The sequence below is a fragment of the Lynx rufus genome, unplaced genomic scaffold, assembly GCF_022079265.1.
Source record: "Lynx rufus isolate CCGP_SWC_20201006 ecotype Redwood Valley unplaced genomic scaffold, mLynRuf1.p SCAF_24, whole genome shotgun sequence".
NCBI classification, from domain to species: Eukaryota; Metazoa; Chordata; class Mammalia; order Carnivora; family Felidae; genus Lynx; species Lynx rufus.
In genome coordinates this window covers 18,952,618-19,481,331 of record NW_025814839.1, presented here as the reverse complement: position 1 = coordinate 19,481,331, position 528,714 = coordinate 18,952,618, and the positions used below count along the sequence as shown (strand labels likewise).

Sequence of the window (528,714 nt, the reverse complement as noted above, 5' to 3'; positions counted from 1 at the left end):
CTTTCCACTGCACTTTTTCTTTTTCTTTTTTTTTTTTTTAGGAAAAAGTGAGTAAGAGGTTGGGGCATGCAGACAATCTTTATAACAAATCATTGTTCTCAGTTATGGAAAAAAAGTTACCAAATCTAGAAGATACTTAGAGATGATAATAAAGTACAAATTTGAATAGTATGCTCCTGTACATATATATACATATATGTATTAGAGTTACACACAGAAATATGTTAGAAAATGTCCAAGGAGATAAATATTAATTGCCAAACTTGTAAGTAGTCATTTTATGTAATTTCTCCCCAAATGTTATGCATGCTGAAAATATGCATAACAGCTTTAAAATATTTGGATGAGGGGCACCTGGGTGGCTCAGTCAGTTAAGCATACAACTCTTAGTTTTGACTCAGGTCTCAATCTCACAGTTTGTGGGTTCCAGCCCTGCATCGGGCTCACTGCTGTCTGTGTGACCTTGGGATTCTCGGTCCCCCTCCCTCTCGGTTCCCCCACTTGTGCGCTCTCTCTCAAAAATAAATATTTGAAAAAAAAATTGTGGATGAATTTGTGGTTGACCTGCTTTTATCAATCATTAAGAAAATTAGGATGTTGCATAACTCTTGGAGTCTTCCCACAAGTGTATGCTAATTCCATTGTCTGCTTAGCACAATTGCTGCTCATAGTTAGCACTCAAATGTTTGTAAAAGTGTGCTGGATGGAGCGTAACTTTGAACCAGTATATCCTATGCATATTGTTTCAGATTCGTATTAAAACATTCAATTACAGACCACAAGGATAAATTAAGAAAGTAACCAGTTTAGGGGCGCCTGGGTGGCGCAGTCGGTTAAGCGTCCGACTTCAGCCAGGTCACGATCTCGCGGTCCGTGAGTTCGAGCCCCGCGTCAGGCTCTGGGCTGATGGCTCGGAGCCAGGAGCCTGTTTCCGATTCTGTGTCTCCCTCTCTCTCTGCCCCTCCCCCGTTCATGCTCTGTCTCCCTCTGTCCCAAAAATAAATAAACGTTGAAAAAAATAAAAAAAAAAAAAGAAAGTAACCAGTTTAGATGTATTTATTGAGGGAAAGAAACATACTAATTAAAATTAGGTTGCCAATACATGAAAACAAGATATTGTGCTTTATATCTGCTTTAGAGATAAAAGTGGGAGAATGAGGGAATATTGAAGAGAACTAGAAAGCAGCAAAGACATGAACCATTACCCCAAAATGAAAAAGGACATACAGAGAAATTACAAATAAAAAGGATGTTACAAATAAACAACTAGCAGATTGCGTGGCATAGTCTTATTTTAAAACTAAAGATGTTAGATCTTATGCATTTTGCAAATATATTCCGTAATACGGAATATAACTTCTAATTGGATGTAGAAAAAAAAATCCAACTTAAGCCTGATGTCTCTTGTTCTTTGTTCTTTCAGCCCTCAACAAAGGTAACCTTTACACACAAGATGTAGAATTAGTTAAATTCAATTGTACAAGCCTCCTATAATCACCAGTCTCATTTCTTGTATTGTTCTGGAGCAAAGAGCTCATTATAGTAAGAATAATGGTAGATTTTATTGAGGCAAATCGAGATTTCTGACCATGAGCAATGTTTGGAACACTTCTGCAGTAGTTGATAAAGTACAATTCTGGTCAAAGAAATTTGGTCTTTCAAATATTATAATTGAATTTCCCCTCTTTTTTTTTTTTTTTCTTCCTAAACCAGATGTTCTTAACCAAAGGCTTTTTAGCGGGTGCTCAGGGAATTTGTGAACCACTGATAATATATATGTAATTCCATGCCTTTTTTCTGGGGGAGAGGTCTGTAGCCTACATTTGCCTTGCCTACTCTGCATTGGGTCTGTCCCATTTTGCCTCCCCCCCATTTTAGATTTCTCTTGATTGAGACTATGAAAACTAGAAATATTTCCAAGAATGCCTTAATTTTGTCAAACCTTAGGGCATTGGTCATAATATTTTACCACTGTTGTTGACAGGATTGAGCTTTGCAGTAGAAAACCCTTGACCTGAATCCAGGCTCTGCTGCTGGGTCTGTACCTTGAGCATATTATTCAATTGTTTGGAGATACTATAAAAGGAAAATCTACAACATAGGTTTGTTGTGGGGAATAATTTGTTGTGAGTTCCTCCCAACCATCTCCTTTCATCCCTGGAGGTAGCTACTATCATTAATCACTATTGATCCTAATGCATGAATAAAAATGCATGTATGTATACATGCATTCTTATACATTCATATATGCCTATAACCCTTTCACTGCATATTCATATGTCGTTCTAACCTTTTCACCTGCAGTGCATACTGCAGATTTCTGTATCATCACAGACATTTGGCATTGTCAGAATTTTTCATTTTTGCCACTTTATTGGTTTTAGAATGCCATCTCACCTATTCACTTGGCAATTCCCTGCAGGGTGTGGATCTCGCTGTTTACTATCCATGTTCATGGTTTTTTTTTTTGTTTTCCTATTTTTTTTCTTCTTGATTTGTAGAGGATATATATATTTGTGTATGTGTGTATACTCATATACACAGTCATTTTGCATTTGAATTTGTGTTGATTAGGTGCACTTTATATTTTTTCTATCTAGGGTTTGTTGTATCACTTTGTTTACAGCAGGGCTTCTCAACCTCTGCAGTATTGACATTTTGGGTCAGATTATACCTTGCTGTGGAGACTGTTCTGCGCCTTGTAGGATGTTTCGCAGCATCCCTGGCCTCTATCCACTAGATGCTGGTAGCACCTCTCCAGTCATGACAATTAAATATTTCTCCAGACATTGCCCAGTATCTGGGGGAGGGGGCAAAACTGCCCGAGTTGAAAACCACTGGTTTATAGTGACTCTTGTGCAGTTATTTATCTTTAACAAAAGTTTATCTCACTAACATCTTTTTGAGCTTTTATATGCCAGGCCCTACATGTTTGACATGACCTAACCCTAACCCGTTTACTCATCGTAGCACATATATAAAATAGGCACTATTATTACCCCTATTTTAAAAAGTACAAACCTTGTGTATGTCTTCTAATGTGCAGAAAATGTTAACCAACTATACTAGGCTGTAATTTACATACAATAAGATGCATCCATTTTGAATACACAGTTTCAAGAGTTATGTCAAATGCTTTCATAATCCTTAAGGCAATCAAGGTGCAAGACATTTGAGTCTATAAAAGGTTTCCTCTTGTCTTTTTCCTGTCAGTCACCCCACAATTGCAGCCCCAGGCATGCATAGAACTGCTTTCAGTTGCTGTAAATTAGACATTTTTTAGCATATCCTATCATTGAATCACATAGTGTGTAGTTCACTACTTAGCACAGCTGAGTGATACTCCTCTGTATAGATAGATCAGATTTTGTTTATCCATTTACTTGTTGTTGGACTTTAGAGTTCTTCCCAGTGTTTGGCCATTATAAATAAAGTTGCTATGAATATTTGTGCAGAAGTCTTTCTGTAGATATGTTTTCATTTCTCTTGGGAAAGTTTTTCTTGGATCATAAGGGAAGTATATGTTTAATTCTAGCAGAAACTGCCAAATTGATTTGCAAAGTGGTGGTGCTATTTTACATTCCCACAAGCAATGTATGAGTCTGATTCCTCCACATCCCCACCAACACATTTTAGGCATTCTAGTGGATGTGTTGTGGTATCTCATTGTAGTTTCATTTGCATCCCCCTGAAGACTAATGACATTGAGCACTTTTTTGTGTGCTTATTGGTCATTTGTGTAGCTTCTGTGTGAAGCATCTGTTCAGATCTTTTGCCCATTTTTTTTAAGTTTATTTTGAGAGAGAGAGAGAGACAGCACAAGTGGGGGAGGGGCAGAGAGACAGGGAAGAGAGAATCCCAAGCAGGCTCTGTGTGGTCAGCTCAGAGCCCGAAGAGGGGCTTGAACTCATAAAACCGTGAGATCATGACCTAAGCCAAAACCAAGAGTTGGACACTCAACTGACTGAGCCACCCAGGCACCCCTGCCCATTTTTAAATTGGTTTTTCTTTTTATTGTTGAGTCATAATAGTTCTTAACATATTCTAGATAGAAGTACTTTCTCAGATGTAGGTGTTGCAGAGTTTCTCCCAGTCCGTAGCTTGCCTTTTCATTTTCTTGTCGGCATATTTCAAACAGCAGAAGTTTTAAATTTTGAGAAAGTCTAGGTTATCAAGTTTTTTTGTTGTTTTTTCTTTTAAGCATTTTTTAATGTTTATTTGGGGGGGGGAGGGGCAGAGAGAGTGGGGACAGAGGTTCCAAAGCAGACTGGCGCTGACAGCAGAGTCTGACGCAGGGCTTGAACTCACTAACCATGAGATCGTGACCTGAGCCCAAGTCTGGCACTTAACCAACCGAGTCACCCAGGTACCCCAATCAAGTTTTTTATTTTATTATCCGTGCTTTCTGTATCCTGCCGAAGAAATCATTGTTTATCCTACCCCCAAAGTCCCAAAGGCTTTATGTTACTATGTTTTCTTCTAGAAGTTTTAAAGTCTTTTACATTTAGGTCTGTGATACATTTCACGTTTTTCTCATTCAATTTTTTTATTGTGAAATACACATAAAATTTACCATCTTAACCACTTTTAAGGGTACAGTTCAGTAATATTAAATACATTCATAATGTTACACATCCATCCCCTTAGCTCTTTTCATCCTGTAAAACTGAAATTCTATTCCCATTAAATAACTCCATTCTTCCCTCTCCCTAGTCCCTGGCAACCGTCATTCTGCTTTCTGTCTCTATGATTTTGACTACTGTAAATAGCCTATAAATGGAATCATTCAGTATTTGTCCTTTTGTGACTGGGTTATTTCACAGAAAAAAGGTTCGTATTGTAACATGTATCAGAATTTCCTTCCTAAGGCTGAATAACATTCCATGTTTGTATGTATAGACTGTGTTTTGGTTATTCATCCTTCTGTTGATGGGCACTTGAGTCACTTTCACTTTCTGGCTATTGTAGATAATGCTAGTATGAACATGGGTGTACAAGTACCTCTTAGAGACCCTGTTTTCGATTCTGTTGGGTATATACCCAGAAGTGAAATTACTGGATCATATGGTAATTCTGTTTTTAATTTTTTGAGGAATCACCGTCCTGGTTTTCATAGCTGCTGTGCTAGTGTGTGTTTCCAACTCTAGTGTGTTAAGATTCCAGTTTCTTCACATCCTCTCCAACTCTTGTTATTTTCAGGTTTTTAGACAGTAGCCATTATAATGGGTATGAGGTGCTATCTCATTGTAATTTTGGTTTGCATTTCCCTAGTGATCAGTGATGTTGAGCATCTTTCCATGTACGTGTTGGCCATTTGAATCTCTTTTGAGAAATGTCTACTCATGTCCTTTATTTTCAAATTGGGTTTTTTGGTCATTACTGTTAAGTTTTAGGAGTTCCTTATATACTCTGGATATTAATTCCGTATCAGATAGAAGACTTACAAATATTTTCTCCCAATCTGGGCTGCGTTTTTACTTTGTTGATATTGTCTGCACGTGCCCACATTTTTGTAATTTTCATGATGTCCAGTTTATCTTTTTTTTTATTTAATTGCCTGTATCTTTGGTGTCATATCTGAGAAATCATTGCTAAATACAAGGTAATGAGGCTTTTGCCCTGTGTTTTCTTCTAAGAGTTTTTAAGTTTTAACTCTTATATTTAGATATTTGATTCATTTTGAGTTAATTGCTATATGTTAAGTTCTGACTTCATTCTTTTCCATGTGGGCATCCAATTTTCCCAGCAACATCTTTTGTAAAAACTCCTTTTTCCATGGGATGGTCATGTACCCTTGTCAAAAGTCATTTGACCATATATGCAGGGGCTTATTTCTGGGCTCTTTTCTGTTCATCCATCGATCTGTCTTTATGCCAGTAATACACTGTTTTGATTACTGTAGCTTTGTAGTAAGTTTTGGCTATTTGGGATCCCTCTGTATGAATTTTAGGATAGGTTTTTCCTTTTCTGCATTGGCATTTTGATAGAGATTGCACTGGGTGTGTAGGTGACCTTGGGTTGCTTCATTTTATGGGTGGGTACATGATAATTCCATTGTATAGTGCACTATAATTTCTTACCTGGCCTCATTGGGTTGTATCCAGTAGTTTCCCTTTACAAGAGTCCTGCAATAAATTGCCTTTAACATCACACATGTAGAATAGTAACTGTAAGGTATATTCCTGAAAGTGGAATTAAGTCAAGAGTATGTACCTTTGTAATTTTTACAGACTCTGCCAAAAAGTTCTCCATAAAGACTACCAATTGATGCTCCTACCAGGAGTGTATGAGAGTACCCATTTCCTCAAATTATCCCAATGTATTTTTAAACATTTTTTTAAAACTTTTAATTGTAAAATAGAGTACAGATACAAAAATTTTACACAACAGATTAATTACAAATTAATCATAAGGAGAACAACACTTGGTTATGTCTGCCAGACCAAGAAATAGAACTTTGCCAGTCTCTTCATAAGTTCTCCATGTACCTGTTCCAGCTACAACTCCCTTCTCCCTCCTTGACTTTTACAGGAATCACTTCTTTGCCTTTGTTTATAGTTTTGCTCACCTTAGTATGCATCCCTCAAATTCTGTTGTCTAATAATTGCTTCTTTTAATCTGCATGTAATCCTATCCTGTTTTCCCCCCATGCAGTTTGTTCAGGAAATCGTGTTTGATCTGTAGAATTTCCCCCACTCTGGATTTTGCTGCTCTCGGCAAACTGAGAGCTGACCAGGTTCAGCTGCGATATTTTTGGCAAACTTACTTCATAGGTGGTAGTGTGTTCTTCCATTAAAAGAACATGGATATTTTCTCTTTTTGCAGTGATAGTAGGCATTTCCATTATTGCTAAATGCTTAGATCCACTAATTTATCGGGGATTGCAAAATGGTGATTTTTTTTATTCAATCATTTCTTGATGTGTTGGCTGGAATGCTTCTATAAAGAGAAACTGGCCATCTAGTGGTAGGTACAATTTATGTAGGAAAGGCAGGAAAGAAACCTTTGATTTTTGCCCATTTTTTTAACCACTTTTCAAAATGAGAATTTGTTTTCTATCTTCCCCTAAAAGTGATCAATTACTATTTTTTAGTGTAGATTTAAACACATTTGAAGTACTGCTTTCTATACTATTTTTATTGTTGCCCACACTGTCCTATCTTGGGCCAGCTGAGCCTCTTCAAGTCGTCTCTAAGTCCTTTTGAGTGTTCCGGGTAGTCCTTGATAACTTTCTCTGTATCTCGTATGGAAGGATCTGGCATGAAAAGACCAATCTTGTACATTTTCTGCTGCCCCAGACTGGAATCTCCCATTTTACCAAGAAACTTTGGTTTCTTTTGATGGCAAATAGTATTTCCAGAATGTAATCTTTGTGCTTGGGTAAGTCATGGCTAATGGGCTAGTAATTGTTTTTTGGCCTTTTTGATAGGTATAGCTAAAAGACTTTGTACATTTGAAAGCATAGATAACATATAAATGTATGAATCAGAAAAATAGAACATGAATTCTTGTTAGTGCGATTATGTAAATAAGATTTGTGTATCATCTAAATATAACTTTTCATATTTTGTTATGAATAGGTATTATGTATAAGTGATAGAATTTCCAAGCGTACAAACTATAAATTATATAAATATGAAAATAGCTTTTTGAAGATAAAGTACCTTATGATTTGATACTAATTAAAATCCAGGACTATAGAGTTTTTACTTAACCTCTTTTGTATCTTTATCTCCTCAACACTGAAAATCCTGGTTCCCACTGAAGAACTTACTATCTTCTATTTCTCCATTCCCATTCTGCTTACAGTTCTCTTCCACCAAATTCTATTAGCTTTCAGTTTTATTACTTTTATGATTTAAAGGATTCAGAATTTTTGTCACTAAATTATTTGATTTAAGTGTATATTTTAAGGTTTACTGACTTAAAAAGAAACCATAGAATTTAAAAAGCTTTAGCGGGCCTTGGGCATACCTGCCTCAGGTTTTCCCAGTGTAGAAGAGTGGTACCACTGAGAATTACCTGGGAACCTTGGCGAACTAGAATGAAGGTGGGAAGGCCAGTTTTGATGATTTATGTGCATTCATTCATTTTCTGTTTTATTTATTTACTTTTTTATTTTAGAGAGCAAGAACGAACATGCAAGCAGGGGAGAGGGGCAGAGGGGGAGAGAGGGAGAGAATCTGAAGTGGTCTCTACACTCAGCACGGAGCCCAACGTGGAGTTCCATCCCACAGCCCTGGGATCACGACCTGAGCCAAAATCAGGAGTCAGACACTCAACTGACTGAGCCACCCAGGCTCTGTTTTATTCTTTCATTGAGTTAACACTTATTAAGGCCCTCAAGTAGCTGATGGTACTTGTTGACATAGTCAAATATCCATGAAAAAGGATTCAGATGCCTCAATATTCTATTGAAGGAAATATTCGTAACTATTGAAACAGATGCTGAATTTTCCCTATTTCATATTTTATGGCAGAATGTGGTTTAAGACAACTAGTAGTATTATGATATTCAGGCAGTACTTTAGAAAGAGGGGCAAATGATACCTAAAGGTGTAGCTTGAGAAGTTTTATTTTTTTTCCATTTAGAACTATGCTAGGTTGAATAGCCTCCAAAATCTTGTGAATATTTGGTTGAGGCTGGTTCTATAACTAGATCCCAGTGAGGCAACTAACACTACTGTACTCAAAGACCATATAATTTTTGTTCTATGCAAACATCTTTTAAGGACTATTTAATGATCGTGCATATATGTGCATGTGTGCTAGCTTCCCCTCTGGACCATTTCTGTTAATGCCAGTGTGTTATAATGGAAGGGAATATTGGCTTTGGAGCCAAGAAAACTCTGCATCATTTATAGTATCTTAGTCCTATCTGTAATATAGTAATAATACATATTTTGAAATGTTAAATGGAAGATTTTTTTTTTAAGTAAATAGAGTGGACAGTATTCAAAGACTGAATTTCCACTCATTCTCTTGGTCTCCATATCTGAAGAGATGTTCTTAATTACTCCCATTTCCTCTACCTTCTAACTAGGATTTCCTTTAAGTTTTTCACATTATTTTCTTTTCCATTTACATGGATACTATCTAATCTATTTCACCTTAGTCTCTTGATTGAACTGGTTAGTATCTTTTGCTTGGTGTACAAGGGTGTTTGTTTTACATTTAAGAATTCCTCGTATGGGTGCCTGGGTGGCTCAGTCGGTTAAGCATCCGACTTCACCTCAGGTCATGATCTCGTGGTTCATGAGTTTGAACCCCGTGTCAGGCTCTGTGCTGACAGCTCAGAGCCTGGAGCCTGCTTTGGATTCTGTGTCTCTCTCTCTGCTCCTTCCCTGCTCATGCTCTCTCTCAAAAATAGACATTAAAATTTTTTTTTAAAGAATTATTTGTAAAATACTTCTGACATGAAGATAAAAGACTAACACAATGAATATCTATATGCCTACCAGCTACTGAAGCAATCATTGCCAATAAAGTTGAAGCCCTCATGTATACCTGTATGATTGTATCTCCCTCTCTTATTTCTTGCCTTCTACCCAAAGAGTCACCATCCTGAATTATTATAGATTCAAAAATACCACATTTCTCTATCCAGAGATGATAAAGATATTCTAAAAGTTTTAAAGCTTCACATTTTGTATTTGGGTCATTAATCTACCTGGGACTTACTTTTTTTTTAATGTTTACTTATTTATTTTAAGAGCGAGAGAATGAGCGAGCAAGCAGGAGAGGTGTAGAGAGAGGGAAGAACAGAATCCCAAGCAGGATCCGCACAGTCAGCAGAGAGCCCGATGCGGGGCTCAAACCCACAAACCATGAGATCACGACCTGAGCCAAAACCAAGAATCAGACATTTAACTGACTGAGCCCCCCAGGTGGCCCTACCTGGACTTATTTTTTGTGTATGGTGTGAGGTATAAGGATCCAATATTTTCTTTCCCCACGTGGATAACAATCTTACCATAATTTATAGTCTTTCCTCCGATATATATGCTAACTCTGATGTATATCAAACTTTTCCCGAGATCTCTTTACGTGTGACATTTTTGTAAAATGTGTGACTATTCTTGAAAAATCGGCTTTCTCCAGTTTTTGGACTATATTAGGCTAAACTTATTCATTGTGTTGTTCATATTTTCTAACTCGTGTGTGTGTGTGTGTGTGTGTGTGTGTGTGTGTGTGTGAGAGAGAGAGAGAGAGAGATACAACTGCTGACAGAGATGTGTTAAAATTTCCCCAATACAGTGATTGATGTATTTTTTCTTTCCTTGTAGTTCTTTTAATTTTTTCCATATATTTTTGAGCCCATATGATTAGGTGCATAAAAAGTAGAACGTTTACATCTCTTAGGTGAATTGATGTTCTTACGATCTGTGATACCCCTCTAGCAATGCTTTTACCTTTCATCTGATGCTTATATAGCTATGCCAAGTTACTTTGGGTTAGCATTCTTTTGGAATATCTTTCTCTGTGCCTTTTTAAACTTGTTTATTATTACAAAAGCAATTTTGTAATATCCAAGTTGGAAGAGTGGAATGAATTCTCATGTGTGCATCATCTACCGTCAACAATTATCAATTTGGCATTCTTGTTTCATCTACTTTCCCTCCCCAGTTCATTTTGGTGATTTTTTTTTTAATTTTTATTTTTATTTTTTAACGTTTATTTATTTTTGAGACAGAGAGAGACAGAGCATGAATAGGGGAGGGGCAGAGAGAGAGAGAGAGAGATGGAGAATCCGAAACAGGCTCCAGGCTCTGAGCTGTCAGCACAGAGCCCGACGCGGGGCTCGAATTCAAGGACCGCGAGATCATGACCTGAGCTGAAGTCGGACGCTTAACCGACTGAGCCACCCAGGCACCCCACACTTCGATGATATTTTAAAGCAAATCCAAGCTATCATGTACTTTTCCTACAAGTGTTATTGTTTTCCATTTCCTGACTGTTCATCCTTACCTTCTATGTGGCTCTTGTTGACAGATTATAGCCAGATTATTGGGTTAGCCTTTATTTTGTGATTTTTTTTAATACATTCTAATACTCTTTCAAATGGTGGATTTTTCCATTTTACTCTCTGTTTGTATTCCCTGTCATCTTTTGGATTGAAGGAGTTTTCTACCCTTTTTCTTACTCGGTTTTGTTCAGCCAACTTTTTTGGAATTTATATGTTTTTGTCTATTTCAATTTTTATCCTAGCTTTTATGACATGAATGTTTGAAGCGAGGGAGAGAGAGAGGAGAGAGTGAGAGGGAGAGCGAGAGCAGTAAAATTAAGCAGTATTTTTACTCTCCTCATGAATAATACAAGGACCTTAGAATAATTTAACTTTGAACAAGAGTTTGAACAATTATATTGGACTTTATATTGGTCCCATCCTTCTTTTCTCTTACAAATCAAACATTTTTGTACCCATGTCATACAATCAACATTTATTTGGATTTGCTTACATATTTATCAGTATGTCTGCTCGTCATTCCTTTTGCATCCCAGCCCTACTATCTTGGATAATTTAAAATTTTTTTTCTTTAACATTTATTTATTTTTGAGAGACAGACCATGAGTGGGAGAGGGGCAGAGAGACGGAGACACAGAATCTGAAGCAGGCTTCAGGCTCTGAGCTGTCAGCACAGAGCCCGATGCAGGGCTCGAACCCACAGACCGCGAGATCATGGCCTGAGCTGAAGTTGGACGCTTAACCCACTGAGACACCCAGGTGTCCCAATCTTGGATGATTTTACTTTTCCCTGAAAGTCATGTTCTAAAGGATCTCTTGGTGGTAAATTACATATTTTTGGCTTGAAAATGACAGTATTTGAAATGAAAATAGTCTATCTTCATTCTTAATACTTTGATGTAGAATTCTAGGTTGAGATTTCAGGGTTTTGTTGTTGTTTTGGGAGGGAGGTTTGGTTTTCCTTTTTTTGGCTTGTTTCAGATACCAAGGCCCTGTCTCTAGCTCTCATTATTGAGGTAAAAGATGTTTGTCATCTAACTCCTGATCCTTTGTAGGTGGTTCATCTTTCCTCTCTAGTTTTTTTTTTTTTTTTCAATTTTTTGAAATGTTTATTTATTTGAGAGAGAGAGCCCAAGCGGGGAAGGGGCTGAGGGAGAGGAGGACAGAGGATCCGAAGCAGGCTACATGTTGACAGAAACGAGTCTGATGTGGGGCTTGAACTCACAACCGTGAGATCATGACCTGAGCTGAAGTCAGATGCTCAACCAACTGAGCCACCCAGCTGCCCCTTTCCCCTCTAGTTTTTTAAGGAAAGTTTTATTAAAATGTAACTTGCATCCAAAAAGTACAAAAAATCATAAATATATCTCTTGGTGAGTTTTTAATAATTAACAACCACTCACATAAACACAGCTAGATCAAACAGAGCCCCAAAGTCCCTCTTGCAGTCCTTCCCAGGATTTACCATCCAGAGGTAATCACTCTCATCTTTTATCATGATAGATTAGTTTTTCCTTATTTTGAACTTTTACATAGATGGAATAATAAAAGAAGCTTTCTTTTGTGTCTGTCTGGCTTAGCACTGTGTGAGATTCCTCTACCACTGTTCATTCCCATTGCTGTAAAATGTTCCATTATAGGAATATATACCATTTAGCCATTTAACTGTTAATAGTCATTTGAGTTGTTTTCAGTTTTTGACTATTAGAAATAGTGACACTATTCTTTAGTGACATTTGTACTAATTCTATTGTATATATACATAGATGGAGAATTGCTTACTGTAGTAAGAAACTGCCAAATTATTTTCAAAAGTGGTTGTGTCATTTTATGCTCTTAACAGAAATATATGAAAGTTCTGCTTGCTCCGTAAACTCATCAGCATTGGTGTTCTCAATCTTTTTAATCTTAGTTATTGTGGTGGATGGATAATGTTATCTCCCTGTGGCTTTAATTTGAATTTCTCTGATGACTAATGTGCTTGTTGGCCATTCATATATCTTCATTCATGAAGCATCTGTTCAAATTTCTTACCCATTTTTTATTGAGGTACAGCAACATATAACATAGTAATTTGAGGTATACAACATAATAATTTGACATTTGTATAGATTGCAAAATGACCACTATAGTAATTCTAGTTAACATCTGTCACCATATATACAGTAACAACTTTTTTTTCTTGTGATGAGAACTTTTAAGATCTACGGTCTTAGCACCTTTTGAATATGCTATACAGTGCTATTAGCTGTAGTTACCATGCTGTATATCTCCATGACTTATTTATTTTATAACTGGAAGTTTGTACTTTTTTTAAAGTTTATTTTGAGAGAAAGAGCATATGTGAGCAGGGAATGGGTAGAGAGAGAGAGAGAGAGGGAGGGAGAGAGAATCCCAAGCAAGCCCTCACTGTCACCATAGAGCCCAATGTGGGGCTCCAACCCATGAACTAAAATCAAGAGTTGGATGCTTAATCATCTGAGCCACCCAGGTGCCTCTGGAAGTTTGTACTTTTCAATCCCCTTTGCCAGTTTGACTCCCCCTCTTTCCCCTGCCTCTGGCAACCACCAGTCTGTCCTCTGTATCCATGAACTAGGTTTTTTTGTTTGTTATTTTTTTAAGATTCCACATATAAGAGAGATCATATGATGTTTGTTTGTCTTTCTCTTGCTTCCTTCACTTAACATAGTGCCCTCAGGATCCATCCATCCATGTTGTTGCAAATGGCAGGATGTCATTATTTTTATAGCCAAGTAATAGTTCTTTGTGTATATATACACCATATTTTCTTTGTCCATCGATAGACCCTTAGTTTGCTTCCATTGTAACCTTGGCTATTGTAAACAATGCTGGCAGTAAACCTGGGGGTACATATGTGTTTTTGAGTCAGTGTTTTCATTTTCTATGGTAAATGCCCAGAAGTAGAGTTACTGGGTCATGTGATAGTTCTATTTTTAATTTTTTGAGGAACTGCCATATTGTCCTCCATAGGGACTGCACCAGTTTACTTTGCTACTAACTGTACAAGCGTTCCCTTTTCTCCACATCTTTGCCAATACTTGTTATTTCTTGTCTTTTTAATATAATAGCCATTCTAACATGTGAGGAGATACCTCATTATGGTTTTGATTTGCATTTCCCTGGTGATTAGTGATGTTGAGCATGTTTTCATATACTTGTTAGTCATCTCTGTGTCGTCTTTATAAAAAGGTCTATTTGAGCCAACCAGGCGCCCCAAATCCTCTGCCCATTTTTCAATAAAGTTTTTTGGTTTTTTGCATGAGTTCTTTGTTTTTTAGAGGTTAATGGGGATAGATAATTATTTTATTTTATTTTTTTTAACATTTATTTACTTATTTTGAGAGAAAGAGAGAGCTAGAGAATGTGAGCTGGGGAGGGGTAGAGAGAGAGGGAGAGAGAGAATCTCAAGCTGGCTCTGGGTTGTCAGTGCAGAGCCCAATGTGTGGCTAGAATTCACTAACCGGAAGATCATGATCTGAGCTGAAATTCAGAGTCAAATGCTTGACCGACTGAGCTACCCAGGTGCCCCATGAGTTCTTTATTTTGGATATTAACCCTTTGTCAGATATATGATTTACAAATAATTTCTCCTATTTGGTATGTTGCCTTTTTATTTCACTGTTGGTTTCCTTTGCTCTCCAGAAGCTTTTTCGTTTGATTTAGTCTCACTTTTGTTGCCTTTGCTTTTGGTGTCAAACACAAAAAATCATTGCCAAGACCAAAGTCAAGGAGCTTGCCATGTTTTTTTCTAGGAATTTTATGGTTTCAGATGTTGTTTTCAAAGCTTTGATCCATTTTGAGTTAATTTTTTGTGTTTGGTATATATAAGGCAGTGGTCCAGTTTCATTCTTTTGTGCTTTGGCTGTCCAATTTTCCTAGCACCATTTATTGAAGAGACTGTTCTTTCCCCATTGTGTTGTTTTCTGGTTGTTTTTGTACCTCTTCTCTGTTCCTTTCTTTCTCTCTTTCCTTGTGATTTGGTGACTTTGTGTTATGTTTGGATTCCTTTGTGTGTGCACGTGCATGCAGTTATAGGTTTTTGGTTTGTGGTTACCATAAGGTTCATCTATAATACCCTCCTATATAGCAGTCTATTTTTTTTTTAATTTTTTAAATGTTTGTTTGTTTTTGACAGAGAGAGAGAGAGACAGAGCATGAGCATGAGCAGGGGAGGGGCAGAGAGAGAAAGGGAGTCACAGAATCCGAAGCAGGCTCCAGGCTCTGAGCTCTCAGCACAGAGCCCGATGTGGGGCTCGAACTCACGAACCGGGAGATCATGACCTGAGCAGAAGTCAGACACTCAACCGACTGAGCCACCCAGACACCCCAGCAGTCTATTTTTTGATGGTCACTTAAGTTCAAACACATTCTGAAAGTGCTACATTTTAATCTTCCATCTTATGTTTTTGATATCATTTTACATCTTTTTTATTTGTGAATACATTATTATAGTTGTTTTTACTACTGCAGTTTTTAATTTTCATGCTAGCCCTTTAAGTGGCTGGTCCATTACTGTTATTATATCTGTTAGGTAGATCAGTTACAACTCCAGGTCTTGAAGGAGTGGTCCTATATAGAAGGTGTCCCGTGGAGCCCGAAAGGACAATTCCCTTTGGCCACCGGAACCAGGTACTCCAAGAGTGGCCCTTGTGTGGGCTGTGTGCACCGTCCTGCTGGCTGCAGTGCCCAGCAACAACTGCTGCAAGCACACTGCGGCGGTGGGGGGCAGTGGGGGACGGGTGCTCTTGGCACAGCTGGCTGAGGGGCCCAGCCTCAGTTACTGTGGGTATACTGGTGTGCAGGGCTAGCCCCTGGTGTGGCTGACCGCAGGGCCCGCCACAATTATTGCAGGTGTGCTGGTGGGTGAGAGCCACTTGGGGGGTGAAGCAGTCTCAGCCAAGGCTCCCTACTGTGCAGCAGCATGGGAACCACATTGGAGGGGCACCTGCTAGGGTGCATGGGTTGGCTGCACGGGTCCACAGGGGAACACCAGGGCAGGAGAGCAGTTCTAGCCAGGTAAATGGAAAGTGTTAGAAATAGCACCTACCATTGCTAGACCAGCTAGGTAGAAGGTGGGTAATGAAAATCGTTCTCACCAGCACTTTTGTTCCCAGAGAAGGTATCCTACAGATCTCTGTCCCACCTGCACATGCTCTAAACTTACTAGATCATCACGTAGGCTCAGGTGCTTTTCAAACTGCTGCCTCTGTGCTAGGTCTCGGAGCTAGTGAATTTGTGTGGGATACTTTAAGAGCAGAGTCTCTGTTTCCTGTAGCCGTCCAGCTCTCCCACTGTTACGACCCACTGATTTTCAAAGCCAGACAGGGGTGCCTAGTGTGGGGCTTGAACCCTTCACTCTGCAGGGAAGGCTTTTGTACCTGGGGTATCCCTCCCACTTGGGTTGTTGGTTCTGAGCAGACCATGTCTCTGCCCTTCCTACCTCTTTCGATGTGTCATTTACTTTATATGTCTAGCTGTGGGAGAGCTGTTCTGCCAGTCTTTAGGCTGACCTCAGAGAGAGTTGCTCTCTATATAGTTGTAGTCTTGGTGTGTCTGTGGAAGGAGGTGAGCTCAGGAATCTCTTATCCTTCTCTCTTGATCCTCTCCCCACCTTTATTGTTTCTGATAAGAAATTAGCATTTTGAATCATTCATTATTCCCTTATGTATAATGTGTTTTCCTCTGGCTGCTTTCAAGATTTTTCTATTTAATTTTGGTGTTCATCATTTGTGACTAGGCATATTTTTCTTTATATTTATCTTTGTTGGGGGTTTCTAAATTTCTTATAAGTTAATGTCTTTTATGGCACAAAAACAGACACATAGACCAATGGAATAGAATAGAAACCCCAGAACTAGACCCACAAACGTATGGCCAACTCATCTTTGACAAAGCAGGAAAGAACATCCAATGGAAAAAAGACAGTGTCTTTAACAAATGGTGCTGGGAGAACTGGACAGCAACATGCAGAAGGTTGAAACTAGACCACTTTCTCACACCATTTACAAAAATAAACTCAAAATGGATAAAGGACCTAAATGTGAGACAGGAAACCATCAGAACCTTAGAGGAGAAAGCAGGAAAAGACCTCTCTGACCTCAGCCGTAGCAGTCTCTTACTCAACACATCCCCAAAGGCAAGGGAATTAAAAGCAAAAGTGAATTACTGGGACCTTATGAAGATAAAAAGCTTCTGCACAGCAAAGGAAACAACCAACAAAACTAAAAGGCAACCAACGGAATGGGAAAAGATATTTGCAAATGACATATCAGACAAAGGGCTAGTATCCAAAATCTATAAAGAGCTCACCAAACTCCACACCCGAAAAACAAATAACCCAGTGAAGAAATGGGCGGAAAACATGAATAGACACTTCTCTAAAGAAGACATCTGGATGGCCAACAGGCACATGAAAAGATGTTCAACGTCGCTCCTTATCAGGGAAATACAAATCAAAACCACACTCAGATATCACCTCACGCCAGTCAGAGTGGCCAAAATGAACAAATCAGGAGACTATAGATGCTGGAGAGGATGTGGAGAAACGGGAACCCTCTTGCACTGTTGGTGGGAATGCAAATTGGTGCAGCCGCTCTGGAAAACAGTGTGGAGGTTCCTCAGAAAATTAAAAATAGACCTACCCTATGACCCAGCAATAGCACTGCTAGGAATTTATCCAAGGGATACAGGAGTACTGATGCATAGGGGCACTTGTACCCCAATGTTTATAGCAGCACTCTCAACAATAGCCAAATTATGGAAAGAGCCTAAATGTCCATCAACTGATGAATGGATAAAGAAATTGTGGTTTATATACACAATGGAATACTACGTGGCAATGAGAAAAAATGAAATATGGCCTTTTGTAGCAACGTGGATGGAACTGGAGAGTGTGATGCTAAGTGAAATAAGCCATACAGAGAAAGACAGATACCATATGGTTTCACTCTTATATGGATCCTGAGAAACTTAACAGAAACCCATGGGGGAGGGGAAGGAAAAAAAAAAAAAAAAGAGGTTAGAGTGGGAGAGAGCCAAAGCATAAGAGACTGTTAAAAACTGAGAACAACCTGAGGGTTGATGGGGGGTGGGAGGGAGGGGAGGGTGGGTGATGGGTATTGAGGAGGGCACCTTTTGGGATGAGCACTGGGTGTTGTATGGAAACCAATTTGACAATAAATTTCATATATTTAAAAAAAAAAAGTTAATGTCTTTTACCCTGTTGAGTGAGCTTTTGGCCATTATTCATTTAGATTTTTTTTTTTTTAATTTTCTCTCTTCTAAGAGTCCAATTTTACCTTTCCATTTTGTCCTAAGTCCCCAGGCCTCTGTTCATTTTTTAAAATATTTTTTTTTCTCAACCTGAGTGGCTCAGTTAATCATCTGACTTCAGCTCAGGTCATGATTTCACAGCTCGTGAGTTTGAGCCCTGTGTTGGGCTCTGTGCTGACAGTTCAGAGCCTGCTTCAGATTCTGTGTCTCTGGTCTCTCTCTGCCCCCTCCCCTGCTCACACTCTGTCTCTCTCAAAAATAAATAAAGGTTAAAAATTTTTTAAATATATTTTTCTCTATAAATATTGTCTAATTTCTACTGATGTCTCTTCAAGTTCATATATCCTTCTATTATCTTCAAACTGATGTTAACCCATCCAGAAAATTTTTTCTCTATTAGATATTGTCATTTCAATAGTCCTTTTACATAGTTTCCATTTCTCTGCTGAGTGTTTAATTTATTCATTCCTTACAAATATATTCTCCTTGTGTCCTTGAACATAATTGTAATAGCTACTTTAAATTCCTTGTTTATAAATTTCAACATGTGGGGTCCTCTCAGGGTCAGCCTTCACTTGAATGCCTCTGAGTATGGTTTGTACTTTCCTCTTTCTGTGAAGTATGTTTGGATTTTATCCCAGACATTGTGAATGATATGAAGACTTTGGATTCTGTTATATTCCTCCTAAGAGTATTGGGTTTTTTGGGTTTTTTTTGTTCTTTTTTTTTTTTTAATCATTCCATTAGGTTGGCTGAACTGGTACTGGAAACTTCTCTGCAATGGGTAGCAGCTGAAAATTGTGTTTGGTCCTTTAACCATTATTGGCTACTTGGAGTCTGCCCTTCATGTGGGTGCTTTGGTGGTTAGCCAGATATTTGGGCAGTGTTTATGACACAATTTGAGGATATTCCTCTCTTCTTCTCTCCTTTGAAGCATTTTCTTTCTCACCAGCTGCAGTATTTGCCCTGACCTTTTTCCTATTAGACAAGAAAGTCTATAGATTTTTTAAAATCTGAATTTTTGCCTCTTGACATGGCATGGATTGGGGCCTGCCCAAAGTTGAAAGTGGAAGATTCACCCCACTGCTCAATGCTCCACTATGGAATCTTCTTCCTTCCTTCTCTTGATTGCTCTCCAGTGCTTTTAGGTAACTTTTAAAAATATATTTTGTCCAGAGTTTATAATTGTTATCTGTGGAATCATTATTTTCTGTAGGTGTTACTTGGCTATTATTAGAAGCAAAATCTCTGGACTCTTTTTAATGCCTTAGTTTTATTGACATTTGAGGAGAGGAGATTCACATGGGCCTTTTGGGCCCTATTTTAAGACATGAATTCTGTGACAGCCAAAAATATTAGACGTGACTTTACCCTGAGCTTTGACTGTTACATTTGGCAGTAGTAACTGGGCCAGGGACCTTCCATTAACATTAGATCAAGTTATTTCTCTGACCCACAGGTCATGAGTACGCTGCAGCCTTCTAGGGCCAGTCAACAAGTCTTACATTTCATAGTCATGTGGAGTCAAGTAAGGAAAAGTCCATTTCATGTGGTCAGTAAATGTTAAATCATTATGAGAGACTGCTTCAGTCTTATAAATGATTCAAAATACTATATAATTTAGAGCAGTGATGGATTTGGGTGTGCCCAAGGAAAAGAAAATTGCCCACAATATGAGGAAGTTTCAGATACATAACCATCTGTGACTTGATGGAGGGGGGTGTAACATAAAGATGTATGATGCCATTTGTAAAACTAATTTCTCTTTCCATTTAATCTCTTGTTGCCTAAGAAAATGCAGCTAGTAATTAAGATACCATTTTGGTCTTGCTTGTAAGTGCAGTTGCCTTCATTAAATTTCACACTTGTGAAAAGGAGCTATTAAGAGACAGCCTAAGGTAACACTTTTGAATAGCTAACTTTGTTAAAAATACGTTTTCCAAATTTCTTGCAATAAAATGTAATTGCATTTTCTGTTTTCACTGGTGTAGAATCTTCTCACATATTATCTATTAGAGAGAGGACTCGGTGCTGGAGGGAATATTCTGCTAAACTGGAGGAGTACAGTGACTTCTGAGCTCTCCTTTCCCTGCCATTTATAATAAATAAAGTTTCATGGTTTCTCTAATTTTTCTTACAGTTCACTTCTCATAAGGTTAAGTAGTGGCAGGAGAGAGATTCCAGAATACATAGTATTTTAAGTGTCAAATTTTAAAAATTTAAATTTGAAAGTGTCAAATTTTTAAAAAAGTTATTAAACTGGTTAGGAAGCAATCAATAAATAATCCTTGAGCCTGCATTGCAACACTAGAGGATCTGATGGCATACCTATATAGTGAAAAACAAGGGGTGTCTGGGTGGGTCAGTCGGTTGAGCATCCGACTTTGGCTCAGGTCATGATCTCGTGGCTGGTGGGTTCGAGTCCCGCATCAGGCTCCGTGCTGACAGCTCAGAGCCTGGAGCCTGCTTCAAATTCTCTGTCTTCCTCTCTTTCTTCCCCTCCCTCACTTGTGTTCTGTCTCTCTCTCTTTCTCTCTGAAAAATAAACATTTAAAAAATAATAAAAATTAAAGTGAAAAACAAAACAGGGTGGGGGAAAAAGGAAAAAAACATACAATTTTTTACTGCCAATAATAATACAAAAATCATAGCCAATGAAACCATGTTCTACCTTATAAAAACGGATACATAGTAAAATTATTGCTGTTGTGTGCATCAATAGTGAATTTGTTATGACATGTCTTTACTACTTCAAGTGTTATGATTTTTCCATTAGAATTAAGTCTTCATTTCTGTGGCTGGTTGATGGTAAGTCTAGTATTCAAGATGAAAATGTTTTTAAATTAAATATTAGTATAACCCTTAAACACCCTATATCAGCTTAAGACAGATCTTAATTCAAATACTTTTATTAGTATGTCATATAAAAGAAACACGAAGTGCTTTTTTTTCTCTCCACTAATTGAAGTCCATTTCATATTTTTAAAAAGTGACAATATTAACATGCTTATTTCTAAAGCCCTTTCTGCACATAGATGATGTAAGCATTCTTTTCTATTTGTATTAATTTTAATCTCAAAAGACTATCTTTAAAAATGTCTAGTTTTCTTTTAGGTTTTTTTTTGTCATTAGCTGCTTAGCATTATTAATAGAATGTGCAGTTATTGATGATTTTCTGATGTGAATGCTTTTCTATAAAGAATGAGGCCAAAACTCTAAATTTGCTGAACTCAAGGGTAAGATGCTTTTGAATTCAACAATTTTTACCCTAATTCAAAATCAAATTACTCTAAGTTATATACTTCAGAGTGTGTTTTCTTCAAATAAACACATAAAAATCTATAACCTTCTCATATATACAATGACTATTCAGACCAGTGGAAGAGAAATTATTTTCCAAAACAATCAAGTACTTAGGAATGAAGTTAGTGAAATGTTTAAAAGTTATATGAAGATAACTATGACATTCCTGAAATAAACAAATGTAGACTTGAACAAATAGACATTCTGTGTTCTTAAAAAGGATGTTTTAGTATTGCAAAGATGTCAGTTTCTCTCCATATTAAAAATAAGCACTGGGGTGCCTGGGTGGCTCAGTCAGCATCTGACTTCAGCTCAGGTCACGGTCTCACAGTTCATGAGTTTGAGTCCCGCATCAGGCTCTGTGCTGACAGCTCAGAGCCTGGAGCCTGCTTTGTATTCTGTCTCCCTCTCTCTCTGCCTCTCCCCTGGCCCCTCCCTTGTGCGTTCTCTCTCTCTCTCTTTCTCTCTCTCTCTCGCTCTCAAAATAAATATTAAAAGAAATTTTTTAAAATAAGCACATCCTAGTAAAAAATACCAAGTTTTTTTTCAAGGAAACAGATTATATATAAAATTCACATGGAAAAATAAATAAGCAAAAATAGGAAATCCTCGAAAAAGAAAGGTAATGAATGATTGGAGTCTGGGTAGCCCTACCAAATATTGAAGCATGCCATAAAGCATTTACAATTCAAAAAGAGAGATGTGGTAACATTACATATCAATGGGACAGAATAGAAACTCCAAAAATAGACCCATAAACATGGAGATTTGGTATATAGATATTGCCATCTCAAATCATTGGAGAAAAGATCACCGGATAGCAGTTGGGGGGGGGGGGTGGATATTGGATCTAAACCTCACACTGTATACCAAAATAAGTTCAAATAGATCAGAGATTTAATGTAAAAAATGAAACCATACAAGAGCTGGAAGAAAAACATGGATGAATTTCCTTTATAACCTGGTAGTGTCAAAAGCCTTTCTAACTCTGACTCATTCTAACTATCAAAGAAAAGATTGATGATTGTGACTCTATAAAAATCAAAGAGCTGGGGCGCCTGGGTGGCGCAGTCGGTTAAGCGTCCGACTTCAGCCAGGTCACGATCTCGCGGTCCGTGAGTTCGAGCCCCGCGTCAGGCTCTGGGCTGATGGCTCGGAGCCTGGAGCCTGTTTCCGATTCTGTGTCTCCCTCTCTCTCTGCCCCTCCCCCGTTCATGCTCTGTCTCTCTCTGTCCCAAAAATAAATAAAAACGTTGAGGAAAAAAAAAAAAAAAATCAAAGAGCATTTACATACCAAAAATACTAAAAGTCAATAGCAAACTGGGAAATAGTATTTGCAATCTATGTTACAGGGGCTAATCTTATTTATCTACGAGGAGCTCTCAAAAAATGAGTTCAGAAACCCAACAGAAGACTGGGCAGAAACTTGAACATTCAGTTCACAGGGAAGAGAGTCAAATGGCATTTGAACATATTTAAAGATGCTCAAACCCACTCATAATAACTGAAGTTCAAATTAAAACCACAGTCTGTGATACAATAGAAAACTACTCAGCAATAAAAAGGAACAAACTATAGGTACCAGTATTCTACGTGAGAGATGCCCTAACACAAGATCTACATACTATGATTCCATTTATACGACGTCCTGGAAAAGGCAAAACCTTAGGGACAGACATCAGACCCGTGGTTGTCAGAGACCAGGGGTGGGGGGATGGGACACAAGAGAAATGTATGGGGTGATGCAAATATTCTATAGTTTGGTTGTGGTTACACGAACATGTTTATCAAAACCCATCCAACTGTGAGCCAAAAAAGGTGAATGTTCCTGTATGTAAATTATACCTCAAAAAACCCTGAATTTTAAAACAATCAAAACCACACTGTGATATCATTTCTTTCTTACTGGCTTAGCAAAAACCTAAGCATTTTGTAAGACTTTTGGAGATGCTGTGGAGAAACAGGCACTCTCACAAGTAACTGGTAGTGCATAATGGCATGACCCTTTTGTAGGGGGATTTGGAAATTATATATGCATTTATTTTATCCATTGACCTAGAAGTTGTAATAACAGCCTCAGAGTATATGCCATTGAGTATATAATTTATTATGTAACTGGTCCCCTTCTGGTGGACATTAAGATTTTTAACTTTCTTTTTAACTTTATTTCTATTACAAATAATGCTGCAAGGCAAAACCATCTCACACATATGCAGTATATCGGTAGGGAAAATTCTGGGAAATAGAATTGCTAGGTAAAATGAAAGGCGTGTGTTTAATTTTGAAGAGTAGTGTTAGCAAATTGCCACCAGTGTAGATGGTACCGATTTACACTCTTACCACTATCATAGAACTATTTCCCCTCAGCCTTGCCGACAAACTGTTATCAAGTATTTGGATTTTTACCAAAATTACCTTATTTTAGTTTTATCCTTTGGTTAGTTTTCTAGTAAGCTGTTGGTCTCCTATATTACATTAGCCCTTTGCACTGTGAGTTATAAATATTTTTTCCACTTTGTCCACTATGTTTTAAGTTTGCCTTTAGGGATTTTTTTTTTCCTGTAAACAAGTCTTCTATTTTTATGAGGTTAAATATCTTTCCTTTCATAGTTTATGTGTTTTGAGCCTAGTTAAAAGGCCTTTCCCCATCTAAAGTTACTACAGAACTTTGCCATATTTTTTTCTAGCGTCATCAAAGTGCTTTTCCATTTTTTACATTTAACTCTTTGATTTCATACGGTGTCCTGGTATATAGTGTGAGATAGAGATTCAATTCTATTGCTGGTTTTTTAGTTATCCTAACACCGTTTATTGAATAACCTATTTCCCTCCAGTGACTTGTGATACTGCCTCCACCGTGTATTAACTTTCCATGCATTAGATTCCAATTCTGTTCTCTCAGTTTTGTTTCATTTGTTTGCCTATTACATGCCAGAACCACACTTTTTAGGTTGAGGCTTTTACTGTTCGGTAAGGTTAGTGTCCCGTTCCTTCATTCTTTCATTCCATTCTTCTCTTTCCTTCCTTCCTTTCCTCCTCATCAGAGATTTTTTTTAGATATCTCTACCTTTTTTATTTCCAAATGAACTTTTGAGTTGTCCTATCTAGTTGAATGACAAAACCCTCCAAAAATAGTGTTTGGTACTAATCAGAAACTTTTTTTTAAATTATTATTTATTTATTTATTTATTTAATTTACTTCCAAGTTAGTTAGCATCTAGTACAACAATGATTTCAGGAATAGATTCCTTAATGCCCTTACCCATTTAGCCCATCCCCCCTGCCACAACCCCTCCAGTAACCCTGTTTATTGTCTGTATTTAAAAGTCTCTTGGGACACCTGGGTGGCTCAGTTAGTTAAGCATCTGACTTCAGCTCAGGTCATGATCTCATCATGGTCCATGAGTTCGAGCCCTGCATCAGGCTCTGTGCTGACAGTTCAGAGCCTGGAGCCTGCTTCAGATTCTGTGTCTCCCTCTCTCTCTACCCCTCCCCTGCTCACACTCTGTCTCTCTCTCTCTCAAAATAAATGAACATTAAAAAAATTTTTTTTAAGTCTCTATGTTTTGTCCCCCTCTCTGTTTTTATATTTTTGCTTCCTTTCCCTTGTGTTCATCTGTTCTGTGTCTTAACGTCCTCATATGAGTGAAGTCATATGGTATTTGTCCCTCTCTGACTAATTTCACTTAGCGTAATACCCTCTAGTTCTATCCACATAGTTGCAAATGGCAAGATTTCATTCTTTTTGATTGCTGAGTAATACTCCATTGTGTGTATATATACCACATCTTCTTTATCCATTCATCCTTTGATGGACATTTGGGCTCTTTCCATACTTTGGCTACTGTTGATAGTACTTCTATAAAACATGGGGGTGCATGTGCCCCTTCGAAACAGAATACCTGCATCTCTTGGATAAATACCTAGTAGTGCAATTGCTGGGTATAGGGTAGTTCTATTTTTAATTTTTGGAGGAATCTCCATACTGTTTTCCAGAGTGGCTGCACCAGTTTACACTCCCACCAGCAGTGCAAAAGAGATCCTCTCTCTCCATATCCTTGCCAACATCTGTTGTTGCCTGAGTTGTTAATGTTAGCCTTCTGACAGTTTTGAGGTTGTATCATGGTTTTGGTTTGTATTTTCCTGATGATGAGTGATGTTGAGCATTTTTTCATGTGTTGGTTGGCCATCTTGATGTCTTCTTTGGAGAAGTGTCTATTCACGTTTTTTGCCCATTTCTTGTTGAGTTTGAGAAGTTCTTTATAGATTTTTGGATACTAACCCTTTATCTGATACGTCGTTTGCAAATATCTCCTCCCATTCCATTGGTTGCCTTTTAGTTTTGCTGATTGTTTCCTTCACTGTGCAGAAGCTTTTTATTTTGATGAGGTCCCAATAGTTCATTTTTGCTTTTGTTTCCCTTGCCTCTGGGGACATGTTGAGTAAGAGGTTGCTGCAGCCAAGGTCAAGAGGTTTTTGCCTGCTTTCTCCTCGAGGATTTTGATGGCTTCCTGTCTTACATTTAGATCTTTCATCCATTTTGAGTTTATTTTTGTGTATGGTGTAAGAAAGTGGTCCAGGTTCATTTTTCTGCATGCCGCCGTCCAGTTTTCCTAGCACCACTTGCTGAAGAGACTGTCCTTATTCCATTGGATATTCTTTCCTGCTTTGTCAAAGATTAGTTGGCCATACATTTGTGGGTCCATTTCTGGGTTCTCTATTCTGTTCCACTGATCTTAGTATCTGTTTTTATGCCAGTACCATACTGTCTTGATGATTACAGCTTAGTAGTATAGCTTAAAGTCTGGGATTGTGATGCCTCCTGCTTTGGTTTTCTTTTTCAAGATTGCTTTGGCTATTCGGGGCCTTTCTAGTTCCATACAAATTTTAGGATGTTTTTTTTCTAGCTTTGTGAAGAATGCTGGTATTATTTTGATAGGGGTTGCATTGAATATGTAGATTGCTTTGGGTAATATCAACATTTTAACAATATTGTTCTTCTATCCAGGACGTTGGAATCTTTTTTCGTTTTTTTGGTGTCTTCTTCAATTTCTTTCATATGCTTTCTATAGTTTTCAGTGCATAGATTTTTCACCCCTTTGGTTAGATTTATTCCTAGGTATTTTTTGGTTTTTGGTGCAATTGTAAATGGGATCAATTCCTTGATTTCTCTTTCTGTTGCTTCATTGTTGGTGTATAGGAATGCAACCGATTTCTGTGCATTGATTTTATATCCTGCAACTTTAGTGTATCATGTCACCTGCCAAGAGTGAAAGTTTGACCTCCTCCTGGCCAGTTTGGATGCCTTTTATTTCTTTGTGTGGTCTGATTGCTGAGGCTAAGATTTCCAGTACTATGTTGAATAACAGTGGTAAGAGTGGACATCCCTGTCTTGTTCCTGACCTTAGGGGGAAAGCTCTCAGTTTTTCCCCATTGAGGATGATATTAGCATTGGGTCTTTCATATATGGCTTTTATGATCTCGAGGTATGATCCTTCTATCCCTACTTTCTTGAGGGTTTTTATCAAGAAAGGATAATGTATTTTGTCAAATGTTTTCTCTGCATCTATGGAGAGGATCATGTGGTTCTTGTCCTTTCTTTTATTGATGTGATGAATCACATTGATTGTCTTGCAGATATTGAACCAGCCCTGCATCCCAGGTATAAATCCCACTTGATCATGGTGAATAATTTTTTTAATGTATTGTCGGATCTGGTTGGCTAATATCTTGTTGAGGATTTTTGCATCCATGTTCATCAGAGAAATTGGTCTATAGTTCTCCTTTTTAGTGGGGTCTTTGTCTGGTTTTGGAGTCAAGGTAATGCTGGCTTCATAGAATGAGTTTGGAAGTTTTCCTTCCATTTCTATTTTTTGGAACAGCTTCAAGAGAATAGGTGTTAACTCTTCCTTAAATGTTTGGTAGAATTCCCCTGGAAAGCCATCTGGCCCTGGACTCTTGTTTTTTGGCAGATTTTTGATTACTAATTCGATTTCCTTACTGGTTATGAGTCTGTTCAAATTTTCTATTTCTATCTGTTTCAGTTTTGGTAGTTTATATGAGAAACTTATTTTTTAAATTAAAATTGTCTTAAATGTATAAATTAGCAACAAGAGAAGTTACATTTTCTTCCTAAGCAAGCACATAGCATACTTCATGCTTCAAATACTAGAATTTTTGGCTTTACATTTGAATGATTAAAATACTCAAAATAACATTAGATAGTACAATAGCAATAGCTACAATACAGTTACCACTAATGTAATAGCGTCTCACAATGTCTATGAAAGCATCACAATTACATTCACTAAGATGCTTTTAGCAGTGTGTCCCTTTTTGTGTGTAACTATTTACTTCTCGGACTAGTCTCCATATGTCCTAAGAAGCAGTTTCTTGTCATAAATGCTCTTAGGTATTAGCTTGATATTATGATAAAACTTTTCACCTATTCCTATTGTCTCCCTCTATCCCTTATCTTACCACTTGTTTAGATCAAATTGCATCATTAAAACACAAATATTATATGAATATTTTGAAAATCTGTAAGAATCAACTCAAAAAGCAGGAACACCACCAGACAGAAGCAACATTTAAAAAAAAAACTTGCCAGTTATCCTATATACCAGAACTAAGTTTGGAAAATATCATATAAGAAAAGACCCCGTTTACAATAGCAATGGAACTATAATTACCTATGAAAAATAAATTTAACCAGAACACATACAAATATACATTTGAAGAAAATTATAAAATTTTAATAAATGAGAAATGTTTGAATAAATAGAACAAGAAATTGGAAAACAGTATTATAAAACTTGCCTAAAATAATATTTGTATGTAATGCAATTCCAACAAAAATCACAAAAGTATCATTTGGAAATTTAAGAGTTTATTTTACGAACAAAACGACATTTTTAGTTTAATAGGTTTATTTTAAAGTTTATCAAGAAGAGAAGAACCTGGAAAATTTTGAAGAGACATGCAAAAGACTTTCCCTGTAAGATATTAGAATGTACTGTAAAGCTACGGTATGTAAAACAGTGTGGATATTTGGCAGGAGTATTGGATTAAAAAAGGAGGAGGAGAAGGAAAAGGAGGAGAAGGAGAAGCAGCAGCAGCTATAACATACCCGGAGCCTGTGTCAGCTTTTCCCCACCATTTTATCATGAAAATCTTCAAACGTGCAGAAGAGTTGGATTTTTTTTTTTTATATGAAGTTTATTGACAAATTGGTTTCCATACAACACCCAGTGCTCATCCCAAAAGGTGCCCTCCTCAATACCCAGAAGAGTTGGATTTTACAGCAAACACTCACATGCCCGGCACCTAGATTCTACCATTAACCTTTTAGTGTTCTTGCTGTGTCTTATATCTATCCATGTAGTCCTCCTTCAATCTAACCTTCTTTTCATTTCAAAGTAAACCAGGTATCAGTGTTCTTCCCCTTTTTAAATCCTTGAGCATGTGTATTATTAACTGGAATGTTCTTTTCCTAATGGGGCTTTTATGTTTACAATTTTGGAACAGGGTAGACCTTTCTAAGCATATCATAAAATGAAATTTTAAAGGGAAACATCAGGTACATTAGTAAATAAGTGAAAATTAATAAAATACCACCAGATTACCCCAAAGATTGCGATTTTAAACATAGGGAAAACCCAGTTCGGTCAAGAAGTTGAGGAGCCAAGCACCCTTAATGGTTGTTTATAAGAGTATTAATTCAGCTTCTTTGGAATGTAGTTTGCTAATATATGTCCATGTGTAAATTGTGCAAAACCTTTGACCTAGTAATTCCATTTAAATTTGTTTCAAGGAAAAATACATATTAGGTTATTTAATAACATCATTTATAAGAGTGAAAAATTGGGGGCGCCTAGATGGCTTAGTTGGTTAAGCATCCAACTTCAGCTCAGGCCATGCTCTGGTGGTTCACGACTTGAAGCCCCACGTTGGGCTTTGTGCTGATAGCTCAGAACCTGGAGCTTGCTTCAGATTCTGTGTCTCCCTATCTCTCTGTTCTTCCCCAGCTTGTGCTCGCTCGCTCTCTCTCTCTCTCTCTCAAAACTAGAGATTAAAAAAATTTTTAATTAAAAAATGAAAAATTGAAAACTCAAAATAGGGAATTGACAAAGTAAATTATGGCCATTTATACTGTTGGGTCTGTGTATCTATTAATGATGATGAGTCATTGAAAACAAACAAATTGGCACGTGTAAAGCTAGCCATATCAATAATTACATTAAATACGAACGAAGTAAGTATTCCAATCAAAGATGAAGTAGGCCAAACTGCAAGATCCAAAATATATGCTGTATTCAAAAGACCTGAAATTCAAAGACACAAATAGGTTGAATATGCAAGGATAGAGAGATGTGCACCATGTGGGCAGTAACCACAAAAGAGCTGGAGGAACTACATTAACTTCAAGTGACGTAGACTTAAACATACTCCTGGAAACAAAGGAGAGCAATGTTTCATAATGATGGAAGGGCCAAAAATTCAGATTTTAAATATCATTAATGCACCTGAATGACAAAGCACGAAATATATGAAGCAAAAACACAAAATTCAAAGGAAGAAGAGACAAATTCAACAGCTATAGTTGGATATTTCAATAGTCTTAGTAATTAATATAAAACCTAGACAGAAGTCAGTAGGGATAGGGAAAACTTGAGTAGTATCCAAACTTTGTCTAATTGAAACACAGAACTCTTCACCCAGTAGTGGCAGTATATGCTTTCCAGGTGCATATGGAGCATCATTTACAAGCTTAAAGGATTGAAGTTATTCAAATCATGTATTGAAATGCAAGAGAACTAAGTTAGGAATCAACAAGTTATATTCTTCAACCACACGTAATTAAATTAGAAATTAATAGAAATTTGGGAAATCCTTGAATACTTGGATATTAAACAATACACTTAAATCTATGAGTCAAAAAATCACAATGAATGTAAAATACATTGAACCAAATTAAGATGAATACACGTGAACATTTATGAGATGCAGCAGAGGCTGTGCTTAGAAGGTTATAACTTAAAACACATTAGGAAGATCCAAAATTAATAATCTAAATTTCCACCTGCAGCTAGAAGACCAGGAGCACCTGGATGGTTCATTTGGTTGAACGTCCATCTTCGGCTCAGGTCATGGATCTTGTGGTCCGTGAGTTCGAGCCCCACATCAGGCTCTGTGCTGACAGCTCAGAGCATGGAGCCTCCTTCAGATTCTATGTCTCCTTTCTCTCTGCCCCCACACCCCCTCTCAAAACTAAAACATAAAAAAAAAAAAAACAGAAGACCAAGTCAATCTCCTGTAACTAGAAGGAAGGAAATAATAAAATGGATAACAGAAGTTGATAAACATAAAAAGAAAATCAATGAAACCAAAAATTATTTCTCTGAAAATATTTTTAAATATTGCCTTTTGCTTTACTAACCAAGGAAAAAGAAGACACAAATTACCAAAATGAGGACTGAATGAAGGGACATGATTATAAACCCTATAAAGAACTGTAAGAAGATATTATGAACTTCTCAAAATTCATAATGGCCATTGGGCAACTTAGAAGTCAGAAAGTAGACAATTAAAATGAAATAGACAAGTTCTTAGACACAAATGACCAAAACTGAATAAGAAATAGGTATTGTGAATATACATGTATCGTTAAGAAATTGAATTAGTATTTAAATATCATCTAACAAAGAAGAGCCTCAGCTCAGATTGTTTTGCTGATGAATCCTACCACTTAAAAAATCAGTTCTTCACAAACTTGTCCAAAAAAAATAGAAGGGAACACTTCCCAACTTATTCTGTATGGCCATTTTTACTCTGATACTACAGACATCACAGGGAAAGAAAACTACAGACCAGTATCTCAAATATAGATACAAAGATCCTCAACAAAATGCTAGCAAACCAAATCCAGCAACGTATAAAAGTGTTTACACCAATACCAAGTGAGATTTATTGTGGAAATGCAAGGTTGTTTTAATATCCCCAAATCAATTAATGTACTATCCCATATTAATAGAATAAAGGCTAAATAACATCATTTCAGTAGATGCAGGAAAGACATTTGAAAAAGTTCAACAGTCCTTGATAAAAATCACTCAGCATACTAGGAATAGAAGGGAACTTCCTCAACATGGTAAAGGGCATCAAATAAAAACCCACAGCTAGCATTGTACTTAATGTGAGAGACTGATTTCTCCCTAAGACCATGAACAAAGCAAGAACATCTATTCTCCCCACTTCTGTTCAACATTGTGTTAGAACTTCTGGCCAGGACAATTAAGCAATAAAAATAAAAGCCATCCTTCTTAGAAAGGAAGAAGTTAAGATCTCTGCAGATATTGTGATCTTGTACATTAAAAATCCTAAGGAATACACTGAAAAAATAACCAGGTTCAACAAGATGGTGGGATACAAAATCGGTATACAAAAATCAGGTGTATTGCTATTTGCTTTGAATGAACAAACCAAAAATGAAATTAAGAACTTAATTCAGGGGAGACCTGGGTGGCTCAGTCAGTTGAGGGCGCGACTCTTGATTTCAGCTCAGGTCATGATCTCACAGTTGTGGGTTCCAGCTCCAAATCGGGCTCCACACTAACAGATTCATTATTTTCTCTCTCTCTCTCTCTCTCTCTCTCTCTCTCTCTCTCTCTCTCTCTCTTCCCCTCCCCCACTCTTTTCCTCTTCCTCTCTCTCCCTCCCTCTCTCTCTCTCTCTTTCTCTCTCCCCCCCAGAAAATAAACTTTTAAAAATATTTTTAAAAAGGGGCACCTGGATGGCTCAGTCCGTTAAGTGTCTAACTCTTGGTTTCTGCGCAGGTCATGATCTCACAGTTCATGGGTTCAAGTCCCGCATCAGGATCTGCACTGATGGTGTGGAGCCTGTTGGGATTCATTCTCTCTCTCTCTCCCTCCCCCCCCACTTGTGCTATCTCTGTATCTCTCAAAATAAGTAAACTTAAATATTTAAAAAACAAAAAGAACCTAATTCATTACATGTATGGTAGCATCAAAAAGAATAAAATACTTAGGAATAAATTTAGCCCCGCAAAGTGCAAAACTTATCAGCTTGCCGGGTCTACCATAATAAAGCACCACAAACTGGTTGGATTAAACAACAGAAATTTATTTGGTCACAGTTCCCTTGGCTACAAATCCAAAATCAAGGTGTCAGCAAGGGTGGGTTCTTTCTGAGGACTGTGAGGGAGAATGTGTTCTATTTCTCTCTCGTAGCTTCTGGTGGTTTGCTTTCACATTCCTTGGCTTCTGCTGTATCGCCCCGATACTCAGTGTGTTTGTCTCTTTCTGTGTCCAAATTTCCCCCCTTAAAAAAAATATTTATTTTGAGAGAGAGGGAAAGAGAATCCTAAGCAGGCTCCATGCTGACAAACATGAGATAATGACCTGAACCAAAATCAAGAGTTGGATGCTTAACCAAGTGAGTGACCCATGTGCCTCCAAGTCTCCCCTTTTAATAAAGGCACCAGTCGTGATGAATTAGGGCCTACCCTAATGACTTCATCTTAACTCGGATCTATAAAGACCCTATTTCTGAATAAGATGACATTTACAGGTCCCGGGGATTAAGTCTTCAATATCTTTTGAGGGGACACAGTTTAACCCCATAACACTTGTACTCCAAAAGTACAAAACATCAAAGTTAAAGAAGACTTAAATCTGTGGCGAGATTGCAGGAGTGCTGACAACATGGAATCCATCTTCGGCCCTCCATCTTATTTCTGCCTGCGCGATGACCTCCATAGTGGCTACGTGTTCCTGGCCCCATGGAGGTTAATGTATGCCTGACCAGAATGCAAGGAGGCTTCTTCTGATCTTCCCTAAAGTGATACAGAAGACACCACTTTGGGTAACTAGTAGAGGTTCGCTGGTGCACAGAGTAGTTACCTAAATGGTAGTTACCTACCCAGTGGCAACTACCATTTAGGTAATTACTCTGTGCCCCTTACTCCATAAAAGCTGGGGATTAAGGTCCAGACTGGGTGGAGAATGGCTGTGGACGGCCTGGATTGTCCATACACCTGCCTGATCGTCCACCAGGAAGTGACCTTGAATAAAATGTGTAAATGGCATGGAGTGGCTTGCTTCATATCTCAACATTAAAGTGCCTTCTCACTCTGGATGCTACATTGCTGACCCTCCTCTGCCCTCTAATGAAACACAGTCATGGCTATCAGAAGACTTATAAGATTAGTAGTACTCTGTAAATTGATTGACAGATTCAATTCAATTCCTTCTTTACAGAAATTGACAAGCTGATCAAAAGTTCATGTGGAAATTCAAGGGACCCAGAATAGTCAAAGCAATCCTGAAAAAGAACAGTGTTGGTGGATTCACATATCCTGATTTTAAAACTTACTACAAAGCTACAATAATCAAAGCAATGTGTTACTGCCAAAAATATAGGCATATAGACCAATGGAATATAAGTGAGACTTCAGAAATAAACCCACATGTCTCAGGTCAGTTGATTTTTGACAAGGGTATGAAGACAGGATGAGAAAGAATGAATTTGAACCCCCTGTTTATACAAAAGCGAGCTGAAAATGGATTAAAGACCTAAATGTTAGCTAAAACCATAAATCTCTTAGAAGAAAACACAGGCATAAAATCATTATGACTTTGGATTAAGCAATGGTTTGCTTAGCTGTGATATCAAAAATGAACAATAAAAGAAAAATGCATTGAACTTCATCTAAATCGAAACTTCTGTGCTTCAAAAAGCACCATGAAGAGAGTGAAAGATGACCTGTGCACCTGGAGAAACTGTTTGTAAACCATATATTTATTTGATAAGGAGTTTTGCATCTAGAATAAAGCACTCCTACAATTCAGTAATACAAAGCCAATCCAAATTAAAAAATGAGCAAAGGATCTCAACAGACATTTCTCCAAGGTATATACAAATGGGTAAGAAACATATGAAAATATGTTCCAAGTCATGAGCCATCAGAGAAATGCAAATTAAAACCACAGTATGGGGCACCTGGGAGCTTCAGTGAGTTAGAGCCTCACGTTGGGCTCTGTGCTGACAGCTCAGAGCCTGGAGCCTGCTTTGGATTCTGTGTGTGTGTCTCTCTCTCTCTGCCCCTCCCCATCTTGTGCTCTGTCTCTCAAAAATAAATAAACATTAATAAAAAAAAATAAAAACCACAGTGCCTTCACTCCCACTAGAATGGCACTAGTGAAAAATGACAGATAATTGACAGGTGGTGGTGAGGATGGGGAGGAATCAGAAACCGCATCCACTGCCAGTGGGACGTAACATGGTATATCCACTTTCAGAAACAGCCCACATTTCTTTGAAATGTTACCCATAGTGTGGCTGTGTGATCCAGCAGTTTCGCTCCTAGGCGTAATTTCCAAGAGTAAATGAAAACCTACATCCACATGAAAACACTTCATAAATGCTCAAGCCATCATGATTCATAACAGTCAAATAGTGGAAATAACTCCAATGTCTGTCAACCAAAGAGTGGTTAAGTAAAATGTGGTATATCCATACAATGGAATATTACTTAGCAATAAAAAAATGAGATACTCCTATATGGATGTAACACGGATAAGCCTTGAAAAAAATTATGCTAAATGAAAGAATCCAGTCATGAAGACCACATATTGTTACATTTTCATTTATACGAAAGGTCCAGAACAGAAACATAAATCCACAGAAACATAAAATAGATTGGTGGCTTGTGGAAAATGGGGAGTGAATATAGGGGTTTTCTTGGGGGTGATAAAAATATCCTAAAATTGTGGTAATGATTGCACAACTCTGAATATACTGGCAACTATTGAATGTTTATGTGGATGAATCACATGGTATGTGAATTATATCTCAAGGCTGTTATAAAAAAATGTCTCACCATGTTGATAGAAGTAGGGGAAAAAAGGATCATCTTCGATACAGGAAAATCACTTAACAAAATCTAACACTCATGTTTGATTAAAAACTCAACAAGTTACGGGGCGCCTGGGTGGCGCAGTCGGTTAAGCGTCCGACTTCAGCCAGGTCACGATCTCGCGGTCCGGGAGTTCGAGCCCCACGTCGGGCTCTGGGCTGATGGCTCAGAGCCTGGAGCCTGTTTCAGATTCTGTGTCTCCCTCTCTCTCTGCCCCTCCCCAGTTCATGCTCTGTCTCTCTGTCCCAAAAATAAATAAACGTTGAAAAAAAAAATTAAAAAAAAAAAAACTCAAGTTAGGAATGGGAGGGAATTTCTTCAATATTATAAAGGCATCTTTAAAAAAACCAGATAACATCATACTTAATGATGAAAGACGGAATGGAAAAAAGGATGATTTTCACCTCATTGTTGGTCATAATTTCATGTTTCTTCACATGCCTGGTCATTTTTTTGGATGCCAGACATAATGAATTTTACCTTTTTGGGGTGCTGAATATTTTTGTATTGGTGACATATTTTGAGCTTTGTTGTGGGATACAGTGAAAGTAGTTAAAGTACTTGGAAACCATTTGATTCTTTTTTTTTTTTCAATGTTTATTTTTGAGAGAGTGTGAGTGGGCAAGGGACAGAGAGAGAGGGAGACGCAGAATCTGAAGCAGGCTTCACGCTCCGAACTGACGGCACAGAGCCCGACGCAGGGCTCGAACTCACAGACCGTGAGATCATGACCTGAGCCCAAGGTGGACGCTTAACCGACTGAGCCACCCAGGCGCCCCACCTTTTGGGTATTGCTTTAGAGACTTGTCACACATGACCAGAGCAGTGGTCAGCTTCGGGCTAATTACTGCCCGCTCCTGGGCAAGACGCAGGGCTTCCTGAATCATGAGTCTGGCTGGCTGGAGAGAGCAGGCACATTTCTTAATCCTGTGTGGACACAGCTACATCCTAGTGCGCTCCCAGGCCTTGGGCATCTTCTTCACATACTCAAGGTCGGTTGTCCCCAGATCTCCAGAGGTCTCTCAATACAGCTCTCTCCTCTCTGGTGTTCTGGTCTGCAAAGTAGTCACCTTGTTCTTTTTCTGGACCTGTGAGGAGTCCACCAGACTCCACGAGGTTTCCACTACTGGTATCATGTTCTGGAAACTACCAAGGCAGTAAGCTAGGACAGCTGGAGAGCTCTCTTCATTTGTTTCCTGTCTCTCAGGGTCACGGATCTCTGTTGCCTAACGTGTAGCGTCTTGAAAACTATGGTTTCATGTATTTTGCCTGTTCCCTGGTTTCAGGCCGGGGGGGGGGGGGGTAAATGTGGTCACTATTACTCCATGTTAGCCAGGAGCATGTGGCATATTAAACAAAGTTGACACGGCAATTTGCTGGGGAAAAGCTGGTCTTTGCAACATATGGTGGTGGACCAGTTGGCTGTTCAGGTGCAAAAAGGAGGCACAGGGGAAGGGAGAGGACTTAGACCCTTAGCACCATTCACTACAATTAATCCTAAATGAGTCATTCATAGGCCTAAATGTGAAAGCTAAAACTATAAAGCGTCTAGAAGAAAATGACTTTCAGTGAGGCAGTGATTTTTACGTGTGGCCCCAGAATACAATTCATAGAAGGGTAATAAATTGGACTTTATACCTAGCAATTCCTAGGTATATACCAAAAGGATCGAAAGAAGGGGCTCACGCAGATAGCTGTATGCTGGTGTTCACAGCAGCATTATTCACAGTAGCTAAAAGGGGGAAGTAGCCCAAGTGTCTGTCAGCAGGTGAACGGGTCAACAAAATGTGGTCCACACGTGCGATGGAATGTCACTCATCCATAAAAAGGAATGAAATTCTGATGCCTTCTACAACGTAGATGAACGAACACCAGAAACGTTATGCTAAGTGAAAGAGCCAGGCGCAAAAGGACAAATTGTACTTAACACAAAGTACCTAGAAGAGCAAATTCATAGTGACAGAGAGAATAAAGGTTTTTAGGGGTTGGGAGAGTGGGGAAGGAGTTACTGCTTAATGATGTGTTTCTTTCCAAGAGCTACCATAAGAGTCTACCACAAACTTGCACTGGCTTAAAAAACAGACATTTATGGGGCGCCTGGGTGGCTCAGTCAGTTGCGTGTCCGACTGCGGCTCAGGTCGTGATCTCGTAGTTCGTGAGTTCATGAGCCCCGCGTCGGGCTCTGTGCTGACAGCCCGGAGCCTGGAACCTGCTTCGGATTCTGTGTCTCCCTCTGTCTCTGCCCCTCTCCCATTCACACTCTGTCTCTCTCTGTCTCAAGTTAAGTGTTAAGAAAATTTAAAAGAAAACATTTATTGTCTCCATTTTGGAGGCTAGAAGTCCAAGATCAAGGTGTCAGCAAACCCCTGCTCCCTCTAAAACCTGCAGGTGAGTCCTTCCTTGCCTCTCTGGCTTCTGGTAGTTTGCTGGCATTCTTTGGTGTCTCTTGTAGATGCATAACTCCCATCCTTCATCTTCACGTGGCATTTTCTCTGTGTCTTCATGTCATCGTTCCATGTTTTCCAGATTTCCCTTTTAAGGACACCGGTCACATTGGATGAGGCCCACTCTGATGACCTCATCTTATTACCTCTGTATAGACGATATTTCCAAGTAGGGTCACATTCTGGGGTTAGCACCTCAGCATCTCTTTTTGAGGGACATGACCCGTAACAAGTGGATACAGAGCTTCTCTTTAGGATGAAGAAATAATTCTGCAAACGTGTAGTGGTGACAGTTGCACAACATTGTGCATGGTCTTCATGCCTCCGAGTCGTGTACTTAATATGATTAAGATGGTAAATTCTGTGTTATGTATATTTCATCACAATTAAAAATGCTTGGAAGGATGGGGCGCCTGGGTGGTTCAGTCGGTTAAGCCTCCAACTTTGGCTCAGGTCATGATCTCATAGTCCGTGAGGTCCAGCCCCGCGTCGGGCTCTGTGCTGACAGCTCGGAGCTTGGAGCCTTCTTCGGATTCTGTGTCTCCCTCCCTCTCTGCCCCTCCCCCATTCGTGTTCTGTCTCTCTCTCTCAAATAATGAATCAACCTTAAAACAATTTTTAAAAAATGCTTGGAAGGACACTCAGCAAATGTTACATATAGTTTTCTGTAAGTGATAGTGGGATGTGGGTGATTTTCCCTTTCTCTTCGGTAATTGTATGTTATTTTCAAATAAAAATATATTTTTTATATTAATCTTAGGAAGAGCATATATAAAAGTAGATTTCTCTCCATTCAAAGTTCCATCTTTAGTGGAAAATGAAACCTAGTTTCACAACATCCAGTTTGATAAGACAGAAGAAGCTTAGTGAAACTTTTCCCACCCTAAAATGTTTATTCTTGTTTTTCTTCTTTAAGGGGTCTGGATGTTTGTAATTCAGATGTTTGAAGATTGTATCTTCTTCAGAATGAGAATAATTTTCTGTTCAGTGTTAGTAGAGCATGCCAATTCTGTTTTAAAAATGTAACCTAGAAATAAGTGCAAATTTAGATTCTCATTCTTTACCCTTAGGGAGTATTGGAAATGCCAAATGATTTCGTTTAGTTGTGATAAATCCAACCTCTGGAACTGCTACTTTGTGCTTGATTGTGCTAGTGTGCAGCTTTATGGAAAAATACTTATCCGTTCAGTTTTTAGGCATAATTTCAGAATTTGAATTAGTTGACAAAGGCCAGACTTAAAGTAACATGTCGATTTGGTTATAGTTTATCTTTGTACATATGCATTTGTAAACATCGTTTAATTGACAAAAAGGAATAGATCATTATTTTGAAGGACAGTGTTACCTCTTTTTCATGATCAATTGAAGAAAAAAAATTCTCAATTTAAGTAACCTTTCTGCTTTATGGCAACTGTGGGCCAGTGAATCCAGAGTGCTTCTCAAATTAGAAATTTAGAATGGGGGCACCTGGGTGGCTGAGTTGGTTAAGCAACTGACTCTTGGTTTGAGCTCAGGTCATGATGTCACAGTTTGTGGATTTGAGTCCTGCATTGGGCTCTGCATTGAAATTGCGGAGCCTGCTTGGTATTTCTCTCTCCCTCTCTCTTTCCCCCTCCTCAGCTTGCTCTCTCTCTCTTTCAAAAAATAAATAAACATACAAAATTAAAAAAAAAAAATTAGAATGTCTTGATGTTTCCTTAAGTCACGCTGAATTTTCTTTTCGGCAAATTATCCTATGATATGATGTGTTGAAAGAAGAATTCTAAACTCATCTGGAAAATAATAGTAGGGAAATGTTTGTGTGTTAACCATATTCTAATCTAATCTGAGTTAAAAACTTTACTTTCATGATATCATTTTAGGGTTCAGCTTAATTTTCAGAAAATGGAAAGTAGAGTTACTCTTCACTGGCATTTTGCCCTTTAAAAAAACTTAATACAAGATTAGCAAGATATTAGAGCTGCGGTAATTGGATGTCTTTCAGGGTAATAAACCATTAAAGTTTATGAGTCACGTTAACAGAAAGTCCTCTCCACCATTTCCCTTTATCGGTTCGTTCTACAATAATCATAAAATCCTCTGCCTGGAGTTCAGAGCACAGCAAGGGAGAGAGGAAAAAGCCAGAACAGAAACTCCAGAAAGTAATAAGCGGGAAGTGTTTGGTAACCTTTTGATCCTCAAGCTCATGACAAATGTCCAGTGCTTCTTGGCTGGGGTGACACTTCCTCCCAGTGACTTGGTAACTTGTCTGTGGTCTCAAGGATTCAGAGACTCCCAATTACGTTTTCTGGAAGTCTTCCCAAAGCTACCTTGGTCATAAAAAAAAAAAAAAAAAAAAAAAAGGAGAAGGAGGAAGAGGAGGAGGAGGAGGAGAAGGAGGAAGAAGAGGAGGAGGAGGAGAAGGAGAAAAAGAAAAAAAGGTAAGAGCAACGTTGAGGGCTCTGGCCTTTGAGGAGTCACTTGGTCATTCCTAGTTGTTGGGGCTGCTGGTGGAAGCCTCCAGAAGGAGCAGGGTGTGGGCCACAAGCCAAGTCTCTGAGCATGGAGAGTATTGCCCCTTTCTGCCAATGTCAACCCCGAGTTTCTCAGTGAGAAGAGCACCTTGCTGTCCTTGTTGCTCCAAACCATCCCTACTTAGAGGGACTCTTAGGAAGAAGCCTTATGTGAATGATCACAGACCACAATCTAATAAAAGCCTCTCTGTAACTCATTTTCTCCCTTCACCCTCTCCTTTACTTGACTCTCTCTTTTTTAATGTTTATTTATTTTTGAGAGAGACAGAGCGTGAGCAGGGGAGGGGCAGAGAGAAAGGGAGACACAGAATCCGAAGCAGGCTCCAGGCTCCGAGCTGTCAGCCCAGAGCCCGACGCGGGGCTCGAACTCACAGACCGCGAGATCATGACCTGAGCCGAAGTTGGAGGCTCAACTGACTAAGCCACCCAGGTGCCTTGCCATTACTTGACTCTTAACTTTGTGTCAATGGCTTTTATTCTGTACTTTCACCTACAGCGCTCAAAGCCCTTTGGAAGTTGAAGAATATATATGTCTCTCCATGTGTTATTTAACAAGAATATCCAAATTGATACACTTATAAAAACAGGTTTTTCGGGGCGCCTGGGTGGCTCAGTCGGTTGAGCGTCCGACTTCAGCCAGGTCACAATCTCGCGGTCCGTGAGTTCGAGCCCCGCGTCGGGCTCTGGGCTGACAGCTCAGAGCCTGGAGCCTGTTTCCGATTCTGTGTCTCCCTCTCTCTCTGACCCTCCCCCGTTCATGCTCTGTCTCTCTCTGTCCCCAAAAAAATAAATAAACGTTGAAAAAAAAATTAAAAAAAAAAACAGGTTTTTCATGATTCGTGGAAGGCATTATGTAAATCTTACGCATGTGGGTTTTCTTTCAAAAGAATCCTTTGATTACAGAGTTTCAAAAAACAAAAAAAGCCATTGTTTACAACTTATTTTTCCAAAAAGAATATGCTAAATGCCAGATGTTGTTTTGTGGCCAGGAAGATGTATCCAAAACATATCCTTCTATAGCAATATGGCAGCATCCTTCTGTGAATTCTGGAAGTTTGTACAGTCCCAGAGAAGTTCTCTGTGTGTTAGGATCAGGGTAGGAATGGGGTATAGTGGTTTAGGGACTGGGATGATCTCAGAAAGCAATCTGGTATCTACTCGGTTGTGAAATCACTGATATCTTTAGAACCTATACCCATAAAACCACGTTTACTGTTTTCTTTTGTTTAAAGATTACAGTGAAAGGAACCATTTTAAGCCTTCATAGCCAGCCCAAAGGAATTTTTCATTTCTCACTCAGTTGTTTTTGCCCAAAGACTAGGAAAGAAACAACCCCACCCTGTTACCTCTGACGGGAAACTTTAGACCAGAATGTTCTCCTGTATACTCATCTGGTGTGTGTCCACATGCCTGATTAAAAATATAAATTTTGGTTCGTAAGTTCATGTCTATTGACGAAGCTGAATGTATATAGCTGTCTGTAGCCACATGGCAAATAGCCTATATACTATTGCTCGTAAGTCCTGTTTGATAATGTCCATCCCACTCAGCCTTTCAAGATATAATAAAGCTTTATCAGTTATTCAAATCTGGACAGTTACTTGGACAGGCTCCAAATTAAACTGATAACCTTGACACAATGTCAAAACTAGCTGGGTGTTTTTGGAAGTTATTTGTCAATACAACGAAAGTTATTGGATATGGCCTGCATCAAACTTCCTGAGGATTATGTTTTCCAGAAAGTCCGTGATAAATGAAGCAAGGTTTTTATTTTAACCTCTTTGAACGGAAATGTTTCCACTTAGATTAGCAACAATTTTCAATAAAAAAGTTTTACTCTTAAAGAAAGGTAGAGAGAATAACATAATGAAAAGCCACGTGTACCCTCCACCCTAGGAAATAAAACACCGTAAGTAGGATCGAAACTGTTGGCTGGGCGCCTGGGCAGCTCAGGCCGTTGAGTGTCCGACTTCAGCTCAGGTCATGATCTCACAGTTTGTGGGTTCGAGCCCCATGCCAGGCTCACTGCTGTCAGCCTGTCAGCTCAGAGCCTGAACGGGGTCTGTTTGGATTCCATGCGTCCCTCTCTCTCTGCCCCTCCCCTACTTGTGCTCTATCTCTGTCTCTCAAAAATAAATATACATAAAAAAAATTTTTTTAATGTTGGCATATTCCAGATTGTATTTTTACCTCCATACCCTCCCTGTAAATCTGCTCTTACAATTCCCATGCATGACCGTAATAGATTATTTTTACTCATCTCTGTTGATGGGATTTACCCATGCTGTATGTGCTGCTCTGGTTCATTCTTTTCCATTGCTATGCATTTCGTCATTCTCTTCTTGGTGGGTATTTAAGTTGATTTTAACATTTTGTATAATAATATAACAAATGGCCATTCCAGTAGGTCTCTTCTTGGGTACATGTCAGTTTCTATAGAATATGTACTTAGGAGTTAAATTGCTGAGTCATAGGCTATAAACATCTTTCATACTCAATATCAAATTACTTTCCAAAATGTTTACACAGTTCACAGGTCAATAGTATCATAGAATGTCTTTCAATTTGAGTTTGTCTGATGTTCCCTCGTGATTAGATTCAGGTTTGGCAAGAATATCCCAGAAGTAAAGCTGTGATCTTCTCAGTGCATCCCATTGAGGACTTTTGTTATAAAATGGCACATGATTCCAATTTGTCCCATTTCTGATGAAGTTTGTTTTGATCCCTTTATTAAAATGTTGTCTGCCAGGCTTCCCTGTGTAAAGTTACTCTTTTTCTCTTTGTAATTGGTAAATATTTTGTGGCGAGATACTTTGAAACAATGTAAATATCCCATTCTCCATATCCACTTCTCAGCCATCATAGAATAACAGGGTCCAGACTTACCCTGCAGTCTTAAACAGTAACAGAAATCTAACAGAATGTGGGAAACAGTAGTTTTGAGACACTGAGTGCCAGGCAGTGTTGGGTATTGAACTTTCAAATAAAGTGAGCCCCATGATTACCCCAGCTCACTGCCTAGAGAGAGTTTCCAGACCTCAACACAGGGAAGGGGCATTTGTACAAGCTCAGTGGTATCTGTGAGTTGAGGTTGAAGATTTGGGGAAGTCAGTGTGGCTAGAGTTCATAGAGCAGAGTCGCTAAGAGGAGAGGAGAGAGCAAAAACAGAGTTCTGGAGATAGGCAAAAAGCCTGCAGCAAGTTTGTGAGGAAACTACCCAAGGCTGGGAATAGAACCACCATAATGAACAGACAGAACAATCTGTAGAGCTCACAAGGACCGGACTAGAAATAGTTTATGTTCCCAACAGCCAGAGTGGAGAAACTTCATGATACATGGCTTTGGATAGAGCTCTCAGATGATCCCCTCGGTGGTGGAGCTGAATTAGCCTCCGACTATAGGCTGCTCTGCTCCTAACCTAACAAAGATTGAAAGCAAGCCCCCCAAAAGATCAGACTGTTTCCACGTACCTTAATGATGTCTCAGAGCGAAGTGCACAAGTATTTACAGAACAGCCCTTCTCCCCAAACCCCAGCTCCCTACAATGTAAAAATTACACTGTCTAGCATCTAACCAATAATCATCAAGGATGCAAAGTAGAAAAATGTGACCCTTAAGGGGAAAAAAACTCCTTCAAAACTGACAAGAAATGGCACAGATGATAGAATTAAAGAAACAAAGACATCGAAAGAGCAATTCTAAGTATACTTCATGTTCCAGAAGGTTGAGGACAAAATGAGCGTGGTAAAGAGTCACATGGAAAAATCTTTAAAAAACAAATAAGCAAACACAGGAAAACAGACAAAAAAAAACCCCACCCCAAATATTTCTACTGATAGAAACTATCTTATTCCTCATTTACTTTCAATATGTTCAATTTTTTTTGCACTTTTTCTATGGACTCCGTTTCCCATTTAATGGATTGTGATTTGTTACTACCATTATTTATTTTGATATTCAAATTATACTTCATTTGGCCAGTGGACGCCCCAAAAGTTGTCATCTGTGCACTTTTGACATGCGCCACACATTCTGAAAATCAACCATTTTCCAAGGACCTGAAATCATCCATTTTCCAAGGACCTCTGGTTTCTTTTAGCGGAGAACAGTATTTAGAAGCCAAGATCTGAACGTTAGGTGTTTTCATTCTTATGAGGCTGTGGCTGCTGCCAGGCCTTCCGCGTCGGAACCAGGGCATGTATCTATGTCTTTCAATTGATTGATTCTTCAACTGATAGATACATCAGTCAGTAATACAAACCATGAGTTTACATCAATGGCTCCCATTTCAATCCAGCACCATATAGGGTTCATTCTAGTTTTCTGTATTTGGGTCTCCTCCAACAAGTGAGAAACCCAACTCCTCTTATCCTCAATATATTTGTGTATTTGATCAGTCCTGCTGTGTATGACGTGTCCCATGGCCACTATTGCCTCCACTTCAGCTCCCCTCACACACTCGGCCCCCAGTCTCCCGCATGGGGCCATCCGCACCACCTTCCGTGTGGAAATCCTTCTCACCCAGCCTGTTCTCCAACACCCTGCACCACCTTCCCACCCCTCATGATGCCCTCCTCAGCTTGCTCAGACTCTTAGCCTTCCCATGGGGACGCCTACCTTACTCAGAACCACCTCAGGCTTTTGTTCTGAATGTTTGGGGAGGGAAAAGAGGAGAGAGAGCATGCTTAAGATGCCTTTTTGAAGCACAGAAGTTGGTTTCCTTTGTGGTTTATATTTTATTGCGTGTGTCTTGTGAAATCTCTTCTTACTTTGCAGTCCTAAGAATAGCCTATAGTGCTTACAGAAGTTATTTTTCACATTTAAGACTTTAATTCAGCTCGTTATTTTTTTTATGTGTGGTAACAAGTAGGGATCCAGTGTTTTTTCTTTTCTCTTTTTAAGATTTTAAGTAATCTTGGGGCATCTGGGTGGCTCAGTCGGTTGAGTGTCCGACTTTGGCTCAGGTCATGATCTCATGGTTTGTTGAGCTCAAGCCCCGCATCAGGCTCTGTGCTGACAGTGTGGAGACTGCTTGGAATTCTCTCCCTCTCCCTCTCTCTCTGCCCCTCCCCTACTTGCTCTCTCTCTCTCTCTCTCTCTCTCTCTCAAAATAAATAAAATAAAAGATTTTAAGTAATCTCCACACCCAACATGGGGCTCGAATTCACAACCCCGAGATCAAGAGTCACACACTCTACCAACTGAGCCAGCCAGGTGCCCCTATTTTTTCTTTTGAAGTGGGTCCCAGCAATATTTATTGAATGGTTCATGTTTTCCCCACTGCTCTGCAGTTTCACTTCTGTAAGTATCAAGTTTCCATATCTGAGCTTTGTGTTGCATTAGTCTGGTTGTTTCTGTCTTGTTTACCAGGACTTCTCATTCAGACAGGGTCCAGTCAGGAAAGCAAACTGCCCTCAAGTGCTTTTGAGCAGAGGTAGTATGGAGAACTGGGTACTTACAAGCCCAGTGACAGGACCCGGAAGAAGAAATGTGGGAAGCGACCGACCTCCACCTGTCAAGGTTTGCCCCTGACTTTCAGGGTGTCGAGAAGGTGCCGAAACCACAGGACATCTCTAGAAGTGATCAGTTGTCAACAAGACTTAGGCTGGCGATTTGCAAAAATCCCCCCTTGATGATGTTCCAGTCTCACATCTGCTAATGCCCGTCATGCGTGTGCCCCCACATTTCAGAGGGGCGCCTCGCATCGAGAAGCCGACCAGAAATCTGCTGGCAGAGTCCAGGGAAATGTAGCTCCTGCAGATGTCCAGTCCCGTGCGTCAGAGGAGAGCAGAGAAGGGGCATGACAGGATGGGTCTTCTGCAGACATTCTGGCATCGATCTACGTTGCTTGGACCCTGGTGTGGTGAAGCGGCCGTCCTCTCTCCACACTGACACCTTTGTCGGGCCGGCAGGGCCATCGTGTGGGCTTCGTACCTGCCGTGTGAGCTGTAAGGTGGTCGTGTTACATTTTCTGAAAAGCTCAGGATTTTCATTGGACTTCTATCTAATTTTTAGACTGATTTTGGGAGAATTAACCCTTTTTTTTTTTTTTAACGTTTATTCATTTTGAGACAGAGAGAGACAGAGCATGAACAGGGGAGGGGCAGAGAGAGAGGGAGACACAGAATCCGAAACGGGCTCCAGGCTCTGAGCCATCAGCCCAGAGCCCGACGCGGGGCTCGAACTCACGGACCGTGAGATCGTGACCTGAGCCGAAGTCAGACGCCCAACCAACTGAGCCACCCAGGCGCCCCAGGAGAATTAACCCTTTATGATATTCGGGCTTCCTAGTCATGAGAATAATCCATCTTTCTTTCTAAGGTCTTTTTAGTAAAGCTTTAGGACTTTCTGCATGAGGGCCCGCTGTGTCTTTCATTATATTTAGTAATTCAACAACACTCAGTAAAAAATATGTGCTAGGCCCTATTCTAGATACTGGGGATATGATTGTGGACCCAAAATACCTCTTAATGGGCCTTACAGACAATGAACTAATTATGATTTAATACGTGACCATGTAATAGTAAGAACTACGAGGAAAAGTAAACTGGCACAAAGGGGGTTGAACATCATGGCAAAGAAGCTTTTATAAATCATCTGGGAATTTGTAAGTAATGCTGCTGTAAACGTTGGGGTGCCGGATCCCTTTGAATTAGCGTTGTTGTATCCTTTGGGTAAATACTCAAAGTGTGATTGCTGGATCATAGAGTAGTAGTTCCAACTTTTTAAAAAAAATTTATTTATTTATTTTATCTAATAATTTATCTTTTATAATTTACATCCAAGTTGTCAGCATATAGCGCAACAATGATTTCAGGAGTAGATTCCTTAGTGCCCCTCACCCATTTAGCCCATCCCCCCTCCCACAACCCCTTCCATAACCCTCAGTTTTTCTCCATATTTGTGAGTCTCTTCTGTTTTGTCCCCCTCCCTGTTTTTATGTTATTTTTGTTTCCCTTCCCTTACGTTCATCTGTTGTGTCTCTTAAAGTCCTCATATGAGTGAAGCCATATGATATTTGTCTTTCTCTAATTTCGCTTAGCATCATACCCTCCAATTCCACCCACGTAGTTGCAAATGGCAAGATTTCATTCTTTTTGATTGCCGAGTAATACTCCATCGTATATATATACCACAGTCTTCTTTATCCATTCATCCATCGATGGACATTTGGGCTCTTTCCATACTTTGGCTATTGTTGATAGCACTGCTATAAACATTGGGGTGCATGTGTCCCTTCAAAACAGCTTATCTGTATCCCTTGGATAAATACCTAGTAGTGCAATTGCTGGGATGTAGGGAATAATTTTTTTAACGTTTATTTATTTTTGAGAGAGCTAGGGAGGGGCGGAGAGAGAAAGAGAGAATCTCAAGCAGGCTTCACATCATCAGCGCAGAGCCTGATGCAGGGCTCGAACCCACGAACCATGAGATCATGACCTGAGCCTAAACTAAGAGTTGGACGCTTAGCTGATGGAGCCCCTACTTTTAAATTTTTGAGGAGCCTCCACATGGTTTTCCACAGTGGCTGCACCAGCTTGCATTCCCACTGACAGTGCATGAGGGTTCTTTTTTCTCCACATCTGTTGTTTCTTGCAGCATCATTGACAATAGCCAAGATACAGAGGCAGCCCATGTGTCCATTGATTGATGAATGGATAAAGAAGATGTGGTCTCTCTATATAATGCAATAGTGTTTATCTATAAAAAGGAACACTGTATATTAACTAACCGGAAATAAAAACTGAAGAAAAATTGTCAGGGAAGTCCTCTGAGGAGGGGCGTTAGAACAGAAAGCTGCAGGGGGCGGTGAGCCAGCCATGTGGACAATCGAGAAGGAGAACTGGTCAAGATGTCTGGGCAGGAGCGTGCTTACCACGTCCAAGAATCAGCAAGAAGGCCTCTGGCTGGAGCGGAGCGGGCTGCGAGGTGAGCGCTGGGGCCAGATCCCCCAGCAGTTCACAGGCATTCTAGAAGGCTAAAAGGAGCGCTTCGGAGCATACAGATGAGGTGAGCGGACATGCTTTACAGTGGCTGCTGTGGCCACCATGGGCGGAACAGCCCCCCAGGGACGAAGTCTGGCGGGAACAGGAGAGACCAGCGAGGAAACCGCTACGCTAGTCCAGGAGAGCAATGATGCGGGGCGCGGAGCCAGCAGCCTGCAGGGGACTGTTCGCGGTGGGTGAGAGCGAGGAAAAAGTTGAGCATGTCCTCATCGATCTAGTCCTGAACAACTGGACAGAGTTACCATTTTACTGAGATGTAGAAGATTTCAGAGGGAAGAAGACTGGGGAGAAAAATCAGCGTTTTTTTTTTTTTAACTTTATACGTGTTGACTTATAACACACATATAGAAAAGTACACAAATCATAATTGTATAACGTGATGAATTTTTTACCAAATGAACCCATCCAGGTAAACAAGTCTAAGTCTCCCTCCACAGGAGTAAACGATATCCTAACTCTTACACCATAAATTTGTTTTGCTAGTTTTAGAACTTTATGTAAGTGGAAATAAACGATATGTATTTTGTCTGGTTTCCTCAGATCAACGTTTTATTTGAGATACTCATCCATGTTTTACACATGGTCGCCATATGGCATTCCACTGGATGAATACACCACTGTTAATTTGAGCTTCAGTGGATCGTCCAATTGATCAAATATTTCCTTTATAGTTATTACTTTTTACATCCTGTTTAAGAAACATTTGCCTGCCTTCAGATCACGGAGACAGTCTCTTGCGTTCTCTTCGAAATATTTTCCCCAGATTTTCTGCCTTTTAGTTTTACCTTTTACAATTAGATGTGCAACCCACCAAGAATTGATTTGGGGGGGGCACCTGGGTGTCTCAGTTGGTTGAGCTTCAGACTCTCGATTTCAGCTCAGGTCCTGATCCCAGAGTCATGGGATCGAGCCCTGTGTTGGGGTCCACACTGAGTATGGAGCCTGCTGGGGATTCTCTCTCTCTCTACCTCTGCTCCTCACTCCTGCTTGTTCTCTCTCTCTCCCTCTCTCTCTCTCTCTCTCTCTCTCAAAAAAGTTAAAAAAGAAAAAAGTTGATTTTTGTGTGCTGTATGTAGAGGTCACAATTGATTTTTGAAAAATATACCCGATTGACCCAGCTCTATTTATTGAAAAGTCCATTCTTTCTCCATGGTACTACAGTGTTATTTTTGTCATAAGGCAAGTGTGTGGATCTGTTTCTGGGCTTCCTGTTGTGTTTCATTCATCTGTCTGTCCTTGTACCAATCACCTACTGTCTTAATTCTTACTGCTTTTTAATAGAGCTTAATTTCTGGCTGCAGAACCTGCCCAGCTTTGTTGTTTTTCCAGAATGCCTTGGATATTCTCAGCCCCTTTGGGTTGCCATATAAAATTTAGAATCAACCCGTTAATTTCCACCCACTCACCCTCCCCGAGCCCCTCCTGGGGCTTTTTATATAATTTACACACAATAAAATGTATACATTTTAAGGGCACAGCTTGATGAGTTTTGACCACTGTGTACACACTCATGTAATCAACACTGCAGTCAAGATCTAGAGTAGTTCCATTGTCCTCGAAAGCTCTGTCCCACCCCCTTGCAGTCCATCCCTTTTTCCTCCCAGAGACCACCACACTTTTGATCTGTATCACTGGAAGTTGGTTCTGACCCTCCTAGGACTTCGTATAAGTGGAATCAAAATATGAGCTCCTTTGTGCTCAACTGATCTGGCCCCCCATAAGGTTTCTGCTATTCACATGTGGTAGACATCAGTTCAGCCCTTCTTACTGTTAGAGAATGTTCCGCTGCAGGACTGGTCCCAACGCGTTTATCCGTTCAGATGCAGATGGCACTTGGCTCTCTTCCATCTAGGGGCTATGCTGAGAAAGCAACTGTGACCATTCTTGTACAAGTCTCTTTGTGGCCATCTCTTTTCATTCCTCGTGGCAGATACTTAGGCATAGAATCGGGTGTGTGTGTGTGAAGTTGCACGAGACGCTGCTGAACCATTTTCCAAAGCGGTTGCATCATTCCACACTCCCGTGAACAAGGGTGAGAGGTCTGGTTGTCCTGCATACTTGCCGGCATTTGGTGTGACCCATCTTTTTAATTCAGCCACTCTAAAGGTGAGAAGTGCATCTTTATTTCGATTTCAGTTTTCATGCCCAGATGGCTAATGATTCTGAGCACATTTTCATGTGCTTTTTGATCATCTATATATCTTCCTTTGTGAAGCGTCTGTTCAAATCTTTTGCCTTTATTGTTTGATATGTGAATATATATATTTCCCAGATGAAGGTCTTTTCTCAGGCAAAGGTACCACCGTGAAAAATTACCAGGAATATCATGTTCTAGGCTGCACTTGCCTTTTCATAAATGTCAGTGATATCTTTTGAAGAGCAGAAGGCTTTAATTTTGATAGATTGCAATTTATATTTATCTTTAAATTTTTTAAGGCTTGTTTATTTTTGAGAGAGAGAGAGAGGGAGCAAGCAGGGAAGGGGCAGAGAGAAGAGAGGGAGACACAGGATCCGAAGCAGGCTCCAGGCTCCAAGCTGTCAGCCCAGAGCCCGACACGGGACTCAAACTCATGAACCTTGAGATCATGACTTGAGCCCAAGTCGGACATTTAACAGACTGAGCCACCCAGACGCCCCTCTTCACTTTTCCTTTTATGTTCAGTGCTTTTTGTGCTCTCAAGAAATCTTTGCCTGACTCAGGATCAAAGATATTCTCGTATGTATATAGTTTTATGACTTCAGCTTTGTGTCTAGGTTTATGATCCATCTTGAATTAATTTTTGAGTATGGTTTGAGGTAATTGTTGAGGTTTTGTTCTTCTAAATGATGTGTAGTTGTTTTGGTACTATATATTGAAAATACTGTTCTTTCCCCTGTTGAATTACCTTGCCACCCGTTATTGATAATCAGTTGACCATGTATGTCTGTGCTCTTTTCTTTCCATATATTCCCGACCCTGTCCACTTATCTGCTTGTTTGTATGCCAAAACCACATAGTGTTAGTTGCTGTAACTTTAAAGTAAATTTTGAAGTCAACTTCAAGTTTGTTTTGACTATTCTAGATTCTTTGCATTTCCAAATAAGTTTTGGATTTAATTAGTCAGTTTCTGATAAAAAGTCTGCTAAGATTTTTTTTTTTCCTGCCAGTACTTTGTTTGCAATTGTGTTGACTTTATAGATAAGTTTGGGGAGAAGTGATGTCTTAATGATACTAAGTATCCCATCCATGAACATAGTATCACTCTCAATTTATGTCTTAATTTTTCTCAGCAGTGTTTTGTAGTTTTCAATGTAAAAGTCTTCTCTTTCATTAACTTTATCCCTAAGTGTTTTTTTTTCATCAACTTTACTGAGGTATAATTTACATATTATAAATTGTGCCCATTTTAACTCTACAGTTTAATATGTTTTAGTTGATTATGTTTATTGATGTAATGGTAAACAGGACTGGTTTTATTTTCTAATGTTTGATGCTAGTTTATAGAAATAGAAACATCTGGTTGTGATGTCTCTTAAAATTCTTTTATTCTTCAAGAGTACAGAGCCTCTATTTCTTCTTTATGATACTGGCTTGTTTATACATGTGAATAAATTAAAATTATATTAAAAATTCAGATCCTCAGTCACACTGTATTTCAGTTGCTTCATGTGTCTAAGGGCTACTGTGTTAAATAGCACAGATTGTCATTATTGCAGGAAGTTGTATTGAAAAGCACTGTGTGGGGGCACCCGGTGGCTCAGTCAGTTAAGTGTCTGACTTCAGCTCAGGTCATGATCTCGCGGTCCACGAGTTTGAGCCCCGCGTCGGGCTCTGTGCTGACAGCTCAGAGCCTGGAGCCTGCTTAGGATTCTGTCACCGTCTCTCTCTGCCCCTCCCCCACTCACACTCTGTGCCTCTCAAGAATAAATAAACATTAAAGAAAAGAAAAGAAAAGCACTGTGTGGAGTGGTTGGGTGCCCCCCCCCCCCTTTCTGGATTTGCCTCAGTGTTGTCTCATGATGTTGTGTAACTTGGTCTAATAATCTCTGTATTTACAGTGAATTGGAAGTGATATACATACATTTAAAAGCTTAATCAAATGCAGCTTAAACTTTTGTTTTTAAAGTTTATTTTGAGAGGAAGAGAGCAGTGGGGGAGGGGCAGAGAGAGGGAGAGAGAATCCCAAGGAGGCTCTACCCTGTCGGTACAGAGCCCGATGTGGGGCTCAAACTCACAAACCATGACATTGTGACCTGAGCCAAAGTTGGGCACTTAACCAACTGAGCCACCCAGGTGCCCCCAGATTGAGCTTTTATTTGAAGACTACCTCACAAGTGATGCTGTATCCTTTGTACTGAACCACAAAGAACTAAGAATTGGTCAAATATTTTGCTACATGGATACAGTTATTGGTCTTGTACTGGGGGCAAAATCTTGATTCAGGGGGGTGGGTCAGGAGTGAAGAGGAGCATGGAATTGGTGACACCAACAGTGACAGAAAGAGGAGGGGAGAAATGGTGTGTTCGCTGGATGGGAATCTGGGGCTCAGTTGGAGGGATTACAGCATGTTAATGCGCTGGTGGGCACGATGCACCCGCGAGGAAAAATCTGCCAAGGCGAGAAAGGGAGACTTCCTGACACGCTGGCGCTTAGTAGGCGAGTGAGAGCGGGTCTGGCAAGTGGAGGGGTTGGCCAGGGCGAGGGGCCCAGTGGGTCCCCCCACAGTCACGGGGCAGGTGAGCATGAGTCATACAGAAGAAGGCACTCAGGAGGGTCACCTGGGGGGCTCAGTTGGTTGAACATCCGACTTGGGCTCAGGTCATGATCTCGTGGTTCATGAGTTCGAGCCCCACATCAGGCTCCCTGCTGTCAGCGCAGAGCCCAGTTCAGATCCTCTGTACCCCCTCTCTCTCTGCCCCTCCCCTGCTCATGCTCTGTCTCTGTCTCAAAAATAAATAAAACCATTAAAAATAATTTTTTTTATGATGCCACAGGTTCAAACATCCACAGTTATGGTCATTAGAAGAAAAAGAAAAGAGTCCCATTTAAGTCTCCCCAACTGGGAAGTCACAAGACGTGGAACCGTAGTGTAGCCTGGAACGTGGTTCCTTCAGGGACTTTCTTTGCCTCTCAAGGAGTCTTTGCTTCTGTTCTTTTCTCCTTACTCTCCTGCCGGCTTCTGCTCACGTCTAGTTTTTGCACCTCGGTGACTCTGGCTGCACGTGGCCATCCCGGCCCCACTGACCACAGTTGACATCATCAGCTTCTGGCTTTGGCTTCGGCTGCAAAGACCTGATGTAGACCTGGACTGAATTAGTGAGAAAAGGAATCTGATTGCAGGGACTTCTGAGGCTCTGACCTCCTCTGAGATCGCCCTGTTCTAGCCCAGTCAGCTACAGGCAGGAGGATAAAGTCCTCTGTGGTGCTCGGCCTCATCCCCCAGGGCTGGGCCGGGGCAGGGGGGCATGTTTATTCAGTGAGGTATTTGAACTGTGTATGATCCAGGAGAGAACAGTGTCTAATTAAGTGAAGTGCACAAGCTTAATTTTATGGACTTTTCAAATTAAATGTTTATTTATTTACTTTTGAGACAGAGAGAGATATCATGAGGGGGGAGGGGCAAAGAGAGGGAGAGAATCCCAAGCAGGCTCCGCGCTGTCAGCACAGAGCCCGACGTGGGGCTCAAACTCATGAGCCGTGAGATAGTGACCTGAGCCGAAATCAAGAGTCGGATGCCCAACTGACTGAGCCACTCAGGCGCCCCTGTTTTATAGGCTTTTAAACATCTCTTTTAACTTTCTGTTTATTTACTTAAAAAAATTTTTTTTAATGTTTATTTATTTTTGAGAGAGACAGAGACAGAATGCAAGTGGGTTAGGGGCAGAGAGAGAGGGAGGCACAATCCGAATTAGGCTCCAGGCTTTGAGCTGTCCGCACAGAGCCCAACACAGGGCTCGAACTCACGAGCTGTGAGATCATGACCTGAGCCAAAGTCGGACGCTCAACTGACTGAGCCACCCAGGTGCCCCTCTGTTTATTTACTTTTTAATGGCTACGTTCTATTTATCACTACAAACCCTCAGCAAATATTTGTAGAATGATAGAATGATTTGAAATGATAGATAAGAACTGCCTCCCCCCCTTAATCACATATCAATTTTTATTTTCTGCATTTTTGGTTCAAAAAGAAAATGGCTACATATTTAAGAAAGCTCTGTAGCCGAGAGAGAAAAAAATTAGGCTTTTGGCAAAATGTTGCCAGGCAAATCAGAAGTCAAATTCATTTACCTGTTCCAATCAGCCAACTAGACTCCAAGGAGACTTTGGAGTTCTGCTACTGGGATTTTGTAAAGTTATTGTAGAATTTTGGGGGTGCCTGGGCGGCTCAGTCAGACTTCAGCTCAGGTCATGATCTTGAGATGGAGCCCCACGTTGGGCTCTGCCCTGACAGCATGGAGCCTGCTTGGGATCCTCACTCTCTCTGTGCCCCTCCCTGGCTCACGCACTCACTCTCTCTCTCTCTCTCAAAATAAATAAACTTAAAAAAATAAAGTTATTGTAGAATTTTAAAACGTTTTATTTAATATAAATATATTGAGAATATTTATATATTTAAGAATAGTATTCTCTAAAACCCAAATGCACAGTTGCTACAAATTTCATAAATATCTTGAGATTGGATACAAATTCATTTGAGAGGCAAAGGGCTTCCTCAGTGTTAACTTGTCCCTTTAATGTATTCAGATCCAGATGTTTCAACCTCATTTGGTGGGGTGGATTCAGCCTTAGCCTGTCAGTTCCCTGCTGTTTACCATTATTTAGTATCATTAGAGACTGTGAGTGTGTGTGTAAAAAAGGCTTTAAACTGAGAAAGGTATCAAGCTGTGGTCCATGCCCAGAAATTCTGAGGTTAAAAACAACAAAGCGACTAAATAAAGAATTGGAATACCAATACTAAAAAGCAGTTGCAGGAGCGCCTGGGTGGCCCAGTCGGTTAAGCGTCTGACTTTGGCTCAGGTCACTATCTAATGGTTTGTGGGTTCAAGTCCCACATCGGGCTTTGTGCTGACGGCTCAGAGCCTGAAGCCTGCTTCGGATTCTGTGTCTCCCTCTCTCTCTGCCCCTCCCTGCCGCTCGCACTCTGTCTCTGTCTAAAACTGAATAAATGTGAAAAAAAAAATTTTTTTTAAAGCAGTTGCAGTAGTGAAAAACAGTCCTGCACCTGTCTTTTGTATTGTATTAGCTCTCAGTTGAGGTCCTCAAGCGCATAACCAAATCTTCCTTGAGGCCCATTCTGTCCTTCCAGGAAAACATCTAACAAGACATATATTCCGCAATTGGATATGCAGCATTTTTCAACAGTACCAGAGACCACAGACCGTGTCTCCTACGGTAATAGGGACCACACTGCCATGCTCGTAAATCCTTGCATGGCGCCATGGTAATCTTCGTCCCGAGATTTGCCCGGTAGATGATTATACTAAAGCCAATTCCTGCTTCAACAGTAATAGGGTAGAGTTCTTAAGAGATGGTAGAAAGGCTTAGAGTTTCCTTTACATTGACAGGTATTTTATGGTTCTTATAATAGGAGTATAAGAGAGTTGCTTCCTGCCTAATGACAACGTAAACCATAGAGTTCAGCCCATCCAAGTTCTCAGGGTAATCCTGTTCTCCGTAGTCAGATGGTGACTGGTTTTCCATACGTGAGGGTGTGTACAGATGCCTTTGGGTCAGGACTCTGGCCCCTCAGCAATGCCACGAGTGTGTCGGTCAGCAAGACTGATAATGCCCCAATAACTAATCCGTAGATCTACTTTTAAAGACACAGAGATTTAATGGCCAGTATTTTATGTAGGATATTTATGTCTAGATTCATAAATGAAATGGGCCTATTGCTTTTTTTTTTTTTTAGACTGTTGATCTTGGAATTAAGAATACCATCATGAAGGGACGCCTGGGTGGCTCAGTCGGTTATCTGACTCTTCCTCTCAGCTCAGGTTATCATCTCACACTTTGTGAGTTCGAGCCCCACATCGGGCTCTGTGCTGACAGTGCGCAGCCTGCTTGGGATTCTCTTTCTCTCTGCCCCTCTCATGCTCTCTCTCTCTCTCTCAAAATAAGTAAATAAACTTTAAAAAGTTAAGAAAAAAAGAATACCATCATGAAATGATGTGAATATCTTTTATTATTTTTATGTTTTCTGAAGCAATTTGAAAAGAGATTTTTCTGGCCCTGAAAGTTTGCTGGGATACACGTGAAACCATCTGGGCCTGTATGGTTTTGAACTCTCTAATGATACCTGAAGAGTCGGGTAAAAGGCAAGGAGGCACGATGGCCGTTGTAGCTTCATGGGCTTTGGTTTCTTTATTTTTCCCTTCTTGCGCCAGACCTTCTCATGTTTTTCCTAAAAGTCGAGAGAATCTAATTTATTGTTGTGCAGTTGCAAACACTGCACCCGTTCTTGAATTCCTTACGGAAGAGTGCACACGTATGAGTGAGCAGAGCTGTGTGGCACCGTGCCGTGTGGAGTCCCTCATGGTCGCTGCTTTGGAGCGGAATCCACCGCTTCCCTCCCCAGTGAAGGCGCCGTCGTCCTGCAGTCGAAGTCCATCATTCTGCGCCCTGTGTGTGGGCCTAAACCTTACGAGGCGCTACTTTGCATTTTCGCATATATTGGCACAAAATTGTTCGTAGTATTTTATTTATTTCTTTTTAATTTTTTTTAACGTTTATTTATTTTTGAGACAGAGAGAGACAGAGCATGAACGGGGGAGGGTCAGAGAGAGGGAGACACAGAATCTGAAACAGGCTCCAGGCTCCGAGCTGTCAGCACAGAGCCCGACGCGGGGCTCGAACTCACGGACCGCGAGATCATGACCTGAGCCGAAGTCGGACGCCCAACCGACTGAGCCACCCAGGCGCCCCTGTTCGTAGTATTTTAATGTTTATTCTTTTTTTTTTTTTTTTAATTTTTTTTTTCAACGTTTATTTATTTTTGGGACAGAGAGAGACAGAGCATGAACGGGGGAGGGGCAGAGAGAGAGAGGGAGACACAGAACCGGAAACAGGCTCCAGGCTCTGAGCCATCAGCCCAGAGCCCGACGCGGGGCTCGAACTCACGGGCCGCGAGATCGTGACCTGGCTGAAGTCGGACGCTTAACCGACTGCGCCACCCAGGCGCCCCAATGTTTATTCTTTTTTTGTGTGTGTGTGAGAGGGAGAGAGCGGGGTGTGTGGGGGGGTGGTCAGAGAGAAGGGGAGAGAGAGACGGGTGGGGGGAGAGAGAGAGAGAGAATGAGAGAATCCCAAGCAGACTCTATCCACAGTGTCCGTGCAGAGTCTGACTCGGGGCTGGAACCCATGAACCTGAGATCATGACCTGAGCCGAAACTAAGCATCGGACACTTCCCTGACTGAGCCACCCAGGGGCCCCATAGTATTTTAGGTTTTCATCTCTGCAGCACTTTGAGCTACATCCACTTTCTTTTCTTCTTCGGTCTTCACATACACAACCAGTCTTCCTAGCAGTGAGTGTACTTTATCTTTTTGGCAAACTTCACCCTTCTCAATCTTCTATATTGCTTTTTAATTTCTCTCTGTTCTTATCCCCTCTCTTCTGTTCCCTCTGGGTTCATTCTTTTGCTAACCTCTTGGATCGGTCGGCTAGCTCAGTGGTGGGGTTCTTTCCTAACACATGTCTGTACACGTGAGTAGGGTCACACTCACCCCTTCTTACTGGTTGGGGCTCATGCAGGTATATATTTTGAACCCTAGCTGTGAATATGAACCGTTAGGGGCTACGCATTTTTCTTTGAAATGCCACTTCAACTGCATCCCACTAATTTTTATGGGGTTTTAAATTAATTTTATTTTTTTTAACATCTTATTTATTTTTGAGAGTGTGAGCGGGGGGAGGGGCAGAAAGAGGGGGCAGAGGATCCGAGGCAGGCTCTGAGCTGATGGCAGTGAGCCTGATGTGGGGCTTGAACTCATGAACTGGGAGACCACGACTCGAGCTGAAGTCGGATGCTCAACCGACTGAGCCTCTCAGGTGCTCCTAATTTTATTCTTAAGTTATTCTATAATTTACATATTCCTAAAATCATGGAAACAGAAATTAAATTATATATTTTACTTTTACTGGGGGGGAAATGAGATTCTTTGTAGTCTGCTGTGAGAACTTCCAGTCTTGAATAAAACAAGTAAGAAACATTTCTGTCAATAAAAGTAAAGCCCCCGAACACCCAGGGTGGCTTTGGAGGCATCTATCGGCTTAGATGTGTAGTATTTTCTCATTTCTCCCTTCAGTTCTATGGTTCATATGCTCTGTTAGTGCATTTTAAAATACCCAAGTGTTTGGAACCTTCTCGCCTTCGTATTGGTGCTGACTTGGTGCCGTGTTCTCATCACATGGAGGCCGGGATACAGACTCCTCAGTCTTTGCTGAGACTTGCTGCATGGCCTGTCCAGGATCTGTTTCCGCAGTGTCTCCCGTGTGCTCTTGTGAAGAACGTGGATCCCCTGGCAGAGACCAGGTTCTCTGACGTTTCACGAGCCTGTTTGCCGAGTTATTGGAACCTGCCGTAGGCTTGCTGGCTTGTATTCTTGATCCATCGATTATTGAGAGCAGAAGGTGAGATCCCATTATAACAGTGCTGTCCTCCAAACACGTAGTTCTGCCCAGTTTTACTTGATCAAATTTGAAATGATATGATTTGCTGCATACAAATTAGAATTTTGCCTTTCTGCTAAGGTTTTTCAACATTAGAGAATGGATCTTCTTTGTTTTTATTAGTGCCTTTTACTTTCTATTTTGTTGATCTTTTATCGTCAACTGTTGGGCCTTGTGCTTTGGTAGGGTTTTTTTTCCCCCCCAAAGAGGCATATCGGGTTTTTTTTTTTGTTTGTTTTAACATTTATTTATTTTTGAAAGAGCACGAGTGGGGGAGGGGCACAGAGCCTGACATGGGGCTCGAACTCACGAACTGTGAGATCATGACCTGAGCTGAAGTCCGACACTTAACTGACTGAGCCACCCAGGCGTCCAGTGGCGTATCGTTTTTTTAAAGAGCATGTGGCATATTGCCATCATTATTCCCCTTTAAGTTTATTTCGAGAGAGAGAGTGTGCAATGGGGAGAGGTAAAGAGAGAGGGGGAGAGAGAATCCCAAAGAGGCTTCATGCTGTCAGTGCAGAGCCCAATGTGGGGCTCGATCCCATGAACCGTGAGATCATGATATGGTGAGCTGAGATCAAAAGTTGGATGCTTGGGGTGCCTGGGTGCAAGTCGGTTGAGCATCGGCTTCGGCTCAGGTCATGATCTCACAGTTCGTGAGTTTGAGCCTCGCATCGGGCTCTTTGCTGACAGCTCAGAGCCTGGAGCCTGTTTCAGATTCTGTGTCTCCCTCTCTCTCTGCTTCTACCCAGCTCGGGCTCTGTCTCTCTCTCTCAAAAATAAATAAACATTAAAAAAAAAAATTAAAAAAGAAAAAAAAAGTTGGATGCTTAACTGACTGAGCCACCCAGACACCCCCATTCTCCTTTTTAATTGTTAAAATTCAGTTCATTCGATTACATTTATTGCTAGTAGTTTTCTTTCATCTTACTTTACATTTGTCCTGCTTTTAAAAAATGGTTTCTGTTGTTCTCTTTTTTCTATTCCTTTAGATCAAGCAAGTTTTAAAAATATTTTTTTCTGTGCTCCCTCTGGCAGCACGTGTAACAAAAATATTTTTTTCCTCCATTAACTGGTTTGGTACAATCCTCTGTTTCTATTTGTGTGTCTAGCATGTGTTTAACTTACTCTAAAAATAGTCTATGCTTTCTTCTCTTCCAAACAACCTATAGCACTTTAACATCCGTGTGTTACATAGTATTGCCCGATATTTTTTTTGTTGCTATTCGCATAAGATGTTAATGTTTATACAATCACTATTTGTCTTTAATTTATTCACACTCACTTCGCTGCTCACACTTCCTTCCTGCTTCTCAGACGTTTACAGGTAGGACTGTTTTCCTTCTTTCTGGAATACCTCCTTAGTTACAGGGGTCTGGTGGTAGTGAACTCTGTTTGTCAGCACACGTCCACGACTGTGGAATTTTCTGGTCCTCGGACTGGGATCGCAGATCAGAGGCATTCAGTCTTCTAATTCACCACCCACCGGCAGGTCCTGTGCACCCTCTTGGGCTCTCCTCCTGGCAAACGTGAGGCTACAGTGTATTTATAAGGACTCCAAAATGACAGACTGCTCGTTAACGACCCAGGGCCATTCTGTGTCCCGCAAGGAAACCTGGAAAGCGCAGAATGTGTGCAGAAAGTGACTCAGACACAGCACTTAAAACCGTGGGAACTCATGCTTTAATAGACACTGAAATCACAAAGGAAGGCCAAGTGCCTTAACAATCTCAATAAAAATATGAAGTTCTTTTTACATGGTAAATTTCGTAATATAAAAAGTTTAATGCCATCTGGAAACTGTAATTTACAAAAAAAAAAGTCCATCTAGGCCAAGGATGGCTAACACGGCATACAAGGGGGTGGGGGGCGAGTGCCAAGCGGGGAAGGCGTCTGAGGCGGAGAGAGGTGACCGCATGTGTCCTCACATCTTTGAAAGAACCGTGACAAGCAAGGGCCCAGCTCACAAACCACGTGAACAATCCTTTCAGGTGAAACAACAAAATATGTGATGAAAATGACACAGTTTTCACCCTCTGCCTCCTTACTGAAAGCAACCAGAGTACCGTGCCCTATTTCTTCCACACTGAGCAGTAACTAACCAAGTGGCGGTGGGAGGCGGCAGGGGGGTCGGGGGTGGGGGTGGGGTGGGGGGGGAGGGTCGGGCGTGTGCTGGGGACTTGCTGCAATGACCACTTACCGAGATTCACTGGGACGCCAGAGCGGGACAAGGACAGTGTGTCCTGCTGAGACCCAGCGAGGATCAGAGTGGACCACGATGTTTTTCAAACAGGATGAAGTGACAACATTTTCGTTTCACTACGCGCTAAGGCGGATCAAAACGTTAAGTTTCAGTAGCTCATTTTGTCCTGGTGTTTCGACTTGGTTATTAACAAGTTCGCCAACTGGTGAGAATTCAGATGGGATCTACCCCTTGCTTTGTGGTCATGCCAAGGAGGGAGATTTTATTGCTTGTGCTCAGTGTATCTGCATCTGATGGAGGAGGATGGGGGCAGGACATTCCAGTTTCCTGAGCTGAAAACGAAACGTATCCAATGCTTTCTGCACACGGTAAGGAAAAGATGGTTTTGTTCATTTTACCCACAGCCGTTGAATCATTCCAAGCGGGGCAAAGAGCCACGGACTGTGCGGGAGTCCTTTGCTTCTACCCCATGGCTCAGGGTTCCCATGCATGCCAACTTTATCCACGACTCGACACTCACGTTCCCTACACTGTAGAAACAAAACATTCTAATTGTGTTTTCTGTCTCCTGCACCAGGAGTCAGCAAACTTTTTCTTAAAAGGTCAGGCATCCGGTATGGTAGGCTTTGTGGGCCAAGAGGCAAAATCGAGAATATTATGGAGGTACTTCTATAACTATTTAAACATGTGAAATCCATTGCTATCTCATGGCTATAAACAACGAGGCCTCCGACCAGATTCAGCCTGTGGGTCACGGTCTGCGAACCCCTGATCTGTACAAAGAAATCTGTGAATTATACAGTCTCACATAACTTTTAAGTGCATACTTTTTTTTTTTTTTTCCGTGGAGGAGCCTGAAAAATCTCCTGTGACTTGACATCCATTTCACTCATAAAGAAAACACCAAGACAGTAAACATAAGCAGGTGGCGATTCTACAGTGATTTTTAGATTGGTCCTTATTGTTTCATCATGTTAAGCTTTCCTTCATTGAAGCTTATCTCTAGGACAGGAAAAAAAAAAAAAAAAGAAGGTCACGTACACCATTTGGTTTTTCGACACGAAACCTAAAACAATAGTGTGGTTACGACTAACGCCAGGTCAGGGTCCATGAGACCTCCTAGCCGGCTCGATCACCACGGGAAGCGGTCTGGGTGGTAGGGGGCGTGCACTGGAGGTGGACGGGGGTGCGTGTGCTCACACAGGGAGCACACACCCCAGGCCGGTCCTCCGGGGCCGCTCGGCACTTGGGAAAGGGCGGAGATGGCTAAGAAAGGAACAGCCTATCTACATCGGGATTCAGAAATTTACTCTGAGGTGTTGTGTTTGTTGTGGGGACCTGATTTCACTATCTAAATGCACAGTGCTATGAACTTGCTTTCATTGGCTACTCTGGGACTTCTATTACCGTTTGGTTTTTCCCTCCTGACACCAAGAACCTCGTGATTGCTTCTTCGTGAAGTGTCTGTCTTCCAGTGTCGGGGTCAGGGCGCGAACGGGATACCCTTGCTGTCTGTCGGGGTGAAGGCGAAAAAGGCCCTATGACGGGGCTCAGGGGGGAGTAACGCACCGAGGAAATAGTCTCCTTCCCTCTCTTCCGGGTTCACCGAGTGACAGGGCAAGCGGTCAGTGTGTGCTGAGAAAGTGAGATCCTACCTGAGGCTAAAGACTCTACTTGGGGGTCTTAATGTTGGCGCCCCTCCCGCCACGCCTCTCACGTCCACTCCAGGTGTCGCGGGCCCAGCGGCCACCCACCTCAGTGTGACACTCCCCACAGGGAGGGCGGGAGGATTTTAATTTTAGAATTCTGTAAAAGAGGTGTATTCAAATTCTCCAACTAAAGGTGTGATTTTTAGCATTTCATCTCTTTCTTTAGAAGTCAATGCTTACCCCCACCTAGACTGTCTTTTGTCACAGCCTTGCTGACGAGAACCTGGGCGTAAGGTCACGGCTGTAGGAGATGCCTACCCTGTTTGTTCAGGACAACACTTTCAGGAATAGCTATTTCCCTGCTCAGCAACCGTTTGGATGTAAATCCCAGCAAAAGCCAACCCCCCCCCCCCACCCCTGCTTCTCAGGCCGTGGACATTAAAGTGTAATGTGGGGGGGGAGGGGCCGGTTCCCGCTACGCCGAGGGTGCCACTCACAGACATGGGGAGCTGGGGCTGCGGAGCCCGGGAACAGCTCTACATGGGAGAGGTGGCAGAGGCCTGAAGTTGGGAAAAGAGAATAAAATTAAAGCAGCTGCCGAAGGGAATAGGAGCTGGAAGTTCCATTCTGGTTAAATCTGGTTAGCTGTGGTTTTTTTTTTTTTTTTTTTTTTTTTTTTTTTTTTTTGCTTACAAGGAAACTGAATAATTTCAACCTCCCCCCTCCCCCGCAAACTTGATAATTACTTACTGATGACTATTCAAAATTTGACATTTTAAAAAATTTGAGCTTTTTAAAAATAATAGCTATAAATGCAAAGTACTATCGATAATAAAACCAAGTTGTTTATCCATGTACAAAAAAGGTCAATAATGTTTTCAAAGCACAAAGTTGCATTTTAAATCACAATTGCATAGTTCTAAAATGCCTGGAGAAGAGAGTTACATAAAATTTTTTTAGAAAATTCAAGTTTGGTTGACAGTGGGGCCCCAAGGACGTTTGTGGAGTTCAGGACGGAAGTGCTGTTGGACAGTGAGTTTATTGCATTGCTACTGTGATGTTATGCGATCATTCGACCAGAATTGCTACAGTTTAATTACAAATCATTGGCATTTTAAAAACCATTCTGTTTTTGGCTAATATCACACTTTCATGTAGAATTCAACTTAGATTTTATATATCCCTCCCCCAACCAGCACCTGAAAGCCTTTAAAAAAAGCTCTATTTGTATTTGTGTATAAAAGGTACTGCATATATGCCTCTTAGCAAAATATGTGCTCCCTTTCCTCTCCCCACCCAGAACCATCACCGTTTTGTAAAAAAAAATCCTGTTGAAGAGTCACATCAGAGATGAGAAGCAGGGAGTTCAAGGTAAACATTGGGTGAAGCATGTAGAAGATTCCACGAGCCTCCGGTACCGACACCACGGGAAGTTCTGGCTTGTGGTGGCTCTGGCCCAGGGTGGCCGCCGGCTGCGTGGATGGGGGCGCAGGGGGTGTGGCGGCGGCCCACGCCCCGAGGGAGCACCCAACGAGATGTGGCTGGTGGGGCCACCGCGCTCAGAGTGCGGGCGTGGGCCCGTGAGCGTGCGCCTGTCTCCGCGGCTGCTGCAGCCCGAGCCCGCGGCTGTGAGACGCGCTCTAGCATTTGGAGGAGGGGAAGAATCTCCCCGGGGACAGAAACTTGTAGCCGTTGCCAGAGGGAAGTCTGAAAGGGCGGGCGGGAGCCGGTGCGGGCGGGCCGGCGGGCAGGGGCAGCGTGCCCAGTGCCGTGGTCTCCGTGCGCCAGTGGCCGTTGGGGGGCGCTTTTTGTGGCGTTTCTCCAGGCTGCTGCACGGACAGTTCCTTAAGCTCCAGCTTGTCCACTCCCTCCTCCTTCTTGTTGTGCCGAGGAGACAAATTTAGGAGACTGAGGACGTCTCTTTTGGAAGTCATCGTCCCAGGGGGGCCCCGGAATATTTTCATTGGTCCCGTGGAATGCTGGGGTGCGCTCTGCCAGAACATCTTCAGGTTGTGCACGGCCTGCACCTTCTCGTCGATGGCTGCCATCTTCAGTTTGTCTATGTCGGGGGCGTCGGCGGGACTGGAGCGGGCAGAACCGGCCGACGAGTAGGAGAGGGCCGGGGACGGCGCGCTCCCGGCAGGAGACTGATGGCCGGAGCTGGGGGACACGTTCCTCGGCGACTTGGAAATGTGAGCACTGTAAGGAGAGCTGGGGTACTTGAGTTTAAAGAGAGGCTGGTCGGGGAGGGAGGTGTGGGAGTCCGCGCCGGGCGACGGCCGACCCCCGTGCTGGCTCGGGCTGTCTTTGACGGACGCCTCTGAGCTGGTGGGGCTGCTGTACCCTGAGCTCACCTTGGGGAGGGACGAGCTTCTGGCTGGGGGCTTTGGTTTAGCAGCGACCGGTGACGGCTGACCCTTGGGGTGCGAGAGGGGAGGCCTGCTGAACGCGCTGGTCTCTGACGCCCTGAAGACGGCCCCGCCGTTGGGCCCGGGGCCGCCGCCGCCGTCCTCCGGGTGACTGTTCTTGCTGCCCTGGCCGCCGCCCCTCTGCAGCCGCTCCACCGCGATGAGATGACTTTGCGTCTCCTCTAGAATTTTCTGGGCCAACTCTTGTGGATCGAGCTTTGGGTTGCTCTCTTCTTGGGATTTCACGGTGCTGTCGGTTTCTGTGCTCGACTGGTCCGATTCTCCCGTGTCTGAACTTGCTAGTTTGCCAACCTTTTGGAAGGGAGAGTTGGGGCTGGGAATCAGAGTCATTTTAACCGGAGAGTTGGGTGTGCTCACGCTGCCCTTGGAGCTTACCGAAACCTTCACGCCCCCGGCCGTCCCCACTCGTGACTGCTTGTGATCCGGCGAGAAGCGCAGCTTCCGGTTTTCCGGGTAGGCCGCCAACGGCTCGGTGCTGATGATGGAGAAGCCCTCGTATTCTTCTTCATCTTTGCCGCCCGCAGGGCGGGTCTGGGGGGACAGCTGGCCCCGAGGCAGGGTGGACCGCTGCGGGTAGGCGTTCTTGGACCGGTCGTAGTCCTGCCGGCCGCGGGGGCCCCCGCCTTCCGACCCCGCCTCGGGCTTGGAGACGAAGCTCATGGAGGAGGCGATGGAGCTCAGGCTGTACACGGAGATAGCGTCCGAGGCGATGCTGTCCGCACCGGTGGGGGAGAAGGGCGGGTGCTGGTAGCTCAGGGGCAGGGCATTGGAGACGGACTGGGCCGAGGCCAGAGACTCCAGGGAGGACGAGCTGTCGAGGCTGAGGCGCTTGGGCAGCTCGGTAGAATCTGAGACAAGACATAAGTGCCCAGAGGGCAGTTAGAATTCTCTGTGGCTTCGATGTTTTTTTCAAGGTCACAAGCATCCCCTTACGCGCAGGAGCTAGCTGGGGGCTGTGTATGTGCTGCGTGCACACAATCTGAATTTATCCCGGAATCCTGGGGAACGAGGTCCCGCCGGGAAGGGTAAGTGTCGTGGCTCGTGCTCCGAGTGGGGCCTGTGGGCCATCTGTGCTGCCCCCTGTCCTGAACCCACAGCCACTACCTTCTGGATTCCAGCAGCCTCCTCAGGGTCATTTACACTCTCTCTCTGCGTTGCCTTTCCTCCTGCCCCTTCCCCTAGCCCCTTCTCCCCCCCGCCCCCAACCCCCTCCACTCGAACCTCTGCCCTCCCTTGTTCCTGTAAACGTCATCGGCAGCATCCATGCTGCCAAACCCACTGTTCACTGCCCAGGTTCACAGTTGGTTGCTCCCTGCCCTCACTGACCACTCCTTCCCGGGACCTCCTCGTCTTTGCACACTGTGAACCCCAGAGTGATCACAGGACACAGTCCTCTCCCTGCCGGCCTCTCCCTGAACTTCAGACTCCTGTAACCAGCCGCCGGCACAGGTGTCTAACGGCCATTTCAGAACTGAACGTGTCCAAGATGGAACTCAGGCCCGTTCCTCCTGCCACTTCCAAGGTCTCAGCAAAAGGTGGCGTTTGTTCCCCCAAAACAAGGTATTGCCTGCGACCCTGCCTTCCTGTGACGTACACCCTTCAGCAGATCCCGTTGATTCTGCCTTCAGACCAGGGCCACCATCCTTGCCAGCATCCAGGCACCACCCTCTGAGAGTGGCAGGCAGGCAGAGTGCCCCCAGGGGACTGAAAGCTGCTTCCAGCATGAATGACCGGGACCCGCCCCTCCCTAAGTCAGCGGCTGCCACCCCGTCTCGTCCCATCCTCTGTGTGTCATCTTCACTGCGCTAGGCGACACCTTGTCTCTACCACGTGTTGTGATCATGAGTTGGTGTGTTGACCGCCTTTGGACAGTTCCGAACACTTATGCCAAAACTACACGTTCACTTTTCCTTCCCTTCCCAAGATGCAGCCAGGCTGGCACGGGCATCTGCACCCCGGGCGCGCGGGGGGCGGCATGGAGGGGGTGGAGGGGGAGAGGCGCTTACCGAAGAGCGCGAGCAGAGACTGCAGGGCAAAGTGCACGGTTCGCCGGTTGGCTTGTTTCCCAGTTTTCAGGATTACTTCCTCCTGACCCACTTCACAGAGATCGAACCCTAGGGGAGCAAAGAATGTAAACATCTGCTTCCGTAGGGAAGAGTCCACGTCTGGAAAAGGCTGAGAGCCGCGGGGCTCCTTGGATGGTCTCACGGGAAGCCCTGCGGGCCCCTCAGCAAGCGCCCAGCCTGGGGTGGCCCCGGGTGCCGGTGCGGGGCCCCCCCGAGTGCAGAGTGTGCACCTGGAGGCCTGGCTCCCTCCCTCCTGCCCGTCCTGGAGCACCGGCAGCTTTCCCGCCCTCAGCTGTGTTCCCGAGAGCCCCTGGTCCCAATCAGTCGGGCTCATTCCTTCCAAGAACCGTGCACTGAAAAAAGACTTGAAGAGGGACAAAAACCGGCCACTCCATTCGGCCCGGGGTCCAACACTTAAAGCTGGTGCCCGGGAAGGTGGAAGCTTCTTAAGGGCAGGGACGGTGTCTTCACACGTGCTCAGCGTCTGCCACCAAGGGCGTGGAAATGAGCGCACCTGACGATGGAGCGTCTGCTTTCTGGGCCGAGCCACCCCACTGGGACTGCGCTCTGTTTGTTCTGAAGTCCAGGGGGACCGCTCCCTGACACCAACGGCTCTACTGAGACGTGGAGCGGGCACAGCAAAGGGCAGGAGCCGCCCGAGCAGGAGGCGAGCTACCGAGCTGCCACCAGCGCACGGAGACTTATTAGAGACCTCCCAAAGGCACCTGGCGCACTTCTCCCTGGGAGGCACACGGGAAGAAGGAGCCAAACGCAGACGCCGTGGCCAAAGGCTGTGTGCACAGACAGGATGTAGGGCCCGCGGAGCCCTCAGCACCCAACATCCGCGTCCAGCCTCCCGCAGCGGATCACTGAGCGCCGCCTGCAACCGCGGAAGCGCTTGGTGCCGTCGGCCCAGGGGGCAGGCACCTGTGATCCCGGGCCCTTCCCTCCTCTGATGTACAATCTTCCGTAGCCTGCATGCTGTGCATGTCATGGCCGAGTGTTCGCCAAAGCAGAAGGGTGTCTACGTTTTCATTCTTACTCCAGGGTTCTGATACGGGTCTGGCGCTAATTCCTCTGGGAATTCGGTTCACTCGAGGAGCTACCTCGGCCTTCCGGTTGCTCTGAGACATTTTCCCCTCTGGACTCAGAAATAAACAGTCCCTGGAAGCAGCAGGAAGGTCTCCGAGAACTCAGCATTTCAGGGCGAATAACTAATTCATATTAAATGTAAGATTTTGGTTAGAAACCTCTACCTCTAGCAGAACGATGTGACTTGGTTCCTCTGACAGCACTGAAGTAAATAGCCAACAGCCCTGTGATGGGTTGTGATGGCTCCTGCTGGGTGCTGAGGGCTGGAAAGAGGGCACCCAGTGCCTCAGAGCCCTCAAGAGTGAGGGAGTCACTTGTCCAGATGCCCAGCCTGCAGAGACTTTTCCTCCTCCGGTCCCAGTCCAGGCACACTGGGTCGTCCCTTGAATATCAGTGGATTTGGAAAGTGCCAGGAAGTAGGAAATTACCCACAATTCCCAACACCGAGGAGAGCTAACAATCCACTTGGAAATATCCAGTTCACCGGTGAGGAGGGCTGGCTGTCAGACCCACACTGAAGGGAGGAGGTGTGGGCCCTGCATGAGGAAGACAGCTTTTCCTTTATAGAGAAAGGTCTTGGCTCCGTCTTCCCTCACCTGGGTCCTGTGTCACTGCTCCAGGGACACGCCTGTCCTAGAGGTCAAACGAGATTCCTCCTGAGTGTGGACCTGGCTAACTGCTACTGACTATATTTACTTAGATATTAATTTGCTGTTTATACCAAGAAGACTGTGCTTTAAGTCCACAGAAAGAGTACAAATCATAAAGGATGTCAGAGCATTGACTTATAGAGATTCAGAGTCCCTATGGGGCTTTGGGGGTTCCCCCATTAAAAGCAAACAGAGCCAGGGGCGCCTGGGTGGCTCAGTTGGTTAAGCGTCCGACTCCTGATTTTGGCTCAGGTCATGATCTCACCCTTCGTGAGATCGAGCCCTGCGTCAGGCTCTGTGCTGAGAGCATGGAGCCTGCTTGGGATTCTGTCTCTCCCTCTCTCTCTCAAAATAAATAAACATTAAAAAATAATAATTAAAAAACAAAAAAAGCACATGGAGCCAGCCCTAAGTTGAGGCGGGCCGGGAAAGGTCACCTGCAAAATGGGTTATAAATGAGGCCTTATGCTGAATATCCAGGTTTCACAAGCAGAAGAAAACTGCCTAAGGACTGGCTGCTCTGCCATGTCGGACGGCCTGGTCCCCGTGACAGTGACTTGAAGCTGTGTCATCCTCCGGAACCCCCACTCCCTCAGGTTCAGACAAAGGCCTTCCCGTGGCCTCGTGGCCTCATCTGTCCCTGTGCCTCCTGCACCAGCATGGGTGCCTCACACATATGCTCACCGATGGCTCTTCCCTCTGCCTGGGTCTTTCCCCCTGAAGACACCCACCTGCCTCCCTGCCTCCTACCCCTGCAGCCATCGCTAGGACCCTAATGCTTCTGCCTGTGACCTAAGGTGCTCCCCTTAGGCCAAGTGTCTACCATATCTGCCCACGAGGCTGACAACTCTAGGAGCGCACGGTCCTCTGCTCAGTGCTGCACCCCCAGAGCCTAGCACCTTGCCTCACAGGACCCAGGCGTTCGCAGAGAAGCTGGTGGAGGGAATGGCTCCCGGGCAAATCACACAGGCACTTAAGTGGGACAGGAGAGCAGCCTGCAGCCTCTTGTGGTTTTCGTATCCAGAAACACATCTAGTAAAGGAGCAGTGATGTCAAGCTGCCTCAGCCATGTTACAGTGTCACAAAAGGAACAGAAAGCATCTGGGTGCACAAGAATCCTGGTGCGTGCAGTTCTAGGTCCCCAGCACCAAATCTAACAAATCTAACGGAGTTTCAACAGTAGGATAGAGACCGACCCTAAAACCCTTATTTGTGACTTTGTTTTCTTTAGCTTTTAATCATGGCTTGATCCCCAATGGTGCTGAAAGCTAGCGCGTTTATATTAAGATGATGGCTAGAAATGAGAGATGAGACCAAAAGGTGGGTAGGGGAGATGGAACCAGGCTGGAGGGCCATTTAGAAACTGGGCTAAAGTGCTGGAATCTTTGAACCATCTTTACATAACAAAACAGCTAAGAAAACACAAAGACCCCTAAGAATCTACCAGCCTTCCCCAATAGAAACTGGGAGAAACGGGGTTTTAAAAAACAGGAGTGAAGACGTGGGCGAAGGGTGCCCCGTCCTACCTAGAGCCGCCAGGAACTCATGACAGCCCGGGAGCCGCCACAGCTGGACGCTGATGGACACCTGGATGGGGGCCGAGGCGAAGTCCTGCTCCTTCTCGCCCGCCTGCAGCTGAACCAGCACCTGGTGGAGCTGAGGGACAAGAACAGGTGAGCCCCGCGCCTTCCCAGCGCCTCTGTCCCCTCCAGCCCGCCTACGATTTGTCCCCTGTATCACTTCTGCGTCACCTGGTGCTGTCATCCCTAATGACCTCACACGTGCCCAGCACTGGAAGTTCCTTGTATGGCACCTCACGCCTACCGTCTTGGCTCCTCTGGGGAGGCTCAGGGGAGGGGGGGGTCACAGGTCAGGGCAGACGCACCTCTTCCCTCCGCGCACTGGTGCTGGGGTTCGGGGGCTAGAAGAGGGGTGGGTTGCAGGACTGGCCGGCCCCCTCGTTAGTCTTTGTTAGAACCCTCTTGATGATCTCGAGTTACATGGTGAAGGTATGTTCTAGAGCCTTAGCGCTCACAGAAGAACCCACACGGCCCATTCGAGTGCCCGTGGCGACTCGGGTCAGGGTCACTTAAAGTCACTTCCGCCCCTGCTGTTCTGGTGGAGCTTGAGAGGTCAAATCAAGAACACAAGAAGGGTGGAGCAGGAAAGGGGGAGCCAGAGCAGAGGAAGAGGGCAGTCGCGCGAGGTGGTGGCCAGCGGCCGGGGTCAGCCCAGCCCGGGGCGCGCGTGGGCAGGTGCACGGGGCTCCCACAGCACGTGCGCCTGAGCTCACAGCGGGCCCGGGGGACGCGGGGGTGGCGGGTGCAGGGGCTCACCTGACAACAGTTGCTACTTAAAGTAGTTACTCACCATTCCAACCATATTTTTAACAGCCTTCGGCCAGCAGATTATAAGAAAAAGAAAGAAAAAGAGAGAGAAAGAAGAGAGTTTAGACTCAAGCACAGGTTGTTATGCAACACGAGCTGCTTACTGCTTTAGGAAGCGCCACACCAGGCCCGCGGCTCTGACCGGGAGGGGAGAGGAGCGAGAGTCAGCAGGGACACACAGGAAAACAAACAGCCACACCAGGCCAGACGCGGTCAGGGGTAGCCAGGCCCTGCCCTTCCTTGCCAGGAGAGGAGCAGGGCAGGCAGGACTCGGGTGGGAGGCGGGGGGAGGGGGTGCACAGGCCATGTATAGGCCACTCTAGAAACGTCCGTGGTTCCAGAGTGACTCAAGAAATATCCACCGTCTGCTGGCCATGGGGGGCAGCCCCGGACATGGTGCCTGGGGCCCAGCGGGATAGGAGGCAGAAAGTCCCTGTGATGCCACCCAAAGCAAGAAATCAAGCAGCTGGGTTTTGGGACTCGGCCTTGCCCTGCAGATGTAATTCTAGAGTTCTCTTTCTTGTAGAGCACAGGCTTCCAGCCCTCCTGGGTTCAGGACGTTCTAGAAGTGCCTTCCTGATTCTCTCCAAAAAGGAGATGTAACACGCTTACTGCAGAGCGAGCAGGAACTAAAGAAGGGGCCATGTCATTGAGCTACGGTGTTCCAGATCTGGGCTGGAAACAACCCCAGGTAGGTGGGGGGCTCCAGGCACTCAGATTTTCAGAGGTTAATCCTAGACAGAACAGCTTTATTTCTGCACAGAAACATTAACATCTAATATGAAAGCTGATAAATAATATATATTGTTTTTTCAAATTATTACACTACAAGATGACCAGAGACAACTGTCCTGTGTAATTCATGGTCGCTATACCATCTGGAAGCCCTCCCACACACAGCGGTCACCCTGGGGTTCACCATGTCACTTCTTCCCCTTGTTCCAGACCCTCACTGGCAGTAGGAAGGTCAGGAGCTCTGAGGCCAAGTTGGGAAGGGCCTACATGATACTGAGAGTTAGACTCTTCCTGATTGCTGAATTAGATCTACGTTCCCTTCAAAGAAAGCCCATTTTTAAAAACCTGCTAACCAATATCTTGCATTAGAGTTGACTTTGTGTTCACGGCTGTGGCTACTTTGTTTCAGGCAGGGTTCGTACTCTGATCTGGACACCTGTAGTGGACCTGGCAGGCTAGCCCTACACCTGCTGGCTGAGGGAATGTGGGTCTAACACTTGTCAGCAGAAAAAGCTGGCGGTCGGGGATGACAAGGTGCAGGAGGCCACTGAATAGTTCAGGAAATGGCCTGAGACTGCAGGGGACAGGGGCCCCTTAGGCATCCTCTGATGCCTTACTGCTCTTGGAACCCAGTGCCCAGAGAGGACAGCAAAAGCATCTGCCCCCTGTGCGTGCACATGCCTGGGGGGCCGTTTCACCCCCAGCCCTCGCCTTTTCTTTCTAATCCCAAAGGCTGAAAAAAGCAAAAGACAGTGTTACTTGCAGATTCCTATTTAGGGCCAAATCACCCCGTCTTTCCAGCTTGGCACGGCCCTCAGGCCTGGGCTCAGCTGCCCTAGCTAGCTCAACTCACCCGGCTGATGAGCTGCTCGCCAGTCTCCGAGGCAGTGATGAGCTTGCAGAGGGCTTGGAGGGCAGGGTTGGGCAGACCTAAACCAAGAAGAAGGTGCGTGTTACCCAGAAGAGCCTCTGCACTCACCGCCCTCCCCAGGCTAAGAGCCTGAGACGCTCTGCATCGGTGGCATTTTCAAAAGCGTGGGACAGGGGCGCCTGGGTGGCGCAGTCGGTTAAGCGTCCGACTTCAGCCAGGTCACGATCTCGCAGTCCGTGAGTTCGAGCCCCGCGTCAGGCTCTGGGCTGATGGCTCAGAGCCTGGAGCCTGTTTCCGATTCTGTGTCTCCCTCTCTCTCTGCTCCTCCCCCGTTCATGCTCTGTCTCTCTCTGTCCCAAAAATAAATAAACGTTGAAAAAAAATTAAAAAAAAAATTTTAAAAAAAATAAAAAAAAAAAAAAAAAAAAAAAAAAAAAAAAAGCGTGGGACAGCCAGGCATGTGGGTCTATGTCTGACTTGAGAAAGGAGAGAAGGGGCTCAGAGAAAGGCCAGTCCTGCCCCTGCTGCAATCCTCCACGTTCCTGGGATCCCAGCCCTGGCTCAGGCAGCATCACCTCCTCTGAGTGACACACAAAAGTCAGCCCTGAGCCCCTGCAGCCTGCTTGATGCTGGGGTTTGGCCACACAGCTCTATCAGATCCGAAGCTGCCAATGAAATATTAAGGCAGCTACTGTCCGCCCAGCCTTCCTCCGTGTGACTCCAGGAAGAGGCAGAGCCAGGGCAGAGAATGCTTTGCTATTTCAGAGAGGTCTGTGTCTGCGACCCTGCCATGTTTTGGGACACTCGCTCCTTTCCAGCTGTGAGAGCCAGCATCCCTATGAATGCAGGGACCGTGAGGCTCACCCAGCAGGGACTGGATCGTGCTGCTGCAATGCTGGAGCCGGTCGCCCGGGTCCGAGGTCGGGAAGAAGACCGCTGCGGGCAGGCCGCTGGCAGGGGGGTCCAGCCGGAAGCCCACGGCGGTGAGGAGGGCCTGCCAGCCGGGGATGCCACCCACTTTGTTCTCCACGCTCTGCTGGGACGTGTACATGGCGTTGCGCTGCCCGTTCTGGATGCGCTGCAGGGACTTCTCCACCTGCAAGGGCGACGGGGAGTGAAGTGCCACTCCGGGCAGGGGCAGGGGCCAGCCCCGGTTTCTCTCCCGGTGGCTCTGGGGACACACAAAGCCTAAGGCGTGAAGCCAGTACGCGGCTGCCTGCTGCCCCCTGGGCGCCCAGGCCTGGGGATCCTGACACTGCGGCAGCGGCCCGGCTTCTCGCAGGGGAGGGCACGAAGGGAAAGAAGGTTCCGGTCCACGCCAGCGAGGGCCGGGAGACTCGGAAGAATTCTGGCCCCTCCCGAGCCCACTCTTCTGCTCCCGGCTCTCCCCCACAGACACTCAAGTGACTCATCTAAAACCCGCTCTCAGGCCTGCCTCAAACCGTGTAGTGGTGCCCCATCACTAGGACAAACCTTCAGGCCCCCGAACCCTCTTCGCTGGCCCACACACCTCACACACAGCCAGCGGTCCCCATCGCAGGGCTCTGGCTGGCGGCGCCCTTCTTCCCCGTGCCCCTGACTCCCCCTTCGTCCCTCGGCAGTGACCTCTAGAACCTATGCCTCCCCTTCCACCTCAGGTCCCCCTCCCACCTGCCAGGGCCGAAGCCATGCCTGGCACACGCTGGGCTCAGTGTGTCCAGTCACTACTGAGTCCACTCTCCCCGTGAGCACCTCCCACAGCCTCTGGCCTCCCCGCAGGTTTCTCTCCTTAGGGGAAAGCTCCATCCCTCCGGAGATCCCGTGTGCCCCAGGGCACGTGTGCCATCACTGGAGGGGCAGAAGAGCCGTCCAGGATGTCACCTGAGAATTTTCTCACAGTACGACCCTGGGATGCTGGGAACTGACCTCACAGGCAGGACAGGAGTGTTCCTGGGCAGGACAACCAGCTGGCTGGCTGGCACGCCTTGGAGACATGCTGCCCACTGGGGCCCGGGGGGCACCCAGGGTAGTTAGGAGGCAAGGGCTGGTGAACTTGACCCATGGCCCCTGTACTCACCCTGGGAAATGAAGCCAAGAAAGAAGAGACAGCCCTTAAATGTGCCTGAGGGGCCGTAGGGCTGAGTGGGGAGCGGAGAGACCTGGCTCTGGCTCCAAGCCTGGTCTGGGAGAAGAAAGCCAAAGGGGTAGAGAGGGCATTTCGGTTCTCTCAGAAAAGCAGCTTGGGGGCCGCAGCAAGGAAGGAGGGGGCTCGGGGGGGGGGGGGCGGTGACGGGGCCGGAGAAGGTCCTAAGCCGAGCAGCCGAATCACTCTGTGCGGTTTCCAGGCACAGGTCCGAATCAGCCAGGAGAGTCTCCCCAAATTCTCAGAGCAGTGAGCTCAGCTACCCTGGAGCAGGTGGTGTGGGCTGCCTCAAGTCTGGCCCGCGGGCCGCCTGGGGTTTGCAGGTGACCTCCTTCCTACCTGGCCACACACTGATGTCAGGCAGACCCTGAGCTCAGGAAACGTACAGGACCGACCTACCACCAGGATCGCACTGAGCGCCCCCGCCCGGGCCCCGGGCCCATGGGGGCAATAAGCGTGCCCAGCTGAGTGGACGTGCCCACCGGAACCCAGCCCCCAAAGTAAGCTCCCTGCTCAAAGCCCCCAGCCTGCTCCCAGGGCCTGTGTGGATCCCAGGGCCCCACGTCCTCTGTCTCTCGAGCTCGGACAGAGCCACGGCGTGTGCACCTCTGATCTCTGGGGTGGCAGCGGGCAGCTGTTTGCATCGGGTCTGGAAAGAGCGTGGATGTGGCATGGACTGTCCACCCACGCGGACCCCCCGGGCTGGGGCGGGGCCGGGCTTCCCTGTGCAGAGTTCCATGGAGGCTGACGGTTCTAAATTGTTAGAAGCCGCCTTCCAGGTTACCAAGTGGGAGAGCGGAAGGGATGTCGTGTCACTGCTTCTTGGCCCGATGTATAACTTTTAAATGTGTGGACGCTGATGTGGGGCCTCTGTCTATACCCTCGCGCCGGCCCCACAGAGGCTGGGATTGGCCAAATGCAGGGTCAGCGCTGGACTCTTCCTCCAACCAAATTTCAGGGAAGGCCCGTGCCGTTTGACTCTAAAATACCACCTCTCAGCCACTAGGACCCTACTGTGTTCCAGCTACTCACCTGTTCTCTAATCCTCCCAATGACCTTGAAAAATTCAAAGTTTTATCCCCCCTTCCGGATGGGGAAACTGAGGCTCAGTGAGCCAGGCGAGTTGCCCAAGGCCACATGGCCCAGAAGCAGCCGCGACGTGGGCCCCAGGACCTCGGCAAAGACTGCCACAGCCGTGCCCAGGACACGGGTCGTGCCTGCCGCTCAACCAATTGGCTCAACCCGTGGACGTCTGGGGACGGTGCCCCCTCCACCTGCTCATGTCCCCCGGTGCCAGGGAAACGCCACAGCCTCCCCTCCTCTCGAGGGCGTTTGCCCCCGGGAGCCTGGGTGAGGTGCTTACCAGGTGCAGCAGCACTCGCAGGGCGTCCCGTGCGCGCTCCGGGTGCTGGAGGATCTCCGTGAGGGCCTGGCCGATGAGCGACGAGGGGCTGTTGAGCTTAACGTCGCTCCCGATGAGCAGGAACCCTGCGGAGAACCAAGGAGGGCGTCTCTGAGCCCGCCCTCACCTCGGTACCTCACAGCCGCTGGGCCAAGAGGGGCCCGCGCGGCAAAGCAGAAGGACCGACGGCGGGGATGTCTAACTCACCGGGGGACCCTAAGTGCCTTTCTGTCCCCTCCCTTTTAGGAACGGATACTGTTTCGCTGCTCGGGGAGTGGTGGGCACTCGGGGAAGTGCCTCCGTCCTCCTGCTGCACAGGAAGTGAGGGCAGAAGAGGCCGTGGGGGTCCCTGGGCTGATGGGCCGGGCCCCCGGGGCCCCTTCCCTGGCTTGGCCACCATCCCCAGGAACACCGGAGACACCCCTGTGTCTGTCTGGAACATGTCCGGGGACGGGGCCACCAGCCGCGGGGCAAGAGGCACCCTTCTCTAGCCGTAGGAACGAGCAGGCAGCCGGGGCGGGGGGACCCACGCAGTGCCTGGGGGAGGGACGGAGGGGTCTCCTCAAGCCACCAAGCAAGCTGAGGACCAAGCTGCCCCCAGATAATGGAGAAAAGGGGATTTCCAAGGGCACGAAGGAGGCAGGGCTGTTTTTAAGGTGAGCAGGGCAGCACCATTCAGACACCGCTGTCCCCAGCACTGAGCGGTGACTTGTGTGTTGTCCGTCGCTAAAACAAGAGTCAGGGCTCTGGGAGTGACCAAAGGCAAGTCACATCCATAAACACGTTGGGAAGATCGGGGGAGGGATCCCCCAGAGAGGCGCAGGGTCCCGTCAGGAAGAAGCGCCAAGCACGGGGGCCCAAGCCCCTCTGACTGTGGGGAGCACACAAAAGCAGACGTCAGTGCCGCCGGCCGTCATGGGGCTGCCGCCATCGGCCCTGCTTGCCGCATCTCCCGGTGGGGAAGCAGTTGAACAACACAGCCCGGCCCCAGGCCCTCCCCTCGCGGAACAGCCGCTGCCAGGAGGCTTCTCTTCAGCTGCATGAGGAAACGGTAGATTCTGTCCTGTTCTTTCCAAACGCCTTTTAGGAAAATGCTACGGCTGTGCCGCTGCGTGAAGCAAGCAAATGTTTCCATTTCTGAACAACACGGCTCGGTGGCCGGGCACCACCGCTGGCCCTCGCCGCTGCCGGGGTGCGGGCCCCCGGGTCCGCCTCGGGCCTCCCCTCCTTTGCAAGATGGCGCCACCCCTAGCGGCAGACGCAAACCCGACTTATTTGGAGAGGAAGGGTGAGGCGAGAGCCATCTTGTTCCCGGTTTTTAAACGTATACGTGGATTAAAACGAAATATAAATGTTTGAAAGGGGTGTGTTTGGCATTTCTATTTCTCGAGACTAAGACACTGTGTTTACGGGTCGGTCCCATTGCTACGGCACTGATGGGAACTTGGCCTTTGCCCTGGAGCGTCCTGGGAGGTGCAGGGGCCGCCCCTGAGAGACAGCCACAGGCTGACACATCGTGGGGTGCGTCAGCAACATGGCCCTTGCTGGGTGAGGATGGGGGGCGTGGCGGACTCTTCGTGCTGGCAGTCTGTCGGGGAGGGCTTCCCGCACGGGAGGGTCTCCAGGTCAGCCCCTGTCCCACCTGTGACCAGACGTCACAGACGACACTGTCCCCTCACTCCCAGACCTCCGAGCCCATGGCAGGCCCGCCCGGAGCACGTGCTGTCGTAGCACACGTGGCACAGACACTGAACCCGCCCCCCCAGATGGTCCACACACGGACGAGTTCTCACCCTTTTGTGACCAGTGAGGGCGCTGAGCTCCAGGAAGGGTGAGGCTCCGGTCACAGAGCCCAGGCGTGGGGCTAGGTCAAGCCCAGGTCTCCCGATGACCAAACCCAGGGTCCTTCTACCACACGGCTCTTTCCTACAGTCCCTCAAGGGACTTCACGCGAAGGTGTCATAAAATGGGTCGTCCAGCATACGCGTACGTGTCAGGAAAGGTCAACCCTCACGCTCCAATGGCAAACTATTCTGCGGCTCCCTCGTCAAAAAGACCACTTTAACACCGTGGGGGTAAACGACTGACTTGGCAGAAGGCCAGAGTCTCCGCAAACACCGCCCTCTCCCTGCGCCTCCTCGGGGCCCCGCGCTGCCCTCCTCACCCCCAGCCGGGGGCTGGCCGTGAGGACTGAGCCCCGGGGTCCGCCAGCGGCCCGTGCTCCTACCTGCCCAGTTGGATGGGTGCGAGAAGGCCTTGCTGCTCTGCACCGCCTTCATGGCCTCCCCCAGGGCAGCGCTGGCTTTCAGGCCGTTCAGCAGGGATGAGTAGAGGGCATGGAGAAACATCTTGGAAGCGGCCACAGGCACGGGCCACAGGGACACGAGGACACACTGCGCGCCGGCAGCCAGGAAGGCCCGCGTCAGCGCAACGACCCCGTCCGCCGTGACCTTGCTGTGGGACTCCTGAGAGGAGCCGAGGACCACCAGCTTCACGGGAAGCCGCAGGTCCAGGACGTCGGCGGCCGTGAGCAGCAGCTCCTGCAGGGGCGGACAGTCCGAGATGCTGTCCCCGTCGCTGGCGTCGTCCTGCACCCGCAGGGACTCGGGGATCGTGTAGGGGTGGCCGAAGGAGCTCTTGCCGCCAGCCGGGTTGCCGTCAGCGCCGGGGGTGAGGACCAAGGCCGACAGTTTCCAAGAGATGTGGGTGGCGAAGTGGACGCACTCGGCCTGGGTCAGGGCGCTCATGACCCTCTCCTTGGTGGCCACGCTGCCCACCAGGGGCTGGCAGCCCAGCAGCTCTGACACCATGTAGGCTTCCTCCTCGGCCGACGGCATCGGCCCCCACAGCCACCTGTCCATCACCGCCGGCGGGAGCTTCGGGTTACCGACCACGGCCGCCATGGACGTGGAGCTGGAGGACGTGGGCGGGTTCTTCCTCAGGTGAGACTAGGGAGGGAAGACAGACCAGCGGGCCACCCGTCAGACGGTGGCCCGCTGCCCCGGTGGCGGCAGCCGGCTCGGCCACAGGCTTCCAGGCAGTGCAGGGCTGGGCCCAGCTCGGCTGCACCTGTTCCCCCACTGACCTCGTTCGCTCAAACGTTCCACACCTTTTAGACCCGGGTGCTCGTCTCACGGAGAATCACACAGTGATTCTCCATGTGACAAGCTCTTGACAGTTGGGACCGGATGGGAGAAAGGGCCTCTCCCGTTTGTGAAGCCCTGGGGGGCAGGGGCAGGAGGTGAGGGCATGCGGTGCCCGCCTGCCCCACGCGTCTCACTCCCGCAGACCTCCCTGCGGGCCCTGAAATAAGGGGGACACTCATTCCCCAGGAGTCAGGGCTCTGGGAGTGACCAAAGGCAAGTCAGTCTCGGCGGAGCCAGGGCTAACTTAACACACTCTGTACTGGAGAGATCACGGCTGGCCTCTGCTCCCTGTGCTGCAAAATAGAAACATCACTGAATTATAAAATCGCACAGGGGCGTCTGGGTGGCTCGGTCAGTTGGGCGTCTGACTTCGGCTCAGGTCATGATCTCACTGTCTGTGAGTTCGAGCCCCACGTTGGGATCTGTGCTGACAGCTCAGAGCCTGGAGCCTGTTTTGGATTCTGTCTCCCTCTCTCTCTGCCCCTCCCCTGTTCATGCTCTGTCTCTCTCTGTCTCAAAAATAAATAAACATTAAAAAAATTAAAAAAATAAAATAAAATCGCACAAAGTCCAGCGAAGTTCTGGTTGCCCCCCAGAGGTGCCTTTTGATGCTGTGGGGGAAACATCAAGTATCAAGTTATTTCAGAATAACTTGCTGGTGGCTCCACTAGGTGGATACCTCGGACTCGGCAGGAGAAGCGCCTGCCGGGCGTCGGGCAGGAGACGGGCCTCTCCCTCTTCCTGGCTACGGTGGCAAACAGCCAGCTCACTGTTGTCATCAGCACGAAGCTCTCTCAACACGGGCCGCCTCTGCCCCTCAGGGTGCCTCTGGCAGCAGGTGCAGCGAGAGGCCCTCCATGCGGGACAGTGTCCAACGGGGCCAGCTCCCTTCGCATCTGGGGTTCAGAGTCGGCCACGGCCACACAAAATACTCAGAGGAAATAATTTCTTTCACTTCGAACTAATTCTGTTCCATGAGAAGGTTACAATCCAGCCACCGAAAACGGTCAAACAACTAAGGTGTCCCAAGCCCCGCGAGGCAGAAGCTGACCTGGTTTGAACCATGTCAATGACCAAGGTCAATAGGGGCGAAGGCAGATCCCAAGGGGGCTGTCCACACCCAGGGCGTGGGGTTTGGGTTCCTAAACGAGCCACTTTCTCCCACTAGGAGGGGCCCCATCTGAGCCGGCTCTGTGGGGCTCCGAGAGCGCCAGCACTTGAGGCCATTTTCAAGTTTGAACACTGGGCAGGGCAGCTGGGCCGCCAGAGTGCGTGCCTGGCGGGTCGGGGGCCGTGAGGGTCTGCGGGTTTGGAGAAGGGGAAGAGGATCGGGGCTGGCTGGAAGGCTCTCCAATCAGGCGGGCGGGCCGAGGGTGGCTGTGGGGTGAGACCCATGACTCTGTGGATGGCCTACTGTCGCCCTCTTGATTTTTGTGGACATCGCTTCTCACACTGACTCTTGTGCGGAATGAGACCCAAATCCCTGTCTGTCCCCTGAAAGCCACCTCGTTTGTACTCAGTTCTTTCATTGGCCTGTGAGACCCCATTTCTACTTGATGGTAATCTCATGTGTCCGCCAGCCCTGTCTGCGGCCCCTCCGCCGTGGGCAGACTCAGCGCCCGGTCAGCATGAGGTCGGGGGCGCCGGGGGAAACCACGTTCCTCAGATACTCAGCCTGGCCTCGGGCCTGACCCGGTGCCTCCGAGTAGCTCCCAACCTTGATGTCACGGCAAAGACATCTGGAGAGAAATGACACACATCACGGCTTCCTGGGACAGCAAAGGACGGTCAGGGGTCAGGAGGGCTGCCCCCCGACCTCCAGACGGATCTACTCCCAGGGCAACCTACTGGGCTGCAAACAACAACATTAACATTGCGAAGGTATCACACCCTAACCCCCAGGAGCCCAGGCTGGCCAGGAAGACCGTCCTCCGGGCGCCCACCCCACCGCGAGGCACCGCGGCGGGCGCGAGGCTTACCTTGGCCTGTGGGCTGAGGGAGCGGATGGATGGCACGGCGATGAGGGCGAAGCGCTCGTACAGGTACTCGTTGGAGGAGCTTCCCTTCAGGAGGGCGAAGGGGATGAGGTAGAGCTCCCCCTCCAGGACCAAGACCAGCTGCCGGTGCCGGCCCACGGGGCCGCTGGAGTGCATCAGGCCCTGTCAGGAAGCGTGGACACCTGAGCCGGGGCCTGGCAGGTGGGGACCTGCCTGCACCGGGCGTTGCCGAGCCACGTACATGGATGCACCCAGGAAGCACCGGGCAGGCCCAAAGCGTCCATGTGGGGAGCGTGGGTGGTGGCTTGGGGCGCTGCCCACGGGAGCACCACCCCATGGGGGCTTCTGTCGGCCTCACGGGCCCCACCCAAGGGGGAGGTTGGGAGCCAGTCCTGTGTTTTATTTTATTTTTAGAGAGTGTATGCGAGTGGGGGAAGGGCAGAGCGGGGAGAGAGAGAATCTCAAATGGAACGCAGAGCCCGATGCAGGGCTCAATCCCATGACCCTGGGATCATGACCTGAGCCGAAATTAAGAGGCAGACACTCAACTGACTGAGCCACCCAGGCGCCCCAGGGGGCCGGTCTTTTTAAGTCGGCAGGGCAGGGTGAGAGACCAGGTCACCAGTCAAGGAGGGGGGTGTCCCACGAAGACCAGCACTGGCCCCAGTAGGTCTATGGGAGGCAGGGAATTGTTCCAGAAAGAGCCCTGTGAGTCATTTACCACCGAGGGCCAAGCCAGAGGATGCCACGTTGGTCCGGAAACCCTAAGAGCAGTGTAGGCGTGATTCCTCTGTGACACCGTTACCGGGCCCAGGCTGAGTGTGAACAGAGACGAAGCCAAGGCCACTGCCACACAAGGGGATGCCACCCGGAGCCTACCCGGGGAGAAGACTGAGCGAGAGCACGGGGCGTCCGGCTGCCGGCTGGCCCTGGCCCTGGCTCTGGGGACAGTCACAGCCAGACGCCCGTCACCCCCACCCCCGCTGGCCTGTGCTCCGCAGGAGTGAATGTGCGCGCCTAATCCGTCTGACGTGCTGCTGTGGGCGCTCGACCGAGGCTGCAGAAGGCACTCAGCTAACCCAAAGTGACATGTGCCCGGCGGGACATTCAGTCCATACAAACCCCCTGTGGCTCTTTCACTTTTTAAAAATTCTAGATGCATCGAAAGAAAGCAGAGATAAAAACTATTAGGCCAATTTGCTTGCTGTTCACTTTAAGAGCTATTTCCCAAGAAGGGGTAAAGGAATCACTGTACAACCGAGGGAGGAGGAAGTGGGCTGTGTCACACTGTGTGATGAATTTCTGGGTGGGCCCAGGGAGGCAAGGAGGGCCAGGTGCCTGCGGGCTTGGGAGTCCCCTGGGCCTGGTGGGAGTGTCCACCCACTGTGGCCACTCTGAGGGCCCCCCCCCCCGGCCCTGCAGGTGGAGGTGGCCCCGGGAAGCTGCCCTGGATGGCAGTGCCCGACCTTGCTGATGGGTCAGCAGCCTTACCAGAGACAACCACTCACTGCTCAGTGGGGGCCTCCCTGCCTGACACGTGGGCAATGTGGGGGCTTGAGCCACTGCCATGTGCAAAACCGGGCCCACTCTCGGCTGGTCCAGGGTCACCAGGCATTTGGTGGATGAGATACAGGCCCCACCCTCAGAGGCCCTCTTGGGACTCCAGCTGCCAGGGGCCCAAGCCCCCGATAAGTCTGTGCTGGCTGTCACCCCATAGGTCCCGGGCTTCCCCGGGACCCACACCACTCCCGGACAAGCCCTCAGTCACGACAGCACACACACACGGGGATCAGAATGAAAGAGGGGTCCTGGGCCAGTGAGAGCTGTAATGCCGAGGCTGGAGGCCATTCAGAGAGGCGTCACTGGAAGGGTCTTTGTACGGACTCTGTGAACTCTGCCTGCAAGACCTTATCGGGGGCCCCAGCCTAAACGTGGGTGATATCATGTCCCCGAAGGCAGCATGGGTGTCTTCTCTGACAATAAATTCTGATCTCTATGAGGGGCAGTCAGCGTCATGTGGCCCTGCTATTGGGAGTCACTCTCCCTCACCAGGTGGCAGCTTCTCCATCAGCCAGGAAGACTGTGGACCGGGGGGAAGCCAGAGAAGTTAGGAGTCCGGGCCTGCTCGCAAGCTTACAACGGTGTACTCAGAAAATGTACATAAGAATCCCTTACTGAACGAGGTGGTATTAACACAGAAGCCTAAAATGTCAGCCCCAGAGGGTGGCGGTACCCACCCAGGACATGATGACCGCCCTGCCAGGAGGCCGCCCTGGCTTGTGAGGGCTGGGGAGGGCCTGGCCCGGGCAGAAGAGGCCCGTGAGGTCAGCAGAGAACAAGGCTGGGGAGAGACGTGGAAGGCAGGCTGGGGAGGGCCCCGCCCGAGGTCAGACAGGAAAGCACGGCTCATGTCGGCTATAAGCACCTGCCATACGTTCTCTGCTGAGGAGCCTCCGATGAATGTGCAGAGGTAGGCCTGTGTCACAGGGGATGGGGCTGTGCATGCTAATGCAGATGAGGAGACAGCACGGAGAGAATGGGAGAGAAGACTTGCCGGGACTTGGTGAAGAGTGACCTCGGTCGTGAGGAGAGGGAAGTCTCTGGAATTCTAGCCTGGAGATGGGGACAGTTTTCTCTGAGTGGACTGCGTCTGGGTCTGATACAGAGGTCTGGGTTCTCCTGGAAGGGTGCCTCATGGCTGGTACTGAGCTGCACATGCGCACAGTCCTGGGTGGGGGCCCTGAATGGGACCCCTGTCCAGACAGTGTGGAAAGAGGCAGGCGACAGCAGCACCAGCTTGTGGGCAGACGGGCCCCACAGCAGACTGACAGCTCCAGTTAAAAGATACGGGGAACGGACTGAACATGTTGGAAAAGATGCCCTGGAAACTGTCTTCTGAATTTTCTGCCTCCAAGGATACACGTGCACTGCCTTTTTACCAAAAGATTAGCTATAATCCAATGTGAACTTGAAAATGGAAAATAAAGTGATGTCTCTATCCAAATTACATATCATCTATTAGACGGAAAAAGGAAAGACAATTCAAAGAAAGGCTCCTCTGTGCCTCCGAATGTCAGTCTAGAAAGGGTATTTGCTGGCTTCTTAAGAGTCCTGGGCTTGTAAGATAACGGGCTCAGCATCAGCCCCACACCAGCAACTAATACATTCCAACAAATTCCAGCAAAGACTCAGACTTTCTGACTTCTGAAGTGTCTAGAAATGGATCTTTTGAAATAGCATAAGATCAGAAGGCCAGGGGTGCTAAAACCTGTCTACTCCCCCAGTGACCTTGCCCATCCCAGTGTGTGCCAGGCCCAGGATGGAAAAGGGAGAGACCGAGTGCCCCAAAAGGCAGGCCTGGCAATGAGTGGACTCAGGCTAAGCTCAGTCTTTGCACGGGGGGTGGGCTATTCCTTTAGACAGGGCAGGCAGCGGGCACCCTGGAGGTGGGTGTGGGCGGCTGTTAGACTCTCAGCTCCTGGCACCTTGTCAACACCTGCCCTGTGACTGGGTTCCTGCAACCAGGTCTCCTGTGGAGGAAGCTCGCTGCCGAGCTTTCTCAGGGGAAGGCACGGAGGGCCAATGCCAAGGGAAGGCCTAGGTCAGCGGTAGGTGCAGGGACGTGCAGCGGAGCCCAGGACGTGTCTGTCTGGGACCCTGCAGTCTTGGCCTGGCGATAACCTTCCCACAGCCCTTTCCACATGAAAACCAGGTCCCGGGGACCCTGTGCACTCAGCAGGCCCCCTGCCCCGGCAGGCGCCTGGACTCTCACTGCATACCCTTGCCAACTGGAAGCCGACTGTCTGCCCGCCTGCCCCCACGCAGAGAAGGCCTTTGCTTGCCAGCAGCTCAAGACGTGCTCCAGCCTGGCCAAACCAGCGGTTTGCTACCCAGTGGGCTGAACCACACCTTTCCTGGTGTCCACCTTTTCTTGGGTAAACTCCATGATGCCTGTGTCCTGGCTTCTGGCTTAAGAGCTATGTGCTGCACACAGGTCACCAGGGTTCGGAGGATCTGCCTGCACCCTCCATGTACAGGGAGCTTCGTTGTCACTAGAGGACACAGGAAGCCCCTCAGAATGCCACAGCATCACAGGCCAGAGGAAGAAACACCCCTGATCCTGGGTCCGTGAGTTTTTGGGCAGATTCGATTTGGGATAAAATGGACTTTACTGTCTACAAGGATTCCAGAAGCAAGAACTGCTTGGAATCTGGCCACTACAGAGCTGTGTTACAGGCTTGGGATTTTCTTCCTGACTCGTATTTTTGCTCAAGTGAATTGATCAGACCTTTCTAAGGTAGGGAAACCTCTTCCGTGATGTTTCTGGGAGATCCCGGCATCAGGGAAGGCTGCACACGGTCTCAGCAAATATCACAAACCTGTTGGAAGTAACGCTCAGACCATGACTAAAATCTATAGACTGTACACACTGCAATCCAACAAGAAAAGCAGGAGTACGGGTCAACCCCTTCGATTATGTTCTTTGGCCAGACAACAAACCACTGGCTTGCCTGAAGAACCAAATAAAGGGAGGGGTTCGGAATTTAGGTCCTGGGGAAAAGTGACCATCCTCCAGCCAGAGCCGGAAGGGTCTGCCGGCCAGGAGCGTTCAGCTCCAGCTAAATCAGCCAGAGGGGTTGCGTAAGCCGCAGGGGCCTTGGACAAAATTGGCCTTCTCTTTCTCGACAGACCTGGTAACAATGAGCCCTCGTGCCCTCAGGGGCAGGAACCTGCCAGGAGAGGCTGAGACAGCCGCTGTGGAACATCCACTCGAACAGAGCCAGAACCCAGCATTGGCCCAGGTGGGAACAGCACTCACCTCATGGGAGCCTGCTCTCCCCGCCGGTTTTGGTGCCCCAGAAACCGAATGGAGCTAGCTTATTGCCTCCATTTTTCCTTCTCCTAATCAGTTGTAGAAATGTTTGCTGTCCTCGTTTGAATATTACTGCAGATGTCTCACTCAGAAATCCATTAGACAGGCTGGTGGTGGGGCGGCCAGCCCTGAGCATGCCAGTCTCAAGGACCTCATCTTCCACTCCGCAGTCTGGAGTGTAGGTCTGATTGTTTCTAGGGACAAATACTCCCTGGCCATCTCCAAACCCTCAATCTATGTACAAAACAGGCACCCAGGTGGTTGTCTCCTGGGGCATTGCTCTGGGGTAAACTGGTTTATCAGGCTAACTGGATTTTGCAAGAGTCCTCTCCCCCAGAGCAATAATTCAAGGTACAACCCAGGCAGAGCTGAGCTGCACACCACCAACCCCTTGCCCCCACCGCACCTTGCAGGCATTGATGAGAGGTCTCATGCTTCCCAGAGACCCAGTGCTCAGGAAGGCAGTTTCCCAACCTAACAGACCTGAACTGCAAGTTTTAAGCACGTTTCTGGGGATCCTGAAACAGGTAAGCCCACGTCAACAGGCGGGCCAGGAATACTTTTCCCTCTTATCCTGGTCATTCACTCTTTCAGTCTGTCCTACAACCTTGGTTTTACGACTGTAAATATAGGAAACGGGGAATTTCGGTAAATGGAAGTAATGATAAGGATGACAGGGGACTATAACTAGAAGGAGTCCAAACTCCAGTGATCCTGAAAGGGCCCCAAATCTGGACCTGTGGACAATGATTCGAGCAAATCCTGGGCAGTTCCCTGTTCTACGTCTGGCACCTTGATCAAGCAGCCTCTGGCTTTGGGTGAAGCCCCGTGTGCAAACTGAGGGGGTGAATTGGGACCTGAGTGAACAAGGGCTTCCCCTGAGCAGCCCAGGGGGGCCTCTTAAGTCCAGGCCCAGAAGCATGGCTTACTGTCTTTTACTCTAGTTTGAGTAAAAATGAATGCCAGGGACACAAACAGGGTCCAGTCCCTTTCACACTAAGCACTTGCAACTTTTCTTCGGTGACATTTCCTCTCGTGGGTGTCAGACAGGACTTCACTTAATGTCTGATGATGGGTCACGTGCAGATGCGGCCGGGCCCTCCTGGAAGAGAGCCGGACGTGCTCGTCCCTGACAGCAAAGGACGGCGTGGTTCCAGGAAAGAGCCACGGCAGGGTTTCCCTTAAGCCAGATTAAATCAAATACTGGTAGAAGCCTAGGGTAAAATATTATTTTGTTCCACTTTTCATACTGTCTGACCTAGTCCCTTAGCCATAGGACTGGGGCTAAACAAAGGCAGTTGTTCAAATAATTATAAGCCCCATGTGAAGAGGCTAATCGTTTTAGTCTTGAAGTGTCAGTGATTCATAAGCTTGGACCTTCGGCTTTGATTTGTCTTTTCATTGAAAATGTGGAAGAGGGTCTGACCCTGCCTGGGAGCTGAAAGGGCCGGGAGTGGGCGGGTGGTGTCCTATCGCCCTCTAGTGGCCGCCAGAGCAGGCGGGTGTGCTGGCTTTAGGAAGTGAGAGGAAGCTCCAGGCCCCCTCCTCCACCTAGGCGGCCCGCTGAGGAGGCGTTGCTGCAGCCCATCCCACCTGACATTCCCACACGGGATAGCCACCCGCTTCGCACCTCCTCCTCCGTGTCCGGGACGGTGTGTCCCCAACACATGTCAACAAGTACCTGGTGAATGAATGGATGAAACTTCTCAGGCAAGTGTTTTTACTGAAACACCACGGATCCCTCCAGAGAGCCTAGGAAAAGCTCTTGCTCTGACCATTTACTTTAATGGCCTTTGACAGGTTTCACTCTGGCTCCTTTGAGGCCGCCCACACTCCTTCACCGTATTTGAACACCTCGGCCACAAAAGAAAAGAGTTTAACTATCAGGGACTAAGGATACGCTTTTGAACTTAATGCCCCATGTCAAGGTCAGACTGCACCCCGAAGGTGGGCGCGTGGGGCTCTGTCACATGTGTTCGTACAGTGTAGTTCCTGAGCTGCATGCTGGCCAGTGGGTCTGGTGGCGGGGCTTTTCCCTTCCTTGGGTAATGCCACGAAGGCTGATTTCATTCGCTGTTATAACTTGTTGAGGGCCGTAAGTCTTCCCCTCCCCAGTCACCACCTTCCCCTGGCTCAGCGGGGTGGGTGTGGGTCCCCTGCGGGCATGCATGATCCTACCCTGAAGTAAGCTAGAATCCTGGCACCTTGCGGGTTGGCGGGGTCAGGGTCTCACTGGATTCCAAGGTGTGTAAGAGCAGGCCCAGCCCCTTCCTCCTGCTTCCCGACCTCCGGGAAAGCTCTCAAGTGCCGCAAAGTGGCCACAGAAAACCCAAGGGCTGATTTGTGCCTTGGGTCCTCTGCTTTGTATGACAGACTAGTCCCAAACAGCAAGTGCAGCATTCCACAAACATCACTGAGTGTCAACGTGTCCCAGGCCCTGTGCCAGCTGCTGAGGACACAGATGAGGGACCATCCTCGCCTTCAGGGAGTGTGGGGTGGGCAGCAAGAGAGGGAAGGTGAGGCTTGCCAAGAGCTAAGCTCTGAGTCCAGTGAGGTATGGGGTGCCATGAAAGACACGGGGCATACATGGAACCCCAGTGGCGGGTGGGAGGGGGATGAAGCCTGCAGGGTGGTGGGAAAAGAGGGCAAGGAAGGTTTCAAGGAGGAGGGTGCACTTGAGCTGGCCCAGAGAGAGGCGAGGAGCTCGTCAACTCCAGATGACCTGAGCTTCCAAGTATGCACTTGGTCACAGCCAGTCTCCCCCTCTGCCCTCCGCCCCCTGCCCCTCCTCACCGCTCCCACCAGCCACTTCTTGCCCCTCCTCACAGCTCCCACCAGTCCTTTCCTCTCCCTGCCCCTCCTCACCGCTCCCACCAGCCCCTTGCATGTGCAGGGACTAAATAATCTGGGACCCAGGTGCAAAAGGAGAAATGCACTCACTCAGAAGGCCCGAGTGAGTGAAAGAATGGAGGGTCCCAATAGCCTTCAGAGGGGCCGGGGGATCAGTGCACGCGATGCAGAGCTCAGGGCGGCAGGGAGTGGTAGTAAGTCACCAAAACGGTCTTTGTGACGACTGATGGCAGTAAAGAAAACCTGAAAAATCAGCCTAAGGGTACAGGTGTATATTGCTTCCCTGAGATGTGGCACACAAATCACACTCTGATAGCATGCTGTTGGAGGTGCTCTGAGCTGGGGCGCTCTCTGCAGTCCTGGCCCTTCCTTAAAAAGAGGACGCCGAGGGGACAACGGTCCTAAGAAGAACAGGACAGCCCAGCGCATTGCAGGAAAGGAGGAGACAGGACTGGGCCTCTGTGCTGACGGGCCCAGAGGCCTGGGGTGCTGGGAGGGGCAGTGACCGGGTCACAGCAGCCACCTCTCACCAGGGACTCTCTCTGCTTCTGCTGCCCTGCGTGCCCCTCAGATCCCACTAAGCCCAGCCCTGCTCTGACCTGACACACTCTGTGGGGTCGTCCTCATTTTCTAATGAGGACACAGGTACTCGAGGAGGAGAAAGAGCTTGGCCAAGGTCATGCAGCCAGGGGAGGGCAGCGTCAGACAGGAGTCCAGACGGCCGGCCGCCCCTGGCTCCCTGAGCGAGGGAAGTCTGGAGGGCCCAGGCAGGGGGGCACGGCCTCCTGAAAAATACCGGGCGAGTGCCACGTGTCCTTGGCCAAATGCTTCTGCATTTCCTGGGGATGAGGAATCACTGTCAACGCGGGGTTTCCCGAGGAGGCACATCACCTCTGCCAGCGGGCTGAAGTGGGCGAGGGTGCTGCCGAGGGGCCACCCCAACGTCTGCAAGACAAACCTCCCACCTGGCTGCACACAGCGGCCAGGACGTGTGGGCTGGGAAGGCCGGCGGCCTGCTGTCCAAGGGCCCGTCAAGCACGTCCTCCCTGTCTGAGAGCCGGGCACCCACAGATGCAGGCACTCTGGGCTCTCCCTGGGGTCTATTAAGGACTGCCTGTCAGGGACACATTGAAGACCTAGCCCCCTGTGGAATGGTACTGGCCAGGGGGCGGGGGGTTTGGGACATAATTTGGTTTAGATGAGGTCATGCGAACGGAACCTCCATGATGGGGCCGGTGCCCTTACAAGAAGAGGAAGGCACCAGAGCCTCCGTGTGAGGACACAGTGGGAAGAGGGTTGTCTGCACCCGGGAAGAGGGGCTTCACCAAGAAACTGAATATGCTGGCACCCTCACCTGGGTGCCTCACCTGAAGCCTCTGGAGCCATGAGAAATAGATGTGTGCTTTCTAAACCACCCGGTCCACACCGTTTTGTTAAAGCAGCCAGAGAAGACTAACACACAGTCACATACAAACGCATCTGATAGGTTCACCATTCAGATTCAAAAGATCCCCGAGCCCTTTGGGTTCCCCAACCCAGGCGGAGAACCGTGTCCAGATGGAAGGATGATGTGCGAAGACCAGAGCCACAGAAACCCATCAGGGGCCGTTCTCGACCTTTTCAAGAAATCCAAAGTGAGAGGGTGTCTTTGGTGCTGGACTCTGGGGTGGAGTCAGTGGCCCCTGACGGCGGCAGGGGCCGACGGATCTGTTCTCGGCAGGCAGCACGGCCCTGGCAGGAGCTGCTCTGGCAAGACCCTCGGACGACAGGTGGGAGGTGGGGAAGCAGTCCCGCAGGGTGAGACAGAGCCACGGGCACAGCCCTCTTGGATCTGCTCGGGGCCCACGCCGATGGCGCGCTCGCTGCTGACCACGGTGGGCGTGTGCACAGCCCCGCGCCTCCCAGGGCCTCCCGGAGTCTGGTCTGATGAGAGGAGGGAGGAGGGCAGCACTTCACCGTGTACCTGACGCAGCTGAGGCCAGATGTGCCTGGCTGGAAAGGAGCAGAGCTCCGACTTTAGCCTGGCAGCTGGAACCCGGGGCGTCACGCACTAACCAGCAGCCAACCCAGAGAGCGCTTCCAAACACCGACTGAGAAGCTGGACAGAGAAGGTTTGTGTTCTGGAAACCACCCCCTCCCCCCGCCCCGGTTGTCTCAGGAGCCCATGTTGTATCTGAGGGGCACACATGGGCGTTGAGCGGTAAATGATGCGTCCTGACGCCTAGAAGCCTCTTGGCCCCGGGAGGCACTTACCCCTTCCATGGGCGCTATGAGCAGGTCGTACAGAGCGCGGAGCGGGGGCCTGGCGAACGAGCTCTGCCTCCGGGGGAGAGAGGAGGTCCCGTCCTTGATCGGCGACATGGTGTTGCTGGCCAAGCTCGTCATGCTCTGGCAGCTCCTGGGGAGAGAAGGGCCAGGGGATCAGGCAGGGCACACGCGGGGCGGGCGGGGATGCGCCACTTGCTCCGGGTCCCGGAAAGGGCAGGCTGGAGGCTGCACAGCGGGGGCCGGCCGGGCCTCCCTCCCGGCTTCGCCTTCCTCACCTTCCTTTCAGGTGATTTTCACAGAAACCGCAGGGCAAACCAGCTGCACACAACAGCTTACATTTCCATACAGTTTTCCTGCATCCTCAAACGTCCCAAAGTGCTGTTCAAAGGATTTAATTACATCCTTGTGTGGAGCGACCGTGTGCAGGCAAACGAGAACGTGAGGACCATTGGAATCAGCGGCAGCCCCCAGGCTGATGGGGAGGGCGGTGCCAACTAATCTCTGGGCCGGAGCTGCGGACAAGACAAGGGACGTGCTGGCCCCCAACCCAGGGCTCAGGTCAGCCGCCGGGTACCCGCCTGAGCCCCTCGAGGCACAAGGCCCTGCAGAATCCCTGGCCGGGCATTCCCTGCACAGCGGGTCTGCTGAGTGGGTCTGTAGTGTGGCTGCAGGCTTCTGTTTGCTTTTTAGCTTGTGCTCCGGTGTTGCCAGGCAGTTTTATTGGTACAGGTGGCATTCTTGATCCAAGGACCCCGAGTCTCACACTCCCAACACAGGACGAGAACATTCATTTCCTGGGGCACCTGGGTGGCTCAGTTGGTTAAATGTCCGACTCTTGATTTCGGCTCAGGTCATGATCTCATGGTTCTGTGAGCTGTCAGCATGGAGCCTGCATGGGACTCTCTCACCCCCTCTTGCTCTCTGCCCTTCCCCTGCTCTCTCTCTCTCAAAATAAATAAACATTAAAAAAAGAAAGAAAGAAAGAAAAGAAAGTGTTTCCTGAGCACCAGTTATCTGCTAGGCACTGAAGTCGGCCCTGAGGACCTATAGAGGACACACAGCAAAGGTGAGCAGAAGAGACAGCAGGCAGGGAAACACGCCTATTTACAATGGAGGGACCGGGCTGCCCCCCACTCTTCCCTCTGAACCTGCCCCGTCACTCGGCCAGTGTGGCCTCAGCACAGCCTCTGGGGACATTCTCTGCATGACGGCTGGACAGTCAGTAGTCTCTCAACCTTGTTTCAGACACTCTGCTCATCTTTGGAGTTGCCGCTACATCCTCAAGGACCCTTAAGGGGAAAGACCAGGTCTGACACGAGATACACCTCCGAGCTTTGGTAAATACTCTGGGCTGCTGGCGGTGGTGGCAGCTGGGTCGTTTCCTGAGAAAAGACCAAAAGGCAGCTTTCCCTCCTGGGCCTGGCCGGGATCCACAACTATCGAAAGAAGTGATGTGAAAGATCCAATTTGCGTTTTCCAGGTAGAGTTTCTACCCCCTGGCCTTCCCCCCCTGGTCAGTGTTCTTGGCAACGTCCCACTTGACCTAAATTCTAGGGCTGTGCCAAGCCGAGCTGTGAGCGCCCCCGGCACCCCCTACCCCCTGCAAGAGGAGGGAGGGCAGAGGACTCGGAGGCCTGAGAGCCTGCTCACGTCCGCCCCTCTGTCTCGGCTGCTCAGGAAACGTGTCATTACAAGCGACTGGGCGGAGGTGCATCTTTGCCATCAGAGCCAGTGAAGCAGAGATAACCCTGGAGTGACACTCGCAGGCTCTCTTAATTCCACAGGATACACCGCAAAGAGCAGTGCTCCCCCAAAGGAGAGCGCCAAATTGCTGTCCAGAGGAGCCGCTCTGGTGGAACGCAGTCTGTCACGGGCCTGTGTGCACACGCGTGTTATTGGCAGACGGAGATCACGGCCCTGCCGTCGGATCAGCAGGACAGGGCGGCAACAGACCGCTGGGTGCCCTCTGCACTCCCTAGACAGGCGTCCGCCCGGATGGTGGGCCTGTGACCCCACGGGAGGCCTCTGAGTCTGATCAGTCCAGCTGCAGGTGTCCAGGGAGAGTGCTAGGTCCCCGGACGAGGCTGTGGCCACAGGTCATCACATCGACTGACGGGGCATCCCACAAATCCCAAGGCTCTGAACTAACAAGCTTCTTCTGGAGAAAGAGACCCCCATGAGCTGCCCTCTGGGGTAACAGGAGACCAGCACAATCCAAGCTGCATGGGGGAGCCCCAAGCATTCCACTTACTCCCCAAACTTAGAACCACGTGCTGATTCCCCCGCTGCTGGCAGTGTGAGGTGCTGAAATATGGATTCTGGAAGTGGCCAAGGAAGTGCCTGGGAAGGAAGATGTCTGGAGGGAGTTAGGGAGATGGGGAGGTACGAGGGGAACAGACCTGCTAGGTGCGAATCCCAGCCTGGGGCTCTAGGCCTCACTTTCTGCACCTGCACAACCGGGAAATGCTGCCCACAGGCACGGAGTGGCAGGATGGGAGAAAGGGCTGCAAAGCACGCAGCACTGAAAGTCACTGGGAGTCTCAGCTGATGGAACAGCGAGTGAGGCAAAGGCCTGGGCAGGAGGGTGGGACGCGGGCTGGGATTCCAGATCGCAAGCACAGATGGCCGTGGCGTCTTCTTATTGAAACCCACAGAGTGCCAGAGGCATCTAAAGGGGCCAACAACGCTGACCTATTCCACATGTGCTGCTGCCCTCGATGGGACAGGCCTGCGGGGTCCCTGCACTGGGCTGCAAGGAAAGGGGATGGTTCCAGCAGGGGTCTGGGGGCACCAAATCACAAGACGCTGACCAACTGCTGGTCAGGCAGAGCCAAGAGAGGGCTTTCTGGGAGAGGGCCGTTCGATGTGGGCACCATCATCTGGAGTCAGCTGCCTGTGGACAAGGTGGAGAAGGCCATTCCAAGCTGAGGGAACAACGTGGGGGAAGGCACAGATGTCAGGGACAGAGACCGGGGTGCCTGGGGCAGTGAGTGTGGGGGGACAAGCATGCCAGGTGGGCCTGTGGCCCTGAGATTGTGCTGTGGGGAGGCCGTGAACCTCCTTAAGCATCAGGCTTGCCCGAACAGGAAGCTCCTCCACCCAGGCTAATTCCTTCCCTGGGGTGATCCGAGGAGGCCCATCTGCAATCTACATCCTTCCCTCAGAACTTCCCCACTAGTGTCCGGGGCTGGGCTTGGCAGAGCCCCCGCGATCAGCCCGTAAGACAGCCCACCTCGCCCCTGGCCGGCTTCAGTGGACAACCAGTGAGATGTCTCTGGCTGGGGCTGGTAGACACATGGACGATCAAGGTGCCTGTTTACTCTGAGGAGGTTTCCTGGGACACACTCTTGGGTCATCTGTTTCTAGGGAGCGCAGATTCTTCAAGAACCAGGACCTGAGCACCCCAGGTCACACAAACCCGCAGTGGATGCCCCATGTTTGAGCCTCAGCTGAGCCACCCTGCCTGGGCACCTGACTATGTCCTGTTCTCTCCCAGGCCCACCCACACATCATCTATACACATCGAGCCCACCCACACATCATCTATACTTGCTGACTGCTGCCCCTGGATGCCACGGGAGTGCCGTCTCTCAGCCTCTTACCCTGGTCCCTCGCAAGGCCTGCTGGGTCACAGATGAGCCACCTCTGGAGCAACAGCTCCTGGGCACTGACCCCAGCCAGCCCAGCCTGGGCGGGCACACCTGCACCTGAACACATGGCTTCTTACACAGGTCAGGCAGGAAGCCCCAGAGATCAAGCCTCTGACCTGTGCTTCTATTCAGTGGAAGGCACCTATCCCTAGAGATACCATTTTCAAAGTAAAACCAAAAGCCGAGAAAATAGTCTGTGTTTAAAAAAAAAATTGACCAACCTGAAACCACAATTTGAGGTCAAAGTAAATCCCCTCGACCTTCCTTCCCTGAACGAGAGGCATACTGTTGCTCATGCTTGAGCCAGCCACTGCGGGGGGCTCACGTGTCCTCTGCAGGCAGGACCACCGGCTGCTTTCCTGCTCTGGCACCTCCCCTCCCCTCTGCCACACCGGGCTGTGCCTGGACAGCAGCAGCGTGTGCTGGTCCCCGCCGGACAGCTGGCCCGGGGGAGGGAATCGGAAGGCGGCACACCAAGGCCAAAAGCGACTGAGCACCCCGTGGACCCCAGGGCCCTCCTGAGGTGCAGGCCCGGGAGGGTCGCAGGCCAGGACCTTGGGGGCAGTGGTGGTGCCCCTGCCACCCTGTGTAGACTGCAACCAACGAGCCCCCCCTTCATGTGCTGCTTCTGTTTTCACCACAACATGTACAGTGACCTCCCACAGCTATTTACTGGGGTACGTTTGCCCAGACATCTGCATAAAGGCCTATTCAATAATTCAAAACAGCCAAGCAGGCGGCTCCTTAGCCCTGAGCCTGGGAACGCTTACCCACAGCAGCAGACCTCCCGGTGGCCTCTGTCCCCTACTGGCCATGGGACTCTGGCAAGCACGTCACTCTCCTACCTCCCTCTTTTCCTTGCTTGTAAAACGAAGGGGTTGGACTAATGTCCTTGTGGGTCTCTTCTAGTCTTAATAATAAATTAAAAATCAACTCAGTCTAGGAAACTGCTGAGACGATGGTGGCTTTTCTGGCCCCTGTGCTGACCGACAGGGCCCAGAGCCCAGCAGCCCTCTCTGGGCTCACCTGGTATGACACCCGTCCCGGGGAGAGGTTCAGAGTCACGGCCAAATGGCAGCGGGTGCCCAGACTCTGAGCCCCTGATGGCAGTGGGTGGTGGGTGTGAAGGGGCGTGTGGGACGGTACGCCCCTGTCGTCCTCCTTGCAGGCACACCTGTCTCTTCCCTGGTGCGGCCACCATGGTAGAGGAGAGGCCATGGAGTGGGCTGGGGGTCCTCTGGGGTGGGACCTTGGTTACTGAACTGCTTTGCCTTCTGTGGGGCCTTTCAGGCTGGCTGACTTCTCTGTGCCTCAGAAATCTGACTCTAAGACAGAGAAAAATGCTTTCCACTTATCAGAATGGGAGGGCTGACTGAGATGCAGACGATTCCCAGGTGGCAGGAGTGTGAGCCATAGGAGGGGTGCATCCAGGCACCTGCCAGACTGGCCACGTCCACATGCCTCTCTCAGGGTCCTAGGAGGCATGGTTGTTCCTCCTTTACAGATGAGGAACTAAGGCTCCCAGAAGGTAAGAGACCTGTACAAGGACACAGAGCAGGCCAGGGGCCAGGTGGGCCTCCCACCTGGTGGGGGAGGGGTTTTCACACCGAGTGACCTGCCAATCTGCACCTGCCCCTGGACCCCCCACCCCCCCCCACCCCGCCTTCCCCGCTGCTGGGTCTGTGCTGGGCAGCTGACAGTCGGGAGCCTCTCCTGGGGGCTGCTCTGCTTCTCTGGGCTTTTTGGGATCTGCAAGGAGGGGCCAGGCTGCCGGGATTCACGGCGGCACCACCGCGCAGCTCCAGCAGGTGGCACTGGCCCCCTTTCTTCAAGGCCTGTCCGTTTATTGCCAGGGACCCCGTGGGGCTAATTGACAGCCTAACTCTCAGCAGAGAGATTTTCTCACACCACACCGTCTTTATTAGCTCATTCCTCAGATGATTTTTATTAATTTAGTCCTGGAGAAATATTCGTTTTCTCCACCGCATGGCTGTCTGCGTGGTGGTGGGAAAAGGAGAGGGAGCGAGCCCAGATCCAGGGAGCAGGGAGGCCGGCAGGCAAGGCGGAAGCTGCCGGGTCTCTGCACGCACAGGATGCAGAGCTGGAGATGATGTGTGAAGCACTACCGGGGAGGGCAGAGGCATTGGGGTGTAGTTTATGTCTCGGGAATGATGACAAACACCAGGCGGCCTGGGCGGCACTCGCCGCTCATGAATCTCCCTTCAGGGATGAAGAGATCTATTCCCCATGCAGGGCGATTTATAACTGGGATGGGCCTGCAGAAGACCCCGTGAGCTCGGACGCGCTCGGGCTCACACACGCCGACGCAGCCCAGGCTGTGGCCGTGTCTGGGCTGGACGTGTGCCTGCCCGGTGTGAACAAGCCCAGCATGAGGGGAGGCAGTGGGGGGAGGAAGTCCCCATCCAAACCGTGGCGCTGCGTGGGCACCAAGCCAGTCGCCCCTCCCGTCAGGGCTCCATTTGAGGAAGGGAGCTAGGTCACTGTGCACGCGGCTGAGCGGGCTAGGCATCCCCACCGCACCACACACATCGGTTTCTCGCACTTTCATACCCAAACATGGAGAGCAGAACAAGCAGGTGGAAACAAGGGAGCAGGGGCCCGATCTCGCTCGAGAGAGAGACTAAAATGGGTTCCTGCTCAAGCTTGACAACTCCAGGAACGGCCAGAGCCACCGGGCCTGGAGATTCCGTCCCACTGTCCCTGCGGCACGGAGACAGGAACCAGCGACCCAGAGCTGAGTGCAACCAGAAGCCTTCACTGCGCATGAACAGACGGGCTTTGGCTTTCCCCTACGTACACTTGGACCCTGAGGCAGGGAGGCCTTCGAGGGCAGACCCTGGCGGACTGTGAACAGGACTCCCTCTGGGGGGGAGGCAAGAGGCCCCGGCAGAGCACAGGGGAGCCGCTAGGAAAGCTGCCATTTCATGAAAAGGCAGAGGGGCAAACCAGGGCAAACCAGCACTGCTGGGGCTCTGGCCCTCAAGTGCCAGGAAAATCCACTGCTCAGTCTCTCAAGCAGCGCGTGCTTACTGGTCACCCAGGGTGACTGCGGACGGGCATCAGTGAAGGGAGGAAGCGTCAATCCCCTGAAGACCGAGCGAGGCCTGAGATGGCCAGAATGCGTGCGTGTGCATATGTGGCCTTACAGCCTGGCCGCAGGCAGGAGGGCTGAGGCCACCATGGAGCACATTCTCCTTTCCCACCTCCTTCCTGGGCCCCATCCATGTTTCCCACCAGACACTCGGGGCCTTCCCACCTGTCTGTCCGGATGTAGGGCTGTGGAGTAAGCTGAACCAGGAATACTCACCACAGGGCACACCCAGCCCTGGCATCTTCAGGACCAGCAGGAGGGAGAGGAGGGGAGGAGCAGGAAGGGAAGTAACTGATGGGGGGCATCCTCTGGGGTGGGTGCCCCTCCTCAGTGCGGTCAGGCAACAGGAAGCCTGCAGCCTGGGGGGTGGCCTGTGTGCTCTGGGGAGCCCAAGGCCTAGAGCTGTGTTGATCTCAGGCCCCGAACTTCCGTCTGGAGTGCGCCCTCTCCCCCCACATGGCAGACCCTGCATGGAGCGCCAGTTTCCAGGGACCCTCCGTGAGCGGACCTGGCCTCCTGGTCAGGGCTGTGCAGGGAGCAGGGAGGAGGAGGAGGCTGGTCCCCATAGCGGGAAGCCTGCTGCAAGTGCGGCCGCATTTTCTCAGCTGTATTTCCTCCTCGGCTCGGTTAAGGGCTCCTTACCCTCTTGGGATGTCTTCATCGCACATTTTCACTTTCTAACGGCCACTTTGGGCAACTCACTCTCTGTGCTCACAGCCGCAGGGTAAGTCAGGCGGCCTGTCCTGGGCCCCGGGGGAGTCCTGCCTCTGCTCCTCTCAGGCCTTGAGAGCCCCTCCACCTTGGTCAGCGGGGAATTCCTCACAGCTGAGCACTGCTCTTGGGAGAGGCCCCCACCAGACAGTGAGCGGAGCCATGTGGCTCCGTCCTCCCTGCCCTCAGCCCTGCCCAGGATGCTTCAAAATCCCCTCCAGGACTCTGAATGCTGAACTGAGTCTTCTGAGGGATGGGAGCCGGCCCAAGATTTGAATAAGTACCTGGGGTTTAAGGTACTAGTGGAAAAAATTAATTGGCAAATCCATTATATTCAAGTAGCCAGAGATGCCTCAATTCAATTTAAAAAGGACTCTGATACCATTCAGTGACTCCTGCTGAACATCCTCCCATGAAGGGTTGTCTCCTCTGGGAGATGAAGGCTGTCAAATGCATTTTAAGTACTTATTCAATAAGCTGTCGGCACTTTCTGCCTACTCACCTCCTTAATTACCAAGTGGCTGGCTCACCAGGTCTGGCTCCCTCCTCAGGAGAAGAGCCACAAGGCTGGGTGGGCCCAGGCAGGGACCCCGGCTTCCCAGCAATGCTGGCTCCCCTTCAGCTCAAGGACCAGCCTGGGATTCCACGTGGCTTCTCTTCTCTTGCTCTTGGAATGTTGGGTTTGCGGGCAGGTTCACGGCCTAGGTGAATGGCTGTGGCACAAAGCTCTACCAAGAGGGCTTGGGCCCACCCTCCCATGGGAGACACGGCCTCTGCCCACTTGGGGTGCTTTGCTGTGGCCATCTGTCCTTTGCCATAACGTGCATGAGGCTCCATGGCCAAACCTGCAGATGGTCGCCTTGGGAAAACTTTATGCCCAGGCCAGGCTTGCACGGGCTTTACCCGCTGACTACAGACAGCGCTCGGGACAGATGGCCCAAGCCAGGCAGTCAGTGGGGGACAGCTTTATCGTGTACTCTGGGATGGAGAGAAGAAAAGATGATCCTGTGTGTGCTGGCCTGTCCAGCTGATGCGTGTCCCGCAACACAGGAAAACTCTTCTCCAGAGGACCTTGCCCTCATACACAGTTTGTGAGTCAAACCTGTCTGCCTCCCCTGCACCTAACAAGCCTATGAAGTCTCACCTACTAGCTCATAAAGAACCTCCAGGGCCATATTAGTATCATCCAAAGACAGAAAGTACTACCTCCGGAGGTAGTGAGCTCCCTGTCACTGGAGGAGTTCAAGCAAAGGCAGTGATCATGTGGTAGGGGTGTTAGATGGGTGGTGATCTGGGGACATGAGCATTGTCTCTGGAGACTGACAGATGTGGATCCTAATGCTGCCTCTGTTACTTAGTAGCTGCGGGACCTTGGGCAACTAATTTAGCTTCTCTGAGCCTCAGGGCCCTCATCTGTAAAAAGGGGTTGCAATTGTACCCCTCATGGCTGTTGTAGGGATTGACTAAGATAATACATGTAAAGCACTAAGCACAGTGTTGGGAAGTAATCAACAGGCATTCACCACTATCATCATCATCACTATTGTTAGCAGTTAATGTCTGTCTCAATCCTGGCTGGCCGGCCTGCCTGCCTTCCTTCCTTCCTTCCTCCCTCCCTCCCTCCCTCCCTCCCTCCCTTCCTTCTCTCCTTCTTCTACCCATTCTTCCTTCCTCCCTCCCACCCTCCTTCCTCCCTTCCTCCCTCCCTTCCTTCCACAAATAAACAAGTACCTGCACCCACTGAACATAAGGCAGGTGGTGAGGTGCCCCGGGGGATAAAGAGAGAAATCAGATATGATCCAGCCTTGGAGGAGCATGGGGCCTGGGTCGTGACAGGACACAGATATTCATAACTAAAACACAAGGCAAAAGGCGGTGGCTCCTTTCTCGACAGATAGAGTGCCAGGGAATTTCAGAGAAGGAGAAAAGTATTCTAGTTAGGGCAACCCAAGATGGATTTGTGAAAAGGGCTGCTGGAGACAGCACCTCAGGGGAAAGCCTTCCCTGGACATGTCCTGTGCCCAAGTCAAGGTCCTGAGGTGAGAAGGGGCAGGGCCAGGGTCCCTTTAGGTTAGGACAGAGGGTACTGGAGAATGGAGTGGGAGGTGGGAATGATGGCAAGGCCGGGCCATGAGGACTCAAAGACCAAACCCTGCCACTTCAGTCCCCTGGGACCCCAAGAGAGAAGGTGACTATTCAGGACATGAGCTCCAGCCAGAGCAGGACAGCGAAGACCAGCGGCCCGCAGGCTGGGTGGGTGGTGAGGGCAGTAGCATGGGCAATGGGGGCTCAGACGGCGGGAGGGTGGGAGCTCTGCGCTGACAGGGTGGGAGACTTGGGCCACTAACTGCTGAGTGACGGCAACCTTGCAAGCATGCCCCTAGGACTGCATTAAATGGCCATCTCAGGGGGACAGGGAGCCCCCAGGAAGGGTCATGGCAGTGGGAACAGACAGAGGGATGTAGACCATAAATGTTACAGGGTTGACCCGGCAGGTCTTGGCAGTGACTTGCATTTGGGAAGAGAGTTCCCCAGGGGGTGTGCGGGCAGGGGGCTGGCCTAGCGGTTACTGGGAACGTAGGAGGAGCCCCTAGGAAGGCTCAGCCTCAGCACTGCACTGGGCATGGGCTTCAGGCAAAGTTGGAGCAGCACTTCCATATGAAGCACCTGAGGACTCTGCTAACACCAGACCGTGAGTCGCTAAGTCTGGGTCAGGGTCGGGCCGGGGCCGGGCCAACACTGGCTGGGCTGACCTCTCTGCTTTGGCACACGTTCCATATATAACTTTTATTCCCCTTCCTCTACCTTTATTTTCCCTCTCTCGTGCTGTTCTCCTCCATTTATTTCTCTATGATCTGGTGGCATTTGTATATTTTGGTAAAACTGTCTTAAGTAAGTCCTGGAACAAGAAAGTGAATAAACGAGTGACAAAACATTATTTATAAAGTAAATTGTGCCTTATATATTGGTAAGCTTGATGGTTAGGGGCAACCTGCGGGGAATCCTTTTGTATTTTGAATAAACTTGTCACTGCCCGGTAGGCATCACTGTACAGTGACTTCTGGTAGAGCATTCCAGATGTCACAGTGGCATCTCACTTGTATTTGTGCCGCCTGCGGAGAAGCACAGACTGGGGCGTGGGGGGCCCATGTGTTAACCTGGCAGATGCCTCGCGGCAGTGGAACTGGACAGGCAGGGGCCTCGAGGAGGGCTGGCTAGCTGTGCCTACCATTCAGTTGGACGCCAGGACAGGGGCTCCTGCTTGAGGCCCGGTGACGAGACCCACCTCTGCAACAGCTGTTGGCAGGAAGGCCTCTGGGCAGGGGGAGATACAGAGGGGCTGGCCCAGCTCAGAGTTGGGGAGAACGCTCAGCCCCCTTGTTGGTGCCAGCAAGAGAGCAGAATAGAGTCCTGGCCCAGAGTCACGGGGCCACCACCAAAGAGCAGAGGGCAGGGCTGGCGGGACACCAGCCAGAAGCTGCGAGTTTGGAACCTCGAGGCTCAAGGTCAGGGCTGTGGCTATAATAGACACTTCATTGGGTCTGCATCGTTTATTCAGTCTTTCTGGTATTTGGGGGACAGAGAGAGGCTGTAAGGGAAGGAAGCATCAAGCTATCCAGTCAGGTTCTGGGGTGGAGAGTCAGTTCACCACCCCCCACCCCAACCGCCACGCACACACACACAAAATGGGCCTTTGGTGCCATAGGAACCTCAGACCCAGGTGGGGAGAGAAAGAAACTGCTTACTACACAGCAGATCTGTCTTTCTATCACCACACTGATGGCATCCTCCTGACAACTCCCACTGTCATCGCCATTTTCCAGATGGAAAAATAAAAGGCTCAAGGTCACCCACTAATAAAAGTTCCCAAATCCAGGTCTGCCTAGCCCCAGAGCCCTAAGTCCCCTCCCCCACCCCTCACTCTGCTGCACCACAGAAAAATGCCCAGGCGTACGGAACACAGGCATAACCACAACACCGTCTGTACGGGGCCTCCCAGTCTGCTGCAGACCTTTGTGGCATTGCTGCGGCCTGCTTCGGGGAGGTGCCAGAGGCAGGTGTGACATGGATGCTTATAAAGAACTGTAAGCACATGTCCATGCAGACCCATGCATGACACAGATGCAGAGAAACATGGGTTTGCGCACTCTCCGGTGTACTGACTGGGCTGACCTTGCAGAGTCAGCTTTATTCCTCTCCGGTCCCTGTTCTTCCCCAGACCTCTAGGAATCTGGGGCAGAAGTGGTCCCCAGCCTCTTGTCCAGTGCACATCTCATCCCATCTCACCTCCCCCGCAGACCAGGCTTTTGCTCATGAAGTTGAAGGGCAGGGCAGGCTCTGGAGCCCTCCTCCCTCCCCACTGCCAAGGCCTGACTCTCTGGGGTTGAGGGCGGGGGTGGGGGAGGAATCAAGTGCTGTTGATGCCCCTCCAGGTGACTCCCTGTCCCCAACATGGGGCAGTCAGATCTGGGGGGGGGGGGCAGTCCCCCAGTGCTGCTCCAGGCTGCACAGCCCGTGACTCATTGCTGAGGTCCTCTGCCCAACAGGCAGCCCCTCAGTGGCCGAGTCCACATGATATACCTATTGGAAAAGGCCTGTGCCAGAGCCACACTAGATATGGCCGTGCAGACCACACCATGGCCTGCCCACTCTTGCCCGGGCCTTCCTTTAGGTTCACCTCTTCCTGCCCCGACAGTCACAGGGGGCTGGTTTCTATGGGATGGTGACACCTCTCCTCTTCTTTACAGGAACCCAGCCTTTGTGAGGGACTCTCTTGGGGCACTCTGACCAGGCCCAGGACCCTCACTTGCCAATTCCCCTACCCGTCTTCTTTTAGAGGCAGTGGGTGTGTGGCTAGGGTGCTGGCTAGAGGTTGCAGAGACCTGAGGGAGGGCCCTGGCGCCTTGTGGCACCTATCTCTAGAATGAGGACACTTAACACTTCTTTGTCCACTGTTTAGGCTCTAGCCACTCATCTCTGGACAACAGGGAAGCCCCTTGGCACACCGTGTCACACACAGCCATACATGTGGAAAAGTAAAGACATATGGTGCACACTATACCAATGGTAGCAACAGAAAGGAGGACATTCCTCTCTGGGAGACCTGTCCTCATTGGTCCTGGATGGGTGCACCTTCAATGCCAAGGCACTGCCCTTGGACCTTGAATCCATTATGCAGTCGAAAGCTGTCCAATTCTTCCTCCGCTTTCCTGTAGCAATTGTGATCCGGCTGCTCCCAGGTTCGGCCCCACATATGTGTGTGCGTGTATGTGCACACACACATGTGTATACACGCGCATGCACACACACTCCTTATACACACATACCCCCCGCCACACGCACACGGGCACTGGCCTTCCAGTCTTCAGCATAAGTTCCAGAACACTCTGCAGGATAAGGGGCAGCCTCTCTGAGGCCTGCAGCTCCGTCGTGTGGGCCTGCACCAGGGTCAGGGTGCTAAACAAGAGAAGAGTCCTCCTTTTTTCTCATTAGTGGTCCCTGCCCTGCGCTCAAGCAGTGTTTTCTACCAAAGTGCACAGGCAACAAGAAAAACAGTGGGTATGGAGACCTCAAACTCAAAGGCAGAACAAAGAGCCAGTCCTGGGGAGGCAAGAGAGAAGACTCTGATGCCAGGTCTCACGTGACTTGCACCAGCCGTGGCAGCCTCGTTGCCAAACCAGGCCAGCAAACCATCCCGGAACAAAAAGGCCAAAGAGCCCACGAATCACCGAGCCGGAGAGCCCCAGGGAGGGGAGCTGGTGCTGCCCCAGTGCACAAGGCCCCACACACATGGCTGCCTCCACTTCACCTCTGTGGGCTCCTGGGGGGTGGGGCGGGGAGAGTGGGGAAGGGAGCACTCTGCAAGCCCTTAGTCAGGATCAGGCGTCTGCAGAAAAGCCACTTCTTAGCCGTTTCTGTTCAGAGACAAACCAGCTCACCTCCTCAATGACATTGCTGGACACGGAAGGGGCAGAGAGGAAGGCCTGGGACCCCAGGGCAGGGCACACGGCAGCCATCGAGGTGCAAGGAATGTGTGGGGGGTGCGGGCTGGCAGAGCAGCTGGGAGGAGTGACCTGAAATCCAGCTTTGGCACTGCTCCTGCGCAGGTCTCCAGCCCCTGGCCCACGTGTGCCCCTCAGCTGTGAAATGCAAGGCTGGACTGGATGCACGCAAGGGCCTGCGCTGCTCCAGCTGACAAGGACACCTTGGCCTCTGTGGTCCCTCCCTTAGCTCTGCTCCCCTTGGATGAAAGCCAGAGCCTCCTTCCCGGGTGCATCGCGGCAGAGGGGACCTGGCATGGCAAACTGTCCTAGGCCTCATGGGCTTGCTGCGTGGAAGCTGAACAAACACAGGCTGTCTCCTTCATGCAATCTGCCCTCAGAAACCTCTAGAAGGTGAGGATCGGAAGTATCTGTGGATGCTGCTGAGGGAACTAAGCGTAGAGCAGTGGGCAGTGAGGCCCAGGCTCCCCACCCAGCCCGAGGCTGAGATTGCATTGTTTAAATGAACCCACAAATTAATCCATAGTATTGATTGTGCTCATAGGACCCATGTTAGAACAGATCTGAAGGACAAAAACCATTTTTCCAAACGATCAGCTCCATGATCCACAATTCACACCACTTCACACCCAGGGATGATGAACTAGGATCTCAGGTATACCTGGTCTGACCCCTTTCTAACATACGCCTAAAGCCCCGGATAAGGGGCTCCCGACCGCTGGCGGGCCTGTGATCAGGCCGGCCACGGATGCCTGATGGCCTGCCTTTGGCATTCTCTCACGTGAAAGACATGAGGTGCCATCAGAAGAGGAAGGGGAAGAGGAGGTGAGGCCACAGCCCTAGGTGGCCCCCACCTGCTGCACGCAAATCTCATCCCTTCCCAAGTTTATCCCTCCACCTTATCTTAGGAATTTAAGCTTAGCACTGTCCTTCCCACTTTACTCAAAACAGTACAGCCAGCAGGTGTATGGCACCTCCTATGCATTAGGAAGTCTGTCAGTATGTTATTTATACGTTAGCTCCTTTAGTACCCATGTTAAGGGAACCCTTCAAAGTAGAAAGCCTGTCCCCGTTCCGGTGATGAGGAAACGGCCTGACAGTGTTCACACAGCTGGCGAGCGGCAAAAGCAGAACCCGAGCCCTTCACGCCGTGGTCCCCAACCACGATGGCCACACCTGGCAGTCAAGAATCACCTGCTTCCCAGGCGGAGACCCTGGCAGAAGGGGACATGAGCCCAGGCCCGGTCCACTGCCTCCTCCCACCTGGCCATGTCCCTACACGAAACTAAAAGGACGGGGCAATGAACCAGCTTAAAGTTGTGGTCTCCTTCAACCAAGCTGTGAATTCCTACATCCCTGGCCCTTGGCTTCCATCCCATTCAGCAAGCCCCTGGGAAAGTAAACACACATTTGTCACCCCGACAGCACAATAATGGGAGGAAACCAGGGCCTGCAGCAGGAGCGGACAGGGCACACCACAGCCCACAGAGCAGGGCCGCCAGGCAGGGTACAGTCACTTCCCTCCTGCGTTCCAGGCTCGACCTGCTGCCCTTTAAAGTCAAGGCTGTGGCAGGGACCCAAGTGTCTGGGATGTCTTTCTGGAAAAGTTTATCTGACTGTGGCTGGGCAACCAAATGAAAACGGGACAGTCGCCCCTCACCGCCCAACTGCCTGCCCCCGTTTATCTGGATGTAGCTCGGTTATTACCCATGATGAAAAGATGGGGGTGTGCGGGTTGGCAGTTTCAAGCCCTATTTGGTCAAGTACTGGAGAGACTGGGTCTCAGGGTGGATGGGTGGGTTGGGGTCTGGACAAGTTCTCCCCCAGGAAGGCTGGCATCCCTGCTCTCCGTGGCTCCCCTCGATCTCCGGCGTCTGGCCCACAGGTTACTGACAAAAGTGGCCCAGAAGTAGGTGGCTCTGCTCTGTGTGGCTTCTGCCTGCTGTTCAGGCGGCCGGGTGGCTCTCTGCTACGTGAAGAGGGGCCTCCCATCCCACACAAATGCAGATGCTCACATCTAGCCTGTCACTGTTTCCTCGCTCGACCCAGAGGTGCTGCTGTGGCCCCGAGGCCCTGACGAGCGCGGGGCTGTGGAAACTCATTGGAAACTCATGACACGGGCCAGAAGCCCAACCGGCCGGAAGGAGCGTCAGTGTGATCCTGCAACCGGGCTGGAGGACAGAGCCCGCACGCACCTGTTAAAGAGGTTATTGCGGCGAACCATCCGCAGAAAGCCAGTGGGGTCGGTAACCGAGTTGAGCTTGTTGTTCATCTCTTCAAACTGCTGGTCCGTGAGGTCTCCGGCTTCGCTCTCTGTCTCACTGCTGGCACAGGGCCTGCAAGGGAAATGGCGGGGTCAGCCAATCGGAGAAAGACGTGCTCAGCTGTGGAAGTCTGCTCGAGGGCCCGTGCCACTTCCCTGCCCCGCGAAGGCCTGGTACACAGGGCCTCCCTGAGGCGGCATCGCCCAGTGCCCCCTCGGTGTCCCTGTGGCCCTCTTCCCTCCTCCATCTAGGGCTTCTCGAGATGCACTGTGGCTGGTCGTTGCTGGCTGTCGCCCCAACTTGGCTGTGAGCTCTATCGACAGTAGGTGCTGTGCCTGAACCAGTGTCGCGCTCCCGGCATCCAACAGACACCCGAAAGCGCTCAAGAGCCAGAGCAGAGCCCGGGTGGGTGTGGCGGTGTGCAAACTCCCCAACCCACGTTCCGGTCTAGCCCATTCCAGAAATGGTAACTGAGAGCCTCACGTGCGCCAGGCACCATGCCGGGCCTACGGCACACGCGGCCTGAAAAGGCAATTTCCCCGCAAGGAGACGGATACACGTACAAGTGGCTATAATGCCAGGCAGAGCGGGCACTGTTTGAAATGGAGGCTTGAGAAGCGTTGCTGATTGGGGCCCATTTTGCAAGCTCACCATGAGGAGACTACAATTTTCAAATTAATAAATTCATATTTCCCCTATGACAGACTGCAATAGAACATCTACAATGGGTTTTAAATAAACAGAAATACCCAGGAGTGCCTCGATTCATCAGCACGATTAAAATGACAAAAGGCTTATGAACTGTACACACTGAGTACTTGTGGCCCAACGTGACCCAGAAAGTGGGCGAAGGAGCGAGTGCACCTGAGGCAGCGCTGCCCATCTGGGTCCCGTCCCCCTCACACCTCACAGGTGTTGCCACACCTCACAGGGCCTTGAGGCTGATACAGCAGCCCTGCCTGCCCGCCTTAGCATAAGAGTCACACTCAGACTTTGTGCTGCCCAGAGAATGACTCTGTTTGAGGTCTCCTGCTGACTAAGAACCAGGGTGGAAGAGAGGAGGGCGTCAGGGCCCTGGAGGAAGAAGACAGCCGCCAGGCACAAACCTCTCAGTGCTGCAGAAGTGGGGCCTAGAGAGGGATGGGCATCCCGGCACCCAGAGGGAACAGGCTCTGCACATCAACACGTGGGTTTAAGGTGAACTTGACCTGCTTAAAACAGGCTGGTGAACCTGTGACATCAGAATGTCATGACAGGAAGGGCAATGAGCCCCTCACTGGGTCGTTATGGAGCCACACAGTGTGAGAAGCTGCCCGAAGAGCCTGAATGCGCTGTGTGAATGTTAAGCCTGGTGTGATGGGCCAACTTGACTGGGTCCCTCCGGGATGACTCTGGGTGTATCTGTGGGGGTGTTTCTGGATGAGGTTGACATCTGAATCTGAAGACTGAGGAAAGCAAACTGCCCTGGCCACCGTGTGGGAGCCCCGTCCAATCCGCTGAGGGCCTGAACAGAACACAGAGGCTGAGTAAGAGAGAATTCCATCTCTCCCTGACTGTCTTCAAGCTGGACCATTAGTCTTCTCCTGCCTTCAGACCTGGACTCAGACTGGAACTTACTCCATTGGCTCTCCTGAGTCCCTAGCTTGCTGATGGCAGATCTTGGGACTTCTCAGCCTTCCTTACCATGTGAGCCAATTTCTTGAGTGTGTGTGTGTGTGTGTGTGTGTGTGTGTGTGTGTTGCCCTATTCGTTCTATTTCTCTGGAGAACCCACACTAACAGCCGGTAATTAGGCACCAGAGCCCCGATTCAGCCATGTTCCTTACAGAAGGTCGTGCAAAGGCCTGGTCCCTGGGAAAGGTTCCCAAGGACTGAAGCCCTAAAGGTGTCAAAAGTGGAGCAGTCTTCAAAGACAGCACAGAGGTATGCTTTGCGGGCCAGCTACTCGGCTTCACCCCAGAACCATGCCAACAGCTGGTACAGCCATTAGCCCGCTTTCCTTCCGGGTGCACACTATCTGGACAGCACTTCAAAGCCAGCACAGGGCCTGGCATGCAATGAGTATGCAACAAGAAACTGGTGAATGAATGAATGGCGAAAGCCAGAGAGCACTTTTTAATATGCAAAGTATTTTCCATTTTATTGTCTGTGACATGGCTCTTCTTGTCTCCAACTTACTTCTGAGGAGACTGAGTTCAGAGAAGCCAAGGAACTTGGCCAAGGAGCCCCAAGTGGTAGAGCCAGGCTTGAACCCAGGTCTTAGGTGTCGCCTTCCCCACTCATCCTCTCCCCTCTAAGGCTCCAGGCCTGTCACTGCCAGCTGGCGTTTGGCTAGGTGGGGGCAGGGGTGAATATGGGAAGCAAGAGAAAGCAGGAACCATCTGAGCACCTAAACAAATCACCCTGGCTTCCACCCTGCTGGAGAGCAGGGAGTGAGGTTTAATTCCTCTCTCCGCCCACGGGCAGCAGCTGAACAGGCGAGCAGCTGAAGGTTTGAAATGCTCCCTTGGGGGCCGAGGGCCCTTCACAGAGACCCTGGTAAATATCACTCAACAAGCTCCTCTGTCCAGGGACACATTCATCATCTGAATGCGACTGCCTGCTTGGAGCTGAGAAATCTGCTTGTCATTCAGTGCTTTGCAAAAGGGAGAAGAATTGGCCGGAACCAGTATCAGCCTCCATTATCTTGCAGTTCCACTCTTGCTGTCAGCCGCAGACAGAGCCCTCAGAATCTCATGCTTAATGGGGTTGTTTCCTATTTTCTGACCCTTCAGAGTATTAACACCGAAGGGAAAAACAAACAGGCGATGTCACAGACAAAGGAATCTTCCATTTACAAAACAAGCCTCGTCTCTACAGCAGGGATCCCAAGAGTGCCTTCGTGTCACGGTCGCCACCGCCACCCCCCATCTCTCTGAGAGACCTTCTAGAGATGGCACGTCACCTAGTCTGATTCCATTCACTCTGACTCCACAGATTACTGGGCAGAACCCATGTGCAAGGACTGCAGAGGCTAAACAGAGGAGGGTCACACCATACCTGTCTTCAAGGCACTTATAAGCTCCTATGACTAGTGGCTACCGGCTAAGGTGGATTATGAAGGAGCACATGGAGGGTACCAGCCTACGACCAAGACCGGGAGGGCATAAAAGAATCTGCTGCAGCTGAGAGGCATCTTGAAGAATACAACTTTGATAGGTAAAGACTTGGGGGGAGTGCTTCCTGGCACAGAAAGTGGGATGAGCAAAGGTGTGGAGACAAGGTAGTGTGGGGGCTCTTTGGGGCCAAGGAGATAGTCCTGCTGAGCTGGAGCAGAGGGTACGAGTGGGAGAGGAGGAGGAATAAATGGTGGAGGGCTTGGAACTTGGAAGGCAGTTGAGAACTGTCAGCCCAGGCCTCTGAACATGGGGTGATGGGCTCAGGGCTGCTTTTTTGGGAGACAGTCAACAGGCCCAGAGAGGAGAATGTGGGATAGTTGGGTGGCTATTACCAGCACCCACTCAGAAGCAGCCCTGAAGGCCCAGGGTTAAGCTCACTGAAGCCTGATCAGCCCCGGGAACCCACCAGAAGCCCCATTCTTGGGAGCTACTGTGCTAATACATTAAGGTGCCTGGGCTTCAACAAGCCAGGTGAAGCGAGTTTTCCATAGAGCTCTGGGCTCTGAAATCTTGATAGGAGCTCCTTCCTCTGCTCTAAGCCTCTGTTCCCTATAGAAACAGACTGTCTGGGCTGGCTCCCCCGACTTTTGTTTCTCTATATTGTCACCAACATGGTTCTGGCTTGTCCTGTGGTTGGGCCAGCCCCGTTAGTCCAGACATATGAACTAGGGTGGCAAGGTTAAACTGACAGGAGAAATGTTACTAGAAAGAGAACTTATTTGCCTGGGCAACTCACGGAAGAGACAAGTAGCAGTTAAAATATGGCAGATGGGCAACTGGTGGCAAATGGAGAAACTGAAAGTAGAAGTTGGTCTTAGGGGGAAGAGGAGTGGGTTCAGTTTGGACATGCTGAACATGCAGACAAGAAGGGTAGTTGGTGACGCCAAGTATACAGATGTTGACTCAGTTATTTAGACACTTCCTTCCAGAATGCCTGTAGGCTATGGAAATCCAGGTCTGGTGCTCAGGGGAGAGGTCAGGATCAACTCTCTGATGCCTCATTCATTTGTTCACTCAACAAATGTTACTAAGTATTTTTTATAAATATCCTGCTATACTGGGTTCTGGCTCCAGGTAAAACAGAGTAAGCACATTCCACCCCATCCTTCCTGCTGGATACAACTCTAAACCATGGATAGACTGCATGAAACAGCTATCTGAGGAATGTGAAAAGTAAATAATATCAGGCAGATTGGGGAAGACCAGAAACTAAAGTGCCACCAAATCAATAGTGAGCTTCACATTGTTCTGTCTCTGGAATCCCTCAGCCAGGTCTCCATGCAGCCCAAAACACAGAAGTGGGCATCAGTGGGAACAGACAAAGCTCTGGGAGGAGCCCTATATTTCTTACTCAGAGAGAACAGAAAAAAGCCACCCCTTTTTCTTATTCTCTCATCTCTGTTCTCATGTTCTAGGCCACAAACGTTCCTGAGTTAGTAGTGGCAGTGAGAGCAGCAGCGAGGGTGGGAAGGAGTCCAACTCTAAGGGAAAGGAAAACTTTGGGTGTAACCAGAGGAAATGTGGCCCCATAAGGGCAGGGTAACCCCTCTGCTTTTTCTCTTCCTTTCCCCCCCTGACCCTTGGTCCATGATGCGAAAGGCCCTGCAGGAAAGGTGTAGCGAAGGGGTGGGGTGACAGTGTAAATAAAGCTCCAGCTTTTTGATGAGTGGGCCAAAAAGAAGAGCCCTGGGGAATTGAAAACCACTGGTGACAACACAGGGAGGAATTGAGGAAAGGGAACACATATAGTTGTTTATGAATTCCTGGATTCACCCCAAGTTGCACATGTATAGATCTGACCCTAAAGATTATGAGAACCTAAACACAAGATGGGCTGCTGCCCAGTTCCTGAAGAGGCCACTGAACAGTGCACCTGTGGGGCAGACTTGAGGAGCATGGTAAAAACTTTGAAAATGGAATTTACAATGAAAGCTGGTCAGAGCTTATGACCTGAATCCCAACTGCTTACCTAAACAAAAACACCAATATCCTCCATAGGAGTCAAACAAGACCCAGAGTTTAACATAATTCAAAATGTCCAGGATATAATCCCAAATTACTCAGCATCTGGATAACTAGGAAAATCTCAACTTGCAGGGGGAAAAGCAATCACCAGATGCTTTTTGGAATTGTGCTAGGATAACACAAATGTTGGAACTGTTTGCCAAAGACCTTAAAGCAACTATTTAAAAGTGCTACACATAAGGGAAAGACTCTTGCAAAGACGGCAAGAAAGAAGATCTCAACAAAGCACATGAGCTATTAGGAAGGAGCAAATGAAGGGCACCTGGCTGGCTCAGTTGGTAGAACACACGACTCTTGATCTCAGGGCTGTGAGTTCAGGCCCCATGTTGGGCATGGCGCCTACTTAAAAATAATAATTTTTTTTTTTTTAAAAAGAAGGAGCAAATGAAAAATTTGGAACTAAAAACAAATAACTGAAATGAAATCTCACAGTAGGGGCTCAATAGAAGAATGGAGATAAGAGAAGAAAATCGATGGACCTAAAGACAGAAAAGCAACAGAGATGATCCAATCTGATCAACAGAAAAAACAGAGAGTTGTGTTTGTTTTGTTTTGTTTTCTGTAAAATGGACAAACCCAAGGGACCTGTGGTTCTATACCAAAAGACCTAACGTTTATGTATTCAGAGCCCACGAATGAGAGGAGAAAGAGTGTAGAGCAGAAAAACATGGAGGGAATAATGAATGAAAATTTCCCAAATTTGGTGTCAGACATAAATCTACAGATCAAGAAGCTGAGTGAACCTCAAACAGAATAAACTGAGGGAAATGCATGACCAGATGCATCATATTAAATGGCAGACAACTAAAGACAAAGAAAAAAAATCTTGAAAGCAACCAGAGATAAAATATGCATTATGCATAGGGAAAATAATAATTCAAACAACTGAGGATTTCTCATCAGAGACCGTGGATACCAGAAGGAAATGGAAATTTATTTTTTAAATGTTGAAAAAAAAAAAAAAAGAATGACCAACCTAGAATTCCATGTCCAGTGAAAATATCCTTCATAAACGATAGTGAAATAAAAACATTCTCAGATGAAGGAAAACTGGTACCCGGAGGTTACAGACATACTCTCTTGTTCATGTCTATGCAATCTATCCCCTCCCTGAGGGTGGGTAGGACCTATGACTTTCCTCTAACCAACAGAATATGGCACAGTGATAGGTGTCACTTCTGTGATTATGTTATATAAGACTCTAACTTCTACTGCCTCTTGGTTTGTACACGGCTGAGGTAAGCAGCCATGTTGGGGAGGACTACATGGCAAGTAATCCAGCACAGTGTTTGGCCAACAGCCAGGAAGGAGCTGAGACTCTCAGTCCAACAGGCTAAAAATAAATAAATGCTGCCAATAATCAGGTAAGCTTGGAAATGGATTCTTCTCCAGTCAAGCATTTAGACAAAACCTCAACTGTAACTAATACTTTGATTACAGCCTCAAGACAGACTCTGAAACAGAGGACCAAACTAAGCCATGCCAGGGTCCTGACCCATAGAAATGGTGGGATAATACATTTTTATTGTTTAAGCCACTAAATTTTTGGAAATTTGTTATTCAGCAATATATAACTAATACAAAAAGTAAGAGAATTCATTAATAGCTGACCTACACTAAAATAATTGTTAAAGAAACTTATTCAGACAGAAGGGAAATGATACCAGAAGGAAACAAGGAACATCAGGGAAGAAGGGAGAGTAACAAATATTAAATGTCTGAGTAAATATAATAGACTATTCTTCTCCTAACACTGTTCGATGGAATCTTAATGTATGTAGATGTAGTATACAAGATAAATGCAAGATGAGGGTGGAGGGAAAGGTCACTCCATGGTGGTAAGATTTCTACATTTCACTTGAATTAATAAAATATCAATAGTATAGAGCTTGCAGACTGTGAAAAGTATGTATATTATAATCTCTGGAGCAACCATTAAAGAGCTATAAAAAGAGATCTAGCCAAAGATATAAGAGATACATTACAATAGGTTTTTAAAAAAAAGTTCAAGTAACCCAAAAGAAGGAAGAGAAAACAGAGTAATGTAAATTGAAAAACAAAACAAATATTAATATGACATACATAAATCAACAGGTATCAATAATTATATTAAATATAAATGGTCTAAACATGACATCAACAGAATGGAATTAAAAAACATGACCCAATTAAATGCTTCTACAAGAAATTCACTTTGAATAAAATGATATAGGTAAGTTAAAAGTAAAAAGATATAAAAAGATATACCATGCAAGCACTATTCAATACAAAGCTGGGGTGCCTGGGTGGCTCTGTCAGTTAAGCATCCAACTTCAGCTCAGATCATAATCTCACAGTTTGTGGGTTTGAGCTCCAAGTTGGGCTCTGTGCTGACAGCTCAGAGCCTGGAGCCTGCTTCAGATTTGTGTCTCCCTCTCTCTCTGCCCCTCCCCTGCTCACACTCCTTCTCTGTCTCCCAAAAATTACTAAATGTTAAAAAAATTAAAAAACAACAAAGCTGGAATGGTTATGTGTACGAAGATCAAATTAGACTTCAGAGCAAAGAAAACTACCAGGAATAGAGAGGAATATTACACAATGACAAAAGATCCAACTCACCAAGAACATAAAATTATTCTAAGTGTGTATTTACCTATCAACAGTTTCAAAATAAATGATGCAAAAACTGACAGAACTGAAAGAAGTGGCTGAATTGGCAGAGGCTTCCACATACTTTTCTCACTAGCTGACAGAATTGGTAAACAGAAAATCAACAAAATTATAGAAGAATTGAACAACATCACCAACTGACTGAATAAAACTGACATTTAGAGAACACTACACCCAATAACAGCAGAATATAAATTCTTGTCAAATGCATACAGAACATTCCCCAAGATAGGCCATACCCTGGGTGGTAAAACAAACCTTAACAAATTTAAAATAATTGCAAATTTGCAAAACATGTCTTCTGCCCACCATGGAATTAGATTTGAAAGTGAGAAAAGAAAGATAACAGGGAGATCTCCAAACACTTGGAAACTAAGCAACACTTCTAAATAACTGTCAAAGAAGACTTAAGGGAAATTAAAAAATATTTTTAGCTGAAAAAAACTGAAAATACAACATAAAATCTGTGGGCTATATATAAAGCCTTAGAGTTACCTTTATAGCATTAAGTGTTTATATTAGAAAAAAAGATCTGGGGGGCGCCTGGGTGGCGCAGTCGGTTAAGCGTCCGACTTCAGCCAGGTCACGATCTCGCGGTCCGTGAGTTCGAGCCCCGCGTCAGGCTCTGGGCTGATGGCTCGGAGCCTGGAGCCTGTTTCCGATTCTGTGTCTCCCTCTCTCTCTGCCCCTCCCCCATTCATGCTCTGTCTCTCTCTGTCCCAAAAATAAATAAACGTTGAAAAAAAATTTAAAAAAAAAAAAAAAAGAAAAAAAGATCTGGGGGTGCTTGGCTAGCTCAGTTGGTATAGCATGTGACTCTTGATCTCAGGGTCATGAGTTCAAGCCCCACATTGGACATGGAGCCCACTTAAAATTAAAAATAAAAATGTAAAACAAAAAAAGAAAAAAGATCTGATATTAATCATCTAAACTTGAGCTTTCAGAAACTAGGGGGAAAAAAAGCAAAACAAACCAAAACAAGAGGGAAAAAAATAATAGAGCAGAAATCAATGAAACTGAAAAGAGGAAAACAAACCTTAAAAATTTTTTTGTTAATGTTTTATTTATTTTTGAGAAAGAGACAGAAACAGAGTGCGAGTGGGAGAAGAGCAAAGAGAGAGGGAGACAAAGAATCCAACACAGAGCTCAAACTCACAAACTGCAAGATCATGACCTGACCTGAAGTTGGACACTCAACTGACTGAGCCACCCAGGCGCCCCTAAAACAAATCTTTAAAAAAAAAATCAATGAAACAAAAAGTTGGTTCTCTTTAAAAGAAATCAATAAAATTGATAAGCCTCTGTCCAGATAGACCAAGTATATAAGAGGGAATGCAAAAATTATCAATATCAGAGATGAAAGAGGAAACCTAACTAGTGAGCTCAAGGAAATTAAAAGGATAATAAGAGAATACTACAAACAACTCTACACATATGAATTCAACAACTTAGATGAAATGGACTAATTACTCAAAAACCACAAACCACTAAAACTCATCCAAAATAAAACAGATAACCTGAATAGTCCTACAACTACCAAAGAATTATATTCATAGTTGAAAACTATCCAAAATGACATCCAGGTCCAGATGGTTTCAATGGTAAATTCTATCAAACATTTAAAGAAGAAATAATACTAACTCTACACAATCACTTCTGGCAACTAGAGGAAAGAACATTTTCCAGCTCATTTTATGCAGCCTGTATTACCCTGATACCAAAAGTGGACAAAGATAACATGAGGAAAAAAAACTCTACAAACCAATATTCCATAGATCAAGTGAAAACAGACATAAAAACAATCAACAAAGCATCATCAAATAGAATTCAGCAACATATCCAAAGAATTATACACTACAGTCAGAGGGGAGTAGGGCTAATCCTGGAACGTAAGGTTTATTCAATATTTGAAAAATCAGTCAATATAATCCACCATATTAACAGACTAAAGAAAAAGATACATGTTTATGTCAATTGATACAGAAAAGCATATGACAAAATCTGACACCAACTTATGATAAAAATTTGCAAATGAGCAATATAAAAGAACATGTCATCAACCTGATAAAGAGCAACTACAACAAGCCTGCAGCTAATATCACACTTACCTTGGGGACAAGGTAAGTATGTCAGTTCACACCATTCATATTCAGCACAGAGCTGGAAGTCCTTATCAGTGCAAAAAGGCAAGAGAAAGAAACAAAAGTCCTATGGATTGGAAAGGAAGAAAAGAAAGTATCTATTCAAAGAAGACATGATTGTCTATGTAGAAAATGCTAAGGAATATACAAAAAGACTACTAAAGCCATTGAGTTTCATGAAGATATAAAAGCAATGTACAAGGGGTGCCTGGGTGGCTCAGTTGGTTAAGCATCCAACTTTGGCTCAGGTCATGATCTCATAGTTCATGGGTTCGAGCCCCACACCAGGCTCTATGCTGACAGTGCAGAGCCTGCTTGGGATTCTCTGTCTGTCTGTCTGTCTCTCTCTCTCTCTGCCCTTCCCTGGCTTGTGCTCTCTCTCTCTCTCTCTCTCTCTCTCTCTCTCTCTCTCAAGAATAAACAAATAAATGTTAAAAAAAAAAAACAATGCACAAAAAGTCAGTATTTCTACATACTAGCAACAAACAATTCCAAACTGAAATTTTAAAAATGATCTCATTTATAATAGCTCCCAAAATTAAATACGTAGGTATAAATCTAACAAAATATATACAAGAGGGGCACCTGGGTGGCTCAGTCAGTTAAACATTCAACTCTTGGTTTCGGCTCAGGTCATGATCTCATGGTTCATGAGATCGAGCTCCAGATCAGGCTCCGTGCTGTCAGCATGGAGCCCATTTGGGATTCTCTCTCTCCCTCTCCCTATGCCCCTCCCCTGCTTGTGCTCTGTCTCTCTCTCTCTCAAAATAAATAAGTAAACATTAAAAAAATTTAAAAATATATACATAAGATTTGTAGGCTGAAAACTACAAAATGCTGATGAAGGAAATCAAAGATCCAAATAAGCAGAGAGGCATATCATGTTCATGGGTTTTAATTCAATATAATAAAGACAGCAATTTTCCCCAAACTGATCTACAAGTTTAACAAAATTCCAGTCAAAATCTCAAGACATTTTTGTAGCTACAGAGAAGCTGATTCTAAAATTTATATAAAAAGACAAATGAGCTAAAGCAGGTAAAACAATTCTGAAGGAGGGGCACCTGGGTGGCTCAGTTGGTTAAGCGTCTCGATTTTGGCTCAGGTCATGAACTTGTGGTCATGAGATCAAGCGCCCACATTGGGCTCTGTGCTGAGCATGGAGCCTGCTTGAGATTCTCCTTCTCCCTCTCCCTCTCTCCCTACCCCTCCGCTACTTGTGCTCTCTCTTAAAAAAATAATTTTTTCAAGAAGTATAACTTAGCTGGAAGAATGACAGATTTTAAGACTTACTATAAAGTTACAGTCACAAAGAGAGTGTGGTATTAGTAAAAGTATGGACATGTAGATCAATGGAACAGAACAGAGCCCCAAAATAGACATCTGAATACAGCCAATTAACTTTTGACAAAATGCAGAGACAATTTAGTAGAGGAAGCAGAGTCTCCAATAAATGGCTTGGGGACAACTGGTATCCACATACCAAAAAAAAAAAAAAAAAAAGAGAGAGAGAGAGAGCCCTGTAAAATGAACCTCAGACTAAACTTTACACCTTACACAAAAAGTAATTCAAAATGAATCACAAATCTAAATATAAAAATGTAAAACTCTAGAACTTTTAGAAGAAAATATAGGAGAAAACTTTGTGACCTAAGGTTAATGACAGACTTCTTCAACATTTTACAAGAACATGATGCATAAGGAAATAATTGATAGAACTGATGTCATAAAAATTAAACTTATGCTCTGTGAAAGACACTGTCGAGAGAAGATGACAAGCTACAGACCAAAAGAAAATATTTGCAAACCACATATCTGTCAAAGGACATGTATCCCGAATACATAAAGACCTTTCAAACTCAACAAGATGAAAACATACAACTCAATTTTGAAAAGTGGGCAAAAGATTTGAATGATCACTTCACCAAAGAGAATATAAGAATGGCACAATGTAAGAAATAAGCACATGAAGAGGTGTTCGGTATCTTGGCCATAAGAGAAATGCAAATTTAAACCACGACAAGATACTGACAATGCTGACAATATCAGGTGCTGACAAGATGGAGGAACTGGAACGCTCATCTACTGCAAGTGGGGGAAGCAGAAGGGTATAGTCATTCTGGAACGTGCTCTGAAGTTTCTTACACAGTGAACGATATATTTACTATATGACCCAGAGATTCTACTCCTGAGAAAATGAACTTATTTACCCTGCAAACCCTCAGGTAGTAATCAGTGAATGTTTCAAGCAGTTCTAGTCGTAATTGCCCCAAACCAGAACCAACCCAAAGGTTCTTCTATGAGTGTAAGCAAACAAGTATATCCATACAATGGAATACTCAGTAATAAAGAGGAATGAGCTGCTGATACAGTCAACAATACAGAAGACTCAAAAATTTTAGGTTGAGTGAAAGAAGCCTGTGTTGAAAGGTTATGTAAATAGTATGATTCTATTTATAGGACATTCTCCAAAGGAAAAGACCATAGTGACAAAGAACTGATCAGTGGTTGCCGGGGATTAGGGGTAGAGGGAGTTATACAGTAGAGCTATAAAAGATATAGTTATTTGGGGCACCTGGGCGGTTCAGTTGGTTGAGTGTCCGACTTTGGCTCAGGTCATGATCTTGCAGTTCATGGGTTCAAGCCCTACATCAGGCTCTCTTCTGTCTGTACAGAGCACTCTCTCTGCACCTCCCCGCTCGGACTGTCTCTCTCTCTCTCTCTCTCTCTCTCTCTCTCAAAAATAAATAAATATTAAAGAAAAAGATAATAGTTATTTAGGATGATGGAAGTGTTCTGTATCCTGATTGTGGTGGCAGTCACACAAACCTACATATGGATTAAAATTCATGGAACCGTACACCAAAAGAGTAACTTTTACTGTGTGCCAGTTACCCATTTATTGCCTCTGTGCTCCAAATTCATCCCTCATTGCCTGCTCCAAAATAATGGATCATGGCCATTTAAGGGCCAGCTGGCACAGTTTTGAGCTTTGTCAGCAGAGGGCGCTGGAGAGACATAGAGGAGGAAGAGGTTTTGCCTTCCTGGTTGCAGCGTGCTGGTTCAGCAGGCTCCTGAAGCAGGCGCAGCTTCCCTGGGGTCTGGCTCCTTCTGCATGGGCAGCTTCTCCAGTGTGCAGATCATGGGGTGCAAGCAGTTTCTCTGGCATCTGGCTTTTGCCCCACCAGAGGTTTCTCCAGGACCTCGTTCCTGCAGCGGCGGGGGTGGGGGGCTTTCTCCACAGCACCACTTCTGCAAAACACAGCAGCCGGCACCCCCAGGGGTCATCAGCCTCCCGTGGTAACCACTCCTTGGGTGGTTCTGTAGTAGATGAAGGTATCTCCCTTTCCTCAGCACCCTGGAGAGCATATGTTTGCAAATTCTGAGGGTGGATTTCCAGCAAGTTCCACTAGTGTGAGACCACAGCAACTTCTCCAAACAGGTCCACATCTCAGCCCTCAGTGGGGAGTGGGGACCCTCTTCCTTGGGCACTCTGTCTCAGTCCTCAAGGGCAGTGACTGCTCCTTGTATCTGTGATTCCTGTGTTTTTTAGAATACTTTCACTAGCGAATCCCTCTAATCTAATCTCTGTTACAGTTTATAAGGATTTTTAAGTTCATTTATTTAGAGGGAGAGAAAGAGGCAGGCGGAGAGGCAGAGAGAGGGAGAGAGAGAATCCCAAGCAGGCTCTGCACTGTCAGCACAGAGCCTGACACGGGGCTCGATCCCATCAACTGTGAAACTGTGACCTGAGCTGAGATCAAGAATCGGACGCTTAACTGACTGAGCCACCCAGGTGCCCCACACTTAACAATTCTTTATCTTAAATTATCCCTGTTCGAATTAGCGTGGTTCCTTGTTCCTGCTTTGGTCCTGGCTGGTACATACTGTAAGTTAAACTTAAATAAAATAAAATGAATCCTGCTAGCACCAAATCCTGAGAGGGATTTAGAAAGGTAAGATACACTTTGGTGCCACACATTCATCCATCCGGTCATCAGGTCAACCAACCTCAAAAACATTCATTGTGTGACCAGTGTGTGCCCAGCTCTTGGCTGGGATTATTCCAAATGAAAACAAGCCTCTGCCCCTGAAAAGCTCTGAGAAGGTGCTAGATGGGCACACTAATCCCTGCAACACAAAAAAATAGACACGGTGGTGTGTGTATGTAGATGTGTGTGTATGTGTGTACACAGAGAGAGGCTAAATGAACAATCGGCAGGCGATGGGAGAGAGAGGATAAAGGTGAGAGTATGAATAAGTAAACAGCCAGGGGTCGTGTAGAAAGAGTCCCTGGAGCACTTCGACTCATGGCCTGGCTTTGGCCACTCTTCCAAGGGCTGTGTTGTGAAACAGAAGGAACAGTGGAGAAGTGTTGGCTCTGCAGATAAGACCAGTAGTCACGGTTCAGCAAAGGGGAGACCAGAAGGCCTCGGGGGAGAGGATGGGAGCCAGGTGGCAAGGCAGGAGGAGTGGAGGGGGGCACTCCTGACCCAGTCAGCTGTCCAGCACTGGCAAGCTGGGGATGCACCAAACCTCTCTTCTCCCCGTCCTGCTCACATTCCAGTCCTATTGACCCAGCTTAGGACTCTTGGCTGGCCTATCTGTCCTGCCCTCTGGGCCTGATCACCACACTATCTCCTCTTTCCTGCGGCTCTTGAGGCCTAAGGTTTCTGGCTCGGACTTGGCCCTTTCTACTCCTGGACCTCCGAGAGAGGCAGAGGTCTCTGTTCTTGCTCCAGGCCCCTGACCTGGCACTTCCCTACTGGCCGGAGTGCAGGCTGGATCCCGCCCCAGCCCCTGCATGGAGTTGGGTGGATGGCTGAGGTTTAGATCATCTCAGTCACAGAGAACAATGAAGGCGAAAGGTTAAAGTCGGTAGAGGATGACAGCACGGGACCTGGAGCGGGGCTGAGAGGGGACGGTCCAGCAGGTGGGCCGCAGCTTCTCTGTGGTGCCCACCTGCCCTGCCAACATCTGCTCCCGGGACCCCAGGAGAAACCCAGCCCCCGCCTACTCCAGGGAATATAAATCATGCCATCGCCACAGGCAGGCTCCAGAATGCCGTTCACATGCAGCTCTCCCCCAAGAGATGGAAACGGCCCATGAATCAAGCACCACAGAGCTGTGCCAGAGCCCATTCTCTTCTCGGGGACAGGGCTTGGCAAGAGGCTCGGGAGAGGATTTTCATTTGTAAGTATGGCCTCCTGATCTCTCCAAGTACACACTCTCCGTCATCACTCTGACAGTTGTGACTGAAGCTCCACACTTTTATTTATGTCTTGAGACCCCTTGCTAACTCATTCTTTCTTCCTCCCCCCGAAAGCATCTCCTGGCTTCTTTTGCGCTGATAACCAATTCCTTGCCAAAGACCAGCCGCTTGCAACCCTGAAGATAGAAATGGTGCATGAGAGACCGACCCATCTTCGGTTTCTGGTGCACAGGGCAGTGAGGCAGCTCATATGCCAGTAGCCCTGTAGGATCACATCGGGGCAGGAAAATGCCCCTTCTTGCAAAGCAAAGACCTCTGTGTAATTGACAAAACTTGAGGAAGCAAGAGTTACTCGATTTGCCGCCACTGCGTATTATCATGTGGGGCTTCCTGATTGCAAGAGGCCACGTCTGACCGGTGCACCCAGGTTAGAGAACCGCAGGGCTGCACAGCAGAGCATGTCTTAAAGATATGAACAGATGTGCCTATGATAAGTAATGTGGATGCCCACCAGGCTTTACACGGCCACTCTGCCAGTAGCTGAAAAAGACCCATTTATCCCAGAAGCCACTTAGCAAGAATCCCAGAAACTCTGGGACTTCGGGAACTCAAGATTTCTGAGACCTCTGAAATTTTCCCATGCAAGTTATTTGCTAGACACCGTCTGGTTTTTTTTTTTTTTTTTTTTTTAATTTTTTTTTTTTCAACGTTTATTTATTTTTGGGACAGAGAGAGACAGAGCATGAACGGGGGAGGGTCAGAGAGAGAGGGAGACACAGAATCGGAAACAGGCTCCAGGCTCTGAGCCATCAGCCCAGAGCCCGACACGGGGCTCGAACTCACGGACCGCGAGATCGTGACCTGGCTGAAGTCGGACGCTTAACCGACTGCGCCACCCAGGCGCCCCTTTTTTTTTTTTTTTAAATTTTTTTTTTTTTTTTTTTAATAGAGACTAGAAGTGAAGCTTTAAGATAAAAGGAGCCTTGGGCTTACTTTTAGGGAGAACAAGGAAAGGCGAAGCTGGAGAAAAAGCATCCTATTCCATGCATTGTCTGACATAAGAGAAAAATCCAGAAGCAGAGATGTGAGGCTTTAAAGCAGGAAAGCAGGCTATTCCTTCCAGGAGGAGAGAAGGTGGTGGCGTACTAGGCAGCACTGGGGCATCTGCCCTGATCGTAAAGGTTCTATTCTAGAAACTGCCTCCCTGATCCACAGGGTCACGGGCGTGAGTTCCCAGTGCCAAGTTCATACCCGAGGGCCCCCAGTGCTGACTGGGCCAGAGATGGACATCTGTCCTGAGCTAGGCCAATCAGGTTCCTTTCCCCAACATTTGTGCATTGGAGTTCAGGGAGATCTGAGCGTGACTTCCTGTGGCTAGCTCAGTAAGCTGTATGTGAGCCCAGGGGCCATTCTCCCACTCTGGGACTGAGAGCAGGCAGCAAGGAGTGTGTTGTACTTTCAACTGCAAACTGGACATCTGCAGTAGGAAGTGTTCATGAAGCAGATGGCCAAGTGGCGGTGAGAGCCAGCCTGCCCCATGCAGCCCCGGGACTCCCCACTGCTTTCCTCTTCTGTTCCAGGCTTGCCTTGGATTTCATGGGACTCCTCATCCCCATAACTTTATTAAGCCCCCCTCTTTGGTTTAAGCAAACTTCTGAGAGGCCTGCTGTGGGGGGCGGGGGACTGGAAGGTGACCTCAGGGACTATGTGGCCTTCCTGCAGAGCTAGAAGCTGCTCTGGCATCCTTCAACCCTGTGGGGCACGTGGGGAATAGGCCAGCAAGAGTCAATGGGTGGGAAGAATGTGAGCTGCATGCTGGAGGAAGGTGCTAGAATCACCCATGAGGACAAGGACAATGTGAAGGCTTTCTCAGAAAATCCCTCCCTGTGAGTGCACTCGTATCATTTTCCAGACTTTACAACCACAGGGGATGTGGTCCAGCAAGCACACACTGTGAAGTCAAACCCGCTAGATCAAATCCACACTAGGGAGTGGCCCCTCCAGCATTCCATGTTGACACTGCCCTGCGGGTATTAGCATTTCTCATCAGAAAGCCAAAGTCACTGTCATACACTCCTCTCTCTGGAAATGCTTCTCTTGTCTATTACTCTAGAAATTGCTTTTCCCGGTATCATCTCAAGATTGTTAATCCACACTATTATCTAACAGTTACCAGAGAACAAACCTTCTGTTGATCTGAAGACAAATGATTGTTTACCTGCCAGGAATCTATACACACATAATACACACACACACACACACACACACACACACACACACACACACAGAAGCAGTAAGTTCTGCTGTGTGCTATGGTTGTTAAGATTATAATAAAATGTCTCTTCTGGGCATCTGGGTGGCTCAGTCGGTTGAGCATCCGACTCTTGATTTCGGCTCAGGTTATGATCTCAGGGAAGTAGGATCAAGCCCTGTGTTGGGCTCTACGCTGAGCATGGAGCCTGCTTAGGATTCTCTCTCTCCCTCTCTCCCTCTCCCCTTCTCGCATGCTTGCTCTCGCTCTCTCAAAAAATATTAATTAGTTAATTAATTAATATGTAGATAGCGAAATAAATAAAAATTCTTCTTCTGAAGTGCCTTGTTCAGATGATCATTTGAATCAAAAACCAAAAAGCCCTGGTGTCTGGGGTCCAAAACAGATGTGTGATTTTAACTCGAAAGCCCTTTGTAAATACTCTGCTCATCTTATGACCTGGAATTATCTAGTCTGTACTTAAGTGTTGTGAGGAAGAACATGGGATTTTTTCCCCAGCTTTTCTTCTCTTGGTAAACACAGCGATCCAACAAATGAGAAGGTCTTACTTCCGCCTGTTCAATAGCCTGTGTGCAAGAAGCGGAAAGAGTGTAGTCAATTGGAGGGCCCCATTACTTGGGCTCTTGAGTTTTGAAATCTTTGCTGAGAAAGTGTTGGCCATGGGGTCCTCCTCCCCTGATGACATGGAACTCTCTGCCATCAATTTGGCCTTGTCACATCAGTAATGCCCAAGTCGACACATAAGGACACAGTTGTTGCAGTAGAGGTGGCCGCAGCCCTGCAATCTGGGAGACCCAGGTGTGAACTGTGAACACACATGTGTATTGTGTACACGCCCAGATATGTCCAGGAAAGAGAGCCATCCCAGCTGCACAGGGTTGCTCTGAGCACCAGATGATGAGAGCACAGGTGAAGCCCTTTGTGCAGACGGAAGCTGTCATTGTGTCGTTGTGACAAGCACTTAATGGAAATGTTAGCCATACCAATATTTGGCAGCAATGTGCACTTTCCTTGGTGAAAACAGCAAAAGTAGAAGTAAAATATACTCGCGGCAAATATTTAAATTGGTTCAAAAGGTAACCAAGTGAAAACGTAAAAGCTGCTCTGTGCTCCCACCAAGTGGACACCGCTCCCTCTGTGTGTGACTCGAGGGGCCCATAGGACAGCTGTTATGTGTGCGAATGTGCGCATATGGGCGGTGGGTGTGTTGGACACGTGTATAGGGAGCAGAGTTTCAGAACGAGACCTTTCTGAGATGCCCAGACAGCAAATGCCAGCCACTGGAGGACGGGCGCTCGGTCTCAGCTCCACGTACACAGATGCACACAGGAGGTGGCTCTGAGACTGTGCCCCCGGATCTTGGGTCCCCAGCCATATCAGGGGTCAGAGAGGACCCCAAGAAAAAGGAATGAGGAGGCTGGAGAAGAGAGTTCTTTGGAGAGAGCTACCCCCATACAGCGAATCCCTTTGGGGCAAGGAGTGAAGGGCACCTCTCCTACTTTAAGCCTGGAGGGCGTGTTCTCATAGGGGGTACCACTCAGAGAGCTTGGAAATGTGCACCCTGAAGGCAGGAGAGAGACCGACTGTTGCTAAGTGGAGTCTCACTGCTTAGCTGGGAGCAGGGGACCGGCCGGCACTGCTAGAGTTTGTGGGGCTCTGGGATACAAGGGTGTTTTGCACAACCAGATGTGGTCCACGGTGGAGGCGGGGAGCTGGCACGTCTCATCTCAGGCTCCGCCCAACAAGGCCACCTGGAGAGGCCAGACGAGGTGGACCGTAGGATGCCAACGGCTGAGAAGATGTCTCAGGGTCTCTGCAGAAGAAAGACAGAAGGGGCACCTGGGTGGCTCAATTGGTTATGTGTCTGACTCTTAATTTCGGCTCAGGGCATGATCTCATGGTTTGTAGGTTCGAGCCCCACAATGGGCTCTGTGCTGACCGTGCAGAGCCTGCTTGGGATTCTCTGTCTCCCCCTCTCTCTGCCCCTCCCCTGCTCCTGCTCTCTCTCAAAAATAAATAAATAAACTTAAAAAAAAAAAAAAGAAGAAGAAGACAGGACGAGAGGCACATCTCCCCAAGTGCAGCAAGCTGCAGGACACCTCTGAAGAGCCTACAAAGGACCCACATGAAGCAAGATTCCACTTTAACCATCTGCCACCTAACCACACAACGAGGGTCCTGTCTCCTTATCTACCCTCCCTCCACCCCTTGTGATAGCAGTAAGTGAGCAGGCCTGCCCCTCACCCTCAGCAAATCTCCGGCCCAGACCAGGCCAGGTGTGACGCTTTCCTGGGCCATCATGGGACAGACCCTCGCTGCTGTGTCCGACCACATTCAGGTGAGTGGGAGAAAGACTAAAGTGGCCTTGTAATTTATTTGATAAGAAGAATACACTCTGGCTGTCTCCCCTTCCTGGATCCAGGAAGCCACTGCCTTTCGGTGTGGAGGAAGGGAGGCATCCATATCCTCCTCCTGGATGATGTCCTAGAGTCGAGCTTTTGGCCAAAATTGAAGGCAGAACTGCTCTTTTCCTCCCACTCTCCAAAATGGGGTTCTGCACCCAGAACCAGCTTCCTGAGCTCTTGAGCAAGAGGCCACACTTGTCTACATGGGAGATGTTTTCTGCCTGGGAAACCCACAACTGACTGGGCTCCTGGTCTCTGAGAAGGGAAGGCGAGGGAGCCGAAGTGTCAAGAACACATAGTCCCGGGTCCTCCTGGACTGGATGGCCTGCAAGGCACAAGCTGCTCTGGGAGATCCCACAAAGTGTAAGAGTCTGTGGCCTCAGGAGCTCCCAGATGAAAAGCAGAGCTGAAATACGGATGGATGTGACCACACCACAAGCCAGGAGCTGCAAAGGTCCGATGCAGAAGGACACAGGGGCCAGTGGCAGGAGGGGTGACCTTGTATGGCCTCTCAGAGGTGGTGGACTTTAGGACGACTCAAGGAATGAGGGTTGGGGCAGGTGGGAGGGACAGAGTAGGGTATTTTGGGGGAGGAAACAGCTAAAGCAAAAGGACAGAGGTGGCATTAAGATAAAATATTGTCAGACAAATCATCCTAAAGCCAGCAGCCCAATTAGGCATTAGCTGCATGAACACCACAGATGCTGGCCTAGAAGACAGGGTGCAGAAGCATGGTGCTGGAGACCACTGTCATCCTTTCCTGGCCTGCTCCACCCGGACCAGCCTACTCTCCATCTCAAAAACCCACACTGCAGGTGTCATTTCTGGTTTGCTTTGGCCGTGCCCTCAACCTGGACTCCCCCTCTACATCACTCCTGACCCTCCCACGCAAGTGGGAATTATGTCTCTCTCTCAAAACCAGCTCAGATGCCTTCTCCTCTAGAAGTTTCCCCTGGGCACCTCTGTCCAAAAGTGAGCTCCTCATACCTTCAGGGCAACAACTCCTAAGCTCCAAACATAAGCTCCAGACATAGAGCTGGTTACCCCCTCTCTGGATAGACAGGTGTGTTGGCAGGAACCCTTTCTCACATGTCCCTGGTCCTCACAAGGCCTAGCGCAGGGCAAGCTCCGCACAGGCTGGGTAGCTGCATAGGGACTACCGAGGGCCTCTCTGGACGCATCAGAGGGCCTGGAGATGTGTCTCAGCACCAGCCCTGTGCCATTGATACAACTGTGAAATGGTTGGGGCACCTGGTGGCTCAGTTGGTTAAGTGTCCGACTTCCGCTCAGGTTATGATCTTGCGGTTCGCGAGTTTGAGCCCCGTGTCTGGCTCTGTGCTGACAGCTCGGAGCCTGGAGCCTGCTTCAGATTGTGTGTCTCCCTCTCTCTCTGCCCCTCCCCAGCCTGCACTCTGTTTCTCTCTCTCTCAAAAATAAATAAATGTAAAAAAAAAAAAATTAAAAGACAGCAATAACTGCGAAATGGTACCAATGCCAAAAACCCCACCATAAGTTTAGCCTCAGCCCCTCCCAGGGAACCAAATCAGTCACTGGAACAAGGAAACGGGCACCTTTATATAAATAGCGGGTCAGGTAATTGTAAGATGCCTTTCTTCCATTTCCTTCCTGGAATCTTGAACTTTCCTTCTATGAGGCGACCAGAGAAAGGGGCAATTGTTACAGAAGGATTTTTTGAAAACTAGAGTTGGACCTTGGGCAAAACTTCTGGAGTGCTCGATGCCACTGTGCCCTTGGAGGCTGGTCTGTGGCACTTTCTAAAACAGGCCTCGGCTATTCCTTTCCCCACCCCAGTTGGGGACTGTCTAGGGGCTCACAGGGGCCCCGCCTCTCCTCATTGCGGGTGCCTGCGTGTGGGCAGGGGTGAAATGGGGAGGGTGTGCATTTGTCAGGCTGGGGGTGTCTGCAAGTGTGTGGCAGTGAGGACATGAGATGAGCGTGTGTGTCACGTAGATGTCGCGTGAGGGGTGTGTGTGAACAAGTCACAGTGTGAAGTGAGAGCGTCACATGAGCGCTGTGTGTGGGAGAGGTGTGTCTTGTGAGGGCGTGTCACATGCGGGGGAGCGAGGGTGGGTGCAGACAGAGTATCCTATCAGGTGAGAGGCTCTGGGCCCTTCCCCTGGGCATCTGAAATCAGGTACCCCTTCTCATCTGTAGGGCCCCTCAATTCCAGACCCAGAGGGCAATAGCGTTGACTCATGTTATTAATAACAGCTGAAGCAAACAGCTGAGCACCAGGGCCCTGCTAGCCTTAGTCTTTCTAGCAAAGCTGGGAGGTACATCTTACCTCTCTTAAAGGTGTTTTGAGGGAGACTCAGAATTTCAGGCACTTGCCCAAGGCTCTACTGCCAATAAGCAGCAGAACTGGGCTCTGGAGCTAGGGGGGCTCGAGTCCAGGCCTGTGTCTTCCCACACACCAATCCAGCCCCCAAGGGCTCAGAAGCTGCCTGATCCATGGTCACGTTTTCTAAAGGCAATCGGGGACTCTGAGGCCCAAAGTCTACAGGGGTGGTTCCATTAGCTCAGCCCTCCGAGCAGCAGGAGCTCCTATATGCTATGCATGCTTTTAAATTCCACTTGATTCTATGTTCTTATGGAAAACAGGCTATTAGAACAGAAAATGGTCTTCAAAGATCACCATGAGGTCCATTTCCCTTGAACACTAAGACCCAGGAAGGTCGCTGGGAGGAACATTTGCATATGTGACATACACACTACATAGTGTTCAGAGGCATTTATATGGAGAGGGGTTTGAGCAGCACAAAGGTAGAGTGTAGTCTGGGCACACCTTTTACTGGCCGTTAACAAGAGACAGCGTTTAAAGATTTGGGGTCAGTGTTTAAAGATTTTGGTTTCCTACAACGGCATTAATACAGGTTAGGTTAAAAAGCCAAAGGGCTCCTTTAACAAATGAAAAAGAGATGACGGGTTTAGGAAAATGAGAATATTATAGCAAAGCTCCTTTTGTGTCTGCTTGTAATGTGAGTCCTGCAGCTAACCTTCCACGGAAAGCTGTGAGAATGCCCCTCAGAGTTGTTACAAATGCAATCAGCCCTAATACAGCATAATGAAAATGCATATTCCGATGCTATGTGATCTCCTTAATGAGGAAAACTAGAAGGGCTGTGTGGTAGTTTTACCTACAGTCCTCCAAATCTAGGTGAACTGCACAACTTTGAAATTTCTTGTACAAATAATGTCACCAGAGCTACCCAATGGAGTCTGTTCGGTGTGGATAATGAGACCTCTTGGCAGAGCAAGTCAAGGTATGACTAGAGGCTCAAAAAAGGTGTGGGGAGAGGTTATTTTTCACATGAGGTGTAGTCCCTAAAAGCTAGGGTGACTTGGAAAATCCCGGTTCCCTAGATCTCTTGTGAGACCTTTTAATGAAAATGGAAAAACAAGAGGCCAGGGGGAAAGTGACTCCCATGCTTCCAGAAGGAATCACGGTGAGTCTTTGATCTCCCCATCTCTGTGCTGGTTTTGAATAGTCATTTCTGTTATTGTTTAGATTGAACTTTGGGCGGAAACAGCTGTCTGTTCACGAGCAGTGTTTTCCTGAGAAGATCTCCAGGAACCCTAGTTTTCGGAAACAAGTCCAAGTAATACGGGCTTTGCCTTTGTGAATATCGAAGGCTTTTACCTCTGGGGGAGAACCTTTCCCCACACCCCAACCCACTCTCTCAGCAAAGCATATTTCCCTCTCTCTAATTGGATTTTCTAAAAGGATCCGTTTGCTCTTCTCTATTCCAGATGCTCGCGGTACAGCACTGTACAAAAAGCCGCTGGCTGGTGTCGTTCTTGTCTTTTTCTGCCACATTAACCCGGTAGGGGGTTTAACAGCTCGAGATTTTGAAAAGCTGTTGTCAAGTCGTGAAAGCCCCCAAATGCAACTTAAATGGTTATTAGCCGGTGGGAAACGTCCCCTGCATTCTAATACCTCCATTTAAATAACAATAATAGAGCAAATAATAACAATAAGAGTAAACTCCATGCCTTCGCAGCCATGATTATACCCCACTACCCATAGCCTTGCTCGGTCCACAGCTAATTTACTCGGGGCCAGGGGGTGAGGGTGCAGCCTTTGGCTTGGTGTGCAAGCCTGATTTTGCAGCTGGCCAGCAGGGGTCGCCCGAGTCATCCAGCAGCCAAACCGGAGCTTTCCATGACATCCTGGATAATTCCTTTAAACAATCCAAGGCATAGACAAAAGAGCCAAGGGGGTTCCTTGCTCTATTAAAAGCGCTGAAACACATGTATTTGCCAAATGGAAAGGTGCAGAATTAATTGGAAAAGAGATGGAATTTGTATTCCTCAGCTCCCTTGGGGGTTTTATAATTAATAAATATTTGTAAAGCCTTTGATAAGTATGAAGTACCATATATGTGCTAAACAAAACAAGCTTTTGTGAGCATCAGAATATACTTGTAGTACATTCCATATTAGATTAAAGAGATGAAAAGTAAGAATAAGAGAACTGATAATAGTGGCTGGCCCTCTGTCCTGTGCCTGGTATTTTCCTTCTATTATTTTCATCACAATGATCCATCAAGGTAGACGTTATTACTATTCCCAATTCATAGAGCATTTTGTTAAAAGCTCTACAAGATTCAGTCACTTTTGCCCCAGGAAGCCCAGCCAGTCAGTGGAAGAGCTCAGATTTAAACTGGGCTTTCCATCCAACCCTTCCCAACTCCCAAATGGTGTTCTTTCTACACCCCTTTTGTATAGCCAGCATACCGAAATGTATGAATTCCTTATTCCAAGGATTCCCTAAAATAAATCCTACCACAGAAAAGAAAAAAAAAAGATCAGCCATTTTCAAGAATAATTAATTAAGTACAAATTGTGTAAGTAATACCAAAAAAAGAAAAATTGAGTTGGCTATAGGGCTTCTAAAATAATGTCTCAAGTGCTTTTATTTCCTTATGTATATTCAATACTCTATAAAATGTCTACAGATGTGAAAATTATAGTAAATATGTTCTGCAGTCTTAATTGCTAAACGATTACAAAGTAACTAAACAAGAGGTGGCAGGTTGCCCTGTGGCTTTATTCATCTCTTTCCGGAGAGCAGCAAAATCATAAAGTCTTCTCCGACACAACAGGTTTCTATGGTTACGCGAGACGTAAATATATTATATGTCCTGTGCGACGTGAAAGGACCAGCCAGGCGCTGTGTGTGCAGCAGACCCCCAGAGGGAGAGCACTCATGTAGATGGCACTCCACAGCCAGCTAAATATTTGTTTCTAGGTTTACAACAGGGTAGGAGCAGTGCTCGAGAGACTGCCTACATAGCTCGGTGGCTGTATCGGCATGTTGGTCACAAAGAAAGGCAAAGAATGAAATGGCTCCTGCTGTGTCAGCCTTCAGAACCAGGCCTTAGTGAGCCACGTGAGGCAGAGGCTTTATCCATCGTCCCTCTGGATCAGGATGGCCAATCTTCTCCCACTGGGCATCTGCACAGAATCTCCTTGGATCCAAATTATTCTGCCAGTGGTCTGCTTTTTCTTTTCTTTCTTTTTTTTTTAAACCTTAAGGAAGCATAACTCGGTAGTGGCTGCTGAGAAACCAAATAAGGGAAGTAGTTTCCATTCAAGATAGGATAGAGCTGAGAATTACTACCTCTGAATCTAGGATTTACTACATGTATCACGAGAAGCAACAAATTGCAATATCCTGCATCATTAAGGCTCAGAATAGAATATTGGCAAAATCCAAATTCAAAGAGCAAGGGTAATAATAGCTTAGATCACCCCAGAGCTATTTTTATGGCATGAATTGTGAAGCAATGTTAAATGGAGAAATGCTGCTGCCCATTAAACAGAATCCCTAAAACCCTACACTGTGGTCTCTCCCTGCTTAACCCTGAAGGGTTTCACAGATTGCCTGCCCTTGACTGCACATATTCCAGAGGCTCAGGATCCTAGAAAGTAGTAACTAAGGCAGCTACATTTATTTTTTCCTTCTTAATGATTAGAGAGAAGAAAAGGAAGGCAGGTCAAGAACTCCTAGGCAAAAAAAGAAGCATGCTCCTTTGGAAAGACTGTTTTTACCCAAAGAAAAGTGCTCTCTGGTATCATTTGGAGCAAAGAGTAATGCCTGCTGATGGACACTTTTGCTTTTAAGGTTTTCAGAATACATTAAACAATTCTTTTAAATGTAAATGTAATCTAGTGCTTGTTAGCCAAATGAAGGCTTAAATCCCTGGAACATTTACCCAGTCAGTCAAAAGGGATGATTTGGGTCAGGAAAATAGCATAGGGACCGCTTTAGCAGAAGAAATGGCATATATGCATATCTGGCCCTCCTGAAGAGAATGTAAGGAAGCTGCTTTTCTCAGCTGTCTCCCGGGGTCCAGAAATGTGGCGAAGGCAGGAATGATGAGATGGACCAAAGGGAAGGCAGTGGTAATCCCAGGACGGTCCCGCGTGCAGAAGAGCGCTTGCCGAAACAAGGCCTCCTAATGAGTAGTTTGGATTGATTTGAAGACATGGAAATATCAGGCTGAGGCTGTTGCCAAAGGACCCTCCTGGGTGTCAGACCATCTCAGCTGGCTGTTTTCTGCGCCAAACACAACGCAAAACCAACATTTCCGGGCTGAAATACAGGGTTCCAAGTGTGTCATTTGGATTTCATTTTACAATCAGGGTTTGAGCCTGTCTTTGGCCCAGATAAAAAGAAAAGGAGGTGGGGACCAAATCAAAGATGAGATAAGGGTGTTGCAAAGAAACAGAGCAGAGAGAGGATGGTGATGGCTTCCAACTCATGAACCCGCCATCTTGTCCCTTTATGTCATGTGATAATCCTGATAAGCAGCCAACACCCCACTGAGGGTTCCCCTTCAGCACATATCTGCTGCTATCATCAATCCCCAGCTCATGTCACTCTAGACCCTCGGAATGTTCCACCCTCTCATTAGATGTCCCACATCACCCCCACCAATAAACTCTTACTGATACTCACCTCCTGTATGAAGGCAATCTCTCTGACTACTCCCGATTGCCTTTGAACACCCAGATCCTTTCATCTAACGTTAGCATTTGAAGGTTTAATTATGTGAAATATAAGACCGACTTTCTGCTCTAAAATGTTATCATTAGTTTCACAGAAAGGCTGAAAGAGCACCCACAGCAAAGAGAGGGTCCTTGTCTTTGAGGTCACTGTGTTTCTGGAGTGCCATCCTGCAGCAAATCTGGGCTGGGTCCATTCTACTGCTTCTGTGTGTTTGGACAAGTTCAGCAAGTCTGGCAAGTGGGTAAAAGCCATGATAAATCAATATATTTAGTAGACAGTGCTGAATGAAAAGCACAGTGAAAAACAGGTAATTTCTATTCATTCATGCATCAAATATTTGCTAAGCCCTGTCCATGCAGAGACAAGAGAGGGAGTTACACAGACACCATCTCTGCCCTCCTAGAGCTGCCGCTCAAGAGAGAGGGACACAAGGAACTACAAAAAATAGTGCTGGGTGACCGGTGGGCAGAGGGACACTCAAGCTACACTCGGAGCCCTCAAGAGGCTATGGAATGGTTACTGAAAGACATAAAGGACACAGTCACAAAGCAACTCCATATGTGTGGGACAAAGTGGGACAGAATGGAATGGGCTGCAAGTATGGGCGGTCTTTGGAAAAAAAGAAGAGGCATGCTATTTGTGGAGTTAGAGAAGGTAAGCCCCCTGAAGGACACCAAGGATTTAGATGAATGGAAAGAAAAGAAGAAGAATAGACCTTTGCTGAATGTCTGACAGAGATTAAGGGCTGTGCTAGGAACTTCCTGGACATTCTCTAGTGTTAAGGCTCACAACTCTGTGAAGTAGAGATCAGAATGCCCATGTTACAGAGGTGAAAAGTGAGTCTAAAAAATGTTAAACAATTTGCTTAAAATGGCATAGTTAGTAACTGGTGAGGCCAAGATTTGGCAAAGTTTAATGATTTTCCATCTACCATCCACCTCCCCTCCCTCCCTCCCCATTACCATCACTGTCCACACAAGGCTTCTCTATCCAACACCCACCTGGCACCCATCCCGTCATCCCTAGGTCCCACTCATGGTTCTTTCCCCACTGGCAACTATTCTAATGTGTTTACTGCATATAATTTTGTCTGAACTTCTACCCCTAAATCTAGACATAGGCATTTTAATCATGTAAGTGATACTGTATTATATATTTTATCCTCTTATTTTTCCATGATGTTTTTAAGATACACATGTCCATGCTGCAGTTCTACATTTTCCCAAAAACTCTATTATGAGAAAATTAAACATAAAGGAAACTTGAAAGAATTTTATAATAAATACCCAAATACTTATTGCCTAGATTCTAACATTAACATTTTAGTAAAATCACTTTATTGCATATCTATCCAACTATTTTTCTCTTTCCATTCATAAACTCACTTTGTATTTTGGATGCAACTCAAAATAAATTTACAGGCTTCAATTAAAGTTCCCCTAAATACTTCAGAAGGTATGTTACTGGAGTACAATATTTGTTTATAGTTTTTAATTTAAAATTTATATACAGTAAAAAAGTAAAAACAATTACATAAAAAGGACTGCACAAATCTCAACGTACATTCAAAGATTTCTGACAAAAGTATGCACTGTGTCCATAAACCTATCAAGATATAGAGTATTAGTCTCCCCCTAGAAAGTTCCTTCAGCTTTCTTCCTAGTTAATCTCTGCCCTCACCACCCCAGAGGCAAACACTGTTCTGATTTTTTTCCACCATAGATCCATTAAGCATGTTCTATAACTTCCAATAAATGGAATCATATAGTACATATTCTTCTGTAGAAGGCTTTCAGGCAGTAAAGTATTTTTGAGATTCATCCATGCCATTGTCTGTATCCGCAGTTTGTTGCTTTTGATTGTTGAGTATGACTATACTATATGACTCCTGTTGATAGACATCTGAGCTGTTTCTCGTTTGGGGATGTTATGAATAGCGCTGCTAATAACATTCACATAGAATCCTTTTTGTGAACGTAGATTTTCATTTTCCTTGCGTAAATACCTAGGAGTGAAACTGCCAGCACATAGGGTAGATATATGTTTAGTTTCATAAAAGCTGCTGGAACTTTTTCCAGGGTGAATATATATTTATAGCCACTCCAATAATACATGAATGTTCCTGACACCTCACCAATGTTTGTGTTGTCAGTCTTTTAAATCTGATCCATTCTGGTGGGAATGTGGTATTCTCTTGTGGTTTAACCTACATTTCCTTGATGACACGTGATGGTAAATATTTTTTGGATGGGCACATTGCCATTGTCACATAACTTTATGAGTTGTATGTTTGGAACTTTCTCCATTTTTAAATTGGATTGTTTGCCATCTTACTATTGAGTTGTAGGAACTCTTCACATATTCTGGGGTACCAGTCTTTTGTCAGATATATGATTTGTAGCTTGATTATTCATTTTATTCATGATGTCTTTTTAGGGACATTGAGCATTAAACTTTGATGAAACCTAATGTATACTTTTTTCTTTTATACCTATTATTTTTTATGACCCGTCTACCCCTAAATCAAGAATGTACTTTCCTCTGATATTTTCGGCTATTATGTTAAAGTGTATGATCTATCTTGAATTGACTTCTGTGTTTGGTACGAGGTAAGGGTTGAGATTCATTTTTTTTCTCATGGGGATACCCATTTGTTCTAGCATCATTTGTTGAAAAGACTTTTCTTTCCCCCATTGGATTGCTTTGGCATCTTTGTCAAAAATCAAATGACCATTTAAGTGTAGGTCTGTATCTGGGCTCTCTATTCTGCTCTACTGATCTTCTTGTTAATTCTTATGCACCACACTGTCTTGATTACTATAGGTCTATAGTGAATCTTGGAGTCAGGTGGTATAAATCCTTCTACTTTATTTTTTTTCAATATTGCTTTGGGTATTCTAGGTCAAGGGTCAGCAAACTTTTGTCTAGGGCCAGATGACCATATGGTGTGTGTCATAACTACCAACACTGCCATTACAGCATAAAAGTAGCTACAGATGATATGTAAACAAATGAGTGCGGCTGTTCCAATAAAAGTTTATTTACAAAACTGTGGCGGGTCCACAGGCCATAGTTTATGAACCTCTCTGTACTAGGTCCTTTGCATTTCCATGTAAATTTTAGGACGGCTTATCAATTTGGGGATTATGACTGGTATAATGTTGAACCAATAAATGACTTAGGGGGAATTATCATCTTAACAGTATTGAGTCTTCCAATATGTTAATACAGTCAAGTATATTGACTGATTTTTTAATGTTAAACCACCCTTGAATTCCTGGGATAAACCCTACTTGGTCATGCTACATTCAGTTTGCTAATATTTTGCTAAATATTTTTGCACCTGTGTTCATGAGGGATATTCTTCTGTGATTTTTTTTCCTGATATCATTGTCAGATTTTTGTCTCATAGTACAAATGAAAGAGCATTTCCCCTACTTTCTGAAAGGATTTGTATAAAATGGTGGGGTTTTTCTTAACTCTTTGATAGAATTAATCAGTGAAACCATCCAGGCTTTAAGCGAGCTTGTTGCTAAAAGGTTTTTTAATGAGTTAAAATTTCTGTAATAGATATGGGGCTATTCATATTTTGTTTCATCTGGTATTGGTTTTGATGGAATGCGTTTTTCAAGGAATTTTTCCATTTCATTTTAGTTGCCATATTAATTGGTATAAAGTTGTCCACAATATTCTCCTATCCTTTCAGTGTCCATAAGATCTGAAGCAATTATGTTTCTTTCAGCTCTTACATTCATAATTCATGCTCTGTCTCTTCTTAGCCAGTCTCACTAGGGGTTTATCAATTGTTTTCTCTTTTCAAAGAAGCAATTTCTGGCTTGGTGATTTTTTTCTACAATGCTTTTCTGTTTTCTCTTTCACTGATTCTGCTTTTATCCTTATCATTTCCTTCTTTCTAATTCATTTTGGGTTTGCTGTGTTCTCCTAACTTTTCTAGGTGTAAACGTAAGTCATTGATTTTCCATCTTTCCCTATTTGTAATATAAATATTTAAAGCTATAAATGTCCCTCTATGTGGGTTTAGCTACAGGTCACAAATTTTGATATGCTGATTTTTATGACCATTTATTAGAAATATTTTTTAAATTTCCTTTTTGTTTTCCTCTTTGACCTATGGCTTATTTAGAAGTGTGTTTAATTTCCAAATATCTGAAGTCAGAACACATGCTCTATAGTATTTCAATAATTAATTTATTGAGATTGGTTTTATGATCTATCTTGTTAGAGGTACTATAGGGCGCTTGAAAAGAATGTGTATTCTTTGATCTGGGGATGTAGTGGTCCATAAATATAACTAGGTCAAGGTGTTTGATGGTGTTTTTCTATTATCTATGTTTTACTGGTTTTTAGTTTTTTTCTAATTATTTTATCAAATTCTAATTGTTCTCTCAATAAAGAGTAGTGTTTAAATCACCAAATAGAATTGCAGAAATATCTACTGCTCCCTTTAATTCTATCACATTTTGCTTCATGTAATTTGAAACTCTGTCACTAGGCAAAAATACATTTATGGTCTTTATGTATTTTGGGTGAATTAATCCTTTTATCATTAAGAAATGTCCCTCTTGGGGTGCCTGGGTGGCTCAGTCGGTTAAGCATCTGACTTTGGCTCAGGTCATGATCTCGTGGTTCACAGGTTCAAGCCCCATGTTGGGCTCTGTATTGACAGCTCAGACAGAGCCTGGAGCCTGCTTCAGATTCTGTGTCTCTCCCCTCTCTGCCCATCCCCTGCTCATGCTCTGTCTCTGTCTCTCAAAAATGAAAGGAAGGAAGGAAGGAAGGAAGGAAGGAAGGAAGGAAGGAGAAAGAGAAAGAGAGAAAGAGAGAAAGAGAAAGAGAGAGAGAGAGAGAGAGAGAGAGAAAGAAAGAAAGAAAGAAAGAAAGAAAGAAAGAAAGAAAGATCCCTCTTTATCTTTGGTAATACTCTGTCCTGAGATCTATTTTATCTGACTGAAGGCACTCCAGCTTTCTTTACACCTCCTGCTAGTGTGGTGTGTCTTTTACCATGAATTTACTTTCAATCTACTTGTAAATAGCAGATATTTTGGTTCTGCTTTAAAAAATCATTTTAACATCTCTTCTTTAATTAGAGTACTTAATTCCTTAATACTTAATCAAAGTGCTAATATGTTGGATGCAAGTCCTACCATTTTATTACTTTCTGTTTGTTCCCTATGGGCTCTTTACCCCTCTTCCTCCTCTCCTACCTTCTTTTGGATTATCTGAATGTTTTCTAAAATTCTGTTTTAATCTACATTGGCTTTTTAGCTATACATCATTTTGTTTTCTAAAGTGGTGGTTCTAGGGATTACAACATACATCCTTTTTTTTTTTTTTCAACGTTTTTATTTATTTTTGGGACAGAGAGAGACAGAGCATGAACGGGGGAGGGGCAGAGAGAGAGGGAGACACAGAATCGGAAACAGGCTCCAGGCTCCGAGCCATCAGCCCAGAGCCTGACGCGGGGCTCGAACTCAGGGACCGCGAGATCGTGACCTGGCTGAAGTCAGACGCTTAACCGACTGCGCCACCCAGGCGCCCCTTTTTTTTTTTTTTTTTTTTTTTTGTGAACTTCTTTGAGTACTCCTTGTAGCTTAGATCTTATGATATAAATACCCTCAGCTTTTTTTGGTCTTAATCTGAAAATATCTTTATTTTGCCTTCATTTTTGAAACATTCTTTTGCTCTTTATGGAATTTTTTTTTTAAGTTTACTTATTTATTTTTGGAAGAGAGAAGAAACAGCGTGTGCACGTGAGGCAGAGAGAGGGAGGGGGAGAATCCCAAGCAGGCTCCATGCTGTCAGCACAGAGCCTGACTCAGGGCTCCAACTCACCAAATTAGATAGTGACCTGAACCGAAATCAGGAGTTGGATGCTTAACTGACTGAGCCACACAGTCACCCCTGCTCTTTATAGAATTTTTGATTGACAGTTTCTTCCTTCAACATTTTAAAGACATCATTCCAAAGCCTTCCGCCCTCCATTCTTTCTAATTAGAAATTCATGTCACTTGAATCACTGTTCCCTTCTGAGTAATGTTGATTTGCTCTGGCTGCTTTCAGAATTTTCTCTATCTTATTCACAAAAGTTTGGCTTACGATGTACCAAAGCATGGCTTTTTAAAATTTATTTTGCTTGGGGTTCTCTGAGATTCTTGAATTTTTAAATGTATGCCTTTCACCAGATTTGGGAATGTTTTGATCATCTTCAAACATTTTCCCTACTTCATACTCTCATTCTCCTTTTTTTTCTTGAACTCTGATTACATGCATGTGAGATCTTTTGATATTGTCCCACAGATTTATAAGGCTCTTTTCTTTTCTTTCCCTCTAACCTTTTTATCTCTTGTAAAATTAGGTATTTCCCATTGGTCTATCTGCAAGTTTACTCTTTCCTGTGCCAGTCCCATTCTGTTGTTAAGCTCATCCAGTGAATTTTTAATTTTAGATATTATTATTTTTCAGTTTTAAAATTTCCACAGTGTTCTTTTTCAAAGTTTCCAGTTGTCTGTTGAATTGTATTTTATATGTTTCATTACTTTATGTATATTTGAAATATACCTGATAACATATTTTTATGTGTTTTATATATTTATATGTTATTCTGTCTTATATTTTCATTCGTTGTGAGTTATAAATGCTTTGAAATCCCTAATTCCAACAGTTGCATCATCTCAAGGTTGGTTATCAGTTGACTGTCTTTTCTCTTAGAATTGAGTCCCCTTTTCCTGCTTCTTTAAACGTCAACTAATTGTTCAATGTATCCAGGACATTGTGAAAGTTAAGATGTGAATTCTGTTACTTTCCTCTAAAGAGTATTGATCTTGTTGTTGTTGTTGTTAAGTAGGCACTTGACTTGATGGGATTCAGATGGAAAAATCTGTCTCTTGAGTACCAATTCAAATCTCAATTTTGTTCTCTTTAGCCAGAATCTGTCCCAAGCATTTGCAGTTCAGGGGTCAGCCAGACATGTGGGCAGAGTTTCTACGCAGGCTGTAGTGGCCCTGAATACTGTCATCTTACTCTTCAGACCGGAACGGCTGCAGTGTTCTGTCGAAGCTTTAAATGCCACATGTGGTTGCTGAGGGTGGTCTGATCTTAGGCTAAAAGCCATAAAAATGGCAAACACCCTCCGTGCCATTTCTCTCTTCCGTGTTTTGACGTCCCTCCGGAATCTGCTTGCATGTGTTCACTCTCTAGTACCTTCAGGTAGGTGGTTTCGCCTCCCCACCTAAGATTTTAGTTGTCACCTGTGGGAGGACTGTCCTGGAAGGAACTTCTTTTGCCCCGGAAATACCGGAAGTGGAACCATTACGACGCGTCCCCGCACAATGTGCAGTGGTGCACTTCCGCACTTGACCTAGCTGCTCTGCCGGGCACGGAGGCCCAGCTTGACTTCAACTCCCCAGTGACATAAACAACACATTCCGGTGCCTTTCCACCACGCGTGTCTGTGGCAGCAAGGCATCTGAGTGAAGATTCCACCCCAAACAAAAGCAAAGAGCCGGCACGCGAGGAGGCAGAGTAAGTGCTGAAATGAGTCACCACAGCCTTGTCATCAGGGGAGCGGCAGGAGGGCTGCGGTTTAGGAGAGTCCTTGTCCCTGCAGGGGGGTTGTTGTCCTGGACAGCACAGAGACCGGGGCCCACGAATCTGTCTGGTGTCGTTTTTGAGCTCAGCTGTGACGGGGTATGAACCAGGAGAAGCGTGGTGGGCAGGGCCAGGTGTAGATGTAGAACTGACAGGGGCGGACTGCTGTTTCTGTGGAAGAGGGACGGGTGCACTACTGATGGGCGCTTGAAATTTAGTTTGCGAGGCTGCCCCTCAGAAGCGCGAAGATGAGGGAGTGGAAGGAATGTACTAGAGCTCCGTGTCTGTGGTTTGGTATCTTGGGAGGCTGATGGTATCACTGACACCACAGATGGGGGAGAGAGAATGACTTCAGGCTGGGAAGGAGTCTCCAAACAACCTCCCGGGCCTGACTTCAAACCTCTCTGATTCCATGTTTCCGAGTGTGGTTTTATGATCCCGTTATTTATGTTCTCAAGCTTATTTGTGTTACTTCTAGGCCTTCATCTTGATGGTAACAGCCTGAAACCAGGAAGTAAGCTTTTACTTCTTTAATATTCGATGGTATTTTTTTTTTTTTGGTATTTATTTTTTAATGTTTATTTGTTTTTGAGAGAGAGAGAGAGACAGAGCACGAGCGGGGGAGGGGCAGAGACAGAGACACAGATTCCGAAGCAGGCTCCAGGCTCTGAGCTGTCAGCACAGAACCCGCCGTGGGACTCGAACTCACAAGTCGTGAGATCATGACCTGAGCCACCCAGGTGCCCCTATATTCTATGATAATTTTAACAGAGCTCAACACTGGAGTTTTTGTCATCTTTTTAATAACTACTAATAATCAAGACTTGTACCTCTCTGTTGGATCTTTAAATAAATAAAGTATCTCTATCACAGGGATAATAACCATTTCTGCTCTGGCCACCCAATCTAGGAGGCAACACTGCGTGGCAGAAATAGGCATAGATCTGGATTTGAATTCCAGCTCTACCACTTTCAAGTTGTATAACCACTGGCAGTTTACTTCATCTCTCCGTGCCTTAGTTTCCTCAACTGTAAAATGGGTTAATACCATCCAGCTGACAAGGCTGTGCGGCATCAAATGACATTTGTAAAGCACCTGGCACAATGCCTAGAACAGAGAAGGGCTGAGGTTGGTTATAATGAGATATTTTTCTTGGGGTGGGTCGTTAACGACCCCTCACAGTACTGCTTCTTCCAATATTTTATTGCAGGTGAGAAACAAAAGGATTTCTAAAATCAGAACAGAGTCCATTTACAACTCTAAGTGTGTGGTCATGGAGAAGAATCCCCCTCACATCAGACCTGCATCACTGGACAGAAGTATGAACTCAAGGGGGAACAATTGAGCATCTCTGGTCTCATGCTGCCACTGATTAGCCGTAAGACATAATGAAAGGCACTTACTTTCTCTTCACCTCAGTTTTATGAGCTGTAAAATGAAGATAATAATACCTGCTCTTACCTATTTTCTAGATTGTAATAAGGGTAGAACGAGACATGGAATAAATATGTTATGGCTATAAAATATCAGGTAAAATCAATGTTTTATTGTTAAACAGGCCTGATTCCCCTCCCCCAAATAACTTCAAACTTTTAACATCAGCTCCGAGTTGAGAAGTAAGGTTGCAAAATAGGTTTACTGCACGTATTGTCAAATACTATGGCTGCCATCCAGAAGCAAGGAGACAGACGAATCAAGAGTGAGTGGGTGGGACACCTGGGTGACTGAGTCGGTTAAGTGTTTGACTTTGGCTCAGGTCATGATCTCACACTCCGTGAGTTCAAGTCCTGCTTCGGGCTCTGTGCTGATGGCTCAGAGCCCGGAGCCTGCTTCAGATTCTGTGTCTCCCTTTCTTTCTGCACCTCTCCTCACACTCTGTCTCTCTCTCACACTCTGTCTCTCTCTCTCTCTCTCTCTCAAAAATAAATAAGCATTGAAAAAAAAAAAAAGAGTGAATGGCTGAGATTTCTTGTCTGGAAAGGTACCGAGGAAACTGTAACACTGGCAACTCCAAGAAGGAGAATTAGGTGGTAAGAAAAAGAGATGAGAGGGAGGTCGTTCACCATTTTCCCTTTGGAACGCTTGAATTTTGTACCATGTGTGCATACAACTTCTTCAAAACCGAAAATAAAAATGTAAATAATGAGTGAATAGGAGATGAATGTTACGAGAGCTATCAGGCATCAATGCATCATTTTGATACATTATAGTCAGGAATGTGTGGCCTTCCTTATCACATCCAGAAACCAACGGTGCCTCCAGAATTCTGGCCAGGCCACCCCCTTGCATAGAGTCTTGGCAGCAGCCGCTAAACCTCACGAGGCCAGCCAGGCTGAACTCTTACCACGCAAGGGTATTTCCTTTCAGTGATTATGGACACACGTTCTCTTCCCAGAGTGGCACATGCAAGGGTCATTATGCTTCCCACCAAGATGAGATTCTTCCAAAGAAGGAAGTGGAAACCCATGGATGCAGAAGAAAGTACTGGTTATTCTGCCACAGTTCATGATCTACATACTTAGCCCTCGGTTCTTTCTCCACTGACTTGGTGTGTGCTCTGAGGTCACTGAGAACCTTTAACCTAAGTTAGCGGACATTCTTTCCAGACTGCGCTGCCATAATGACATCATTATTCTTCATAAAATGATCGGGCCAACAAGCGTCAGGCATGCTGTGATCATTTTTCATTTAAGAAAACATCCTATAAGGCCATAATAATTTAAGAAAACATGTTTTCTATGGCTAAACTGAGGGCCCATGAGCTTCTTTGACAGCTCTGCGGCTGTAATATTTTAGGACAGCTCACATATTACTCCTCCTCTGCCCTGCAGAAAAAGGAGACCATTTCTTCCTACTGTTTTCTTTTTTATTTTTTACTGACACCATGATGAAAGTATTCAATTTTAATTCTCTTTTTTTAATATGAAATTTATTGTCAAATTGGTTTCCATACAACACCCAGTGCTCATCCCAACAGATGCCCTCTTCAATGCCCATCACCCACCCTCCCCTCCCTCCCATCCCCCATCAACGCTCAGTTTATTCTCAGTTTTTAAGAGTCTCTTATGGTTTGCCTCCTCCCTCTCTAACTTTTTTTTCCCCTTTCCCCTCCCCCCTGGTCTTCTGTTACATTTCTCAGGATCCACATAAGAGTGAAAACATATGGTATCTGTCTTTCTCTGTATGACTTATTTCACTTAGCATTACACTCTCCAGTTCCATCCACGTTGCTACAAAGGGCCATATTTCATTCTTACTCATTGCCAAGTAGTATTCCATTGTGTATATAAACCACAATTTCTTTATCCATTCATCAGTTGATGGACATTTAGGCTCTTTCCATAATCTGGCTATTGTTGAACATGCTAATATAAACTTTAGGGTACAAGTGCCCGTATGCATCAGCACTCCTGTATTCCTAGCAGTGCTATTGCTGGGTCATAGGATAGATCTATTTTTAATTATTTTTTGTGTAAATAGGCTAGAAAGAGACTTTGGTACCATTTCAGATGGTAGGCTGTCTCTGAGTCAGGCCCTGGTTGTGGCTGGTGGTTTGAAAGAGAAGAGGTTTTGAGGGCGCCTGGGTGGCTCAGTCGGTTGAGTGTCTAACTTCGGCTCAGGTCATGATCTCATGGTTCGTGGGTTCGAGCCTTGTGTTGGGCTCACAGAGCCTGCTTTGGGTTCTCTGTCTCCCTCTCTCTCTTTGCCCCTCCCCCTCTTGTGCTCTGTCTCAAAAATAAATAAACATTAAAAAAAGATTGGGAAAAAAAAATAAAGCAAAGGGGTTTTGGTTTGCACTATGCATGGCTAAAACCTTGCTGGTCCCCCTGAATATTTATCCTGGATAGGTAATTTTCCACCAACACAAAGACATTACTTAGGAAAGGTACATATTTTATGCATGACTTACTCTTAGAGCATTTGCTAGACCAACTTAGAATATTATTTCCTGGTTTCCTCTAAAACTAGAAAGTGAACCTTCCCCCATTGGCATGCACAGTATTTCTTGCTTGAAGGCTCAACATGACTTTTAACTGTCCAGCAGGTTTTTAAAATGGTTCTCTTCTTTTCCTTAAAATAATACACAATGTAAAATTTTTAACCCAAGAGCCTCAGACAGAAAGGGCAAAATGATCTTGAGATCTCACTGGACAATTTGGACCACAGGTTTTTCTCAGATGCAAACATCTGGCCCCTGGCTACAGGGAGAGCCACCCTGACCCCCACCCCCCTCCGCCTGCGTCCATGGCCACATAACATCTGGCTCCTTTGCACCTGTAATAACAGGGTATTTGGGTCAACGTTCTTCCGATACTTTATATTTCGACTGTGTTGCCGTCCCCACATCTCCTTAAGTGTGGCAGCTCTCCGTCCCTTGCCTCAGCTCATGCTGTGCCCTCCACCTGGATTTCATGCTGCTTTGTTGGCAAGCAAAAACCTGCTGCATCTCGTTTTCAGCTCAAGCAGCACCTCCTCCAGGAAGCCTCTTCTGACTGAGCTCTCCTTGAGGCACAAGTGGCTTCTCTGACCTCTGTGTGTCTCTCCCAATTTTCTCATAATTATTGACAACTACAGTAATTGGCAATTACATGTAGGCTTATGTGCCCAGCTCTACTGTACTGCTTTTTGGCATTATTGTTTTATAGTTACAAAAACTCCACGAGATTGAATGCTTGCCAAAGGTCATGCAGCTAGTAAGCAGCAGAGTCAGGATTGGGTATGTTTGCGTATTGTTTCTCTATTAGATGGAGAACACTGGGCACCTCGGTGGCTCAGTCGGTTAAGCCGAAACTATTGGTTTCGAAACTGCAATAATCTTACAGTTTTGTGCGTTCGAGCCCCACGTCAGGCTCTGCAGTGGCAGCATGGAGCCTGCTTGGGATTCTCTCTCTCCCTCTCTCTCTGCCCCTCCCCTACTTGCACTCTGTCTCTCTCAAAATAAATAAATAAATAAACAAATTAAAAAAAAGGTGGAGAGCACCTTGCAGCAGGAAATCTATTGATTTCATCCCTGTAATCCCAATATCCAGCAGAGGACCAGGAAGACTGTATGCATTTGACAAATGTTTGCTGAATGGATGTCTCACGAATTAGGTTTCTCACAAATAAAACTGATGGCAATATGTCTTCTAATATGAAATACTAAAAATTCCAGCTTCTAGAAAAGATTTGGAAATTTAGGGAGCAGGTAAACTTGGTGCCCATTGTAAGATGAATGCTGGCCCTTTGTGAAACTTATACTTGTGCTTCTGGATATCTCTATTCATGACACCCACAAACCTGCTGGTCTGTCTCCTCAAGGTCAGGGAATAAGTCTTTTCCTTTGAACTCTCGAGCCCCAGCACAGTGAGTGGCATTATGGGGATAGTCAGCAAATAGCTGCTGGATGAATAAACGGGTAAAAGATTTCAAGCTTTATTTGGACGCAAGGCTAACTTACTTGGAAAGATGCTTCTAAAATTGTCCACGATATCTTTATTCCAAACACTTCCCAGCTGTTCTTGCCCCCAGAGTTGCATCACACTAAGTGACTCTTTATTTACTTCTTCTTTTCTGTCTTTTTCTTATCCAGCTTCAGATGCATCTTGGAACCCATATGCCCAAGCTATGTAGAAGGAGACCAGTCTACTCATACACTGTTGACTTAAATTGAGCTCATCTTAAAGCGTAGTGTTACACAGGAAACAATTCAGAACTTCATTATCTCAGCTCAAATTCCATTTCTATAAATACTGTTTCAAACTCCAGGCAAACTCACATGTCTCAAACATAGGAAAAGCTCTATTATAGTCAAAGATTTTGCACAGGCCTTGGCAAATCTAACAAGAGCTTATCCACAATAAATACTTGCCTCCTGAGAGAGACAAATGGCTTGATGGAAAGAGCTGCAGACTGGAGGCTGGGGGCCTGAGTTCAAGTTCTGACTTTATTCTTTAGCTGTGTGACCCTGGATGTGTCCTTGTCTCGAAAGGAGGCATCCTACCGATCTCAAAGGGCTACTGTAAAGATAAACCAAGGCACTATATATGAAGATGCCTGGCAGACATTCTAGAAAGTACCATGTACACAACAGGTGGTGCTGTTATTGTTAGAGCTGATACCTCACTCCACTCTGAGCTCCCAGATGCTTGCTTCTCTCCTCTCTTCTAGTCCCCTCGGGCAAAGGGCTTAAGCCTCTGAAGTCTCTACTTCTTTAAAATTGCGTCTCTCTTTCAAATAAAGTCAAATATACAACAGATCCAAGTCTGTTTCAAGGTTGAGCTAAAATCACCAAGGCAATTATTTAGGGAGAGTTCAGGGAATTGTATGTAAGATTAAACGATCACTTTAATGTTTGAACAGAAAATGCGTAACTTCTCAAGGACTGTTGAATTATTTCTTTCATGATATGTCTTGATATGGACTATTTTCATTTCAAGAAGTATCTAGGGTAATGAAGGATTTCTTTTTTGAAAATATTCTTCAAGTCAAAGGACTTTTATTTCTCAATGAGAAACCAGTCTCCTTGCTCTCAAATTCACCATAGTAAGATTATTTAAATGATGTGTTTGACTGCACTGGAACAGAATGTTTTTCTACTTTTTCATCTTGTATATTTTTCCACATTTTTCTTCCTTCCATTTTACTGCTGAGGCCAGTGAGACTAGAGAATACCCAGTATTGGAGACTCAATGGAAGTTTTCAGAAGGGAAGGAGAAAAGTCGACCAAAATCTCCACAGGGACAGCAAAAGTCTGCAAAGGCAGTGAATGAGTCATTTTCTGTAGGTCTTTTTCTCATCCTCAAACAAAATCATTTGAAGACGGAATTCTAGAGTCCCAGGAGGCATGCTGGCACTCTTTGTTTATGAGAAGCCCTTTCTAAAGCCCACCCTTGAATTCCAGGTCTGGCATTTAACTAGCTACGAACCCTTGACAATTCATTGAGTTGGCTCCAAGTTTCAGCTACGTAACATGGGGACCACAATCACAGCCTCAGAGGATATTAAAAACATCTATGAGTTTGTACACCTGTGTCTGACATGTGGAAAATGGCCACCTGAGGCCATTTCCCTCTTCTTTGCAACCTGAGAGGTCCTCATAGGGAGGACCATTAACTTGGCATGACAGAGCACCCACCAAGGCATGTTATGCATCTTGGTTTATTAATATTATTTAATAGTGTAAGATGAAATGAAAGCTGTATCCATCTAGTGGAAAATCCTATCTACCACAGGAAAATGACTCGTATTTTACGGACTCCGGATTCTTTTGCCTGTTTGACTCATTTTCGAAGACAAGTTAGACAAATAGCTTTTTTTCCTCCTTGCAACTTTCTTCCAACTATAACTCTATCTCTTTTAAATTTAGCCATTTCCAACATTCAAAAATGCTGTAATCCAAAGCTGTTACCCACTATAAACTATGCTGAGTTTTTATCTCTGGGGCTTAAAACTCAACACTGAACCAAAGTAGGAGGAAGGAGACAAGAGAAATACAACAAAACTTTAGTTTATGCTTGATTGAAAGAAAGTTTGTACAGACAGACAGACACACACACATACGCATACACTCTTCTTATGCTTTTTCATTTTACTGTGGTGTTAGCCCAGTTTGCTCATTCTGTACCCTTCTTTGGAAGTGGTTTTTCTCATACATTGCCAGACCAATTCTAGCATTGATCAGAAATGGTCCTAGCTTTACTTATACAAAGGATACAAAAATGGTGATTCAAAGGGGCACATGCATCCCAATGTTTATAACAGCAGCACTATCAATAATAGCCAAATTACGGAAAGAGCCCAAATGTCCATTGATTGACAAATAGATAAAGAAGATGTAGCATACACACACACACACACACACACACACACACACTGGAATATTACTCGGTGACCAAAAAGAATGAAATCTTGTCATTTCCAACAATGTGAATGGAACTAGAATGTATTATGTTAAGTGAAATAAGTCAGAGAAAGATAAATATCATATGATTTCATACATATGTGGAATTTAAGAAACAAAACAGATGAATATAGGGGAAGGGAAGGAAAAATAAGAGAGAGGGATGCAAACCATAAGAGACTCCTAAATACAGAGAAAAATGGAGGGTTGCTGGAGAGGTGTTGGACAGGGGGATAGGCTAAATGGATGATGGGGCATTAAAGAGGGTACTTGTTCGGATGAGCACTGGGTGCTGTACGTAAGTGATGAATCACTAAATTCTACTCCTGAAATCATTATTACACTGTATCTTAACTAACCTGGATTTAAATAAAATTTAAAAATTAAAAAAAAGAAACCTTCCTAGCTTCAGCTTTCATGTCATTATGAATAAGCCATGTTTATATGGAAAAATGAAAAGGGAGGCCCATTTCATTTAGTCATTCAGTGACTAATTCCCTGAGAGCCAGCTACGTTTCAGGTACTGTACTGACGATAAATTAGACCCAATCCCCACCCTCAATGGATCTCTAGTCCAGAAGGGGTGGGGGGAGACATTAGAAAATGAACCCTACATAATAAATAATACTGTGATGAGCGGCAGCCGAGAAGGAAACAGGGAAACCCAAAAACCCACAGCAGCAGAACTACCCGGCCCTGACAAATAGCTTTTTCTGAAACAACCCCACAGAGACATTCTACGTTCTCAACAGAACACAAGGGATGCATGTGGCACCCAAAGCATCATTAAGGAACAAGCCCAAAAGAAGAGATGGTTTGCAGTGGATACCTACAGGAAAGGAAATCAATGTCAGGTACCACTTGGTTTTTCCATTTCATCTTCACAAGAAAGGCTGTTTGCAACCTTGAGGTGATAATCGATATGTGATGTATACCGTTTCAACCTGGTCGGTTCTAATTAATAAATGTATATGGGGCACCTGGGTGGCTCAGTCGGTTGAGCATCCAACTTCAGCTCACGATCTCAGAGTTCATGAGTTCGAGCCCACATTGGGCTCTGTGCTGACAGCTCAGAACCTGGAGCCTGCCTCAGATTCTGTATCTCCCTCTCTCTCTGACCCTCCCCCGCTCATGTTCTCTCTCTCTCTCTCTCTCTCTCTCTCTCTCTCCAAAATAAATAAACATTAAAAAAATAAAATAAATGTATAATGTTAACTTACAGTAAGATCTGAAAGTTATCCCATGCCTATATCCTTTCATGGACAGGATATGTTAATCCGACTTCTGGTTTTAGAGGGAAGCACCCACTGTTGCTTGGCCCACCTGTGACATTAAGGGTGAGGACACAGAAAACGGACTGCAGCCCATATCAGCAACATGCTCGAGGGGGACCTGCGTGATGAGGCAGGGGAGGGCAATGAGTGTGGGACAGCTCTGAGCCAAGTCCTGAGATGGGAAGGTACTCGAGTCCTTCCTGAAAGCAGGAAGCTTTTGTGAGGGCTGCCAGAAAAATGAAGTGTTCTCTCCTGATGTTTCTAATTAGCAGTGAGATGAGCGGCATGCGCAGGAATAAAGAAAAAGACAAGTTTATGATGATAACTTTGTCTCCATCAGACGGTATGTTTTTGGAAGTGACAGATCCTTAAATCAATTCTGCCTCTCCCTGCTTATTAGCACTGACTCCTCACTGCATTAGCATAACTCTATCAAAAGCCAGGAAAGAACATCTCATTACTTCTGAAGCCTTAACGAGTTTAATGGGTTCCAGTGAATCCAAAGAGTTTCACGTGCTGGCCTACGGTCGAGTTGTGTAATGTGGATGTTAGTTCGAGGTCTGCCTTAACTACCAGATCTGGGGAAGTCCACCTCTTCGAGTGTCTGGGATAATACCCTGCTTTCACGCTACTGTGCAGGGGTGGGAGTGGGAAAGAAAAGGCCAGATGCTAACTCTGAAATACGCGTTAGCACTTGTGTCATGCTTTGCTACACGGATGATGACACACCAAGCATACATTAATGATGCTCTATCGACCACGTGTCAGGAGCGGGTGTCTTCCCACTTTGGAGGTGCCCCCCGCAGTTCGTTCTTGCCCTCTTTCTATTACCCACTCATCCGGTGAACCTTCCTGGAGGCCTCTTAGGTAATAGGCACTGCTAAGAGCTAGCAATGTAGAGATAAGACGTGAGCACATGGCATTCACGGACCCTCCTCGTTGGCAGACTGAGCTGATTTATACAATTGAATTCCAGTTAACCAACAGGGATACATCAGAGTTCTATGCACTGTGTGCCCAGACTTTCCTAAATCCTGGATGGGAGGTAGAAAGAGGGGAGGGGCAGGGTGGGTGAGCTCCACAGCAGCACCCCCTACTTTGTCTCATCTCCTTGGTACCTCCCCGCATTTTGGCTTCTATCCACCTGTGTATGTAATTCCCGCCTTCAGAAAAAGCAACGCCCTGGGAGAAAACCCCAGGGGATCCTAAGCTGGCAGAATCAGAAAGCAAATGTGTAGTCACGGGGACTACATGCACGGTGTGGAGGTGGTTGGGGGAAGAACTGGCCTCTATTCGAACAGAGAGTTCACACCAGGAGATAGAGGGGGATAGGCTGAACAGGACAATGGAGCCGGAGGACCAGCTTTATCTGAAGGTACTCCCTGGCCACCACCATGCTCTGTGGGCTGTGCTGTATGCAGAAGTGCTCGGATGACAGAGGAGCTTTCACAGAAGTGCTCAGATAGCAAAGGGCCAGGAGCACTGAAGGAGGAGAAGGGGACAGAAAGGCCAGGCTGGTCATGGGGGGCATGCATGCTGTAGTAAGAGCCTGGCCCAGAGCAGGAGAGAAGAGAGCAAATGGGCAGGATCAAATGGAGTTTAGTGACTGATTACACAAACAGCAACAGAGGAAAGGGAAACTTCAGAACAAATGATTCAAAGCCCTCAAAACTAAAGAACTTGGGGAGGAAAGATGGAGCCTTTAAAACAAATGGGAGGGGCGCCTGGGTGGCGCGGTCGGTTAAGCGTCCGACTTCAGCCAGGTCACGATCTTGCGGTCCGTGAGTTCGAGCCCCGCGTCGGGCTCTGGGCTGATGGCTCAGAGCCTGGAGCCTGTTTCCGACTCTGTGACTCCCTCTCTCTCTGCCCCTCCCCCGTTCATGCTCTGTCTCTCTCTGTCCCAAAAATAAATAAACGTTGAAAAAAAAAAATTAAAAAAAAAATAAATAAAATAAAACAAATGGGAAAAATTGGGACTGACAGTGACAGACAGGGGAGCTGCCTGAGAAAAGGTATGATTTTGCATGTGCTGAGCTACAGGTGAATTCCAGGGGGAAGGTCAAGCCTAGAAACCACAGGAAACATGGGGCCAGGGATGTAGATGTGTGCCCTTGCGGAAGATTATGTTTCCAAGGGCAAGCCCAAAGGCGAGTGAGAAGAAGATGGAAAACCATCGAAGGAGATGAAGATGTGCTTGCAAAACCTCACCCGCCTGTGTGTGTGCTGTGTTGAGGGGAGAGAGATACAAGCAGAAAAAGGGTCAACAATCTGATGCCAAAGGGACCCAAAGCATGAGGCCTGAACAAGGATCATCCTTTTTTTTTTTAAGTTTATTTATTTATTTTGAGAGAAAGCACAAGTGGGGGAGGGGTAGAGAGGGAAGGAGAGAGAGAACGAGCGGGGGAGGGGCAGAAAGAGAGAGAGAGAATCCGAAGCAGTTTCCGCACCATCAGCACAGGGCCCGATGTGGGACTCGAACTCACAAACCATGAGATCGTGACCAGAGCCGAAGTTGGACGCTCAACTGACCGAGCCATCCAGGCGCCCCAGCAAGGATCATCCTTATCTCTCTCCAGGTCTCTATGGGTCGGGGACAGTGGGAGACCGTGTTACTGTTGAGCTCATATTCACTCTGTGGGAGAGAGATACTTCCTGCCTCACTGATGTCCGGCTTAATACGTGACTTGCTTTAGCCAATGGAACATGAGTGGATGAGAGGTGAGCAGGGCTTTAAAAGTGTCTGTTTTCCTTGGTCCTTTACAATCCTGATTTCTGCTATGAGGAGAGTCTTATCTAGTCACCACTGGTCACAGAAAGATGAGACACAAGGACCTAAGCCCAACAGGCAGCCTAAGGAGAACCAGCCCAGGTGATCTGCAGCCCCAGAGCAAGAAATACATGTTTGTGGTTAGAAGTCTCTAAAATCTTCAAGTGTTCATGACACTACTGGAGGCAAACCTCATTGTGTGGAGCACAATGTGAGCTGTGGGCCTGACACAGTAAAATGCGCTCTTTTAAGGATGGCACCCCTCCAGGGCCTCCTTACCACTGTGCTCAAATCATAAAAGTACAAACAGGATGAAAAACAATGCCTATTTTAGCCAGTTCAAAGACGAAACTTGGTGGCTATACTGGGGTCATTTTCCCAAAGCAAGATAAGTCAAGAGTTATATATTAAATGTCTTAAATATCGATTGTTAGATAAAGCTGCACAGAATCAATCAGAAAGAAAAGGCCAGGGAATTTCACTGGGGCAAAGGGCAGGATACAGAGTCAGGGATATTGAGATTTGATTAGTTCAAAGAATTTTTACAAAATTGGTCATGGCAACAGCCAGCCAACAGTTGAAGTGAAACTGAGAAGGAAGAACTGAATGTCTTGATTGGTCAATAGATTTGCCCCACCCTTTGGGGCCAATGAACAAAGCTTTGGGGCGATGAGACAAGAGACAAAAGAAGAAATGTATGGGGTTGCCTGGGTGGCTTGGTCGGTTGGGCATCCAGCTCTTGATTTTGGCTCAGGTCATGATCTCCCAGTTCATGAGTTCGAGCCCCTTATTGGGCTGAGCACTGACAACACCGAGCCTGCTTGGGATTCTCTTCCTCTCCCCCTCTCTGCCTCTCTCTCCCCCAGAATAACTAAATAAACTTAAAAAAAAAAATGTCTGGGGTAATAGTGTCCCTGCAAGTTCTTCATGGCATCTACCAAATGCCCCCCCACCCCCAACTGTGGCCTGGGTGCAGAAATGTCAGCTCCTGGCCCAGGAAAACCCAGGCCGTTCATGATTCCAGGCCTCGCATGGGCTGAATGACAGGCATGTAACACTTTCCCCTGCATCACTGCTGTCTGCTTTTTGTCTTTAGGCTGATTCTACCATTTGCCAGATCATCCCCGCCACGGATGATGGGAAACTCGGCAATTTCAAGAATTTTGCTTTTTAAAAAAGTTCATCAAAAATGTGAAAGGGGATTCAATTTAGCTATGTCAGAGGTCAGATGAGAAGACCAACTACACTTACCCTTCTTGGTAAGCTGCTGACACACTAAGAAGCTTTACCGAATGAAAGTTTCTTTTTAAAAAAATTTTTTAAAAAATATTCATTTATTTTTGAAAGAGAGGCAGAACATGAGCGGGGGAGGGGCAGAGAGAGAGGGAGACACAGAATCCGAAGCAGGCTCCAGGCTTTGAGCTGTCAGCAAAGAGCCTGACGCGGGGCTTGAAGCCACAGACCGCGAGATCATGACCTGAGCCAAAGTCAGACGTGCACGTAGGTGCCCCTCGAACAAAGTTTCTGAGCTTATTTTGTATTCAGCCTTTTGGGAAGAAGCTAAATTCGGGAAATCAGGGGCCCAAGACCAGAGTCTATAGTGTGTTCCACTCATTTCTGCAGCTGTGTCTCTTCCGTGATGTAATCCCTAACCTGGCATCATCTTTTTTTTTTTTTCCCCCCTCAAACACATATAGTGAGCCTGAGTGAGTCACCTGATGGATAAAGCCTGCCTTCTGGAACCCAGCCATGTCCCAAGAAGACAGGACACAAGAGACCCAGACAGGTAGACCCACCCAACAGAAAAGGAGCCCAACTTCAGATCCTGCAACAAAGAGGTGAGCCTCAGGAGGCAGCAGCTGAGTGACTGTGATGTGGGAGACAATTCCGCAGCACAGGACAGGTGAACCTCCTCTTGCAAATTGCCATTCATCATCAGGAGGCCTTGGGCCTCTGTGCCCTCACCTGGGGAGGCATTCCCTTGCTCACAGTGACTATTCTCCCCTCACTCCTCAGGGCCCAGCTCAGATGTCACCTCTCTGGAGGCCTCTTGAACCACTGCCTTACCTCCAAATAGCCAGAGTGAGGTGAAGCCTTCTTTGTTTAGACCTTTACCATAACATTTTGCACGTGGTGGGTTAATAATTTACACATTTGTTGCATGTTTCACACTGTGAGCTACTGCAAGGCCAAGAATTCCAGCTATTATTCATGCATGTATCTCCAGGCTCAGAACCAGCTCTGGCACAGATTGACTACATGCTCATAAAACATTTTCAAAATGGTACTACCCTAATTTAGAATGAAATTGGAAACTCTTTGTTTTATGAAACAAAATAAATGCCCCCCAATCATTATATCCACTCTAACCTCACCTAATTCTGGAAACAATTTGGGATAAGAAAAAAAATATTTGATTTAAAAAAAATTTTTTTTAATGTTTTATTTATTTTTGAGACAGAGCATGAGCAGGGGAGGGGCAGAGAGAGAGGGAGACACAGAATCGGAAGCAGGCTCCAGGCTCTGAGCTGTCAGCACAGAGCCCGACATGGGGCTCGAACTCATGAACTGTGAGATCATGACCTGAGCCGAAGTCGGATGCTCTACTGACTGAGCCACCCAGGTGCCCCAATATTTGATTTTTAAAAGAAAAACTTACTAGGTTGGATTAACTGGAAGGTCAGCCTTGATTAGCAAAAAGCCAGAGTTAGAAAATATTATAAAAATAATTTTAAACTTTCAAATACCAACTGTAACTTAAAATAAGCCAACAGTATAACATTGGCAGTCTTGGGTACTTGCTTAAAAGAACAGATACAAATAATTTAAATCAGTCTGTCAATTGTCTATTTACATGGATTAAATATGTACTAGTTGCAATCTGGCTTTTGCAATTTGTTTAAGAAACCTGCCCTTTTTTTTTTTTCTTTTTCTTTTCTGGGGGTTGGGAGAATCTCTTTGGGATTGGATTCATCATAATCTTTGATTGATCCATGCATGGCCTGCTTTCATCGACTTACTTAGTAATTTTTAATAACTTAATAAGTGTTCACAAAACCACTATGCAAAACAAAAGCCAGAGAATAACACATATCTTATCTGTTACCTCCCATGGAGCCCATCCCCTGCCTGCCGAGCCCGAGGAAAATTCCATCACAAATCCCATGGTCATGGTCCCCTGCCTGTCCTTTCTATACAAGTTTTATTGCATCTAACTGTATTCCTAAAAGCATGTTTTTATTTTAGTTGTTTTAACTCTATTAAGAGGACAGCAAGCCATAGGTCATATTTGGGGATCTGCCTTTTTTCACCTATTATTCTATTTCTAAGATGTAGCTGCAAGTTTGGGTTGACCGATGCTCATCTCTTTGCTACTTAATATTCCATTTTGGGACTATTATTCATCCACTCTCTCACTGTTGGCATGTGAGTTGCCAGTATTTTGCTGTTGTTTACAGCGCAGTTCTAAAAATTCTTGCTCATGTACAACAGTGTCTCTTGGATGTTATGCCTACGGTGTATACCTGGGTCAAAGGCTGTGTAAATGCTCAGCGCTCAAAGGTAATGCCAAGCTGTGTTCTGATGCAGTTGTTCCTGTTTATTCTCCACCAGCCGCAAATGAGGTATCGCATGGACCCACATCAACACTTGTCAGACCTAACCACTGCCACTTGTTACCAGTCTAGAACTAACTGAAGGCATCAGCATTTACAAACTGGCACAACCTAAATTAATCCATGAAGTCAGAAAATGTAGTGGATTATAAAAGTAACTTGCTGTAAAAAATTTAGAAATATGGAAAAGCACTGAAAGAAACAAAAATAACAGCTATAATTTATCAAGGTTTAATATTCATTACCAGGAAGGAATATTTCCCCTATTATGAGTGCAGTCTATAATCACAATTTATTTAAAATCCCTTGGGAGCACTCCTTCCAGACCCACTAGTCTTCTCGCCGGTCAGCTTAGCGACGCCAAAGTGCCACTGCCCTGTCCCAGGTGCCAGGCAAACAGCAAGACTCTGGCTAAATATCAGAATTAAAAACTGAAGATGTGTTTTGAAATTCATAACATCTCCCTTATGGGAGGTTCATGTTCTGTACAGTGGCTTCAATCTATGCCTCTTTTGATCTGGGAGGAAGGAAGGGACTGGAATTCTTATTAAACACTTAATAAAAGCGGTTCTTTTATTTTAAATCCATTTTCAGAAACTCCTTTGTAGCACTGTACTTCCTTTCAGCAGCAAGATGCCATTAAGGAAAGCAAAAACGGTCTGCAGAATAACAAGGACACCACAGCCAGGCTGTGGGTAATTGAATGAAGGTGTTCCCCAAGGCACGGAGACTCAATTTCTAGGGGCACAGTGTATTTTACATCCACTAGAAAGAGAGAATCAGTAAATCAGCCCAGCAGGGACAGAGAATCTGCTCACAGCACATCTTCTGGTGACCGGAACTCAAATTTATGGACATCTCACTATGGGCCAGGCAGTGTGTTAGCAGCGCGTGTTCAGAGAGGACACAGCACCTGCTTTCCATGGTAGCACCATCTTCCCGGGGAAGACACACGAGTCAGGTGATTAGGAAGCAAGGAAGAACGAAGTAAGTGCTATTATTAGGCACCATTGAGGGGGAGCAAAAACCAGATTTGGACCTGGGGCTCTGGGTTGTCCTGACGGAAACGGTGTGATTGAACAGGGCTCTAATGGGTGATCAGAATTATCTACAGGAAAGGTAAGGCAATTCTGGCAGCAGGGAGAAGGACTCAATTCATTCACAGAGTCAGCTGGTTGCTCACTTCATAAGCATATACAATGTCACAGGACTGCCCCAGGCCCTGGGTATGCAGAGGTGAATGAAATCAACATGGAAACTTCTAAAGTTACCACTGAAGCAGGAGTTGGAAGGCTGAGAGGGAACCAGCCATGCCAACAGCAGTAGGAAGAAATTTACAGAGAAGGAAGGGCATGAGCATAACCTTAAGGTAGGAAAGCCCTTGGAAGAGCTTGAAAGGGGAGGGGCATAAAGGGGGGCACACAGGGACATGTCAAGCTGAAGGAGTAGAGATGCCATTCAAAGGGCAGAGGCCAGGTCACCTTGGCTTGCAGGCCGCCAACAAGGAATGTGAAGTCTAAAAACCCTCAGAACCTTTGAAGGGGATTAATTGTGTTTGGGGTACTTTGTGATGGGGAGGATAAGGAAGCACAGTCCCAAATCCATCTAAGAAGGGTCACTCTGGGTGAAGGGGACTGGGAGGCAGAGAGAGGGGACAGCAGCGGTGGTTCAGGATAGAGACAATGGGGAGCTGCACTATACTTATCATGGTGGGGACAGAGTAGACAGATTCACATGTATCTTTCACGCCTTTGCTTCCATACTATTTTTCCACAGTGGCCGCAGCATTTTACATTCCTACCAACAGAACACAAGAGTTCTGATGTCTTCACATCTTTTGCCAACACTTGTTATTTTCTGATTTTTTGATAGTGGCCATCTTAACGAGTGTGAGGGGACATCTCATCGTGATTTTTTTTTTTTTCATTTTGAAAAAGAGAGAATCTTCTTATGTAGGCTCCACGCTCAGCACAGAGCCCAATTGCAGGGCTGAATCTCACAACCCTGGGATCATGACCTGAGCTGAAATCAAGAGTTGGATGCTCAACCCACTAAGCCACCCAGGCGCCCCTCTCCTTGTGGTTTTGATTTGCATTTTCCTGATGATTAGTGATGTTGAGCATCTTCTCCTGTGCTTGTTGGCCATCTGTTAATCTTCTCTGGAGAATGTCTATGCAAGTCCTTTGCCCATTTTTGAGTCAGATTGTTTGTTTTTGTCGTTAGGTTGTAAGAGTTCTTTATATACTCTAAATATTAACCTCTTATCAGACATGGTTTGAAAATATTTTCTCCCATTCCACAGGTTGCCTTTGCACTCTGTCGATTGCTTCCTTTGTTGTGCAGAAGTCTAAATTTCATGTCACTCCACTTGTGTAATTTTGCTTTTGTTACCTGTACTTCGGGTGTCATAGCCAGGCAACTGTTGCCCAGTCCAATGCCACGAAGCTTTTCCTAGGAGTTTTACGCTGTCATGTCTTATGTTTTAGGTTTTTAACTCATTTTGAGTTAACTTTCATATATGGTGTACGACAAGGGTCCGACTTCATTCTTTGGCATGTGGCTATCTAGTCTTCCCAGCACCATTTGTCAAAGAGACTATCCTTCTCCCTAATGTGTAGCGTTGGCACTCTTGTCAAAGATCACTTGACCTGTATGTCAGGGTTTCATTCTGGGCTATGTTATTCCATTAGCCTGTGTGTCTTTGTCTTTATGCCAGTACCTCACCGTTTTGATTACTGCAACTTTGTGATGTTCTGAAATCAGGAAGTTTGTGGCCTTTGGCTTTGTTTTGCTTCTTCAACATCGCTTCGGCTTTTTTTGGTCCTTTGAGATTCCAAATGAATTTAGGGTTTTTTTTTCTATTTTTGCAAAAAAATGCCATCAGAATTTTGATAGGGATTACAATGAATCTGTAGATTGCTTTGGGTAGTATGGACATTTTAACAACATCAGTTCTTCCAACCCATGAATATGGCATGTCTTTCCATTCATTTGTGTCTTCTTTAATTTCTTTCAGCAATATTTTGCAGTTTTCAGTACATAAGTCTTTCACCTCTTGAGTTAAATTTATTCCTAAGTATTTCATTCCTTTTGATGCTATCATACATGGGATTGTTTTCTTAATTTCCTTCTAAAATTATTCATTGTTAGTATATAGAATGCAACTGATTTTTGAGTGTTGATTTTGTATCTTACAACTCTGCTGAATATGTTTATTAGTTCTTTTTCTTATAAGTTTATTTATTTTTGAGAGAGAGAGAGAGAGAGAGAGAGAGCGAGAACGCGCACATTTGCAAGCAGGGGAGGAGCAGAGAGAAGCAGGCTCCATGCTGTCAGTGCAGAGCCCGATGTGGAGCTCGATCCCATGCACAGTGAGATCATGACCTGAGCTGAAATCAAAATCTGGATGCTCAACTGAGTGACCCACCCTGGCACCCCTGTTTATTTGTTCTAATGGGGTTTTTTTGGTATAATCTTTAGGGTTTTCTACATATAATATCATGTCATCTTTGACCAGGCATCATTTTACTTCTTCCTTTGCAATTTGGAGGACTTTATTTCTTTTTCTTGCCTAATTACTGTGGTTTGGACTTCCAGTACTATGTTGAATAGAACTGGCAAGAGAGGGCACTCTCACCTTGTTCCTGATCTTACAGGGAAAGCTTTTAGTTTTTACCACTGAGTATGATACTAGCTGCAAGCTTTTCATACATGGACTCTATTATGTTGAGGTAATTTCCTTCTTTTTCTAGTTTGTTGAGTGTTCCCTCCCCCCCCCCATTATGGAAAGATGTTAAATTGTGTCAAATGTCTTTTCTGCAACTATTGAGATGGTCATGTGGTTTTTTTCTTAATTCTGTTGATGTGGTATGTATTACAATGACTGAGTTAGGAGAGAAATGGAGAAACTCAAGAGTTGGGATTTGGATATTTTACATGAGAGATACCCAGAAGATACCCATGCAGGGATGTTTAGTGAGCAGCTGTGCTTACAGATTCAGTGGTTAAAGATGCCGGAGTTAGAGTGAAGGGGGAGAAGGCACAGGGTACATTCAGAGGACAGAGGAAAAGGTATTGTGGCTGGAACATGGTGTTCACCAAGAGACAAGATGGAAAATAAACCCAGAATGCCTTCCTAGAGCTAGATCATGGTGCCAGGCTTCAAAACTTGGATTTTATTCTCTGTAAACCTATTACAGAAAGGTTTCCTTTTTCCCCCTCTTTGAGTGATAGAATTGCTTATTCGTGGCTATTTATTCCTAATATAAAAAGTAATATATGCCCATTGTGACAAAACTGAAAATAAGGAAAAGTATAAAGAATAAAATACTAAGCATCTATAATTCTACCATCCACCTATAATTACCACTAACACTATAGTCTGTTTCCCTCCAAGGATTTTTTTCTTACTTTTCATACCCATAATTTACATATATTACAAAATTTAAGTTATATTATATATAATAAATCTATATCCTATTTTTTCATACAATATTTTGTCACAAACATTTGGCTATGTCATTAAAAATTCTCTGTGAACATAATTTAATTACAGTGTAATATTATATTAATGTATGTAAAATAATTTGACCGTCAATTATTGTGGACATTCAGGTTTTTAAATTTTTCTATAATATATAGACCTATTATAAATAGTCCTATGTACACTTCTTTACTCCATTTCCAAAGTGAGAATTATGGGGTCACAGCATTAACATTTTAAAGATTTTTGATACTACTGGCAAATTATTTTTAGAAAGGCTAGAACAGGGGCACCTGGGTGGCGCAGTCGGTTAAGCGTCCGACTTCAGCCAGGTCACGATCTCGCGGTCCGTGAGTTCGAGCCCCGTGTCAGGCTCTGGGCTGATGGCTCAGAGCCTGGAGCCTGTTTCTGATTCTGTGTCCCTCTCTCTCTACCCCTCCCCCGTTCATGCTCTGTCTCTCTCTGTCCCAAAAATAAATAAACGTTGAAAAAAAAATTAAAAAAAAAAAAAAAAAGGCTAGAACACTTTATATCCCTACTATATAGACTGCTCATTCACTGCATCTTTATTACTATTAAGCATTACTACTTTAAAAATATTTAACAATTCAATAGATGAAAAATAATTTGTCATTGAAATTTTCATACTGTTTTCATGAAACTGTGAGGCAGAAACCAGAGTCTCACAAAACTCCATTCTAGTAAACTCAAATCATGCTACTGAACTGTTCAATTTTGAGTTTGAGCTCACAAAATATGAACACATTTCTAGTAAGACTAGTCCAAAGCAGCAGAAAAGACCTTACTTCTGGCAGTCTAAACTGGGTATCAAAGCTACCAAGGACAGCCCAACAAAGTCATGCTAAGCATCAAGCCACCTGACCTAGAGATCCCCAAAGACTCATCCTGACTTGTCTGTATACAGCAGAGGAAAAGATTAACATGGGGAATATAAGCCAGTTATGGTCCCTCCACTCTCCCATTGATGAAGAATTGAACTATAACCCAAAAGCCATTTTTTTCAATTCAAAAGTCACCTGGAAGCAAAATTACTCAACCTCTAGTATCATATAAAAGAACAGCTTGGACACAAGTGTTTGGAGTTAAACATGGTACCCAATGGGAAGTGGGAGTAGGCATTGGGAAGAGTCCAAGGGTAGTCCCCTTCCTCCTTATGATGAATATTAATCTAGACTGGGATCAAGTAAAATCTATATTTTCACACAGGCTCAGCCCCATCATGGTTGGTTTGGACTGAGCTGACCCAGGTGTGGCCACGATGGTGCCACATGGTACAAAGCAGGTATTCCAATAGTTGTGGAAGGGGGTGGGAGGTGGCAGGAGGATAAGAGAGCATAAAGACTGCAGGTCTACTATGGGAACAGACTTCCAATGGAACTTCAAGTCCCTTAGCCACGATTCTCTTTTTGACAGTGAAAGAAATGGGCGCTGCCGAAATCTGCTCTCCTTTCTCTCCCTCATTTTGTGTTTCCACCACTGGCCAACCATCCTCTTTAATACTCGCTTGGGACATGCAATACCTTAGGTCAGGTTACGGTGGAATCAGACTGGCTGATGTGCCTTTCTGTCTGCTGAAGCAACTTTGCACAGCCCTAGACTAACCTATTTTATGGTCATGTATCATTAAATTTCAGAGAACAGCCTTACTTCCAAGTTCTTGGGATTACCACACTGTCAAGCCCCTGTAATCACCACACTACTACCCAGGGTTAAGGAAGGGGATGCCCCAGGATGCACCACAGCCTTAGAAGAAATAAGACAACACTGTGTGCATGTGGCTGAAGCCTGTTCATACTTTATGCACACAGAAGCTGGAGATGACATTCTTACATGCTTCGGCTATTTTCTCAAAATATGATATTAATTTTGATAATTAAAAACAGAACAAGCAGTGGCCTGGGAGTCTGGGTGAGATCTCTGTTGTTGCGATCCTGGCTTTGACACTAACTTGGCTGTCAGCAGTCTTATTCCATGCCGGCTTCTGTTAAATAAAGGAGTTCAGCTAGAAGACCCTCCAGCACCTTCCACACTTGACATGACATTATCCAAGTGCATCTAAGAACTCGTCTCCAACTTCATAAATATCTCAAAGGTCAATCCAGCTGCTGGCATTGACCAACACACACTCGGGAGTCTGGGATAAGCGTCTCTAAAGAATTATGGGGATATCTTAGGATTTCCATGATTTTGCAACTGAAATCACTCAAGAGACAAGCAGATGTCCTGGGGACCTGACACCAGCTAACACAGCAGATTCTCTGACATATGGACCTTCTCGACACTTGTTAAGCACAGGATAGACTGGGACGCCAGGAAATTCTGCTACCACCCAGTTCTATGGTACCCCCTTCTTTTGATTTTCCCCAGAAGCAGGGTGCTTGTAGAAGTGATTTTCCATATGTAAAATAGTCAATCATGATAAAATGTTTCCATAAGCATACAGCTTTTATAATCTCTGCAAAAAGCACTTCCCTTCTCTGTTCTCCATACTAGGAGTTCAACTTCCTTCACCTCATCCCCACAGCACACAGATCTGTGCACAGATCCTGTCACTAGTGTCAAATTACTTTCCCAGACAGGCGTTCAGCTACAACAAACAAACTCATTATTAATCGGTTTATAACCCCCAAATCATCTCAGTTTTAATTAGCTGGGATGTTAAATTCGAAGTCCTGTGTATGTTTAAACATTCTACAATCCCTCCTTAGAAAATGGGCATCTCCGATGAGGCCTTTCCCTGTCTGAAAGGAAATTACCAGAAAGAATAAAGACAGCCCACAAAGGGGTTTGCACTCCAGAGACACATATTTGTTTCTCCTGCAGCAACTGTGAATAGACTAAGCACAAAAGTGCAAATTCCAAAAGATTTCTTCCATTTAGCTGGAACAGGCTGTTTACAAAAGAAAGAAAGAAAAAAACCAACGACGCTAGGATTGTATCTGAAGAAGGGGCTAGGGACGCTGTACCACTTGCCTTGAGTAGTAAGACTCCACCCCCAGGGCCTCCCGCACACTGGCGATGTGCTGCTCCAGGGCCGAGCTCGTGGCTGTTGGAAGGGCCGCACTACTGGCAGTCTGGAAGTCGCCGGAGTTTTCCGCTGTGTTATCACCCAGGTAGTGTTCGTGAAACTTCAGAATTCCTGAAACAAGACAGGCACAGCCAACATTATGCAAGATTGGGGTCTCAGGAGGGAGAGGTGGAGGGTGGGGCACAGCCTTCTCTGGCAAGTATGCCATCCAAAGCAATCAAGAAAGAAATCCTTCACAAAGAAATGTGAAGAAATCCTGAAATCCGAGGTCACGAGAGGGCTTTCCCAAATTTGGTCAGTACCCCTTTCTACAGTTTCCGCCATCAAATTTGGTGCTTGAAACCAGGGAATTCAACATAAGGTTTCTGCTTTTGTAGATATACTCAGAAGTCCATGGAATGGTGACTTCATATGTATTTTGAAATAGCGGCTTCTCAGAAGCACCAAATAGAGAAGGTTTTCTTTCTCGAATAGTGCACGAACATGCCAAGGTATATTCTCCCCAGAAGCTGAAATCCTGAACACAAATACAACTAGCCAAGTGGAAACTGTGTTACTCAAAGACCTTTCATTTCACAAAAGCAAGGCAAAATAAATGTGTAGTACAAAGGCCAGATAAAAAATGTTTTCAGCCATTTTTAAATAAGACTAACTGGTCAACCATCATTAATGGATTAAAGGAGCAAAAAATTATGGCTGCATGAAACTGAAGCAATCCATAGTGGTTTTCTGGCAATAAACACAGGACATATTCTCAAATGGTAATGAGGTGTGTCAGCCCCGGAAAATGCTGGTCCTCTCTGATTGGATTAGAGCCCCAGTGAAAGCTTCAGAGTCTCATTAAGAGCAAAGAGGAAGGGAAAGAGAAACAATAGAAGCCTCATTATACATGGCTCATTATTACAGAGATTTGGATATACCACCTGTCAAATCATGTCCCCAAAACATAACAATGACAGAGAGAAAGAGCTTGATGCCTCCATCACCAGCCGTGTCTTCCGAGGTATCGGTGTCCCTCTGGGGGGGCTGGGATACACAGGGATCCATTCCATTGTAGCTGACACTCACCAAGTCACCATGAACATCACAACTAAAACCTTCAGCATAGAAAGGTCAGAATGTTCTTTATGGAAAGCCCATAAAAAACCATGGGATTAAGGGGAAAAGATTATAAAAAATAAGGCTGAGGCACAGAATGTATGGGCAGGAGTGCTCAGAAGCCAAGAGGCATCTGAGAGTTGTCATTTAGCCATCGTATCTGTTTTTTTTTTTTTTTTTTTAATCAAAGGGATAGAAACACAATCAAGAAAATCTTGTCAATTCTCTCTGGCAGTTGAACTTTTTGAAACTGGCTTACAGATAGTCAAGAAGCCCATTCTTCAAGGTTCCCAATTATAAGATCCACTTCCCCAGTCAATAAACTCTAATTGGATCTGGTGTCTCCAACGTGGTAAAGCCATCAGCATTTTATTATGCAAAAAATATGGCCCTAACAGCTAATTAGTGGTTCTGTATTTAGTGAAACTGTTTCAGCCTGAACATTTAATGCCGATTTAATCAAAGGGGGTTTTTACTTCTAAAATAGATTTACAACAGAACTGGTTAAAATGGGTTCTGCTAAACTCAGAAATTCCAAGCATAAGACTTCATTTATATACTGTGACAAGAGTTGCCATTCTCATTTTAGTCTGTTTACCATGACAAAGGGTCACAATTATTAAATCATATCTAGAAAGAACTCGTTAGGACTTACAGTCAGCGCTTTATTAGCTAATGAACAACAGCTGCCTAAAAATAGGGCTGCTGGTGAAATTACTCCTCCTGCTCTTCGTGTTCCTTGATAAATGCTTCCACATTCACCAGCGAGGAGCAGCGATTTCTTGGGGGAATGGGAAAGCTGGGCTGTCTTATTAATTGACCACCCCGCCATGGAATATCCACCGTGGCTGAGGTTTTGCTGAAAGCTGACGTCAGCTCCTTAGTCTGATCTATGGTAATGCACCTCTTCCACCTCTATTCCTTAGACTTTCGCAGTCTAGCGTCTTAATTGCCGGTTCCCACAGAAAGAGATCTTACCTGCCCCAGGAGCAAGCAGCCAGCTATACAGGTAGCCAGCGGCCAGGGAATAGTAAAGCACTAGTGCCCTCTGGCCATTAACCATCTCTAAGATCTGATCAATGGTGACTGGGGAGTACGGGTCGGAGTCCTGCTGTCCTGTCTGTCGTTCTACCAGAAGATCGGCAAATGCCCTCGTCCGTCCTCTTTCTGCCACAGCCAGGGCTTCATCATGATGGCCTAGGACACAAAAGTCATAAGGTGAGGAATCCCTGGGGAGTGTGTTTGTCCACCGAGGGCCATCGGCCACAGAGGCCCTGGGCAGAAACCTCACTGTCTCTGCATCCCTATGTGGGGCCCAGTCTCAGTTTCAAACCCAACCCTCTGCCTCAGATGCTAAGTACAGTGCCTACTCTTCTAAAACCCCAGTTTCAGGGGCACCTGGGTGGCTCAGTCTGTTGAGCGTCTGACTTCGGCTCAGGTCATGATCTCCTGGTTCATGAGTTCAAGCCCTGCATCGAGCTCTCTACTGACACCCCAAGCCCATTTCATATCCCCTGTCCCCCTCTTTCTCTGCCTCTCCCCTGCTTATGCATGCTCTCTCTCTCTCAAAAATAAATAAACATTAAGAAGAAAAAAATAAAACCCCACAGTTTCAGATTCCACACCACCCTAAGCCACTTTCCCCCCATCCGCAGCCACACCCCAAGAGAGTCAACTTTGTTCATAGGATGGTCCTCAGCCCCGCTCGTTCTCCAACCCACAGCCTGAGCTGCTCCCTGGCCTCCTGGCATCTGACCCCCTTCACTTTAGCTATTTGGACCTAATGCTTTGCACTCGGTTACCCCTCTCACTTTGCTGCTCAACTTCGATTCTGATTTGGCCTTGGCAGACAAACCCTCCAAGATGTGCAAAGTCCTGACCATCTTTCTGTCTCCCTTAGCTGTGGCCCCTCTATGCATCGCATTGTCCAGCCCCACTTGCACACCGACCCCCCACTCCCAAGTTATACCTCTCTGCCTTTACACAAGCCAGGCCCTCTGCTCAGTGTGTCCTTTCCCCGTTCATTGACCTGGTCTCAAAAGGAGGGTCCTAACAGTCACCCTGCCTATTTCGAAGGGCTACTGTAAAGATTAACTGCGGTGCTGTGTGTGAGGATGCCTGGATAGCTTATTCAAAGTACCACATAGAGAAAGGTGATATTATTATGGTGAGAGCTGATCCTTCATTCCATTCCAGGCTCCCACACACTCACTTCTTCTCTGCTTTTGTTGTCCCCAGGGGGAAAGGGTTTAAACCTCTGAAGCCTTTAGTTCTTTGAAACTGCTTCTATCTTTCAGAGCTTCTTCTTAGTCTTTCAGTCCAATTTCTGAGCTCGCTTTCCCTAAGACACTAGTCTGTTATCTACTTTAGAAGTTAATGCACAAACATGAGGGCACAAAAAAAATAGAAAGCAACATGCTTTCAAGCAAGGACTGTTTAGAGTGTTTAGAAGGAAAATAAGGCAGAAGCTTTGCTTGCATCATAAACAGAGATATAGAAGATTTGCCGGAATGAGGGTCCAAAGCGAGAGCAGGCAGAGGCAGGAGACCAGATGCTGCCACTCCCAGACACGTCAAGGATGCCTAGCTTCCTGCAGTTCCAGCATCAGTAGAAAGGGGGGATTTATATGTGTGTATGCAAATGTGTTCTTTTACCCTATTAAGTTATTAACTGGAACAGCAGGGATGATTTCTGTGCACATTGGAAAATCGGCCCCAAAGTGTTAGGCAGACTTAACACTGTGATTATAATAGATAATAAATTGTAATCCCAGGCAATGAGCACATTTAATAGATACGTTTTTCAAGGGGAAGTTCTGAGCATTCACAGACATGCAGCAGAGGCCAGGTTACTGATGAGGCCTCGACATCCAACCTCCAAGACCTTGTCAGTTCTGCCGAATACCTCCTCCACCCGAGTTCTGGGATTGGGGAAGCGGTCTGCAGAGCCGGACAGGCCTGAGAAGAGGCAGAGGGCAGGGGAGCGGGAAGAGGTGACTGTTCAGGCGCCGGTGAGGGAGATACATGCTGCCCCAGTGCGATGCAGTGCCCAGGCCCGGGAGAATTACCCCTGACCACGCCCCAGCCCGGAGGGCAGACCGAGACGGTAAAGACATTCACTTGACAGCAAAGTAAAAGCTGTGTGGCAGAGGAGACAGGGAAGAGGCCAGGCATCTCCTCAGGTACTCCCCCCAGGTATTAACGGTGAGAGGGAACCTGAGGGGGTAACGCCTGGCTCAAGCATCTCTATCCCCAGGACACTTTCTCTAGCTCCTGGGTCTGTCCGCCAAAACGCTTTGTTCTCACAGCACCCGAGTTTCTTTCACCCTCGCTCTAGTCACACCATACGGACTCACTGACTTCTGCCTTTCAACGGGCTAACTGCTTCTTCAGGTCAGGAACCAGGCCCCCAGGGCTGGCACACAGCCCACACATAGTAGGCGCCCAACAGATATTTGTTGAATGAAACGAACAAAGGTTCAATGACTGGGTTGCAGTTGTGGCTTCACTGTCTGTCGTAACAACAGATCGTATTTGGTCGCAGCCATCGCCGAACGACTCAGACACACAGGTGCACATGCACGAAGCGGGAACCCCAGCCGCTCTCACCAAGGCTGACGAGCACCCGCTGCAAGGCCTGGTAGGAGGAAGTCTGCAGGTCAAAGAGGGACAGTTTGTAGTCCGTGCTCAGCTGCGCCTCATGTCGGATTGTTTCAAACAAGGCCGATGCCCTGTAGAGCTGCAAGCAGGACACAGAGAACGTTATTCACTCCCTGGAAACCACCGTCCAGCTGTCCACTGACCAGAGACAACTTCTGCACACGACTTGGTGCACAACGTAAAAATGATTTTTTAGAAGGTTTCAAAGGATGAATCTTTATTTCCAGTTAGGTCCTCGTGAACCTGAAAAGGCATCAATCAGATCACACCACATAAATTACAGTTTATGTGCTCAATTAGAATAGGGGATCTAAAAAACAAAGGTTATGGACTTACAGTGTGAAAGTTGTGGGGGAGGAAAAAACCCAGCTATGAATCTAGTCAAGTGCTGATTTGGATTAAAACAAACAAAAGGCCTCTCCCCTTGTCATCAAGTGGCCGTAATTTACCACCAAGGCCTCAGGGAGCCCAAGGACTGGAATGAGAACAAGTGGGGAGCAGGCAGGCTGGAAATGGCCGAGGCTGGGGGAAATGAGCTAAGGCAGCCACGCTTTCAGGAGGAGGGCAGCTTTTTGCTGGCAGTTCAGCCGAATCAAACACCACCCTCCACAACAGTGACCAGGGTCAGGTCTTCCCTGGCTTCCTCCGGAGCCACACCCGATCACAGGGACACCCGCAGGACCAGATGCTTGACGCTCCTAAAAAGACACCATCCTGCTGGGACGCCTGGGTGGTTCAGTCGGTTAAGCAGCTGGCTCTTGATTTCCACTCAGGTCACAATCTCATGGTTCATGAAATCAAGCCCCACATCAGGCTCTGTACTGTCGGCATGGAGCCTGCCTGGGATTCTGTGTCTCCCTCTTTCTCTCTGTCCCTCTGCATGCACGTGCTCGTTCACTCTCTCTCTCTCAATAAATAAAAAACTTAAAAAAAAAAAAAGACACTGTCCTGCTGCTTTAAGTGGTTTCTCCACCAATGAGACTATAAGACTTTTCTCTCTTTTTAATGTTTATTTCTTTTAGAGAGAGAGAGAGAGAGAGAGAGAGAGAGCAAGCAGGGGAGGAGCAGAGAGAGAGGGAGACACAGAATCCGAAGCAGGCTCCAGGCTCTGAGATGTCAGCACAGAGCCTGATGCAGGACTGGAACTCATTAACTGCGAGATCATGACCTGAGCCAAAGTCGGACACTCAACTGACTGAGCCACCCAGGTGCCCCAAGACTTTTCTCTAATATTTATATGCTGGAAACAGCATAGAATTTTAAGTTCATGCAAATTTAAAAAATGGAAAGAATTTGGCTCAGGTCATGATCTCGCGGCTAGAGTTCGAGCCCTACGTCAGGCTCTGTGCTTGGAGCTCAGAGCCTTGAGTCTGCTTTGGATTCTGTGTCTCCCCCACTCTCTTTGCCTCTCCCCCACTCGTGGTTCCCCCCCTTCTAAAAAATAAACATTAAAAAAAATTTTTTAATGGAAAGAATTCCAAGACTAAGAGACTTAGACTTAGTATCCCCAACTCTACCACTAATTAATTATGTGACTTTGGGCAAGATCTGGAGCCTCAGATTCTTTTCTATAAACGGGATGGTCGTCATTTTACCTCACAGGGTTATGTGAAGAATAAATTCAGTGAGTGACTGTACTTGAAAAATTGAAAATCGTTATAGCAGTATAAGTTTTAATTTTTAAAACAAGGAAATAATTAATTCTTTAAACTGCCTTTAATAGTTTAAAAAGTAAAGGGGTGCCTGGGTGGCTCAGTCGGTTGAGCGTCCGACTTCAGCTCAGGTCACGATCTCATGGTCTGTGAGTTCAAGCCCCACATCGGGCTCTGTGCTGATAGCTCGGAGCCTGGAGCCTGCTTCGGATTCTGTGTCTCCCTCTCTCTCTGCCCCTCCCCCGCTCATGCTCTGTCTCTCTCTGTCATAAATAAATAAACATAAAAAAATTAAAAAAATAGTTTAAAAAGTAAAGTAAAATACCATAACATTCTAGGATGCCAAGGCACAAATTCCTGAATTACTTCTGTCATAAAATGCATGTAATTTCATATTACGGTTTAATGAGGAACAGTAGCACATAATACAGGAATTCCAAAGAAATCATTGAGAAATCTATCATACAAGTGAGTAAGAATCTTCACTGTGGTTCAACACTTCTGGGCCGGAGATCCTATACATTGACCCAAGGGTAGAGGTTATAGCACCTTCCAGCAAATGTCATCACTACCAGGACAGTAATCCCAAGGTCTTCCGTGCTTCTGGAAACAAAATCCACCTGGGACAGGAGTTCCTCCGCTCACCTGGTGTTGGGCTTCCTCCAGATTCCCACTAGCCCAAAGGGACAGACCAAGACCGTGGCGAATTTTGGCTTCATCTTCTCTTCGGCCCAGTTGCTCAGCTAACCTTAAACCTGAAATCAGAGAAATTTTAAGGACACATAAAAGACAATTCCACCCTGCCCAGGAGTCCTGGCAGGGCATTCTGCCTCAGGTGGATACAAAGAATGCTAACAACACAGCTAAATAAATTGCAGGACAAAAGTACAATCAGCCAAGGCAGAGTAAGCATTCTCTTCAGATTCTGTGTTGGTAGCGACCTTTCCAGGACACTCCAAGATGCCCCGGCAAGAGCTGAGGTGATGAGTCTCAGCAGGAAACAGGTTTGCAGGGCAGACAGAAACAGTGAAATGAATGAACCTAACCTGGCCCCCTCCCAGATGTGAAATCCCCAGCTTTGCAAATGAAAACTCCTGGCCTATAAATTTATCTAACTTAATTCTTTGGCAGGCAAAGGCTTTTTCCTGACAGTTCCACAGTCAAGTGCAGAAGCCAAGCTAATACTTCTTCATATCTCACGTACATAGCATCCAGTCAGTGTTTATGGGAGACACATCTGATGTTCTCCCCAAAGCAGAATGCTCACACAGTCTGACCCTGCCTTCTGTTACTGATGCCGCTGATGCATTTCATGTCCAATCTGTTTTTCCTTTAAGGCTGAGACTTTGATGTGCCCCAGCAGGGTTGTAGAACAAGTGCTATTATGAGTTGAAAGCCTTAAATGAGACTGTCCTCATTCTAATGGCCTTCAGAGGGACACCTGCAGTTTGGGTCACTTACCTACAGCAAGCTTCTGGCTTCCAGGACACCAGCCACCTCCAGGGCTTTGTGGGAGCCAAATCTGAGGGCAACCATTTATTGTACTGGCCACTAAGTGGTTCTCAGGATGGCTTTGTCCTCATGATTTGGCCCTCTGTACGCAGGAGTTCCCTTGTGCAGAAGACACCATGAAGGCTCCCACACTACAGCTATACACACAAAGGAAGGACTTCCTTTTTTGAATCTAATTTAGAGTGCATGGGAGCCTGCCTCTGAGCATGCTGGGCCCATGCAATTTCTGACTTTTGAAAAGGAACGGAGTCAGTTGAGATGATAACAGAAGTGATATTCAGGTTCCCACTCATAAAATGTATGCATTTCAAAATGCACATAACTCAGAAAACTTAGAAGCACCACATTACGTTTAAATCATGTCACTGGGTAACAAAAATAATACTTGGAAATTATTCACATTTTAAAATACTTCCTAGAATAGGAACACAGATGGAAGAAGATGGTTCTTGGTGACAACCAGGGGAACACTGGTTGTTTTAATCTTCAACATGCTGACCATATTCATTCTTCAATATGACTATCCCTGCTAGATCTGGGTCTATGAGTCAGAAGTAAAATTCATTGAGGTAGCTAGCCTCCCTAGAAAGTTCTCTGTGAGCAAGGACTTTTTTCCCCACTGGATCTCCTCATGTCGGACACACTCCAGCCCAAAGTCAGGTTCAACAATGAAGAACTAAAAGCTACTACTAGGCAGACATAGTACCTGTCCTGCCTGTTCCTATCTGCCTCTGCCTCTTAGGAATCTAACCCACCCGTCCAGCATCCCTGAAGTCTGGTTTGCTAGGAACTAGCTGCATGGAACTCTGCACAGGTCACCGAATCGCTCTAGGCTTCTTTCTTCATTTGCAAAAAGAGAGAAAGCTGGACAAGACCAGTGGCTTTAACTGGGGATGTCTATACAAATCACCTGGAGCACTTATACAGAAATCTCAGAGCAGACCCCACCTGGGAGGTTCTGGTGCACTGGGCAAGGTGACGCTGACTCACAGCCCTCTCCGAAAGCCAGAGAGGGAAACAGTGCCAAGGTGGTCTCTGACTGAACCGTTCCCCCAGTGCAAGATGCTGCAGACGTGACTCAGAGCTCTCAGAAAGGGCCTCCCAGGTGTCCGCACCTGTAACAGCTCATGAGAAGAGGCATCTAACTTGGCTCAGGGGACACACCAGGCTCTCTGGTGGAGCACATCCACGGAACAGACACCAGGGAGATGCCACAATAAGAATTTAGATCTCTGCAAGACTTAAAATTACAAGAAACAATAAAAATGAAATTGAGAGTTTTCCATAAATACAGAATTATGTTACAAGGTCTTGGGCAAAAGCAGCTGCTTTATGGAAACAATATTTCAGGAAGTACAAAAGAACACAGCTGAGAGGTTGTCATATGCTGGGTCTGAATTTAATAGTTTTCCCAAATTCAACTGCAAATCGCCCCCAGTCTGTTGGAATTTTACCACAGTCAAGTTTCGGGAAACCAAAAGCCAACTCTCATATTTAATGCATTGAGGCAGAGCTGCCATTGAGTGGGAGCCAGAGAAGGTCTGGGAAGTGGCTCCCAGCCTCTCGGTAACCTCTCAGCCTGCAGGCCAGAGCAATCCCTGGTCTGCGCAGAGGATGACAGCAAACCGTCAGCTCCTGGCCCATTCTCCACTTTGCTTCCTGCTTCCCTCGCTCCTGGCTTCCCAGCTGGGGCTCAGGAGTAAGGGGGAATATTTGACTACTCCAGCCTCCCCAAGGAGGCTTGGGAGGTTAGAAACAACTCCGCACAGGGTCTTGTGTAGTTCCTGGGCTTAGAAACCTTGGGCTGGGCCCCATTACACCCCAGACTGACCGTATGGTCAGGACCAAGCCACTGGACTCTCTGAGCCTCAGGCCTTTTGTCTGTGAATGCAAATAAAGACACACCTCCCAAGGTTACTGTGAGAATTAAATCCGATTAAAGAGACTATATATGCGAAGAGCCCTAGAAACTATAAAGGAGAGTTTTTACTTCAAGTCGGCAACTATTTCCTTCAACTAGTGAGCCAAGAACATCGTATCTGCCATTTTTCCCGCCCAGGATGGAAAGATGTTATGTGCCCGTGTGAGGGGAAGTGCTTTCCCGAGTAGTAGCTGCGTGGAACCTGACAGCAGCAGAGGCGGGGGTGGGGGTTGGGAGTGGTGGAGGGGGAAGGGAAGGAGGAGGAAGAGAAGGCCGTGGCAGGGGCAATCACTTTCTGTCACTTGTGCCAGGCACAAGGCTGCCACAGCACCAGCTCAAGCACTGTGGACAATATACACTGGGAAGGAAGCCTGGCCAACTGCTGGAGTGACCCTCAGACTGGATTAGATCTCAGCTGCCACATCAAAATTGACTTCTATACAGTTTTGTTACAGTATTTTCTAGAAGGACAACAGGGCTTGCAACAGATGGGTCTTTTCCTAGGATTCAGGCCCTTAAATTTCACATGACTAAATCTTACACGATTCCTCTTGTATGGGAAAGTGTTGTTTGCTCTCAAGGGCAAGGGCTCTGAAGAGCAGAGAGGGCATCAGCTCCTTGGGCAGCTGGCTACCAGTGTTACACAACCCAGGTAACATGTTCTGGGCAACGGAATGCCTTTGTGCTGTTAAGGAACACCGGGGGGGGGGGCACCGTGGTTTGGGGTTGAACTAATGATATGCCCTCTGAGCTCCTCACTCCAAGCAGAGGCAGTCACTCAAACTGTGTACCCTTCCTTCCGAGTAGACTCTGAACTCGATCTCAGAGTACACCGAGAGGCCACCGCAGACCTTTTCACTCACCTTCCTGTAAGTACATTACTGCCTGGGAATAGTTCTGCAAGGCATGATGGGTCCTTCCAAGGCTGCTATATGACACCGTCTTGGCCACCAGGTCGTTCATCTGTGCCGCGATGCTCAAGTGCTGTTCTTGATAGACCACAGCCCTCTCGAAGGTGCCCAGGGATTCGTATGTCAGGCCCAGGTTCCCGTAGGCTCGCCCCTGGCACGTGGGGTTATTGGTTTCCTCTGCTATCTGCAGGTCAAGCTGGTGGTACTGCAGGGCTGTATCATACTCCCCCATCTGCTGGTAAACGCCACCGAGGCCACAGGCCGCGTCACTTTCCAGCGCTCGATCTTTCATCTCTCTAGCAATGTTCAGTTGGCGTTCCAGGCAGGAAATGGCTTGTTCGTAATTCCCTAATTGGCTGTGCAGACTTCCTAGCTCTCCATAGGCCTGGGCTTTATTAAAGGCCTCCCCGAGCTCATGGGCGACCACGAGCCTCTTTTCAAAGCACACGAGGGCCTGCTGCAAGCTCCCCATTGCCCTGTGGGGATGTAGACAGAAAAGCAATGATATTATTTTGTGCAGGTGCAGACATGCTAAAGCCCCTGAGAAAATGAAAAGCATTTGTCACTGTCACTTACTATAGAAGCTCTTAACTCCTCTTCTAGCTAGAATCTATCATGTGCCCTTAGAGTGAGATACAGGGGAATTTCATAATCTGGAAAGCAATTCAAAAGTCATCTCTTAGTGACCTTCCCAAGAGCTTGAGATTCAATGGGATATACACCCCAGAGGAAACATAAAATATATTAATAGGCACAATGATAGCAAGTGAACTGTTTGGTTCTTTGGGCCTCCCAATTTCCACTACCGCTTAGACTATGTTTTTGAAATCACTTTACAATGGCTATAAATCTTTCACCCTGAGCTCCTCAGAGCACTCTGTGGGTGATGATTTAGTTTGACCCTTGCCCTTCCTCCACTCCAGGAGCCCTAATCCCCTGCTGATCTGGAAGGGGCGTAAATTCTGCAGACACAAGACACCTTCTTGGGTTCCCCACATTCAGAAGGAAAGCATCACCTTGGCCAACAGTGTGTCTTTTTTGTGCTGCTAAGAGATGACATGATAAGGCTGGGAAGAGCATGGATGTTGGCGGCAGACCAAGCCAGTTGTGTGGGGCACATGAATTCCTTTCCCCGAGCCTCCGTTTCTGGATGATAGTAAATCCCACATCCCAAAGCAGATCATAGTAAGTGTAGAGTAATACAGGACTGCCATAAATATTAAGCAAGATATCACTGCAAGGTGCCTGGCATGATGATGATAGCATATGTTTACTCACTCCTGCCATCCTCAGATGACTTTCCCTAAAAGCAATAAAGTGGGAGTCCTAGTAATTGGTGGGGATAGATGTTATGTTAATAAACACAAATTCGTATAATGTGAGAGGCCTTCGGTAAACGTCAGTTGAATGGATGCATTCACCTTTCCTGTTCCCATTATCCCTTTTATCCTGCTCACTATGAATGCAGTCAAAAAAGCACTGCATTTTGGGTCAGACACCCCTGGGTTCGACTCTGGGTTGTCCTTTCTAAGCTGTGCAATCTTGGACGTTGACCCAACCTCTCTGGGCCTTAGTTTCTTCCTCCATAAGGGTAATAACATCCCTGCTACATTCACAAAATTATCGGAGGAGCCAAATAAGACACGTATGAAAATGCTTTGTAGTTAACAAGCTGTCATGCAGACTTAAGTTGCCATTACTGCCACAGATGCTCTTTGTGCGTGTCATCGACCACATTCGTCCCCTGTCATTTTTACCTGTGTCCATTTCCTAGCCCCCGGTAAGCCTTGGCTTGGTCTTGCATGCGATTAAGACTCTGGGCAACGGACAGATACTGCTCGTAGTACTTGATAGCTTCCTCATAGTCACCCAGGGCCTCGTAGCAATCTCCCAGGTTGCCGTAGGCCCGGCCCCTGTCGAGCACAGACTCATTTCCACTTAGCTGCTGCAGCATGGCCAGCTGCTGCTCGAAGTAGCCGATGGCTTCTTCCATCACATTCATGTTCATCTTTGTGATGCCCATGTTGCCATAGACCTGGGCTTCCAGACTGGGGTCCTTCAGCTTCTGCCCTAGATCCAGCTGCTCTTCGTAACACTTGAACGCCATTGTGTATTTCCCCAGGGCCATGTAGACAGCAGCCAGGTGCCCGTGAGCTCTGCACTCCCCCGGCAAATCGCTCAGCTCCTGATAGACCTCTAGTTCCTGCGTGTGATAACCCAAGGCCTTGTCGTATTTCTGGATCATGCGGTACGCCGTGCCCAGTGCTGCATACGCACTGGCTTCCAGTCTTCTGTCCTTTACATGGTGAGCTAAGCCCAGCTGCTGCTCATAGAATTTTATTGCACCGTTTATATCTTTTTTACAGATGAATATATCACCCAGGTTCCCTAGGGCTCGAAATTTAGCCTGGGAATTATTCAGGGACTGGGCGAGGGACAGTAGGTACTTTTGACACTCTTCAGCTTTGCTGAAGTTCAGCAGAGCCTTGAAGGCTAGGCCCAAGTTGCAGTAAGCTTTTGCCTGGCTCAATTTGTCGTGAAGGTCTTTGGCCAGCGCCAGATCCTGCTCATAGTACTTTACCGCCTCCTGGTAATTTCCAAGGCAGTAATGGGCATAGCCGAGATTGTGGCAGACCTTCCCTTCTCCTTCCATGTCTTGAAGGTCAGGAGTGAGACGCAGGTACTGTTCATAATAGGGGGCGGCCTGGACATACTCCCCCCGAGAGCAGTGGAAGTTGCCCAGGTTGCTGAGGGCCCGGGCCTCGCTCTGGATGTCACGAAGCTCCCGAGCAATGTTCAGGTGGTTCTGATAATGTTGCAGGGCCCGGTCATGGGCACCCAGGGCCTGGTAAGCCACAGCCAGGTTCCCGTGTGTGGATGCCTGGGAGGCACGGTCATTCACTTCCATGGAGATCTGCAGCTCCTGCCGGTGGTACTTGACAGCCTGGTCGTACATGCCCAGAGCACTGTAGGCATTACCCATGTTCCCATAGGCACGGCCCTGGGCAGCGTAGTCACTCAGCTCCTGGGCGATGCACAGGTGGGTCTTGTGGAGTTTCAGTGCAGTATCATAATCGCCTTTCATCTGGTGTATGATTCCTGAGAAAGAGAATAAAGGAATAGAAAGAGGTTAGAATAACTGATGAGCAATTTGGGGAAAAAAATGTCATTCGCAACTCAATTTATACTCAAATACAATCCAGATGAATTAGAGAATTTAAAGTAACAGAAGGTAGCATTAAATATTTATCAGCTCTCCAGAGGGGAGATAGCTTTCTAAGCTTTGAAGCAACAGGAAAACAAAACCAAAAACAAAAAAAACAAACAAAAAGGACAAATTTGATTACAAAATTAGGAAGTTTTGTACTGAAATAAATATCCAAAATTTAAAGGCAAACACAATGCTGGAATATATGTGAAACGTACATGACAAAACCCAATAGCTATTGTGTATAAAGATTTCACTTGATTAAAAAAAAAAAATCATGGGGCGCCTGGGTGGCGCAGTCGGTTAAGCGTCCGACTTCAGCCAGGTCACGATCTTGCGGTCTGTGAGTTCGAGCCCCGCATCAGGCTCTGGGCTGATGGCTCTGAGCCTGGAGCCTGTTTCCGATTCTGTGTCTCCCTCTCTCTCTGCCCCTCCCCCGTTCATGCTCTGTCTCTCTCTGTCCCAAAAAAAAATAAATAAATGTTGAAAAAAAAATTAAAAAAAAAAAATCAAAACCCCAATTTACTGAAACAGGCAAAGAACAGTAAGTGTGAGCAGACAACTCACATCCAAGAAATACAAAGAGTAACCACAGGGGAAAATGCTAATTTCTTTTAATAATCAAAGAAATGCAAAATAAAGCCATCCTGCAATAATACCATTTTCCTTCAACTTAATTAGCAAACAAAAAACTTAGGAACCACCCTATACTGAGGAAGTTGCCCCGAAATTGGTAAACACATCACTGGCTGGACATCAAGGAGAAGAGACCGTACAGGAGCGCGATGAAAAGAGCCACAAACATGGTCCTGCTCAGACCCCGCAATCCTACTCCGGGGAATATATTCACAGGAAATCACTTGACAAATGCAAAAGCTATTCACATAACAATCTTCACTACAGCATTTATAGATTAGTGGGAAATCAGAAACATCTGAAACAGCCAACACTGGGGGGCTGTGGAAGTACATTTTGGTATATCAACTCGACAGAGGATTATGCAGTCATTAAAAGATAATTATGAAGTCTATGTAGAAAAATGGGGGGAAAAGGTTCTTCCGCTAATAAGTGGAAAAAGCAGAAAACAATGCCGCACGCTCCCTGTGACAACATCTAGGAAAATAAATGTGCGCACATGGACAGGACCTTGAGGGGATTATGCAAAAATGGAAACTGTCGCCTTGTGAGGTGATGGCATTTGAATGATTTTTTTGTTCCAAAATTTCTTGTAATTCTGTCTATAGCTTTTACAGTCGATAATAACAGCACTTTAAACCACCCTCATAAACTATGCTATAGCTGCTAAGCTATTGTTTCTACAAGCAGTTCAAAATGGGATAGATCATCAATATAAAAAATATAAAGTAGTTCCAAAGGAGGGATATCATCAAAGTAACTTGGCAGGCACCTTTAAGCAGAGCCTGGTTCATCCCAGTGGGGCCTGGGGTGAGGTGGGGCGGGACGGGGGGGACACTGGAAAAGATGGAGAGAATCTAGTACACAAACAGGTTTCTCCTTGCCCTTGGCTTTGAACACACTCTTCCACGACTTAGTGTGTGACTTTTTCAGTGACGACCTAAACCTGCAGAAGTACAAAAACACAAAAACACCAAGCTGGGTTCTTGTTAAACGTCTGAACTGAAAATAGACACGCCGAGAAAGAAAGCTGTCAAAATGCAGCCCCCACAATTTGCTTATCTCTGTGACACATTTCATTCACTCGCTCATGCGCTGGGCCGGGATTTACCGCGTGCTAAGCCTTGTGGTAGGCAGAGGGGGCAGACAGTGAAACCAGACACAAGGCTGCCCTCAGAGAGCACACAGGGTGTATAAGGGGGACAGTCAGGAAACAAATAATGTCAGCACACATCAGAAACGCTGAGGCGAGGTGGGGAGAGAGGAGCGCATGAGGGCTGCCCTTCTGGCCAACGTCCTCTCCTGCCTGGGGTAGAGGTCTGCCCCTCCATAGGGGCAGCCAGCTCTTTGATGTTAACTAGACTCAGGATACTGGATAAATCATTTAGCCTCTCTGAGCTTTTCATAGTTCATCTATAAAGTGAGGAAAATAATAATCTCGATGCCAATCTTAGAGGCCAGTGGTAAGGATCAGATGAAATAATGTATGTGCAAGGGCACTATAAACTGCAGACTGAAATTCAAATATTAGTAACTGAAATTAGGCTGAAAATAGGCTTCCTGGAAAGGAAATCCTCAAGGTGGTAGAGATTAAACAAACTATGGTTAATTAGTCTGTGCATTTTCTTATGAGTGTAAAATATTTCCCAATTTAAAAATAACCCAATCTATCCCCCAAACCAAGAGCACATTGTATATAATGTATGTTAGCTAACTTGACAATAAATTTTATTAGGAAAAAAAAAACTCGGTAAATCATGGTCTTCTATATAATGGAATAACATAGTGCCATTAAAGATGGTGAAGGGGGGGTGGTGCCTGGGTGGCTTATCAGTTAAGTGTCCGACTTCAGCTCAGGTCATGATCTTGAAGTTTGTGGGTTCGAGCCCTGCCTTGGGCTCCATACTGACAGCTCACAGCCTGGACCCTGCGTTGGATTCTGTGTTTCCCTCTCTCTCTGCCCCTCCCCCATTCGTTCTCTCTCTCTCTCTCTCTCTCTCTCTCTATCTCTCTCTCTCTCTCTCAAAAATAAACATTAAAACAATTTTTTTAATGGTGAAGTAGGAAAAAACCCTTTTGAGTTTGCCTTAGAACAAATGAAACTTAATTAAAAAAAAAATGGTGGGGCACCTGGGTGGCTCTCCTTGTCTGTCTGACTCTTGATTTTGGCTCAGGTCATGATCCCAGGGTTGTGGGATCAAGCCCCATGGTGGGCTCTTCCCTGAGCGTGGAGCCTGCTTAAGATTCTCATTCTCTCTGTCTCTGCCCCTCTCCCCCATTCACTCTCTCTAAAATAAAATTTAAAAGAAAATAGTGAAGTAGAAGATTATATAACAACATGGAAAAATTACAATGTTAATGGAATATATGGCCACAAAAAGTACATTTTAATAAAAACATTAATGTGTACATGCATGCTTACATTTGTATGTACACATACAGCACAGAATTTATTTAAATGTTAACAGTAATAATCTGGGTGGTGAAATTGCAGGTATTTTTTCATTTTGCTTATCTGTATTTTAAGTGTTTTTTTTTTTCCTATGATGAATGCATAACACTTGGCTTAAAAATCACTGAAAGTATTTTTAAAGCTCTGATCCATCGAGCAAAGTAATACTCCTGGGGATTGGGTCAGGTCATTCCCTGCGTTGGAGATGTCACCGGTATCCTTGCTGGAAGGATCAGGTTTTTCAGAACCTGTCTCAAGGTTAGAAACTCTAAGCTAACCAAGAGGCAATACCTTAGCATCACCTAGAACCCCATTAGTGGTGAAAAATTCTTAGTGACAAGCATTTCAGTTCTAAAGACCTGAATTTGGCCTGTATCCCTAAACTGCCTTTACATAAAAAGAAAATTTTTTTAGATTTCAAATTGCTGGGAATTCTTCAAGGATATGAATCATTTGCTCCCTCTGTCCTCAGCTTCTGCGTTTCTGAAATGAGAGTGAAAATACCTGCCCAGACAAGAGTCCGTGGGTGGGAACAGAGTCAGAGCTGGGGAGGGCAGCAGGGGTGCCCACATTTCCCTCTGAGCACATGCTCCCACAGCAAAGCCTTTGCATTGATCCCTCCCCTCCCCCACAGCTTTTAGATTTCTCTGCAATGGTTTTTAAAGCCAATATGATCATTAGTTGGTTTCCAAGATGATGTTAAGATGTTAAGCCATGTGAGCCCTTCAGAGAAGGCAATGGAGGCAGTGGAGGAAGCCTGAGTGTTTTGCATGCTCCCTGCCACCAAGGACACAGGTCTCCCTTGCTAGTCCCCCCATACACCATCCTCCAGGAAATTGGCTAAGTGTCTGGAAGGCACATGACCATGGAAAAGGCACAGAACTTGAAGTCAGCAGTTGTGTTTTAAAGCACAATGGGAATGGCTCCCATCTTATTTGGCTGGGTACCTTTGAAATAGTCAACTGATGTCTCTGAACCGACCTTCCTTCCTCCCTCCCTCCCTCCCTCCCTCCCTTCCTTCCTTTCCCTTTCTTTCCTAACTAAAAACTTTTTGAGGGGCGCCTGAGTGGCGCAGTCGGTTAAGCGTCCGACTTCAGCCAGGTCACGATCTCGCGGTCCGTGAGTTCGAGCCCTGCGTCGGGCTCTGGGCTGATGGCTCAGAGCCTGGAGCCTGTTTCCGATTCTGTGTCTCCCTCTCTCTCTGCCCCTCCCCCGTTCATGCTCTGTCTCTCTCTGTCCCAAAAGTAAACAAACGTTGAAAAAAAAAAAATTAAAAAAAAAAAAAACTTTTTGGTATTTTTGTTTTCTTATTTAGGTCAGGTTACACCATCTCAGAGAAATGGTATGAGAATCATAAGAGTGTGTATCAATAAGCTTTGTGACCTGCAGCGTGCTGTCTGAACGCAGTACCAGCGGTATTTAGACAGAGACAGAAAGGAAAGGAATTCTCTGTTTCCTCGCATGGCCTCAAGAGTCTGGCCTAGTTAATAGGGAGCAGTTGGGATGATAATGGCTATCCAGGGTTCAATGAGTTGTGAAAGAAACTGCCTGCTGGTGATGGCAAAATGATCTGACCCCCAGCCAGCTCGCCTGCGCACTCCCCTTCCTCCTCCCCTTCTTCCTCGTCTGCCACTTCCGAGGCTCTATAGAGAATCATCGGAAGATTCTCAAAAACAGACTTCTGGACATGGGTGAGGGTAAGAGGCGATGGGCCTGGCTGAAATGGGAACTTTATCATCCTGCCCTGTGTCTCTACTGTCGCAGCCTCTGCCAGCCTGGAGAATTCTGAACAGAACATTACACACTCTTGGCAGCCGTTCTCTTTGTTGAGGCAACATAAAAGCAGCCCTGAGAACTGCCAGCAGAGTGACTGCACATGCTGAGGAGATAATCTGCAGATCCTCCTTCCCTTTCGAGACCACAGCTTGATTTTCCAGGGCCGTCACTCAGATGAAGACTTACAGAGAGCCTGTCAGCAGGGGTGTGCTAGGTGACAACGTGCTGCAGGGGAGGGGGATTAAATGAAGATTAGTGGGGCAGAAGATCCTCACAAAGCCGAGTTCCTACAAGGGCGCGTGGAGAAAGGACACATGCGTATGGATTTATACATCACCACGGTAGGCCTCTGCCTTGGCATCAGGAATGGTCACTGCCTGGGATTAAGAATACCTACTTCAAAAGCTGTTGGGAGGGCCCAGGAGACGATGCTTAAGACAAGCCAGCACAAGGGCCTGGGACATAGTAAATGCTCAATACAGTCTGCTTTGTATGATTAGCCATGACCAGCTAAGACCAAGGGGTATGGGATGAGCTAAGCAGAATTTCTACTGCAGTTAGAACATTTAGCGTTTCAACAGTGACTTCCATCTGGCTGCCTTTTCTCTTGTGAATTCTCTGGAAGCAGGGCTTCAGCCTGCCTCCACAAACAATGGAGGTGCTCTTCTCACTTACTGAAAATATGATTGCTCTACTTATGAATAGTATGTGATCCAAGTGGGGCTTTAAGAGCTCATCTGTTCTCTCCCACTGCTTTCTAGCGGGGTGGGATCTGTCGCAGCCTAGCTAAAGCCCCAGCTATTCTCAAGGGAAATGGTGAGCTGGGGGAGCCGGAAGAGGCTCTCCCTCAGGCTGACGTTATGAGTGACGTGACCCAGGCCCAGTGAGAGGAAGTGAGGCCATGGCAGAGTGGAAGGAGGGACTCTAGGTGCACGGGCCCTCAGCTGTACCAGCCCATCTGCTTCCAAACAGGAGGCATAAAGGAACTGTTATCAGTCTCCTGGGGGAGGGGGGGTACATGGGACAGCAGCTGTGCTAAGAAGTTCTCTGTTAGAAATACATCTAGAAGTATTCACAGATGAAACGACATAGTGGCTGTGGTATGCTTTAAAAACACTCCAGGAGGGGAGAGAAGTGAGCACGTGTGGGTGGGTGGGTGTGGGTGCATTTATGAAAACAGATGAAAGCAGATTAGCAAAATGGTGATAACTGGGTTATGGGTACGTGGGGGTTCATTATACCATCCCCTCTACCGTGTGTGGGAGTGTGTGTGGGGGTGTGACAAGTTCCATAGCAGAAAGATAAACCAAGTAATCAAGACGTTCAGAGAGATCTGTGCTGGCACATCCTTCTGTAGTTCCTTTTGGGTCAGGAAACTTCCCCATAGCTAAGTCCTGATGTGGATATTCAAGTTCATTTTTTCTGTCTTTGGGACCTCGCGAGAGAAAGAAATCAGCTGGTCACCAGCGTGTATGGGTAAACCAGCCTCCATATCCCTTCCCTGGGCTGTGAGGACTGAGAAAACACAGTGCCGTGTCCTGCCGCTGTGATTTATTTATGCTCACAATATTGAGTTTTACCTTGAATTTCAAAAGATCGGCACCCATTATTCCAGCTCATTTGGCTCCCTGAATCCTCTCCCTCTCAAGCCTCCACACAGAGTTTTCCCACAGTGTACCTAAAATGTCCCCAGGCTTGGAGTGGGGAGGAGGGGACAGAGCTGCCTAGTAAACAGATGGCTGGAACCGAAGGCACGAGAGCAAAGTGCTCTGTGTTGGAAATGCAACCAACTGGATGTTTTATCTCATTTCCGGGTTACTATTTATGAGCCTGGAGACCAGCCCATTATTTTTGCCATTGGAGGACAGCAAAGGTACAGAAATCTTTACATGCACTTAATTTCAAAATTAACTTCTCATGTGATTTTAGCCACAAGCATGTTCCTGGTAGGTAAGCTCTTCTGAAAACCAGTGCCTGGCCCTCTACTTGATAATCTCCTTCATGCTTCAAAGCAAACCTGTGAGGGCACTATTGTGGTCTCAGAGAAGTTTCAAGAACTCACTGGGGCCTGTAGAGCTCCAAGTGACAGGCCTGATACTGGGACCTAAGTTCTTCTGACTCAGGAGTCTGTGTCCTCTCACCCGTTGCCCTTCTGGAATGGAGCTGGAATGCCTTCCAGTGAAAGGCGGTCATGGTTTTGGACCCACTCGTTCTACATTAATGTTAGGATTCTGTTGCGGCAAACCAATCTTGTGGCAGCTATGAAAGAACAAATTGCTGGTCTGGCTAAATCCATATCTAAAGCAGAGAGGTGTACATCAGAGAACAGGAAATCCTAAGAGCTGTAGGAATGCCGGAGGAGTAGGCAGATGTAATCATTCGTGGGGGGCGTCACCTCTGGAGAACTCTTGGGCCACCACGAGTCTCTTCCGCCATCATTGATCTTAATTACATCTGTCTACCTTTTCTATGCAACCCACCAGGCTCTTCCTGTTCCTCCAAAGGGTAAGTGAAGTTAAGGGCCTGTTATGTTCTTTTGCTTCAGCAGCAATTGGGGATGTCTTCTGTGACACTGAGTTCAGGGGGACTTCTGTCCCAGGTGCCAACTGCCCTCCCCTTCTGTTTCAGTTCTGAGGAGCCCACTATAATAAGGTTGAGGAAATCCCTCATACGCCACCTCTCCCTCCCACAGACAGACTCCACTGAAAACTGTCTTTTTCTAACCCCGCTTTCCTGAGGTATAATTGACAAAACTGTATATATTTAAAGGATAGAATGTGATGATTTGATATGCGTATTCACTGTGAAATGATTACCACAATCAAGTTAATTAACACATCCATCACCTTTTTTTGCAGTGTGAATACCTAAAGATCTATTATTCTCTTAGCTACAATAGGTATGACTAACCACAGCCACCGCCCTGTACGTTAGATCCTCAGAATTCATTCATCTGACAATCAAACTTGCAGGAAATACAATGCTGCTGAAAGAGAAACAGAGAGGCCCTATTTGCTCAACCCCTGGTGCCCAAGGCTCTCCTTAGGCTGAACAGAGGCACAGTTTAGTTCCTCTGTCACCCCCTCTTGCCACCATCCCAAAGGCGTGTGCTGAATGACAGTGACAAGAAGCCAGCCCGGAGTCCACTGGAGCCCACACTTATTTCACTGCCTTCATACATGGCCCCACTTCCTACTTCCCTCAGAGAGTTAAAACCAAGACTGCAGGTGAACAGCTTGGAAAATCCCGGGGCCTGTACGGCTGTAAATCCTGAGGCAGTGGGGAAGATTAATTGTACCATGAAGTAGGGGAAGTAATAATTAAACCTATTAAAAAGGAGGTGGCTGGAGAGGGGTGCTCCGGAGATGGATGATGAGGTAGGAAGTGCTAGGCACAGTCATCCCTAACGGCTGTGGCCTGGCCACTGTGAGAGAACTTGGTAGGAAGCCCGGAGCAGAGTGAAAAATACGCTGGGCCTGCCTGGCGCAGCCCCGCCATTAGTCACTGTTTGGAGAAGGCAAAGTGTGCCTGGTTTTCATTCTGAATCACAATAAGAGGAGGGAAGCACCCTCATAAGTTAACAATGCAGAGAATGTTACAGGGAGTTCGTTTCAATACGAAACAAACATTTCTTTTGTTTCAAGGTCTGGGGTTCAATCACTGAAATGCAGAGATAACTGGTTCTGCTTCTCCCTTGAGCTGAGCCATAGAAAACTGGGCCAGTCCCACCTCCCGGGAGCACCTGCAGAGTCCCTCTGGCCTGCAGAGTAGAGGGCACATCAGTGACAATGGCATTTACAGACTTTGCGCGGACCCGGTACCAACCCAGCCAGTCCTGCCCCATGCTCCTTATGTATGGTACACCAGCCAAAGAAGCAGCCCCACTGGCCCTTTGGCTCAGTCCCACCCTACCTGGTATGCCTGACTTTCCCATCGCATTTCCTTGGTTTGAACTGCCTTTCTCCCCTCATCTGTGGTAGACTCTATGATGTTCCCTCCTCTGGTTCTCTTCTACACCCAGATGTGTATTTCCTACTCAGAAGAACTCAGGCATGGCCAAGGGACTTGTTTTGCCCAATGGAATGTGAGTGGAAGCGATGTGTTCCTTCCAGACAGAAGCACTTAAGAGCTGGAGTACAATATTCCGTGCTCTCTCTTCCCCTGCCTGCCTGACTGCCGAAGCTACGTGTTCCAGATGGCACTGCTGCTATTGGAAGATGGAGCCGTGGCAGGCCCTGATTCGTGAGGAGTATCCGAGTGTTACATGAACCTGTGGTAGCCTGGGTGTGAACAGAATACTCTGTTGTTTTGGACCACTGAGATCTGTGGGCTGTTGTTACTGCACTAGACCCTAGCACATCCTCATGGACGTACCATCCAATATCAACCCTCCAAGCCCTTGTCATAACCTACAGTTTCAAACTGTCCGTGTCAGGGGAAAGACACCTACTAACAGAAGTTTCCTGAAGGGATTCTGAGTCATCCATTCCTCTGGATGTCCTGAACTCTAGCCCTGAATCAAGCGAGACCACTGAAATCCATAACTTGAACAAATGACCGTGAACCCACACTGAACAGACTTCAGTGAATTGAGGTTTAATCTTAACAACCTAGGCTGAGTTGATTTTTTCTTCAAATTTGTTATTAGAAAAAGCACACTGAAATCTATTATAATCTTTGCTGCTAAAATTTTAGCTATACTATAAATTTTGTTACCATAATCCCATATATAAAAATGTCTCGAGAAATTTCTTTTAGAATTCAGCTTTCCTGAGGAATTCTATGCTCCCATCTTTTGGGTTCATAAGAATTATGTGTTTCTCTTTTTGCTTTGGCCACAAGGAAGTTCTCACTTAGATATGAAATGCTAATAATAACCACCATGTTAGCCTGTAGAGACTAACACTGTCTCGTGCCCTTAGGAAAGTAACTACTTTTCCTGGCCTCCTGTTTTCACCTCTCTCAGATGATGATTATGAAGATCAAATAAAACAGTGAATGCCAAGGTGTAATACTCCATTTTCTAGGGGCTGATATTATTTCAAACAGCTTCAGTTACCCCCGTCCTCGATATTACAAATAACAAAATCAAAATATGCCACTCCCTACACCATTATATTACTGTAGAGTGTAATTCGCTCTAAGTCTTAGATGCCATCTTATTTCCAAGGCAAGCACACCAAAGGGAAGTTGATAACAGCTTCTCTCATCCAAGAAGAACACAAAGTTATGGGCTCTTGACAATATTATAGCCAAGCTCTGCATGTGACATGAGAATGGGGCCCATTTCCTTAAGAGTCTCAGTCTGTGCATATAGGAGAGGAGACTCCTCCCACCCCCAAGGACATTTGAAAATGAGATGGGGCATTTTTGGTTGTCACAATATCTGGGAGCCCACACTGTCGGGTTGGGGGTGGGGCCAGAGGGACCAGACAGCCTGCACCATGTGGGAGAAGTCCTGCACAATAAAGAATATCACACCCTCAAATGTCAATACACCACAATGAGAAACACTGGATACTCTGAGGTGATTTTATACCCTGGCGCTAATTAATAATCTGAAAAAAAAACAAAGACAACTTCTGTCCTGTCATCCAGCTGAAGTTGCTAAAATAAATCATCAAAATTAATTATTTGGGAAGTATTTTGGCTGGCATCCAATAATTTAAGCAAAACACTGAGAAACTAGGAACCTTAATTCTAAAATCTGGCTTACTGGCTGAATCTTAATGTTAAAATCTGGCTTACTGACTGACTGCCTTCACCAGTTTCTTACCCATGAAATATAATTCACTAGGAAGATAAATTAAAAGATACCTACAGGGGTGCCTGGCTGCCTGAGTCGGAAGAGTGTGTTGACTCCTGATCTCAGAGTCATGCGTTCAAGCCCCACATAGGGTGTAGAGATATTTAAATAAAAACATTAAAAATTTAAAAAAAAGAGACACCTATAATGGGGCTTCTTTCCAATTTCATTATGATAACTAATAAGGGAGAGGGGAACCTTCCTAAATCAGAAAAATAGTAGTAGCACTAATAATAGTGACAATAATACACAAAATTCTCCTTTGTGAGCTGATTCAATTCCTGACACCAAGAACCAACTGTGTGGGCTCCCAAAGACGCATTTCCAGCTGGGACTTCTCTCTGAAATGTTAGTCTCCTAAATCTGTCTACTGGATGGACCTCAAGTAACCTAAAACTCAATGTTTCCAAAGCTGTTTGTTGAATTGTTGAGCAGAATCCAATGAAACACTTCATGGCACTTGTCAGTTTTCAAAGTCCTTGGGCCTCCATTAACTTCTTTGACTCTAGAACAAAGGCAGGGTTGGGGGGGGAGGGGTTCTGCTTTCGAAGACACTCACAAAAGCCACAGGGCCACTAAGCTACAGAGCTAGGACCTGAACCCAGGCTCAATGCCTCCCCCTACCCCCGCCCAGCACCTTCCCCCCGAATTATTTTGCCCCTTTGAGAGTCTGAGGCAGCAAGTGCTGCAGAATTCAGCTGTGCAATCTGGGGTGAGGACAAAGCCCATCCCCCAGGAATGCGCCATTCCGTCGGCCCAGAGAGGACAAGAAGATGGCACAGTGTGCCCAGACCAACAGGGAGCCCTGGAAACAGACAGGGAAAGGGAGGAGCAGCAGAAGAGCTGGCCAAAAGAACAGCCCTTCAAAAATGATTTCACTTTGCAAATTCAATTGCAAAGACAGATGGATTTTCCAGCCAGGCTGGAGAGCAAATTATAAAATCTGCTTTCCCAAGGCAATCGGGTCTGAAAAGCTTCATTTTAAAAATTCACACTGGATAGAAAACTCAAACTCTATGATTGTGTGAAGTGTTCTAGCTAGATTAAGCATAATGCTATCAAAACAAGTGATTCATATATTCTGCTCATTTTTCTATTAGTACATGGGCTTTTGGTGAGGGCAATTTCAAAAACATGGAAAAGAGCAAGATGGGATTAAAACTGTGAATCCATTTACTGCTTTCAGTTTTCCTTCTCTTTCTGCTTAATTGAGAGGGATTTACTTAGGAAATTAGAGGCTCCTGAGGCTGGCTCACTCATGCATAGCACAGAGATGATATTTAAACATGTACTAGAAAGCTCTTGTGAACTGCTTTAAATCTGAAGTCCCATTTACCTCCTTTATTCAAGTTGTAGACTCACGAGATAAGGGGAACCTGTAGAAACCACCGGAACTCGAGCTTCCCAGAACATTTGTTAGTTCTTGACATATCTCAACCTCGCTACGTTAGGAAGGGGTGGGTCCCTGTCTGTCCATCTGGCCAGATCAGTCAGCTGTCCATCTACACTCTTACCTCTGGCCAACCACTTCTTCCACCTACATACAAATACAAGAACCACCTAACCTCTTCTCCTCTGATTATATACAGGAACATTAATGCAGAATACAATTAGTAGAGCCAGAGCAGACAATTTTAAAGCTCCTGTGGCTTTCTTTTTGTCCTTTTGGTGTGCATATTTTTACATTACTGGGATTCCATAATGATCAAAATTGAACATAATAATCTCAAGTATATTTTTTCAATTATACAAATAATACATGTCAAAAAAAGGCTTCCAGAAGACAGCAAAGTTTGGCTCAGCCAACACTCATTTTCAACTTCCTGCTTCCCCTAGCTGTCCCTGGCTGTGGGGCTGGAAAGCTTTCCCAGTCTCCCTTGCAGTTAGGGAGACACTATCATGGTCAGTAGACAAAATCAGGAGTGTCCTGGCATTTTAGAAAAGCAATCGCTTCTCTGAAATAAATAAAAGGATACTGAAGCAATTGGCTCAGCATCCCTTGCTTCTACTGACTTGAACAGGTCATGATGCCTGGAACTTCAGCAGCCACCATGTGACCATGAAGCATAAGGTACTAGTCTGAGTAAAAGGCCAAAAGAATTAGTTGCAGAGTAATAGCCCCTGTTATTCTTACCCTCTGAACCAATGTCAGATACCTCACACTGTGTTGTGAGAAAAATAAGCCCCTGTTGGCTTCAGGCATTTAAATAAGATTTCCTATTTCTTAGCCAAGGGATTCCTGTTACCATATTCAATGTCAGAAATATGAAATACAGAAGAGCTCTCTCCTACTTGGTGACTGTCTGAAATAATCATTGCTAACATTCTAGTATGGTTCCTGACAATCTGTTTTGGTGTTGGTTTCCATTGTTTTGGTTATATTATCAAGATCATATTACATGTGCTGATTTTTAAAGATAATGAAAACAAAGCCAGGTCCTTCCTTAAAGGAAGATAGTAATAAAAAGAATTTTGATGACAGGTATCTGCCAACAGGTCTTTGTTTAAAATTAGGTCATTTGACGGGGCGCCTGGGTGGCTCAGTTGGTTAAGCGTCCAACTTCGGCTCAGGTCATGATCTCTCGCTCTGTGAGTTCCAGCCCTGTGTTGGGCTCTGTGCTGACAGCTTAGAGCCTGGAGCCTGCTTCAGATTCTGTGTCTCCCTCTCTCTCTGGCCCTCCCCCATTCATGCTCTGTCTCTCTCTGTGTCAAAAACAAATAAACATTAAAAAAAAAATTTTTTTTTAAATAAAATTAGGTCATTTGATATGAATTTAAAGGATGTAGACAATCATCATTTCTCATTTCTTGGTAATGAAAATGACCATTTCTCTAAGCTCTGCTTTGTAGAATAAAAGAATGCTTTCAGTTCAGTAACCCTTCTGACAGTGTTTTGACAATGTAAAAGTAACTATGCTTTTTTTTTTTTACTTAAAAGAGAGAGAGAGAATGCGAGTGAGCATGAGCAGGGGAGAGGGGCGTGGCAAGGGGGAGAGAGATAAGGAGAGGGAGAGAGGGAGGGAGGGAGGGAGGGAGGGAGGGGGAGAGAGAGAGAGAGTGCAAGAGAGAATCCCAAACAGGCTTCATGCTCAGTGCAGAGCTTGATCTCATGAACCATGTGGTCATGACCTGAGCCAAAATCAAGAGTTGCTGGGCCAGAAGTATATCAATTATGGCTTTCAGGGATATCATACTGTACAAGAGACTCCATTTGAGACCTGAGGTGAAGGATGTGGCAAAAGAAACACATTTTCTGGTATCAGTCAAGGAGCCAAAGAAGGGCAGTTGACAGGAACGTGGCAGGTTCAAACTTCTCTTGGTAGACATCAACCGACTACAATGTGGGAGCAAGATGGGAAAAAGAAGACCCTCAAGTCCTATGCTAATATCTCCTAATTCTTGTCTTTGTCTCTGTATTCTAGCAGAGCTAGAATATTCCACTTCACTGATTAGGTTTCCCACTATATCCGTTATGCCCAGTTCCACCTTTATTATGGGTTTTATATGGCTAGGTTCCTTGAAATTCTTCCTTCTTTTTTTAAAAAACGTTTATTTATTTATTTTGAGGGGGGGAAGGGCAGGGAAAGAGGTAGGTAGAGAATCCCAAGCAGGCTCCACACTGTCAGCGCAGAGCCTGATGCAGGGGCTCGATCCCACAAATTGTGAGATCATGACCAGAGCGGAAACCAAGTCAGAGGTGTAACCGACTGAGCTACCCAGGAACCCCTGCAATTCTTCCTTCTATAACCCGTCTTCTTTTCCATTTGCTCCTTGTCCCCCATATCAACCTGTGTTCTCCTTATGATTTCCTATCCTGTTTTGTGTCTTTTTGCATCTACCAAGGATGCCAAACTGGTATAAACTTTTCTCTTAGTTCCTACAGTAGACAATTTTTAAAGCTCTACTTACCTTCTGAAAATCAAGGTTGCCTCTGTCTTATTCTTTAGAAATTTTTCATTTATCTCTATTTTTTTTTCTGTCTGACCTTCAAATAAGGCAAGCTGTATCTAATATTTACTCGTAAATAAAGTATGTGGTTTGTGCTCCAATGGGATTTGGCCCCATTCTCCATGTGCTTGGGCGCTGGCCAAATCCTGGTCTCGGATCTATAGTTAGATGACAGAAGGATGATAAATACAGTGTCTAGAGCAATCCTGGTATATAGTAATAGCCACTTAAATAGCTAAAATTACTGAGAACTTACTATGTGCCAGGCACCATTCTAAGTATTTTATATGTGTTGATGTAATTTTCACAAGAGTATATGAGTTAAGTACTATAATTATCCTCACTTTCCAGATGAGTCAGAGAGGTTAAGGAATTTTTGCTCAAGGTCATACAATGAGAAAGTAACAAGCTGGGATTTGAACTCGGGCAGTCTGATTCTAAAGTCCAAGCTCTTTTTTCTTTTAAGTTTATTTATTTATTTTGAGTGGGGGGAGGGCAGCGAGAGAGGGAGAGAGAATCCCAAGCAGGCTCCACACTGTCAGCAAGGAGCCTGAACCGTGAGAGCATGACCTGAGCCGAAATCAAGAGCTGGCTGCTTAACAAACTGAGCCATCCAGGCATCCCTAAAGTTCAAGCTCTTAACCATTATATTTGATAGCATTTGAAGGTACCAGGGCAATAAACCAATGCTTCTGTGGGCAGGATACGCACGTAGAAAATGGAAAACTGGGGGGAAAGCACTACCTGTGCTTCGTGGCTTCTAAATCATCTCTAGACTGCTCACCTGAGATAAAGTCATGGGTCTTCAGTTGTGTCAGGTTTTCATTTCATCAACTTGCCATGGGGGTGGGGGAAGGTGACCCTTTAGGACAAAGTCCTACAGGTTCTCTAATACTGAGAAGACAGATCCGAAACTGGATGGATTCTAAAATGCATATCCAGCCTCACCTTCCACGTCTCACAGTGTGAACCCTCCACCCCAGCTAGCTCTCCTCTGTGTTCTTCAAAGGAGTGAACTGAATACATTGCACACCCTAGAGAAATAATAACAGTGGCAATTATGATGACTGAGTGTTACATAGATCTTGCCTCCAAAGAGCTCACTATGCTCTCATCTCTGTCTTCCCTTTATCTTTATAGTATTACTCGGAGGGATGCAAGGTTATTAATCATTCATTTTCCAGATGGAGAAATTGAAGTACAAAGAAGGGGAGCAACCTACTCCAAGTCAGACAGCTGGTGACGGTTAGTATGTACCTGTTTCCTATCTCATCTCTTTAGGCTCGGGTCCTGAGAGCCCTCCAGAGTGCAAAATAACTTGATTTATTAATCTCTGTTGGCCTGGACATAATTCGCTAAACTGCCTTTATCGTTCTTTCGGCAAACATTTACCGTAGTGCCACAGTGGGTCTCAGGGATAAGAGATGATGAACACGAGGTGCCTGCTCACAACCTGGATGGGGAAGCACGATCACAACACAGGGTAGTATGGGAATGAAGATGCCTGCAAACGAAACACAGAGCCTCCAAGCACTGCCAGGTGCTCGTCCTGATGACCACTGATGCTGCCCAAGTCTCTCTCTCTATTTTTTTTATTTAAAAAAATTTTTCATGTTTATTTATTTTTGAGAGAGACAGAGTGTGAAGAGGGAGGGGCAGAGAGAGGGAGACACAGAATCCGAAGCAGGCTCCAGGCTCTGAGCTGTCAGCACAGAGCCCGACATGGGGCTCGAACCCACAGACTCCAAGATCATGACCTGATCTCCTGCTCAAGTCTCTTCTAAAGTGGGGGACAAAAGAATAAAAAATGCTTTCATAGGGCACCTGGGTGGCTCAGTCAGTTAAGCATCAGACTCTTGATTTTGGTTCAGGTACATACTCTTGTGGTTTGTAGATTCGAGCCAGCTCTGTGTCCAGCTCTGTGCTGACAATATGGAGCTTGCTTGGGATTCTTTCTCTCTCCCTCTTTCCCTGTCCCTCCCCCACTTTCTCTCTCTCTCTCTCTCTCTCTCTCTCTCTCTCAAAATAAATAGATATTTAAAAAAGTGCTTTCACACCTTGAACTTTGGTAATGCAAAATAGTACAGATCAATACTGTGTTAGCCTACAGAGAGGATTTGTATTTCCTTTTAATATGGGCTTATCTGGGGGTGCCTGGGTGGCTCAGTCAGTTAAGCATCCGACTTCAGCTCAGGTCATGATCTCACGGTCTGTGAGTTCGAGCCCCATGTCGGGCTCTGTGCCGACAGCTCAGAGCCTGGAGCCTGCTTCCAATTCTGTGTCTCCCTCTCTCTCTGCCCCTCCCCTGCTCATGCTCTGTCTTTCTCTGTCTCAAAAATAAATACAAACATTAAAAAATATTTTTAATATGGGCTTATCTGCAATAGTTCAAAAAGGTCTGTTTGAAAAAATGATTATCACCAGTCATTAAGACATGTTAATTGGCTTAATGGTGATTTTTTAAAACAATCATTAATGAAATTTATTTGGCATAAAAATGAATTCATAAGTAATACACAAATACTTTAAACATACCGATCCATTAAATTTTTTAAAATGTTGCATAGCTCATTACAAAAAACTGGGTAAGAAACAAAAGGATGAGTTTTCTCTTATGAGGCATCTGCATAAATTAGGTGAAAAAAAAAATACCACACTTGGGGCTTAGAGACTGCACGTACCCGTCTACAATTCTTAGAGGGTCTGGGGAAATGGAAATTAAAAAGCAGCAAAGTCACTACATTCTCTGTTACTGAAAGACACTGCATCCCTGAGGCAGAAAGCAACACACAAAACAAGAAAGAATACTTTGTCCTAGAGCGGACTGGAGAGGAAAGGAGAGAGAGAGTGAATCTGGCTCTCCGGACAGGCAGATGTGAAATGATTCACGGTAGCACTGAGTGGTTTCTACACTGACCAGAGTCCCCCAGTTTCTGAAGTAATGAACAACCCATCCTGATAACAGTTCCTAAACGACAAGCTGCCAGGTGTTGCCAGTGAAGGACAAGCATCGCTTCCCCAAAGAATAAGCATGGTCTTTCCTTAATGTAATCTAATTGTGAAATTATTTAATCTAATTATCAGGCTGGACATATCATGCAAGTTGATCAAAATCACAAATGTAACTATAGTTGGCTTGATGATAGGGTACTACGGGCTTCCAGTGTTTTGTAACCCAACGTTGGGCAGGAGTTCCAGCCTCTCCTGGTATGTGAGGTTAATCCATGTTCCCTATTCCTCTTCATGTCCTGCTTTCTACAACAGTTCATTCAAATACAGAGTGACTCCAATCTAAGCAGGTGCAAAGACAATATCTCCACAAAAATAATGGTAGTTCTTGAGATCTGTTGGCCTTTAGAGTCACTCTCTAGTCTGTACTATATAAATGTAGATCGAAAGTGGAAAGGTCTATGCCTTACCCTTCTAGTGGGAAGGGCTGCCATTATGTAAATACAGGGTCATAGCAAAGTAATCATCTAGTTTTGTGTTTTCCATACCTTGCTCCACAGAGCAGCTGTGTCCCATGAGAGGCCAACAGATGTCCTGAGACACACGTGTCTTCTGTGGTCGACTGTATACGAAGCACTGGATTAAACGAAGTTAATATAGGACTTCTCAGCGCCTTTCAGATGCTAATATCTGCAGGATGAATTTCCTGGAGGGGGATCTACTATCCCAAATTATTTCATCACAGAAAGATAGCTTTTACCCACATCTCCCAGAAGAGGGATTCTATAGAACAGTTTGTGATCTAGCCAGTTTTTAAAAATATTCTAATAAAGTAAAACATCTATTGTTCAGATAGATTCTTAAAAAGTTTGATATGACTATATTCATTACAAAGTTAAGCCCTATTAAAAACACATGTTACTGACACGAAGAACCAAGGGGTCACCAGGCCTGGGAGACACAGGTAACTTTTCTCTAGGCTGGGCTGACAAACAGTCTGTCGAAGTTGGAATCAGTCATTTTGCTGAAATTTTGATATATGAGAGCATCTACAGCTGAGGGTCTCTAAGAAGCATAACTGTATTATTTCACTGAGTGTAGAGATAACAGCCTAAGGAACACAGCATTACACCTTTCCCATTGTGGGGATTTTAAATACCTTTTAAAGTAGAAAATGGTAGCAAGATCAAGAGTTGGATGCTTAACTCATTGAGCCACCCAGGCACCCCTAATATATTGTTAAGTAAAATGTATTATTAAAATGAATCTCACTTTTTTTTTTACCTTTTAAAAATGTGACTCACATTTAAATTACAAATGTGGCTCCCATTATATATTGGGCTTTGCTGCTCTAGCCCTTTGTCTACCCTTTGAGACTGTGAGCTCTGTGAGTCAGATGACCTTACCTTCTTCATTCTTAGAGTTCAGTGTCTGGCTCACATCAAAGCCACCAAAAGTCTTTGTTGAACTAACCTGAATTCCCAGGGATAGACTCTATAGCATTAGACTCTCCTTCTTATTAAAAAGTGTGGCAGAGAGAAAACCACATGGGCTGTTTGACATTATTTTAAGTTGAATCGAAGCTCCAGCAAATTGTTTACTTTCTCTGAACCTCAGTTTGCTCACCTGAGAAGCGGGGTAAGGTGGGGACTAAATGAAATACTTATATAAAGCACATAGCCAGATCCCATCAGCAAATGATGGAGGATTAGAATTTTGCCCTTTTAAACATTTCCGTGCCTAATACTTGAGACCCACTTGCAGGCTTACCAGATTTTAAGTAAGGGTGATTGGAGCTGAGGGCCAGGCTGTGTAAGGAGTAAGATAAGAGAACTGTGCTCATCATAAAAATAACAGAAGGTATCTATCTGCCTTTAGACATTTAGCTGTATCTCGATGGACGCAGTCAATTTTTCTTTCCCTGGACACAATGCGATTGTTGTGTTTAACAATGCATGAAATGCTTTAGGTATTTATGCCACTGCTCTGTCAGCCACCTCAAAGTCTACTCATACAACAAGTAAACCGAGGCAGGTGAGCTGTTCCTGATGGAGGAACTGTCAACAGTGCCAAACAGACATTTAGTCTGTCTGTAAATCAGTGGGTCTCAACCTTGAAGGGCACAGTAGAGTCATATGGGGAGCTTTTAAAAATCTCAGACTGCAGACCAATTAAATCAGAACCCCTGAGGGTGAGTGCTATGGTCTGAGTGCTTATATTCCTGTGATATTTATATATTGAAACCCTAACCTCCAAAGGTGATGGTATTAGTAGGTGGGCCTTTGGGAGATGATTAGGTCATGAGGGTGGAGCCCTCACGAATGGGAGGTGTGCCTTATAAGAGAGGCTCCAGAGTTATCTCCAGCCCCTTCTGCCATGACCCGGGAGAAAATCACCCAACCACACACAACTATGCCGGCACCCTCATCTCAGACTTTTTTTTTAAGATTTTATTTTTAAGTAATCTCTACACCCAATGTGGGGCTCAAATTTACAACCCTGAGATCAAGAGTCGCATGATCCGGGGCGCCTGGGTGGCGCAGTCGGTTAAGCGTCCGACTTCAGCCAGGTCATGATCTCGCGGTCCGGGAGTTCGAGCCCCGCGTCAGGCTCTGTCTGGGCTGATGGCTCAGAGCCTGGAGCCTGTTTCCGATTCTGTGTCTCCCTCTCTCTCTGCCCCTCCCCCGTTCATGCTCTGTCTCTCTCTGTCCCAAAAATAAATAAAAACGTTGAAAAAAAAAAAAAAAAAGAGTCGCATGATCCACCAACTGAGCCAGCCAGGCGCCCCACCCCTCAACTCCCAGTTCCATCCTCCAGAGCAGTAAATTTCTGTTTTTAAGCTACTGCATCTGTGGTATTTTGTTCTAGCAGCTTGAACGCACTAAGACAGTGGAGTGGGCATCTGTGTTCTGTAATGTCCCCCAGGCAGTCCAAAATGCAGCCAAGGCTGAAGTCCGCTGTAGTATTCCCTTCTTATTCTAGCATGTTCTTGAACACTTGCAAAGAGCAGGGGCTCTGAGATCAGGGAACTACGCAGGCTCAGGCTCTAGCATTTCTTGGCTGTGTGATCTTGGGTGGCTCACTTACCCTCTTGAGCTTCGTCTTCCTCAACTGTAACATGAGGCTAATAACCCCTTCCTCATGAGGTGTGGTGAGGGTAAATGGGTCTCATCACCTATGCAGAGTGAATGGTGTATAGTGGGGGCTTAAGGAATGGCTGTTGCCATCATCATTATTTCCCCTCACCTCAGGGGAAGTGATTCCTGCATGTGGTGAGGTCAATATCACTTTCTCCTATGTTCATGCTATGCTGGCAGGGGAGTGATACACATAAAAGTACTTTGCAGACCAAGGCTTCTCAAACCCTAATGTGCATGAGAATCACAGGGGACCTTGTTAACATACAGAAGCTGATTTCCTAAGTCTGAGGTGGGGCTGAGGGGCTGCATTTCTAATAAGTTCCCAGGAGATGAGATGCTACTGATCCGTGGGCCACACTTTGAGTACCAAGACTGTAAATGGGACAGCTCTTTACAGAAGTGAAACATCACTACTATTTCCTTAACGTACCTTTGGGAAATATCATCATATACCTACTGTCTTGAATCTTCAAAATGTTTCTTTGAGAGGCTTTATAGCAAGTTTAACACCTATAAAGAAACTAGTCTAAATCAGAGATCTTATATGAAAACTTTAAAGGTTTAAGCTCGTTGGTTTTCTCTTTAATAGTCTTTTCCTTTTTGCTATGAGTCAACATCTGATTCAACTTAAGGCACACATATCTGGATCACAAGAGTGTGGAAAACACCCTTGCCCTTCTTTTCCCCAAGAATTAAAGATATTTCTCCCTTTGTTTGCTTCTGAGGAAAAGCAGAAGATACAGTAGTAACTCCAAGGAGCTTTGGGATTCTCCCACGCCTTGTGGAAAACAACAATAAACTGCCTCTTTGATGCTTCAGAAACCTCCCTCATTTTGTCTTCATAATGACAATGGTGTTTCCCAACACCCATAGTTCTGTTCTAGCATAATAATCTTACATTAAAATAATCTGTGTGCTCCCTATCACAATGATAGTGGAATTTTTGTTTTATACATATGGACCCAGCTTTACATAGAAATGTCCTCAAAAAATTGTGCATAAGAAACTTCTGGGTAAATCAAACACTATTTTAGATGCAGAAAAACAGCTGGCTAGTTAAGGTGTCCACGTAAAATAATTTTGAAAACCACCCTTGAAAATCTACTCTGGTTTTTGGAAAATTTGGATTTCCGTTTTGCTACACAAGTGGAGCGACTCATCTCCACCAGTGATCACTTCTACAGAGGTTCCCCCAGCCCTATCGATTCTGTTTTCTTGCTTTTTGGGGGGAATACAACTTTATCTGTCACCACAGAGGAGTAGGCATTTGGTGGTTTGGGATAACAACTACAACGGCCAGGATGCCCAACAAACATGCACTGGTGATGCCTGCTATGTAAGTATGTAACTCAGTGCCAGGTGCTGGAGGTGTTCAGGCAAGCGTCCAACTTCAGCTCAGGTCATGATTCACAGTCTGTGAGTTCAAGCCCCACTTTGGGGCTCAGAGCCTGGAGCCTGCTTCGGATTCTGTGTCTCCCTCTCTCTCTCTGCCCCTTCCCCATGCATGCCCTGCCCCTGTTTCTCAAAAATAATAAAGGTTAAAAATTAAAAAAAAAAGATTTATCAGATAATTGGGTATTATGTTGAGAGGCTTCGTTCTGTTTCTAAGGTTAAAAAAAAAAAAGCTTCTTCAAGGTAAATATTTTTTGGCTAAAGACCAGTTCCTTGATCAATTTTATGAGATTTGTATATCTACCATGTACCAACTCTCTGACCTTGAGTAAGCCTCAGTAAGACCTTGAGTAAAACCTCTCTAAGCCTCAGTTTCCATATCCATAAAATGGTCATAACACCTACTACAAAGGCTTATTCTAAGGATTAAGTGAGATGCACATTAAGGGCTTAGCACAGTGCCTGGTGGAATCAATGCTCAATAAATGGTAGCTATTATAATTTTTATTATATGGCACTGAATATTCAATTGGTTGTTATGATTATTTTCTTCTGTCCCTGGACTAATCCCTAAAACAGCACTGGGGGAAGACACCATTCATTAGAAAGATTGAGAAATCTGGATTTCAGAAAATTGTGGCCATTATGCAAAGTAAGCTACAGACAGACCACTAATGCTATGACATCTCCGTGACCACTGTCTCCAAGGTCACACTCTAGGGAAAAGGAAAAATGTTCACCTATATGCAACTAAAAAAAATAGAAAAGAAGAGAATGAGGAGATACTAAAAATCAACTGCAAAAGTCCTTGGATATCAATGTGTGAATGCTTCCAATGTATATCCTTTGAGTGTGGGGAGGTAGAATCCATCAGGTGCTATCACGTTTGTTGCTCCTTAAAATTACATATTTTAATAAGGTGGCCCTTTTGAGACGGAATAGAGAGAGGGGCATTGGTGGCCACTCATCCAGTCATCTCCATATCCATCATAAACAAAACCCTCAGCCTGGTGACTTCAATAGGATCTGCAATATAGCACTGAAACATACATCCGGGGGACATGTGTTTTTCTCTTGGCTTCACCATGAATCTGTTGTGTGAGCTCAGACTAGCCACAGATCTCCCCCAAAATAAGTTTTCTTATCAGCAACATGGAGGAGTTAGACTAAATAATATTTTATTAAAAGCTTTCTCAATTCTGACATTTCATGGTGCTGAGATCCTTTTAATACTAAAATATGCTAATATTATGATTTTCTCACAGGTCTCTGACAGTGTCCGGAAGCACCCCACTAACAGCTTGATTCAGGTGATGAGTGAACGGTACCAAAGGGCAGAAGCCACCTCAAATTCTTCAGCAAATACAAATGCAGTAAACTAGGGGCGCCTGGGTGGCTCAGTCGGTTAAGCGTCCGACTTCAGCTCAGGTCACGATCTCACGGTCCGTGAGTTCGAGCCCCGCGTCGGGCTCTGTGCTGACAGCTCAGAGCCTGGAGCCTGCTTCGGATTCTGTGTCTCCCTCTCTCTCTGACCCTCCCCCATTCATGCTCTGTCTCTCTCTGTCTCAAAAATAAATAAACATTAAAAAAAATGCAGTAAACTATAGAATATGCCAGTGGCTTTTGCAAATGCCTCCAAGTGCTTCTGGAAGTCAAGTAGGTTGAAGAATTAGAAGAGTTCACCAGTTTGGGCATCCAGATTTGGCATTCTGAGACCATATGAGCAAAATCAGTTGTTTCTTGAGGGTTCAGAATGGTAACCAGGATTTTGACAAGAGCAAAAAAGCACTGTTCTCAACCCCAGCCCTGACTCTGGCTGGCTCAGTGATCTTTTTTTTTTTTTTTTTCTTTTTCTTTTTTTTCTTTTTCTTTTTAAATCTTTTACTTTGAAATACTTACACTTCCACAGAAAGTTGGAAAGACAGTATGGAGACTTTATTCTCTGGAATCAATACCTAGGAGGGAATTTCTGGGTCATATGGTAAGTCAACATCCTTCAGGGTGGCTTTACCATTTTGCATTCCCACCAGCAAAGTAGCAGAGTTCCTACTGCTCTGCTCCCTCACTGTATTTGGAATTATCAGATTTTTGTTTTCATTTTTCCATTCTTCATTAATTAATATGATCATGGGAGTTTTCTTCTTGAGCCTGTTAATATGGTGGTTTACGTTGACTTTTTTTTTTTTAAGTATGAAATTTATTGTCAAATTGGTTTCCATACAACACCCAGTGCTCATTCTAACAGGTCCCCTCCTCAATACCCATAACCCACCCTCCCTCCCTCCCTCCCACCCCCCATCAACCCTCAGTTTGTTCTCAGTTTTTAAGAGTCTCTTACGTTTTGGCTCCCTCCTTCTCTAACCTCTTTTTTTTTTTTTCTTCCTTCCCCTCCCCCATGGGTTGACTTATTTTCAAATATTGAACCAGTCTTGCATTCCTAGTATGAACCCCTCTGGTCGTGGTTTATAATTCTTTTTATATGTCGCTGAATTCTATTGGCTGATATTTTGTTAAGAATTTTGGATCTATGTTCATTGTATATACATGCATATATATGCATATGATTTTTTTAAATGTTTTTGCTTGGTTTTGGCATCAGGGTAATATTGGCTTCACAGAATTCAGTTGGGAAGTGTTCCCTCCTCTTCTATTTTCTGGAAGAGATTGCAGCATTGGTGTTAATTCTTCTTTAAATGTTTGGCAGAGTTCTGCAGTGAAACCATCTAAACTTAAAGATTTCTTTTTGAAGAAGTTTTTAATGAAGAATCCAATTTGCTCAGCAGTTAAAAGACTATTCAAATTCTCTAGTACACATTGGGCAAGCTGTTGTAGCTTGTACTTTTCAAGGAATTAGTCCATTTTATGTAAGTTGTCAAATTTATGGATGTAGAGTTGTTCATAGCATTTTGCTGTTCACAAGGTCTATAGTGATATTCCCTGATTCATTCCCAATATTAGTAATTTGTGTCTTCTATTTACCTTTGTCAGTGTCGCTACATGTTTGCCAATTTTACTGATGTTTTCAAAGAACCAGCTCTTGGTGTTATTGATTTTTCTCTATTGTTTTTCTGTTTTCAATTTCATTTGATTTCTGCTCTTGCCTTTATATTTCCTTCCTCTGTCTTGTTTTGGGTTTATTTTGCTTTCCTTTTTTCTAGTTTCTTCACGTGGAAGCTTAGATTATTGATTTGAGACTTCGCCTCTTGTCTAATGTAATCATTCAGTGCTATAAATTTCCCTCTCAGCACTACTTTAGTTGATTCCCACAAATTCTGACATGTTGTATTTTCATTTTCATTCAGTTTAATGTATGTTTTTCATTTTTCTTAAGACTTTCTCTTTAACCCATTTGTCATTTAAGAGTGTGTTCAGTTTCCAAGTGTTTGGAGATTTTCTACCTATCTTTGTTATTGACTTCTAGCGTGATTCCATTGTGGCCAGAGAACATACTCGGATTTCAATTACTGCACATTTGTGGAAGTTTGTTTTATGGCTCAGGATACGGTTTACCTTGTCATGTTCTATAGGTGTGTGGAAAGGATGCATTCTTCTGTTGCTGAGTGGAGTGTTCTGTAAATGTCAGATCCTGTCGGCTGATGGCGTTGTTGGGTCCTTCCGTATGAATTCTTGCTGATCAAAGAGTCCTCTGTATTTACCTGTATTTTTGCTCTTGTGTTCTTCCTTCCTAATGTTACAAAACTCTTTCCTTCAGCGTTTTCTTCCTGTTAAAAGCACTTCCTCTGGCCATTTTAGAGTAATATTCTCTTAGTTTTCCTTCAACTGAGAATGTATTCATTTCCATTTTTACTGGTTATAGAATGTTGGGTTGAAACAATTCTTCTTTCAGGATTTGAAAAATGTTATGCCACATCCTCTGACCTCCATGGTTTCCAATAATTCGACTGCCATTTGAATTGTTTTTCCCCTATAGGTAATGTGTTTTTTCCCCTCTGGTTGCTTTCAGGGTTTTTTTCCTTTGGGTTTAGTTTTCTGAAGTTTGACTAGGATGTGTCTTGGTGTAAATTTCCTAGGGTTTGTCCTACTGAAGTCTGTCTAGCTTCTTGAATCTGTAGGTTCATGTTTCCTGCTGGTTTGAGGAAATTTTCAGCCACTATTTCTTCCTATTCTCTTTTAGCCCCTTTTTGAGACTCAAATAACACAAATAACTCAAATAACTGGAAAAACACAAAGTAGTCCCACATGTCCCTGAGGCTCTACTCATTTTTTTTTCAGTCTGTTTTCTCTTTGTTTCTCAGACTGGATAATTCCCATTGCTCCATCTTCAAGTTTATTGATTCTTTCTTTTGTCCTCTCCATTCTGCTGTAGAGCCCATCTGCTGTGCTTTTATTTGTTACTGTAATTTTTTAGTTCTAAAATCTCCATTTGGTCCTTCTTCATACCTTCTATTTATTTGCTGAGGCTCTTCATTTTTTCCATTTGTTTCAAGCATGTTCCTAATTGCTCATTACAGCATTTTTGTGATGTTTGCTTTAAACTCTGTTAGACAATTCCAACATCTGTGTTGTCTTGGTGTTAGCATCCATTAGCTATCTTTTCTCATCAAGTTTGAGATCTTCCTGGTTCTTAGTATGATGAGTGAGATTCAATTGAAACCTGACCTTTTTGGATATCATAACATTCTGAATCTTATTTAAATCTCGTGTTTTGGCAGGTAAAGAGGAGAGAACCACCTTGTCACTGCCAGTTTGGGGTAGAAGCCCAGGTCTGTGCACTTAGCCTCTGTTGAGGGAACTCTCTACTATGGAGTTCATCACCATGTTGTTCTTTGGGCCCTGAGATCCCTAGCTGGTCTACCCTCTTCCTTTCTACCTTTCTGAGTGTTGTTTGCTTTATGTGTCCAGGATTTTTAGTTTTATTTGAGAGGATGGAAGAGGCATTTTTGTTTGCTGGGTGGGCATGGAAGTTTAGCCACCACTGATATTAGCCTGGTGGGGAAGGGTAGGGTCACCTCATTACTATGCCTCACATGGCCTCTACTGACACCATGAGAAGGGGGTGGCCTTGTTACTACACTCTACTGAGAGGTGGTAAAAGTCCTGACTCTCCAGTAGGCCTTCAGAGAAGAGATAGGAGGGGTACCTTGTTCTTGGTGGGTAAGGGTGTAAGTATAGGCTCAGCATGTGTTACCCACCGACTTGGAACAGCAAGGGGGTAGTGGCCTCATTACCACTGATTAGTGATGAAAGTCTTGACTCTCTACTATGTCTCCTTGGACCCTGCCCCAGGAAGGGGAGGGAAGAAAATACATGGTTACCAGCAGGTGACAGTGGAAATCTAAGCTCCTCACATGGTGGGAGATGAAAGTTGCACCTGATAGGATAAAATTTCTGGCTTCTCAGTTGTCTTCTCTGGTAGTACCCCAGCAGGTGAGTTGGGGGGCCTTGTCACAGTCTGGCAAAGGTAAAAAGTTTCGGCTCTCCACTCAGCTTTTGCTGATGTGTGCGGGTGGGGCCTCAGTTCCTTCAGTTGTGTTGGCTGGAGTACAGAAGGCTAACAATTTTCTGTCTTGGTAGGCTGAGTTTCTGGCTGGAGGATAAGCTTTACTTGGGGCTTTTGGGGGAGGGGAGCGGTTGTCTGCACCCATTGGCTCTCCAGGTTGCTACTTTCTCCAAAGTCCAGTCTGGGATATATGAAGCAAAAAAGAGACCAGGGAACTCACCATCATGTCATTTCTTGGGTCCTAAGGTCCCTAAGTCATCTGCCTTCTTCTCTCTACCTTTCTGAGTCTTCTTATGTTGGTGTTATATATAATGTATAGAGTTTTTAGTTGCTCTTAGTGGAAGAAATAAGAAAAGTATGTCTGTTCCATTTTTTTAGAAATGGAAGTTGGTGGCATAATCTTGAGCAAGTCATTTCACCTCCCTAATAAAGAATTAATGTGCCCAGTGCTTAACAAAGGGAAAGGTAAATAAATGATAACTAAGGTAAATCAAATGAAATTGAAATGTCTTAAAATGATGGCAGTTCTGGGACGCCTAGGTGGCTCAGTCAATTAAACATCCGACTTCAGCTCAGGTCATGATCTCGAGGTTTGTGAGTTCGAGCCCCAGGTCAGGCTCTGTGCTGACAGTTCAGAGCCTAGAGCCTGCTCCCGATTCTGTGTCTCCCTCTCTCTCTGCCCCTCCCCTGCTCATGCTCTGTCTATCTATCTCTCTCGCTCTCAAAAATAAACATTAAAAAAAATTTTTTTATAAAAAATGATGACAGTTTCATCCTGATTTGGGATGAAGAGAAATTAAGAGTGAATCAGTTCATGTTACTCTGTGTTTGATTTCCAGTATTACTTTCTTCAAAAAAAAAAAAAAAAAACTTTACCTTTTACAACTGAAAACGTGCTTATTCACATTATAAAAGCAGTCTTTACAAAATAAGCCCAATGGTTTATTAACTCCATTAATGAGCTGAATTTAAAAAATTTTACCCTCTGAACGATGTATTCCCAGTTTTTGTTAAGCGGAGTTGTTGAAAAGCAAAACCCCAGCACTAAGAGGAGCTCTAGAAGCCAAGAGAAGGAGGAATCCCAGGAAGGGTGTCACGGGTGGCAGACAGGGGGAAGAGTTCAGGTAAAGGAAGCGTCAGATCAGAACACTGGATACTTTAGCAAAAGAAACTGAAAAGAGAGGTGGGGGAGGGATGGGAGGAGGGACGGCAGCTGTAGGGCACTTGAAACATAAATGGGATTCGAGAAAGGAGAACACGACAGGAAGGGGAACAGAGAGGCGAAGCCAGGTTTGAAAGGGGAGGGGAGGAAATACAGGCATTTACACCTGAGAGCTGCTGAGAGTACTAAGCACTTGTTATTCTGTTAGCCATTTCTGAAGAAAGATAAAAAAGCCTTACAAACAGAAGAGATACATGGAATAAATACACTGAAGAAATAACTCCAAAATTGATTACTCTTTGAACTTTATATACTATAGAGTCGTGCTTCTCAAACTATCTTGTGAAGGGCTAGTTTGGGGGCTCTTTACATCCCACAGCCTGTGGCAGGTTACCACTATAGTGAAATGCAAGAAAATATCACAGCAACGTCCAGTTGCTATACTGCTTACTCTTGCTTTTCTCTCCTTATCTTCTCAGGGGCAGGAACAGATAGTCCCCAGACTGGCTCTAGCCTACGCCTAGAGCACCGCTGGTTCCCTGAAGCTGGACTTGGGGCTGCACAGATCTCAAATTCAAAGCCTGACTTCTCAATTGAGCTCCAGATGTGCAGGCAAATGTCTAACGTGAGGGCATTCTGTTTCCGTGCCCCTGCTTGTACTAATCAGGGTAGGCTAGGTTACGCTGTCACAAAGAACACTCCAGGCTCAGAGGTTTACCACATGTCTGATTCTTGCTCACCCCGCACGTCCAAGGTGAGTTGGCAGGAGGTTCTGTTCTACACCCCTCCCCCCCTCAGTGGCTGTGGCAGGAACACAGACACTGTGCATTTTCCATGGCCTCCCCTTTTATTGGCTAGACGTAGTAACCCATCCTTCCCAGGGAAGCTGGGGAACAGACGTGCCACTTTAACCATAAACAACACAGAGAAAGGTCTGTCCAAGTTCGACTGGAAAACAACTAGTGTAGAACTACTTCTCTCTTCCCTCACTCCAGTGTGCTGGGCGAGGGGGCACGGAAAAGGACAGGTGACTCTTACTTAACCAGTATTTTCTTGGTAATGCTGCCCTTTGCGTAGGCATTCAAATGCTGACTCCCATTTGTGGGAGTCTTTTATTTTTTTAGAGAGAGAAAGACAGACAGAGAGAGAGAGAGAGAGAGAGAGAGAGAATGCAAGCAGGGGAGAGGGGCAGAGAGGGAGAGAGAGAATCCCAAGTGGGCTCCACGCTCAGTGTGGAGCCCAACGAGTAGGGTTCGATCCCATGACCCTGGATGGGATCATGAGCTGAGCCTAAATCAAAAGTCAGATGTTCAACCGACGGAGCCACCCTGGCACCCCCGTGGGAGTCTTGTATAAACTGTTGAGAGCCTCTGGGCAGAGACCTACCCATTATGCGATCCCTGATATGGGAACCCTCTTACAGATCCCACCTGTAGAGTTACACCCCACAGTTTCATGCTGCTGGGGTTTCCTCAGCCAAAAGAAGCTCTTGTGGGAGGGGTTCTGGAGAGTTGTCTCAAGCCAACTTATACACCCTTTGGCCCATAGGAAATCTGTGTGTATTTGGTTTGCCAAATAAGCGAGTGCCTGTTCTCTGCTGCTGGCCCATCTCCACTTTGCTCCTCTCCCTCTCAGGAAGGTACAAACAGCAGAACAACAAATTCACTACAGAATCAGACATCTGTCTGAAGAATATGACTCCCATTCCCTCAGGTACCTCAGATGTGATGAATACTTCTCTTAGCGGCTCCTTCTTGGCTTGAAGGGGGGAATACCACTATGTTCCTCTACCAGGAGATGAAGTTGGAACATTTCTCACAGCATGGGGCTGACTTCCCCCAAAGTGAGTGGCCCAAGTGGGAGAGAGCCAAGCAGAAGCTGTATCCGTTTTATGACTTTGCCTCCAAAGTCACACAGCTTCACTTCTGCCATATTCTATCAGTTAGAAGGTTGTCCCTAACGACCCACCTTCAAGGGAAGGAGAATGAGACTCTCCTTTTTGAAAGAAGGAGGGTCAGGGAATATGTGGATGTATTTTAAAATCACCACACTCCCAAACCCTTTCTAATTCAGTCTGTGGGAATGAACTCGTATCAACCAGCCAGACTCGGAAGCAAACAAATGTCTGACACAGAAATCATTATAATCTCAAGATACTGTAAAAAGCTGTCAGAACTCTGCTTTTATAAATGTTTAATAACGGGTAACAGGATGAACTGCTAGACTCTTGGGAAATGAGATCCAAAAATCTTCAAATGTTCCAATAAATCTCTTTCTGCCACAAATTTTTAAAAAACACGGAGCAAATGTTTACAAGTATTTGCACAAGGGAAAGCTTTAATAACTACTAAAGTAAGCGAGTTCAAAGTGTGAGATTCTGCATCTTTCCTCCTACCCAGGACCCACGCCCACTCCAGCAGAAGCCCATCTCTCCACCTGCATGGATGATGGAAGAAGGAAACAATCCAGGAACACATTGCTGTTTAGAATCGTAATGATTTGGTCAATGCAGCTCTGGCTTTAATAGCTAGGGAAAATCCTGAGGCTTATCAAGGCCAAACAACTGGCCCAGAGATAACCCCACAGGGAGGACAGGAGAGGCCCTGTGCCCCTACGACTCCACAGCCTGAGCTCCTAATCACTAGGTGGCGATGCCTCTCCTAAGCACCAAAACATAACTCAATATGCAGGAAAAGATCGGAGGTGGCTTCTGTTCCATTAAAAGGAAATCAATATCGTTGAACTGAACTCAAAGATACGAACAAAAATAGAGGACACTTCAAATGAACAAAGAATAACAATGACCACTAGTTCTCAAAACACAGATACTTAAAAAGACAAACACGGGCATGAATCACGAGGCTCCAAATTTTCCGGCTAACTATCAGGATTACAGAAGAACTGCTTTCATCCTGAGTTTGGTGGGGGGTGTGGGGGGAAGGGTAGAGTGTTGTGGGAAAGAGGACAGGGTGGAGTTGAGGGGATTGAGGGAGATGCATGTTACCAAAACAGAAACATTTAATGAAAGCCTTCTGAGGGTCATGCGTTGCACGAGGGGGCACAATCCAAGCTCAAAGGGCCTGACGCCAGGCCTTCAGGGAGCTCACAGCCTAGATGGGAGGAGAGGCATGAAGGAAATAAAAACACCATGTCGTGATACGTGAAGCAACAGAAAAAGAAGACACGCTTCTATGAAATGAGCAAATGCCTCTAATACCCAGTGAACGCCACTTCTGTGGTACATTCCTGAATCAAGGAGAGGACGGTAAGGAGGACAAACCCTTACCATCCAGTAACCAGGATAGGATGGCCTTAATCACTGTTCTTATTTCAATTAAGACATTTTAATCAGGACAGTTTTTAGAAATAGGAAACTGTCAGAAATTCAAAGGCTATCCACGGCAGGAGGGAGATTAAGGAGAGTAAGCCTGATACAAGGAAGGAAAATAAAACAGAAACCCATTTGCCTGGGCATTAGAAATGCCACGCTTTCACACTGCTTGGCCACAAACCAGCTCTGTGATTTCAATCCCTCAACTTCTCTGAGCTGCCATTTAGTTTTGATCTGTTCTGTTTTTCTCAACATTAGAGGGATTGGATTATGCAATCACCACAGTCCTCCTCTTGCTCTAAAATTTGTGATCCTAGTGCTCAAGGTAAGTCTCTTTCCCTCTTAGGTGCCACCTCTCCCCGACATGGTTCTCTTTGGCTTCAGCCCCAAGCCAAACCTCTTTTCTCTCCCCTCCCGGCTTACCCCATGCTAATAACCAGGATCATAGCACCGACCCAGATGATTTCTGTGGAACCACCTGCCACAGGTCAGTAGCTCCTGTGCTAAGGAGGGTGGTCCTCCAGCATGGTGGCCCTGGGGGAAAGTTGCTCATGGGCTTGGATGTGGGTATAGTCTTGGCTTTTTGGGTGATCCTGGATATGTGCATTCCCTGCCCATCAGGTCAAGTGAGTCTGCCCTGACTCTCTACAGGGTTGTTAATGGGGATAAAATGAAGTGGTTCATAAAGCACTGCACAAATACAGAATATTACAATGATGACCATGACGGCTGACTGCTCTGGATTCGGGGGCTCCTCTGGCCAGAGGTCTTGCTGGGACAGAGCTGTGTGCTGTATTGCTCCCTGAGAGGAAACTTGACGTGAAACAGACACAGCCTCATGACTGATGTGCTGCTGAATCACTCCCCAGAGCAGCTAGTGGCTCTAGAACTAATAAGGTCCCAGTGGACTCTTTCTCTGAAGAAGCTTTTAATGTTACTGTGAACTGACAGCAACACTGTCCACATCAGCCCGACTCAGATCACAGTCTCTAGCACACATCATGTTAGAAATTCTAACTGTAGAACTTTTCTGTCACTTCCCACTTGGTTCAACATTCATACCACCCACTGTCCCATGTGAAGTTCCAAGGAGTTAAGATCTCTATTTGTTAAAATTGACTTTTGGACTCCCCAAAAGACTTTCATGGGACAATGGGCATTTAGGGTCACTAAGCCATCCATCCACAGGCTGGAACTTTCCTGAAATGGCCAATTTCATGTATTCTTCCTCTCAGTAAAGGAAAAGATTAACTGCATAATTAAATATAGTTAATTTTTATAACTCCCTTGAATATTTATGCATATAAATAAATTCATAATCAGAAATTAGTATTTTTTTTTCAGATCAGATTCTTGAGTCTCGACTTTTTACTTGGAAAATATGGGTACTATAAATTTTATAAACTCTGAGTTAACCAGCATGGTCATAGAGTATAAATCTGTAATATTTATTTATTTATTTATTTATTTATTTATTTATTTAGAGAGCACACAAGCAGGGTGGGAGGGACAGAGGGAGAGGGAGGGAGAGAATCCCAAGCAGGCTCCACTCTCAGCGTGGAGCCCAATGTGGGGCTTCATCCCATGACCCTGAGATCATGATCTCAGCCAAAATAAAGAGTTGGATGCTTACCCAACTGAGCCACCCAGGTGCCCCATATCTAATCTTTAAATGCAAAAGAAAAAGAAGAGGAGTAGGAAGAAGAGGAGGAAGAATATTGACAAAACACTAAATATATTCATGCAAGCAAGGCTTTATTAGCTGCATTTTCACAGATGATGAAACTGGCTTAGAGAGGTCCAATAGCAAGTAAGTTACAAGGGTGGAATTTGAACCCAAGTTTGGCTCACTCCGAAATGCACTCTTGCTTCCTTCAGGTCTTGGCGCAAGCTTTACGTCCCCACAGAAGCCTTCTTTGACCTCACCATGTAAAATATCCCATCCGTACTCCGATTCCCTCCTTTCTATCCATCCTCTTGCTGTTCTTTTCTATCCCCTAACCTGCCTTCATTTTCCTACATGGCACTTATTTATTTGTTTAAAATCCAGATCTCCTATACTGGAGCGTAAGCTGAGGTTCTGTTTCATTCATTGCTTTATCTCCAATGCCTATAATTGTGCCCGAGACAGGGTGCTCACTAAACAGTAAATAAACAAATGAATACAAAATCCTAAGTGCATGCATTTTTCCTCACATCTCACTGGAGGGTATGGTTAAGAAAGCAGATATGTACATTCATATACATGTCTTACTTCATAGTTCTGTCCATATTCTGGATGGTTTGATCATAGAGTGAAGGTTCAAACTGAACCCTGTGGAGACAACACATCAGTATTTGTAGTAACAGATGAATGTAGCTCTTATCTTCTTATGTCCTTTCTATCAGCTCTGTAACAGTAATTGATACACAGGACCCTTTTCATGAAGGGTCCAAGAACTTGGTGGGATGATTTTTATCTTACTTCCACCACGCAAAGGACAATTTAAGACTATACAAACCTCCCAGATTCTTCATATAGTTGATTCCACAACCACTAAACCTCTTCTGACTCACCAACACGAGCCACATCAACATGAGAACAAGGGCTTCATTTATTACAACAAAACAGTCTCTTTAGTGCTTATGAAGTAACTGCAATTTTTGGCCCATTTAAATAATTTTGCATTTAAAGGAGGCTCTGTTTCCAGGTCTTTCTGAAATAGTTGGAAGATAAACGTAGTAAAAATGCATTTCAACAAAGAGGAATTAAACAGATTATGGAGCTTTTGGGTCATCTGGGATTATGTGGGAGTTATCATTCACTATCTCATCAGGCACTTACCCCAGGAAGATAAAACTTTAAAAAGAAAGTGATGACTCCAAGGGTACATCATCAGGGCACACACTTACTTTGTTCAGCTAGGACGAGCATCCAATAAATGTCGATTCGCTAACCATGTATAGCTTTAACGTTATCAGACACTCTGCTGTGAATCACATACCTAATATTCAGCAGTGTGGCCTGCAACAGAGGGGTGAACCGTGTCTGTGGCGGGGGGATGTTGGGGGAAGGGGATATGCTCTTCTCCCCGATACCCATAAGCAGAATGCTGTTGCACAGACCCATTGTGTGTTTTTATAATTACCCAAATTCTCTTCCTTTGTCAGAATTCATTCTCAGTAACAGCTTGAGCAATGTAGCAATCATGCTCTGAAATGACTTGTAAACCACAGACACAAATATTTGGGCCAAGAATGTGGAATCCATTGCTGTCACATTCCATTATTTCTGGTGGAGCAAGTCACTAACATTTTGGAATCTAGATCATAAATTATGCAGAGCCTCAGCAAAAGAGCTGAGGACACAGACCGCTATAATAAAATTCCTGTTACTGGAGCCATAAAAACAGAACAAAGGAAAAGGCAAAGAAGGAAAATCAGGGTTGGACTTCTCTGACAGTCCTTGTCCACCATTGTTAGCGGTTTGACAAAATGAAAATGTCACATTTGGGAAGCCATCAGACAAGCCAAAAAGGATAAGATGGGCATACTGTCATTCATAAACGCCACCACGAGATTCCCCAGAATAAAGTGAGCTTTTTGAAGAAAGTGTGAATGTTGACATAAATTAAAGTCCTTAAATGTACAACAGAGCCATCCGTACATTTTTCATGAGTCTCAAAGAAGGGGACATGCCCTTCAACCACGGCACCTGGGCCGTGGCCACATTTTCTGTTGGGATGTATTATAAAATGGCAGAAGAGGAGAAGCTCTATGTCACTATGTAATCTGGAACAAGTCCTTTCTCCTCTCTGTGGAAACTGGGTTAATGGTGGAGCTGGAACTAAAACCCTCATCTCTTCACACCCAACCCACTGAGTTTTCTCTTGCCTAAGTGATGCCTCAAGCATGGTAGGTGTCCAAAGTTATTTGGTGGGGAGATGGGTGGAAGAATAAGTCGATGTTTGGGTAAATGGATAAACGGACAAATAAATGAAAAAAACAAAGCCAACCTCTGTGTGGTTCATAGTCAGAACAGGCCAAAGAGAACACACCGTTCGAATACTTTAGAAATAAAGAACTGAAAAGCCAGACAGATCATATTTAGCAACCACTGCTAATCTGACTCCAAGAATTCTGTTTTTTTTCAAGTCTAACTTTGTGTTGGAGAGCACTAGTGTACGTGTGTGTGTGCGTGTGTCCCCAAAAGAATGAGTATGAGAACGAGTATAGGTCAATATGTTTCTTAAATGGGACTGCTATTATCTGACAACACTGAGTATGACTCCATTCTTGGAGATGCACCATGAACAAGGGAGAGCAAAGAAGGCGAAGTGGGCAAAGGCCCTAGTATGGAGACAGACTAAGGGTCAGGCACATACTCTATAAGCACACTACTGCTTCTGGAATTATTACAACCATATTTAGAACAAAACAAAATGCTTTTCAAGATCACATAGAAGGTCTGAAATGTGAAAACAGAAAAAAGGGGGGCCCAGTACAAGTTAAAACCATATAAGGGAAGAGTTATTTTTTTTCTCCAACATGGGAGGAAGCTCTTCTTCTAGCAAATCCCACAGTTCAAAAGGAACTAGCTCCAATCATCTGTCTAGGTCGGCAGTCTTCAAATCTTCCACAAAGAAGTACTACTTTAAATTTCTCCAGAGCCTTGACATCACTCAGGAGGAGGGAAAGGGAGGGCAGAAGAAGGAAAAGGTCCTAGTGATGTTGCACAGAGGGAGGTCTCAGTGCAAGGCCAGCCATGATTTTCTGAGGCTGCGCTGTGTGCCTGGCATCGGGCAAAGCACTTGGCATACGCTGTCTCATTTAATCCTTGCAGGAGCTGCAGACTGGACCCTCACCCAGGAGGTTCTATTCTTAACTTCATTTTACAGACGAGGCAACTGAAGTTTGAAGAGCTTCTGGGGGGGGTGTGGGTGGCTCATTTAGTTGACCGTCCGACTCTTGATTTCAGCTCAGGTCATGATCTCACGGTTCAAGAGTTCAAGCCCCACGTTGGGCTTTGCACTGACAGCACGAAGCCTGCTTGGAATTCTCTCTCTCTGCCTCTCTCTCTCCCCTCCCCCACTCTCTCTTGCTGTCTCTCAAAATAAATAAATAAACAAACACTAAACAAAGGTTTAAAAATGAAGAGCTTCTAGAATTTTCCCAAGGCCACATGTTCCTAAATGGCAGAGCTAGGATGTAAACCCAGGCCTGTCCTCTCTGACACAGGCTCCCTGCCCTCTGGGAATCCCAGGAAGCTGTGGCTTTACCAGGCTTCATAGAAGAAGATGGTTCAGAAATCTACCAGGTATGCCTTCAAGTTCTGTCAAGTCTATGATTTGAGATCACTGGTCAGAGTTTTAAAAATCTGGGTTCATCATTATGAAACAACTGGCAGTTTTTGTCTTTCTTTGGTAAAAGCCTTCTGGGAAGCCAAAATTGCTGTGCTATGGTCATTCCTTACCCACGTCTGCATTTTAACATCCAGCTAATTGAGATGAGTGGAGACATCTGTAAGCTTATTTTAAAAGAGACAAATCTCTCGTAGCATAACAACAGCAGTACCACTTACTGAGTGCTTGCTATGTGCTAAGCACTACTCATCAATTCATGAGGCATCAAAGATTAACAACAGAGAGCTAAGCACGGGGAATACAAATGCATCAGATGGGGAGCCAGCAGTTTCACCAAGGGCCTGCAGCCTGAAGGGAGAGACAGACCAGGAGGCGGAGCAGGCAGGGCAGCGAGCATGCTCCCTGCCTCTCAGGCACAGAGCACTGTGAGGGTGCAGAAGAGCGCCGATGTGGGTTTGTGAAAGCTTCATAACACCGCAGGATGGAACCTGAGAGCCAAAAAGATGAAGTAATGTGAAAGGTGCATAGCTATGAAATGGGCTGACCCAGGTTTACCTCACTTCAAAACCACGCTCCGCCCATCACTTGCTGCAGCTTCGCAGGGAAATGTCCCCCTTAAAGCTTCTCCCACAGGTTTTCTATCTTACAAGGGAGAGGCTGAACTAACAGAACACGTCGACTTCAAAGTTCTCAGTAGGGTCACATCAATGTGACTCTTACTTGTTTAGTATCTAACAGTCATCAAAGCACTGTCACGTTCACATTTTCATTTTGAGCTTAATCACCATCTTAAAAAGAACAAATTAGATGGCCTTCTCTAGGTCAGAAAACTGAGGCCCAGAAGGAGAAGTGATTCATGAAAGGTAGGGTTCAGAGCTCTGGTTTGGGCTCTCGAACGGCTAACTCCCAGTCCAGCCACCTCTGAGTCACAGAACACTAACTTATCACACCTGCTTAACTTCTTCCTTTCTTGGTATCCAAAACTGACTGCCTTACCCCAAAGATCAGTGAAAGGTGGCAGCCATGTTAGAATCTGGGGTATGTTCTCTCTTAGTCAATGTTTTGATTTGGATTTTTTTCCATGGGTCTCTTTCATTTGAAATGTTTCTGGTCAGAAGGATGCAAGCCAGTGACAACAGAGTTTTTCAGTCAGAGATAAAGAGATCAGAAGTAGGAGTGATGTCACCAAGATGGCAGAGTAGGAGACCCCAGCCTCTGTCCCCCAACAAAGATCAACAGTTAGGCAGCTGTCCGTGAACAAAACAGCTCTGGGAGAGCTGTGGAGTCAACTTACAGAACTTCAGCAACACAGTGAGACAAAAAAACTTGAGAATAATCACATACAAAGGAAAGGAATAACAGCTTCAATTTGCCTCCATCATCCCATCCCCCAAGCCAGCACTGCTCAGTGCCAGAAGGGAACTTTCCCACTGGAACTTTCTCCCTTCACTGAGAAAAAAAGAGCAGGATAAACAACTAGCTTCCTAGTCTTTTGGTGTACCACATGATGTCCCTGCTTCAGTTTAACCCCACCTAGAGGCCAGCAAAGCTGGAGACATACTGAGAAGGAACAAGGAAGAAAAGTAGGGCCTACCAGTAGCAGCCACACAGTAGGAATGTCTGTGATTCACAGTGAATTGCTCTGTAGAAGACTGCATTGCTTTTATGAACACTGAAGAGACCAAGAGCAAGCATAGCCGCTGCAAACTATCTACAGATTTCACTGGTTTTCAACCCATATCTATTCAAGTTTGCCGATGCCAGCCACCTGAGTGCCTCCCCGCCTCTCTTTTCCCTCACTGGAGCCCAGGAACTGCACAAGAAGGAAGCCTAGGCCCATGCTGCTGTGCAAGTGCAAAACACCAGCCCACTCCCCTGCAACTGACCCCCACCACTATATGCATGCTCAGGGCTAGCCCTGCCAGCTGTCCACCTGCATGCCCCTGGCCGAACTCCCGTCACTGGCCTCCAGTGCCATGCACACAATCAGAGAAAGACTGTGAGTCATGAGAGAACACAATGAAATGTAAATGGATTAAAGTCTCCAATCAAAAGGCACAGACTGGTTGAATGGATGAAAAAAAAAAAAAAAAGACCCAACTATATGCTGCCAATAACAAACTCACTTCAGCCTCAAGGACACATAGAGGCTCCAAGTGAAGGGATAGAAAGAGATACTACAAGCAAATGGAAACCAAAACAGAAGGGGTAGGTACATTCGTATCACACAAAATAGACTTCTAAGTAAAAAACTGTAATAAAAGATAAAGAGGTTCATTATATAATGATAAAAAGGTCTATCTGTCAAAAGGATCAATTGTACATAGATATGTATCCAACATAGGAGCACCTACACATATTAAACAAACAAACATTAACATCTGAAGGGAGTAACAGACAACAATAAGATAAAAGTAGGGACTTCAATACCTCACTTTCAACAATAGATAGATCATCCAGACCAGAAATCAATAAGGGAATCCTGGATTTACATAACATTTCAGACCAAATGGGCTTCAGAGACATCTACAGAACATTCCATCCGACAGCAGCAGAATATAACATATTCTTCTCACACACACGGAACATTCTCCAGGACAGATCATATGTTGGGTCAGAAAACAAGTCTCAGCAAATTTTAAGATTGAAATTATACCAAATATCTTTTCTGACCACAATGGTATGAAACTAAGAAATTAATCACAGGCAGAAACTGGAAATTTTACAAATATGTGAAAATTAACACACCCCTGAACAACCACTGGTCAGAGAAAACATTAAAAAATATCTTGAAACAATGAAAATGTGAACACGACATGCTATAACTTACAGAAATTTGCAAAGGCAGTACTAAGAGGCAAGTTGACGGTGGTAAGTGCCTATATAAGAAAGAAGAAAGATCTCAAATAAATAACCTAACTTTACACCTCAACGAACTAGAAAAACAAGAACAAACTAAGTCCAAAGTTGGCAGAAGGAAGAGGATAATAAAGACCCGAGGAGAAATCAGTAATAGAAAAGTCATAGAGGGGCGCCTGGGTGGCGCAGTCGGTTAGGCGTCCGACTTCAGCCAGGTCACGATCTCGCGGTCCGTGAGTTCGAGCCCCGCGTCGGGCTCTGGGCTGATGGCTCAGAGCCTGGAGCCTGTTTCCGATTCTGTGTCTCCCTCTCTCTCTGCCCCTCCCCCGTTCATGCTCTGTCTCTCTCTGTCCCAAAAATAAATAAACGTTGAAAAAAAAAATTTAAAAAAAAAAAAAAAAAAGAAAAGTCATAGAAAAGATCAGCAAAACTAAGAGCTGGTTTTCTTTTCAGATAAAGAAAATTGACAAATTTTTAGCTAGACTTATCAAGAAAAAAGGGGAGAGGACCCAAGATCAATAAAATTTTAAATACAAAGGAGACATCACAACTGATATCACAGAAATACAAAAGAGGCTATCATGAACAATTAGATGCCAACAAATTTGACAATCTGGAAGAAACAGATAAATGCCTAGAAACATATAACCTACCAAGTCTGAATCATGAAGTAATACAAAATCTGAACAGAACAATAACAAGAGATTGTATCAGTAATCAAAAACCTCCCAATAAAGAAAAGTCCAAGACCAGGTGGCTTCACAGGTAAATTCTAGCAAACATTTGAAGAATTAATGCTAATTTTTCCTAAACTCTTGCAACAAATTAAAAATGAGGGAACACTTCTGAACTCATTTTACACAGTCAGCATTACCCTGATACCAAAGCTGAATAAGGATATTACAAGAAAACAAAACTATAGGCCAATACCCCTGAGGAACACACAAGCAAAAATTCTCAATGAAATACTAGCAAACTGAATCCAACAGCACATGAAAAGAATCATACACCATGATCAAGTGGGATGTACTTCTGGGATGAATCATCTCAAAGATGATTTAACATATGCAAATCAAAAATATAATACATCCCATTAACAGAACGAAAAGACAAAAATCATATGATCATCTCAGTAGATGAAGAAAGAGCATTTGACAAAATTCAACATCCTTCAACATTCAACCTCCCAACTAATTAGGGAATAGAAAGAACGCACTTCAGCATAATAAAGGTCATAAATGACAAGCCCACAGCTAACACCATACTCAGTGATGAAAGGTTGAAAGCTTTCCCTCTGAGATCAGGAACAAGATGAGAATGCCCACTTTCACTACTCTTTTTCAATACAGTACTGGAAATCCTAGCCAGAGCAGTTAGGCAAACAAACAAAAGGCATCCAAATCAGAAAGGAAGAAGTAAAACTGCCTCTGTTTGCTGATGACAGGATCAACATATGGAAAACCCTAAAGACTCTACCCAAAACTGTTAGACTTGATGAATTAATTCAGTAAAATTTCAGGATACAAAATCAACATATAAATGTTGATTTATATGTTGAGTGGGGATGCCTGTGTGGCTCAGTCGGTTAAGCATCCGACTTTGGCTCAGGTCATGATCTCACAGCTCGTGAGTTCGACCCCGCTTCAGGCTCTATGCTGACAGTTCAGAGCCTGGAGCCTGCTTTGGATTCTGTGTCTTCCTCTCTCTCTGCCCCTCCCCTGCACATGCTCACTCGCTCTCTCTCTCTCTCTCTCTCTCAAAAATAAAAACATTAAAAAAAAATCATTTGCTGGCACCTGCAGGGTCAGCACTGATTTTTATATGTTGATTTGGTTTCCTGATTCAAAGGGGCACATGCACCCCAATCTTCATAGCAGCACTGTCAACAATAGCCAAATTACGGAAGGAGCCTAAATGCCCACTGACTGGTGAAAGGATCAAGAAGATGTGATATTTATACACACACATACATACACACACAATGAAATACTACCTAGTGATCAAAAAGAATGAAATCTTGCCATCTGCAACAATGTGGATGAAACTAGAGTGTATTATGCTAAGCAAAATAAGTCAGTCAGAGAAAGACAACTATCATATGATTTCACTCATATGTGGAATTTAAGAAACAAAACAGATGAACACGGGGAAGGAAGGAAAAATAACATAACAACAGGGAGGGAGGCAAACCATAAGAAGACTCTTAAATACGGAGAACAAACTGAGGGTTGCTGGAGGGGCAGTGGGTGGGGAGATAGGCTAAATGGGTGATGGGCATTAAGGAGGGCACCTGTTGGGATGAGCACCGGGTGTTATATGTAAGTGATGAATCACTGGGTTCTATTCCTGAAACCAGTGCTACACTGTATGTTAACTAACTCGAATTTAAATAAATAAAATTTTTAAAAATCAGTTGCATTTCTACATACTAACAATAAACTATCAAAAAAGGAAAGAAAACACTCCCACTTATAATAGTATCAGAAACAATAAAATACTTAGGAATAAATTTAACCAAGGGCATGAAAGATCTATATGCTGAAAGCTGTAAGACATCGGTGAGAGAAACTGAAGACACAAATAAATGGAAAGGTATCATGTGTTCATAGATTAGAAGAGTTGATATTTTTAAAGTGTCCATACTACTCAAAGACATCTACAGAGTCACTGCAATCCCTATCAAAATTCAAATGGCATTTTGCACAGAAATATAAAAAGCGACCCTAAAATTCATATGGAACCACAAAACAAACCCCTGAATAGCCAAAGCAATCTCCAGAAGGAACACAGCCAAAAGTATCACACTTTCTGATTTCAAACTATATTACAGAACTATAATAATCATAACACTATGGTATTTGGCATAAAAAATGGACACACAGACCAATGGAACAGAATTGAGAGACCAGAAATAAACCCATGCATACATGGTCAACTAATATCTGACAAGGAAACCAAGAATACTCAGTGGGGAAAGGATAGCTTCTTCAATAAATGGTGCTGGGAAAACCGAAGATCCACATGCAAGAGAATGAAATTGGACCCCTATCTTACACTACTCACAAAAATTAAGTGAAAATAGATTAAGGACTTAAATATAAAACATGAAGAAAACTCATAGAAGAAAACACAGGGGAAAAGCTCTTTGACATCAGTCTTAGCAAGGGTTATTTTGGATATGTTACCAGAAGAATCAACAAGTGGTACTAAATCAACCTAGTAAGTTTCCACACAGCAAAAGAAATAATCAACAAAATGAAAAGGCAGCCTATGGAAAGGGAGAAAATATTTGCAAACCATATCTGATAAGAGGTTAATATCCAAAGTACATAGGAACTCACACAACTCAATATCAGAGAAACAATCTAATTTTAAAATGGGCAGAAGATGTGAATAGATGTTTTTCCAAAGACATACAAATGGCTAACAAGCACACGAAAAGGTGCTTAGTATCACTAATCATCAGGGAAGTGCAAATCAAAACCACAATGAGATATCATCTCACACCTGTTAGAATGGCTGTTATCAAAAAGACAAGAGATTAATGCCGGGGCACCCGGGTGGCTCAGTCGGTTAAGTGTCCGACTTCGGCTCAGGCCATGATCTCATGGTTTGCGAGTTCGAGCCCCGCGTTGGGCTCTGTGCTGACAGCTCAGAGACTGGAGCCTGCTTCAGATTCTGTGTGTCCCTCTCTCTCTGCCCCTCCCCGTCTGTCTGTCCATCTGTCTCTCTCTCAAAAATAAATAAACACTAAAAAAGAGAGAGAGATAAATGCTGAAGGATGCAGAGGAAAGGGGAACCCTGGCACACTGTTGGTTATGTAAACTGGTGCAGCCACTATGGAAAACAGTATGGAGGTTTCTCAAAAAATTAAAAATAGAACTACCTTATGATCCAGCAATCCCACTTCTGGGTACATATCTGAAGATGAAAACACTATCTCAAAAAGGTAATCTGCATTCCCAGGTTCATTACAGCATTATTCTTAATAGTCAAGACAAAGAAAATAGTTCAGCATCCACTGATGGGTGAATGGATAGAGAAAATGTATTATATATGTAAAATATATAATAAATGCATAACACATGTAATATATATAAATATATACAATATATATTTAAAAATATGTTTTACATTGACATATGAATTATATACAATAATATATTATTAATTTTATATTTATATATATTACATATACATATGTAATGGAATGTTAATCATAAAAAAGAAGGAAATCCTGCCACTTGCAACAACATAATGGACCTTGAGAACATTATGCTAAGTGAAATGACAGAGCAAGACAAATACTGTATAATCTCACTTATATGTGGAGTCTAGAAATATCAGACTCACAGAAACAGGATAATAGTGGTTGTCAGGGGCTGAGGGGTGGGGGAAGTGGAGAGACTTTGGTCAGTTAGAAGAATAAGTTTGAGTATCTAATGTACAGCACAATGACTATTGTCATCCACACTATCCTCTACACTTGAAACCTGCGGTGAGTGTAGGGCTTTAATGAGCTCAGCATAACAACAAAACGGTGGCTGTGTGGGGTGAAGGGTGTGTTTACTAACCTCATCGTGGTAAAACATTTCACAATATGTACACGTATCAAATAATCACACTGTACACCTTAAGCCTATACAACAGTTGACGTGTCGACAATTCTGTCTCAAGAAAGCTGGAGGGGGGAAAAAAGAGATGAAGAAATAAAATGTACTGCTGGTCCTTGATAACCACCTTCAACTTTCAATGGATCAGAATTGTCTGAAGCGTAAGAAATGCTATGGATTTCAGTAGTATTTTCACCTTTCTCTTAGCATCTTAGTTTTGGATTAACAAATGGTATACTCCTCCCACACATAATAGAAAACTATGATGATGATAGTGATTATAATATTTTTGAGCATTTATTATGTGCCAGGCATTGTTCTAAGGGCTTTATGCATATTAACCCATGGTGCTATAATTATGCTGATTTCACAGATGAAGAAACCAAGGCAGAGAACAACTGAGCACCTTGTCCAATATCACAAAGCCCGTAAGTGGCATAGTTGGGATCCAAAGTCAGGCCATCTGACTCCAGCAGTCAGGTGTTTCATAGGCATGCTAGATGCAGGGCGACTCTATATCCTGTATCCCGGGGGTGCCTGGGACTGTCCCGGTGATAAATTACACAGTCATCCTTGCTGTACAATACTGTAAAAGCCTGTAGTGTTAGCAGTGAAGACGAGCCACCTGTGAATGGCACATCTCAGTGATCAAAATGGAGAAACCAGCATACAACCTCAGTGGTTTCTACGGTACCAGGAAGGAAAAAGAACAGTCCGACAGGATTCTTACGCAGAACGTCACCGCATCAGAGGGCAGAAAGGGAGTAGGGGAGAAAGGTCATAAAGGCATATTCACCAAAGGATTTAGCACATAGGTACTTCTGACTCCCTTTGTCACACACAAAGTAGGGCAGGTTCTTCACTGATGACAAAGAGGATGTCTTTCTCCATCAGGCATTTAAGAAGCACCAGGAGTTGTCAAGGCAGACATGCCAGCTCGCCGGATGGTGCTGTGAACTGGAGAACACCATCTGTTTTGTTAAGGTTGACAGTCTGAAATTTCTGGTTAAACTCCAGATCTCCTTGTTGTGAAGGGCTTGATAACTTTTAGTCCATTACCTTCTGCTTACTGAGTCACAGAGCATATTATATCTCCCTCCAGAGCACTCCAACAGCTGGGCCATGTTATAAGCTGTCTTTGTCTTATTCGGTATTAGATAATGGATTTGATGGGACCTTCCATCTGAATCAAGGAAATGCAATTACAGAATTGCTGTTGTTTCCAATAAGTGGCCAACTCTGACATTCTGGCTCAAGAACGCAAATCCGTTACTTTTTTGCCAGTGGGGTTGTTCTGATGAGGGCTTGCTTTACAAGCACATTGGACACATAACAACAAAGCATTTACTTCACTTTTTAATTGCTCTTGGAAACATTTTAAATGGCACCGATGTAATCTTTACTAGAAAATGAAAGCGTTCACTTCCCCAAGTAACTTAACTCTTCAAAGGAGGGCAGAAAGGACCACTTTATAAAATTCATTGAAAACTGAGTGCCTGTATTCAGGAGCTAACAAAGCTGTTTCAGAGTCAAGTGGGGACACGCTGAGTCAGCAATACCCACTAGAAGTTGCATTCCAGCTTTAATCCAATTCAACAAATGCAATTTCTGCTGTGTCAGAGACAGCCTTAAGAAGAATTTGCGGAACAACATGCTGAAAATGGCTCTTGGTGAAAGCTACATTTTGACGGCACCAAGAAATTACTAATTATGCTGAAGAGAGTCTTAAACACTTGAGCCTCTTGTGGATTTCATGCTGGAAAAGAGAGGAGAGTTCAGGTTGAGGTATGTGAGCAGCCACACTTCTGCCCTGCGTTCAGTCTGTAGGTGTGGTATGCGTGTCCCATAGAAAGCGGGATGAGTGAGACTGAAAAGAAGCCGTGGATGAAGGGAAATGCTCAGTTTCCATTTTTTCCAGTTACAATGTCAAATGGTCCTAGTCACTCAAAAGTGCTAGAGCTTTAGCTCTTTCCTAAATAATTTTCGGCATTCGCTTTAGAGAGGCAGTGGGGCATGATGTAAAGAGCGCGGACTTTAGGTTCAGACGGCTCTGGGCTCAAAGCCCAGCTCTGCCACACACTTTCCGGGGGACCTTTGACAACTAACCTCTCTGTTCTTTAGGTTTTTCATTTCTGAATGGGAATAAGAAGCCATACCTTTGTGAATTTGTAAGTGAGCTAATAAAACACTGCCGAAGAAGCTACATCAAGTATAGCGCTAGCACACTGGAGGAGGTCCAGGAGTGTCACTGCTTTCATCATTATCATGACTTCCGTGCTACTTCAAGGGTGTGTTGGAGAGATCACAAAGGCCTTTTCATATATTCTCTATGAAACCTGTTATTTGAATACCTAAAAAGTACAGCTAGTATCAGTTTCTTAAGGCTAAGTGTTAAATGCAGAGAATAGACCATTAAGTTCATGTACTTAAAAGAAGAAACAGTGTGATACTCTAGTGATCTTCTTGTCCAAAAGTAACAAATATTAGGGTTCTTCAAACCTGCACAGAGGGCCTTGCTTTGTAAACTTCTTGGCTGAAGATCCAAAACGGTTAATATATTATTTAGTTAGCCGGCTAATCAGACTGTCTCATTTAGCTATCGGGAGAAGGACTGTGTAAAAGAAAGAGAAAAATCTGCTCGATTCAGTATTCCTAACTGCAGGGAGTAAAATTAAAATGGCATCATAAAACCTAATCACTGCCTGCTGGTTTCACTATTTCTCAAGCTGATTATATTTTTGGTTCATTTAAAAGGCTTTAGGAATCAAGTTCTAGCTTCCATATACATTGTCTTTCCATGAAAAGATCGTAGAGTTTCGACTTTTTAGAGCAATAGTTTTAGCGATCATTTACACCGATGAGAATGTGAAGGTCCAATATAAAATATACAGAAACTGCCATTGTTTCCCAGAATTAGCCTTCCTGGCAATGGGATCAGAGGCAGCCAGAACGATATCTGAACTTAAAGGGAGCAGTAAGGCACAAATGGATGAACACAGTAAATATGAAAGAGGTGAGAAATTATTTGGACTTCAGACTCCAGTTAGTAATTCCAGGCATTTTCCATAGTGCTTGGCTCTCACCATCCTTCATCCATCCAAATTACAACATGTGCTGTGCCTACTGTGGACCAAACATTGGACACTAGGTAATAAGGACACAAAAAATTTAAGATACATACCTTACCTATTCTTGGCATTTATGATCTAGTTGGTAAATAATGATAATACTTAGTAAGTGCCAAGCACAAAACATAAGGGGAACACCAAATTTCCTAGAAGAGCCTGGGGGGCTTGATTAAGAGTATAGGACATCTGTCTGAAGTATGAACAAATAAATAAGACTTCAAAGGCTTGAGAGAAAGAGAAAGATATTCAGGGTGGAAGAAATGACATGGGAAAAGCCATGGAGGTATAAAAGTGCTCAGAGGTTTGGAAAGCAATGAGTGTGAGGGGTGATAATGGCAGAAAATGGCATCAGTGAGATGAACGGGGGCCAGTTCCTCACAGAAGAGTATTCTGACAACCCGCCTCCCTATTAAGTTTACACCCCCGTAATCCTTTCTGAAATCACAAAGTACTTTCCCTGTGAGCACTTGAATTGCCTGGTTTGTCTACCAAACAGCCACTGGCCGGTTCTGGTACACAGTAGGTGCTCAATACCATTCCTTTGAATGCTGAGGGCTGTCGAAAAATACACATGCCAGGTATAAACAGAGAAATTCGGTTTTATCCTTCCTACACAAGGAAAAATCCAGTTGTTCATTTTTGTGTTTCTCTCCTCGGAGCCTCCTTTACTACTCACACAGAACGGACTTCAGACACTTCTGGTCACCAAACGTGTAGGGGGTTTTCCCCAAAACAACAAGCAAGTCGTTGACACCAGCTGGATGTCCTACAATGTCATTCTGACACGATCCACCCAAAGACAGCATCAGCCCTCACAGGTAAGGAAGGGCTCAGTCTCACAGGATTGCCCCCCAGGCCCACATCAGACGCCAGCTGCAAGCTCAGGTTACCACCTGTGCTGCTGACTGGCCGGTTGCGGGCTGGCGGTTCCCCATGAGCTCCTCCTCAGGTTTGATTAACTTGCTAGAGCAAGAACTCAGGGAAATGCTTACTTACATTTACCAGTGTATTGAAAGATACAATAAAGAACACAGATGAACAATCAGATGAAGGGATACACAGGGCAGGTCTGGGAGGGTCCCAAGCCCAGGAGCTTCTGTCCTCCTGGAGTTGGGGTGCATCACTCTCCTGGTATGGACGTGTTCACTGACCCAGAAGCTCTCCGAAACCCCCTACCACGGGGATTTTATGGAGGCTCCCTCTGGTCAGCATGATCAATTATTAACTTCATTTCCAGCCCCTCCCTACTCTCTAGGTGGTGCTGAAAACTACAACCTTCTCTTCTTGGCCTGGTCTTTCTGGTCGTGAGGCCCCCATCCAGGAGCCATCCAGTTCACTCAGTCACCTCATTAGAACAAAGGTGCTCCTAGTGTTCTTATCATGTATGGAATTAAGTGAGTTTTAGGTACTCTGTGCCAGGAACTGGGGGCAGATATGTATATCATATACACAATATGTACATATGTATATATATATACATGTATATACATGTATATATATATATAAAATCTCACACCAGGCCTAGGATTTTGGACTTCATCCTGAAGTTAATGGGGATCCACTGCAGGGTTGTAAGTAGAGAAATGATTTGATAAGATTGAGCCTTGAGCAGTTGGGGTTTTGAGAGGGTTACTGTGAAAGAAATGTGGAAAATAATCTGGAGAAACTAGGAGACCAACATGGAGGAAAATGCTGTAATGACCCAGGCAAGAGATGACAAGAGTCTGAAAACACAGCCTTGCAGATGCAAGTTGTATGGGGAGGCAGACTTCTCAGGACTTTTGACCAAGCAGGTCTGGGCCATGAGGGAAGGAGGCAGGGATCCCAGGAGAACTCTGAGATTTCTGGGTTGGGCACTGAGATTGCATTGCCGTGTTCAGAAAAAGGGAACATACAACATGAGGTCACAGACTTGTAGAGAGACCTCTTTGGGGCCTCTGGATGAGGATGTGTGGGAAGCAGGAATAGACGGGTATCTCAGAAGGAAGTCTGATCGCTCTCTGCCCCTCCCCCACTCATTCTCATTCTCTCTCTCAAAATAAATAAATAAACATTAAAAAAAAAAAAAGGTGGTGCATGGTAGTGAAAGCCACGGGCCTGGGTGGAATCAAGAAAAACGTACATTTCCAGGTGCACTCTACCCCTGAATGCAATGTGTTTTTAAAAGTAAACCTTTAAAGTATAACATTTTGTCAGAAAGGTATGAGACTGCAGGCATACAATTCAGCACATTTTCCCAAGGTGAGCAGAGCCACATAACTACCATTCAGATCAGGAAGCAGCACACTACCAGGATCCCTGCAATGCACTTCTCAGCAAAGGCACTCACGGCCACAATCGTGGCGGAGGCTTACAGACCTGGAGTCTGCACCTCTAATGCAAAGATGTCTGTAAACAGAACCCACCGGGCCGGAGAACCACAGAGACGGTCTGAACAATCACATGCCATGCCATCTCATGTCTAAGAGGCCCGATTCTAATACTCTACCTTTTCTGCTGTTATTTCAATTTTCTGCAGAAAAAATTGGTCAAACGTAAATTCCTCCAAAGTTACCCCAAACAGATGGCTTCCTTGAGGAACCAACATGAAACTAAGAGCAGAGCCAAGTGATTCTGGAAGAAAGACCCCAAAGCTCATCGCCGTCACGTAACAGGGTCCAGCGTGCAGCGCCCGGCACAGATGGCAGGACCCAGGGTCACATCTGCACCCATCGCTGCTGGCAAAGCAAGGGGTAACAAAGGAAGGGCTACAGATGGAAAGACTTAGGGACAGGCAGGTGTGGGAGGTGCCAGCGCCAGGTGTGGGTGGCAGGAGCCCATGACTAACATCATTGTGAGGCTTCCCTGCTCACCGCGTGGTGCCAGGCAGCACCGTTCACAGGAAACAGCCACAGAAGAGGAACCGAAAGTAGGACGTGTGCCAAAGTGGCAGTGCTCCTGGCAGGCGGTGCCCACCTAAGTCTGCAAAAACACAACTGTGTTCAGAAATCAATGTTCTTCAAAGTGATCACTCAAGGGTTCCTCTCTGAAGTCCTAACAGAAGTGTTATCAATGCTCAGGACCGGGCTGCCTAATGGGAAATGCCCCCATGGGGGCTTTTGACTCATAAACCTATTCAGCTTCACATGTTCATAATCATTTGTGTAAAGAAGAAAAAAGCTCCAAGCACTAATTAGAAAGATAGAGCTGTTGTATTTTCCTCCGGATCACCTTATCTTCTTTATTCAGTTCTTGAAGACTCAGCTATTAAAAGAAATTAAGTAATTCATCAAGCCCATTTCAATTACCTGCTGCTGATAACATCAGATTACAATTAGCATCTACAAATGAACCAAGTGCCAACTGCCAAGCTGAAACATAAGCTAATTTACTGCGAGACTCTGCCTGCTGGAGACAGAACTCTGGGATCTGGCAGCAAGCATCCACTTCATTATTCCAACAACAGTTTTGCAGCCTCTCCTGCAACGGTCCAAAGTGCGGCTCTGACCAAGATTTACCACCCCGTCTGCCTCTGCTCACATGTTTACAGATGCACTGTATCTGTAAGCAAATCACAGCTCCTTTTAAATAGCAATGTCTAGACAAGCAGGGTGACAAATCTTGACCTAAAGTAGAGAGTAAATATTATTAATATTTATTAGGCACTGATAGGTGTGGGGCACAGCACGGGATGTGCATGTCACAACCTTAATGAGGGTCTGAATCATCTTCTGTGAATCCTCTGGTGCTCGATCAGAAAAACTCCTGTCTTGGTTGATGCTCCCCATTTCTCATTTTTCCTTTCAGGCAGGGAAAGCACATTCCTGTTACTTTCTTTTAGATGTCTAGAAATATCTTTTTCCATCTCTGGGTCACTTTTTTTTTTTTTTTTTTTTTTTTTGCTATTTACATTTCCCCTTTTCATGACACTTAACAGGAACTGCTTTGAATGGAAAGCAGAGGTGCGTGCTTTGGCTTCCTATATCATGGACATTATTAGATTCTGACGATCTGTGAAGTCTCAGCTACACTTCTCAAGCAGAACTAACTGCTCAGTGAATGTGTGGGTCCCAGAGGGGGCCTGTGAGCTGTATTAAAGGACAGCATACGGACCCGAGTTTGGATCTTGCCACTGAATTTGAGCCAGCATCTTTCCTTCTATGCCTACCACACAGCTTTGTAGTGAGAATGAAATAATGTACGCAAAGTGTCTATCTCAGTGCAAGTACTCAATAGACAACAGCTTCTCTGGGAAAAGAGAAGAAAGGGCTCTTCCGTTCTGATGGTGCCTATACTTCTCTAGGAGCACTTGCTGTTTTGTCCCTGGGCACAAGCAGGGACCACTGCTTCAAGGTGACCTATAACCCTTCTAGTGGTGCTTCTTCTTTTTCATCTTCTACTATGAAGGGTTGGGTGGGGGGGACGGTGTGCAGAAGAGGAAGCATCATTGGCTTTGAGCCCTAGGTGGGGTAATCCTAGCATAGCTCCTTACTGGAGTCCACCCTTCTAGTGGGTATGTTCCCTCACAGAAGGGTCTGTGGACATGGATCAAATCAGAGACCTGAAGTCCAGCCTCAAGTCTGCCTCTTACTTTATAACCTTGGGTGAGGCACAAACATTCGGTAATCTCTGAATAACAATAGTTTACTTCACAGGGCTATTAGAAAGACCAACAAGTGCTGTAAAACACAAATATGGTGAAATCACATTGCCATGCCAAGAACTTCTAAGGGATGTCTCAAAGACCCTTTGGCATCTTGAGCAGTTATTTTGAAAATGGCCCCATATGGGGCACCGGGGTGGCTCAGTCAGTTAAGTGTCCAACTTTGGCTAGATCATGATCTCATGGGTTTGTGGGTTCGAGACCCGCATCAGGCTCTGTGCTGACAGCTCGGAGCCTGGAGCCTGCTTCAGGTTCGATGTCTCCCTCTCTCTCTGCACCTTCTCTGCTCATGCTCTCTCTCTCTTTCTCAAAAAATAAATAAACATTAAAAAGAAGTTAAAAAAAATGAAGATGGCCCCATAAATCACACTGTGGATTTCCAAAGAAAACACTCAATTAGTGTAAATTAATTACTACCCACAATTATTATAAACATTTTACTTATAAAGCCAGGTCTCTCTCCCTGTCTCCAACACATAAAAATTGAAATGTGAAAAACAGATGAAATAGAGTGCCAGGTTATAGAATATTTTTTCATACACAAAGTAAATTTATCATAAGATTTTTTAGAATACTGAGTTCTACATATCTTCATAGTCATGATTTAATTCATAAAATTTATTCAGGAATAATATATAATTAAGGTACAATATGTGTATCCATTATGTAGACCTATATGATGGTGTTGTCCCCCTTTCTTTGGGGATTCAGAACTTTCTGATTCACGTTGCCAAAATTTAATTTTTAAATATAGTTATTTAGGTGACATTTCTTAAATCTTAGAATTAGAACAGCTGAAAGTCAGCGCTTCTGGCGATTATCATTTATCATTTGTGGCACTGCAAATGAGAGGCCTGACGTACACCCGCCAGAAGAGCTACCAAACTTTTACTCTGACACATGACTCCCAGGATGGTTTGAAAACATGGTACAAAAAGGCCAAGCATTATTTTATGAGATCTTAATGAGTCTTTCACACTACGGATCTCCTGAGACTAAATGGATCGAGTTTTTTTAACCTACCTGGGCTGTGATTTTCTCATATGTAAAATTAATTAATACTCCTGACCTCATAGGTTTGTGGAGAGGATTAAATATGAAAGTGAATGCAAATGTGGCATAGAGCAGGTCTCAGTACATGCCTGTTAGATGGAAAACCATAAGCTCCATAGGGGCCGGAACTACATTGGTTTTTCTCATTAAAATGTAGGCACTAATGTGCCTATCTCATAACTAATGTTCAATAAATGTTTGTTGAACAAAAGAATGAGTGATTAAATGAACAAATGAATTCATGAACCACTTCCTTTTCTCTCCCAAAGAAGCTACCTTCTAGATCTGTCTTTTCGACTAAAAAGGGACAGTTATTTTTTAAATTTCAATTATTTTCCATAGATGGATTATTAGATATTTGACCCCAGGATTTGATGGGGTCTCTCTCTCATATTTGACCCAATACTAGAAACAAAACCAGCCTGGACACTGTTGTATGTGGGAAGTAGCTTCTGAAATGTGTTCACCTTTACACATATTCCAGGGGCATAGTGGCAAACTAAGAGGTCACCCTCATCTGGAAGGAAGGCTATAATGGAGGGAGAGAGAGAGGGGAAAAGAGGGAGGAGAGGAGAGGGGAGGGGAGGGGAGGGGAGGGGAGGGGAGGGGAGGGGAGGGAAGGGAAGGGAAGGGAAGGGAAGGGAAGGGAAGGGAAGGGAAGGGAGAGAGAAAAAAACAAAGAAAAGGAAAAAAAGGAAGGAAAGAGAAAGGAAGGGAGGGAGGAAGGAAAGATAAACTGAAACTAGCCATCCTTTTAGTGGTCTCCCTTCTCACTTTCCTGACTGTAGCTCACCCCAAGTAAGATGAGAGGCAATTGTCCCCAGTGAATGAGAAGACCTAGGATGATGACTGAGGACTTTAACTGAGGCTTTGTTCCAGTGACCTACTCTACGGCCTGAGATCTGACTCCAAAGTCCCTAAATTAGGATCATAAAGAAGGCCACCAAAAACCCAGAGGCTACAGAAGTACTGTCATGCGACTACAGTTGTTTTGAGTATAAAAGAAAAGATGGACATTTTCTAAGCCAAAATTAGCATTAACAATATTTTCACAAAGACACATGCTTAGAAAACAGCTAGGGTATTTGTTATTGTTCATAAGAAATTTGAAGAGTCTAAGTCATTTCTACTTCTTTTATCTTAAAATAAATAAAGGTGGATAATAAATATCAGTACGTGCTCAACACCAAGGACAAAGATTTCTTGTCTTCTCTACCTTCTCCTCTCCATCTCCACAAGTTCTAGCCACTTCCCCCTCAGATATGCACAGGAAGTTTCTATTGTCAGAAAACCTTCTTAATGGCTCAAATCTCATTGTCCTTGGCTTCTGTGATATCAAAGTGATATGTCCTCCACGTCCTGAAGCTCTCTTCTCCCTAACCTCAACCTGGATCCCCTCTATCCTCTGTGATCCTAACTCAGTCTCACTGGCTGGCTTTCTGTCTTTATCTTATAATGCCATTGAGATGATGCCCTCTTAATACCTCTTTCCAGTAGCATTTAATCATGTTACATTAAGTGAGAGAAATGCATATGGGACATGCACAAAACCAAACATCACCTGCTTCCCCAAACTAGTTCTTCCTGTCAGCCTTCCTGTTTCTTTTAAAAGGCACCACTCTTCCTCCAATCATCTGGGCACAACATCTGGGGATAAGCTTTCACTCATTCAATCTAACTATATAAGCATTTACTGAGTATCCACTATGTAGATATAGTTATAGGGGTTCTACTCAGTGATACAGAGACTGTAGATAGAATGCTGTTCATACTTCCATTGAGTTCTCATCCAGTAGAGGTACCTATACAAGTACACAAATAACCAAACTTTGTGATTGAATATAAATAAGAGAAATTTTGAAAGTGTTCCTAGGGCTGAGATGAGAGAAAGACTTACTTTTTATCAAGAGACTTCAAGTAGTGAACAGTATTTAGAATGATCTTAAAAAAAAGATGGGTAAACGTTAGACGAGCAAGATAGGGATGCAAAAGGCCTAAGTGGAAAAAACAGCTTGAGGAAATATAGTCAAGGATAAGAGCACAGCCAGTGTGGTGAGATAAGGGAAGGTGGAAAAGCCCAATTTCAGGGAAAGTAAATAGTATGTACAGAGGAACAGTGCAGTTAAATACTAGAAATCGTGACAAGCCCCACTTTAAGGTAAGGACCCTGACCACAAAGTTGTGTGCACTGTGTAGCAACTACTACCTGCAGAGCAGTTTTGGGAGAATCGGTCTCATACTGATGTGTGGGGTGGAGGAAACATAGAAGGGAGGGCATGGTGGTAAGGAAAACCCAACTAGTAGGCTAATGCAGCCACCTGGGCAACCAGGAAGGGACAATGAAAGAAAAGAACCCTTATGAGAATATTTATTTGACAACTGTTAGACTGTCAGTCAACTGAGAAAAAAAGGGAAGAAAGCAAAGATGATTTGAGATTTCTAAGACAGGCTGAATAATGCCACCCCCGCCCCCATATGTCCGCGTCCTAGTTCCTAGAGCCTGTGAATGTCACTTTATATGACAAAAGGGCCTTTGCAGGTGTCATTAAATTAAGGGTTTTGAGGTGAGGAGACTGTCCTAGATTGTGCAGGGGAGTCTGATGTAATCATGACAGCCTTTGTAAGAGGGATGCGAAAGGAGTCGGGGCGGCAGAGAGGGCAGTGCAGTGACAGAAGCAGAAAGGAATGCTGCACTCCGTACGTGGAGTAAGAGGCACAAGCCAAGGAATCCAGGCAGCCACTGGAAGCTGACTGTCCCCTAGAGCCTGCAGAAGAAACCAGCCTTGTTGATAAAATAAATTTGTGTTAAGCCACTAAGTTTGTGGCTGTTACAGCAGCAATGGAAAATTAGTACAGATAGCCAGAGGAGTAAGGCTGTCATCACCCAACTTAGAGAAGCTAGAAGAATTCAATTTAGGACAAAGATACTTCACATCTGGACTCACTAACTCTGACAGATCAGCATGAAAATCGGAAGGAGTATCCACCAGGCCGATGGAAATTTGCAAATGATGCTCAGGCAGGAGGTCAGTGCTGGTGCATATGGATTGAGAAACAATGTACACTAAAGCTGTAGTTGAAGGTACGCTGGTAAAAACAGTAAAGGGAGATATACAAAGAAAGAACAGAAAACAATAAAGGAACAAAAGACAAGAACTCCCATATTTAACAAATGTCAATACAATGGAAAGGAACCGTTAAAAATAAGGTAGGTTATGGGGCGCCTGGGTGGCTCAGTCGGTTGGGCGTCCGACTTCGGCCCGGGTCATGATCTCGCAGTCCGTGAGCTCAAGCCCCGCATCGGGCTCTGTGCTGACAGCTCAGAGCCTGGAGCCCGTTTCAGATTCTGTGTCTCCCTCTCTCTCTGACCCTCCCCCGTTCATGCTCTGTCTCTGTCTCAAAAATAAATAAAAACGTAAAAAAAAAAAAAAAAAAAAGGAAAAATAAGGTAGGTTATCTGAATGACACAGAGAAAGGCCTTAGAAGGTAGAATAAAAAAAGCAGGCTGTAGGAAAGTCTATGTACTATGATGGAAGTTTTGGAAAAAAAGGAATAATCTGTAGACATGTGTATATTTATACATAGGATTGTATTGCCACGTGTTTATGTACATACTAAAAAGGTCTGGAAAGATTCTAACCAAATTGTTAACAGTGGTTAACTGTGAGAAGTGGAACAGGGAAGGTAAATAATGTAAGAAGGTGGACCTTTCTCTATACACTTTGGTATCATAAGATTTTTTTTTCTTTTACAGAAGTGAGTATCACTTTTGTAACTTTTTTTAATTGCTTATTTTTTTTTTAAAAAGAGGGACAGGGGCGCCTGGGTGGCGCAGTCGGTTAAGCGTCCGACTTCAGCCAGGTCACGATCTCGTGGTCCGTGGGTTCGAGCCCACGTGGGCTGATGGCTCAGAGCCTGGAGCCTGTTTCCGATTCTGTGTCTCCCTCTCTCTCTGCCCCTCCCCCGTTCATGCTCTGTCTCTCTCTGTCCCAAAAATAAATAAAAAACGTTGAAAAAAAAAATTAAAAAAAAAAAAAAAAGAGGGACAATAAAAGCCAATGTAAAAGGTCCAGAAAGAGCAGTCAAGAAGAAAATCAGGAGGGCAGTGCTTCACAGACAATATAAGAGGAGAGAATTTCAAGGAAAAGTTTGAGCATACAAATGCTGCATATGACTAGGGAAATTTAGAACTGTCAAAAGATCTCTCAACTCAGCCATGAGGAGATCACTGTTGATCTTTCCAGGGGACAAAGGTGCCCAAGGCAAACTTTAATGGTCCAAAATGAATAGGAGGAGCTCCACTTCCAGTAATGGAGGAGAAGGGCCTTTCAGACCAGTCCACGTCTATATAAAGCCCAACTTTATAGTTATAAGGTCTCAGGGGGTGGGGAGTGGCCAGGAGGGATGCAGGGGGAGGAATCCACAAAGAGACACCTTGTAACCAAAATCAGTGAGGAACTGTAGGAGGGTTGGAGTTGACCCTTTGAAGAAAGGAATAGCATTGGTTAAGTCTCCTATTTTTGAAATGCCAGGGAACCTTTTTTTTTGGGGGGGGGGTGTCATGGCCAGAGGGAAAGTCCCAATTAGTGACATGTGGTCAGGCTACAACACAGGTAGAAACACAATGTTACTGGCTTGGAGAACTAGAAAAATGAGCCACAGTGGGAAGCCTTCAATTCTGAGTATAAATTCTACCCCAATCTCTATCTCCTGAAATATGCATGTGCAAGGCTGAATCTAAGCAGCCCAGTTAAAGCTAAAAGATCAGAACACAGATTTCAACTGCAGCCCACCACAAAGACTGAATTTGGAGCTTGAATTAAGCCAAGTTAACGGGTAAAAGATCAACAACAACAAAATACTGTTAAGAGAAATATATCAGAATCCATAGTCTCTCTAAAGTAACATTCACAATATTGGATATAATCCCATATTATTAAATATACAAAGAAACATTAAATGTGACTCATATTCAAAACAAAAGGCAATCAATGCACACTTCTGTGACTATACTAAAAACCACTGAATTATATACTTTAATTGGGTAAACTGCACAGTATGTGAATTATATCTCAATAAAGCTGCTATAAAACAACATTAACAACACACAATCAATAGGGTCTACCTCTGAAATAGACTCTTAACTACAGACAACAAACAGATGGTTACCAGAGGGAAGGCAGGTGGGGAGGTAGGTGAAACAGGTGAAGGGGATTAAGAGTATATTCACCATGAGGAGCACCGAGTAATGTATAGAATGGTTGAATCACTATATTGTACACCTAAAACTAACACAACACTGTATGTTAACTATACTGGATTTAAAAAATAACGGGGTCTAACTCGAGGTGACTCACATAGGATTAGCAAACAAGGTTTTAAAAGCTTTTGTAATAAATAGGCTTGGCTATGTACAGGAAAAATAGATGTAGTGAACAAACATAAATCTTAGCAGAAAAACTGAAATGTTTATTAATAGAAACAAATGGAAATTCTAAAGCTAAAAATACAATATATGTCTGATAAAAAATTCACTTACACAGTAAAGAATTAACCTTGCCCAAAGAGAGGTCTGGACTTTACCCCCAGCTCTGGGAAGCAATCTCTAAGCCCTTAGAATGCTCTAAGAGTGTCTTTGTTTACGTGAGGGTGTTGACCATTGCCAAACAGTTGATGCTAACCGTGTGATTTACAGTGGGGCTTTTCAGCTCAACCTTTGGAGGGCTGGAAATGAAGATCACCCAAGCAGGTGGTCAACCTATCTATGAAACCAAGATCCAATAAAAACTGGACAGCGAGGCTCAAGTGAGCCTCTCTGGTTGATAATAGTCTGTGCATATTGTCAGATATTGTTGCTCTTCAGGCACTGGCACTGTCTGTGACTCTACTGGGAGAAGACAATGGAAAGCTTCCTGCTTAGAACTCTCCTGCCATGTGTCTCTTCCCTTGGCTGACTTTAATCTGAATCCTTTCATTGTAGTAAACCATAACCATAAGTATACCAGCTGTCAGTGAATTCTGGGAGTCTTTCTAGTGAATTACTGAACCCGAGAGTGGTCTTGGAGACCCATGCTCATGGTTGATGTCTGAAGTGAGAATAGTCTTCGGGAATCTCAAACTTAGTATCACTGGATGGGTTTAAAAGCAGACTGGAGATGACAGAATAAGGAGTTATTGAACTTAAAGGCAGATTAACAGAAATTTTCAAATCTGAAGAATATAGAGAAAAAAAGATTTAAAATGTGAACAGACCCTCAGGAATACATAGCACAATATCTAAAGACTTAAGAGTAATGCAGAGTCTCATGAACAGAGGAAAGAGGGAATGGGCAAGAAGAAACATTTGAAAAAATAATAGGTAAAAAATTCCTAAGTTTGGGGAAAGATCTGTATCTGTAGATTCTAAAGCTCAAAGTAGCAGAGGAAGGAAAAATATAATGAAATCCACATTTAGGTATATTTCAGTTAAACTGCTAAAAACCAAAGTAGAGAAAATCTTGAAAGCAATCAAGAAAGAATTAGCACATGCTCTACAGACTTTCAATTCTACTGACATATCATCAAAATAATAGTGACCAAAAAACAATGGAAAGACTACTTTAAACTGCTTTTTTTAAAAAATCCATCAACCTAGAATTCTGTATCCACCAAAAATATCCTTCAAGAACAAAGGTGAATAAAGACATTTTAAAGTAAGTAAAAATGAAAAGAATTCATTACTAGCACACCTGCACTACAAGAAATGCTACATGAAGTTCTTTAGACTGAAGATAAATGATACCAGATGGAAACTCGGATCTCTACGAATGACTGCAAGTACCATAAATGATAAATAAGTGCGTAAACAGAAAAGATATTTTCTCTTAATTCTTTAATATAACTGTATAGAACAAAAAAACACACTGTATTGTGAAGTTTACAAAGAATATAGACATAGTAATATATGTGACAACTACAGCATAAAGAACAGGGAGTAAGGAATCAATGGGTTTATAAAGTTGTGAGGTGCTTACATTTTAAGGGAAGTGGTATGGTATTAGCTCAAAGTAGATTGTGAAAATTTAAGGATAATATAACGCGATCTTAGAGCAACCACTAAAATAAATGCAAAGGGGTAGAGCTAAAAAGCAATAGAGAAGTTAAAATAAAACCTATCTGATTAAATTAACCACAGATTGTAGGAAAGGAAGAACAGAAAACAAAATATAAATGGGACAAACAGAAAACCAACAGTAAAATGACAGACCTAAATATAACATCAATAATGACACTAAATGTTAAATGAGTGAAATTCTCTAATTAAGAGGCCATAATTGTCAAAATCAATAAAAAAGCAAAATCAAACTAGATGTTATCTGCAGTTAACAAACTAAAGACACAGATTAAATAGAAAGTAAAGAGATGGAAAAAGATGGACCATACAAACAACAGGTATAAGAAAGTAGGAGTGAGTATATTTGTAGCAGATAAAGTAGACTTCAAGACAAAAAGGTATGACCATTGACAAAAAAAGAAATATTTCATAATGATAAAAGGGTCAATCTGTCAGGAAGACAAACACACAAATGAACATTTGTTCAATGACAGAATTTCAAAGTCTATGAAGCCATGTTTCACAGAAGCAAATGGAGAAACAGACAAGATCACAATAATAATTGGAGATTTAACAATCTCCTTCTTAGCAATTGACAAAACATATAGACAAAAAGAAAGAAAGAAAGAAAGAAAGAAAGAAAGAAAGAAAGAAAGAAAGAAAATCAAAACAAAGATGACCTGAGCAGCATCATCACCATCGTGACTGACATCTATGACATTACATCCGTTGAAATCCTACGAAGTATGTTTTCTGACCACAATGAAATTAAGCTAAATTTAAAAATAAATAAACTAAATTTGATGATAATAATGTGTCTAGGAAAATCCAAAATATTTAAAATTAAATAAGCCATCTAGGAGGTAAAGAGAAATCACAAATGACCTTAGAAAATATTTTAAGTTCAGTGAAGATAAAAACATACTCTGGTAAAAATTATTAGATGCAGGTAAAGCAGTGTTTAAAGAAATTTTATATTTTTAAATGCTTGTATTAAAAAGAAGAAAGGTCAAGGTCAATCACCTGAGGTTTGACTTTAAGAAGCTAGCAAAGTAAGTAGCAAGAAGAAAATGATAAAAAAGAAACCAGAAATAAGTGAAATAGAAAAGAGGCAACAAGCAATAAAAAAATTAACAAAAGCAAAACTCAGTTCTTCAAAAAGATCAAGAAAACTGATAAATCTCTAAGTAGAATGATCCAGAAACAGGGGGGGGGGCGGTGGTGAGGTGGTTTTCAGGTACAAAATACAAACTACTAGTAACAAAACTGAAAGAGGGCACCTCACTAGATAGCCTACAAGCACTAAAAGGAAAATAAGAAAATATTATGAACAACTTAATGTCACTAAATTCAACACTTAGATGAAACGAGCAAAGTCTCTGGAAAATACAACTTATCAAACCTGACACAAGATGATAAAGAAAATCTGAATGGTCAATACGCACAGCCTTCTAAACTCCAGGTTCCAAGCCCTCCAATCTATCCTACGTGCCACTCACTTGCCTTCCTTAAATATCTAGTCTATCTTCTTACTCCTACGTTTCAAAACCCTCAGGAGTTTCTGCTAGCGTATCTCTTGCCTAGTTTTCATACTAATCTGCCATCCTCTAGTGTATTCTTGAAGGGTACTCTGCCACCGTCCTTCAGACATGCCAATCCATTCTTTTACATATGCCTTCCCATCAATGCCATCTCATTCCTGGCCAAATCTCACCTATTATTCAAGGTGTAAAGAGGTCTATAATCTCCTCCAAGAAGTTTCCAGGCTATTCCCAGCCCTCGGGGTCTTCCTTCTTGCAATTTCACAGAAATGCCAGCATCACTAATACTGTCTTGTAGAGAAGCCACTGTTGCCCTATGTATTTGTCTTATTTTCCCTACTAAATTGTAAGTTCTTTGAGGGCAAAGTTTTTTTTTTGTAACATTTCTATCCCTAGGGCAACTATTCCAGGATTCAACACTGAGTAATGATTCAATAAATACTTGCAATCTATTGAATGAATATATAATGCCAAGAGCTTATTTCTACGGTTCTTATCAGACTCTCTAGACTCTCATTCGGATCTCGATACTATCTTCAGAGTAATCTCCAGGGATCTGCCAGACATTTTCTAACAACTATATTCAGGAAACATATGGTTACAATAAGCAGAGGTAGAGGTGACGGAGGAGTGCTAAAATTATATAAATAGACAAGGGGGTGCCTTGGTTTTGTAGGTCATAAGAAAAGGGGGCTGAGTTTTACCTTCTGCTGCTACTAATACCTGATAAACATACACTAGTAGCAATAAGGCGACCTTCTCCTCGTCCTCTCCCTGCCCTGAGTCCATGTGGACACAGAACAAACAATGGGACTCAGGGATGAGTTCAGCTCATACTTGCAAATGCATCTGTTCCCTCCATTCATCGTGTACCCACATCTGTTTGAGTAGAAACAAGGTAACAGTGTCTTCTAAAAAGCAGCCAGTTACCAATACTTACTGTCTCTCACCATGACATATAAATTCCACCAAATTTATGTCTTAATTATAACCAAGTACTATCAAACAGTGACTGCAAATCTAACTTATTTAAATAGATCTTTCAAAAATAATTTTGCCGGTCCGTGAGTTCGAGCCCCGCGTCGGGCTCTGGGCTGATGGCTCAGAGCCTGGAGCCTGTTTCCGATTCTGTGTCTCCCTCTCTCTCTGCCCCTCCCCCGTTCATGCTCTGTCTCTCTCTGTCCCAAAAATAAATAAACGTTGAAAAAAAAAAAAATTTTGCATTTATACTAAAACTAGCAGCGTCATTTGTGAATACACACACTTTTGAGGAAAAAATATGGTTTCCTGTGGCATTAAAGTCACCAAGTAAAGAAATCCCTTTAAACAAAATTCTTCTCAAATTCCCTTCCATTGATGACTTCCTAGCAGCTTCTCTTTCATTTAAAGCAAACATAGCTTTTATATCCTGATTTCATTCTCTTTCTCTCTAATTAGATAAATCTGGTTGCTCTTCTCTCTAAACAGATTACAAGGTTGGGGTGTTTTGTTTTTCCAGTATTCAGAATTCTAATCCTTGCAGCACTGTGATGGCAGGAAGGACCGTGTGATTTAGACCAGGCAGGCTCTAAGGAAATATATCTAAAAGAAATACACAACACACACAATGCGGAGATTCTTTTGACTACAAACACACAGATTCCTGTAAGAGATAGTGGGCTACCTCAGCTATTTCCAGCCCCAAGGCATTGACCCTGAAATCCCGCAAGCAATCCTGTCCTTACCCAGATTGGAGGACGCTCGCCCCTCTGCAGCCCGGTCCTTGAGATCTTCAGCAATGCCCAGCTGCTGCTCATGGTACTGTTTAGCTCTCTCCAAATCCTGCATGCACCTGGCAGCATGGCCCAGGCCGGCATAGGCCCGCATCTCAATGGCCTTCTCCATCAACTCCTGTGCCAGCTCCAGCACGTAGTTGTGATAAGACATGGCCTTGTCAAAGTTTCTCCTGTAGTGATAGGCACTGCCCAGGTTGCTGTAGGCCCGGGCTTCTTCTCGCTTGTTCCCCAGGTCCTTGGCTATCTTCAGATGCTGCTCATGGCACTGCACAGCGTTCTCAAAGTCACCCATGGCAATATACACAGCTCCCATGTTGCCAAGTTCTCGGGCCTCCGAAAGCTCATCTTTGGATTGCTTGGCAAGAAGAACACACTGTTTGTGACTGGCCAATGCATTGGGGTAGTCACCAATGGCTGTGTACACGTGGCCCAGACTGCTCAGGGCTGATGAAGCTGCCTGGATGGGGAAAGGATAAAACAGAGAATGAAAAGCACATCAGAAAGTGGCTTTGGCTTGTTTTAGCAGATAAAACGTTCAGGGTTTGCCTGTGACCATCCAACTCAACTCCTAATGGTGTTTCTATCAGTGGGCTGCAGACCTGTGCACAACTGAAAAAGAGCCCATCCAAACAGCAAGTTCCTAATAAAAGACAACTGTAGTTTAATCGGTAACTTTTAATACCTAATCTCATAGAAACATAGAAAAAGGCTGTGTTCCGTATAACCTTCATTTTCGTTTAAAGACTTATTGACATTTCTAGTATTCTGCTATAACTCTGTTAATGGCCATTAACCTCTGTAGTGTAAGAAAATGTTGAGGAAAACCAGAATGAATTATGACATATAATATAGCCAAGGAAATTCATGAAAAATCCATGCTTGGGTCTTTGCATTCCTGGGCATTTCTCTAATGCTTTCTCCCAAAGCAAATGGATAGATTAGTGGTAAGGGAGATGTTTAGGATGATGATTGATAATTTTGTGACACGGGACCCACTGGAGGATCCTGTTCTCTTATCTTTTTGTTCCCTCAGTGGGACTTTATCAGTGCTGATTACCACGGAGGGCTTAGATTTGGACAAACCCCAGAGGAAAAAATGGGTGGTTCCAACCTAGGCCTCTAACGGTGGGGGGGGGGGGTCCCCATCTGGCCTCACCACCTCTTTTCAGGCCCACACTGACTCTTCCAGCTTTGTTCCTCATGCCTAGAGGCTCTTCTGACCCTGGCCTCTGTGCACAAAGATGCTATATTCCTCGTCTCCTCACAATGCTGGCCTCACCTGTGGTTCTTGTGTAAAGAAAAGTACATGAGCCTTTTTTGTCTTAAAGGTTTCAGAAAAGGACTGTATGTTGATAGAGTGAACCCAATAAGGACAACAAAAACAACAAAAGAGTTACAAGCATTCTGGAATCTTCTCCAAGTGTATATAGTCTTGGATTCTAGGTCTTTGGTTTCTAACTCCTTTGCAGAGACATAAAAGGGAAGTTACACTGGGCTTTTTCTAACCTCCTTATTTTTTTAATTGCTAATAATTAAGTTTTTATTTAAATTCCAGTTAATGAACATACAGTGTAATATTAGTTTCGGGTGTAGAATTTAGTGATTCGACACTTCCATAGGACACCCGGTTATATGCTCATCACAAGTGCCCTTCTTTTTTTTTTTTTTTTTTTTATATGAAGTTTATTGACAAATTGGTTTCCATACAACACCCAGTGCTCATCCCAAAAGGTGCCCTCCTCAATACCCATCACCCACCCGCCCCTCCCTCCCACCCCCCATCAACCCTCAGTTTGTTCTCAGTTTTTAACAGTCTCTTATGCTTTGGCTCTCTCCCACTCTAACGTCCTTTTTTTTTTTTTTTTTTTACCTTCCCCTCCCCCATGGGTTCCTGTTAAGTTTCTCAGGATCCACATAAGAGTGAAACCATATGGTATCTGTCTTTCTCTGTATGGCTTATTTCACTTAGCATCACACTCTCCAGTTCCATCCACGTTGCTACAAAAGGCCATATTTCATTTTTTCTCATTGCCACGTAGTATTCCATTGTGTATATAAACCACAATTTCTTTATCCATTCATCAGTTGATGGACATTTAGGCTCTTTCCATAATTTGGCTATTGTTGAGAGTGCTGCTATGAACATTGGGGTACAAGTGCCCCTATGCATCAGTACTCCTGTATCCCTTGGGTAGATTCCTAGCAGTGCTATTGCTGGGTCATAGGGTAGGTCTATTTTTAATTTTCTGAGGAACCTCCACACTGCTTTCCAGAGCGGCTGCACCAATTTGCATTCCCACCAACAGTGCAAGAGGGTTCCCGTTTCTCCACATCCTCTCCAGCATCTATAGTCTCCTGATTTGTTCATTTTGGCCACTCTGACTGGCGTGAGGTGATACCTGAGTGTGGTTTTGATTTGTATTTCCCTGATAAGGAGCGACGCTGAACATCTTTTCATGTGCCTGTTGGCCATCTGGATGTCTTCTTTAGAGAAGTGTCTATTCATGTTTTCTGCCCATTTCTTCACTGGGTTATTTGTTTTTCGGGTGTGGAGTTTGGTGAGCTCTTTATAGATTTTAGATACTTGACCTTTGTCCGATATGTCATTTGCAAATATCTTTTCCCATTCCGTTGGTTGCCTTTTAGTTTTGTTGGTTGTTTCCTTTGCTGTGCAGAAGCTTTTTATCTTCATAAGGTCCCAGTAATTCACTTTTGCTTTTAATTCCCTTGCCTTTGGGGATGTGTCGAGTAAGAGATTGCTACGGCTGAGGTCAGAGAGGTCTTTTCCTGCTTTCTCCTCTAAGGTTCTGATGGTTTCCAGTCTCACATTTAGGTCCTTTATCCATTTTGAGTTTATTTTTGTAAATGGTGTGAGAAAGTGGTCTAGTTTCAACCTTCTGCATGTTGCTGTCCAGTTCTCCCAGCACCATTTGTTAAAGAGGCTGTCTTTTTTCCATTGGATGTTCTTTCCTGCTTTGTCAAAGATGAGTTGGCCATATGTTTGTGGGTCTAGTTCTGGGGTTTCTATTCTATTCCATTGGTCTGTGTGTCTGTTTTTGTGCCAATACCATGCTGTCTTGATGATGACAGCTTTGTAGTAGAGGCTGAAGTCTGGGATTGTGATGCCTCCTGCTTTGGTCTTCTTCTTCAAAATTCCTTTGGCTATTCGGGGCCTTTTGTGGTTCCATATGAATTTTAGGATTGCTTGTTCTAGTTTCGAGAAGAATGCTGGTGCAATTTTGATTGGGATTGCATGAATGTGTAGATAGCTTTGGGTAGTATTGACATTTTGACAATATTTATTTTTCCAATCCATGAGCAGGGAATGTCTTTCCATTTCTTTAAATCTTCTTCAATTTCCTTCATAAGCTTTCTATAGTTTTCAGCATACAGATCCTTTACATCTTTGGTTAGATTTATTCCTAGGTATTTTATGCTTCTTGGTGCAATTGTGAATGGGATCAGTTTCTTTATTTGTCTTTCTGTTGCTTCATTGTTAGTGTATAAGAATGCAACTGATTTCTGTACATTGATTTTGTATCCTGCAACTTTGCTGAATTCATGTATCAGTTCTAGCAGACTTTTGGTGGAGTCTATCGGATTTTCCATGTATAATATCATGTCATCTGCAAAAAGCGAAAGCTTGACTTCATCTTTGCCAATTTTGATGCCTTTGATTTCCTTTTGTTGTCTGATTGCTGATGCTAGAACTTCCAGCACTATGTTAAACAACAACGGTGAGAGTGGGCATCCCTGTCGTGTTCCTGATCTCAGGGAAAAAGCTCTCAGTTTTTCCCCGTTGAGGATGATGTTAGCTGTGGGCTTTTCATAAATGGCTTTTATGATCTTTAAGTATGTTCCTTCTATCCCGACTTTCTCAAGGGTTTTTATTAAGAAAGGGTGCTGGATTTTGTCAAAGGCCTTTTCTGCGTCGATTGACAGGATCATATGGTTCTTCTCTTTTTTTTTGTTAATGTGATGTATCACGTTGATTGATTTGCGAATGTTGAACCAGCCCTGCATCCCAGGAATGAATCCCACTTGATCATGGTGAATAATTCTTTTTATATGCTGTTGAATTCGATTTGCTAGTATCTTATTGAGAATTTTGGCATCCATATTCATCAGGGATATTGGCCTGTAGTTCTCTTTTTTTACTGGGTCTCTGTCTGGTTTAGGAATCAAAGTAATACTGGCTTCATAGAATGAGTCTGGAAGTTTTCCTTCCCTTTCTATTTCTTGGAATAGCTTGAGAAGGATAGGTATTATCTCTGCTTTAAACGTCTGGTAGAACTCCCCTGGGAAGCCATCTGGTCCTGGACTCTTATTTGTTGGGAGATTTTTGATAACCGATTCAATTTCTTCGCTGGTTATGGGTCTGTTCAAGCTTTCTATTTCCTCCTGATTGAGTTTTGGAAGAGTGTGGGTGTTCAGGAATTTGTCCATTTCTTCCAGGTTGTCCAATTTGTTGGCATATAATTTTTCATAGTATTCCCTGATAATTGTTTGTATCTCTGAGGGATTGGTTGTAATCATTCCATTTTCATTCATGATTTTATCTATTTGGGTCATCTCCCTTTTCTTTTTGAGAAGCCTGGCTAGAGGTTTGTCAATTTTGTTTATTTTTTCAAAAAACCAACTCTTGGTTTCGTTGATCTGCTCTACAGTTTTTTTAGATTCTATATTGTTTATTTCTGCTCTGATCTTTATTATTTCTCTTCTTCTGCTGGGTTTAGGCTGCCTTTGCTGTTCTGCTTCTATTTCCTTTAGGTGTGCTGTTAGATTTTGTATTTGGGATTTTTCTTGTTTCTTGAGATAGGCCTGGATTGCAATGTATTTTCCTCTCAGGACTGCCTTCGCTGCGTCCCAAAGCGTTTGGATTGTTGTATTTTCATTTTCGTTTGTTTCCATATATTTTTTGATTTCTTCTCAAATTGCCTGGTTGACCCACTCATTCGTTAGTAGGGTGTTCTTTAACCTCCATGCTTTTGGAGGTTTTCCAGACTTTTTCCTGTGGTTGATTTCAAGCTTCATAGCATTGTGGTCTGAAAGTATGCATGGTATAATTTCAATTCTTGTAAACTTATGAAGGGCTGTTTTGTGACCCAGTATATGATCTATCTTGGAGAATGTTCCATGTGCACTCGAGAAGAAAGTATATTCTGTTGCTTTGGGATGCAGAGTTCTAAATAGATCTGTCAGGTCCATCTGATCCAGTGTCTCATTCAGGGCCCTTGTTTCTTTATTGACCGTGTGTCTAGATGATCTATCCATTTCTGTAAGTGGGGTGTTAAAGTCCCCAGCAATTACCACATTCTTATCAATAAGGTTGCTTCTGTTTATGAGTAATTGTTTTATATATTTGGGGGCTCCGGTATTCGGCGCATAGACATTTATAATTGTTAGCTCTTCCTGATGGATAGACCCTGTAACTATTATATAATGTCCTTCTTCATCTCTTGTTACAGCCTTTAATTTAAAGTCTAGTTTGTCTGATATAAGTATGGCTACTCCAGCTTTCTTCTGGCTTCCAGTAGCATGATAAATAGTTCTCCATCCCCTCACTCTGAATCTAAAGGTGTCCTCAGGTCTAAAATGAGTCTCTTGTAGACAGCAAATAGATGGGTCTTGTTTTTTTATCCATTCTGATACCCTATGTCTTTTGGTTGGCGCATTTAATCCATTTACATTCAGTGTTATTATAGAAAGATACGGGTTTAGAGTCATTGTGATGTCTGTATGTTTTATGCTTGTAGTGATGTCTCTGGTACTTTGTCTCACAGGGTCCCCCTTAGGATCTCTTGTAGGGCTGGTTTAGTGGTGACAAATTCCTTCAGTTTTTGTTTGTTTGGGAAGACCTTTATCTCTCCTTCTATTCTAAATGACAGACTTGCTGGATAAAGGATTCTCGGCTGCATATTTTTGCTGTCTAGCACCCTGAAAATCTCGTGCCAATTCTTTCTGGCCTGCCAAGTTTCAAAAGAGAGATCAGTCACGAGTCTTATAGGTCTCCCTTTATATGTGAGGGCACGTTTACCCCTTGCTGCTTTCAGAATTTTCTCTTTATCCTTGTATTTTGCCAGTTTCACTATGATATGTCGTGCAGAAGATCGATTCAAGTTACGTCTGAAGGGAGTTCTCTGTGCCTCTTGGATTTCAATGCCTTTTTCCTTCCCCAGTTCAGGGAAGTTCTCAGCTATTATTTCTTCAAGTACCCCTTCAGCACCTTTCCCTCTCTCTTCCTCCTCTGGGATACCAATTATGCGTATATTATTTCTTTTTAGTGTATCACTTAGTTCTCTAATTTTCCCCTCATACTCCTGGATTTTTTTATCTCTCTTTTTCTCAGCTTCCTCTTTTTCCATAACTTTATCTTCTAGTTCACCTATTCTCTCCTCTGCCTCTTCCATCCGAGCCGTGGTGGTTTGCATTTTGTTTTCCATTTCCTTTAAAGCGTTTTTCAGCTCCTCGTGACTGTTCCTTAGTCCCCTGATGTCTGTAGCAAGAGATTCTCTGCTGTCCTGTATGCTGTTTTCCAGCCCAGCGATTAATTTTATGACTATTATTCTAAATTCACTTTCTGTTATATTATTTAAATCCTTTTTGATCAGCTCATTAGCTGTTGTTATTTCCTGGAGATTCTTCTGAGGGGAATTCTTCCGCTTGGTCATTTTGGATAGTCCCTGGTGTGGTGAGGGCCTGCAGGGCACTTCCCCTGTGCTGTGGTGTATAACTGGAGTTGGTGGGCGGGGCCGCAGTCCGACCTGATGTCTGCCCCCAGCCCACCGCTGGGGCCACAGTCAGACTGGTGTGTGCCTTCTCTTCCCCTCTCCTAGGGGCGGGATTCACTGTGGGGTGGCGTGGCTCGTCTGGGCTACTTGCACACTGCCAGGCTTGTGATGCTGGGGATCTGGCGTATTAGCTGGGGTGGGAAGGCAAGGTGCACGGCGGCAGGGGGGGCAGGCTTAGCTCGCTTCTCCTTAGGTGATCCACTTCAGGAGGGGCCCTGTGGCAGCCGGAGGGAGTCAGATCGCTGCTGGAGGTTTGGCTCCGCAGAAGCACAGAGTTGGGTGTTCGCGCGGAGCGAGCAAGTTCCCTGGCAGGAACCGGTTCCCTTTGGGATTTTGGCTGGGGGATGGGCGGGGGAGATGGCGCTGGCGAGCGCCTTTGTTCCCCGCCAAACTGAGCTCTGTCGTCCGGGGGCTCCGCAGCTCACCCTCCCTTTGTCCTCCAGCCTTCCCGCTTTCCGAGCAGAGCTGTTAACTTATGACCTCCCAGACGCTAAGTCGCGCTTGCTGTCGGAACACAGTCCGTCAGGCCCCTCCGCTTTTGCAAGCCGGACTCGGGGGCTCTGCTTGGCCGGCGAGCCGCCCCTCCGCCCCGGCTCCCTCCCGCCAGTCCGTGGAGCGCGCACCGCCTCGCCGCCCTTCCTACCCTCTTCCGTGGGCCTCTCGTCTGCACTTGGGTCCAGTGACTCTGTTCTGCTAATCCTCTGGCGGTTTTCTGGGTTATTTAGGCAGGTGTAGGTGGAATCTAAGTGATCAGCAGGACGCGCGGTGAGCCCAGCGTCCTCCTACGCCGCCATCTTCCCAGAATCCCACAAGTGCCCTTCTTAATCCCATCACCTGTTTAACCCATCCCCCACCCACCTTTTGATTCTACAAGTTGGAGACTTGCCTACCCTTCCCTTCCTTCATACTGTGCCTACAGCTAAACCCATGTATCCTCCTTTCTTCATAATGAACCCTCTTCTCGACAGGAGCATGTGATCCCAGCAGAACCAAGGGTGTGCTCAGTCACAGGTAGGCAAATGATTTCCACTAGGGCCCCAAGGCTAGGGAATAACAAGGAAGCAAGGCTGTCCCACCTGGAGTAAGGGTATTTCTTTATGAGATGTGTTCTTCGTACACTTCAGAACACTTTTATTAATATTTTATAGAAGTGAGTGATTTGCCACTCTATTTCTTTGCCTGCGAAATAGCAGTTCTTGATCAAAATAACTCAAGCACTGACCATCTTTATGGTGTTTGCAAACTGTGTATTTGCAAAGGGTTCCATACCATTTTAAGTTGCTTTTATCATTTCACAGATGTTCCAACAAAGAGATTTGGGAAAACAGAGGGGAAATAAATACTTAGAAATTTACTTTTTTGGGTTTTTCTCTGAGTAGAGAAGAGCACAAATGATTCCAGAGAGGTCACAATGCTGCAGTAGTGTGTTTCTAGCAGGAGCAGCAATGACGTCACCAAAGAGCACACCACTTGGACAGATCCTGGTCTCAGCTTCCCACTTGAGGAGTCTCTTTGGGACAAGGTTAGAAGTGCACATCAGCACATTGCACACGGGCCTTTCTGCTGCCCACAACTCCCCTCCCCCCACCCAACAGTCTCCTTTTCCTCCTTTGCTGCAGGCCCAGGGACTCAGAGCCTCTTTCCTCTTCTTCTGTAATGGGTCCTCCCACCTCACTCTCTGGGGTTCTCCACCCAAGCCTGGTTAAGGAGCAGAACACAGTCCACTAACCCTCCTACCTAGAAATCTTTGTTGCACACAGATTTTTCACTAAAGAGCTAGTGTAACTTAGAATCAGACACACTTGGGGTGCTTGGGTGGCTCAGATGGTTAAGTGCCCAACTTTTGATTTCAGCTCAGGTCATGATCTCATGGTTCATGGGATCAAGCCCCGTGACAGGCTCTGCACTGGCAGTGTGGAGCCTGCTTGGAATTCTCTTTCTCTCCTTCTGTCTCTGCCCCACCCCCTCTCACATTATCTGTCTCTCAAAATAAAGAAACTTCAAAAAAGAAAAAAAAAAAAAAAAAGAGAATCAGACACATTTGATTTAAAACTGTACTGCCCATTACTAGCTCTGGGACCTTTAGAAACTTAACTGCTCTGAGCCTCAGTGTTCCAGACAGTTCTAGGTCCCAGCAGTGCACCAGGAATTGAGTGTTTTCAAACTCAGCCATGAGCCTCCGTCAAATGTAAAAAACATAAATAATTCACTAGATAATTCCAAATCGTAGATCTGGTTGGAGGCAATGAGCCCTCAAACACTGCAGGGGATGGACTTTATAAGGCCTGGGGCAGGCACAACACCCCAGGCATCTCTGATCCTAGGAACTTCCAGCTTATGGCAAATGATAGCCACGGGATCTCCTGCTTCGGATTTTCATTTCTCTAAATGCTACGGAGACACAGGAGCTCCATGGCTGAAGTTCTCTGAACATAAGGAAAGGGAGTATTGGGGCATTTCCCCTCTGGGGTGTGGGAAAATGAGGGAAGGACTACTATATTCGCTCTTCCTGGGGCACCCTCCAGTTACTAGGCAGCGCCATCGGGCTGCGGCTCTCCATGGCAGGTGTCCCAGAAACCAGCATCTCTAGAAAGGATAATATAATTTATGAAGCACACATCATAGCCTCTGAAATTAGAGAGGCAGTCTTGATGCAATATAAGGATGGAACAGGATTTAGTCAGAAGCCCTGGCTGTGTAACCCCGAGAAGTCACTTCACTCCTTCATCCAGATTTCCTTTATATGTAAATTGGACTGATAAGGACAGTGTACATACTTTCCAAGGCAAGGATGGGGACAGATGAAGCAGTGCATGTGAGTGTCCTGCAGAAACCATAAAGTCCTCTGTGAGTGCATCACTAAGGTGTGGATGGATGGTTTACGACTGCAAGCTGGCTGGGCGAAGCTCTGTCACCTAGCAGAAGCCAGTAATGGCAACTGAAAACATCAGTCATTATGACCAAACAACTATATTCCTATCAGTTGCCACAGGAAATAAAGTCCAGTGTTTTACAGCCCTTGGGCAAATAACATGGGATGATATTTATCAGCTAAGTGAATTACAAATTAATCACTTGTCTTTGTTCCTGTTCCTGTAGAATAAGCTTAGATCTGAAACATGGTTTCGGGCTGTTAACGAGAATCTGAAGATCCACCCTCTATGGGGAATCACAGGCCCCACCTCAAGCAGATGCTACATTTGCCACTAAGGTTCACGCTGCCTTTGTAGATTAATCTCTTTGAGATTTTTGTGCTAGAATAGCAGCAGCTGCTTCCCACAGTGGAAACATTTTGGAACATCTGTATTTGAATACTAAAATGCACACAAACAGTTATGCTAACAAACTATCTGGTTGGGATAAGACAATACTTTTCTCTTTCTACAGGATATAAATTACTCATGTTCCTGCCAAAGCATGATATCAGCTGTAGACATAGCACACAGGAGTCCTCACCCTTTGCTCTGTGACCTGAATATCTGCAGAAGAACCACATCTGACAAGTCTGTTTCATGAGACTAAAGAAGGAAATTTGCTCATACATTTTCAAACCACCTTTAAACTTTTAGCTTGAGCATAAAATAGAGAAAGTTTAAACTACCCAAACTATAACCACATTGATAACATGACCATTAAAGATTATTTCATTTTACTTTATTTTCCATTAAAGATTATTTTAAAGCCTATGATTGTTTTCCTTCACATCTAGCAATCCCCCCCCCAACTCTTACTGTATGTATTTTTCATATGGGTTATATTTTGTGGGGAGATTAACTGCACATACAAAGAATACTGCAGGTAGTTTCTTAAAGGGGTAAATACAGGGGCACCGGGGTGGCTCAATCAGTTAAGCGACCGACTTGGGCTCAGGTCATGATCTCAGGGTTTGTGAGTTCGAGCCCCGCATCGGGCTCTCTGTTATCAATGCAGAGCCTGCTTTGGATGCTCTGTCTCCCTCTCTCTGCCCCTCCCCTGCTTGGTCTTGCGCGCTTTCTCTCTCAAAAATAAACATTAAAAAAAAAGGGGGGGGGAAATACACTAGCTAGTACCAGAAATGTGGTTTTCCTTCTTTACTGACTAAATCCACATGCACCTTGTATTCCATGCCTGTGAGTTCAGCATCCACAATCCCAAGGTCCTAGGTTAACCCACTACAACCCAAGAGGGAGAGCGATGTAGAAGAAAAGGGACAGACTCTCAGATCAGGCACACACAGGTTCAATGACAAACTGTGTGATGTTGCACAAGTTATGTGACGTCTTTGAGCCCCAGTTTCCTTGTCTGTAAAATGGGACAATACCTTCCAGTGCTGTGGTAAGTACTAAATAAAAAGTTTAAAGATGTGGTAGAAAATGACCAGAAAATAGAACATGAAGTTATGTCACCAGAACTAAAAAGACAACACAAGACGCTTGCCCCACTGACGGTAAGATGTATAATCATTTTCATATACTGAAGCGCATTACTCATATTCTTCTTCAAATGTAGGCATGAGAAAATTCGCCCTTTACCCAGGGGTATTCTAGAATCATTGGCACATCCAACGCTTAATATTGCTAAAAGCACTTTACTTCAAGTGGTCAAAGCTGACACAGACATTGGCATATTTAGGGTCTGTCGGTTGATTTGTTCATCTTTTCGTCCATTCATGAAAAGTCTCTAGGCTTACATAAACACAGTCAACTAATTTTTGACAAAGGAGCAAAGGTAATTCAATGGATAAAGGATAGTCTTTTCAACAAAGGGTACTACAGCAACCAGACATGCACATATGCAAAAAGGTCAACCTAGACGCAGTCCTTACATCTTTAACACAAGCTGACTTGAAATGGCTCATAGATCAAAATGTAAAATGCAGAACTATAAAACTCCTAGAAGATAGCATGAGAGAAAATCTAGGGGACCTGGGGTTTGGCAATTGAATTTTCAGATATAAGACCAAAGGCATGACCCATGGGGGAAAAAAGTGATAAGTTGAACTTTATTTAAAAGTGCTATGTAGGGGCGCCCAGGTGGCTCAGTCGGTTCAGCATCCAACTCTGGGTTTTGGTTCAGGTCATGATCTCACGGTTTCATGAGTTCAAGCCCCACACTGGGCTCTGCACTTATGGTGTGGAACCTGCTCGATATCCTCTCTCTCTCCCCCTCTCTGCCCCTCCCTTACTCATGCAGTGTATCTCTCAAATAAATAAATAAACGTAAAAAAAAAACAACTGCTCTGCAAAAGATACTGTTAAGAAAATTAAAAGATAAGCCATAGGCTGGGAGAAAATATTTGCAAAACACATATCTGACCAAAGGCTTGTATCCAAAATATGCAAACAAACAAATAAACAAAACCTTAAAAGCTGAACAAAAAATTAAAAAAAAACAACAATTTTAAAATGGGCAAAAGATCTGAATAGACACCCTCACCAAAGAAGATATAATGATGGCAAATAAGCATAAGAAAAGATGTTTCACATCATATGCTACCAGGGAATTGAAAATTCAAACAATGAGATAGCACTACACACCTATTAGAATAACTAAAATCCAAAAAACTAACAACACAGAATGCTGGTAAGGATGTGGAGCAACAGGAACTCTCATTTCATTGTTGGTAGGAATGCAAGATGGGACAGGCACTTTGGAAGCCAGTTGGGCAGTCTCCTACAAACTAAGCATATTCTTACCATATGATCCAGCAATCCTGCTCCCATGTACTGACCCTAATGAAATAAAAACTTATGTTCACACAAAAGCCTGCATATGAATTTATAATTACTAAAAACTGGAAGCAACCAAGACGTCCTCCAAAAGGTGAATGCATAAACCCTGGGACATCCTTACAATGGAATATTACTCAGTGCTGAAAAGAGGATGGTGCCACAAAGAGACATCCAGGAACCCTTAAATATACATTGCTTAATGAAAGAAGCCAGTCTGAAAAGGTTGCATACTGTATGATCCCAACTATTGACATTCTGTAAAAGGCAAAACTACAGAAAAAGAAAAAAGAAAACAGGAAATCAGTGGTTGCAGGGAAAGAATGAATAAATAAGTGGAGTACAGAGAATTTTTAGGACAGTGAAACGCTTCTGCATGATACCTAAATGGTGGCCACAGGACATAATGCATTGTCAATAGGCTGTACAATACCAACAGTGAACCCTAATGTAAACGATGTAAACTGTGAACTTCAGCTGGCAATAATATACCAATATTGATTTGTCATTTGGGTTTTTTTTTTTATTTTTTTTTAACGTTTATTTATTTTTGAGACAGAGAGAGACAGAGTGTGAACAGGGGAGGGGCAGAGAGAGGGGGAGACACAGAATCTGAAACAGGCTCCAGGCTCTGAGCTGTCAGCACAGAGCCCGACGCAGGGCTCGAACTCACAGACCGTGAGATCATGACCTGAGCTGAAGTCGGACGCTCAACCAACCCAGCCACCCAGGCACCCCTGATTTGTCATTTGTAACAACTGTATCACACTAACACAAAATGTTAAGAATAGGGGAAACTGAGTGGAGGAGAGCAAGCAAGTGGGATCTCTCTGTACTATCTACTCAATTCTCTATAAATCTAGAAGTGCTCTACAAAATGAAGTCTTTTAATTTAAAAATAAATAAATTGGGAGTTTTGCTCCTTTGAGGAGTGGATAATTCTGGGAAATGGTAACAGTATGAACAAAGGCATGACGTCTGACAGCGTGTGTAATTATTGGAGAGCAAGAAGCCACTCAGACCTGGGAGTAGGGACAGTAGCTACAGGGGAGCAGGTATGGAGAAGTTCTATCTGCCCGTCAATTTGCAAAATCTAAAGCGTTTTCCATTTCCGTGTATGTTGCTTCATTTGATCATTATGACAACTCTTTGAAGTGTGTTGTTATTATTATATACATTTGTGAGGTAACACTAGATTCAAAGTGTTAACGTGACATGCCTAAAAGTATACAGTTAATAGCAAAACCAGGGTTCAGACCCACACACTTCAGACCCTAGTTCTCATGCTCATTTGACTACATTACAGTTGAGCCTCCACTGAGGAATTTACAATCCACCCAGTGAGGCAATAATGGCCACCAGTTTAAGCAGGGGGCTGACACAATCAGATCCGTACTTTCATGTATTTCCATGAAACAGGTAAAAAGAGGGGAGATCAGTAGTCCCAACAACACAATGCTTCACTGAAATAACAACCAGTTAGAATATAGTAAGAATTATTTTAAGCACCGTTGATATTTAACTCAGTCTTTCGAGCTGTTCACAAATATTCTGGCTTCTCTCCTTCCAAGCAGGTAGGATTCACATCGCTGCCTACATGAAGTCGGGTGTGAGTGGCTACATGACCTTCTTTGGCCAATACATGTAATCACATGCAGGTGAAACTTTAGGAACAGTGGGTGCTTCACTGCATCCTTTCTTCCTTTTGCCACACACTGCTTCACCAGGATTGAACTTCAAGTGACAAGCAGAGCAATATGGCACAGAGCCCTGGCTGACCCATAATGACTATGCACTGGGCACAAGAAAGGAATCTTTGTTGTTTTAAGCCACTGAGATTTGGGGATTTATTGTTATTATAGCATAAGCTGGCCTAGGCCTTATCAATATGATACTTAGCATAAATCAGTAATTTTCATGCTCTAGTCATCATAGTTAAAGTTAGCACTACCTAGTCATTCAATTATTTGAATTATCATGTTTCTGGATGATGAGAGTTTAGGCATTTACCAGTTACCATAGGCTATGGATGTGGAAATTTTAGATATTTTTATAGAAAAACTAAATCTGAGAAGATTTAAGTACTAAAATCAGAACTTAGCTAATCTTCTTAAAAGCTTTCTTTAAAAAAATTTTTTTTAATGTTTATTTATTTTTTGAGAAAGAGACACAGAGCGTGAGCAGGGGAAGGGTCTCAACCCAGAGACAAGTGCCTACTTGGTAATACTTTAGCCAAACTGCAGGCCTCTTTAGAGGGAATCAATAGCCACCCCAATAGAAAACTACAGAAACAGGAGACTGAACTAGGTTCTATGGGGTCTGTGCACTTCCTACAGTCTGAAATGACACACACTCTATTTAATAAGTGTACTGTAGCTTGAAAAGTTACCCTTATCAGCAACTGAGCTGATAAAGTAAGTCTGTGTAAAAGGTTAATGGTCATGAACACTCAGAGTGACCTACTCAACAGTCACACAAAACCAACTGGACAAAAATAATCAAAAGAAATTATTATCTGTATTATCGAGGACATTGTCCACGCTATCACCCAATGTCATCTTTTTAAAGACCAATGGAAACATTTCTTTCAGATTTCAATGCTTCTACCAAGGAGATGCTATGGTTTTATCTTTTTAAAAAACTGTGAATATTATAAGTGGTCAAATTTACCTTTTTGTTTGGATTACCAGGAAGCTTATGGCTCGATGCAGAGTTTCCCCAGACAGAATCCCATAATATGTGTGGACTCTGTCCTGGCTTCAGCCTTATGACATAATCCTAATGCTCTCATTACTCTGATTTCCTCCCATATATGTTTTATGCCCTGCTCCCACAAATCCTTCTTGGATTTAAATAGAGAATAAAACAAATCAACAAAACACAAACAAAATAATTAAATACTGAAGCTGTTGGTAAGAAGAATGCTTCCTGAAAGGGGATCTCTAAGATTTGTGAACAGCCAACAGCCTGAGGAAGAGACTTAAATACCACCCAAACCGGCAAGTTTTAATTATATGGTCTTTGAGATTCTTCAATCATTTTTGTGCGTGTGTGCTCAATAATTGGTGCCAGCTTTATTATACTCAATCTAACTAGTTTGTCCCAATACCTAAAGCTAGGGTTGGAGGCCTGTTGTGCACTTGTTACTGAAAAGAAAAGAGGGTGGTTTGTGCACATCTGAATTCTTTCCACCACGTACTATGCCATAGTGGGAACAGTTGGTTTGAATCTATGACTCTGAGCTTAGAGAGTGGTTAGCGGTCGTTACAGCTTCTCCATAGTAACCTGTCAGCCTTTTCTAATAGTGTGGGGCCAGAGGAGCTTTCATAATAATTATTTTTATCAAAATTATATTAGGGTTGGAAGAATAACACAGTGTCAGAAAGATCTATTACCTAGACCTAAGAGTTGCTATCACAGGTGATAAATTATTTATAATGCCCAGCATTAATACAGCAATGTTTTCGAACCAAGGATTTGTAAATGTCCTTTGCAGATGCAAATTAACAGATTAATAAGGAAACAAGCTTTCTTGTATGAGAAGCTGAGATGACAGATTAGCTATTAAGAGCAATTTATAGGTCATAAGATATGAAAGTTGGCAAGAAACACCACCTCGGCTGGCTCTATAAATAGTAAAACTGCATTTAGTTTCCCAGAGGTATCCTGTTAGACATTTTAATTATACCATAAAAACTGCCAGAATTTATAATGGTTTCATTTTTTAAAAAACTTGATGCTCCATGTAAACTTGATGCAATACAACAGGCATCTGTACTATGTGCTGTAACTGCCAAGTGGCAGCCTACGGAAGAGTGTGTGCTACTTCTCACGAAGGTCCTCAAGCGGTAAGGTCGATGCTGAACACCAGAGGAAAGAAATGCTACTTCCTAACATCTCCTCCAGGTAACTTAAGGATTCCTCTCCCTCCTTCAACATCCTAACACCTCCCACTGCAGCCCCATGCTATCCACCTAGGATGCTTTTTCCAAACAACTGTCTCCATTCTACATAGCTCTTGGGCCACGAAATGATGACCACGTAAAAATCCTAGAGTCTTGGTAGTCCTTTTAGGGAGTTGACTTTACCTTACTTCCTTGAAATAGTTAAGATCATTTTTGGAAACTTATTTCCCATTCTCAGTTTCACCTACATCTTCAGTTTTATTTGGGGGAGTGACAGGCAGATAACCTAGTCCCAAATAAGTTTTTAAATGACATAATCCACTCAAGTTTCTTATGCAATAATTTGACCTGGGTTAGGAGACATATTCTGCCAAAATGCTGTCTCAGTCCAATCAAAACTGTTCCGTTCTACACTTGCCGGCCAACCTGATTTTGAGCAGGCTATATAAAACATTGTTCTGTAGGGGGTTGAAGTGTACTCAGTCACCCTTTGAAGACAGTACTTACACTGAATCGTAAAATCTTGGCTTTGGCTGGGCAGGATATAACGGAGAAATTTGGAGAGAGAGACAGACAGAAAGCATGTATGTGTTCGAGCGCATATACAAGGGGCAGAAGAGACATTTCTTAGAGGGATGAAAGCCCAAGAAAGGACAGCTTATTTGCAGGGGCCAGCAGATAATGGTTTAAGCAAGAAATTTTTAAACTGGATGGAAAGGAGACCCCAGGGGTCCTGGAAATATGTTAGGAAATCAAGAAACAACTGAGAACTTCTGCTATCACTCAGGAAGGAATATCAATACAGCCCGCTCACTGTAAAGGACAGGTCCTAATGCAGACTTAGACCTGAAATGCATGGCTTCTGACTGTTCAAGAACAAATGGCCCACAATCTCAGCTCTCTGTACATTTGCTCACTCCAGAAAATCCATTCTATTGCTGTTGGATGATTCCAAACTCAGATTTCTGAACAAGAGACGGAAAATTTTAGAGCTGGAAGAGATCACCGAATCCACCAGTTTTCAAACTTTGCTTAAAACAAATTACAAATATGTGTGATTTGTGTGATTAAAGTATACTTGTTTAGGTTAACTTGGACTAGGGTTTACTCTTCTCCCCGAGCATTAAGAGAATCGATGGCACCCTGAAGGATTCTGTACAGCAGAGTTTGAAAACCACTTACCAATAAAACTCCAATGTCTTTTGATGTAGAAATTAAGGCCAAGTGATGTCAAGTACCTTGTCCAAGGGTCAACCCACTAAATGACCAGCAAGGGAAAGTCTAGAACCTAGGACTTCAGGTCCCCCCACTGGTACCTCCTCACTATGCTTTGCAAAATCCCACCACGCCATCTCACAGTCACCTCAACGTCAAGCCCTCACTGCCTTTCCCAAGTCTCCTTCACTCTTGTGACTTCCATGATAAACAAAAGAAGTGAATGCTATCACTATTTCTTCCAACCAGTCAAAAGTTCAGCATTATCTATCATTCACTTTTCCTTGTCTTATGGCCCTCACATTCAGTGACCACCCAAGACCAGCTTTATTAGATTTCTGAAATTATTATTACACTAGTTTTTATTTAATAATCTTTACTCTAATGCCAATGGTTTATATACGAGATCCACTTAGAATGAATTTCTGACAGTTTTATTTTAAATAATAAATATTATTCTTCAAAATTATGTGGCAGTGTTAACAGAAAAGGTTGGTGATACATTTTAAATACATGCTGCTTTTCTCTCTAAAATCCCAGCTGGCTATTCAGTGACAAATTCAATGGCAAACTTTAATTAAACTTTAGTAACTTTTCTAACAGCTACAGATTCTGTCTCCTGAATAATAATGGACTTAGCAATGCCAAGGTAATACAGTGATTAGAACTATCTAGGTTTGAATACTCTCTCTGCTGGCTATGTTCCCTTAAGGAAGTTATTGTCTCTGTCCTTGTTTCCTTATCTATAAAGTGGGGGTAACGATATCTGTCTCATGGGATTGTTATAAGCAGTCATTTAAAGAGCTTAGAATTGTGCCTGGCATGTAACAAGTATTCAGTTACTGCTAGCTGTTATTACAGATGCTAAATACTAATAAAATTGAGTAAATTAGGTAATTTTAAAGTCATATATTTATATTCACTTAATCTGTTTTGTACATTTATTTAAAATTTAAATGCACTAAATTAGTGCCTTCCTTCATCTCTCTCATTATATTAATTTAAAAAACCTGAAAATGTCATTTCCCTTGTGTTGCATTTGTCACTGTTCCTTTGGCACAAAATTTATTTGGGCATGCAAGCACATAACATTCCTTTTTGGGAATCCCCAAAGAAAGGAGACATTACACCAAGATCTAAAAAAGGAACATAACACAGTCACTGAAGAAAACCAAAATTTTAATTAATATCCTAGCTTATTTTTTTAATATTAGCTTACTATACAAATATCCAAATTGACATTAAACATAGGTTACACTGATAGATAGAATTTCTAATTACAAGTATGATCAAAATTTTCACCATGTTAGTTTTTATGTTTGTTTTTCAGTGGTATGCTTGTTTTGGATGAAAGTGAACACCAGAAAACGTATTAAAGTTTCAAAGGAAATATGCTCTAAAGCAAAAAGAGATGATTCATATATTTTCTATTTAAAGCAATAAGAAAGGATACAGGAAGGAGTGAAGGGGAAAGGAGCATAGCAGGAGACAGGTTTAGATGGGGGCTTCTGGAAGCCAAGAGTTGTCTTATTCATCTCTGTAACTCCAGCCTCTAGCACACTGCCTGGCACTCAACAAACACTTGAAGAACAAAAATAATGGTCACTGGACTTGCGGTCTGCCCAAGGATATAAAGGAAGAAAATTCTATCCTCCAAAGTAAGAATGCCAGAATGAGTATGTGGTACCAGCACCTCTCTGTAAGCAAAATTGTGGTTCACTAAAACTTTCCTACTCAGGTGCCACCTTGGTGTTTGTCTATGCAGAAGTCATGAATCCCCCCCATATTCGTCTGTGCCCTTCTACTTGCTACTCCTCATCCTATCAGTCATATTCTTTTCTTTTTTTAAAATATGTATTTATTTTTGAGAGAGTGCAAGTGGGGGAGGGGTAGAGAGAGAGGGACAGAGGGTCCGAAGTGGGTGCTGCACTGACAGGCTGACAGCAGCAAGCCTGATGTGGGGCTCAAACTCACCACCCACGAGATTATGACCTAAGCTAAAGTCAGACATTCAACTGACCAAGCCACCCAGGCGCCCCTCAATCAGTCATATTCTTGCTAAATAGTAGGAAATCTCCCTTTTACCTTCACATTGTTCACATGAGACATAAAGGGATTAAACAGGAGCCACTATTATTTTTTGTTATATTACTGTTATATATATTACTATTCTTCCTAAGAATAATTATTATGGTACTCCAGATTAAAGTCTAGGAAAATTAGAAAAATTCAGATTCTTTCTGGGTGCCATTAAAATCTTTCTTAGAAAAAAAAGTATGTCATAAGTATAACTACTATTCAGTGAGAGCGAGGCACGCCACATTTTGTCAATTCAAAGTTGTCATCAATTTAAGAAGCACTTTACAATAGGTACCACAAATAATGGGACAACAGTGTTGCAATTCAACAATGACAGCATGCTTACTCATTGAATTTAAGATCATCCTGGTTTCGGAGATACTAAAATGTGAAAAAAAAATGTACATCTGTGAGTCAGTGAATTATGATGTATCGGGTGCTTTATTTACATTATCCCTAATCCCCACTAGGACCTATACGGTAGGAAATTTTACCTTCATTTTGCAGATGAGGAAACAGAATTAAGCAACTGGTTCAAAGTCAAATAAACAGCATGGTTTGGATTTATACCTAGGCCTACCGGACTGTAAATCTGAGTATTTCCATCAGGTTGCAATTCTTCCAGAAATCTCAGAGCAAAAACTGAAGAAGAAGGCAAAGGCACCGGTTCTGAAGAGGACTCATTGTTATTGCTGTTTACAATCAGGTGCTTAGAAGAGCTTAGCGGGCAGGTGTTTCTAATTTGCCATATTTAATAAAAAATGGCTATTGTCCAACTGTATCACAAACTGGATACAGACTTTGAATTTTATTAAGACTGAGGGAGAAAACACCTGCAACAATTCTCCTACACTGTAGTAGCACCTTACAATTTTTTATTCCCTCTACCCTAGATAGAAAAATGACCTGTAGACATCTTCCAGTTTGCCAGCCTACCATGAGTCTAAAAAGAGATGTATTTTATTTGATTAATACTATCCTCAGGATTATATATAAATGTTGACATATAAAGTGAAAAGTTTAGAGAGTGTGCCAAGTCTAGGACTGGTTAATGTGTCTGGCGTGCCTGAAACATTCCAGAAAGTAGCTCCCAAACGTCTATAATTACAGACATTCAGAGGATAGGTTCTGATTCAGGTTTAAGTTTACTCTATGTAAGGACAGAGATGATTTTCCACAGTGGTATTGGGCTGTGAGTTCAGGCAGGACCATTTAAATGTCCCTTAGTAATGTATGTATGCTGGGAGCAGAACAGGAAAGAAGAATTAGCCCAACTCTTAGAATGGCAGCATCCATCTCCAGAAGGTTCTATTCAAAGTCTTACGGCATTAAAGAGAGACTACTGGAAAGTGTATCATTTTATGGAAACCACAGAAGCTTCTCTCTAAGAAAAAACCTGGGATTAGGAGTGGATTGGTTTACCTGGCTCCTAGTGAATGCTGAAAGGGGAGGTAATGATTGGGTCACCGCTACAGAGAGAAAGCACCAGGAGGGAGAAGGTGGAGCAGTGAGTGATGACACCTGGAATGACGCCCCCTTCCACACGGGGAGGGGGGGGATACAGACTCTTCCTGTTCTGGCTTCTCCCCAAGAAAGTAGCAGCACATTTTCCCCAGAATACACACATGTTGTATCATATCCGATTACAAGGAAAGTTTATTTTACTTACTTTTATGGCTCAGAAGAGGAAGAGAGAGGGAAGAAATAAGGAGAAAACCAGAGGATAAATAAAGTTTTGCTTCCAAGATCTAAGATTACTCTACTGGTAGTGACTCTCCAGGTACTTGCTTATGTACTTGTAACTTATGAAAAACAGGTAGAAATGCCAAAAAGGAGGCATTAAGTGACAGTAAGGATTAAGATGAACATATAGAAGGAATGAAAATTTTTAAAAATGGAAAGAAGTAAAAAAAAAAAAACAACTAATACTAAAACATTAATCTATCACAAATTTCACTAATGTGAAAGTGTGACACCTGGAATTTAATTTAAAAGAAACAGAGAAACTTGCTTTGCATTCAAGAAGTTGCCCAAAAGACAGAACTTTTGATTTTTTTTTTTTTAGCCTCATTTTTAGTGTAACAAAATTAAACTTGCTGAACCAGTGATAAGAGGCAGAGGCCACTACCCACACAACCTCACTCTGGGCTCCATTCAGGGATCTGCGTCTTTCCCAGCAGAATGCAGATGTGCCCAAGCGCGAGTTACACTCCCCCCTGGGATGCTTCCTCCTACCTCTTCTCTCTAACAAGATAAACAGTGGCCCTCAGACTTCTCATGGGTGCCATCAGAGGCAAAACCAGAGCAGTGCATTAAACATGCGTTGGGTACTTGAGAGCTCTGTGGTGATTAAGTCAGCTGGGGGCATCAAGGATGTGCTTCAGGGGGCTGGTAATAAGAAGCGGGGAGATATATTCATCATTGGATACTTAATAAAATCCTCTGCATAACAATGCCCACTGGGAATTCTAAGTAACTCGAGCATACTGTGAATAACAGCTGCATTCAAAGGAACCGGGCCTCACCACAATGGCAGAATCTAGCCTGGCATTGCAGGCACTCTGCTTCCAGAAACATCAAGAAAACAAATGCTTTGCAAAACTACCAAAGGATAGCTACCATTGATTGATTTACTCGTTCATTCAACAAACTTTGGAGTGCTCACTATGTCCTGGGCCCTAGGGATAGAGAGTAAAATGAGATAAGGCATCTGCCCAGCTTAGGAGACAGACAGGCAAAAAGTCAGTGCACCAGACCTCTGGGTGACTTGGGCAAATGGAAACCCCCAAGTTTCTCAACTTCTGGTCAGAAACCCCAGTAAAACAACAGTGAAAGAATTTTTTTTTTAAGCTGTAAGCCCATAAAAACAAGAAGATTGAGAAAGATGACAGCAGAGGAGAGAGATCCTCAAAAATTTGGAAGATGGAAAGCAGATGGATGGATGGTAACTGATTCACTAGGACAGGAAGAACGGAAACCAAACTGCCTGCAAGGAGGGGTGCCAAGTGCAGCTGCAGAACGCTGGAATGAGAGGGAATTGAGGCACTGAGGCTTCTGAAGTTCAGGGGAAGGGATTCAGAGCTGAAACACAGGATGGGATATAACCTTATGTAAGAAGCAAGAAGCAATTAGAGCCTAGATCTGCTTCCCCAACCTGGCAGAAGATGGAAACTTACTTTCTGCAGACATTTAGAGGTGAAGATAGAAATGAAAGGCTACAGGGCCACCTGGGTGGCTCAGTCAGTTAAGCATCCGACCTCGGCTCAGGTCATGATCTTGCAGTCTGTGGGTTCAAGCCCCACTGTGTTGACAGCTTAGAGCCTAGAGGCTGCTTCAGATTCTGTGTCTCCCTCTCTCTGCCCCTCCCCTGCTCATGCTCTGTATCTCTCTCTCTCTCCCTCAAAAATAAATAAAGATTAAAAAAATTAAAAAGAAAAAAGAAATGAAATGCTACACTAAACCACAGGGAGATTGTGAAAATCTGCATTCTGAATGGTGAGATTCTTTTCACTGGACACCCCTCTCCATATCACAAGCCCCTTTGCTCTGCTCAGTTTCTTCTTTTAAAGACTTTTTTGTTGTTGTTGCTTACTTATTTATTTTTGAGAGAGAGACAGAATGAGAAGAGGAGGGGCAGAGAGAGGGGGCACAGAGGATCCGAAGCAGGCTCTGTACTGACAGCAGAGAGCCCAAAGCAAGGCTCGAACTCATGAACCATGAGATCATGACCTGAGCTGAAGTCAGAAGCCACCCAGGCGCTCCTCTGCACATTTCTACTATGCTGGCGGCTACATGTATATATTCTGGCAGGAGACTAGAAGTTTCTGGGGAAATTGGTTCAAAGAATATGGTGCACATATAAACATGAGGGGATTCCCCAAATTAAAAAATAAACAAAACAAAACAAAACCCCTCACAGTCTTTTCAACCTGCCTTGAAATCTTTCTGTGCACAAGACCCACCCAAGCATACAGAGTCTCCTATCAGTTTTTAGTGCCTCACTCCTCATATGAGCAGTCAGCCAAAGATTACTAGACATTTGAGGGATATTTCCTCAAAGAAAGACACGGTCACTGAAAGACAGTGACCAAAATGACCAAACAAACAAAGAGCTCAAGAGGGGACAGATGTAATGAAAGGATGGGGAAAAAACTTCCAAAAAATTATAAAGTCTTCAGGGAAATCAAATAAGACTGTAGCCATGAACTTCTGAATGCCACACAAAAGAACTTTCAGAGGACAAGAGAGAAGCGTTCAATGTTTTAAATGACAGCAGAAAATAGCCAAAGTAGAGCAAACTGAAGTAGGATTTTTAAAAACAAACAGAAAAAGGAGAGAGAACAACAAATAACACAATTAGAGCATCAACCCAAGAAAATTCATATCTGACTAATAAAAAGTTCTAGCTGTAGAGAACAAAGAAAATGGAGAGGAATAAATTATAAAAAAAATGTTTAAAGAAAATTTCCCATAAATTAAGCACATGAGGTTCTAGACAATGAAGAAGAATAAAAAAGAATCAGTATGAAATTTCAGGACGATAGAAGTAAAGAAAAGATCCCAAAATATTCCAGAGACAAAGATCTGCCAATACACAAATAACTAGAAATCAGTAGCATTTGACTTCTCAAAGGCAACTGAAAGCTAAAAGACAATGGGTCGGGGAGCCTGGGTGGCTCAGTCAGCTGGGCGGTTGAGCGTCCAACTTCAGCTCAGGTCAGAATCTCATGGCTCATGAGTTCCAGCCCCAAGTCAGGCTCCGTGCTGACAGTGCAAAGCCCGCTTTGGATTCTTTCTCTCCCTCTCTCTCTGCCCCGCCCCTGACTTTCCCTCTCTCTCAAAAATAAACATTAAAAAAAAAAAAAGACAATGGCTCAAATACAGTCAAAACTTTGGGGGGGGCGCCTGGGTGGCTCGGTCGGTTAAGCGTCCGATTTCGGCTCAGGTCACGATCTCACGGTCCGTGAGTTCGAGCCCCACGTCGGGCTCTGTGCTGACTGCTCAGAGCCTGGAGCCTGTTTCGGATTCTGTGTCTCCCTCTCTCTCTGCCCCTCCCCCATTCATGCTCTGTCTCAAAAATAAATAAACGTTAAAAAAAAAATTAAAAAAAAAAAAAAAAACTTCGGGAGGAAAACATTCTAATCTAGAATTCTACTCCTAGCCAAACTACAAATCAAAGTTGAAAGCAAGATTAAAGAATTTCCAGATATTTAAAGTCTCAAAAACTTTCCCTGTCATGCACCTTTTCTCAAGGAACTGATGAGAATGTGCTCTAGCAACATATGTGTGTAAACCAAAAAAGAAAATGCAATTTAGGAAACAGAGGCTACAAGACAGGAAAGAGGCAAAGGAATTCTCAGGATCACGGGGAGGGAAGTCGGGGAGGGAAGAAGGGGAGCTGTGAAGGGCCCTACAGGACAACTAGTCAAGCTTGGAGCAGGACACGAAAGCCTGCAAGAAGGATTTCTCTAGAAAAAATAAAAGGTATGGATTACCTGATATGTCTGGCTCTAGAAAAGAGTTTTATAATTCAGTTAAAAATTCTTATGTTAGTGATTGGCATGTAAGCAAAACCACAGCAACAAAAACGAAAGGAATAATTAATTCTAGTTTTGCAATACAGAAAGATTACCCGGGCAGTGAGGAGGATGAACTGTGGCAGGGACAGGACTGGAGACAAGGAACATAGGAGTTGAGTGACAAAGGTGGGAGGAAGTTGTAAGGCCTGAACCAGAGCAACAGTAGAGGGGACGGAGGTGGGGCCAACTTAAGGGAATGGAGAGTTTGGAAGGTAACTTCAAGCTCAATCTGAAACCTTTTTTTTTTAATGTTTATTTATTTGTTTTGAGAGAGAGAGAGAGAGAGAACATGCATGCGAGCGGGGGAAGAGGGAGAAAAAGAGAGAGAGAGAAACCCAAGCAGGCTCTGCAATGACAGCGTAGAGCCCAACGTGGGGCTCCATCCCATGAACTGCAAGGTCACGACCTGAGCTGAAATCAAGAGTCAGCTGCATAACTGACTGAGCCACCCAGGTGCCCTCAATCTGTAACCTTAATCACAGAGTGTTGCTGATAAGAAGCTAAGGCAAAGGGAGAATTTTTAAAGAAAATAAAGTCATCACAATCAGTTAATTAACTGGGTAGAGCACTCAATTTTGCTTTTCTCATTAACAAGCCTAAGTAGTTTCAAAAGAACTCAACAAATGTAGTTACTACTAGACCACTCTATTGGCTCCTTTTTTTTTTTTAATTTTTTTTTTCAACGTTTATTTATTTTTGGGACAGAGAGAGACAGAGCAGGAACAGGGGAGGGGCAGAGAGAGAGAGGGGGACACAGAATCGGAAACAGGCTCCAGGCTCTGAGCCATCAGCCCAGAGCCTGACGCGGGGTTCGAACTCACGGACCGCGAGATCGTGACCTGGCTGAAGTCGGACACTTAACCGACTGCGCCACCCAGGCGCCCCTTGGCTCCTTTAATAGACAACAGAATTAGGAAAGTATTGTTATTCCCCATTTTATAGGCCAGGCATAGAGAGGTGAAGTAATGTACCCATGGTCACACAGCTGAAGAGTGTTAAGAGATTCAAACCCAAGCCAGCTGGGTCTACAACCTATTCTCTTAACTACAGTGCTTACTCTAATAACTACTTAACATAATAATGATCACCTAGGGGTGTCTGGGTAGCTCAGTCAGTTAAGCATCTGACTCTTGATTTCAGCCCAGGTCATGATCTCACAGTTTGTGGGTTCGAGTCCTGCACTGGGTTCTGCGCTTAAGCATGGGAGCCTGCTTCGGATTCTCTCTCCCCTTTTCTCTGCTCTTCCCCTCCCCCAAGTAAATAAAGTTAAAAACTGAAAAATAATAATTATCACCTAGTATCAGAGGACTCTGTGCCAGACACTGGCCTATACATTTTACGTATATTTACACACATAATCTTCAGAACAATCCTATGAGATAAATATTATCATCCTCATTTCACAGGTAAGAGATAAAGTGACTTGCCAAGGCCACCCAACTAGTAAGTCATAGTGCCAGGATTCAAGCCCAGTCATTCCAGCTCCAGAATGAGCTGTGCTACAGTGTGGGGCTGCACCTATCACTATACCATATCACCTTCTCCGAAGTTGTCTTGATTCCTCTCAATCTCTTTCTTTCCCTATATCCAATGACTGGCAAATCCTACTGAATCTACCTCTGAGGTATGCCTAATGTAGCACATGCTGGCCAGCAAACATGTTTTATTTGGTTTGCACACAGTTACTTTTTTTTTTTTTTTTTTAATCAGGAAACCTCACATAAAAGTCCAGGTTTACAACTTCCCTATGAACAACATAAAAATCGAGATAGGACAACACCAACCGACACTCTCACATAGGAAAACCCATCTAACTGAAGAGTCGCTGTTCTGGTCAGACGGTGTATATATGCATTTCCACCAGTCCCCACGTCTAAGCATACTTCATTCATTCATCTACCCACTAGATGCGACCCAGCCTGGCTCCTTTTGGGCATCTGCTTTTTGAGACCCCTGTTCTTACCTCAGACCCTTCCTACTCTGGGCCTTTGCCTCTCAAGTGCATTTGCTTTCACAGCCTCCTAATGGGTCCTACAGCCTCTACCTCCTCCACACTACTCACTTAATTTCCCTAAAGCATGGCTCTGATTATGCCATCCCTTTGCTTAAAAACCTTTGATGACTTCCCAATGCATACTAATCCAACCCCTAGGCTTGGCAAGTAATGATTTTCACAATGTGATGCCAACCTCCTTTTTGCTATTATCTCCCTCCTTACAACCCAGACCTCCTGGCATATTTGTTGTTCTCTAAACATCCACAAAATTTCCTGCTTCAAGGCCATGGTTCATATTTGTGTTAAATTTTTAATCATAAGAAACATATTTAAATGCAAGTTTATCTTTTCAAATCATGCTAAAGGCTTCTTTAAAAATCCTGGTTATAAGATCAATGGAGAAATAAAGGATTATCAAGAAAATGGAAATGGAACAATTGGTTAAAAATATACAGTTCTTCAAAATAAATAAGACAAATAAAAAAAGGTTAAACATGAAAAGAAGAACACAAAAACCCAGAAGAAATTATAGGTGATTACTTAATCTCTGAACGGGGAAGGAATTGCTAAGTCTAAAAACAATAAAATTCCCAGAGAATAAAATCAAAAGATAAGACTGCACAAAAAATTTTGATTTCGCTATGTCTAAAACATGGCAAACATCACAAAGGAAATTAAACGGCAAGAAAAAAACAGGTGCCATAAATAAAGGATGAAAAAAACATACAATTCACCAACAGAAAGTAAAAAACCGAACATGGAAAAATTCTTTTTCATTAGTAATCAAGGGAACACAAAAGAAAATGAGATTCTATTTCAACTTTCAAGTAGCAAAGTATAAAAAAAAAATTTATTAAAACAAAACTCATTGTATCCGTGAGAACAAGTGAGGCAGTTACTCTCATGGGCTGCTGATAAGAAGACAAACTGGTGAAGCCTTTCTGAAAAGCAACTTGACAGAACAAATCAAAAGTCCTAAAAATGTCCTTTGATGCAGTATTTTTACTTCTAGTCTCAAGACCAGGAATTTTCGGCTGTGGCACAGGTGATATTTTGGGCTGGATAGTTCTTCACTGTTGGGGGGCTGTCTTGGGCCTTGTAGGGTGTTTAGAAGCATCCCTGACCCACTAGATGCCAGCATGCCAGTAGTTTCTCCTCCAAGCCTCCCTTCTCCAGTGCTGCACCAAGTTGTGACAACCAAACACGTCTCCAGACATTGTCCCCTAGGGGTGGGAGCGGGGCGGGGGCGGGGGGGGGGGCGGCAGTAAACAAATCTTTCCCATTTGAGAACCACTGTTCTATATAAACAAAATAATGAGAAAATTAGATGAAGATTTTTGCAGGTAAGTTGTCACAACACTGTAAGACAAAATTATAAACATGTTAGATGCTCAATAATAACAGAATGGTTACATAAATTATGGCATGACCATATTATGAGGTACAATACAGTTACTTCTTTTTTCATTAATTTTTTTAAATGTTTATTTATTTTTGAGAGACACAGAGCATGAGGGGGAGGGGCAGCGAGAAAAGGAGACACAGAATCCAAAGCAGGATCCAGGCTCCAAGCTGTCAGCACAGAACCCAACACGGGGCTCGAACTCACAAACCGCAAGATCACGACTGAGCTGAAGTTGGACACTTAACTGACTGAGCCACGCAGGCATCCCCATACAGTTATTTCAAATGGTGTTTTCAAAACAATAAAAAAAAAAAAATTCTACCAGTGAGAATAACACCAGCTGCTGTAATGAAGGCCAAATTTTTACTAATTTAGCACCAAAAAAGTTTATTTCTTGTACAGTCCAAGGTGGTGCCAGACTGGCAGACACAGAGCGGGGTGGAGGTGGGGCTCAGTCCCACACAGGCTTTCAGAAACGCTGGCTTCCAGCAGTTCTGCCGTCTTCACTCTGTAGTGTCAATGTCAACCTAGCAGCTGGAAAAAGAGCTTGAATGATCGCGGCTGGGAGTTTTTTAGGGGTCAGACCTAGACCTAGACATTCACATTCTATTATCCAGAACTGGGTCACAGGCCACTACTAACGGCATAGGGGGCTGGTATATGTAACCTAGTCATGGGTCCAGAAAAAAGAGAAAATAGATTTGGTAAACCAATAGTTCAGTCTCTGTCCAAGTCATGAATGATATAATGTTAAGTAAGCAGAGTGGGATAATACACTGTATATATAATGCAATCCCAATCTATTTCTTTTTACATGTTCCCAGAAACGAGAGTAATACCTTGCAACCCAGAAATTCTACTTCTAAATATATTCTCTAGAGAGATACACACAAAGAAATAGGTATAAAGATAATAAAAAAAAAATCACAGTCTAAATGATCATATGGGAGACAGATCAAACTATGGCAAACCCATATTCTGGAATACTACCCATAAAAGAAAAAAGGTAGAACTATTTGAACCATGTTGGAGATATCTCTAAGGCATACTGTTAAAGGCAAAAAAGTAAGAGGTAGAACAATAAAGTATGGTGTCACATTTAAAAAGCATAAAACTAGGGGCACCTGGGTGGCTCAGTCAATTAAGCGTCCGACTTTGGCTCAGGCCATGATGTCGAGGTCTGTGGGTTTGAGCCCTGAGTCGGGCTCTGTGCTGACAGCTCAGAGCCTGGAGCCTGCTTCTGATTCTGTGTCTCCCTCTCTCTCTGCCCCTCCCCCACCCCCCTTTCTCTCTCCCAAAAATAAATAAACATTAAAAATTTTTAAATAAAACTAAAAAATAAAAAGCATAAAACTAAATTGTGTATGTGTGAGCATACACGTGTTCATAGAACAAGGTCTAGAAGAGGGTTTCTCAACAGTGGCACTACTAACATTTAGGACAAAATAGTTCTCTGTTGGATAGGGAGCACTTGTCCTTTGCCTTGGAGGATGTTTAGCCACATCCCTGGCCTTTACCCACTAGATGCCAATAACAACTCCGCCCACATCCCCCCCTGCATCCCCCCCCCCACCCAGAAAATACACACTAAATGGACAAAAGTGTTATTCTGGGAGGACGAGGGGAAGAGATGGAATAGGAACAGAAGGTACATTCATTTTACGTGTGATGTTTTAAAAATTTACCATGAAAATCTATCCATGTATATCTACATACCTTTTAAAGTATGTAAAGTAATATTAACAATAATTATTTTTGAGTCATAAAACAATGGTTGACATGTTGTTTCTGTATAACTTATTTACATATACTGATCCAGAAAATTTTTAAATAAACCTTATTTTTGAAGAAAATGACAAAGAAAAAAATCAAAAAATCAAAAAATCAAAAATGTACAATACAAAAAAAATACAAAAATGTTAACAATGCTCGCAGATGGAAAATGAGTTGACATGTCATTTTTGTCTTTTTGATCATTGCTTTCTATATTTTCTATAGCAGTATGCACTAATTTACAATTCAAAAAAGTTTTGCTTTTTAGAAATCCTAGTCTTAACTCTGAATTAAAAAGAACAGTCCCAAAAGAATAAATTAGGACCTTTAAATGGGGTCAGAGAGTTGTTACTTGGCTCCTCTTTACAAGGCAGTTCAAAATCCTAGCCACAGAGATGTGACCCAGGGTTGGGAATGAACAGCTTAGAACTGGGTCTAGAATCGCAGGGCTAGGAAGACAGCTCCTCTGAGAACTTAAGAGCCACAGGAGGGCAGTTAGGGCCCAGAATGGGGAACAAACAAACCAATAATACAGTCTTGAAGGCTCCCATCTCCAGCTAGCAATTAAGGAGCAATATAAACAGAGTGGTTGGTTAGAAGGCTGGAAATGGCCTGGGGACGCCACTAGGTAGGAGACAGATTAAAAACTCTGCTGAGATAAGCAGTTCATAATAGGTTCTCAGAGACTTGCTCTACTTGATTTACAAGTCGGAAAGTTAGGTTGTACATTATAAATGAGTAATAATTTTAGTTTTAATTTTTTTTTAACGTTTCTTTATTTTTGACACAGAGAGAGAGAGAGAGAGAGAGAGCATGAGCGGGGGAGGGTCAGAGAGAGAGGGAGACACAGAATCTGAAACAGGCTCCAGGCTCTGAGCAGTCAGCACAGAGCCCGACGCGAGGCTCAAACTCACATACCGCGAGATCGTGACCTGAGCCGAAGTCAGACGCTCAACAGACTGAGCCACCGAGGCACCCCTAGTTTTTATTTTTAAAAAGCACAATTTTATTTCTTTCGGAAATCTCTGTCTTCTGGCCAATCCATTTGTGAAGGAAAAACAGTATTTCATTCAGCACACACTGTATGACAGGCAGTATACGTACACTGGCTCACTGACAACATGCTGGAGTTGGATGGTGTTGTCTCACTTCAAAGGCTGGGAAATTGAGGGCCAGTCAGGTCCTCCAACAAGGAGCACACAGCGAGGACCGTGGAGGAGCAGCATTTAATGGCTCTCAAAATTCATTCCAACAACCAAACCAAATTTTCTGAGTGCCCATTACCTGTCAGCTAGGCTGGGAATAGAACAAGGACCATGATACACTCTGCTTTCCTTAACAGTGAAAGGCTGGCAGAGAGCACAGACTTCGAACAAGAAGTTACTGTACAGTGTTTGATGAAGCCTGGGGAAGTGCCAGAGATGAGGGGAAAACAGCAATACTTAACTCTGGGTAGGGATCAGAGAAGGCCTAGAGAAACTGAAATTTAAAATGAAGCCTGGACCAACAGGTACGTGAGAAGATGCTCAACATCACCAATCATCAGGGAAATGAAACTCAAAACCTCAATGAGCTATCACCTTATACCTGTAAGAATGGCTATTATCGAGAGAGAGAGAGAAGAAAGCAATAACACGCGTGGGCCAGGATGTGGAGAAAAGGGAAGTCTGGTGCACGGTTTATGGGAATGTAAATTGGTGCAGCCAATATGGGAGGCATATTGGTTCCTCAAACAATTAACAAGTAGAACGACCTTACCATCCAGTTTCTGCCTCTGGGTTTTATCTGAAAAAAATGAAAACACGATCTCGAAAAGAAAGATACAGGGACGTCTATTTTCATTACAGTGTTGTGTTCTCTCTTTTTTAAATGTTTGTTTATTTTGACAGAGAGAGAGAAGGAGAGAATGAGTGAGGAAGGGGCAGAGAGGGAGGGAGAGAGAGAATCCCAAGCAGGCTGCGGCACTGGCAGTGCAGAGCCTGATGGAGGGCTCCAACTCAGGAACTGTGAGCGGAAACCAGGAGTCAGATGCTTACCCAACTGAGCCACCCAGGTGCCCCTCATCACAGCGTTATTTTCAATAGCTAATGTGGAAACAACCTCTCTGTCCCTGAAGGGATGCATGGATAAAAAAATCTTGCTGTATACACATACACACACATAAACTCACAATGGAAGACTATTCAGCCCTAAAAAAGAAGGAAATCTTGTCATTTGTAACAAACGAATGGACCCTGAAGGTATTCATGCTAAGTGAAATAAGTCAGAAAGAGAAAGACAAAAAGGAGCTTGTAGGTACAGAGAACAAATAGACTGGTGGTTGCCAGAAGCAGGGAGAGGGGTGGGGAGGTGAAATGGGTGAGAAGGTCAAAAGGTATGAACTTCCAGTTATAAAATAAGTAAGTCATGGGGATGTGATGTCCAGCGTGGTGACTGTGGTTAATAACACTGTACTGCACATCTGAAAGTTGCTAGGAGAGTAGATCGTAAAAGTCTTCATCACAAGAAAAAAAATTTTGTAACTGTGAGGACGGATGTTAACTAGACTTATTATTAGGTGGGCATTTCGCAGTATATACAGATATCAAATTATTATGTTGTACACCTGAAACTAATTTATACCTCAATTATACCTCAATTTTAAAAAGAAGGTGTGGAATAAAGCTTGAAGAGTGAGTCAAATTAGATAGGTGAGGTGAGGGCACCTGGGTGGCTCAGTTGATTAAACATATGACCAGCTCAGGTCATGATCTCACGGTTCCTGAGTTCAAGGCCTGCATCAGATGAGGTCGAGCCCTGCTACAGGTAAGCCCCACTTCGCTCTCTCTCTCCCTCCCTCCTCCCCCTGCCCCACTGTCTTTCTCTCTCTGCCCCTTACTCACTTGTGTCCTCTCTCAAAAATAAAAAAGGAAAAGAAAAAAGAAAGGTGAAGTGAGACAGGGTAGGTGGACAAAAAGCAAGAGGCAAAGGAGAGCATAGAACTTCCGAGTTACTGGAAAAAACTCAGTATAGGTGAGTCACTGGATGGCACAGAGAATTGTGAGGAAGAAGATGAGACAGGATGACAGGGACAGCCCGCAGAGTGCCCAGCAGAGAGGATGAAAGGAGGAAATGAGCAAGGAAAGGGTGTGGTCTGGGTTGGAAGCAAAAAATTTGGAGGGGAGCTAGTGCGGACACAGAATGATCAGGTAAGAGGCTGGGTGTATCAAGTCCAAGTGAAAGATGAATGTAGCTGGAACGGAGGTGATGGCCCTGGGATTAGAGAGAAGTGAGCAGATTTGAGAAAAATTTAGGATACAAAATTAAATGAAATTAGCATTTGAGTAGAGCTTCAGTGGCCAAATGAAATAACCTACTATGAGGACGAATTCTGTGCTCAATCTTTACATGTTGCCTGTCATATGTCATGTTAGAGATCCTGTCATGTCTCATCCCATGACGACCCTGTGAGATAGTGTTTAACTTCATTTCACAGAGGAAGCAGAGGCTCAGATAGCTTTTGTCACTCCGCCTCGGTCTCACAGCTGTCAAGTGGCACGGCTGGGATTCAGACCTTGGTCACCTTGGTCGGTCTGACTTCACAGAGCCCTGGCTCTTTTCAAAATACCACCCCGCATCTCAACAGATTCCTAGGGCACCTGGGTGGCTCAGTCAATTCAACATCTCTTCATTTAGGCTTTGGTCATGATCTCACAGTTCGTGGGTTCGAGCTCTGCATTGGGCTCTGTCTGTGCTGATGGTGCAGAGCCTGCTTGGGATTCTCTCTTCTTCTCTCTCTGCCTCTCCCTCTCAAAATAAATAAACAAACAAATACATAAACATACAAACAGATTCCAAAAGTCTGAAATCCTGCTTTCACTCAAGAGTTTAGAAAAAGAGAGAAACAAGGATAGGTAGAGTTTTCCTTGCCTCATCATTCTGTACCTTAGATTTATAAAGCTATAAAGATGTCACACTAGCCGGGACCTTGGTCATCCAAGAACCATTGAGTTTTATAGCTATCCTAGAGGGAGTTCTGAAGTGTACGCACGGTCTCTTTCCTCCTAATGCCAATGCCACCAAAGCTCTCTTTTTTCTACCCTGAGTATAGCTTTATTTGTTTTAAAATATAATTTATTGTCAAATTGGCTAACATACAAGCATGTACAGTGGGCTCTGGGTTTTGGGGGTAGATTCCCGTGGTTCATCGCTTACATACAACACCCAGAGCTCATCCCAACAAGTGCCCTCCTCAATGCCCATCACCCATTTTCCCCTCTCCCCAAACCCCCACCCCCCACCAACCTTCAGTTTGTTCTCTGTATTTAAGAGTCTCTTATGATTTGCTTCCCTCCCTTTCTATTTGTAACTATTGTTTTTCCCTTCCCTTCCCTCATGGTCTTCTGTTAAGTTTCTCAAATTCCTCATATGAGTGAAAACATATGATACCTGTCTTTCTCTGACTGACTTATTTCACTCAGCGTAATACCTTCTGCTTCCATCCATGTTGCTGCAAACGGCATGATTTCATTCTTTCTCATTGCCAAGTAGCGTTCCATTGTATATATAAACCACATCTTCTTTATCCATTAGTCAGTTGATGGACATTTAGGCTCTTTCCATAATTTGGCTATTGTTGAAAGGGCTGCTATAAACATTGGGGTACATGTGCCCCTAGGCATCAGCACTCCTGTATCCCTTGGGTAAATTCCTAGCAGTGCTATTGTTGGATCATAGGGTAGTTCTATTTTTAGTTTTTTGAGGAAACTCCACACTGTTTTCCAGAGTGGCTGTGCCAGTTTGCATTCCCACCAACAGTGCAAGAGGGTTCCCATTTCTCCACATCCTCACCAACATCTGTTGTTTTCTGAGTCGTTAATTTTAGCCACTCTGACCAGTGTGAGGTGGTATCTCAGTGTGGTTTTGATTTGTATTTCCCTGATGATGAGCAATGTTGAGCATCTTTTCATGTGTCTGTTGGCCATCTGGATGTCTTCTTTGTAAAGTGTCTATTCATGTCTTCTGCCCATTTCTTCACTGGATTATTTGTTTTTCGAGTGTTGAGTCTGCCACCAAAGCTTTCTATGTGGTAATTTAGGGCTGGTTTTCCTTTTGTTTTTAATTTTTTGACATTAAAAAAAACTTTTTAATGTGTATTTATTTTTGAGAGACAGAGACAGAGACAGAGTGCAAGTGGGGGAGGGGCAGAGAGAGAGGGAGACAAAAAATCCAAAGCAGGTTCCAGTCTCTGTCAGCACAGAGCCCAGTGAGGGGCTTAAACCCACGAAATGTGCAATCATGACCTGAGCCGAAGTCAGACGGGTAACCAACTGAGCCACCCAGGAGCCCCTAATTTTTTGACAAAGAAAAGCATGAAAAAAGAAATAATACAATGAATACCTATGACCCAGCTTTCACTAATCTTAACATTCTCCCATATTTGCCTCAGATTTTTCTTTTCTAAGGAAAAGAAACATTACAGATACAGTTTACCTCCTTCTCCCCTTTCCAGAGTAACCATTATCCTGGATCTCCATGCACATTTGATGCTATTACTGTTATTACAAATTCCTAAAAATTATTAGTGTTTTTGTATGTTTTCAAATTTTATATAAATGGTAACACTGTACATATCATTCTGCAGCTTTGCTTCCCCATGCTTATTTGTACATACTTGTATTTTTTAGTGGAACACAACATGGTGAAGAGAGGCAAGCATGGACTTTGGGATGGCCAGGTAGGCATCTTGGCTTTTTCACTGAGGCCCTCAAGCAAGTCCAGAGCTTGTGATTTGTAAAATGGGGATAAAGAGCTAAGCAAGGCTATGAGGGTGTAAGACAGTTCCTATCTTTAGGCCTGGCACAAAGCAAATATTTCAATGGATGTTAACCATTATTTGTCACAATAGAATAGTGTATACTCAATAAATGCTACTATTTTCATTGTAATTTGTAAGCTCTTCCCATTTGTTCAGGAATCCTACATTTTAGAATAGCACCAAGATCCCCAATGTCTGACTGTACTCATGTAACAGGAGGAGTGATAATTTCCAGGTCAAGTCTCTGTGAATTTTTATATATTCCCCTATCCAGCGGGGCTTGGCTTGTTTACTTTAATGGCCAAATTAAACCGCTATATCTTTGATCTCTGCTGAATACCATACTAAAAGCCTAATCCTGCCCCCAGCCCCTTCTTCTGCCCACCTCCCCTGTGGACTAACCCATCCCACTACAATTCTGTGTCATACATATATCTGATGAGCATCCATCTGTGTTTTCAATAAAGATGCTCAACTCAGCCCAGTACTAACACCAGCATTGCTGTTGACGTCATCTCTGCCTCACCCTCACAAGAAGACCGACACCCTGCCTTCAAAAGCTCTCCTGATTATGTTACTGTTCCATAAAAAAAGAAAAATGTTGATTCGTTGCCTTTTTTTAAGGCCTTGATTCCACTTCTCAGACCTACCTCTGCCTGTCAAAACGTCATCCATTCTTCATGATTCCTCTCAACTACCAACTCTTTGATAAAATCCATCCTGACTTTCCCCTCCCTGACAGGGGTAATGACTTCTCTCTCTTCTCAACACCCGACCACGTGCCTGTTGCACAGAGCTCGGCAAGGAGTTAGCTCTGCATAGCCCTGATTCTCTGCAAGCTCCTCTGAGGAAAGACATCCTCCTCACTTCTCACAGGATTCAGAGGTGCTCATTATGAATGTGCCAAGTTGAACTCAGTAACTACTAAGACTTGGGACACTATGATGGGACGTTAGCTCATATGCAAACCGCAGCTACCATGTAGAGAAGGCCAATCTGCTCATTCTGGTATCCACTAGGATTAAAGATCTTTGTCTGAGGGGCGTTAATAATAACAACCAGTAGGAGCCTCTACCATGCCTGGTCCTTTATCCGTGTTAGTTCTATTCTCATATTAACCCTGCAAGAGAAGTGGAATTGTCCCCATTTTCCAGACTGTGGTAAAACTATAATTCACATCCAAGTTTGTCTACCTATGAAGCCCATTCTCCTCCCACTCCATGTGTCCAACATAATAAACACTCACTTCTCATCGTGGAACAACTACCTGCCATACAGAACTGGGACTGAGGCAAGGGGTACAATGAGTAAGTAAATCAGTACATCCTCAGACACAGCCAAACATTAAGTCATAAAACACCCATAATCTTTCCCAAGATTCCTGAGCCCCTAGTACTGCCAACCCCCAGAAAAAATCCCAATCCATCTAGGATATTAATTATGATAAAAACTTATTAAATACTTATAAGTGCTAAACACTACAGGGAATGCAAGAAAAACACTGCTGTGTACCTATGCTCTTTTCAAAGAAAATGAAGTGTCTAAATGATGAGGACTCCAGGTAGCAGTAAATACTACTTTATCATTTGCAATTCCCCAACCCTCTCTTTAAAACTGTGTATTATTGGGCACCGGGGTGGCTCAGTCAGTGGAGCATCTGACTTCGGCTCAGGTCATGATCTCATGGTTCAGGGGTTTGAGTCCCGCATCAGGCTCTACACTGACAGCCCAGAGCCTGGAGCCTGCTTCCAATTCTGTGTCTCCCTCTCTCTCTGCCCTTCCCCTGCTGTTCTCTCTCTCTCTCTCTCTCTCAAAAATTAAACAGTAAACAAAACAAAACAAAACCTGTGTAATGTTTATTTAGTCTCTTGGATTTTAGACCAAATGCCAAAAACTAATACATTTCAGGCAAAACAGGATCTTAGTGGAGAGCATACAACCAACTCACTATTGGCCCCATTCCTATCATAGGGGTCCTTGTGAAATATTATCTATAGTTTTTTCACATTTCTTGGCTCCTTCTTGGACTGAAATGGAATAAAAAGGGCTTAAGCCTTTTAGATGAATACAGTGAAGATGAAGGGATGCTCTTTTACTTAAATGCCAGAAACACATACATACACACACGCATAACTCTGTTGAACCTCATTCACTTCTCCATAGATCTGGGTTTTTTTTTCTTATAAATATCCTCATATTTTTAAGATTCATTTTTCTCAGAACCTCTGTTCAAGGTGCTGCGACAAAATAATTAATACGTGTGACAAGACCACAAAAGATCATGTGCACCTGAAGCCCAGATGAGAATTTACACCTGATGATAATTCTGCCTGGCTGCCCGTACTCCAGGGTCAAGTTGATATTAAATTTTCATAAAATGACACTTCCATCTAGCGGCTTCCAAAGGACTGAAGGAATTGCGATTAACATAGGAAAATATCAGAGAGGTGAATGATTGACCTATTTGACGGGTACGAATTAAATGAGAATTTTCAACAATGAAGATGTTAAATGAACAAAAGAATAAGACATTTGATGGGATATATACAAGTTAAACAGGGCACAGCCAACTCTGAAATTAAGGTATGATTTCCTAGATCAGGGAAGGAGCCCAATAAGCCCAAATCGTCTTCCCTTGCTCATGCATGAATTCCTTTAACAGGCCACAGAATCATTTATTTCACCATTAGAGATCCAGCTGAAATGGAAATAACCCCTTGGAAGAAGTAGCACATTGATTTTCATGAAAAACATTGATTCCCCTCCTCCCCCACTGATTCACGCTAAGGTTTAAGTATATGATGAGTACGAGAGGGTTACTGCAGACTCTGTCTGCACAAACCCCTAAATACTCATGAAATGTCAAAAAAGAGGGGCACGTTACTAGAAATTGAGAAAGGGAGAGGTAGAGTCCTAGGGTCTAAAGCAAAACATCATTGCTTTAAAATTCCACCTAAGTCCCTTGGAAGCCAGCTTGCAAAATCTACTCCCATGATTATTCTAATTATGAATTGGGTCAGCTGTGAGATATTCTACAGTAATTGCTAATTAAAATACAAAAGTCTATGATCGCACACTGGTAAGTGATGATAAATATATGCATTTACAGAAGGATGGGAAAATCCTAAGGTTTTGGTTAACAAATGCTCTAGTCTCCTCAGATTTCTTTGTATAAAATCTATGTTTACTATGGGCCCTGGCACAAGTTATGATCATATAGCACCTCCAGATCTTTTGCTGTTTAATTCTATGGAGAAGTAACAAAATGTGTCCACTTTCTAATCATCTCTCAACTTTAATAACATTAGATGCTAATTACAGTATTTGTGCTAACCCAAGCAGCAGTTAAGTGTCTAGAGCCAATGCAAGAAAACATAGTTTGTCATATAGCTCAGACATTAGGCCATAAAGGAAAATTTAGCCTACTTTGCTGATGTACAAATCTGGTTAATATGTCCCTTGCAATAGATGAGCTCTGATTAGTATTTTCTCTGTTAAATCATTTAAGACCTGGGAGCTGCATTTTGCCTTAAATAGCACTAGGGCTGCATAAACAAAAGAGATGGGTCTTCTCATCAGGGCTTTGAAAAGTCACTGAATTTTGGCTATGGGGAGGCCAAAAAAAGAAAAGTGACACATTTCTATCCTGGGAGCCACACTAGATTCTAGTTGCCATCCTCATTAGTACTTTACTCAGCACTATTGCAAGAAACAGCCACTCAAAAGTAATTTAAGTGCAATTGACTCATGTTGTTACAGATAATGGCCAGAAGTCTGTACTCCGGGCAGAAGAGGGGGAGGGGCCAAGGCAATAAAACTTGAAGGACAAAGAGAGAAAGGGCTAGTCAGGACAAGTAATTCATTCTAACATTTCAACACTGGATAATATAAATTGTTATTAGGTAAATTTGGGACAATCCTCTGAATGTAAGTGATATTTAGACTGTTCTAGTTGGGGATTATCCATTACCGAGGCTATCTATGAGTTGAATATAGTACTCTTAAGAAGAAAATGCTGAGTGCAAATAACCAACAAACCACTAAGTGCTTTGAAGTAGATGCCACTTGATTTCATGGGGCTGAGTAGCTGTAAAAAGAGGCACAAAAAATAGGCCTTCAATAAAACTTCAATCACTATGAGTTAATTCATCCTAAAAATCACTGTAGCATTCCAGTAGAAAAATACAAAAAAACTCAGAAAACACTGACCTGCAAACACTATCCTTGAATGTATGGCATAGTGAAAAAGGCAAGGGTCTACCTTTGGAATCAGAAAGATGTGGAAATGAATCTTGGCTCTACTATACTACTTAACATGCATGACCTTGGGCAAGTTACTTATCCATCTGGGTCTCAGTTTATTCAGGCTACAAAATGAGGCCAAAAACACCGACCCTTGTAGACTTTTAACTATGGAAACCCACAGCAGAGCACCTAGAACACAGCAGGTGTACAGAAGAAAAAGATGTTTCTAAACTCAGCATTAGAGCTGTCAAGATCAACACCAAAGGGTGGGTTTCAGAGACACTGGGAAGCTAGAGGCAGAGACATGGTTCAGGGACACACAGGAATGCTCTCTGTTTTCTCTCGTGCAAGGGGTTGACATTGCTCCCACTAAACCTGGTGGAGGACCCAGGAGCACCTTTAGTTTGTAAACATACTTAAAAGAAGCACATATGCTGTAAGCATAAGCTTCTGGAGCAGTGGTTTCATCTTGAAAATAAAAGGATGTGTGTGACTCATCAACTTGTATTCATTAAATACATACAGCTTTGTGGATATCAATCATACATCAATAAAGTGGTTTAAAATAAATAACAGATAAAGTATAATAGTTTTTAAAAGGGTTATAAAGTAGGAGGTACTCAACATGGTAGAACTTGACTTCCAGGATGGTCTCAGGAGGCTGTGTACCCTGTAGGCAACCAAGGGGCAAGAAAAACACTAGACTGCACCCCTGACCACTCTGCATTAGCCACCTCGGTTCTACGAGCCCTATGTACATGACACAGTAAATCTAGAGCTTGCAGGAGGGGCATGGTTGTATGTGTAGTCTCTTCCCCCCATTCCACAACTTACCTAATATACTGCAAGGTGCTTAGTATTTAATAAATAAGGGACACACAGATTTCCCAAGAAGCACTGACATCTACCAATCCCAATTTCTTAATGACTAAAGACAAAGTAACTTAGTATTAGTCAAATCTAATAGTGTTTACTATGCTTCTTGTTCTCCTTCACCAGCCCTCATGAACACTCCACCCTACATTAGGCTCTTCAGCCCTATGATATGTGACTAAAACAAAGGAATGGCAGAGGTCGCTGGAGTTGCTGCACACTTACAGGGTGGGTTGGTATAAAGGGCACCACACTAGAGGAATCGGCAGAACGAGGGTCAAGTCCCAGCTCTCAGTCTGAACAATTTCTAACTTCCTTGTGCCACAGCCAGAAGACCATAAAGTTCAAAGATTCTGGACATCTAGGAATACAACCGGCCACACACTTACATATGACCTCCCCTGATTCACCGGTCATGGCTAGAGTCTACACTTGCACAACACTCACTTGTCTTTTTCTACAGAAATTAACAACCTATGAATTCAAGTTATAACAACCCAATCGTCTTCTAAAATACAGTATTTTGACCTCTAACCAAAATGTAAAAAACATATTTTCAAACCTCAAAGATGGGAAAAAGCTATCCTCAACAACCTGAAACTGACGCTAAGATTGATAGACCTGAAATGTCAGACAATTGTGTGCGCAGATTTTAGACTACAGGTGCTGATCCTCTACCTACTAGAGGGTCAATCGCCAATCATTCAGAAGAGCAACTGCTCATTAGAATCATCTGGGACCCGCCAAGGAAAATTACTTTATAGCCACTGACTCAAAACAGGTCAGTTGAATTAAAAGGTTTCTCAGAAACACACTCTTGTGAATCAGACTTAGCATACACCGAGAGATCACTGCTCTCATTGCTTCATAGAGATCTATAGACGGGCTACCACCAAACTAGCTGAGAAACTTCAGGGAAATCATTTCACTTCTCTACACTTCAGTCTCCTTAGCTGTAAAAAGGGAAACGGGATCAGATGCTCTACGTGGTAGCTTTTAATGCTGAAATACCATGTTCACTCATAGCTGCTACTATAGTGCTACCATTTCATACACTACCAAAGGAAGGCAGTTTTTTTTTTAATGTTTATTTCTGAGAAAGAGACAGAGACAGAGACAGAGAGGCAGGGGCAGGAAGGGTAAAGAGAGAGGGAGACACAGTCTGAAGCAGTCTCCAGGCTCCGAGCTGTCAGCACAGAGCCCAATGCAGGGCTCGAACCCACAAACTGTGAGATCATGACCTGAGCTGAAGGTGGATGCTTGACTGACTGAGCCACACTGGCGCCCCAAGAAGGCAGAAGTTCTAATGATAGATCACATTAACTGCCTTTTATTGTGGAAAATGTCTCCCGTGCCCTCTTTGTTCCTTGTCTCCTTATTTGGCAATTTTCTTCCCTACAATAGTGGCCTTACTGTGGAATTTACCTCTAAGGAAATTAAAGCAAGGCCATCTCAAGTTGGCAAATCTCTAAAATGATTTTAAAGCATGCACACATATGTATGTGAGGATATGTTTGTGAGCATAGGTATACTGCGGTTGAATCAGAAGACCAGGATCCTAGCGACCATGTACAAAATGGGAATAAACCCATCTTCTCTACTTCTATTAGGGATACTGTAAGAATCAAATAAAGAAGTATGGAAAGAACTCTGTTAATTATTAGGCATAGTGCATATATAAGGCATGTATTTATTAACTTTTCTTACTCTTATATATGAAGGGTCCCTTAAAATCAGACAGAAAAAATCCAGACTTACACAGACTACAGGCTCACTAAATTCTGACTCATGAAAAACTTACATACTAGAAAAGACTGTGAATGAAAAGCACCATACCATTCAATAGACATTTTTTGGTAAGCCCTTACCCTATAGCAGAGCTTACTGGGCTAGGTGCTTAGGTATACACATGCCTAAGTTCTGAGAGGACAGGCACTTTGGGTCACTGCTGCATCCTCAGTACCCAGCATAACAACTGAGAGGGTCAGGGGGCACTGACCATTTGCAGAATGAATGAATGAGACGTTCCTATCACTGATTGTTTACAGTATGGAGACTTCGCACATGACAAGCGCAGTAATTATCACTGCTTATTTGGAAAAAAGTTCGTATGTTCAGGGCATGAATGAGGGAGTGATCAATTCAATTTGGACTGGGTATGGACAGAAAGTCAAAAAAACCTTTGGAGAAGAGGTGAACTTGGACTGAGCCTTCAGTGCATAAAATCATTAGAGTCCAACTCTCCTTTAGCCATAAGGTATCAGAGCGAGATATGTGGTGGTGCGTGTAGTTATGTGTTGGAGAGTGGGGTATAGTTACGTGTTGCAGAGTGGGGTGTAGTTACATGTTGCAGAGTAGGGTGTCATTACGTGGTATAGATTGGGGAGTAGGTATGTGTTGCAGAATGGGGGTAGTTACGTGTTGTAGAGTGGGGTGTTTATGTCATCTCTGCTCTGCATACTCCTACTGTGCTGAATTTGTAGGCCTTACATGGCCTCATTTATATATGGGGGAAAGTTTAAAAGAACAAAGCAAAAGGTAGTCACTGAGGAAGAGGGGATATTGGCAGTTTCCACAAAGGCCTAGCAACATCACACTCATTAATGATCCTGATGTCCACTAAAGTTGTTGATGACAATAAATACTAGTTTCAATAATAAATTTCATGTGATGAAAACATTTGGCTCAAATGTGGAGAAAACATTAAATACCCACAGATATAGGCAAGAGGTTTGCTGTAGTCAGTTCTAGCATATTCATTAGGTGTCATTAAGTGGTCCAAGTCAGAGGACTCACTGCTCCTAAAAGCTGAGTGTTAATGACTACCCAAGATACACATCGTCCTAAAGCTGTGGTCCCAAGAATCACTCTACTACACAAGAAAGATGGAAGGGAAATAATTAACAACCCCAATTTATATTGCTTCTAGACTGCAAGGCTAAGGAATTATTTCAATGGCAAGTTGGGCTACAACCTACATAAACTGGTCAGTAGAACAGTCTACAGTTTTGCACCATTAAAATGGAGTGTAACTTGCTAGAAAAATCTACAAACAACCTAACAATAAATTCAGACATGAATATACAACAAGTTTCACTACATACTTATTTATTCAGCCAAGTCATGTCTAATTCATGGATTCTATTTAGGAGAAAGAAATTGTTGTGATGGAGGAAAGTGGTAATTGTATATAATCTCCAAATATCATCAGACTTCTTTCTCAAAGGCAAAATCAAGGCTAATAAAGAATAAAGGTGAAACAGGCTCATCATCTTTAGTGATGGGACTATGTATCTTTAAAGTGGGCATTAAGGAGGGCACTTGTTGGTATGAACACTGGGTGTTATATGTGAGTGATGAATCCCTGGATTCTACCCCTGAAGCCAAGACTACACTGTATGTTAGCTAACTAGAGAATAAAAATATAAATACATAAATAACATAAAGTGCCTTATCAAGTTAGTCTGCTTATAACATTCCATTTTTGTTTCAGAATAAACATGTAGGTATAGCAAACAACACAGTATAAAAGCATCAGTTCCAAAAACACTTTTTGATCTCAGAACCCCTTTTACACACCAATATTCAATATATGAGAAGCTAAAATTGCAAGAAAATTTAAATATTAACTATTAATAATAATAAACCCATTATAGGTGAATATAAATAATAACCCATCATACATAATATAAGTAACTCGATTCTCTGGAAAAAAAGAATAATGAAAAGAGTGGCATAATTTTACATTTTTTTAAAACCTTTAATGTTTGATTAATAGAAGACAGCTGGATTTTGCTATCTGTTTCTGTAATCAATCTGTTGCAACTGGTGTTTGGCTTGAAATATATAAAATCCAGCCTCACACATATATGGAAGTAGAAAAGGGGTAGCTGTGGATATTATTCTGCAATACTATACAAAAATTTGACAAGCGATAATTTTTTAAAGGTTAGTTACAGTGTGGAATTTGGGACTGTATCAAACTTTCTTTACTCAGAGTAAAATACACTGGTCTATCCTACACTTTGAATGGATCTTTTACCTATTCATTTGGAATATCACCCGCTGGTTACTTGGAAAATACATTCACTGAGTGTACAAATCTTTCAAATGTTGACACATCTCATGATACAATATGAAAATCTCACCACCAATCTCATCAGAAAAAAAAGTATTGGGAGTCAAGCTCAGAATCACACTGATGAATACAAGTTTTCCAAAATTCTAAGTTTTCCTTAAAACCTTGAATTGGTAACAAATACTACTTTTCTTGAAATGATAGGCTCATTCATTCTTTTCATTCATGTTCTAACTGAAGTATAATTGATATACGCTATCCTATTCACCTCAGGTATGTATCATGGTGATTCAATATTTTTATACATTACAAAATGATCCCCATGGTAGGTCTAGTTACCTCATCTGTCACCATATGAAGTTTTTATAATATTATTGATGATATTCCCTATGCTGCAAATTACACCTCCATGACTTATTTATAACTGGAAGTTCAGACCTCCTAATCCCCCTCACCTATTCTGCCTGCCCTCCAACCCCTCCCCCTCTGGTTACCAACAGTTTGTTTCCTCTGTCTACGAGTCTGTTTCTGTTTTATCTTGTTTATTTTGTTTTTTAGATTCCATATGTAAGTGAAATCACACAGTATTTATCTTTGTCTGACTGAGTTCACTTAGCATAATACACCCCAGGTCTGTTCATATTGCCATAAATGGTAAGATTTCATTCTTTTTTATGGCTGAGTAATATTCCAGTGTGTGTGTGTGTGTGTGTGTGTGTGTGTGTAAGAGAGAGAGAGAGACAGAGAGAGAGAGAGAGAGAGAGAGAGAGAAAGAGAGAGAGACAGGGAGAGAGAGATATGTATGATTTTCAAATATCTTTTCCCATTCAGTAGATTGTCTTTTTATTTTATTGATGGCTTCCTTCACTGGGCAAAAACTTTTCAGTTTGATGTAATCCCATTTGTTTATTTTAGCTTTATATATGTATACATAGCCAATCTGACAGATGTGAGGTGATATCTCATTGTGGTTTTGATTTGCATTTTCCTGATGATTAGTGATGTGGCTGTTGGCCATCTGTGTATCTTCTTCAGAAAAAATGTCTACTCAAGTCCTTTGCCCATTTTTTAACCAGGTTGTTTTGTTTTTGATACTAAGTTGTGTGGGTTCTTTCTATATTTTGGATATTAACCCCTTATTGGGAGAATGATTTGCAATTATCTTCTCCCATTCAGTAGGTTGCCTTTTCATTTTGTTGATGGTTTCCTTTGCTATGCAAAAGCTTTTTAGCTTGATGTAATCCCATTTGTTTATTTTAGCTTTTGTTGCCTTTGCCTGTCACTCATTCATTCTGGATAAAATCTCTCCATACACTGAAGTCTGGATAACCAGTTTTTCTGTCAGTCATTCTTTCAAGTAAAAAAATAAAATAAAATAAATGTGTTCCATGGGTGGGGAGGGAAACAGCCACTCAGCTCACAACCCAAACAACTGCCCAAGTGCTTTTCTTCTAGACAACCATAGTACTTTGGTTGGCATGCAGGAGAGGTGATTTATATATACCACCCATTTGGTCACACGGAATATTAAAAAGTGATGTACTCAAGGACTGAGTTTCAACAAAACTAATGTTTTTTACTGCTTCACTGAGGACATTCTTAAGTGAAACTGGCCTTCCCCCCCCCTTTAACTGCAAGTTTATAGCAGTGAAAAATATAATGACTTCTAGTACAGTTTGGTGCTGCTGCCCAGATTTATGCTAAGGCACCAGTGGTTTTCCCCACCATTGCTTTTGTACCAGGAGTGCAAACATCAATGCAGTAAAGACAAAACGAAACAACCCCCCCCACCCCCAACAACATGGATAACACCTTAGAACCATTATGAAAGTAATTTTGACATCGTACATTCCCTACAAGGATCTCAGGGACCCCAAGGGGTACACAGATCAGAATCTGAGAATTGCTGGTGCATAGGAAAAAGTACTGAAGTCATTAGGATTTAAATTCTGTCTCTGAGACTTACTAGCTGTGCGCTCTTGGGCACATTACTTAACCCCTCTGGCCTTAGTTTGCTCACTTAACAAAATGAAGATTTAAAAATAACTCCATTTCATACACCTGCTGTGAAGATCATATGAAATGTTAAACAAGTAGCAAAGTACTCAGTAGGTGTCCATAAAATGTTATTTTTAACTCTCTTTCCCCTACATAAAATACAGATTATCCCAGGGGCTCCTGGGTGGCTCAGGCAGTTTAGTGTCCGACTCTTGATCTCGGCTCAGGTCATGATCTCATAGATAGTGAGTTCGAGCCCCATGTTGGGCTCTGTGATGGCAGTATGGAGCCTGCTTGGGATTCTGTCTCTCCTTGTCTCTGTCCTTCCCCTGCTCACATGTGCTTGCTCTCTACCTCTCTCAAAATAAATAAATAAACCTCAAAAAAATACAGATTATCCCATTTTTACATATACGTTAACGAGGTTAAATGAATGAAGATCAGAAGCACTAAGAATAAACAGGAAAATCACTATACGAATGATGCATAAGGGCACCTGGGTGGCTCAGTCGGTTGCTTAACCAACTCTTAATTTCAGTTTAGGTCATGATCTGAGGGTCGTGGGATCAAGCCCTGGGTGGGGTTCCATGTTGACAGTGCAGAGCCTACTTGGGATTCTCTCCTTCTCTCTCTCCCTCCCTCTCTCTCTGCCCCTCCCTTGCTTGTGCTCATGCTCTCTCCCTCTCAAAATAAATAAACATTAGAAAAAGAATGATGCATAAATAATAGATCTAATCTGTTCTGAAACCTAAAGATTTTAAAATGCTTTGGACAAATGTTTACATTTTCTGCCAGCGAACATTTGTAAACTGTCTCACTTCAAATGGGACAGTAAATACTCATCCTGAAGCATTTATTACTGTATTTCAGACATTACTGGCACCTTCCCCAACACTTTCAAGAATACCTTTAAGAATTCATTTGTTTTTTCTTTGTTCTCTGCCACACACAAGGTTGAACTCAACATAGTCTCTGTGATTTTTTAGTTTTCCCTACTACAGCTGCTGGATCCCATCTGGTGTTCCTTATCTAGGACACCTGTTTCAGGAATGAGACAATTAAGGTGATGAGCCAGTTCCTTGTAGAAAATAAAAATTTCCCATTTCCTTAGGAATGTTAGTAGGAGAGAGAAAAGAAAATGTTTAATAAAGCACAACTACACATCTAATTACCAGATGTCAAGTATTTAACCAGAACAGATACTCTAATTCTTCTATCTTGTTTTGCTCCACTGAGACACTGTATTCGTTATCTATTGCTGCATAACAAAATTAGCACAGGCTTAGTAACTTAAAATAACACACATTTATTTCACACAGTTCTTTGACTCGGGAGTCCAGGCACAGCTTAGCTGGGTCCCCTGAAAGGTTATAATCAGGGTGTCTGCCAGGATTCTCATTTGGAGGTTCAGATGGGGAAGGACCTGCTCTCATGTTCCTGTAGTAATTGGCAGTATTCAGCTCCTTGCCATTGTAAGACAGAGAGCTTCATTCTGTTTGTTGTTGTTGGCTATCAGTAGAGACTGCCCTCAGCTCCTCAAGGCCACCTGCAATGCTTTGCCACACAGAGATCCCCAACATGGCTGCTTAGTTCCTCATGGCCAGCACGGGAGAGACTCCAGCAAGATGGGCGCCATGATCTAATATAACATAATCACATACATAGAGTCATGTATATCCTGTCACTTTTGCCACATCCTATTGGTTACAAGCAGGTCATAGGTCCTTCCCACATTCAAGGGGAAGGGATCATACAAGGGCATGAACACCAGGAAGCAGGGTTCATGGGGACCATGTTAAGAGTGTGTGTACCAGACACATTGGAGCATGCAACGTGGCCAGTGGGAATAGAAAGACGCTGAAAAGTGCCAAGGTTAGGGTGATAATAATTCATGAATTTGACAGTTATGGGGAAGGAGATTATAGGCTTATTATCAATATAAGTTTATATCCACAGAGATCAATAGATCTAGGTGAGAAGTGAGATAGTATTGCTGTATAAGAAAGTCTGATTTGGTGGGTTGGATACAACTGGAAGAATTAAGAGGCACTCACAATAAGTAGGTGATGATGTGGTGTAGCTCCAGAAAAGCTGTCAGGTGGAACAGGACTCTGGTGAGCAGTGGGAATATGGAAAGAAGAACCTAAGCTCTAGGAGGAGGGCTGATAAGACATACACTCCTTGTCTGGGCTCTAGCTGAGGAGGCAGAAGCCTACAGCAAGTTCTAGTTCTGGGAATTGGAAAGCTAATTAGGAAACCAAGCAAAAGCCCAGTCACATAGGACCAGGTGAATAAGCATACAGCAAGTGTCCAATTACAGAGCTCAGGAAGCTTGTGAGTGTCTGGGCATACTACAGTCTAGGGCAGCAAAACGAATTCTAGATTCATTGGTTAATAACCCAGAACCACTTTTGCTCCAGAAGACTGACTTGGGCCAGGGACTAAGGTGAGGCTGAACTTTAAGATATTGATATTAAGAGCGAAGCAAGAGAAGACAAGAGAAGACAGAACTGGTCCCTGATAGTCTGTCATTTCATAGGACACAGGAGTCCATAGCACATTACAGTCTAAATCCACAGTATGATATAAATGCCCCCCAAATCCAGCCTCGGTTGGCCCCTTTAGTCTTATTTCCCTCTGTGTTGACACTCCCTAGATTGAAACCACTGGAACAGCCTGCCATGTCCCAAACATAGCTTGAACTTGAATGCCTCTGAGTCTTATCTTTGTTTACTCTGCCTGGAGTGCCCCCTATCTCCTCCATCTACATCTGGGGAACCCTTACTTGCCTTTCAGGACCTAGTTCAAATGGTACTTTCTCTGTAAAATGTGCCCACTATTCAGACTGCTGCTGCAGCCCTTAATGATTGTTTGCTTTGTGTGTCTTTATCTTAATAGTCTAGGGGGATGAGAAGGAAAAGGCTTTATCTGCCCACTCAACTTTGTATCCTTTACACCTGGCATAGTGGCTGGCATCTCATGGTTACTCAGTAAAAGTTACTGAAACAACATACCCAGGAAACAATTAAATCATGCTTTACTGATCTTGCATTAGGAGCCTAATTCTGTTCCCCTACCCTCGCCAACACCCCTCATCCTGTTGCTACACACCCACTTCTTGAGATATTGACGGCAGCTCTATGTATATGCCTGGGTTCACATAACTGCTGCTCTTTAATGGGCATTAATGCAGTTGAAGCCTGACACAGTGGGCTGAAAAAACAGCACTAAATCTTTTATGGACAAACTGCAAATCTGCGTGCACAGTCAGACATTTCCCCTGTTGACCCTGAGCTCTGATCACCAGATGTGAGAAGTAAAGCAGAACACAACACCCACATGTTTTCAAAAGACAGAAAATCCCAAGTGTAGTTCACAACTGCCACTGTGGGTAACCCAGAAAATCCACATGACCTGAAGGTGATTTTAAGTCCCTCTCCCTTTGCTGACAAGAAAAACATAAGCCTTGGCACTTGGTATCTTTAGCATATGAAGCTACAGTAAAAGTATTTCCTCTTCAAAATTCATTCTGCATGTGAGAATGGCTTCCTTCTGCCCTTGCATGGGAGATTTTAATGACTAAACCTAACGTACAAGCACAAAGTTGGATCGCAGACACGGCAATGACTATTTCTGAGGCTGGCTATTGAGTTCAGCACTAAAAAATGCTCTGAAGCTCTGTACCTTCACTGGGGCAAGAGAGGAAAGGGTTATTCATCATCCTCAGACATATACAACAGTATCAGTCAAATCTTCTCTATGGCAAAAGATTTTAAGTTGAAATGAATCCTTCAAATCTGATTGTTAATGTACAAGATGACCCCTACGGGGAGTGGCTGGAAACAAGGTCTCAGCTAATCTGCATGATACCTTTTTGGTCTCTTAATATGGATATTAAACCCTGGAAATGGGAACAAATTATGCACACATCTTTTCATTTTATTTTAAAATATGCATAGATCCAGGTTTTAAAATGGCCCTTTGGCCTACGACAATAAAAACTCCATTCATAATGAGGAATAAGCATTAGATATGCTGACCAAAAAAAAAAAAGAGAGAGAGAACTAATTTGCTTAATATGTCCTTAGAGTCGATCTGGTGGAGAGAACACGTCCAGGAACTGGAAGGCCCTTCTGTCAAGACGCTCTCAGCACAACCCTGAACATAGCAGGTGCATTCCATGGGGAGAGTCGGCGAGAGCCAGCATCTCCTGTACCATCATGGCTGTCTGCTTGCTTTTCAGTCCTTCCTTCTTTCCATTCCACAGATATTCATTGAGAGCTTACTCAGTGCTATCAATACAATAGACTCTTGCCTCCAAAAACAGAATTTACATAGTAGCATAAGTAAGAAATTAAGGATGTGAAAAAGGAAGTTTTAAATCACAGTAGGTGAAGCCAACAAAGTCCCTTTGGAAAGCATACTTGGCTTACATCTCCAAAAGAAAATTGAAATTGAGAAAATATTTATTTCCACTGTTCATTGTTAAAAGTTTAAGGAAAGCTATTATAATGATTTTGGCTTTTATAATCCATTTCCATGAGCCTCAAACATCTGTGCATTAGAACTTAATTATGTGAACTGGATTTGATCTGTTTTTACATCTCTACAGTTGGCCACAGTAGTGGAACTTCCTGAATGATTAGAGCTTGAACTTCCTAAAGAGATTGATTTGAAAAGGTCTCACTGGCAAATGGCAGAAGTATTTTATAGCAAACAAACAACAACCAAACAAGTGGCTAATTTCAAGATTTAATGTGCACATGATATCTATGTGAATAAACATTTGCTACTATATCAGAAAAACGGAAAATAAAAAGGAATAGCTTTCTAAACTAATGCAGTATACAAGAATGTTACATAAACTAATATTAGGAAGACATAAAAATTCACCAAAATCCTGATATTAAACCTATCCTTTCACACGATCTTTGGCTTTTGTGGCCAAATCCCAGCAGACTAATATTCATACAGATATTAATAATTCATAAAACACTTTCCATGTTATTTCTTTCAATCCTCTATAGCAGTGGTTCTCAACAAAAGTGATGTTCCTACAGAGCACATCTGGCAATGTCTGAAAACATGTTTGGTTGTCAGCTGGGGTGGGGGTGGGAGTTGCTACTGGCAACTAGTTGGTAGAGGTCAAGAGTGCTGCTAAACATCCTATAAAGCACAGGAAAGCCCCCACCACAAAGGATGATCCAGCCCCATAGATCAATGCTGAGGTGGAGAAGTCCTGCATTAAGCGGTGCTTCCTTAGTGTGCATATTCATCACATGAGGTTAAAATGCAATGTTTGGGGCAGGGCCAGGGATTCTGCATTTCTCACCAGCTCCCAGGTGATACTGACGTTGCTGATCCATAAAGTACCAAGGTTCTATACCACCACATGTAGTATTCAGCGTGCCTGTTTTATCTTCTCAAGAATCTGTTTTCAAAGCCCCAGGTGAGTGGGCTACATGACTCCATCCTTCCAGCCATGGTTCGTTATACCTCGATGAATCCCAGATCCCAGCTGAGGCAGTCGGATGACCTCTTGTGAGAATCTGGTATCAGGCCTCAGGGACTCAAGAGTTTTTGCTGAAGACTAGGAGCTAGCAATCAATTCTAGAAACTAGAAACTTATGTAGGGTTAGTTTAAGAACACACAGTTCAGGATGGCTGTGTACCTGGCCAATATGCAAAGACAAACAGAAGGTTCTAAACTAGGGAGGAAAGGAGAGAGTGAGAAGGAAGGAAGGAGGAAGGGAGGGAATGCCTGATGAGAGACAAATATGAGAGAGTGATCTCACCTTGGTTCCAGTCCCTCCTGAGGCTCTGGCTGAATTTTCTGCGCCAGAATTCATTAGATACTTCTATATCCTGTGATTACATTCCTTTTTTTGCTTAAACTAGTTTAAGAAGGTTTCTTTGCTTAAGATTATTGATTCCTGACAAAAATGTGTTCACAATGACCCTCTTCAACGTTGCAATGTGTAACTAAGGCTCAGAGGTTAACAAACATACCCAACATTAGCAAGAATCAGTAAGTGGCAAAGCACAAATTCTTTACCTCCAAACCCCATGCTTATTAAACTACACAGTCTGCCTATCAATGATCCCATAACAAACCTTACAATTACGCCATATCTCAGAGAAGACAAGAGTTCCTCAAATTTTCATTCCATGAGCCCAAATTACTCATTCTTGCTTCCACTGGGGGTGGGGGGTGGGGGGGAAGTCCCCAATCAACTCCTCAAATTGAGATTAACTTTCCTGCCACGGGTGAACAATAACACATATATTAAAAGAAAGTATAGGGATCTGAAGAAGGGTAGAACGGCATGGATAATTCAAAACAGCACGCAATTTATTTACTAAGGTAAATGACATAAAATAAACAGCATATATTTGAAATAAGTGTACAATTTGATAAGCTTTGACCTATGCATACATCATGATAGGCAACATGGTGAACATATCCCATTACCCCCCAAAGCTTCCTCATGCCCCTTGTTAATCCCTACTCTTTGACCCTCCCCACTTGTCCCCACCCCCAGGCAACTACTGATTTGTTTTCTGTACCTAAAGATTAGTTTGCATTTTCTAGAGTTTTATATAAATGGAATCACATAGTATGTACTCTATGGGGTGGGGGTAGGTTTCTTTACTCAACTTAATTGTTTTGAGATTCATCCATGCTGTTACATGTATCAATAGTTTGTTCCTTTTTATTAGTGACAAGCATTCCATTGTTTGGATAAAACCACAATTTGTTTATCCATTTGCCTGTTGAGGGACTTTTGAGATTTTCTTCCCAGTTTTTTGGCTATTACAAACAAAGCTGCTATGAATGTTCATGTACAAGTCTTTGTGTACGCAAATGCTTTCTTTTCTTTAGGGTAAATACCTATGAGTGACAATGCTGGATAGTATGGTAGGTGTTTAAATTTTTAGGAAACTGGGAATGCAAGCTGGTGCAGCCACTCTGGAAAACAGTACAGAGGTTCCTCAAAAAAAAACTAAAAATAGAACTACCCTATGACCCAGCAATTGCACTTTCTTTTAGGAACAACAGTGAAATAAACATTTTTAAAATAAATAAATAAACAGAATGAATGCTGTTCATTGTTGAGGGGTTACTAAATTCCTAGAAATACACATAGCTATCTCATTTAATCCTTAGAGCAATGCTGTATGATCAATAGTAACATTCCCATTTTAATAGTAAGGAAATGTCCAAAATTATAAGCCAGGCAGATGTGAGATTTAAACCATTTTCTAGCTCCAAATCCTACTGGGGAGTTTGAGAAGGTCAAGGAGCAGGGTGCCTAACCAAAGACAGGCATCACAACTTCCTAAAAAGCTTTCAAAAATGTACATGCTCAAACCAATTGCTTTACTATACACTAGCAATGAACAATCTGAAAAAGAAATCAAGAAAACAATTCCATTTGTGATAGCATAAAAAATAAAAATAAACATAAATTGAATAAGTAAATAAACAAATTTAACTAAGAAAACAAAGGACTTATACACTGAAAACCACCAAAGAAATTAAAAGAAACTAAAAGAAATTAAAGAAGACACACATAATGGAAACATATTCCATGTTCGTGGATTAGAAGACCTAGTATTGTTAAGATTACAATACTACTCAAAATGATCTGCAGATGCAATACAATTCCTACAAAATTTCTATGGCATTTTTTACAGAAATAAAAAAAAAATCAACCCATCCTAAAATTCATATGGAATCTCAAGGGACCCTATATAGCCTAAATAATCTCAAAAAAAGAAAAAGTTGGAAGACTCCCACTTCCTAATTTCAAATCTAGAAAGACAGAGCAATCAAAAACAGTGTGGTACTAACATAAAGACGGATTTATAGGCCAATGGAATGGAATTGAGAGCCTCATAATAAACTCTCACACATATGATCAATAGTTTTTCCATCAGAGTGCCAAAACCATTCAGTGGGGCAGATAACAGTCTTTTTAACAAATAGTGCTGCAAAACTGGATATCCAAATGCAAAGGAATGAGGTTAGACCCTCAGATTACACCATATTCAAAATTCAATCATAACTGATCAAACACCTAAATCAAAGAGCTAAAACTATGAAAACTCCTAGAAGAAAATATATAGGAAAATCTTTGTGGCCTTGGATTTGGCAGTGGTTTCTTAAATATGATGCCAAAAGCAAAGCAACAAAAGAAAAAATAGAAAAACTGAAATTCATCAAAATTAAAAATTTTATGCAAAAAACACTATTAAAGGAGTGAAAAGACAATGCAAACAATGGGAGAGAATATTTGCAAATAATACACTTGATAAAGGATTAATTTTCAGAATATATAAAGAATTGCAACTCAACAACAAAAAAACAAACAACCCAGGTCAAAAACAGGCAAAGGATTTGAATAGACGTTTCCCCAAAGAAGCTATACAAATGGCCAAGACGTATATGAAAAGCCATTTGACATCGCTAGTCATTAGTAAAATGCAAATCAAAAGCACAATGAGGGTGCCTGGCTGCCTGGGTGGGAGGAACATGTGACTCTTGATCTCAGGGTCATGAGTTTGAGCCCCATGTTGGTATAGAGATTACTAAAATAAATCTTTAAAAAAATCCCAATGAAATACCACTTAACACCCATTAGGACGCTATTATGTTGGGAAGGGAAGGGAAGGACAGAACAAGTTTTGATGAGGACCTGGAGAAATTAGAAGCCTTGTGCTCTGCTGGTGGGAATGTAAACAATGCAGCAGCTGTGGAAAACAGTATGATGACTCCTCAAAAAATTAAACACAGGATTCCCATATGACTCAGCAATCTCACTACTGGGAAAATACCCAAAAGAATTGAAAGCAGGGACCCAAAAAGACAGTTGTATAACCATGTTCACAGCAGCATTCTCTACAAGAGCCAACAGGTAGAAGCAACCCAAGTGTCCATCACACATGAATAGATACACAAAATGCAGTATATACATAAAATAAAATATTATTCAGACTCAAAAAACGAAAGTAATTCTGATGCATGCTATTACACAGATGAATCTTGAAGACATTCTGCTATGTGAAATAAGGAAGACACAAAAGAACAAAGATACAATTCCTTTATAAGAGATATCTAGGGTAGTCATATTCCTTTGTAAGAGATACACAGGGTAGAAAAAGAAAGCAGAATGGTGGTCACCAGGTGCCGGGAGGGGACAGGGAGGAGAATGAGAAGTTAGTGTTTAACAGGTACATAGTTTAAGGTGGCAAGATGAAAAAGTTCTGAAGGTGGATGGTGGTGATGGCTGCACAATGTCAATGCACTTAATGCCACTGAACTGTATCCCTAAAAATGGTTAAAATGGTAAGCTCTGTTATGTTTTACCAAAATAAAAAGTAGATTAAAAAAAGGACACATGCTCAGACTACAACCCGGATCTGAGAAGAGTCACTCTAAGATAATGAAGGCCCCTTTATGGGTAGAAATTATTTTTTAAATTTTACTTAAATCAACAAATGGAATAAAAATATATTCCAGATTATTTAAAAATAAAAAACACCCTGCAAAAGGAAAAATAGCTAATCTTGGATCTCTTGAATAGATAGATTATCTACTACCTTTAAAAACGACACAAAAAGGGGCACTGCGGTGGCTAAGCTGGTTGAGTGTCTGACTTTGGCTCAGGCCATGATCTCACCGTCGATGAGTTTGAGCCCCCGGTCGAGCTCTGTGCTGACAGCTGGGAGCCAGGAGCCTGCTTCAGATTCTCTGTGCTGACAGCTGGAGCCTGCTTCAGATTCTGTGTCTCCCTCTCTCTCTGCCCCTCCCCTGCTCACACTGTCTCTCTCTCTCTCTCTCTCAAAAATAAACATTAAAAAAAAAATCACACACAAAAAAACACATAAGCCTTCCATTTTTCTTTAAAATACAAGCTAAAAAATTAAGATAGCTAAAATAAGGGGAGACGAGTGGATCAAGAAGATAATTAACTTTTAAGAGCTGTATTAATGAACTACTATCAATGTTTCCAGCAAAGGCCAACTCTAAAACTTTTCAGTTCAACTTGGTAGCCCTATACTAATGCAAACTAATAAGATATGGAACCGACTAGCTCATTTGAATACTCTAGATTCAATTAATTTCATTTTCTTATTCTCCTAACCATTTATTTGAGATTGTCTAATTAAAGTCAAGGGGTCCTCAAAACAATGTTCCAGGTTAGTAGAAGGCAAAAAAGCAGGGCTTTCTAAGAGCTGCTAGTCATGAAAGCTTGTTCCCCACCAGCCCCTTCCATTCTATAAGCATAAGAATCAGGAGTGAAGAATGATCACCCAGGGTGGATAGCAAGAACTCTAAAGCCTCATTCTGAGCTCTCTGGGTTAGACACAGCATAACTTCTCAAAAATCTCTTCTTCCAGATATAAAGGATGTTTTCCATTCTCAATGAGAGGACTGTGAGAATTACGGGTCTAGAAAACATTTTGAGATGTTTAAATTAAAAAAATCTTAAAAAGGGAAAAATTCTATTGCTAATGACTACCTCATGATGTGGTAATAAATAGGACACACACACACACACACACACACACACACACACACACACACACAGTGTGTCTGGGCTCCAGACGGAATATTCAAAGAGTGGGAACCTGCTCTCCAGCCTGGTCACCAGCTGACAGACGCCAGTTGGAAATTAAAGAATGGAAAAAGCCATTGTGGCGGTAGCCTGCATGCTGCAACGGCAGATTCTGATTGGCGTCACTTCTGTGAAAAGGAACAGATCCTGACAAAGAAAAATGCAGGCTCTTGTTCTACTTGCAATGGTCACATCAGCCCAAGTGGCAGTATGATGCACAAGAGAGACAGTGAAACACTGAAGGCAAATATCCCTGGCCACGGAAAGGCCCGTTCCAGCTAAGCTGAGGAAGAATTTCTAGTGGATGGGCAGCAGTTCATATGGAGCTCTGCTGGCTGTAAAAGGCTTATTGATCCTGCTGAAGCTTTCTGCAGGTTATTAAATCTAACTCAAGAGATCCAGACAAGACTTATTACAATCCACTCACAGGTGAATGCAACAGAAGACTGCACCTTCACACCAGGGGCAAGTTCTTTGTCTCTTCATTGCCTAGAAAAGAAAACCCCCTTCTCATTCTCAAGTGATGCCTGGAACATCACAGGAGATCCTTCAAAGGAGATTCCTCAAGAGCATTTCCTTCACATGACACGACAGAATCATCCATGGGCTTTTCTTGTATTACACTAATATTTGGGGACATAGAGAGAGGCTGGGAGGGGTTTAGCAGAAATGGGATATTTTCCCTTGGAAGTATATCCTTGTAATGCCAGCTGGCAAGGGTCTGAACACTAAGTCAAGAGTGAGCTGAACCCCAATTTTTTTCTTTATTGGCAGGAAAAGTTTCCCAGACCTGTAAACCCTTGAGCTCTTGTTCATTCCAGTCCTAGGATTCTAATCCTTCTCAGCTGAGAGCAGTGACCTACTAGGAAGTCTAACCACATTACTCAATTCTTTGTGTGAGTTTTAGACAAAAAATATACATAAGTAAGGGAGATGTGTATGACCACAAGGGAAGCTTGTACTGGTAAAACATGTTTCAAGTATTTTACAGGTATGAATGATAATAAATAATAGTATATAACATTGCTGATCCCTCTATCTGACCTTACTTAGGTATGTTCTAACGTTAGTATCTCTAGCTTTTCTTTCAAACCTCTTCATGCCTCAGATGTGGACTACAGAATCCAGCATGTGTATTAGTGGGCTAGAGATTGGGTGGGTTGCGGGGAGCAGGCACAGATGGATTAAGCATTGTCTCTGCACATGAGGAACCAAATGTCCACAGGAGGAGACAGATACATAAAACGAATGCCCATATAAGATGATAAGTGCTTTAATACAGGAGCTATGGAAATCCTAAGAGAAAATCATAGCATCCGAGTCTGGGTTTTGAATACAAGGCAAGAGAATGGGCCCAGAGTCTTATTTCTAACTTTTAATTCCAAATCCCTGCAGAGGTCAAAATGCACAGCTTGTATCTAATAACTCTTCTAACTCCTCCTAGAATCACAAGATAAACCCGATACAAGAGGGGCTGGTGTCTGTAGATCACAGCTGGGAACAGCTCCGAATTCTGTTTGGTTTACAAGTCCTATGGGGGGTCGTGGAATGTTAGCAGTTTACACATGGCTGATGGGGAGAGGCTATACAAGAGCTGTCAGGAGCTCAGCTCTGACAGACCAGGCATGGCCATTAGGAAAGTCCATGAAAATAAATGTCTGGAAGGAAGATATTTGTTGTTCCAAGGAATAAAAGAAGTCTACCATCAGGTCATTTCCCTCTAACCATATATTAATTCCAGCTTTGATAATAGCAAAGAAACAAGGAAAAATGGTTTATTTCAAGGAAACTTAAAGGAAAAATCAATGGCTTGAAATTTTAAGGGAAGTTTTCTTTCTGATTTGCTACATGGCTTAAATATTTATTCTAGACTTAGGCACTTACAGGCCACGGTAGTTCTCAGCAGTGCTGAGAAAGTATCTAGCAGAGAACTGGGAGTCATGGATAATTGTTTAAAGTGTGAACCTATAGCCATGTAAGTCAAGTATAGATTTTCTTACATCAGACAAGCTACTGATGGGGAATGCCAGCCTCCAAGTCCTTGTTAAGGGAAACTGCTTCTTTAACCCAGCCCCTGATGAGAGCCACAGCTGACCATCTTGAGTACCACAGTATTTCAACCACCCATCAGAGCTGGTTGAATCGGCATCAGCATCTGACCAAAAAATGACCTGGTTCGTGGTCCGGAATGAAAAAAAAAAAAAAAAAAAAAAGAGCTCCAATCAGATTAATCGACTTTCAGGAATTTAAACTAATAAATTAATTAAACTAATAAATATTAAGAGAATGAGGCAGTTAAGAGTGCAGCTAAAGCTGAAAGGATACATGAAAAAGAGAGGCCTCATGGGGCAGCTTTGGTGCCATGGGCACTCACAGCAAAGCCACGTGATGACAGGATGACTCTCAGAGAGCAGCAGAGTCCTCAAGACAGAGACACTGATTGGCTCATGGGATGGAGCAGCCAAAGCTGGTGGTCCTTAACGGAGTTTCTATTCCAGGGTCCATGTATTCTCATACTAAACTTCTGTTCTCTTCATGCACTTTTCACAAATTTGTTTCTTTTTAAAAAAAAAATTGTTTATTTTTGAGAGAGAGAGAGCGAGTGTGCGCGCGGGTCAGGGAGGGGCAGAGAGAGAGGGAGACACAGAATCCGAGGTAGGTTAGGTTCTGAGCTGTCAGCACAGAGCCCGACACGGGGCTCAAACTCACGAACTGTGGGATCATAACCCGAGCCAAAGTAGGAAGCTTAACCGACTGAGCTACCCAGGTGCCCCTTACAAATTTCTGTTTCCTGAAACCAAAAGAACTCAAGTACAATCTTCATTTTATAAAGGAAGAAACTAAGACTTAGTGTAATTATATAATCAGTTTAGTGGTAGGGCTAAGATTGATTCCTGTATGTGGCTCAAGACAGAAAATAGCATGAACAGATAAAATAGTTTGACTAATGTATCTTGCAGATTTATGACTAAATGCTTTTTCTTCTATTTGGGGTTCCTTTGATGACATTACATTGTTTATGTAGTATTTTATTTTTTTAAGATGAGAATGTATTTTTTTTTTAACATTTATTCATTTTTGAAAGGCAGAGAGAGAGCGTGAACGGGGGAGGGGCAGAGAGAGAAGGAGACACAGAAACAGAAGCAGGCTCCAGGCTCCGAGCTATCAGCACAGGGCCCGACGTGGGGCTCAAACTCACAGACCGCGAGATCATGACCTGAGCCGAAGTCGGCCACTTAACCGACTGAGCCACCCAGGCGCCCCTGTAGTTTTTTAAAGCTTGCATTTAAATTTAATTTAGATTTCCTTTACTGCGGTATGATTATTGATAATACAATATTATTTGAGCATTAAAATTCTGGATTTTTTCAGTGATAATTTGGGAGAAAATCAAGTATATTGGTAGAAAGAGTAATGTAAAGTGCTCTCAATAAATCTATATTTGAGTTTTGGATATTTCTTCATACTTTACTGCTTTTAGATAGTACCATATAGATCACACAATTATGTTCATATTTTAATGATTTTAATTTTCCTTCATTATAAGAAGATGTCTCTACACCTCATGCCATGCACACATTTTTATTATTGCACTATTTATACACTCTTCCAGAATACTGCCATGTTATTTACCATGTGAATATTTGTCCATTATATAACTAGTGAAATAGTGAAAAATAAAATGATAATAAAAAACCAACCCAGGCCGTTGATTCTCTAGTTGCACATATATATTCTGAGTATTGTTCAGACATTAAAAATTTACCAGCAATACATTACACTACTCAAAGCCATGTGCTGTATTTGTTACAAGAGCACAAGGACCCATAACTAATGTGCATTCTACAGCCTAATACATCATTGGCTAAATGACAATGGAAGAATTTGCTAAAATTGTTAGGGAAAAGGGAATTCACCAGGACCCCAAACTCCACTTTCTATTATACTAGCCTCATCTTCTAACTTAAAGACCTTACAGAATTAGGGAGAGGCAGAGATCCCCTGAAGTATTTATCCATACCTAGTGAAACAAAGGGGTAAATAATTTACTTCTAAATTAGACCTACAATGCTGAACTGTTCCAGTGGGGTTGAGAACTTACACATAATAAGCTCTTAAAATATATTCACTGATAGGCAATCAGCCAATGATTACCTCCAACTTAAGTTGTGATCTTTTACATTACCTTCAAGGGAAGGGCGAATATGTATTACGAGTGCTTTTTCTTGGAGTCTTTTTGGATACACAGTATGACGAGGTTTGAGTCAAATAATATTAGAAAAGGAAAGACTGAGGTGATTAACCTGGCCCACTCATAAGGCAGATGGGAAATCAAACTCCAGAGAGATGAAACAACTTTTCCAGAGTCACAAAGGATGTCATGTCAAAGCCACGGCAAGTCTCCAGAATCCCTTTCTCTTAGGCCAGGCTTTACTATTCCTCTAGTTATTCTCATAATATCTCATTGGTTTATTTATTTTTTATTTTTTCCATCCTAAAATAGGCAAGACCAGAGACCAGAGGAGGAAGTAACATTTGTACTAGCATTTGATATCTCATCTACTGCCTTTCTCAGCTGCATGTAGGAAAGATGCTTCTCCCCCACAGAATCTCCACAGGAATCAGTGGCAAACTTAACAATCTCGAAAACTCAATGTTCTCCTTGCCTTTAACAATTTCGTATATTTAAGGTGAAACACTGATTTAAGTGAGGTTCTAACTAAAATGGGTAAGAGTGGCATTTAAATATGGGCTTTCAAGCTATAAAGGAAGACTAGCCCTATCAATTATGAAAACACACCAAAAGTCTCTAGGATGAAACAGTGCGGTAGCAGCAACTGAACAGACAAAGTGAACAACAGAACAGAATACAAAGTACATAAGGAAATTTAGAATATGATGATCATAGCACCTCAGGGCGCTGAGGCAGTGATAGACTTTTCAATAAATGTTGATGGGGAAAACTGAAGAGCTTTTGGAAAAAGATAAAATAGGTTCCATACTTCAGACCATACACAAGAATAAACTCAAAAGGGATCCTAGATAAAAATGTAAAAACTGAAATCATAGGGTTGTTCCACTGTTCATTTGGTTAAGCTTGGAACTACATTTCCCAGAGCTCTCTTCCCCATAGGGTTTCAAGTTCAAGTAGGGCCACAAAAGAAACTTGTGAAAAATTCGGGAGGCAGAACTGAAGCAGCAGCCCCTATTCTCAGAGAGGCGTCATGGTCTAGTATGGTGGCGAGCAGATGGAGAACCGCCTGGTATGTTACAGAATGTATCCTTCTCCACTGCTCCCCATCCAGGTTTTCATTCTCACTGCTGACCAATAGCAGGCCCAGCACTCCTCCCCCCACCCTCAGATGCCAGGCAGTACTTACACCAAGGCAACAGCTTCCCCACAGACCCCTCCATGAACTTCCCCTTCACAATCCCACCTCAGCAGCTGAACATGCTTAGCTTCTGAGATTCCCTTCCAAGCTCCAACGTGTCTGCTGTGCCAGTGTTTTAGGAGGAAAGATTAGTGACTTTTCCACTGACCCGCCAAGCCCTCCTATCTGGACTTTCATTTCCTTAGCTACTCCCACATTTGTGTAAGGTCTAACTCCTTTATTAAACCCTTTATACCCTAACACTCAGAGTGGATTTGTTTGCACGGCTCTTGCAACTATTGGTCTTGGAAATGGAGTTCTAAGGTAATAGAATGACAGAGAATCTAGAATTGCTTCTCTCTCTCTTTTTTTTTTTTTTTGAGAGAGAGAGAGAGAGAGAAAGCATGAGCAGGGAAGGGACAGAGAGAGAGAGGGAGACAGAGAATCCCAAGCAGGCTCCATGCAGCCAACATGCAGACGTGGGGCTCAAACTCAAGAAACTAAGATCATGACCTGAGCCGAAATCAAGAGTCAGACGCTTAACCGACTGAGCCACCCAGGCGCCCCTGGTTCTTTTTTCTGACTGAACTTAAAGGGGTTAGCAACCCTGTAGCCAGTGTTAAATGGGATACTGACAATGCATGGCACGTAGTGGGGAGATGGATTATAAAAGTATTACCTGTAGTCACCAGGGCAAGAAGCTGCTGGCAAGGCATGCATTAGTGGAAATAGAGTATAAAGACTGAGGGCTTGATTGATTGCTTCTAAGCATGGTTGGAGAACCTGAAGACAGAAAATTATGAGCTCAGCACTTTAAATTCCCAGCCCAAGGTCAGATTAGGAAACCAGAAAGCTTCTATGAGTATCCTGAAAGAAGCTCTTATTTTCGGAAGCCAGGTTTAAGATTTTTGTAAAGTAATGTTGGCATCAGTAGGTAGAAATGGGGCCACTGAAAAAAAGGACAAAGACATATGGGCATATTCTAATGAAACTGAGGACCTCAAACCCCAAGGGTTAGTCTTCTCTTGCCTGATAACCTATAATGAATAGCCTCCCCTGAAGCAGTTGGCTTGAAGAAGATGCTAATCTTCCTTGAGCCCTGACCCCACCCCTATCACCTCCCATTGCCTCTAGACTAGGGTTTCTCCATCCTGGCACTCCTGACATTTTGCGATGAATAACTGTCATATGGGAATGTCCTATGCGCTGTGGGATGCTGAGCAGCATCCCTGGCTTCTATCCACTAGATTCCAGTAGCCCCCCCCCCACAGGTGTGACCAATAAAAACACCTCCAAATATCCCCTTGGGGGGCAAAATTGCCTCCACTTGAGAACAAGTGTTCTAGGCCAATAACTAGTCTCAGTACTGGCAGCTGCAGGGGTGACATGTGAGGAGGAACCAAACACCAGCAGAATTAAAAGATTTTGTAGTTCATACCACCAGAAACCTGAGGACCGTATTTGAGAACTGATCTTAATGGTGCCACAGTGAAAGGAATATAATGAAGGACAAATTGATTCGTGGAAATTCAGTGAGCCCAAGCAACTGGCAGCGGGCTCGACAATTTGGATATCTGACTAAAATCTGGTACTTCCATCTCCTCCTGTTCCTTTTCCCCCACTTTTATCCCAGCTGCTTCTGGATCAATGAGCAATTTTTAGGATTTCATTTTCTCTCTTCTATTGGCTTACTAGTTCTCTCTCTTATTCTCTGTCCCATCCCTACCCCCATTGACACCCCCCCCCACCTCTCTCTCTCTCTCTCTCTCTTTCTCTCAGTGGATGTTCTCACAACCTCTTCAACTGGGATTCTAGGACAGAATGAAGCCCTAATGCCCTAAGGTAGGCACTGTCTGCAATGCTTTAACTCTTCTTCTCTGCATTGTAGAATGGTACTAATTACATTCCACCCTTAGGAGAATTGAGACAACAGTCACTCAAATAATTTTCTGGGTTTTGCAGTTGCAGTAAGGAACTCCCCTGGAAAAAGGCTGCTAGGGTTTCCAGTATACATCTTGAACTTATTGCAGTCTACCTTTAAATAATATTACATTACACTGCTTCCTATAGAAGGTAAGAACTTTACGACAGCCTCTTGTCCTTTGAGCTAGTATTGTAATACATACTTCAGCATGTATAAGCCCCACAACACATTACTATTATTTCTGCTTTACACAGTAAATTATCTTTAAATAAATGGAAAATACAAGGGAACATGTCAGTTACATTTATCCACATATTTGCATTTTAAGCTCTTTCCTTTGTGTGGACCCAAGTTTCTCTTTGGTATCATTTTCCTTTCACCTGAAAAGCTTCTTTTAATAGTCACCTAGTGCAAGTCTGCTGGCAACAATTTTTTTTCAGCTTTCGTTTGTCTGAAAAGGTCTTTACTTCATCTTCACTTCTCAAGTATATATTGCCACGTATAGAAGTCTAGGGTGACTGTTTTTTTTTTCTTTTAGCATTTCAAAGATGCCATTCTATTGTTTTCCCGCTTGTATTGCTTCTGAGGAGACGTCAGCATTTTATCTTCGTTCCCCAGTATGTAATACCTTTTTTTCTCTGGTTGCTCTTCAGACATTCTCCTTATCTTGTATTTTCAACAGTTTGATTGTAGCATGCCTCAGTGTGGGTCTACTTTATGTTTATCCTGCATAGATGGTGTCTACTGAGCTTCTTGGTTATATAATTTTCATATTATTAGGAAATTCCTGGGTCATTATTTCTTCAGTATTTGTATGCCTTATTTGGGGAATTCAATTACACATGTGAGAGAACACTTAAAATTTCCAATGGACCACTGAGGCTCTATTAATTTTCCTTGGCCATCGTCCCTTTTCTTCAATTTGGATGGATTCTACTGTTCCACCTTTAGGGTCTTTGATCTTTTCTTCAAGCTGTGTCTAATCTGTTAGTAAGTCCACCTGGTAATCTTTCATCTTCAATGTTGTGTTTTCCCAATCTAGAAGTTTCCTTTGGTTCTTTTTGATAGCTTCCACCTCTCTCTTCATTATAGCAAGTGTTTTCTTTTAAATCCTTGAACATACTATTTTTTTTATTTTTTATTTTTAAAGCATAGTTGACATACTAGTTTCAGGTGTGTAACATAGAGAATTGACAATAACATTAGGAAATGTTCACCATGATAAGTGAAGTTACCCTCTGTCATCAAACAAAGTCATGACAATATTATCGACTATATTCCCTACACTATACTTTTCATCACCATAACTTGTGTATTTTGTTACCGCGAGTTTGTATGTATCTTGTAACCCCCTTGACTTACTCTGCCCATTTCCTCCATCCCCTTCCCCTGTAGTAATTACCAATTTGAAATCCTTGAACATATTTATAATACCTGTTTTAAAGTACCTACCTGTTAATTCCAACATGTGTATCACTTATTTGCAGATCAATTCATTTCAAGACTTCCTTTGAAGTTTGTTAGGATGGGCCCAGCATAGCCTTTACCAGGGATATTTAGTCCTACTCCTGGCGTTTTTCAAGTCTCTCCTCAATGCTGTGGGCATTTAACCAGGTCTTTCCAGTCTGTCCCCATGGTAGTTCTAGTTGTTGATCAATACAGCTCCCAAGTAGTTGTTTTGTCTGGCTTCACGGAAACCAACCTTATGCAAACACAGCTTTGCACATCCAAAGTGCACATCCAAGACCCAGAAGATCCACATGCCCTCTTGATTTCCAGAAGTCTTTCTTTTTTCACCCCTTCCTGTTGCTGTTCCACAAATTCCAAATACTTCAGACTCCTCAAACTATGATCTATTTTTCCTCTACTCAGTGAGACCATTGTGTACTGTTTACGGGTTCCATTCCCTGCACCATGACCTATTAAGTGCCTCTAGGTAGAACCAGGGTAATTTAAGACTCAATTATCTTATTTCCTCTCTCTCAGGGATCAGAGTCCTGTACTATTTGTTTAATGTTTGAAAACAGTTTTTTTTCATGGGTATTGGGCAATGTTCTAGTTGTTTACAGTGCAAGGACTAATTTATTCCTCGTTATTTCATTATGATCAAATCAGAATTTTCATTCTTTTTCTTTCCTTTTTGTCCCCCCACTTCCCTTCTATCTAACAGAGTCTGTTCAATAGAACTTTCTACAATGAGAGAAATATTCTATAATCTTCTCTGTTCAACATGGTAGCCAACAGCCACATGTGGCCACTGAGAAGTTAAAAGTGGTTAGTAACTTCTGGTTTTAGCTTAAAAATGTAGAACACTGGAAAGAGCATCACTCCATCCTAAAACTGGACAAAATATAAATCACTGTGTTTTCATGAACTGATCGGACAATGGAGGTCACAGGGCAGACAACTAACCTGAAATCTAGAGAAAGACAAGCAACTTTAGAAACAGGACCTAAGCATTTGCTACCTGAGACATAAGCTGTCAAACACCATAAAGTCAATAAGAAGATTAAACTAAAACTTTTTAATCAACTGCTAAAGGCTTAGTGTGGTCTGGCATAATAATGTAAAGCTCCCTAGAGAATATCAACACAGAGGGGTTATCACCCTCTTGCACCCTCCTTCTCCTCCAGAAACTACCAGGTTCTCACAGGAGAGATCAAGAAAAAAGGAATGGAGATAACAGGCATATTCTCATGATGCTGTAGAAGACTTTAAGCCCCCAAGGGTTAGCTTTCCCTTGTCTGAGAGCCCATAGTTGCCTTTCCTGAAGTAATTGCCTTGAAGGAGAGGCGAATCTTCCTGAGACCTACCCCGACTCCCATGCCCCCACCACATCTCACTGCTTATAAATCAGGGTTGCTCATCATTGGCACTATTGATATTGGGAGATACATAATTATTATGGGGGCATCCTGTGTATTGTAGGATATTTATTTTTAGCAACATCCCTGAACTCTATTCATTATATGACAGAAATAAATGAATTTAACTGCATTTCAAATAAATAATATAATTATATCAAAGAATGCGAACCCAAGGAACTTGCGAATCAAACTTTTGAACTTTTGATTATGCACCCTCAGACAAAGACAAAAACAGCCCTAAACAAATACTGAATCCAATTAGGGAGTTTGTTTTTCACAGTAGTGTGAACTGGTACTTCTGCAACAAATTTTTGTACTCAAAAGGACTGAGAAAATGCATTGAGGATAACAGAAGTCTGGTTTCTCACTACGGAAGAAAGGCATTACAAATACAGAAAGAAGGAAGCCTAGAATGAATACTTGTTATGGTTTAGACTGGAAGTGGAGGTATCTGCAGGGAGTAATGATTTTTAACACATGATTTTTTAAACAGTTAAATGTAGAAATAGCTATAGATGTATATGTGTATGTATATACACACATGTATGTGCATGTGTAACATATGTATCTGTATATACATCTGCATATACACAAAGATATATAGAAAGAAAAGAGAAAGATATTATGTATACACCTATTTTTCCCCACCTTAGTTTACAGAGAGGAATGCTGATAACACATTAGCAATGAGCACACCTATAGTTAAAATCTTGATTTCTAAATCCATTTTCTCCTCTAAAAGGAACCCAGGATAGTTGGAGAAATGGTGGGTTCTGATACTTGGGCAGGGAATGTAGCTTATGAGCCTGGAATATTCTGTTACACCAGAAAGTAAAGAAATGCTCAAAAAATAATAGAAAATGTCAAAGGACATATGAATCAGCTTAAAAGGGTTCCCAAGTCTGGGACAACTTGAGAATCAAATCAAATTAAACAAAAATAGAAACAGACTTAATCCATTTACCAAAATAAAAAATAAATTAAGAATCCATGAGACCATGCCAATATAAATGAATAAACAAAGGGTAGAAAAGTGAAAGCTCTGTTTTCTCTGGTAAATGTCAACTATCAAAAGTAGAAGGGATAAACAGGAAATATACGTAGTCTACTCTCAAAATGTATCCCCACAAGTTACTTAAAAATTACAAATAAAAAAGTGACTTCAAAGTAAAGAAACCTGGCAGACCCCCACCTGAAATAAGTGATCAAAATTCACCTGCCCAGGAATGAGGCATTCCAAAACCCTGTGGCTCCTGAGAGGATGCATTGAGAAAAGTCAGCATCACTTCTGTAGGATTCCTGTCCCCAGAATGCATAACTGGAATCTAATCATCAGTACACATCAGACAAACCCAAACTGAGGGAAATTCTACAAAAGAAAGAGTCTGTACTCTTCCAAAGTGTCAAGGTCATCAAAGACAAAGAAAGACTAAGAAATTATTCAGATAAAAGGAGGATTAAGAAGAAATGAAAACTAAATGCAATGAATAATCCTGGACTGGATTCTAGACCAGGAAGAAAACAGCCAGACTGAATGTTATTGGGACAATTGACAACATTTAAGTATGAGCTGTGGAGTTAATAATAGTATTGAATCAATGTAAATTTCCTGAATTTGGTTAACTGTGCTATATATATATATATATATATATATATATATATATATATATATTCCTTATTCCCAGTAATACAAATCAAAGAATTTAAGGGTAAAAGGTAAATGTTGATAATATGCTCTCAAAAGTTTCAAGATAAAAAAATATACAGAGATCTATTTTTAATTTTTTGAGGAACCTCCACAGGGTTGATGGAGGGTGAGAGGGAGGGGAAAATGGGTGATGGGCATTGAGGAGGGCACCTATTGGGATGAGCACTGGGTGTTGTATGGAAACCAATTTGACAATAAATTTCATAATAAAAAAATATATATATAGAGAGAGAGAACACAACATAGTCAAAATAATGATTGAACCTGGGTAAAGGGCACACAAGAGTTCTTATACTACTCTCTCTTTTTTTTTAAGAGTTTTTTTTTTTTAATTTCCAGAATAATTAACATGCAGTGTTATTATTAGTTTCAGGTACAAAATATAGTGATTCAACAATTCTATACATTACTCACTGCTCGTCATGGTAAGTGTACTCTTTGTACTACTCTTACAACTTTTTTGTAAGTTTGGGATTATTTAGAAAGAACAAGTCACCACAAAATGTGCCTCCTCTCTTCTCATGATTCCAATACGGGACTTAAAGTAATTCAGTTATAACAATGTAAGAAAGTGATCATGAAGCAGAGAAAGGTAAATAAAACAATCAAAGGATTGGGATGTATCACATGGTTATATACTAAAAAGACCATACTCTTTTGGAAGTTAAAAAACAAACAACAAAAAAACCACTAAGTGAGGATATGAATGAAGCATTTATAATCACAAACAGGATGGCTGAACACTAGAAGTACCAAAAGCTTAAAAGGAGTACTCTGAAGAAAGGAAGGATTCATTAATAAAATGGCACAGCAGGGGCGCCTGGGTGGCTCAGTCAGTTAACCATCAGACATTGGCTCAGGTCATGATCTCATAGTTTGTGAGTTTGAGCCCCATCTCGGGCTTTCTGCTGTCAGCACTGAGCCCGCTTCAGATCCTCTGTCTTCCTCTCTCTCTGCCCCTCCCCAGCTCATGCTCTGTCTCTCTGTCTCTCTCTCTCAAAATAAATAAACATTAATTTTTTTTAATTTAACCCAATAAATAAACAAACAAATAGATAAATAAATAAAATGGCACAGCAGAAACTATTTTTAGGGATCTTCCTACCAAGACGCAGATTATCCCCGGTTAACCTGTTCCCTCCATAGGACACACTGCCCAGTGCCACAGCATACCCAACACTTATGACTGCTGTCTACTCTCCAGTATTCCCTGGCACCTTTAACTAATGGAGCAGTACACTTACCAGAACTCTGCTATGACTGCTCCCAAACAAGTTCATGTCACATTTGTTACAGTAATTATATAAGGTAAACTCATGAACTATGAGCTCAAAAACAAAGCTCTTATTTCTTGGAAAACAACACTAAATTCTTTAGAAAGATAATGAATTCAAGGTGAATTCAATATAGGTCAAATAATTATCAAAAAAAATTTTTTTTAACACTTATTTATTTTTGAGACAGAGAGAGACAGAGCATGAACGGGGGGAGGGCCAGAGAGAGAGGGAGACACAGAATCTGAAGCAGGCTCCAGGCTCTGAGCTGTCAGCACAGAGCCTGATGCGGGGCTCGAACTCACGGACCGTGAGATCGTGACCTGAGCGAAGTCGGACGCTCAACCGACTGAGCCACCCAGGTGCCCCTCAAAAATTTTTTAAATCATAAAAATCTAGAGAGGTTCTGCACCCAGATTTCTTTGCAAATGATATACTCAACTCTTCCTTCTCTTTGAAGAAACTGAAATTGTAAGTGGATACGGTTTATGTAAGAGCAAGTCTACCGAAATCTAAGGACTAAATTAAAAGAAAAGGCCTTGGGTTGTTGGTTCAGTGTTTCTTCTAGTTTGTGTTAGTTGAAATAATATGCCTTGATATGTACATATCCTTGTTATGATTTCTATTCTAAATGACTTTTCCTATTAACCAATTACTGGTGTTGACTGGTTTAGATAAGTTTCAACTTTACTTAAGGTCTAAGACCAATAACCTGTAAAGACAGAGGTAATAATAACAGATTCCTTTCAGATGGCATGTTAAAATTGAACCGACATAAAGTTGGGCCACCATGCCCTGAGACAGTGCTTCTCAAGCTGTGCTTCCTACACTGGCCCTGATCTGCAAACTACGTGTTACTGGTGTGCAATAAGATATGTACAGAAATTGAGAGTAAGTATAGAAACATTTTTATCGAATCGACATAGTCATTTATCTATTTAACCTAATTTAAAAATTCTGGCTTATATATCTATCTTTTAAAAAATTTATTTCATCTTTGTTTTGATTTTGCTTTTGTTGTATTTTACAAATGTGTCAATTTGTGATGGGATTGTTTTTGTTTTCTGTTTTTTCAAGATTTTATCTTCAGTAATCTCTATACCCAACACGGGGCTCAAGCCCACAACCTCGAGATCAAGAGTCTCACACCACTGACTGAGCCAGCCAGGCACCCTGCAATGGGTTGTTAATTTAAGACTGATTCCGGGGGCGCCTGGGTGGCTCAGTCAGTTAAGCATCCCTCTTCAGCTGAGGTCATGATCTCGTTATCTGTGAGTTCGAGCCCTGTGTTGGGCTCTGTGCTAACGGCTCAGAGTCTGGAGCCTGCTTCAGATTCTGTCTCCCTCTCTGTGTGCCCCTCCCTGGCTCACGCTCTATCTCTCTCTCTCTCAAAAATAAACAAACATTAAAAAAATTAAAAATAAAAAGACTGATCCTTGGCCACAGAATGTGAAAAGCCTTGCCCTAGTACAGTGTAAGCTTTGATGCTCCTATCATGACTACAGACTATAGACAACTACAGAGATAGGCAAAGTAAGATCTGAGCTGGCAGGGAAATTCTTGGAGTTTTAGGCTTGAATTACAGGGAATAGGGAACAGATATCTTCTGTACACCCAGCTCACTGCTTTAGTGACCTCACAAGCTATGTGGAGGGGGATGGGAACCAGGCCAAGTGAGAGTATCCTCTGGTATAGAGAAGACAAGCAGGCTAAGATAAAAGTGAACAGGAGAGGGGATAGGGGGAGATCAGACAAGGAAAGCAGAGTAAACATAGAATAGCTTTTTCCCCAATTCCCTTGAACCTAGACAGTTCATCAATTCATTCAACAAATATTTATTGAGCTCCTATCATGTGACATGCACTGTTACAGGCACAACACAGAGAAATCTCTGCCTTTGAGGAGATTATATACATTTTTTTCTTTCTTTTTTTTTTTGAGAGAGAGAGAGAGAGAAAGTGAGAGTGTGTGGGGGAGGGGCAGAGGGAGAGAGAGAATCTTAAGTAGGCTCCACACTGGGTGTGGATCTCCTGACCCTGAGATCATGACCTGAGCTGAAATCAAGAGGTAGATGCTTAATTGACTATACCACCCAGGTGCCCCTTTGGAGTTCATATTCTGAAGGTAAGAAAGAGACAGTAAGAAAAATCAATTACTATACATATTTATTTTTCAGACCTAAGATGTCATTGAGTGTTAGCTGCATTAGAATGTCAGAGATGTCAAAGCATGAAATACATATATGCCAAGAAGCAAACAACATGGCAATAAGTTAGACGGTACTAAGTTCAGAGGAGAAAATAAAGCAGGGAGGGAGGCCAGGCAGGGTTGGGGCAGGTTTGAATAAAGGCCTGGAGGAGGAGAGCGAGTGAGCGAGCGAGCAAGCTAAGCAGAGAGCTGGGAGAAAACACAGCAAAAGCACAAAGTCTAAACGGAGATGAGCCACTGCTTTACCGTGCAGAGTGCTTTCACAGGATGATGTGGATCTGCTCTGAGAAATCTCTTCCTACCACATTTACACTTCGCCTTTATCTCCTTTCAACTCTAGGAGAAATATTTCACTGAGAAATAATTTACCTCAGTTTTTTAAATCAAAAGGCAGGCCAAGAAGGCTTTAACTATGGAGAGGAAAAAGACTCACATAAACACACCGCTACACCTAAGTCAGAGAACAGATACATGCTATCAAATGCCTTAACACTGATCACAAGATTATTCTCTTGCTAGCAGGGTATAAAGAAGGGAAATAAAAATCTGAAAAAAGCTTCTAAAGAGAAACCTGAAGCTCTACATTTTCTTTTCCCCAAGTACTAAACGCATGCTCTGAATTCTCAGCACCTCTGCTTCCAGGGCTCTTGATACATTCATTATTCAATGTTTTTAATTCACGACAAATTACATCCAAATTTCCTCACTCATGTTCATTTATGGGACATTTTTATCTTGTCATCTTTTTTCATGTACCGTGCAAGCAAGAAGAGAACACCCAGCACAACATACCCTTCAGAAACAAGCTAATGGCACAATTTGGTGTCAATTTCACAGCTCAGTGAAGTGAAAGTGATCTAGCTGGTCATCCACACACACCTAGGAGGAGGTCTACTGAGAGTGCCCAGCCTTGATGTTCCCTGTGTCATGCCTACAAGCAAGATAAGTTCAAGTGGAGACATTATGTATTAAGAGCGAGAGCAGTTATCATTCAGATGCCCTTACAGCTTGCTAGAACAGAATGCAGAAAGAGAAAGCAGGCCAGGCCTTCATTTTTATATTGTGGAAAGTTGTTTTTCAGAAGTCATGCTTACATTCACAAATGGCAGGGAACAGTAGCTTCCCTTTGGGGTTATGATAACATTTAGAACCAGAAATTTCTTTTAACAGATACATGAAAACTGAGTAACTATTTTAACAGTTTTCCATGCTTCATGATGGGGAAAAAATCATAGACTTACAACTATTTTTAATATAAAACCAAAATGCAGTAGGAAAATTACATACCTCCTAGTATTAGCAATTACCGTAATACCAATACTATCATTTGTTAGCACACAATAATGATACCATTTCACCCTTAGGCCATTTATGTAAAGTAAAGGGGTATATATTAATGATTTCCCTATTTTACAGGGAAAGGAACTGAATCTGAGGTGACATAGTTAATAAATGATATAGTCAGAACTTAAACCGTGTTTTTCAGTGGGGGATTAGACTAGATAGTCTCTGGAGCCCTTTTCTGATGTTTAACATTCTGTGATTCTTAGAGGAGCTAATTTTGTCACTTTGCATACAATACCCTACATTACTACCTACTTGTTTCATGTGTCAGTATTTTAAATCCCCCATAGACCCTAGCAGACTTGTATGTGGTAATGATCTCAGTGACCAAGTATGTGGCAACTTCGTATGTATAAATAAACTCACTGAATCCTCACACCAAAGACATAGGAACTATCCCCATTTTTTTTTAATTTTTTTTTCAAGTTTACTTATTTTGAGAGAAAGAGAGAGAGCATAAGTGGGGAGGAGTGGAGAGGAAGAGGGAGACAGAGAATCCCAAGCAGGCTCCGTGCTATGAGAGCAGAGTCCGATGCTGGGCTCAAACTCACGAACCATGAGATCATGATCTGAGCTGAAATTGAGTTGGATGCTTAACCAACTGAGCCACCCAAGTGACCCTATCCCCATTTTCAAACAAGAAGCTAAGGCTCAAAAGGGCCAAGCTGCATGCCAATCATAGTCTAGTAAGTGGTGAGTTCAGCTTTCCCCCCAGGTCCCAGACTTGAAAGCTCCTCTCACTCCTGTTTCGCTATATGGCCTCCTGGGGGAATAGTAAGGAGAGGGAAGGCCAAGTATGGCAAACCAGTAAAAACAGTAAGATAGAATAAAAGGCGAGGGTATGCTATACTCCCATCTTAAAAGTTTTTAAACCACTGTGTACACATCCCAGCACCTGGTTAGGAAAATGCATTTCTTGAGGGTAAACAGCATGCAAGCACACGCTGAAGCCATAAGAAACTACCAGAGCCCAGGCTCAGAACAAGATCTGTCCGACTCTGGACAGCCATGCCAAATAAAACAGAACAATGATTAAGATCGAGATATGAGGCACTCCTCCTAAGATACGACTTTTCTGCTAACTGTAAACAACAGAAGATGTGGCTGCTGGGTGCCTCTGAGGCCCACGAGAGACAACACTCAATAAAGAGTGTCTCTAGTGACAACCTTTACGAAGGAAAACAGATTGTACGGTTTGTATAACTGGGCTCTTCAATCAAGGAAAATTGAAAGAGTCACACTGCTGGCCAGTTCTTTAGTAGGAACTTTCTCATGATGTGGGTGTGCGAGGCACTGGGATAAGGGATATAATGAGAATCATATGTGACGGTGTCTGAGTGAGGCTCAGAGTTGCTTACAAGGCAGTTCACCTCAGTTCAAGAATCACCAGTGACTGCCTGTGCGTTATTCGAGGCACTGGGCTGGGCACCTAAGGGTGCATGGGGAAACGCATGTAGGCCAGCCTTCAGGAGACAGAGACAGGAACACTGCTTCAATATCAGTAGGGTAAGAGAGGGGCCTGCCTATGACAGATGACATCTCACCATTCTCCCAGCACGCAGAGGAGGAGGATGCCAAACTCAGGCTGAGGGAAGAGAAATAGGGAAGGCTGATCTAAGTCTTACAAAATGAGAATACTTTACCTTCACTAAGAGGAGAAAGGCCTTGTCAACAAGAGGCAGAAATAAGCAGAGGTCAAGGGAAGGCCAAAAATGGTCTGATATATGTGGCTGGCTAATAGCAATTCAGCCTTCTAGAGGTAACAAAAGGGATGGGGCCACAGAGAAGGCAGAACCTGGTCTTGAATGATGTTGACTATCATGAGTCATTGAAAGGTTTCAGCAAGGTAGATAACATGGCCAGATTTGCATTTTAAATACATTTCCCTCCAGAAGCACCTAACAAAATGCGTGTTCTTTGCAAATGAGTTTGGATATTCTTAAGAAATAATATCCTTGTATAATAAACATTCTAAAAGAACTAAGTCACACTGTTTGCTGCTTCCTTGTAACAGGGCCCGAGCGCCAGTCAGTATCAGTAAGTGGCCTATGATAAATGACCCATTCAACTCTGTAGTAAGGCTAGGGACAGAGAGGGGTCTGAAGTGTCCCTAATGGAAACAGCATGTGTTCTTGTATTTGTATTCACTGAACACACCACATGTGGTGCCCACACATGGCTGAAAACTCCAGGAAACCTTAGAGCCCCCATCTATCTCCCTGACAGTTCTCACTGTAGCCAGCTTAGAAACCAGGGGCCAGGCTGGGGGTTGAATTTACTTTAATCTCGACTTCTTTCTTGGGGTCTCATTCACCATGGAAAAAATGAGAGTTGATTCCAGAGGTGCTCTTTAATTAAGGAGGACATTAGAATTGAAAACAAAGCACAATTCTCAACACTGCCAACTATGAAAATATTGTGAAGGTAGCCAATATATACCCTACCATATACACTACCCAAATAAATAGGTAGTTTTTTTTTTTATTTCCAGCTCAATAATCAGTAAAGAAGAAAGACTTGGAATATGATCCCATTTTCTGGTTGTAGCTCTGTCCTTCATAATATACACCCGCTGAAGCCACACTAGAGTGAGCTCTCCATTCATGTTTACTTAGGGAGAGAGAAAGGATCCTACCCAAAGTGCCTTGTAAACCTATATCGCTTCTGATCCATAAGGTTAAGAATAAAGATCCACACTCTCATCTCACATCATAGTTCTCCTAATTCATTAGCCTAGCTTCTCCACTTTTCCACATGGTAAGAACAAACGAGAAACTTAAAGCCCTATGGTGTATTTAACACAGGGAGGAAATGCAGAACCATGAAAGTTGTTTTCTTTTATACCAACCTTACCAAACATAAATACTACTCATGTTCATTAATAATAGGTAGGACTCGCAGGAATAATATTAATTCCTTAATGCCCCCAATTCTTCCATTTGTATTATATAACTTAATTCTTTATAGAGCCTAATAATCTATTCCCAGAAGAAAACCACAAGAAGACAAACGAAGTACCATAACTGGGGAAGTGAGAATAACATAAAGGTTTGACCTCACAGCTCTTGAAATGAGACAAACCCAGGTTTCAGACCCCAACTCCACCGCTTGGGAGCTTTAACCCTGAGCCTGTTCATCTGTAAAATGAGGACAAGAACAGTATCTGCTCCACTGGGTGGCTGTGAGGATTAACTAAGTGCGTGCATAGAAAGTTTTTGCTTCAGTATCTGGCACATTGAAAACGTTCAATATATATAAGCTCTAATTATCTTTACCATCATTACTTCTCAAAGGGTAGCGAGGTGACTCTCCATCTCCGCAGATCTTAGGAGTAGGTAGAACAAAATCTCCCACAGGTAATTTTTTTTAAAAAATAAATCTCTAAAATTAATTTTGAATTATGCAAGTAGTACATGAAGACATTCTCCTTTGCCAGAGATAATTTAAGTGAATTCCTACTTGGGAGTCAGAGGGCTGAATGAGATAATGTCTTATAATCTCTTGGAGCTCTAAGAACTGATGAATTTCCCAAGGACAAGGGCAAAAGGGCAGCACCTCCGCCAGGACTTGTAATGCAACTGGGATTCAGCCAAGCTTCACTTCCCCCGCGGCAGCCTTGTATGCCCTCCATGGCCGCCTTGAGCTCTCACTGAGACGGGCAGGCCCTTAATGGTAAACACATTGTCCAACAAAATGAGAGGATGGATGTGTTTCCAGCTCAGGAAACTTAATAAAAATTCTTTATCTATTTTATTGAAAACTCAGTTCTGAGACATTACCTCAGAGGTCAGGCCTGAAGACCAGCCACTCACTCGCTATTTCATGTTGAGACCAATTCACTGTTCCTCAGAGCAGCATCTTTGAGATTTCGCTCCTCTCGTAGTGATTAAAATGAGGACTCTCAGCCACTTAAATATAACATTTCAATTAACATTCAACTAAGAAGTTAATTCTACACATCAGAGAGGTGTCGGATGTAAGTAACTGGCAAATCATGGTCCTGGAAGACAGTTGTGAGATTCATAAACCATTTTCAATATTTCAAAGGCCTCTAGGAAACTGTAAACGGTGCAGTGTAACTAAAATGTCACATTTCTCTACTGTGTCTGGAATTACATCAGCATAGTACAGTCATGATGATATTCATACTGATCGTTTCAGTGTGATGTTTTCTTTTTTAATGTCCTTAGAGGACATAAACAGAGAAGACCATACAGGCATTCTTTGGTTTATTTACTTATTCACTTATCATATTTCAAAATTCAGAACTTCACTACACTCTTCAGATTTTAAGTTTAGTTTTCTGATTATTCTCTTTATAGCATCACTTTTAAAGAAAGGCTACTTTAATTTTAACTTAAAACTCACTTAAATGCTTTAAACTACAGGGGCACCTGGGTGGCTCAGTCAGTTGAGCCTGATTCTTGATTTCAGCTCAGGTCATGATCTCACGGCTCCTGAGAATGAGCCCCACACTGGGCTCCATACTGACACTGCTGAGCCTGCTTGGGATTCTGTCTCTCTCTCTCCGTCCCTCCCCTTCTTGCACATGTTCTCTCTCTCAAAAATAAATAAATAAGCTTTAAAAATGCTTTAAACTACATTTATAAATTTAATATATTCAGTTCCCTTTAGAAGTTTTCTAGTTATCTGACAGAGAGTATGGGTAATTCCTATAACTAAATGTTCAAATATGATAATTCTTGGGCTCTCTAAAATATTCCAAAATTTGTATGAACTTAGGCATTCTAACTCAAAATCGTAAGTCTAATCAATTACTCAATTACATGTATTAAGAATCACAAGGCTGACCCATTAGTCTATTAGGCCAAATTCTCTTAAATTTTCAAAGTACATATTTTCTAATGCAAAAATGTCAATATTTGAATTTGAATAACTTCTTTATTTTAATATATAATTCTAAAATGATGCTTACCCACTGAGGATAGGCTTATGCCATCCTGAACAATATTGAGGCTTCTCTTGGGAAGTAATTTTAGGGGTTAAGTTAGCTGCTTGAGGCTGCATAGTGACTGGGAGGCTGGCTGGGATGTGAGCCTCCAGATGTAGACATCAGGAGCTCATTCTCACAACCTGATGGCAGGGTAGGCCCATTTCTATGGTTGGCATGTAGCAGACAACAGAAGCTGAAGAAGGAGGTAGGCAACTAGCCCAGGGCTTGAGTTATATGATTCTCTCATTTTCAAATCATCATTTCGGTGGCTGTGCCCTTGATAGGAAATTGGCATCTGAGTGTCATAAGGCAATATTTGATTCAATAGCCAGAGCTTTTAAGAAACATGGCCATGATGGGTTTTGATTGGCATTACTTTAAAAATGAGAGAGTGAGCTTATTATTATTCAATACTGAGTTTGTTTGAAAGCCCAACTTAAAAAAATGAGAGGGTGAAGAGATACACAGATGGGAACCATAAAAGGCCTTTTAGTAAGAAGTTTGGAAGCTACTGGTTTAGACAAAGAATTGGCCAAATCCTACCCACCACCTATTTTTATAAATAAAGTTTAATTGGAACACAGCCACACCCATTTGTTTGTCTATGGCTGTTTTTATGCTACAACGGCACAATTTCATAATTGCAACTGGCCCAAAAAATCTAAAGTATTTGCCACCTGGTCTTTTACTGAAAAAGTTTGCCAACACCAGGGTTAGAGGAATAGCCACAGAACTGGAAATGAGAACTGGACTCTGATACTGCTAGAAGAAACAAAAATATAATATGTATGAATCACTAACTAAAAGGTAAAGTGATTCACAAATATATGCTGGCTTATGATTAGTAATTAATTGAACAATCTTAACCAATTTATTCAACCTATTTTGAGCTGTGTTTCATAGTCTAATGTATAGAACAGTAATATCTATCCTAGCCAATGATATGAAAACATGAGAAAATGCTTACTCTGAAACATTAAAAGGGCTATGAAATAGGTTACCTCCATTCCATTATCCATAAAAAATATCCTGGATCAAAAAACTCTTCCCTCCCTCCCTGCCTGCCTCTCAGTATTCCATATTCCATGTGATTAAAGGCAAAACACACACATACCAAGACCATGAACATTTATCCTAGACCCCCAAGACAACTGGTTATTATCCATGTCAGCTGGCTGTAAGACATTCTCACTCAGTTACTAACTTGTTTTAGGAGAGGAAATCAAACTGTATTATACCCAGTAAGGACACAAGTCAGAAATTGCTACAAAATTATTCAGCATCATAACTTGTGCATATGAGTAACATGCTACGACTCTCTTTCCAGAACAGCCAAGGGCCGATCCGATATAGAGTGATTTCACTGCTATCTTTTTCTCCAACTCAAATAAGGCAATTCCAACAGTGTCAACAACTTCCGTCCCACTATCCAAGAGTAGCGACACCACTGGTTAACATCATTGACAACTCCCTAACAAAAACAGAACTCCAGTATGGCACTGAGAAATAAGATGATAAGGTCTCCAATCACCATTTTTAACCTGCCACACCCGCTCTTGAAATGGTCTGAGTTGAGAATGGCCGCAAGATCAAGAAAGGAGGGGAGGAGGCGGATGATGGCATGTATTTCTATAAAACTGAAGCCAGATAATTAAGCTCTAACTGCCATGATTAAACCCATAAATGCAAATGGTGGTGTCTCATCTTTGAGAAGCATTTATCTAAATGAAACAGCTGAAACCAGAGAGAAGCTGTTCATTTGCAGTAAGCTGGATGCTGGAATCTTTTTTTCCCCTCATTTCAGAATGCCAGGTTCATCTCTATTTAGCACTGCTGGAGTCTTTGAAAGATGAGGACATTAGCGGAAAGACTCAGGTTCGTGTTCAAAGGCCACAAAAGACCTGGCACCATTCTTTGGCAGAAGCAGACTATGGGGGCAGATATGATGGTAGTTAACTCACCTGGCAAGCCCAGATCAATGTTCTGCCCCTCTGCTCCTCCCCCAATAGGAGTTATTAGTTACATACTTGTTTTAGAAACATGACTGATTCAGCACCAACAGTAGGAAGCCAAAGAACAGCATAACGTGGATGTAAAGATACCCAAATATACACCTTCCCATCAGATGACAAGACAGGGTTTAGGTACTCCAGGGCTCACTCGTTCTATAAATACTGTTTGCTGTTACTAGTGTTTTCTGAAAAAGTCACATCATTTTAAAGACACTTGCAAAAAGCTTACATAGATATTTCAGAGAATTGACTAGAAAACAAAATATTAAATGAAAATTAAATACTCCTGGGGCACCTGGGTGGCTCAGTTGGTTGAATGTCCGACTTCAGCTCAGGTCATGATCTCACACTCCGTGAGTTCGAGCCCCACGTCAGGCTCTGTGCTGACAGCTCAGAGCCTGGAGCCTGCTTCAGATTCTGTGTCTCCCCCTCTTTCTGCCCTTCTCCTGCTCATGCTCTGTCTCAAAAAAAAAACTTTTTTTTTAAAGAAAATTAAATACTCCTGAGGAGTATATATTTCTACTTCTGGGAAATTTTCTAAATATAACTTAAGGAAAAATCCACCATATAAAATATCTGTATAGTTTAATGTTTTTTTTAGAGGAACACATTTTAATAATGTAATGGAAACAACTGTTTTGACTTTCAAATTTTAAGCAAATTTAAGTTTTACATATCTAAAACTTAGAGAAATAGTCATAGCATGGCATTTTCTTGAACTTATTTTAATAACAGATTGAATCATCAAGTCAGATTTTATTCACATTCCAAAACACCAAAACTGCAAGTTACCTAAATCACCACTAGGTAACAATACAATGTCCCTGCAATGCAATGATTTATTGCTCCCTAACATATTATACATTATACATTTATTTCTTCAGTATCTCTTGCATACGAATTTTGCTGTCTTAGTCACTACTGTGACCTCAGCACTCAGCACACAATACCTGGCACATAGTAGGTATCCTATCTATACCTATATGAGTATAATATGAATGAATAATGAGGATCGTAACTATGTATGGTAGTAGGAATAGAGAGGAGATATCTAAGGAGATATCTAGAATAGCATTTCCTGGTATCTGGCTAGATGAGGAGTTGAGGGAGAAAGAGAGGACGAATCTATGGTAAGAGGCCAGGTTTCCTTTGAATGACCAGGAAAACAGTGTCATCATTAAGTGGTATCAGGAATTCATGCAGAGAAATGAGTTTTGAGAGGAAAGTAATGAGCCCAGGTTTAGATAAGCTTAGATTGGAGCACCTAAATGTGTGTGTCTGGTGGGCCAATGGATATACGAGGAAAGGAAGGGTAAGTCTGAAAACACATTTTTGTTAAAAGTTACAATACTGAAAATACAGGGGAACATACAAAGAGAGAATGTAGAGAAAAACACAGTGAACGATAAATTTGAAGAACATCAACATTTGGTGAGTGGGTATCTTTGGGAAAGCCCAAGAATGAAAGTAAAAAAATTCAAAGTGCTGAAAGAATCAGAAGAGAAAAAGCCAAGGAAGGAGAACATCTCAAAAAGAGAAATTCAGTACTTCTGAACGAGCAGGAAACGTATGGTAGGATAAGAGGCTGAAAAGTATCCCTGGGACTTGACAAAATGGAGATCAGTCACTGAAAAAAAGGTATAGTCTAGTAAGGAAAGAAAAGACACACTACAGAGAGTGACTAAAGCCTGGATGTGGACCACCTCCCATTAAAATACATAGAAATGTCAGATATAATAATATGCTAAAATCTCCCAGGTGCTACAAACAGAGGGAACCCAAAACCAAAATATTAAATATGGGAGCCGGTAGAGTGGTGGTCCAGGGCCCTGATGAGGAATAATACTTGAATGGGGAGGGGGAAAGCTGGCCTGAGGTTCAAAGGAGGCAGACAACCAGAACTGATACTCTTATTATAAAGCAAGAACCCTGGAGAGGCCTCCCCTTTGTACTCCCCACAACCAACTCCACGGAAATGGGATGAGAAAACCTATCCCTGGAAGACACAAGAAACCTTGTCATCTGTCTTCTGCATACAAACACCACATCCAGGGGAAAATGAAAACCCCAGGTCTGAGTAATGCACAGCTGTTGAGTCTGAATTTAAACCTCCCAAATTGTATGGAATCTTGAAACAAGAAACCAATATGAAGAACCAGTTCTAGGCCAGGGAAAAACCCTAGTTTCTTCAGCAGAAGCCAATGCAAAGTCAATCTGCAGGAACTCTTCCACAATCACTCCCAATACAGATGGGTGCACAATTTGAAAAAGGCATAGACCACATAAGAAAGTCGTTCACCATGAGGGAGCCACAAGACACAACAAATAGAGAATTTGAACCCCTGAAATGTGACAGTATATAAGTGTGGATGTCATTAGTGCTAATACCAAATATTTCCAGCCTTTTGCCTTCAAGGCACATAATATTGTACCTTTTAGCCCACTTGTAGGTGAGCAACATGTGTTCGTTCCACTTTAAGACCCTTCTTTTCACTCTCCTTGAGCAGCAACCAGTGACGGCTGATCAAGATGGTGATTTCAAGATGGTGGCTGATCTCTCAGTCTGGGTCTCCAAGTGACTACAATGAGCAGAGACTCTCTGGCGACCAACAAAGAACATACGGCATAAAAAAAATGCATGCACCTTTGTTGTTCCAAACCATTAAGATTTTAGGGCTGGCTGCTATTGTGGGATACCCTAGCCTGTCCTGTGTGAAAGGAGTTTGGTTTACAAAAGCTTATAACATAAAAATTTCAACATGATCAATGAGATTTTTTTTAAAAAAAGAGTGAGTAGAAAGTCAGAAAGTGTCAGTACTAACTGTAGACCTACAGATTATGTTTTGGAGAAATGTAGCCCACATTGGTGGTAAAGAAATAGCACAGGAACTAAAAAGGGACACAAGGTCATGGGAATTTTTTTTTAACATAGAAAAGACTTGAAGATATTCATAAGGATGGTGGTGAGGAGAAAGAGGTTAACATTAAGTGTTAAAGACAAAAGAAAAACTACGTATCACTTACTCAATTTATTAAGCAAATCTTATAGAAAGTCTTAGTGGATTCTGGGACACCTGGGTGGTTCAGTCAGTTAAGCGTCTGACTCTAGATTTCTGCTCAGGTCATGGTCTCACAGTTTGTGGAATGGAGCCCCACATCAGGCTCTGCATTGACAGCTTGGAGCCTGCTTGGGATTCTCTCTTCCTTCGCTCTCTGCCCCTCCCCTACTCACGCTCTCTCTCTCTCTCAAAATAAATAAACTTAAAAAGAATTGTTTTTAAATAGAAAAAAAGTCTTAGCTGATTCTTACCACCACTGTCCTCAGAGAAATCTTACTTCTTTTCTTTACGCTAATTAAAAGCCACTGGTAAAAGACCCCCAGAATTTTCCCCAAAGAATAAAATACTTGCTCTCTATACACTTTTTTAGTCCTCCTATCTTCCACATTCATTAGCTGAAGCCAAATATAATTTTATAAACATACTATAATTGGAATTAGTTGGAGCCCTAAAGTAGTGGACACTACTTAGGAATGCTCTTGTAACTGGTCTCTGAGAGCTGTGCCCTACGATGGGTAATTTGTTCTTGAAACTGTGAACAAAGGCTTAATGTTCACAGGTCAAACTGGAATTTCATGTTACAAGGGAAGTTCCTGTTCTACAATTACATCCAAGCTGGGATCTTCAAGGACGCATTTTCAACATTTTACATATGTTCTTCAGCCTTATTCTTTTCCTTCATTTACCAGGAGAAGTCAAAGAAACAGTCAAATTGAGGGCAAAGATGTACTATTTTGGCAGGGCCAGTAATTTTTCATCTTTATCTCAACTGTATTAGTTTATGAGACCTACATATCTTTTTTGCTAGTATTAGCACTTTTATATTTAAATTTCCCATTTATTTGTATAAAGTAAGGGCAAAATGCAAAATATATAAATAATTACATAACCTCACTTGCAATACAGATGCCAACAAGACATCTGCAATGTCTAAAACTGGAGAGTGACCTGAACTCTTTCATTGAGCATATGAAAAATGCTTGCAAATTCACTGGACAGTAACCCCAACAGTAACAAAAATGGCTAACAATTTATAAAGGAGGAGGGGTGCCTGGGTGGCTCAGTCAGTTAAGCATCCAACTCTCGGTTTCAGCTCAGGTCACGATCTTGCAGTTTCATGCGTTCGAGCCCTACAGCGGGCTCTGCGCTTGACAGTGCGGAGCCTGTTTGGGATTTTCTCTCTCTCTCTCCCCCTCTCTCTGCCCCTCCCCTACTCACGCTGTCTCTGTATCTCTTGAAAAAAATAATAATAAATGAACTTTAAAAAAAGTTAAAATGTTATAAAGGAGGAAACTCAAAGCCTAACAAAGACTATCAGTAGATGCTGCTCAAATTCTTTAGTAGTGAAAGAAACGCATATTAAAATGCTGAGGAAGCATTTTTATTCTTGTTACAGCACCAAAAATTAGAATGTTGAAGAATGCCAGGTGTTGATGGAAATGTGGGACACAGGAACATATTTGTAGATGTACAGACTAATACACCTACGACAGGGAAGAACGTGGCAGTTTGGGGTTAATCAAGTATATATATCTATATCTATATCTATCTATCTATATATATATATGGAGATATATATATATCTCCATATATATATATATCCATATATATATACGTATATATCCTGTATATATATATATATATATATATATATATATATATATATATCCTGTGACCTCACACTTCCACCTCTGAGTATACGTTTCAAAGAAATTCCCATACAGGTCCAGACACACAGGTCCAGAAAGGAACAAACACAATAGTGAAAAGCACTGCCTGTGGTGATGGGAAACTGAATATCTGGTTTTCCATCACTGTGGGGGGCGGGGGAGTCAACTGGTAAAATGGGGTAGATGTGGACATATCATGGACAAGCCGTAGCTCTTCAGAAGCAATTTATTATTGCTATAATTGTTGTAACCTCCCTGTTTACTCATCTGCCTTTCGTTCTGGATTGTGAGCTCTTCAAAGGCAGGGACTGGGTCTTGCTCATCTTTGTATCACAGTCATCATACATTATTCCTAACCCATAAGAGATGCTCATTAAATATTCAATGAATGAATAAAAATGAATTTAATAAAACTTTTAAGATGCAAAAACAAACCATACAAAGTCTGAGAATACAATTTTCACTTCTACATAAAACAACAATTTGGCAGTAACAGCAAGAACAGTGGCAATTTCACATTTTGTTTTTTTCCGTTTGTACTCAGAGTGCTAGAGATAACAAAGTAATTGATGTTGGTTCAGAAATGCTTAGGTATGTCACAAAGCTATGAGAAATGGCTGTATCTCTAAAATGTAAGACAAATGCTAGAAAAATTTAGTCCAGACTATTGTAGATATCCTCAGATCAAATCACATTTCTAAGGAAAAAATGTGTTTCATGTTCAATGGATGGAGCATCAAATGTGAAAAGACAGCTCAATGGGTTTGCATCATGATTTTTTTTTTTAAAAAAAAGAACCAGCCAGCCACCTTTATGTATGATGTCTAGAATCCACTAAGAGCAGCTATAATGGAAATGTCAGATGAAACTACTTCACTATTTGCCTTTAAAAGTGTTGTGCTGCATTTTAAAGACACTTAGATATTTGGCATTAAAAACTGTGGTGACAGGGTCACATGATTTCTCTCAGAGGAAATTGCAAGGAAAGGGGAAAAGGACAGTAGGAGACAGCGTCTGGCAGTCGAGGCAGAAAGTCAGTCTTTAGCCCCAAACCCTGACTCCTGAGGTTTTCCTCTAATCACAACAAATCAGTTGTCAATGCATTTATCAGAAAAATGTCTTGCCACAATTCTGGTCTTTTTGGTTCATGCCGTGTTCTCTTAGATGAATGCTTCAGAGAAAAGACGGTAACAGATGTGCAAGACGTAATAATTTATTAGGAACTAGCAGAGTTTGTGCTTTGTTTAGGGCACGCACATGTCCTAAAGCATAATCTCGTGGGACATAAATGTACGTCTGAACAATTCTCTTTTTATGAAGCACGAGTGGAAGAAGTGAAAAACTGGTAGTTGTGATTTTGAACTATAAAATTTTGTATTAAAGAAGACAAATTTTGGACCAACTCTCCAGGACACTACTGTGTCCATTCTTTTTAGCTAATGGAACAGAAGGGGTGTGTTTTATCCATCTGGAAAAGAATGGGGCTGGAAGTTTCCTTCTTATTTCCTTTTGATAAATATATGATAGAAAGAAATCCCAACAAGTCAGACAGCTAAAAAATAAAGCCTCTATTTCTTTGTGGCAAGAACTAGAATTAACATCATAGTACGAAGTAAGTTTCCAAATATACTACGACTGTTTTTTTTTGTTTTTAATTTTTTTTTTTCAACGTTTATTTATTTTTGGGACAGAGAGAGACAGAGCATGAACGGGGGAGGGGCAGAGAGAGAGGGAGACACAGAATCGGAAACAGGCTCCAGGCTCCGAGCCATCAGCCCAGAGCCTGACGCGGGGCTCGAACTCACGGACCGCGAGATCGTGACCTGGCTGAAGTCGGACGCTTAACCGACTGCGCCACCCAGGCGCCCCACGACTGTTTTTTTTTTTTAAAGACAAAAAAAAGGGGGGCGCCTGGGCGGCTCAGTCGGTTAAGCGGCCGACTTCGGCTCAGGTCACGATCTCGCGGTCCGTGAGTTTGAGCCCCGCGTCGGGCTCTGCGCTGACAGCTCAGAGCCTGGAGCCTGTTTCGGATTCTGTGTCTCCCTCTCTCTCTGACCCTCCCCCGTTCATGCTGTCTCTCCCTGTCTCAAAAATAAATAAACATTAAAAAAAAAATTTAAGGGGTGCCTGGGTGGCGCAGTTGGTTAAGCATCCGACTTCAGCCAGGTCACGATCTCGCGGTCCGTGAGTTCGAGCCCCGCGTCAGGCTCTGGGCTGATGGCTCGGAGCCTGGAGCCTGTTTCCGATTCTGTGTCTCCCTCTCTCTCTGCCCCTCCCCTGTTCATGCTCTGCCTCTCTCTGTCCCAAAAATAAAAAAAGATAAACGTGGAAAAAAATAAAAAATAAAAAATAATTTAAAAAAATTAAAAAAAAAATAAAGACAAAAAAAGGAACTCATTTTAACATGACAGATTTGGAAAATAAAAGGTGAAATTGTCAAAATCCAGAAACCAAATGAACAGGCTTTGCAAAAACAAAGCAGAACAAAACAACAATAGCAACAACCAAATCTATCAATGGAATAACAGCATCTTCTGAATTAATCTGGTCTTTGTATAACTTGTTTGGCATGACTGGGCATCCTGTAAATATGTTGTGTAAAGAATGATGGGCCGGTGTCTCCTGGACTCGGGACCAATCCGTCTCTGGACTAGGGGGTCACTCTCAGGCCATACCAGAGGGCTGCCCTGTCCTTTCATGTGACACCAGTCGTAATTACAGGAGAGAATAGCACAGTACTCTACATCACCTACTCCTATTTCCAAAGCATCATTCCTAATTTCCTCCTACTTCTCCTTATTACCCTTGGTCCTGAAAAAGAAACTGTCACTGCATTCACTGTACAAGATCATAATATGCCTACTGTCTCCTCATCCAGGAACTTCCTGGAGGGGATCCTTCCATTCTGTTTGTGACTCCGATCCCCCTCCTGGCCCGCTGGAAATGCAGATGGTAAAAATCTGTACCTTTCTCTTAGCCTGAGATCACCCTTATTTAGATTCTTGAGTTCTCCCAAAGACAATTAGCTCATCTAACAAATACTTACTGAGGATCTACTATGTGTGATGCATTATTTTAGATGCTGTGGATGCAACAGGGAACAAAATACTACAAAAAATTCTGTTGTCATGCAACAACATTCTAGTAGGAATAAACAGACAATAAAAAAATTAAATGAGGTAAGGATGTAGTTAGTAGAGTAGAAGACGTCACGTGCCCTGGAGAAAAATAGAGCAGGAAGAGGGATAGGAAATACTGGCAACAGGGTGATCTGAGCAGGTCGCACCAAGAAGGACCAGTGTGCCTAAACCAGGGGAGGGAGTAGCAAGAGAGGTTAGAGAGAAACAAAAGATGTGGCCTTGAAGGGTCTTGGAGGCCACTGTCTGATGTGAACCTGTTTTAGTGTTTTTTGTTTTTTGTTTTTTTTTAAGTTTAGTCATTTTTGAAAGACAGAGAGAGACAGAGCACAAGCAGGAGTGGGGTGGAGAGAGAGGGGGACACAGAATCTGAAGCAGGCTCCAGGCTCTGAGCTGCCAGCACAGAGCCCGACGTGGGGCTTGAACTCACAAACCATGATATCATGACCTGAGCCAAAGTCAGATGCTCAACCGACGAAGCCACCCAGGCGCCCCTGTTTTAGTCGTTTTGAGCAGCAAAGAGGCATACTCTGAGTTACTAGTTGTTTTTTTTTAAGCAAATTTATTTATTTTTGAGAGAGAGAGAGAAAGAGCAAGCATGAATGGGGGAGGGCAGAGAGACAGAGGGGGAGAGAGAGAGAATCCCAAGCAGGCTCCACACCGTTAACGCAGAGCCCAACGCGGGGCTGGAACTCATGAACCACGATGATGTCATGAGCTGAAATCAGGAGTCGGACGCTTAACCGACGGAATCATCCAGGCACTCCTGAGTTTACTATTTTAACTGGATCTTCCTGGTAGATGTTAACAGGTGTTCCACATAAAAAGAATCCAAATAAATTTTGAATTTATTAACCCTCTCCAAATAATCCCTTTATGATTAACAAAGTGCCTTAACACACTTAAAGCTCTGAGAACTCTGCTGGAAAAAAGCCTACTAAGCTTACTTTTAAACCTTAGGCATCACATACCCACTATGTCCATAGAACCCTTTTATTACTAGAACACCTTTTCACATCTTACACAACCAGTTTAGAACCCAGTCCAGGAAACACGGGGCTAGACGATCTTTTAAGGTCGTTTGAGATCTAACATCCTAAGTTTCTGTATCAGAACTATTTTAATAGAAGATTCCTAACTAAACCGCTATTACACAGGGTCAACAAAATGAATTATGAAAAACAGATGAAACAACTTCAGGCTTCAGATATCTATCCTTTCCCTCTCTTGCTACAGTGAAATAATGACAGAAGGGAATCAGGAACACTTGGAAGCGAGGTCAGCAAAATCAGCAAAATTCCTCCACATGCTGTGATACTAGGCAAAATTCAAAGTTAAGGTCATCAGTTCGAGCAAAGACTCCTCACGGGCTCTTGTTTGTCACCTAGTAGTTGTACAGCTTGAACTATTACAACTAACACAACCCTGCGGCCACTTGCATTTGACACAACCCTACAGCCATTTGTATCTGACACAAATGTTGATCTCAGCTACTGACTTTGTAAATTAGAATTTATGCAAACAATAGTTCTAAGCCACTAAACTAGAAAAACAGAGTTTTCCACACTGCAGCAAGGCTAAATTGGAATTACATTTTTTCAAAGCAATATATTCATTATCCAATTGGTTTCTTTGATCTTCTCTTATTCACATCAAAGTATCCCAAATAAGTCTCACATGTCCACAGTATCTCTTAGCCACTGAAACTTAATAAAAACGAACGGCCTATTTCTATAGCTTCATCTGTGATACAATTAACTACGAGATTTTTCTTTTAAAGTTAAAAAATATGTATGAAGTAAAATCAGTCTTAATGAAGAGATCTAGACTGACAGATCTAGCATAGGACTCTTTGTTAAGAATGCCGACAAGTCATGATACAGAAATCACTCAGTGAAGCCCTCAGGCGGAGATTGGCCACCGAACATTAGCCTAAAGGGTCTGACTTTTCTGTCCTAAGGGCAGGTAAATATAAACAATCTGTCATCCCACAAACCCCAACTGACAGTGACGAACCAGGGCCTTCCTCAAGGAGAGAGGTGGTTCATGAGTCTGGAGAAGGACTACCAGAGGTCAGTCCATCATGAGACCATGAGAGGTCTAATACGGTTAACAAGTGAACTTAGTAGGTACAAGGTGGGAGCCAAGTTACAGAGCCTAAATTAGGATGGCAGGCAGGGGTAGATCAAGAATTAGGACTGGAAAATAATAGGAAGAGGAGGGCGGATAAGCAGAGAAGGTGGTCTGGAAGAATTCCAGAATAAAGGTTATGATGGACAAAGTAAATTTTAAGGAGGCCACGGGATAGTCTTTCATGGTGAAGCTTTATGTTAGGTGTTGAGTGAGATAAGTAAGAGCAAATGAGATAGTTTCTGGCATCAAGAAATAAACCGTAATAATAACATCTATTACATGCTTACAAGGGACTATGCATGAGGCTAATGTGTTACATGCATTTAATCTCTTTAATAGCCCTGTGCAGTATTTTCTATTTTTGTCCCCATTTTACAGGTAAGTAAACAAAGGTTTAAAGATGCTGAAAAGTTAACTCACGTTCTTAAAAAAATAAAACTCATACAACTCAATAACAAAATATAAACAACCCAATTAAAAAATGGGCAGAAGATCTGAATAGACACTTCCCCAAAGAAGACATCCAGATGGCTAACAGGTATGTGAAAAGATGTTCAGCATCACTGATCATCAGAGAGATGCAAATCAAAACCACAACAAGGTATCACCTACCCCGTCAGAATGGCTAAAATAAAAAAACACACAAATAACAAAGGTTGGCAAGGATGTAGAGGAAAAGGAACTTTTGTGCACTGTTGGTGTGAATGTAAATTGGTGCAGCCACTATGGAAAACAGTATGGAGGTTCCCCAAAAAAATTAAAAATAGAACAACCTTATGATCCAGCAATCTCACTTCTGGGTATTATCTGAAGAAAATGAAAACACTAATTCAAAAAGATGTATACACTCCCATGTTCACTGCAGCATTATTTATAATAGACAATGTATAAAAACAGCCTAAGTGTCCATCAGTGGGTGAATAAAAATTATACACATATATGCACACACACACACATTCACACACACACTGAAATATCATTCAGCTCTAAGAAAGAATGAATGAATCTTGGGGTGCCTCGGTGGCTCAGTTGGTTAAGTGTCTGACTCCTGATTTCGCCTCAGGTCATGATCTCACGGTTTATGAGTTCAAGCCCCCACATTGGGCTCCGTGCTGACAGCACAGACAGAAAGACCAACTCAGAGACTGCCACCTCAGATTGCCTCTTCCGTCATTTGTGGAACAACACAGAAGCTAAAAACAATTTTAAATGTGTTCAGCAGAAGATGATGAGAGCTTGGACAGGGCCCAATGCCTGCCTTGGCTGTGGAGAACGTGAGAGGGGAGTGTGGCTGCCAGGTCTCAGCACTGGGCATCAGGGGATCCAGGAAATCAGAGAGACCACGTGGGAGGGAGAGGAAATGAAGAGCTCAGGTTTGGACCTGATGAACTGAGGATCATGACACACACAGGCAGAGCTGCAGCGCAGGAAGTCTATAACAAGGGTTTGAAATTTAGGAGCAAGGTCTTGGATGAAGATATAAATCTGGTGGTTTCTTAATGATTCCTCATCTTCCCTCACAGATAACAGTACTCAATATTAGGGTAAGCCACACGAAACTACCAATGTTCTATTTTTTTGACCTACAAAAATGACAATTTTAACAAAATGATCTACTTGATCCATGAGTACAATACGTGAATATACAGAATTTGTAAAATGGACTCTGCAACAGATATTTCACAAAGAGTCTGAAAAAAATAAAGTGATTAACATATACGTGTGTTTCCTGTGCCCATTGTTTTTTTTTAATGTGGTTTTGAAAAATTATTCTTATTAGCAACTTACACAAATTACACAATTAATGGAACTGTAAAGACTGATGGATTGCTCAATTGTAATTTCAAGCAAATGTCTTTTGTGGGGTCATGCATACAATGCATCCATCCTATGATTTTTCTGCCTCTGTGAGGAACTGGTAGCTTCAGCTTTCCAAATGGCTTATCAGTGCTCATTAATTCACTCTCTCCCAGTCAGCCTTTGTGAAGGGAAGCAATGAAAAGAGGTGAGCACCAGATCTCAGTTGCTGAAATATTTCCTCAAAGAAGGCACCTCAGTCTCCACACATGCAAAGCCTACTTCTGAGAAGGTACTGCATGTACCCCACGGGACACAAGAGGCTCGGTAAATGGTAGCTAATGTTATGATGTCACAGTTTTGCCAAACAACCAGCTGCACTACTCAACAACCATCTCCTATGCCAGGTTGCTAAAGACTGACCTCTACCAACTTATTTATACACTTAGAATTCTGACGAGACTAATATTAGAAGGCGTAATGTTGAAACAAAAAGTCAAAGTCATTTGGCCAAGATAACACAGTAAATGAGACATATACTCAGAAAAACTATGCAGTAGCCACCGAATCATAAAAATCTCACCATAGAAAATAGCCTTAAAAACTTATCAACATTCCTTCAAACACACCCAGAGAGAGGTGAAGAAGCCCAAACATTTCGGTGATAGCAATAGTGATTAGAGTAATTCAGAGTTCTTGTAGATTTTTGTGGGCATTAAATGGAAAAAGATATGAAAGGGCCAGGCAAGCTAATTCTAGTCAACTGTTGTTCTGCTCTTCCTTCTGAGGACACGAACAGTAAGTTATATTACTTCCTCAAAAGGAATCATATTGAAAACAATACATATTAAGGTATTTGTAACCTGGAGGTATCATTTTCAGTCATGCTCATTTATGAGATGATGAAGCCACCACCGCACTGCGGTACAGTGATTGCACTGATAGCCCCAATTCTTCACGCCTCCCATTGAGGATGTGGTGTTGACTCTGGGCTAAGTCAAGGCCATTTGCTTAGGCCAATAAGATGTTAGCAAATGTGACAGAAGCAGAAGCTTGGCACGCACTTGTGCCTCTCTGCCTTCACCTTAAAAGCAAGCCCAGGATGATCCACTGGAGGATGAGACACATGGAACAGAGTCTGTTTGATCCACATGTCCCAGGGAAAGTCTCAGATATAAGAGAAAGGCTACCGCTACCTAGCCACCACCTAGCTGACTTCAGCTGACTGCAGGCATGGAAGTAAGTGCTGTTGAGCCCAGCTCTGATCAGAGATTTGCAAGCAAAAATAAGCACATATTGTTTTATGCCACTGAGCTTTTCTGGTTGTTTTGTCATAGGGTATTACTGTAGCAGTAGGAAAATGATATACGTGATTATTAAGCATGTGAAAATTGTTTACTCCCTAACCCTATAAAAGCCGAGGCTCCACCAGAATGACTATATGACAGCATCCCAACAGTGATATAAGTTATGTGTGTGTGAACGAGGATTTGGGAAACCATTGTTCTTCAGGTGTTTGTAAATAGTTAGATTTTAACATAGAGTTGTATCAAGTAAGGGATCTTTCCTATTATAGTACTTTTAAACTCAAAATCAGAAGGCATCAATGACATTGAGTTGCCAAGATTCTGTCCATTTGAGAAAATTATCTTGCATAGTAGTTGATTTCCTAGATGCATGTGGGGGAGTAGTAAGGTATTATACTAAACACAGGCTAAATCATCTGCAGTATCTTTCCTATTTTCAATTTCTGTGATTGTTTATTCTACACCTTGAAAGAAGCCAGTTACCTAACTATACAGAAACATTAGTTTCTAGTGAGAAGGAAAAGCAGCTGGATTTCTAGTCCTATTTCCTGGAAAGACTTCTCCAGTATTCGAGAGTCTAATCTTGGCATATCAATCTAGAAGAAACTTTATAAGCTGGGAAATTCATTCCTTTTAATAGCCACGCAGGACACTAAAACAGCTAGGTGCCAGGGCAAATCACACTTAGCAAACTGGGATGAGGCAAGCCAAATATCTGTTTCTGAAATTGGGTGGGAGGAAGGCCCAAGTCATTGCTTTCTTGCGATCCTTTACCTATGTCCAGCTCTTTATGTAACCAGGAGAAATAAAATAGAACAAGAAGAATACATGGATGTCTGAGAGTCATAATACCTAATGTGCTAAGGATATAAAATATCTGGAGTTCTTCAGAGGATCATCATATAAATTAACCTAGCACTATTGATCCTATTGTCCAATCACCACACATGAATTAAACCGGGCAGTACATAATCAGAAGTGGTTATTTTCTGGACATATTAAAGCCAATAACATCAATTAGAATGTCTCTAAAGTCAAATGTTTTTGTCAAGGTTTCAGTAATTGCTTCTGCAATCTCTCTAAAATGATTTATATCCCACATTCCTATGTAACAGTACAGGACAGAGATCAAGTCCTTTGGGACTAGGGCTGGTCAGCCTCAGTGAAATCCTTTTACTGACATTTTCCAAGTTTAATATCAGGTATTTTGTCTTATTTAAACCTAAAGGGCATGTCAAAGTCTAGCTGCCATCAAGAACAGGCTCTTTCTGGGGCGCTCTTTCTGGGCAGCTCAGTCGGCTGACCGTCTGACTTTGGCTCAGGTAATGATCTCACAGTATGTGGGTTCAAGCCCCACATCAGGCTCTGTGTTGACAGCTTGGAGCCTGCTTCAGATTCTGTGTCTTCCTCTGTCTCTGCCCCTCCCCGACTCGTGCTCTGTCACACTCACAAAAATAAACATTAAAAAAAATTAAAAAACAAAAAAAAAAAGAGCAGGCTCTTTCTTGTCCATTTAGAATAGAGATGCATACTCTGTACACTCAAGAGATTAAAAGCAAATAGAGTATATGAACCAGATTAATGGTCTGGTCCCTGCAGCCCTAGCAGAGAGTTTACTTAAAATGAAAGCTTTGGATGCTGATCCAACTTTTTAGATTTAACCAAGGTTCTCACTCGAACGGCCCTTGTAACAGTATTAGCACTGAAATCCTCCAGCTCATTCTTTCCAAGGCCACTAGAAACAAGAGTATTGCAGAGAAATGTGATCCAGACTACTGCCTGCAGTGGGCGCAGGAAAGGAATACTACAAGTTCAACAGCAGGGACAGGGTGGGGTGTATGCCAAGAAAAATCCTTTTAAAAGACTGATTCATAAGGTTGGGTAAAAATCTTTTCATCCAGGTCACTGAAACACATCCTTGAAAGCAGACTGACTTCAAGACTCATCTATGTTAATGATATATGTGGGAATGAAAGCCAGTTGCCACGGTAATGCATACTTAGTAGCAAGAACCATTGAACCAGAGCAGGCTCTGTGACATAGTAGTTTGAAAATATCTGATTCTAAGAGAGAATCAGTTTTCCTTTCAAGCTGTAATGAGAATTCCAGATCTTCTACAAGTATGCATTTAATGGGAAATGCAATGATCCTCACCATACCTTCATGTCTAAGTCCTACTTTTTCCCCCTTTTACAGATTAATGAAGAATTAGTTTTTTGTTAATGGTGGTGGTGTTCCTTATCTAGACATCTAGTTTCTTGCTTATTAGCTCCTAGACGCCCTTCACCTCATCAGTCTTTTTGAGAAAAGCAGTAACATTTCTTCTTCAGTCAAAATTGTTTAATTTCTACTTCTCTATTTTGGCAAGGAAGAGTAACACGCTTATTTACAATGGCAATCTATTTTTTCTGATCCATTTTCTATTACTTAAAAAAAATCTCCTTACACTTAGGATCATAAAGAAAAGACACCCTATCTTTAATAAAATGCCTAATTCAGGTCTTAACGTGCTGGCCAGTGAATACTTGAATACTGCCAATACCCAGCGGCCTTCTGGCAGCCGTGGGCCTTCTAAAAGCTGTTCTCTGGCAATAGTCTTTCACGCAAGCACTAATTTTATTATAGCGAGTTTATGATTTTCTCTCATTTCCCTGCTATTTTTAAATGTGGGGCTGTAATAGGAGGCGTCTAGAGGCCCAAGAGATGAAGGAACCGTTGCACACTGTTGGGTCTCTGTGGTATCAGTGGCCTTTGGAAGCTAAGAATTCAAATGCAATGTCAAAGAGTATTTGAATACAGGGTCCCTCAGGGGAACTCTGCCCAACGAGAAACACATTGCTTTGCTCTCTTCGTTTTCCTTTTAATTTCTGCTTTCAAGTCCTTGTGGTCTCTCAACACTCTTCCCAGTTTTGTTCTTTAAAGTTATTTTTGTACATTGCCCATCCTAGCCAGACCTATTTAGCTACATTTAACAACATTGTCTTGGGGGATGAGTTTTTGACTTCTTGCATCATGTACCAATACTGACAGCTGTAAAACAATAAAGCGGCTTGTGATGTGAACGAGACTTTGCAAGAAGGAATGCCAAAGTTACTAGATGTCATGCTACATGAAACTTTGGGATGCAAGCTTTCAGAAAGATTGGCTCTGAATTAGCTTAATATATGCTAATCAGAAAAAAAGTTGAGAGTAGACTGATTCTTCAAGGATCATTTGTCGGGATAAAGAAAAACATTTATGAAGTGGTGAGGGGAAGAACTGTGTGCTTTTCTTAAAAGCTTACTTTTAATAACTGAGATAAGCAGAGCTCTCACATAGGTAAGTGATAACTGAACGCCCTGGACCCATCCTGTACTACACCAATCAATCTCTATAGTCAGAAAAGTGGGGAGAAGCCCAGGATAAAGCCCAAGCTGCACAATGATAAATACCAAAGAAGCACCCTTACTTTAAGTTAGAATAAAACATAACGTGAAAAAGTGAGAACTGAGATGGGAATCAGAAAGCCTGCAGATCAGTTCCAAATCTATCCCGAATCAGCTAGCTACATAGACAACCCACGCAACTTGGTTTCTTCACCTATAAAATGAGAAAAGTGCCAGAGATGATCTCCCTAAGTCCTTTCCATCTCTAAAATTCTATTTCTGGAATTTTTATGTGTCTCCAGGCCTGGATACAAAGGAATCACCGAGTTATTTCCTGTTGCTTACCTTAATGGAATTACTAATTTATTTCCTGTTGCTTACCTTAGCTATTTTCATTTCTTATTGTCTCAATTCTTATGAAGAAAGTAAAAGGCAAAAGACAAAAAAGAGACACACTAGGGAAACATTTGAATCCTAAAATGGCATTAAAAAAAAAAAAGGAGCAAATATTAGGAATGTTAGTCTTCAGGATTACGTTCATTCTAAAAAAAAAAAAAAAAAAAGGAAAAAAAAACCCAGAGAGATGAGAAAAGTCACAAGCACATAAAATTATGGCTCTGGCAATACTATTAAATAGCAATAATCCCTGGATCAGACATTGCCTAACAAATGTACTTTGTCTGGAAAAGCTGTGAGCCCAAAGCAACACGAGAATTCTTCCCCAGACTGTCATCAAGTACAGATTACACTCTGCCATTTAAAAAATAAAACAAACAAACAAACACTTTAAAGTAGCTTCTACATACAGGGGTCAAACACGAAGCAATATTTATTCTCCATAAATGTCTTCTTCTATTTACATATTTCCATTACCTGTGTTTTACTTTTCCTAACATAAAAACTAAAAGGTAAATTGAATGCAACCCAGATGCTACTTTATACTTCCTTGTACAGCACGAGAAATCAGGTAATCAAGCTATGCTGCTGTAAAGCAACTGTCAATGGCTCCTCTATGGATCTATGGATCCATAAACCAGATCAAACTCTCTGGGCAGAGTCAGTTCTGTTCACTCTATGGTGTATCCTCTGAATTTACAAATAACTTTATCCTTTGTAAGAGAGGGTATCAACATGACTGATAAATAAGACTATGATTATCCAAACATTCTGGGACGCCTGGGTGGCTCAGTCGGTTAAGTGTCCAACTTCAGCTTCGGTCATTATCTCACGGTTCATGAGTCCAAGCCCCACATCAGGCTCTGTGCTGACAGCTCAGAGCCTGGAGCCTGCTTTGGATTCTGTGTCTCCCCTCTTTCTCTGCCCCTCTCCTGCTCGTGCTCTGTCTCTCTCTCAAAAATAAACATTAAAAAAAATTGTAAAAAATTTAAAAAGATTATCCAAACATTCTGCAAGTAAACTGCGAAAGTCCCAGACAATATTCTTTGGTTTAGCACCACTGCACATGATTCTATAGATAAGTCATACATATCTTACTCTTCTCTGACACACCCACAGAGCTAAGCTATTATAGTTAATAAATACTTTTCTATAGGGCTAGAGATGGGCATAATCTGGTAATATTCTTTGTGAATTATCCTCTCTAGATTGAAAAAAACTCATTTTATATATAGAATCTAACAAAAGGGGGAACATTTCATCTTAAATGTGGGTATGTTAAAGAGTATAGGTAGGGCTTCCTAGATGTGCTTGTGACTTTACAACGTTATAACAACTTCAAAATGTAAGCTCTTTTTTTGTATAATATAAAGTCCATCAGAGCACTATCATCACTCAACTGGGTCAAGGTTGAGTTGATTTTATAGAATGCTGGTTAGACATGGTTTATGACCTCAGTTAAGTGAGTAGAAGTCACAAATACTACATTATCAGTGATGCAGTGTAAAAGCCAATGGACTAGAAGCTGAGAGCCTCTGATATGAGAACAGTCATTAATGGGCTGGATGGTAGGTCTTTCTGTCATAGGGTCCTCACTGTCTCTGCTACAAAATGAAGTCAAGGTATCTCTAAGATCTTTATATGACCCCAAAGCTGTGATTCTAAATAAATAAACATCAGGAATCAAAATATTCATTGGTAAAAAGTATATAATAAACTATTTCCAGCTATGACAGACCAATCTGTAGCAAAAGAATTAATTTGCTAAACACAACTGGAAAAAAAATGGATTAAAAAAAACCCATTTGAAGGTACTGTTGTGGTATCAAGGCATTCAAGACTTAAGTGACCAAGAACTTGGACAAATGGAAACTCACTTAGGTGAGTATGATGTTCTCTGGAGAAATTTTCCAATTTGAAAGGGTCATGGAAAAAAAGTTGAGAGGTCAAGCAAAAAGGGGCTACTATGAAGCACAGAAATTTAGTAGATCTTTCAGCAATCACATGGGACTAAAGAAATAAAACCTGATGTTCAGGACTACCAACGAAGTTGGGATTTGACCAATAGTATAGAAAAGCAAGAGCCTGAGCCATCTTTACCCTCAAGACAGTCACTCACTATTTTAGAACGAGCACGCACCTACAGGAGAAGACCAGTAGAAAGTAACTGCAATAAACCACGTTACTGGCATTCCCATGGTACTGGTAAGATAAAAATTAATGCTCATTCTGCCATGGTGGTGGGCCGGGAAAGGACCCTCAGGTTTACAGTTGGGACTGCTGAAGGAGTAAAGCCTCCAAGTAAAGTTGAACCAGAAATTGATCTGATTGAAACCCAGCTCTGAAATAATTCATTCTTATCTGCATTAAGATGATCTTCTCCTCCCCTAAATGCCTATCAGATATTAAAGAAAATTCTACCTGGGAGAAGATAATATCATTGAAATCTCTTAATATTTTCACACAAAAAGGCAAGTACTCAATAAAAAAAAAAATGAACCAGGCACAACAAAAAAGGACAAAGAGAAAATAGAAGAAAAAGAAGAAAAAGAAAATAGCAACAAGCCCGTGAATTATCAGACATGAAATTTAAACTAATTGTGATTAACATGTTCTTGAAAAAATGATAATATGGAGAATTTCAACAGAGAACTAGAATATATGAAACAATAATCAAACTGATATTCTAGAAAAATAAAATTATCTAAATTAAGAATGTGGTAGACAGGCTTCATATAAAGGTAGACACAGCTAAAGAGAGAATATTTGTGGGGCACCTGGGTGGCTCAGTCATTTAAGTGTCTGATTCTTCATTTTTTGGCTTAGGTCATGATCTCATGGTTCATGAGTTCTGGCCCCGCATCGGTCTCTGCACTGACAGCACAGAGCCTGCTTGGGATTCTCCCTCTCCCTCTTGGCCCTTCCCCCAAACATGCTCTCCCCGTCTCTCAAAGTAAATAAATAAACTTAAAAAAAAGATCTATATTGTGATCTAGAATACAGGACAGTAAAAACATCTAGGCAGAAACACACAGATAAAAAGGATGGAAAATACAATGGAAAGCATAAGATACAAATGGAACATGGTGAAAAGGTATAACTCACATGCAAGTGGAGGCCCAGAACAGGAAGACAGAAAAAATAGTACAGACGCAATATCTGAAGAGGTGATAGCTGACAATGCTGCAGTACTGATGAAAACATCGAGCCACAATTTAAGAAGCTCAGTGAATGTCACACAGAATAAATACAAAGCAAACCGCGGCTAGCAAATATCATAGTAAAAGTGCTGAAAACTAAAGACAAGAAAAAGCAAGAAGAGGGGGCAAAAAACATCTTCAAAGGATCCACAAAACACTGAAAAAGTTTTCAAAAGAAAAAATAGAAATGATCAAAATGAATAAATAAATAATATATATCCATATAATAGAAAACTACATAGAAGTGAGAATATATGAATATTGCTACAGGCATCAATCTTAATGAATCTAACAAATATAATGCTGAGCAAAAAAGCAGGGAAGCACACAAGAGTATCGACATACTATATAAATCCTTTTGTATAAAGTTCAAAAAAGGACTTTTAACCTAACTTTTAACTCTTAACCTACACTATTATAAGTCAGAATAGAGGTTATCCTTTGAGGGTAGTTAACATTGGAAGGAGATAAGAACAAAACTACCAGGTTGCTGGTAACATTCTAGCTCCTGATCTGAGTGAGGTTAAACAGGTATGTTCACTACGTGACAAATCATTTTAAAAAATGATGTGTGCACTTTTCTGTATATATACTGTATTTAAATAAAAGTTTACTTAAGGGGCACCTGGGTGGCTCAGTTGGTTAAGCATCCGACTTCAGTTCAGGTCATTATCTCACAGTTCATGAGTCCAAGCCCCACATCAGGCTCTGTGCTGACAGCTTAGAGCCTGGGGCCTGCTTTGGATTCTGTGTCTCCCTCTCTCTCTGCCCCTCCCCCCACTCACACTCTGTCTCTCTTAAAAATAAATAAACATAAATAAAAATTTTTAAGTTTACTTAAACATATGCACACATTAACTGTAGTCCTTAAATTGCAAATTCATTTCACAAATGATCCATACACAATTTGATTCCTTTCTACCTACTGTTTAATAACATATCTTTGAACTACCCATTCCTTGGGTTCAAGAATGGGATAATCTCAGAAAAAGAAGATAAAGCTTTACATTCATCTACAGATTATAAAGTGACCAAGGTACTGAGGGCCAAACTGGAAACTTGATCACATAAGATGTTTGTTTCTATAAGGAAATAATTTCTTTAATGTTTATTTTTGGGGGGGGGTTGTCGGTGGGGGAAGGGGCAGGGACAGAAAGAGAGGAAGACAGAATCCGAAGCAGGCTCCAGGCTCTGAGCTGTCAGCACAGAGCCTGATGCAGGGCTCGAACTCACAGACTGCAAGAACATTACCTGAGCCGAAGTGGGACACTTAACCAATTGAGCCACCCAGGGGCCCCATCTATAAGGAAACAATTTCAAATGTAAGCAAAACAAGGGGCACCTGGGTGGCTCAGTCATTTAAGCATCTGACTTCAGCCTAGGTCATGATGTCACTGGTCTGGAACTCTAGCCCCACATTGGGCTCTGTGCTGATACCTCAGAGCCTGGAGCCTGCTTCAGATTCTGTGTCTCCCTCTCTCTCTTTGCTCCTCCCCCACTCACACTCTGTGTCTCTCTCTCAAAAATAAATCAAAACCAAAAAAAAATTTTTTTAATTTTAAAAAACAAATGTAAGCAAAACAAAAAGACTCTCAAACAAGAGGGAAGTAATTATTTACTAAGAGCAATGCCCCCTGCCCCCCAAAGAAAAGAATATGGATTGTAGGAAAGATGCTAGTAAGGATGTATTAGGAGATGAGTAATTGGATAGGATGGATCAAGAAAATAAATACAATATCTTGAACCTCACAGGAAGGGGTCCATTCGTGATAGACCAAAAATTCAGCAATCACTGGACGACCAAGAACTTTAAAATAGGATGGACTATTAGGCTACATTACCTAAGCCTTCTATGAAATTCTACATTCCTAAGGCAACTTTCAGAAAATCCATCAGTCTGCTGTAAAAGCCTTAGCAAAGCCCTTTCTCACCTCACGTATATTTCGCTTGAAACACAGAGAGCACCCTTAATAAATCCCCATCACCATCATGAGTTTGTCTAAGACAAAATCAGGACATGCTTTGTGATAAAGACTGTTAACAAAGCTGTCTTTCAATCTGGCAGCTGTTCTTTCCTAGCCATTCTTCCAGGCTCTCATACACAGTGAAGGTGGCTTTAACTGGACAATGTTAGGAACCAGAAACCCAGCACAGGCTTTACAGGTACTGACTGTTCTTCCATTCCAGTCATTTAGTAAAGGAAGCTCTTACCAGATTCTGCTGAGCCTTGGGAAAGACAGTCGCTGATAGAAATATTCCTACTTGAACTTAAAATTTTTCTTACATCAAAACGCCCCCTCCAACCTCTCCCTTCTGAAAGAAGGCACTCCAGTCGTTTTTCTGGAGAGAGTGAAGGTATTCTGCACTAAAGAAAAGTGATAGGTGTTAACCTATGGTTGGAAAAGAGGAAGTTTCTTTGAAAAGAATTGTTTTCAAACTATGCTTTTGACCACTACGCTCCATTATACTGAGACGGCGAGAAGACTGAACCAGTAGCTGTGGTGCTAGAAGGAACCTGGCATGTTTGGTTTAGAAAGGCTGGCCAAGTGGTTCTGATCCTCCAGCTGAAGCAGCACAGGACAACAAATTACATGACATACAAAAAGTGACAGGCTTTGGAGACAGCTTTATAGATGGCTAAGAGATCAACAAAATGCGGACTGTCACCACCGTTTTTATAGGGGTACTTCAAATGTGTCGATACTCAAATCTTGGCTAGCCTAAACTGCTGGGACCAAGAAACAGTAAAATTATGTACCAAAGGAAAAATAAGTACCTCACCGATTTGGACTCAGGAGAGAGATGAATCTGAGTTGGTAAGATCTGATTAGACAAGATAGAGGTATGAGACTGTCAAATATAGACAGTAACCAGAACTGCCCTAATAGCTTTCACGGCTGAAGAAGAATACCGGCAGGGACTCCCACGGCAGCTAACACTTACCAACTGACCACATGCTTTGTGCTGAACATTATGCTGAATACTTTATTGCATATTATCCTTACTTTATGGATTAGGAGACTGAGGCTAAAACAAGCTTAAGTAACTTACTCAAAGTCACACAACTAGATAAGTGTCAGAGTGAGGACCCAGCCAAAGTCTGTGTGATGCTAATCATACTCTGCTTATAAATTCTGACGAGCATAATTAATTCCTTATATGCCTCATATTTCTGGAGAACTTGGGAATCCTATTGTCTTGAGAATTTTATCCATCTTGTAATCATTTTAGCCTCTTGGTTTGCCTAGTAAAACCTCCTGAAAGAGTTAAAAGGTAAAAATTTAGGCTTAACCAATGATGAAAAATTCTAAATAGAATCAGTTTAATTAACTAATTAGTAAAGTATTATCAGAGACTCAAATGGTAATAAGAGAGAGAGGGAGAGAGAGGGAGAAAATTCTTGGCACTCTTAACCTCGATCTTGCAAAAAGGCCCACAGACATACTCTGATATACCTCTAGAAACCGGGGGACACCTGGTTAGTGAGTCTGCAGAATAATGTGGATTAAGAAAGAAAAGCAATAAACAATTCAATGGTGATTTCTTTGGGATGTGATTTCTCTGTAGAAAAGAAGAACTTTGAGATTCATACGTGTTTTATGGTAATTAGAGTAAAGTGTTTTTATTCAGGGAGAATAAAAGATTCTGATTAGTGCTTTGAAAACAGACTTTTTGATAGTGAACTAAAATTCAAAATAAGAAAGGATTCCTAATTTGGATCATCTGTAGCAGTGGATGGGAAGGACATTGTTTTTACAATCTATTCTCATCAGATTTTAATTGTTCTAACCCACAATGACATAAAATTAAACCTCAGTGATGTCCTTACAAAATTAAAATGGACTGTCGGAAATTATGGCTTTTGTTGTTGTTTTTGTTTTGGAAATTATCTTTTTTAAAAGCTGGACACCCAGGATAGATTTCATTTCAACAAGGATTAATGATTTGTACCAAAAAATTTTATTCCAAGTAGCTAGCAGAATGTGTTTCATATTGTTTTCCAAAACCATGATTCTAGTCCTTATTAGCTAGCTGTGTGATCTAAAGAAAAATCACCCATCCTTCTGTAGCCTTCGTCTTCTAAACTAGATAGTAGGAATAATACCACTAATTTGCTTCAGTTTCTCCAAGTTTCCATGGTCCCCAGGAAAAGAGAAGTCCAAGGTTAAAAATCGACGGAGTGCCAGTGAGTCCAGCAGCTGTTCTGTTGGAGCAGAGGCCCCATCTGGGCCCCCCATCAGACCAGAATGGCAGTGTCTTACCATTACAGATGGTCCTTAGTGACTTTAGGAACAATAGCCCTCAAACTCCTCTCAGTCCGGCAATAATGCTTCTGCCTCCCATAGGTCAGAGTCTAAGTCCTTTAATTTCAACTCTTTGTGCTCAAATTTCTTCACTCTTGGTTCAGCTCACTGTCCCTAATAATGGTACCATATGCATTATCAAGCAGAAGGCTTTTGGTATATTAGCCCAGGGAGCCTGTCTCTTTGGGAAATTACTGAAGAACATCACATTATATAAAAATCTACTCCTTATTCTAGGATGTGTGGGAATAACATGAAAAAAAGAAGAATTTTTTTGTAAATAGTAAATATTTTAATCACATACACATAATTCATGATCACTGATTGTCATTTTACATGACTAGGACACACAACATTCTACAGATAGTACCATTATAGAGAACACATTTGACTACTTTAGGATCTTTAGAAGTGCCACATGTGATCACAAAAGAAAACCATTCTTAAATATAGCAAATTGAAGCAATTCACTGTCGATCTTGGGCAAGTCACTTCATTTCTATAGATTCCCTATTCCTTAGGATAAAATGAAAGGGTTAGCTCTGATGATTTCTAATAAGCTGCATAAAATACTTTTTCCCATGAGACCTGCATCTTACTCCCTACCCCATCCCACCACCTTATGGTAAAGAAGAGGTGAATCCCCACAGCCAATACTACAAGAAAAGGTCATTGGCCATGCAGTCAAGGTGAGCGCCCCCACCTTCACTAAAGCAGAGATCAGACTGCACTCACTCCCTCCTTCCACTCACACACCCAAAGTACTTTACAAGGCTATTGTGTAATTCATAGATTTCTGACATTTAGTTAAACCTGGTTTTGCCAATACATGAATATTTTGTTGCAGTGCTACTCCAGGATATGCTGGAGAGACAGAAGAGACAGAAAGGAGTGGGGAGTTGTGGTAAGGTCTTGTTTTCGTAGCATGGGGGGCAGAGATAGCAGCATCTAGTGAAATTCATTCCACATGGGTCAGCTCCCACCAAGAGACTGATCATTAGAAATACTGCTTATTCCTCTTTTACCACCTAATCTTTATTCTTCAATTTTTCCAACATTTTGTGGTGAAAAATCACAAAGTAAAGTTTTAAGAATTATACAGTGAATATATATATATATATATATATATATATATATATATATATATGATACAGGAGTATATTAAAGTATTTTATTCAGGGAGAATAAAACATTCTGATAAGTGCTTTGAAAACACGACTTTTTGATAGTGAACTAAAATTCGTACGTGTGAACTAAAATATATATGTATATTTCATTCTTTCTCATTGCCACATAGTGCTCCATTGTGTATATAAACCACAATTTCTTTACCCATTCATCAGTTGATGGACATTTAGGCTCTTTCCACAATTTGGCTATTGTTGAGAGTGCTGCTATAAACATTGGGGTACAAGTGCCCCTATGCATCAGTACTCCTGTATCCCTTGGGTAAATTCCTAGCAGTGCTACTGCTGGGTCATAGGGTAGGTGGATCCTGAGAAACTTAACAGAAACCCATTGGGGAGGGGAAGGAAAAAAAAAAAGAGGTTAGAATGGGAGAGAGCCAAAGCATAAGAGACTCCTAAAAACTGAGCACAAACTGAGGGTTGATGGGGGGTGGGAGGGAGGGGAGGGTAGGTGATAGGTATTGAAGAGGGCATCTTTTGGGATGAGCACTGGGTGTTGTATGGAAACCAATTTGACAATAAATTTCATATATTAAAAAAATAGTATTGGATTAAAACCCAAAGTATAAAATATATATATATGTATACATATCATATATATGTATATTATATACGTATATATATCATATATGCATGTATAAAGATTCTGCAGTTACTAATGATTTACTAAATGTGCTTGATCTAGAAAATGTGCTTTACCCAGAAAGTTCATTTATATCCCTTCTCAGTCAATCCTGGCCCCCATTTTGGCTCCCAAAGGCAAACACTGATCTGTTTTCACCACAGATTAGTTTTGTTTGTTCTAGAACTTGTTGCTAAAGCAATCGTAAAATACATTCTTTTGTTTTTTACTTCTTTCACACAACCTCATGTTTCTGAGATTCAGTCATGTTGCTGCATGTATTTCACAACTATATAGCAGTTTATCCATCCATTCTTCCATTGAAAAATATTTGGGCTATTCTCAGATTTTGCTATTATGAATAAAACTGCTATGAACATTCTTGTACAGGTCATTTTGTGGACTTATGTTTTCAATTCTCTGGGGTGAATACCTAGGTGAGGACTTGGTAAGCCAAAGGGTGAACATATGTTTAGATTTTAAAGAAACTGCAAGACCTTTTCCTAAAGTGCTTTTACCATTCACATTTCTAACAAGGAAAATCCAATATGTGACATCCATGTATGCCTTAGAATCCTACAATTTGATGCTATAATTTTGGCTTTAAGCAGCCATATGCATATTTTCTAAATTATAAGGAAAAAAGTAAAAGCAGTACTTTATATTTACCAACCTATTTATTATTTATGGTGCTGTTCCTCTTTCTCGAAGATCCATTTTCTTGAGTTTCCATCTGATACCATTTCCCATAAGCTTGGAAATCCTCCCTCAATCTTTCCTATAGTGTAGGTCTGTTGAGTTTTCTTGGTTTTCACTTATCTTTATATATCTTCTTGAAATATCATTCTTGAAAATTCTTTTTGCTCATTCTTGAATTCTGGGCTAACAGGGTTTTGTTTGTTTTCCTTTCAGCATTTTAAAACTTGTGTTCTGTCTTCAGGACTCTAATATTTCTCATAAGAAATCAGCCATCATTAGTACAGTTGGTCCCTCTCTATGTAATGGGTAATTTTTCCCTGGTTACTTTCAAGAGTTTTTTCTTTATAATTGGTTTATAGTCATTTCCCTATAAATTGCATAGGTGTGGTTTTCTTTGTATTTATTCTGCTGGAGTTTAGCTAGATTTTTAGAAACTGTAAATTTATTTTTAAAAAGTTTAGGGAAATTTTAGTCATATTTCTACCAACATTTTTTTTTCATTATTTTGTTTATTTTATCCTCCACACAACATTGTGTGTGTGTGTGTGTGTGTGTATCATCCTCTGTCCCACAAGACAATGAGGCTCTGTTAATTCTTTTCAATCTATTTTCTCTCATTTTCAGATTAGATCATTTCAATTGACCCAACCTCAAGTTCATATTTCCTTCTCTATCATCTCCAATATTCAACCCACTCAGTGAATGTTTTTATTTCAGATATTGTACTTTTCCGGGCTAAAATTTTCATTTTACTTTCTTTAATTTTTTTTAGTATATTTTTAACTAATTTTTTAAATGTTTATTTATTTTTGAGAGACAGAGTGTGAGTGGGGGAGGGGCAGAGAGAGAGGGAGACACAGAATCCGAAGCAGGTTCCAGGCTCTGAGCTGTCAGCACAGAGCCTGAGGCGGGGCTCAAACTCACAGACTGTAAGATCATGACCTGACCCAATGTCAGACACTTAACCAACTGAGCCACCCAGGCACCCCTACTTTCTTATAGTTTCTATTCCTCTATTGATATTTTCTTTCCATTTATTATGAGCGTATTTTACTTTCCATATTTGAATATAGCTATAACTTTAAAAACTCTTATCTATTAATTCCAACCTTTGGGTCATTTGGGGTTGGTCTCATTGAATGCCTTTTCTCTTCAGTATAAATCATTTCCCGGTTTCTTCCTATGACTAATAATTTTAGAATATATCCTGGACATTGTGAATGATACACTGTAGACACCCAGGACTTTGTTATATTACCCCTACAGAGTATCAACTTTTTTGTTTTTGCAGGCAGTTAACCCCAACAAACTCAAACACCAAACTGCCCTAAGTGAGCAGCAGCTGAAATCTCTTCAGTTCCTTCAGCCTTAGCCAAATTGCTTGGAATCTGCCCTCATATGCTTACTTCAGAGATTACTCAGAAATTTGATCAGAATTTATACGTAGAGGGGCATCTGGGTGGCTCAGTCAGTTAAGCGTCCAGCTCTTGGTTGTGGCTCAGGTCATGATCTCACAGCTTCATGGGTTTGAGCCCCACATTGGACTCTGTGCTGGCAGCACAGAGCCTGTTTGGGATTCTCTCTCCCTCTCCCTCTCTCTCTACCCCTCCATTTTGTGCTATCTCTGTCTCTCTCCAAAAATAAGTAAATAAACGTTAGGGGAAAAAATAATTTATACACAGAATCTGGGTCTTCTCTTTGTAGATCTCTCCTTTCCAGGATACCCTCCTTACTTTCTGGTTACCGTTGTTGAGGCCAACTCGGTCCTCTGATTCTACAACCAGTAACGCTGCAGGTTTCTATATACATTTCAGTAGCATTGTGGTGTATGGTGCTGACACTCTGGCAATAAAAACAATAAAAATAGGGAATTATTATTTAGAATGGCCAAATTATGGAAACAGCCCAAGTGTCCATCAGTAGATGAATGGATAAAGAAGATGTGGTATATATGTACAGTGGGATATGATTCATCCATAAAATGCAATGTTGCCATTGCAACAACATGGATGGATCTAGAGGGTATAATGCTAATAAATGAAATAAGCCAGAGAAAGACAAATACCATTTGATTTCACTCATACGTGGAATTTAAGAAACAAATGAACAAAAGTAATAGAGAGACAAACCAAAAAAACAGACTCTTAACCACAGAGAACAAACAGATGGTTATAGAGGGGAGGTGGATGGGGCGGATGAGTAAAATAGGTGAAGGGGATTAAGAGTACACTTATTTTGATGAGCATTGGGTAATATACAGAATTACTGAATCACTATATTGTACACTTGAAACTAATATAACAGTGTAAGTTAACTACACTGGTATTAAAATGCAATTTTTTAAAAAAACGGAAATTCATCTAGTGTTATTCCCTTCTTCCAAGTGTCAATTCTCCTTCAATTTCTGCTGGCTTTTGGTCACTCTCCAGCACCTCCATGTAACTGTTTGTTTTATATTTTTCCCAAAGTTCATAGTTGTTATATGTGGCTAGCTACATTGCCATTATCAGAAGCAGAATCTTCCCTCTTTTCCTGTGTATCTACAGAAAATACAGATGAGTCTAGTATAAATGTCAGGTACTATGGAAAAATGAAGGTGGTCTGTGATTCACACTGATGCACGTTTTTCCCTCTGATTAAAGATTAGAACTACAAAAAACTTCAATAGTTCTACTTGATAAAACTTTGAGATAATAGATTTTTTTTTTCTGTGATATCTGATATGGCAGCCACTAACCACATGGGCTATTGAGCACTTAAAATGTAGTTGTTGTGACTGGGGAATTGAGTTGTTTACCTTAATTCTAATTAATTAATTTAATGTAACTACTCTTGGCTAATGGCTATGACACTGAACAATAAAACATCATCTGATCTGGTCTTCCTGTTTATAGATGGTGAACCAGCAATCAGAGGGCTCCCAAAAGAGGTCTATATATGGCCACTAGTTGCAAAACCAGGATTCGAATTCAGCTCTCCTTATTCCTAGTCTGAAGTTTCTTCTACTCTGTAGAAGAGACTACAAAACACTAGGCCTGGAAGAGGATACCCAAAATGCGTAATGGGTGAAGCGATGATAAAGCAGAACTTGAAAAAATTAGCTGGAGAACGGAACAGCTAGGGGCAGAATGATTTGCAAACATATCAGACATTACACATACATACTCATGTATTCACTGGGTTTGCAATTTCTTTTGAGGCAAGAGCTATTTTATCAGTATGAGAAAAAGAGCTTTTTATAAGTCATTACAGGCTCAAAAGCTCTGGCTCAGCTAATTTGTAATACAAAGTACAAAGAGCACAATCAAGAAATTGATGTCCTATCTCCATTCCTCACAAGTGTCTACTTTCCAACTCTTCAGTGATTTGAAGAGTTACAGCTTAAGAATCTTATTTGTTTCTTAAAAGCCTGTAAGATACACACCACTGAAAAGATTGCCAAGCATTCCCCTCCTGAACTTAATACTCCCTATGAGGACATGGTTCTCTGCTAAACTGGAATGCTTTTTACCTTTTAACCTACACTCCTGTACTACTGGAAGTAAAATAATTATTTCACTGCATTCTTTGCCTCTGTCTCTGTGTGTCTCTCTCTCACCCCCCCCCCACAAATTTTTGTGTGGATTTCATACTAATATACTAATACACACAGTGTAGAAAATACTGCAAAAAGGTCCAAGAAAAATAGCATTGTTTTCAGTGAAAGAGCTGTGGTCACGATGATGTCATCAAAAATTGTCTAATTAATTTCCTGTAGCTACATCCTAAAGGAAATCTAGAAGGATCAGTTTTCTCAAAAAGTCAAGTAGTCCTTTGGCAGGGAGAAGGACGGGGGCAGGAACAGTTTCTGTAAACCCACAGGTTCATAAATTGACAATGATTATCATTTATCTTTACTTTTCAAAATCACAAAGAATGAAATTTCATTTTAAAAATCTTCTATGTCGGGGCGCCTAGGTGGCTCAGTCCGTTAAGCGTCCGACTTCGGCTGGGGTCATGATCTCACAGTTTGTGGGTTCGAGCCCCGCATCGGGCTCTGTGCTGACAGCTCGGAGCCTGGAGCCTGCTTCGGATTCTGTCTCCCTCTCTCTCTGTTCCTCCCCCACTTGCACTCTGTCTCTCTCTCTCTCAAAAGTAAATAAAGATTTAAAAAATCTTTTTTTCATCTTTTATGTGATAGATATTATCAAAATATAGTCTTCTGAATGTAAACTTTAGATTTTAGTTACTGACACAAAGTAGCTGCAGAAAAGGAGAGTAAACTTAGTTGGTATTTACAACTGGGCTTCCATAAGTCTTCCTCTCCAGCTCTGAATAAAATGAAGACCACCATTCCTAAGAACCAAGATGATGAAAGCACTCTTTACCTCCTATAACCCTCAATGTTTTTCCTCCAGGCTGATACGCATTTATGGACACTGGACTGGAACACTGCAGATGGCTTACCGGAATATTTGAGCCCCTTGAGGGCAAGAACAATGGCACATTCACCTTTATACCCAAAGGCATTATAGCATCTGGGGCATAGTAAACATGTGTTGAATGAGTGAATGAATGAGATTATAGATATAAATAAGCTATTCTCCTCTCCCTCCAGAAGCTGCCAATTACACAATGGGGAGAAGAGCACCATTACAAACAAATGATAAGTGCTATAACTGAGATATCACTAGAGGCTACACTTTGCCAGTCAATTTGAAAAAACAAAAAACAAAAAACAAACAAAAAAAAACAAACCCAAACTAAAAGACTGATATCAAGTGCTTACGGGCTTAGAACAACCTTTTGTGTGTACAATTTGGGAAAATCTTTTAATTTAAAATGTGTATAATAGCTGTGCACCCAGGAGTCCCACTTATTAGACACTACTCCTAAATGTATATAAAGTGACTTGTACAAGGTCTTTTTTGTTGCGACCATGTTTGTAAAAAGAAAAAAAATCTCCCTGAACATTCCATCAGCAGATGAGTGGTATATCCATAATACATAGCACTACACAGAAGTTCAAAAGAACGTGGTTGATCTACATGTGCTAACATGAAAAGAGGTTTAAGACTATTAAGTGAAAAAACTATTTGTAAAACAATATCATATTTTCACATATGAAAAACAGAACCCTAACAGAAAATGGGCTACAGCCATGCTGCCTAATACAAATATAATAATTTAAACTTTCTAGTAACCACATAAAAATGTAAAACAAGAAAAGTGGAATTAATAACATATTTTATTTAATCCAATGTATCCAAAATATTATTATACTGCAGTCAATGTAAAAACTTAGTAATGAGATACTTTGCATTGTTTTCATTGTAAGTCCTCAAAGTTTAGTGTGTATTTTACATTTACAGCACATCTCAATTCAAACTATTCACATTTTAAATGCGAACAGCTACATGTGGTAGTGGCCACCATAGTGGGCAGTGTAGATCTAGAAGGGAAATTCTTCAAACTGGTAACCGGGGTCACTTCTGGAAAGGATAACGTTTGAATCTTTTACATCAATAATTAATTCATATATTACTTACACAATGGTAAAAACATAAGAATGAAAAACAAAATGGTATGGGAATATAAATGTATGAGCAAATTGACCTGTTCCAAGGGTTGTTGAATATCTGGGGTCAAGGAGGAAAACCTGGGAAAAATAAAATTTTAAAATACCATTTACAATAGAGAACTAATGGTTACCACAGGGAAGGTGGATGGGGGGTGGGTGAAATTGGTGAAGGGGATTAGGAGTACGCTTATCATGATGAGCACTAAGCAATGTATAGAATTGTTAAATCATTATATTGTACACTTGAAGCTAATATAACATTGTATGTTAATTACACTAGAGTTTAAACATAAATAAAATACTGCTGAATTAAAGGAAAATAATAAAATATCATTTACAATAAAAGGCACATGTGCACACGCACACACACCTAACACCTAAGGATAAAACTAAAGGAAATTATGCAATAGTTCTACACTGAAAACTATAAAACATTGCTGGAATAGATTTTACAAGGCTTAAATAAATGCAGAAATATACCATGTTCATGGACTATTAGATTCAAATATACTTATAGATTCAATGCTATCCTAATCAAAATCCCAGCAGGATATTTGAGTGAAGGAAAGGGGAACAATAAGCTTATTTTAAAATACATATATTTACTTACATGTATATAAATGTAAATAACCTGGAATAGCCAAAGCAATCCTAAAGAAAAACAAAGCTACTAGAATTCCAGACTCATTAAAAAGCTGCAGTAATTAGGCAATATGCCACTGGCGTAGACAAAGAAATCAACACAGAAAAGAGAGTCCTTATATAGCTTACACCTGACTTACGACAAAAGGAGCATACAGTGTGGTCTTGTGAATATATGGTTCTGTGTTAATTGGATATGTATATGAGGGAAAAAGCTGAACTTTGATCCCTACCCCAAACCAAACACAAATGTAAATTCCAAGTGGCAGGAGACCTAAATGCAAAAGGTAGAACAGTAAAGCCTCACAGAAAAATATTTTGATGACCTTGGGATACACAAACACTCTCTTAAACAGAACACAAAAGGGATTAACCATTAAAAAAAAAAAAAAAGGATTGGTAAAGTGGGCTTCACCAACATTTGTATGATAATGAGTAAAAAGATAAAAATTTTAAAAGAGCTTTCATGGTGCAGAGGCAATTTAACGAAACCCGAATACGGAAAATATTGTTGAGGGGTCAAAGAAGGGGTCTTCTATGCAGACCAGAATGAGTAAAGATACGGAGGGGAAAGTATAAGGCACATTGAACAAAGTATGACAAGCAGGCTAGTATGAACAGATGCTAAGGCGTGTGACATACTGAGTAGCTGAAGCAATGGGAAAAGGTTATGAAGGGGGTTGGACTTTATCCTGAAGGCAAGAGAAAGCTGTCAAAGGATTCTAGGCAGGAAAATTGTGTGATCAGAACTAAATTTTTGAGGGATAACTCATAGATCTCTGTAGGTGATGGATCAAATTGAGAAGAAACTAGAATCAGGGCAGAGGTAAAACAGATTTCACAAATTACAGTATTTACATTTTCCAGTATGACAAGAAGTACGCAAAGCTACCTAGCAAATAAATAGCACTTTTTCCAAGAGTGTTGAGTTTACTTGACTATCTGGGGGAAAACAATTTTACACTGAATTAAACTCTAATATTACATAGGCATGTGCAACTGCACGTGACTCATTTAAATGATGGTGCCAAAGATAATGCCAATAATAACAGTAGCACCATTCTTGAATTCTTATTGTGTCTTAGGCACTGTGCTAAGAAAACACTTTACATGAACTCATTTGAGTCTCACAACAATAAACAAAGTAGTTACTACTAGAATCACTTCCTCTATGTAACTACACACACAGGGACACCTGGGTGGCTCAGTCAGTTAAGTGTCTGACTTCAGCTCAGGTCATGATCTCACAGTTCATGGGTTCAAGCCCCGCATCAGGCTCTGTGTTGACAGCTCAGAGCCTGGAGCCTGCTTCGGATTCTGTGTATCCTTCTCTCTCTGCCCCTCCCCAACCAGCACTCTGTCTCTGTCTCTCAAAAAATAAAATCAAAATGTTAACTACACACACAGAGTTATCTACTCAGATATTTGTGTTTCCATATACCTTGTTCTTTTTATTTTTTTAGTTTTATTTATTTTATTTTGAGAGGGGGGAGGGGCAGAGAGAGAGGGAGAGAGTGTATCCCAAGCAGGCTCCATGCTGTCAGAGCAAAGCCCGACGTGGGGCTCGATCTCACAACCCTGGGATCATGGCCTGAGCCTAAATCAAGAGTTGGACACTTAATCAACTGAGCCACCCAGGTGTCCCTTTTTACTTTTTATTTATCTGCTATTAAGGCTTCACATCCTTTATATTGCTGATGATGTAACTTGGTATAACTACTTTGGAAAGCTGGTAAAAATTAATAAATCTAAACATATGTATGAAGAAACATTGCTGATGTTTCCCAAAAGACATCTACAAAAATGCTTACTAGCAGCTTTTTCATAAAAGCCAAACATTAGAAATAACTCACATGTCCATCACACCTAGAAGAGTCAAATAATTTTCAGAGTCACATGGTTAATAAGTGTCAGAGCCAAAGTTCAAGTTTGTCTAATACTGAAGTTCACATTCTCAGGCACTGCACTACACTTGAAAGAAATTACCTAGTTAACGGCGGCAACTTCAGGCTGTGCTCATAGGTCCAAGCGGTTGACACCTCTCCTTTACTTGTAGGAGAGTACGTGTTAGAAAGAGTGGGAAGTTCTACAACAGTCCAGGCAAAAGATGGCATGGTGGAAGGGAGGACCCAGAAAAGAGGTTGCCAGAAAGAAGAGAACCCAGAACAAGCCAAAGGTGAGAGTTAGGTGGCTTGGCAACATGAGGACAAACAGCGAATGCAGAAATAGGCACCGACTGAGGGCTAAGTTAGGAATTGAAGGTGGGTGTCCAGGAAGCAGTTGGATAAAGAAATATGACACCCAGGAGAGAAATCAGACTGATGAAAAAAGCTTCAGAGTCATCAGCATATTTGCATATCAGATTCCTAAATAGAGAACAACATCTCTAATACAGTATAATTTATGCACTCATCTGGCAATTAATATTAGCTCATAGGAAGGTCTCTATGGGCACCTGAAATTAATTTTCAAACCATTAGAGCAGATAGAAGGTTAGTTAGAATGAAAAATTCCTGTGGAGAAGGTATCACCTCCCCTATTAAGTTTCTGAGAGTAATTGTATAAAAGAAAAACCTACTGCTTTTTAAGTACGTGGACAGAGTGGTTTCAGGCTGTTACCTCACTATTTGAGAAAATATTAAAATATACTAGAGCCAAAGATATAAAATGCAGAAAGATGTAGCTTGGTATCCCCATAACCACACCATTCACAGTGGTTAGCTTTTGCTTCAAAAGTCAGTGTCCTTGGGGTGCCTGCGTGGCTCAGTCGGTTAAGCGGCCGACTTTGGCTCAGGTCATGATCTCGCGGTCAGTGAGTTCAAGCCCCGCATCGGGCTCTGTGCTGACAGCTCAGAGCCTGGAGCCTGTTTCAGATTCTGTGTCTCCCTCTCTCTGACCCTCCCCTGTTCATGCTCTGTCTCAAAAATAAATAAACGTTAAAAAAAATTTAAAAAAAAAGTCAGTGTCCTATATTTTATTTCAATACCAAAATAATGCAAAAGGGAAACCAAGGTACATTTTGAGGTCACAGATACAATGTAAGAGTAGCATAATCATAGAAAGCACATTCTCTGATGGGGCACATGGGTGGCTCAGTTGACTGAACGTCCATCTCTTGATTTTGGCTCAGGTTATGATCCCACGGACATGGGATCAAGTCCTGCATTGGGCTCCACGCTGAGCATGGAGCCTGCTTAAGATTCTCTCTCTCTAAAAATTAAAAAAAAAAAAAAAGTACATTCTCTAGCTTTTTGTACTCAAGAGGAAGAGTGATTCTTTTGGGGAGAGTTCTCAGAGTTCCACCAGTGCAAAAGTTAAGAGAAAAAAAAAGGTAGAGATATAACATAAGGAAAGAAATGCACAAAACTATCATTATTTGCAAAAAAATTCCATTACAAGAAAATTCACAAGAATCAACAAAAAATTATGAGCTATGAGAGAATTTTCACATGTGCCAAAACATGCAAAATATGTAAAACAAACACCTTTCCTATATACCATCAGTACCTAGTTTGTTTTGCTTTGTTGTGTTTCCTTAAGATTTTATTTTTAAGCAATCTCCACACCCACCGTGGGGCTCAAACTCACAACCCCAAGATCAAGAATTGCATGCATCAAAAACTGAGCCACCCACATGCCCCCATCAGTACCTAATTTTAGAAACCTACACACAATGGAAAGAAATATCCTATTTCCAATGAGATACATTAAATATCTAGGAAAAAATTGCATTGAATAGTGTAAATTCTTTATATATTTTAGATCTTAATCCCTTATTGAATATATCATTTGCAAATATTTTCTCCCATTCAGTAGGTTGCCTTTTTGTTTTGTTTGCTTTTCTTTGCCGTGCAAAAGCTTTTTTTCCTTTTTTGATGTAATCCCAATGGTTTGTGGGTTTGTTTTTTGTTTTTTTGGTTTTGCTTTTGTTTCCCTTGCCTTAAGAAACATATCTAGAAAAAGTGCTGTAGCCAATGTCAGAGAAATTATTACTTGTGCACTCTTCTAGGACTCATTTAGGACTAGGACTCATTTAGGTCTTAAATCCATTTTGAGTTTATTTTTGTATATGGTGTTAGAAGTGGTCTAATTTCTTTTTTTTTTTTTAAGTTTATTTATATAGTTTGGAAGAGAGAAAGATGTGGGAGGGACAGAGAGAAAGGGAGAGAGAATCCCAAGCAGGCTCTGCACTGTCAGCACAGAGCCCAATGCGGGGCTCGAACTCACAAACCGAGAGATCATGACCTGAGCCAGAGTCAGACATTTAGGTGACTGAGCCCCACAAGTGTCCCAGAAGTGGTCTAATTTCATTCCACATGTACAGTTTTTCCAACATCATTTACTGAAGAGACTGTCTTTTCCCCATTTCATATTCTTGCCTCCTTTGTCATACTTTAATTGACCATATAAATGTGGGGTTATTTCTGGGTTCTATATTCTGTTCCACTGATCTATGTGTCTGTTTTGTGCCAGTACCATATTATTTTGATTACTACAGCTTTGTAGTATATCTTATAATCTGGAATTATGATATCTCCAGCTTTGTTTTTATGTAGCCCTAAAAAAAAGATGAGACCATGACATTTGCAACAACATGGATGGAGCTAGAATGTATTATGCTAAGTGAAATAAGTCAGACTGAGAAAGACAATTACCATATGATTTCACTCATATGTGGAATCTAAAAAAACAAATGAGCAAACAAACAAAAAGCAGAATCAGAACTAAAAATACAAAGAACAAACTGATGGATGCCAGAAGGGAGGGGATGGATGGGGAAAATGAGTCAAAGGAGTGGGAGATACAGGCTTCCGGTTACGGAATGAGAAGTTGCAGGAATAAACTCCACAGCCATAGGGAATATAGTCAGTGATATTGTAATAGTGTTGTGTGGTGACAGATGGTAGCTACATTGTGGTGAGCAGAACATAATATATAAACTTGTAAAACCACTATGTTGTACACCTGAAACTAATGTCACATTGTGTGTCAACTATATTCAAATAAAAATAAATAAATATGGAAAAACTCTCCCTAAAAGTATCAATCGCTGAAGGGCATACAAGGTGAAATGCAAGAGCAGACCAGGCTCCTGAACAGAAGACCAACTATTGAAAGGACATCAATTTATCCATGATTAATATGTAAATTTAATACAATTCCAACAAAAATACCAATAGAAGAGTCTCCAAAATTCAACAAAGTGATTTTAAAGTTCATTTGGGGGTACTGAGGGAAGATAAGAATAGTCTAGATTTTTTTTAAAAGAATAATGTTATGAAGCTTATAGCAGATATAAAATGTGAAATAAAGCAACAATAATTAAAACTGTGCATTAAAACACAAATTGTCCAATAGCTCACTGGGCTGATACTGCAAGGCCTAGTATCAGATCAATATTAAATAACCAACATCAAATAAAATACATAAAAAAATAAAATAATCAAATATCACAACAGAAAAAAAAGGATGAGTATTCAAGCTTTTTATAAAAGAAATTTTTAAAAACAGTCAGCCCCAATAGCAATTAAAGAAATGCAAAGTAAAACAGCAATCAATATACCACTTTTTGGTTTTACTTATCAAGCTGACATTTTAGTTTATGTTATTTATTAGTTAGTAATTCCAAGTGTTGGCCAGTGCAGGGAAATAGAACCTCTGATACATTGCTGGTAGGACGGAAAACAGATATAGCCTTTCTGAGAGCTATTTAACATTAAGTATCAGAAGCCTTAATATGATTTTTCCAAGCAAGCCCACTTTTAATAATTTAGCCAAAGGAAATGATGAGAAATATGTTCAAAGATTTATCTACAAAGATGTTTTTCCAGATTTTATAATACCAAAAATTTTGAAACTAAATATATAACAGCAGGGGTAGAGATGAAATAATTTGTGATAAAACCATACGACTTCAGTAGAAATTTCATAAAATGCAGAAATGGGGACGTCTAGGTGGTTCAGTTGGTTAAGTGTCCGACTTTGGCTCAGGTCATGATATCACAGTTTGTAAGTTCAAGTCCTGCATCAGGCTCTGCAGTGGCAGCTCAGAGCCTGCTTTGGATCCTCTGTCTCCCTCTTTCACTGCCCCTCCCCTGCTTGCTCTCTCTCTCTCTCTCTCTCTCTCTCTCAAAAATAAATGAGATGAACATTTTTTTTAATTAAAAATAAACAAAATGCAGAAAGGTAAAAAATTAAGTGGAAAAAATTAACAAAAAAACAAGTTATAAAAGTATCATAGTAGGATTTCAATTTTTCTCTGAATAAACAATTACATGTGCATATTTGCTAAAAGATTATACCCAAAATATTGAAAGGATGGTAGGCTTATGGCTGGTTATTTTCATGAATTTTTTATATAACTGGGTGAAATTAATAACTATTACTTTTTAAAAAAACTAGGAGTCTGTGACTAAAACAAACAGGATGGTACAAAATAGTATCAGACCTTTGTTAACGGTATGAACTAGCTTATCCCTCATGACTGATATGGTGACCAGGTTTTAGAACCCCGCACGCCAATATCTACATCTCACTCAGGGGCCAACTTGAGTTCCACCTGTTTCACAAAGCTCGCCCAGGTCTATACCTGGGAGTCTCTGTCTCCTCTGGAATTCGAGAATCTTGGCAGCGATTAAAGAGAATGCTCATTATTTATTGCTCAAGCACTGTATTAATAATACTTTTGTTATATTCAAGTTCTGTCTCAAAGAAAACATCAGCCCTTCAAGAGGAGAGACCCCCACACCCATTGTCTAGACCCAGAACCCTCAGCACAGTGCTCTACACATGTTAGGTGCTTTGCGAGCAGGCATCACACTTCACTGAATTACATCACAGAAGACTAGCCAACTAAAACTTTGAAACTGAATGAAATACGCACTACTGCAATAATTTCTTTGTATGTTCCTTTAAGTTCTAGACCAATATTAACTCCAGTCTTAAAAACCATTGGCTGGTTTCAGGGATGTGGGAATGAAGATTCCCTGTTTAATTCAGGCAGAGAAGCAGCAGCACTCAACTGCAACCTTAAAAATTAAGGGAAAAGGTAAGAAAAAAGCATTAAATTTTCAAGAAAATGAATGGTACCCTAGGATTCCAGGGGAAAACACAACAGAAGAGACACTGTGAGAGAAAAGAGGAATTCTACAGGTCAGTCTAGAAATCAGATAAATATGCTTTGGCAATACAGAGCAGGGGCATGGGCTAGATAGAACATCCCAAAACAAGGCTTCCCCTGTGGCCGACGCTAACCGGCAACCAGAATGGGCAACAGTGAAAATGAAATAGTCAGGAGGGGGGTGTAAAAATTATTCCAGTTTTGATAATGAGAAACTTTGAAGAGAAAATTAATGGGAAAAAAAATAAAATTAATGGGATTTTCAGCTTGGAAAAGGAGAGGCCACAGGCCATTAATTATGGCTGAACATTCTCTGTCTAGTCCCAGAGGGGATAAAATCAGTCTTACTTATACATAAGAAGGGTTTCCCAAAAGGCAGGTTTGTGAACTAGTGTGGTGGTGAAGTAGAGGCCAAAAGAGGGGGAGATGGAGTGGCTGTGGCAGGCAGAAATTTGAAGATGGAAAGATTTGGGGAGGCAACTGGTTCCAGTATTATCTCAAAGTCCCTTCCATGCTTATAATTTAATGATTTCTTATTATTATACAGCAAAGGTTTATAAAACCCAGATAATACAGGCTATAGAAAATTACACTATTAAGAAGAGGGAAGCCAGAAAATTTTCACTTCTCCTTTTTAATACCTATGATAATCCTATGCCCTAATTACAAGTCTTTGGACCCAATTCAGTAATTGGGCTAATATATATGCATCCCAAAGGTCAGGACAATAGAGTACAAATGCAGCTTTTGACATATGTATAGCCATGCGAGCCTTCACTAAATGGCCCTATTAGACAACTATGCTGGTTTAGTTCTTAAACCTGGCTCTCACTTAATGCCATCAGTATATCTGCATCTAGAAGTCTCTTTTCATTCCCTTAACATGAAGAAGTCAGATTATCTGGCTTTTAAGAACTGTTTGTAAACTAAGAGTAAATAAACAAAGAGAAAAGTCTTTAGTATTACCTTGAGAATAAAATCACCTGAAGTCCATCTCCCTTGAATGATATATTTTGGCAGCTTTCAAAGGCTTTTTTCTGACATCCATGGATGAGAGAGACTTTATGGAAGTCTCTCCCATTCCCAAGGGGAGATTCCAGCACACCACTGAAACAAAGGTTTTTTTTCTTCCCCAGTTCGCTCCTAGTGACTGACCGTGTTCTAGAGACTTGAAGATGCTGAGTCATTTAAATAATATAATTAATCTCTATAATGTCCCACAGTGAAATTCTAAGATAACTAAATATAATAACTAAATATATTTCCCAACACATAGATCGATTCATAAATTTGTTATTACCCCTCCTATTACCCTCCTCTTGTTAATAATATTATAGTATAGAAGCTACCATTTATGGAATTCCAAGTACCGTATTAGGCACTTTACATATATATATTATTTATAATCCTATCACAGTTGTGTATGGGATAAATACAATCATTATTTTCTAAATAAGAAAACAGAGGCAAAGAGGAATTAAGTAATACTTTCCCCAAGATCTCTGAGCCAGGAAGTACCAGAACAGGGATTCCAATCTGGGTCTATTTTGCTCCAAACCCCACCCTCTCTCCACTTGGCAGGCACTTTCTCATCATGCTGCATCTACTGGATACCAACTCTCTGAGAAGATTACATTCCGTTTCTCTAATAAAGATAGACAGTATTCTTTATCATTATAATTCATGTCTCTCAATCAGACTTACTATGCTTTTACCACCTGAGTTAAAAATCCACCAAAGACACAACATGAAGAGCTTGCAGTAAAAATACCCCATCTCAAATAAAGCAAATGTGTGTTTCTTTAACTTGACGGATATATATGAAGATACATTTTTTGTTAATTTTACATAGGTCTCTTCCTTTCATATTTGAATAGAATAAGAGCAATGCATCTAACGATGCAGGCTGTTAGATCCTGAGGTCAGGGGCCAAGTCTTATCCATCTCTGTACCCTCAAGGTCTATATGTGGTAGACATTCAATGCCTGATTGTTGATGAAAGATAGAGTCAATGATCACCAACTTCTAAAAGCAACATTTTAGGGTGCCTAAAACATTTTGAATGGCAAAAAAAGACTCCACGTTTCCAAAAAAATGTATAAGGTCTGCAGGTAAACTTCCTACCTCTCGATCCTTGAGTTTCATGGCGAGCACCAACTGGTGCCTGTGGTTAGTGAGAGCCTCCCGATAATTTCCTTTGGAGAAGAATGCAGAGCCCAGATTCCCATGAGCTCGGCATTCTCCTGTCTGGTCACCTGGGTTGGATTTTAAAAAAAGATAAAATTTCTCTAAGTTATAGTGTTAATTATAATTTGTAATGCCCATATTAATTTAAGAACCACAGATTTACTAGCTAAGATTTCACTTCCCTTCTTTTAGAAAAGTACTTTCTTCTTCTCCAAGACTCTATGTAGTAAGTTATGGTCCTAGAACTTGAATCTCTGGACAGTAACTGTTGTTATAACATACAACTACAGTCAGGGATGTAGGGGTCCTAGAAATGAGAGGATAAAGAACTTGACACAAACCAGCTGTTAGGAGTCAGCTCAATGCTCTGCTAATGACCTCTGGTTCTGAACAACCATCAGCTTGTTGATTCAGTGATTTAACTACAAACCTACTATGATGTGTTGCTTCTTTGCAAGTATGCTGATGACAGACTTACCATGTCTCTGCTCTTACTGCAATCCTGCAAGTCACTGAATAATCGCTGTGACAACAACCGTAATCATAAGCCACATGCATTTTACAAATGAGGAAATGGTAGCACAGACAGCTGAGGCAACTTGCAGAAGGTCATATGGCTAGTAAGCGGCAGAGCCAGGGTGCTAAACTCAGCAGTATGGCTCCACAGGCCCCACTCTTAACCAGTGCACTGTACTACTGCCTCTGACAAAATGCCGACGCCTCCTAAAGGAGGCAAAAATTAAAATTAAGATGAAAGATTCACCCATCAATACTATCATTTGGAATATTAAATCTGTGAGCCCAAATCTCTGAAGAGGGCAATGAATATGTTAATCCACATATCTTGGCCTTTGGGGAGCCTTGGTATCTTGTTATAAGAAAAGCCCTGAAGACCTAAGCACTCTAAAACACAGAATGTTCTAGAGACGCACTCACTTTTCATTGCATGTGGTATCCCTATCCATGTCAGGCTAATCAGTTTTCTTTATTTCCTTTCTGTACTGAAATAAAAGACAGAAGCATACCCTACCTAAGGTCTTGGCTACATCCAAGTCCTGCTGCATGTATCCAGTACTCTTCTCTGTGTTTCCAAGAGACCAGTAAGCACTGCTCAGGGCGGAGAAAACCGAACCTCTCAGTTTGAGGCTGCAGGTGCCAATCTTGAGAGCAGCTTCTAAGACAACCACAGAGGCGCCATGATGGCCAGCTGTCAGGAGTTCCTGCCCAACCACAGATACGACCACAAAGGGGCTCTTGTCCAGTTTCATTTTCTGAAGCTGCTGATAAGTGGGCTCGAGGGAGTCTGGGAAAAAAAAAAAATGGAAAGGAGAATGTAGGATGATATACAAAACAATCTTTTGTAATATGCTTTAAAACATTTGTTTATTTGTTTGTCATACCTTTTTATGGGCTATTTCGAGTACAAACTCTTCAACCTTTACTCTAGCACTACCCTCAGGGTCTGCTTATACATAGGACTCGGTAACCCCGGTAATTTCCTTCTCTCCACTGCGCATGCATATACCACACTCACCTTCTCTTCCACTCTTTCTTTGAATATGATGTGCCACTTTCCCTGAACAGTTCTCCCTCCTCTGTCCTGCTGTCCTCTCAAAATCTTATAAGCACGGGACACCTGGGTGGCTCAGTCAGTTAAGGGTCTGCTTCAGCTCAGGTCATGATCTCACGGTTCATGAGTCTGAGCCCCCCATCAGGATTCTCTGTCTCCCTCTCTCTCTCTCTGCCCCTCCCCTAGTCACACATGCTCTCTCTTTAAATAAATAAATAAACTTTAAAAAAATCTTACAAGCACACCCCTCAAGTTCTGACTTTACCATGTGGTATTCTCAGGCTCTCCAGCCCACATTACTCTGTATCTAAACTTCTGCCGCATTTTTAGAGTTAATATTGCACAGTTTGACCCCTAACTATTTTAGACTTGTTCCATGTGTGTTAATTTTTAAGACATTTCCCCGGCTAAATCTGAAGACCGCTGTAGGAGTGTTTAAAGGTTTATAGTAATTCCACAGCAATTGGCACAATGTGGGCACTAAATTGAAAACTTACCATTGCCACACCATTGCCACATAGGTGATAGTCCCTAACCCATGTGGCATTCAATAAATGTTTGTGCAATCTGAATCTGAATGTCTGATTAATAAAACTCCATCCACCTTTTCCCTAGATGATGCAATAAAAGACGCTCTCCCAACGAAATCTCCATCATCCTCACTGCAGCCCAGTGTCCACTGCTGCTTCTAAGACCAGTATGACCAAATAAAAAAGTATTCGGGCTCCTGGGTGGCCCAGTCGGCTGAGCATCTGACTTCAGTTCAGGTCATGATCTTCACAGTTCATGACTTCGAGGCCCATGTTGGTCTCTATGCTAACAGCTCAGAGCCTGGAGCCTGCTTCGGATCCTATGTCTCCCTCTTTCTCTCTGCCCCTCCCCTGCTTGTATTCTGCCTCTCTCTCTCCCTCTCTCTCAAAAATAAATAAAACATAAAAGAAAACAAATTTTAAAGTATTATCAGTTTTTGCCGTGGTGACAAATGAAACCATAAAATCATCTGCATTTGCTAAGATAAGACAGAAGACAAAATTAATGTTAATCGCATTTTATTTTCACGTGGTGTCTGGAAAGGACAGAGACTAGGGGTCAGAAAGCCACGAAAAGATTCTTTCCTTCTGAAGCTAGGTTTGAATGTGGATGACCTCTAAGTGCCTTCTCCCTCTTCTCCCATTTTTTCAAAAGACAATTGCAGAGCCAATGGCTATAACCCTACACTGATGTGGCACTTAGAACGCATTTGTTAGCTTTCCTGAAAAACTATTTCACATTAGTTGTTCCAGTGTGCACATGTAAAAAACTATTAAAAGGCTGGTCTCTTTAAATCTTGAATCTCTCAGCCAACAGTACTGCATTAAAATGTAATTTTTACAATTTATGACTTTGAATTTCAGCTCTACACTAAGGAGCTCTCGTCTGAATCAACATTACCACAGAAACCTCGAAACCTACTGGTGCCTAAAGCATTTTTCCCCTTCAATCAGATCACTAAACAGAGAACAAAGAACATTTTTACACCTGTCAAGATGCAAGCGTGCACAGTACCAGTAAACACTAGCTAACCAATAGGGTTAAATACAGGCACAAGAACCCAGGAATTACTGGAATAGAAAAGACCAGTACCATACTGAAATAAATGTGAACAGAATCTGGTGGTACCCGCTGATGGGTTTGGCAGCCAATGATGATCACATTAGCGTCCCACCAGTCAATTAGCAGAAGCAAAAATAATAGAACTTAGAGATGAAAAGACCTTGAAAATACCCATTTTAAAAATGATGAATCTAAATATTTAAGTGATTCATCCAAGGTCAGACAGTTTGGGACAGAGCCAAGACAAGAACCCATTGTAGGCCTCTACATCCAGGCCCTATGACACCACACCAGGCAAAATTCTTAGTTGTTGACAAAAGAAACCAGTCTTGGCTGGTTGTAAGTAGAAAAGAAATGCACAGAGGAGCTATTGCCAAACGTGAAAAATCAGGCCTCCAGACCCACAGTCAAAATCATGCCACAAAAGCTCCACAGTGAAAACAACATGAATGTTGCAACTCAACACAGGAGACCACAGGTTCCACGGCTGCCTCCATCACTACTCCATGCCACCCTTAGAAAACAGATGTCACGACTGCCAACCAACACGACCAGAACAAATTCTGTGCTACCCTTTCTTCTTTGAACCTTTAGCTCCTGATTCACAGGTGGGTCCTAGCTTCACAGGAGGATGGGAAAATTAGGATCTGATATTCTCAGCTTTTACTGTGGAAGGAAGGCAGTAGGCAGAAGTATAACATAGGGAATTGCCAAAACACAGCAAGAGGGTTCAGACACAGAGAGCCCAAAATGACTAATGGCCAGCAAAGATACCATGCTTCAGCTGGTGATTTTTCTTTTAAACATGGCAGCCATGGCCAAGGTCAAAAGAGGAGCCTTCTAATTGAGCCGCTAAAACTACAGAACGGTATAAAGAAGACAGAACATTGCCACAGTTGGAGGACTGAGGGAAATACCTGGAAGATTACCCCCGCCAAAAAAAAAGAAATCTTCAATTCTACAAATGTTCAGTAAATAAAAATGAAGTTGGAGGTACAAGAGGTAAAAGATAAAATCTTCATTTGCAGTACATAGGAAGGAGAATGTAAATACATTAAAAGATAAATTAAATGCAAGCTCATATACAGTATATGTTACAAGAGTTTAGAAAAGGGAGCGACTATTAAAGGTAATCAGAAAGCTTCATGGAAGTATAACTTGATTAAGTGAAGAAAGAGTAAGTAGGACTTAAACAAGTCTTTGTTTTTTTTCTGAGAGTAGAGGGTATTTTAAGTAGAAGTTGTATCCTAAAGAAAGGTCCCAGAAGAAGATAGGTACATGGAATGATAGAGAATGATGAAGAGGCCAGCTTGAATGGACCAGAGACTATTACGAGGAAGGAAGCAAATGTGAAATAATGGAGGAAACACTTAGTGAAGAATAAAGAGACCTGGATTTCAAAGCCACACATCCTCAGTCTTACTGTGTCAAATGTATAGATTGCGATTCTGGTGACGGTTACATAAATCTATACATGTGATAGATATGTATATGTCTATACATATTATGTACCTGTATGCATAAATATATACATGTGTGTACATCTATGCATGTGCACAGATAAATACACAAAAGTCCATTTCACTTTATGTAAATTTAACATTTTTAATGTCAAATTTCTCTGCTTTTGGAGGTAATTATGTCCCCTTGGCCCACACTCACTAGTCAGAAGTTCTAATTAGCAGGCGTGCATGCTTTTGATAAATAAAAGTGGTAGGACAAGTTTTCCTGATGTATAAAAAGTACAGGCTAGATTAGTTGTCTCTGAGATTCTTTCCAACTCTACTATTCTATTATTCTAATTCCTATTCTAGAGTAAATGCAGACTCTTAGTAAAGGGACTAATTTTGTGATTTTATCAGGCTAGGTGAAACAGAGATTTGGCAGCTGTTAGGATGTTTTTCCTTCTAGAAACTATGCATGATATATGAAAGAGCCAATATTAAGCCAACTCCACAAGAATGTAGGGGTCCTCTACAACATTCATTGAACACCAGTTATGTGCTTTCTAAATGCACAGCCTTTAAGAATTTAAGATGAACACAGTCACATTTCCTGACATGTGAAGAGCTTTTAGGAATGTAGTAGAGACCATTAATAACAATCACATTTGGCTAAGAGATATACTATATTTCATCAGTTCTGAGATACACATTTATTCACATATCAACATCTCTGGATTTGGGATTTAATGTCTCTGAACATGATTGTGCCTCACAGTGGTATGTCACTTCTGTGTCTAAAGGGTTCCAACAGAGCTCTTTCAGTTTATATAAAATAAAAAGTTAAATGACAAGAATTGTGTCATCATTTAAACATCAACATTTTCTTAGTAACATAAAATAATGATACAACTCTTGAGCCAGAATTCTTGGCATTCTCCTTTCCCAAAGGAGAAAAGTGCTAACCCTACCCACGTAGGTCTGGGAATTCTTTCCACAGGAAGGGACCTCTTATTAGAAATTGAAGATATAAGGGGGGGGCCTGGGTGGCTCAGTCAGTTAAGTGTCCAACTTCGGCTCAGGTCATGATCTCACGGTTTGTGAGTTCGAGCCCCATATCGGGCTCTGTGCTGACAGCTCAGAGCCTGGAGCCTGCTTCAGATTCTGTGTCTCCCTCTCTCTCTGCCCCTCCCCTGCTCTCTCTCTCTCTCTCTCTCTCTCTCTTTCTCAAAAATAAACAAACATTTAAAAGAGTTAAAAAAAAAGAAATTGAAGATATAAGAAACTGTTTTTCAGGAACTGCAGGTTGTTTTAGTTGAGGATGTCCTGGAGATGAGAATGAAAGAGAGGAAAGATCTCTGCTACTAAGGAGGTTGTGGCCTCTATCCTGTAAGCAATGGAGAAAACAGAATTATGAATAAAAGAACGACCGATCAGACTTACATTTTAGAAAGTTCATTCTGGGAGAAAAACAAAGCATGGACTGGTTTAGAAGAGATAAAAGCCAAGAAAACCAGTTAAAAGCAAAGTCCTGAATTTTCAACGACAAAAGAAATGGAGAACAAGGGATAAATTTCAGACACAGAATAAAAAAATTTTTAGAATTTGAGGAATAAATGCATTTAACAGACACAATGCCTTATTCCAAAGGAATGATACTGTACTCACTCTCTCCTATGGATTACCTTCAAGGTAATTAACATTTTTACAGACTTGAATTTGTCTACAGCACTATGAAGACCTTCTGGAGTCTTCCAAGTTACCCTCATAACATTTCCATACATACATGATTAAAAAGGCTTCAATTTTCCTGAAAACCTCGTGATACTACTACCAATTACTCTTGGATACACCACTAAAATATAGTACTGAGCTGCAAATCTGGAAGACCGACAGAAAGAATCCTGAAATGAATCTCCAAAACAGTGACCCAAAGAGAGAACAGCAACTATCGAAAGGTAAGAAAGTAAGCAAAGTATGATGAGGGTAAAGTATTCCCAAAAAACAAAATTTAGAGGTAAGGCTCATAACATGCACTTAATTTTAATTTTCATCTTTCCTTAGGGTAATTCCTTAAAAAGGAAACTAAAGACTGCTGGGCTTGTCACAAAAGGACAGCTATTGTATGATTCCACTTACAGGAGGTATCCAGAGTAGTTAAATGCAGGACTGAAAACAGCATGGTAGTTGCCCCAAGCCGGGAAGAGGGGGAGTAGGGAGTTACTATTTAATGGGGACAGAGTATCAACGTGGGAAGATGAAAAAGTTCTGGATGGTGGTGATGATGGCATAACCCTATAAAGGACATAATGCCACTGAATTGTATCATTAAAAATGGTTAAAATTGGACAATTTTATGTTACATATATTGTACCACAATTAGAAAACTTTTGGTTTATACAAAAAGTCAAACTTAACCCTCCTCAAGAAAATAAAAGGAAAGAAAAGAAAAACAACTGACATGTTCAGTACTTTGTCTAAGTGCTTTGTCACATTTTCCCAAGTTTGTCTGTATAAGGTTTCTAAAAGGATTCAGAGGCCTTCCACAGAAATAAAGGTAGAGAACACAGAAGTCAGAATGGGTAGAAAGTCAGGAAAAGGCAATAAAACTCAGCATCCAGACAGGCCGACTGTAAGGGCTGGCCCAGTTCCTTAAGGTGGCCAGGACACTGGGCTCTATGCTTCATAGAGGACAAAGCAAAAGGAGAGGGATCACTTTTAAAATTCCTAGACCTTTATATACATATGTATACATATGTATATATATATATATATATATATATATATATATACACACACACACAATGGAGTATTACTCAGCAATCAAAAAGAATGAAATCTTGCCATTTGCAACTACGTGGATGGAACTAGAGGGTATTATACTAAGCGAAATTAGAGAAAGACAAATATCATATGACTTCACTCATGAGGACTTTAAGACAGAACACAAGGGAAGGGAAGCAAAAAGAATATAAAAACAGGGAGGGGGACAAAACATAAGAGACTCTTAAATAAGGAGAACAAACAGGGTTCCTGGAGGGGTTGTGGGTGGGGAGATGGGCTAAATGGGTAAGGGGCACCAAGGAATCCACTCCTGAAATCATTGTTGCACTACATGCTAACTAACTTGGATGTAAATTTAAAAAACAAAAAAAAATTTACAAAAGGAATAATTTTGGGATAAAAAAGTAAAAATAAAATAAAATTCCTAGACCTTCAAAAAAATTTTTTTTAATGTTTACTTATTTTTTGGAGAGAGAGAGAACGCCCACGTGAGTGAGGGAGTGGCAGAGAGAGAGGGAGACACAGAATCCAAAGCAGGCTCCGGGCTCCGAGCTGAACTCACGGACTGCAAGATCATGAATGACCTGAGCTGAACCCAGTAAGCCACCCAGATCTTTTACATAAATTCCCAGATCTTTTAAATAAAAATATACCTACTCGGGAGAAATACACTCTTCCTGACACTGAGGCCTGAGACCAAATTTTCCAGTGAGTGCTCAGCAAGAGGACCACGTACAGTAGCACAGTGTTCATTCCACACAACGCCGTGCCTGTCAAAAATCCAAGAGCAGGCTTACTACTGCTGCCATGTGCACTCCTCAGCAAGGAGCACATCGCACTGAAGAGGGGAAGGTGGCCTGCAAGGACCAGCTTACGCTTTCTGGTGCTGGATTCTCAAAACAACATCAGGAGGTGTATATTGTCATTTCCCTCTTACGGGTAAGGACTGAGGTGTAGAGAAAGGAAGCAACCTTGCTCAGTCAATGAAATAGCAAATGGCAGCACTGGGATTCGGTTCCAGTCGTTTTTTTTTAACATAACATTTCAGAAAACAGGCCTCCTGTGAAGGGACTGCCACCTAAAAGAAAATCAGAGGGAAAGAGCGCACCGAGGGGGGGTGGCAATTAGGCAAATAAAAGGTGAGCCCCAACTTGACCCTCAGAGAAAAGCTTATACATTCAACAGCCATTTTCCACCAGCACTCCTTAAATTAGCTTCCCTGGATCCTCTGGAGCTGGTAGAAACACCACGACAGGTGACAGCCCATAAATGTAATAGTCTTTAGATTACCAAATTAACGGGAGGAGAGAAAATATACACAAGAGAACCCTCAGCAAGAAGCAGCCCTGGCGTCTTTAGAGGAACAAATAAAGGTAAACTCAATCTCACTTTGTAATTATATTATTGAATTTGGGTGGCAATGGCACTATCCTATCCCATCCAAATTTGCATAAGCATTTATAAGATACAATGTGCTGAGATTGCTGACAGACTATCTCAAAAGGAGAAACAGAAAATAGTGAAAGGATAACTTGAGAAGGTCATGAAAAAGAGTATCATTTTATATTTATGCTTATTTTTACATTTTCATTAATGATTTAAGGAAATACATTATATATAAGGACGTAAATATATCCACAGGAGAAGTAGTTTAACTGATCTCTTGGTTGGTGAACATGAGTGAAATCATAAAAATAAAGTAAAATAGACTTACGAATTCAGTTAGCAGTATCAGCAACACTATAAAAAAATCAAGTAAGTTTCTCTGTGTCTCCCTCTCTCTCTGCCCCTCCCCTGTTCATGCTCTGTCTCTCTCTGTCCCAAAAATAAAATAAAACGTTGAAAAAAAAAATTAAAAAAAAAAAGGGGCGCCTGGGTGGCGCAGTCGGCTAAGCGTCCGACTTCAGCCAGGTCACGATCTCGCGGTCCGTGAGTTCGAGCCCTGCATCAGGCTCTGGGCTGATGGCTCAGAGCCTGGAGCCTGTTTCCGATTCTGTGTCTCCCTCTCTCTCTGCCCCTCCCCCGTTCATGCTCTGTCTCTCTCTGTCCCAAAAATAAAATAAAACGTTGAAAAAAAAAAAATTAAAAAATCAAGTAAGTTTCAATATGGATAAATAGAACATATTTATGTGGGAACAGGGCATATTAACGTAGATTGGCCCTACCTTTAAAAATAATGAAATCTTAGGGCACCTGGTGGTTCAGTCGATTGAGTGTCCGACTCTTGGTTTCAGCTCAGGTCATGATCTCACAGTTCCTGGGTTGGAGCCCCTGCTTGAGATGCTCACTCTCTCCCTCTCTCCCTGCCCCTCCCCTGCACGTGCTCTCTCTCCCTCTCTCTCTCTCTCAAAATAAAAATAAACTTAAAGAAAAAAAAAAGAAATCTTGAAACTTCCCCAAAAGACCAAACCACAGGGATGCTATGCACACCACTAGAGCTTTGTTTCCTTATAGAAGCACCTGGACTAGGGAGCTTTCTCTTTTGCATTTAAGAATTGTAAAAGAAGAAAACCAAAACCAGAAAAACGATGTAACAGATCAGACCTATATGTAAAGTGACCCAAACTGCACAGATACACAACAATGGCAGGAACTCAGAAAGCTGCAGGAGGCTAAAATAAACAGTGGGTAAAAAATGGGCAGCAAATGATGACAGATTTTGTGAATTGCAACCATACGACAAAAAGAGAGGTCATTAAGATGTGAAATGATGCACAGAACAACACCGTGCCAAGGAACAGCCTCTATAAAATGTTGATAAGAGAAGCCCACATGGAATAGGTACAGGGGTAAAGGCAATGCTAAAAATAAATGAGATAAATCAAATCGCCTTAAGGAAAGAGAAGAAAATACTGAAGCGCTCCAGGCACCTGTAAGATGCGGCTTTCTCCAGGGTCAGCCTTAGGTCATTCGGTGTAAGATAGGAGAGAATGCAGCACAGAAAACCCTAAGGGGGACAGGACAGCAGCACTGAACTCTCTCTGGAAGTGCAGGAAGGTTTTCTTACATTTATCTAAACAAATTGCTTCAAAGGCAAAATGGTAAGTATGATTCTGCTGATCTCAACACATTCACTCCAATATTCTAAGGCAGCAGCAGAAACACCTCAGAATAAAGAAGTGATATCTTCAAGAACTATATATATATACATATATATATATATATTCCATGTAAATATATATATATATATATACATACATATATATATCCCATGTAAATGTATATATATTCCATGTAAATTACTTGCAGAAGGATGTAGGGAGAGAATGAGAAAATGCCAGAAAATGGCAAGGAGAGACAGATTGATTTTTGTTGTTGTTGTCCACTTCCCCCACCCGCCCCAAGCCCTGGAGCTCCAAAGCGCATCTGTTCTAAGTCAGAGTTTATTAACAGCAGGTCCCCCAGTGGGAGAAGCCATTAGGTTCCTACAAGCTAAGACTCAGCTTTGTATGGGGTTATAAAATCACATGAGGAGAGATTTCCTTATCACTTTTTTTCTAAAACATGAAATATTCAACTTTCAGGAAAACATTTTTTATAGCTATGAATTGCCCAGAGACGGAGTACCATTTAGTTCATCAAACTTTTACTTAGCTTTTATTTTGAGCCAAATAGTGTATGAGCCAGTATATTAAAACTATATAATGCCACAAACACTTTCAAAACTAGATGTCTAATGACACTGCCATCAAAAATTTTAGGTTCATTCAGAAACGTACCATTTCAGAGACAAAATAAAGTTCTGCCTGACATAATCTAATATGGAATATTATTCGCTGTCTACTATTTGCCACCAATCTGCCTCAGTGTATCCATCACTGCAAAGATGACTATTGGTGTACCCTTTCAGCCTAATCTGTCCAAGAGCTCATTCAGCAAAAATCCATGTTTCTCAGAGTGAAGTCAACCGGTTTGGGGCCTTAGAACTCCTCCAACCTTTGATACTAGTTCCAATCCACTGTTTTTCCAGAATACCAATTGGTATAAAACAGAAGTAACAGGAGAAAACCATGTAAACTAGTGTCTGTCTTTTCTCTTTCCTTTTAATTCAACATAGTTTTTTCATGTCCCTCTGAAAAACGTTAGACATAGCCTACAGTTAGATCCATTATTTCCTTTTACGCAATGTTAGAATATCTAATATCTTCTCTCTCTCATTTATTTCTAGATGGCATATTGGTCCAACTGAGCAAATCAATTTACTACTAGAGGTGTTGTGATTTAGAGGTATGGAATCTCAGAACTATTTTTAAAAAAGTATTCTTTGGATAACCCTGAAATCCAGAAAAGTTAATTCATTCACCCTAGTCATAAAGTTAGTTTATGAAAAATGTGAAAATATAATCCAGATCCATAAGCTTCTGCACCAGTGTTCTTACCACCATCCTGTTCTGCCTCATTAACACCAGCCATGGACAGTGATTCTTGATCTTCCTTTGTGTAAAATATCCAATCTTGGTCAAAGCAATAACCTACCAATTCTCAATGTCCAAAGTCTTCAAAGGCTAGGAATGTCCTACTTTAAATTAGTGTCAGACCAAACACTTTCATCATATTTACCTCTCATGGGAGATTTCATGGCCGCTTCTACCATCCCCACCAGAAGCTGGAGACTCTTGGGGTCCTGAGCCAGTCCAGATGCAAAGGCTGCCAGGGCATCGGCATGACGTCCGAGGTACTGGAGGGCAACACCCTGTCGGAAGTATGCCTGGGAAGAAAGAAAAGATAATGCGCGTTTTACTTATATACTATGCTCCAAGAAGGCTGATGGTGATTATTAGAAAAACTGGTCAGCAGACCTAAAACTGACATCATCTTGGTTCAAAAACCTAGTAAATAGTTTGAAATCAATTCTGATTTCTTCCAGCATAATAAAATGTTAGCATACTTCTTTCAAGGAAATGATATTAAAACTTTCACTCTTTGGGGCTTCTGGCTGGCTCAGGTGGAAGAGCATGCAACTCTTTTTTTTTTAACAAAGTTTTTTTTAATGTTTATTTCTTTTTGAGAGAGAGAGAGAGAAATAGAGTGCGCGTATGCACTTGAGCAAGCCTGAGTGGGAGAGGGGCAGACAGAGAGGGAAACAGAATCTGAAGGCTCGAACCCACAAACCGGGAGATCATGACCTGAGCCAAAGTCGGACACTTAACCGACTGAGCCACTCAGGCACCCACAGCATGCAACTCTTGATCTTGGGGTCATAAGTTCAAGCCCCACGTGGGGTGTAGAGATCACTGAAATAAATTTTAAAAACTTAAAAAATTTTTTAAACTTTCACTCTTGTCACTTCTAGAACATTGATTAATTTTATCACATTCTTTGGCATTTATTTACAAATCCCTTTTAATGTTTTTTTGGTAATTTTTAAAATATATTTTAGCCCACCTTTAAGCTCCTCAAAGTCAAGGTGTTTGGAAATTTTTTAATATCTCACCAAAGTATCTGGTACAGTGCAAGATAAATGAGAGACACTCAAATTCTGATTATTTCAAATTTTCCTCTTTTCTATAATTAAAGGGAAAAATCAATGTGTGATGGTTATTAAGATAATTTTAATAATGAGTGCTATAATATAGCTACATTTAAAGTGTTTCAGACATAATATTTAAAAGCTGTTATCTATGTATGCTTTGCTTAGAAACAAAATAAGATTACTGGCCTTTGTGTTCTTTAATTGGATTAGTTTGAAAAACTAGTATGATCAATTCTGATTAGAAGAAAACAGCCTTCCTTCCAGCTAATTGCAAAAAGGGCCAGAAAATTAATAAAATATTTAAATTTTAGAATAGTCTTAAGAACATGCAGTTTGTTTTCAAGCACACAGAGTCAAAAGAAGTAAAGAAGCAAAATGTTACTAGTATATAACCAGGTAAGGACCTTGTACCTGATTAAATGATACATAAAAATGACATTAATGGCTCACCTAGGGAACTCAGTCAGTTGAGTGTCTGATTTCTGCTCAGGTCACAGAGCCTGCTTCAGATCCTCTGTCCTCCTCTCTCTTGGCCCCTCCCCTACTCATGCTCTCACTCAAAAATTAATAAAAACATTAAAAAAAAATTAGGGCACCTCGGTGGCTCAGTCAGTTAAGCATCCAACTTCGGCTCAGGTCACAATCTCACAGTTCGTGAGTTCAAGCCTCGTATCGGGCTCTGAGCTGACAGTGTGGAGCCTGCTAGGGATTCTTTTTCTCTCCCTCTTTCTCTGCCCCTCCCCAACTTGCGTTTTCTCTTTTTCTCTCTCAAAATAAATACACTTAAAAACGTGTTCTAAATGACATTAATATATTCATGGCCTATATGGCATCTGTTTCTAAAATACCTGGCCTCCTATTTAACTTAAATACTCTTCTAATATTATATGTTTGTAACACAAATTTAACTCTTTCAGTCCAATACACTTTGAAATTGTCACTAATTATATTCATGGGATCTAAATGAAGCTTCAAACAACTCCTAAAACTATCACTCAATAAACTTAATACATAATTTTATAATTTTGTATATTACATACACACTGAGATCTCTCGCACTTATCATGTTCATAAAACATATGTACTTACCTTATCTTATTTCATTTTTATAACTACTCTTTGAAGTAATTTAAGACAGGTAATACTATTAAGTGTTTCTATTAAGAAACAATCCATAAACAGAATGAATCCTCAATTATGGGCTATTCAGAGTCCTATTAGTTTAAACTACCAGCAGCTGTTAAAACTCAGACCCTAGTACGACAATAACCTGTAAATGCACTTTCATTACTAATTCATAAGATCATTTCCTTTCAATGGACTCAGCCACTGTTTTAATCTTTAATGTGTTTATAGATATTTTTCACTACACTTTGCACGTCACACTTTAGGTGATTTCTAGAATCCAAGAGGCAATATATAACATATAGGAATTGAATAATATTATATTGAATAATAAAATATTTAAAATATTTATTGGACTCCCCTTACATTCTGTTGGTCTGTAATTATGTATTCTTTTTGCCGTTCTTTTCTCAATATTCAATAGAAATAACAAGAATAGGGGCGCCTGGGTGGCGCAGTCGGTTAAGCGTCCGACTTCAGCCAGGTCACGATCTCGCGGTCTGTGAGTTCGAGCCCCGCGTCAGGCTCTGGGCTGATGGCTCGGAGCCTGGAGCCTGTTTCCGATTCTGTGTCTCCTTCTCTCTCTGCCCCTCCCCCGTTCATGCTCTGTGTCTCTCTGTCCCAAAAATAAATAAACGTTGAAAAAAAAAAATTAAAAAAAAAAAAAGAAATAACAACAATAGTTAATTTTATTGTGTACTTTCTCTGTGTTAGGTACACTGTGTGAAATTCTTTTTATTCAATCACAGTAACCCACAGTCTATGTCTTATCATCATCAAGTGAACTCCATAGTGGCATTTCTGTCACAAAAGTATAGAGAACTAATTTTTATTCAGCAGCTATTTGTACATGCAATGAATATATGAATATATGTACATGCAATGAATATTCCAAATAAAAACAGCTATAGTTTAGCTTTAATGCAGCATTTGTAGAAAATGTAAACTAAAATAAGTATACTTATTTATATAATATCTATACATGTATATATGCCAAATACCTGTAAATTATAATTATTTATGGAAAGAGATAAAAAATCTCTGTGGTTATTGATTTCAGGTATATATTTTAAGAAACAAAAATCTATTATGGTAATCATTTCAATTACAGTTACAATACATGTAAATCAAATCATGCTTTGTACACCTTAAACTTATAGTGCTGTTATTTCAGTGAAGTTGGGGGGCAGAAAAACACACAAAAATCCTATAGTAGTCTCAATGAATTCTGATAACTTCTTGTATATTTAAAACAAAACATTATCATTCATTACTTCACCGAAAGAACAACCGATTTCCCTGTCGGACAACGAAATCATTTATCTATTCTGTGTAGGTAAGCAAAGTCCAGTGTTAATGTAAGTTATGGTCTCAAGTTTTACATAGTAGTTACAAAAAAGAAGAGTATGCATGTTTTGTTTTCTTAGGGCACTCAAAAATAAGATGAGAAAAAGTACGACTTGGCCATACTGCCCACAACCTGGCTTCTTTTCTTTAGAAGGTTTTGAAAAGAGATGTAAGAGAGAAGACTTAAAGGTCTCTCTTATGCCCCTCCAGAATCCCCAACTCAACTTTATAAGATTTCCTCAGTGAAAAGCTTCAAAGTTGTATCCCTGTCAAGACATAAGCACAATTAGTCCAAACTCATAGATTTGGACTCCCCAACTTTTTTCTGTACGATATTCATTGCATGTACATATGTTCGTATATTCATTGTATGTACAAATAGCTGCTGAATAAAAATTAGTTCTCTATACTTTTGTGACAGAAATGCTACTATGGAGTTCACTTGATGATGATAAGATAGACTGTGGGTTACTGTGATTGAATAAAAAGAATTTCGCAGTGTGCCTGACACAATAAAATTAGCTATTCTGATTATTAGTTAATGAGAAAAGAACGACAAAAAGAACACATAATTACAGACCAACAGAATATAAGGGGAGTCCAATAAATATTTTAAATATTTTAAGGTTCAATATCACTCAATTCCTGTCAATACTTCATTTACTTCTCTCCTTGTTCCCTAAAAGACTGTCTGCAACTGGGAACCCACTGCTCCCAGACAAAATTTGAACCACCTGACTAAAACAAACTAGTATTATCAGGTCTTGGGAGATGTAGCAGCCACCCACAGGATCCTATGCCAGTCTTTTTCAAAGCAAAGGTCAAGATGTGCTGAGATCCACAGGGTTTCCCACAGCTTCAAGAAAACTCATGTGTGGGGCGCCTGGGTGGCGCAGTCGGTTAAGCGTCCGACTTCAGCCAGGTCACGATCTCGCGGTCCGTGAGTTCGAGCCCCGCGTCGGGCTCTGGGCTGATGGCTGAGAGCCTGGAGCCTGCTTCCGATTCTGTGTCTCCCTCTCTCTCTGCCCCTCCCCCGTTCATGCTCTGTCTCTCTCTGTCCCAAAAATAAACGTTAAAAAAAAAAAAAAAAAAAAATAAATAAATAAATAAATAAATAAATAAAAGAAAACTCATGTGATCTGCTGTAGCCCATCTGCTTCTTCCCTACTGGTCCCTGCTACTACTTTTTCTCTTACCATCACAGATTTCACAGGAAGCTGCTTCATCTGGGAAAGGGGCAAATTTTTATCATTTGAGATTGAGTAGAGACAGTATATGGGCAGCAGCGAGGGAAGGTGGGGCCCAGGAAGCCAGGTTGAACACTTGATGTCTCAACAACCCCCTCACATACACCACATTCTGGCCAGCAGATGGAAAAGGAAGGGCAATGCAGCAGATGGAAAAGGAAGGGCAATGTGGATTCACCACCAAGAGCACCTATACCTGAGAACAATGGTTTTAACCTGAAGCTTTAGCTAAGAAGAGAAATTTGGAGGGAGTTGGTGAACACACGGGACTAAAAGTGGGATGCCTAGAGTTTCAAGTGTTGGCACTCATTCATTTCTTGTTGTTCATCACAAAGAACCCTCAATGATCAGTCCACACATGCCACTAAATGATCTCACAAATAATAAAAATACAGTTGGGTTACCAGAATAAGTTTCCATGCTTCCTTCCTTCCATTAAATTCCCTAAAAATATATAGCATTTAGGCACTGTGATGTGTACCACAAATACAAAGAAGCAGTCAGGGCTCCTACCTTCAAACGATGCACAGTCTAGAGAGGAAGAATATGAAAAGCTCTAAATATCTTGACTGCTACCTTCAGTAACCACTTACTAATAGTAAGGGCTTGTAATATTTTAGCAATAATGAAAAAAATGTAACTAATGACCAAAGTCTTTATGCCCTGTTTTTAAAACTGTTGATACTTGCTTTTTTATTATGTGGCCATTCCTCTCATCTCAGAGAGTTTGCAATGGACTGAATGTTTGTGTCCCTCCATATTGCTATGTTGAAACCTAATCCCCATGGTGATGATATTTGGAGGTGGAGTTTTAGGGAAGTGATTAGGTCATATGAGTGGAGCCCCCCATGAACGTGATTAGCAAGCATCCTTATAAAAGAGATCCCAGAGCTCGGTACCCCTTCTGCCATGTAAGAACACAGCAAGGAAACGGCCAGCTATTAACCAGGAAGTAGGCCCTTACTGGACACCTGCCGTCACCTTGATCTTGGACTTCCAAGCAAGCAATAAATGTTTGTTGTTGAAGCAACCCAGTCTATGGTATTTTGTTATAACAGTCCAGATGGACTAAAACAGGGTTAAAGTACTAATACTCAAAAACTAAACATGGGAAACAATAAGTTATTCACCCCTCAAGCACCCCTGGAGTTTGACCATAAGCCTTTACTTCCAACATTCCATTTCTGGTTTCCAATTCTATTTTTTTTTCTTTTTATTTTCTTTTTTTTAATGTTTATTTATTTTTGAAAGAGAGAGAGCGAGAGAGACAGAGTGTGAGCAGGGGAGGGGCAGAGAGACAGGGAGACAGAGAAGCCAAAGCAGGCTCCAGGCTCTAAGCTGTCAGCACAGAACCTGACGTGGGGCTCAAACTCATGAGCTGTGAGATCACAACCTGAGCCGAAGTCAGACGCTTAACTGACTGAGCCACACAGGCACCTCTAGTTTCCAATTCTAAAACATCACTGAACTCAGTAATAACATAACATCCTACTCTCCCACAGCTCAAATGAGTGATAAGGTAAATTACTATGCATGTAGGTTCATGTGTATATTCAGGACATAAAATATAGAACAAATACATGTAATATATAATGCTACACAAAATTAAGTGTGTTTGCTTACATGTACAATCTATTACTTAGTTCAATCATTCACAAATATTCTGCGTCAGTTTCATCTGTACTTTCTTCATGTTATACTCTAATATTCCTAATCTGTCTTTCACTGTTTGAATTTGAACATTTTTACATTTTCTCAAGATTAAATAAGTCTATAGCATGGTGATATACTTTCTAGCCAATCATACCGCCTGCTACCACATCATCACCACCTTTTTCAACGATGTTTATAAATTGTGTAATTATTTTACTGAGTTTTCCTTTACTATTTTATTTAAAAATGAGTAGTAATAAGGAAAATAGAAATGCCAGTTCTAGCTTTTTAAAAGGCAGCTGTATTAATCTATAATTTAACACAACTGGTTGAAAAATGAAAATGATTACAGGGTGCCAAAAGCAGAAAAACTTTCACATCCCTGGATCCCTGGATGTACACGGTACAACTGAGCACGGTTTTGTTGTGATGGCAAAGAATAAAACCAGAGACTATGTAGCAATGATTCTTGAAAGGAAAGGCCTGATTTGGTATTTTATTTTTTAGTTATCTAGGAATGAACACTTTCCACTCACTGAACCTGTCAATCTCTAGTTTAGTACTGTCCTACTTAATATTTTATACATTTGACTTTCATATACTTCTCCAGGACTGCTTTGTATGGGAAAATAAAAGACTATTACTTAAAAGATATGCATATGAGCAAAATGTAAATATGCACACATCGCCGACCATAAAATTATATAATATAAATTACACATGATATCACATAAAACTGTGATATATAAAAATGAAGGCACAGGACCCATATCCTTACTTGGTTTTCACCATCTTACATCATAGATACCCACATGGATACATACATGCACATTAATTTTGTTATGTATATTGTTGTGTAAGTTTCCCTTAGACAAAGGGAGAGAATACTAGAATTTCTTGCAGTAATATAACTGTTCTCTGTACTATCTAATAATGGTAGCCACTAGCCAGCCACACTTGGCCACTGAGCACTTGAAATGTGCCTAAAGTGACTAAGAAATTAAAGTTTAAATTTTATTTCATTTCAATTACTTTAAATTTAAATAGCTACAAGTGGCTAGTGGCTACTGCATTGGACAACGCAGTTCTAAAATTAGGTCCTCCTCTAGCAACAGACCTCCAAAGACAAATCTACACTGAAAGTTGAAAGGGGAGATATTAGGGGCACCTGGGTCGCCTATTGGTTGAGCGTCCGACTCTTGATTTCAGCTCAGATCACCATCTCTGGGTCATGGAATCAAGCCTCACATTGGGCTCTGCCTGCTTAAGATTCTCTCTCTCTCCCCCTCTGTCCCTTTCCCCACTCGTGCTCTATCTAAAATAAAAAGAAAAAAGAAAGGGGAGATATTAAACAAGACTAATAACTACTGAACTAAAGCTCTGAATGAGAGCTATGTGCCTTACTCCCAAGGCACCTGTGGTGGAAGAGAAAGGACTCATTAGGCTCTCTGGAATCCTATCCTGATTACTTTTTAGCTGTGTGCCTTTGGCCAGGGCACTTAATGTAACTTCACCAAACTTCATGTTTCATTTCCACTTATAGAGAAGATAATAATGATGACCTCAAAGTGTTGTAACAATGACTGCTGACTGATACCACAAGAAATATAAAACACAAGTAGCTACTTTTTAAAAAGTTGAACTGAATTTCTCACTAACCTTCCTCTTATTTGGTATTTGCTGTTTAATCAAGTGGCTCATCTGCTTCACCACTTTTTTTTAACTTTTTTTTTATTACTTATTTTTGAGAGACAGAGAGGGAGCATGAGCAGGGGAGGGGCAGAAAGAAAGGGAGACACAGAATCTGAAGGGAGGCTCCAGGCTCTGTCAGCACAGAGCCTGACACGGGGCTAGAACCCACAAACCATGACATCATGACCTGAGCCCAAGTCGGACGCTTAACCGACTGAGCCACCCAGGCGCCCCTGATTCACCAGCTTTTGATCAGAAATCACCTTCGGTGAAGTGGGTGAGGGACTGATAAAAATTAGGCATAAAACAAAAATAAGTGATCATAATGATCACCTTGAGTCACTAGCAAAATAGTTATGCTTGGCATCTTCTGTTTAAGAAGCCTGTAAAGTAGGAAATGCATTTGAAGGAAATTTTAAAATCGTAAGTGTTTTTAAAAATGTTCACACTTTGGGGTGCCTGGGTGGCTCAGCTGGTTAAGCATCCAACTCTTGATTTTGGCTCAGATCTCGATCTCATGACCTCAAAGCCATGAGATGGAGCCCCGCATGGGGAGCCTGCTTAAGATTGTCTCTCTCCCTCTCCTCTGCCCCTCGCACATTCCCACTCCCTCTCGCTCACTTTCATTCTCTCTCACACAAAAAAATAAAACGTTTACACTTTGGCAGTTGATTGCGTAAGCTTCAATTTTCTAGTAAATTCATTATTTGGGAAAACATCATATGCAGTTTAAATAAGGTCCATCGACCCAGGTGAAAAAGAAGAAAGAGGTGGCAGAAAATAGATGACCAAAAAAATCTATCTATAGAAACATGAAACAGTCTTCCAGAGACTTTATAGTGATAACACTGATGAGAATTACAAGGTGTTGTAAGGCCCAAGCCTGACACCTATTTTAGAATTAATGAGAGCCCCACCTTGCTATAAGCAGTCCCGCCACTGTAAATCATCACTAAGTTCTACGGCATATAAGTAGGTGTTTTATTTCCCCCCAGTTTTTCTGGTTATTTGTTGAACTGCTAATCCTGTACCCCGCACGGGCTAGGTGCTTTCCATAGTTTATCACTAACCCTCATGCTATCTTGCAAGAAGTTCCTATAATACCTTTTGCCCAAAAGAGGTGGTTATGAAACTTGCCCCAAATCACACAGTTACAAAGTGAGACAGACCCACTGCCAAACTATTTCTCTTTCCAGTATTCCACACTACCTCTTTGATAAGAGAATTAATGGTGTGCAATTAACCTCTAAATCAAGGTTTTTGTCTGGGAACTCTTATGCTCACAAAATTCACTCTATGGAGGCAGAAATGAAGGAAAATCAGAAATGACACAGAAAATTTATGAACATGAATATTTAATCTCTATTCCATTAGCAACCGTTGATTGTAGAACAATTTTTAATGAATTGAAGGGAGGAAAAATTCATTTCATTAACCTTTCATATAAATGTATTATTATTGAACCAAACAGGCCACTGTACTTGCAACTCAGTTCGATGTTAATTAGATTACAAGCATGAGGCTTTAAATCATCAAGAAACAAAAGGAGCCATCAGCAAGCTTCTCAGCCAATGCTTGTTTGTTTGCTGGCTGAAATGGATTTCTACCTGCAATACAATTTGCTAGGCTTCTTTTATTTTCTGACATTTTCAAGTGAATTTTCTCTTGCTTCTGTCTGCTGACACTTTATATTAAAAGTAAAAATAAAAATAAAGAAAACCCTGAGAATCAGCAAAGAACACATTCTTCATGTAGCAATATGTTTTACCTGCTCAGCTGGGAGTAATCATTCCTATCTCTCCAGAAAACTACACTTCTATTTTTTACTAGTCTGCCTGATTATATGCTGAAAGCACATGCAAGAGATTGGAAGCTATTTTAGCAAACACCATTATTGAGTTTGCAACCCAGAGTCAGAGGCCCAAATGGCCTAAACATAATGTTCTAACCAAATCTGCAGCTGTGAATTGTTTTTCTCCCCAACATCGGCTCTGGGTTCATTTAATATCAATTTCTAAAGGAAATCGTCTCTCAGTCCTGATTGTTTCATATTGTATCAGCTATTTCCCCAAATTAATTTTTAACTAATTGTATCAAAAGTGTTAAGGTAAAAAAAATTACAAGGAAATCCTATTTTAAAAATAAATTAGAAACCTGATAAGAAGTTAAAGAAAAGATGAAATGACAACCAGGAGTTAAATAACTAAGTAGGTGTCATTTTCTAGTGTTGGAGGGACTCCCAATGTTAATGTTTATGTCAGATTATAAAACGTGTGTACCATCATCTGGAGTTTCTCTTCTAAGCTTTAAAAATAAACAGTGAAAGAAGTCTGAGGTCCCTTAGAGCAATGGTTCTGAACTTTCCGTATCTTGTGCCTTCACTCTATGGGTGTGGCATAGGAGGGTTGTAAAATCATGCCAAGAAGAAAACCAGAGAATTTCCTGAACATTCTCCAAGAAATCATCTGGCTTTCACATGAGTTCTATGCCCCTACCCTACCAATTCTCAATTAATCCTGGAACACAGAGTTTGTGTGCCTTCACACACACAGCCTGCTCCTGGGGAATGTGCTAAGACCAGAAGCAAAACGGAAACAAAATAGTGGTGGGCAGAGAGAATGGTGGATGTGGAAAAACAGTGAAGCTAACGATGTGGGAATTAAAAAAGACTGAATTCTCACCTACTTATTGAAAAAAAAAAACAACAAAACAGTTGGCATGTCACCTACCATAATGTAGCTATACCTAAACCATGCCAGATTAATGGGAATGCGTTCCTTCCGGAAAGCAGCCTAACAGAAATGACTACCATAAGTGCTGTGTATTGGGATATAGGAGTTCTACCTAAGGTTTCTGTGAGCACATGAAACTCCACCATCAGTAACTCACTCCATAATTTTTCTATCAACCCTTGTTTTTCTCATAAAATTATAACTTAAATGGGAGTCCATAGCATTCTACCATGGAGAAAGGCAAAGCTGTACAATGCCATAACACATCTCCTGAAATGTCACATTTATTTGAAGTTTCTGGGAGAGAATTTTTTAAATTAATGACCTTTATTTTTAGAGCAGTTGTAGATTCACTGCAAAATTGAATGAAAATTACAAAGAATTCCCATATAAGCATTGTTCTGACACACTCAGGACTTCCCCCACTATCAGCATCCTGCCCCATAGTGGTACTTTTTTTTTTTTTTAAACAATCAATGGGGAATTATTTTTATATGAGAAATTCTAGAAGAAAATGAAGAACTCACATAATTTCTTAAAAAGGAAAACATAAAGAAATGCCCATCTCTACTCTGCCGACAGTCCTAATCCCTGGAAGAACCCCTCTCTTCTGACTTGAGATGTTTGGCAAAGCAAAATTTGAGAAGCACTGCAAACACTACAGGCAACCTAACCTTTGTCAATGGCTTCGGCTGCTAGCTCACAGGAGGAGTCTCCAGAAAAGAGTAGGTATTCAGGAAAGGGACATAAAGAAGGTGACATGAGCAAGGGGTGAGAGCAGAGCTGAAAGTAAGAATACATGCCCTCAAAAGGCTTGCACAGGATTTCACTCGTGTTTTTCTAAATGACAAACTTCGCTGCCTCTATCTTTCCCCTTCCTACGTTATATAATCTTTCCACATTGGTGCATGTGTGTTCAGGCAGCACATAGCACAGTGAAAAACAAAAAAAAAGGAAAATGTCTGCCTTTTGATACTTACTAGCACAAAAATGTAACTGTACACTTTATATCTTTTCAAAAGAGAATGGGGTTCCATTACTCCATAGGCAACATGGAGTAAGCATCCAGTATTTCCCACTGAATACAACTACAACCTAGAAAGACTTTATGGAACAGCTGAGGACTCTGAACAGTAAACGGTAGCTGATGAATTAAGGAAAGAGTCCAGAATTCAAAGTAGTACCAAACCAGCAATGGGTTTTCCATTTTGTTTTGTTTATCCTTCCCATCTGGTATTACCTGGCTTGGATTCAAAAGCAGCTCAAAATAAGGAAGTACTCATTGGATTCAAACAGAAAACACTCCAAAAAAAGTCTCTTCCATCTGGTGAGGACTCCTGAGGGTAAGAGTGGAGAAAATCCTGTGTTTTAAATCCTCTTTCCATTCTTTCCCAGTCTTACACTCCAGGCAAGTAACAAGGGATAGCAATAGTTGCTGGACAGGCAGCCCAAATTTTGATGAAGGGGACCCTTTCCTCTGGTCACAAGAGCTATGGTCCCAAGAGTACAGGATGAGTCCCAATGTGTTTTTTTTTTTTTTTCTCTGTCTCTCTCTGCCCTCTTACTATTTGATGCCTCATATAGAAGTAATGATGGGATATGCCTGGCAAAGCAGGGAAAGTCCCAGTTTGGGCTCGAGGATGGGAAGGGAGGTGGACAGCCAGAGAGCTGGGAAGTGTCAAGGAGATCAGATGATAGGAGGGAGCTTTTGAGAGGTGTTATGGATCTGACCCTAAATATCATACCAAAGGCTTTGAGAACAAAACTCTAGGATATAAACTACCACCTAGTTCTCAAGACTGGCCAACAGGTGATAGATACATACAAAAAGAAAGGTCCTAGTAGAACTTGAAAAGTTCTGAAAACTTAACTTGACATTGGAACCAAAGTCCATAAAACGTGGGTCAGGGCTTATACCCTAAACCTAACCAAATGTCAATTGTTTATTAAAACAAAACAACAAAAAACTCCATGAGCTAATCCAGCTTTCCCCTTAGAAAAGAAAATGGCTTTTATTTTATGGTTGGAAAAACTAAGGTAAAAAGGTTCAAGTTCACAGTGCCGTCCTCTGAGCACATTACCCCTGTGAACAGGCAGTTCTTTTTTGCACATACTATTTACAGAGACTTTAATCCTGAAAGGGTTTATGCCAGGGATTCAGGTTTCCCATTTTCTTTCTTTGTTTTTGTTTTCTTAGGTAGTTATTTATGTGACTGTCCTCCTAACTAAATGGACCAATCTGGGCATAAACCATTTTCTCATTTTCTCTGCTTATAGAAAGGAATGGTTTATTTCAGCACTACAGATAACATCTTGAAGTCTCAGGAGGATGACAAATTGAAACAGTCTCTTTCTTGCCTAACATTTCTTACCCAAGAGTCAAGTGATGATGTTAAGGAACAAACCTCTCTTCTCCTGACAATTTGCACTTATTTTCTTAATAGCCCTGCTAAGATTCAATGAATTTCAGTTTGCTTAGAGCCTACTTAGTGCCTGCCAACAGGCACAGGGAGCTCTCATTCATCAGCATAATAGTCCTTTCCGTGATGCATTCCTATTGAAATTATGGCAGCAATTCCAAAAAAGAAACATCAGAGATGGGCAAATGAATTCCCTTTCAAAAAGAGCCATCAGAAAAGCATAGCACTTCCTACATAACTAGAAACTTAAGACATTATTTTGATTGAGAAATGTTCAGAAATTTCATTCAGGTTATCACTTAAATGTAATATACATATCAAATATGATCAACATAATATCAAATACCTATTCAATGGGATTATCTATATTTTACAAAATCATCTGAAAACAGGCACAACCACCAAAACAACTACATAACTCTATTAATAAACCTAGGTCTTGGTAATCGTGCACCAACAGTAACATTCACAGTCAATTGGTGCCTGGATTGGCTAAACAGTTCCAGATTAATGCTCTTCTTTGACCTGGTACGGTCACTTGCACCACATCACTCTGGTATGCCATTGGACGCGTAGCTTTTGTTGGAACAACGATGGATTCTGCATCTCTCCCGAATGTTACAAGTTGCTAAACTGGAAGTTCCCTCTATCATTTAAGCTCTCTCTGAAACTTTTAGACTGAAACATTTTCTAGTATCATTCATTGACAAGTTTCAAACTGCAGAATCAAAATGATTTCACATTTTTTATTAATTTAATCATTCATGGGTTTTTTTCTGTAACTCTATCACCTTTTATCAAAAATGTGTTCTCCACCTACTGTGTATAAATGAATTCAGTGCTACAGGGGTATATAAGAAGAGATCATTAATCTCAGCTTTCAGAAAGCAAATAATCAACCTGGGGAGATACATAAAAACTGCACATTAAATAATTAAGGAATTATTTCAAAGCAACATATAAACAAGTGCATGGAAAAACTGAATAGGGGTCTTCCCCAACTTACAAAGGAACTGTCTTCTAAAACTTAACTTTTGAGTCAGTTACTCAGCATGTTTTAAGCATTTTCACCATAAAAAGAAATTATCCTCTAAAGTATGGTTACATTACCCAGCCAGTTCACAATGATCTACTTCAAACAAAATGTCACTGGACCACAGGACTAGCAATATTAAGGTAAGGATCAGAAATGAAATTGATATGTGTTAGTATGTGGCAAGCTCCTTCACGTAAGTAATGTTATTTAGTCTTACTAATCCTGTAAGGCAGACTATGTCTTTCTTTAAAGATAAGGGTCCTGGGTGGCTCAGTTGGTTAAGCGTCTGACTTTGGCTCAGGTCATGATCTCACAGTTCATGAGTTTGAGCCCCACGTCAGGCTCCCCGCTGACAGTACAGAGCCTGCTTGGGATTCTCTCTGTCTCTCTCTCTCTGACTCTTCCCCTCTCTGTCCATCCCCCACTCAATGCTCTCTCTCAAATAAATAAAAATTTTTAAAAATTATTTAAAAACATAAAGATAAGAGTCCTGAGGCTAATAAAGGTTAAGTCACTTGTCCAAGGTAATAGCTTGTAAGCGACAGAACACAGATTCAAACCCAGAACTGTCTAACTCTGAAGCCAGGTCTCCATTCCTATAGCGTGCAGCTTCCCGCTAAAACATTTACAAGGAAACACTTTTTCTGTGCTCCAAATAGGAATGTCAGGAATATGTTCCACAGACTGAATGCTCTTGAAGTACAGAGACAATGCCTTTTCATCTTTGCGTTTCCAAGGTGGTTATTTGACACAGAGTCAGTACCCAATGATTACTGAATGAACGAACAAATGAACGAATGAATTAATGGAAAGTGAGTTCTTTCAAAGCAGGGTTATTTTTTATTCATATCTGTATACATACAACCTACCACAGAGATATAATCTACCCATCAATAAATATTTATTAACCTAATAATTCCATTCCACTAGCACACCTTCTCTCATTCTGCTTTTCCTAAATTTGCAATCCTAGCTGCTTCCGCATTCATGCCTTGAACTCCATGTCTTTCACAATCTCAGCTCTCTCCTTCCTTTGCTCAGACGTTGAAATCCAGAAAGACTAAATCCATATTTACATCTTTTATATGGCTCAGCATGCTCCCCAGCCAGGACAGATATGAATTTAACCTAGCAAGCTTTACCCATAACGCTCTTGGATCTCTGAGTTTGAAAAAGATGCACTGCCCCTTGGGGAGAAATTATCCAAACTAATATCAATGAAGTGGATTTATCCTGTCCAGAGGAAATGCAAATGTACTTGGTTGCATCAACTTTCTGAAACTACACTTCTAAAGCAAATTAAGAAACCCATTTCAAGTTGTTTGAAAGGAATGTTGGCTGACACTTGCAAATTAGTCTTCTACAGAGAAGCAGCTCTAATTCTGCAGCTTATCATTTCAAATGATCTTACAGATGAATATTCAGATCCTACATCAATTTTTAATGTAATGGATAGAATCCCCAAAGCTTAAAAACTAGGTTCTACTTCATAATCTGTCATTCTCTCTACCTTCTTGCAGGATACATTAATTTTTTAATAAGTTCTTTTAAGTAGCTCCTAAGATACATTTTTAACCACTACAAGTTCAAAAACGATATGCAAAGCCCCTAATTTAGTTGATATCCAATGTAAAGAATCCTTATTAATTATAAAATTGTGACCATAATTAAATAAAAATACAGATGTGATGGAAACACAGGTTCTGAAACTCTCATACTAAAAGTCTTCGAAAAAAAGACAAATCATTTTCTTAAGCTCCCAGATGAACGCACTTAATATCCTTATACCAACCATGTTGATTATTTTCAAAATCATCCTGAATATTATTAATGGCAAATGTTAAACGACCAAATATCCTGTAATATTGATAAGTACTCTCTAAAGACATGGCTCAGCAATTTCAGTGTATACACTTCGTGACACAAGAGAACCAGCAGTACTTTAAGAACAACAACAAAATCTTCATCCCCTTCAGCACAATTGGCTCAGAGCAACGAAAGAGAAATACTTGTTTTTAAAACATACTTTATATCTACATTTAAATGCCTAATTAATCCTAATAATTAAATGCAACCACTAACCACTTTCTTCACAAGATCTCTTTTTTGTTTCCATAAACTCTGGAATTTAATGGAAATCATTGTGTCATTATGGCCAGGGTAATAAATGCCTATTGGTCAATAAGCTCTGAACCTTAACAGGCAGTTAACTAATTCAGTTGGAAATAAGACCAATAGTTCTAATGGCCTCTAATTTCACTGCAAGAGTCCAGCCTTATGAACTATAGATGGTTTTCGTGAGCTCTTCCTATAGCAGAGGACAGCAATTTAAATGTAAAAAACATGCATTTGAAATTCAAGCGCTTACACTGATTTCACTTGCCAGGGAGACCACAGATCAGAAGAGGTCCTTCCTGAAGAAATATTTCAGCGCAATAAACAGAGCCAACGCAAACAAAAATAAAACGATTTTAAATTACAAGAGCTCAATTTAGTCTATTTGAAAATCATTCAAAATTTCTTATGGTTATTTCAAACAATGTGAATAGTTTGCTTTAAGACTGGACAAAAGTAACAACTGTAAAAACACCTTGTAATCAAAACAAAAAGGGAGGCTTCGAAAGTTGATCTCTTCCTGCTGTCTCACTCATCCTCCCCTGAGAGTGAAGGCCTCTAGATTTCAACATAAATAGATAGAACTTAGTATACGGATATCAGTATACTGGAAATCAAAACAGTCTGGAGACATCAGTATCCGCTCAAAACCTGATCCTTTTAGCTTTTGTCTCACGTTGCAACAGCAGAAAGAGCCCTTGAAGCGATGAGGTCAGAATGTCCCTTTGCCCTATGATGCCAAGGGGTGACTTCTAGGTGAAAATGAATGAGGTTATGTTCATCGTCCTGCCAACGTTCAATTCAGACCTGAGTGTTCGCTGCTTCCATCCAGCCTTCAGCAGTAGCTACACCTACCTCTAGGAAAATGTCTTAAGTTACATATTTGGTCTCCTTTATTCCAAATGACATTTAATTTAAAAAGCATTTACATGCCAAAATTCAAAATTCTTATACTTATTCATCACTTACTTTGTTAACTGTGGTGAAAGAAATTAACGTTCTCTGGTACTAAATTTTTTACAAACCTAAAGAAAATAAATTGCTGTATTTTCTAGTCTCTAGTTCAATCATAATCGCATTTCCCGTAAAACATTTAGACTAGATTAATCTTCCTGATAGCACAGCAATTAAAACAGTAACAATATATGGTAGCAAACTGGAACACTGTACAGGGAGTAAAGAAACCTTGGGTTGGTCCAACCCTTGTTACTGACCTGCTATGTTAATGTCAATTACCTTCCCTCTCTGGGCCTCCATTCCACCATTTCTAAAGTGAGGGGTTGGGTTAAGTAATCTCTTAAGGTTCCTTAAAACTGTAACATTCTAAAACCCTACCTCTTCTATGAAATGAGATCTTTATTTATAGAGTGGCTAACTACTGAGGCATTCCAAATATCTCCTTAATACTTCCACATTCACAACCATTTAGAGCCTTGTGATTACCACACTTGGTTTCATTTCAATGTCTCCTTTTCAAACACCTTCTTCCTAAAGAGAAAACCTAATGTAAGAGTTCTGTGTAAGAAATCTGCCACACCCATCCCCCACAAAGCAAAGCAAGCTTTTCCTTTTAACAAAACATTTGCAATTGGCAAAGAAGGGTGTGAGCCAGTCTATTTCTTTTCCATGTGTTAATGAACCACCTATTGCCAAATGGAACTCTTTCCTTAATTCCAGACCAGCAAACACCATTTTCTGATGAAGTAAAATGACAAAGTACTAATTAGAAGGAACCTAATCTGAAGTCACAATTCTCATTAATTGGAAGTTACTACAGTAATTATTAACAAGTCACATTATCATCAGACCAAAGAAAACGTCAAAATTGATTTATGCACTCAGGAGTCTCTAATAAATAGGGTCTGCATCCAAGGTCCTCTCTAAAATGACCAGAGTAAAGAAAATAACATTTTACAGGTTAATGAATCCCTTGAAAATAACCACATTTTTCATGGCTCAGAGGCCTTTTTCCAGTACTAAGCATACCCTGAAATATTGAATTAAACTAGATGACCAGAAAGAGAAAATACTTTAAGGTCTCCAAAGAGTACAACATCCAGCATCTCCAAAAGCCTACAAGGATCACAATGAGAACTAACGCGCTGACGATCCGAAGATGCATCCATCTTCAAGGTCAAAAGAGTACTGTCTTAGTTTAACTGGCTAATTAAGATGAATTGAAGATAAATGAAAACAAGAATTGTGGGCATTTGGAGACCAATATATTAAAACAGTAGAGCAAGGGAAAAAGCTGCTCAATTAATTGCAAAGTCATAAAAACATGGGTACATTTCATGTTTCTTTTGAAATCTGTCAGACTTCCTGATTCTTATGGGTTTTTTTTCAATTTTGAACTAGCTCAGCCTATATCATAAAAACATGTTCATGTTAGCAAATTTTGGTATGTATTTGTACTCAGGACATACTTTTAAAAACTGTTGTTTTGTGTTAAATTTCCTAATTGCTACATATGGTCTAGGTTAAAAAAAAAAAGTGTTCTCAGAGCATAATTAACATGTTAATGTGATGGTGACGTGAAAAGGTAATATTACCTATTTTACAGTTCAGTTTGCAATTTGGACTCAAGTTCTTTACACTAAAACATTTTTCATATTATTAATCAAGTAAAATCATGTATTTCTCAACAAAAAGGTAGAATAAGTTTAAGGTTTTTCTTTCAAAGGGATTTAAGCTACATTTACTTTAAAGTACTTGTAGTATTCTCATTAAAGAATATGTGTTCATTCTAGAAAATTTAAGAAAAATATAAAAGCACAACAAAAGTAAGCCCATCGTTTAATCCTACCACACAGAGATCACTTTGATTTTAGCTTTTATACTGCCAATATTTTTCTATTCAGACCTAAGACCTATATTATCTTATAAAACTTGGAATTACTCTAACCTTTTCTTTGGGCTTAAATTGGTTTAAAATAGTCATTTCGTTATATAATCTTCACAGACAAAAGTAGACAAAGCAAGATGAAGTTAACTTACAAGACCCATGATTTTATGTACGTACGTATGTATGTATGTATGATACACACAAAAGTGTGTATAAAATTAAAAATATACACACCTGCATATATGTAAAATCATGTGTTAGAAACTCATCTTTCATACAGATCCAATCAAATTTGTATTTCAGAGCTGAAATCACACCATAATTTTGTCAAATGAATGTATCCATGCAGCATGTCTAATTTGTAAAGCAAATTGTTGATCATGTTATAATTATAGAATGGAGACTAACAGATAAGAAAAACTAGAATACCTTAAACTATAAAGTATTTTTCAAACAAATGTGAGAAATTAACATACACATTCAGACCTACACTAAAATTTTTATTAGACCCACAAGAGGAAATTCCAAACACCTTTTAATTCACATCAGCCTCTGCTAGTAGAGAACCAGGCTATTCTTACAAAAAAAGTTAAATGAAAAGAATTTTTTTCACTCTGACAACTTCTGGTTGGTGGCAGAAGGGAATATATGGACACATGTACACAGAGTGAAAAAATACAACGCCTTATAAATGATGTATACAAAACTTATAAACTTACCTAATAGTCAACTATCTCCAAAATACAGAATCCAAGAAGTTGTTTAAATTTAGAATAAAATGCAGTAGAGATTAGATAGAAAAACCCAGATGGGAAACTCATGTGTGTTTTTAGAAGTTTCCTATACAAAGGAGTAACAATGTCCTCAATTTAATTCAAGAATTCCAAAGGATTACTTTTATGGAGCACAGGTAAGTCCTTTTTGTGAGATTTGTAGAATGTGGCACTGGAGATGAATATAATTTCATTTGGAACATGTGCAAACGTCTATAAACATCTACTGAAGCCCATTCTGTTTGCAGCGACATTTTCACTGAGTTCTGCATTCTGCGCACCAGTACAGCTGCTCAACAGCTTTCAAATGCTGGTATAAAACTAGTTTCTACCTATTTAAAAAATTACATGAACAGTAAAAACTTGGATTAATCCAGTGTTCTGGTATTTTTAATTTCCTTGGGAGCTTATAGAAAGGATGAAGGGAAGGATTCTTTACTTCAACATTAAGTATATGCTGTTGTTTATATGTGAACACAACCAAAGATAGATATAAATATATAGATATGGATATATACAGATATAGATATACAGATATAGATACAGATGATATAGATAGATATATAGATATAGATATAGAGATATAGATATAGATATAGAGACACAGACACAGATATAGATATAGACAGACATAAACATAATCATTACATATCACTATATACATATATCACTGTTGCTTTTCAGTAATATTATAGAATTCAACAGAAACAAATAACACTTGTTATTTTAAACAGCCTCAGTCATTCTACTAGTCATTTGGTGTCTGGTCTATGCCCATGAAAGAATGTGCTAACCATACTCACAGCCATCCTGTGATCACTGGTCTAACAATCTAGTGCACTGTCTTATAACTCAGAAATCAGCCCATGTTCAAAACAAGTGCATTTAAGCTGCATTTTGAAGAAGAACCACTAACCAGAGAGAATGAAACACATATCCCCTGAAGCAATATTCCCAAGAAAATAACAGCCAATTCAACCGTGTTCTCTCTAAAATAACCTAACTCAAAATTTCTTCAGCTTTCCTTCCTGATACAAAGAATCTGATCTCAAGATATTTTTGAAACATGGGTAAGACTCAACACATGACAAATACCTTGCCGCTAGTACTGAACCATGATCCTACCTGCCAAACCCAAGAGTCTGAAAGCATGAAGGAAACTGTAGGGCTGAGCCTCTAACATGCTGAAAAACAGGGAATGTTTAAAAGAAACATAACTGAGAATAATAAATCCATTCTTCTGACTGGAATTATTAGCAATGAGAATTATTATAATTAACAACCACACAGGCGCTCCATTTATGCGCCAATCTCAAAGTTATTTTATAATCATCCTAATTCTATAATCTGCATGAAATAAGATATAGCTCACCATTGGGATAAGGAAGTTTCCCAAAGGGATGAGAAAATGAGTCTCCCCAACCTTAATTAGGAGGAGGAAGGGATTTTCTCTTCTTTCATCTCCAGAGGAACTGGTAAGGCTCTAGCTCTATGAAAACCAGAGGCTGAATTCTTTTACGAATAAGGAGTGGAAGAGGAAGGATAAGAAAGAAAAGTACTAACACGGGTAGACCCTTACATATAGGACATGTTATATAAATTAATGCTCTCAACCACCCTGAAACATAAGAATTAGTCATTTATTTTTTCAAGTGAGGGATAGGAGCCTCTGCGAAGCTGGGCACATTGCCCTATGTCACACACACTCTATTACCAAATGAGCTGGGATTCAAACTCAGATCTAACTTTCAAAGCCTCTGTTCTTTCCCATTGTAGTATGCCGCCTCCCCGACTGAAGTTTTATTTAGCACGGTTTAGTCATAATACCTTTCTGTATCAAAATAAATAGCTTTAACCAGCTGGTCTTAATATTACAGGAACTGAAATTAAAAAGAAAAACCCACAACAGCCACAAATATTTGGAACCACAAAGGAATATGTCATACTACAGCCAATAAAGGGCTAGTTAACAGAACTTCCAAAGCTAGACCCCCAAAATAAAAGCTCACAGGAAAGAAAAAAAAAATAATAACTGCTGCCAAAATGCTAATAATCACCCCCTAAAATTCCTTATACAGTACACGGGACTATTGACTCCTCGAGTCCAGAACCATCTCCTTCGCCAGCCAGCCCTCCTGCTCTCCTGTTTCCCTCAAGACCCACTCCCCTTAGCTCAGGACACAGAGTCAGCTGAGGTGCCTGCAATGACCTTTTATGGATCTGCCTGAGCTTGCTCACAGAGCCCAAGGCAAAGCAACTTTGAGCATTTGGCAAAGAAACTCAGTTTTAGTTGTTTTTATTTTTAAAAGGAAACATCATCACAAAAACAGTTATGCTCCGGTTACATAAACAAGAAAAATTTCTTATGAAGCTCACTCTTCTTTTTTTTTTTTTCCAAAGACTTTTACTGCATAGAAATCAGAACCTAAAACCCAGAAAGGCATATTATATTGGTTTTTCAAAAACTACAAAGAGTCATAAAACTACAGGGCTTGAAGGGATCTTAAATAGTTACATAGTCCATCATTTCACTTCAAACAAAATTATATTAAAGTATTTAAAATAATTGAGAATTCATTCAATGTTAAAACCTTTTCTCAGAAAAAAAGTCAGCATTCACAAGCAAGAAATTATTTCATATGTAACTACACTGAATCATTCATTCTGTCTTACAAACCTGTACGTTCTTATTAAATCTTCAGGGTAGGAGTTGGTGGCAGGGATGGTTTGTGTGGAAGAAAGGAAAACAAACATTAAATGTCAGGCACGAACTACCCTGGATGTTTTTAATATATATGTTATCAGTTAACCTCTGTAACAATCTGTGAGATAGGTATGATTAGCCCAACTTCCTGAGCAGAAGTTAAGGTTCAGAAAGGTAAATAAATTGCCCAAGGCCATGAGGTAATAGGTGGCAGATCTGGGACAGGAACCCAGGTCTGTCTAACTCTTCACATGTCGGTTCACAGTTTATCACTGTTTATACCAGATATGACCAACCTTGTCAAAATGGGGCACAAAAGTTTTACACTGCTTTCATTCTAATGTGTCATGCTGGATTAGGGACAGCAACTTGAATAGCTGGGGCTGAAGCTGTGTGTTGGACAACAGTTCTTATTCGCAACACTGGCTCTACTTCGTGCTCCCTGGAGAAAGATCTAAAAGCCAGGAGGGGCAACACCAGCTCCAAATTCTCACCAGAGTCTGAGGATGGTATTTAAACTGGTTGGCAATGGGCCACAGAATATCAGGGAAATATCCAAAAGTTACTACCAGTCAGGGCAGGTGGCTGACAAAAGCCCCTGCAAGTGACAAGGAGTGGGACTTGCTGATATAACCTCCTCGAGTAGCCATGAAAATGGCCTAACAGCGGGGCTTGGTACATACTCCACAGATGGCCAGTCTCCGAAACGTGCAAGATTTCTTACCTATAGACAACGCAGGTATTGTTACAGAGGAAGGGGAGTAGGGAGAGAATACAGTGAAATAAAGACACCCAATCCAGGGGCTCCTGGGTGGCTCCAGTGGGTTAAGCATCTGACTTCAGCTCGGGTCATGATCTCATGGTTCCTGAGTTCAAGCCCCACATTGGGCTCGCTGCAGTCAGCTCAGAGTCCACTTTGGATCCTCTGCCCACCTCTCTCTCTGCCCCCCGCCCCGGCCCGCTCATGCTCTTGCTCTCAAAAAATAAATAAAACATTAAAAACAAACAAACGCACAATGTCTGATCCACTGTTCCAAGGAGATGGGGTAGGGGCTGAGAGTTGGACAAGCACACTGCATAGCACAGCAACAAAGCAAGCAACCAACTTAAAAGGAAACAACAACAACAACAAATAAATAAATAAATAAATAAATAAATAAATAAATAAATAAATAAAAAAAAAAACCGTGAAAATCAAGAAACAAGCAAGCAAAAAAAAAAAAAAAAAAAAAAAAAAGCCAAACCCAAAAATATTCAGTGAGGTACTCAGGGTGGAAACAAACTGAAGATTTTAAAGGAAAAGCTCTTCAAAGTCCCTGCCCTTTTCTCTTCTGTACATGCTCCTCTGGTTCCTTTTACTTACCACTGTTCTCCATTTACAGCACATTCCATTCAATTTCATATTTTATCCCCAGGGTTTCATTAATAGAGTTTCACCACAGGTAGCTTGAGATACAATGATCAATATATTACTCGGCACTAATGTGCATGCATAAAGCACCTAACTGCCCCAGATCAACACATTTACTCCTAACCGATTCAGGGCAGGTGAGCCTACCAAGAAGGATGGCAGGAAGAACAGTACCCATGCCAACTCACACGTTTTGAGAAAGGGTCTTAACGCAACGGGGTTTTGACATCTCCCTTCAGAACTATTAGATTGGTATCAACCAATCAAAATGAAAGACCGGCCTGCCACTCAAATATGAAGCAAACAGGAAGGAGCCAGGCACACGCCTTTCCAGTGTTCCAAGTTAGTCTAGAACCTGTGCCTTGGCTTCAGACAGGCCACCTAGTGCTGGAGGGCTGTGGTAGGAGAAAAATCCCCCATAAAAGTTATAGAAGAAAACAACCATTACTCTCCTAGCCACCAAGAACTGCAAAACTCAGAGAGGTCTCAGTTTGTCAAAAGAAAATATGAAAGCAGTAGCTGCACCCTCAGCCCCTGTCCACATGCATGGTGGCCCTCAAGTCCTCTCATGTGCCTCCTATCCTTGAAAGGTGGAATATAGCTGAGGGGCTCAGGCTCGCTGAGGCTCCAAGAAGATACTAGGTATAAGCCTAGCCCAACAGACCTCCTGAGGTTATCTGAGCCCAAGATAAAACACACAGATTTCCTAAAGTCCTTGGATTTGCTCTCACCTTAGAGGAGGTGAGGTTTCACTGAAGCTCAGTGGAACTAGACCAACTTCCCCATGTTTGAATCAAAACAGGGCAGATGTCCACAGGCTGAAGATATACCCAATTATTTGGGGGCTGACTTTCAAACATGTGGAGCTTTCATTCATGATCGAATGCTATTTAAGAGTTATAGACTACTGCCAACCAATCGATGGCTTCTGATCCCATACTCCCTGCTCAAGTGAACATGGAGAAACGAAATGTCAGGCTCTTTAAACATGCCAAATGGAAATCAAAGTGAAATGCTGAAGGAGAAGTGACAGCTCAGTGTTTCTCTCTGGTATAAATTCCCTGATGTTCCCTCTTAAAAGAATCATCCCGGCCCTTTCCTGTTTGACATTTCCTTCCCAGCTCAAGCTAAAGTGGGCCCTGTGCATAATCACTGATGAACTAAATGCCCACAAGACCACCTCAAGTGACACACACAGTGCCCTGACACAAAAAACAAAATCAATAATCTGCTGCTCTATGTCACATGGAAATCCTGACTGCTGTCAGCAGACAGGAGGAAGAGGCTTGGGGGTTGCAGTAGAGACAATTAGAGCCCTTGGAAAAGCAGAGCAGAAAGTAATGAAACCTCCCCAAGTTCATCAGTTACACACACACACACACACACACACACACACACACACACACACACACTCGTGAAATGAAAAGGCCATGTAGCCAGAGGTCATATTTTTCCAGTCTGCTAAATTAAAGTGACTGAAAACCTCTGTAATTACATAGAAACAGATGAAATTGTTATCTTAACTAAATTGTAAATGCACTTTAAATGTCATAAGTTTTGATGCAATTTAATATTTTAAATGGACATTGCTCAGTATAGTGACTGATTTTCTACCAAGCAGATGGGGACATAATCCATGTCCATTACCAAGACTGAACAAACGCCCATCCATCTGCCTGAGCAGTACAAAAAGATACTGCAGAGAAAGTGAAGAGCAAACGCTCTCTGCCTGGAGTTACAGAAAAGAGCACTGGAAAGGAGCCAAGGGGCCTGAGTTCCCATCGCAATGCTACCAGTTACTCTGTGACTCAGGCAAGTCACAACCTCTCTGGGCCTCAGTTTCCTCTTCTGTGAAACAGAGATCAATAACCCCTGACATACCTGTGTCACAAGTTACTATGAGGACAAAATGAGATCAAATAAGTAAAAATGTTCTGTAAACAGTTAGATACAAATATATGCAGTTATGATGATTCATGCCATTATGTATTGGGGGCAAAATAGGAAAACAAATCATTTTGTACTGTAACCCAGAAGAGATTTGAATTATCTTTCCACTAATAAGTTGTTTTAAAAAAGAAAGTGGATGAATGACATGATCCCAGTGTACTTCCCTTAATCCCCCAGAATCCCTGACACTTTAAAAACTAACCCAGCATATGTTACAGTGAACAGGAGACAGTAATGCTATCTTCAGGTACAAAACAAGCATACCTGTCCAGTATGCACCCAGAAGGTTGAAAGAGTAAGTAAATGTACTTTTTTTTCATGTCTAACTCATTAGCAGAGAGCAACATAAGCACTGGAGAGAAACAGATCCATTATCTCTCACCTTTCTTTGTCCCTTCCTATACACACAGTATATAAAACAGCAACTAAAGAAGGCTGTAAGAGTGGTACTTAAGTGGCAAGTTTAAACATTAAGCACATTCCAGATAAAGCACAGTTGTCTCATAGGTATTTCAACTTATTTTTCTATTATGCATTCTGTGCACCTAGCAGATTTACTAGCAACTTAAGAACTGAAGGGACTGTGTACATGAGTTTATACTGTAAGAAAACCTGGATCTTTATTCTTAGTTTCTAGGCTTTTTGAAGTACTAATAGTATTAGTTATCTGTTCATCAAAAAAAAAAAAAAAAGTTGTTTTTTTCATGGTTTAATGTGTTTTGCTTAGGCTCCAAAAATTTGCTTTGGGGTTAATCACAAGAATGGAAAGTTTTAGCTTCGATGAAATATTTTTTGAGGTCTGGATTAGGTTAAACTAGAATATATTTCACACTTTGAGCTGTACAGGACTCCATGGATGAAGCTGTATTTTTATAATGTGTCTTTTTTGTAGCAGGAGGCTCCACCAGACTGCTAAAGGGGTCCTTCCCACCCCACCCCCACCCCAACACACACACATACACACACATACACTTAAGAATCCCTGAGTTCGTGGGAAGCCATCACAACAATGCCATCAGAAACAAAGACGGCTGGAGTTAATGTACCGATAGTGGAGAAACAAAAAATGATTCAAGAGCTATTTAGGAGACCCCCCACCCTTACCCAACTTTAGATTTTAAAGCACCACTCTATGAACATAGAGGAACAGATAATTTTTATAGTAAATAAAGTTTGAGAATCACCGTTATAATCTTCAAGAAACATTTCTTCAAAGCTGTTAAGAAAGGACTGGTAACACAGCACACAGAGTGCATCCTAACAACCTGTGCTCTGCAAACAAAAGAACTCACTCTCATAACAAACAGATCTCAATTTTATATGTGTAGAAAAAGGGTTGTTTAGTCCACCTAAAAGGAAAAATACCACCTAAATAAAAAGGAGAACATCATGTCTTAATACAGTCTTCCATCGTTTCAGCCTTGGGCTCACTTGATCTGAAGAATTCCATATATGCTCTGAGAGGTGAAAAGCCTTTGTGAATAATTGAAGACAAAATAATGAAACCCTAGAATGTCAGAGACATAATATAGTTTTGTAGAATTCATCATGGAGCTTTTAAATTCCCAAATACTACATGCTGAATAATTTATTCCTGTGTCAATATGGGGCCAGCAGATGTTCATTCAAAGCCAATATTAACCCTCCTCAAGCTGAAGAGCAGAAAAATAGGCTCTGCCTGAGATGCAAAGAGGCACTTAGTTTAAGTGAGATTATCTTGGTATTTATGAGAAAATTAAAGCAGCTTTGGAAATCAAGAAAAACCACACTACTTAGTCGGCAATCTTTTATCAAAGTCTGCTTATAAAGATAAGGAGGTGAATTTCATGAAAAAACACAAATGGTTGGTACAGGGGGAGCTGATAACACTGCTCTTTCCTTTCAGAAGAGTCCCTGGGGGCTTTTCACTGATTCTGTCTAAGAATATCTTTTAGTGGCTTATTGATATGTACCTCCCTCTTTGGATCACTAATTCCTGATGCAGTTTTGAACTCTCTACTGTGTTTGGTTTCTGGGTATTCTCCTTTCTACAACCCACCCTCTAATTCAGTTCACTTTAATTAAAATAGGGTATGTAGTTCATCTAAAAAGAGAGAAAGGCAGTTAAAAAAAAAAAACAATAAGCAACAATAAACTTTAAAGTCTCACCAATGGTCTACTACACTTCAAAACTGGAAACCAATGCCTTAGATCTCATACATTCAGTCAGTCATTCAACAGCTAGTTACTGAGTACCAACTCTATACAAAGTATTACACTAGAGCTGAAAAAAGAGGAAATGTTTAATCAAAGATTCTAAAGACTTACTGGAGAAATGTACATGTACATGTCCAGATATCTGCAGAGGCTTCCAATATGGCAAAAATGGTATACTGGACTCCTTTGGAAAAACAGCAGGCAATGTGAAAACACAAAATGGGTAGATTCTATGAAAATAATTTTAGGCTACATGTCCAAGCTTGTATCTAAGGAAGGGAACTCCCCAAGTGCTAGAAACAAAGGATATAAAGACAGAGTGGTGAGCAGGAGCTAAAGCCAATAGCTCCCAGGAAGAGTGAGTACTGGAATTAGTCATAGGCTTTAGCCACTAGAAGAGCACAGTGATGCCACCTTGGGGAGAGGTGCCCGGGTGGCACTTTTCATGCATGCTGCTCAGTGGACATGAACTACCTGAGTAAAACCAAGAATTCCCAAGGTCTGCCCATGAAGACTGGGGAAACCTCACCTACCACCCAGAGTGGTGATGTAGATGGCAGAATTTGCACCACAAGAGTTAGGCATCATCCAACAGACTAAAAGAAACTTTAAGACAACTATGTTTAAAATGTTGAAGAAGACAAACAATGTAAGAGAAGTAATAGGGTAAAAATGGGCAGTATGAAAAATGACAAGGCATGTTTGAAAAAGAATCAAATAGAAACTCTAGAAATAAAAGGAGGAAGGGACCTTATTTGGTGGAGAGGACCTCAGTAGGTAGCCTGAACAATACAAAGCAGATAATTAGCGACCAGGAAGATTAACCCAAGGAAATCACCCAAAATGCAGGCCAGATGAGGAGATAAATACAGGAAGGAAAAAGAAGGTGAAGCAAGGAAGACAGAATACGATAGTTCAGAACACATCTAACAAGGGTTCCGGAAGAGAATACAGAGAAAAATAAGAGAAAGACATCACTGAGGAGTTATAACTGGGAGAGACCTTATTTTACAAATGACAAAACTCCAGCCCAGAATCATCTTCAATCATACAAGCTTGTTAGAGGTGAAGCCGGCAGAACAGATCATCAGCTGCCCACTCTTCCATTATTGAACATAAACCCAAAGGATAATCCCATTAAAAAGAAACCACAGGGGCGCCTGGGTGGCGCAGTCGGTTAAGCGTCCAACTTCAGCCAGGTCACGATCTCGCGGTCCGGGAGTTCGAGCCCCGCGTCAGGCTCTGGGCTGACGGCTCGGAGCCTGGAGCCTGCTTCCGATTCTGTGTCTCCCTCTCTCTCTGCCCCTCCCCCGTTCATGCTCTGTCTCTCTCTGTCCCAAAAATAAATAAACGTTGAAAAAAAAAAATTTAAAAAGAAACCACATAAGCCTAAATATTTTTAGCTATCTTATTGAGTATTAAAGTGTGTCTGACTTTGCACTAGAAATCTTTATATGTTATTACATTTAATTTTCATAACAACCCTATTTTTATTTTCATTTTACAGTTGAGATAACTGAGGCTCAAACAGAAATCACTTGCCCAGTCGTACAAGTAGAGAATGCCAGAGCCTGAATTCAGACAAAGGTATGTCTGATCCCAAAAACCATACTCTTACTCACTATATAACAATGCCTCTATAGTGATACAGCTTTAAAATAATAAGGCATCTCTAAAAGTTACAAAGATCAAATTTATTACACAACAGTCTCACTGCATACTTGGAGCATGATTTTTATTTTGAGAATTATACACCAGTGGGTTGCCTGGGTGGCTCAGTTGGTTGAGCGTCTAACTTCAGTTAAGGGCATGATCTCATGGTTTGTGAGTATGAGCCCTGCGTTGGGCTCTGTACTGACAGCTCAGAGCCTGGATCCTGCTTTCGATTCTGTGTCTCCCTCTGCCTCTCCCTCTGCCCTTCCCCTCTTAGCATTCTGTCTCTCTGTCTCTCAAAAATAAATAAACATTTTAAAAAATCTTTTAAAAAGAATTATCGATCAGTTTAGTATATTTTGTATTGCCTTACATGTTGGCAACTATAGGAAACTTCTAAAGGACTCAAATTTTTGCAGCACTCACAAATTTTTTCAATCTGCTACTTTTAAAATTTAAATGAATGAAGGTAGGGGTGCTTGGGTGGCTCAGTCAGTTAAGTGACTGACTCTCGATTTTGGTCATGAATCTCACCGTCCTGAGATTAAGTCCCACATTGGGCGCCAAGCTGGGTGTGGAACCTGCGTAAGATTCTCTCTCAACCTGTCCTTTGCTCCTCCCCCACTCCAACATGTGCTCTCTCGAAAAAAAAATAAAATGAAATAAATTCCTTAAATGAATGAGTGTATTAAAGGCAGACAGAACAGAAACCTATCCTAAAATTTGTATGTACTCTCAAGCTTTCCCAAATAGCCAAAATAATCCTGAAAAAGAACAACAAATTTGGAGGACTCGTATTTCGATTTCAAAACTTATTACAAAGCTACACTAATCAAAACAGTGTTATACTGGCATAAACACAGACATAGGCTAATGGAATAGAATACAGAGCCCCAAAATAAACATTCATATATACATTCAGTTGATTTTCAATACAGGTGCCAAGTCCATTCAATGCGGAAAGGACAGTCTTTTCAACAAATGATGCCAGGCAAACTGTATATCCATATGCAAAACAATAAAATTGGACCCTTATCTTATACCACATACAAAAATTAACTCAAATGGATCAAAGACCTAAACATAAGAGCTAAAAAGTATACAACTCTTAAAAGAGTTCATGACATTGTGTTTGGTAATGTGCTTGTGGTTATTAACACCAAAAGGACAGGCAACAAAAGAAAAAAAATAGACAAATTGAACATTATCAAAACTCTCATATAACAAAGGATGCTATCAAAAGTGAAAAGACACCCTACAAAATGGGAGAAAATATTTACAAATCAAATATTTGATAAGGGATGAATATCCCAGAATATGTAAAAAACTCTTTTTAATTTTTTTTTTTAAGGTTCATTGCATTTTAGAAAGAGAGAGAGAGAGAGAGACATAGCACGAGTTGGGGAGGAGCAGAGAGAGAGAGAGGGAAACACAGAATCCCAAAACTGGCTCCAGGCTCCAAGCTGTTAGCACAGAGCCCAACACAGGGCTTGAACCATGAGATCATGACCTGAGCTGAAGTCAGTGCTTAACCAACTGAGCCACCCAGGTGCCCCTGTAAAGAACTCTTACAATCATCAGTAACAAAAGCTATCAACCCAATATAAAAGTGGGCCAAAAACTTGAATAGTTATTTCTCCAACAAAGATACAAAAATGGCCAACAAGCACATGAGAAGATACTCAATGTCATTAGTTATTAGGAAAATCAAAACCACAATAAGATACCACTTCCCAATCATTAGTGTGGCTAGCACCAAAAAATGGAGGAAAAAAAGTGTTGGTGAAGATGTAAAGAAAGTGGGATCTGGTGAATTACAGGTGGAAATGTAAAATGGTGTGGCATCCAACTCTTGATATCAGCTCAGGTCATGATCCCAGAGTCATGGGATCAAGCCCTCCATTGGGATCCATGCTGAGCATGGAGCCTGCTTAAGATTCTCTCTCTCCCTCTGCCCCTCTCTCCTGCTCATTCTCTCTCTCTCTCTCTCAAATATACATAAATAAATACACAGAATCTTTACATAATCTCAAAATAATAATTACTGCTATTATCTGTTGAGCACAATATGCCAGCCACCATGCTCAAATAAACTTCTTAACAACACCATGTTACATATTAGTATCATCCCAACTTTACAAGTAAGGGAGATTCACAGACGTTATAATCTACTTGCCTTTATTTATATACATGCTATAAGGGAAAATATTTTCAAAAAATAAATTGGAGATATTTTTATTTATAAAAGCATTTTTTCCTGTTTGGAAAGTGAATTATCACGGAAAGCTTTTTCTCAATAGAAATTTCATCCAACATAATTTAAAATTTTAAACTGATTTTGCACACGCTGGAATTTTTGTTATCATCTCTATTGCATCAAGAAAGGCATATGCACACAACATTTAATTTAAAAAAAAAAAGAGGAATGAGAAAAGAAAGTAAGATTTGTCAAGCATCAGATCATGTGCCAAACACTGTACCAAGCATTTTAAGTATTTTATCTCATTTAGTCCTGTCAATTGGGGAGGTAGACTTATTTACACTTTACAGATAAAGAAACAAAAATATAGTAACCCACAATACTCCTATTCACTACTTTCAAAATCTGATAAATATTCTATCCAAGTAGGAGCCAATTAATTCCAATTGCCTAGGGAATCAAAGAATAGTAGTCACTGCCAAAAACTATCCCAGATACCTGAAGGAGCCAATATGACAGCTGCCCCCAGCATGTCGCATGGCTGAGTATTAAAAAGCCCAACAGATCTCACACCCAAACACACTGTGCAAGGGCAGAAGATCATCCTGCTGTACTATTGAGTCAAGAAGAACGGATTGTGTGGCCTTCTGCTCCAGCACTAGCCCATGACAGCTGAAAAGACAGCCAAATACGGATGGCCCTGAGCCATGTTAAGGGGGTTCACACTGTCCTCCCATATTTGCATATAAAGACTAGATTCTAAAGCATCTTCTGGTGCTTTGGAAAATGAAAGCTTTCGAATCTCAGTTCAAGAATGTACAGCAAAAACCATGCAATACATTTTCAGTAAATATTTGGAAATGATTATATTTAACTTTTACCTCTTGATCATCTTATCAACATGCAAACATGTTCATTTCTCTTAAAACAAACAAACCAACAAACAAAAAACGAAGAACCCTTCCCTCCATTTTATCTCCTCCTCAGGCTACCTCTCTTCCCTACTCTTCCAGGCCAGTCTTTTGAATTGCTGTCTACACGCTCACCTTGCACTCACTCCTACATACACTCCTAAGTGGCTACTTCCTACTCCACCCTTACCAAACTGCTCTTGTCAAAGTCTCTATTACCTATCCTCATCAGGGCCTTGAAGGGGCTCAGAGAAATCCCTAGGGCCCTGTAGGGCAGAGTTTGAAAACGACTATACTTGGGCCTTGGTTACATATTTTGTGGGGCAACTGCATAATTTGTGGAGGCCAGCGCAAAATAAAAATCAGGGGCCTGTTTAAAAGAAGGAGAAAGAGCTTTTCCCTTTTTTTCTATCGTCTTTCTCTAAACAAGTTATGGTATTTTTTAAATTTCCTACTGCACATCGGGGCACAAGGATGTTCATGGGTCGATGCAGATTCTCACAGGTCGATGGGAACCACCAATGACTTGGTGCACAGGGTACACGCTGGATCCACTCCTATACCCATACCCAAGTTCCTGCCAGGAATGGTGGGTGGCAGCAGTCTCTGGACAGGAGCAAGAGTGGGCAGCCAAGAATTCATCCCAGGGAGCTGAGAAGTAGCCAAACACTGGATCCTACAGGCTCATGCCCACAGCGCATGCTCTATCATCCCATCTGACTTCCACTTCAAAATACAATGTCTTTTTATGTTTATTTATTTTTGAGAGAGAGACAGAGCATGAGTGGGGGAGGGGCAGAGGAGGGAGACACAGAATCTGAAGCAGGATCCAGGCTTTGAGCTGTCAGCCCGGAGCCCAATGTGGGGCTCGAACTCACAAATTGCGAGATTTGAAAACCCAATTGATCAGACGCTCGACCGACTGAGCCACCCAGGCACCCCCAAAATACAATTATTCAGAATTTCAGACAACGATCACAGCACATTAAATTCCAAGCACAGGACCCACTTCCGAGCATGAGATCTTAGGTAACCGCACTGGTTGCATTCCCACGAAGCCGGCCCTCGCTACACTACATGATAATCATAATCCCACCTAACATCTGCATAAAACATCATAGTCCACAAAATAGTTCCAATTTCATTCTAGGCTCACAATAAACCTATAAATAGAGATGCATAGATATCCTCACTTTACAGATAAAACACTGACTCGGAAGGTGAAATGCATTGCCCAAGGCATGGAAAAGCAGGTATTAAACCCACACCTTCTGACTCCAAGTTCTTTCCAGTGTAATGTGCTTCCTAACCAAAGGGCAGATGGGAGGGGATGAGAACAGTGACCATTTCTCTACATGAGCCACTGGTTTCATCATTAGTTGGAAATTATTTCTGTCAAATTTCTGCCAATTCCAGTCAGATTTGAAAACCCAACTGATCTTTTTTTAACATTCTAGAATACAGTGGCTTTACATAAACACGTAGTCTATAAAAAAGAAACGGTATCAGCTGCAAAGGTAGTTTTTTCCCCAATGTACTCCATCCAGTATGCGCACCTTGCCTCACCAATCTTGGACCCCCTAAACACACATCAATCACCAGTAGCCAGCCACAAAGGACTAGAGAGCCAGTGGATGAAACCGTTCTACAATATACTTTCACTACAGGAGAGCTGATTCCTTGATTTGGTTGGGAGAAAGTTCATCTAAATGCCAGATAGGCAGTAATATGAGGGATGACAGGAAGTACTTAGCTGGGAGATATGAAAAGCAAGGAGGGAGTTATCTTCTTCAACCTGACTCTTCCTTACCATGATTCCAGCTACTTTAGAGAGCTCAGTTTATCTAGACGGTGAAATTGTTGCTAATCTTCTTCATGTTAACATTAAGTACTTTATTTTGAGAATTCAACTCTCAACTCATTCGTTTCCTAATTCAGTTACTCAAAAACTTCCCCTGAAAGCACAAAGAGAGCATTTTTGGTTGAACTAATATGCATTTGTTACAACCATTCGCACTGGTGACCCTTCACACTGGCTGATCACCCAGAAAATATCCAAGGAAAAAGAAGTACAACTGAATGTTAGATCCAAATAGCACAATCTCTCAGCTCACTAGAGCAGAATCTCTCTCTAATACATTGGTCACAGGCTATATTACTAGCTCTTTTTATCCTATCTCTAGGTAGAAAAGCTATAATTTAAACTGACAGCATTACTTGTCATGAAGTCTGTAGGTTTACAATTTCTAAATGTCAGTTTGAACTTCTGACTAGTTCCTTGGAGCACTACTGTTTGTTTCTAAATGAGGCAACTTGTCAGCTCTGCATACATAAAAGCAGTTAATCAGCAATTTGCAGTGCAACACAAGAGGAATCAGCTGGTATGCTAATAGTGAGCCCACAAAGCACCTCCAATTAGGACAGAAAGCCTTGTCCTAAGCCAATAATACCCTCATATATCACAAAATTTATCCTACTACTCAATAGATGAAACATTTTATGCCAAGGAACTTATTATTTAGAAGTAATTGTCTGCCTCCGGCCTGACATACCCATGTTCCCACTGGCCTATCATGGAGAAGCCGCAGGCAGTGAGTGAGTGAGTGAGGACCACCATGATTCCTGACCCTCCCCACTGTGGCTTCTATTCAGTTCCCAGTGGGTTCCTCTTTTTTTTTCTTCCTCAAAAATTTTTTCATGTTTTTTTTTTCATGTTCATTTATTTTTGAGAGAGAGCAAGTGAGAGCACGTGCACACACGCTCTCGCACGAGTGGGGGAGGGGCAGAGAGCGAGGGAGCAGAATCTGAAGCAGGTTCCAGGGATCTCTGAGCTGTCAGCACTGAGCCTGGTGCAGGGCTCGAACCCACAGACTGTGAGATTATGCCCTAAGCCAAAGTCAGATGCTCAACTGACTAAGCCGCTCAGTCGCCCCTCCAGTGGGTTCTTATTCTTGGCCCTGTCCCTGGTTACTGTTCTGCTGCCCCCTTTTCTATGCGGTCTTCATATCTCCTGTCTTCAGCTCTCTAAGTAAAATGAGATGGGATCTTACCTGAGAAGTACCCTGGTTCCTCTAACCTTCTAGAAAATGACTGAAACTATACACCGAGATCCATTCCTAAAACAGTAATAATGATAATGCTAATAATCAGATTGTTGTGTTAGTAAGAATACCCAGTCCAGGCATAGAAGCACTTTGGCATAGTCTTAACTACTACCAGATTTGAGCCTATGGTCTGGATTTTAGAATACATATTAGAATGACTAAAATTAAACACTAAGTAAAGGAAAGGAGTCTAAAAGACTTTTAAAGGAAATGTCTTCCATTATCTCCAGTGCTTATCTCAGGTGTCCTAACAGGATCATATTGGGGAAAAAAAAAAAATGGTTTGTTTGCCTGTAGTCATGGACCTCACCCACTTAGGCAACAACCTTCGTCTGTGATAGCCTCTCAAATCAGATTTTGAATTGATCAAGCAAATTTGGTTTAGTGATTGAAGGAAAAGAGCTGCCAGCCAGAATCCAATAATCTATTTTTTCTCATATGAGACACATTTTACTGGAGTTACAGAATAATGCTTCTGAATATGCTTCAGGGTTTTGCTTTGTGCCTAAGATGTTGGTGGAGGAGGGCATGGAGAGGGGTGGAATCCTTTCTGGATCTGATGGCACTTACCTGCCTATCAACTAACAGATAGTATATGGGCAGATCCCAAGAAACAGAACATGGCTCGTGGTAAGCCAACATGCCACCAGGCAACTGTTGAGCAGACACTCACTGGTAACCAGAGAAGCCATGTCTATGGATCACAACAGGCTAGCGTACAGGGGGAAATTCTGAGACACTGGAGTGGGCTCTTACCAATGTCAGGCTTTGATGGCTCATCATGAGATCGTTTGGCCTGGGAGAGTGAGACTGGCAGAGCCAGAGCACAGTTCTGATCTACATATGCTCAGGTTGCCCCTATTCTGAGCAGGGCATAGGATACTACAGAGATAGTGTATACCTTGAGATCGCTACCTAAACCTCTCTGCCTCCATTTACAGAAGAGAAAATCAAAGCCCAGAAGTCATTTGCCCAAGAAGACATGGAACTAGTCAAGTCAGGTCTGTTCTAAACATCTAATCCCTAATCCAACACATTTACTTCTCCTCCTTCTCTCCTTTCTTCCTCTCCCTCCCTTCTTCCATCTTCCCTCCTCACCCCCCATCCCACGCCAGCAGCAGCAGCATCTTGAAGCAGCCAATGTCTTTCTTGAAACAAAATTTTAGCTAGAAATCCACGATATAAAATAGATTTTTTAGGGCCTGCCTAAAACAGAGAAGGGAGACAGTGTATGTGCCAGAATCCTACCTGCTTAACTGAGTCTGCAAACTCCTCTGGGATCCTAGGCAGAACATTGTGATCATGGGAACCTCTTCCTTGATAGCTTGCAATAAAGCTAGCTACAAATACTAATTAGGATCATATTTTTATATAAAAGTATTATTTTCTGAAACACTGGCAAAGTATACATTGGGAAGGCAGGTGCTTTTAAAAATGTTATTTTCTTGTGTGTTTTATTTCAAGACTTTATTTTTGGGGGGCAGTTTCAGTTTCATAGCAAAATTGAGAGAAAGATACAGAAATTTCCTATATGCACCACCCTCCCCCTCACATACATAGCTTCCTCCATTATCAATATCCCCCACCAGAATGGTACATTTGTTCCCGTTGATAAACCTACATTAACACATCATTATCACCCAAAATCCATAGTTTACATTAAAGTTCACTCTTAGTGTTATACCTTCTGTGGGTTTAGACAATGTATTACAATATGTATCCACCATTATAACATCATGCAGAGGAGTGTCCCTGCCCTAAACATCCTCTGAGCCACACCTAATTTTTTGTTTTAAAACAAAGTCCAACATTCTCAGAGTTGGGTACAAGGGTATCCTTGCCAGGACATCAATACCAAATCTGAAACTGACAAACACTAATTTTCTTTAGATACCATCAGCATACACAAACAACTCTAATGTGATACATTTATTTAGGTGACACTCAAAATTAGGAAATAAGGTCATGAAATGATTGACAATAATGAAAAATAAGTATCATTCCTAACAGCTTAGCTACCAGAAAAAAAGGCACAGGAACCTGAAAGCACAGAAGCAAGCTTTGGGACACTATTTGTAGCAGAAAACATACATGGAATTACCACATGCAAACACCAGACATCCATTTTATTCCCTTGGGTGACTCTTTTCATTAGTGCTAATGGGCTCAGGGCCTCTGTTTGGAGACTGTTTCTGCAAATGCTAGAAGAACACAAATCTTGTTCTGTTTGGTGAAGACCATTGCCATAAACAAGAAAAAAATGAAATCAGTGTGTTGACATTAACACATGTACACATGCATATTTGTCTGTGTATTGCTTCTAATCACTTCCTTTAATTTGAATTTATTAGTCTTTAGAAATCTTCCCAAACATTACTGAGTAACACAGTGTAAAATGAGTACCAAAATTAGATCCCACGGACATTTCTAATTAAATCTCTTTCATCGGGATAAAGAATTTTTTAAAACTATGTGCAAAATGGCAATGGCACTGAATGTCATTCACCACAAGTAGCTTAAAAGCAGTACCACAAAATATGGCACATATCAACTATATATTCAGTAAACACCAATTTGCACATGGTTAAGCGCTAAATACTATGTAAATCTTCCCCCTCCCCCCCCATAAATAAGCATGTGTCACAATTCACCAGCTATTAACTCAACAATTTCTTTCCTCTTCCTTTACAGGTATATATGTTGAAAATACCATTCTCCACATACATTTCTTGGTTACTGTCTTTTGTTATTTTCCTCGATAATTTACTAACTGCATTTAACTATGTAAAGACACAATACCTGATTTGAACCAAGAAGCCTGTTGAAGTTGATAAAGAAACCCATGGACATATATGTAGTCCTATCAAAGATTTCCTATAGCACATTTGACGTTCTGATCACAAAGGTGAACCAAATGTAAACACAACGTATTTTCTTCTCAATGAGTTTTTCTCTTAAAATACTCACTTCTAATTTCCTCTCCCTTCTCTCAAGCAACAATTCTTCTAACATTTTCTTACTTAGCAAGTTCTAGCCATTGAGATACAAAATGAATTAGTCATGATGTTGGTACCGTCTTAGTCTGTTAAGAAAGACAGGTAATGCAGGCAATCACGATAGAAACTAGCAAGTACTCTGTAGAGGTCTACAGTGCTTTCGTGGCACAAAGGGAGCAGTTAACTTAGACAATGGGAGGTTTCGCGGAAGCATTTGGATGGACTTCACAAAGGAGTTGATGATTCACTGGGAAAAGGGTATCTCAGGCAGAGGGAAGAAGTTGTGGGAAAGCACAGAGGCATGAAAGCCAATGACACAGTCAGGGGAACTGAAAGCAATTCCACACAGTAAAACAGGGAGAGATGGGAAGAATCTAGTCACGGTAGGAGATGAACAAGGAGAGTTGAAATGGGGCCAGATTATTAAAGGTCCTGTTTATTTTCTAAAATTCATTGTTTTTAGACAAAGGACAAAGGCAAGGCAGTGAAGAAAGGATAGACTTTTCAACAAAGGATGCTGAAACAACTGAATATCCATATGCCCTCTCAAATGTGGATCCATAATTCAGACCAAAAATCAATTAAAATCAACCTTAGACCAAAACATAAAACGTAAAACTATAGTTATGTCTAGAAGAAAACAGGAGAAAATCTTTGTGACTCTGGAGTAAGCACAGATTTCTTGGATATGACACCCACCAAAAACACAATTCATAAAATGACAAATTGAAAAAATGGACTTCAACAAAATTAAAAGCTGATGCTCCTCAAAAGACAATTAGGAGAATAAAAAGATAAACCAGTGACGGAAAGAAAACTTCCAAAGCATATATCCAATAAAGGTCTTATATTCAGGGTAAAAAGAACTCTCAAAATTCAATGAGCAGAAGACCAAAAACCCAATTTTTAAAAATTAGCTGACCAAAGATGCATGGATGGCAAATAACCACAAGAAAAAAATGTTCAACATCATTAGGCACTCCCGAAATGAAAATTAAAGCCATAATGAGATACTACTCCTATGCACCTATTAAAGTGACCAAAATTAAAACACTGACCATACATGCCAAGTGTTGGTGAGGATGAGGAGAAACTAGAACTCTTATAAACTCACAGTGGGAATGTACAATGATGCAACCAGCTTTGAAAACAGCTTGGCAGTTTCTTAAACAGTTGAACATATGCCTGCTATATGATTCAGCCATTCCACTCTTAGGTACGTAAGAGGAGATGAAATATATATCCAAAGACTTGTACACATATTCTTATAGAAGCCTGATTTATTAAGAAAACAAAACAAAACAAAACTGGAAACCACCCAAGTGTCCATTAACAGGTGAATGGATAAATACATTGTGGTATATCCATACATGGGAACTACTCCTCAGTAAAAAGGAATGAATTATTGACCTATGCAACAAAAGAATTGCCATCTCAAGATAATTATTCCAGGTGAGAGAAAGCAGACACAAGAATATATACTCTATGATTCCATTTCTATAAAAATCTAGAAAATGCAAATGAATTTATAAAAAGGATACTGGTTGCCACGTGGGGAGGGCATTGCCCATAGGAACTACAAGGGCACAGCCACAGAAACTTTTGAGGATGGTGAATACCGTGAGGATGGTTTCATGGGCATGCACAGACGTCAACACTCATCCAACACTACACTTTAAGTATGTCCCATTTATTGTATGTCACTTATATCTCAATAAAGTTATTTTTTAAAAAGCATTAAAGGGGGGCGCCTGGGTGGCTCAGTAGGTTGAGCATCTGACTTCGGCTCAGGTCATGATCTCATGGTTCATGGGTTCAAGCCCCGCATGGGGCTCCATGCTGACAGCTCGGAGCTTGGAGCCTGCTTCTGATTCTGTGTCTCCCTCTCTCTCTTCTCCTCCCCTCCGTGCACTCTGTCTCTCAAAAATAAAAATAAACATTAAAAAAAATTTTTTTTAAAAAGCATTAAAGGGTCGTATTCAAGTATGAACAATCATCTCACTTCTACCCTGCTTTCATTCTTCTTTGCAAGAGAACTGACTTATGGGAGACAATACAAAAAGGCACTATCTGAGTTTTGCATTTTCAGACAGTTTTCCATATTTGTGACAAGGTTACATATGATAAGGTGAATAAGGTAGACAAGGATGGAATATGCAAGTTGGAAGAGCTTAAACTTTTCAGGTACCTCCAGAAGCAATCTGCTATCTATAAAGCAGCTGCTTTTCCTTGTTTTTTTTTTCTTTTTTAAACTACCCAAACAATTTATCTGGAACCTATTTATTCCATGACTCCAAAGGTTAGTGATACATAATAGTCTTATTTTTAATTTTACTATAATGATGAAAAACTACAAAGACTGTTTCCATCCCATCATGGTAACAGGATGCTGTAATACTACTGTGAAATCCCATTTGAATGTGAACACTTCAACATGTAAATGCTCTGTCTAGTAAGATGCATGTTTAAACTGACAGAACAGTGAAAAGTGCTGAAAGAATGTGCAAAAACATTTAAGAGAGTGAGAAGACTTTAAAATTTTTAACAACACCCATTTCAAGAATTTATAAAAATAGGGGCATCTGGGTGGCTCAATTGGTTAAGCGTCCATCTCTTGATCTTGATCTTGGTTCACGGTTCATGGGATCAAACCCCACATTGGGCTGTGTGCTGACCGAGCAGAGTCGGCTTGGTATTCTCCCTCTCTCTCTCTCTCTCTCTCTCTCTCTCTCTCTCTCTCTCTCACCGTCTCCCACTCATGTTCTTACTCTCTCTCAAAATAAATATATAAATTTTTTTAAAGTTTATAAAAACATACCAACAAAATAATACCCTTTAATACTTCAGCTTTCCTACATATGTGCCCTAAAAAAATAAATGCTCTAAAAAGGGTAACAAATTAAACCATATTAGAAGGGAAGTAGTTCCAACAGTCCAGAATGAGATCATGTCTCACCAAGAGTGCATACACTTGAAGTTACTCTCTCAAACTACAGTGGTAAGACAGTGTACTTTAGATCTGAAACGAATACTTACGAGAGTGTCTGGCTTTTCAAGGAGTCACCACTTAGGAGTATCCACTGCTTCTTTGTCTATCCTAAACCACTTTCACGAAACACACACACACACACACACACACACACACACACACACACACGTACGAACCCCAAAACCAAAACGACAGCAAAAGAAAACCACCCAGCTCTTTTCTTAAAAGTCTAGATTTGAAAAGTTAATACTAGAGTAATAGTATACTCTGAAGAGTATGATGATCAGGGACTACAAATGAACCAGGGTGTCAGGAAGATACTGGCCCCATTATCAGGGCCAGGAGTTATTACTTATCGTGTGTAGCTCCCTCTAAGTAGACAGTGCAAGGGGGACTAGCAAGGCTAGAGAACTCTCATATCTTGAACACAAAAGGGTTACATTTAAGGGCAGACTGAAGCACTTATTTGTTTGTAAATTACTAAAAGTTGTTACGATTTCATTGTTGTTTTGTTTGTTGTTTTTAAGAAAGAACTTTCTCATTCAAAGGGTAGGGTCTCACAGTACTACATGTGACTCTAATGGCTTACAAATAAACCTAGGCTTATAAACCTCTAGAAAGGTAGTAAGTGAGTGGGGGGCAGGGGGGGCCTGGAGGGCAATCCAAGTTGTATCGTGAAGGTATGTTGGCTACAGGCATATTTGAAAAAGGTTACATTCTGTGTGATCAGTTGTAACAAGTACTATAATTAGATTAATAACACATCACTCAAATGAAAAGATCAGGTGCTAAAATAGAAAGAATCCTTTCTTAATATAATCCATGTACATCAGAGAACTGGTCATGTTTTAAAAATGAACTGGCAAGTTCTTCAAACGTTCATGCTTAAAGTATCTTTCATCAGCTTGAAAAGAAAATGTCAATTTGACCAACTAGCATGTCTCTTTTTCTTGAGTATAATAAAGATTTACAAAAGTAAATAAAATCTACAGAACAAGTGGATTTTGGCTTTTGGCATTTATATAGAACTCCTTCTTCTTTTTTTTTTTTTTTAATTTTTTTTTTTAACGTTTATTCATTTTTGGGACAGAGAGAGACAGAGCATGAACGGGGGAGGGGCAGAGAGAGAAGGAGACACAGAATCGGAAACAGGCTCCAGGCTCTGAGCCATCAGCCCAGAGCCTGACGCGGGGCTCGAACTCCCGGACCGCGAGATCGTGACCTGGCTGAAGTCGGACGCTTAACCGACTGCGCCACCCAGGCGCCCCTAGAACTCCTTCTTCTTAAAGTATTCACAAGGCACAGTAAAAATTATTTGTAAAAAGTTTAAATGATAGATGTTAAAAATACATATAAATAAGATTAACAGGAATGTAACAGTAAGCATGAGATGAAATCACAGATGTGCTTCATTTTACATTAAGGCTGAATTCTATGTGTAAATCAAAATGTACCTTTTCTGTGCTAATAATTGTTTGCTGTCCCCTACTCCCTTATCCATACCCTGCCTTGTTGGCTCCCTCTATGCACCAGGAGGCCAACCTCTATGGACAACCATGGCTCTCTTACCCCCAGCCTCAGGTTGGGCTCAGCCAATGGGAGGTCATAATGCAAGAGGAGAGAGGTACCAAAGTATTCCTGATCCCTCCCCCACAACTCCTCAGCTCTCTCTCTGCTTCAACATACTGTGTCAGTGACTTCATTCCTCCACAATTACAACTTCTAGCACATAGATTTCTTCAATGCCAGCGCTCAGGCTTCATCAGAAAACCAGTGCCTGATATCTTACTATCCTTTTTCAGTTACTTTAACCGTCCACAAACCTCTGTAAATGGTGCCTTCATTAAATTCTCTTCAGTTAAACTCTTTATTTTGGGGGGCAGGGGGGATTATTAAGATTTTTAAATTTTAAATTTGTTAGTTAACATACACTGCAGTATTGGTTTCAGTGATTCATCACATACATACAACATCCATTGCTCATCACAATAAATAGTACCCATCTCCCATCTAGCTCATCTTCCACCCACCTCCCTCCATCAACCCTCAGTTTGTTCTCTATAGTTAAGAGTCTTTTTTTTTTAATTTACATTCAAGTTAGTTAACATATGTAAACTCTGGCTTTCTATATACTGCACTTCTTTAAAGCAAGATACACCTGTTTTGAGGGATAAATGGACATTTTATATAAAGAATAGTCTACATTTTGTCCAATCTCATATTCCCCATCTATCCAAACCTGTGATACCAATGACGGCACATACCAATCTGCAATACCACTGAATTTATAATTATAAATGATAAAAAAAATCAAGTCTTATGGCAGAAGATAAATAATCACCTATAGTTTCTTGATAATTCAGTAATTTGGTAGAAAATATATAGTACATAAAACTTTGAAATACTGAATCCAAGGAACATTCAAACCAGATGCAGACCACTGCATGTAACAAACCATTTATAGAAAAAAAGACTCAAATTCATAAAGAACTCAGCTTTTTTTTTAAGTTATTTATTTATTTGTTTTTAAGAAAGTGGGGGAGGGGCAGCAAGAGAATCCCAAGCAGGCTCCACGCTGTGAGCATGGAGCCCGCGGCAGGGCTCAATCTCACAAACTGCGAGATCCTGACCTGAGCCGAAACCCAGAGTCAGACGCTTAACGGACTGAGCCACCCAGGCGCCCCAAGAGCTCAGCTTTTCAAGGCCCTACCCATTCTACCTTGCATCCGCATTTCTTTTTCACCAAAACTAAAATGCAACATATGTTTCCAAAAACAACAGTATCTTCTAAAATAGTTATTAATTATCCTTCTGTTCAGTGATAATAAGTATAGAGTGTCCACAGCACTAAAAAGTAAAAAGCACTCAGCTGGGCCTTTTAGGCTTCAAATTATCAAGTATTAGATGTTATGTCCCAATAGTGATAGCTCCAGGTAGTTTCACAAATATGAACTATGGCCAATACCAGCCCAAGCAAACTGTTTGGGAAGAAAATTCTGTTGTAATTAGACAGTGTATTCTAAAGTAAGTAAAAATGGAGGGGCCTGGGTGGCTGTCTGTTGAATGTCTGACTCCTGATTTCAGGTCAGGTCATGATCCCAGGTTCCTGGGATTGAGCCCCGCACTGGACTCTGCACTGAGCATGGAGACTGCTTAAGACTCTCTCTCTCTCTCTCTCTCTCTCTCTCTCTCTCTCTCTCTCTCTTTCTCTCTCTCTCCAGCCCTCTACCCCACTTGCACACACTCTCTCTATAAATAAAAAATGAAGTAGACAAAAATGATTTTTTGCTTACATTACCCCTTACCTACACTAGTAGAGATAATAAAAAGATGAACGAAATATATTGATTAATCTTAATTAAACCCAGAACATAACAAGCCCTATTTTTACAGGAAAAGAAATTTACATTTTCATGAAGAAATGATCCAAACAAGAATTTGAACAAACTAACTGCCAATATTTGAAATGTCCTTTACCTAACGACTTTAAAAATCACAGAATGTCATAGCTAAAAGGAGCCTTGGAGACCATCTAGTTGAACTCATATTTTACAGATGAGGAACTCAATGCTCAAGATTTAAGTTTAATTGGTCTAAAATTACTAGCTAGCTAGCTAGTTCTAGACTAAGTTGGTTTAAAATTAGTAGCTAAATAGCTGTTCTGGACTAAATCTTGGGAGCCAATGGATGTATGGCTGCAAAAAGTATGACTTCTTGAAAGGTAGTAATTAGACTACGGGAGGAAGTCAGCTATCAGCTAGGATTACTGGATTCTGAATGACCACCATAGCCTTCTGTAATGACCAAACCAGCCTGGGGGATTTATGTGCTTTTCTAATACTTTTGAGGGAACCATGATCACCTCTAGGATGTCTTAATGTCTAGCGTCCCTATAGCGAATAAAAACTTAGCACCCCCACAACCCATCCCTGGCATTGCTTCTTATCTCTGAGAACAGGGAGACAGAAGGCTTTGGCTTAGGCTCAAAATGGGAAATACGCCATCAACATCATTAAATACTGGTCAACATTCTTCATTGAACATGACTGTGCCCTACAATGTAATTCTGTGAGTGTGGTGTGAGCATGCATGAGAGAGCAAGAAAGAGAAGGAATAGGCTGAAGGAGGAGATAAGCAGAGAGAGGCAGGTTGTCAGAGAGAGGAGATAAAGGGGGAAGGCAGAGGAGGGGAAAGCAGAGAGAAGCAGAGGAAGACAAGGCAGAAATACATGGAGAAGGTAAGACAGAAAATGTGTAAAAACAAAAGCAGAGAAAGACAGAGGTGGAGAGACACACAGATCAAAAGGCAGAACTACAAAAAAGGCGGAGAATAACATAGTGAAACAACACTATGAACTCTTGCTATTCAACGCTGTCCTTGGCCCAGAAGCATTAGCACCACCTGAGAATTAGTTAGAAGGCAGAAACTGAGGTCTTGTCCCAGATCCACCAAATCAGAATCTGTGTTTTTAAGAGTATCTCGCAGGTGATTCAGGCACTACTCCCATTAACTCTGTTTACTCAAGGTCATTTTAACTGTTATTAAAGCGGTGAAATGACTGTTTCCATATGCAGAGTCACAGGGTTCCATCACTTGGAAACCCGGTATAAACGTTCATCTCTGACCAGGTAGCCTGCATGCAGACATATAGATCCAACCTAACCACCCTTGCTACCACTTTTGTTCCCACGGTAGGTTCACATCCAAGAACTTAATAGTAATAGCCATTTGTTGCCCTAGAAATTTTCTTTCAAGAGTTCAGAAAACAGGAAACCTTCAAGACTGACAAATGACAGATTTAATCAGGTAACTCTGAATTGATTGTTCATAGTGGGAAAACTTCTGGGCAGCTATTAAAAAAGATATAATTTCCTTTTTTAAAAAATTTAAGATGTAGCACCCATCCCATGATGACACATGTATTTAAGATATTCTGCATCTCAGATACAGAGTAAACATATAGTAATTTCACTACGGGATGTTTTTATTAAACAGCCAAGCACATAATTATAGGATTTTCAGTGTAAAATTACTCCCGCTTTGAAACTCCAGCATTTCACTCACCCACATGGCAATGTTTTTCTCTCCCCACAGTCCCAGCCATATTCCCTGAACCCTCTGCCAGTTGCCACTTCCTCTCCTCCACCTCCCTATTGTTCATGCTTTGTCTTATTTACCATTTTTTTCCCAAAGGAAGAAAGTAAGTGTAAGACACTGATATCTATTTTTCCAAGATTATGCTCTTCGTGCTATGCACTCGGTAGAAACAATAACTATTCCTAACAGAGGGGCCAGGGTGGGAACTCTGGGATGCTGATGGTCAGCTTCTCCTTCTCCTCCTTCCTTTTCCCTTCACCCTTTCAATGAGCCATGACCCCTTGCCCCTGCCAGTATGACCTAGCTAGCAAATGTCTAAGTGGGAAAAGCAGCAAGACTTGTGCTACATGGGAGCAAACACTGCAGTCAGAAGAACTGAGCTCTTTCTTAAGGTAGGAATATTTCCATCAGTAAAACTTGGGTGAGCTAATTAATACCTTCCAAAACAGTCTATGCTTCTGACTAGAGTTTGCATTTAGCTGAATCTCCCTTTTCTTCTAATATACAGCACAGGGGTGAAGAATACCACAAAAGCAGGGTAGATGAGCATGGAGAGCAAGTTTAAAGAGAGTAGGGGGGTACTGGATATCGGGGAGCTCACCCCTACTGATAACTTCATATATGGCAGTACCTTTACATAATTCACTGGATTCTTTCATTTATTTATTTATTCAAATAAATCAAGTGCCTACTAAATGCCAGGTATTGTGCCAGATATTCAACATAAACATGAAAATATAAGGCAAGTTCATTCCTATTTCTACACACAGACACACACACACACACACCCCACCTTGGAGTTTGACTTTCATTTTAACTCCTTCAGATACTTTATGAAGCCCTTCCTTAATATGGTAGACAAAGGTTTAATTGCTTGCAAGCATCCAATGTTTTGTGAAAGATGAGAAAATCAAGAGGATCCCAAATGCCCAGGCTGCTTTGTTCACATAGTGACACTTAGCATCCTAGGGCATTGTAGGTCTATTGACAGAATTCTTCCATTGCAGAAGAGGAACACTCATGAAGAACATGAAGAACATTCAAGTCCAGAGATTCCAACCACATCTTCAAAACTACCACTGTTTAACATCTGCACTTACTAGACATTTTAATTACGAGAACAGGGACCACTGACTGCAGATTTATCATCTAGAGTAATCTGTTTAATATTTTTTAAAGTTAGTTTGAAAGATAATTATGAAAGATATAACCAGTAGCGAAGGAAATAAATAACCACCAAATAGCTATGCTAAGTTTACGGGACTGGACCAAAAATAGCTTCTGAAATTGACAGCAATCTTCTGCCTAAATCTATAAACAGTGTAGGTAAAATAACAAAAATTGGTCAAACAGGCTCTTTAAAAGAATACAACTATTCCAATACTATTAGGGAAAGTAAAGGGAAGAAGATAAAATACCACAAATAGGACATAATAATTAACATATAATTAACTGCCCCAAAGGAAATTCTCTCCCTGTAAGAACATTATAGTGCAGGCAAAAAACGTGAAATAAATGTTGAAGTGCTTTTTGTTTTGTTTTTGTTTCTAATAGCAAACACAGAGAAACACAGACATTTTCAAAATAAGGACTATTTTTCAAAGGGAACAATTGGAAACGTCCATCATTTGAAACATCCTATCTCCCTTCTTTGCTTTAAATTCCACAAAAGTTATTTCGAGCTTATTGCTTTGATCAGATTTAGCTGTAAGTAATTATATTTAGTCATAGACATTTGATCTATAAATGGAATCTACTAAAGGAATTACTGTAACTTCCATGAAATTGGCAAATAACAGCTCTATGAGGTGATTCTAGAAAAGCTTTATCCTGGGGCGCCTGGGTGGCTCAGTCGTTTCAGCGTCCGACTTCGGCTCAGGTCATGATCTCACTGCTCGTGGATTGGAGCCCCATGTGGGGCTCTGTGCTGACAAGCTCAGAACCTAGAGCCTGCTTCAGATTCTGTGTCTCCCTCTCTCTTTCTACCCTCCACCCCCCTCATGCTCTGTTTCTCTCTCTCAAAAATAAATAAACATTAAAAATTTTTTTAAAAAAGAAGACCTTTATCCCGAAAAGACAATGCAATAAGTGTACCTACATAGAAGGTAATTGCTTTCAAAATGAAAATCTCTCAAGAGTATAGTTACACATCTACATTTTGAAGACAGAACTATCATTTAACAGTGTCCTACACAAATATGTATTAATTTCTCAATAATCACTCATTTTGGAGAAGTAAAAGTGAAAGAAAAATTATGTTCTTTTCATAGATATCATACAAATAATATCTATACATTGAATGCTGGCCACTAAGCAAAATCAAAATAGTAAGACTTTCCATGATCCTTTCCCTGGAACAATATAATGTCCACTGCAGATGATACAGTATGCAAATCCAGACACAAGTAAAATGTGTCACTAGGAAACAGCATGGATAGTGCAAACAACCCTTAAACAGGAGTTGCACAGTCACTGGTCTACCTGTGGCTCTGTCATCTACTAGCTTTTTGGCCCTAAGTTCATCACTTTTCTTTTCTGAGCCTCAGGTTCCTCACTGAGAAACAGAGATATAGATATAAGCATCAAATAAGATAATGTATGTGAATATATTCTGTAAACTATAAAGTGATACTCAAATACTGGTAAGTGAGTTATATATTAGAAAGAAAAGACCACTAACAGAAAACCACTACCTAGAAAGCTGGAGTTAGACATGATGATTTCAATTTCAGATCTCTGGTAGTAACTTTACTACCAGGAAAGCTAATAGCCACCATTTACCTACCGTTTACTAAGTCCTAGCTGTGTGACAGCCATTGTGCTAAAGGGTTTTATGTACATTAATGTAATTCTCCCAACAACCATATAACGTATGTGGTGTTGCCCCATTTTACAAATAAGGCAACTGAGGAATAGGCAAGCAGAAGAACTACGCTGCAGCTTAGGAAAAGGGGAAGCAAGGATTTCAGTCCAAGTCTGACTCTATAGACTGTGTTCCTAATTGCGATACTGTTCTGACTTTGAGGGCGGAAAAAGGTTTCAAAGAAAGTTACTACGTTCTACATTGATTAGGGTATTAAGAATAATGTTTTAGGCATGATAATAAATAAATAAACAAACAAACAAACAAACGGGGGGGTGGGGAGGGAGAAAAACACTTTCACTAATAGTTCTTGTTTTTTTAATACTTATAAGTCAGTTCAAAGTGAATCTGAATAAAAAAGACTGGCTCATGATCCTAGTTCCCCAGACTAGCTCAAACCATTCTCTACCCCTCTGGTGCCAGTAGTAATAACTGACATTCACTGAGTACTTAGTTTGGGTCAGGAACCGCAGTAAGTGCTTTATGTGATTCATCTTATTCAATCCTCACAAATCCATAAATATCATCTTCATTTTATAGATGAGTACACTAGAACATAGGAGATTAAATAACTTGCTCAAATTCTGTCTCTAGGAAAGATGGAATAATAGGGACAAGACTTATCTACCTAATTACTTAACTGAAAAGCTGGGAGGAAATACACAAGAAATGACAGTTTCCAGACACTGGACAAGAGGCAGCAAAGGGCAATGAGCCCTGAGAGAGGATGAAGGAAGATGTAAGCCATATGACTGGCCAGGCTCACGGCACGGAGAGGTTTCGGCTATGGAAGAATCCAGCAGTCCCCCTAGCTGAGAAGACTGCATGGGGAGCTCAAAAGGCTATGGTGGGTAGAATTCACGTGCAGAATACTGAAGAGGAGAGAGCTGCACTGAGAGAAAACTGTGGAGATCTTCAGAGGGTCCTCCCACCCCAATCTTCATCTGAAAATTGATCTGCACATCAGTTTGAGAAAATTATCCAAGGCTGGGGAAAGAACCACCAGAAAGAAGCCGGTGGAACCAACTCTCTGGACCTCAGAGAAGGCCAGGAATATTCTTCTCACCAGCCAGAATGAAAAAACAAAACAAAACAAAAAAACCTCACAATTTGTGGGACATGAAGTATTCTAAAGGGTACTGCCCCAATAGTGGGGCAAAATTAGTCTGGACTAAAGGCTGCTCTGGCCTACCTAACAAATGTTAAAAAGCAAGCCTCAAAAGGATCAAACAATTTCCAAGTAATTTACAACAACAAAACTTCACAACAATTTATTTTTTATTTTTTATTTTTACATTTTTATTTATTTTTGAGAGACACAGAGAGACAGAGTATAAGTCGGGGAGGGGCAGAGAGAGAGGGAGAGAGGAATCCCAAGCAGGCTCCAGGCTCTGAGCTGTCAGCACAGAGCCCGATGCAGGGCTCGAACTCACAAACTGTGAGATCATGACCTGAGCTGAAGTTGGACACTTAACTGACTGAGCTACCCAGGCGCCCCCACAACAAAAATTTAAAATATTGTGTAAATACAAGAGTACCTAGAATCTGAAAAAGTAAAATCCACCATATCTGACATCCAATCAAAAATTATCAGGGGGCGCCTGGGTGGCTCAGTCGGTTGGGTGTCCAACTTCAGCTCAGGTCATGATCTCATGGTTCATTGGTTCTAACCCTGCATCAGGCTCTGTGCTGACAGCTAGGAGCTTGAAGCCTGCTTTGGATTCTGTGTCTCCCTCCTCTCTGCCCCTCCCCCACTCATGCTCTATCTCTCTCTCTCTCTCTCTCTCTCTCTCAAAAATAAACATTAAAAAAGGTTTTTTTTAACTATCAGGCAAGCAAATAAGTAGGAAAATACAAAAATAAATAGACGTTAAAAAAACAAGGCACATCATGATCAATTTTCTTAAATGCATTAATAAAGGGAAAAATCTTAAAAGCAGCCAGAAAAAATAAAGATTTAACACAAGAAGAATGGCAACACACTTCTTTTCGTACACAAGAAACAAAGACAAGTGAAGCAACACCTTTAAATCTCTGAAAGAAATTTCTAGACTTCATGAAAATATCTTTCAAACATCACAGCAAAAAATAAAAGAAGAAGACATGTTCAGACATACAAAAGCTGACACAGAAAACAGTATAGTAGTTCCTCAAAAAAAAATTAAAAAAAAAAAAAGAACTACCATATGATCCAGCAATTTCACTTCTGGGTATGTGACCCCCAAAATCTGAAAGCAGGGACTCAAACAGATATCTGTACACCAGCGTTCACAGCAGCATCATTCACAATAGCCAAAGGATGGAGGCAACCCAAGTTTCTATTGACAGATGAACCAATAAACACAATGTGGTAAATCCATATGTATGATGGAATACTATTCTGCTTTAGAAAGGAAATTCTGATACACACATACACAGGTTCCTGCTGTAACAAACATGAACCTTGAGGACATTTTACTAAGTGACATAAACCTGTCACAAAAAGAAAAATAAGATATGATTCCACTTATATAGATACCTAGAGTAGTCAGTCGTATTCATAGAGACAGTGTAGAATGGTGATTGGCAAGGAATAGGGGGAGGCAGGAATGGGGAGCTATTGTGTTAATAGGCACACAGTTTCAGGTTTGCAAGATGAAAAGAGTTCTGGGGATTGGTTGCACAACAATGTGAATGCACTGAACATTATAGAACTATACACTGAAAAATGGTTATGATGGTAAATTTTATGTGTATTTTATCTCATGCGTGGAATTTGAGAAATTCAACATATGTACATAGGGGAAGAGAAGGAAAAATAGATAAAAACAGAGAGGGAGTCAAAGCACAAGAGACTGTTAAATACAGAGAACAAACTGAGGGTTGATGGGGGTGTGTTACAGGGGTGACAGGCATTGAGGAGGGCACTTTTCGAGATGAGCACTGGGTGTCATATGTAAGAGATGAATCACTGCATTCTACTCCTGGAGCCAAGACTACACTGTATGTTAACTAACTTGAAAATAAATTGAATGAGTGAATGAATGAATGAATGAATGAATGAATGAAAGAAATAGGTATGTCTGGGTGGCTTGGTCGGTTGGGCACCTGACTCTTGATTTTGGCTCAGGTCATGATCCCAGAGTCATGGGATCAAGCTCCACATCTGTTTCCACGCTGAGCATCGAGCCTGCTTAAGATTCTTTCTCTCCCTCTGCCCCTCTCCCTCACTCATCCTCTCTCTCTCACTCTCTCTCCCTCAAATAAATAAATAAATAAATAAATAAACAAACAAAAAGATTTTTTAAAGGTGAAAAAATTCATCATTAGCAGAACTGCACTACAAAAAAAAATGTTAAAGGAAAGACTGACAAAGACAAGGAAGGCAAGCCACATATTAGAGGCAACTTAAGGAGAGGCAGGACAGTTAAGTGCAATGTGGGATCCTTGACTGTATCCTACAGCAGAAGGACATTAGTGGAAAAACTGGTGAAACTTTGTATGGGCTGTAATTTTGTTAATAATACTGTACCTATGTTAATTTATTAGTTTTGATAACTATACTACGGTTAATCAAAATGTGAACATTAAAGGAAGCTATGTGAAGACTATATAGGAACTCTCTGTTCTGTTTCTGCAAATTTTCTATGAAGTCTAAAATTATCCCAAAATAAAGTTTTTTTTTAAAAGAAGAAAGCATTGTTACCATACCACTTCTGAGAAGAGTTAAAAGTTCCACTGTTAATATACATGAATAAAGTCCAAAGTGAGCATATTTTAGGTCTTAGAGGAAACAGAAGCAATTTTGTTTTGTCTGTTTTAAACAGGAGTATACAGGAGAATAAAGTCATCAAATGCTGCTGGAACAACACAAAAATCATGGTATGCATTTATCAAAATAAAAAATGCCTCCTTCCCAAGGTTGTGACACATGTGACACAAAACTAACCCAACCAATGTGGGGATCCAGGCACATAAGAAATGCAGGAGGAGCTAAGAATAAGGAACATGCTTAAAAGGAGTGGGTTGTGTAATTCTGTGTGCTGTAGGAAATCCAATTACTTATAATCAGTCCCTTCTGCTAAAGAGTAATAATCTGTTGGTTAAATTTCCATAAGAAAAAGCATGTTTTTTCCTCTACTGTTTTTGTCCATGGGATACATGTATTTAATTCTCAACCTTCTTATCCACTCCAATCCTGAGAGGCAGTTTTATGGAGTAGAAAAAGCATGAAACTGACGCTAAATTTATTGATCAGCTACTCTGTGCCAGGTACTGGTCTACATACTTTATACATGGGTTATCTGATAATCCATTTAATCCTCACAACAAGCCTAAAGAGAATGTGCTATTATACCCATTTTTATAGATGAGTGCCCTAGTCCTAACTTTTCCACTATGTCACAGGGAAAGTTGACATGAATTACAACTTCTCTGGGCCCTCAGAAACCAACACCTGTTAAATGTCACTGCCAGCATTTGTTTCACGCTTGCCTTACCTATCCTATTCTGAACTACTACAGGGTGGGACACTATTTACCTTGGTATTAGGCACACACATGCACTAGATTCTCAGTGTTTAAAGAGAGATTGTTGGGTGAGAAAGCTGAACTAACTAGAAAAACGAATCACTCAGGTTTCTCACAGCTCTTACCATAAAAAAAAAAAAAAAAAAAAAATCAGGAGACCCAGTGGAAGGAATAGACTAAGGATGAGGAATTTGGGGTCTGGTCCCAGCTCCACCACTGACTAGCTATGTGGTCTTAGGCAACTCACAAACCTCTCTAAGATTTCAACCCAGTGCCATAGAAATTATAATATCTGTCCTTCTTGATTCAGCAGATTGTTGTGAGGAATGAATGAGTCTACTTTAAAGGCTTATTGCAAACCTAAAAGAGATAAAATACATAAAGCTCCTGGTACAAGATCAGTGCCCAATGGTATCAGTTCCTTCCCTTCCAACACAAAGATTCAAAGACGGAGCTGCCTTATTAGTAAATGGTGCCTTCCTGTCTGCAGCATTTTAGGAACCTGGCATTTTCACTCTGATGATACTTTTTGTGGTATCCTACAAATGTTGGTATAGAGAGTGATTCATCATGTAAACTAAAATCACGGCTTGCAAGTAAATGCAAACTGCAAATTATAGGGAGAACAGAGGTTTAAAAATGTACTTAAAAATAATAAAAACTCAAGTGAAGTCACTTAATCCAATATTTTATTGGAAATTGGACCACCTCCAATTCTCTTAAGGGTACCACAGTTTGGTAACCAGATGTTAATACTGTTCCTCTGCCAAAGAAAACTGCAAGATTTAAAGACTATTTCTTCCTTAAAAATTATGTTCTATTTATATTTCAAAACATATTCCTCTGATACCTCAGCAGATTAGGTTAAAAACTAAGTATCCCTTCAATCTCCACACTGCTCTAAGACCTATCTGACGTGCACTAGCAGGAGGCACTGGAAGAGAAAGTACCTACTCATTATTTGGCTAAAGAACAAAATGGACCACAGTAGACAGCCAGACCCAAATTCAAATTTACTAAAAGCTAAGCATTATGGAAGCAGCCCAGACCCAATAGAACTTAATTACTCTATTGTAACTAGCAACATGAGCTTTATTAAGGGATGGGTGCAGTAGTCATGAAGGAACGTGACTGTTAAGATGATCCAAGCTATCAAAAGAAATAAAGCAAACCATCATCCAAACCAACCAAATGTCAAATTAAAGTAAATCCTCTGCATTCTCCCTCAAGATACAAAAGTGAATATACTAATCTATAGTATCATAGTAGCAATTATGACAACTATACCAAGGCATTTTATTACTTCCTATTAGACTTGGCAAGAGCTCTGAGCTGCTTCTCCACATCACCACTTGAGTAGTCCCTCAACCCCAAAGCTGTTTCTGACATAAACAAGGCACAGAAAATATGATATTCACCTGTGTCATCTTCAGAGAATAGATAACAGATCAGATTTTATTTTTTGACAGGATGACCTATGGACCCGACCTTTGGCAAGTGCTTCTAAGTTCATCAGCTATCCAACACAAGTAAATGAAGAAATGAACAAGACAGCTGGAATGCACAACACTGGACCAAACCCCCATATCTGAGCAAATAAATACCTCATCTGAAAATCTTAATTATCAGTGAATAGGAGAGCCAAACTAGATCAAATCAATCTTCAAGTGGCTACAGCCAATGGTCATATTAATATCAGATAAAAAGTAGACCTCAAAACAAAGAATAGAGACAGAGATAAAGAGGGACACTTCATAATTACAAAAGGGTGAATTCATCAGAAAGACATTATGATCACAGGGGTGGCTCAGTCGGTTAAGCGTCTTGACTCACGGTTCATGGGATCAAGCCCCGCGTGGGATTCTCTCTCCCTCTCTTTCTCTCTGTCCCACCCCCCCAAATAAATAAACATTTTTAAAAATACAGTATCATCACAAATGTGTACATACCTCATAAAAGAACTTCAAAATGTAGGAAGTTATCTATTCTTTGTCACTAACTCATCTCACATTTTCTGGAAACCTTCCCCACCAAAAACTTCTCTAAGAAAGATCACCAATAATCTCTGTGCTTTCAAATCCATTGATAAATTCTCAGTCTCATCTTAACTGACCAGTCAGTTCCTCACTCTTGAAATGTGGACTCAAGGACTCCATTCTCTCTCCATTCTTCTAAAGTCTAACATCTTTCCAGTTAAGAAGTGCATTAGACAAGAGATGGATGCAGAAAGAACAGTTGAAGTCATTCATTCACTGGTCATTCCTTCTTGGTTTCCTTTCCTGGTTTCTGATCTTCTCTTCTGAATATCCAGTCCCCAATACTTGGCTTTCAGACATCTTTTCTATCATGTTTATTGCTTTATTTATGCACTTTCTTTGATGAAAATCAAAGACATTGAGACACTTAACCTTTGCCCGCAGTAGTGACATGTTAATCTCATATTGTCCATATTTCCTCACCTATCTCTATTTACAGTTTGTGATTTCAGGGTAACTGACCAGTTGTGATCTGCAACTCTCAAATTTGTAACTCCATTAAATTCCAAATGTATAGTCAAATCTCCACTTAGATACCTAATAGGCATCAAAAACTGAAGTCTTCATTCCAACTCCCTTCCTCTAAAACCTCTTTTATGTACATTCTTCCCATTGCTCAATAAATAGCAACTCCATTCTACCAGTGGCTCAGGACAAATACCTTGGTTCTATGATGTTTCTCATACCCCATATGAAATCCTTCAGCAAATCTAATTAATCCTACTTTTTAAAAAATATCCAGAATCCAACTAATTCCCACCACTCTACTGCTACCACTTTGGTCCAAGCCATCATTTTCTCTTGTCTATATTAAAACAAGGGCCTCCCAATTGATCTCATGGATCGGACGCTTGTGTCATATAACCTACAGTCCACACAGCAGCTAGAATCATTCTGTTGAGCAACAGTCTGACCATGTCACTACTTTGCTCAAAGCCCTCTGATGTCTTCTCATTACAGTAAAGTCCAAAGTCCCTACCATGGCCTTCAAACCTGGCCTGATCTGCCCTCTCCACAACAACCTCTTTGACCTCATCTTCTATCATTATGCCCTTCATTTTCTCCAGTCCAGCCAAACTGTTCCCCTCCCTAGTCTGAGTGCAACAAGCATATTTCCTCTTGTGGGCCTTTACCTTTGATGCCCTCTGCCTGAACTACCCTTTTTCCCCCCAGGAGCCACATGGCTTTCCTCCAGGTGTCTGCTCATACACCACTTCTTAAGAAATGCCTCTCTATCCTACCCAAGATAAAATTGCATCCCATCCCAACGTATTTACATATTCTCTCTCTCCCCCCTCCATACTAGAATATAAACTCCTTGAAAGCAGGGACTTTGTTTTGTTCAATGCTAAACCCCCTATTGCCTAAGTCAGTTTTGGATATGTGATAAATACGCATTGTATATCTGGTGACTAAATGAAGACATTGTCTCTCGGTTACATGGGTATCTTCAATACTTCCCCTCCCTCATCACCTTCATTCCTGTGAAGTTCTTTCAAGTCTACATCCATAATCCTTCTTTATATCGCTCCATTTATACTACCACCAGCTTCCCATTGTCTGTCTTCTGCAACAGGCTTACATTTCTGCATTCAACCTCTTGTCTAATACACTTGCCAAGTGGAAAGATGATAGACTTCAAAAATAAGACAAGTATGGACTTTCCTTGAGCAGATTACCAGCTATATGAACTTGAACAAATCATTTCAGGGTTTCAGTTTGCTTACTTGTAAATAGACAAGATTAAACCTGCTCTTTTTTTCAACTTTATTGTTTAAAAAAGTTAAGCACATGAGTACACTGTAGTAAAAATTCAAATAATAGGTAAGTATATAAGTAACAAGTGACAGTTCCCCAGTAACACCACCTCCAACCCCACCTCCCTCCACAGAGGGAACCTCTGGTAGCCACCGACCGTGCCTTTCCAGGCTTTTCTGTTCGCTGATGTTCATGGACACACCTAACCCTTTTTCTTTCTAACATATTAGGATCACCATTCTTTTTTTTTTTTTTTTTTTTTAATTTTTTTTCAACGTTTATTTATTTTTGGGACAGAGAGAGACAGAGCATGAACGGGGGAGGGGCAGAGAGAGAGGGAGACACAGAATCGGAAACAGGCTCCAGGCTCTGAGCCATCAGCCCAGAGCCCGATGCGGGGCTCAAACTCACGGACCGTGAGATCGTGACCTGGCTGAAGTCGGACGCTTAACCGACTGCGCCACCCAGGCGCCCCAGGATCACCATTCTAAATAGGCCATGAATAACACCTACTCTTACAAATTTTATAAACCTTATTTTTAAAAACAGTTTTAGGTTCAAGACCGAACAAAAGGTCGGTCTTGAAAAGTTCCCTTGTAAGACCACCATACACAGAATACCTACTTTTCAGGACTATTATGAGGAATAAATAAGAATATAAAGCATATAAGGTTAATAGCAGTGTACATGGTAGGCACTTAACTATCATGCATTTGCTTTCCTTTCTGAACTCTGATCATATTCCCTGGCTCAAAATTTTAACTGGCTTACAACTATATATAGAATAAATTAAATTAAAAAAAAAAAACTTTTTTTAAGAGCAAGCACGTGAGCAGGGGTGAGGGAGAGAGAATCTCTCTCACAGGGGCTCGATTCCACGACCCTGGTACTATGACCTGAGCCAAAATCAAGAGCCGGATGCTCAGCCAACTGAGCCACCCAGATGCTCCAGAATAAATCAAACCAAATCTTGTGTCTGGGATCCAAAGGCTTCCACAATTTGACTCTACTCTGCTTTTCCAACTTTATCTTTTACTAAACACCCCCCATCAATGAACCAACACACAAACTTTACTCCACCCACAACTCTACTCACTATTTCTGATCACATTCAGCATTTTCCTATGTGTATTCTTTGCTTCAAAAGTACTTTTCTCTTCCAGTAGGTCTGCCAAAATCTTGCTCTCCTTCTAAACCCCACTCAAATTCCATTTTTTACTAGAAGATGTCCACAGTTTTATCAGTTGGCATTTATCTCTCTTTCTCCTACACTTTCATGTTACTTTGTTTATGCCTCTTTTCCCACTCCCTCTTGATGGGCAGGGACCACATCTTACTCAGCAATTAGCACAGTGCTATGCAATACTTGGTGTTCAGAAAAACTGCTGACTTGAATTCACTGACTTATACAATCAATCACAAGTTACTAAAGAGAGCTAGAGATCCATCCCTAAAATATTTATCTTTGAATGGGTACTGAGTCAGATATAAGTATTCTCTCTGCTCTATGACTCTATGAAAGACTCTTCACTGAGAGTTTTTTTAAAATATGCCTTGGGGTGAAAGAGAGGAAGTATGAGGGAGAAAAAACACTGACAATCTCATAGCTATAGAATCTTAAATATTGTAGAACTCCTCAGAAGCATTAATGTTTTTTATTAAGTTTCTTAAATTCCAGTAAAGTTCACAGACATTGTTATATTCAACAATATCGTGATTCAACAATTCTGTACATTAATCAGTGCTCATCATGGTGAGTATACGCTTTAATCCCCTTCACCTATTTTACCTACCCTCCAGCCCCCTCCCCTCTGACAACCCATAACGTTAGTCATTTGATAATCATGCACTTTGTTATTTCTTGCAGTACTGTCTTGAGCCCTTTTGAAACCTTTCATCGTGTAACTTTACTTCTCATATTCTCAACTAGATGATCAATTCCCTGTAGGTAGAGTCTATATCTCGTTCTTTTACAGTCTGTTCTGCAACAACCCATGTTTCTATAGCACCACTTAGCTCATGTCAATAGCATATTGAAGTCGTATTGGTTCATATGTGATTTTTTTTCTCTTACACAAGAGGAGCTGGAAGAGCAGACTAGAATTATAACCTTCAGAGGGAAAAGTAAAATGGCTTCAGCTAGGCTGCTACGCAGACATGGCCTTTTGCTCCATTTAAGAAAAATGAAAAGTGAATGCTTATACACAAGGCTAAGAGAGGTATAATTTCTGGTTCTCATCTCAGGGCTAGTCTTACCTCCTTCTATGTCCACCAGTGGCTCAGGGCTCCGGGCTCCACTTTCAAATGCATTATCTCACACTTCTGCAAGTCAACATTTTTTATTCTTTTTTTTTTTAGTACATTTTTAATATCTATGGCAACTTCCCACTATCCCCCACCACCACCCCTCATGCTGAGCTGCCTGCCTGGGCTGTAAGGCTATTGGTTTTTTTTGGTTCCGTGGTTCAGAGTTGCATAGATTTTTTAAAGTAGTCTACACCTACCTTTATTTTTTCCCATAAACCTTATTACTTTTAGCGTATAATTTTGTAGAATGTATACATATCATATCATATCATATCATAGCAAAAGCCTTTTATCCAAAGTTACTAGCACAGTGCCTTGGATACAACACTTACAAGTTTATTGCATTTAATTTGGAAAACAACTAAAGATGTTGTATTTTACCACTGTTCCCATGATCTCAAATCTCAAATCCAAATTGTGGGGTTCCTAAAATCCCTCAGCCTCACATAAGGAGTCCTTCACTGCTAAGGTTTTTGTTCCTCATACCAAAATCACTACCTAGACGGTTTCAGCTGATGCAAGATTCAACTTACTGTTATAAACAAAACCTAATCTGCAACAGTATCAGGATAACTCGCACACCCCAATAATCAATGTGACCTCTCTGCTTGGTGATGCTAAACTTCTGGACAAAATGAATGGAAAAGCCGAGACAAACAGGGACTGTGTTCTATTCACTTTCACAGCTGCTTGGGCTACTGCCCAATCTCCTTAATGAGGGTGGTCTCTTGCTTTGTTTTCATGAAACCTATAGCATGTAGAATGCACAGCATTTCAATAGTGCAGCCTTCAGGATATTATATTGTCCCCGGTTGCTTGATATTTTGTCTCTCTCCTCCTCAGGATAGTCAGAAACACATTGGAGCTGTAACAGTCGCTATGACTCCTTGTGAACCAGCTTAAATGATCTACTTCTTGTCAACAAGATGAATAACCAGCATACCATTTTAGGCAAAAGTCTCCATGCTTTAATTCTGAATTTCAAGTCCCCAGGCAGGGACTTGAATTTCAGATGAAAAATTTGGAGATTAGAAGTACCATATCCCCAATCAGGTCTGACAATGCTGCTTTAACCCAATTTAGAGATGGGTACAATGCATGCGCATATTTTCAAGGATATAGCAACAGGATTTGTTTTGAACACACGCAAATATCTACCGTACAGTTTTTTTTTATAAAGCAAATCAACCTCCCTTTTTCCTTTATTCTTCAGGGAGGCAGTTGCAGTGCCAGAAAACATTTTCCTTCATAAAACAGCAACAATCCCAATATTCATGGTTATTGTGTATTTATATAAACCTTGTGTAAACAACCCCCATGTCCTTGTAGGGCTATGTCATCACTGGCATACGCTGCTCAACCAAATTATTTACATTACAAAATATATTCAAACAAAAGCAACATTTTTAAACACCATGTACCCAAGGCCTAATCACCATTTGGATATGAACTGTGGCTCATCTTTCATTAAAGCAGGCAAAATCAAGAAAGGCACTGATAAATTTCATATTTCTTAGAGTCTGAAAAATACAACTGTAACTCATATAAAAAAATTCACCTTTGAATTTTATTTATTTATTTGTTTGTTTCTTTTTGAAGAGAAACAAAGGGGAGAGGGGCCAAGGGAAAGGGAGAGTCTTAAACAGGCTCCATCCGTGCTCATCACAGAGGCCAACACACGGTTTGATCCCATGACACTGGGTTCATGACCTGAGCCAAAATCAAGAGTTGGATGCTCAAATGACTGAGTCACTCAGGAGCCCTCCACCTTCAAGTTATACTCTTAGGCCCTAAGTTCTAGAATTCTAAAATATCAACTTTAAAGTAGCCTCAAGATCAGATATTCCAACCACCTCATTTTCACACAAGAAAATCTAATCCTACAGTGTGCAAGTGACTGGTCTAAGGTCACAATGCTAGAATTAACAGGTCTGCTAGTTCTTGAGTACCACAGTTCTTTTCTTTACAGCTTGAAAAAAATGATTTTAAATCAGATTTTGAAATGTAAAATATCATCCATAGGAATTTTTTGCAGATTTCTGAACTGTATATGCTAATTTAGTAACTGTACTTAGTTAACTCTGTTTTCTTCTTATAAAGTGGTCTGTATTTCTAGCACCAAGATGACATTCCCTTGAAACTCCAAACAATTTTGGCATCCTTTTCCATCTATTGGGATGTGCTAAGAAAATATATGCTACATTAAATATTTGTTGAAATAGAATCATTAGGAAGCAAATTCATTAGGAAAACAACCAATTAATAGTCACACTTACTAAGTACCAGGCACTGTAATAAGAGTATTGCCTAATTTAACCCTTACCAATCTTAGGAAGTGAGTATTACTGATATCACTATTTGACAGATGAGGAAACTGAAAGAAAGAGATTAAATAATTAGCCAGGATCAAATATCACCTAGGAAATTGCAGAGCAAGGATTCTATCCCAGACCTTCTAGCTCCAGAGCCCATGCTCTTAACCACTAATACTACAGGGTCTCTCTATAAGAAAAGCATAGATTCCCCCCCAAAAGAATAGACATTATTTTTCTATAATGGACATAATTTTTCTTTTTTTCAGACTAGCTGGAATTTGAAAGATTAACTAGACTACGTTTCATTGAATGACAAAATTTCCAAGTTCAAGGAAACCCAGAAGTCAGTAATCCAAGTCCTCCACTTCAAACACAAAGGAACTGATGCTCAGAGAAGTTAAGTGATATGTCCAAGGTCACACAGCTGTTTGGTGACAGAACCTATTTGTCATTATAGGCTAATGTTCTTCCCATTATTCCTCATTGCTCCCCTCTGCTAACAGACAAGCTAGCGAATGTACTATTTGAAGTAGCAATACTAGGTATCGGATAAATAGTCTAAAAAGAAAACCTGACTTGGGGAAGTAGAATTTCTAAAGAGCGACACATCAAAGAACAAAGTATGTGTGTAATTTGGTGATTACATGTTCCACAAACAGGCAGAAAAGATTTCACTAGCTCAAAGAAAGTCAAAGCCAAAGGTTACATTCTCCCTTAGAAAATAAGAGATATTTTTCTGGAATTGATTGGCCCTAACTGAGCATGGTCCAAAATGATGTCTGGCAGTAAAAGCACTGTGTCCACTGCCTGGCTGTTCACACCTGGCCACATGGCTCAACTTGTAAAGGCCATAATTCTGAGTTATCAGTTTGTGGATGCAAGTGTTAAACAAAGCCTACAGCAGCAGCCCAGATCATTTCCTCCTCCCCCCCTTTTTTAATGAAGCCACAAATTCAGTGGAGTCTGGAGATTTAAATTCTAATCATTTTCCCTTTGCCCTTTAACACTGGTGCTCCCAAGGGAACCTTTACTTCCAAGCATTACTATTCTAGGCCCCTGAATCAATAACCCACAGCTCTAAAAGGCAAGAATGCCAAGTAAATGCTGTTCTCTCTCCCTCCCCATCCCAATTAAAGAAAATGAAATCTATAAGGCTGTGCAAGAGCCTCCAATAGACATACTATAATAATAAAAACCACTCAGAACATTTCAAACCAGACTAAACAAAATGCTGTTCTCCACTTGCTTGCGCACAGCGGCCATGCGAGAATCCAGCTGACTCTGTTCAGGAAGAATGCTTCTCAAAAGATGGCACCTAAATCTCTGACGGTCTTTTTGTCCCTGCTCCACATCCAAACCCACCCAAAGCACCACTGACTCACCTTGCTCCTCTGTGCACAGGATGAGATCTACCCATCCGCAGCTGGGTCTCTGCGCTCCCCATTCCACTTGGCACGGAGGAGCTTGGCTGTGCGGCAAACCAACCCAATATTAGGAATAAAAATAATCTGAGATTTCAATTTAATGAATATTTATTGGCGAGTATTTATATGCCAAACACCGAGCCACACACTGGGAACAAAGTAAAGAAAAAAAGTCTAGTCCCTGGTTCCAATAATCTTACTGTCTAGTAAGGCAAAGAGGCAAGCGAACAAACAAAAATCTAACAAAAACACCTACAGTACTGTAGCCCTTCATAACCTTATAAAAGTCTTATAAAACTTGTGCATCCCTTTATAGCTCATTGATCCTCACAACAGTCCTGAGGTAGGTAAGACAGTTCCTACTATCCCTTCTTAACAGATGAAAACACAAATTTGGAGTCCAGACGTGCTATGAATAAGAGGCAAGACAAGTATCACACCACAAAGCTAATGCCAAAGAGTGCATTTAATGAAACCACAAATACCGTTGCATCATAATTATATGAGAAAGCTCAGCCAGGCAGTGAACAGCTCTAACAGAAAAACAGTGCCGAAAGAGTGACCAAAAAATATATACCAACCAAGGATGCTTTTACAGGCTCCAAAAGTCTGTGATACCCTGATTGTAACTCTACTGAATTGTTGCTGATTTGTTTAGTGCTATTCTGTTTTATTCCCTTCAATTATGTCACCAAAACTCTATTAGAAAATACGCCACAAACATAAAAAGCTGAGAAATGATGACCTAAGAACACAGCAAGTAAGTCGTGGTAGAGAACCAAGTTTCCCATCTTTCATTCAGGGCTCTTTGTATTATAAAACACAGTCTCTCAAACTGTACAAAGGAAATTCAGGTCACATGAATTTCCTTTTGGAAAAGACTCCTTTAATACTCCAGAGCACTTTCAGTCCAAGATCCCTGGGTATGTCCCAAGTCTCAGGTAGCCTCAAAATTAATCCCTAGAATCTCACACATCCTCAGAATTTGTGAACACAGCCCTAATATCTTTTGTTTTTTAATGTTTATTGGGGGGGGGGGGGGTGCAGAGAGAGAGGGAGACACAGAATCCAAAGCAGGCTCCAGACTCTGAGCTGTCAGCACAGAGCCTGATGCAGGGCTCAAACCCATGGACCATGAGATCGTGTCCTGAGCAGAGATCAAACGTTTAACCAACTGAGCCACCCAGGCATCCTAACCTAAATATCTTAAAGGTGTCTAGACCAGACTGGAAGCTCTGAAAGTCCAGTTCAAACCCCATCTACAAGATGACCCCAGGGCTAAAATGGCTCCAGAAATAAAGGTGTTATGTAACATACAGTATAAACCTTGTGAGGCTAGAACACCAGTCCCCATCCCATTTCAAACCACAGAGGATTTGGTAAGTGCCTAAAATGGTATCCTAAGAACCAGGAAGCCCAAGTGGTTATAGTTGCCCCACATGTGTGCTCTGGAGAGATGGAAAGAGGGGGCCAGGAGAGAAAGACAACAGAGAAGGGAGATGTGGAAGAAAGGAGAGGTGGGAAGGGAGGCAGAAAGAGAGAGAATGATTAATGGGGGGGTGAGGGGAGGGAACTCTGGGAACAAGAAATGTAAATGTGGACGTAAATTAAGGGATGAAAGTTGTAAATGTGCTCCCCCTTCAGTCAGCCTCAGTTTCTATGAGCCTCCCCTGGTGTGACACTGCCATGCTGAGGGTGGTTCTAGTGTATAAAGCATTACTTTTCCCTAAGCATCATGTCCATAAATGCAAGCCAAGTATATCTGGGGCTCAACCAAAGAAATGTTGCTTTGTTCTAACACTGGGGGAAAAATCTGCTGTGTTGAGTTTACTGATCTCTAACATGGAATTTTTAGAGGGACTTTTCAAGGTCACTTTGACTATTCCAGTTTTCACTTTAGGTACTGACTTTGGAACCTACTTCCCAAGTAAGGTGCAGCTTCATAACATTTTTCTCAGGGTACATGTGACTCCCCTGCCACCTGAGTATCTCCAGCCTTTTGCCATCATTCCTTCTCCTAATTTACAGTTTATCCTTTCCATATCCCTCTTCCTATTTCAATTTAGAAAACAGGACTGCAATAAATAGCTGGTTCAAAAATAATGTGAGGTTTTGGGGTGCCTGGGTGACAGTCAGCTGAGTGTCTGACTTCGGGTCAAGTCATGATCTTGTGGTTTGTGGGTTCGAGCCCGGAGCCTGCTTCGGATTCTGTGTCTCCCCTCTCTCTGCCCAGTTGTTCTCTCTCTCTGTCTCTCAAAAACAAATAAATGTTCAAAAAAACACTTTTTTTAAAATGTGAGTTTTTAAGCGTCAACGTGGACTGAAGAAACCAATGATTGCTTTTATTTTTTATTTTCTAACTTTAGGGATTTGGCAATGAAAATTCATTGCATTGCTGATGATCCTAATATATGATGCACTTCAAGTCTACCAGACTTTTTCATTTTCCAGCCAACTGTCTCCTGTCAGCCTTTGTTTGAAAATTCTTAACTCCTGGGGATTTCTGCCAAACTCTTAATACCATGAACTCGGCATTATCTCTATAAAATTTAAATCTCAGGCTGGCTTCCCTAGCCACCCAGCTCATTTCTGAGCTCTTTCCACTATAATCTGTGTATAATAAGAGAAACTGATTTTATTATCATTCTGAAACATAATTAGGAAGGCAAATTTCTCATAATCACAAAAGTTGATAAATTTATCTTAAATGCTATCACTATGAAGATAAGAAGTTTTTTTTATTCTTGATGTTTTGTATTATCAAAGTCACTGTACTTAAGCCGTCAAGGCACTTGTTCCCTTGTCGTGCCTCACCTGGCCCCACACCAACAGCCATCCTCCTCAACAACCGAAAGGAGATTCTATCAGATATTTCTCTTCAACAGCCAATTTTCCAAACAGCCTTCTATAATAATAATAGAAGATGTGCACTGTAGGAAATTAGAAAATGCCAATGAGCCAAAAAAAAAAAAAAAGTTTTTTTTTTAAAATAAACATTTCACATTCCCAACATCCAGAGATAGCACTGTTAACATCTTCATGTATATCTTATTAGGTCTTTCCCTTTGGCCCATGTACACATACTTACATGCTTATTTTCATGAAAAAAGCATTATATGCCACATACTCTTCTGCAGCCTGATTTTTAAAGGCTTCGCCTTTCTATCTCAGTAAGTTTCCATCTTATCTAACGCCCAGCCCAAATTCAGTTCTCTCCCATGGACCCCGGCTGATTTGTCCAAATTAGTATCAAATCTACAATCAGCAGCAGCCAATTTTTACTTGAAGCTATCTCTCCCAAGCCAGGTATGACCTGCCTTCTTCCCTTTGCCAAGGGAAGTTTTTCTGCCAGGACTCCTCCCCTGAGCCCCAATATACGTATAGTTACATATAGTAGTAATAGCAGCAGCAGCAGCAACACCACCACCTTACACTTGGAAACATCTCATCATCATACACATACAGAGCTTAATGCAAAGCAAAAACTTCTGAGTTAGTAAGCAACTCATCCTCATTCTGGAAAAAAACAGAACTTTGAAGTTAGAGGCTCTATCATTCAGAATGATGGAGAAGATCTAAATGAATTTGTGACTCAATATGTAAATATTGTCTAAAATATTTAGGAAGCCCGGATGGTAAAAGCAGCAGTGACATTAGTAGTGAATGTTAATATATTTCTCGTATTACTGTTTCAGGTCCCTATATTTTAAATAAGTGTGCGTACACAAGAAATCCAATGAGATCCAATCTAATTTCTTCAACTCCTAGACTCTGAAACATTTTTAAAAATACACATACATATTCAAACACTGAAAAGGCAGACATTTTATTCTTATTTTATTTTTAAAGATTTTATTTTTAAGTAATCTCTACACCCAACATGGGGCTACAACTTACAACCCCGAGATCAAGGGTGGCATGCTCTACTGAGCCAACCAGGCGCCCCTTATTCTTATTTTAAATAAATGTTTCAGGGACACCTGGGTAGCTCAGTTGGTTAAACGTCCAACTCATGATTTCGGCTCGGATCATGATCTTGCAGTTCATGAGATCGAGCCCTGTGTAGGGCTCCACACTGACAGCACGGAGCCTGCTTGGGATATTCTCTCTCCCTCTCTCTCTGTCTCTCTCTCTGCCCTGCTCATGTTCTCTCTCTTCTCAAAAATAAAATAAAATTAAAAAAAACTTTAATGTTTCAGCTTCTTTAATTCTTGTTTATATTTGAGTTGAGAAAGAAGATAGAAGTAGTAAGGGCAGGAGAAATGGGGGTCAGGGAGGTCTGATAAGAAAGATAACACAGAATAGTTTACAGTCTAAAAAGAAAACAAAAAGTTAGGTTGGTAGAGATCCAGAGAGAAAGGTAAACAAAAGTAAAATTCAAAAGCATATTATAGCCAGTCGAGGAACCAGTAAGAGAGAAGCAAATATTTAATGGCTAAAATGACCCTTCCTCTAAAGGCACTGCCTTATATTAGCAGCAACAGGGTTACTCAAGCAATTTGTCCACAATAACATAAAATCCAAAGCTCTTAAATGCTCCTAAAGGAAACGGAGAGAATTCAAATTCAGAAATCTATTTGTACTGCTTCATTCATTCCAAAGTATTTGTCAAAATCCCCAATGTGCCAAGCTCAGTGCTGACCAATAAACATGCATGTCACACATTCCTGATGTCAAGATAATTATTAGCAAATTAACACAGTCTCTTTATCAGCATGTAAGTAGAATATTTAAATCATAAAATATCCTTATGACAAGAAGAAGAGCCACCACTGACAACTTATCATTTTATCCAGTTCAAATAATATTCTTAATTGTCTCAAGTCTCCTAAGGAACATCAATCATCCACTAAACAAACTAAACCGTTAGACTCACAGCAAAGCATAGACAAAAATCAACTAATGTACTGATCTATGATGCCAAGCCTACTTATCAACTTGTTGGAAAAGATCTGTGCATTTAATTCACAGCTGCCATGTTTCACACACAGGGTTTTCTAATTGACCCCTTTCTTACATAAAAGTCAAGATGTCCCACTCATCTGCTTACCAGTTGAGTTCCTCTACTCTCAGTCCCAAATTTAAAGTCTGATTTCAATACTAATTACTCTTAAACGTGGGCTTCCCAACAGTACATCTCTCTATAAACACTAATGCACTGGAGACTGAAGCCTTCAGCTCAACCCCTGAAATGGTAGAGTAGGAAGTGCATACACAATACCACCACTTTACATGAACTTGTCAGAAGAAGCATTGGGATGGTAGGCTTAGGAGAACATCTGTTTTCAGTAGCAGTGGTAGATGGATGAAGGAGGAAAAAATAAGTTCCTGGTGTCCACACTGAATAATGCCTAACGTGGTGACAGGAGACACCGGGCTTACAAGCACTGTCATTTGTAAAGCATAGAAGATTATTAAAAATCCTGTGGTGGCAAATGCAAAAAAAAAAAAAAAAAAAAAAAAAAGAGCTATTAATACTCTCCTTTACCTGAAAGTACCCTGGAGTGTTAGTTAAGTAACTCACTCCATAATTCATTCTGATCATCACATGTTATTGGTTTGTGATCTTTGATAATGTGTTGAAAGCTCTCCTTCCTGGGCTTCTATGACTTAGAACTTTTGGCAGTACTTCTTTGTCAGCCTGTCTCTAATTTTTTTCTTCCTCTTTTAAGAGCACACGACTCTAGAAATCATGCAGCACACCTGTGTCAGATGGATCCAGGTTCAAGTCCCAGATCACTAATTATGAATTCCAAGATTGTCGGCAAGTTATTGACCCAGTCTTAGACTCAGTTTCCTCCCCTGTAAAGCAGCCATTCTAAAATCCTCTTGCAACACGGTGCCTAGATGATGTCAACACGGTGCCTAATGATGTCAACACGGTGCCTAGAACGCAGGAGGAACTCAGTAAATGGCAGCTATTATTATCATTAGCGTTGACAATTTTCCTCCACTTCGTCTGTGCTTCTGTTTCAGCCCCATTTGCAAAACTGGAAATGAACTTCAAAAGTTTTATCTCCACTCGTGCTCTTACAACCAAGATTTCAGATGTTCTAATTATTTAGAACTAGTCAGGTCACAGACTAGTAAGAGGTCCGCACAGCTTCTATACAATCTCCCAATCTCTGGAAGGTAATTTAACCTATGGAAGTAGTCAGTTTCAAAGGTTGTAGATACCGTGATTTCGTATCTCTCAACTGTGCATCAATCTGTTCATTAAGCAAACCAAGAGATATACACAAAAGTTTACTGACAGACTCCTGCCAAACTTACCAGAAGGAACACAGATTACAATCTTTGCTCTTTGCTACTGGCTAATTGTCTATGGTTACTGGCCAAATCCCCAGCATGACTACTACAAGGCTGACACATGGAAAAACAACTGGCCCCAAAACATTGTTTTACTCACAGACTATTCAGTTATGAACAAAGCTGCTACCCCCTTATAATATTAGTGATACTGAAGTCCAAAAGGGGTATGGCAATGAATGGACAGATGGGTTCCACGTGACTGTTCAACTTATTAAGTGGACAATTACCGTGATCCCTTGTAAAACATGACACCAGGTTCTCAAGTCAAAGCTTGGCTAACATTTGTCCATGTTCTCTCCTCTTGTAGGCCCTTTGTACAGATACTCTCCTGAGTCAGCTGTCTCCATGAAGGCCCATTTTGCCCTGCCTCCACCTACCTTCCTCAAGTGCTTCAGGAAAAGCACTAAAGAGGGGCCTCTTTGACTCCCAACATACCTGGCAGCTGATCAAAGCTGTCTCTTGACCGTAAATAGCATCCTCTCTCACAAATGCCCTATTTCTTCAGTTTTACATACAACAAGAGTGTAAGAGGCTACAGGAGAGCACGAGACAGGTTTTACTTGGCTTCGTGCCAGAAGTGGTGAACAGTTTTGTGTGTTTCAAAGCACTGATGGGTCTCATTTTGTCATAAAAACCATCTCTGCAGCCATTCACACCACAGGTCTGAGGAGGTCAGTCAGAGCTGGAAAGGCAATCGGAAAGACAGATTTTTTTTTTTTTTAAGTAAAGAAACATCTGCCCAAAAAGCTGAAGTAACAAGCTTCCATCCTCATGTGACTGGCTTAGCTTTTGATCCCTCTGCTTCTAAAATGACAGGCTCTCGAAGCAAAAGACACACAACCACTAATAAAAAGACAACCTGAATACAAATAAGATGGGGAAAAAAACCAGAATATATGCATTGCTTTTTTAACACAAACACACAAAAAGGAAATGATGTTGTTGGCAAATGTGGACCACTGTTCTACAGACGCTTGATATCCTCTCCAAGGCACTGGCCTCCCCATCATCCCAGCCTGTTCTCTACAGCTTCTCACTCAGCCCACACCCCAGCGCCTCACCTCTGGTTTCCTCCTTCTCTCCAGTCATTCTTTCTACTACCTCTCTCCTACTCACCCCTGATTTCCTTTCTCCTATCTTCTCAAGTGTCCCTATAGGACTTACTACTAGCAGCATTAACAGTGACATTATCATTAGCTGCCAAAATCCTAATGTTTGTTTTATGAGAATTATCGAGGGAGGGCAGAGCTCTAAGGAAGATGGGGTCTGGGGAAATGAGAATGAGAATGATCACCACACCAAGGGTCAGAAAAGAGTAGGAGAGCAGCTGTAGCGTTTATTTTCAGATTCATAAAGGGCTGGAATGAGCAGCGACTGATCAAAGCAGGGCTCGATCGAATATTTTACTAATTCTTCCTCAAATGCATGGCAGGTTTTTTCTGTTTGCCAGTGAGTTTACCTTTTAATAGTGTGTGCTGCCAGAACAGGAGCTCAGAGCTATCACTGATGAATGAAGAATTCTATCTTCAAACTGAGTTTTCTTTTTTTTTTTTTTTTAATTTTTTTTTTCAACGTTTATTTATTTTTGGGACAGAGAGACACAGAGCATGAACGGGGGAGGGGCAGAGAGAGAGGGAGACACAGAATCGGAAACAGGCTCCAGGCTCTGAGCCATCAGCCCAGAGCCTGACGCGGGGCTCGAACTCACGGACCGCAAGATCGTGACCTGGCTGAAGTCGGACGCTTAACCGACTGCGCCACCCAGGCGCCCCTCAAACTGAGTTTTCTTAAAGAAGGCTTGATAGACTTGGTATTCAGTCTGCAAGGTTTTGTTGATTCTGCTAAGAGGATCATGTCAGTTTCTTCTCCTCTAAAATTCAGCATGCAAAAGTGCTTTTTAAAATGATCTTGACTGGGGCACCTGGGTAGCTCAGCTGGTTGAACGTCTGACTTCGGCTCCGGTCATGATCTTGAGGCTTGTGGGTTCGGGCCCCACATCAGGCTCTGTGCTGACAGCTCAGAGCCTGAAGCTGCTTTGGATTCTGTGTCTCCCCTCTCTCTGCCCCTCCCCTGTTCACACTCTGTCTCTCTCGCTCAAAAATAATAAAATAATAAAACATTAAAATTTTTTTAAATGATCTTGACTTAGTGTTTTTGAGATTTTAAAATAAAAACATCACTATATACCTAAAAACAGGTTTTCAATCCCTTCTCACGGCAGGGAATATGATGATATAAAATAGATTAAAGTCTATGGTAAGATGTCATTTCTTTCTATTGTCCTTTCAGTCAACAAACATTACTGAGAACCACAATGTGCAAGCCATTGCACTAGGCTCTACGGGAGACCAGAGAGTTGTCAGTCATAGAGCCTGCATTTAACGAAAAGTATTTATATAACATGTTTATACAAATAGCTACAGCACAAAGTAGAAGGAGGATACAGAGGAAGCACTCTGGGAATTCAGAGAAGGAAGAAATCAATTTCAGTTGAGGGACTTGTAGAAAAGACAGTAGGTAGTTCAGACAAGAGGCTATTTCACCATTTACTAGCATTTCAATATTTGTGAACTTCTCTGGCTAGCTAAATCTTACCCTCTGGAATTTATAGGTACTCCATTTGTTGTTAGTGTTCCTGGTCATAACACTTCTCAGTTTCCTCTTCTATTCATTGAAATGAAAATATAAGAAAACAAAAAAAGGACTCCAACTATTTTCTTAATTTTTTAGTTTTATTTAAATCCAAGTTAGTTAACATATAGTGTGATAATGATTTCAGGAGTAGAATTTAATGATTCATCACTTACCTATAACACCCAGTGCTCATGCCAACAAGTGCCCTCCTTAAACTATTAAATCACAATAAAATTGGTAAAGGGACTGGAATACAAGCATAATTCACTCATCCATTTGTATTTGATAGCAATAATCCCGCAGCAACTAGAAAACACACTTATCTTATTAACGAGACTGGAATTATTTCAATTAGGTATCTCCACATGCACCAACTGTTAGAAATCAGACTGTTTTGAAACAGTTGTTAATGACTTCACACGGCAAACGTTTTCCTGAATTTCAGGGGGAAATCTATGATTGAGACAGATGGGGAAGAGCCTGGCCCTGCTGTGTAACAGAGGAACAGCCTTGTGGGCCTAGAAATGCATTTTCCACTGGGATCCAGCAAAACAATCCTAAAGACACCCAGAAAGACAATCAGAAACTTTGGCAACATCTGCTACATTAAAAGTTCAAAACCTGGCACCAGTAAACATCCAGTTATGGGAAGAAATGCTTTAGCTCAGAAGCAAATCTCTAAATTTCAAACTCATATAACATCTACTGAGAACATCAGGAGTCCGAGGTCTAACCCTAGTCCTCTGCTTAACCTGGGTGAATTTGTGCTCTGCCTCTACTGGACGCTTCCCTTAGACAAGAAACAGGACTCATAATAGAGTTCCATTCTAATGTTTCACTTCCTGTAGGAAAGGAGGTTGTTTTCAGCCTACTAATTCATGGAAATGCTTTAAATCTTTGAAAAGGCTGTTAATATATTTACAGAAATATTTACAGGGTCAATTTTGACCCTCTGGGGAGGCACATGCCCTAGAAATTCTAACCTGTACTGAGGTATGTATGTGGTCTGCCTGAAGCAAGTTGGAGAAACATTCTTTTAGTTGTTTTTAACATATTCTATGTTTTATCAACTGGGTAAGTACTATCCTTTTGACACTTCATAGGTGAGTATCGGCCCACCTATTGAGAATAAATCCATCAAAAATGGCACACTATTAAAAATTCATTCATTTTCACTTATTTTCTAGCCTAATTCAGAAGAAAAGTAATAGAGTTCTCTTCTAATGTGTCTTGCCTTTTCCTAGACCTAGGATAAAAATACTTCTGGAAAAAATAGGAGGGACAAAAGCAAACACAAGTACAGCAATGCTCGTTTCCAAGGTTTATGGTATGCTGGGGCCTAGTAGTTCTCCAAGTGTCTGATGAACAACAAAGGTCTTTTCCTGGTATGCATATCTAGCCTGCCCCAGGCTCCCTGGGCTCTAAGGTTTGGAAATATGAAAAAACATTTATGTACATACGTGTCCTCTCTCTCTCTCTCAGCATTTTATATAAGGTTTTGGTGTTTGGATAAAACAGAATGTCTTTTGATTCTCCATAAGGCTGAGGGTCAAGGGAAGTAGAGCCTAGTAATCCGCTTACCTGCTTCACTGATTAAATTTTTGAGCTCCAATCTTCTTTTACAAGAAAGAAAAAAAATTTACAGCTGTTACAAGGTATAATAACATCTTTACTCTGGGTATTTCTGCAGTATAATATACACTGCTATTTGCACATATAGTAAATACAACAAGGACTGAATTACCCTAGTGACAAATCTCTTATCTCCTCCATTTTTCTAGTTCTCACACAGCCAATCTCTTCCATTGGTGCTTAATGACCAAACACTCATTCTATTGGATCTGGCACAATGCCAAGTACACAACCCAAGAAACTGAATTGAATGTCACAGAGTCAACATTTTGACTAAGGGAAGTGAGTTTGATACAGAAGTTAAGGCCACGGGGTTTCAATTAACTATCCGGATGACAAGTAGAGGCTGGTTCTGTTCAATGATAATATTCCAGAAAAGATGTTTGTGAATTTTTAGTAATCTCTTATATTCTGGTTGCATGGGAAGAATTACTATAAACTCAGCTATAGTTTCTCCTGTTTTGTAAACACATTTTTCAAAGTAGACTTAATTAATAAGATGTAAGTAAGCAGAGGGCACCTGGGTGGCTCAGTCAGTTAAGCACCTGATTTTGGCTCAGGTCATGATCTTGTGGTTCGTGAGTTCCCACCCTACGTTGGGTTCTGAGCTGACAGCTCAGAGCATGGAACCTGCTTGGGATTCTGTGTCTCCCTCTCTCTCTCTGCCCCTCCCTGACTTGTGCTCGCTCGCTCGCTCTCTCTCTCCCTCTCTCTCTCTCAAAAATAAATAAACTTAAAAAAAAAAAAAAGCAAGCAGGCTTCCTAAAAGTTGCAAAGGATTGAAAAAAACAAAGTTTCTAAAACATCACTACTGAATGTGGCAAACACACAACTTGCCAGTCCCATTTACCAATGGGTTGCCTGAGTTCTTTAGAAAGAACAAGGTGTTTGGATCAAGTGTCATCTAAGGTACTTTCTACCAAGAAGATTCTGGGGTGCCTGGGTGGCTCAGTCGGTTAAGCATCCAACTTCTGCTCAGGTCATGATCTCACAGTCCATGAGTTCGAGCCTCACGTTGGGCTCTGTGCTGACAGCTCAGAGCCTGGAGCCTGCTTCAGACTCTGTGTCTCCCTCTCTCTCTGCCCCTCCCCTACTCATGCTCACTTGCTCGCTCTCGCTCTCTCTCTCTCTCTCTCTCTCAAAAATAAATAAACATTAAAATTTTTTTAAAAAAAGATTCCATGATTCTCAAGGTAATGTTTCATTTCATAATACAATTAGCAAATACTTTGAGAAAAATGTCCCAACTTTTATTTTTTTAGTGTTTACTTCTTTTTGAGAGGGAGTGAGAGCACATACGCGCAGGAGAGGGGCAGAGAGAGAAGGGAACAGAGGATCTGAAGGGGGCTCTGTGCAGACAGCAGAGAACCCAATGCAGGGCTCAAACTCATGAACCACAAGATCATGACCTGAGCCGAAGTCAGACGCTTCACCACCTGAGCCAACCAGGCGCCCCCCAACTTTTATTTTAAAAGCTCAGTCTTAAAGCCAGGGCTTTTCTGCATCTGCTCTGCAACGACCACAGACCACCAACATGTATGAAATTAACCTGTAATTAAAATGAACTCTTCAAGCAAATCCTGATCACTTCAAACTCTGAGAGAGATGGTAAAGGAGAACTGCTTCTCATTAACAGAAGATACAGTCACTACAAGTCACTTAAGAACCAGGCAACAAAGTATTTCTTGCACAGAATTTCTTCAGATCATGTTTCATTATTCATTAAACTTGGAGCCGAAACCTTTCTGAGCTACCGCAGGGTGAAGGAATCAGTTCCAAGCTTCCAGCTGCAATTTATGACTCTTATCATTGCTTCCCTATCCTCCTTGCAACGTTATACAATATCCGCCTTCAAGATGTGGGAGTTTCACTCCACCCTTCTCCTGCTGTGAAAAATTGGTGATAATCATGAGAAGAAAAATAACAATTGTTAAATAATATGGTTCTAACCTTAAAACTAAAAGAGAGGTCACTCTCATAATCATGTCTATTGTTTACTGACTCCTATATTATTAAAGAGCTGAGAAAGTACATCTTTCAGAATCAAAGAAACAGTGTAGAGGTCATCCAGCGCAGTCTCCTACCTAATGCCTAAATCCCACCAACAGCAGCCCTATAGCGCATACCTGAGCATCTCCAGTAACAGAAAACTCACTGCTTTCAGAGGGAGAGAATTTCATACCTCGAGACCATTTTAAATTTCGAAAGTTATCCTTTATATGAAACAAATAAGCCAAGACATGTTCCTGTCATTTCCACCAACTGGTCCTTGCACTATTTTTTTTAAAGATGTAATTAATATACCATAAAATGTACCCCTAGCACACTTTTTAAGACAATGTGGAACATAGCTCATTCTTCTTCCATGTGATAATCCTTCAAATACTTGAGGGCAGTACAATAGGCCCCTTCCTACTACTAAATAAATCCACTTCCTTCTGTCACTTCTCATTTGAAATAGTCTAAAAGCCACCCCTGTCGTCCACTATTTTGGCTGTGGTGCTGATTCTGAGTATACCCAGCTAATCTATACTCATCTCAAAGTTACTTATGCTTCATCATAAACATGGTAAATAATGAATAAGAATAAATTATGGAACCCTAATGAACATTTTAGAGTGAGAAGTAACAGAGATTGTATTAATGTGAGAGAAAAGAGGAAATTATGACTTGTAAGCACAGACCTTCGTAATCAACAGATGATGTCTGGGATTCAGAAAGAATGAGATCAAAGAGAGAGAAAGCCAAGGAGGCTGTGAGGAGCCTGAGAAAGGGGAAAGCAATATGATAACAAAACTGGTATGTAGTGAGATAAAATCAGTCAAGTGTTTGAATGAAGAGTTTAGGTACACTTAGGAGGATAAAAAGATAAAATGTCTAGAAATAGAGAAAAGTAGTAATTTGGTGAAGCAGCAAATACAGTGAATATAGAGGGTAGAATCCTTTCTCAATCTTTTCAGAGAAAAGAATTCCATCTTTAATGACACAAACTTCAATATACAGTCTTTTTCATTAAAAACTCTCTTCACCTTGGACACAGATAAAACAAAACACAAAGATAACCCGAACAGCTCTCTCTAAAACAATGATTTGGGTACGCTATGGCTAAGACTTGATTTTTGCTCAATTATTTTCATGTTTGTAAGAAAAAAGGTGATGAACTAGATTCTCTTGCTTTACAGGTAAATTTTGTTTTAATTTTTTTTAACGTTTATTTAACGTTTTTTTAACGTTTATTTATTTTTGTGTGAGAGAGACAGGTGCAAGTGAGGGAGGGGCAGAGAAAGAGGGAGACACAGAATCCGAAGCAGGTTCCAGGCTCCAAGCGGTCAGCACAGAGCCCAACACGGCGCAAACCTGCAGACCATGAGATCATTACCCTAAGTCGGACGCTTCACCAACTAAGCCACCCAGGAGCCCCTACAGGTTAAATTTTTAAATATTCTAATGAAAATCTGTTCAGAAGGTGTTAATTTTTTAAACATATTCAGCAAAACTCCTGATCAAATTCTTCCAACAGGTTTCAGATAAAAGCAGCATTATATTTTTATGATGCTTGGTCACCCTTACAATTTCTCTCAAGTCCAGCTGCAGAGTCAATGACAGCCACACGTGCAGACCCTAGCTATCCAGAGCCAGAAAAGCAACTGCAGAGTTATTCAACTCTTAAGGGAAGGCATTACCACTCACCATTCAGCCATGTTTATCATATTTAGTAATCTAAAAGCGAGCCTTTTCCAATAGTCCATTCCCGAAACACAGTGTTGAAAGGAATCATCTTTGTCCATCCTCAGAACCTCAAAAAGAGGTTCTCCAAAGGACAGGGTCCCTGCTGTAAGAAGTCATCAGAAAGCAGCACTTACAACATAGAACCGTGTTCCTTGACAACTAAATGAGAAATACAACCTTTCCAAAAAGGCACCAGATTAAATGATGCCAGCAGGAAAGTACCAGTTTCACGGCAACGGTTATAATATCAGTTTAGTGGCCTTCACTCCATAGTCCTGCTCTCCATAGTCATAAAGGTGGTGAAAAGTGGTACCTTAAAAAAAGAACAGTCCTAATCACTGTAAGAACTACAGCTACAACGTCTACTGTTAGCAAGCAGTACACAAGCAGAAGCAAATGTAATGCTCAAATCATTTACATGTTCTTTATAAGAGATATGAGAAACAACCAAACTCAAAGTCCTTTGTTGCCAATCTGACATCTGGCAAACAGAATCCAAACACATGAGTCTTCCGGATCCTGTTCTCTAAAAGTTCTAGACCTTGCCAGAGTTTTCTAAAATCAAGACCACCCCCACATCAATGTTGTTTCAAAATCAAATATTTTAAAGCACTGTAATTTCAAAGTAATAAGAACAGTACAGTGGCATAAAAGTTATGAGAAGAGAGAAGGCAAGTTCACAAGTAGGTTGACAAGTCACTACTGGCCCTTTTACCCTGTTCTAGTTGGAGAGGGAAGCTGGGACTTCATAAGTTCCCACAACAATATGTCTTAATAAGACCAAAGACTGCCTTCAGGCATCGGAAGATTTGTCACATGGGAGATGAGTGAAGGCTGTGCCGGATGGTCAGAACCAACATGTTAGTCCAGCTCTGTTACTCCTTGACCAAGAACTACTGCAAGATACCTCAGGAGTTAGCAGGTCTTCTTGCTACCCCTTCTCCACAGCTACTCCTTTCCGGTTCATCTTGCACCACGCAGTCTGAGGCAGACCGCGACAGAGAGAGAAAAGATGACCATGGTTCTTTCCCAAGTTTGGAAAACGTATCTTGGATTTCGCTGCCTCCTACCAAAACTAAAGCTCCTAATCTTAGCATACAGACTTCACAACATGACCCCATCTATCTTCCCCTGCCTTCCCTCCCTCCGATTTCCCACCAAGCTCATTAAGATCCCACCACAGTGACCTCCACCTACCAGGTAGGCCATGTGTTTCACAATTCTACACCAGACCCACCCTTCCCGGATCCATCCTCCACCTGACAAAATTTACTCCTTTAATGCCTGCTCTGCTCTCGGGGTTCAAGTTTGTCACTCAGCTTGTTGACTTCATAGTTTTCACACATACTGTGTTTTCTTATAATCTTTTCTCTTTCTGTGTTTAGGAAGGTTGATGCTTAGTGACAGAATGGGCAGGGATTGGGGCAGGTGGGCTGCGAGTAGACAGGAATGCAAAACAGTTGTAGGCAAACGTTCTCCATTTAAAATATTTTATCTAAACCCTTGGTTGTCAGCTTTTTAAAAAATCACCTCACTTGCTGCATTATTTAGATTTCTAATGTCTAGGAGCACATTCAGGTGAGCTTTCAGGAAGAATCCAGGCACCAACATGCTTAATTGACTCCTTTAAGATCAGACTATTTTTAAGCATCTGATGTATTATTGAAAAACAATGTGAGCTGCATTTTATTTTCATGAAATAGTGGGAGATAAAAGCTTAAATGCTATTAATGAACTCTAGTACTTACAATGATACTGGAAGCAGCCTAGAAGGCAGCCGCAGGGGTTATACTCAATTTTGTTATAGGAAAACTTATTTTAAATGTATAATGCAGAAGGAATGCCTTATACTTCAAAATGCCTTGTCAACATCATTTAGGATGGTAAAGAAACAAATCTATGTTTTCAGAAATTTCAAATTGAGGGTTCAAAAAAAAAAACTGGGTAGCTTCCCCTACCATTCCCATGATATGTGGTCCCTTTCACTTATGATGATATGAACAGCAGAACAAATGAGGGAGAACTATTTGCTTTGGGTTGCTCAAAAGCAAAGTCCAAGAATAGCGAAATGACATAAAAAAGCAGCAGAGAGGTGCAAAGCTTGTGTCATCTTGTGGAACCTGGGTGGCTCACTCAGTTAAGTGTCTGACTCTTGATTTCAGCTCAGGTCATGATCTCGCAGTTCATGCAGTTCTCGCAGTTCATAATAGCACGGAGCCTGCTTGGGATTCTCTCTCTCTCTCTCTCTCTCTCAAAATAAATAAATAAACATTTTTTAAAAAGCTGTGTCACCTTGGGTTTTGAAGGGGATACTATAAATAATGAGAAGAATAAACTACTAAATCAAACTCAGAAACAATTCTCTGTTTAATTCACCATGAAACCTAGACACATGTCAAAGCTTAGATGAGCTTAAATATTTTGATTTACCTATTTCTATTAGTAACATGTCACCTCATCATCTAATATTTTTGTTCTGTGCAGCACATCTGAATGGAGACTTCATTTCTCTCCTAAGTAAAACAAGTGCACAAAAGAAAGAAGACTGTCCTCTGGCTTGAACTCCTTTGGTTAGAATTCACACCAGGAAATGACCTTTCAGAAACAAGCACCCTGCACAGACGCGGCATAGTTCTCTAGCGATCAACAGTAAATCTGAAGCTGATCAGACAGGAACTGGGGAGTGCCTGCAGGAAGCAGTATCTGAAACATCTGCAATGCTAACAGCACCCCTCTAAAATAATGTAAGGTGATGGAGAGTGTGGGGAGAGCCCAATGTGTTATGTTCTGAGAAGATAGGTGTTGTCAGACTAAACTGTCTCAGGACTGAGAAGTTAGTTCTGAGTTGAAAACTGCAGCAGAGTTAGCCTATGGTGGGAAAAGCATTCTTGACGGAGACAAACCACCCAGAGGCAAGTGCTTCCGAGAGGCAGGGGCAGTGTAGACAAACAGGATGGAAAAGGAACAAGTGTCTCAAGAGCCAAGGTTATCTGTCCAAATATTCACATTAGTGGGGAAAGGGGGAAGAACTGAAGAGAGGACAGGATGAGGACGTAAGCCTGTCGACTGAGGGAGGAGAAGTGAACATGCAATGACCTAAGCACCAAAAGTGGAGTAAAATCCTGCTAATTGTCCAATAAATTCCCACTCTGTATCGTTCAATTTCCTATTTTTTTTTCAGTGTTTATTTATTTTTGAGACAGAGAGACAGAGAGACAGAACATGAGTGGGGGAGGGGCAGAGAGAGAAAGAGGGAGACACAAAATCCAAAGCAGGCTTCAGGCTCTGAGCTGTCGGCACAGAGCCCGACGCGGGGCTCAAACTCTCGGACTGTGAGATCATGACCTGAGCCCAAGTCGGAGGCTTAACTGACCAAGCCACCCAGGTGCCCCCAATTTTCCATTTTGTACAGAAACTTCAAGAAATACCTTCCTTTGAAATAAATGGAGTAAGGGGCGCATGGGTGGCTCAGTCGGTGAAGCGTCTGACTTCGGCTCAGGTCATAATCTCGCAGTCTGTGAGTTCGAGCCCCGTGTCAGGCTCTGTATGGACAGCTCAGAGCCTGGAGCCTGCTTCGGATTCTGTGTCTCCTTCTCTCTCTGCCCCTCCCTTGCTCATGCTCTGTGTCTCTCTGTCTCTCAATAATAAATGAAGGTTAAAAAAAATGTTTTTAATAAAAAAATAAATAAATGGTGTAATAGGCAATAATCAGTACAATATTTACAACTTTTAAAAACATGTAATCAGACTGGACAGACTTGATCGATTTACTTTTAATATTTTAATGGCATAATATGTTGAATTATGGCAAAACCAATGATCTAAAACTGTATTCCAGTAAAATAACTTAGACGGGGTCTCAGAGTATAATTCACAAGCTTAATTAAAATTGGCCTAATATGAACACTGCCAGATGGATTGAAAAGTGGCTCTGAGATCACATAGGAAAATGATAAAGGAAAATATGTCAAATGGGAGGAGGGCCTGCTGCATGTGCCAGGGTTGGTATCGGGTCTGAGTTTAATTAACACATTCCTTAAATGACAAGAGAAAAATAGGATAATATGGGATAGATGAAATTCCCTTGAGATAAATAAGAAAAATTTTAAGCAAAGAAATAATTACAGAAAAGTGGAGCTTATCTTTTGGAGTCATACAAATAAGCATTATCATTGTTATTAGAAAAAAATAATATACATGGTATGGATTTAAGGAAAAAATTTGTCATTTTATTGAATCAGAATGAAACATACGTTCAATGTGAGTCGAGAACTATGGGGAAATCACATTTAGAAATTAATAGAGAGTAGTTTAAACAGAGATTTACTTATAATAGACCATAGTGACCACAAGGTAAATACGATTTGAAACTCCCTTTCACAGAAATTATAATAATGTATTGCTTTACAGTTTCCCAATTGCTTTCACATATATTATCCCTTGAGACCCTCATAACAATCTCTGAGGCAGGCGAGGTTCCTTATCCAGTTTTACAGATATGAAGCCTGAGGCTCTGCATTGGTACATAATGTGCCTGTGATTACACAGCTAGGACACAGACGAAATGCCAGCAAACCTCAATTTTCTGACTTACATCTCAATGAAAGGAAAGGGATAACATCACTGGAAGAAAAAGCTTAGGCTCCTACAGTTGTAAATCTTCCTTCAGTGCTTTACCAGGCAGTTCAGCCTCTAAACTGGGCAAAATCCAAATAATGATGCAACTTATTAGAAGAGCCAAAATAATTTCCAAAAAAATCTTTAAAATGCCAAACGCATACATTTCCCACACTTTGCAAACTTCAATAAAAAGTTTAAGAATGTATATATTTACAAAGGGCACAAATTTTCTGGAAAAGTCCTTGAGTAAGGAAAAGGACATAAAAGCTTTCTTCTAAAGAAGTTCCAACATTTCAGGGTACCTGGGTGGCTCAGTCAGTTAAGCATCTGACTTTGGCTCAGGTCAGGATCTCAGTTTGTGAATTCGAGCCCCACATGGGCTCTATACTGTCAGCACCACTTTGGATCCTCCGTCCCTGTCCCTCTCTGCCCTTCTCCTGTGTGTGTGTGTGTGTGTGTGTGTGTGTGTGGTGTGCGCACGTGCGCACGGCTCTGTCTCTCTCAAAAATAAATAAACATTAAAAAAACGTAAAGAAGTTCCAACATTTCAAGATTAAAATTTGAGTTTTCCTGAATATTTCTATATGAAAGAAGACTCTACATAAATTGCCTGATTTTAATTTGCGCAAGTATACAGAACTTGAGAAACCACATTGGAGAAGCCATTCTCGGTGGGACTTTTTTTTTCCTTTATGTTGATTTATTTATTTTGAGAGGGAGAGAGAGCAATGGGGAAGGGGCAGAGAGAGAGAGAGAGAGAGAGAGAGAGAGAGAGAAAGAATCTGAAGCAGACTCCATGCTCCAAGCTGTCAGCATAGAGCCCAACGGGGGGCTTTGAACCCACAAACCATGAGACCATGACCTGAGCGAAAGTTGGAAGCTTAACTGACTGAGCCCCCCAGGTACCCCCAACACTCTCAGTGGTTCTAAGGAGTACACTCAACAGTCTTATTCTCCAACTCTAGTTCCATTAATTTCAGCCTACTAGATCCTAATATTCTATGGATCAGTTGTTTTAACTCTACCCTTTGAAAGACTTCCTCTTAGCAAAGACATTTATCAGTTGAGAGGATATTAGAGGAAAATACTGACAGAGTCACGGTTTCCTACAGAATTCCAAACAGTCGCAGCAGGCAATGCCTCTCCATGTATCAATTTGAAGTGACAGAAAGTATTTAGACATCCTGTGGCCATTTCTTACTGAATACAAGGTCCCAAACCTCTACACCCAAACAACTTTTACTTTGCTAGAGACAAACCAGAGGAAGATTTGCCAAGCTACAAAATGGAATTTGCTGCTGCGGCTGCTGCTGTTGTTGTTGTTGTTATACTCCTAGAATATTCTTTTCTTACATTCATCAATCTTACTGCTTTTTGATAAAACACAACAAGTTAGGTGAGCTCCAGCAACATGGCCTGGCTCAGTTTCCTTGCTCCGAGGCTTTAAGTTACTAGTACCAATCCTTATGAGCCATTTGGGAAAGCACAGTGCACAACATCGAAACAAAAGGCTGGCTGAGATAGTAACATGCTCCACAAAGATAGCTGGGAACATTCGAACCAAACAGGAAGACTGCAGTGAAAGGAAAGATTTAGAACCCCTATGATAAAATGTCATTACATCAATTCGATCAACCAATATTTGCTGAGCACCCTCTCCCTATATAAAGAACACATTCATAGAAAATGGCATATCCATAGCATAGCCATAATATTAATAACTTTCCAAAAAGCAATTTTTCAAAGCGAATTTCTTATAACATAGTCAGTTTTTCCCCAGTGTGGACAAAATTCAGAAACACATTTGCTTCACAATTGCAAGAAGAAGTACCTTATGTTGACATGAACCCTAGGAAAAAGAATGAACTCACTGTGTTCTATGTTGGAAAGAAATTCTAAAAAGGCAGACGACATATGGCTGACTTAGATGACTCAGGAATTTACAAGATTTAGATTCTATCTACCTACCAAACACTGTGGTAGACATGTTCACATAGTTTTATTACCAAGGCATATGCACATGCATTTTCATTACATTAGTAAGTTACAATACCCCAAGTCAAGCTGCCTGACAGAAAAATGGCACAATGTTTGATTACTAATCTACATATCAGGCAAAGCTCTGATGGAAACCCAACAGCTCTGAGTCTGAAACCTCAAGATCTCTCACTGCATGGATGAGGACAGTTGGTATGATTCTTAACCCAGGAATTACTGTGGCTTTGAAAATATTAGCTATCTGTGCTCCAAATGATAGTACTCTATCGTTTCTTTAAAATATAAGCAACTTCTTACAGTACTCCCAACACACTAAAATACAGATCTTTTCCCTTTTGTCTGACTGCAGCTAAGAAAATCCAGTTTTAAACAGCACGCAGGTATAATCCACAATCGAGGCAATCTCTTAAGATTTGAGTAAAGAAGAATTAAGAGGGAAAACCTTGAGAAGACAGTAATTGGGCCACTGGAGTTTCTTCTCACTAATTATCCCAGAGTGGCCATTAGCTATGTAACCAAGGAGGAAAGTGTGTCAGACTTCAGCGAAGCTGTGTCTTCAGCATCTTATGGAATGCACCCTAAAGCCACTGTGTAATTAACTGCCAGGAAAATGCTGAGCGAGTAGAATAAAGAAGCTATAACAAATCAAATAATACTGCACAGTTCAACCCTCAATGACAGCAGTTGAACTGCTTAGAACTTCAAAATACTCATCAGCACACATTCCCTTTTCAGAATCTAGAGAAAACAGATTTTTGGTTGAGTGAAGAAGCAAGCAAAAATACAGGCTACAAAAGAGCCTGAATCTCACAGAAATTTTCAGCAATAGGACTTTCTTTATCTAGTTGCCCCTCATGATGTTATAGGAACTTAGCTATCAGTGATGCTCAAAGCATAAGCCACAAGGAACCTGCAGGGTTTTTCCAAAAATCTAAGTGCATTACATACTGTGGTCAAAAACAGAGAGAATAGACCAAAAAAAAAAAAAAAAATTGAGTCCCTTAGAGGAATTTACTGTGGGGTACTCTCCAATACGACCTTAAAACTTTTTATTTTTAGTACATTTTACTGGTTCAACAAATATTTATTGAGCACTTATGTGCCTATAGCTAAGAACAAATTCCCATTCCACTTGAACGGTGAAATTTCAAGCATCAAATAACTAAGCATAGACTGAAATAAAACATGTCTATTTGTTTTCTTTTGATTTGAGAACTTAGGAATGACAGGAGGAAGGTTATATTCTCAGTGAGCAATAAAAAAAAAAAAAAAAGCTCGTGAGGAAGTCTATCTTCCAAAGTTGGCTGGACAGAATCACAGAGAACTTAAAATCTTGAACTTGAACCCTACCCAAGATGTACTGAGACAAACTAAGAGCAGAGTCCAAAAACATGCACCTTTTAAGACTCTTAGGCCTAGATAATTGTAATGACCAGCCAGATTTAAGAATCACCCTTCCACTGGACATTTGGTCTCTCTTAAAGAACCAAAAAGCTAAATAACCCTTATTAAATAAACATGTAATCGTAACTAAAAATTCTATATAACTACAAAGCCACAATTACTCATTGTATCAACATTTCCCCCTTTCAAACTCATTACTTGGAAAAACGAACATCGTTTCTTAAAATACCTTCATCCCCCATATTCACTTGTGGAAATTCCATCCATCTTTCATGACAAATGAAAATGCTATTTCTTTCAAGAAGCCTTCTCTGTGATCCCTGGCAGAACTTTTTCCCTCCCCGTGTTCCACACTACCTGATAACAGGTTTCTTATAATCTTTCTTATATCATGCTAGCTTGTTTGCATTAGTCACCCTGACAAGAAGTTAACTGCTTTAACAGATGCAACCTCACCTATTGAGATACACCTACTGAGAACCTCTATACCTACTCGAGCATATAATTCTTTGCTCAAAGCAGATATTCCACACATACTTTATTAATTGAACTAAAACTCACAAACCAGAAGAGAACTTTAGTCTTTTCTTCTGAGAGCATTATTAAGAAACACAGCTGACTTAGGACCCTTGCTGAAAACATGGATGTTAAATACCAAGCAACCAACTAAATAAGAAAACAATGGAATGTCAGCATTCTGGTTAAACTAGAGCCCTCAATCATGAGCAAACTGACCATGACAAAACACAACACCTGTTTCTCTCACTTTAAATTAAATCTCAGTCCATTAAGTATAAAATTGCAGCTTCTCTGTTTCGCTTCTTCCAAGTATTATACATATACAGATAGCTTAGAATGCCATTTTCCCAGTAGCAGCTCTAAAATGAGTCTGAGATTCAGTGCATTTCTAAGGAAAAGAACTACAGATAATTATAAGTAAAAGGAAAATGTTCCCAAATCCATATTACAAGATACTCATTTATATATTTATCAGAAGTTAAGCAATTGAGTTACCCAGCTTATCATGAAAGGCTGATTTATTTCATATAAGGTAAGCTTGATTTTGAAAAGTTTCATCTTTGATTCTTTGGCAGCTGCTACTGGTGTTTGTACAGCCCTTGTCATCACCCCAGATGACTGCTGATTGACAGAACTAATAGATTTTGTTTTAATTGTAAAAGAAGACAGATGAAAGGTTTTGGCTGGATGACTAACTGCTCATGTTGAGTAATAAACATGCTGATTTCTCTCCCCCCATATTAAAAATCTATTTTTAATTCACTATTAATAAGTAGGATTGCAATTTTTTTAACGTTTATTTATTTTTGAGACAGAGAGAGACAGAGTATGAACGGGGGAGGGTCAGAGAGAGGGAGACACAGAATCTGAAACAGGCTCCAGGCTCTGAGCTGTCAGCACAGAGCCTAACGCGGGGCTCAAACTCACGGACTGTGAGATCATGACCTGAGCCAAAGTCAGCCAATTTACCAACTGAGCCACCCAGGTGCCCCAGGATTGCAATTTTTAAAAATGGCATGAGTATAATACAAAAGTTCAAGTGTATGTATTTGAACAACTAAATTTTTCTAAATTTGATACCAATTAGAAATTACTAAATACAAACCTAGGTGAAAGTTAAGTACTTTCCTGGTAGTTTCTTGTCTCTGCAGCTGTAGTAATTCTCAAAACCACACTTAAAAGTACAGAGACTGAGAGAGAGAGAGCACATGCCTTAAATCTTTGACCTTCTGGCTATCTCTTTTTTCTCCTCAAGCAGTTGACAGAAAGCAACTCTAATTCTGTTTTCATAGTCAAAAAAAAAACAAGAAATACAACATTTAGACATAAGGTTAGCTGAGACACACCTGGAGAAGACAGCAAGCTCTTCATTCTTTTTGCTATATTTTTTATTAATTGATGTATGTTCAAATGCATAACGCCATATTTCATCCCACAACTATACACCATATTTATGACTGACCAAATAAAAAGTTCTATACCATTAAAATGGCACAAGAAAGACTTTACTCTGCTACAGAGCTGCAACCTGCAGAGGCTAGTGCTGTTACTAACCAACGACCAAGTGTTCAAGAAAGAGCCATAACGTATCTGGTGTACCTGACAAGCAGTCTGTAAAGATGCTATAGGACCTCCTATTGTGCTCCCATGTATTTCTAGGTATTTCTTTCCACTTTCTTCCTTGCTTTTGTTCTATATCACCTAACTACAGAAAAGGAGCTTGGCATATCCTATTCTGTTCCTTCCTTATACACACATATCCAAAAGTATGCCTAAAAGATACCTTGAGGGGCGCCTGGGTGGCTCAGTCGGTTGAGCGTCCATCCGACTTTGACTCAGGTTGTGATCTCACAGTTCGTGGGTTCGAGCCCCGCGTCAGGCTCTGTGCTGACCTCTTGCTCACAGCCTGGAGCCTGCTTCAGATTCTGTGTCTCCTTCTCTCTCTGCCCCTCCCCCACTCACTCTTTGTCTCACTCTGTTTCTCAAAAATAAATAAATGTAAAAATAAATAAATAAAAATAAAAGATACCTTGACTTTCAAAATTAAACAAAGCTTCAACCCTGGAAAATTGGTTCATCTCAATCTAGGAAAATACAAATAATAGAGTGAGACCTTTAAAAAGAATTTTGATTCCATTTTACATAGTAATTTACTGGCATTTTTTGAAGAAAACTACAAATAAGCACATCATCGAAAAAAATAGGAGTCCAAGAGAGGTGTCTCATATTTCTCTGATGACTAATGAAGTTGGAATGTTTTTTCCATATACATTAGCAATAATTACCGTTTTATGGATGATTATCTACTTGAAGAAGAATATCATTTACACAAGAACTGATGAAATTATATAATTGTTTAAGGCATTTACCAAAATGCCTATAGTGCTATCTCAAATCAAGAAGAGCTATAATAAGTTCATAGTCGGGGCACCTGGGTGGCTCAGTCAGTTAAGCGTCTGACTTAGGCTCAGGTCATGATCTCATGGTTTGTGGGTTCAAGCCCTGTGTCCGGCTTTGTGCTGACAGCCTGGAGCCTGGAGCCTGCTTTGGATTCTGTGTCTCCCACTTCCCTCTGCCTCTCCCCAGCTCACTCACTCTGATTATTATTAATAATGATTATTAATTATTATTAGTAATAAATTTTATTATTAATAATAATTATTAATTATTAATAATAATTTTATTATTAAAAATAATAAGTTCATAGTCAAGAAAAAACAGCAAGAAATGTGGTCTAATATATACACTTTAAACAGATTCAGTGGGGAGGTCATGATCTTCAGTTCTATTTCTCTTAAAAATGATCACTGGAATTTTTAAAGAGGAAAGGAATAAATGAATAGATGTATCTCTGGTAAGTCCACAAAGCACAGAATGTTATACTCAACACAATAATAATAATGTAAAGCTCAAAAACATGAAAAGAAAGAGGACTTCCTCTCACTTTATACCTGAATGGCCTCCCTGCTAAATGGCTTTGATGAGCAGTCAGAGAGGGGTTCTGTACACAAATAGGCAAACATATGGACGGGCTTCAGAGGCCAATGGTCAAAAGCCTTTTTGGAACCATGTAACTCAACACTACAAACACTCACATTTTTTCATTTGTGTTCTAAAACCTCATATATCTCTAAATTCTACTAGTCTGCACCTTTTGCCATTCAATAACAGTAAATAAGTTTTATCTGTGCCTCTAGAAGAAGCTTAAAAGCATTTTAAAACTCAGAAAGCCCTTATTTCATAACCACTAAAAGTCTAATTTTTATTTTAAAAATCAATTGTATATATTTTTAAATGTGTTTTTAACATTAACGACCCCTAACAATGAATAATAAACTGCAGTTTACTGTTTCCAGCCACCTACTTCTTCACTCAAAATACTGAAAGCACAGGTCAGTTTTTTTCATGAAGGAAATCCAGCTCTTCCAGACCATGTATCTGACATGAGAAAGATTCCAGATGAACACTCAAAAACCTGAAGACTGCTACAGATCCTTGATATTCCTAAAGATCTCTGGATCATTCCAACTCCCCCACACAAGTCACTAAGATATAACTGAAAATTTTAGACAACACTTTTCAGACCCTCAATGGTTCTATAAATATCGGACTTCAATAATTTATGAGGCCATTAAAATAAATCCTGCCGTGCAAATAAACTCTAAAGTCCATTAAGTTACATCATTACAATAGCTACATTAACCTTACCTGTCTGCGCAAAACCAGAGCAATGCTTCCAAGTGCTGATGACGGCCCCTGCAGACAACAGAGGCCATCATGATGAAGAGGAGGGTGGAGGACACCGCACAGCAGGGAGGAGGCAGAGGACACTAGCAGTAATCCAAATGTGGGTGTATTTATAACAAGGTTCAATATGAGGTTGCTGGGTAGCCAGCCATGCTCACTCATTAGCTAAGCAACTCACAGGTGACACAGGGGCCACTGTGGGCTTCATCAAGGTCACAAATTTCTAGATCACTCTTTGGGATCACTAGAGCAATTTAAATTTGGATGTTGAATGTTACATCTGGAAATGCCAAGTTGTTTGGTCTATTTAACTCGTGTAAAATTAACCTCATGAAATAACTTGGGAAGATACCTAATAAAATAATTGGAAGTGAAAACATGCAATAAAAGGTTGTCCTTGCATTGACTTAACAGATGCTGCATTAAACATTAGAAAATATGACTAAGAAATATATTTTCCTGCTTATTTATCATTTTTTCATGCTATTTATATCAAGGAATACAGAAAATCGGGCTCTTACAAATTACTTGCCCATCACACTTTACACTCCCACAATAAACAAATAAGTAAATAAACAAATGTGTTGTAATGTTTCACATCATCCTGCCTTTGCCTATGGTGATGTATAGGTGTATCCGCCTGAAACAAAAACCTTCTGCCAAGTGTTGGGAAAACATCTGTATTTCCCTCAGTGCTCCTTTCTCAGTGGTCCCATATTTGTAGTATATACTTTCATAGGAACACTGCATTATACTTAAACACTAATATATGCTTCCCAACTCTACCCTGGCAGAAATCGTGCCTTTTTAGGTCATTTTAAAGTCTTATTTCCTTATTCAGGCCATAGTATAAGTCTGATAACAACTTCCTTTGAATATAGCCCCAGGAAAGAGCATCTCATATCTGATTCTGTGTTTGTGCCATAGCTGTTTCCAGTAAAGTTCTTTCTCACCAGTTGGCTTTGATATGAGGTCATTTCTCACCTCTGGGCTTTACCATACCAAACTATAACCACATTTAGTCAAACATTTAGATCTTTGCTAATTTCCAGTTAGCCCCTATCCATATGTTCCCCTTTCACAAACCTCCTGGATTAGATCAGTAAGGAATGGCTGCTTGGCAGCTGTTTGCCATTCAATTTTGCTACCACTAAAGCATGTGAATATTTCATTGTTTAGGCATTGCAGAGACCCTCAGCAAACATTTACTCTGGGTTCTTGGATTAGAAGAACATTTGTGGTAGGCAAAAGGTAAATAATAAACCACAATGCTACTCAACCAGTGACCTAAAAGCCTTTTGACATCTGACTCTATTGCTTACTAAATCATTGTGCATATAAACAAAGATCCGACCCTTTGTTTCTACTACAAATTATATTTCAAAAACATTAGTTCTTCAGTTATTTGATTTATTTAAAATAAGCTAAAGTAAGGCACAATAGTTCAGTGGCTTGTAAACTAACATAAAAAGTATCAAATATGAATTCATCTATTACAGACTTACTAAATACAGCTGGATGTGTCACTTAATATAAGCTGTCAGAACTCTGGTTTCCTCCAATATAAGCCTATTATACAAATTTCAACTATAAGGGAGTAATATCCATGAATTTTCAGTTCTGTGTAACAGAAACAAAAACAAATTCAATATATTCAAAGGCACTTGCTGAAGGCCTTGCATAGTCAGGCACTATGCTGGGCACACGGAAGAAGATGAGCAAGAGCCATCATTACTCTTAGGAGCTTAAGATCTAGTGGGAGAAAGCGATACAGACAAGCAACGGCAATGCACAATTAGTTCACTGAAGACAGGGATAGAGTCTTACTCATCATCCCCTTCCCTGATATGCTGAATGGCCGATATATTGTGTTTAACAAACACATGTTGAATGAATGAATTAATCAATCAATTCATTGATCAATTGACCAAACTGCGAATATTATTCTAATAATAAGGGAAAATAGTGCAGTGAAAGAATGGATCAATTCCAACTGGTGAATCTCAGACAGCCTCATAGAAAGAGGTCTTGAGAGGCCCTGAAGGAGGAGTTCAGTTTGATCAAGTTGAGATGGAATGTGGGACTTTGGAGGCAGAGTAAGGGAAAATCTTCCTCACTAACAAAGCCCAACAGTATCTCCTCAGTCTCACTTTCCCTGGGGTCCACCACTTAGATGTTGTTGTCATCATCTCACTGGAACCAAGAGGTGTGTTGTTTGCCTCATCAGAATTCATTTTTTTATTTTAATTTTTTTTTAATGTTTATTTATTTTTTGAGACAGAGAGAGACAGAGCATGAATGGGGGAGGGGCAGAGAGAGAGGGAGACACAGAATCGGAAGCAGGCTCCAGGCTCTGAGCCATCAGCCGAGAGCCTGACGCGGGGCTCGAACTCACGAACCGTGAGATCGTGACCTGAGCTGAAGTCGGACGCTCAACCGACTGAGCCACCCAGGCGCCCCTGCCTCATCAGAATTCATAAGCACTTGCTCAGTATCTGTTCAGTGAATGACCCAACTTAGTGGGAGTGGAGAAAAACAACGACAAAACCTTCCTTTGGTTTTCTGAATCTGCATAAAGTTAGTTGGGTTGCCCCAGGAATTGCATGAGGTCTCTCTCATTTCTAAAATAGTTGCATTCTGTATAAAGATGTGGTGTGTGTGTGTGTATATATATATATATATATATATATACACACACACACACACAATACATACATTGGAATATTACTTAGCCATCAAAAAGAAAAAATCTTGCCATTTGCAATGACATGGATGGAGCTAAAATGTACTATGCTCACTGAAATAAGTCAATCAGAAAGAGAGACAAATACCATATGATTTCACGCACATGTGGAATTTAAGAAACAAAACGGATGAACATATGGGAAGGAAGGGGAAAATATAAGAGAGGGAAACAAACCACAAGAGACTCTTAACAATAGAGAACAAATGGAGGGTTTATGGAGGAAGTGGATAAGGGGATAAGGAAGTGGATAAGGGGTGGGCCAGATGGGTGATGGGTATTAAGGAGGGCACTCGTTACGATGAGCACTGGGTGTAGTATGTAAGTGATGAATCAGTGAATTCTACTCCTGAAACCACTGTATGTTAACTAAAATTTAAATGAAAAAAAAAAGTCACATTTTAACCCCAAACAGTCTCTACAGTTTCTCAGGTTTCTTATTTTATACTTCCTAAGGCTACTTTGATGGAAGGGGACTGTTTGGTTATGCATCGTGCAAGAGCTAACCGGAATATTTTGACAAGACTTAAAACATGCTCCACCCACTCAATTCCTGTTCTCATCTAAGCTATCTGGCAAGAGTAGACAAACTCAATGGCCCTCTCTGACCTCCTGCTAATCAAGTTCAGATTATGCAGTAAAGCTCCAAAAGAATAATAGCACCCCATTGAAAAAAAAAAAAAACAAGAAGTAACCAGACAACCAAACAATTCATACAGTATCAGAGATTTAACTACTACAGTTCATACCATCATAGGCAGCATCACACTCAGAGATTCTTTCCATACCACCTCAAACTTACCTGTCCTTAAAGAGTCAGGAAGGAAAAGAAAGGGTGCCTGGGTGCCTCAGTCAGTTAAGCATCCAACTCGGTTTCGGCTCAGGTCATGATCTCACGGTTTTGTGAGTTCAAGCCCCTCATCGGCCTCTGCACTGGCAGCCCAGAGCCTGTTGGGATTCTGTCTCCCCCCTTCTCTCTGCCCCTTCCCCACTCACACTGTGTCTGTCCCGCTCAAAATAAAAATAAACCTAAAAATTTTTTTTTAGTTTAAAAAAAAAGTCAGGAAGGGACATGTTTTCCCAATTGTGAAATTCACCAAAGTAATTCAGCTCTCTTATCTAACTTGATATTGTTAAAAATTTTAGTCCTTTAATAACAAAGTGAAACCTTCATAATATTTTTCAGGAAAAACAGTAGGGAAATGTCTTAAGCACTGTAAAAATTAAATGTGAGAAAAATACTTTGGCACTTAGCAATATTTTCATATCTCTAGGGAAATGTTAAATCCAGGAACCTGATAAATGGATTTCACTATGTCACATTTTAATAACATTTTGTAGCCTTTGCAAGAATTTTTTTAACCTTTCTGCTGCTACCATTATTTTTCTATCACATCTCTCTACTCCTATAGTCTTCTCGTTTTATTTCCTTCTCTTACCTTCTTTCTTGTTATTTCCTTCTAATTAATTTCAGTCCATAAGAAAAGAATATTTCCATATTGATCATGTATATGAATTCTTTCATCTAATCCAAAAACAAAGATAGATTAAGAAAGGAAGCAATTCCCAAAACAGTCTCTTTAATAAATAATGCTTGGACAACTAGACAGCTACATGCAAAAGAATAAAACTGGACCACTTTCTAACACCATAAACAAAAATTAACTCAAAGTGGATTAAAGACCTATATATGAGATCTAAAACCATAAAAATCCTAGAAGAGATCACAGGCAGTAATTTCTCTTACACTGGCCATTGCAACACATTTCTAGACATGTCTTCTAAGGCAAAGGAAACAAAAGCAAAATTAAACTATTGGGACTATGTCAAAATAAAAAGCCTTTGCACAGCAGAAGAAACTGCCAACAAAACAAAAAGACAACTTATAGAACTGAAGAAGATATTTGCAAATATATATCTGACAAGGGGTTAATATCCAAAAAAAAATAAAGAACTTACAGAATTCAACACCAAAACAAACAATCCAATTAAAAAATGGGCAGAGGACCTGAAGAGACATTTTTGCAAAGAAGACACACAGATGGCCAACACATGAAAAGATGCTAAACATCACTAATCATCAGGAAAATGCAAATCAAAAACATGATATCACCTTACACCTATCATAATGGCTAAAATAAAAAAGACAAGAAATAACAAGTGTTGGCAAGAATGTAGAGAAAAAGGAACCCTCATACAGTGTTAGTGAGGATGAAAATTGGTACAGCCACTATAGAAACCGGTATGGAGGTTCCTCAAAAAATTAAAAATAGAGGGGCACCTGGGTGGCTCAGTCGGGTGGGCAACTGACTTCGGCTCAGGTCATGATCTCACAGTTCGTGAGTTCGAGCCCTGCATCGGGCTCTGTGTGGACAGCTCAGAGCCTGGAGCCTGCTTTGGATTCTGTGTCTCCCTCTCTCTGCCCCTCCCCCACTCACACTCTGTCTCTCTCTTGCTCTCAAAAATAAATATTAAAAAAATATATTTAAAAAAACATTAAAAATAGAATTACTATATGACCCAATAATTCCACTACTGGATATTTACCCAAAGAAAATGAAAACACGAATTCAAAAAGATATATGTACCCCTACATTTATTGCATTATTTACAACAGCCAAGATATAGAAGCAACTTAACTGTCCATCAGTAGAAAAATGAGTAACGAAGATGTGGTGTATATACACAGTGGAATATCACACAGCCATAAAAAAGATTGAGATTATGCCATTTGCAAAAACATGGATGGACCTAGAGGGTATTATGCTAAGTGAACTAAGTCAAACAAAGAAAGACAAGGACCATATGAATTCATTCATATGTAGAATCTAAAAAACAAAACATGTGAATAAAACAAAAAGCAGAATCAGACCTATAAATACAGAGAACAAACTGATGGTTGCCAGAGGGGAGAGGATGGGAGATGGGCAAAATGGGTGAAGAGGAGAGGGAGATATAGGCTTCTAGCTATGGAATAAATAAGCCACAGAATTAGTATATGTGCTGCCGAAGCGAGCACAGTAAGCCACAGAATTAACATTACAGCATAAGGAATATAGTCAATGAAATTATAATAGCATGACAGATGACAGCTATACTTGTGGTGAGCACAGTGTAATGCATAAATCTGTCAAACCACTATGCTCTACACCTGAAACTAATGCAACATTATGTATCAACTATACTAAAAAAATTTTTTTTTAATAAATTTTTAAAAAGTTAAAATAAGGGGCGCCTGGGTGGCTTAGTCGGTTGAGCGACCGACTTCGGCTCAGGTCATGATCTCACAGCTCGTGAGTTCGAGCCCCATGTCGGGCTCTGTGCTGACAGCTCAGAGCCTGGAGCCTACTTCGGATTCTGTGTCTCCCTCTCTCTCCACCCCTAACCCACTCACATCCTGTCTCTGTCTCTCTCAAAAATAAATAAACATTAAAAAAAATTTTTTTAAAGAGGCCTTATTTAGGAAATATTTCGTTGAATAAAGACAAAGAAGTCTCTTCTTTCTTTCTTCCTTTCTTTTCTTTCTTTCTTAATTGTAGGACTTCACACAACCCTCACAGTATGCCAAATCAAATCTCCAAAAGGAAGACCGTGTATACACCTCTTCCAAATTTATTCAACCATAGAATTTTTTCCTCCTCAGTGACTCTAATGGAATACACTTTGAGAACTGCTTTCTTAAATTAGAAATTAAGGGAAAAAATTAATATACATATATTTCAAAAGGTCTGTATATTAAAGTATTTTCTTAAGGAAGACATTATGTCACAAGGAGGAAAGAAGGAAGGAAGCAAGCTCAAGGTAGCACTCATTTGATTAAGATCCAACTGCGAAAACTAGTATGATTGGAGGTGGATACGCAGGAAATGCACGTTTATCTTCAAAGTATTAAAAGGAAATCAAACTATCATATGATAACATGGAAATAATAAATGAACTCAGAATGTGGTGAACCCTTTAAAATTAGTTTACTTTTGAAAATCATTGTAATAAAAATGAAAGAATAAGTGTTGAGAAAGTCTTTATTCTAGATATACACACTGGTTATTAACTTAGACAACTTCTACACATAGTTCAATGCTTAGCTCACATCACCTCCTCCTCCTCTTTTCTACTGCTTTTCAATGTTCCCATAGCACCCCATATGTGGTACCATTGTTATCATATTGTATTGTAATAATTTATTTTCTCCTCTGACTTCCTGTCTAGACTGTAAGCTTCTTGAGAATGGGGATCATATTATATCTGATTCTGTACTCCCAACATCTAACACTTCATAAATTATTAGTGTGCTTATACTTAGTAAATTAGTTGGTTCTCTCAAATTCAGTAATTACTAACTTACTTAGCAAACATTCATAAGATTAAACTGAACTATCCCAAAGTTTGAGATAATGGAGTTACCATTGAGCATTACTCATTTTTCCTCCTCATTATGAAATAAACAGCCAGCCTCTGGCACATAATGGGCCCTCAATAAGTGCATATTGAAATAATTATTCAATCAATTAACCCTAGTTTGGCGACAAGCTTAGGTCTTAGTAGAAAGGGCAGGACATTTCAAAATCAAAGAGCTCTTGAATCACTTGTGGTTTTGGCCACTCACTAGCTCCACCTGATCCTACCTAAAACCTGCTATACTATACTCAAGCATGGCTTCTGACTGCCGCTAAGTATTGTACCTGGCATCAGGGGAAAAAGAAATTTTAGCACCAATGCACCAGTCTCAACTCACTGCAGCCAAAAGAAATTCGTGTTTAATGTGAAGAAACGGGTGCTAATTGAAAACTCAGAATTGTCTAAGCCACCCCAGCAGCTCTGAAGACTGAAATCACTTATTTTTGTAGACAGTCTATGCCTAACAATGAGTTAGTTTTCCATACTTAGCACCTTTGTCACCTATGGAGACATGTGTCCATCATTTCTTTTTCAATATTCCAATTAATTATAGTCTAGTATAAATCCATTCTTCCCAATCCAATTTTCTGTCTTAACTACATACAAGTTACCTTTCCCAGATGGTATAATTAACTACTTAAAAATAAAAAAGTAGTCAGAATGTTGTCTTCATAAAAATGCCCAAAGACACAGCATTCCTTTTAAGTCATCACAATTACCCATCAGCCTAAAGGCCATCCACCTAAATTTTAAAATCTCCAGGGAATAACATGACAGGTGAATGCTCCAAGCTCTAGTTAAAGACTCTTTTCACCACCCAGACTATGGCTTCTTGGGGAGTTTATTCTCCTAGTAGAGATGTACAATTCTTTTACAATTTGCTTAGGATGGACATGTAACTTCTCTCCAACAAGAGCTCTGGAATATGATTTTTTTTTAAGTGAAGACTGCATTTAACAGAAATTCAAACAGAAGCATGAACTAAAAGGGAAATTTCAGATGTAGTGAAAAGCTGTAATGTCCATTCAAAGTAATGAAGGCACATGGCATTAATCTCCTAAAAAGATTCAAATGCTATGAGAAGAGCAATTCTATTTCTTAGTAGGAACAAATTAAGATGATTTCCCTTACAGAAATTGCCATAATTACAAGTAATTATCTTGTACTCTCTAAATTTACCACTATAGCACATTCTGCAAATATCATTCCCTTCAAGTACTTTATTTGGAAATACAGGAGAGATTGTTGCTTTGTGAATTGTGCTACAGACCTCAAACTGATTGTTTAACAGTACTACATAGTATGTGTAGTAAAGAGATGACATTCTGAAGTTGGAAGGCCTTGGAATTCCAAATTTATGATATTCCTATCATCAGGTAACTAATACTACCCAAGAGAGTCCAAACAAAATGAGAATGGCAAACATTCAAAGATAAACTTGAGTCAAATGTGGACTTACACAGAAACAATGAAGAGACTCATTCTGATATGCATAAGGCAATCATGAAAAACATATAAACAGCTGCTGTAGTATTTATAAAGATCCTTGCAGAGCCAAATAAAATCCCATCATTTGCAACCTACTCAGTTTTTCATTTTCCTTTAATAAGAAAGTGTGAGAAAAACCAGTTACTCATCAAGCATTAAGAGGAGAATAAGCATGGGAAAACCTAATTTCACCATCTTTGGGGCCAATTACTGTCCGGATTTCAGCTGGCATTTGAAGCTTATCCTCCAGCCAAAGTGGGATTCCTTACCATGTTGTAAAAACATGCTCAAAGCTTGCCTTTCCCTACGCTGTTCTCACTGCCTGGAATGGCCTCCTCATCTCCGTCTGGTAAAAATCAGCCCACCAAGTCTAGTTGAAATGCCTCTCCACCACGCGGACTCTCTTGGTCTATGAATTCTTGTTGCAAACTCCAAACTCTTCCCTTTCTTCTACCAAGTCAGCTGTGACTTCTCCTTTTATGGACTCTTTCCAGTGATACTTAACATATGCCACCTCCCATTTCAGTTATTTGAGCACTGGCCTCATCCTCCCTTCTAGAGAAAATGTGTCTTCTTCATATTTGCATCCTCAACAGCTTTAGTAAATGTTCAGTAATTTGATCATTTAAAAGAAATTTGATTTTTAAAATTATTCCCATTTAAAAGGATGTATCGTTGGGATGTCTGGTGGCTTAGTTGGTTAAGCATCCGACTTCAGCTCAGGTCATGTTCTCATAGTTCCTGAGTTTGAGTCCCACATCGCAGGTCTCGAACTGTCAGTGTGGAGCCTGCTTGAGATTCTGTTTCTCTCCCTCTCTCTGCCTGCCCTTCCCCCATTTGTGCACATGGGCACTTTCTCTCTCTCTCTCTCTCTCAAAAATAAATAAACTCAAAATAAAAACTTATAAGAGCATGTATCATGGAAACAGTCTCTAAAATGGCTATAGAATCCATTAAGAAATTATACACATTTTAAACTCTCAACAAATATCTGGTTCTATTTATCCAAAAACTGTACAATTTTATATTAGTGTTTAAAACTCACCCATGATGAGATTATAACCTCTGTGCCTATTAACTTCCCTGGTTTATTTGGTCAATATAAGTGTTAATTATACTTGCATATGTAGTAACACAGTCAGTGACCTATAGTTGAAGATCTTTCCTTTAACTGGTATCTCTTAAAGTTAGAATTTTTCTGTTTAAATTTTTAAGAGATAAATCTATACACTTTCTCCACATTTTTATCCTCTTTTAATCAGCTTCTAAATGTTAGCAGAATAGCCTATAGATTTATAATTTAAATTTAAATTATATAAATTTATAATTTAAAAATTGGCTTTAGAAATTTGACATTCTCATTCACTCTTAATCCAGTATGGTGCAATGCAAAGATACAGTATATATTCACTTTAAAAAATAAAAGAGAGTTCTGTTCAAATTAACACAGACGATTTACCCACAGTTACAATTATTTACTGAAAATACTGGTTTCCATAATAACCCAGTTCTTCTAAATTGTTTGTTTCGTGACCACTATAAATGGGATAGCATTTATATGGTTCATTAAAATTTCTCAAGAACCATAGCTATCATGAGAAATAATTAGAACAGAGACAAGGACATCCTGGTATGACTTACTTACCAGTGAGGTCTATTTCACATTTGTGTAAACCTACATAAACCATTTACTTTTCAGATAAGTTATTTCATCTTTATTGCTAATAGTCATGATTTTTTCTTCCCTGACTCTTGGTTCTTTTGCATCAACTACTTTGACCCAGAACTCATCCTCCCATATGAAGTATGTGAAGTTTGTCACCCACATCCTCTATTTCCACTTTCAACTGTTTTTCCTCTCTCCCCATATCACAGACCCTTTCTTAGAAGGTGGAGGATACTGATAAAGTATTCCCCAGACCGAGAAGGCACTTTAAGACCAAAAAACAGAGCAATATGTTTACACCCCATATGTTTACAAAGAGTTTTATTCAGGGTAACTTCCTGACAGGGGTATCTGGCAGATGGATGATCCAGGTTGTAGGCAACCATTCTCTGCCCCATCCTCCACCTCTATTCTCTGCCCTGTTTGGACCTCAAGCCACAGCTTTTATAAAGGTAGGGGGACAGTGGTGAGGTCCTGGGGTAGTTCTCCAAAGGGGCACCGTCTGTGCACCAGAGGCTCACTAGTAGTTATCTAAAGTGGATCCTTTAAGGTAGGATCTGAACAAGACTTCCTGCATTCTGGTCAAGGCACCCGTTACCCTCAACGGGCCTGGAACGCGTACCACAGAGGCAGGTCGTTGCATGGGCAGGGACAAGCTGCAGGGCCAGAGATGGAGTCAGTGTTTCTGCACTCCCACACCCCTGATTGCTGCTTCTCGGCTACTCGTGGTCCCCATCAAAGTAACCCCATCCTCCACCTCAAGCGAGGCCTCTCAGTGACTAAGGTCCTGATGGTTCATGAATACCTCCCTACCAGCTATGATAAGAGGTTATACAGATTCCGTATCTGAATGTCTTGCCAAGTAACGACAAAACTAAGAGCAAACAAATGCTACTATTTGTTTTCATATATTCATTTTACTATGGATTTTTAAAAGATGAGCACAAAGGAATTTTAGGAAAATAAGTCACAGAAGATGTCGCTGAAAGCAAAGCAAATTTCTCGTGTCTTTTTTTATAAACAAGCCCAACCCTAGGGAAGCCCAAATTCCTAGGGAAGTACAAGAAGTACAGCCCAGTGGATATGGCCTCCACTTGGAATACTCAGACCTGGGGCCTGAAAAGCTATGTGATTCTAAAGGTGCCAGTTGGGGGCACCTGGGGCACTCAGCCGGTTAGGCATCTGACTTCAGCTCAGGTCATGATCTTGTGGTTTGTGGCTTTGAGCCCTGCATCTGGCTCTGTGCTGGTGGCTCTGGGCTGACAGCTCAGGGCCTGGAGCCTGCTTCGGATTCTTCTCTCTCTGCCCCTCCCCTGTTTACACTCTGTCTCTCAAAAATGAATAAACATTAAAAAAAATTAAAAAAAAAAGAAAACAAAGGTGCCAGTTTACCCTACTCGTTGGGACTCTGCTTCCTCATCTGGAACACGAAGCGCTCCTTAAGGTCCTTTCGTTCCGAAAAATGTTTTAGTCTCAGTATCATAAATACTGTCTAGCAAGAGCCTAGGCTAAAACCAAAAATGTTGTTTAAAATAAGTAATATTTGTGTCAATAAAAAAATAATGTTTTAGTTAATTAATGTGTAACTAATTACTATTTAAATAAATCCCACATCCTTTGGTCGCTTCTTCTCAAAGGCAATCACATACATTCCCTAGGATACGCAATTCTACCCTTCACATTAACTACTGCTGCTGGTTCCTTCTGTGTATATATATGAACAAGTTATTTTTAAAAATGCCAAGCCAGACACACCAAAGCAAAGACAAAGAAAAGAAAAACGACAGTGGTATTTATCAAATCAATTCAAATGTTTTCATTTTCAAACCCTGTGATCATGCCTCCTCATATATATCTAACTCTTGGTAATCAACAGCATAATAAATATCTCACTTATCAAAAGGTCACTTGTTTAACCACCTCAACAACCTAAAACCTAGCCTAAAACCAGAAAGTATTAAAAAAGCAAAAAACAAAAAACCTCTATGCTGTCAAAATAGAAAGCCACAGTTCACACTCTAAAGTTCACATACTTGTAAGAGAAACCCTCGTTCTGAGTACTTACTTTCGTCTTAATCACAAGCTAAGACTCAGTTAGCTGGGTTTCCTACCCACCACAGACAGGAAACAGATACACACAACAAACCGCAGGAGGTAGGCACATGACAGCAGCATTACTGTGGGCAACATGGAGAGAAAGAAAAAAACTCTATAAAGAAGACATACAAGTATTTTTAAAGAATCAAGGAACAATCTAGGGTCATTTGGTATAGGAACAAATAACTCTACATTCCTTAAAAACTCCTATAGTATTGCTATACTATAGCAAAGTAGAATAACTCATGTTTGTGATAATATCCTAAGCAATCAGAAGTTTATAATTTTTTTAAGTTTATTTATTTATTTTGAGAGAGAGAGAGAGTACGCCCAAGTGGGGGAGGAACAGAGAGAGAGAGCAAGAGAGAGAGGATCCCAAGTAGGCTCCCCACTGTCAGAACAGAGCCTGATGTGGGGCCCGAACCCACAAACCATGAGATAATGACCCAAGCTGAAATCAAGAGTCGGACGCTTGACTGAATGAACCACCCAGGTGCCCCATCAATCAGAAGTTTGATTCACATTTAGTACCTTCTCTTTAAGAAGGCAGGAAATGTGTAATACATTTTAGAAAATTTCACATCAAAAAAAAATGTTTGAAATTTAACAAGGGTTGGCAGTTGATGAATTAAGTTTGAATTAACAAGAAATTCACAAGAACACCATAGATAAACTAAATATTAGTGTAGTGATTTTCCAAAGAAACCATACTGACTTTGAAATTAATTCATAATTAATCCCCCAAACACATTTTAGTCTTAATTTCAATATTTATCACCACCATTCCTAACCCCCCAAATATTAATTAAACCATAATAAATTTCCATTTTTGTAGGTAAAAGATGGTCAAACATCAACAATTTCACACAGTTCAACCTAAAATCTTTGCCAAAATTATTAATAATAAAACAAAGTGGTTTGCATTTTATCTTTTCTATCTCAAGCCTACCCTCTATCAGAAAAAGCTAATTATTATTAAGTAATAAAGACCCAAAATCCAACCAAAATGAAAATGAGTCCACAGTCACCCCCTATGACATTTTCTTTCTACTCCTCAAAAACAACAATCTTATTTATGCCTGAAAATCTCAACTCCACAAACACACACAGCTCCAAAAATATCCGATAGGTCTGGGCTTAAGCACTATAGTTTTTCATAGACACCACAGTTGAACGTAATACTGAAATGTGTGCATGCATACCTGTTATGTTCATTTATAAATATTTAAAAAATAAAATATGCTTAACAACTAATTGTCAGAGCAGTTAAGTATGATCCAAATAAATATAATGAACACTCAAGGGTGTGTGTTTGTGTGTGTGTGTGTGTGTGTGTGTGTGTGTGTGTTTTAATGTTTATTTATTTTGAGAGACAGAGAGCGAGCATGAGGAGAGCAGGGTCGGGGCGGGGGTGGGGAGGAGCAGAGAGAATCCCAAGCAGGCTCCATACTGTCAGTGCAGAGCCCAACGTGGGGCTCAATCCCACAAACCGTGAGATCATGACCTGAGTTGAAATCAAGAGTCAGACGCACAACCGACTGAGCCACCCAGGCGCCCCATGGACACTCGAGGTTTTTAGTTATATAAAGTAAGTTGGGATTCAGTCTGCTTTCAGATTCAAAATATTGTATTTTGATTTTCCTCAAAACAAGGAACACCTATATTGGACAAACTAGAATAAGGAATAATTTATCAATGGGGGAAAAAAGCTATTTCTAATCCTGCCAGTGTTGTTATGCCAATATAGGATATAACAAAGTTATCCTAGGATGTGCAAAAAAGTTTCCTTATGAGTTTCTTCCTTCCCTGTGCCCAGCTAGTATCTTTCTAAGTTCAAGTCTACACGTACTGCATTTTGGGAGAGTACGTGTCCAAACACAAGGAGTTCCCACAATGACCTCCTGGCTCCCAACTCCACGTTGACCCTATTCCAAATGTCAACTGCTCTCTAACTCAGAATTGCCTCCATATGTGTGCCTCTACAAGTATGAATCCCCTGACATGATATAAATACAAAATATTATCTCCCACAAATTAAATAATGTTAGCAATATGGGTGCATTCAAGAATGGACAGTTGCTTACATAATCAGACAGAACCCTGAGAAATTTCAGTCCTTTAAGAATCCAAACTGAAAGACATCTACCCGCAAAAGCTTATGTGCAGCTTTGATAACTGTCATCAAGCTTATTTCATGTATCTTTTCTAAAAATGCTAAATTTATTACACAGAAGGTATAAGCCAAATGACACAATTTTGTTTTTTTCTTAAAATATATGCTAAAAGCATAGAATACTCAAAATCACAAAGACAGAATACCCTAACACAATAAATAACCAAGGGCTCAATCATATGAGAATACTCCTCTTAGCTACAAAAACCTAAAAGGCGGGTTGGGGGACTGTGGGGGGCGGAGAGACGCCAAAAAAGTTCAGGACAAAAGATTCATATAAATCCTGAAAATGTCTGTTAAATGATGTAATTTTTATAGCTTTCCATAAAACTACATGGTTTTAACACATCAATAAAAGCAAACTCCTAAAGCAGAGACATACATTGTTATTAATGATTCAATGAATTCACCGTGGAAGCTAAAGCTGGCGGGGCCAGCCAGGACTTCAGGTTTTCTCTTGCTCCCGCTGTGTTTTGCACAGTGTGTCATCACTGTAACTGACTAGCAAAGTGAAGGTGGCTGCTGGCGCCCTTTTTTGAGGTTGGGCCAATTAAACTCTGTAGCCTCTCACACTGGCAATGTTTACTGGCTAGCTCCTGAACACTAAAGGTGCCAAATCAGATTTTCTCCTCGCTGACTTCCTTCACTTCTTATCAAGTCTATCCACCGTTCCCAGCTTCACGAATGTTCCCGGAAGTAGCTTTCTATAGATGACCATTCCTTACCAATCTTACAGAATCAAAAATATTTAAGGCTAAAGGGAACAAAGATTTACTCTGGGGGTTTACAACCACGGTGTTGCTGTACTGATGTCAGGTGATGTGTCACAAATAACTGTTAACTTTCTCTCCCCTTTTTTTCAATTGGGGCGAAACGTATATAATACAAAATTAACGATTTTAAAGAGGTTTTTTTTTTTTATTTTAGAGAGAGACAAAGACAGAGACAGAGCATGAGCATGAGCATGAGCAGGGGAGAGGGGCAGAGGGAGAGAGAGAGAGTGAGAGAGTGAGAGTGAGAGAGAGACAGAGAGAGAGAGAGAGAGAGAGAGAGAGAATCTCAAACAGGTTCCATGCTCAGTGCTGAGCCTGATGCAGGGCTCTATCCCACAACCCTGGAATCATGACCTGAGCTGAAATCAAGAGTCAGACTGTCAAATAAACACTAAAAAAAAAGGTGGTGGTGGGGGGGGGCCTGGGTGGCTCAGTCGGTTAAGCACCTGACTTCGGCTCAGGTCATGATCTCAGGTTCGTGAGTTTGAGCCCTGTGTTGGGCTCTGTGCTGACAGCTCAGAGCCTGGAGCCTGCTTCAGATTCTGTGTCTCCCTCTCTCTCTGCCCCTCCCCCACTCATGCTCGCTCACTCTCCCTCTCTCTCTCTCTCTCAAAATAAATGAACATTAAAAAAAAAAAGAGTCAGATGCTCAACCAACTGAGCCACCCAGGCGCCCCACAAAATTAGCCATTTTAAAGGGTACAATGCAGTTGCACACAGTACATTCACAATATTGTGCAGCCACTACCTCATAACTGTGACTTTCTTTTTCTTTTTCTTTTAACATTTGTTTATTTTGAGAGAGAGAATGAGTGGGGGAGGGGCAGAAAGAAAGAGGGAGAGAGACAATCCCAAGGAGGCTCCATGCTGCCAGTGCAGAGGCCGCTGCAGGGCTCGATCTCACAAAACATGAGATCAGGACCTGAGCCGAAATCAAGAGTCAGACGCTTACTTAACCAACTGAGCCACCCAGGCACCCCTGTGACTTCATTTTTAATGGGTGCATAGTTAAGATTACCCCTTCAATGAATCACCCTCCCTCGGAGTCAATATGGTGTTCTAAGAGGGTGAGAAACGGGCAGACATAAACTTGCACATTAGGCATCTTCAATACCTGGCAAAGTCAACCAACTGGTTGAAGATCACTGACCACCTCTTTCCATAGATGCATTACATTTTTTCAAACATTCACTCATTCAGTTATGACCCTGTAACATTCCACTGGTAGAGACGGACACACTGACAGCTACAGTGCAGGGCTATGACTGTAGCCCATACAAGTACAGTCAAAGGAGAGTGTTGCCAGCTATGCCCAGCAATGACAGAAGAATTCACGAAGGAGAAGAAGACTGAGTTAGCTTTCAGAGTCATGACCAGTGACGAAAGGAAGGTAAATTAAGGAGAGTACTACAAGGAGAAGAGATTGGAGGCAAAGAAGGAGTAAACGCAAATGCACGGCAGCCATGCCCTGATGAGCCATGGCCAGCTGCATTGTAGGATACAGTCACACCAACAGGCAAAAATGCAGTAAGCACATTTTAGGTGCGAGGCACTCCTCGTACGCATTTTACATCATATCCTCATAGTCATACTAGGAGCTAAGTGCCATTTGCCTTCAGTAGATGAGACATCTGAGGTCTAGAGAGGTTAAGGAATGGCTACACAGCTACAAAGCGGCTGAGCGAGGCAGTCAATTCAAAGCCAGGCCGTCTAGCTGCAGAGCCCATCCTCTTCATCTCTAAAGAGTCTACACTACGATTTCCTTTCTTCTTCTTCTTCTTCTTCTTCTTCTTCTTCTTCTTCTTCTAATAAAATTAGTCACTTAAGGCACAATCTTTCATGATGGAAACTACAGTCGACCACAGCACACTGAAGGTCAACAAACGACTGACAGGAACAGTGAGGGGGCACCACTAAGGATCCCTGGCGGCCTCTGAACCAGTGAGCACACAAGTGGCAAGCCATACTGGAAGATCAGCAAAACTTGATTTGTTTCTTATTCTTTTAAATTAAAAAAAAAAAAAAACATAAAAACAGAAGTTTTCGTAGTTTCCTCATAACCCAGTTATTTTCTTCCACATCCCCTAACCCAAGGTGTGCTTACCCACTTGGAAGACCTCTACTAAACAATGGAGAGACACAGCAGGGTTTTAAGGAAGTGAATAATGTGAACATGTGTGGGGGCAGGAGGAGGGGAGGAGGCTAACAATAACTCTAAGAGGAGTAAGAAGGAAAAACCAGAGGAAAAAAAAAGAGACCAGGAAAAGAAAAATCATTAGGATGCCATTTGCAAGACATCCAGCAAGTGATAATGAGGTGCTAACCTATAACAGTGGGGGGTCACATGTGAAAGATTAAATGACATGCCCAAGGACACAAGTCATGGGAAGTGCCAGAACAAAAACCTCGGTCTCTAGGTTGCACTGACCTGGGAATGGTGTATAGAATGGATTTGCAGAAAGACCTTTATCATGAAATTTGTGAGACTTCTCTTTACACGTACTTTTGTCCACAATGTTTGATTATTTTTAAGTCTAATTTTATACTATTACATTAAAAGCGGGGGGGGGGGGCACCTGGGTGGCTCAGTCGACTAAGCGTCTGCCTTTGGCTCAGGCCAGGATCTCACAGCTCCTGAGTTTGAGCCCGGCATCGGGCTCCGTGCTAACAGCTCGGAGCCTGGAGCCTGCTTCGGATTCTGTGTCTCCCTCTCTCTCTGCCCCTCCCTCGTTCGTGCATTGCCTCATTCTCTCTCTTTCTGTCTCTAATATAAATAAACATTAAAAAGAATTTTTTTTTAATTTGAGACTTTTCACTTTCAAATCCAGAAACAAAATACTTTATCATAGAGAAAGTACAGGGATTTGAAATACACCCTTCTGTAAAAGGAATAAGCTATTCCAAGACACAGATTTACAGGATGGAATCCTTACAAGTGAGCTTCCAAACAAGCTTTTTAAATGAAGTGCTATCAGAGAAGTCATTTAAGAAGCCAGATTCACATTGTATTAATGTGACAAGTATAACAAGATAAATACATCATATGATTCTCAAATGACATAATTAACGTCGCTTATGTGACATATTCCTATTAATGATCTTTTATTATGTGTGAACAGTAAAATAACATTAGATAAGCAATGAAAAAATCCAATCAGCAGCAGCTTTCCTGCAGGTTTTGACTGCAGCCTTATTTACACAGTGTTATCTGATACTAATCCTTGGATTTTAAAGAGCAGGAATCACTTCAGAATTGTAAACAAACATGTTTCTATGCAATGAGCATTTTAATTACTATCATTTCTGCAAGTACAAGATAAAAATAATGTGTGGTATTGATAGCCTCACAGGGGAAAGTATATTTTGCCAGGCCAATAAGGTTACATTAATAAAAGGATCATGACACTGAATCAGGAGTCTGGTCCATGGCTCCTGGTAGTATGTCATTTTAACAATGAATGCCATGGATATTCTGTGGAAAGTGTGGCTGTCCCCTCCCTTCCTAACATTCTCTACAAAAGACCAGAATCAAGTGTCAAAATATTCTGGTGCTCTTTAATAATCCACTACAGTCTAGTATCTATGAATCAATTGAAATATTTTGTATCTTTTCTTACATGTAAACTTACTACTACCTCTTAGAATAAGAAAGTCTAAAGATCCAAGTTTTACAAAGTAATAGTTCTTTTTTACTTTTATGTCAATATTTATTGAGCAACTATATTATCCTTGACACCAAAAAAAGAGGTATGAGATATGGTTCCCAAACTCAAGGAACTTGAAGTGTAATTGAGAGGCTGGATACGAAAAGAGATTTTTTAAAAGATTGCTATCTCATGGTTTCATGAGTTTGAGCCCCAAGTTGGGCTCTGTACTGGCATCACGGAAACTGCTTCAGATTCTCTCTCTCCCCTCTCTCTCTTTCTGCTCCTTCCTCACTCATGCTGTCTCTGTCTCTCTCAAAATAAATAAATAAACTTTAAAAATTTAGTTAAAAAAGAAGATTGGTATCAATAAAAGGCACTCAGCCTAGAAGAGCATAGATTCTAAATGCTCCAAGAATTCAGAGGTAGATAAAATCACTGTGTCTCTTCAAGCAGGAGAGGGAAGAAGAGCATCTTGGTGCCAGTATCCAGAAATGAGGGAGCAGAGCTATGGCTAACCTTCTTATATACTGAGATCACCTCAGCAATCAGCCTTTATCTTTCCTGGATAAACTCCCAAGTACAGGGGTGAAGAACACACATCTTGAAGTAAACAAGGGCTGGTCCAATCCTGCCATGCTATGTGACTCTGGCTAAGTCATTGCATCTCTCTAAACCTGTTTCCTTCTCTGTAAAATGCAACATATAACACCTGCCACCTCACTGAAAAAGAATTAAATGAATGGATACGAGAACAAGTAGAGATGCTTACTGGCATGAAAAAAATGGCAGCATGATATTAAATGTCATTCTTACCATGATGCAATCACAGTTGCACAGAATCTTACTTTTTAGGGAGAATTACAGGGCTCTTGGTAGGAGGTCCCCTATGCTCTGGAAGACTGGGTCCTAAGTTCCTCACTGGTTGTGAGGGTGAAACGTGATTAATCACGTTTTGGTGGTTTCTTGGCGAAAAGTTTAGGAGACCCTAATTGAATATTGGAGCACACATCTTGAATTTTAGTATTCAGTTTAACTCAGCAAGTAAAGAAAGAGGACTAAGGAGCTCCCCTCCATCAGGTATCCCAGCTGTATTCTCAGAGACAAAGCAGCCTAGAAGCTATGGTCATTCTCTTAGAGTTATCCCAGAATTGATAAAAGCCAGGACTGGTAGCTGACAGGACACCAGGACAGCGAGTTACCAACCAATCCTAGTCATAAAGCCCAGCTATAGACAAATGCTATTTGGGGCAGCCAGCATTCTATAGATGATCTTCCCAGCTTTGTTAAAATCACATCAATGCAGTATCACTTTTCATCTGTAGCGTAAAGGATTTTTATGAAACAGTTTGGCAAAACACATGGCATGTGACTATTCTACTACAAATGTGTTGGTAGCAGACCCAGCCAGAAACCATGGCAATGATCTGATCATGAGAGTATTCTTGAAAGAATAAGAAAATAAACCTAATTTTTATAAAGACTTACTGTTGCCCTACCGGTTTTGAATACTGAGTATTGTCCAAAGAAGCTTCCATTTCCAATGTAGAAACATCAAGAATTGTTCTCCAGCCACCACCAAAAAATCACACAGTATTTGATGGCTCAGCTTATTTTTTAATCTTCTATGAACTCTGCAGAATTATATCTGGATCTTTATAACATGATGGTTTGGGATTATGAATACAGTGGATAAACACAACCTTCTGTTATAGCCATTTAAGCATCATAGAGTGAGTAAATACTGCAGAGTGAATCCTAACACTTGAAACAGAATCTTCCAGAGTCCAGAAATCCACCTGACTGCCAAGAATAATACTTCCGTGGTTCAAGCAATACCAGTACCCAGAGGGGTTTCCACAGACATAACTGCATGAGTTACTGCATATTGGGTAAAATAGAAAAAACAGACATTTATGAATGTATAGTTTGCAGACGTCTTAAAAGTACTCATAAATATGCAATTTACAAATACAGAAGAAATGGGGGAGCACTTTAGGAATACACAGTATCTGTTTAAATTGCTTAATTATATGGTTTCTTCTACGGTTTTCCTCAACCTGACTCTGAATTTGACTGGGGATTAGAAGGAGGTGATACGTGGATCTCTTTTAACTAAAGTAAATGAAACCAATCTCACTGAAAGAAGCTCTACGATGAGAACTAATATATGAGAGATTCTGACTTCAGGAGGAGGTAGAAATGACTTAGTGTCAGAGATCAAAATTGCATTAATTACATATCAAAGAAAACCTTTCAATTTACCAGGCTATACTAAAGCATGGTTTGTTAGATTCTCTAGCAATATAGCCAACGCACAATATCAGGGAATCATCTCCCACATGATTTCTATCTCAACTCTGGTATAAAACACGGTATCACACATCATGCCACAAAGAAGGAGTCAGTTTGGCTAGTTCAAGTAAAACACCATCCAGCTGCTAACCGAGACAGGTCAAGGCTGGGGAGGGGCACAGCACATTCAGTTCGCTGTGCTTTCCTTTAGAAGAATGTCAATAAAAACCATGGCCAAACGAGGTATTTCGGGGGGGGGGGGGAGGGCGGGGGGAGGTCCTGCTATGCAGTGAACCACTGGGTTCACCTAACAGCGCCAGTCAGACAAGTTAGCAAAAGGGAACCCTAGCCAAACCTACAGCCGCCAACAACTTAAAGAAAGCTGTCTTTCTCCCTGAGCGTCCTGGGGTAGGGACCAGTCCCACATTTAGAAACGTTATTTCTGGGACCAATAGCAATTTATTTTGATAGAACCACTGGATTTTTTTTTTCTTGAGTTCTCAACAAAGGAGCCATATTAGGAAATAATCTCGCAAAAAGCAAAGTGCCCCCTCCCCCTCTTCCCCACGATCGATGCACACACGCCCGTGCACGCTGACACGCACAGACACACACCCGTGCACAATGGCCGGCGCGCGCACTCGCGCGGGCCCACGCGGCAGCCCGGGAGCCCCGCAGGCAGAAGGCCCGGGCCGGCCCCAGGCGCCGGGGCAGGAGGCCCCGCGGCCGGGCTGCCCGGGAACCAGCTGCTGGGCGCTTGTGCTGGGGATGTTCGCCCCCCAGCGGGGCCCTTGGGAAGCAGCTGCCAGAGGCTCGCAACCCATTAACCCCTTGGGGAAGTAGGTGCTGCAACACCCACCTGCAGGGACGCTGGAATGTATGGGGGGGGGGAGGGTGCGGCCCCAAATGGCCCCCCCAGAGACAGGGCGCCACCGAGTCCTTGGACTCTGGCAGCTCTTGGCTGGGTCCTTGCAAAGCTAATCGTGTCGCTGGCTTCACGGGGCTTCTAAAGCAACCGGGTGTTTCTGAGCTGTCACCCCTGAGACTCCAGGCACACCAAGAAGGAAAAACTTAAGAGGGCAGTGGACGCAGGCTAGACTTAGTAACTCGTCCCTGGGGGACTGGCGCCAAGTCCCTAAAGGGACTGAGATGCTTGGACCGGCCAGCCCAGCAAACTACAGAAGGGATGGAGGGACCCGAGGGCAACCGCCCCCAGTCACCCTTCCCTGGGTCGGGCATCAGGGCCCCGTCCCCGCTCCAGGACACTTACCTTCTTCCGGGGCTGCCATTTCATCATATTTGTACAGCCGATACGTGGAACATCAAGATGCTGGCTGGGGGCTGGGGGCAGATGCAGGGCAGCCGCGACTGCAAGTCATGCTGCCTCCCTCCCACCCCCTAATTCTTCCCCATATTCACTGCGAAGGGAAAAAGCCCAGGAGAGTCCAGTCTTTTCGCCTTCAGTTCAATGAAAAGTATCCCCACACCACGAACACACTTCCCACCGGGCTAGGAAGTCCCAGCAGCAACCAGCGTACTCCTGCCAGAGCGGGGCATTTTCCCCCACCCCAGCCAAGCGCCTGCAAAAGGAGCCTGCGGCAGGGGGTCTCCAAGCCGGCTGCAGAGACCCTCCCTCAGAGAACAGACTCAGGACGAGAGCTGCTGCAGAAACGGAGCCGGGCTCCTGCCATCCAAACCCCTTTTGGCGAATTCTCCTCTTCTCAAAAAAAAAAAAAGATTAGACAAGCAATCAAACCCTCACGCGCAGCCTGGAGCAACTCCCAAAATTCTGGGTGTATTTCTCGTTTGTAAAATTTAGCAAAGAAAATTCCAAAGATCTGTAATCAGAGCTTCTTTACGCTGCTTTTTCTTCCTTCTTGGCTAACTTGGGGAAAGGATCTGCCTTTCCCGAAATGCCTACCTTCCCTGAACACTGTAAATAGGAAAACTTGGTTTGTGTGTTTAGATTTTTTTTTTTTTAATTCCCAAGAACCTTAGTGGGGAAAGGCTGGAAGGAAATCCTGCAAGAACCCAACTCTACAGCTCAGTCTGCACTAATGACTTCCTTCCCTTCAGTGTGAGCACAGCCTGCCCAGCTCCAGCCACACAGAGCAAACGGTTTCTGGGTCTTAGTGCCACGACATCTGCTCCAAAGCAAAAAGTAAGCATACAGTTTGAGAGGCACCCAGCAGCTCCCAAGGAATCAGAGCCAGAAGAGACCTACAAAATCAGGAAACCATTTCAAAAGATGTATTTCAATTTGTGAGTTACATCAAGAGAAAACAAAAAAGGAATAGAAAAGGACTCTAGTCCAAAAAGCTACAAAATCTCAATGTGTGATCTGAAGAAAAAAGATTTCAGGTATGTTTAAAAATAAAAAAATTAATCAAGAAAAAACTCTGCTTCTCTAAATCTAGCACTAATTTCATTCATCTTCTGTAAAATGATTCCATCCTATTTAAGGAGATACATCTCCAAACGCAAGATACTATGTAATTCCACTATTATTTGTCATCCAACATGTCTATCAAATCCTATCCCACCATGAGGCTATTTTGATAGATGGGAATATAATGGCTGGTGTAAGCTTCTAGAATACTAATGTACATAATAACAGTAACTGATGTACTATGAGTCCAAGTTCCAGCAACGTTTAACTTATTAGTCTCCGAGTTCTATATGCATTGGCAGGATTGGCTGATGTAGGTGATTCTATGCAGATTGGACACTAACCGTATCTGATTATAAATGTTACTAAAATACACAAAACAGTTATCAAAAACAGGTTACTTTTGAGATCTTTTCTAAGCCTAAGAGTCTGAAATTCAATAGTGAAAGCATTACCTTTTTTATAATAATAATATTAACAATTACAGCTGAATGAATAGGTATTGTATCTTAAACCACTACTCCGTGCCAGGATCTATGCCTACATTCATTATCTGAAGCCCTGCAGGGAAGGTCTTATCGTTCCATTTTCCAAATGAGGACACTGAGATTCAGAGGGGTCACGTGCTCAACCAAGACCACAACACACGGAAGGTGCTGGGGCTGGTATTCAGACCCACAATAATGTGATTCCAGGGCCCATGAGCTATTGACAGTGTGCATCATAGCTACCTCTCATCTCAGTAGAACTATATTAAGTGCCTATGACCTAAGCACCTATTATTTGCCAGCCCTTGTTCCAGGCACTAGAAATATGAGTAGGAGGCTGTCCCTGCTCTTGAAACTACATACAGTAGTCAGCAGTCAAATAATACCAGCAAATAACACCAATACTCTGTATATGTTCTGACATACCCAAATCATTCTACACAGCTTAATGTGGTTATCCTGCTAGCATACAAAGGTCAGTAAAATGCAAACCAAATTCATCTATCTACCCCAAAATCAGTGTCTCTTCCTAGCTTTCCTTCATCTGTCCATAGCACTGTTATCATCCCAGGATAACAAAACCTTGACATCATTCCTTATATTTAACCACCAAGTCCTTTCCCTTCTTTCTTAGACATCACTTTCAAACTCCTATTGCTGATCTCTGAAGCAAGAGCCTCACCAAACAAACATACACTAGGTACAAACATACACTAGATACAAAGCAAAATTTAGGACAGAAAGGTATAATGACAAGTCCCTATGCTAGAGGAAGTTACAAAGACGTTAGGACAAAACAGAGGACACATAAGAAGACAACCAGGCATTGCCTTAGTCAGTTAAACAACAAAGGACGTGGTCAGCAGCTGTGCCAGGAGTTAGAGGCAGAAATCATTGTCAACAGGGATGGTCAAGGAAGGTTTCACAAAGGAATGTGAAGTAAACATTCAGAGGAGATACAACTCATTCTAGAGCCAAAAGCCAAGGTGCTTACCATGGTCAGTAATTGATCTTCAGGATCTGGACCCTTCTACCTTTCAGAACTCATCTCTTACCCCTCTCCTGCTCGCTTTCTCCGCTCCTGCTCTATTGACCACCTCACTGTCCCAAGGGCTCACCCTTGGGACATATACTTGTTGCACCCTCTGTCTGAATCACTCTTCCTTCAGATAGCCTCTTGTTTCTCTCCCTTGGTTCCTTCAGGACTTTGTTCAAATTACCATATTAGAAAGGCTGTCTCTCACCATTCCTTCTAAAATAATAGCACCATGGTCCACACACCACTACGTTCTATCTTCCTTATTCTGCTACAATTTACTTCATAGCCCTTATGACATATATTTTATTTGTTTGCTTAATGTCTTATTCATCTCACAAGAACATAAATTCCAAGGGAGCGGGGACTATGCTCTGCTATAATACCAACACCCAGTGAAAAATACCTGACACAATAAGCGATCATTAAATATTTGTTGAATGAAAGAAAGAGAAAAGGAGAAGAGTATGAACAAAAGAGACAAGCATATATAAGATGTATTCAAGATACATAATACTGACCTGCCTAAAATATAAGGCTTAAGTATGAGAACGTTAGAAGCAGAGTCTTTGTCTTGTTCAGTTTTTGTAGTCTTCTGTGCCCCAAGTTGTACCTGGCACAGCAGAAGTGCTCAATATTTAATGGAAAAAAGAATGAATGGGGACAGGTGTTAAAGGGTGAATGAGTGAAAGTCAGTTCCATTCTATACAAAGTAAAAGGTACTTTGGTAAGGTATTCTGCAACCAATGGTAGGGGATGTTGTAAGGCAGAGAAATTTGGACTTTATCCTATAGAATGCACTGAAGGTGTTCACGGTAGGAAAAGGGCATTAATTGAAGCAGCATTCTTTTATTTTTACATTTTTAGTACATATATTTAAATTGTCTACAGGACATTACTATTAATTTCCCAGTCACCTAGTTCTACTTTTTTTAATTCCAGTATAGTTAGCACACAGTGTCCCATTAGCTTCAGGCATACAATACAGTGATTCAACACTTCCATACATCACCCAGTGCTCATCACAAGGGCACTCCCTAACCATCACCTATTTTCCCCCATCCGCCTCCCCTCTGGTAACCATTTTCCCCGCCTCCCCTCTGGTAACCATCAGTTTGTTCTCTACAATTAAGTCTCTTTTTATTTCCCCTTTGTTGGTTTGTTTTGTTTCTTAAATTCCAGATGAGTGAAATCATATTGCATTTGTCTTTCTCTGACTAACTCATTTTGGTTAGCATCATACTCTCTAGCTCCATCCACATCATTGCAAATGGCAAGATTTCATTCTTTTTATGACTGAATAATATTCCATTATGGTATGTATACCACATCTCCTTTATCCATTCATCTATCCATGGACACTTTTCTTCCATAATTTGGCGACTGCACACAATGCTGCTGTCAACACAGGGGTGCGTGTATCCCTTTGAATTAGTGCTTTTGTATTTTTTGGGTAAAGCAGCATTTTTAAGCAATCTAATATAGAACAAAAAATTAAACCAAAATATTAATTATAAGGCTGTTTTTTATATAAACCTTTAGATTTTTTAAAACTATGTAAACTATTTAAATGCTTATTACTCTGACCATTTGACAGATATCAAAACTAAATTTCAGAGGGGTTAAGAAGCTTGTTCAATGCCACACAGCAAGCCAATGGCAATGGAAGGGCTAGAACCCAAGACTTATAAATCAACGCCTCAGTGATGAAAGCGGGAACCTACAACTGCTTAGGGGGTCAAGGAAAAAGTTTCTATTTTCTACTCTGCCTCTGACTTACTGATATAACAAAAATTTTCAAAAGGGCAAGGCAGGTGACATGACTAAGTAAAACACAGTCAGGGATAAGACAAAAGAGAATTGTGAATATGGTAAACCTTGAGGATACATAAATAACGTAAAAGACGAAGCTGAGACATAACTTTCGTCAATCGGTATCATGCAGGAATATCAGTCTAACAGTGCCAGATACTCTAAATTTTCATGAGAAGCTAAAAATTTCCTGATTTTTAACCGTTTGCTCAAAAATTTTAAAGCATCCTAAGAGGCCAAACAAAACATGCCTGTAGGTCTAAATTCCATCTGCATGTCATAATTTGTGACTGCTGACTTAAGCCACTCAAGGCTTTACTTTCCCATATGTAAATTAAGGGACCTACATGGTTCCTAAACCCGGGGGCTGTTCTGAAAGTCGTCTGTGAAGCCATATGCACGCCATGCACGGTCTGTGGGCTGAAGAGTAATCTCCCATACTCAGACCATGTTGGACTTAAAAAAAGACAGTTATTTAAAATGGGGAAGGGGGCTCTGAAAACAGTGGACTGTTATCAGAAAAAAAAAGAGAAAATATATGTATGTTTCTATGAAAAGTCAGACTCAATCCAAAACTCTGAAGTGAGGGGCACCTGGGTGGCTCAGTGGGCTAAGCATCCAGCTCTTGATTTCAGCTCAGGCCATGATCTCGCAGTTGGTGAGTTCGAGTCCTTTATCAAGGCTCTGCTCTGGCAGCACAGAACCTGCTTGGGATTCTCTCTCTTCTCTCTCTACCCTCCCCACTTGCATTCTCTCTCTCTCCAGTGTAAATAAACTTTTAAAAATTAAAAAAAAAAATAAAACTCCCAAGTGATACAAGGTTTTAAACTCATTTTCAATCACTTAGGTTTATGTCCTTTGGATCACTTATTTGTATGGCATTTCTTCCCCTGCTGTCTGGGGAGTATTTCAGGTTTCATTTAACAGGTACCACACGATAGAGGACCATTACCTAGAAGCCTTTAAATACCAATACAATCTTAAATCACCTTATTTATTTTATGTCTTTATTTTGCTTAATCCAAATTGAATCAGTAATTCTATCTGAAATATTTATAAAATTACTATTATACCAATACACTTTCTCCATCAGTAATTATTTATAGAAAACCACCAAGCTAACACAGTTCAAAATGTTGTAATTTAGCTTCTTGTCTCAAAGATCCAATATCAAACAGCAAGAACACAGTTTCTCAGATCCACAGCTACTAAAAGGCATTTTTACAACTGCTTTATTTTTTAACATAGCACTTCGTAAATCATTTCTCTAAAAGCAGATATTGTAAAACAGCTTTTTAAATTGTATTTTCCTCAATAACTACTTGTCTATTCAAATCTGAACAAAAGCAAGAAAGAGGAAATGAATGAAGAAAACATACCTTTTTTCATTGTTGTAAATTTTCTTGAGATTTCCTAAGGAATGAGATGTCTATCTTTGATCACAGGGTAAATGCCTGAAAAAGCCAGCCTCATATTTATTTACATTTATTGTGTTTATAAGTAGAATATTCAACTCAATGTAAAACAGTATTTAGAAAATATACTAATTTTCCTAAAGATCAAATTATTTTCAAGTATCAAGTAACTAAAGAGGTGGCAGGAAAGTAAAGGAACAAAGGGAGAAGTGTATTTGAGATCAAAAAAAATTTTGCCTCATTAGTGATATTTCACACATTTGTTTGCTTTCAGAATGTAAAGGCCTTGCTTTGCTAAAAAAAAAAAAAAGAAAACTAAAATAAGTTGTTACAGTAAGAATTCTGCTACCACAGCCAAGCTGATGCAGGACTCTGTTCCCGTTCCTCAGGAGGGAAACTGATCCAGAAAGGATCACCTCTAACCTTAGCCATCTCACTTCCTTCCACTCTCAGGCAGCGTCAGAGAAAAAAGTCCAATCCTTTAATTCCAACACACACCGACTCAAGAACTCATTATAAACAAGGGACTGTACTACAGGGTGGGAGGAGACAAAAATGCATCACGTGATTTTTGCCCTTGAGAAGACAGCAGTCTGAAGAACACGACAAGCAGACGACTAATAAAAATAACAACAGCAACTAACGAACACTTACGCATCTTGCTATTTTTCTGACTCTTTAGACCCCAACTCTTGGCACAAGCTAAGAGCTAGAAGAATGAACTAACTATAATGGTATATTCTCTCATTAAGACTAGGGAAGCCCTAAAGGGTAATTAATTCTGACAGTGGCAAATGAGAAAGGTTTTGCAGGTAAGGTGGGACAATATCCTTTCAACAAGCAGAGAAGAGGCTTGGGGGGGGACTGTTCCAGACTGAAGAAATGGAGCCAAACATGAGCCAAAACATGGAAGTGTGGAAAGTGTGGGCCACATTAGCAAAGCATCCACTAGATCTGAAACCTGTAACACAAGGCAAGGTGTGGTGGAGTCAAGTTGAGAAGGCTGTCAATGATATTATCTTCACAGTAATAACTTTTATTTATTGAGTATGTACAAAGTATTGAAGTATTTCATATATTTTTTATTTCATTGATTCTTCCTAACACTTTCATGAGGAGGAACTATTATCTTGCCCATTTTACAGAAGAGGAAATTAAGATTAATGGGTTAAGTAAATTCCCAAAGTATTATGGCTAGAAAGTGTCAAAAGGAAATTTAACTCACATTCTAAAGCCTTGTTCCTAACTCCTGACTTAGAACACAATGATGAGCAGCATAGGGTTTTAATCAAGGTATTGGCAAATTCACTTGATTTTTATGCTAACTCTGAAAGGAAGTACTGTGAGTGACAGAAAGAACAGGAGAATAAAAACAGGAAGACCAAGTAAGTTTCTGTCGCAATTGCTCAATAACAGAGGAAGAGGCCTTGAATTAAGACAGCAGAAACAGAAAAAGGATCTTAAGAGACATTTCATAAGTAAAACAGGTCCTACATACCTGATAGAGCAGGATCTCAAAATATTTCATCATCCTTTAAGAAAAGACACAGCCCACTAACTGAGGTAGGGATCACAGAAAGAACAAGTAGGTACTAAATTCAATTCGAGACCAAGTCAGAGTACTGATAAGAGATACACAGGAATGTGGAGTAGGTAGGTAGAAAGGGGTATTCTCTGGAGTCAAGGAAACATATCTATAGCTATAGATTTGGGGGTCATTCACATAATGATGATATTAAAAAGTTTTCAGGGGCGCCTGAGTGGCGCAGTCGGTTAAGCGTCCGACTTCAGCCAGGTCACGATCTCGAGGTCCGTGAGTTCGAGCCCCGCGTCAGGCTCTGGACTGATGGCTCAGAGCCTGGAGCCTGTTTCCGATTCTGTGTCTCCCTCTCTCTCTGCCCCTCCCCCGTTCATGCTCTTTCTCTCTCTGTCCCAAAAATAAATAAACATTGAAGAAAAAAAAAATTTTTTAAGTTTTCAGTTAAAAGATCCCCTTAGGGTTGGAGTTCGAAGCAAGAAGATGAGAGAGAGAGAGAGAGAGAGAAAACACAGAATTGAATTTGGAGCAATGCTATAGTCTTAAATACCAGACTGTCCAGTGGAGACAGGTGGGAGATCTGAGACAGTAATTTTTATTGGCCAATACTGCCTGATTCAAACCTTAGATCCACCATATACTAGCTGTATGACTTTGATTACTTCTTGTTTCCGTACCTTAATCTCTAATTCTATAAAATGTAGGTAATAATAGTCCCTACATAAACGTGGTTGTTGGGAGGATTAAGTTACATATATTTAACATATATAATACGTTCCATACATAATGCTATATGTTTAATATTGTTGTGGTTGTTTTACTGTGCTAATCTGATTTTTTTTTCTTTCTTCATCACACCATGGGTTTTGTCCTGGTGTTAAGACCAATAAACTGCCAGAACTAATGTTCATGTGTTTCAGTGGTATAATTTTTTTTAATGTTTTATTTATCCTGAGAGGTAGAGTGCAGGCACACACACACACGAGAGGGGGAGGGGCAGAGAGAGAGAGAGGTAGAGAGAATCCCAAGCAGGCTCCACACTGTCAGCACAGAGCCCAACATGGGGCTCGACCTCACAAACCATGAGATCATGACCTGAGTCGAAATCAAGAGTCAGATGCTTAACCAGCTGAGCCACCCAGGTGCCCCTATAATCGTTTTTCTAACAGGACTTCTGCTTCTGTTCACAAGAGAGTAACTGGGACCAACTTTACTCTCCTGACATAAGTAGAATATTGGATACAATATAGGAAAAATACTGTTTCCATACCGTTTCAGACAGCAGGCAGCACAGTACTATGAACACTGAGAGAAGCAAAACAAATGATGTGAGCCCTATGATCAGATCACCCTGGCTTTCTGCCTAGAGGCACTTTCTGGACCACAGAGCAGGAAGGGGATCACAAGCAGAGCACAATGGGCTTGCTGAGTTGAGGAGATCATAATTTGAGAACAAAATATCTGGAACATTCAGGGTAGCAAAATGGAGAAGATGAACTCTAAGGAGGTTACAGGGACAAGGTGTTCCAGAAATCAACACACAGGGGCTCCTTAAGTCTTGCCTGAATACAAAGGTGCCCAGTATAGGGTGAAACACCACAAGGCTAGGCAAAGGGAAGCCATCAGCTGAACAACTGCCAGAGCTCACCAGGGCTGCAAGACTTTTATGTTCCAACAGCCAGAATAGGGGGAACACCCAGGACATTCAGGAAAGATCTCAGAAAAGCCATGTCTTTACAGAAGGGTAAACTAGCCTAAAGTACAGTGGACCCTTGATCTATACAGATTTGAACTGCATGGGTTCACTTACACAAAGATTTTTTTCAATAAATACAGTACAGTACTGTAAACTTACTTTCTCTTCCTTATGATTTTCTTTTGTTAAGTTTATTTATTTATTTTGAGAGAGAGAGCACGCATGAGCGTGGAAGGCAGAGTGAGAGGGAGAGAGAATCCCAAGCTGGCTCCGCACTGTTAGCACAGAGCCAGACTCGGAGCTCAGTCTCATGAATCATGAGATCGTGAACTGAGCCAAAATCAAGAGTTGGACACTCAACCGACTGAGCTAACCAGGTGCCCCATCTTCCTTATGATTTCTTTAACAACATGTCCTTTCCTCCAGCTTAATTATAAGAACACAGTATACAATACATATAGCAAACAAAATATGAGTTAATTAACTATTTATCTTCTCACCATGGCTTCTGGTCAACAGAGGCTATAAGCAGTTAAGTTTTTGAGGAGTCAAAAGTTATATGTGGATTTTCGACCTTGCAAGGAAGAGGGGGGTTGACACCCCAACCCCCACATTGTTCAAGAGTCAATTGTATACTCTAAATTCACCTCAACAACACTTCAAAACAAATCTTGAAAGAGGCAAATTCAATCTACAAGTAACTTAACTATCTGCCAGAACAAAGTCTGACACTCTTTGAAGGAAGACAACAAAATCGAGCACTCACTGACAAAGCCCAGCATTCATTTTCCCATAACACTTACCAACGAACATGGTGCTAATCTGGAAATGCTCTGATATCTCTTCGGCAAACAATTAGTCTTCTATGCTAAGAATGCTATGACTGTATTATAATTTTTCTCATATAAATAAGATCAATGAACTTATTGGGACTTTAGTCGTGTTCTTTCTCTGTACCAGAGAGCCATAGCCTCAGAGCATGTGTAATTTTGCTGTTATATAATGTATCAGTCTGGGAGAAATTGCAGCATATGTTATCTTCAGCTAAAATTTACAGAATTTGGGGCACCTGGGTGGCTCAGTAGGTTCAGCGTCCAACTTCAGCTGAGGTCATGATCTCACAGTTTGTGAGCCCTGCATCGGGCTCTGCACTGACTGTGTGGAGCCTGCTTGGGATTCTCTTTGTCTCCCTCTCTCTGCTCCTGTCCTGCTCTCTCTCTCAAAATAAATAAACTTTAAAACAAAATAGAATAGAATATATAGAATTTATCTGAAGTAGATTCAGTGGTCAGATATTTGGGTCAGAATATGCACCTTTGGATTTATTAACCTTCCTAAAGAAATCCTGAGTGTGCCACAGTAGTAATTGTGTGTGTGTGTGTGTGTGAGTGTGTGTGTGAGTGTGTGTGTGTGTGTGTGTGTGTGTGTGTGTGTTAATATGTCAAATTTTACTTTAAAAAGATGCTTGAACTTGCGCCTTATTTACTTGAGTGTTTTTAGCTAAAAGAGGCTATACTTCTCTGGCTATGGTTAAAAAAGAAAATAGGGAAGTGAATCTCTTTTCAATCCTAGGGCAGGAAATAGACTATGAGAAAAGAAATTGAGTAGAAATATTATTCTTGAGGTCCATTTGGAGGCCCTCTAATGACTTGTTTAACTCTATATTATAAATTTATAAGCAACCAAACAGATTACATTCACAAAACTGACACTTTTTTTTATGGCGGTTGTTGAACTGCCCAAAATCTGAACTCCCATCTGGTCTGGGGGGAATTTCCTCATTAGCTAAGTCTTGATGAACACAGGGAATATTTCTCATCCTGGAAACCAATTGGGGGTAATTACGCCACCATCTGATAGCTAGGATGAAGACACACACCTAGGCTCAATTCTTTGCCAGAACTTTGAATGTGAAGCAAGTTTCACAAAGAACAGTGATGGAGAGAATTTACCCTGGCAGCAGCCACAGCAACATCCAAGTTACTACGATCTTCAGTGCCAAGCAGAGCTCATCACGGTCTCCATCTTCCAGCTCAGGCAGTGGTGGTTCCAGCTCTGGCACCCAGGGTTGCTGTGGCACCATTATGACTGAGACCTAGGTACCCTTTGATTGAAGCAGTCCCAATTGTTTTCTGTTACTTGCAACTAAGAACCCCAGCTGACTCACACAGAGACATTTGATTTTGCTTATATTGAAACACAAATTCTTCCTGCATGAAGAGACATGTATATATGTTGGAAAGCCTTAAGGCCCAGTCTTCTGCCCTCTTTTCTGCCTATAATTACTCCCTCAGATATCTCAGCCACTCCCAAGCCTCTAAATACCATCTCTGAATTGATGGCACCCACATTGATGTCTCAAATACCTACTACCTCTTTCCTGAGCTCCAGACTTGTATAAATAACTGCCCACACAGCATCTTCACTAAGAAGTCTAGCAGAAATCTCAGACTTGCGTAGCCAAAACCAAACTCTCGACTTTCCACCACAAATCCGGTCCTTCTTTGGTCTTATTTTATTTCAACTAACAGCATCTCTAATCATCCAGGTAACTTTACAGTTGCTTGGATTCCTCTCCTTGCCTTGCCCTCAACATCTAACTAGCAAGTCCTCAAATCTCTACCTAGAAATTCTAATCCAAATTCTGCCACTTCTCATTACCTCTACGCCTTCTTCTTTATGCCATTAATATCAACTGGACCACTACAATAGATTCCACTTTGCTTCCTGTGATTTAGTCTCTCCATGTAGCCAGAATGATCTTTCTACAATGTAAACTAGATTATGCATTTCTCCTGTTTAAAATTCACTTAAGGGGGTGCGTGGCTGAGCATGCAACTTTTGATTTTGGGGTTGTGAGTTTGAGCCCCACGTTGGATGCAGAGATTACTTAAATATAAAATCTTTAAAAAAGAAAAAAACACTCAAGGCCTCCCTTTACACAAAGAATAAAATATGAAGCCTTTACCATGGCCTACAAGGCCCTACATCATCTAACTTCTACCTTTTACCATCATCCCTTACCATGCTTTCCCTTCACTGTGCTGTAGCCAGACCTGCCCTCATATGCTTCCTTCATGACCTTGATGGTTGTAGCTATATCTGCCTGGAATTCTCTTCCTCCAGAATAGGTATTTCCTTCACAATAGGCAAGTCTCTTTTCAAATAGCAAGTCCTCAAAGAGGTCTCCTCACCAAATTTAATTCCCCTTCTCACGTTCATTAGTTTATTACTTTGTTCTCTTCAAAGCACATGTTATAATTTGTAATTGTATTCTTTATTCATTTGATCTGTGTGTCACCCAACAGATCGTAAGGTCTATGGAGTGGTATCTGTATTGTTCAGCACTACTGAGTCCAATATTTAGAACAGTTCCCAGCACATGCTAGGTACTCATTAAATAACTGTTGAATGAATGAGTGAATTTAATGTCAGTTACAGGATAAGATTAAACACATAGAGTTTTCTTTCCAGTAAAATTTTCAGCAAGGAATTTATTCATTTATCAAGGGATATTTGTAAAACATCTGGCCTAAGTTTAAAGATGTTCAATGAAAAGAAATACAAGCTTCTGAAAATAAGCAATAATTATTCTTAAAAATAATTTTTGTCCAATAATGTTTTGTATTGAAGGAATTCCAGTACTATCACTTTCTATTTTCATTTGTATTAGGGAAAATCTTACATTACCCAAAATGGATGGATAAAACGATCTTTAGATAGTTTAATAAATAAATTAAAAACACTCTGAAATCCTTAGATGAAGTACAAATCACTTGTCAAAAGTACAATCTCATTTGTCAAAACATGAAAATGAAAAAAGAGAAGACACAGAAATAACAGGCTCAGAGCTGCCAAACTGACAGGCTGTCTTAAGTAAGATAGTCAAAACATTCATATGCTAATTTTTTAAAGTGCTGTCTATCTGGCCACCCATAAAAACATGAGAGGGCTTTTTCTTCTGATTTCAAAAGTATATGAATGGGTCAGACAGTGGACACTCTGCCAAATTAAGCAACAGGAATTAAGGTCCTAAAGAATTTTCCATTCTTCTGAATGTACATGTAAGACAACTACTAACTGACCTGCATGATAAGGAATTCCGAAGATCCAATCCCTACAAAAACTCTTATCAATTACACCATGGAACATAACTCCTGGCAGTCATCTGCGTATAGAACACAATGCAAAAGATAACTTCCCATGTTAGCAGCTGGAGTTTGCTCTATACTATAAATGGCAAAAATCGAATAGCAAAACACTACAAAAATAGGGCTAAAGATGTAAATAAAATGTACAAATATTATTTGTAATTATTTTCCTTTTTTTAAGTTTATTTATTTTTGAGAGAGAGGAGGAATGCAAGCAGGAGAAGGGCAGAGAGAGAAAATCCCGAACAGGCTCTGCCCTGTCAGGGCAGAGCCCGAAGGGTGGTCAATCTCAGAAACCGGGGAGATCATGACCTGAGGCGAAACAAGAGTCAGACGCTTAACCAACAGAGCCACCCAGGTGCCCCAATTGGTTTTTTTTTTCATTTAATATTTTAAATGGTTGCCTTGTTCACATTTCTTCTAAGCATTCCTCCCTCTTGTAACACCAATAATTCTAAACAAAAGAGCATCTCCTTGAAATGTTCCCTCCATTGGGTTGATGCACTCACCATCAAATGCACACTTTCATGAGTCACCCCACTTCCTGTGATGTGGAATCCAGTCTAGCAATAAAACTGAAGTTTTGCTCAAATAGACTTTGGTAAGAATGCTGATGTTTCTAGACTTGGATTCAGATATTCTGCCGCTAAAAATAAGAGTGACCACATTTGTACGATTACATTTGATTATATGATTACATTTATGTGAAATGTCCAGAACAGGAAAATCTACAGAGACAGAAAGCAGATTAGTAACTGCTAGGGTCTTAGGGCTGGAAGAAATGTGGGGTGGCTGCTAACGGGTACAGGGTTTCTTTTAGGTGAGACCAAAATGTTCTGGAATTGGATAGGAGTTGCACAACTTTGTGAATATATGGGGGAAAAAAACGCTGAATTGTACACTTTCTTAAAAGGGTGAATTTTATGGTAGGTGAATTATATTGCAATAATGCTGTTATTTAAAAAAAGCTGTTATAAATGTGGTCAGCTTTCTCCAATTCACAAGGAAGTTAATACATAATTCTCTGTACTTAAAACTTCTCTCACAAATTTTTTAAGTCTTTGGCATGAGCTGTCAATTTGTCTTCTAGCACGAGACAACAAAAATAAACAATTAGCAAATGACTGTTAGCATGAAAACTTGAGAAAACAAATCAACATTCTTAGTTGAATGGGCTACTTTATTCACAGATATGTGCTGATGATAGAAATCTGTTATAAGTATGTATCACAGAATCATTGTTTTATGTTTTTTTATTTTTTTCAATGTTTTATTCATTCTTGAGAGAGAGAGAGAGAGCATGAGCGAGGGAGGAGCAGAGAGAGAAAGGGACACAGAATCCAAAGCAGACCCCAGGCTCTGAGCTGTCAACACAGAGCCTGATGCAGGGCTCGAATTCACGAGCCACGAGATCATGACCTGAGCCGAAGTCAGACGCTCAACCGACTGAGCCACCCAGATGCCCCTCACAGAATCATTTTGTAATTATCACTGTCTATAGTGCACTTGAAAGATGTAATAAAATATGTCACTATTCCACAGCATTCTGCCAAGAATGCCATGGCTATATATGGTGTCTTGTTTAGACACGTTAGAGCCACTGAAACACAACAAAACTACTAAGACCAAATAAAGTTGAAACTAATCTTTGTCTTTATTAACAACATATACTAGCCTAACATATCTCATCCATGACTACAAACTCTTACAAAAAACAACCTTTGCACAAACCTTTTCTCAACCCCACAAAAAAGTAGGTGGAAAGGTTGTTTCTTATAATCCCCACCACTTCAAAGATAAAATTTTAAGATTCCAATCCTAAAACACAGTGCCTATTATAAGTGTCAAAATCTGTTCCAACTTTAAACCTAAAGACAAAACAAAAAATCTGCTTCGTGAGGCATGGTCGGATCTTAATGACAAATAAGTCACAATTTGCATATCTGAAAATCCAAAACTCATGTTGTACATAGAAATTTCTAGCTTCTTAGAGCTATTCTTCTGTATATAAATTTTAAATTGTTGTAATAGTCAAATCAAATAGTGTCATACTGTTTTCATTACTGTTTTCTAAATATTTATTTACTTTTTTTGAGAGAAAGAGAGAACAAGTGTAGGGGAGGGACAGAGACAGGAAGAAAAAGAATCCTAAACAGGCTCCATTCTGTGAGCCCAGGGCCCAATGTGGGACTTGATCTCACTAACCATAAGATCATGACCTGAGCAGAAATCAAGAGTCAGATGTTTAACCAACTGAGCCACCCAGATACCCCTTACTATTGCTTTTTTAAAAATATGATTTATTATGTTATAGGATTAATCCCCTTTTATTAGCTTTATTTTTGAAAAAATAATTAAAATAATCTTTGATATTCTAACCTATTCATTCTCCCACACAAATTTCAAATTAATCATGTCAATGTTTCAGGAAAAATTTAGTTGATATTTTTAACCATTTTTGTTATATAAAATCATACATAGTTCTTATTCATATTGTTCCTAAATAATTTTTTCTCTGATAAATGTGCCTTTTTTCCCCACTAAACTTTCTAATTTAGGTGGAATCCTACTTATTATCTTGAACTGTTATTTTTTCTAGTATCTTAGTCAACTTACTTGGATTTTTCTAGTATAAAATATATTTGCAGCAAATATTTTTGTTTTAATTTTATACAAAAATATGTTTTAACATTTTACCTCAAAAAACTTAGAGTATAATTCAAAACAATAATAAAGCACATTTAAATGAATAAGAAAGCAGTGTCTAAGGATTTCTAGAGATAGAAAACTAAATAAATTAAACAAAGTAACAAATTCATCCAAACAGAAATACCAAACCTATGAAAGTAGATTTTAGCTTGAAGGTAGTATGGACTTTATTTCAAATTTAATTCTAAAAACCACTCTTAAATGGGTGAGACAGTTTGAAAAATTCCAGATGTATCTAAGCCTGGTTTTCAATAACTTTCATGATAATCTCCCCTGAAATAGTTCTAATACAAACCAGGATTTTGGTAAAGACAAAAACATCAAAAGATATGTTCCTGAATAAGAGGCTTAATCTTTTTTTAAAGTCAGTTTCTGAAAGATAGCATTAAAATGTTTACCAGGATAGTAACAACGTACTCTGGTTTTATCAGATCATTAATGTCTCATGTACCCCAGTAAAAGACATTGAACACAACATCCAAAGCCCAGAAGGTCTCCTACCTGCAGGTGTGTGTGTGTATGGGTGTCTATGTGTGTTTTGACAGAGGGGATGGGAGTGGAAAATAGTTTCATTTGGGAGTTTTATATTCCTACTCCAAGATACTATTTTTTTCCCAATAGCCTAAAGAAGGTGGATAGAACCTGACAGAAACTGCCCTGTTCTATAACCTTTCTCTCAAAACAGGGTCAAAGCGCCACTTGCTTCCTTCATCCAGGTCAGGCCCATTCATACTCCAAGACCAGATCCAGTTTTTGGCTGGAACTATGTATTAGCAGTCTCCCTTCTTTTTTTTTTTTTTTTTTTTTTTTTTTTACTGCTACTGCTCCATATTATGCAATTGCCTTGCCCTTGTCCTAAGTCTCCAAACCTGAGGCTTGACTCCTTGGTACCCTTACCCAAGTAGTTTTCTTCTTTATCTCTGAATACCCATAAATCTGAACCAATGCCTGGCTCTTGCCCTCAAGAAGACCTTGACACCTGACCTACTATCTGGCTCTGATATTTGGTATGCACCTTCTTATCTAGATTGTCCTCTATTCTCATTCAGGGCACCTGGGTGGCTCAGTCAGTTAAGCATCCGACTTTGGCTCAGGTCATGATCTCACCATTTGTGGGTTCGAGCCCCATGTCAGACTCCATGCTGACAGCTTAAATACCATGTCTCCCTGCTGCTTCAGATACTATGTCTCCCTCTCTCTCTGCCCCCCGCCTTTCTCTCTCTCAAAAATAAATAAACATTAAAAAAAAAAACTTTTAGATTGTCCTCTATTCTCAAATACTCCAGGCGTGGCTGTAACTATCACTATGGCAGTCATTTTGGGAAATGTTGCTTGTGCTGGGAGGAAAAATGAGGAGGTGGAGGAACATGTTCATTGAGAAAAAGGGTTCAATACAAACAAATATACATTTTTAAATGCTTAAGATGCTGTGATGACACGTACATTTTGCCACCATAAAAAAATTGAAAATAAATACAAATAAAAGAAGTGAACCTCAGAATCTATAGGAAGAGAATAACTATTTGATGAGACTGTAAAGCCAACTACTGTTATCAGGACGAAAGAACGAATGAAAAAAGCCAGGTCAGAGTTGAAGTATATTAACATGTTGACATTAGTAACAGGATGTTTGAATACAGAGATAAAGTCATGGGTAAGATAAAGGTTAGTTACAGTGAAATATTTTTTTATTTAACTAATTTTAATTTAAAAGTTAAAATTCAGGGCACCTGGGTGGCTCAGTCAGTTAAGCATCTGACTCTTGATCTCAGCTCAGGTCTGGATCTCAGGGTCCTGAGTTCAAGCCCCACATTGGGCTCCATGCTGGGCGTGGAGCCTACTTTTAAAAAAAAACGTTAAAAATGTATTGTGATAAAAATGCAAACAGATAGAAAGGTATAAAATAAAAATTTAAACTCATCCTTTCTATCACTGCTAAATTCTTCTATGCATATAGAAACATTTTTTCCAACTCACATGACAGAATACTTCACATATGGATTTGCAACTTGCTTTCCCACCCAAAAGAATATCTAGGACAGGGGCACCTGGGTGGCTCAGTCGGTTAAGTGACCGACTCTTGATTTCAGTTCAGGTCATCATCTCACAGTTTGTGAGTCTGAGCCCTGAGTCAGCCTCTAGGCTGACAGTGTGGTGCCTGCTTGGCATTCTCTCTCTCTCCCTCTCTCTCTGCCCCTCCCCCACTCACGCATGCGTGCGCACACACACATTCTCTCTCTCTCTCTCTCTCTTTCTCTCAAAATACGTAAAATAAACTTAAAAAAAAAGAATATCTAGGACATTTCCTGAGGTACCTCCTCTAATTTTAAATGGCTACATTATATTCAAAACACAGTAACTTAACCATAGGATCTGATTACCTACGGTCTGGCTCTTAAAGAACATCTGGCACACTCCATGCTTGTTCCCCGTTGTGCCTCCTTGCCTACTGTCATTACTGCATTTCTATAGTTATCTTCCAATTGCCTAAAACTTGGTTACAGGCAGAATTTCTGTCATTTCATCTTTATATCTCTAGTACCTGCAATAGTGCCTAGTAAACAATGATATTTAATTGCTTACTTTGTTGAATAAATGAATGATCATTGACCTATCCAAAGATAAATGGCTAATGAGTGGCAGAAATAGCACTATAAATTCTCAACCTAGCCCCCTCTTTCCATTGGACCTTATGGTTCTATTGAGTCTATCTTAAAAATAGCCTGCTACCTACAATATCAAATCCAATTTTTCCCTTGGTTTTTAATAAGGTCATCTATAATCTGGGCTTATTCTCTCTTGCCAACCCTAACCTCCCTAACTCTAAATCAGGCTACCTTAGTCTATAAACAGTGGTCTCTTCTCTGCCCTTTCTACCAGTTATGCTCACGCTGATCCAGACCATGGCATAACCTGGAATTCTCTCCCTTCTCGTGTCCTGCCACCCCCATCACAGCCATCATTTGCCAGCTAACTTATCTCGTATCTTCTCTTCTCTAAACCCATATTATAGTTGTACTTAGGGGCACCTGGGTAGCTCAGTCAGTTAAGTGTCCGATTTCAGCTCAGGTCATGATCTGATGGTTCGTGAGTTTGACCCCTGCATCGGGCTCTGTGCTGACAGCTCAGAACCAGAAGCCTGCTTTGGATTCTGTATCTCCCTCTCTCTGCCTCTCCTCCACTCATGCGTGCACGTGCTCTCTCTCTCTCTCTCCCTCCCTCCCTCAAAAATAAACCATAAAAAAATTAAAAGAATCCCTCCTTCTGAGAGATTGTTTGGAGATTCTAGTAGGGGAGCACACCCTGACATATACCCTTGAATCAAAGAATGGTCCTCCTCTTTGGGAGAAGGTTGTCTTCTTCAACTGAGCTTGCAGCTTCAGGAGGGACATACATGGAGCACTGAGGGAAGAAGGGGACACTGCCTAGCCAGCCAGATCAGCCAAATCAACCCCAGCAATCAATGGGGTGACAGATGAGAATCCCTCCCTTTGAGATGAGTAAAATTCCTGCTTTAGTGATGTCAGGCTTGGCCATATCACTAGCTTTGGCCAACAGAATGAGAGAAATGGCATATACCACATCAGAACAGAATTTTAAGATCTATTACATAGTTCCATCACATCTCTTTTTCTTCTGCTATGAGACCGGCATGTCTCATATAGGGCTGAGCCCAGTCTGGGTCCTGGAAGAAAAAAGTTGTGGAGCAGGCAATTGACCTGTAGCCAATGTAGAATATGCAACGTGAGTGAGAACTAAACCTTTGTACTTGTAAGCCACTGAGATTTGGGCATTGTTACTCCAGCATGATATAGCATAAGCGAATACTCCCAAATAATACTCCTCACGCTGTTGCTTTCCCCACCCCTAGCTTTCCAGTCTATACAACAACAACATTAGAAATTCCAAGAGAATACTTGGGGAGTCACATGACATTCCCCCTAAACCTAGTCCAAGTAGAGCTAGGGGCTTCCAAGAAAATTAATCATAAAGATTGAGAGTACCTGTGGTAAGAGAAGACTGGCATCTCATTCCTCATTTGGAAGATCAGTTAGACCAGCTGCTCAGGCATTTTAGAACACAGATTTGTGGGCCCCATCAGGCCCAAGAATTTACATGACTAATAAATTTCCAGGTGATGCTGATGCTGCTGGTTTAGGTACCACTTTTTAAGAACAACTGGCTTAAACTATCAACAATAGCCAAAGTATGGAAAGATCCCAAATGTCCCTCAATGGATGAATGGATAAAGAAAATGTGGTGTATATATATACAATGGAGTATTAGTCAACAATCAAAAAGAATGAAATCTTGCCATTTGCAACTATGTGAATGGAACTAGAGGGTATTATGCTAAGTGAAATTAGTCAGTCACAGAAAGACAAAAATCATATGACTTCACTCATATGAGGACTTTAAGAGACAAAACAGATGAACATAAGGGAAGGGAAACAAAAATAATATAAAAACAGGGAGGAGGAAAAAACAGAAGAGACTCATAAATATGGAGAACAAACTGAGGGTTCCTGGAGGGGTTGTGGGAGGCGGGATGGGCTAAATGGGTAAGGGGCATTAAGGAATCTACTCCTGAAATCATTGTTGCACTACATGCTAACTAATTTGGATGTAAATTTTAAAAAATAAAATAAAAAAACAAAGAAGAACAACTGGCTTAGGCAATGAATAACTGATCAGGCCTGATAATCTGAAAGAACTAGCAGAGAGGGGGCAACAGTGGAATACCTTAAACTCCCATCACTGGCATGGCAAAGATGCAAGAATTTCCAAAATACAGACACCACTCAAGATAGCTTGGGACATCTTACTGGTATCCCACCCCAGCAGACTGCCTAGTGGCAAGGACATTCCAGCAGCAGGAAGCTTCTGAGTGTACCACTAGAGGTGGAGGCTGACAGGCTGGAAGGCACAGAAGTGGAACTTAGTCTCTCATATTAAGAAACTGCATTGGAGAAGTTCCTGAAGGGTCCTCCAAAATATTCATACATGTGACTCCGTAAGAGAACCAGCATTTTGGACACCGACCAATGTTGACCAGAGAAACTGCAACCATCAATAGTGAGTGAGCTACAACTGGCCAATAAAGTGAGAGAAACATTTAACCCTTTCCAACTTATTCCTTCTAATACAATGGAAATCCTAGAGACCCAGAAGACATGGGGAAGAAGTTTTCCAGATGAAGCCTGGGCCACTGGCTTCAGAGAAAGGAGAAGGGAAGAACTTTAAACTGTATGTAATACTGGAGTTTTAAAATGGACCAGAATGAATTTTTTAATACCCAAAAGCACACAGAAAGTTATGGAATCTGGAAACTGCCCAGAAAGAGGGATTTGGCAGAGCGTGGCTGAAAGAAGTGATTGTAGAAAAAAGGAAAAACATGTCATGTTTGCACTCCATAGAATTGGTGAAGAAGCCAGATGTTAATTTACCATATCGGCACCTTCGTTTTCCTGATTACACGCATATCTTTTATAATCTCTTGATGATGCTTACTTTTCAATTTTCTTTACGAAAGGCTTTTCCTATCTATGAAAAAGACTAAATTAGAATGTGATAAGATTCTATTGGTCTTCATTTGCTCATTTCAGAAGAGAAAAATGTCTCAGACTTGTATCTTCTTTAGAACAGAATTTAAAATGAAATCTCCTCTTTCTCTCTCAGTATCAGGACTTGTAGGATATCTCCACTTTTTCTACTATCTCCCCTGTTATCACTTCATTTTCAACACGAGAAAAGATGATACTTGCCAGTATTGACCCTCCCAGGATTTTTATATCCACCTAACTGAACTACAGCAGTCTTCACTGCTTTAATATCCTCTTCCAGAACAGGAGGAAGCAATACCACTTGGAAGCCATTTATATTAAGCCACATTTCAACTCACAAAAGAACCTGACCTGATACTGTGGTCTTTTATAGACTTAACACCAGATGCTTTCCATTTTATAGACTCCCCCAAAACTTCAGTTTCTTACTGCATTTCTGCACCTCTGTGTCCGGTGATCATATACAATCAGCAGAACTATAAAACTGGTTATGGACTTCGGTAATTTCTCTCATTTGGAAGAAAACTATTTTCTTTAGTTGTCTTCCTGAAACACAATTATTAAGGTAAACTCTACATGTAGAAAAGTTGCAGGAATATAATAGGTTGGACATAGATATTGAGATAAAAACCAGAAGCCAGATTTTAATTTTCCTTAAATATTTTTTTAAGTTTATTTATTTATTTTGAGAGAGGGCTCGCATGAGCGGGGGGGCTGGGGGGACAGAGAGATGGAGAGAATCCCAGGTAGGCTCCATGCTGACAGAGTAGGGTTTGATCTCACAAACCGTGAGATCATGATCTGAGCCAAAATCAGGAGTTGGACACTTAAAAGACTGAGCCATCCAGGTACCCAGATTTTAATTTTTTTTAAATATATATCTAAATTCTAGAGATGGTCAATTCCCCAACTTTATTACAGGCACAAAATAAGTCCTATCTTGGGACGATTATTTTACTCAAGGTTAGATTTAGCTGCAGGTACCAGATAGCTCAAAATAATAGTGGGTTAACTAAGAGAGAAGTTTAATTTTCTCTGATATAAACAAAGTTCAGTGATCAGAAGCCTAACGCTGATATACCATCAAGGGTCCACTCCCTTCTCTTGCCTATCCCCATCTTCAACACACAGCTTTCCACTACAGTCCAGCTAGCTCCTTAAGCACCAGCCATCATATCCACATTTCAGCCAATAGGAAGGAGAAACACAGAAAGAAAAGCATATCCCTCCCTATAAAGATATGTCCTAGAAATTGTACATGACACTTCTCATTATATCCCACCTGCCAGAATTTCATTTTATGAGTACACCTGAGCTGTGAAGGTGGGAAATCTCTATGGAGATCTCTATTCTGGGTGGCCAAAAGTCCAGTTAATCATTGCAGAGTTTATTGCTAACAGAAGAAAAGGAAGTGAATACTGGGGAACAGTGAGCAATTTCTGCCACAGTGATGATCACATTTCACTGTTTTTGAGCACCAGAGCTTAAATTGTGACCTCAGGCAAGTCAATTTACAATTTCTCACTCAAAAGTCTCCCAGTTCTTGGCATGAAGAACATCAACTAGAAATACGTAGAGTACAAAATTCCAGTCATAATATGAGTAAGTTCTTGAGATCTAATGTACAGTATGGGGATTACAGTTAATAATAGTGCATTGTACACTTGAAAGCTGCTGAGAGAGTAGATCTTGAATGTTCTCACTACAAAAACAGAGAGAGAGAGAGAGAGAGAGAGAGAGAGATGGTTATTATGTGACATGATAGAGATGTTTGCTAACACTATGGTGGTAATCATTTGCAATATATAAGTGTTTTACCCAATGTTCTATGTCAACTATATCTCAATAAAGCTGGGGGGGTGGATGGGGCGCCTGGGTGGCGCAGTCGGTTAAGCGTCCGACTTCAGCCAGGTCACGATCTCGCGGTCCGTGAGTTCGAGCCCCGCGTCAGGCTCTGGGCTGATGGCTCGGAGCCTGGAGCCTGTTTCCGATTCTGTGTCTCCCTCTCTCTCTGCCCCTCCCCCGTTCATGCTCTGTCTCTCTCTGTCCCAAAAATAAATAAAAACGTTGAAAAAAAATTAAAAAAAAAAAAAAAGCTGGGGGGTGGATGAAAAAATGGCAGAAATTATAAGGTTATACTGAGAATACCAAGAGATTCATAACCTAGAGGCAACAGTAAATTTACTAAGGATTTTGGGTAGCCTTTGAGCAACGAAAAAAAAAACAAAACCACGATGATTTGATGCTGTTTCTTCTTTCCCCTTGAGATTCCCTCTTCTGTGTTACAGGTACAGACATCAAAAATTCCACTATACAGCATGAATGCTGTATAAAAGATGGTATACCAAACAAAAGTAATAAATCTAAAGAAATCATAGCGTACCAAGAATGTGAAATGTGATTTGGCACTAAGACTATCAAAGAGCAGCACAGTGCGTGATTAATCCTGCATGGCCACATTTACATCTCTAATTTGCTCATATAAATGCATTAAGCCAGATGGTTTTAGAGACCAGCACTCTGCATGTACTCGTGGGTCAGCACCCAAATCTTCTGCACTTTAAGAAGCCTGGGTGCCCAGGCTTTGGCAGCACCCACCCCTCACTCTCCATTAGTTTCCTAGCATAACCCCTTTATTCTTATTTCCCCATGTCCCATAATCAGCATTCTCACATCCACTATACCTAGGCCAGTAACTTTCTAAGTAATATAGTAGAGGGATGTGAAGAGACAACTATTACTTTAACTTAGAACATATTCATCAGACAATTTTGAAAATGGGTACTTTATTCTATTTGTGAAAAATTAGCATCCTTACCAAGAAATAGGAATTGTATGTTTTACTAGTTCTAAATCCTATTCCATCTTTTAAAGAATAATCCATCCTAATAACTAGAATTCTTGAAAATTCAATAAAAATTACAAAGCCAAGACTTTTATTTGTTAAATTTTAATACTGATTTTCAATTATTATAATAACTCTGTACTTATTGATCTGTTGGCAGATCAATCTGTTAGCTCCAACCAGACACATCATGTGAGCCTATTCAGTAAGGCAGCTGTGGTGGCAATTTGTTTCTAGACTAACAATATACTGTTGAATATGGTCATTTTCTTCTATCTCAAGTGCCATCAATTAATGGATCATCAATTAGTCTTCCGTATGGAATTGTCGTATTAGGAATTATACATGACAAGCATATATCAAAGAAAGGCATGCCTCAAGCATTCACAAGCTTAGAATTTTTTTTGTCTCTGACAATAATAGAAATCTGTAAGATCCCAGAAAAGATGTGTTTTATTTTAAAGAAATAAAATGCAAAGTAAGGATGCTATGCAAATATAATTGTATGTCCAAAAGGAAAACATCCCCAAAGAATGCAGGCATGATTTTGGAGCCACAGACACAATCCTCTGTGAGAAGAAGCTGAATGGACCCCCATGGCAAATCCACAGCCAGTCTACAAATGGTGGGAGCAGTTAAGGGAGGGGATCTTCAGGTTCACGATGTAAATCAGAGCTGCACCTATTGCCCAGGTTGCAACCCCAAGATCCACAGAATCTATTTATTTGACTGGAAAAAGCTATTTAAATCAACAATCTCAGGCGAACTATCTAATTCTCAGTCTATGTGTCCTATCCCTCCTCTAAACTTGGACTGTCATTTCTTTCTTCCTCTCCTTCTGTCACACATGTTAAGAGTTTACCTCTTATGCTGCTGTGTTGAGGGCCCCAATTGTAGAACTGGCTCTCATTTGGCTTTGAGAGCAAAGGGATAATTATCATTCAGTTTTAATGATTTCGTGGTAGAGCCATCCTTCTCATTACAACCAAAGCATTCCAATTATGATTTTTAAGAACATGTATTTATTCTGTCTCTGGTTATGACTAAATTAACAACCTCAGTTTAGGTCTCCTACTTACCCTTGTTTCTCTGAGAACTGCACCTCCTCAATATGACTGAGAGTTTGAAACCATGTTTGTTCCACGTGAATCTGCTTCCTGCCCCAGGAAGATGGACTAGGGTTGGACATCTTGCCAAGTTAGGCTTCAAATAGGAATCTGGAACTGACACTCAATTCTATTATCTACAATCCCATTAGCTTGGACTATTCTCTTGTGAACCCAGGATGTAAAGCTGCCTTTGTGGGTTAGGTATGCTTGGTACCTATATTGCAAAACAGAGAAAGCTGGTCTTCAGAAAAAGAAGCATGAACAGCTGCAGACAGAGGTACAGCAATAAGAGACTGGTAAACTGAATAATTGCTCCCAAATATATCCAGGTCCTAATCCCTAGAACTAGTGAATGTTACCTTATATAGCAAAAAATAGTTCGCAGATGTAATCTAGTGAAGGATCTTGAGATGGGGATTATCAAGGTAAGCCCTAAATATAATTACAAGTGTCCTCATAAGAGAAAGGCACAGGCATGGGGCGCCTGGGTGGCTCAATCAGTTGAGCGTCCAGCTTTTGATTTCAGCTCAGGTCATGATCCCAGGGTCATGGGATGGAGCCCCTCATCAGGCTCCACACTGAGCATGGAGCCTGCTTAAGATTCTCTCTCTCTTTCCCACTACCCCTCTCCCCCACTCACATGTATTCTCCTCCCTCCCTCTCTATCTCTAATTAAAAAAAATGTAATAAAAAAAGAGAGAGAGAAAGAGGCACAGGGAGACATTACTACAGAAGAAGGCAATGTACTGATAAAACAAGATGGAAGAGGGGACATGAGCTAAGGGATGTGAGAAATGTAGCTCTAGAAGATGGAAAAGACAAAGAACACAGATTCTCTCCTACAGCTTTCTGGGAAAACATGACCCTGACAACACCTTGATTTGGGCCCCCTGAAACTGATTTCTGACTTCTGAGCCTCCATAACTTAAAGAGAATAAATTTATTATTTAAGCCACTAACTGCATGGTAATTTGTTTCCAGTGGCAACAGGAAACTAATACAGAGACCATGCGGCCCTACAGAGAGACATTGAGAAAGTGGTTGCCTGAGTTCCTGCTTTTTTTTTTCCATTCCTTCAAGTGCTGGCTTGCACATCTTGCCATTAGGTTCCGCAAGATACCAGTATTTTGTTATATTATATCAACATTTTACTCACACCAACCAGAGTATCAGGTAAAATGTAAAGCAAGTCCAATAAAATGAAGTGTAAGAAGATAGGCAGTGCATTCCTATACACCAATAATGAAGCAGCAGAAAGAGAAACAAGGAATCGATCCCATTTATAACTGCACCAAAAACCATAAGATACCTAGGAATAAACCTAACCAAAGAGGTCAAAGATCTTTACACTGAAAACTATAGAAAGCTTATGAAAGAAACTGAAGATGACACAAAGAAATGGGAAAACTATTGCCCATGGATTGAAAGAACAAATATTGTTAAAATGTCAATACTACCCAAAGCAATCTACACATTCAACACAATCCCTGTCAAAATAACACCAGTACTATTTGCAGAGCTAGAACAAACAATCCTAAAATTTATGTGGAATCAGAAAAGGCCCCAAATATCCAAAGTAATGTTGAAAAAGAAAACCAAAGCTAGAGGCTTACAATTCCAGACTTCAAGATGTATTACAAAGCTGTAATCATCAGGACAGTATGGTACTGGCACAAAAACAGACACTCGGGTCAACAGAACAGAATAGAAAACACAGAAATGGACTCACAAATGTATGGCCAACTAATCTTCAACAAAGCAGGAAAGAGTATCCAATGGAAAAAAAGACAGTCTCTTCAGCAAATGGTGCTGGGAAAACTGGACAGTGACATTCAGAAGAATGAAACTGGACCACTTTCTTACACTATATAGAAAAATAAATTCAAAATGGATGAAAGACCTAAATATGAGACAGGAAATGATCAAATTCCTACAGGAGAAAACAGGCAGTAACCTCTTTGACCTCAGCCACAGCAACTTCTTACTAGACATGTCTGCAGAGGCAAGGGAAATAAAAAGCAAAAATGAATTACTGGAACTTCATTAAGATAAAAAGCTTCTGGGGGCGCCAGGGTGGCTCAGTCGGTTAAGCGGCCGACTTCGGCTCAGGTCATGATCTCGCGGTCCGTGAGTTCGAGCCCCGCGTCGGGCTCTGTGCTGACAGCTCACAGCCTGGAGCCTGTTTCGGATTCTGTGTCTCCCTCTCTCTGACCCTCCCCCATTCATGCTCTTTCTCTCTCTGTGTCAAAAATAAATAAACGTTAAAAAAAATTTTTTTTAAAGATAAAAAGCTTCTGCACGGTGAAGGAAACAATCAACAAAATTAAAAGGCAACTGATGGAATGGGAGAAGATATTTGCAAATGACATATCAGATAAAGGGTTAGTATCCAAAATCTATAAAGAACTTATCAAACTCAACACCCAAAAAACAAATACTCCAGTGAATAAATGGGCAAAAGACATGAATAGACACTTTTCCAAAGAAGACATCCAGATGGCTAGTAAACACATGAAAAGATGCTCAATATCACTCATCATAAGAGAAATACAAATCAAAATGACAATGAGATACTATCTCACACCTGTGAGAATGGCTAAATTTAACAACTCAGGAAACAACAGTTGTTGACAAGGATGTGGAAAAAGGGGAACCCTTTTGCACTGTTGCTGGGAATGCAAACTGGTGCAGCCACTCTGGAAAATAGTATGGAGTTTCCTCAAAAAATTAAAAATAGAACTACCTTACGACTCAGCAACTGCACTACTAGGTAGTTACCCAAAGGATACAAAAATGCTGATTCAAAGGGGCATATGCACCCCAATGTTTATAGTGAGTGGTGCTATCAACCAATAGCCAAAGTATGGAAAAGGCCCAAATGTCCATTGACTGGTGTATGTATATATATATATATATATATATATATATATATATATATACACACTCAGCGATCAAAAAGACTGAAATTTTGCCATTTGCTACAACGTGGATGGAACTAGAATGCATTATACTAAGCTAAATAAGTCAGTCAGAGAAAGACAAATATCTTTGATTTTACTCTTACGTGGAATTTAAGAAACACAACGTATGAACATAGGGGAAGGGAACGAAAAATAAGATAACAGAGAGGGAGGCAAACCTAAGAAACTCGTAAATACAGAGAAAAAACTGAGGGTTGCTGAGAGGAGGTGGGTGGGAGGATGGGCTAAATGGGTGATGGGCATTAAGGAGGGCACTTGTTGGGGGGGCGCCTGGGTGGCTCAGTCGGTTAAGTGGCCGACTTCGGCTCAGGTCATGATCTCACAGTTCGTGGGTTTGAGCCCCATGTCAGGCTCTGCGCTGACAGCCCAGAGCCTGCAGCCTGCTTCAAATTCTGTGTCTCCCTCTCTCTCTGCCCCTCCCCTGCTCACTCTGTCTCTCTGTCTCTCAAAAATAAATAAACATTTAAGAAAAAAAAAATGGAGGTCACTTGTTGGGATGAATACTGGGTGTCATATGTAAGTAATGAATCACTGGGTTCTACTCCTGAAAACAACATTACATTGTATGTTAACTAACTTGAATTTAAATAAATAAATTTTTAAAAGAAGCTATGTCGTATAATTGGAAAAGAACCATAATACATGGTCTCTAGATAAAAATGTACTTGCCACAAGGTCAAAAACAGTGCCCCAAATTTCTACCACAGTAGTCACTCTGTAGTTAATAAATATTATCTCTAGAATGTCTTGCCTTAAAATGAAACTCTATTTCTACCTGAAAGTGGAAATTCCCAATATAAATGCATCAACCAAACACATCACTATGGATTTGTCAACAAAATAATGTAACAAAGTATTATTATATTTGGCCCTAAAAATAGGACAAAGAAAAGGTATATTTGCAAGAAGGACATTGGAAGAGACTGGAACCTAAAACAGCATCTAAAAAAGGAAAATTCAGTAAGGTGGTTGTGATACAGTAAGAAAAACATATTTGGTCTTTGTCCTGGGGTCTTGGCACACAGCTCCTAAAATCCTTGGCATCTCTGGAGTGGTATTTGTCTTTGGTATGCTAATGAGATGACTGGTTGATGAGGGCTAGTATCCAGAGAGACTAAGACATGCTTAGAGATTTGGAACTTTCAGCCCCACCCTCTGACCTCTAGAGAGGGGAAAGGAACTGGAGGCTGAGTTAATCATCAAGGACCAATGATTTAATCAATTACACCTACATAATGAAACCTCCCTATAAGCCCCAAGTGATGAGGTTCTAAGAGGCTTCTGGGTTGGTGAACACCTCAAGGTGCTGAGAGGGTGGTGCACCCAAAGAGGATATGGAAGCTCTGTGCCCCTCCCCCCATACTTTGTCCTATTCATCGCTTCCATAAAATGTTTCCCTGAGTCATGTCAGCTGTTATAGCAAATTATTGAACCTAAGGAGGAGTCATAGTAACCCCTGATTTATAGTCAGTTGGTCAGATGTACAGGTGGCAAACTGGGACTTGTAACTGGTGTCTAAAGTGGGGCAGTTTTGTGGGATGTAGCTCTTATTTAACCAGTAGTTTGTGCTAACTCTAGTTACTTAGTGTCATAACAGAAATGAATTGTAGGACCCCCACATTGGGTCTGGAGAATCAGAGAACCAGTTGCTAGTGCAGCAAAACCCCACATGCTTGCAAAGAAAAAGGAGGAGGTTTTAGCGGGAAGAGTACAGTCGATGAGAAGTAGGTACTCAGACAAAATTAGATACAAAACCCAGAGATGAAATGAGCAGACTTTGCCCACATATCAGCCTAAGGACTACAGATTTAAGGATCAACAGAGAAACCATAATGTGCTATACAAATCACACCTATTTTAAAAGCTTATTACAGAAATCATATCCTCCCAATATGAAAATCACTAGATCTCAAAATAAGAGAAGCAGTTTTCCATTTTCAACAAGGAGAAACAAATAGGTTCACTAAATCTTTTCATGTTTCAAAGCCTAGAAGTTGTACTTTTTTAATGAATAATTATTAGTCTGTCCGTCTGTTATTTATCTTTTTAATGGAATGTATGCACAGCTCTGTTTCCAAAGAGTATTCTCCTTGCTTGTAGTACCTTAATGGGGCAGACCATTATAGTGCTGGAATTCCTAGTACCTCAATCTTCAATTCATATTAAAAGGCAAGATGTCATTAGGAACTGTTTGATTGGTGATGCAGAAAAACAAAATCCTAACATAGCACAAACCTAATCCAGTTTTAAATACTAAGGCTAAAATCATGGGAAATAAAGATATACTAACGTAGCAAGGACTCTGTGACAAAAGAAAATGATTGGGGGGGAGGGGAAGGGGAGCGGTGCACGGATGGGGATGCATCCTTAACATAAATTGGAAAGATATTGTATCATTTGGTGAAGAAAAAGCAGAATGCCATGAACAATCAAGAGCTAAAGTGTCCATTTATCACTTGGAAACAACAGAGAGTATGGAAGGTCAGAGCAAGGGAGCAATCGCCCAAACAGGATTATTCGTGAACTCTAAATGCTTGTCACTAATTACAAATTATCCACTAATACTGTGAAATGATCAAATAGGTTAATACAGGATTTGAATTAATCTTCCTGGGTTTAAGATTTTACTCTAATCCACTGAACCTTGGAATCAGTGAAGTGCAATTCTGTATAAGATGAGAAAGAACACTGAGAACATTAACATAATATTCCAATCTCTTGCCAGGCCAGTCTCAGATACATCTCTTTTGCTCAGGCAAAAACTTAGTGCTTCGTGTTCTGACCTTTACTAGGATCTACCTGTTAAAGAAAGGTCCATTTGAAGTCAGAAAGCATCTTTGAGCTTCTGGAGGGCAGTGACTGTGCTCAATGTATCTTTGAATCTTCAGTGCTTAATAAATGATGTATGATTGGTTGATAAATGACACAAGTTAACATCAAAAACCTTTCTTCAAAGATTCTGTTTTTCTTGTACAGCTAATTAAAGCCCCAAATATAAAATCATACTCTAACCAACTAAGAAACACAAAAGAGCATCTACTTATATCTATCATTTCTTTACTAATTTATATCAAATATCATATCTACCTCTCACATTCCAATGCTTGATCCTGGATGATTTTCTTCCTGATGTCCCTATCACTCTCTTTTTAATACAATGACATTTCTTTGGTTAAATAGCTGCTATTCTCTTTACAAAGAATAGTAGTAAAGACTGTCTTGTATAGTTATTCTTTAACCAGTGAAGATTATGAGCCTCTAGCAGTGAAGAAACAATTCTTGTGGGAGATGGGAAGTAAAATAGGAGAACTGCAATCTATTATATGTCCTGGGTGGTAGTTTCCCAAGTGTTTGCTCAGTGATAAATTACACATCTTGTTTTGTATACTTTTGCACTTGTAAATTACACTTTGACCAAAAAATGTATACGTGTGTGTACCCTCAAATATATAAACAGGGAAACTGCAAGCATGCAATAAGAACAGGTTACTTTAAAACAAAAACAATATCAACACAACACTTCAGAGTATCAAAAAGAACTCTTGGAAATTAAATATATAATAAAAACTAAGGATGCACTAGGAAGACAGAAATAAAAAGAAGGAAGGAAAAGGATTTGAAATCAAGAGAGAAAAGACAGGGAAAAAAACTCAAAGATCAATCCAGAAGAGCCAACATATGCATAACAAATATTCCGGCAAAAGCCAATAAAGAAAAACACAGGGAGAAAATCATCAAAGAAATGATTCAAGAAAATTCCAAAGGTGGTGAGCATAACAGAAAATACAAACTTGTTGAAACACTATGTTGTATACCTGAAACTAATGTAATGTTGTATGTCAACTATAATTTAAAAAAGGAAAATTTCAAAGGATATTAATTTCCAGATTGAAAAATCCCACAAAGTGCCCAATACAATGAATAAAAATACACTCACATCAAGGCATCATATCAAGAAATTTGAGAACACTGAAAATCTTATGAGCTTCTAGAGAAAGGAAGATACTAAAGTATCATGAAGAAAGTATTTGGAATCAGAATGGCTTTAGACCTCTCAACAGCAACACTCTACTTAAGCTTTGGGTGAGTTTCTAAGTCTTGCAAAAGAATGGCAAAAGAGCCTTAACTAAAATATTACCCATCTCGCTGTATTTGAGGATAGTATAACTCAAAAAATAAAAAGTGACCCATAATTATTCCTATAAACAGAAAAGATATCTCTATAATAAAATGAAAATAAAATGATATATGGCTAAAAATAATAAAATCAATTCATTTGATACATGTCAAAAATATTCTTGTCATGGGCTGAATTCATAAGTTGAATCCCAAGCCCTAGTATCTCAGAATGTGACTGTATTTGGAGACAGTATGTTTAAAGGGTAATTAAGGTAAAATAAGGTCATATGGGTGGGCCTTGATCCAACGTGCTAGTGTTCTTTTAAGAACAAGAGATTAGGACACAGATACGCACACAGGAAAGACCATGTGCAGGCAGAAGAAGAAGGCAGCCATCTACACGCCAAGGAGAGAAGTCTCAGAAGAAATCAACCCTGCTGACACCTTGATCTCAGACTTCCAGACTCTAGAACCGTGAGAAAATAAATTTCCATTGTGTATGCCATCCAGTCTGTGGTACTTTGTTCTGGCAACCCTGGAAAGTTAATACAATTTTGTTAATACCCTGTTAAAATAATTACTAGTGGCTGAACATGGTGAATTAAACACACGCATTTAGGTCTCTTGTCTTCCAAAATGCCACTAAAATGACAATACAAGGTTTTTATAAATGGCATAAACTCAATGAAAAAAATATCAGGAGAAGAAGCAAAACCAGCAAAGTTTTAAAAGCTAGAAAGCACATGGACAAGTGGAACTGACTTAGCAGAACCAAAACTTAAGCCAGTGAGGAACACTGTGAAGCGACCCAATTTAGACTGCAGGGAGCCCATCAGGCTCAGGAAGTGGCAGCACCCCCTACCTCTGGAAGCTGAGAAGGCAGGCCAGCAACAGGAAGATGAGTTGAAAATCTGTTTAAGAAGCAGTTACACTTGCTCCTCCCTCTTCTGGCAGAAGCCTGGAGAAAAGAAAGCAAGGGTCTCTGGGCTGACAGGTAATAGTCATAGTTGCAGGGTTCCAGGGTGAAAACAGGTGGATGAATTAAAGACTGACATATTTGGCTCTCAGAACACTGACAGGCAGCCAAACATAAATCTTCAGGCAGGAAAACAGAAGAGTTGTTGCTGGAGAATCTATCTATACCCAAAAGGGGTTAAAAAAGACCCAAAGGAATTCTATAGCTCAGCCAGATCACCATCTGATAAAAAGCACAGAAAATAAGTCTTACCCTTTGCTTAGAGAGTCCATTAAGTTTTACCATACCTCACTCTCAAATCTAAACAGAAAATAAGATGGTAGACATATTCTAGAAACATCTAATATAAAAAGCAGACACCAAAACCAACAGAAAAAAATAAGGTGGGAAAAAATAGAGAATATGTATACAGGTAAAAATTTCAAAAATTTATCAATAACCTCAAAGATAGTTAGAGAAAATACTGCCTGAATGAAACAAGAACAGAGTGTACTAAAAAAGAACATTGGCAGGTGCCTGGGTGGCTCAGTCGGTTAAGCGGCCAACTTCAACCCAGGTCATGATCTCACGGTTCATGAGTTCAAGCTCCGCATTGGGTTCTGTGCTGACAGCTCAGAGTCTGGAACCTGCTTCAGATTCTATGTCTCCCTCTCTCTCTGCCCCTCCCCCGCTCATGTTCTGTCTCTTTCTCTCTCTCAAAAATAAACATTAAAAAAAATTATTAAAAAAATTAAAAAATTGGGGAGGGGGCAAAGGGGACATACATACTATAACACAAACTGACCTGGAAAGCACTATGCTAAATGAAGCCAGAAATAAAAGGCAATGTGTTATATGATTCCATTTATATGAAATGTCCAGATAGGCAAATCCAAAGAAGCAGAAAATAGATTTGTTTTTGCCAGGGGTTGGAGAATAAGGAGAAAAGAGAATAATTAATAAGTAGGGATTTTTGGAATGATGAAAATGTTCTGGAATTATATTATGGTGATGGTAGCACAGCCTTATGAGTAAACTGAAAACCAATGCATTGGATATATTTTTTTAATGGTGGACTTTATGGTATGTGGATTATATCTCAATTTTTTAAAGAATTTTTTAAAAATGTTTATTTATTTTTGAGACAGAGAGAGACAGAGAGACAGAGCGCGAGTAGGGGAGGGATAGAAAGAGGGACAGAGGATCCAAATTGGGCTCTGCGCAGACAGCAAAGAGCCTGATGTGGGGCTCAAACTCACAAACAATGAGACCACGACCTGAGCTGAAGTTGGATGCTTAACCGACTGAGCCACTGAGGTGCCCCTAAAAAGGAATTTTTAACAGATTTTTTTAAAAGGCTCCATACCCGGGGCACCTGGGTGGCGCAGTCGGTTAAGCGTCCGACTTCAGCCAGGTCACGATCTCGCGGTCCGTGAGTTCGAGCCCTGCGTCAGGCTCTGGGCTGATGGCTCAGAGCCTGGAGGCTGTTTCCGATTCTGTGTCTCCCTCTCTCTCTGCCCCTCCCCCGTTCATGCTCTGTCTCTCTCTGTCCCAAAAATAAATAAATGTTGAAAAAAAAAAATTAAAAAAAAAAAAAAGGCTCCATACCCAACAGGGGGCTTAAATGACTGAGCCAACCAGGCACCCCAAAAATAAATTTTTGAAATTAAAGAAATTACTCAATAGAAGATTTGAAACACAGGATAGAGGAGATGTCCCAGAAAGTAGAACAAAATGGCAAAGCAATGAAGTTAGGAGATAAAAACTGTAAGAAAATTAAATGACGGGTCCATAAGGTTGAAAATCCCAGTAATAAAAATTCTAGGAAGAGAGAGTAGACAAAAGGAGTAAACTATAAAATTCTATGCCTGTAAGTTCTGTAAAACATTTACCTGAAAACAGAGAATCAAAACATCCATGTTAAGGTACATTGTTGTGAAACTACAGAACACTAGGAATAAAGAAAAGATCTTAGAAGCTTGTAAAGAGAGAGGAGCAGAAAAACAGCTTTCCTACCAAGAATCAGGAATCAGAATAGTACTGGACTCCTCAGTTGCCACAATGAAAACTAGAAAATGATGAATCAATGCCTTAAGAATTCTGAAAATAATTTCTAAGCTAGAATTAATTGTGAGAATAAAATATATCTCTTATGCTTCTTTTCTTAGGAAAGAACTGGAGAGCATGCTCTACCAAAATGAGAGAATCAACCAAAAAAGATGAATACACAGCATTCATGGAAAAGAAGATCCAAAAGGTGAGAGGCAGATAGATTCCCCCAATGATGATAAAGGGAAATCCTTGGACAACAGCTATACTGCAGAGATAAAACAAGAGAGAAGGAAAAGGAGAAAGGGAGGCTCAAATTACAAAGCAAAATATGCACTACCTTTTTTGGTTGGCTTTTGTATATGTGAAGAATCAG

General features: G+C 42.0%; 1 protein-coding gene across 2 annotated transcripts; it reads right to left on the bottom strand.

The window, feature by feature from the left end:
- Positions 1-63,658: 63,658 nt before the first annotated feature.
- On the bottom strand, positions 63,659-493,513 carry TTC28 (tetratricopeptide repeat domain 28). 2 transcript variants are annotated; one of them, XM_047088065.1, is made up of 22 exons: positions 492,754-493,513; positions 379,292-379,439; positions 368,373-368,645; positions 367,280-367,410; positions 243,180-243,687; positions 177,681-179,022; positions 175,876-176,399; positions 172,225-172,334; positions 169,877-170,006; positions 167,247-167,465; positions 165,116-165,281; positions 107,527-107,667; positions 91,842-91,986; positions 81,848-82,027; positions 78,950-79,670; positions 76,684-76,808; positions 74,063-74,294; positions 73,181-73,257; positions 71,576-71,599; positions 70,732-70,861; positions 67,404-67,511; positions 63,659-66,245 (listed from the first exon to the last, which is right to left on the bottom strand). In XM_047088065.1, the coding sequence occupies exons 1-22, from the start codon at positions 492,778-492,780 to the stop codon at positions 64,609-64,611; spliced, it is 7,098 nt and encodes a 2,365-aa protein (XP_046944021.1). In that variant the 5' UTR covers positions 492,781-493,513; the 3' UTR covers positions 63,659-64,608. The 2 variants fall into 2 exon arrangements, with proteins under 2 accessions (XP_046944021.1, XP_046944022.1); XM_047088066.1 differs by lacking the exon at positions 71,576-71,599.
- Positions 493,514-528,714: the final 35,201 nt, after the last annotated feature.

Bases quoted from the DNA above. Each gene is read 5' to 3' on its own strand.
- TTC28 (XM_047088065.1), bottom strand. From the start codon at position 492,780: ATGATGAAATGGCAGCCCCGGAAGAAG. The intron at 67,512-70,731 runs GTAGGACGGGGC...TTGCTCCCCTAG, and splicing joins TGAGTTCCTGGCGGCTCTAG to GGTTCGATCTCTGTGAAGTG. The intron at 66,246-67,403 runs GTAAGCGCCTCT...GTCTTGTCTCAG, and splicing joins GTCTCTGCTCGCGCTCTTCG to ATTCTACCGAGCTGCCCAAG.